Consider the following 541,845-nt stretch of genomic DNA (forward strand, 5'->3'; position numbering starts at 1 on the left):
TTTCAACTACATAAATGAGACACCTGTACTAAAATGGCTTGTACAACAATGTACATCACAAATTAAATCTGAAGCAAGATTACTTCAAATAATTATTTCAACGAATTGCTGAAAGATCATTACTAGGCAAACTTTTACCCAATAAAATCAGAAAACATTCAAGCAATTACACAAAATAGAACACACTAGGCTACAAATCTTGAATATTTTCAAAGAAAAATTAGGGTATGAAATATAAGTTTTCATGGTTTAAACATTTATTGTAAGTCCTAGATGAAACATACTGAAAAGATTATTTTTGCTTTAATCCTAATATGCTAAGAAAAGTTCATTGGCACAAATATCCAGAGGTATTTTACAGTTTCATTTACCTTTGGTGGCAAAGAGTATTTTGCTAACCGTATGGATACAGTCACATAGTTTCCAATGCACAGCTTTATGCTAAAGAGAATTAAAATGTGTCTCTTTTTTTTGCTAAAAAAGGGATGTAAAAAGTCCAATATGAAACAGAACGAGTGCAACACGAAATACAAAATATGCCTATCATGTAGGCTTTTGAACAGTTAATAGCTCTACGTGTTATCTATAAACATTTTTTACTAGTAACATCACTATTGTATAAATATTAAAAACAAAAATGACATTAAAAAATAGCATATGAACTTTACAAAAATGGCTACTTTTAGATTTCCTAAACTAAAATCGGAATTCAAATACGCAAACAAATCTACACTAACTAATCAAAACACACCAACAGATACAGTTTTTCATAAGTGTTCAAAGTTACAATGTACAGAATGAGTACAGACAGATTCTGACTCATATATCAAGTCCTATACAAAGTCTTCAGAAATTAACTAATTGGTATTTCAAAACACAGATTGTTTTTGGCAGCATAACATGCCAAACACTTTCAGGAAGTACTGTACTTTATTTAAAAGTTATCAACCATAGACAATTAAAGACAGCTTAGAATATCACCTTTTGAAGGACATGTTATGAATTTACACTGTTAATGGAAAAACAGCTTGATTATTCTCACAATTTCCAAATGTTATTCTGTTGTCAAAACTAAGTTATTAACAGATAATAAATTCATATAAGTTCTTCTGTACTCAATACAATTTATCAAAAAATGTGACTTCTTGAGCATTTGCAGTATACATATTTGGATTTGGATTACTGACCTGACTTTTCTTTCCTATTATTCTTATTTAAAGTAAAGAATGGGAGTAGCTTCACAGCTTTCCTATTTCCTCAGGCTATTAAACATATTGTGAAAGAATGCATGAGTAATGGGTAAACATAAAAGTTCATTACAGAATTTAAAACATTCTTAGTTCAAAAAAAACTGGAATAAAATTTTGGCTCCTAATCAACTTACTATGCTGTAAAAGTCCCTTCTACATTTACCTTACTAGGAAAGAAAGTTTTCTGGCAGGGTGTAATTTTATAATACAAACATATTACTGCTTTCTTATCCTGGCAAATGTCATGCACTCCAAATGGATTTTCCCCAGTAAATTTTACAAAGTATCTTGTTTCCTGTAATACACAAATTCACAAATCCTACACAATGAGAAAACAAAAAGCAATCATGAAAAATAATCAACAAATGCCTAGTCATAGAAAGTCCCAACACATTTTCATTTTTCCCAAATGATTAATAATAACCAGTTACTAAACTTCAAATGCAGCACTGTAAAGTTTCACACTGAACCTAATAATAATGCAAGACATTATGCTAATTTGGACTTAACACCTAAAATGAAAATGTGGGTCAACTGATTTATCTGGGGGTTCAGAAATCAACAGCCCTAGTTTAATTCATAGTTTTGTGTTTCCTCCATTTCCCAGAGCTTTCAAGAACTAAACTGAAAACTGAATTTTACCACCTTTTATTTCCCTTGGCCACAAAGGGTGCTAATAAACAGCAAGATGAAAGGAATGCAATATACTAGATGTGAGAAGTCTGAAGAATTAAGAAAAGTATAGGAACTAGGCCAGGTGGTCATGCCTGAAATCCCACTACTTTGGGAGGCCGAGGTGGGAGGATCGCTTGAAACCAGGAGTTCAAAATCAGCTTGGGCAACAAACTGAAACCTCGTCTCTACAAAAATATTAAAAAGTCAGGCACAGTGGCATGTACCTGTAGTCTCACCTGCTCTGGGAGGCTGAGATGGGAGGATCACATGAGCCAAAGGGTTCAAGGCTGCAGTGAACTATGACCACCCCATTGGACTCCAGCCTGGGTGACAGAATGAGACTGTTTCTAAAGAAAAAACATATAGGAACTAAATAATGAACAAAACAAATAATCCACCTCATGTAAGTTTGTGTGTATTGTGGAAATGAGTAGTATCACATGAATGATAAGACAACCAACAACAAACACTATGCCTATTACAGTTATTTCTTCTTTTTTCCTTACTATATAATAATGTAGATTAGTAGTATAGTTCACTCAAGAAGGGGTATTCCATTATATAGATCTGAATTTGTCTAGCCAAAATATGAAAAAATAAAGATTAATCAATACATGATCAATATATATTGAAGAGACTCAAAATCAATGTTAACCAGGCACAGATGGCTTTTCTAGAGTCACCACTTTAAATATTTTCATTCTGGTGATAACCAAGAAAAAAAAGTTAGCAGAACCTGTTTAATTTCTGGCATAAAAAAGATCCAGGAAAAAAAACAGTGTTAGCAATCTCTACCTATTATCAGTTCCAAATTACAATCAGTAGTAACTCCAAAGGAGGCTTTAGAAATACTAAATGTACCCAGTGTTTTCCTCTGTACAGACTATATTTGATCTGGTTATCAACAATAGGGTCTAGGAGTTAAGCACAAAACTTACTCATAACTCAATTGCTAAATTAGAAGGCGTAACAGTTGCTGTAAAAGTTGAGCTCAGAAATTTCCTGAATTAGATAATCTATAACTGCCAATAAATAATTTCATTTTTGTTAACATTGCTAATAGGGCAGTGCTGTTTAACCAGCCAATAATATAGATTGTGGGCATGATGAAAACTGTGTAATTTAAAGGCAAAGAACTTTCCTTTTCTCAAGTGACAGAAACGTCCATTTTGCTAATCTTCAAAGAGCCTACCTTCGCATCTCTGGTAGCCAGCTGGGTTTAAAGTGCATCAAGACTCAATGAAGACCCTGTCAAAATGTAAGTGTATACATATGTGTCTGTATATATACATATATAATGGCTAAAGACCCAACCTACTATTGATTATAACATGTTTAATTAGAATCATTTTTGTAGTCCTTAAAATGAAATTTTTTGGGGCATAAATAAGACTTTAGGACTTGGTGATAACTACATTCCCATGAAAATATTTCAGTGAGAATTCGTGTACCTAGTCTGCTGCTTTAAAAAGTAAATGTACGGCCGGGCGTGGTGGCTCACGCCTGTAATCCCAGCACTTTGGGGAGGCAGAGGTGGGCAAATAACGAGGTCAAGAGTTTGAGACCAGCCTAGCCAACATGGTGAAATCCTGCCTCTACTAAAAATACAAAAATTAGCCAATGTGGTGGCGGGTGCCTGTAGTCCCAGCTACTCGGGAGGCTGAGGCAGGGGCATCACTTGCACCTGGGAGGTGGAGGTTGCAGTGAGCTGAAATTGCGCCACTGCACTCCAGCCTGGTGACAGCGTGAGACTCCATCTCAAAAACAAACAAACAAACAAACAAACAAAAAGCAAATGTACTACTCACAAATGAGAAATTGAAGCTTGTTACATTCATGAACAGTACTAACTAAACAAAGAGGTTTTAGAATACATAAACATAATATTTATGGCTATCAATAGAAGATCCAAATTAATGAATTTTCTAAAGTTCTTTCTGTATATGGAACTAAGTCCAAATTCAGAAATAGTTTAAGGACACATGTAATCTGTAACTTGAGATACACTAAAATATCAGGTGACAGAATAAAAGACGCAATGTGTATCAAAGTTGTTTATAAGTATAGTTAAACATAGGGAGATGTGTCCCTATTTAAACATATACGTGGTATGCCATGGGACAAGTATATAATCTAATAAATTCTCTCTCTTTCCTCTCCAGCTGAAACATATAGCACTTTGTATTTTATCCCTTCTGCTACTTCTCTCAAACAAACAAGCACCTGTCTGCCATATCCCCACCATGAGTTTATCATTTCCCTTTAATGTTCTCAGTAAGTGAAAATATGAATACTGAAAAACATGCTCAAAGCTAGAAAAGACAACAATGGGATCAAACAAACTTAAAACCCTCAGAGATGAGAGCAAGACTCCCTTCAACTGAGGCCAAAATAGCCAGGACCTGAGGAAGAACTGAGAAGAGAAGTTAGGTAACTCTCTACAGGCAGTAAGCAGAAGTAACTGTCCACAGGCAGTAACAGCTGAGAGGCTGTAATAGAATCCAGATGCAATGGCAGATAAAATAAAACTGGTGCTCGAGGACATCCCTGGGTACTAACGAGGATACATGTTCACAAGTGCAATGGTGGAATCACTGGAAATGTACATGAGAGGCTTTGTGGAATCACTAAAACTTTAGTTGAGAGGATTTGGGCATTTACAGTCTACACATCTAGAAGAACTCTATAAGCCGGGTATGTCTCAGCCTGAGTTTACGCTATCCTAAGGCAAAGAGTATACTCTTCTGCCTTGCCGATTACCTTCTTCCTACTCTTGTAGCTAAAAGTGACGTAAATTCTGAAATGAAATAAAATGTTACTCTTATTTGTCAAACAGTAATCCCAGAAGTCACCTAGGCAAATCAAGATTCCACTGTTAAACCTAGTGGCTAATGTCTCCAATTTATTCAGGTGTACTGTTTATACTCATGCTACTAATGGGTTAACAGTTGTCTACTGATATTCCATTAATAGTATAATATTATACGTCAAATGTGATGTTACCTTGATCATGTTGTTGTTGTTGTTTTTTCCCACAGCAGAAAAAATGGTACAAACCTAGAGTTTCCAACCACTGGAATTTAGTTATTTTAACAATCCATTATGACCTCAGGCACTTTTGGCAACCATGGTGCAATGAATTGAATCCAATGGTATAAACTAAACAACTGAACTGCTCCAATACCAGGAAGCAAATAGCTATGAGCATTTTTTCTTTACATTTAACAACAGACCTCTTTAATAGTCTCCTGATGTTCACCGAGAATATATAGTAAGATTCATATTTGAAAAATAGCAAGAAAAATTGTGTAAGTTTGAATCATGTTTCCACCCATCAATCTTGCATTGGTTACCAAGAAAACATGTCTCCTTACCATTCAAAGCTCTATTTTCATAGATGTAAGAAGACAAGATCCACTTTGTTCATGGTGGCTGCCAAAAACTAACCAAAGGCTTTCTGTGGCTATTTAACCTTTGAGAAACCAAACAGCTATAAATTTCATCAGTTATTTAAAGACTTATTTCTTAATAGGTAAACTATAGCAAATTCAAAATAACCTACTTTTGTGAAAAAAGTTTGATGAGCAGAATGCTTGCAGTGAGATTGCAAACAATGCTGCATCTACTAAATCTCTCATATCAGACTTCTCATACGGTTGATAAAACAGACTATTTTATATGCACAGGAGTCCTCAATGATAGTGATCACCATATATCCCTCCATGAATTTTTCAAAAATGATTAGTACATGGATTCCACACCACAAAACAAAACCATGCTTCAACTACTTCCCTCAAACATTACAAAACTAATTTCCTATTTTCAATATTGTAAAAATAGACTTGTCTTCTCCAAAGGATCTTGCTGTCCATACTGATGGATCTGTGTGTTCCCTCTTATCACTGGCCCTAAACACATAAATTATCTTCATCATTCCTTAAGTCCAATCTTACATAAAGTTGCATAATGCATGGAGTAAAAGAGGAATGAAGACAAAGCATGGAAGCCTATATAAATGTGCTGACCCAAAAGCAATCACACCAACAGCCAGAGGAAGTGGAAATTGTGAAGTAGTCTTCAACAATTTACTGTAAAGAGACAGAGAAATATACATTACTTATGTGAACTACATTGTGAGCCAAAATTATATCAATCTTTTATACAGTTTTGGAAAGATAAATATTCTAAGTGAATTTAAATGAATTTTTAATGTTATGAATTTACTTATTCATAATTTTTTTTTTTTTTTTGAGACGGAGTCTCGCTCTGTTGCCCAGGCTGGAGTGCAGTGGCGCGATCTCGGCTCACTGCAAGCTCCGCCTCCCAGGTTCATGCCATTCTCCTGCCTCAGCCTCCCGAGTAGCTGGGACTACAGGCGCCCACCACCACACCTGGCTAATTTTTTGTATTTTTAGTAGAGACGGGGTTTCACTGTGTTAGCCAGGATGGTCTCGATCTCCTGACCTCGTGATCCACCCGCCTTGGCCTCCCAAAATGCTGGGATTACAGGCGTGAGCCACCACGCCCGGCCTACCTATTCATAATTTTTAAAAAGGTCAATACAAGCCATACTTGGCTAGAAAAGAAAAATATTTCTATTTAAAAAATAGCCAGTTTTATTTAGTCTTTCTAATTTTAAAAACAGAAAAATACTAGTTGGACTTTTATTCAGTAATTCCACTTCTAGAAATTTATCCTAACAAAATAATCAATAATGTTCAATAAGACATAGCTACAGAAATGTTTATTTTAACCCTACTTATAAAAACAAAAAACAAAAAACCAAAGAACCATCTTACATTCCCAAAACAAGGAGTATAAAGAGAAAAATACTATCAGAAAAGACAATTACCTTTTTACTCTGAAAATAGAGAAAATGAGAATAAGAGGGGTTAAGAAATGTAACTAAAGACAGAGCTATTAAATATTTGGCAGAACCAGGATTTAAACTCCAGGTCGGCCTGATTCTAAAATATCTGCAAATATCTGGCAGAATCAACTGAAAAGACTCCCAGAGCAAACAACAAGTGAATGAAAAATCAGGTTTTATTATGGAAAATTTGAAACTACAAAAGTAGACTAACAGTATAATGAACCCTCATGCAAGCATTACTCAGCCTCAAAAATTATCAAATCATGGCCAATTTTATCTCACCAATATCTCCATCCACTTCTCTTGTTTGCTTTTTGGGAAGCAAATCTTAGATCATGTCTTTATAGGGTTAACTTCATAAAGAAAAAAAAAACTGCATTATATTCTATCAAATAAAACCTATATTTAAGAAAACAAGTATACTTGCATATAAACCATAATACTGTTATGGCTTTACTTTTAGGAATATTTAAATTAATTAGAAATAAAGAGTATGTTTTAGATATAAAGGGGGAAAAAGGCCAAGAACAGATATGAGAAAAAGAAAGATTAAACTACTGTACCTTGATTTTATTGAAACAGTGTAAGTATTTCCAAGAATTGCCATAGTCGGAATAAGGATAAATGCCAAAGGTTTACATGGATCAGGATTAAGTTTAAAATAATACCTATAATATTAAAAAAAGAAACCCACAAATCAACAATGACCTGATCATTTTAAATTATCAGAATCAAGAGGATAAATATTGTTAAAGACATTCCAGTAGCAATATGGATATAAGAGAGCTCTAAACAGTTCATGAAATATCTGATAAATAATTTTTGCTCTACATCATCTTTGTATTCAAGGTTTTAGAAAGAGAATTATGATCAGAAACTACTAAAGGAAATTAAAATAACCAGTATGAAAGCACTTTCTTTTTATAAGCAGTGTATGTTTAAAACAGCATAAAGCACTTTCTTTTTATAAGCAGTGTATGTTTAAAACGGCATAAAGTTTTAAAAAAAACAAATTACTTAAAATACATGAGTACTACTCTATAACAAAAAAGATAAAAGGAAGGTTCATGAAGTTAATTGTCCCTTATCTTTTTAAAAATCCAATTCATTTCTTGCATTTACTGACAGTAAAATGTCTATAGCCTTTCAGAACCAAAAATTTGTGCTCCTCAAATAATTCTGACAGCAAATCTGTGAACAAACATCTGGATATTGACTAAAATAAGGAACAGATATAAAAGAAGGATATTAAAATCTAGCAACCTTTGATTTAATTTGAACTTATTTTGGTTCTGCCAACTTAAAAAAATTCCCAGTATTTAGATAACTTGAAAGTTTTATATCATTTTTGAAAACTACATTGAATAGGGGTTCAACGACTACTTGGATGAAGTGGCCTTTTATTTAGCAATTGACCAATTAATAAAAATACAGTTCACCCTTTTGGGCTGATTTTTTGAAAAGTTTATATTCCCGAAGTTTATATACACATAGTAAGGGAGAAAATGTGAATGTATTAAAAATAAATTGCTTGAACCCAGAAGGCAGAAGTTGCAGTGAGCTGAGATCGCGCCACTGCACTCCACCTGGGCAACAAAGCGAGACTCCATCTCAAAAAATTAAAAATAAATAAATAAATAAATAAATTTCAGGTAATATATAGCTTCCTGTTCCTGAGGAATTTTCATTAACCATTAGGAATCTAGCAAGTCTCTACTTAGGGATATTTATTGTTTGAACCACATAAACAATAATTATATAAATAAAACGCACCTAAGATTCTTTAGCCAATAAATTAGAGAAGGCATGCTGAGTAATACAATCCATGTTAGTAAGTTAATCACAGTACTGTGCATGCGAAGGCTATCTTCAGCATCGTTAGCAGATAAACGAAGATGGTGTATTGAGGAGTCTTTATGATGATTGGATTTCTTTTCACTTCTTCTAGAGTGTTTGGGATTCTATAAAACAATAAAGTAAAAATATCAAGACACTAAACAAAAGTATATTACTTTATTTAGAATCATACTCATTACTTATCAGCTAAATAAGTACATCTTTCCATTACCAAACTGACATAAAATCCTGAAATTAGTTTGCTTAAAAATACTTTAAAATAGTTATAAAACCTTTATTCTTTTGACTTGCTAGTTCTACTGCTAAGAATATATCTAAGTAATTATTCAAAATAAAATTTAATAGACAATAAACTTGTAAAAAAATGACATGGGTACTGACAAAAGATGAACTTATAAGTCTTTTAAAATATTCATTAGGTTCACTTTACTTAAATTCATAATACTGTATCTTTTAAGCACTATGAAATACTAACCTTAAAAAAAAAAACTCTTATATTTCCCCATGTTCTTTCATTTTAAATTTATGTAGAGTTTTGAAAATAAAACTTACCACAGGCTGGCTATTCTTAAAAGTTGTTAAGCTGGCTTGCAGATGAACAACCTAAGAAAAATAAATTGCTGTTTAATTTTACTTTTATTTTGAAACAAAACATATAAGCCTTTTGGTATTAAAAGTGAGAAGCACTGTAATCTGAAATGTTTAAAATGTAAACCAAAAAGTCATTTAAACATTTAAAAACATTCTTATACAAAACAACAACTACACATGCTGGCTATCATGGATTAAAAAACAAACAAACAAACAAAAGCAACAAACAAATGAACAAAAAAACGGAAACAGAAACGAAACAATACAAACTTCTGGAGTATGGTGGGGCCAGGATATAGCGCTATACCTTTTATAACCTGTAAAAGCCTATGTTTGAATGATGCTTTGTTATAGCAACTTAAAGTGTCTTGTAAGTCAAAGATTTCATTACATTCAATATAGTAAAAGGATATAACACATTTCACATATTTTAAGTCTTTGAAAACCAGAACCCAATTATATACAGTGGTGAAATGTTTATAAGAACTGGAAAAAATCTTTAAATTTAATTTATTAGGGTTACTTAAGTATTTAAGAAAACTTTGCTTAGTGGGTCAGTGGTTTGAATTACCTAATTTAAAAAATACTAAAATTATTATTTATAAATCAAAGTAGCTGTAAATAATTTTTTAAGAAGCATATAAATTTCCTTTGGAAAACTGAAAATAATATATGATATGCATGTATTTACACTTTTAAAAATTTCATTTTTAAGGAAAAAAAGAATTATCCACTCTGATGTCAACTGTCTGTTCCTAAGAATAACATGGAGAGAATACACTTGTATTACCTCCTGGATTTTTTTTTTTTTTTTTGCAAAGCTGTCAGCTTTATCAGACATGTTTTTCACTTCTTCAGTAAAAATATTAGCCTAATTATTTTTATTGTCGTCTTCTGATCCTTCAGCAACATTTGTAACATTTTATATTATCTTAGCATGATTAATAGCTTGATCCTACTGACATCACTTTTTGTTTCGTCTCTTACCCATGTTCAAAAAGAAGTGTGAATATAAACTGCCCTAGTAAAATGTTAAAAAAAAAAAAATTAACACTTGTAAAGACTAAGAAGCAAGCAGAAACAGATTATATTTTCTCCTTTCCCTTTCCTTTTTAACAACAAAAAAACCCCAACTTAGATCAATAATTTCCCTTTTCCAGTTAATTGTATGTAATTTAAATAACTAATTACATTCAAACCCGTTATGTAACAGAGGGTTACTACAGTGTTTATGAGAATTTTTGTTAACAATGCCTACGGGACATCCTACATGTATGTGCCTAATACAAAGCTCAATCATTTTGGCTTTACTGATTTGACATACCTTAAACACATAGTAAAGATAAGAAAGAAGTATGGCTAGTGCTCCACAAGTTGTCCAACTAACTATGATCAAGACAATTGTCAAAAAGGGCAAGTCTGGTGATATCATCTTGATATCTTTAGGAAGTTCAGAGGGTCTGGAATTATAAGAATAAAGTTTAAAATATATATTAACAAATATTTATATAGTCACATATAAGAAGAAAACAATATAGTACCCTCCCAGTCTCTCTTGCTTATATGCAAATACATAAGGTAAACAACAAGGTATTTTTTAAATAAAGGCAAGTGGTCCCAAATATTTGATTTTAAGTTCTGTAATGTATTGTGATAACTCCTCTACCATTTTGATAATACTATAGCTGATACTTGTACTACAGGTGAAAAAATGTTACCAAAGATAATCATTAATTATATACTCTGTGCCATACATCTCCAGTCTTGACAGGAGGAGAAACTATGTTCTATTTCTTAAAGCCTAGAGACCACTCAGACCCTTGATGGTGTTACTATCAGAACCCCTATCTGAAGCATCTCAGAAAGGTAGAGGAAGAAGCATCACACCCACCATAATCCCCTCTGTGACAGGAAATCACATGACATGTCTGGTAAGGAGGAGTGGCAATGGGCACTAGATTGATGATTTACCAGGAAAGCCTACCAGTAACTTCAGATTCAAACTGTGTCATTGGGCCCATAATAAAACTCTAGGCAATGTTTTTGGAGCTTTTATACATCTCATCTAATCTGATCCTAATATCTGGTTTATAGTCTCTTGCGCCCTGGTTTCAATATAGAAGTCAGCATATAAAAGCAATATTATGGGAGAAACAATCCCTCCTGGGAAAGATTCACAACCACGAAATGTAAAACTATCTGTGTAATTTGTCAAACTTTTCTTATTAACTCTCGAGCGCTAAGGTCAAAATCAAATGTAACATTTAACTTGTAATAAATGATTAGCTTTCACAGACATAACTTTGAACACTAACCCATACTTTCGCTAGTTATATATTTTTCCTTAGAAAATAGTTTAGTAAAAATAATTAATTTCAGGTTCCTTATCAGAACATATATTTCTTCTTAAAGCAATAAGAAAGCTGTTAATCATTCATCCTTTACCTTTTCAAAGCTAGCCACAATGAAGAAAGAAGTCTCACAGATGCAGAAGACAGTAGGCCACTCCAGTAGGCAGTACACGTTCCAAACAGAAAGAGAATCAAGGATATCAGGGGGAAACACATACTCTGACTAGTTAAAATGACGGCATCTAATTCTGGTAACAATAATACATCCCACAATTCTTTAAACCATTTATACCTGTGGAGAAAAGAAAATATAAAAGCAAAAAACCCAACAACTGAAATTTAAGGACTTAATATTTGAGGTGTCTGACTATTCAAGAGAGTCTCTAAAGTTCCATGATACTTAATTTATAATTATACTGAAAAACAAATTTTTAATTCTTTGTATGGAATAAGTCATTTATTTTCCAAGTGAGCCTACTGATCTTTGAAGATCTGCATTTCAGTATAGCTTTACTAATCTATATTGATCCTAGTAGAAAGTAATATGTTCTTTTTTTTTTTTTTTTAGAAAGCCAAGTTAGTTGTAATGATGGAAAAAAAGATCTACATATTGATGCTTAACCAAAAATCTGAAAATGTCACTAAATTAAGAATGGAATGTTAACTAGGGTAGAGAGGTCTAAAATATACTTTTAAAAGTGATCAGAGAGGCACTGTTTCATCAATACCCTGTAATGATTTGCATTTGAATCTACGATACTCACAGATCATGGACCATATACACCTATTTACAAACATTAAAGGCAGTCTAAGTTTAGACTGATATACATAAAGTGAATAATTACTTTTGAAATGATACTATTGAAGTAGACATTGATATACTTATTAGACCTTTGCCTAAGAGAAAAAAAAAACCCCCGTTTAACAAAACAAGTCAACTGCCAAATCTGTATGAAAATTTATATTGCATTATGGAACCAAATATAATGTTACATGTAAAACACAATTAAAATCATTATCACAGATAATAAAACTTACCCCAACAGAAACTTAATGATAATTACAAAAGGATCAACTTTGTATGGTTTGGCTTCTTTATCCAACATGGCAGCATATTCTAAGCAACAACCTGGTGATTTAAAAAAAGTTACATGCAATTTACAGTAATTAAGTATGAGATATACTATATCCCACGTTCTCTAAAACAGCAACATATTTTATGTCAGAGAAAGCAAGGGTCTTCATTACTATCACAGAGACTCTTCTTGAAAGATTAAAAATAGCTGTAATTCAATGGTTCTTATATTAGAGTACACATTCAATCACTTGTAAAAACAAATTCAGGAAGTCAAAGCTGGGGTTTCACCAGCTGTATTTTCACAAAGCTCCACAAGTGATTTAAAAAATTAGCTTTATGGGACAAAATTCTGATATAATTATTCTATTTAAACATATACAATTTAGTGGTTTTAGTATATTCAGAATTGTACATCTATCAGCACAGTCTTAGAACACTTTCATTACCCACAAAAGAAAGTTTTCTTTTAACTATTACCCCCCAAATTCCCATCCTTTGGCAACTAGTAATCTACTTTCCTTCTCTAAAGATAGGCCTATTCTGAACACTTCATATACATGGAATCATAATATGTGGTCTTTTGTGATGGGCTCCTTCCACTTTTTTCAAGATTCATCCATGTTGTAACATACACCAGTATTTCATTTAATTTCTTTTTAATCAAATTCCTTTTATTCCATTGTATGATTATACTACATTTTATTTTTCCATTCATCAATTGACAGACATTTGGGTTGTTTCTGCTTTTTGGCTGTTATGAATAATACTCCTATGAACATTTGCATATAAGTTTTTGTATGAATATATGCTTTCATTTTTCTTGGTTATATTCCTAGGAATGCAGATGCTGAGTTATGCAATAACTCTGTATTTAGCCATTTGGGGAATTGTCAGACTGTTTTTCACAGTAGCGACACTATTTTACACTCCTACCAGCAGTGTATGAGGGTTCCAGGTTTTCCACATCCTCATTAAAACTTATTATTTGTCTTTTTAAAATTATAGTCGTTCTAGTGGGTATAATCCACAGGTGATTTTTGATAAGCATTCTTGGTTCAGAAATACATATTTAATTGGCTGGATACATAATCCAGTACTTAAAGCCTCTAGATTAACCAGCATCAAATATCCCCTAGATGTACATTCTATATGTCTGAGAATCAATTATCAAGTCAGTTGAAACCAAGAAAAACGAGACCTTTTTCAGACTTTCAAAACAAGATAGACATTTATACTTAAGTCTGGTTTTGGCTGATGTCATAGTGTCAGAATAATCTCTTTTTTTTTTTTTTTTTTTTTTTTTTTAGAAAGAGTCTCATTCTGTCACCAGGCTGGAGTGCAGTGGCACGATCTTGGCTCACAGCAACCTCTGCCTCCTGGGTTCATGCCATTCTCCTGCCTCAGCCTTCCGAGTAGGTGGGACTACAGGCACGTGCCACCACGCCTGGCTAATTTTTTTTTTTTTTTTTTTTTTAGTAGAGACGGGGTTTCACCGTGTTAGCTAGGATGGTCTGGATCTCCTGACCTCATGATCCACCCGCCTCAGCCTCCCAAAGTGTTGGGATTACAGGCGTGAGCCACCACACCCAGCCAGAATAATCTCTTAATTAAAAGGCTGGGTCTGGCACAGATCAACTGAATATTGCTTACCACTTCCTGGAATATAGGTTAAATTAGGTTAAAATTAACACTAAAGGCAGACTTGAAATTGTATAAAAGTAACTGAAGGGCACTAAGTAGCTGTAGAAAGATTTGAGTGGAGGGGATTTATGGACTGCTGCTTTAATATATTCAGGCCAAACTCTTTTTTCCCTGCTCCTGCCTCCCTTAATCACCGTCCAAGCCCAACGAAACAAAGTTTTAGCCTCCTGGGAAACTAATAACTGCTATACTCCAGGGAAGGTTTTGTCCATTGTACTACAGTTTCTACATCTGCTTCTCCAGATCCATTCTCCACCCCTCACTTTTTCCTGAATTCTGGGAGGCTGACTTTTATAGACTGGCTTCTAGGTAAGTTCAGGAATTAAGAGGTATCAGCAGATAGGAGAGTAGGAGAAAATAAGGTTAGTGTATGTATTTCCTCATCTTTTTCCTGCTGAGCCACAGGTTGGCAGTGGCTGTAGTGTTCCTGCACCCAAGGCTACAGCTCCAGGAATGTTATCCACTCCTAGAGCCCTCTAGGTTTGTTCCTTCTCTTGTCCTGGTACCTTGGAGTACCAGCTGGCTCTGTTACTAGTTTAGCATCTTATCATTTCTTGTTGGTTTCTCTTAACCCTGCACATATACCTTTGAAATAGTCCATTATAATCTCAATTATTCCACTCAGTATGCCAGGATATAACTGACACAGTTCATACAGCTCAAATATTACAATAAATGCCTACTGTGTGCCTGGCACTATCTTAGGCACTAGGAATAGAATGGAGAACAAGATCAGGCTCTACATTTTAAGAAGTCTTCAGACTATAGGAAGAAAACTTCAAGTGCCAGGGTATAAACTGGAGAAAACAAGTGAGGAATTTTCTTGGGGATGTCTTAAAACTTAAGAGGATCCCAAACTCTTGCAAATTTGGGAGAGAGGGACGATAAATTTAAGAAATCATCTGTCTTGTTTAGCCACATGTAGGATGAAAAGGCAGAAATGAAGCATTGGCTCTTGGAAGGAAGGAGGGAAGGAGGAAGGAACAACAGACGGACGGACAGAAGGAAGGAAGGAAAAATGGAAGGAAGGGAGGAAGGGAGAGAAGGAGGAAGATGAAAAAAAGAGATGGGAGGGGAAGGAAGGGAAGAAAGAAAAGGAAACAAACTAGGATGACAAGGAAGGAAATTAGGGAGTGAGTGTCTCTTATTAGAAGTATACGTATTATGAACGATTCTTGCAGCAGCAGCAGCAGCAAAAAAAGAACAGGGATGGGGATCTGTGGGAAATAACCTGAATCTGATCACACCTATAGCTCTAATTATCAATTTATAGAAAATAGAAAAACATGTTCAACTCCAGCAAGGGGATGGAATCAGTAAACTCCAAACATAGAAAATGCAAAAAGTATAAAAAAGTTTTATTTGATAAATTATAAGGGGAGAAAAAGAGATGGAGAACAGACCCTACAGATAAAGAAATAATTCAGTTCTGACAATGAAAGTTGTCAGAATCAAAATGGAGTCACTGATTTTTGTTTTTTTTAAAAAAAACAAAAAAACAAAAAAACCCTGACAAATAGAGCCAGGGAAGGCTGTGAAGGGAGGGTTCTCATGCTTGTATACATAATAGCAAAACTGTCACAGAAGACTCTGCAAAAACCACAACTCTGCACAAAGGCCACTGCAACCTTACACACACACAAAAATACTTCTCTGAGGACATCTGCCCAGCAACTACTTGTCCAACCTCGGGCTGCCACCACCCTTGTTATGGATCCTTATAGGCAAGGATAATTATTTCAAAACAATTATGTAATCCTCTTCATTTTTTCTTTAACACCCATTGTCTTCCTTTACCTTCCTGAATATGCAAACAATTTACTATGACCTGTGGATTCCTGTTCCAATACCCTATTCCCAAATAAACATTATTTTCTTTTAGAGAGCCCCTCTCTGTTTGTTATTTAGGTTGACATGACGAGTGTCCAGAGGTAGGACCTGGAATAGGATTACTTTTGGACACAGTTTGTGATGCTTAGAACTGGTGTGCAGTACACACATGAGCCCCTGGAGCTCTCTGCTTCTACGGCACACCTTTTGTCAGGCCAAGACTCTCTCTCCCTCTAAATTCAAGGTAGAACCTCTTGACTTTATTCTGGATCTGGTAAATAAAGGACCTTACATCTCTCCTGGGATGACAGAAGACCTTTTGTCTTTTCTGGCAAGTCTTTCCTGGTTTAAAGACAAATGTCTTTGTGGTTTGAGGACCCGAGTTTCTACGGAATTTACATTCTGTTGGTTAGACATGTCTTTTCTAGGGAATTTACTTTTGGTTTTCTGTGTGTCAAATTTAATATTTTACTTGATCTGCATTCTGCAGGCTACTTTACCCAAATTTTGTTCCACAGCCTTAATTACATATAGGGGCCCAATTTTGTCAGAAATGTAATTTGGATCTAATTATCTTTCATAAACCAGTGAGTTTGTATTACTACTTTATAATTAAAATCTAATTATCTTTCATAAACCAGTGAGTTTGTATTACTACTTTATAATTAAAATTCCAAAATGAAATCTATAAGGCTTTTGAGTATGTCTATATATGTTCAGGTACATTTATACATATGTACATGTATTGGCATAGTTGGCCAAAAATCCCCTAAGAAATTCTATTCAGATTGGCTTAAATAAATGAGTACTCATATAAATTATATACTAATTAACCCAAGTGTCTTTTAGTTCAGTGACTTAAGTAAATCTTTAATAAATAAGCTGGTTCTCATCTATTAAATACTAATAAGTGACAGTTCAAATTACTTGTTAAATTTAAGGTTACTGAGTTAAATTTCTAGTTAAAAATAGAAATTAATTTATAATAACAATTCTAATTAATGTATATAAAATATATCAAAAATAATGTATTATTGATGAGAAAAATTATAAGAAAGGCATACAAATGTGTTCTTTATTGACAAAAAATAATTTTGTCTAATTTGGATGTACTTAAAGGTTGTTTCAAAATATAGATTTAGAAAAAAATAGAAACAAGATAGAAAGGAACCAGTAAGTAAGAGAGAGATGTGAATAAAGTTATGGGTTGAGAATGTGTTTTTGGTAAGGAAGGTTAAAAACAAAACAGAATAGTTTTTATAAGAACAACTTATGTGATCCATTTTTGTCCTAAAGTAAAATGACTGGTTATTGAAGAAATAGGAAATATTTGGACAAGACAGAAAGGCTAAGCATGTTATCAAAGGTCTGAGTAAGTCATGAAAAAAGTTGATGAAGAGTGACTTTATGAAAGAAAATTCTGCATGTGATCAAATTGGCTATAAAAGAGATTTGTGTCTTTCTAAAGATTAAGATTCGATATTAAAGATACACTAATGCAAAACTAAAAATTTGGTCCCCTATGTAGAAGCAGCAAGGCTTTCTTGAAATATTCATTTACTCTTAGAAAATTGGAAAGGGTTTTGATTTTTAAATCTGAAATCTGTTTCATTAACAGCCATCCTCTACACTGTCCAGAGTTTCTGTTTCTGCCACATTTCCTCCTGAGATCTGTTCTTCCTCTCTCCCTTTGAGAAGGCCTCAGGGGATAACCTCTCTTTCAACCTTTTTGTCACCTCCTGTAACTTTTTTCTTCAGTTCTAACTCTACTGTTATGGCCTGAGGCCGAAATCTTCATCTAGAAAAACAATGTTTTCCTCTTGGATAACTTGATTCTATATTCTTGGCTTTTCTTGATATATCTCAATTGTTTCATGTAATCAGGAAACTATATCACATGTTTTTACTTTTTCTAAGAGCCACTTATTCCTCTGTTCCCAATACTAGCTTTCTTGTTTATATTCCTCTATAATATGGGCTTACACTTATAACCTTAGACACATTTTTCCTGTATCTGATTAAATTCAAGTACCCATTCATCAGGTTCGTTCAAGTTCTGGGTTATCTAAATGAGTTTCCCATAAAAAAATGCAGTCACACTGCAACAGACTTTTCTTTATCTTTTGGTAATAAAAAACCTAATAAAGATAACACAGGAAATTACACAGTACTGATGTTTTATAGGATAATTTCCTGTGTTAATCTTTATTAATCTTAAAGCTTAGGATAACTGAGCTTTAAGAAGATTAAGATTTTTACATCCATACAACTTTCTGTATTGCTTTTGAAGTCTTTTATTACTTTAACCGAAGTACTATTATTTCACAATGACCTGTGATCCTCTTTTGATCAAGCGTTTTGAACCTTTTGACATATTTGGCAAGCTTCCCAAAGATGAAATTTTTTTTTTTTTTTGGTGGAGGAGTGCAATGGTGCAATCATGGTTCACTGTAGCCTCAACCTTCCAAGCTTAAGTAATCCTCCCTTCTCAGACTCCCAAGTGGCTGGGACTACAGGTGTACGTACGCCACCACATATGGCTAATTATTTTTCATTTTTTGTACAGAGAGGGTTTCACCATGTTGCCCAGGATAGTCTTGAATTCCTGGGCTCAACTGATCCACCCTCCTACGCCTCCTAAAGTGCTCAGAAAACAGGCATGAGCCACCACACACCCGGCCGAAAATTCTAAACTAAGTCTTTTTTACCTAGAATTAACTTTCAGATTTTCTAGTTGGGCCCCTGAAAAGCCTCCAAGAATATATCTCTCATCTTGTAGAGATATTAAATGATTAGGCTTATTTGGTAAATTATATGGAAAACATTGTCAAATGATAAGTGATACTAGATCTTCTTTCAGTTATATTCATGTTATTGATATGCTACAAAATTACATAAATTCATAGAAATCAAATATGTTATCAGTCATAATTTTGGCTATGTTAAATCTTCTTTAAAGTTATATTTGTATGGATATGTTATTGATGTCAGCATTTCTAAAAATTACATAAAATTGATAAAAGTCTGATGGTCCTGATATGATGCTGTCAGTCATGATTCTAGGTGATATTTTAAAATGCTGCATGTAACAGAAATAACTAAAATTTCCTTATCACTTTGGGGCTTTCATCAGATTTTAACCATGACTATGATAAGTTTCTGTCATCCACAGTTATTGTTTTAAATTCTTCTGCAAAAGCATTTGCAATCAGCTGTATTGCAATCAAGTTTTTCATGAAAAAACCTTAACAGAACTCTTTCTTTTTTTTCTCCTTTAAAGACAGGGTCTCGCTCTGTTGCCCAGGCTGGAGTGCAGTGTTGCAACTGTAGTTCATTGCAACCTTGAACACCTGGGCTCAAGTGATCCTCCCACCTCAACCTGCTGAATAGCTAAGACTGCAGGCATGTGCCACCATACCCAGCTAATGTATTCTTTTTAAACTTTTTTTTTTTTTTGTAGAAACGGGGCCTCCTTGCCCAGGCTGGTCTCAAACTCCAGACCTCAAAAGTGATCTTCATATCAGCAGGGCACGGTGGCTCACGCCTGTAATCCTAGCACTTTGTGAGGCCAAGGCAGGTGGATTGCCTGAGCTCAGGAGTTTGAGACCAGCCTGGGCAACATGATGAAACCCCTGTCTCTACTAAAACACACAAAAAATTAGCTGGGTGTAGTGGTGGGCACCTGTAGTCCCAGCTACTGGGGAGGCTGAGGCAGGAGAGTCACTTGAACCTGGGAGGCAGAAGTTGCAGTGAGCCTAGATCGAGCCACTGCACTCTAGCCTGGCGACAGAGCGAGACTCTGTCACCCAAAAAAAAAAAAAAAAAAAAAAAATGATCCTCATATCTCAGCCTCCCAAAGCATTGGTATTACAGGTATGAGCCACCACACCTGTCCAATAAGCACTCTTAAACACAGATTTCTGATAACTTTAAGATTAATTAACTAAATAAAAATTTCCAAAACCCTGATAAAAAACTGATGGGCTCAGGAAACTGCTAATCAAAATCAAGCAGAACAAAAATTAATTACATGAGATTGACCAACTGATAGTGTTTTTATGACTTCTATTTGAAATGTTGGTTCTTCACTTAAAGGTTTTATTTTCCAGATTTAAGGAAAATTTATCTCTTAAGCAGGCAATTTGGTAAAGTATACTTTTCTGAACAAAGATGGAATCATGCTTTTTCTCTCTACTTAGCTCCTACAAAATTTGGAAACTATCTGAGTATTCTTATGGCCGTATGATTTTTTTTTCATAAGTCCAATAAAAATCTGTCCTCTCTTTATAACAGGACACAACTGGAAATATTGTATTGAATGTTAGTCATATTAACCAAGGCTTTATCAAAAATGTTACATTTGAGAAGATGCACAGAATATCTGACTTTAAGGGTTCCCAGCCTGATAGTGAGTAAATAAAAACTGTCAACTGCTGGCAGGCCTAGGAACCTTAAGACCTTAAAAACCTCAAGAGGTTTTTATTGTTTTTGTTTTTTGTGTGTGTGTGTTTTGTTTTGAGACAGAGTCTCGCTCTGTTGCCCAGGCTGGAGTGCAGCGGCATGATCTCGGCTCACTGAAACTTCTGCCTCCTGGGGTCAAGAGATTCTCGTGCCTCAGCATCCTGAGTGGCTGGGATTACAGGCATACAACACCATGCCTGGCTAATTTTTTTGTATTTTTAGTAGAGATGGGGTTTTTGCCATGCTGGCCAAGCTGGTCTCAAACTCCTGACCTCAGGTCATCAACCTGCCTCAGCCTCCCCAAAGTGCTGGGATTACAGGCATGAGCCACCATGCCCAGCCCTCAAGGTTTTTAAATCTGAGATTGCTATGTGATCAATGTAGAGAGAAAAAAATTATGTTTCTAAATAAAAGCTATAATACACCTGTTATTAATGTAGCTCTGTTCATTGTTTTCAAGTTCTTGATAGACTATACTACTTGATAAACTAGACTAGATCCTGCATTCTTCTAGATTCTTCCAATCCAACTTTCTTCCATGGAATTACTAAAAATGAGAAGTGCTTTGTTCTGAGAGCCCTATAAGCTGAAACTAGATGCATTTTAAGAAATAAGCCTCATGTTTGATGTATGGGCCACACAAAAAGTTCACCAAGGCACCTGATGTCATAATCAGAGTCATTCAAACTACAAACCAGGATGAGAAGTTGACACTTTCACTCTTCAGATAGCTTTTCCCAAGATGTCAGAACAAGACTTCATATCATGAGACCCTTACCCTTCTTAGTGACCTTTTTTACTTGAAGGATAATGGTCATTTGATGTATTCAACTGGTTGTGTTTAAGCCTAGGTTCATGGTTCAAAACTATTATGCAAACTGATCATTTTACTTTGTATTTCCCCTTTTTAACTTTGTTTTTCTTTGTGTCTTCTTTGATTTATTTGAGCTGTGTTTTGTAATTCTCATTGTGGAGATCTTTTGCCTCCCTGGTTAGCTATATTCCTAGGTATTTTATTCTTTTTGTGGCAGTTGTGAATGGGATTGCCTTTCTGAAGTCCTTGCCAGAGCAATCAGGCAAGAGACAGAAATAAAGGGCATCGAAATAGGAAGAGAGGAAGTCAAACTATCTCTGTTTGCAGATGACATGATTCTATACCTAGAAAACCCCATAGTCTCGGCTCAAAAGTTCCTTCAGTTGATAAACGACTTCAGCAAAATTTCAGGATATAAAATCAATGTATGAAAATCACTAGCATTCCTCTATCTGTTAACTTATTTAAATTTTTGTAGAAATACAACTCCTAACAGTTTAATGCTGGCCCAGCACTTTGAAATGATGGCAAAAGACTATGGAACAAACTAAACTGAACTTAATAATGGACTCCAGGTAGACTTAGCCTCAGAGCCACTCCCTTCAAACATCCCTCAGTGCTCAAATGTGGCTAAAAGGTTTTTGACACTGACTCCTAGTCACCAATCATTACAATGTGGGATTAGACCAACAACCTGGGACAGGTCTATTCCAGCACCAAGGGATATCAAAATCTAACTATGGGGTGATTGATCAGTGATGCTTTTGGAGAAATATCTTAATCAAAAGGGGAAAATGTGAAACTGGCCAGAATCAACATGGTCATTTGTGTTAAAAACAAACAAACAAACAAACAAACAAACCCTGACAAATAGAGCTGAGGAAGGCTAAGAAGAGAGAGTTCTCACACTTGTATGCTTGATAATAAAACTAACACAAAAGACTGCAACCTGGAACAAAGGCCATCTCAACCTTATACAGAAAAAAATTTCTCTGAGAACATCTGCCCAGCAACTGCCTGCTCAACCTCAAACTGGCATCGCCCTTGTTATTCATCCTGGTAGCCAAGAATAATCATTTCAAAACAATTGTAATCCTTTTTATTTTTCCTTCAACATCCTTTGTCTTCCTTTACCTCCAACATCCTTTGTCTTCCTTTACCTCCCTGAATATGCATAAGTTTACTGTAGCACACATATTCCCATTGCAATGCCCTATTACAAATAAACATCATTTTCCTTTAGAGAGCCTCTTTCTGTTTGTTATTTAAGTTGACAAAACTTAAAGAAATGAATGACCAACTGGACTGTGTGGATCTTCTTTGAAAACTCTTTAAAATTTTTTTAAAAAAATTTGACTCCTGGCTGGGTGTGGTGGCTCACGCCTGTAATCCCAGCACTTTGGGAGGCCGAGGTGGGCAGATCACGAGGTCAGGAGATCGAGACCATCCTGGCTAACAAGGTGAAACCCTGTCTCTACTAAAAATACAAAAAGTTAGCTGGGCATGGTGGCAGGTACCTGTAGTCCCAGTTACTCAGGAGACTGAGGCAGGAGAATGGCGTAAACCAGGGAGACAGAGCTTGCAGTTAGCTGAGATCGTACCACCGCACTCCAGCCTGGGCGACAGAGCAAGACTCCGTCTCAAAAAAAAAAAAAAAAAAAATTGACTCCTAAACAATGAATGGGTTAATGAAGAATATTTTTAAAAATTAAAATATTCCTTGAGACAAATAAAAATGGAAACACAATATACCAAAAGCTATGGAATATAGCAAAGAAAGTTCTAAGAGGAGAGTTCATAGCAATACATGCCTAAATCCAAAAAGTAGAAAGACTTCAAATAAAAAACCTAATGATGCATCTCAAGGAACTAGAAAAGCAAGAACAAATGAAAACCAAAATTAGTAGAAGGAATAAAATAATAAAGATCAGAGCAGAAATAAAAGAAATTGAGACTGAAAAAAATACATCAGCTATGAACAAGCTTCAGGGAAAAACAAAAAGATCAACAAAATAAAAAGTTGCTTTTTTGAAAAGTTAACCAAAATCTACAAACTTTTAGCTAGACTAAGAAAAAAAGAGAGAAGACGCGAATAAAATCAGAGACAAAGAAAGAGTTATTACAACTGATACCACATAAATAGAAAGGATCATTAGAGAATATTATAAACAAATTTAACCCAACAACTTGAAAATCTAGAAGAGATGGATAAATTCTTGGACACATCCAGCCTACCAAGGTTGAATCAAGAAAAAAAAATAGGAAACCTGAACAGACCAATAACAAATAATGAGGCTGGGCATGGTGACTCACACCTGTAATCCCAGCACTTTGGGAGGCTGAGGCAGGCAGACCACCTGAGGTCTGGAGTTCAAGACCAGCCTGGTCAACATGGTGAAACACTGCCTCTACTAAAAATACAAAAATTAGCCAGGTGTGGTGGCACACACCTATAATCCCAGCTACTTGGGAGACTGAAGCACAAGAATCACTTGAACCTGGGAGAAGGAGGTTGCAGTGAGCCGAGATTGCACCACTGCACTCCAGCTTGGGCAATAGAGTGAGACTCTGTCTAAAAACAAACAAACAAAAACCAAGTAATGAGGTTGAAGCAGTAATAAAAAGTCTCATCAAAAACAAGCATGCGACCTGATGGCTATGCTGCTGAAATCTATCAAACATTTAAAGAACTAATATCAATACTAGTCAATATTCCAAAAAAACACTGAAGAGAAAGAAGTAACTCCAAACTCATTCTATGAGGCCAGCATAACTCTGACACCAAAACCAGAAAATAATACAACAAAAAAAGAAAAGTACAGGCCAACATCTCTAATGAACATAAAGGCAAAAATCCTCTACAAAATACTAGCAAACTGACTTCAACAACATATTAAAAATATCATTCACCATGATGAAGTGGGATTCATCCTAGGAATGCAAGGATAGTTCAATATATACAAATCAATCAATATGATAAATAACACAAATGGAATCGAGAAGTATAAAATCATTTCAATAGATGCTGAGAAAGCATTTGATAAAATTCAAAATCCCTTTATGATAAAAACTATTAACAAATTGAATATAAAAAGAACATACCTCAAAACAATAAAGGCCAAATATGACAAACCCACAGCTAACATTATACAAAATGGGAAAAAAAAATTGAAAGCTTTTCCTCCAAGATCTAAATAAGACGAGAATGTCTGTTTTCACTACTTATTCAATAGAGTACTAGAAGTCCTAGCCAGAGCAACTAGGCAAGAGAAAGAAAAAAAGTACATCCAAATTGGAAAAGAAATAGTCAAGTTATCCTTGTTCACAGATGACATGATCCTAGATTTAAAAAATACCTGAAAACTCCACCAAAAAAAACTGTTAGAATTGGTTTTTTTGAACTCAGTAAAAGTTTCAAGATACAAAATCAACATATAAAAATCAGTAACTTTCTATACACTAATAATGAAAAATCTGAAAAAGAAATCAAGAGGGCTGGGCTCAGTGGCTCATGCCTGTAATCCCAGCACTTTGGGAGGCTGCAGCAGGTGGATCATTTGAGGTCAGGAGTTTGAGACCAGCCTGGCCAACATGGTGAAACCCCATCTCTACTAGAAATACAAAAAAATTAGCTGGGCGTGGTGGCACACGGTTGTAATCCCATCTATTCAGGAGGCTGAGACAGAAGAATCACTTCAACCTGGGAGGCAGAGTTCGCAATGAGCCGAGATCATGCCATTGCACTCCTGTCTGGGCAACGGAACGAGACTCCATCTCAAAAAAACAAATAAACAAACAAAAAACAAAAAAAAATAAATCAAGAGAGTGATCCCATTTACAATTAAATTATATCTAGGAATAAATGTAACCAAAGTAAAATATCTCCACAGTGAAAAATTATAAAACACCAATGAGAGAAACTGAAAAAGACACATGAAAAAATAGAAAGCAATTCCATCTATGTTCATGGATTGAATGATTTAGCATTGTTAAACTGTCTATACTACCTCAATCAATGTCTAGATTCAATGAAATCCCTATCAAAATACCAATGAGAGTCTTCACTGGTATAGGAAAAACAATCATAAAATCATATGGTACCACAAATGACCGCAAATAGCAAAAAAAGTCCTGAGCAAAAAGAACAAAGCTGGAGGCAATCACCTGACTTCAAAATACACTACAAAGATATGGCAACCAAAACAGTTTAGTACTGGCATAAAACAGATACATAAGCCAATAGAACATAATAGAGAACCCAGAAATCCACTCATTTACAGCCAGCTAATTTTCACTAAAGGCAACCAAAACATACATTGGAGAAAGGATAGTCTTTTCAATAAATGGTGCTGGGAAAACTGGATATTCATATGCAGAATAAAGAAACTAGATCCCTATCTTTCATCATATGCAAAAATTAAATAAAAATAAAGACTTAAATTTAAAACCCGAAACGATGAAACTACCACAAGAATATATTGGAGAAATGCTTTGGGACACTGGTCTGGGCAAAAATTTTTTGGGTAAGACCTCAAAAGCACATACAATAAAAACAAAATGAGATAATATCAGGCTAAAAGGCTACTGCACAGTAAAGGCAACAATCAACAAAGTGAAGAGATCAGCCAAAGACTGGGAAAAAATTTTGCAAACTATCCATCTGATAAAGGATTAATAACCAGAATATATAAGGAACTCAAACAACTCAACAGCAAAACAAACAAATACTCTAATTTTAAAAGTGGCCAAAAGATCTGAACAGACATTTCTCAACAGAAGAAATACCAATGGATGGTCAGACATGGTGGCTCACGCCTGTAATCCCAGCACTTTGGGAGGACAAGGCAGGCAGATCACCTGAGGTCAGGAGTTCGAGACCAGCCTGAACAACATGGAGAAACCCTGTCTGTTGCGGGAAGTCAGGGACCCCAAATGGAGGGACCGGCTGAAGCCATGGCAGAAGAATGTGGATTGTGAAGATTTCATGGACATTTATTAGTTCCCCAAATTAATACTTTTATAATTTCTTATGCCTGTCTTTACTGCAATCTCTAAACATAAATTGTAAAGATTTCATGGACACTTATCACTTCCCTAATCAATACCCTTGTGATTTCCTAGGCCTGTCTTTACCTTAATCTCTTAATCCTGTCATCTCGTAAGCCGAGGAGGATGTATGTCGCCTCAGGACCATGTGATAATCGTATTAACTGCACAAATTGTAGAGCATGTGTGTTTGAACAACATGAAATCTGGGCACCTTGAAAAAAGAACAGGATAACAGCAATGTTTAGGGAACAAGAGAGATAACCTTAAACTGACCGCTGGTGAGCCGGGCAGAACAGAGCCATATTTCTCTTCTTTCAAAAGCAAATGGGAGAAATATCGCTGAATTCTTTTTCTCAGCAAGGAACATCCTTAGGAAAGAGAATACACGCCTGAGGGTAGGTCTATAGACGGGCCCCCTGGGTGTGGCCGTCTTTTATGGTCTGTAGACTGTAGGGGTGAAATAGACCCCAGTCTCTCATAGTGCTCCCAGGCTTATTAGGAAGAGGAAATTCCCGCCTAATAAATTTTGGTCAGACCGGTTGCTCTCAAAACCCTGTCTCCTGATAAGATGTTATCAATGACAATGGTGCCCGAAACTTCATTAGCAATTTTAATTTCGCCCCGGTCCTGTGGTCCTGTGATCTCACCCTGCCTCCATTTGCCTTGTGATATTCTATTACCTTGTAAAGTACATGATCTTTGTGACCGACACCCTATTCGTACACTCCCTCCCCTTCTGAAAATCCCTAATAAAAACTTGCTGGTTTTTGCAGCTTGTGGGGCATCATGGAACCTACCAACATGTGATGTCTCCCCCAGACACCCAGCTTTAAAATTTCTCTCTTTTGTACTCTGTCCCCTTATTTCTCAAGCCAGCCAACGCTTAGGGAAAATAGAAAAGAACCTACGTGACTATCAGGGCAGGTTCCCTGATACCAGTCTCTACTAAAAATACAAAATTAGCTGGGCATGGTGGCCCATGCCCGTAATCCCAGCTACTTGGGAGGCTGAGGCAGGAGAATCACTTGAACCCGGGAGGTGGAGGTTGTGGTGAGCTGATATCAAGCCATTGCACTCCAGCCTGGGCAACAAGAGCAAAACTCCATCTCAAAAAGAAAAAAGACATACCAATGGCCAACATATATTTTTTTAAATGTTCAACATCACTAATCACCAGTGAAACATACATCAAAACCACAATGAGATATTACCTCACCCTAGTTAAAATGGCTTGTTATCAAAAAGACAAAAAATAACAAGTGATAATGAGGATACAGAAAAAGGGGAATGCTAGCACACAATTGGTACAAATGTAAATTAGTACAGCCATTATGAAAAACAGACTGGAGGTCCTTCAAAAAACTACAAATAGATCTGCCATATGACCCAGCAATCTTACTGCTGTATATATTATCCAAAAGAAAGGAAATCAGTCTATCAAAAAGATGTCTGCATCCCCATGTTTACTGTAGCACTATTCACAATGGCCAAAATATGGAATCAACCTAAAGTCCATCAACAAGTGAATGGATAAAGAAAATGGTAATATATACACAATGGAATATTATGTAGACATAAAAAGAATGAAATTCTATCATCTGCAGCAACATGGATATAACTGAAGTACATTATGCTAAGTGATGTCAGGCATAGAAAGACAAATATTATACGCCCTCATTCATATCTGGGAATTTGAAAAGTTGATCTCATGGAGCTAGAGAATAGATGGTTACCAGAGGGTGGAAAAGGTAAAGAGGAGTGGAGGGATGAAGAAAGAATGGTTAATGGGTATAAAAATACAGTTAGAAGAAATAAGGTCTAGCGTTTGATAGCACTGCAACCTCTGCCTCCCAGGTTCAAGCGATTCTCCTGCCTCAGTCTCCTGGGCAGCTAGGATTACAGGCGCCCACCACCAAGCCTAGATAATTTTTTGTGTTTTTAGTAAAGACGGGGTTTCACCATATTGGCCAGGGTGGTCTTGAATTCCTGACCTCAGGTGATCCGCCCGCCTCGGCGTCCCAAAGTGCTGGGATTACAGGCATGAGCCAGCGCCCTGCCAGGATGACTATAGTTAATAATTTATTGTATATTTTAAAATAGCTAGAAGATTTGGAATGTTCCCAACACAAAGAAATGGTAAGTGCTTGAGTTGATGGATATCCTAATTATCCTGATTTGATCTTAACACATTATATGAATGTGTCAAAATATCACATGTACCCCATAAATAGGTACAATTATGTATCAACCAAATAAATTAAAAATAAAATACTTCTTAAAAAGTAATTTGAGGCCGGGTCCGGTGGCTCACGCCTGTAGTCCCAGCACTTTGGGAGGCTGAGGCGGGCAGATCATGAAGTCAGGAGTTCAAGACCAGCCTGGCCAACATGGTGAAACCCCATCTCTACTAAAAATACAAAAATTAGCCAGACATGGTTGTGGGTGCCTGTAATCCCAGCTACTTGGGAGGTTGAGGCAGTAGAATCACATGAACCAGGGAGGTGGAGGTTACAGTGAACCGAGCTCGCACCATTGCACTCCAGCCTGGGCAACAAGAGCAAAACTACGTCTCAAAAAAAAAAAAAAAAAAAAAAAAAAGGCATTTGATAATATTAGGGCACTATTGTTAATTTTTTGATGTGTATTACGGGGTTAAATGTTTTGCCCCTTTTTACATCATAAATACTAGCAAATTATTATATGAAGATAATTACACTGCTTGATTCCTATATGTATTTTAAAAAATGACTTAATCAGGTTAGACTCAAAGTTATTCTTTCCATTAAAAATGACACTGATACAAAAGTGACAAGCTAAGAGAATGTTAATAATTTGCAGGTCTTAAGACGACAAATTGAAGGTCTCTGGACTAGCTTCCTCAAACTATTTGGGATTGGTGGTTGATAGTGGAAACGTAATAAAGATGCAGAGAAGGCTCATCATAAAATCACATGCTATTTTGGAGTTTTCAAGAACAGAATAGTAGCTACTATTACGTGGCATAATTATAAAATAATAAATAAATAATAAAAAGGGAGTTCTAAGAACTCTCTTAATTATGTCTCCTGATTCAATACAACAGAATTATATATATAAACACATATGTGGAACTAATAGTTGTTCTACTTTAATATTCATAACAAAAGTAACTTAAAAATTAGAAGCATTCTTACCTGTTGAGAAAAGAGAATATAACTGTCCTCTATAAGCAAGAAGGATATTAGATATGACATAAGCAGGAAGAGCTCCACCATGAAATCTAACTACCTAAAAAACAGGTAAGTCAATGGGCAACTCCTGAATATTCATGTTAATAAGTGTACTTTCACATAAAATTTAAAAGTTGCTCTTCAATTTATACCTGACATGGCTACAAAGATATTTCCAGTAATAAGTATCAAAAACTCTAAGTAAAATAAATGTTGAAAATACATAGCAAACTCAAAATGTATCTGAGTTTTTCATCAAAGGCATAATAGAACATATAATTGAGTAGCATATACTACAAAACTGTTTTTCAGGACACACTGATTATTTAATACGTTCCAGGCACGACAGTAAACACCTTATATGCATTATCTCATGTCCTTCTCCCAATATCCTTTGAGGTAGTTCTTATCCCTATTCTATAGACAAAGAAATTCAGGCATCAGAGCCCAACTAACTTGTATAATTTAAAACATAATAGGCAAGTTACTTAGCTTCCCCTCTCTATGTCTTTATCAGTAAATGGGGACAATACTAGTATGTACCTTATAGGTAGTTATTAGGATTAGACATGCATATTTGTGTAAGGCATTCAGAATATTAACTCATATATAACAAGTTATGAGAAAATGTTAATTGCTTTATTAATTTTTTATGTCCTTCACTGTGTTTGAAAATCTTATGGAACTATAAGTTTTAAAATCAGTGCCTAAGTTCATAATCATTACGTTATAGTGCCTCAAGTCATTCTATCAGCTCTCTATAAAATACATATAATAACAAAAACAAGCATTCCTATACACCAGTAACAGACAAACAGAAAGCCAAATCATGAGTAACTCCCATTCACAATTGCTACAAAGAGAATAAAATACCGAGGAATACAACTTACAAGGGATATGAAGGACCTCTTCAAGGAAACTACAAACCACTGCTCAAGGAAATAAGAGAGGACACAAATAAATGGAAAAACATTTCATGCTCATGGATAGGAAGAATCAATATCATGAAAATGGCCATACTGCCCAGAGTAATTTATAGATTCAATGTTATCCACATCAAGCTACCATTGTCTTTCTTCAAAGAATTAGAAAAAAACTACTTTGTTTCATATGGAACCAAAAAAGAGCCAGCATAGCCAAGACAATCCTAAGCAAAAATAACAATGCTGGAGGCATCACTCTACCTGACTTCAAACTATACTACAAAGCTACAGTAACCAAAACAATATGGTACTGGTACCAAAACAGATATACAGACCAAAGGAACAGAACAGAGGCCTCAGAAATAACACCACACATCTACAACCATCTGATCTTTGACAAACCTGACAAAGACAAGCAATGGAGAAAGGATTCCCTATTTAATAAATGGTGTTGGGAAAACTGGCTAGCCATATGCAGAAAACTGAAACTGGACCCCTTCCTTAAAACTTATATGAAAATTAACTCAAGATGGATTAAAGACTGAAAGTAAGACCTAAAACTATAAAAACCCTAGAAGAAAACCTAGGCAATACCATTCAGGACATAGGCATGGGCAAAGACTTCATGACTAAAACACCAAAAGCAATGGCAACAAAAGCCAAAATTGGCAAATGGGATCTAATTAAACTAAAGAGCTTCTGCACAGCAAAAGAAACTATCATCAGAGTGAACAGGCAACCTACAGAATGGGGGAAAATTTTTGCAATCTATTCATATGACAAAGGGCTAACATCCAAAATCTATAAAGAACTTAAACAAATTCACAAGAAAAAAACAAACAACCTCATCAAAAAGTGGGTGAAGGATATGAACAGACACCTCTCAAAAGAGGACATTTATATGGCCAACAAACATAGGAAAAAAATCATCATTTTTTTTCATCATCGTCTGGTCATTAGAGAAATGCAAATCAAAACAACAATGAGATACCATCTCACACCAGTTAGAATGGCGATCATTAAAAAGTCAGGAAACAATATGCTGGAGAGGATGTGGAGAAACAGGAATTCTTTTACACTGTTGGTGGGAGTGTAAATTAGTTCAACCATTGTGGAAGACAGTGTGGCAATTCCTCAAGGATCTAGAACTAGAAATACCATTTCACCCAGCAATCCCATTACTGAGTATATACCCAAAGGATTATAAATCATTCTACTATAAAGACACATGCACACATATGTTTACTGCGACACCGTTCACAATAGCAAAGACTTGGAATCAACCCATCAATGATAGACTGGATAAAGAAAATGTGGCACATATACACCATGGAATACTATGCAGCCATAAAAAAGGATGAGTTCATGTCCTTTGCAGGGACATGGATGAAGCTGGAAATCATCATTCTCAGCAAACTAACACAAGAACAGAAAACCAAACACTGCATGTTCTCACTAATAAGTGGGAGTTGAACAATGAGAACATATGGACACAGGGAGGAGAACATCACACACCAGGGCCTGTCCAGGGGTGGGCGGCTAAGGGAGGGATAGCTTTAGGAGAAATACCTAATGTAGATGACGGGTTGATGGGTGCAGCAAACCAACACAGCATGTGTATACCTATGTAACAAACCTGCACGTTCTGCACATGTACCCCAGAAATTAAAGTATAATTTTTAAAAAAGCCTTAAGTTCTTTTAATGTCACATTATTAAAAGTAAATTTACTTTAAAGCATGTTCTCCATTCCACAGAATTTTTTAGAACATGTATAGACTTCTCTGGCAACCTGAGGGAAACTATGGAAGTACAAGCTTACTACAAAAGTTGCAGAAAATTTCAGAAAATTCAGGGTCTCCCTAAAGTCCCTCCATGAATTCCCAGGTAAAAAGAGAAGAGAAAAAATCAGAAAACGTACAGCCCATACTTGTGACTTATAGTTTACAGCTCTGCATGGAAGGTTGGGAAAGCTGAGTAAAAGGGAAAAGACCATTTTGCTACCTAATACCAAATCATACATGACAAGTTGGGAAATATACTCTACTTATCGAGAGTTAAGCAACATAGCAGGCTCAGGAGTCAGACTCCTGGATTTAGATTCCAGCTTTGCCTCTCACTAGCTCTGTGTCCTTGGGCAAGTTATTTTACTCCTGCATTACTTTCCCTTCTCTCTATATATATCCTCATCTGTAAAATGAGATAAACAGCACTTACCTCACAGGGATGTAAGGCTTAAATATGTTCACACTTGCATAAGGCATTTGGAATAGTAACTGGTACATGGTAACTGACTGGAAAATATTAGCTGTTATTGTTACCTTTAATGCCCTTCACTGTGTTTAGAATCTTGTAAGAGGTCCTACACAGAGCATTCTGAATATAACATTTCTTTTAATGATAGAGGATCATCGTTATGAGTATTAAATGTTATACTGGGCTACAGATACAGCTGGGTATATAAGATACTACTAAACTTACAATCATAAACTGGCCTCCCTGTCTCATAGTCAAACTGTAGCTGTACTTAGTATTTAGTGCAGTATTTCTTTAAATTTTGACTTACATGCCAACATTGAAAAATTAAAATATTTCATCTAAAAATTCAGATTTCTAGTTTCTCTTAAAAGCTGAAGATCTGGCAACACTGGACTTCATTACTGCACAGAAATGATTTACTAGCATTTATGGAATTCTCTTGAGAAAGTAACTTTCAGTTCATGCTTTGCCCTCTTTTTCGTAAGAGCAGACTACAGAATATGTGAATATATTTTCCTCTTTCCTTTTTCAGAAAAAAATTTAACTTTATGAAAAGTTATCTATTGAAGGCTGAAGTTTCTCTTTATTCATTTTCTCCAATCTTCTGTGACTGAATCAGCAACATTCAAAATATGTATTACTTTTTAAAACAAGTAAGATATACAACTTTCATTCATTCTCTTACTACCTACAAGCTACATTTTTAAACAAGCATGAAGGAAGAACATCTTACGTCTTTTCAATAATTTGAGAATTTAATTCAATTAATACAAATTATTTTTTTAATTTTTTTATAGAACTAAGCTTAAGCTTCAATAATATAAATTCTTTAATTGACATTTTAAAAAGAATCCACCTTTGATACTGTAACACCTGTACATCCTCAGTCTTTAGAAAGATTTCCACATCAAAACAAGAATACTAGGTCTGTCCTCTTTTGGTTTACAATTATGCTTGACTCTAGTGTATCAAGCTGACTTGACTTTTCTTGTTACTAAACTGAATTATGAGACACAGGAATTATATGGATAAGAGAGTACGTTATATTCCTACCCCAAACCACTGTTTACAGTAATATGCCCTTTCACCATACTAAATATACAATAGTATGAATTTGAGAGATTTAATTGGTCCCTTAACTTTTTTTTTTTTTTTTTTTGAGATGGAGTCTCGCACTGTCGCCCAGGCTGGAGTGCAGTGGCTCAATCTCTGCTCACTGCAAGCTCCGCCTCTGGGTTCATGCCATTCTCCTGCCTCAGCCTCCCCAGTAGCTGGGACTACAGGTGCCCGCCACCATGCCCGGCTAATTTTTTGTATTTTTAGTAGAGACGGGGTTTCACCGTGTTAGCCAGGATGGTCTTGATCTCCTGACCTCGTGATCCACCCGCCTCAGCCTCCCAAAGTGCTGGGATTACAGGCGTGAGCCACCGCACCCGGCCCAACATTTTATAATATGTACTGTAATTATCCATGATGCTATTTTCCAACTTATACTAAGATTTTAATCTTCCCTTCCTAATTTAGCACAAAATTTCTATATATTAACTTAGAATTTTATAATGTTCACAAATTAATAATGATCATAATCCAGTTCTCACCAAGTTGCTCTGAGGATTAAATGAGATAATGCATATACAAAATGTTTCTAATTTAATTTTGCCTTGTGAGTTTTATTACAGTATTAAATGACTTAGAGTTAAAACAAAATTCTACTATGCCTGCATTGCAAAATACAACAGACCAAAAAAAAGTGAAAGTAATAAAGCTATAATACAAATTTGACTGAATATTAAAACTATATAACTTCCCTAACTAATCAATTGTTATCTTATTTATGTCCAGGTTGCACAATTGTGCAAATTATAGTGATGCTAAGTAATATCTATAGTTCTACTGCTTTATGCAGTATTTTTGTAATATTATTTGCTAATGAATTCAACACATTTATCTTTAATAGAATTTATGTTTACCTTTTACAAACTGAGCATGCACAATATAAAAAGTTATTTGAAAACATTCATTTATATGGCAGAGCCTACATATTTTATTGTACTATGAATTTATAGTGTAGTATGAGCAACATGAAATCTTTTTTCTTTTTCTTTCTTTCTTTTTTTTTTTTTTTTTTGAGATGGAGTCTCCCTTTGTTGCCAAGGTTAGAGTGCAGTGGCACAATCTCAGCTCACTGCAACCTCTGCCTCCCAGGTTCAAGCGATTCTCATGCCTCAGCCTCTTGAGTAGCCAGGACTACAGGTGTATGCCAGCACGCCTGGCTAATTTTTGTATTTTCAGTAGAGGTGGGGTTTCACCAGTTGGCCAGGCTGGTCTCGAACTCCTGACCTTAAGTGATCTGCCTGCCTTGGCCTCCCAAAGTGCTGGGATTACAGATGGGGGCCACCATGGCAAACCATGAAATTCATTTAGGCAAAAATATTAATTTGTTTGAGAATCAGGTATCAGCTCTCATTTTTTGGATGTATCAAACATGAAAGAATCACCTTAAAGCAGGGGTGGGCAAATATGGTCTGTGGGCCAAGAATAATTTTTGGATTTTATTCAAGTGTAAGAAGAATGAAAAAGAAAAAAGGAAGAAGACAGAAGCAACTACAGCAGTGGCAGTAGCAAAAGATACTGTATGTGGTCTGCAAAAAATTATTGATTATCCAGCCCCTTATGGAAAAAGTCTACAACCCTTCCTTAGAGTTATCTATAAATAAAGCAGTAAATAATCAACCAGCCAGGAATCTCTCTTACCTGTCCAAGTATTTGTGAAAAGGAAGTCTTAACTGTCACCTAGTTTAAAACAATTATTGAAAAAAAAGGTTATTTTCCTCTAAACTCCTTTACATTTTATTAAATTGAGCACTTATGCATATCTCTAAGCATAATAATTGATTTTCTATAATGGTAAACCTTAAAGGCACTCAAGATCTTAAAGAATCTTCTGAAACACCATGCAAATTGTATTAAGTAGAGTGTTACTGTTTAGTATACTTTCCCACATATCTAATTATTTGACAGCTGAGTGAATGCTATTTTGCTCCTTTACTACCTAAAATATTTAATTAAGTAGAATATCTTATTACCATATCATGCCAGCTAAAGAAATTTAAGCCAAAATAATATTTTAAAAAGAAATTCATCCTTAATTATCTCTACCATAAATACAACTTTTTGATAATTAGGAAGTCTATTTGATATTAGAAAGGAGATAAATACTTTTAGGGAAGTTTAAAATGATTTTGTCAAAATATGGACTTCTTGAAGATATGCAGTATTTGTAAAAAAAAAAAAAAGGACATTTTGAGAGCATGCAGTAGTTGGAGTCAAATTTTTATCACAATTTTTTCTATTGCTTTAATATTATAAATATGAACATGCAAAGTAAAAACTACTATGGCCCTGTAAAACCCTGAACTGTTAGAAACAGGATGCAAGATATCAAAGCAATAATAAATTCCATGAAATCTAAATTAATTCATAATATAAGTTCAACTGAAACTTGGCTGGAGGAACAGATTCTATTAATTTGACAAAATCAATCCTAGTTTATCTTTGAAAAGTTAGTTCTAACAAAGAATCCAAACATTTAAGCTTGGTTTAAAGCAGTTGAGCAGAAATAAAATATTTCACATAAACCAGAAGCCTATGTTGTCATAACCACTGAAATGAGTAGTTTAACCACTTAAATCTGGAATCTAGGGGCTCTTCATTCACGAATCCATAAGTAACTAAAATGTTACTCTCAAGTCTATTCCCCTTAACACAAAGAGATGTACTTTGATTACAAAATAAACACAATAGGTATGAAATCACACATTTTAATGACTAGCAGAGCTTAAAATAATTAGTGAAAAGGAAAGAAGATCCTTAAGCTAACAACCAGTACAGCTATACACCATTAAGTATCATGTCAGTTACTGCAGTAAGCCCATGTCAGCTGACCTCATGATGTTCTTGAATTTATAAAAAAGATTCTGGACTTGGGGCTTCCAAATTTAGAAGGTTAATCTACAGTCTCATTTTTTTGCTTTATCTTCTATTACTTATTAAGATGTACACATTTGCAAATGGCCCAGCTATGGAGATGCTAGGTGGTGTTAATAGGAAAAATGAAGAATATTTAAAATATTTTAAATGCCTATTTTTTATATGCATTGGCTTCCATGCCACCATATATCTGAAGCTTATATAAAAAGAACATTTCTAGCTTATTCTACAACTAAATCTTAAAAATTAATCAAACATACAACTTACCTCGTACCGACAGTCTGATGACGTGTACATTTTAAATAATGCCACATGGGTATCGTTTTCTGGTTGAGCAATATGGAGTTTCAGAGAAATTTCTGTGGAAGATGGAGCCCTGAAGAGATAACTTAAATATCAATTCTCAAATACAAAATGCTGGTAAAGAGCCATGGCTAAGTTAATCCTCAGCACAATACAACTGAATAATGTAGAGGAAGCTAGGTGCCAGACACATAATTGTGGATGGGCACTTTTTCAATGATATCACAATTGTTTGAATGCTCCCTCTAGGACACAGGAGTTGCAAGAGGGTGGAAGGGGGTTCAGGTTCCAAGGAAGTAAAGTTTAAGTTCTCTATCATTTCATAAGAATACTATATATTAAATTATAGGAACAATGCTACATAAAGGATACATACATTTTACTGAGGCATTTTAATAATTCATGATTTAAATAAATAAACTAAGCAGAATATCTATTATTCAAAAACACCAAAGTTTAAAGTAAATTCTTTCAAATACTTACTGTGCAATGGTTAGTGAATCTTCATAAGACCAAGGAATATGAAGTCTATAGATATTGGTTATTTCTTCTGTTAAAACATTAAAAAAAAATATTATTAACAACATGTTACCCTAAATGTTACATAAACTACTATAATATCTAACTAATTATACAATTGTCCATTTCATTAAAAAAATCAGTACAGGTTATATTACATGATAAAAAATTATGGCGAATTCCTAAATAATAATGCTTTAATTAGATTTATAATAGATATTACAGCAGATAGGCAGTATTAAGAAAGTGGAAAAATACTAAATAACTAAATCTGAATTACTACTATAAGACATAAAGATATATGGCATTTTTAAAATGTGGATATTTAAAGTGAAACAGATAAAAATGCTTTACTGTTAAGAAAGGGTCTATGTTAAATCCCCTGGAAATATAAACAACTTTTCTGTTATAAATTTAATTTTACTTCACATAAAAATATATGGAAGAATAAGTATTATAGAAAATTTGAGTTAACACCTATTGAGTCTTCAAATGACAATATTATTTTCTATACATTTTTTAGAAAACATATTTACCTTTGACTGCTGAGCACTTGCTTACCACGTTGATTTTAAAAGCTTGGTATATCTAATAGAGTTTGACCACAAAAACAAAATATAAAGGTTTACTTGTATGTTAAAGTAAACATTAAAGTAAAATCAAATCCTTTTTCTTGTAGTCAGGATTAATTACCTGTCCAAAGTTCAGAAGCTCTAGATTGTAGTATAGGCCATTTGTATTTAACACCACTTTCCTTGAAGACAATCCTGTTGAATTCAAAGTACTGTATTACTTAGAATATCAAGGAAGTTTTTAAAAACATACTGATTATTTAATTAGCATTAAGACAATGCCAATAATTAAAAATTTATTTACAGGTTTTCACGTCTGTATGGAGTTAACTCCTAAAAATCTAATCTCCCAGCAATAAACTCTAGACAAAATAAATTTTATTACTTCCAATCACATCTATCTGCTTTTAAAAAAGTCAGGTATATAATTCCAATTTCAGACAGGTGTACTTTCTTGGTAGATCTTTTATTTTACAAGCTTCTTATCTTCAATGATATGGGTGATTCAGAATTGTCATTTCTGTATTGTTCTGGGTAGTTTTGTACCAAAACAAAGGGTAGGGGGAAAAATAAAAATCCTAAAGTTTTGCCAAGTAACACAGATTCTTTTCATAAATAAAATGTAAAAAAAATATTTAAAGGGCACAGGAGCCAACATAAAAAAGTTCCCAATATTCAAAGCTAGAATAACTTAAGCAAAAATACATATAATGATAGAATTGGATTATAGCCCAATGAATAAAATAGATATCTCTGAGTCCATAGTGACATAAATAAAAATTGAATAAATAAATAATGGGGGAGAAGGGTCTACTTTATCTCAGGAAGAATTCCACTAAATGTAGAATACCAGAGTGATATTTGCTAAGTACTAGATGAACCAATGGATGCTAAAAATAGTGGGTTATTCTAAAGAAAAACAGGACATTTATATATTCTCAAAGTATGTCACCCCAGATATTTATTAATTACAAAAGGAAAAAGCAATAACATTATAGCGGAGAAATCTAGCAGGCACCACCTTAACCAAGAAAGGAAAATTAACATAACTAGTAATTAGAGATATCAGTATCACATATACTCAATATGATATAGTAGGAAATCCTCATTGCTTCTGTGGTATTTTGGCAAAAATACATAACCTCAATCTAATCATAAGAAAGTATTAGGCTGGGCACGTTGGCTCATGCCTGTAATTCCGGCATTTTGGGAGGCCAAGGCAGGCTGATTTCTTGAGTCCAGGAGTCTGAGACCAGCCTGGGCAATATGGTGAATCTCTGTCTCTACAAAAAATACAAAAAAATTAGTTGAGCATGGTGTCACATGCCTGTAGTCCTAGCTACTCAGGAGGCTGAGGTGGAAGGATCGCTTAAGCCCAGGAGGCAGAGGTTGCAGTGAGCTGGGATCATGCCACTGTACTCCAGCCTGGGTGACAGAGTGAGACCCTGTTCCCCACTCGCCCCACAAAAATGAAACAGACAACTCCAAATAAGGAACAATGTACAAAATAATTGAACAGTATTCTTCAAAGGTTTCAAAGTTGTGAAAGACAAGGAAAGACTGAGGAACTGTCACAGATTATAGGAGACTTAGGAGTCATGACAACTAAATGCAATGTGGAAACGTGGATAAGCAGGACATCTGTGGAAAAACTGGTGAAAAACAAATAAAGCCTGTAGTTTAATTAACAGTATTGCACCAATGCTAATTTCTTAGTTTAAAAAAATTGTATTGTGTTTATGTAGAAGGTCAACCTTAGGGAAATGTGGGTGAAGGATCTACAGGAACTCTTTTGTAACTTTTCTGTAAATCTAAAATTATTTCAAAATAAAGTTTAAAAGAATATTTAGAGAAATCTTGAAACCTTCTTATACAAATAACAATTTATAACTCTATATTAAAATTGTATTAAAAGGGCCAATAGGATAAATTTCACATAAGAACAGACACACAGACACATATATACACACACGCAATTACCTGCAAATGTATGTGATTATGGAAGTTCACTTCTCAGAATATGACTGCTAGCCCAATGAGAATAAAACCACTGAACCACATCATATAGTTATTCTAAGAACTATACTTGAAATATTCAACATTTGATATTACAAAGCTCTGCTTTACTGCAACTCTGTTAAAAATAAAAGCAATTCTTATGCTTTCCAAAAACAAAGTACTTACCAAAGGAAAAAAGATGAGTTACAGGAAGCTGTACGTATCTTTTCTCTTTTTTAAAGAATTCACAATCTACAACAAACTGAAATATAAAACATTGATTTATTAGAAAAAGTAAGTTAAATTTACAGTAAAGTATCTTTACTTGATGTTTGAGTGGAAAATAAAAGTCTATAAACCTCAGCTTTGGAGAAAGTATCATCTATTACACTATAATTCTGCCTATACTTAAGTGGCAAGAATTTCTCAAGGAGAGATACTATGCTGAGAAAACTTGATATACAAGCTTAACTTAATAGATAAATTATTCGAGGGCCATTTCTAGAACAACAGATTCATAGCAGTTTTTTTATAGTTAGCTTTAGGTGTTTGCATAAGAAGGACAGTAAAGGATGGATGAAAGTATTATCAGCCTAGGCTAATTCAAGATTAGTTAAAGATTTAGATACTATGTCTCTTAATACTTTCATAGTCAAAAGGAAAATGTGATTTTGTTTTATATCTTTTTGAAAAATCCTGTATTTATTAAAGATAGTCTAATTAGACTATAAAAGGCTGCTGGAGAAATACTGCCATTCATTGACACATGGCTAATGTTATTTGTGGAACACTATTTCAGGTTAAACAGTTATCACAGTAAGTGGAAAAAAGGTTTACTATGTACGAAGCCAGAAAAAGAAATGCTTTTCAAAAAAGTAAAACTATAATGTGACACCTGCATCATTATAATTTTTTGTAGTGACATTTCTTTTTAAATAACATTTCTATTAGCTGCATAAGAAACTCTGCTCTCACTTATCTGCAAGAACTGTTTCTGGTAAAGGAATAATTTCATTAAAATAATCTCTACAATGCAATCATATTATTTTGATCTACGGAAGCTAAAGAAAAATTAATCTGATGCATAACTGTAGCTAGCAAGTAGTTTGCTGTCTACAAAAGTGGAAAGCTAGTGGGGTCTATCCTAGGCTTTTCTAATAACTATACTTTAGATTTGTCTGAAGCAGTATTACTTTGTTTGCCTCTTGGGTAGATTTTTGATTGTTTTCAAAAGTGAAAAACAGACAGGGAAATTGCTATTAGATTAATCCATACACTTGGGGGAATAAAAGAAAAAACTTTTAAGGGGTTTTGCTTTATTTCTCCCTCCTTACTTACAAGGCAAAGAACACAGTCAGATATTTTCATTATAGAAAACAGCTGCTAAAAGATTATAGCAATCATTTATTGAACAGGATTATTCATTACATTTTTTACAAAGTACTTTTGGATAAGCCTATATCAGACAGGGAAGCAGTTTTTAAAAGCAATTTCATTACTTTGAACAAGTTTAAAATAATATAATTTTTATTATTGCTTTAAAAATTTGGCTATGCCTTTAGTTTTGCATAATGACAAAAACCCTACCCAGAGAAAATTCAAAGGCCTGTCTCTGAAACACCCAAGGTAAGTAAATTTCTAATGGGTTTAATTATTTTGTTTTCTGTTACAAAAAAAATGCAGATAAATTCCATATTTGCATTTCTAAAAATATACTGATAGAAGTTGACTCAAAAATGTTTTACACTATTTGAATATATGTCATGTTCTGATGATGAGCTATACATAGACATGCAAAAATTATGAAAGACTTAAGTTATAATTCTAGTGAGACGGGGTTGTACAACAGTAGAGTCAGCAGTGTTACTTTCCAAAGAGCATTAAGATGCATTACATATTTATTAGGCTGCTAAGACTGTCTATTTGCAGAAAGGCTCATTAATTTCTTGGAATAACCAGAGAGGGCCTTTTCAAGTTTGAGAAAAATGTTAGATTCATTCAAAACCAGCTTACCTGCCAGAAAAACCCTTTAAGAGAGCTTTTAGTATTGAAGATGCTGAATTACCTCTCACTTGAGCTAAGCAAAACAGAACAATGAATCCATTATAAGGTACTTGTGAGATTTAGTCATTGAGATGACTCCCAACTACATCCCCCTTTTCCTTTCTCTATTTCTCCTACATTTTTCTGATTATTTTGGCTACAAATCTTATGAACCTTCTCAGTCAATAAACATTTTCTTGTGCATTTATGCAGTAGTCACTGAAGGTTGAGGATGCAAAGTGGAATAAAACCTATCTGTTCATTACTCTTAAAGAGTTCACAATGTGGTCATGGCAACTGAGACATAAATAAATTATAATTCAACATAATAAATTTTTCAAAGAAGTTATAAAGTATCATGAGAATAAGTAAAAGATTACTGAGGAACTCTGGAAAAGGGAAAAAGGGACATGGGTTGGATCTTGAAGAGTAAGTTTGCTGGGTGAAATAGGAAAAGGGGAGTCCAAAGGGCCCTTTACCTCCATTTTCTTCCTTACCCACTAATTCTATCAAAATCACCATTCTTTTCTTTCTATTCCCACTTCCCTAGTACAAGCTGAGGATCCCTTATCCAAAATGCATGGAACTAGAAGTGTTTGATTTTTTTGAGATTTTGGAATATTTGCCTATACATAATGACATATCTTGGGGATGGAACCCAAGTCTAAACACAAAATTCATTTATGTTTCATACATATCTTACACACTTAGTCTTAAGGTAATTTTTATATTTTTAATAACTTTGTGCATGAAACAAAATTTTGACTGTTTTGACTACATCTCACCACATGAGGTCAGGGGTTGAATTTTCCAATTGTGGTGTCAGGTTGGCACTCAAAAAGTTTTAGATGGCGCGTCCTCATTATTATAGCAATGAGTATCCCCACCTGTCAGAAAGTTTTTAGAGTTTGGATTTTTGGATTAAGGGTGCTCAGTCTGTACAAGCCCCTTATGAGGTACCTAGTCTGTTTCTGATCTATTCTACAGCATAAGGAGATTAATCTTCCCAAATAAATGATTTCTGATACCATTACTACTATAGTTAAAAATCTTATGGCTTCCTACTGACTTCTGAATTCCATAAAGTCCTGAATCCTCCAATCAAAACTTTCACAATATGGCCATGAACTAATTTTCCAGACTTTTCCTCCACTACTATTCAAACCCATCGTGGCCATCCTTTCAAAATTATTATTTACTTATTCACTGTTTTTCAAATATACTTCATGCTTTGCTCTGTTGCTTTGTCTAAACAGTGCTGTCCATTATAACTCCTGGCAATGATGTCACTATTGAGCATCTGGAATGTAACTAGGACAACTAGGGAACAGAATTTTTTATTTTATATTAACTTAAATTGAAATAACCACATGTGCTAGTGATTCCTGTATTGACAGCATGGCTCTACAATGTTCATTCTTCCTATAAAAATCCTAACTACCCGTTAAGGCCATTTTGTTTTATTTTATTTCATTTTAAAAGTGGGGTCTCATTATGTTGACCGGGCTGCAGTACAGTAGCTATTCACAGGCATAATCATAGCATACTACAACCTCCACCTCCTGGGTTCAAATGATTCTCCTGCTTCAACTTCCCAAGTAGCTGGGATTACAGGTACTTGCCACCATGCCCACTTGAAAGCCATTTTAAATATCACCTTATTATAATGCCATTCTTTTTATGTACTTGCTATATTCTGATTTGTGTTATGTGTATTTGGGTAGTTCTTTTTCCACTCTTCCCTCTGCTCCAGTTACATTTCTCTCCCCCTTCCCAATAGTATGTAGTTTTTTAAGAACAGGGTCTTGTCAGCCAGGCGCGGTGGCTCACACCTGTAATCCCAGCACTTTGGGAGGCCAAGGTGGGCGGATCACCTGAGGTCAAAAGTTCAAGACCATCCTGGCCAGCATGGCAAAATCCCATCTCTACTAAAAATACAACAATTAGCTCGGTGTGGTAGCATGCGCCTGTAGTCCCAGCTACTTGGGAGGCTGAGACAGAAGAATCACTTGAACCCAGGAGGTGGAGGTTGTAGTGAGCCAAGGTTGTGCCACTGCACTCCAGCCTGGGTGACAGAGCAAGACTCTTTCTCGAAAAAACAAAACAAAACCAGGGTCATGTCTTCATTTGTGTGCCTCCTATAATTCCTGGTACATAGCCTTGTACTTAAAGGGTACCTAATATTATTATTATGTGCCTAATAATTCATAGATTTTGAAAGACTGATTGATAAACTGGAACCAGTTCTCACTTGGAACAAAGAAACTTGGGTTCATTCTGCTTAGTTCAAGTTAGAGTAGATGATCCTAATAATTTAACAGTCTTAGGTGGATCATCAAACTGGCTACTGTTTTAGATAAACTCTGTGCAGAAAAACTCATTGAAAAAGAACTGTAAAATTTAGCATGTGTCTCCAAAACATTCTAATAACAATCTTAACCCACTTGTTACCTTACTTCCATGAACAGATGGTACATAAACAACAAGGTGAGACAAAGATGGATAGTCTTGAAGTCTTAAGGTCAGATACTAAAATAAAAAAAGAAAGAAACTACTTTTATTTCTTAGAGATTAATGCATGTTTAAAGAAAAATAACACTTATTTCTTACTTAATTCGTTATCTTAAAAAGCAGGCTTCCAATTTATGTTCAGTACTTCATAAAATGCCCATGTTTACATTTCCAGGTCAATAATCCTGTTGAAAATCAAGTTCCTAATAATTATTATGTTAAATAGGAACTGCCAAAAATATTCTTTGGATCCCTTCACATAAAACAAATGACATTTAACATTAAATTTAATTATTGTCTATAATTATTTCCAAATTTGGTGTCTTTCTTTTTATAATTTGGTTATTTGTTACATATAGTATCACAGTATTGTTTCTACATTTATTTTGGTAGTATATAACAAAAAACATTCAATAGCTGATGAATGAATAAATGCTAAATATAATGAAAGAGTTACAATTTAATCTCAAATTATTTTGATCTAGCCCAAGTAGTAAAGAGTTGCTGTCTAATGGCATATCTGCACATCATCCTCTGGAATTTATTTAGCAAATGATAAAGACAAGTATGTCTAAATAATGCACCTCACCAAATGAGTAACTATTTATTTCTCAAAATTAAGACCAGTCCTATAGTCCATATTTTGAGGAATGAATTGGTAGAAGACTGCTCTATTTAATGAAAAGCCAAGGCACCAAATACAGGTTTTTTTGTTTTCTTTCTTGTTTTAATTTAACTTTTATTTTAAGTTCAGGGATAGATGTGCAAATTTGTTACACAGGTAAACTTGTGTCATGGGGGTTTGTTGTACAGATTATTTCATTACCCAGGTACTAAGCCTAGTTACCCACTAGTTATTTTTCCTGATTCTCTTCCTCCTCCTACTCTCCACCCTCCAATAGGCCCTAGTGTGTGTTGTTCCCCCTACATGTCCGTGTATTCTCATCATTCAGCTCCCACTTATAAGTGAGAAGATGCAGCATTTGGTTTTCTCTTCCTGCATTCATTTGCTAAGGATAATGGCCTCCAGTTCCATCCATGTTCCTGCAAAGAACATGATCTCATTCTTTTTTATGGCTGCATAGTATTCCATGGTGTATATGTAATACATTTTCTTTACCCAGTCTACTATTGATGGGAATTTAGGTTGATTCCATGTCTTTGCTATCGTGAATGGTGCTGCAATGAACACACATACATGTGTCTTTATAATAGAATGCTTTATACTCCTTTGGGTATACACCCAGTAATGGGATTACTAGGTCGAATGGTATTTCTATTTTTAGGTCTTCAAGGAATCTCCACACTGTCTTCCACAATGGTTGAACTAATTTACACTCCCACTAACAGCATGTAAGTGTTCCTTTTTCTCTGCCACCTCGCCAGCATCTGTTATTTTTTGACTTTTTAATAATAGCCATTCTGACTGGTGTGAGATAGTATCTCACCGTGGTTTTGATTTGCATTTCTCTAATGGTCAGTGATGTTGAGCTTTTTTTCCATATAATTGTTGGCTGCATGTATGTCTTCTTTTGAAAAGTGTCATTTCATGTCCTTTGCCCACTTTTTAATGAATTGTTTTTATCTCATAAATTTGTTTAACTTCCTTATAGATGCTGGATATTAGACCTTTGTTGGATGCAGAGTTTGCAAAATTTTTCTCCCATTCTGTAGGTTGTCTGTTCACTCTGTTGATAGTTTCCTTTGCTGTGCAGAAACTTTTTAGTTTAATAACATCCCATTTGTCAATTTTTGTTTTGGTATCATCATCATGAAATCTTTGCCCATTCCTATGTCCAGAATGGTATTGCCTAGGTTGTTTTCCACATTTTTTATAGTTTTGGGTTTTACACTTAAGTTTTTAATCCATCCTGAGTTAATTTTTGTATATGGTGTAAAGAAGAGGTCCACTTTCAACCTTCTGCATAAGGCTAGGCAGTTATCCCAGCACCATTTATTGAATAGGAAAACTTTTCCCCATTGCTTGTTTTTGTCAAGTTTGTCAAAGGTCAGAGAGTTGCAGGTGTGTGGCCTTATTTCTGGGTTCTCTATCCTGTTCCATTGCTCTATGTGTCTGTTTTTGTACCAGTACCATGCTGTTTTGGTTACTGTAGCCCTGTAGCATAGTTTGAAGTCAAGTAGTGTGATGCCTCCAGCTTTGTTCTTTTTGCTTAGGATTGGTTTGGCTTTACTGGGCTCTTTTATGGTTCCATATGAATTTTAAAATAGTTTTTTCTAGTTATGTGAAGAATGTCCATAGTAGTTTAATAGAAATAACACTGAATCTATAAATTGCTTTGGACAGTATGGCCATTTTAATGCTATTGATTCTTCCTATCCATGGTCATGGAATGTTTATCCATTTGTTGATGTCATCTCTGATTTATTTGAACAGTGTTTTGTAATTCTCCTTGTAGAGATCTTTTATCTCTCTGATCAGTTGTATTCCTAGGTCTTTTATTCTTTTTTTGGCAATATTGGATGGAACTACATTCCTGATTTGCCTCTTGGCTTGACTGTTGTTGGTGTCAATAGGAATGTTAGTTATTTTTGCACATTGATTTTGTATCATGATACTTTGCTGAAGTTGCTTATCAGCCTAAGGAGCTTTTGGGCTGAGACAATGGAGTGTTCTAGATATAGGATCATGTCATTTGCAAACAAAGATAATTTGACTTCCTCTCTTCCTATTTGGATGCCCTTTATTTCTTTCTCTTGCCTGATTGCCCTGGCCAGGTCTTCCAGTACTATGCTGAATAGGAGCGGTGAGAGAGGGCATCCTTGTCTTGTGCTGGTTTTCAAGGGGAATGCTTCCAGCTTTTGCCCATTCAGTATGATGTTGGCTGTGGGTTTGTCATTAGATGGCTCTTATTACTTTGAGATATGTTCCTTCAATACCTAGTCTACTGAGAGTTTTTAACATGAATGGGTGTTGAATTTTATCAAAAGCCTTTTCTGCATCTATTGAGATAATGATGTGGCTTTTGTCTTTAGTTCTATTTATGTGATGAATCACCCAAATACGGTTTTTAATCGAGTTTTGTTCTGGAAGTATGTGTGGGGTGGGAGTAGTTATATGTTCTAACAATATGTTTGCATTAAACATTTCTGAAGACACTTAGCTTTCCCCAATCTTCTTGAGAAGCACCAATGTGGGCAAGGAGGACAGAGATGCTCAAGCTAAAGAACCATTAATGAGTAGCCTTCTAACAATCTGACCAGATTCATGTGGGATGTTTATCAAACATAAACTCTTGGGCTTCATCCCGACTTAGCAAAGTCCCTGTGACAGACTCATATGTTCTAATGTAAATTAAAGAGCCTTAAAAGGGCCACATAAGCCACAGCTACAGGCAGCTAAGACCCACCAGACAAATGGTAGCTAATATGAAACATTAATTAGGAAGAACTTGGATAATCTGTGCAGCTATCCACTCTAATGGCTTTTAAGTATTTATTCTCAACAATGGCCAAGTGTTGAATTTATACGTGCTTTGATGGAGGGCTCCATCTATTTATTACAAGTTCAGTCCACAGAAATGCCTAACAATGATATAATTCTCATCTGACATTACTTTTATTGAGATATTAATATGAATAAAATTTACAAAATTTATTTGCTTTAGTCATCCCTTCAATTTCAAAGCAAAATAATTTTGTGTGCTGTTTATAAATGGCTAATACATATTACGTTCAATTTTGACTTTCATCAAAATAAAAGATCTATCCTCCTAAGCTGAGAACACACAAGACTGCAGAATGCTATAATACTTGTTTTCTAACTTCTCTCTTTCAGCATTTGCCATGAAAAGTAGGCAGCTGAAATAGCTTGTTCTCCTGCTGTTCAGCCAGCTGTTTCTTACATTCAGAACAAACAACATAGGGACCTATTGTTTGATATAGAGACTGATTAATCTTTGGAGATTTAAAAGAATAATATAAAAATTTTATGATTTAAGAAATACCTTTTAAAACATAGGAGCAAAGTACATTTTATTGGGTTTTTAATAATTTATTTCTTCTTAATCTTTATAGGCTGGACAGAACATCCAAATTAATCTATACAATTCATCCACGTAATAAAAAAATCACCTATACCCCTCAAGCTATTGAAATAAAAAAATAAGTTGAGGAAATATTTAATAACACCTTATAAATGAGTGTGCAGTAAGTATATCCTAACACTTTTGTTTGTTTTGATCCTGGTTAGGATAGTACCAGTGAGAAACCTTAAAAATGTTCAAGAGTCAATTTACTTTCCTATCATATTTGTTTGATAAACATAAGGTCACATGAATGAATATGTACAAATAAGATTGACCAAGGTGACAAAAAAATTGCAACCATTCCAAAGTGAAGTGTGACTTGCAATTATTTCTTCTGTCACCATTCCTCTCTGTTAGCATAAGTTTCTCATTCTGTTTGTACAGTATAGAGTTGACTATTCATACAAATAATTATAAGCATTCATGAGCAAAAATAACTAACTTAATTGGAGTTAATCGTGAAATAATTGGAAACCACCAGATGATTTCACTTTCAAGTCAATGAATGAGTCTAGGATTCATTATGAAACTATATTTTTAAAGTACAGATTTACTTGAAGACTGAAAACTATCAATCCGGATAAAACTTTATCAGTTACAATAAATACAATTTGGAAATTAGAACAGATATTTTCTTCACATTTTAGGATTATTTTGCTTTTTCAACAATAGATTTTGAGACTGCGCAAATAAGCTCTTTATAAAAGAACTTGCTGACCTACCAGAGTTGCTTAATCAAATCACAAACAACTATTAAATAAATCCCTGCTGTGACTTATCACCCTGAAGAGCACTAGATAAACTAGTTATTTGAGTGCTTGACCATGTATCATATCTGTTTGAGATGTCCACTTCCCAACTGCAGGCCCTTCCTCCCAAAATGAGTTCTAAGTATACTAACTCAGCTCATATTTTAAGGCAGGCCATTCAAACATATCCTCAAATTGAATGTTAGAAATCCATCCAGTTCTTTTTGTATGAAGTTATAATATACAGAGATTTAGAGGACTGTTAACTTATAGTTTTTATCTCTGAAAGTAAAAAAAATATAACACTAATTGTATGTTATTCCCTATCAAATGTATTTCTAGAGAAAATATTTTTTAAATGTAGGTTAGTAAATCTCAAGTTTATTTAATACCAAGATAAGCTAATGAAAGAGAATATTTTAAAATGTATATAGACTCAAGTATTTTTTTAACTGAATATTAAAATTCTGAAGCCATAATTTACCTTAATTGTTGGCAGCAGTTCAGCTTTCCATGATAAATCAACCCCTTGCAGGCTTTGAAATAAATATGAAAATATAATTAAAGGACAAATATATGGAAGTATTACAAATTATAAATAAGATTCAGAGGAAAAAGAAACCATCTCTACACCTAGTAGAGGTGTCTATTGAGTCTAATCCAATATACTCTGTCCACATATTTCCCTTAGCAACAAAAATGTTTCTCCTAGCTAATTTCAATGTTTGCAAAAATTACTAGTATATTCATTTCCTTTACTTTTCATTTTAAAAACAATATTATAATTTCATATAGCATCAAAATGAAAATAACAATGTATGAAACTATTCTAAAAGTGTGGTTTCCGAGTATTGTTTATGTTGAGATAAATGAACATGCATTCAAAAGACTTACCACATAGAAGTGCTGTTTATGCAAGCAAAAATCCAACTATTTGTATCCTGTTGATGAACAGCACAAAACAAAACACACTAAGTATTGTAGAAAATAATTATACAAAACAAACACCCATTTTCAACACTTTTTATTGTTATATGATAGGGTGACTAGGAGCAAGTGAAACATACATAACAGCTTATTGTTGAGAAACATATCCAAGATGTTCTCAAAGTCAAATAAATCAAGGATGGGTAAAGAAGTCTAATGTCAACATTGATAGGTAAGCAGTTATCCTGGAGCCAAGAGTACGAGAAAGACTGCCCTGACTGGTTATCTCTCTTTTTTTTTTTTTTTTTTTTTTTGAGATGGAGTCTTGCTTTGTCACCCAGGCTGGAGTACAGTGGCACGACCTTGGCTCACTGCAACCTCCTCCTCCTGGGTTCAAGTTATTCTCCTGCCTCAGCCTCCCAAGTAGCTGGGATTACAGGTACCCACCACCATGCCCGGCTAATTTTTGTATTTTTAGTAGAGACGAGGTTTCACCATGTTGGCCAGGCTGGTCTTGAACTCCTGACCTCAAGTGATCTGCCCGCCTCGGCCTTCCAAAGTGCTGGGATTATAGGTGTGAGCCACCACGCCTGGCCATCTTTCTGCAGCATATCACCTAAGTATTTCTAATTATTGAACCAAAATTTTCAGATTTCAGTAATGTCCATACTTTAATTAGACAGTTATATAGTAAGTAATCTACATTTTTTAAATGAAGAATGAAAAGCTGGAGGTAGACTTTTATACAAACATAAATCCAGAGTCAAGCAATTAAAAATAATTTATATACCGTGTTTTACTTTATCGTTTGAGTTTCCATTTGGTTACCAGCAAATAACTCCCTTTTTTTTTGAGACAGAGTCTTGCTCTGTCGCCAGGCTGGAGTGCAGTGGCACAATCTCGGCTCACTGCAACCTCTGCCTCCTGGGTTCAAGCGATTCTCCTGCCTCAGCCTCCAGAGTAGCTGGGACTACAGGGGCGTGCCACCACACACAGCTAATTTTTGTGTTTTTAGTGGAGACGGGATTTCACCATGTTGGCCAGGATGGTCTCCATCTCTTGACCTCATGATCCGCCCGCCTCAACCTCCGAAAGTGACCAGCAAATAACTTCTATACAACCAAGAATGTGTTGGACTAAAGCCCAATTCCAAGGGCTCCAGACTAAAGCTGGTTATGATTCATCAGCGCAGGATGGAAATGCTGCAGAGATGATTGTGACATTTTAACATATTCTGTATTCAGCTTTAGTCAATTAAAAGCAGTGTGACCGCACTGTGTGAGGCCAACGCAGGCGGATCACGACATCAGGAGATCGAGGCCCTCCTGGCTAACACGGTGAAACCCCGTCTCTGCTAAAAATACAAAAAATTAGCTGGGCGCGCTGGCGGGCGTCTGTAGTCCCAGCTACTCGAGAGGCTGAGGCAGGAGAATGGCATGAACCTGGGAGGTGGAGCTTGCAGTGAGCCGAGATCGCGCCACTGCACTCCAGCCTGGGCGACAGAGCGAGACTCCATCTCAAAAAACAAAACAAAACAAAACAAAAACAAACAAACAAAAACAGCAGTGTGACCTGAGATCTTAACTGCAACTTTTAAGGAAGTAAGAGCAATGTTCTGAGATATGATTATCTAACTAGTGAAATCCTACCAAGACATAAGAGGATGAGAAGCACTGCTCACATAGCTACATAAATTTGTCCTTTGAATCACAGATAGGACAACCAAGAAATCAATGCTTTTATTCAACTGATACTTATAAAGTCCATTCTATGGCCAAGGAATGATATACTAAGCCCTCAGGGAAAATGATGAATCAGGCAGACATAGTCTCTGCTCTCATTCAGCTTACATAAAATGTTAAGACATTTTTCAGGAATATATAAAAGAAAGCTGACAGGAAACAAATAAAAAAGTGTGGTGTTTCTCTGTAGGCAAAATACTTGTGTGAGTCCTGTATCAGTTACCTGTACTTCCCAGAACAATAATGTGACATTAAAGAAGCAAGACAACAGAACAGATCTGCACAGCCTGGACACAGAAAATCTAGCAGCCTGTAAAGATCCAACCCATTTTTGTAAAGCGTTTTTGCCACTACTAAGAAGGGGCCTATCCTCAAAGGTAACCCTCATTATGAAAATTGCTGATATTCCATACTACTTCGGTGTATAGGGAATTCTGACTCATTCATCAATGGATTGAATAGATAGATAATGTATTACTCAAGTCCACCCTAACACCATCAAAGTCCATCAAAACACCATGTTGATATAACCTAGATGTCAAAAGGTGAACTAATTACAAAAATCATACTAAAAACCTTAGAAGTTATTCAAGGATTATTGACTAACTCCTAAAGTATACAGGAAAGAAAATGCTACTGATCAAAAATTTATAGTTCTCAAAAAATTCTGTCTACTGTATTTAATGGCTACTAAAAACCATCAAGTGAAAGACTGACTGGGCACTTTATAATGGATGGATCATGCTGTCACCACTGAGCCCACCAATATCTTTTTCTCTAAAAGTGGTAAAACCAGATATCATGTACCTCCTGGTACCATAAAATAGGCGATACACAGCTCTACTTATAAAACATTCTTACTATAAAAAATTAATCTGAATCTAATCAAGATTCTAGATCTAACTACCAGTTTACAGAAAACATAGGGGATAGAAATACATACTAAAAGACACTATGGGAATACAATCAGTTAAACCCAGATTGTGGGAAATTCTGTAAAACATGTAATACATTTCTTTGAACATTTAAGTAGCATGGGGGAAAGGGGGTGGGGCTATTTATTATAAAAGAGACATAAGATCTAGGAACTAAAGGCAATGTATACTTTGGATCCTGATTCAGATAAACTTAAAATTTAAGTGAACCAAGGAAAACTGAACATGGAGTGAATATCAGATGATACTAAGGAATTAGTATTAATTTGGTTGGATGAAATAATGGTATTATGGTAATGTATAAAATCCTTATAGGAAAACATACTTTATGGATGAACTAATAAAATGCCCAGAATTTACTTTTAAAATTTTTCAGTCAAAAAAAGTGTAAAGAAATAAATGATTTAAGAATGACAGAGTATTGATAACTGTTAAAGCTGTGTTGATTATAAAAAAATTCATTCTTATATTTTCTTTCTGCCTTTATATAAGCTTGAAAATTTCTATAATAAAAATTGAAAAGATTTTTAAAAAATTCACATGACTTTATGTTAATTAATACCCATGAACATTAAATACAGAAAAAAGATCCTCCCATCAGCCAAATGAATAATTTGCACTTTGACAAGCATTTTTCTTAATATAATACTGACATTCTGATTTGAAATTTAGTATTAAGTGAGAAAAGATACTTTAAGCTTTTACTCTCAAGGCCAGAATCTGCCAGGGTAAACTGCCCATCTAGATTTTAGGCTGAGAGATGCAAGTCTCTGTGAGAGATGCAAAAGTCTGGTAATTTCACTAAAATGTAGTACCCATTAGCATCCAGCCCACAATGCCTATCATCTTTTTTTAAAATATTTTACTATATAATCAAATGTCAGCATCTCCAGCAAAGTAATAGATCTTGGTTCTAAATAAATACAAATAACCTAACAAAAGGGAGAAGAAGGAACAGATACAAATATAGAGTGAAGAATCGTGAGATATGCCAAAAAAAAAAAAAATCAGAATAGAGGAAAAAGAATCCAAATTAAGAAACAATCCTGAGGCCGGGCGCGGTGGCTCATGCCTGTAATCCCAGCACTTTGGGAGGCCGAGGCGGGCGGATCACGAGGTCAGGAGATCGAGACCATCCTGGCTAACACGGTGAAACCCCGTCTCTATTAAAAAAATAGAAAAAATTAGCCAGGCATGGTGGCAAGCGCCTGTAGTCCCAGCTACTCTGGAGGCTGAGGCAGGAGAATGGTGTGAACCCGGGAGGTGGAGCTTGCAGTGAGCCGAGACTGCGCCACCTCACTCCAGCCTGGGTGACAGAGCAAGACTCCGTCTCAAAAAAAAAAAAAAAGAAAGAAAAAATCCTGAAAGTAAGAAATGTAGATAAATTATTGAAGTACTACTTAACCTTTCCCTTTTTTTTCTTCTGAGACAGGGCCTCACTTCGTCACCCAGGCTGGAGCGCTAGTTGCGTGATCTCAACTCATTGCCATCTCAAACTCTCGGTTCAAGTGATCTTCCTTCCCCAGCCCCCCAAGTAGCAGAAACTACAGGTGCGTACCACCACACCCAGCTAAGTTTTTTGTATTTTTTGCAGAGACAGGGTTTGACCATGTTGCCCAGGCTGGTCTCAAACTCCTGAGCTCAAATGATCCACCCACCTCAGCCTCCCAAGGTGCTAGGATTACAGGCGTGAGCCACCACACCTAGCTTCCATTCCTAATATCATAATAAATGCACGCTATAGCATTTTTAAACATCACATTTTTTAATAGTGCCTAACATAGTAGGTACTCATTAAAAAGAAACACAAAAATCAAAATCATTATTCTGATACAGTAAATCTAGATAACATTGTAAGTTACTCTACTATCTTAGAGAATATTTGGTATAAAAAGTACCTCAAATTTTAGTATGTAAGCCAATGGAAAACAAAATTCCCTTTATAAAATTCCTATTGAATAGCTTTGTTTAATTACATCTATTCTTTAAAGTACTAATAGAAACTTAGAATTAAAGGGGTTTTGAATTCCATTCCTTCATCACGAACAGAGTAAAATGAAGGCAGAAAGACAGGGTGGGAGACCTAAACTAGAACCAAAGTTACAACTTAATAGCATAGTATCTGTGATAAAAAAATTTTGATCAATACTTTTCAATCAAAACACTCTTCCAGAGAAATTATTTTTCAACTACTTAGATTTAATAGTAATATTTCATAGCTAGGTCTACCAGTAGAATTTGAAAAATGAACAACAGTTAGCCTCTTAAATTTACATAAAATGTACCAATTATCTTACCAGCATAGTGCTCTGACAATAGACATGAGTGTAGATTTTTCTATGATTTTCAAGAGGAAATGTAAAATATATCTTCTCAGATTCCTACAAAAAGAAGGAAAACACTCAATATAGCTGTAATGAGCAGATTAATTTCATCATTCAAAAATCCAGATATAGCAAATGAGTAATTATTCTAATTCTATCATTCTTCTTGTTGTTGAGAACCAATTCTCTAGGAGTGGGAGAAGGAAGATACAGAAGGGCAAGAGAAAGATTAGGTATAAACTCTGTAGTCCCCAGTTTGTCCTGGAAGTACCAGTGTGAATGTACTTTTTTGTTGTTGTTTTATTGTGGGTTTTTTGGTCTTTTAGTTAAGATTTTATGCAGTTCTTAGCTCTGGCCATTGAAAAGGCCTAGAAATGCCAACCCAATAGTCACAGGCATTTCTAGTACCAGATTATGGTTTTGAGATACCACTTCCCAAAGAAAAGGAACAGTTCCTTAAAGAAATAGCTGATTCACGGTTTGGGGCAGGAAATGTACAAAATAAGCTAAAATATCTTGTCCTACTCAAGAGTGAGGAAACTGTTAAAGACAACTAAAGAGCTGTATCAAAAAAACTCAGGAACTAAACTTGAAATGGTTTCCACTGACCAAATATGGAACGATTTTAGTATCAACAGACTGAAAGAAAACATATTTAAATGCATGAGTGCATAATAATACTGGAGGAATAAACCCACTAATGGTCACTAATAAGAGGAAGCTTGTGAGCCAACTCACCATTCTGATAATGAGTAAATATAAGGTAAGATCCAAAGATCCACACAATTATCACTCTTTTCCCATATGATTTATTCTACTTTTGATAAATTTAGTAGATAAGCAGTTTTTCTCTAAGTATATAGAATTAACTAGAATACTATTCTAGTTAATAAATAATAAAATTAAACTTATCACAATTTTTGCATCCTCCTTAATCAATTAATAACTCCAGTCATTCCTCATCAACAGTGGCTAACATCACAAAAAGAGAGAGAGTCTAGCAAAAACAAAAACAAAACAAAAATCTGAATATGAACAAGCAGCTAGATCCAGCTACTAAATCACAGGACCACAACAGGCAAAGGAACATGTTGAATGACTACAGGAATGCAATCAGTAAAATCAAGACTGTGAAACTCTAGAGGACAAATGACTTGGTATTTTTTTCAACAAATAAGTTTCAAGAAAAAAAAGGGGAGAGTGGTGGTAAGAGAAAGTCTTCCAGATTAAAAAGGAATAAGACATTAATCAATAACAACGTATAGGCCTTGTTTGGATCCTGATGTAAACAAACTGAACGTCAAAGAAAACAGCAAAAAAGATAAATTTATGATAAAACTGATTACTGACTAGATACTTATTAAGGAATTATTATTAAATTGTGGGAAAATGGCATGCAGTTATCTTGTTTAAAGAGTCTTTAACTTTTAAAGATAAATACTAAATTATTTCTGGAAAAAACATGAAAAAAAATCCATTGGTGGAATACTTACATTGTAAGCTACATAGGTCCATTTGGACACTTTTACTGGAACCCACATAGATGTCCCTGAAGGTAAAGGAAATTAATTTATTTGCCTTGTTTTGTTTTTATACTACATAGTTTCTTTCTTCTTTGAATCCTGGTGAAATACTTCTCAATCACAATAAAGAAGTGGTTTTCTGAACACTGGCTATATTAAAACAGAAAATCTAGTAATATATTTTCTATATACTCATCACCAACTAGCATTCACATCAAGTAAAGTATAAATCTGTTTGGTGTCCTTTAACTCTAAGGAATTATCAATATAGGAAATAAATATTTCATTTCCCAAACAAGACACATAATTAAATATAACCGGTATAATTTGCTTTATATTTAAATAGACAAAGCAAGTTATTTTGTTAAAAGCAAAATTTATCAGCAAAAGATATGTTGGTAATCCAAAAGAAGAATGAAGAATAACTGATAATTGAGGAACTAAAAGGAGTCAAGAATAATATGGCACTTAGTTTATGCAATTGTTAGGAGAACAGTCATTTAACTGAAATTTTTCTATTTGTCATGTTATTTTCAAGACAAACTTTTTATCAGCAATCTCTTACACGTTGCTTCTTTTTCCCTTCCTAACCAACAACTGCACCAGCATCATCATAGGGAAATTAATAATATATGTATATATATAATAGGATCCTAAAACTTGAAGTATCACAGTTTCAAAGATTTTGTCTGCTATAAACAAATTTACCTAAGATTAATAATGAAATACTTCATTTAAAATTAAAATATGTTATTGTCACCAACCTGTTAAGTCAGAAATTATAGCTGGATTTTCCTCAAAATGTTTTGATGGGTGTCTTATAAAGTGGTGATTCAAAACTGACAGTTTCTTCTTGGAATTTTGAGTTATCTAGAAAGAACATTGATACATTCTGTATCATTTTGTATCTATTGTAATAGCTTGATGAAACATTGCTTCAGTAATGATGACAACAGCCAACATTTATTACTCTGAGCCAGGCACTGTTCTGAGCACTGTACATAAACTCACTCAATCATCACAAAAACTCTAAGAGATAATGATTTCGTCTGCATTTGAAATGTGAATAAACTAAAGCACAGAGAAATTAAGAAACTTGCCTAAGTTCACACAGCTCTTAAGTCTGGGCTGGGATTCACACCCAGGCATTCTGGCTCTAGAGTCCATGCTTTCATTATTATGCAATAGTGTCTCTCAAGTAACATTTAAGAATAAAACATTATAAAATGTATAGAACCAGAAGAGAATTTTAGAGATTCTCTGGTCTTGTGATTCCAATGTACTAATTTCCAAATTCAGACTACTGCCAATACCATAACAAAGAATCCACTGGTCACTAGAGAAAATAAATATTGTCAACTTTCCTACCATAGAAATTACTCTCTTTTATTCTATCCTTCTACCTGTTTTTTAAATATCCTGGCACAATAAAAAGTTGGCAACTTTAAAAAAGTTGTCATCCCTTTAAAAAAGTGTACTGGGGTATAAAATCCATTTGGTATTGACCATTATTCAACTCTCTAGTTTAATAATTGAGGCCCTGACAGGTAAATGACTTTCTCAACCACAGAGCGAGAATGGCAAAGAAGTAACAGTGAGGATCCAGGTCTACTAAACCTTTCCAATCCCTTTGGAAGTCACCCAGCATTTGCTTGAACATTTTTAATTCACTACTTTGTAAGATCATGCATTCCAATTTTAACAACTCTTACCAGGAGAATGCTTTATTTAGAGCAAATAACTGATCCCTTATTACACTGCTATCTTAGATTGGGAGACAGTCCTTCAAAAATTAGAAACTTGCTATGTTCTCCATTCAAATAAAACATTTCTTCTGCAGATAAAACAACTTCAAACATATCAAGTGTTTTTCATTGAACTCTTTTGGTCCCTTCACCATTCTGATTGCCTCCCCTGGATAAACTTAAGTTTGTTGATGTCCCCCTCAAAATATGATGCATGAAATAGAATACAGTTCTCTAGATACGGTGTCAGTAGAGTGGAGGACAGTGGAACTTTTATACTAATTGATGCAAACTCTCTACTTCAAATAACTCAGTCTTATACTAAATTTGTTTGATTTTCTTAAGGGGCCACATCTGTTTGCAATCAATTAAATGTTACAGCCTGTCTATCAAAACTTTAGGCCGGGCGCGGTGGCTCATGCCTGTAATTCCAGCACTTTGGGAGGCCAAGACGGGTGGATCACAAGGTCAGGAGATCGAGACCATCCTGGCTAACACGTAGAAACCCTGTCTCTACTAAAAATACAAAAAATTAGCCGGGTATGGTGGTGGGCACCTGTGGTTCCAGCTACTTGGGAGGCTGAGGCAGAAGAATGGCATGAACCCGGGAGGCAGAGCTTGCAGTGAGCCGAGATCGCGCCACTGCACTCCAGCCTGGGTGACAGAGCAAGACTCCGTCTCAAAAAACAAAAACAAAAACAAAAAAACTTTAAGACTGGATTCCACCATTCTTACTCACTCCCAAGGTAATCCATCTACTCACAAGTTTTTAGCTATGACTTTTATGCTAATAACCACTAGAAATTACTCTGATTCCTGCCTTATCACCATGCTTAGGACTAATTATTCTTTGCATTTTAGTTTCCCTGAATATATATGTTCTGCTTTTCTCCTGGACTATATGCTTCCTGAGGGTTAGATATCATACCTTAAGTTTTTATTTTCTACTATTTAGTCCAGTCAATTACACATAGTGAGTTTTTAAAAACAAAACTCAGTTTCATAAACAGCATTTTTGATTCTTAGTAATATGGTTATCAAAAATTTCTCATTTTCTCCTTAAAATGCATATTTATACATTCAGAATTATAATTTATTACATACTAGTACTATCTATAGTTCTTTTCTCATCTTACAAGTTAATGGAAAAACATGCTTTTATTTATTGAAATTAGTTTTATGTCCAATTTTTTTAGGAATATACCTGTCTGACGTATCCTGTCTCACCAGTCGGAATAAGGTTTTTCTTAAGTTTACCAAACGTCAGTTGAAGTAAAAACTGGTCTAGCAATTTTAATTGACTCTATTATTGTATGTAGTTGTACTCCCTCAAGTAGGCTTAGAACTTTTACCACAGTTAAGTCTCACAGTTAAAACAATGTCAACAAACCAAAAAATGTTTGTGTTGCATGACCAAGTCACAGTGTCAACTCGGTGAAGCTTGTTTAAATCAATAAATATACTAACTTAATACCGAATCTTGTAGCTTAAAATGTGGTAAAACACAAAATGATCTGGACCTTCAGGAGAGAGCTAAGTATCTATGATTCTCTCTAAGAGTGGTTACACAGCTTTCTGAAGAGTTAAGGAAAAAAATCCCTATCCTTCTAAGACAGTACACTACAGGGTAAAGGTGCTTTCCTCATTGTTAAGAATTAAGTATTACCTGGAGACCTATTGAGAAAGAGGTCACCCATACTAGTTGCCCAAAGAATTGGAGCCTTCAGGGGAAATACTCCAAAAATATCCGGGCTGCAATGCTTTGCCATGAAAAAGACTACTTAAAAAAGAAGGAATTTTTTCTCCAAAAGAAGAAGCCAGAGCCATAGTTCTCAAAATATATTTCCATGAATAAGATGACCTGAGGTAAAAGGCTGTTTAAGATGAATAATGGCAATCTGTTCCCAACTTACAGAAAAAAAAATTAAGTTAATGGAAAGAATTCTCTGAATTTTGCTGAAATCCTGCTACCATTTATCTGCTAGCAGACAAGAAAGAGATAAAAGAGTAATGTGATAATCTGTAAAGGATACTATGATTTCCATATGTTCTGCTAATTGAACAATTTGGAAAATTACTAGTTTGAAGAGTTTACACTGTGAAATCACATTACAGACAAGGTAAAACTTATAAAAGTACATAATTTAAGTTCTGGTGAGCTTAGGTTATTCAATAAATTACACATTTCGATCTTACCAGAAAGCTAAAGTGGTTTTTAAAAAAGCATGGTTCAAAAATGTTTAATAAACTCAGGAGGCTGAGGTGGGAGAATCACTTGAGCCCAGGAATTTGAGTCCAGACTGGGCAACATAGTGAGAACTTGTCTCTCAAAAAGAAAAAATGTCTAATAAGATAGATCTTGATGTTTATAATGTATTACAAAAAAATTTATAAAATAGTTTGTAAGAAGTATTTCCCCTACACTTAAAAAATAAAAGAAGGCAGGGTGTAGTAGTTCACGCCTGTAATCCCAGCACTTTGGGAGGCCAACACAGGTGGATCACCTGAGGTCAGGAGTTTGAAACCAGCCTGGCCAACATGGTGAAACCCCATCTCTATTAAAAATACTGGTGGTGCACATACGTAGTCCCAGCTCCTCAGGAGGCTAGGTGGGAGGATCGCTTGAACCTGGGAGGCAGAGGCTGCAGTGAGCCGAGATCACGCCACTGCACTCCAGCCTGTGCAACAGAGTGAGACTCCATCTTAAAAAAAAAAAAAAAAAAAAAAAGAAGGATATATGTCAAACTTTAAGCAGTGGAAAGAACTGGGGGAAGATTTAAGGTTCTTTCACTTTTCATTTTCATTGCATTTTACAAATCATTCGCAGCAGTCAAAGTATTATGAGAAAAAAAGATATTTCCATTTTGGAATTAATTAAAATTGATATAAGGTATATGCTTCTATTTTCATCAAAGTAAAAAAATTACATTAAATCCATCATGGCTGTAAATGATATAGTAAAGTAAAAGCTTTCACTTAAATAATTTTTAGTTTAAAAATACATACTTGTTTAGTATCAGCATCAATAAGATCAAAGAATGCTCGAACTGTAGTCAACTGCAATTGTTTACACCTAAGGAATAAAGTAAGTGTTACAAATAAAACTTTCTTAAAACATATACTTTTGATCAAAATATGCACAATTCTATTGTTTAGTGGAACATCTGAGTTTCCTTTAGTCCTCTAAACTCAAAAATTATGTAACAAATCATTCTTATTAAGCATATATCTTAAATATGAAACCTATAAAAATAAAGCAAATTAAATCTTCCTGGATGTTTGCCAGAATTTTCAGGGTCCTTCTGTTTTCCCTGAATCCCCTCACCTAGCCTAGCCATAGATGTACTATCTACCCCATGTTTATATGCCTGAAGTATGTCATTCTAGCAGATACTACTGCTCGCACAGCCAGAGAAAAGTCAAAAGAGAATCTTTAAGCTGAAACACAATGAGATAAATATATTAGGGGCTGCCTATTTCTTGACCCATATGGATAAATCTAATCCCTACTTGGTTTTCCATGTGCTGCTCCCTAGAATAGTCACTGCCGGTGATTGGCCAGAAGCTCAGACAGTCCTACCAAAAGTGCAGTTGATTCCACCCAACTAGTAAAAACTCAAAAACTTTGGTATTTGATATTAGCTTCATTTGAGACTGATGCTATTGGGTTTTTGGGAGATTATTTTACATGTTGTCAAGAGAACCTTGGTCAAACTGAAACAAGAACCAAGATGAGAGTTCCAAGCTTCTAAATTAATATTTCTCCCATAGTCTTATTTATAGATGAAGTTCTAAGAAAGTTAACAAACCAGGCCGGGTGTGGTGGTTCACCCCTGCAATCCCAGCACTTTGGGAGGCCAATGTGGGTGGATCACCTGAGGTCAGGAGTTTGAGACCGGCCTGGCCAGCATGGTGAAACCTCATCCCTACTAAAAATACAAAAATTAGCTGGCATGATGGCACATGCCTGTAATGCCAGCTTCTTGGGAGGCTGAGGCATGAGGATCACTTGAAGCCAGGAGGCGAGAGGTTGCAGTGAGCTAAGATTGCACCACTGTCCTCCAGCCTGGGCAACAGAGCGAGACTCTGTCTCAAAAAAAAAAAAAAAAAGTTAACAAGCCAATTAAATTACTGCATTGAGGAGAAAGAGGACCATGACAACTCATCAAAACAAGTTATACAAGTATTAACTTACCACACAATGGAGAGGTGGTCTGTTGAGACCCAGGTCTTAGGCACTGCTGAACTCTAAAAGAAAAGAAAAAAATAAACTTACGAAAAGCACATTTGTTATTCTCTAAAAGGTTTGAAATTCTTACAAGCTAATATTTAGAAACACATAATATAGTTTCACTATATTGTGAGGCCTAGACATTTTTAAATGATATTCTTATAAAAGGTGATCCAAATATATTAGAATTTTCTGTATAAATTTCTCTGTATAAAACATAACTCTAAATATCACTCCTGGTTAGTCAAGTTTAAATTACCATTTAAAAATTACTAAAGCAACCACAGACTCTCTCCTAAAGTTTAATGTCTAACTTTTTATTACTCTAATGAGAGACAAGTTTAAGATTCTTTAATAAATCACAGTTAATGTATAAGTTACAAAAGACATTTTAGTAATTTAAATTTTGACGAAACTACCACTTGATAGATTGTAAGATGTTACTTCTTCATCAGTGGTGTACCTAAGAAATACCTAGGCCTAAGGAGAGTTTTCAAACCAAATATGCCTAATCACAACTGCAAAACTACCAAATCTGACTTTCCCAAGCGGGGTCCAGGGTTATATATTTTGGAAAAAAAAAAAATCCCTAGCTGACTAGGATGTATACAACTAGTAAAATATACAAGGACAAAAGGCTTCTAAAAAATATAAGTATTTGCAGAGGGCTTCCTAACAATGGCACAGCACCCTTCAAGAACTAGAGACTCCTTTTCACACCAGATAATGATCTCTCTGTGAATAGCATCTCACACAGAATAGGGGCTCATTAAGTAAATCTGATTTTATTTTTCATAGCATCTCTTTATGTACCATCAAAGAGACAAGAAGCTGCTATCACCAGAACTGTCAAAACAAAATGAAAATAGAAGACTAACAGCATAGATGCAAGAAAATTTACAGAGGCCTAAAATGTCTCTTTAATAAATGAACTGAAAAAATAAATATGTATAACTTCTAAGGAATCACTAACACCCTGAACTCTATAAATAATAATGTATCTTTGGGTTCCACGTTCTGAAGTGGGAGGAATCTACAGCTTACTTGATGAACTTGTAAGTACTTGATATATTTAGAAATTACTGCTGATAGTTTACTTAAAAAAATTAGACAACCAGAGTTCACTGTCGTTCTTAAATTACATTAATGGTCAGTAGAGTAAGAACTCTTAGTAGACAGCATTTACCATTACCAAGAATATAATGCTGGTTTACTTTCATTCAGTTTAATTAATGCATGTGTGCTAGAGTTGAAAACGGAAAGGCAACACAAATCAAAAAGTCAGTTGCTCATGATTGTTGTGTTGAAAACTGCTAAATGTCTACCAAAATCTATTCTTTTCTTGCACACTTGGCTAGACTACAGCTCTTAGCCTCTCTTGCTTTAATATGTGACTGAGATCGGGCGTAGTGGCTCACGCCTGTAATCCCAACACTGTGGGAGGCCGAGGCGGGTGGATCACCTGAGGTCAGGAGTTGGAGACCAGCCTGGCTAACATGGTGAAACCCCATCTCTACTAAAAAAATTTCAAAAAATTAGCTGGGCATGGGGACGTGTGCCTCTAATCCCAGCTACTCAGGAGGCTGAGGCAGAATAATCGCTTGAACCCTGGAGGCAGAGGTTGCAGTGAGCTGAGATTGTGCCATTGCACTCCAGCCTGGGCAACAAGAGCGAAACTCCGTCTCAAAACAAAACAAAACAAAACACACAAAGTGAGTTTTTTCTAATGGTATGTGAGCAGGAGTGATGTGTGCCATTTGTAGGCCTGACATTTGCCTTGTGTTCTTTCTTCCTTCTTGTGGTTGAAGATGACTGGAGCAACCCTGAAAGAAAAGCATTCAAGATGGAATGCCTACTCTCAGCCTGAGTTCCTGAATGGAACCTCTTGGAAAACCACCCACCAACCTAAATATCCACCCAGGGCAGTTACATGAATAAAACGTCAAGTTCTATTGTGCTTAAGTGTCATTACCTGTGTGGGACTATATTACAGCAGTTTAGTCAACCCTCTTGATACAATTATGGTCTCTAACTTAAAAGATTTTCCAGTCCTAATGGATGTAAACATCATTTAACTATTCTTGAGACAATCATTCAAAAATTGTTACTGTTAATAACTTTTTAAAGGGAATATACATGTAGCTATATGAAAAACTGGAATATCTGGAGGCTAAAAAATAAATCTTAGGTTATACAATGGCAAGCTTTGATAAAGTTCCATAAGTAAAATATCTTCATCAGAGATACAGAAATCAGAGATAACAAGCTCCCTTGAAAGCAACACATTATCAGCTGGGTGTGGTGGCTCACACCTGTAATCCCAGCACTTTGGGAGGCCAAGGCAGGTGAACCACGAGGTCAGGAGATTGAGACCATCCTGGCTAACATGGTGAAACCCCGTCTCTACTAAAAATACAAAAAAAATTAGCTGGGCATGGTGACGGACGCCTGTAGTCCCAGCTACTCAGGAGGCTGCGGCAGGAGAATGGTGTGAACCAGAGAGGCAGAGCTTGCAGTGAGCAGAGATCGCGCCACTGCACTCCAGCCTGGGCTACAGAGCGAGACTCCGTCTCAAAAAAAAAGAAAAAAAAAGAAAGCAACACATTATCAAATAGATTAGAAAAAATAGGGAAGTACACACACACCCATGCCTACACACACACAATTAAAGAGATCAAAGTTCTTTAAAAGATAAGCTTTAGGATGTGGTATCAATACAGCATCATTCTCCAGACAAGGTCCAGGAAATAAGTTACATCAAATTTCATATGACTAAATCGTCTGTGTTTACAAGGAGTTGACATTTAGTCTTTTGAGGACTTCCAACAAATATCTGACCAAAATATTCAACACCAAATAGCAACATTCATACCTCTAATAATGAGGTTTGATAGTTTTACTAATTTAGTTCCAAAGCTATTCTGGCTACATCCCAATTCCTCTAGTTACATGAAAATGGTGGGTAATAGCAGAATAGCTTAATAATTTTTGTTCTATGTATGGCAAGCATTCAGTAAATAACCTATTTAATGAATGAACAGTAATCTAAAGTAGGACAACAATAGGTGAGATGAAAAAAGGAGTATCTATGAAGAGGTATAACTATGAAACAGTGACTTTCTAGTGTTATCTCCTAAAAAGCAAAAGGAACAGGCAGACTACATTCTATGCATTTTCTCTTTAGGAAGTAAGTTATATTTGGAGATGATGTGTATACTGAGTTAAGAAGCTAAGATCTTAACTGAAGACTTCAAGGTTAAATACACATGAAAGAAGTCCTAAAAGGAAACTTGACTCACTTTACACAGATTATGTATCCCAGTTAAAGACCAAATACTTGATGTCCTAGCAGGGAAGAATAAGTAGCAAATTAATTAATCAGGTTCTACTTATACTACTTATACTATCAAAGCTAATCATGTTGTTATAAAATTGGTAAAGTTTCATTCAAGTTTAACATTCAGAAGTATGTGATATATTTGATATTCCACTATGATTATATCTAGTACAACACTCAGATATAACTGGATTCCCCTGGATTCCAGTCCACACATTCTTATATTCACAACTCTAATCAATGAACAGGCTCTTATTTTGGACAAGAAACCATTACTCCTCATAAATAAGGGTCATTTTCATCAAGTTTCTAAGATCCTTTGTACTTACTTTTTTTTGTTTGTTTTTGAGTCAGAGTCTTGTTCTGTCATCCAGGCTGAGGTGCAGTGATAAAATCACAGCTCACTATAACCTCGAACTCCTGGACTCAAGTGATTCTCCTGCCTCAACCTCCTGAGTAGCTCGGACTATAGGCACTTACCACCATGCCAAATTAGCCTGGCTAATTTTAAAGTTTTTTTGTATTTTGTAGAGTTGGGGGTCTCCCTATGTTGCCTAGGCTGATCTTGAACTCCTGGCCTCAAGCAGTCCTCCTGCCTTGGCCTCACAAAGCACTAGAATTATAGGCATAAGCCATGGTTCCTGGCCATCCTTTTTACTCCCTATGGACATAAGCATTCACAATTCTGCCCTCCCAACACATTCATATTCATTCATTCATTCATTCATTCATTCATTCATTTTCTCTCTTTCTCTCTTTCCCTCTCTCTCTTACACACATGCATGCCCACACAGCAGTCCAACACCACTAACTCAGCAGTCATTACCACGCAGCTATATATTATTTCTTCTTTCATGCTCCACTGGGTCTATTACATTACTATTTCAATAGAATCTTAAAAAAAGATTACCACAACAGATAAGGCACTGGTATGATGGCTTAATTTTGGTAGAAAAGTCAATCCTGAACGAACTTGGTAATCCCGGAATCCTCCAGCTACAGAAAGTGTGGTTAAATTTATGTGTCGAGCATTTAGAATCCAATAGTTGTTTACAGTCGTATAAAAATCTGGTGGGGAATAAAAAAGAGACATTAAAAAACAGTAGCCATTCCCTGAAACAATAAGATATCTATACAGTAATATTAATATTTAACTGAATTTTTGCTTAAGTCATTTCATCTATAAACAGTTGAGTTATTCACATTTCCCTATTTTCAGTAAAATCAGTATCTTTACACATATTCCTACTTCCCGATTAAATAAAAGTATAAACACTAAGAGTTACTAAAGGTATCAATTAAAAAAAAACAAATTTTACTAGCTTTGGATCCATATGCAAACACATTTCTACATTCCACAAGGATGATGCTTATTTATGAGTCACACAGTATAGCTAAAAGAGAAAATTCTAATATTCTTCGAAAGATAAGAATTTACCATGCTACAGTTGTAGACATTTGTGGTGTTAGTTTCATGGTATATGCACATGTTCAAACTGTATACGTTAAATGTATACATTACAAACTGTTATATATGTGTGGTATTTTATATATCAGTTACCCTCAATAAAGTGGTTTAAAAAAAGAAAAAAAAGAGCTGTAGATCCCTCCCTATGATGGCAGTATCCCAGCTTAAAAAGGCTTAGCTTGGGAGGCTGAGGAAGGCAGATCACGAGGTAAGGAGTTTGAGACCAGCCTGGCCAATATGGTGAAAGCCCATCTCTACTAAAAATACAAAAATTAGCTGGGCACGGTGGTGCGCACCTGTAGTCCCAGCTACTCGGGAGGCTGAGGCAGGAGAATCGCTTGAACCCGGGAGGCAGAGGTTGCAGTGAGCCGAGATTGTGCTACTGCACTCCAGCCTGGGCAACAGAGCGAGACTCTGTCTCAAAAAAAAGAAAAGAAAAAGGCTTAGCAAATCTCTTCTGTGGCCAACCACCACCACACAAGTACTATTTAAATTCTTACAATCTATCAGGACAATACCATTGACATTAGTCTTAGGACTATGCTGCTGCTGTGGAAAACCTCAGGGTTAGGGTTCAACCCATTTATTGTAACAAGTACTTCAAAGGGAAGAACCTGCAGACAATTTTTCACTTTGTCTATTGAAGGTGAAAAAAGCCTAGTGTCAAAGATTAAATTGAGGCTAGGGCAGGGGATTTCGCAATTCTTTTTGTGATTATCAAAATTTAATGCATTTTTATCCTGACATTTGATCCCACTCAGGGCTTCAAACACTGGGTACAGCAAGCTGCCCCCATTAAAGATCTCAGCAGTACTTACTTAGATTACCACCTAGCAGACTGACTCTTAACATCTGGAGAGCCTGGGATGTTAAGTACCAGTGGGGCACACATGCCATATGTCTAGATAGTTTAAAAAGTCAAAAATCCAGCTAATAACCTGTTAAATCAAATATATTTTTTTCTGCCTATCTTTAAAAATATATCATTGAAATAACCTGGAAGGCCAGGTTCAAATTAAGAATTCTCAGACACCTCAGAGTTAGCCACTGGATGGTGGCAGCATGGGAAGAGCAGATCTTCAGTCTCTTACTGTGCTTCTCTTCCCATCCTAATTCGATCCTGCATTGCAAGGGCCTCATGTGCACATGCAAGCTCTGTCTGTACTTTCAGCAGCGCTATGCCTTGGCCACAACTCAAGCTTAGGATTCTACATACCTGCCCTCAGGAAAACAAAGAAAATGAAGAGACCCACACAGGTCTTAGAAGCAGGCTTAGGGCATATAGACAAGAAAAGTCTAGAGGCAGCTGGGCGCAGTGGCTCCCTCCTATAATCCCAGCACTTTGGGAGGCCAAGGCGGGCGGATTATGAGGTCAAGAGATCGAGACCATCCTGGCCAACATGGTGAAACCCTGTCTCTACTAAAAATTAGCTGGGCATGGTGGCATGCACCTGTAGTCCCAGCTACTTGGGAGGCTGAGGCAGGAGAATCGCTTGAACCCAGGAGGTGGAGGTTGCAGTGAGCCGAGATTGCGCCACTGCACTCCAGCCTGGCAACAGAGCGTGACTCTGTCTCAAAAAAAAAAAAAAAAAAAAAAAGTCTGGAGGCTTGGTTAGCTGGATCACAGTGCAGAAGTAAAGATACAGGCTCCACGTGGGGAGGCTACTTAGCCTTCATACTTCTCACCCTGTGCGAAAGGCTAGGGGCAGAGCAGCAGGAACCTCTAAAGTGCAGAGCCCAGTGCAGGGCCTCCTTCCTCCTATTGAAAGGCAGTATTTTCAACAAGTATAAACAGGGAATCTACTTCTGAGGTCATATGGATCTCTGTCTCTCAAAACCTTAAAATTTTCATTCTAATTTTGACTTAGTAAAATAAAAAGAATAAATATAGAATAAAAAGGAAAGACTAATTACAGGAAAGGTACAGGATTCTTGATCCTAAGAATCACTTTCAGCCTGAGCCTTATAGAGACAGAACAGTGCCACCCTCCAAAGCAATAAAACCTATTGAGGGTGCATTCCTCAAATAATTTTAAAAATATCTTTGAGTCATTCTAATTTAATCTATACGGGTCATCTACATACACCACACAGAATGCAACAATATAAAGAGTTCTCAATTACGGTGACAAGTACTATGACTTTTAGCCTTTAATTTTTTTCCTAAACCTAAGGTCATTTAAGATTATTAGACTACAACAAATTTAAACAACTTCATTATTAAAATTAAAATGTTTCCTTATTAAAAGACTTCTACAAGCAAAGTTTTAAATGTACCAACAGAAAAACCAGGCCTCATAATAATTACTGTTGCACCAGATACTTAAGAGCAAATAAATTATTTTTTGGCAATGCTGTTATGTTAAGATGGTTTGGAGTCACTGGGGAATATTTCTCACTTAACTACAAACAAAATTTTCATCAAAATTAAGATAATGCAAATTTTTATAGGTAAGAAGCTATATACATTTACTAACCAGGAAGAATTCTTTCTAAAGATTTTCATCTACTCATATAATATTCCTATAAGCAGTGAGGATAATCTCTGGCTTTTTTTAACAATAAGTTGAGATAACAGACATTTAATTCTTATTCTGTGACATTATCACTATTTGATTAGACGATGTCAATCACAAACTCCTACTTTTCATTCAAAATTCCTGCAAGATTATAGTATTATCTATGGTTTTATTTCCTATGTTAATGTGCTTCAATTAAGAGGCAGTACAGCATGCAAAGGTTAAGAGCACAAGCCCAGAAGCAACTTTGCCAGGGTCAAATACTGGTTTCACTACTTTCTTGCCACATGACTCTGGGCAAGAACGTTATCTTGGCCTTTTTCTATCCATAAACATGAGGATAATAATGGTGCCTACCTCAAGGGACTGCAGTAAGGATTAAGTGTGGTAACACATCACATGAAGTCTTTAAAATCCATAACATACTAAGAGCTCAATAAATATTAGGAATTATATCTCATTATATAAAGTGTTAGCATACCTTTGTACTTAAAAACTAGACATTGCTACTATCTTACTTAAATATAAGCTTATTTTGGATACAGTCCTAAAACAGTTAACAAAGCATAGGAAGTTTAAACACATCTTAAGAGACAGGGTACCATCCTCAAAAATAACTAAACTGGCCAGGCATGGTGGCTTATGCCTGTAATCCCAGCACTTTGGGAGGCTGAGATAGGCAGATCACTTGAGGTCAGCAGTTCAAGACCAGCCTGGGCAATACAGCAAAAATCCCAGATACTTGGAAGGCTGAAGCACGAGAATCGCTTGAACCTGAGAGGTGGAGGTTGCAGTGAGCTGAGATTGCACCACTGCACTCCAGCCTGGGAGAAAGAGCAAGACCCTGTCTTTAAAAAACAAAAAACAAAAAACAAAAAAACTAAACGGAAGCCCTAGTGCCTAGAAATTATAAAACACATGTCAACCATGTTAAGATGCTATGGACAGACAAAACTTAACAGTAGTTTCAATTATAAGCCTAAGCTCAATAATATAAAGAGACAGACACTCAGAATTGGAGGTGCTGATTTGCAACTGAGTTGCTTCATACATGGATAAATCTGTAGCATACTCCTAGGGGAATAGCCATAGAGATTGATTTATTTAATCTTAAATAACAATGGGGAGGTTAATGTTTATGTAACAGTACTCACCTGTAATGAAACGATCTAATGGCATCACAGGAGCAACATGAGGTGTGGCTTGTGTAATAAGAAGATTTATCAGATCATGCTTAAAATTTTTCAGTGTAAGCAATGCTCTTGCAACAAGGCCACCCATAGAATGACCAATTATTGCCACACTTTTTGGAGCAAATTCTTGACCCTATTAAAATAAATCACCAGGTCATAATTGCGGCTTTGTATCATTTTTAAAATACTAAATATTTCTCTCTGCATATGACCAATTTTACAGGAAAAAGAAAATCAAACTATTTATATAACCTCCCATCATAAGGTACGGAAATACATTTTCATATAGTTTTAATTAGTGTATACATACTATTTTGTGTTCTGCCAAACATTTTTAACAGGTATATCTTGGTTTTCTGGGCCAAGAGGAACAGTTGGTCTAGCAAATCATGTTTATACTGTTTGTTACACTACATGTAATGTGAGGCGTAATTATATTTGGTATATACCAGATTATTAGGTTTTACAAGACATAAGAAATCGGATAATTTGTTTGAAACTGAAAATATCACCCAAAAAAGGCCAAGACAATTACAGTTGCGATAGCAATATATTACCTTATCATGTTGTTATCTTTTATCTCATCAAATTATTTCTCTATTGTGCATTTTGGTTTAAAAATGAAGCAGCATTCCAAACATTTATTCACTGACAATTCCATATTTTATTTTTTAGATAAGTGCTTTTCAAAAAATCTTTTGTTTTCAACAATCTCCTCAGTCTCATTACCAAACTTTTGCTCATCATCCCCAACACAGATCCTTCCTATGTACCATCGCTTCTCAATGAATAGACTGAATCTTGTGCAGAAGAGTTAACATAGGAGGCCTGAGACTGCTGTCCTTGGCATGGGCTGGATACAAGGTTGGCTCTTGGCTGGAATCTGGAACCTTATACTTGGGGGAGATTCCCACCATTCCCTAAATGATAAGAGTGCCTAAACTGTTTGTGCAAACAACATGTTTTATGCTGAACACCTGCTGTCCTCCAGGCTGGAATTTTGGTATGTGCTAGGCAGAGGGTATCTATGTGATAAGTCCCCAGTAAAAACCATGGGCACTGAGTCTCTAATGAGCTTCCCTTGTGGACACTATTTCAGCCATGTCACAATATGCTGGTATAGGAATTAAGTGGATCTTTGGTGATCTCCAATACAGACCTGATCTTAGCAAAAGCCAAACCCTACAACTGTGCTCTGAAACCTATCTCCTTTGACCTTCGCAAGTACCTCACTCTAGCAATCCTTCTCATTTTCTTCTTGCATTATTGCTTTTCCCTATCAACTAGATCACTTTCATTAGTGTATAAATATACTGGCATTCTCTCTTAAAAATAAAAATAACTCCCTTTTAATTCTCACTTTCCCCTTAGTGACCACTTTACAATTCTTTACAGCAAAAATCTAAGTTGCAGGCCAGGTCCGGTGGCTCACACCTGTAATCCCAGCACTTTAGGAGGCCAAGGTAGGTGGATCACTTCAGGTCAGGAGTTCGAGACCAGCCTGGCTAACATGGCAAAACCTGGTATCTGCTAAAAATACAAAAATTAGCTGGGCGTGGTGGCACATGCCTGTAGTCCCAGTTACTCAGGAGGCTGAGGCAGGAGAATCACTTGAACCTAGGAGGAGGAGGTTGCAGTAAGCTGAGATTGCACCACTGTACTCCAGCCTGGTGACAGAGTGAGACCCTGTCTCAAACAAAACAAAACAAAACAAAACAAAACAAAACAAAACAAGTTGTATACACAGTACTTGCTATTGCTATCTCCAATTTCTCAACTTCCATACACTCTTAAATCCATTTCAATCAGACTTTCACCCCAACATGCCACCAAAACTGCTCTTGCTAAATCACCAAGGAATCCAATAGTCAATTCTTAATTCTTTTTTTTTTTTTCTGAGACAGGGTCTCACTCTGTCACCCAGGCTGGAGTGCAGTGGCACGATTCATGGCTCACTGCAGCCCCAATCTCCTAGGCTCCGAGTAGATCCTCCTACCTCAGCCTCCCAAGTAGCTGGGACTGCAAGTGTGCACCACCACATCCAGCTAATATATATATTTTTTTGTAGACACAGGGTCTCACTATGTTGCCTAGGCTACAATGGTCAATTATTAATCCTCATCTTATTTGACCTATGAGTAACATTTGACACAGTTGATAACTTACTTCTTCCTTCTTTGAAATATTTAAGTTAGTTTCTTTGACAACAAACTCTCCTGGTTCTCCCTTTGCCTCACTGGCTCCTCTTTTTTAGTTTCTGTTTCTGGTTCCTTCTCATCTCTCCTCATTTCTTAAAACTTAAGTGACTCAGGTCTCTGCCCTTAGATCACTGCTCTTTCATATCTTTGCTGAAACCATCAGTGATCTCTTCCAGTCTAGTGGCTTTAAGTATATCTACACACTGTCAACCTCTCAGTAATTATCTTGAGACTGTACTCCTTCTCTTGAACTCTAGCCTTGAACTCCACCTGTACAGTAGCATACATGGAATGCCTAATGTGCATCTCAAACTGGATCTATCTAAAACTAAACTCTTAATCTCCTCCATATCTGTTCCTCCTATATTCTTCCCTACCTCAGTTAATGGCAGTTCAATCTTTCCAGTTGTTTAGCCAAAAATCTTGGGGTCAGCCTTAACTGTTCTTTTCCTCTCACTTTGCCCTTCCATATCTGATCTGCCAGCAAATTTACTGCCTCAACCTTTAAGATTTACACTGATCTGACAATTTCTCATCACTTCAACTGCCACCACCTTGATTTAAACCACCACTATGTCTTGAACACACTCTACCACTTCCTCCTTAGCATGCCACTGTTTTATAGCTACTTTCCCTGTGCAGCATGGCATTCAAAGATTGAAAAACACACATTTTTAGAGCCCCTTTCTTTGCCTCACTCTCTTCTTTCTCATACCATGTCGCATTTAGCTGCTTCAGCAGCCCCCAATTCCAATTCTCTGCTTTCTTTAGCTAAGTGATATCAATGTGCCCTGCTTGATCTCCCCTTACTTGCCCCACGGTCTGGAAAATGCTTCCGGGCAGAAATCCAGAGCAATCATGGAGCTTACTTCTTCCAGGGATCATAGTCCTTTGCTGCTCTGTTGTCCAACATCTCAAAACAGGTGCTTCACATATCTTGACCAGTTTTACAGTTGTTTACATATGCAGGTGTTCTATCCTAGTACCAGTTACTTAGTCATAGCTAGAGGTAGAAATCTATACCAATGGTTTTTAGGTAATGCATTTTACTCCTAATTTATATATAAAGTTTTAAAAAGTTTTTCTTCCTGAATTCACCATAAGAAATGTTTCTTATAAATTTAAATTTCAAAACCATTACGGAGGCCAAGACAACAGACTCTCACAAAAAAAATTTGTGCCTTCTCTGCTTCAACTTCCATATAAACAAATACATGATTTAAAGTATACTGAATCCCTTTTTTAAAAAGGTGCCGATAGGTTGCACCACTATTGATTTGCATACTTATCTCTCACCTTATAGAGTTTGAGAATTGTTTTAATACATTCATGTACAAACTTGGTCTGCTTCTGAAGACTTCCACCATACAAAGCCACCAGTTCTTCATTGAAGTTCACACTAAAGAAGTCAAAGTGGTACTTGAAGTCAATGTCCTCTGCTTTTCTAAGTGCAATGGAGCCAATAGAACGAACTGCAGAGGAAAAGAGTGAAGTGCACATTAAACAATATTTACAGGTTTCATCCATTCCTTCTTCAGAATTTCTTAGTAAATAACCTTATTCTGCATCACGAATATAAACCACCTATTTCAGGATGAAATTCATTAACAGCACCAATTTAGAACAAACTAATCTAGCAACTGTATGCCTTGAATGCAGTAAGTGTGTCATAAATATTTTTAAAATTAAATAAACAAAAAGCAAACAGATCACTCACTCTCTACCTTCTTTTCCTTTGGTAGGAGCAACAATAGCTAAAAGGGCAGGATTCTTTGAAGAATAAGACATATAAATTTTGCCACACTTATTGAGGTTTTTAAGAATGACAAGGTTCCTACAAGAAATATCCATTCATCAGTTGGTTTAGATACTCACGCTTGATTTGTCTTTTTCTCCTACACAGGACATCCAATCCATCAGTAAGCGCTTTCATAATGTACCTTCCAAATCTATCCCCAGTTGAAATTTCTCACCATTCCCACCACTATTGTCCTAATCCAAACACTATTATCTCTTATCTGAACTACTCTAACAGGTTCTTTACTGGTCTCCCTGCTTCCACTCTTTTTGTTCTTGTTGTTGTTTTGCAAATCTTTTTAAAAAATATATTATAAATTGCTTATATTAGGTGGCACAAAAATTGTAGCATATGGTTTAGCAAACAAAATACCTGTTTGCCATTTCATTTTGTAAAAACATATACTATAGATACATTATAATCCACATATTATACAACTCACTATATAAAACTGTAAAATTCGATGGTTTTTAGTATATTCACCATCTCTGGTATATATTTTACAACCATCTCTGAAATCTAACATTAGATATTTTTTAATCGTTTCAAAAACAAAACTCTGTGCCTACTGGCAGTCACTCCCCATTTCTTCACTCCTCCCAAATCCTAGGCCTAGCAACCACTGATCTACTTTCTGTCTCTACGGGTTTGCCTATTTTGGATATCTCATATAATACGTGGCCTTTTGGAACTGGCTTCTTTCACATAGCACGATGTTTTCAAGGTTCACCCCTGTTGTGACATGTATCAGTACTTCATTCCTCTTTTTTATTGAATAATATTCCATTATATGAATATGTCACATTTGATTCATCTATTCATCAGCTGATGGTCATTTAAATTATTTCCACCTTTTGGTTATTATATGCTGCTATGAACATTTATATACAAGTTTTTGTGTGGGTATATGTTTATTTTTCTTGGGTAGATACCTAGGAGTGGAATTTTTGGGCCACATGAGAGCTCTATGTTCAATATTCTGAGGAACTCCCAAACAGTTTTCCAAAGTGGCTGCACATTTTACATTTCCACCAACAATGTATGAGGGTTCCAATTTCTCCACATCTTCACCAACACTTGTTGTTATCCATCTTTCTTATTATAACTATCCTAGGAGGTATGAAGTGCTATCTCATTTTTTATTTATAGTTCTCTGATGACTTATGATGTTTTAGCATCTTTCCTGCTTCCATTCTTGCCCTTCAAAGAAAATTCTCTTCATAGTGAAGCCAGAGCAACTTTTTTTAAAAGTAAATCACACCTACCAGGTTGCTTAAAAATTTAATGTCTGACAATTCTGGTGTTGTAAAGGATGTGGAGCAAAGGAAGGTAAAATATACTGCTTTTAGGAACATAAATTAGCACAATCAGTAAAGATTAAAAAGATACACATAACCTGTAACATGGAATTACATTCTTAGGTATCTAGCTTACAGAAGCACAGGTTTATGTGCTCCAGGAAACATATGGAATAATATTCATTATTTGTAATTGCCAATAAATGTAAACATTTATTCTGTCCAAAGACAGAATGGACAAACCATGGTATAGTCATACAACAGAATAATACAGAGTAAGGAAAATGAATGAATCACAGCTCACACAACAACTTGGATGAATGTTAAAGATAATGCTGAGTGAAAGAAGCCAGACACAAAATAATACATACTGAATGACTATATTCATATTACAAAATTAAAAAACAGCCTCATATACATAGATTGCATTAAAACTACAAAGAAAGTTAAGGAAATCACTCTCTTAACATTAGGACTGTGATTCTGTCAAGAAAGAAGGGAACAAAGTTTTAATCATGAAGGGGCACAGAAGGGGTTTCCAGGTTACTGGTAATCTACTTCTTGACTAGGGTTTTGGTTTCATGGGTGTTCACTTTATAATAATTTGTAACCAAATATCTATGTTCTATGTGTTTCTCTGTATGTAATATTTCAAATACAAAGATTACTTTTAAAAATCAGGTTATATTTTTCTTACCCAAAGCTCTCCAACAGTTTCTCATTCAAAGTCTTTTCCACAGCTTATATGATATGGCCCGTGGTTACTTTTCCATTCTTATCTCTTTTTACTTTCTCTAGTCACGATAGCCTCCAATGCACAAAACACGTTCCTGCCTCAGGACCTTCCCTCAGTCAAGCATCTCCTCAAATGTCATCTCCTCACAATGGCCTTTCCTGACCACCTCATCTAAACTAGCCACTTCCTGACCCTTTTATCTTCTACCTCCTGAGTCTGTTTTTGTTTCTAGCTTTTAACATTACTGACATATTTGTTTGATTGCTGTCTTCCTGATAAGCATGTAAATTTGATGAGAGAGGGACTTTGTCTTGATATGCTCTGGATCCCTAATACCTGGAATACAGCCTGGCTCATGGTAGATACCTGTAGACACGTGCTAGATGAATAAACACGTAAATAATTGCACATGTTGAAACAATTCTAGTCTCATTACATAACAATTCTAGTCCATCAAATAACAAGAAAGCAGGTTTTAGTTTAAAACGAAATTAATTCCAGGTTATTTGGCTGTTACGCCAGAAATAACTGCTGTATCTCCAAGCCAACATCAATTTGGAATCTGTACACGTAACTTCCCTATCTCACCTTTCTATGTTCCCCCCAGTACTTCCAAATCTCTCTAACTTAAATAACTCCAAAAGAAGAAAACGAATCTCTCTTGTTCTGCCTAACATTAGTCACTGATTTACTTCCCTAATCAACGCTTAAGGTTCTGTTCTCTTTACCCTCCATTTCCAACATAAATGTGTTTCCTCTTCTGATTCCCCAAGGGGTTCCCCTTTATCATCTACTTATCCCATCCTACTCTATCTTATTCTTTGTACCCCTCTCTTTGCAAAGTGGTCTTCAACTTTTCTAAGTATTTCTCACATTATTCTCTTTCAGAGAAAATATTATATTTTGGTCTCTCTGTAAGCCCAGCACAGCACTTCACACACAGCATGCATTTCATTTACTTTATTTGATTCACTGAGTATGGATATGATTCAAATTCTTGAGTTGAATTTTATAGCTTTCAAAATTTACTTCCAGTAAGACTTACCTTGCTTATAACTTCCAGCATTACCAGGAAGAAAGAGAACTGGAATACCCGTCAAAGGGAGAATTTTGTGTTCTTCAGCATAGGATCCCTCTCCATAAAGATACAACTCATATGCGGGATAGCGTTTTGCCAGTTTCTTTGGAAGTTCTATTTTCTACATTTAAAAAAAAGTAGTTTCACTTTAATCAGTTTTATTAATACAATTCAGCCTCACCATATGCAATTCTGAATTACGCAAATTTGAAATAGTGCAATATAAAAATATTACTGATATTAAAACCACACTTCATACACAAAACAAGTTCTACTTGTAGTTTATTCATATAGAGAATCAGTCTTGAATTGTGTATATTTTGAACCATGTAGTCTTTAGGAAAACATAAAAGAGGACTACGTGAACTTCTAACCAATACAAATTACTCAAAATAGCCACTGACAATGGCAGAAAGCACTGGTATATGTCGACAAGTTACATGTTAACATAATTGGATAAGTATCAGTTATACTTAGAAATGATAAAGGCTTTCCATCATCAATTCAATTCTTTTTTTCCATTTTTAACTATTTTGTAATGTCTCTCCTTTCACTCAGACCCAACTATCTATTTCAGTTGTTATATCTTCAAAAGAAAGTAAGTTGTTTTATAATGCAGCTTTCTGACTTCTCAACTTAATATGCTTTGGCCTACAATATGTGTAACAAATTAATCTTAACCTTATAGCCATGTCTTGGTCAAGACATGTACACTCTTCTTACCATAAACATTCCAGTGAATTACTATCTATTTCAGTTTTCATGGACCAGGTGCATGATTTGCTGGCAAACTTTAAACTACCCTGCACTTCATATTATTGTGTACCAATAATACAGCAGCTCACGTAACTACTGAGTCAGTAGTTCACCTACATTTTTTTCAGCTTAGTATAAATTATCTCTTAATGTCATCCTCAAAGGTAGACATCTGTGGTAGTAAAGTATACATACACCCTTTTGCTCCTTTTCTTTTTTTATTTTAAAGGAGAGAAACCATTAAGAGTGAAACCAATTACATTGGACAGTAATGTCTACTTATTTAGGTATACATAGATCTAGCAGTGCTGTACATGTGGCATGTGCTTGATAAAAGAATTTAACTATGAAGTGAATTTCAAAACCCGTAAATGTTGCTAATGACTAATGAAAACCCTCGTTGTTCTAAAAAAAAAAAAAACACACACACACACAAAACAACAAAATTCTGATCATTTGTGCACCTTCCTAAATATCCCTTTGTAAACAATTTATGCCAATAACACCACAGAAACATCTGCAGAGACTGTAAGCTTATTAAGATACTAGCAATCTTAGTTATCTCCCCAAATACTCAAAATACAGAAATACTAACCCCACTATTCGTTTTATATTTGGTATATGTACTTCAATTCAAATTAGTCCCAATACTGATTGTGCACAGAATACAATCAAAAATGAAAATGATGTGATAGTTTACTTCTTTAGGTACAAATTAAATAAAAAGAAAACATAAGAGAACAAAGAAATAGTTTCCTATTTTCTCCCAATTTAGTACACCATTATTCTTTTAGTACAGTAGCTAAACAGAGTTTGGACAAGTCGAAAATTAACTCAGAAGAACAGGAAACTATCAAATATATCTAAAAAGAAATATTTAATTTTCTTGAGACAGAAAAGCAAGCAAAAAAATATTTTATATACTTCATAAAATACTATTATGAAAGCAATTTTATAGTGAGAAAGAATATTTTTTAAAATATGAATATATACAGAATTTTTCAAAAAGTATGGAGATGGGCAAATAAGTTAGAACAAAAAAATAAGAGAGGAGGCAAGAATGGTGGGAGTTGTAGGCAAATGGCAAAACTCCATTTCCAGGCAGAGTTCAAGTTGAAAGGGAATAGCAAAGACCCAGGAGAGGTAATTGACCACATTGACAGAAAAAGCATAGGCATACAAATAGGATGCTGATAAGAAAACAGAAGACTGTCAAGGGATATAAAAGGAAAATACTTACAGGAGCAGGACTCCAATATAAATTTTTTATTCTATGTAGTTTATTTTAAATGAGCAACCTCTCTACCATATTAAGATCAATTACCTTTGTATTTAAATATTATCTCCACAATCCTGCCTCTGCTGTCCTCCTTCCTTGACTCTGCCTTAGTTCAGGTTCTTCTCATCTCTACATAAACTCAAAAGGTAAAAATTCTAATAAACTCCCAAGTAATAGAAAAATGCTGATTTAAGAAACTAAAATATCTATTTTATGATATTATTTAATTGTAAACTTAAACTGAAAAATAAAGTTTTATTTCCATAGCTAAACAAAAAGAAAAAAGATTTTGATCTAGATGAATACACATAGTTTTTAACTTCACATAGTTTTTAAGTTCTCACAAAGAGGTCTCAGTCAGCCCTTTGCTCACCATCCCCCATAAGAATAGTTATAGGGGCTCCATTAAAAAAAAAAAAAAGGCCTTAAGGACAACTGAATTTTTCAGACTTGTCTCTATCCTTGCCTTCGTCTCCCTTCTATAATCCATAGTTCATACTGCTAACACACACACACACACACACACACACACACACACACACAAAACAAAGGCTTAAGAGAGAGACATACTTTAAAATCTGGCTCTAATTATTCTTACCTACTTTTTTTTTTTTTTTTTTTTTTTTTTTTGAGACAGGGTCCCACTCTTGTTGCTCAGGCTGCAGTGCAGTGGCACAATCTCAGCTCACTGTAGCTTCGACTTCCCGGGCTCAAGTGATCCTCCTACCTCAGCCTCCTGAGTAGCTGGGACTACAGGCAGCACATGCCATCACACTTGGCTAATTTTTTGAATTTTTTTTTTAGCAGAGACAGGGTTTCGCCATGTTATCCAGGCTGGTCTTGAACTCCTGGGCTCAAGTGATCTGCCCGCCTTGGCCTCCCAAAGTGCTAGGATTACAGGTGTGAGCCACCTCATCCCGCCCTTACCTACCTTCTTATAACTTACACATGACATGCTTTAAAATGTATTTTTAATATGTTTTTGAATTCAAGATTCAAAAGGATATACATTGAAAAGGTTCTCTCCTACCCATGGTCCTTCAGCCATCCAGTTGACCCTAAAAGGCAACCTGTTATCAGTTTGTGTGTGCTTCTAGAGATATTTTACATATATACAAGCAAATATGTTTATCGATTATTTTTTAGTTTTAACATAAATGATAATATATTATAAATACTGTTCATGCAATGTGTCCCAGCGCATTACCACCTTCACATATACTATTTATGCCTGCAATGTTCTTTCAGTACTTCATACACCCTCCATGTCCCAGTTCACTTTGCATCTTCTCTAAAGCCTTTGAACACCCAAGACAAACTTGGATGCTCTCCCTTATATGAAAAGCTCTGTACATACTCTCTTATTGTGAAATTATAAAACTCAGTACATTATATTGTAACTATACATTACATGCCCATTTCCCCCATTGTATTTATCAAGACATAAAGACACAAGGTATAATTTAGTTCTAATTCCCTTTCACCTACAACAAGTAGCTAGATATACCTGGCAAAGACTAGTCATTCAATAAATGACTTTCTAAATAAATAACACACTTAATAACAAAATATATGACTCATATTTTCTTTCTTTCTTTCTTTCTTTTTTTTTTTTTTGAGACAGAGTCTCACTGTCGCCCCGCCTGGAGTGCAATGGCACAATCTTGGCTCACTGCAACCTCCGCCTCCCTGGTTCAAGCAATTCTCCAGCCTCAGCCTCCTGAGTACCTGCGACTATAGACGCACGCCAACATTTCCTTTCAGAGAGCAACCGTTAGGTTACACATACGAAGATAGCCAAACAAATCACTGTATGAGAGAAACAACTCAGATGTTTCTTCTAAAATTCTGCAATTTGCCTAAAACCATTTGCTACCAAATAAAAGTTTTGCCTTGCTGTCGTAATAGGGCAAGAAGCTTTAAAGGATAAAGTATATTTTGCCTAGTAGGCTTGAGATATGGGTTCGTGAGATGTTCAATTAACTCTGAATAAGTGAATCTGGGAAAACCAGAGGTAGAAGATGAATAGAGATAATCAAACAATTTTAAATTCAAAACTTCATTTTTGCAAAGAGTTTCAAATTTATGCCCCATCTTTTAAAAAAATGGAGAATAAAACTGAATGTGTTTCAACCACCTTTCTATTTCTGCTGGCTAACTAAAGAAGATGCAAATGAGCAGTAAAAAAAAAAAAGAAAGGCATCAAAAGAAAGAAGAAAACCCAATGACTAGGACATCTCACATCTGGGTATCAACCTGTGAACAATTACAGAGCTGACTATAAAATATAATTAAAAGTAAGCAATATGTAAAATATCTTTAAAACATTTTTATTCATGAAAGCCATTTTGTTCTCAACAGAATGGCCTCATTTATCCAGAAATCTCACTATGTTCAAAATGACTCATTTCTATAGGCTGGTTTTAATTGTATTTGTAAGATAAAATGACCTGGTATGCAAAACAAAAAGACTTAAGAATACAATATAAATACTATCATGAATTAACACAGCTTTTTACATCATAAAAACCTGCTAAAAATCAAAAACTTCTGCCACTGTGATTATTACTGTATTAGCAAATTATTAATAGAAGTGTAAAACCCCAAAAAAGCAACTTAAACCAAAATAACTAAACCTAGACTACTCAACAACAATAAAAACCCAAAGAGATCTTTACCATTAGCTACACTAATTTTCTGTTTTTCCAGTCAATTTATGAGGCAGGAAATGCGTCTGTGAGATCCATATGCTTTGTTCCCAACGCTAAAGAGAACAATTTCTACTTCTGTGAATATTAAAATAGCTTCAATAATTGTAGGAAATCTAAAAATAAATGGGAATTAGTACTGTACTGTCGCAAAATGATTTTAACCAAACTCTTCAATGCGGTACAAAACTAAAGTGACCTACTTCAATCTATTGGGAGTTTCCTAATTATTAAACCAAAAATAAGGAGGGAATTATAATAGCTCTATTTTCAGTTTTTTAAAATACTAAACTAAAAAGATTTGCTTAGAAATGAACAGAGACGACAGTAACATGTCAAAATCTTCTCCTTCGATAGCATCCCTACCAAATGTTTCCACTCTCTTATCATCATAAATGCAAAACCAAGGTAAGGATCTAAACACAAATGAAATCTAAATTTACTAGAATTTTTCCCATGGGAAAGAATGCTCTTCAGCAATTTAAACCTTAAGTAGTCTTAAGATCAAAATAATAGCAGCGTAATCAAGTAACAGGCTTCCTCCATAATGACTTGTACAAAGGAGCAATCAGGACTTGCATCCTTCACCCTAAGAAAAAAAAACTGCTGTGATTTTAAGAGTATACTAAAAATGTATTTTATCAATATGTGTTATAGTGCATATACATTTTATGGTAGGGAATTATTATTACAATAGGTAGTCCATAATTAAGAGATGCACTTAGAAATAAAAGAATCATTCGGAAAAATTCTCTTAGGACAGTTGTGTAATTTGTCGGCGCCTCTTTTTACAGCTAGTCATGAATGAAATTCTAGATCCTACTATGCCGAACTAACGAAGCCATTGATTGAAAACGTTCAAAATGGCATGGAAGCGGTAGGGGTGGAGAGAGAAGGGTTGGCTCTCTCTTAAACTCCGAACCCAGCGAGAAAACAAAAATAGCACCATGAAATAGATTTTGTATGCAACTATTAAGAGGCTCGGCTGCTGAGAGACATGCATAAACACAGGTATGCACACACACAGGCAAGCCCACACACGCACGGCTCCTTAACCTGCAAAATAAGAGGATCTGCAACATCTTTCCAAGAGGGGATCTAGTTCCCAACTCAATGACTCGCCAGTTTACCCATAGGCAAAACCCTGGAGTCTCTAAAAACAGCCTTGGGAACTATCTAGCCAATATAGACTCTGCAGACGCTCGGTCCCTTTCTAGAAATGCGAAATCTGACGAGCAGATCACCAGGCGCGAGGGGAATTTAGGCGCGTGGGAAGCAAAGGAAGGTCCTGGGGCACGGGTTAAGGCAAGAACGCGAGAGGGATGGAGCTTCGGTTTAGGGAGAAGGGTTGAGGCTGCCTCTCTGGGCATGAGGGGGGCTGGGCCCGGCCAGTCAGAAGAGCTTGTGCCCAGGATTTGGGGCTGGGGAGGAGGCGGAGAGACAGCGGAGTAACTACGAGGACGACCACAAGGATGCTCTCGGGAAATCATCTAACAAACACCCCACCGTGAAGAAGGGACACAAAGGGTAGGTGAGGGGGGCAGAAGGGGGATGCAGAGTCTCCCCGGGCGGAGAAAACAGAGGCGAAGACGGGACAGGGGGCCCGAGAGGCGCAGAGAGCCAAGGCAGGACGAACCCACAGAAGGAAAAAGGCACCAGGGGCCAGAGTCTTGGAGCGCCCGGCTGAGGAGAGGGCAGAACCTTACCTGATACTCCGGGTACTCAAACATGTAGCTCATACTGCACTTATTCTCCTCGAAGCCGAAGAAGACATCCCACAGCCCCAGGGTTGCCAGAAAGACCATGAAGACATAAAACGCCAGGTTCCAGAGATTGACTGAGTGAAAAAACATGGTGCCGCCACCACCGCCGCCGCCGCCCCCTCCACCTCCTTCTCCGCCGCGGGGCCCCAAGCCCGGACTGAGCGTGCCAGAGACTGTCCGACCGCCAGCCCCGGAGCCGAGCCCCAGCCGCGCGCGCCTGCGCTGATGCCCGGCCTGCCCGTTCGCCAGGCGCGCAGTGCGCCTGCGCGCACCAGGTCCGCGGCGCCTCTGGCCTGGCGACTCCCAGAGCCGAGGGAGGAGTAGGTGTTGCAGCGCGAGCACGGTTCTACGGGAAAGAGAAAGAGGGAGAAAGCAGGGTGGGCTGGGCTGGAGGGTGAGGGGAAAGAAGGGAAGTGGGGAGGGAAAGGCGCGAGGAGTGGCTGGCGGGAGGGAAAGAAGAGAGAGAGAGGAAGCATCCAGAGGGGGATGGGCGGAGCGCGGGAGCCCTGGAGACGAGCCGGGGGATTGGGCAGGAGGCGGGTGTCAGATGGGTGAATCTGGGGAGGGGACTAGAGCCCAGAGTCCAGAGGCGATTAAGGACCGAGAGCGGACCGAGAGAGGGGAGGAGGACTTAAAAGCCCCAGGGGTCATCAGCTGTCACCTCGCAAACGCCTCTCCCTGCGGCAGTTTAAAAACGCTTCCCGTTCAATTTTGAAAAGACTCAGGCCTCCGCAATTTCGCCTTTCCCAACGGTAATAGAGCACACTCACAGCTCTCTGGAGCAGTTAGCTTGAAGAGGGAACAAATGGCTTTATTTTCCCTCTTCTACCGCCTACTTGGGCCCAGTAGGTAACAGCGCTTAAAAGCACCGGCTCATTAAAAAAAAAAAAAAAAAAAAAAAAAAAACACCCGCAAGCCGACGAGATTCTGCTCTTGGTATCAGATGAAAGCCTGAATCACAAAAAGCATCGTTAGTCCTTAAAATATGTTACCAAAATATCTATTAGCACTGACGTCCCCAACAGGTATCTGCGTAATCAGTTTGACGCTGACTCGCCTTGCTCTCCAGAACCTCCACCTCTTGGGGAATGGGTTCCACGTTAACTGGAGGAGGCAATTTCGTCCAGCTTCCATTCAAACTCGCTAATGACTTAATTCGTTTTGAAGAATTTCGGTTTTGTTTTGTACAAAGGAGGAGTTTTTTTAAAAAGTAGCTCGAAATCAATCACGTGTAGCAGCTTCAAAACACTAGAATATTAGGAAAAAGACATCACTCTTTAAAGCTGACTCAACAGTAGATGGTGTGTGTGTGTGTGTGTGTAGTAACCACAGGATTCTTAGAATGGTCTTTGGCACTAAATGAATTTCATTGAACTTGGGCTGATTTTCTGGTATATTTTCTGTGCAGAGGAAGTTTGGCTACAATACATAAAATCAAAGAATTTTAAAACCAAAAGGAAGCTTATAGTTTATCTTGTACAACACCCTGATGTTCAGATTACGAAACTAAGAAGAAGAGGTGGAGTGATCCTGAAAATCAAGATAGTCTTTACCCTGCACAGAAACAGTTGCAAGTCTGAACAAACACAGCTAGCTACGGAATGTGGAGTATTGACGGAGAAAGACAGAAATGGGAAAATGCGGAAGCAGACTCCTTTTTTGTAAGGAGATAAGTCTGGAAAGACCAGGATAACAGGGGAGCTGTAGGTGGTACTGATCAGGAGGGCAATTAAGTAATATGTCATTGAAATAGGTCGTGTATGAGACGTGTCGTTTTTGTTTGTTTTGAGACTGAGTCTTGCTCTGTCGCCCAGGCTGGAGTGCAGTGGCGCGATATCGACTCACTGCAGCCTCCGCTTCCCGGGTTCAAGTGATCCTGGTGCCTCAGCCTCCAAGTAGCTGGGATTATAGGTGTGACCACCACACCTGGCTAATTTTTTTTTTTTTTTTTTAGACGGAGTCTTGCTCTGTCACCCAGGCTGGAGTGCAGTGGCGCGATATCGACTCACTGCAGCCTCCGCTTCCCGGATTCAAGTGATCCTGGTGCCTCAGCTTCCAAGTAGCTGGGATTATAGGTGTGACCACCACACCTGGCTAATTTTTTTTTTTTTTTTTTTGAGACGGAGTCTTGCTCTGTTGCCCAGACTGGAGTGCAGGGGCGCGATCTCGGCTCACTGCACCCTCCACCTCCCTGGTTCAAGCAATTCTCCTGCCTCAGCCTCCCGAGTAGCTGGGATTACAGGCACACACCATCATGCCCGGCTAATTTTTTATTTTTAGTAGAGACGAGGTTTCACCATGTTGGACAAGCTGGTCTCGAACTCCTGACCTCTTGATCCACCCGCCTCATCCTCCCAAAGTACTGGGACTACAGGCATGAGCCACTGTGCCCGGCTTACCTTTTTGTATTTTTAGTAGAGAAGGCATTTTGCTATGTTGGCCAGGCTGGTCTCAAACTTCTGTCCTCAAGTGATCCACCTGTTTCGGCCTCCCAAAGTGCTGGGATTACAGGTGTGAACCACAGCACCCAGCCTGAAATTCTTTATGAGGTGGTGATTTCACTTGGGAATGTCATGTCTGTTATATTCTATTAATAGGGATAGAATGTGTTAAATTTGTAGAATTACACCAACATGACTGGATTATCAAGAAGAACCCATTTTGATCGCAAGATGTTAAGAGATAAATGTGATAAAGAGGAATATATACTATAGGGTTTTGACATTGTTGACCATAAAAGAGAATGCATGTGGGGTTTGGGATGCAATTACCAGTGAGTGCAGAGGATTACAAATCATTTGGGGAAGGCTTTAAGTTATAAATAAAAAGGGGGGAATACATTGAGTCTGAGTACTAAAGAACATCATAGGCGGAACGTCTCCTCTTTATTTCTCCTAGCATGTTAGGAGTAGTATTATGACAAATGAACCCAGGGTGAATCCATACTCCCTCATCTCTATCTCAGTGCTTCTTAAAGTTAATGTGCATGTGAATCACTTGGAGATTTTGTTAAAAAGCAGATTCTGGGCCGGGCACAGTAGCTCACGCTTATAATCCCAGCACTTGGGGAGGCCAAGGTGGGCGGATCACGAGGTCAGGAGTTTGAGACCATCCTAGCCAGCATGGTGAAACCCCGTCTCTACTAAAAATACAAAGAATTAGCTGGGCATGGTGATGCACACCTATAGTCCCAGCTACTTGGGAGGCTGAGACAGGAGAATCACTTGAACCCAGGAGGCGGAGGTTGCAGTGAGCTGAGATCCCACCACTGCACTCCAGCCTGGGCAATAGAGCGAGACTCTATCAAAAAAAATAAAAATAAAAAAAAGAAGATTCTGATTTAACAGTTCTGGGGTGGGACCCAAAATTCTGCATTTCCGACAAACTACTGGGTGATGCCAATGATACTGGTCAGTGGACTACACTTTGAATAGCATGGACCTGTACTGCCTGAGGACTCTGTTCTATGGAGAAATCCCTGAACTCCAAGATGACAGAGCTTCCTCTTTTGGTGGCCTTCATGAGTTGTGGCAACTAGCTGCATTGACTGTTCACTCAGAAAGGAGTGGGATAGAGAGTCAATGGATTCTTCATGTTTGTAATCTTTCTATCCTAATTTTTTACTGTCTTTTCTCCTATCCATCATTATCCACTCCTAGCTTTACTTTTATATCTAACCTAACCCTACTGAGCATCACTTCAACCACCCTCTGCCAGAGCTGTCAACTGTCTTGACCGCTTGTCTTTCTATCCCACTCTACTTACAAACTTCCAACCTTGGGACAATATAATCTGGCTCTGAGCTCTGACACTACTGTATCTGACTGCTGCTAGAGAAAATGACACAGTCATTTGAATTACTCTTCAAAAATACTTGGCCAGGCACAGGGCTCACACCTGTAATCCTAGCACTTTGGGAGGCCGAGGAGGGCAGATTGACTGAGCTCAGGAGTTCGAGACCAGCCTGGCCAATATGGTGAAACCCCATCTCTACTAAAAATACAAAAATTAGCCAGGCGTGGTGGCGCACGCCTGTAATCCCAACTACTGGGGAGGCTGAGGCACGAGAATTGCTTGAACCTGGGAGGCAGAGGTTGCAGTGAGCCAAGATCTCACCACTTCACTCCAGCCTGGGCAACAAACAGAATGAGACTCTGTCTCAGAAAATACTTATATATGTTTCTGGTCACCACCTTCCTCTTCTATATTTCAGACCACCACTTTTTAAGTTCCCTGCCACTTTTTAAGCTCCCTACATTTCTTCTTCCTTCTCTTTTAGTAGATTTTTAGTACATAACCTTATCTTCATATTACAGAGATAATTTTGATTTTCAGATGCACATTGCTTCAGCTTCTCATTCCTAAGTTCATTATCTTCACCCAGTCCTAATTCAGTTAATACATCTGAAGTGTTTGGCACAATGACTGGCATATAGTAAGCATTACCATGGTACTTTGCTATCCTTAGAGGACATAAAAAGCACATCTCTCTAGCTATGTTTTACGTTCCCATCTCATGCTCCTTTCTTTTCAGGAAGTTAGTTCTATCAGGTTAAGGGCTCTATCAATCTCTCCCTTTCTATCCTCCCTCCCCAAAGCATATAAATATGTGTTGTTGTTTTTTTTCAAAAATCTTCCTCGTGGCTCTCACCTGTAGCTCTTCTCATCTCAGTCAGGATTCCTAAAGATGTGATCAATACTTATGTCTAATTCCTCATCTCCCCTTCATGTCTCAGCTACACTGTAATTTTTGCCCCCCTCCCACTCCCATGAAACTTTTCTTGCAAAGGTAACCATTGCCCTAATTACCAAATCCAGTTTACACTTTTCAGTCTTACTTGATCCTTCTACTACATTTGCCACTTCTTTCTTAAAACAATGCCCTCCATTGTCTTCTGTAACATCATTTTCCACTGGTTTTCTCCTATTGATGTAGCCTCTCAGTCTCCATCTCATGTGACTTACTTTTTTTTACTTATCCCTTACATTTTATTAATCCCATGATTTTATTCCCAGTCATCATTCTACTTTCCAGCAAAAATCCTTTAGTGGCCCCTCAGAGCCTGAACTCTAGTCAGGATTCTTTTGGTTGCAAGAACACAAACTAACTCCAGTTAAAATGGGGATTTTTTTTTTAAGGTAAAAAGGAACTTGGGAATCCAGAATAAGCTGACAAGTTAGTACACACGCCGACTTCAGGGTGTACACACTTTCCTCATGGCCACTCCCAACTCCAAATTTAACCAACCTTTTAGCTAGTCACTACTGGTTATAACTCCTCTTGTCAATTTAGATCCAAATCCTGCTTTGGAGGTTGGAAGGTGGGATATCTCTCATTGATCTAGGTGATTCTTTTGAACCAGGACTCACATAGCAAAGACTATTAAATAAAGATTTAGAGTAAATAGAACTAGAAAGGTAAATAGGAGCCAAAACTGCAGTAAACAGAGTAGAAAAAAGAATATGAGTTTTATACAATAGGTAAGTGGAAGCTACCGAAATGGGAAGTATTAAGAGCTAATTGTTTAGGAAGATTCAGCTTACATCAAAGTCCAGCTGGACTGCATGGCATAGAGTCTCTAATTCAGACCAACAAGAACTGTGTATTTAGTCCAGGTAGAAGAATAAAAGAAAAGGAGTTTTTGATATTCTTCATTATAAAGAACTATAAAGAATATTTGGTTAACTAATGAAGAACAGGTCAGTCAGCTAAAATGGAAAGGTTCCCAAGATTATATCATTAAGGGAAAGAACAAGGTGCAGAACAGTATATATGTATGTTGTCTTTTGTGTGAGAAAGAGAAATACTGGAAGGAAAATGAAAGTAAGTGTTACCTAGAGGCAGAGGAAATGAGGTGAAGGGGACAGGAGTAGAAACAAAACTTCTCTATGGATTTTTTTTTTGTGTGTGTGTGTGTTATGGTTTGAATGTGTCATAAAGTGCATGTGTTAAAAACTTAATCCCCAATGCAATAGTATTAGGAGGGTGGGGCTTAATAAGATGTGATTTGGGTCATGAAAGCAGATCCTTCATGGATGGATTAATGTTACTATCAAAGGAGCAGGTTAGTTATTGTGTGAGTGGGTTATTATAAAGCAAGTTTGGCCCCTGGTACCTCTCTCTGTCTTGTGTACTCGCTTCTGCCTTCCATCTTCCACCCATAGGATGACCCTCTCCAGATGCCAGCTCTTGGACTTCCTAGCCTCCAAAATCAAATAAACCTATTCTTTATAAATTAATTACCAAGCCTGTAGTACAGCAGCAGAACATGGACTGTCACCTCTCTATATATCTTTTGACTTTGAACCATAAAAGTGCAGTAGCCAGTAGAAAATAAAATAATTTAAAAGCAATTCTATAATTGAAAATTGAAACAATAAATTTAACTATAACAAATACTTATGATAAAACTATTGTTAGGAATTAAGATTTTTCAGTGCCAGAGAATGAAGATGCATTAAAAATCAAAGAAAAGTTTTCAAAGTTGATACAGCCCAAGTGTCTTATAGGTAGTAGGCTGAGGAATACAGATTACCTATTCAAAAGGACAGTAAGAAGAAAGGAATTTTGTACAATGGGGATAATCAGGGGTAATCCCTCGGGGATAATCATCCCTGTCATATAAAAAACGTAGGACTGTAAGGGAAACATTTAGGAAACAAAATTGTATATATAGTTATTCTCAACTATACAAAATGCATAGAAAAATGTCTTCAGGGAATGTGAAAAAATGTTAACACTATTTACCCCTTGGTAATGAGATTATGAATGATCATTTCAGCCTTCTTTTAATTTTTTCTCTACTTTCCAAAATTGTTTCAATAAAGTTTTAATCAAAACTATTTTATCACTATTACTAATGCAATCACTATATCGAATAAATTGAAATTTCGTTCAGACATGTTTACAGTTGTGTTTGGATTTGTTTGTTTGTTTGTTTGTTTTGAGACAGGTTCTCACTCTGTCACCTAGGCTGGAGTGCAACAGCATAGTCATGGCTCACTGCAGTCTCGACCTCCTGGGCTCAGGTGATTCTCTCATCTCAGCCTCCTGAGTAGCTGGGACTATAGGCATGCACCACCACACCTGGCTGATTTTTTGTTTTTGTTTTTGTTTTGTAGAGACAGGGTTTCGCCATGTTGCCCAGGCTGGTCTTGAACTCCTGAGCTCAAGTGTTCTGCCTGCTTCAGCCTCCCAAAGTGCTGGGAGTACAGACTTGAGCCACTGCACCCCTCCTACAAACATATAACATGTTATATCATGTTAAAAGTTTTAAAATATATGTCATTATATGATACATTAAAATATCCTAAAATGTATAGATCATAATGTTTAACTTATTATGATTTTGTATTCAGCATTTGAGAAGAGAATTTCCTGATTTACTGGGAGAATAACCAGTTACATATCACTTTTGGCACCTTTCTTACACTTGGAGAGTGAGGAGAGAAAGCCTACAAATTGGTTATAGCATTTGCATTGTAATATCCATTGCTTCTTATATTTTATTCCTCCATGCATAGTTCATTTTTGCTTTTGCTTAATTAGATCCTTTGGTAGTTCTTTCAAGAAGGGTTTATGGGTAAACTCTCCTAAAATATGTACATCTGAAAATGTTATTATTTCACTCTTCTGTGATAATTTAGTTGCGTATAAAATTCTGGATAGATGGTTCATTTCCCTCAGTACTTTGAAGATAGTTTTCTATTATTTTCTGACATCTGTTGTTGCTGATAAAAAGTCTATTCACAGTCAGATTGCTATTTTTTTTGTGTGGAAAAACTGCCTTTCATCTCTGGTCATTTAAAAGATTTTTATTGACATTCTGTAGTTTTCAATATGACATATGAAAAAGAGGAAATATTTAACTGATTAGGGGGAAAGGGACCCTGGAGAAGAGTTAGTTATGTACACAATGTTGTAATCGGGACTCAGTGAGTACTTCTTGGAATATTGAGTGAATGAGTTAATGGATAGATGGCTGCAGCTGAAAGAATTGAGAGGGTGGTCTTCCACAATTCAAGGTACTGACAGGCTTTTTGATCATTCTTCAGGTAATGTTTGTTTCTGGTACTTTCTGAAAAGCAGGCAGCTTCACAGTTCACTCAAAACTTACATATGGTGTTAAGGCCATGTTTAGCAGTTTTTTATTTGGATACATGTTCATATGCTTTTATTTCTTATAGTGTGTATCTCATTTTTAAACAATAGATGAGTTCCTAAGAATTATATGAAATTATAATATTTATAAATTGAAACCTCAGTGAAGATATAATGAGTACTGGATGAGGAGATACGAGTTCTAGAACTTTCAGTTCTGCCAAGCAGGTATGATTTGGGGCAAGTCCCTCTATTTCTCTAGGCCTCATTTTTTTCATATGTAAAATGAAGGTACTTGACAAATGATTTCTGAAAGTTTATGACTTATATTTCAAATGAATCAAAGCTATTTAAACTTTAGTTAATGTAACCTTTCATAAAGGAAAAGACCATATTAAAATCATTTGGCAATCATCCCTCAACTGAAATATTTAGTAAAATCATTAGAATATTAGCTTCTTAGAAAACCTTTTACATTTACTTATTTTATTTACTGGAGGCAAAGACTATTTTCTTAACACAGAGTAACCACCTTCATATTACCTAGATTTTATACACAGGAAGAAGGAATCACGCAGTCTGGTATGGAAATCTAGTTGTTTTCTAAAACTAATTTCACTAAACTGTGCTGATCTCAGTGCCCTTCCCTCACACTATAGGTTTTTAAATTAAGCTTTATTTAATTCTTTTCCTTTAAAAAAATCCCAAATATGTAGTAGATTGACTCTTAGAAGCTTACATTTATTCCACTCAATTGCTTTAAAGCTCTTTCTCAAACTTGTTAGTTATACCTCCTAGTGCCTTATATATAATAGGCATTCAATAAAGATTTGTTTTTAAGTTATTTGAAAATAAGCCAGATTCTACAGAGTAGAATACAGAGTACAATAATAAAACCTCACCTTTTCTTTGATGCTTCAAAGCTTAAAAAGAAAATAAGAAAATATAATGCTAGCAACTCTGTGGCTGCCAGCCCTGTTTCCAAGGAAACAGAGAGTAGATCATCAAAAACAAAATAAGAATTTTCAACCTGATTACCCTTTTTTCACTAGTTCAGTCTCCATTGCTATATAATGAAAGGCAATATAACGTCAGCCTTGCAATTCAGATTTTTAATTCTGTTTATGCTGTCTCCCACTGTTAAAACCAGCCAAAAAAATTAATCTCTTGGGTTGAATGCATGTTTGCTTGCAGAGAGCTAAACTCCTTCACAAGGATGAAGACTACCTTGTCAATATAAAGCACTATGTATATGTACTGAATAATCTAATATGTATTCATCTCTAAACTGTCAAATGTTTACATTATGGAATCTCAGATTTTATATTTCTTGGGAATAATATAAGAAAGCAGTGGGAATTTATAAGTAAAGGATAAAGACTTCTAAAATGAGGCCAAGCGCAGTGGCTCACACTTGTAATCCCAGCACTTTGGGAGGCCAAGGTGGGCAGATCACCTGAGGTCAGGAGTTTGAGACCAGCCTGGCCAACATGGTGAAACCCTGTCTCTACTAAAAATACAAACATTACCTGAGCATGGTGGCGGGTACCTGTAATCCCAGCTACATGGGAGGCTGAGGCAGGAGAATCACTTGAACCCAGGAGGCAAAGGTTGCAGCAGTGAGCCAAGATTGTGCCATTGCACTGCAGCCTGGGTGACAAGAGCAAGACTCTGTCTCAAAAAAAAAAAAAAAAGACTTCTAAAATGAAATTTTTTTTTAAAGAGATAAAAAAAGGGTGGGGGACAGAATGCAAAAAGGATAGGAAAGAGCCAAGCAGAAATAATTGGATTTTCATTCAAAAGAGAAAAATACCACTATAACTTTGTTCTTTGTTCCACATATTTATACCTACTGTGTATAAAATTATGATCCTGAAAAACAACAGCCGCAGATAACAAAATCTTGACTTAGCATTATTATATTACCTGGTAATGTTATATGTTTCATAAGGGCAATATTCCTTTATTGGAAATTTTTAGTTAAAGCCAAAGGATTTTCTTTGGGGTGAAATGCTCAATCAAAATTTATTTTAATGGAAATACAGTTTAATAGGCTTTAGATGACATAATTTTATATAATGAATAGAGAAATTCAGGTAATAGCTTTAAGGGGAAAGAATGATTAATTCTTTGGAATTAATTATTTGGAATTCTTTCTTACGTCTATTTTCTGTTTATATATCTATTTGCCCTCAAAGAATTCAAACTTTTCTTTTTTTTTTTTTTTTTTTTTTTGTGACGGAGTCTCACTCTGTCCCCCAGGCTGGAGTGCAGTGGCGCAACCTCGGCTCACTGCAAGCTCTGCCTCCCGGGTTCGTGCCATTCTCCTGCCTCAGCCTCCCGAGTAGCTGGGACTACAGGAGCCCACCACCACACCGGCTAATTTTTATATTTTTAGTAGAAACGGGGTTTCACCGTGTTAGCCAGGATGGTCTCGATTTCCTGACCTCATGATCCGCCCGCCTCAGCCTCCCAAAGTACTGGGATTACAGGCGTGAGCCACCACGCCCAGCCCGAATTCAAACTTTTCAAAGGCATAAGCTGTGCAAGGGTCTTGGTCACTTTTTATACCTAAACTCGGTGGAGGACCTTGTAATTGGAGGTACTTCATAATTATTTTTGAATACTTTTTTAATAAAGGTTTTAGCTACATTTGGGCCTCTTGCTATGAAATACAAAATCTGTGATATTCAAATACATTTTAATTGTAAATACTAATAGCCAAGGTAGATTATTTACTTTAAACAACTCTTAATACATAAAGTTTTTGAAAAAGACTAGCAGAATAAAATATTACTGTGGAAAATTAGCTTAGCTAATGAAAAGGACCTAATGTTATAAGAGAATACCAATAATGCGGTTATGTTAAAAGAGGATCCCAACAACATGTGGGAAAAGCATGTACTTGTCTTGAGAATGGTAAGGAAAAGATAGTGGGTTTGGGTTAAAGCACATATTCATATATTTAAGCAAAGAGTGGAACTTGATGAGACCTATGGAAATATTAGTGAAGCATCTGGAAATGTGTTTTTATCTATAGATAAGGAGGTTGGACTAAATCAAGAGTCAGCAAACTTTCTGTAAAGAGCCAGATAATAAATATTTTTGGCCTTGGGAGCCATAAGGTTTCTGTTGCAGCTAATCAACTCTGCCATTGAGGCATGAAAGGAGCTATAGACAATAGGTAAATGAATGATTATACCTGCAATTCTAATAAAATTTTATTTACAAAAACATGCTGTAGGCCAGATTTGGCCTGTTGGCGATGCTTCGTTGACCCTTGAAGTAAATGATATCTAATTCTGTATTCTACATTCAATAGTCTACATCTGTGAATGTTAGCATTACTCAACGTGGATTTTCTGATTTTCCAAACTCATTAGACATTGGTCAAGAAATGTGACTAATGATGAAATTAGGAGACAAATTTAAGCATTAAATATAATTCAAATTTTAGTTAAATGTGTATCAATTTAACTAGAGTTCTGTCTATTTAGTATCACTGTGCATATGTGAAATACTGTGACATTGCTTGATGTAGTGTTATGACTAATTTTATTAATAGATCCATTCTAAATAACTACCTAATATATTTTATGAAGCATACTCAAACACATATGGACTAGAAAATCTCTCTATGGAACTTTAAGGCAATATAAATGCTATTAATTTTTAAGAATCTTAGATTTCCTCTTACAGGGATGGGAACCAAAGTAATAGTCACTGAAATGTTAGCATGTTTATAGAACAGTATCAGAAAACTAAACTTGCACAAAATTCTACTTTTGCCATTCTTACCATATGAGTATATCATCTACAAAATTCTTAGTGTATTTCTTCCCTGGTCCTAAGGCTAGGCCACTGAGGAAAAAGATATGATTTTTTAGAATCTTTCTGTTAAAAACATGGTTAGTCAAGGGTTTCTATAATACTTGAGGGACGAATGCCTTTTTAAGACACAATCTCAGTAAAAATGGGATAATGATGGAAGCAAATTGACACTTGTAAGAAGGATTGTTGTGGGTATCTTGTTTTCATTGATTAGTTAGCTTTTTAATGCCAAATTACTTTTGACTTAGTAAGAAGCAGAGGGAGTTTTCAAGGAATTCAAACTCCAGAATAAACTCCTTCTAACTGATAGCATAACGTAAGGAGGACTGGTTCAGTTTTTACCTCTGACCCACTATTTTTTATTATTTGGGAAGTTATTTAATTTTTCTGAGCCTCAGTTTTCTTATCTGCAAGATGGGAAGAATAATTCTATCCTAGGGGTTGTTGAAAAGATTACAGATATCTCTGTGAAGTGCCTGATATGTAATAAGCACTTAAAAAGCTACTATTACTATGAGCTTTATAGCACTTGCCTATTTATAGAAAAGCTAATACTTGCCCCAGTAAAGACTTTCCTGCTACCAAAACAGAAAGAAAAAGGAAAAACTAACAGTTCATTGAACACATGGACTGCTATCTTTCTGTTAAAGAGGCTAGCATGGTGCATTGCCCAAAGTTGACGTTCAGAAATATTGACTTAATGAAAGAAGGTAGAAAATCTTTAAGGGGAGATGAGTACATGTTATATACAGACAACTGAAAGATAGTGAAAGTTTCTCTTAGGGGTTAGGGAATCCCTCCAAGGAAAACACATTTCAATGAAGGGACAGAGTTTCTGTGGACAGTTGATTGTGAACCTGTTATACCTATGCCCTAAGGCAGCTGTCCAACACATTTCAGTTTGGCGGCGCTTCCTGAACTGTATGACTTTTTTCTCTCTGCTACTGCAAGGCCTGCTGCAAAACCTACTGCTGCTGTTGTACACTTCAGAGCTTCTTTTCTGGGCAGTTGGCTGCTGCTAAAGCTTTGCTTCAAAGCCCCTGAGAAATGAAACACATAGGAAGATTCCAGGCTTACATTGCCAGGTGCTACAGAGACTACATTCTGATGTGGGTACACAGAAGGGTTCCTAGCTCTGCTGTTCTCAAACCCTCAAGTCAATGAGTCATATTATATAGGCTCCAAGAACTCCCCTTTGGCAGATTTTGCATGACTAATAACCATTTAGATCTTTAAGGAGACACAGAGCCAGAAGAAGTCTATCTGGGAAGAATTAGCCTGATTTTCAATGTATTTTTTCTCCTGTGTCTTGTGGGTGGGTTACATGGACATGGCCTTAGGCAGACAGGTATGTGCAGACACCCATGTCTGCTCAGTCTAGCCCAGCATTCCCTATCCTGGTGCTTCTGACTTGCCCTGATGGTTACCTAGATGGAGTGACCTTCCTTAGCTCCTTCTTTCTCATACTGATGCTGAGATGGGTTCCTTCAAGCAGTTAATGAAAATAATCCAAAAAATTTAGGTCAGAAAAGGGTCAGATTCTGAGGACCTCACAGGATGCCAAAGTTTAGTTAGCAACGGCAGAGTGAAGAACAGAAAAAAGTCAGGAACCAAGTCAACAATCAGAGACACCAATTCTGAACAGAAGAGAAGGAGAGATCTAGAGTCTGAGAAACAAAATGAAGATGTTTGCTGGTAGGTTATGCCAGAGAGACAAGAGCAAAAGAACTGAAAATGTGCTTGTAATTAAGTTGGCTATAGGGCATTCCACAGAGGTCAGGTGCCAGCATCTCTTAAGGCTCCAGGTATGATCCTGTGGCCCTGTCTGTTACCCATTCTCATCCATATCTAACTCATCGTCCTAAAAATAGGGAGTCCCCAGGAGTCAATAGTGCTAATATGTTGTATAAAACATATTAGCTGGGTGCGGTGGCTCATGCCTGTAATCCCGGCACTTTGGGAGGCCGAGACGGGCGGATCACGAGGTCAGGAGATCGCGACCATCCTGGTTAACATGGTGAAACCCTGTCTCTACTAAAAAAATACAAAAAATTAGCCGGGCGTGGTGGCGGGCACCTGTAGTCCCAGCTACTGGGGAGGCTGAGGCAGGAGAATGGCTTGAACCCGGGAGGTGGAGCTTGCAGTGAGCCAAGATCATGCCGCTGCACTCCAGCCTGGGAGACAGAGCGAGACTCTGTCTTGAAAAATAAAAAAAAAAGTGGGTGACAGCCCTCAAACAGATATATGTACATCCATGTTCATAGCAGCATTATTCACACTAACCAAAGGTAGAAGTAACCCAAGTGTCCATGGATAGATGAATGGATAAATAAAATGTGTTTTTTTTTAGGGGTTAGGGAATCCCTCCAAGGGAAGTATGTATACACACATACATAACCCCCCCAACAAACTCACACACACACACACACACAATGCAATATTATTCAGCCTTACAAAAGAAAGAAATTCGGACATGCTACAGCATGGATGAACCTTGAGGACATTATACCAAGTGAAAAAAGCCATCATGAGAAGACAAATACTGCATAATTCCACTCATATGAGGTACCTAGAGTAGTCATATTCATAGAGACAGTAAGTAGAATAGTGGTTGCCAAGGGTAGGGGTGGTGGGGGGAGAGTTATTGTTTAATGGGTACAGAGTTTCAGCTTTGCAAAATGAAAATAGTTGTGCAGATGGATGGTGGTGACAGTTGTACAACAATGAATATGTCACTGAACTGTACACCAAAAAATGGTTAAGATGGTAAATTTTATGTTGTGTATTTTACTACAATATTTTAAGTGGATGGTGGTCTTGGAAGATGATCACTTTTCATAGCAGTGGGTAATGTGTTAATTATACATGAATCCCATCCTCAAAGCATTTTCAGTTTAGTGAGAAATTCAGTGATTCTTTCTCTCCAGAAACAGAAAGTATAAAAGATATTTTCATGAATTTTTAGGAATTGCTTTCAAGTGGAAGTGCCTTCTTTTTGACACTACCAAGAAGTCAATGCTTTTTTGCCAAACTGAGCGTTTTCTGGAGTAATTGGTAGCCCATCTTACTATGAGAGAGAGCAGGACAGGAAAAGGGAGTAGATTAAGACAGTGTGTCATACAGAGCACAGTGTGTTCAGGAAAAATCCAGAAATAGAAAGAGAAAAAAAGGAGGAAATGGAGAGAGCAAGGAATGAAAAGCAGAAAGCAATATAAAATCAGAGGCAAAAGAAGAAAATGTAGCAATAGCTCTTTGCTGATCTCTGTGAGCCCCCAGCAGCAAGTAGGGCTGTGAAACTTTAAGGTACAGTAATCTGTCAGCAGAAGAGCTCAATGGAGAAGGCATTATGGAACAAAACAGGACTAAAGAGAAACACTGAGGCATGATCCTCAGCCACTTCTGACCTGTGAGCTGTTATACCCCTCTGTAGGAGAAAGAAGACCTAAACAACAACCACGTACTCTGTCTAGAATCACACTCCCTAAATTTTCGCATGCATCAGAATCACCTAGAGGGCTTGTTAAAATAGAGATTAGTGTGCTCATACCTACAGAGTCTTCTTTAGTAGGCCTTGGGTGGATGGGAACTGAACATTTACATTTCTAGGAAGTTTCCAGTTGATGCTGATGCTAGTGGTTTGGGGACCACACTATGAGAACCATAGCTCTATACTTACAGAGATATAGGATTTAGTGATTGGATGTTTAAGTTTTCTGGTTTTTTCCCCAAACGCCTAAAAAGGAGGCCCAAATCTAAGAACTGAAGTAAGGGACTATATTGAAAATATTTACATATTTAAATCCAGGTGGACTTTGTCTACCAGTTGTCTCTTAATGCAGTGATTAAGGGTATGAACTCTAGACTCAGACAGAACTGGGCAACATCACTTTGTAGCAGTATGCCTTTGGGCAAGTTATTTAACCTTTCCCTACCCTATTTTCTTCACATATAAAAATAGAATAATATAATACCAACCCAGTGGGGTAGTTGGGAAGAATAAATGATTGATGCATGTACAAGAAGTAGTACCATGGCACATGGTATATGTAACAGGCATTTCTTTTTGGCAACCCAGCATCCATCTCTACTACTTTTGTACCAGCCCTAATTAACTGTACTATTTTGCACAGCCTTTTGAAATTTGAATCTTAGGAACAAAGCCAAGATAATAACCTGCCATTCTGATCCTCCCAATTTACCATGGAAACCACTTCATCCCGTGACAGGTGATTTATAAGCAAAAGTAAAGGGATATATATTGCCTTTATGGAAATGTTTAATCCTTGAGTATTCCCTCCAGTGGTTACTAGAGAGGTAGAAAGATAACTCTAGGGGTTTCCTGAGTGAATTAATTAGCTCGCAATTGTAATATTATTCAATATCTTGTTTTCATAGCATTGCATAAGAAGTGTTACAAAGGAAGCAAAGAGTTTCTCTCCTTTAATTTGTGATAAAAAGCTGAGGCTAGCTGATAAGATGCAATGCACATTTTTTATTATTTGAAAACTGAATAAAGATAATTTGGGAGAAGAATAATATTCATTTCAATAAAACTGAAATACATGACCAGTTTCAGTTCTCTTCTGTCAAAGGATGTACCTATACTCGTTAAGAAATGATTGAGTTAATCATTTCCCCTAAATAGATCCAAAGGGAATGCTCTGGATCGTGTCCTCAAGGCTAATCTGTATGCTGTAACCTCTTAGGAGAATGCAAACCTTGGCCCTCTGTACACCCTGCACACATCCCTTAACCTCTAAGAAGACAAGCTCTGACATAGTTCCATTACAGAAGTGCACCCCCCAGGGACCCAAAGACACACAAATGGGCTCTGCACCCTTAAGGTTGGAGTTTTTGTTTTTTAAATGATTCCTTTTTTTGGTTGTGCTTTTCAAGTAGCTGCATGTAGCAGACACTTTTAGATGCTACCCATCATCCTCTCCTTTCCTTGTGAACTGAACTTTCTCATCCATATAGTGATGTGCTTTGTAAGAAGCTAGTCCCAGTTTCAGCTCTGTGAATGGAGGGTGGGGGTATTTCATGTCTTCGATTGGCATGTGACAAGGGCTTATGACACAATTCTGGCCATGATTGAAAAGAGGGGAAGTCTAATGGGGACATTTGGGAAACCTTTCCTCACTCTTACAAGGGGCACATAAGAAGGAGGTGGCCTCTTTTTCTGTTGGGTGTGTTTATGTCTGAATGTCAACTAGTTGCATGTCTCTTATAAGGTACAGCTATCTTACAACTAGGAAGGGAACTGAAGGACATTTATTTAGGTTATAAAAATCCTAAGACCTCGATGGTGTCATTGAGCTGCTGAATTCAGTGACCCTAGCTAGAAGCGTCTTCTCTCAGGATTCTGTTAAGTGAGATAACAAAATTTCCCTATTGTATGACTTATTTTAAGTTAAATTTTCCATTACTTGCAGACAACATTATCCTAACAGTCATATCATATTATACCAATCCTTTGATTAGATGAAGTATTCAGAATTACAAAGAGATATGACAAATCTTTTGAGGGTGATAAATAACTTTATTATCTTGATTGTGGTGATGGTATCATGGGTGTTTAAATATGCTATGACTTATCAAATTATACACTTCATGTGTAGTTTGTTGTCTATCAACTATACAGTATGTCAAAGATGACTTTCTCTAACTACAATGCAATTAAATTAGAAATTAATAACAAAAACTAGGAAAATTCCATTTGGAAATTTAAAAACACTTCTAGAAATTCATGAGTGAAATTAAAAAATGATAAGTTTAGCAATTCTTTAGAATTGAACAATGAAAACCGTGTATAACAAAGGTTATTTGTGCTGCTAAAGTATTACTGAGAAGTAAACTTATTGTCTTATATGCTAAGACAAGAAAATGAGAGCTTGATATTATTAATCCAGGTTAGAAAAACAGAATTAATAATGAGGAAATGGAATGAAATAAAGAAATTATGAAATTGAAAACATACATTTAATAGGAAAGATCAACAAGCAACAGCTGATTCCTTGAAATGACTAATTAGACAAACCTGAAATAACCAAATAAATAAATAAATAAATAAATAAAACAATTTTCAAGACACTGGACATCAGGGGACAAAGGGCATTAATCCCTGTGAGATCTGTGAGATGGAAGACAAATGAAGAGAGCCCCAGTATTGCCCCAACTCATTATCTTCAGAGTTTCCAGGCTGTAGGGCAGGGAGGAGGTAGAGCCCAGCAGTTTCCCTGAGTTGCTAAGAAGTTGCTTTCCCCTGTGAATACAGAACTGAGAGTTCAGTGAGACCAAAGCAGCTAGAGTTTGCATGACAGAATACAGAACTGAGAGGGCTGCACAGAGAACCTAAGACATCTGCACATGAGTGTGAGGAAACTGCCTGAGGCCAGAGACGGGAACATCTGAAGGCATTAAGGGAAACAGCACCTGGGGTTCACAGAGGGCCAAGAATAGTGCCTGCTCCCACCAGCCAGTGTGGAAAAGTCTTATAATTCATTAAGTTGAGTATGCTGAAGGGATTGCAGAGGAACATGAAAAAACTTTTGGGGGTGATGGATATGTTCAGTATCTTGATCAAATTGTATACTTTAAATATGTGCAATTTGTTGTTTGCCAACTATATCTTAATAAAGCTGTTGGCTGGGCATGGTGGCTCACGCCTGTAATCCCAGCACTTTGGGAGGCTGAGGCGGGCGGATCACGAGGTCAGGTGTTTGAGACCAGCCTGACCAACATGGTGAAACCCTGTCTCTACTAAAAATATAAAAATTAGGCAGGCGTGGTGGCATGTGCCTGTAATCCCAGCTACTCAGGAGGCTGAGGCAGGAGAATCGCTTGAACCCGTGAGGTGGAGGTTGCAGTGAACCAAGATCACACCACTGCACTCCAGCCCGGGCGACACAGCGAGACTCCATCTCAAAAAAATAATAAATAAATAAATAAAAAATAAAGGTGTTAATTTTTTTTATTATTATACTTTAAGTTCTGGGGTACATGTGCACAACGTGCAGGTTTGTTACATAGGTATACATGTGCCATGTTGGTTTGCTGCACCCATCAACTCGTCATTTAACATTAGGTATTTTTCCTAATGCTATTCCTCCCTCAGCCCCCCATCCCACTACAGGCCCTGGTGTGTGATGTTCCCCGCCCTGTGTCCAAGTGTTCTCATTGTTCAACTCCCCCAGTGTTCTCATTGTTCAACTCCCACCTATGAGGGAGAACACGTGGTGTTTGGTTTTCTGTCCTTGTGATAGTTTGCTGAGAATGATGGTTTCCAGCTTCATCCATGTCCCTGAAAAGGACATGAACTCATCCTTTTTTATGGCTGCATAGTATTACATGGTGTGTATGTGCCACATTTTCTTAATCCAGTCTATCATTGATGGACATTTGGGCTGGTTCCAAGTCTTTGCTATTGTGAATAGTGCCGCAATAAACATACATGTGTATGTGTCTTTACAGTAGCATGATTTATAATCCTTTGGGTATATACCCAGTAATAGGATCGCTGGATCAAATGGTATTTCTAGTTCTAGATCCTTGAGGAATCACCACACTGTGTCCCACAATGGTTGAACTAATTTACACTCCTACCAAAGCATTCCTATTTTTAAAGCAGTTAAAACTAAAAACAAAACAAAACAAAAAAAATTTAAAAAGAAAAATAGCCTCTAGAACACAAATTTACAGTGCATAATATTCCTTCAAATATTTATTAGTTTATATGAACAACTTTATACAATAAATTTGAAAACCTGTGAAATAGATTAATTCCTAGAAAATTTTAATTTACAAAATTGACCTAAGAAGAATGGGGCAGGCCGAATTGTCCTATATCTAATAAAGAAATTAAAGCAGAATTTAAAAACCATTCTAAAAGAAAAACACTGTGCCCCAAAAACTTTTCAGGCACATTTTAGCAAATATTCAAGTGGAATAAATTTTAAAATGCTATATAAAAAGCTAGGAATAAATTCACATTACAATACTCACTATAAACATAAAACACACTAAACTCAGCAATTAAGAGAAAAAAAAGACAACCATAGTGGAAGAGTAACACAATTATCTCCATTGATAGATAAAGCATACAGAATATCAATAAAGATAAAGATGACTTAAACAGCCTAATTTCAATTCTTACACAAATATTCCCAGAGAAGGGGAAAAAAGGCTCCTTGGTTCATTTTATGAGGTTAAAATACCTTGATACAAAATTTAGTACAAAACAGGAAAACGTACAGATCAATCTCAATCATAAATATAGAAGCAAAAATCCTAAACAACAATAACAAGCCTATCAATGTATAAAAAAATACTTTATGACTGGTTAGGTTTTTTTCCCAGAACTATAAGATTGATTTAACATTAAAAATGTAAAAATGTTTTTAAGATGTTAAGAAGTATTTAAAAACGTAGTACATTAACAGATTAGAAGGAAAAACTATGTGATTATCTCAACAGATGCAGAAATTTTTAAATAAAACTTAACATCCTATTCAGAAAAACTCTCAGCAAACTGTGACTATAAGGAACTTGCTTCATCTGATAAAACTTCTACAAAAAAAAACACACAGGAGATTATACATTTAATGGCAAAATGTTGAAAGTATCCCTTTTAAAATGAGGGATAAAATAAGGATGTTCACTACCATGACTTTTTATATTCTCTATTTTATGACAAGGACATTCACTCTCAAGACTATCCAACATTAAACTGGAGATCCTAGCCAGTGTATTAAGATAAGAAAAAGAACTAAAAGGCATATGAATCCAAAAGGAAAAAAACAAAACTGTCATTTACAGATAATACAATTTCCTATGTGGAAAACCTCAAGAGATCTCCAGATAAACTGTTGGACTTAATGAATTTTATAAGGTTGCTGGATTCAAAAATCAATATACAAAAAATGAATTGCATTTTTAAATAACAAAAACATATTAGAAAAAAAAAATTTTAAGTATTATTTATAATAGCAACAAGGCAGAGTACCTAGGAATAAATCTGGAAAACAAATGCGTAAGTCCTTATAGGAAAATTTTAAATTTTTATTGAAAGACCTTAAAGAAAATCTAAATAAAAATTGGATGATAATCTATGATGCTCGTGGATAAAAAGACTTAATGTCACAGAAGTGAAAACACAAATGGAATACAAATATATTTTAAACTACTCAATGTTTTTAGTAGTCAGAGAAATGTAACATAAAATCACAATGAAACACCATTAAACCTCTACCATATTAACAGAAATTAAGAACTCAGACAATACCAAATGTTGGAAATGATGTGTAACAATGGAAACTGTCATGTAGTTCCAGTGGGAATGTAAATTGGTACAGCGGTTTGGTAGTACATGAAAAAGTTGAACATGCACAGACCATAACCCAGTATTTCTACTCCATAGAATGGAAGCTCTTGTACATGTACTCAGGAGACACTGTACAAGGATGTTCATAGTAACATTGTTTGTAACTACAAAAAAAAAAAAAAAAAAAAACAGAAAAAACCTAAATGTTCATCAACAGTAGAATGGCTACATAAAGAATAGTATATTTATACACTGTACCATGGTGAAAATGAATGAATTACTCTTAAATGTATCACCATAGAGAAATCTGAAAAAAAACCTTGAGAAAGAAAAGAGAAAGCAAGTTAAATAAGAATATAAATAATTTATGTAAAATATAAAAAACAGGCAAAACTAAATGACATATTGTTTAGTGATACATACATATGCTAATACTATGATAAAAAATAAGGGAACAAGGAACACAAAATTCTGGCTGGGGTTACACCTGTGAGGGCGGAAGGGGTGTGGGCATATAAGGGGTTTCTAAGGCACTGGCTATGCTTTATTTTATAAGCTGAATGGTTGTTCATTTTATTCTTTTTTTTTTTTTTTTGACACAGGGTCCTGCTCTGTTGCCCAGGTGGTACAATCACAGCTCACTGCAGCCTTGACCTCCTAGGCTCAAGCAATCCTTCCACCTTAGCCTCCAAGAAGCTGGGACTACAGGCACATGCCACCACATCCAGCTAATTTTTGAAATTTTTTGTAGAGGCGGGGTCTCATTATGTTACCCAGGCTGGTCTTAAACTCTTGGGCTCAAAGCAATCCTCCAGCCTCAGACTCCTAAAGTCCTGGGATTACAGGCATGAGCCACCACACCTGGCCTTGTTTTATCCTTTACACTACTCATTTACACTGTATTTTCTCTTCTGTAGATATGAAATATTTCACAACAAAATATCTTTTGAAAGCAAAAAAACAACAGAGATTGTTAATTATTGAGATACTTTAGCTGATATGATTGAGATAAGAGCTCTGTTCTATAAAAGAATTCACTCCCCAATGAACTGGGTGGCCCCAGTGCTCTTTATTTCTGAATAATTAAAATCTTTGGATTTTTTGAACCTGTGATGAGGGCTTGGGTGCAGGTAGTGAACTTCTGGGCTGATCACAGGGAGCAGGATTGTGAGACAGTAAAGCAGACTGATAGAGGGAAGGAGAAAAGTCGATAAATTATGTATTATTTAGGTCGTTTCTGTAGACAGTAGGGGCTCAATTCCACCAAAACCTCGGAGAAGCACAAAGAATGTCTCCTGAATTCATGTTGAAGAACAGGAGACTGTGCACTGACTGACTTTAGCCCCGACTGGTCGAGAGTTGCTCCCAGGGGTATTAACTCACTGACACTTCTGGGCTGCACTTGCACTTGGACTAGGTACAAGGCTTCCGAAGAAACCTAGAGGCAGAAAAGGCATTGTGCATACAATGGTACAGAAATAGATCCTACCAGCACACATGGAACTGTCCACCACAGCTGCAGCTGCAGCTGCAACCAGAGGTAGGCCAAGGGTGCACCAAAGGATCTGCGACAACCAGCATGACAGAGCCAGACATCACATTTGAAAAGCGTACTCACAACACACAGGTTGCTTGCTTTCCATCTCAAAATTGCTAAGAGAGTAAATTTCAAATGTCTCACCACAAAAAAAAAGTTAAATATTTGAGGTGATGGATATGTTAACTACCTTGATTTAATTATTTCACATTGTATTAATAAATCATAACATCACTTTGGACCTCATAAGTTCATACAATTATAAATTGTCAATTTACAATAAAAAAATTTTAAAAATCATTTGTGCAAATTCACCCCCTTGGAGATAAAAGTGGCAATGAAAAAATGTTTAATTATTCATCAGAACTATCAGAACTTATTTTTCCCACTCTTTTTTTGTTTGTTTGTTTGAGACAGAGTTTCGCTCTTGTCTCCCAGGCTGGAGTGAAATGGCACAATCTTGCCTCACTGCAACCTCTGCCTCCCAGGTTCAAGCAATTCTCCTGCCTCAGCCTTCCCAGTAGCTGGAATTACAGGTGCATGTCACCATGCCCGGCTAATTTTTGTATTTTTAGTACAGTTGGGGTTTCACCATGTTGGCCAGGCTGGTCTCGAACTCCTGACCCCAGATGATCTGCCCACCTTGGCCTCCAAAAGTGCTGGGATTACAGGCATGAGCCACCATGCCCGGCCTCCCACTCATCTTTTAAGATGCTGCTCAGGTTCTACATCTTCCAGAAACCTTCTCTGGCTCCCCCTGGCTAGATTAGATGTCGCATTTCAATGCCTCCATAACTCTTTGTGCACTTCTTTGCCACTGTACTTATCTGATTGCATTTTAACTAGCAATATATTTATCTATCTCTTCCACCAGACTGTTTTAGTCGTCTTGGAATGCTATGTTCTCATTTGGCACATAGGAGTTAACTAAATGTTTGTTAAATGGATGAATGAAGAAGTAGTGAGTGAACAACTGATTAAGGAAATAAGAATGTAACGCAAGCCAGGAAATAGTAGGAGGAGACAAAAATAGGGAGAAATGAAGGAATAAAGCACAGGAAATTCAGTCTGAAATTAGATTTTCCTCATTTTAATATATTTTTCTGAATTACCAATATGCTTTCAATGCATCTTACTTGAATATTTTTTTTCCTGTTTTTTTTTCAGAGCACCACTGAAGAAAGGCATAGCAGGTGATATCCACTGGGACAAATACATACTACCTCCATTTTTCCTTGAGGTTTGAAGAGATAGGCTTGGGGTAAGACAGATGGAGATCAACATATCATTTTGATTACTTGTAAAGCAGCTATTGGAAAATGCCACTTATGTCTGGGAAAAATACTACATCCCAGAATTAGACTGACATTCCCACTCAGGTGTGGACCACTGCTGGCGATCTGTGTGAGGTCTGGTCCTATAACACTGGCTTAGAGACAAGGGTGCTTCCTGTGGGCAACTGGTCCCAAGAGGAGGAGAGGAGGAAGCATGGGGCTCCCAAATTCAGCAGGTAGGTCACTCCCTTCCCTAGCGTAGAGTGTGTGGATGCAGAGGGGTCAGGAGAGTTATACTAACTGATGTCCCTTCACACAGAAGAAAACCCCAGAAGTAGGGAATAAATATCACTGTGAAAGATACTCATTTTATGATTAAGACAAAACAAGTTACTCCCACCAGGATGTACTTATTTTTACAGAAAGGGGAAGCCAGCATGTAGAGTAATTTTTACAGTAAGCAGATTCAAGTTCAACAGCAGGAGAAAGAGGCCAGAAGTAAAAGAAACAATATATGTTCACTTTCACACTAGAGAAACGATTTAAATCTATAATTTAATACTTTTAACATTTTTTAAATAAAATAAACTTTTTTGGAGGAATAATTATCACATGGTACAAATTTCGAAAGGTATAAAGTGTGAACAGTGAAAAGTCTCTCTTCTATCCTGACAACTACTTTCAGAAGTTATTTTTCTAATTATATGTCATCAGAGATATGTTTTATTTCATTTGCCTTTTCCTCTTGATTTGAAGAGTTCAAGGTCCTCAATTTACAAATGAATTTTTAGAGCATAATCTGCTTGCAAGTCATTTGGAATTCAGATTGCATCGCAGATTTCTGTTTCGGGTTTCTTAAGGTAGTTCACTAACAGTACCCCTAGGCGTTGGAGGACACAGCACTCATGGGTCCTACAGCTCTAGCTTTGTTCTGAACTACTAGATTAGAGGGGGCAATGACTATTGTGCACATAAGTATCTTTAACTTATAGAGACAATCTATTAAAAAGTTGAAAATCTGTTTAATTACATACAATGGTACCTTCTCTCCTCTTGGTTGCAAATGATACAACTTGAAAAGGTAATATTTTTCACAGTCATTTTTTACTTCAAAGAAGTATGAATATTTCTTTTATAGTATGTTTCAAAACTAATTCACCATCATGATATGTGACAAATATTTTGACTGGGAAAACCAGAGTAGGGATATTTTAAAGATTCTTATCCCAGAAATTGAGACAGCCACCCATCAAGTAATTAAGCCAAATATTTTCTTTTCTCACTCACTCAATTTACTGACCAGATGCATTAGGGCAAGGAGTATGCTTGGAGAGGAGTCACACTTTCTTGAGGGATGAAGCAGATGTGAAAATGAGCAAGGTTCATGGAGTGATACAAAGAAGGAAGTAGTAAATTCTACCCGGAGCTGGGGATGAGGGTTGGAGAGAGGAGGGCACTCAAGAGGCCTCAGTGAGTGTGACCCTTGAAAGGAGACCTCCTTCTGTAGTTCCTACAAAAAGCATAGGCACAGAGCAATGAAACAACCTGCTGTGCCAGGGAACTGCAACTAGGCGGGGCTTTTCTGGCATAAGGAATATGGGGTGGAGTGTGGCAAGAGGTGAAGGTCTGGAGGCTTCTGACCTTCCAGGATTCATGTGGATGCCTTACATCTTAGCCCATCCATCACAATCCTCTGGAAAACTAAAAGAAATTATTATTCTTTCTTCTATTACTAATTAGTTTTGTTTTAAGCATATCAACTTATTGTTAATCATTCATACAGGAGGTTACAAAAGGAAAAGTCAAAGCTGTTTTTGCCACTTCTATATCTAACCACCTAGTCCTACTCAGCTGTAGAATATGTTACAAAAATTCGCAGAAATGCTTATAGGTATCAAGCATTATTTCTTCTGTCTGCTTATTATGTATTTATATAAGACTATTGACTTATTTATATTAATTTTGTATGCTACCTCTTTACCAAATTCTCTTATTATTTATATTAATTTCTCCATTTACTTTTGTTTTCTTTTTTCTCTCTTTTGAGACAAGGTCTTGCTCTATCACCCAGGCTGGAGTGCTGTGATGCAATCACTGCTCACTGCAGCCTCAACCTCCAGAGCTCAAGTAATCCTCCCACCTCAGCCTCCTGAGTAGCTCAGACAACAGGCAAGCTAATTTTTAAAATTTTTTGTAGAAACAGGGTCTCCCTATATTGCTCTGGCTGGTCTTGAACTCCTGGGCTCAAGTGATCCCACCTCATCTCCCAAAGTGCTAGGATTACAAGAAATGTGGGCCACTGAGCCAGGCCTATTTTTTGTTTCCTAGATATGTAATCACATCATCTGGAAAGAGATAGTTTTTTATTTTCCTTCTGATTCTTGTGTAATTAAATGCTTTCTCCCAGCCAGGGCAACATGGCAAAACCTCATCTACAACAACAACAACAAAAATAGTCAGGCTTGATGGTACAACTGATGTCCCAGCTACGTGGGAGGCTGATGTGGGAGGATCACCTGAGCCAGGGCAGTGAGCCATGATTGCACCACTGCTCTCCAGCCTGGGTGACAAAGCAAGAGCTTGTCTCAAAAAAAAAAAAAAAAAAAAAAAAAAAAAAAAAAAAAAAAGCTTTCTCATATAATTGTATTGGCTAATCCCTGTTTCCAAGGCTTAATAGTAATGGACATGGTGATCATCTTTGTCTTTTTACTACTTTTAATAATATTTTTCCAGCCAGGTGCAGTGGCTCATGCCTGTAATGCCAGCACTTTGGGAGGCCAAGGCGGGCAGATCACCTGAGGTCAGGAGTTTGAGATTAGCCTGGCCAACGTGGCAAAACCCCATCTCTACTAAAAATACAAAAATTAGCTGGGCGTGATGGTGCGTGCCTGTAATCCCAGCTACTCAGGAGGCTGAGGCAGGAGAATCACTTGAACCTGGGAGGCAGAGGTTGCAGTGAGCCAAGATCGTTCCCAGCCTGGGAGACAGAGCAAGACTCCATCTCAGAAAAAAAAAAAAAAAAAGTTTTTCCATTAAGTGGGAAGCTGGCTTTGGCTGAAATAGCCATCAATTTCTATTAATTGAGTATTTTTAACATAAATGCATGTTGAATTTTGTTTGCCAAATACCTTTCTGGCATTTATGGCAGCAGCAATCTGATTTTTTTCCTTAGCTTTATTAATACGATTAATTGTATTAATTGATGCTCTACTAAGGAACCACTCTTGTATTCTTGGAATACATTTTATAATAATACTTATATATTATTATTAAATATTGAAGCAGTGTCATTTTCTGGGGTAAATACCTGAGGTTCGTTATCTCATGCCAAGGGAATTGAGGACGTGAACACACAAGAAGTGAGTTTAAGAGCAGAATTTTAATAGGCAAAAGAAAGAGAAAAGAGACTAGATCTCTCTCTTGCAGACCCCTAACTGGATCTTCCAGTTTCGTGGTGAAACGCATGAGGTTTTACAGAGGAGCTTGAGGATGTGGTGTCTGATTTACATAGGGCCCGAGAGAGATTGGTTGGACTAGGTGTGACGTTTGCATAGCACATGAGAAAGCTGGCCATACCACCCTAATCTTTTATTATGCAGATGGACTCTCCACATGGCTGGCGCCATGTTGTCTGTTCCTTACTGTACATATTGTTGACAAAGAAAGGGGAAGATGGAGCCTCCATATTGAACATGCTTGGCCCCCAGGTAGCCTTTTTCTATTGGCACAGCTGCTGGTATTTACCTACGCAAGCTTCTAGCTTGCTTATCTATGCTTGCAGCTTGATTTTTCAGGCTGCTTTTTGTTAGGAAAAGAAAGGATTTGGGGGCTGCTTTTTATAAAAAAGAAAACCTTACGGAGGACTTTCTTACTTCACTATCTGCCTAAATAGATTCTTTTTAACTCCTATGTCAATATGCCATTGGTCCTCTTTGCTAATTTTTAAGATTTTTTATGTCTCATAAGTGAGATTAGTTTATGGTTTTCTTAAAAGATTTTTAGAAGTTTTCTTACTTTTCCAGTACTCTCAACTGGATAAAATAGCATTCCAATGATCTCATCTTTTATGGTTTGATAGAATTCCCCTGTGAATCTATCTTTTTAAAATAATGATTTCTCAGTTCTACCCCAGTTCTACAGAATGTGGGGGCCCAGAAATAAAAATATTTTAAAAGTCTTTGCCTGCCACCCCCATCTCAAACCCATCCCTCATCCATAGGGTCTGCATTTTAGAAACACCATAGGATACGGAAATCTATTTGGTGTTTTTAAGCAACTACAAAGTACGCTAAAACTGTAGTGTTCAGGATGGATTAGGGAAGGAGACAAGTTTGGGTGAGGAAAGAACATGTAGAAAGCTGTTTGGAGTAATACAAAGTGAGAAATGGTGATATCACAAAACTAAGCTATAGCAGTAGTGATGGACAGGAGAGACATATGAGAAAGAGATTACACTGACAGAAGCAATAGGTATGGCTACCGATTATATGTTGAAGAATAGAGGAAAATAAAGGACAAAGATGACTCTAGTATATGCACAAAGAGGAAACAATCCAAATGTCCATCAACCAGTAAATAGATAAATAAATGTGGTACAGAAATACAATGGAACATTGTGCAGTAACTAAAAGGAAGTGCTGATACATGCTACAACATGAATAAATCTTGAATATATTATGCTAAGTGAAAGAACCCAGTCACAAAAGATCACATGTTGTACGATTCCATTCATATAAAATTTTCAGACTAGGCACTCCATAGCTACAGAAAATAGATTTGTGATTGCCTAGGATTGAGGTAGAGGAGTAAAAAACGGGGAGTGACTGCTGATGGAGATGGAGTCTCTTTTTGGGGTATGAAAGAAAATAAATCACTCAGCCAAAGGGAAAAGTCAAGCTGAGACTGCATCAGGCAGACCTGCTCCTGTTTTATTCCTAAATTAGATAGCTACAAAGATAAAAAAGCTATTAGGTTGGTGCGAAAGCAATTGTGGTTCTTGCTATGTTTAAATGGCAAAAACCACAATTACTTTTGCACCAACATAATACATACCTCCCTCACACTTTGCCCACAAGAAAATTCCTTGTGAGACTCAAGATTTTTACCCTAAAACAGTTATGCTGTATTTTACCTTGGCAATGTAAATCGGTAGCTAATATTCACAGGTGCTGGATAAAGGACTGATGTCACAGTCATTCCCCCGCTCACCTGAGACAAATGCATATCTGATTATTCCTCTGCCTTATTGTTTATGTACAAATCACTGAGCTAGACTAAGGCATAAGTGACTATTCTACCCACCTCTCACATGTAAATTGTGTATTCAGTGAAAGGCTAATCAGAGACTCAAAATAATGCAACTCATTGTCTCTTATTTACCTCTGATCCCTCCTGCCTTTCTGGAGTGAACCAATGTACATCTTACACATATTGATTGATCTCCTATATCTCCCTAACGTGTATAAAACCAAGCTGTGCCCTGACCCCCTTGGGCACATGTCATTGTAACTGCCCAGTGGGTTCACCTTGCCTGCTGCCTGGCCAGAGCCGATTTATCAAGACAGGGGAATTGCAATAGAGAAAGGGTAATTCATGCAGAGCCAGCTGTGCAGGGGATCGGAGCTTTATTATTACTCAAATCAGTCTCCCCGGTTAGGTGTCTTTCACTGTCTCAGTCATAATTTTCCAACGGCAGTGTCATCATCAGGACCTCCAGAGGCTTTATCATGGGCACGTCCTTAAACTTGGCAAAATAAACTTTCTAAATTGATTGAGACCTGTCTCAGATACTTTCTGGGTTCACAGGAGTGGTGAAAATGTTCTAAAATTAGATTGTGGTGATAGTTGCCAGTCCTGTGAATATGCTAAAAACCACTGAATTGTAAACTTTAAAACAAAGGTGAATGGTATGGTATGTGAATAGTAATGTTATGTGAATTGTGCCTTATTAAAGCTGTTTGAGACAGAGTTTTGCTCTGTCGCCCAGGCTGTAGTACAATGGTGCGATCTCGGCTCCCTGCAACCTCTGCCTCCTGGGTTCAAGCGATTCTCCTGCCTCAGCCTCCTGAGTAGCTGGGATTACAGGTATGTGCCACCACACCCAGCTAATTTTTGTATTTTTAGTAGAGATGGGGTTTCACCATGTTGGACAGGCTGCTCTTGTACTCCTGACCTCAGGTGATCCACCTGCCTCGGCCTCCCAAAGTGTTGGGATTACAGGTGTGAGCCACCTCACCTGACCACTTTTTTTTTTTTTAAAGTAAAGAAAGAAGTTGGAAGGAAAGCTACTGAACTCAGCTTTAGAAAGGCTATAAATAGTAATTGGAACTATGGAAGGGGATAAAGTTACAAAAGATGAAGACAAGCATGGAAAGTTATAGAATCATGGGTACATTCACACTCTAGCACATTATCCTGAAATTCTATATTAAAATAAACTGAGCTCTTAAGTTTTTTAATACAAGCTGAAATTTCCCTTTGCTTTTCACTTTCTTGTTAAAAAGATACTTGATTTCTTTATCACAACCGATATTCAATGGATTGTTAATTTTAACAATTTAGTAAAAGAATAACATAGTAAAAGAATAACAAACTTTGTACATATATATAAATGCAACCCATTGTCTCTTATCTACCTATGATCTCTCCTACCTTTCTGGAGTGAACCAATGTACATCTTACACATATTTGTCTCTAAATATATATATATTTATATATAAATATATATATTGATTGACCTCTCATGTCTTTATATATAATATATATTTATATATAAAGACATGAGAGGTCAATCAATATATTTATATATAAAAAATAAATATATATTTAGAGACTCTACATATATGTATTTAGAGACAGAGTCTCACTGTTACCTGGGCTGGAGTGATCACAGCTTACTGTAACCTCAAACTCCTGGACTTAAGTGATCTTCCTGCCTCAGCCTGCCAAGTAGCTAGGACTACAGGCGTGCGCCACCATGCTGGCTAATTGTTTAATTTTTTTGTAGAGACCAGCCCAGGCTGGTGTCAAATTCCTGGCCTTGAACAATCCTCTCGCCTTGGCCTCCCAAAGCCCTGGGATTACAGGCCTAAGCCACCCTGCCTGGCCGTATTTTTAAAACCTTTATCTGGAAATGATGTTAAAAGAGTTACTTTCAAACACCAGTGAGAGGAAAACACTTCTCCTCTATGACTGGCTTCTCTCTGAAGGTTTTGAAAGTTTGACCTATTTGTAGGACATGGGGGTAATTGAATAGGTTGTACATTAAGATGAATGAGTTTAAAATTGTCAGGTTAACCCCAGCCTCACAATGAGTCAAACAATGGAGAATAACTTGTTTCATGGAGCTGAAGCTTTTGTTATTTTTGTTGGTTAAAGCTTCAAATTGACTTACATGGAGGCTGCAAGCAGATTCTCTAGCAAATTGGCATCCTGGGGAGAGCCAGGTACTTTGAAAATTTCTAATTAGGAGAAGTTAAAGGTTATATAAGCCCAGCTGCCAAACTGACTGCCTGACCTTAAAATCCAAACAGAATCTACCTTCCTTTCCTTCCTTCTCCTCCTTAGCCAAGACCTTACCTAGAAATGAATTTTAAAATGCAAACAGGAACTTCTGTGATAAACCAAGTCTAAGAACTAGAAGGAAGCTTATTAGTTACAGTTGAACAGACTCTAATGGCTATTCAAAGTCTTTAAGCATTCACAGCCTTAAGTAGTCACACATTTGGCTTCAGTTTCAACTAATCCAGCTAGAGGACAAAAACATTCAGTAAATTATACCGTATCCATAGAATTTTTGTTCCTTAAGCATATTTACTGCATGTATTAGTCTGTTCTCACACTGCTATAAAGAACTACCTGAGACTGGGTAATTTATGAAGAAAAGAGGTTTAATTGACTCACAGTTCTGCAGGCTTAACAGGAAGCATGACTAGGAAGCCTCAGGAAACCTACAATCACGTTGGAGGTAAAGGAGAAGCAAGCATCTTCCTCACATGGTGGCAGGAGAGAGAAGGAGCAAAGGGGGAAATGCCACACACTTTTAAACCATCAGATCTCATGAGAACTCACTATCATGAGACCAGCATGGGGGAAATCCACCCCCATGATCCAATCACTTCCCACCAAGTCCCTCTCGTAACACTGGGGATTACAACTCAACATGAGATTTGGGTGTGGACACAGAGCCAAACTTATCACTACATTTTTAGAAACAGGATAATTTAGGTATGGAGTTATAGATCCTATGGAAAAATCTAGTCAAGACCACAATGAATATGACTTAATTTTATAAATGATGTTTATACTCCTGCCAAAAAAAAAAAGCCAAGTAGATCATTGATTTCTTACAAGTTATTTTACCTATTGTGGTTTAGAAAATATTTCTAATCCAATTGTCACCTATCTTTACCTGTAGAAACAAATGTGGTCACACACTTTACCTGTAGAAACAAATTTAGGTCACACATTGTATAAATTATAATGGGATTCAAATTTTATTTTCTTTAAACAGTAGCTATGTTTCTTCAAAATGGTCCTGGTTATTTCTGGGAGTCCCTGAACATATGCTTTCCTCATATTCACAAACCAATCTATCAGCTTTAATCACTACTAGAATCATCCACCCACTTAATTAATAGGTACTGAGTGCATACTATGTGAGAGGATACAGCAGAGTCCTACAGAAATCTCTGTCCTGGCCCTCTTGGAGCATCCCTAGTATTTTTTCTTGTCTGCTCCAGTTCTCATCTGTCAACATGAAGTCCTAGCAAGCAGCTGGAAGAAATTTTTATCACTGCCTTCACTGAGGAGTCCACTGCGAAACACTTGACCAAGAATGTGCTGAGAATACTGTCTCCCAATGTCTCCAAAGTCCCCATCACATGTGCCAGAACAATACTGGATTCCACAGGGAGGTGGGAAAAATTGGCCCTCTCCAACTCTGTGTCACTCTTTGACATCTGGGCCCCAAAGCAAGTCCTGTTCATGAAAAAAAAATTCTGTAGTTCTAGGGGCTCACAATCCACCCAATGGCCTCAGTGTCATGTTATCGTCTCCATTATTCTCATCACCCCTCTTCGCTGCCCCAAGCTATTACTAAACAAAAGCACCCAGCAATGTCAATGAGAGAAAATGTACAGTGGGTGCTGGTGGTTGTGTTTATACTAGGAGTGTCTGGACGCCAGCTGAAATGGCCTGTGACATTGTGTAGCATAATTCAAAAGTTTGGCCAGCAATCCTGCATACAAAATGCAACCACTTAAAGGTTTTGCCCAGAGCTATGGCAATAAAGCGCATAGCAGCAGTTCAGTGAACTTTCTCCATTCTTCAGCCTGCCCAAAGCACTGGCTGATGTAGCCAGATATTGTTGTCCATGGCTTTAATTATTTAGAAGTAGATATGAATAATAGGGAGCTTGAAGTTGTCTAGAGCTTGGTGTGGTGCTGGCTCAAAATAGCAACTAATTCCTATGTAAGTTTAAAAGAGCTTGGTATGAGTAACCTCTAGAAGATCCCAAGCCAAATAGAAAATGTGGTCAGGAAAAGGATTCAGCCCTTGAATACTGAGAAATCATGTTGTCACAGAGAACACGTGACAACTTCCATGTGCAAACAAAACATAACAGATACCAGGCCATTCAGAAACTGTTACTGAGGGACTTGCTCTTGGAAGGCTGAGGATAAACTAAAATAAATCCAGCCAACACCAAGTCTGACTTGACACGTAGGTGAGGCAGAAAGCTGAAAAAAAAAAAAAAAAAAAAAAAAAAAACCTTCCAGAATTGGAGTCTTGGATAATTTTAAATGGTCTCATTCAAAAGTTCCTATTCTATAGTAAAAAAGAATTCAACATAGGGCTATGATATTTCTAAAACAGGACTTGAATGGGGATCAGATGGCTGAAATTTTGAAATTTCTAGTATTTTGCTCAGTTTTGTTCTTCCCATCATTTAAATGACCTCAAAGGAAATGTTTACTATTACTAAAGATTTCTAATGCCCAAGAATAGGTCAATTCTCAGCCCAGGGCTTGACAAATTAGCAATTAATTATTGTTTTTATTTTTAAAATATTTATTTAAAAGGTAATGCATATTTGTTTTAAATAATTTTTTTAAATACAGAAGTAAATACATAAGATCAAAAAGGTCTCTTCCAGCCGTGTGTGGTGGCTCACGCCTGTAACTCCAGCATTTTGGGAGGCCGAGGTGGGTGGATCACCTAAAGTCAGGAATTCAAGACCAGCCTGGCCAACATGGCGAAATCCCATCTCTACTAAAAATACAAACATTAGCCAGGCATGGTGGCGGGCACCTGAAATCCCAGTTGCTAGGGAGGCTGAGGTAGGAGAATCGCTTGATCCCGGGAGGCGGAGGTTGCAGTGAGCCAAGATTGTGCCATTGCACTCCAGCATGGGTGACAGAATGAGACTTGATCTCAAAAAAAAAAAAAAAAAAAGTCTCTTCCACTCCTACCCCAATCCCTACTCCCCACAGGTAGCCACCACTACATTTGCAATATATCCTTCTTGTCTTACATCCTGATGCATTTACATCTTCTTTCTAGAATGTGGGTTCATGTTATGTGCAATTTAGCTTTTATCACTAAATAATTTAAATTGGATAGATCCCACTATATTGATTAACATTATTTATCCAATCCCCTTTTGATGGGCATCTGGATTATTTCAATTTTTGATTATTAGAGATGGTGCTGCAACTAACATCCGTATACATTCATATTTATGCATTATGGAAGCATTCTGGGACATAAACCCCCAGGGGCTGAATTGCTTGGCCAGATGGTATATGCATTTAGAATTTTGATAAATACTCCCAAAATTACCTCCAAAATGTTGGCACCAATTTACACTCCCACCAATGATGACTAAGAGAGCCTGTTTCCCTACATGCTCCTCACACTTTGTATCAAGGCACTGACTAGTTAAATAAAGGAATGTGTCTCTCACTTCAGAAAGACATGGTGATAAAGATCTTGCCTCATTCTCTTCCTTTATTTTCTCTTTCCTTTTCATAAGTGCCACTTAATCCTAAGGGAAGAAAAAAGAAATACTTGTTTGGTTTTCAGGATGTTCCTCAAAGGTACATGAATTCTGCAAGTTAATGAACACCAATCTTATAAGCACCCACACCTTACAAATAAACTGCTCATTTATATGTAAAAATTAACTATCCTGAAAGTGGGAAGATAGTCCCTTTTAGATGCTGGAGATGGAAAAATATACTCCTCATGTCTCCCTTTGACTAGTCATTGATTCATGCATTCACGTATGTATGAGTCCACACATTAGTTCATGCTTGCATCCATGTATACACTTATCTAAGTCAGATAAGTTCTGGGTACCATGCTGATCATTATGGTTGTGGAAGTGAAATACAGTCTCTGCCTTCAAGAAGATCACGGTGTAACTTAGTGGAAAGACAGAACAGGAAACCAACAGTTATAGAGTGAGAAAGTGCTACTTTCAGGTTCATGCAGAGCTCCTGAAGAGCAACGGGGTAGGATGGGCGCATATGTGAGAGTGGGCTGCAGACAATGCCAGAAATCTGGTTCTGGGAGGGACCAGGCAACTATCACATCTAACCCAGCTGGGGAGGAGGTGAGTAAAAGACCTCAGGACTGGGAACCCTGAAGGGTACTCTTTGGCTAGAAGTTATATGCAGCAGAAAGTTCCATTTTGTAAGTATTGTTTTGTTTTACTCTTAGTTTTTTAATGAAAATTCCTAAGTGAAGAAAATCTCAACCTTGTCTTTGGATAGGATTTTTATCCCATCTATTAAAACTGCCAGAGATTCAGTGCCTCTGTACCTGTGGGTTGGCAGCTGAACTGTTTTACCTTGTTGACATAGAGGAGCCCCATGGAGATGAGGCAATCATGGAAGCTATAAGAAGCCAAGAGGGTGAGAAAAGAGTCAGCTCTAGAATTAACAGTCATCTCATTTCTTGGTATTTATCCTAAGTATGAAATTTATCCTGAGTCAGAGCTGTGGACAAATATTTGTCCTCAAAGATGTTTACTGACAATGTACATGGGTCAAACTTGGAAACAATCTGAATGTCTGCCCAAAGGAGATAAATACATTATGGTAAGTCCATGAAATGGAATGATATACAGCCATTAAAATCATATTTTCAAAAATTGGTAAGATAGGAAAATTTTTGTAGTGAAATCTTAAGTCAAAAAAGAATGAGAGTATGAACCTACCTTCATACCGATGATGAATTTTATATATGTGTATCTCTGTATACACATACATATATACATACAGTTTCATTTACATACAAATACTCACAAATATCTATGTATATTTTCTGTCAGGGTAAGGTAATTATGCTACATTAAAAACCTGATAATCTCTGCTGCTTACAACAACAAGGCTTATTTCTCCTTTATACTGCCTGTCCATCTTGAGTCATCAGGGTTGCTGTAATCTTCACAGATACTCTGGAATACATAAAGATGACAGACACTTCATCTCGAGACAAGCTTCCATGATTGCAGAAATGAAGAACAAAGAACATGGAGACCCACGAGCAGGTTCTTAAAGCTTTGGCCCAGAAGTGACACTCATCAATCCTCCTCATGATTCATTGTTCAAAGGAAGTCACATGGCCTCATCTGTGTTCAACAGGACAGGGAAGGGCACCAAGTATTTGTGAGCAATATTACAGTCTACAACATCTATATATCTAAATATTAAGGAGAGGGAGGTAGGGATGAGAAAGAAACTCACTAAAAGAAGTTATTATCACAGGGTGGTGAGCATACAAATAATTTAAATTTTTTCATATACTTCTCAATATTTCTGATTTGTATAAACAAACATGTATTACTTTTACTGCTTGTTTTCTTTATGTCTCTGAGCAATATGTTAATATAGTCTGTAAATAACTGAAACACTCTAGAAGTAAGTATAATATAAAACAAAATACCCCCTTCGTATCATATCACCCGACTCTAATCCCAACCCCCCAATTCCCACCCCTAGAAGTAATCACTGACTATAGCCTGGTGTATATACTTCCAGATTGTCTTTGTATATGCATTCACAAACATGAATATGAATATACATGAATTTCTCTTAGGAGAGAAAAAATTAAAAACAGCATGAAAATTAATCAATATGCATGCTACTTTAAAAAACTATTTTCTTATAAAGAATGCGTAATTCATCCATACCAGTTCAGTGTTCTTAACAGCTCCCGCCCAACTCATGAACTCATCTGCAAGCAACCCATGCTGTCCACTTCTCTGTGCATTTCCTTTCCTTCTGGGAGTTTTTTCAGCTTTCTGCATCTGTCTTACCTGTTCTCCATTGCTGACTTTTCACTTTGGAGTCTCACTTCACATTGTTACCACCTTGGCTCCCTGACCCTGGCTGGGGGCCATGTTTTCCTGTGGCCCAATAACTTCTAGCCAGCACTGCCTGCTCACAGCCCTGGTGCCAATGTCACCAGCCCAGCTGCTCACCTGCCTGGGAAAGGTGTGTGTGATGGGGGTTGTTGGCCTTACATGATAAGACTAGGAGCTATTTGGCACCTAAGCTTACTACACTTAAGGGAAGCTTGAAATAATGACTCATGTGGTGGGGTGTTGGAGTGCATGTGGTTTGAACAAACATATCCAGTATTATGATTTTCATTTGGAAAATAATAAATAAGCCTTCATTTTTGTAAAATTAAATCTTGGAGACAAATTATAGCAATATTGTTAACAATAGGGGAAACTGGGTATGGGGTAATGGGAATTATCTGTGACTCTTACAATTTTTCTTTGTCTAAAACTATTCTAAAGTTAAAAGTTTATTATTAAAAATCTCTAAAGCTTGCAAAATCTTATTGACTGGTGGGGATACTCAGAAGTCACAGGGATTCCCAATCAGGGGTACAGACTTTGAGATTGTGTGTAGAAAACCCAAATATATAACTTTGTTGGCAACCATTACATGGACTAAAAATTCAGAAATAATCAGAAAAGTAATGTGAACTGGAATATACACTGATAGAGGGAAATCCTCAGTGTGAACTAGCAAAGGAATGAAATTTAGATTTAGATGATAGGTTTCTATACTTTATTATTTATACCCATTTACTTTCAAAAGAGGTATGAAAATTGCTTACAACAAAACTTCATATTCAATGGAATAGTTAATAATATTGGGAAAAGGCAGAATAGCATTTTTCAAAGTATGTTTCATAAAATAGAGATGTTACACGAAAAATAAAGTCTATGTTCAAATAAACTTGAGAAATGTTTAAACCAAATGAAAACAGTATTTCCTCCTTTCAGAATTTTGCTTCCAATGAACATGGTGAATAAACCAGAGAAGGAGGTGTATGCAATCCTCCCTGACTGCAGCATCCTTTCTGCAATGATGAAAATGTCGTATAAGCTGTTAGCCACATTTAGCTATTGAACATTTAAATCGTAGCTAGCGCAACTGCACAACTGATTATTAAATTTTAATGTAAATTTAAATAACCCCAGTGACTACAGTCAACAATAATTTATAGTACATTTTAAAATAACTAAAAGAGTATAATTGGAATGTTTGTAATACAAAGAGATGATAAACGCTCGAGGCGATGGATACTTCATTTACCCTGATGTAATTATTACACATTCAACTGTATGCCTGTATCAAGATATCTCATGTACCCCATAAGTATATACACCTACTATGTACCCATCAAAATTAAAAATTAAAAATAAACAAATACATAACCACATGTGGCTAGTTTAAATTACCCAATATGTTTGGATAGCACAGAAGGAGAGCACCCCAAGGGCCAGACTTTCAAAGAACACACTCTGGGAAGCATTTATATAGAGCAGCTGTTCTCAAACTTTTGTTCCCAGGATTCTTTGACGCTCTTAAAAAATAATTGAGGATCCCAAAGAGCTTTTGTTTATGTAGGTTATATTTATTAATATTTATGATATTAGAAATTAAAACTGAGACTTTTTAAAAAATCATTAATTCATTTAAAAATACCGTGAGCTGTTTTCCTTGAAGTGACAGGCTCGCTTCATTTATTTTCAGGAAAATACCTGCCAGATACCCTAGTCTGAGTAACCATCCTTCATCTTATCTTTGTGTTTCAAGTGAAAAGGTGTTCCGTGAAAAAGCAGCCAATTCAGCTAGCAGCTCCAGCACTCCAGCAATCACACAGTGCTGGAACCATTGTACTTCAGTATGCAGCACAGGGCTTTGTGTGTGCTTTCATTTCTTCAAGGACTGAGGTTTAATAAAATTGATCATTTTTACTCCATCTTTTTTTTCCCTGCAAGTATGTGACAGTGTAGAATACAATGATAGCCAGTACAGTTCCAGTACACTGACATTTGTGCCAAGGCACCAGCAGATTTATCCACTATAAAACTTGCTTTGGCACCATCAGTGAAAAAGGCAATTCCTCTTAGAATTATAATGAAAATAGATTCTAACTTGTGGACCCTTTCAAAGGGTCTCTAGGACACAAGGGAAGGTGTGCAGACTACCTTTTGAGAAAAGCTAATATAGAAAGAGTGTGGGGGCTGGGGGAGGGGATAAGGACAAGAAGGCAATAAATTCCAGGAACCTGGGCCTTTAATGAGTTTGATAAGAAAACTGGTGAGAGTTCAAACTGTTTATTACACACACTTACCTTAGGAAGACATGGAAACGTTTAAATAGACTCGATCTTTGGAAGTGAGTAGTTGTAGCAAACAAAATGGGGGTACCAGTCTTATCCCCTGAAACGTGGCTAATTATAATAGTTACCCATTTAAGTACAACTTAATAGTATAAATTAATATAAATTGGCTAATATGGTTCCCAGGGCTAATTCTTTACAGATGAAATAAACTGGAAAATGAAATGAGAGAGAATGTCATTTTCCACAGTATTGGTCTGTAAAGTGTGGTATTTTAATTTTTTATGGCTCAGAAGCCATTTCAAAATATGATCAAATTCCTTTCCACATTGATTCTTGAGTTTCCACTTCCTGACTTTCTTTCTGTCTTATAATTCAGGAGTTATAACTCCAGGATTTATTTTCCCTCCCACATTAGTGGACTTCGAATCCATTAGGCACCTCTCTTTGTCTCCACAACACACCTGGTTTCTCCTCTTCCTTTCAATGTGATCTTAGAGGCTCACATTTTGAATGATTTTCCTACCCTTATGTCCATCTTATCTCCTTTCGATTTTGTCCAGCAGACAGTATACTATAATATAATATGTAATGGGAAGTAGGAAGCAAAGGTAATTTAATCAGAGGCTGGTTTCACCTATCTTTGACTCCCCCTTCACTACACGGCAAAGTTCTCTTGCTACTTAGTTACACAGTTACTTGTTATAGCATCCAGAGATTTTTAATTAAAAAGGCTTTACTTGGGGTGTTACCAATGATAGGAACACAATTTAAAAATGAAAGAAATCATTTGTGTTCGTATAACATTTATCCTGAAAGAATTTCAAAGTGCTCTAGAAATATTACCCAGTTCTAATTTCCACAGCCAACACCCTTGCCTTCTGTTTTCTAAGGGAAAGAGGAATTTCCAGTATCTTGTTCCCAGTTGGAAAACAAAGGGTGCGTGCTTCCCAATCACAGACAGGCAAGGCGAATCCGGTTACTCCCTTTCCCTTCCCCAACCGCAGCTCCTGCAGAGTGTAACCCTTTGCGTTCTGTGGCTGGGATAAAGTGCATTCTGATTCATAATTGGTCCCTCAGGGTGCCTGTTTTGCAGCCAACCGATGTTCTTGGATCTTGAATGGTTAACAGCCTGAGTTGCCATTTAAAAAAAGAAAAGAAAAGAAAAAGTGTGCAATTATGTTAATTGTTGCATTTTTTGGTAAAAAAGAAAGTGCAATTATGTTAATTTTCTCAAAATGGGGGATGGGGAATGCTCAAGTAAGGAAAATATTTGCAGAAATATGATACCAATGCAAACCAGTACAAACTAGTTCTTTAAAAAACTAACTATACAAATAATCGTATGCAATAAACAATGTAGGACTCAATTTCATACAATGGCAACAAAAGCTGATCCTACATTAGGAAAGAAACTCAACTGATAGAAATGCTGTCATTAAGAATCTGAAAAACAATTCTCACAGGTTTATGCTATCTTCTCGATATAGTTTGGATATTTGTCCTTGCCCAAATCTCATGCTGAATTGTAATCCCCAATGCTGGAGGTGGGGTGGGAGGTGTCTGGGTCATTGGGGTGGATCCCTCATGGCTTGGCACTCTCTCTCTCTCTCTCTCTCTCTCTCACTTGCTCTTGCTCTGGCCATGTGACATGCCTGCTCTCCTTTTGCCTTCCACCATAACTGTAAGCTTCCTGAGGCTTCCCTAGAAGCTGAGCAGAGGCCAGCACCACGCTTCCTGTAAAGCCTGCAGAACCATGAGCCAAATAAACCTCTTTTCTTTGTAAATTACCCAGCCTCAGATATTTCTTTATAGCAATGCAAGAACGGCCTAATACACTTCTATATCAAGTCCATAGCTACTTAAAAGATTTATTCCAAGAGGAAAATTAACTGTGAATTATCAGAAGAGACCAAATGTGGAAATGGAATTGGTTGATGGAAAATATTAGATTTCCTCAAGGATGTTACTGAAATTGGCTCCAGGAATGGTTCCACAAAGGGCCATTGGCAGGGAGAGTATACCAAGGAGTTTATGTCTTACTTCACAGATGAATTTCACAGCATCATCATTATCTTTATTTATTTATTTAACCACAAGTTTGTGACAGTGTATAATACAGTGACTACCAGTATTGTTCCAGGATACTGACATGATTTGTGCCAGTTTTGCCCATTATAATACTTGCCTTGAACAGTCTGGACTGCCCTGCCTAGTGGGAGGAGGAGGATCAGAAAGGAGGATGATGCATAGCCTGACCCAGTGTTTTTAAACAGCTAAACATGCCCCAGTAGAAGACACATTCTGAAGAATTTCCTCTTCTCAGCTCTCTGAACATACCTCATTTATGTGGGACTTGTACATGGACATCATCCTTTGGACTCTCCTGGTCACTGATCTCACAGCTCGTTCTACTCTTAAGCCTTTGCCGTGTCTTTCTCTTGGCTGTCACATTAATAGCTATCATCTTAACTATTGCCACAATTGCATCACTTTTACTATTGTCTTTCCATTTTGAGCTTTCACGCAGGCCCTCCTGTCTATATTCAACCTGTAGGCAGTCCTCTCATCTGCTGGCCTGGCTTCAAGGACCATTAGTGCTTAAATATTCAGCAAAGTGACATCACCTGGAAATGTTGGTTAATACTGATTTTGAAACCTGGGAATTTTCTCAGAAGGAACCAGATACAACTTATTTATACATATGTGCCACTCATACATTCACTTATTGAATCATTCAGGCACTGTGTTAGGTACTGAAGAAATATGTGTGGAGTAGAAAGGGAGGCAACAGATACATGTAACCTAAATAAAACCTAGGACCCACATGGCTTAGTCTCTTTGTGGGAAGCCCAGTTTAGTTTCCAAATGCTAATTTAAAATATACTTCAATATTTATTCAGCTTCTCAAAGAATATGAAAGGAGTCTCAATTCAATTTGTCATATTTAGAGACTTTGATTACCGAGAGTTTCTCATGTGCTAATCTTCCCAAACTCCTTCCCACCCTGGTGGCAAGACCCTTTCTCTGAGTTCTCCATTTGTTCATAGATTTGGCTGCTTTCACCAGACCCTTGCATTTTTCTTCTTCATTTTCATTCCTGTTTTTATACCACTTTTTATTCTTCCACTCCAGAAAAAAAAAAAATCCAGAATTTGACAAACAAACTCTCCTTTGGTATGTGGCAGGAAGGAGGTAGGGGATGAGGAGCATTGGCACAGAACATTTTATCTCTATCACACAGACGTAATCACATAATTACACACACAGAAAGTGATATACCAGCTACATTGCTAGTGGCATCTACATTGCTAATGATATACCATCTACATGGCTAATGGTAGATTTAATCAAATGACAGAATCGTGGGCAATTTTAGTTCTGAATTTATGTTGGTTGTTTTTGCGATAAATATTTATTTTAAGACATTGGAATGCATAAATAAGGATTGGGAGGTAAATCAATCATTCTATTTAATGCTACGTTAATAGTGTTCAGAACCAGCTCTAAGCTCCACAGCTAAGGAGTAATAAAGAAAATTTGGAGGTGCTCCAATAAGAATCATCAAAATATTAAGAATTTAAGAATATATCCTTTTAGGAACAATAAAAGGAACTGAACTTAGCTTAAAGGTTTCTTCAACTGTAAAACATGGAGATTTGACTCAGTAATTTTAAGATCCCCCTAATAGGGACTTTAAAATTTTAAAGTGGAGATAGGGGGACTTTAAAATCAGTCTTGTGTTAACTCTACATTTACTACATTTTTTCAGATAACTTTCCATGATCCTAAATTTGTCGTGCTGCGGTTAAAGCCCGTTTACTCTCTTGCTCAGAGGAGAATGGGCACATCTCCTTAACCTCTTCTGTCTGGAAGAAATTCTTCTTATGGTGGAAGGACTAAGATGCAGTCAGCCTTCAACCATAGTTATTCCTCAGCATCTTCATATGCTGAGTTCACTGTTTCAGATGCTGTGGGTGGTTGGCAGTTTCTCTGTTGACTAACGGATCTAGTCTCAGAACAAAAAAAATGTTAGAGCTGGAAGGATATGAGAAATTACTGAGTCAAATCTCCGTGTTTTACAGTTGAAGGAAGCTTTAAGCTGTTTGAGTTCAGTTCCTTTTACTCTTCCTAAAACTATGTATTCTTAAATTCTTAATATTTTGATGGCTCTTATTGGAGCATCTCCAAGTTTTCTTCATTACTCTTTAGCTATGGAGCTTAGAACTGGTTCTACTGTACAGTATTAACATAGCATTAAGTAGAATGATTGACTTACCCACCCCCCCATCCTTATTTATGCATTCCAGTCTCTTAAAAAAATCTTTATTGCAAAAACAACCAGCATAAATTCAGAACAAAAATTGCCTGAGATTCTGTCACTTGATTAAATCAATATTTCTTTTTGAGACATGGTCTCACTTTGTTGCCCAGGCTGGAGTGCAGTGGTGTGATCAGGGCTCACTGCAGCCTCTACCTCCTGGTCTCAAGTGGTCCTCTCACCTCAGCCTCCTGGGTAGCTGGGACTACAGGCATATGCCACCACACCTGGCTAATTTTTTGTATTCTTTGTAGAGACGGGGTTTTGTCATGTTGCTCACACTGGTCTCAAATGCCTGAGCTCAAGTGATCCTCCCGCCTCGGCCTCCCAAAGTCCCAGGATTACAGGCATAAGCCACCACGACTGGCCAATATTTTAATTTTTTCTATGTTATCTTATCGCCCTTGTCCATAGGCATATTCAATGTTTGCATATTTTTTTGCATATAAACCAATTTTAATTCTACATTTTATATTTTCACTTAACATTATGTCATGCACATCTTCCCTTTAACTACAACTTTACCATTCCTTATACTTTCCTCCTACAACATTATAGAGTAGGTCCTGACATAACTTTGCTTGTGATCATACAAAATGACACCTATAAACAATAGGTGAATTTTTCATTGATGTCATTTGAGATTACAACCATAAACATTTAACTGCAACTTGCTTTTTCAAATCATACTTGATATTTCTTAACCACATTTATTATTATTTTTATTATTATTATTTGTTTGAGACGAGTCTCAGTCTCTCACCCAGGCTGGAGTGCAGTGGTGCGATCTCGGCTCACTGCAACCTTCCCCTCCTGGGTTCAAGTGATTCTCATGCCTTAGTCTCCTGAGTAGCTGGGAGTACCGGCATGTGCCACCATGCCCCACATTAATTATTTTTAACAGCTGCATTTTTTTTCATAGTAGGGATATACTAGAATTACATTCAGATTTTCTTGAGTTTTTTCTACTACCAAAAAATGCAATAAACATTTTGGCATGTGCGTCTCTACTTTTCTAAAGGAGTAATATTTAACTCATACATACCAGAAGAGGATACTGGCTAGCAGTAAAACTCTTAGACCTGGGCCCCCTGCTAGAAGACATTTGCCCTGGCTCTCCTCTAGTTCAGGCTCTCCCCATGGGGCAAGGAGTCTGTGAGCCAAAGGGGATGCATCCAATTGTAGTCTGTGACCCCCTTTTTGACTAGTTTTATACCCAAGATGATGAAATAGCCTACTGAGAGGTCCTGAGCCCACTTACAGGCTTGCATGGATCTCTATCCCAGCTCTGTCCTCTTGAGGGAAGCCTGCACCACCATTGCAAACACCTCTAGGCCTCAAGTGTAGCCAAGGAGTGTTTGAGGGTACAGACAGAGCTTGGTCATGCAGGCTGGGGGTTTGTATGACTACATGCAAAACTCCTCTCAGTGAGGGAGGAGGATAGGAGTAGGAAGAAAATGAGGGTGAGTCATGAGCCACAGGTTGAAGATGGGAGGCTACCTTCCCAGTGCTACCATGGTCAGAGAAGGGCAATAATTTTATTTTATATTATTTTTTGAGACAGGATCTCGCTTTGTTACCCAGGCTGGAGTATGGTATGCAATCTCAGCTCACCGCAACCTCCACCTCCCAGGTTCAAGCAATTCGCATGCCTCAGCCACCTGAGCAGCTGGGACTACAAGCGTGTGCCACCACGCCCGGTTAATTTTTGTATTTTTAGTAGAGACAGGATTTCCTTATGTTGGCCAGGCTGGTCTCGAACTCCTGGCCTCATGTGACCCACCCACCTCGTCCTCCCGAAGTGCTGGGATCACAGGTGTTAGCCACCATGCCTGGCCAGGGTAATAATTTTAAATTTGAATAGTTCTTGCAGGTTGTCATGAAGGGATGTTTGTCAAAATATGGTGATAGAACATATTTGATTTAACAGATTTTTGGCTTGAATTGACAACAAAGTTTAAGTATATAATAGCTGATATGCAAGTCTACATTTGTAGCCTGCCCAGGGCTTGAGAATGTTAGGGGCAGGCCTACTAGTCGGTGTCTTTTTTTATTAGGATTTTTTTCTGATTGGTAGGTATCTGTGTCATACTAGTTGTTAAATATCTTAAATATCACCTTGCTTATTTCTCTTTCTCCAGCATAGATTCCCTAAAGTATGAGTGCTTGTTGAAAGGGTATGTATAATTCTAATGTTAATGGATATTGAAATCTTACCAGATTTTATCATTCACATTTAGCATCCCTGAAATTGGGATGCATCTTATAATGAAAGAGCAGAAAGCATTGTGTCATAGTTCAATTGGCAGTGTTTTTCTTCCTTAGATAAAATAAGGGTGCATCCTTCAATTGCTATCTTAGATTTGATGAAATAAAGTATTACCCCCATTGGAGCAATTCCTATACCCACTACCACTGTAGGAGAGTTCCTGTTTTTCAGCCAGCACCATTTATTATCACTGTTTTCAATATTTTGGGTGAAAAATAGTATGCCATTTTCTTTGATTTGGATTTCCCTGACTATCATTGATGTTGAGATTATAAAATATACTTTTTGAATATTTAGATTTCTTTTTCTGTAAAGTATTAATTTATATCCTTTTCCTATTTTTAAAATTGTGTTTTCTGTGTTTTTCCTATCACTTAATACAATCTCTTAATATATTATAGATATTAAACTTTAAACTATCATTTTTATTAAAAATATTTCCCTTTCTATCATTTGACTTTAACTTTGCTTATGATGATATTACCATCCAAAATTTCACATTTTTATATAATCAAATGTATCAATCTTTTAATTTATTACTTCTGCTTACAGTATCTCCCCACGCAAAGGATGCACATGAACTGGAGATTTAAAAAAATCTTTGAACAACATCAAAGGATATTCAGTGAAAATAAGTCTCCTTTTCATCCCTAACCCTGGTTTTCCCAGTTCTCACTAGAGGAAACACTGGTAACAGTTTCCTTATTGCCTATAAGGAAATATTCTCTCTATATGTGTATCCCCCTCTCATGCTTGTTTATATTCACAAATGGCAGCAAACTGTACTCACTGTCTATTCTTATTTGTTTACTTAATAACATATCTTTATATACAGACCATATCATCCCTTTTAAAACTTCCATGATTTCCTATTGCATTCTATTGCCATAATTTATTAAACTAGTCTCCACTGAGTTTCATGACGTTACACATACATCTCTACACTGAGACCCACCATGGTTATTAGACTTTTATGTTATCTGTGAAGCCCTTTCTTAAGTTGACATTGAAATAAGCCTTGATAAACTTTAAAGTATTGAAATCATACAAAGTATATTCTCTTGCCATATGGAATGAAAGTAGAAATCAGTACGAGATGGAAATTTGGGAATTTCACAAATATGTGGAAATTAAACAACATACTCTCATACTCTTTTTTTTTTTTTGAGACAGCCTCTTGCTCTGTTGCCCAGGCTAGAGTGCAGTGGCATGATCATGGCTCACCGCAGCCTCTATCTCCGAGGCTTAAGCAATCCTCCCTGCTCAGCCTCCTGAGTGGCTGGGACTACAGGGGTGCACCACCATGCCTGACTAATTTCTGTGTTTTTTGTAGAGACAGGGTTTTGCCATGTTGCCTAGGTTGGTCTTGAACTCCTGAGATCAAGTGATCTGCCTGCCTCAGCCTCCCAAAGTGCTGGGATTACAGGCATGAGCCACTGAGCCTGGCCAAAACAACATATTCCTTAATGACCAGTGAGTCAAAGAAGAAGTTACAAAGGAAATTGGAAAATATTTTGAGAACAATGAAAATGAAAATGCAATATACCAAAACATCTGGGATGTAACTAAAGCAATGCTAGGAGGAAAATTTATAGCTGTAAACACCTATATTTAAAAAGAATATTTTATATTAAGATTCAATAACCTAACAACCTTAAGAAAATAAAAAAAGAGGACAGGTGCCGTGGCTCATGCCTGTAATCCCAGCACTTTGGTAGGCCAAGGCAGGCAGATCACCTGAGGTCAGGAGTTTGAGAGCAGCCTGGCCAACATGTTGAAACCCTGTCTCTACTAACAATACAAAAATTAGCTGGGCATGGTGACACACACTTGTAATCCCAGCTACTTGGGAGGCTGAGGCAGGAGAATCTCTTAAATCCGGGAGGCAGAGGTTGCAGTAAGCTGAGGTCACGCCACTGCAATCCAGCCTAGGTGACAGAGTGAGACTCCATCTCCCCCCCACAAAAAAAAAGAAAAAAGGAAGAGTAAACTATAACCAAAGTAAGCAGAAGAAATACAATAATAAAGATGAATTACAAATAACAAAAATAAATGAAATAGAGAACAGATAAACAATAGAGAAAATTAACACAAGTTGGTTCTTTGAAAAATCAGCAAAAGTGACAAACTTCTACAACGACTAAAGAAGAAAAGGAGAAAAGACTCAAATTAGTCAAATCAGAAATGAAAGAGGGGACATTACTACTAATCTTACAGCAACATAAAGGATTAGGGAATACTACGAAAAATTGTATAGTACAACAAATTAGATCATCTGTGTGAATAGACAAATTCTTAGAAAGACACAAATTGCTGAAACTGACTCAAGAAGAAATAGATAATAGATCTAACAAGTAAAGAAATTGAGGAGGAGCCAAGATGGCCGAATAGGAACAGCTCCGGTCTACAGCTCCCAGCGTGAGCGACACAGAAGACGGGTGATTTCTGCATTTCCATCTGAGGTACCAGGTTCATCTCACTAGGGAGTGCCAGACAGTGGGCGCAGGTCAGTGGGTGCACGCACCGTGCGCGAGCCGAAGCAGGGCGAGGCATTGCCTCACTTGGGAAGTGCAAGGGGTCAGGGAGTTCCCTTTCCGAGTCAAAGAAAGGGGTGACGGACGCACCTGGAAAATCGGGTCACTCCCACCTGAATATTGCGCTTTTCCGACCGGCTTAAAAAACGGCGCACCACGAGATTATATTCCGCAACTGGCTGGGAGGGTCCTACGCCCACGGAGTCTCGCTGATTGCTAGCACAGCAGTCTGAGATCAAACTGCAAGGCGGCAGCGAGGCTGGGGGAGGGGTGCCCGCCATTGCCCAGGCTTGCTTAGGTAAACAAAGCAGCCAGGAAGCTCGAACTGGGTGGAGCCCACCACAGCTCAAGGAGGCCTGCCTGCCTCTGTAGGCTCCACCTCTGGGGGCAGGGCACAGACAAACAAAAAGACAGCAGTAACCTCTGCAGACTTAAATGTCCCTGTCTGACAGCTTTGAAGAGAGCAGTGGTTCTCCCAGCACGCAGCTGGAGATCTGAGAACGGGCAGACTGCCTCCTCAAGTGGGTCCCTGACCCCTGACCCCCGAGCAGCCTAACTGGGAGGCACCCCCCAGCAGGGGCACACTGACACCTCACAGGGCAGGGTATTCCAACAGACCTGCAGCTGAGGGTCCTGTCTGTTAGAAGGAAAACTAACAAACAGAAAGGACATCCACACCAAAAACCCATCTGTACATCACCATCATCAAAGACCAAAAGTAGATAAAACCACAAAGATGAGGAAAAAACAGAACAGAAAAACTGGAAACTCTAAAACGCAGAGTGCCTCTCCTCCTCCAAAGGAACGCAGTTCCTCACCAGCAACGGAACAAAGCTGGATGGAGAATGACTTTGACGAGCTGAGAGAAGAAGGCTTCAGACGATCAAATTACTCTGAGCTACGGGAGGACATTCAAACCAAAGGCAAAGAAGTTGAAAACTGAAAAAAATTGAGAAGAATGAATAACCAATACAGAGAAGTGCTTAAAGGAGCTGACGGAGCTGAAAACCAAGGCTTGAGAACTACGTGAAGAATGAAGAAGCCTCAGGAGCCAATGCGATCAACTGGAAGAAAGGCTATCAGCGATGGAAGATGAAATGAATGAAATGAAGCGAGAAGGGAAGTTTAGAGAAAAAAGAATAAAAAGAAATGAGCAAAGCCTCCAAGAAATATGGGGCTATGTGAAAAGACCAAATCTACGTCTGATTGGTGTACCTGAAAGTGATGGGGAGAATGGAACCAAGTTGGAAAACACTCTGCAGGAGATTATCCAGGAGAACTTCCCCAATCTAGCAAGGCAGGCCAACATTCAGATTCAGGAAATACAGAGAACGCCACAAAGATACTCCTCGAGAAGAGCAACGCCAAGACACATAATTGTCAGATTCACCAAAGTTGAAATGAAGGAAAAAATGTTAAGGGCAGCCAGAGAGAAAGGTCGGGTTACCCTCAAAGGGAAGCCCATCAGACTAACAGTGGATCTCTCGGCAGAAACCCTACAAGCCAGAAGAGAGTGGGGGCCAATATTCAACATTCTTAAAGAAAAGAATTTTCAACCCAGAATTTCATATCCAGCCAAACTAAGCTTCATAAGTGAAGGAGAAATAAAATACTTTACAGACAAGCAAATGCTGAGAGATTTTGTCACCACCAGGCCTGCCCTAAAAGAGCTCCTGAAGGAAGCGCTAAACATGGAAAGGAACAACCGGTACCAGCCGCTGCAAAATCATGCCAAAATGTAAAGACCATCGAGACTAGGAAGAAACTGCATCAACTAACGAGGAAAATCACCAGCTAACATCATAATGACAGGATCAAATTCACACATAACAATATTAACTTTAAATGTAAATGGACCAAATGCTCCAATTAAAAGACACAGACTGGCAAATTGGATAAAGAGTCAAGACCCATCAGTGTGCTGTATTCAGGAAACCCATCTCACGTGCAGAGACACACATAGGCTCAAAATAAAAGGATGGAGGAAGATCTACCAAGCCAATGGAAAACAAAAAAAGGCAGGGGTTGCAATCCTAGTCTCTGATAAAACAGACTTTAAACCAACAAAGATCAAAAGAGACAAAGAAGGCCATTACATAATGGTAAAGGGATCAATTCAACAAGAAGAGCTAACTATCCTAAATATATATGCACCCAATACAGGAGCACCCAGATTCATAAAGCAAGTCCTGAGTGACCTACAAAGAGACTTAGACTCCCACACATTAATAACGGGAGACTTTAACACCCCACTGTCAACATTAGACAGATCAACGAGACAGAAAGTCAACAAGGATACCCAGGAATTGAACTCAGCTCTGCACCAAGCAAACCTAATAGACATCTACAGAACTCTCCACCCCAAATCAACAGAATATACATTTTTTTCAGCACCGCACCACACCTATTCCAAAATTGACCACATAGTTGGAAGTAAAGCTCTCCTCAGCAAATGTAAAAGAACAGAAATTATAACAAACTATCTCTCAGACCACAGTGCAATCAAACTAGAACTCAGGATTAAGAATCTCGCTCAAAACCGCTCAACTACATGGAAACTGAACAACCTGCTCCTGAATGACTACTGGATACATAACGAAATGAAGGCAGAAATAAAGATGTTCTTTGAAACCAACGAGAACAAAGACACAACATACCAGAATCTCTGGGACGCATTCAAAGCAGTGTGTAGAGGGAAATTTATAGCACTAAATACCCACAAGAGAAAGCAGGAAAGATCCAAAATTGACACCCTAACATCACAATTAAAAGAACTAGAAAAGCAAGAGCAAACACATTCAAAAGCTAGCAGAAGGCAAGAAATAACTAAAATCAGAGCAGAACTGAAGGAAATAGAGACACAAAAAAACCCTTCAAAAAATTAATGAATCCAGGAGCTGGTTTTTTGAAAGGATCAACAAAACTGATAGACCACTAGCAAGACTAATAAAGAAAAAAAGAGAGAAGAATCAAATAGACACAATCAAAAATGATAAAGGGGATATCACCACGAATCCCACAGAAATACAAACTACCATCAGAGAATACTACAAACACCTCTATGCAAATAAACTAGAAAATCTAGAAGAAATAGATAAATTCCTCAACACATACACTCTCCCAAGACTAAACCAGGAAGAAGTTGAATCTCTGAATAGACCAATAACAGGAGCTGAAATTGTGGCAATAATCAATAGTTTACCAACCAAAAAGAGTCCAGGACCAGATGGATTCACAGCCGAATTCTATCAGAGGTACAAGGAGGAACTGGTACCATTCCTCCTGAAACTATTCCAATCAATAGAAAAAGAGGGAATCCTCCCTAACTCATTTTATGAGGCTGGCATCATTCTGATACCAAAGCCGGGCAGAGACAAAACCAAAAAAGAGAATTTTAGGCCAATATCCTTGATGAACATTGATGCAAAAATCCTCAATAAAATACTGGCAAAACAAATCCAGCATCACATCAAAAAGCTTATCCACCATGATCAAGTGGGCTTCATCCCTGGGATGCAAGGCTGGTTCAATATACGCAAATCAATAAATGTAATCCAGCATATAAACAGAGCCAAAGACAAAAACCACATGATTATCTCAATAGATGCAGAAAAAGCCTTTGACAAAATTCAACAACCCTTCATGCTAAAAACTCTCAATAAATTAGGTATTGATGGGACGTATTTCAAAATAATAAGAGCTATCTATGACAAACCCACAGCCAATATCATACTGAATGGGCAAAAACTGGAAGCATTCCCTTTGAAAACTGGCACAAGACAGGGATGCCCTCTCTCACCACTCCTATTCAACATAGTGTTGGAAGTTCTGGCCAGGGCAATTAGGCAGGAGAAGGAAATAAAGGGTATTCAATTAGGAAAAGAGGAAGTCAAATTGTCCCTGTTTGCAGACGACATGATTGTATATTTAGAAAACCCCATTGTCTCAGCCCAAAATCTCCTTAAGCTGATAAGCAACTTCAGCAAAGTCTCAGGATACAAAATCAGTGTACAAAAATCACAAGCATTCTTATACACCAATAACAGACAAACAGAGAGCCAAATCATGAGTGAACTCCCATTCACAATTGCTTCAAAGAGAATAAAATACCTAGGAATCCAACTTACAAGGGATGTGAAGGACCTCTTCAAGGAGAACTACAAATCACTGCTCGAGGAAATAAAAGAGGATACAAACAAATGGAAGAACATTCCATGCTCATGGGTAGGAAGAATCAATATCATGAAAATGGCCATACTGCCCAAGGTAATTTACAGATTCAATGCCATCCCCATCAAGCTACCAATGCCTTTCTTCACAGAATTGGAAAAAACTACTTTAAAGTTCATATGGAACCAAAAAAGAGCCCGCATCGCCAAGTCAATCCTAAGCCAAAAGAACAAAGCTGGAGGCATCACACTACCTGACTTCAAACTATACTACAAGGCTACAGTAACCAAAACAGCATGGTACTGGTACCAAAACAGAGATATAGATCCATGGAACAGAACAGAGCCCTCAGAAATAACGCCGCATATCTACAACTATCTGATCTTTGACAAACCTGAGAAAAGCAATGGGGAAAGGATTCCCTATTTAATAAATGGTGCTGGGAAAACTGGCTAGCCATATGTAGAAAGCTGAAACTGGATCCCTTCCTTACACCTTATACAAAAATCAATTCAAGGTGGATTAAAGACTTAAACGTTAGACCTAAAACCATAAAAACCCTAGAAGAAAACCTAGGCATCACCATTCAGGACATACGCATGGGCAAGGACTTCATGTCCAAAACACCAAAAGCCATGGCAACAAAAGCCAAAATTGACAAATGGGATCTAATTAAACTAAAGAGCTTCTGCACAGCAAAAGAAACTACCATCAGAGTGAACAGGCAACCTATAAAATGGGAGAAAATTTTTGCAACCTACTCATCTGACAAAGGGCTAATATCCAGAATCTACAATGAACTCAAACAAATTTACAAGAAAAAACAAACAACCCCATCAAAAAGTGGGCGAAGGACATGAACAGACACTTCTCAAAAGAAGACATTTATGCAGCCAAAAACACATGAAAAAATGTTCATCATCACTGGCCATCAGAGAAATGCAAATCAAAACCACAATGAGATACCATCTCACACCAGTTAGAATGGCAATCATTAAAAAGTCAGGAAACAACAGGTGCTGGAGAGGATGTGGAGAAATAGGAACACTTTTACACTGTTGGTGGGACTGTAAACTAGTTCAACCATTGTGGAAGTCAGTGTGGCGATTCCTCAGGGATCTAGAACTAGAAATACCATTTGACCCAGCCATCCCATTACTGGGTATATACCCAAAGGACTATAAATCTTGCTGCTATAAAGACACATGCACACGTATGTTTATTGCGGCATTATTCGCAATAGCAAAGACTTGGAACCAACCCAAATGTCCAACAATGATAGACTGGATTAAGAAAATGTGGCACATATACACCATGGAATACTATGCAGCCATAAAAAATGATGAGTTCATGTCCTTTGTAGGGACATGGATGAAATTGGAAATCATCATTCTCAGTAAACTATCGCAAGAACAAAAAGTCAAACACCGCATATTCTCACTCATAGGTGGGAATTGAACAATGAGATCACATGGACACAGGAAGGGGAATATCACACTCTGGGGACTGTGGTGTGGTGGGGGGAGGGGGGAGGGATAGCATTGGGAGATATACCTAATGCTAGATGACGAGTTAGTGGGTGCAGTGCACCAGCATGGCACATGTATACATATATAACTAACCTGCACAATGTGCTCATGTACCCTAAAACTTAAAGTATAATAAAAAAAAAAAGTAAAGAAATTGAGTTAGCAATAAAAACAAACAAAAAAACCCACAAAGAAAATCCCAACACCAGATGACTTCACTGGTAAATTCTATCAACTTTCAAACAGAATCAGAACGATAAAAATCTTTTTCAAAATAGAAGAGGAAGGAACATTTCTGAACTTATTCTTTGAGGCTAGCGTTACCATCACACCAAAACAAGAAAAATACGTCAAAAGGGGCTGGGTGTGGTGGCTCACGCCTGTGATCCCAGCACTTCGGGAGGCCGAGGTAGGCGGATCACGTGAGGCCAGGAGTTCAAAACCAGCCTAGCCAGCATGGTGTCACCCTGTTTTGTTTTGTTTTTTTTTTTAAATACAAAAATTAGCCGGGTGTGGTGGCACACACCTGTAATCCCAGCTACTCAGGAGGCTGAGACATGATTGCTTGAACCTGGGAGCTGGAGGTTGCAGGGAGCCGAGATCGTGCAACTGCACTCCAGCCTGGGTGACAGAGCTAGTCTCTGTCTCAAAAAAAAAAAAAAAGAAAAAGAAAAAGAAAGAAAGAAAGAAAGAGAAAGAAAGAAAGACACATCAAGAAAAGAAATTGATATCCCTTATGAATATAGTTACAAAAGTCCTCAACAAAATATTAGCATATAGAATCCAACAACATATAAAAATTATTATACACCATGATCAAGTAGGATTTATCCTATGTATACCAGCTGATTGAACATATAATTCAACCCCCTTTCTTAATAAAAACACTCGAGAAACTAGAAATAGAAAAAATTTCTTCAAACTGATCAGGGACATTTGTGAAAAACCCATGGTAAACAAAATATATTATATATATATTGAGATGGAGTCTCGCTCTGTCGCCCAGGTTGGAGTGCAGTGCAGTGGTGCAATCTTGGCTTACTGCAACCTCTGCCTCCCAGGTTCAAGCAATTCTCCTGCCTCAGCCTCCCGAGTAGCTGGGACTACAGGCACCAGCCACCACGCCTGGCTAATTTTTTGTATTTTTAGTAGAGACTGGGTTTCGCCAAAATTATATTTAATAGTGGGAGACTGGATCCTTTCCCCCTAAGATCAGGAACAGGGTAAGAATGTCACTCACACCACATCTATTCAACATTATAGTGGAGGTTCTAGCCAGGGAAATAAGTCAAAAAAAGTAATAAAAGCTATAAAAGTAATCATCCTATCCAGATTGGAAAAGAAGTAAAACTATCCCTATTTGCAGATGACATGTAGAAAATTTTTCTTATATGTAGAAAATTTTAAGGAATCCAGCTGGGTGCAGTGGCTCATGCCTGTAATCCCAGCACTTTGGGAGGCCAAGACAGGTGGATTGCTTGAGCCCAGGAGTTAAGACCAGCCTGCACAACATGGCAAAACCCTATCGCCACAAAAAAATACAAAAATTAGCAGGGCGTGGTGCCGCACGCCTGTAGTCCCAGCTACTTGGGTGGCTGAAGCCAGAAGGATCACCTGAGACCAGGAGGTCGAGGCTAAAGTGAGCCATGATCATGCCACTGCACTCCAGCCTGGACAGCAGAGTGAGATCTTGTCTCAAAAGAAGGAAGGAAGGCAGGAAAGAAGAGAGGGAGGGAGGGAGGGCTCTAAGGAATAGTTTTTCTACTGAAAAACTATTAGCGTTCACAAGCTCAGCAAGGTTGCAGGATAAACGATCAATTTTTAAAAAACAATTGTACTTCTATATACTGGCAATGAACAATCTGAAAATGAAATTAAGAAAACAATTCCCTTAACAACAACATCAAACAGAATAAAATATTTAGGAATGAATTTAATAAAATAAGTGCAAAACTTGTATACTGAAAACTAGAAAGCACTGTTGAAAGAAAGACTTAAAATAAATGGAGAGACATCCCATGTTCATGGACCAGAAAACCTAATACTGTTAAAATGGCAATACTTCCCAAATTGATCTACAGATTCTAAGTATAAGAGCTAAATCTATAAAATTCTTAAAAGAAAACATAGGAGTAAATCTTCATGACTTTGAAGTAGACAGTGGTTTTCTAGATATGACACCAAAAATATGACTTCTGTGCCTCAAAGGATACTGTCGAGAAAAGGAAAAAACGACTCATGGAATGGGAGAAAATATTTGCAAATCCTGTATCTGATAAGGGACTTGTATTCAGAATATATAAATAATGCTTATAATTCACCAATAAAAACACAACGTGATTTAAAAATGGGCAAAGGATTTGAACATACATTTCTCCAAAGAAAATATACAAATGTCCAATAAGCACATAGAAAGGTGCTTGACATCATTAGTCAGCAGGAAAGTGCAAGTGAAAACCACAATGAGATATGACTTCACATCTACTAGGATGGCCATAATAAAAATAAATGAGGAATAAGAAGTACTGGCAAGGAGGTAGAGAAATTGGAACTCTTATACATTGCTGATGGGAATGTTTGGCAGCCTCTGTGGAACAGTTTGGCAGGTCCTCAAAATGATAAACATAGAGTTACCATTTCCACTCCTAGATATATACACAATTCCACTCCTAGGTATATACACAAGAAATCAAAACATATGTCCATAGAAAAGTCTGTACACAAATGTTTATAGCAGAGTTATTCATGATCGCTCAAAAGTAAAAAAACAAAAACAAAACCCAAATGTCCACCAACTGATGAATGAATAAACAAAATGTGGTATATCCATATAATTAAATATTATTTGACTATAAAAGGAAATGAAGCACCTCTATATGCTGATACAGTTTGGATGTTTGTTCCCTCCAAATCTCATGTTGCAATATTACTATAATCCCCAATGTTAGAGGGGGGCCTGGTGGGAGGTGTTTGGGTCATGGGGGCAGATCCCTCATAAATGGCTTGGTGCTGTCCTTACAATAATGAGTGTGTTCTTACTCTGAGTTCACAGGAGACCTGCTTGTTTAAAAGAGTGTGGCACCCCTCCCCTCTCTCTCCTGCTCCCCCTTCACCTTCCACCATGATTGGAAGCTTCCTGAGGCCCTCACCAGAAGCAGCTGCCAGCACCATGCTTCCTGCACAGCCTGCAGAATCATGAGCCAAAATAAACCACTTTTCTTTATAAATTACCCAATCTCAGGTATTCCTTTATAGCAATGCAAGAAGAGACTAACACATATATTAAGACATGTATGAACCCTGAAAACATTCTGCTTAGAAGCCAGTCACAAAGAGCCACATAGTGTATTATTTCATTTACATGAAATGTCTAGAATTGGCAAATTCATAGAAACAGAAAGTAATTATTGGTTGCCAGGGGATGGGGAGAGAGAGAGAATAGAGAATGACTGTTAATGGGGACAGTTTTTCTTTCTGGGGTGATGAATATATTCTGAAATTAGATAGTAGTGATGGTTACATAACTTTTTAAAATCACTAAAAACCATCAACTTGTATCCTTTAAAAGAGCGAATTTTATGTTATGTCAATTATATCTCAATGAAGCTTTTTTTTTTTTCTTTTTTAATGGCTGCTGATTTTGAACCATGGGCCATAGTTTACCAACTCTCTGTTGTAACCAATATTTACAGACCCTGAAGAAAGGCCATCCGATATTGTTTAAAAAAAAAAAAGGCGACAAAAAAGAAAATAATAGTAACATCAAGCAGTTTGTTTTCTTTCCAAAATAGATATAGCATAGTCGTAAAGATTATTAATTCTGGAGCCACTTGACTAGATTTGAATCCTAGATCTGGCACTAATTAGCCATGAGTTCTTGAGATAATAATAATATCTACCTTCTAGAGTAGATGTAAGAATGAATAGCATCTGCAGGCGCCGGGCACGGTGGCTCACGCCTGTAATCCCAGCACTTTGGGAGGCCGAGGCGGGCGGATCACGAGGTCAGGAGATTGAGACCATCCTGGCTAACACGGTGAAACCCCGTCTCTACTAAAAATATTTTTAAAAGTTAGCCACCTGTAGTCCCAGCTACTCGGGAGGCTGAGGCAGGAGAATGGCGTGAACCCGGGAGGCGGAGCTTGCAGTGAGCCAAGATCGCGCCACTGCACTCCAGCCTAGGCGACAGAGCGAGACTCCGTCTCAAAAAAAAAAAAAAAAAAAAAAAAAAAGAATGAATAGCATCTACTTTCTAGGGTTGTTTTAAGGATGTAAAGCACTCAGAACAGTGCTTGGCACATCGTAAGCACTCAGTGAGCATCAGCTATTTTTACTATTCACCCCAATTAAAAAGCAGCCTGAGTAATTTAATAAGATGACTTTTTTTTTTTTTTTTTTTTTTTGAGACGGAGTTTGGCTCTTGTTGCCCAGGCTGGAGTGCAATGATGCAATCTCGGCTCACCACAAACTCTGCCTCCCAATTCAAGTGATTCTCCTGCCTCAGCCTCCCGAGTAGCTGGGATTACAGGCATGTGCCACTACACCCGGCTAATTTTGTATTTTTAGTAGAGACAGGGTTTCTCCATGTTGGTCAGGCTGGTCTCGAACTCCCAACCTCAGGTGATCTGCCCACCTAGGCCTCCCAAAGTGCTGGGATTACAGGCATGAGCCACTGTGCCCGGCCAATAAGGTGATTTTTATTTGCAGTTTAAAGGTTTTTAAAGGTTTTTGTCACAACCAGCATCTTAGCAACACTGTCCCCTGCTCCACACCATCCAGGACACTCTCAGATCACCAGGCTGGCGGCAAGGAAAATGATCATTAATATACACTAGAAAATATGTTCTTATCTCTAGGAACTATTGTTAGCACTCTGAAAGGCTTTTCTTTTTCAATATCTGAATGACATTGCGGTAAATTAATTGGTTTTCTCAATCTAATTTCTAGTGTTAGCTGTAACATCACAATGCAAGCACCCAGATGGCACCAACCGAGCCCTTTATCATCATTTTTAGCACTGATGCCAAAAGGAAATGGGCTCAGCAGCCTAATCAAAATTTACATGCTAATGGGTAGACCCTTGTGAATGAAGTTAAGCAGAAAATCAATAAATTACCAGGTAACATTCTCCTAACAAAATTTTTTACAAGTTTTAAGTAATAATAAAACAGTAAGGAGTAAATTTCAGGCCTGAAGAAGAATGTGAAATAAAACATGGAATGGATAAATCATTTCTGAAAAAAAGAAATTCAAAAGGGAATTAGAAACCCGTTAGCTTTCTATTTATTTAGTTAAAAATTGAGATTTTTCAGGAAAAGTTAATGTTTTAAAGCAAATTTAATTTTCACCTAAACAGCAATATAGAATTCCAATAATTTCAGTCTTTTGTCCTCTGCAGAAGGCCCGCTGGGAAGTATTCAATTTTTCATTGTTATCACTAAGACGTTGTCTGAACCACACTCTCCTTTTGTTCATTCTGCAGCTCTTCGCCATCTGTCATGGTTTCTGGAGAGCCTCATAAACACATTTAGGTTAAACCATATGGTCATAAAACCTGTCATTCTGTCATAGCCAAGGTTTGGTTAGTTTTTTAATAGAAATGCACTTGACCATTTTTACTTTGTTAAAAGCTTCATCCTAATCCTGGAACCGAATTTCAGCCTGACAGTAAATCAGCTCTTAGTATCCATCTACTTAAAGTAAAATACCTGATTAATAGATGTTTTGAAGTAGTTAAATGTTCTTATTTATTTTGCTTCAATTCTATGATAAATAGCTTTTCCTATTTGTCATGTTGGCCTCCTCAGATTTTTACTTCTTCACATCCAATGCTTTTTTTTCTTCAGTCATTCTCAACCACCCACTCCCATGGTTATATCCTTTGCTTTGTCATCCTCAAAACTATACCACCTGTGAAATCTTTACTTTGGGCACTCCACATCAAGATCACCAACTCTGGGGCTACAATTCAATAATTCTGTCTTATCCTGACCCCCACTGACTACCACTTTTTCAGTATCCATCACCTCCCTCATGTTTTCACTTTCTTCCTTACCCAGTTTAGAATCCATGATCTACATAATCACATCCATTAAAAGCACCACAGTTCCATAACCCTCTCTACCTTTGGACTTACCTAGCAAAGTTCTATACCAGGTTAAATTCCACTGTCTTCTTACTCTATGCCTACACCCAAACATCTGATGAAAAAATCCACCAGGATGACTGGTATCATTTTAGATTTATGATTATAAATCTCGAGTGTACTAAATCCTACTCAGTAACCCTCCTCTGTTACTCTAAAATGTTCTCTCCAGGCTGGGCGTGGTGGCCCACACCTATAATCCCAGCAGTGTGGGAGGCCGAGGCAGGTGGATCACCTGAGGTTGGGAGTTCGAGACCAGCCTGGCTAACATGGCAAAACCCCATCTCTACTAAAAATTTTTTTAAAAATCCACCAAGTGTGGTGGTGTGCGCCTGTAGTCCCAGCTACTTGAGAGGCTGAGGCAGGAGAATCGCTTGACCCTGGAGGTGGAGGTTGCAGTGAGCCGAGATCGCACCATTGTACTCCAGCCTGGGCAACAAGAGTGAAACTCCATCTCAAAATAATAATAATAATAAAATAAATACATAAATGAACTCTATCTTGCCAAATCCATTGGTCAACTTCTCTGCATTTGACTTCCCAGAAGCAATTGAGACAATAGAAATCACTGACACTCCTTCTTCTATGACCCTTTATTTCCCAGGTTTCAGGGACATCTTGGTCTCTTGGTTTTCCTCCTGCCTCTGACCATTATGTCTTGTCTTCTCTGCTAGATCCTCCTCCTCCCCTTCCTAACCTCTAAATGCTGGAGTGTGCACAGTTCAGGGCTCTTCTATCATTTATTCCTGAGGGAATCTCTTCTCATTTGTCAATACTAAAAAAAATTATATATATATATTTTATATATATATATATATGCAGAGACAAATCTCTAAGCAAGAGGATTTTATTTGAGAGTAATATACAGAAAGTAGGCTTGCAATAAGGACATGCACACAGAGACCAGGGCAGTTTCCAGTGTGTCCAAAGAACAAAGGAAAGGGCTGGAGTTTTATTGGGAAAGGAGAAAGAAGATGTAAGTTGTTTTCAAAGAAAGTTAATTGGCGATAGCAGAGTGGGCGCTGGTGAGCTCTGATTGGCAGGTGGCAGCAACTGCTAGGTAAAGTTCGCCTTGAAGTCATAGCAGGCTGTTTCCTTGGAGTAAACTTGCGAGACAGTTTTTGGAAGACGTTTGTGACCAGAGTGCTCTTTCCCAACAATGGCTCCTTGACTCCATTTTCATTGGGTAGGACAGGAATGACTCCAAATCAACTTTCACATGTCTACAATTTCATATGATCCCAGCCCTGGCTTCTTCCCCAAACTCTACTGTTTACTTGACTCAAGCCATCAGCAAATTCAGTCAACTCTACCTTCAAGACATATCCAAAATGTGTCACATTCTCTTCATTTCCCTTGTTGCCAGACAATCCAAGCCACTATATTTACTTGTCTAGGCTATTGCAGTGGCTACCTAATTGGTCACTAGGGTTTCTCTCTCTTGTCTCTCAACAGCAGCCAGAGTGATCTTCTAAAAATGAAATCACTGGATAAAGAAAATGTGGCACATATACACCATAGAATACTATGCAGCCATAAAAAAGAATGAGTTCATGTCATTTACAGGGACATGGATGAAGCTAGAAGCCATCATTCTCAGCAAACTAACACAGGAACAGAAAACCAAACACCACATGTTCTCACTCATAAGTGGGAGTTGAACAATGGGAACACATGGACACAGGGAGGGGTATATCACACACCGGGGCCTGTTGGTGGGTTGGGGTAAGGGGAGGGAGAGCATTAGGACAAATACCTAATGCATGCGGGGCCTAAAACCTAGATGACGGGTTGATAGGTGCAGCAAACCACCATGGCACATGTATACTATGTAACAAATCTGTATGTTCTGCACATGTACCCCAGAACTTAAAGTAAAATAAAAATAAAAAATAAAAAATAAAAATGACAGAAAAAAAAAATCAGACCACAGCCATTTTTCTGCTTACATTTCTCCAGTGGCTTTTGTCACATTCAGAAAAATATAGAAACTCCTCCCAGCTCACAAAATTTTATGTCTGGGCTGAGATCGCTGTTAATCTTCTGCCACCCTCCCTTTCCCTTGAGTCTCCAGCCACACTGGCCCCATTTCTGTTCCTAGAACATAACAAACTCATTCCTGCCTTTGGGTATTGGCACTAGCCGTTTCCTCTCCCTAGAATGTTCTCTCCTCTGATCTTTGCATAGCTGGTAATTTCTTGTGGTTAGGATCTGAGTTTAAATGTTAGTAATTCTTAGGAACCCCAACTATAAAAAATATAAATAAAGTTCACGAATTTGCTGGGTACTTTCAACTCAATGTAAACACAGGTAAGCTTTTTGTGCTCTAAAAGTTCTGCTTCAGTATTTTTACTTTTGAAAATTATAAAATTCTTCCAGAATGTAAATACACAGTACTTCATTAAATTGACATTTAAAAGCAGAAAATAGTATCCTAGAAATTGTGTCCACCAGTGCCTAGAGAACCCTGTGAGGCTGAAGTACTGTGTTGCCAGAGCTTGCCATGTGACGGTGGGCCAAGTGCCCCACCTTTGTGAGCAGGAGTTCCCCCCACTGGGAAAGTAGATACAATCACCTCTTGCTTAAGACAAGAAATATACATGTGTATGGCCACATTTTGGTTTGATAACGAAGGAATTAAAGATGCCTTGATCTGTGCAAATCTTCTCCCCTGGAAAAATACATAACCAGGGCACATGTGCTCAGCATTGCCTTCCAAAGTTCTTTCTCAACCTTATTAAGTTCTCGTTCTGAGGGCATATAAAGTATGTTTATGCAATCCCTTGTGAAAATAGATGAGGCAATATGGCTAGTGTCATAAGCAATACATTGATGAAGAAATGATTCAGAAACAAGAGAAAGGCAAATAGGTGAGCAGTGGGGTAGAGGAGCATTGACATTCTAAGTGGTGCAGTTATTCCCTGGGTTGAGTGGCACATTTGGTCTCCCTGGCGCTTGAAACTATAAATACTCTAGTAGCAGCCCTGCCCACCCCCCAGCCATTGTGCCAACAACAAATGCCCACACATTTCCAATCACTCCCTAGAGTGCCTGAGAATTAATGAATGGCACAGCCATTATCTTGGTGCTTTATATTTTACAGCAAATGTACCTTCAGGATGAAATTTGCTAAAGAGACAATTCATATAGTACTTTTACCCACAATGTTTTTATGTTAATAGCCTTTTAGCTTAATGCTTTTGTGCTTTGCAAACTAATTCTGGAACACATTAAGTGTGTTAAGTGAGGGATACTTATACAGGGATCTAAACCTACCAAATGGAATTAGCGTGAAGGAACCTTTGACAAGCAGTTTGAAGACAAAGTGCCACATCAATGTTCAAAAATATAATTACCACAGTGGAGGCCATTATCACATTTCTCTGCTTATGAGAACACAATTAAAATTAGGGATCTCTACATTTTCCTTGAAAGGGTGAGTTCAGTCAGTCAAGCAAGCAATTTCCTTAGCAATGACTGGGAAGAAGGTGTATTAGTATGATGTTACAGCCTCAAAGGACACCGTGATAGACCAGGGTGGCGAGTAGCTTCCAAAAATGGCTCCTAGTAATTGCTGTTCCTGCTGTTCACACCCTTGGGGAATCCCTTGCCCTTGAGTATAGATTGGACTTAGTAACTTGCTTCTCATGAATAGAATATGAGAAAAATGATGAAATATCACTTCTGAAATTCAGTTGCAAAAATCTGTGACTCTGTCTTGCTCTTTGTCTCCCTGGCTTTTCTCAGCCTGCTCGCCCGCAAGGCAAGCTGCCATGTTGTGAGCTTCCCTATGGGAAGGCCCATCTGGCAAGGAACGGACGGCAGCCAACAGCCATCAAGGAACTGAGGCCCTCAGTGTAACAACCCATGAGAAGAATCCTGCCAACAACCATATGAGTGAACTTAGAAATGGATCGTTCCCAGGCCAACACCATGATTACAGGCTGTGAGAGACCCTGGAACAGAAGACCCAGCTAAACTAGGGCTGACTCATAGAAACTGTGGGTTAGGAAACATTTGTTGTTTTAAGCCACTAAGTTTTGGGGTAATTTGTTACACAGCAATAGATAACTAATATACCCAGTCTACTCTAAACAACAGGAAGCACTCACTTGTGGTGTGACTCCTGTTTTACATTCTTTAAGACTGAAAAGCACCCAGATTTGTATATTTGAATAAGAAGGGAGGCAGGGCTGAGTACAAAACCTCCCTTAACATTTCTGGCAGAAAAAAACAAAACATTATATGGCAAGATGGCATCGAAGAGAGAACATCTAGAGGCATATGTGGTATCATCAGATCACTATCTTCAAAAATTCAAGTTGTATAACTTCTCTAGGATTCAGTTTCTTCCTGAAAGAGCTGGTGATGTGACTGGGCTGGACTGTAATAACTGCTAACATTCTATACTACTTGATTTGGGGAACTCAGGCAGGCACCACCCCCAAGTCTCTTCGTCAATAGCTGGAAACTCCATCATTAGGAATTTGTTCCTTAGTGCTTCCAGAGACTGTCCCTGAAGTTACTACTCAAGATGAAAAATTTTGGATGGTGAGATAGATGGGGAAGGAAATTCTATGGATACCTTTAAGGATAGTGCAGAGATGGAGGTTCTTGTGTTGCTATAAAGTCCCTGAAGGGTAATGGTGACAATACCAAAGATAGGCATGGTTGATTTCACAATTTTGAGGACCTAATAAGCTTCCTCCTTTTTGATGTGGACTATATAACTGATCACATTTCTCCTCTTACCTTGGCTGCAAGGAAGCTGAGAGCAAACACAAGTTCAGTCACAGATACTGTTTTAAATTTTATGGTTCCTTTATCTGTTTGTATTCTTTTTCTCTGTTCTCATTTTTCTATTTCTAGTTTATCACGTCTTTTGTCATAACCCAGCTCAAATCCTTTATGGATCAGCCTGGGCAATATAGTGAGACCCCATCTCTACAAAAAAACAAAATTAGCTAGGCATAGTGGTGCACGTCTGTAGTCCCAGCTACTCGGGAGGCTGAGGTAGGAAGATTACTTCAGCCCAGGAGGTCGAGGCTGCAGTGAGCCGAGATCTCACAACTGCCCATCAGCCTGGACAACAGAGCAGAAAAAAACAAAACAAAACAAAACAAAACCCTTTATGGAAAAAAGTTGGAAGCATAAATACATATAATAAACACAAGCATACATGTTTGAATTTTTTCTCTAATTGTGATAACACAAACATAAATCGTGAATCTGGAGATACACTTTTATCTTGATTATTTTCTAAATTTAAAGTTAATTTGGCTTGAGGGGGTGCAAAGATTTAAATTAGCATAATTTAGAAAAAGCATAAATTGGAAAAATTAAAACACAAATTGCAACAATATTTGTACCGTTTTTATTTGTAAAAATAACCATCTGAATGCATTTCCATAGTATATTACAGTTAAGTACTTCATTACATTATTAGAGCATTCAGTAGTTGCAAAAGTATTAAACTGTGCTTGAGAAGATTCAGATTGTTTCAAAGTCATTCACTGAACTAAAAGTCATTTTCCCCATTTTTACAGTCATGACATTTACCAGAGTCATTCAACTCCAATTTACATAAGAAAACATTATAGACAAAATCCCACTGAAATCATCAAACAATATTTTATGCTGTTACAAATATGTTATGCAAAATATAACACTGGCACCAGATTTGTATCATCGTGCTTTACAAAGATATATTGCACATGCTAGAGCATAAAATATGTAGACAAAACTACCAAATAAAAGATATTTGCATTGAATTTTTAGATCACATAAGAAACGCATAGAATTACATTTTATACAAACACTCAGATTGTCACTATCTTAAAACGCTTTTCCCCTATAATACTGACCTATGGTTTATAGTTTCGTAAGACGAAAGCATTTTAGCACTGCAAAATCAAACAATTCCTATAGAAAACTTTAGCATTTTCATATTCATTTCAATGCAAGTACAAGGGGAAATAGGAAAAAAGACACTTTATACATTCAAAGAAAAGTTGAAATGAAAACTCACTGGTATCATATTGCTCTGATAACACTCAAATGAAAAAATACAAAACATTCCACAGAACATTTTCAGAATATACAAATATAAAAAGGCACTCTAACTTCATATTACAAGACAATAAAACGGATGAGTTCTTCAACCAACACAACATATAAGCACACCAAGTTGCTCAACAGTACAAAGAATAACTAGTGCAGCAAATCCATTTGATGTTCTTGTTCTAATTTAATAACAAAATGATAAACCAAGCAGTGTTTACTGCCTAAAGTACCAAAACATACTATGGTGCCCTTTTAGTAGTGATAAATAGAAATACCCTGAGCTATTTACTGTAGAATCATAGCAGATTTTAGGCAATTTGGAGATAGTAATGTATTTAGCAAAGACAGGCAGACACTGGCAAATAAGTAAGTGCAATGAAACATGATCCTTGTGGTTGTGGTTAAAATACAGTCTAAAAATAACACAAATAAAAGCACTAAGCAACTAAGACTCAGTTAAAAACACATTTTTTTTTTCTTAGAAAGCTATGGTGCAAACATAATTTTATTTCTAAGAGATGTAATTAAAATACAGAAATGATAGTTTTTAAAGTCATTTCTTTAAAAAAATTTAGCCTTGGGGTATGGGAGAAAGAGAAAGAGAGGAAGAGAGAGAGAGAGAGAGATCAGTTGATGTAATGAACAGTTCATTGTGAGCATGATTTCATTTCGTTCCTTTGTCCTCCTTCTATGAGTAAGAGAGTGGGGAAAAGTCAAAACGCAGCTCCATGGAGATAACGTCTCATGGTGAGTCACTGCTTTGCTGAAATGATTCTTGTACTCTCTGCTACACGACAGGAAAAATGTTAACGCTGCTTTGCCATTAAAGCAAGCATTTCATTTCCTGCTTGAAATGCCAACTGAGCAAGATTTCCATTCACTTCTAGAAAAAGACACCGCAGCATATTGTGCTTCTTCAACACTGAACCTCTCTTAATTTTCAGTGTTTTGGTAAAGATAAGGTCATTATTGCTCATTAGCAATTTATCTGCTTTTTAAAAATTCATCTTCTCTAAACAAACGAAAAGGACAGAAGGTGGGAAGCACAACATCAAGAATTCAAAAAACAATGGTGGTGGTGTGGAAAATTTTCAGTGAAATCAATACCAGTTCAATAAATCCTTTGAACAAGTTCTCATTTGTGAAGAACCCAACAGGAGTTTTAATTAAATCCAGGATATTAAGAGTAAGATTAAAGTTTTATAGCTAGATGAAAAATATAATACAGTTATCTGTCTTTGATCCAGATATGATAGAACATTATTTTTGAAATATCTCACATACACTATAAAATAGCAATTTCCAGGGTGGAAATGGAACTCATTATAAAATGTCAGACAGTACTGCTCTAATTCGACACATTTCTTTTCTGTCTCTTCCTCAAGTAGAAAATAGCACTTGAGCTGGTGATTTTTATTTCTCCTTTTGGCACATGTGCCCACACACTGCCATCATTTCTCATCAGGTTACTGAGACTATGTGAGCTTTTCAGTGTACTTAGGGTAATTTCTAGATATTTCTTTGTGCTGCCTTTGTGTATATGATCCACTACACATCTGAGTTTTCATCTCGCAGAAGAGCATCCAGACTGCAATGTCTTCTAAGCTCTAAGCTGGCTACAGACTGTGGCTGAGCAGTAGAAGATGCGTAGCCCTCTCTAACCAACGCGGAAGAACCTGAGGGTCATCTGGAAACCTTAGCAGTGGAAATGCTGGGTTTGGCCCTTGGGCTTTTGGCTAGCCCAGGGTCAAGTGTTTTTTTTTTTCACTTTTTTTTTTGTTATTCTAAATAAGATACATAGCAATTAAAATAGAGAACAAATAATGGATGTTTCCTCACCATTTGTTTCATTTCAAATAAATATAAACACATTTACATCAAAAGTATATGGACATTTTCTCTAGTTTGGCAAAAAAAAAAAAAAAAAAGGTCAACACATCATCAGTTACAAATGTTAAGTGGTCAACTAGAAATCTGTGTCCTAAGAAATATAAAATACAACAAAGACTGGTACACAGAAAGATTACATTTAACTCCATAAAAAAGCTACTTCAGTTCTCACTTGCATTTTGAAGGAAAAAAATGTGTATCTTCCATTTTAGACTGAAGCATTTTGGTCCTCATGTGTAGCTGGCTGATGAACTACACACACACACACATATATATATATACACGCACACATATATGTGTGCATGTGTATGTGCATAATTTTAAAAGAGTCTCATTCTTCTTTTTGTACAGCGGTTCCAGGTGTGGAACGGGGTCCATTTGACCTAGAAGCTTTGGCAGAGGGAGCAGACACAGTATTCACTATGTTGATTTCATCATCAAGCAACTGGCAATCGGTTTTACATGCTAAATCACCCATTTCTACTTTCTGCTTTCACTTTTTTTGTTCCTTTTTGCAGTCACACTTTTCACTGACTTGGTATGACCTTGACTGAGAAGCTCATTTTACTACTGATGAACAATGCTGATGATTCTGATGTTTTTTAAAAGTTAGTATTTTGATTTAAGAATAAATTAACAAAGGGTAGTTTCATACTATTTTTGCATATTGTGTCAAAGTTTTGGTGCAATATAATTTTCACCTGAAATGTTATTAGATAAATTTGGGTTCAATCACTTAAGTGAAAATTAGTCACAGGCTTGTTATAGGGAACACTGTGTTAAACAAAAAAAGCAAGTTCAATTTTTCAATTCATCTGGCAACTTTAACAGAGATCCTCAGAAAGAAGTTCTGGATATTCAAATGTTTACTATAGAGAGGATATAAATAGTTGGACTCTCTAAAAAGATTATTACAGGCATTATTTCTGAAGATGAACACCTTTACCTTTGGCTTCTAGTGAGGAAGTAAACATCAAAGTGAGAAGAAGTTTGAGGCATTTCCTATCTGCCTCTTCCCTTCCCTCCCAGGGGACATGAATGTCACACTGATATACTTCTGAGAACTCACTGCTAAATACATGAAAAGAAAAATTATTCATAGCGAACAGCTGCCTCTCTGCTGCATTATCCCCAAAGAACAGGAATTAAATACATCTTTTATTCTTTACTTAAAATGAGAGGTAGACTTTCACAGAAGTATCTTAGATTTAAAGAAAATGTGAAACAAAACAAAACTGGGGCCATCTGTGTGACTGTTCCACCCAACAGCCTCACTGCCCTCCCTCGATTAATTCCTTCTCTACTAGCTTCTGGAAGCCCAGGCCCCAAATAATACTTGAATACAACATAAACCTGGAATTCAAGCTTCTTTCCTTTCCTCCAACACAGGTGATCAAAGAAAAGCTTCTACAGTCCAAAGTCAAAACGTTTCCGAATCAGAATCATTTTCATTGTACCCATCCTCCGAGCCTACGTTGTTACTGCACAGGCTAACCATGCTACCCAGATTGGAGAGGGTCGTCCTGCTCAAATTGTCTTTTTTTAAACAAACGAAGTTGACAGCCATCATTGTACTGGAAGGAGAAAAAGGCATCATGGTAGCCAAAATGAGGGCCAGGCAGTCAGCCACGTCTTTGTTAGGAGCGCAAGCCAGGGCCGGGGTATGACCTGGGCGTAAATGCAGACAAGGCAGTGGTTAGTCCTGGGGAGCCTAGAGGAGGCACGAGCATTCCACAGTACATCTCGGATGATCTCACAGGCGGAGATGTATGTTGAGTTAGAAATCATGCCAGGTAAAACGAGGAGTTACTTCTCACAAGTCATGCTAGGGGTGAGGCTAGAGGGGGAGGGAGGGGGAGACATTTTATGGAGGGCTTTTTATTTTTGTTTTCAGCTCATATGACTATGACAAGCACAATATCATCCAAAGTTAGGCAGGATTCCAGCCTTCATTTAGTGAACACAAACACAAGGGGGTGGGTGTGGGACACAATTCCACAATAAACAGCAACAGGACAATCAGGAAGATGTTTCCGCCTGAGAGCACACACACACCATGAGCCTCAGGCCTGGGCCTGAGAAGGACTCTCATTCTGAGAACAATGACTTTCCATTGTTAGGTAACTGTGTGTCCAATTAGAAAAGATATTGAAAATTAGATGACTGCAAAAGTGAGTAATGAAGTTTTGTCACTTTATATATGCTTCATAGAAAATAGACACCAATAACTGGTTTTAGAAAAATGGAATCATTTCAGTAGATCAGAGACAGGAAAGCACAGGTTGTTTGTGATTAAAAATGTACAATCATTTAGGAGAAATTTAACAAAATTTTTTTTTTGACAGTTTCACTCTGTCACCCAGGCTGGATTGTAGTGGCATGGGCCTTGATTTTACTACAGCCTTGTCTTCTGGGCTCAAGCAATCCTCCCACCTCAGCCTCCCGAGTAGCTGGGACTGTAGGTGTGTGCCACTACTACCGGCTGATTTTTTCTTTTTTTGGTTTTTTTTTTTGAGTCAAGGTCTTGCTATGTTTCCCAGGCTGTTCTCAAACTCCTGGGCTCAAGCGATCCTCCCACCTTGGCTTCCCAAAGTCCTGGGATTAAAGGCGTGAGCCATCACACCTGGCCTAACAGAATATTTAAAAATGGCCACTCACCAATCAAAGTCTCAAATCTAAAATGTAATGGATGTGAGAAAATTACTATGCTTGTCATAATTAGAACCATGTTATTCTCATTTAGACCCAATGGATCCAATCCAGATAAGAAAACTGTCTTAACTCATAATATAGGTTCCTTGGGGAGGTAGATTAAGTCTTTGACTTGATTATTTCCTTATCCAACCTTTATCCTACTGGCCTGAAAAGGGTTAGCTGCCTTCTCAGCTGGCCAAAGTTTCCACTACACAGTGAGTAGGGCACTTGCTCAGTAATTCAGAGGAATGGCTCAATGAAACTTAACGTTTTGTTGTTTTGTTTATCATCACTCGACCTGCTCTCCCCACCCTGCCCTTTAGGACATCATTCCTTTTTCTGGTATGAAAACAAATAAGAATGAACAGGTAGTTTAACATTCCATTTCACAAAAGTCAGTGATGAGTAAAGGAATTATGGTTGTACTGCTATATAAAATTGCCCCAAACGTTCCCAGGCCTTTGGGATGCAGGTACGCACCAACCCAGGGCTCTTGTTCCTAAGGTCACTATCAGCTGAACAAACCTTCAATGCAGCAGATTTACACCAGGAAAAGCAAAACTAATTTATTCTATTCTCTTTGACCATTTTGGAGAAAAACTGTGGGCCTCTGCAGGCCAACCCTAAGTCTACAGTAGTGTTAAGAGGGTAAGGGAAGGTGAGGCGGGAAAACCAAGGAAATGGAGTAATAGGGAACTTTCTGCACTTCCTAGATGAGTCAGGTGGGGGACACAGCAGGGTACATGCTAGGATACATGGGGCTGCAAAATCAAAACTAATAAGAGTTAGCTAATGATATCAGTATGGCTGCTTACTTCTGAGAAATAGGCATGAGCTGCTAATTCCAATACCTGTAATAAGCAGTTAATTGAGTTACATTAATACATTATAATACTTTAATTAAATGCCGCATTTTAAAAATTACATAATTCATAAACATCCAGAAGTTCCTTTTTTGCTCCCCAAGGTTAATAGGCATTGTGCTTAAAATGGCAGTTTAGTACAATTCTAGTAGTCATTCCTTTCAAAATTTCTTAGGAAGCAGAGTAGAAAGCTTCTGTTAAGAATTAGTTCATTAGGAAAGGAACATTATACAGATCAGGGGAAGCTTCAAGTCTAGACGTTAATTAAGAAATTTTACTCTTGTTCCTCAAATTTCCATACTGGGAATATGAGTTCTGATCTGTACTTAAAGAAAAAAAAAGTTTGATCTCAGAATGAACTTAAATACAATCAAAGATCCAGGTTTTTATTTGAGCCCTTGAGCATGCATTAATGAAATGTGTAGTCCCTAACTCTTCAGCATTTGCAGTTAAAATTTTGAGTGTCAACTTGAAACTCTTAGTGTGTCTAAAATATTTTAACCACTGTGCTGAGGAGTTAGAGACCAGCTGCTGGCATTACATGCAAAATGGACAGCACAGGGTGGCCTACAGGTAGACTATGTGATTTACAAAAAGACAGACAGGACAAGTTATCCTTGCTTGATTTCTCACACACAGGACTTCCAAGGGGGACAGAATTCTTAAGTGCCTTTTATACTAGCTCCTATCTTTCTCATTTCCTCTGGCTTCAACTAGCTTATGGAAGGTACCTGCAGTCGCTGTTGACTTTTTCCACTTACCATTTTCATCTACAGCAAGTACACAGGCCCCTTTGGCCAGCAACTCCTCAACTACCACCTTTAAGCCATTGCGCGCAGCGACGTGGAGGGGTCTAAAAAACACAAGACCGAGCATCAGTTGTGATACGTATTTGGGTGAGAATGTGGAATTTTTGTTAGCCCATGTCACTAAAAGGAAGAAGTACTTAGACTCTACAAATAGTACATGGATGTTTTTACTTAAGAAAAAAAAATGCTGACCAGATCTTTTCCAGGTGCTAATGGTCCAACTGTTGTTGTATGTTTGGCCCAGATCTTGCTGCAGATATTACAAATATTCTGCATCTCAAACAATCTCAATGACAGTAAATACGAAGACAGAGGAAGAACTCAAGCTTTGTTGTGTTTTGCAGAAGGCCCTTTACTGCTTGATTTCTAACACAGCATTTGAATCACTGTTTCACACAGTTCAACAATATGACTGGCATTAATATCAGTCATATATATGTATAATTTCAAACTTCCTTGTTACTACTAAATGCACACAGATGTTTTACTGAATTTATAATACCTTAAAGAATTATGTCAAACTCAGTATACTGTGCTATATACTGCTTAAGAATCTTTTTTTTTTTTTTGAGCAGGGTCTCACTCTGTCACCCAGGCTGGAGTGCAGTGGCACGATCACAGCTCACTGCAGCCTTGACCTTCTGCTGGGCTCAAGTGATTCTCCTGCCTCAGTCTCCTGTGTAGCTGGGACTACAGGTGCAAACCACCGTGGCCGGCTAATTTTTTTATTTTTTGTAGAGAAGGGGTTTCATCATGTTGGCCAGGCTGGTCTCAAACTCCCGGGCTCAAGTGATCTACTTGCCTCAGCCTCCCAAACTGCCGGGATTATAGGCATGAGCCACGACACCCAGCCAACAGTCTTCTTCTTCTTCTTCTTTTCTTTTTTTTTTTGTGGGGGGACAGTCTCGCTCTTGTTGCCCAGGCTGGAGTGGTGCAGTGGCACGATCTCAGCTCACAGCAACCTCCACCTCCCAGGTTCAAGTGATTCTCCTGCCTCAGCCTCCCAAGGAGCTGAGGTTACAGGCACCCGCCATCATGCCCAGCTAATTTTGTTGTTGTTGTATTTTTAGTAGAGACGGGGTTTCACCATGTTGGCCAGGCTGGTCATGAACTCCTGGCCTCAAGTAATCCAACTGCCTCGGCCTCCCAAAGTGCTGGGATTAAAGGCATGAGCCACCACGCCCGGCTTAAGAATCTTAAATGAAAAAAATTCCTTTGCCTTTAAAACAAATGCATAAATAATTTCCTAAAGCGGAAAATGAAACAGCTTTTAGATCTTTCACACCAAGGGTTACACTGAATTATATTAAAATATAATCAAGACAAATAGCTTAGAAACTCTTCAAATGTATTCTGGGAACCTGATTTGCAAAACTGTCATTTTCCAGTCAGAATACATAATGCTAATACATAATACAAATAGTTTCCCCAAATATGTCAGTCCGTAAAATTTTTCTAACAGCCCACTAAATTTATAATATTACCCCAGAAATATCAGCAAAGAAAAACAGAGACTTCACAAAATTAAATGAAGACATATCAAAAGAAGGATTCTAATTAAAACTGCCCAGCTTGGTCAGCACTTGTAGGTATGTGACTGTCACCTTCATGCAGGGGAAGCCAGGACTGCATTTTTCACCACTGTGCTCCCCAGACCTAGTCTGGCACACAGCAGGCTCTTAATACTTATTGAATAAATGACTATGACCCTGGGTTCAAGTCCAACTTTAGTAGTTACACTTACGTCTGCAGTGCATTATTTTTTGCATTAATAAGGCTCTCGTCTTGTATCTTGTCAAGTATTAACAAGGCACATTTTTCATGACCCTAATAAAGAAAAAGAATGATAAGAAAAGCAAGATAGAGACACAGAAAAGTTACTGAGAAATTTCTTCATTATGATTTAAATTGAAAATGAATGTCGTCTGCCTAAGAACATTCTATAGGGCTATTTTCTGAGTAATTTTTTTTTCTTCTCAACAACAAATGGGCTCCAGACACTCTAAGAGTCCTAATAAGGTCTATTAGAACTTGGTTAACATAAGTCTGATCTAAAATATTAATACTGCTAAGATAAATTTTAAAATTAATCCCCAGAGAGGTAAAGTAGATGCTAGTTCAGCTAGGTCAGCTGGTAACTAGGGATTAGAAATAGGAATACTGTCTGAATCCTATAACATTTAGCATACATCAAAAGTCCCACCTCCTATTTCAAGACGTCAGTTACTACTTCAATTATCCATTTATCCTTGGAATTCCCATTACATCTATTATCTATATCATTCATCATCATTAATTGCCTTATATTGTGAAGAAACCCTATTTCAGGAAAACTCATTGTTTTCTTCTTCAATCAGTGGAAGATATCTCTGTACCTTATGAAGATAGATGGTTAATAATTTTTGAAAATCAACTGATGAGTCAGAGACTCTTACAATTTCAGGCCTGGTACCCTTTTAAGGGGTTATGGCTTCCTAAGCCCTTGTTAATCAACATGTGGCGTGCAGACCAGTCACATTAGTATTACTGGGAGTTAGAACTGCTGAATCTCAAGCTCTGCCCCAGACCTAATATATCAGAATCTGTTTTTTTCACAGAACTCCCAGGTGATTCGTTTGCATGATAAAGTTTGAAAAGCATTGCACTTATATTCACCAAAATACTATACCTTGAAATAAACTTCATAAGGCTGAGCACTTTTTGTGGTTCCCATGGGCTTCCCAGAGCATGAAGTGAGAAAATGTAAGCAATGAAAGGAATGGCTGAGACTACTGGTACCATATAGGTAACACTGATAATATTTTAACTACACTGAAATAAATCACCGCCATGGGTGCCAACTGGCTTCATACTATAATGCCTTGTATGGGAGACCCTTAAATATAATTTTAGAAATGTCCATGGAGGTTTCATTCTGAGGCACTGCTGTTGGAAGGTAAACTGTTGTGACCTCGTAAGAGGGCAAGTTGGTCTAAAAATATTTATATTTGGCCGGGTGCAGTGGCTCATGCCTGTAATCCTAGCACTTTGGGATGCCAAGGCGGGCGGATCACGAGGTCAGGAGTTCGAGACCAGCCTGGCCAGCATGGTGAAACTCCATCTCTCCTAAAAAATACAAAAATTAGCCGGGCATGGTGGCGCATGCCTGTAGTCCCAGCTACTCGGGTGGCTGAGGCAGGAGAATCACTTGAACTTGGGAGGCGGAGGTTGCAGTGGGCCAAGATTGCGCCACTGCACTCCAGCCTGGGCAACAAGTAAGACTCTGCCTCAAAAAAAAAAAAAAAAAAAAAAAAAATTATATCCTTAGACTCAATAATTCCACACTTAGGAATTTATCTTAAAGTAATGAGTAAGGATGTTTATAAAAGATTCCTCTGCAATAAGCATTATTTATACAGGTTGAGCATCCCAAATTCGAAAATCTGAAATAAAAAATGCTACAAAATCCAAAACTTTTTGAATATTGACATAACACTCAGATTTTTGGATTTGGGATAATCAACATGTATAATACAAATATTCCAAAATCCAAAAAATCCTAAATCTGAAACACTTCTAGTTCCAGGAATTTCAGGTAAGAGATACTGAACTTGTACTAACATATAACTGAAAACAAGTTATTTGTCTAATAATAGGAGATGGGTTGAATAAAAGATGGCCCATTCCTAAGCTGAAATACTACATATCTTCTAAAATACCATAAAACATGATGTTTAAAAGATATTAATATTATACGATTCAGCAACATAACGAAGTTTTGTAAAATCATATATATGATATAAAAGATAAATTATATATATATAATTTTATATAATTTATCTTTTTTTTTTTTTGAGATGGAGTTTCACTCTTGTTGTCCAGGCTGGAGTGCAATGGAGTGATCTCAGCTCACTGCAACCTCTGCCTCCCGGGTTCAAACGATTCTCCTGGCTCAGCCTCCTGAATAGCTGGGATTACAGGCATGTGCCACCATGCCCGGATAATTTTGTATTTTTAGTAGAGACAGGGTTTCTCCATTATGGTCAGGCTGGTCTCGAACTCCCGACCTCAGGTGATCCACCTGCCTCGGCCTCCCAAAGTGTTGGGATTATAGGTATGAGCCACTGCTCCCGGCCTAAAATTTATCTTTTATGGAAGAAGGAATCTTGAGCAACATGTGAACACACCACTATTTGAAAAAAAAAATCACATTTTTTGCATTGAACTGTACACCAGAAAAAAGGGGGAAGGGTAGAAATACACATAGATCTATTTATTTGCTTCACAGTAGAGTATTTTTTGGCTGTGTTACTACAATGTCTTCAAATGGAACAAAATGAAAACAAGTAAAACTGCTTATACAAGCCACATAACTAAGGTCCTCACTTTTATGTGGTACCAAAATGTGGTACAACAACCAGAGAGACAGATACAATGGCAGCATCAGGACAGACAGACTACAGCAAGAATGCAAGTGGCAAATGCCATGAAAAGCATGTCCTCATCATTTGTGTTGATGAAGATATGCTTCTTCAACACGAATGCGTTGTTGGGTCTGTCCTTTCCTTCTCATCCTTCCACTTTCAGTTGACAAGACCCTGGGAAAATGTACATCTTAATTAAGAGCCATGCTACACAGTTCTGAGGTAGAATTTCAGTGTTATTATTACTGTTATTATTATAACGTGAAGTAATAATATTTTAAATTCATTTACATACTTTACTACAAGCCAAATGTAAGGGTGTATTCAAGTCCTTATCCTTTACAGTCAGATCAGCCTGGGCACTGTTCACCAAAATATCTGTAGAAAAAGCCCAAAAGAGGGTTACTTAGATGAGATGCTAATTACATGCATTTTGAAGAGGTTACTACAAACACAATAACATATTTAAATTAGTACAGTTCACATAATCATATTTAATGTATTTAAAGAAAAAAGGGAGTAATTTATTCTCATATCTGTGCTATCCAAATCCAAGGTTAATAGGCACTAATTTTAACTGCTTTTACAGTTCATTATTCCCAGTTAAAATGATTCTGTTGTTACACTTGGTTTCTAAATGTTGAGAATTTCATTGCAGAAGGGTTAGCTCTTTGACAAGGTCCACCAAGAATCAAAAAACAGGGAACTGAAAGACGCTTGAGCAGGTAGAATCAGGTGACTTAAGTAAAACTGCTAATGGCCCTTTTCCACGTGTATATACTATGAGAACAACTGATTTCTTGATTTGACATTATTTTGGTTTTTGCACGGGCATAAGGGCAAAGTCCATGCAACAAGCACATACCCACAGCGCCTGCCTGCCCATTCTCAGCAGCCATCATCAGTGCTGTTTTCCCTGAATTATCTGCTGCGTTCACTGGAGCACTGTGTCTCAGAAGAAGCTGCAAGCACTCCACATGATCAGCAAATGCTGCCGCATGAAGGGGTGTCCTAAAGATTTAAAACAAGTATCACTTTAGTTTCCTTTAAACTTTATTCTCACTAGTTACTGCCCAAGAAACATGTACAAGGTGTTGTCTTAAGGATTTAAAACTTCTCAGTTTATAGACACAGTGATCAGGCCCCCTCCCTCTAAAGGTCATCCAGGATAGACACTGAAATATCACCTATGGGACTGGAACCCCCTAGATTTGGGAGGGGGGGTGTGTGTTGGCCCTGATAATGAAATTAGTGTCTTTACTGACTCTTTAATCTTAAGTTCCAGTGAGTCTACTTTTATCTTTGAGATAGATACTTTAAAAATTAATGCTTAAGTCTGTAGATAATTGGCAGATTAAATAAAAATTTTAAAAACCCATCACATCATCTATTTTGGTTGCTTAATTTCTTTTAGAGGATAATTTGGCATTATTTATCAAAATTTAAAAATATCAACCCTTTAACCAAGAAATCCACTTCTAGGTATTTATCTCTCAGATACACTTGGTCATGTGTACAGACACTTATTTATTTATTTATTTTTGAGATAGAGTCTCACTCTGTTGCCCAGGCTGGAGTGCAGTGGCACAATCTCGGCTCACTGCAACCTCTGCCTCATGGGTTCACGCCATTCTCCTGCCTCAGCCTCCTGAGTAGCTGGGACTACAGGCACCTGCCACCACGCCTGGCTAATTTTTTATATTTTTAGTAGAGATGGGGTTTCACCATGTTAGCTAGGACGGTCTCTATCTCCTGGCCTCATGATCCACCCGCCTCGGCCTCCCAAAGTGCTGGGATTACAGGCGTGAGCCACTGTACCCTGCCCAGACACACATATGAGAATGTTCACCACACCACACTTTGAAACAGCAAAATATTGGAAACAATCTAAATGTTCTTCAATAGAGGGCAGGATGAGCAAATTATAGCATATCCATTCAATGAAATAATATGTAGCTTCAAAAAGAATATGGTAAATCTGTATGTTTTGGTATGGAAGGATCTCCAAGATATACTAAAAGCAGAGCATTGTTATAGAATGCTACCATGTGCAAAAAAGAATATATGGATATATACATATATGTGTATATATGTTTGTAGATATGCATAAAAATATTTAGGAGAAAATAAAATTTATAAATAACAGTGTATAGTAGCTTTCTCTGTGGAAGAGGCTAGGGATTCTAGGCTTAGAGGGAAATTTCTTTTAATTATACACCCTCTGTAATATTAAAAACCATGCTTATCCATTATTCTTTCAATTAAAAACATAGATGCTTGGCTACTCTGCAACTGCAAAGCAGAGGCTAAGATTCATCAAGAAAAAAGCATGCTGTTTTAGATTACTTACCTGCCTTTGTCATCTCTACAACTGACGATACTGGAATCTATGGCCCCAAGCAGCAATGATGCACAATTCCCATGATCATTGATTCTAAAATGAAAATGGGTTTTAATGTAACAATCTCACTCTTTTAAATTATATCACCTCCTAACCCATCTTCCTATGTACTGTATATTTGACAATCTGAAGCATTTAAAAAATCGAACGTAAATATTTGTGGTATATGTTTCAATGGCATACATTTTGTAACCCCTAGCATTACTTCAGAACCTCTATATCCTGGTAGAAGTTTATTGCACTTATGCAAGGCACCATGTTAGGCGTTTTGGAGATATCAAAGTGGAATAGACATGCTTCCTTCAGATTTAAAATCTTTCTGACCTTTGGGAGGCTGAGGCAGGTGGATCATGAGGTCAGGAGTTCAAGACCAGCCTGGCCAATATGGTGAAACCCAGTCCCTACTAAAACTACAAAAATTAGCCAGGCGTGGTGGCGCGCACCTGTAGTCCCAGCTGCTTGGGAAGCTGAGGCAGGAGAATTGCTTGAACCCGGGAGCCGGAGGTTGCAGTGAGCCGAGATTGTGCCACTGCACTCCAGCCTAGGCGACAGAGCGAGACTCCGTCTCAAAAAACAAAAAATAAACAAAATAAAATCTTTCTGACTCTTTTTTACTTATACTTTCTTTATTGATCTACTTTATGCCTCCAATATCTTTCCAATCAAATGACTCAGTTTCATATAAAGGCCAGAGACAATGTAAAGACAAAGAATCCTCAGGTCTTGGGCCCCCAGGCTAACCATGGAAGCCCAGTTGAACACAGACTCCCAGGCTGACTATGGAAGTCTGATTTAAAGTCACTGTATCCTCTGAACTATGGTTCACTATTGAGACTGGAGCAAAAATTAAATTTATCAGACAAGAGCTTACAACATATGAAAGATGAAGAATTTCAATATATGAAAAGTTGTCCCAGTGTGAAATGTCTTTCTAACCATCTGTAGGCATACTGTTGTCAACGCTGACTTATTTTTAGAATTTGGCAGACAAATGTGAGTTATACCTGAAGAGTTCTTCACATGGGTAATGCACCTCTCACTCTACCCCTTCACGAGATTTCCCGAGGGTGGCATCTGTGCCACTTTGGAACTGTGGCACTCCACAAAAATCTCCGGGAAAATCATTAATATTTTGCTATCAGATCTACTTGTCTTTAGCAGCAAAAATGGAATATTTCAGTCTTATCTGTAATCTAAAAGACTTTTTTCCCTACAAAGCAACTTTTCTATGTGTAGTTAAAATCATTAAAGCAACATCATTAACTCTCAGCATTTCTACTTACATTGCACAGTGCAGTGGAGTAAAGGGATTACCGATAAATTTGCGAAAACATTTTTGCTCCAAAAGTACCTCTATACAGTTTTCATTACCTGCAAGAAATAAAAATAATTTAGGGAGTTTCCAAGAAACAAATTTTGTTCAACCCAATCTGCTTTTTCATTAAGTATTGAGTTTTTGGTTTATGAATTTTCCTGAATTGGCTGAACATTCATTCTCCATGAAATAAAATTAACAAAATGCCAAAATGTTATTAACATGTTCACAGGTGTTCTGGGACTTAATGAACAAATAAAACAATGAAGGCCATATGGTCTGGTGAAGAGAGACAGAGAAGATGACTCATTTGCAAGCAGAATATATTCTGTTTTATTCTCAGCTCTTGAAAGATAGATGCCTCACACAGGCATGCTTCAATTTGTCCACATTTATAAGAGGAAATGTACCTTTCACCCATACAAATACTTCCACTTACATTATACATTCTAGTGGAGAGGCGAAACTGTGATTAGGAGAAAACAGTATTTGAGATAATGCATGTGAAAAGGTTTTGACTATAAAATACTATATGTGTTTTAACTGCCCCCAAGAACAGTTCTTGGCATATCATGGGCATTCAGTAAGCACTATTCAAATAAGTAGATGAATGAATATGTGAAATTATTTTCAACAAAATGGTAGGTAGTTTCCAAATCAACTGAATTCAAGTTAAGTAAGGTCCTAGCTGTCAGCTTACTTGTTATGTGATCTGAGGCAATTTACTTGGGATCTCTGAGCCTCAGTTTCTCACATATTCAAAACTGGACTAGGAATACCTGCCCTACCTATGTCACAGGATGGTGAGAACTTTACTCAATAAAGGGCCTCAGTGTGGTTTGTGACGTTCTATACAATTGTAAGACAGATCTTGCTGCCTGGTATTGTCTCCCAGGAAGAAGGGTGATGGTTTCCCAGCCTGACTAAGCATTCCCTCATTACAGACCTGGTTAAAACAAAAAACAAAAAACAACGACCAAGTCTCTGTGGTTCTCAATTCTAATGTGGGAAGGCATTGCCATTTTGCTTTGCAACACAGATTGTCCTGAAACCTCTTCTTGGTTGAACTCAGTGCTAAGTTAGTGAAAGTTCCCTTATGATCTACCTCAGAATGATGTAGATGGGACAATTTGAAATATTAAAATACAAATCAAACTTTTCTTATATCTAAAAAGAGAATAGGCAATATTGCTTTTAGACAGATTAAAAAGCTTATGAAGTAATAAATATAAAAAACTGGCAGTGGCCGGGCATGGTGGCTCATGCCTGTAATCCCAGCATTTTGGGAGGTCGAGGCGGGCGAATTACTTGAGGTCAGGAGTTCAAGAGCAGCCTGGCCAACATGGCGAAACCCCATCTCTCCTAAAAATACCAAAAAAAAAAAAGATGTGTGGTGGTGCCTGTCTATAGTTCCAGCTACTCGGGAGGCTGAGGCAGGAGAATTGCTTGAACCCAGGAGGCAAAGGTTGTAGTGAGCCGAAATCACGCCACAAGCCTGGGTGACAGAGTAAGACTCCATACACCCCCAGAAAAAAAAAAAAGCCAGCAGCTCCAGGAAAGTTGTATAATTTAGCCTTCCAACTAACTACATGGAACCCTCATTGAAATAGTCCCAGACACCTCAAGTCTTCCAAAGGATCTAGCTTAGGGTAGCATCCACACATAGCATTCCTTAAGTGGGGACTATATGAATCCCAATTTAAGAGTCTGTACAGGTAGGACTGGAGATGACTGAACTCCTTTCAATATTTCAAAGTGCCTAGTAAAAAGGAGTCTGGGAAGATGGGAGCTTGAAACTCAGTCCTGGACAAAGGCTGCACTGAAAGGGTGAACGGCTTAGGAGGAGACTGCTCCTCCTCCCCTGCCTGTACCTGGAGAGGCTAGGAACACAGACACCTCTCACCCTGAGCCCTGAAGAGAGGATCTGGTCTGTGTCAGGTTTGCGGCCCGCCATTATAATCAGCACTCTCACTGCATCCTTCTCCTCTTGTAGGTTCTCCAGTGCCAGAGAGCTCCCACAGCTTGACCCAGATGGGGGTCACCCATTAGTAGGTTAAAAAAAAAAAATCACAATCCTCCAATGGCAGGAAGGGAACAAAACCAAGTTGAGGAAATAGAAAATTTGGCTCTTACTGAGCAGAATGAATGAAAAAAGAGGACCGTAGTGAAAACACAGTAAGAGGTCTTAAATTGATATAATTAGAACACACACACACACACAAACGCCTTTTGTGGAACTATTAATGGTTTCTAAATTAAAATTTTAATTGACTAATTGAAAATGTAAGAAGAAAATTATAGAAGCAAAGTAAAAAATACATGGGAAAATATCCATATAATCTTAGGGGTAGGAGACCTTTTGAAGAGAGACTGGAAACCTGGAAACCATACAAAATCTGATAGGATCTTGGTTTTGTTCATTGACATATTTCAAGTATCTAAACAGTAGCTGCCATTGTAGTTATTCAATACATATTTGTTGAAAATATAATAGAAATGTATCTCTGTAACTGATTCAAGTACATAAAAGCTCAAAATCTCTAAGTGGAAAAAAACATCCTAAACAAGGAACAAAAATATTCATATTTCTAAGACATTCATATCATTAAACATTCATTCATATCACATTCTTATCACCAAGACAAGGTGCTCCCACAAGCATACGAGAAAAGATAAATAGCTCAATAGGAAAAAAGTGAACAGTGGATGGAAAAAGTAATTTCTAGAAGAAGAAATACAAATAGCCAGGGTACTATTAGATAGGGAAATGCAAATTGAAACAAGAAGATATCTTTTGCCTCTCAAATCGACAAAAATTTAAAAAGGTGTTATTCTGGGTTGGCAAGCATGAGGAAAAACACTAACTTTTATACAAATGTTTGGTGAAATGATAAATTTTGATATCCTTTTTGCAAAATAATATGGTATAATTTATTAAAATTAAAAAATACACAAACCCCCTTACTCAATATTTTTATTTCTGGAAACTTATCTGAGAGAATTTATGGTACCATAATATGGACATACACATTGCTGCATTGCTTGTAATAGGAAAAAAGAAATCTGAATGTCAATCCACAGAAACCTGGTTGAATAAATAATAAGTTCTGGTATACATATTGCTATGAAATAATATATAACCATTATAAGATCAATCCATATTGATACATATTGACTTGTAAGAATATCTGCAATACAATTTAAACACCAACAAAAAATTATAGAATGGCTGCTATTTGTTCTATAATTCCAGTTTCAAAAAATATACACATTAATTTATAATTATTTATATTTTCAAAGGAAAAATTATGAAAGATGCACACAAAATTACATTAGAAAGTAGGTTTAGAAATGGAAACAATTTTACTTCAGATATTTCTGTACTTTGGAATTGGTATAATTAGCATGCATTTTTAAATTAAGTGAAATACGAATTTAAAAATCTCCCAAATAATAAGTACAACAAAATAAATAAGGAATATGAAACACAACAAACACCAAAAGATGAACCATGCATCTACTAGTAATCAATTGTGACAGGTTATTAAATTATATACATATATTTGGTATTAGTTTTATTATTTTAATCCCTTGTGGGATCCTGGTTATACTATATAGATCAGAAACCCTGAATAAAATTGGTCATTTAAGCTTATCGGTTCTGATTACGGTTAAGTGTTAATGATTAACTAAAAGGGGAAAGTGAACTTTTACTCAGTTAAGGCATCACAGCAGCTGTGGAGGGGTGAGAACTATTAAAAAAACAAACAAAATACACAAAAAAGATATCTTGGATGCAGAAAGATTAGAAACCATGGTTTGCAGAATTACATAAGGCTCTCACCTCCACTGAGCTCACAGTGGTCCTGGGGTAGGAAGTCTAGTGGAATCAGTCAAATGATAAGCAACTCACCATTGTAACAAGCCCAGTGCAGCGGCGTGTAGCCTTGGTTATCTTTGAAACAACAGTCCTCCTCAGAAAGAGCCATTTGGAGCAGCTCGCTCAGCCACGTGGCGTGGCCACGAGCAGCTGCATAGTGCAAGGGCGTCCTCCCTCTGGAATCTTTACAGAGAATTGACACTTCTTGTTCCAGCAGCATTTGCACACATTCCTCGTGTCCTGTCATAATCTGATGCATTGCAATTAAAAACACAAAACAAACCTCAGAAGACTAAGGAAGCAAAGCAGTTGGCTAAGTGAGGCTGGGCTTAGAGCAAGTGGACATATGCCTGGATCTTTAAGGAAGGCAGACTCTGTCCTATTTCAAGGGCAGAAGGCAGAACAACCTCAGCAAAATTCATAACAGAAAAATCTGTGAACATCAGCATTTTCGAAATATCTCTTGCCTCTCCTGACAACCGTGAAAGATATCATGATGCGGCTGGGCGTGGTGGCTCACTCCTGTAATCCCAGCACTTTGGGAGGCCGAGGCAGGAGGATCACTAGGTCAGGAGATCGAGACCATCCTGGCTAACATGGTGAAACCCCATCTCTACTAAAAAAAATACGAAAAATTAGCCTGGCATGGTCGTGGGTCCCTGTAGTCCCAGCTACTTGGGAGGCTGAGGCAGGAGAATGGCGTGAACCTGGGAGGCAGAGCTTGCAGTGAGCCCACATTGCGCCACTACACTACGGCCTGGGCGACAGAGCAAGACTCCATCTCAAAAAGAAAGAAAGAAAGATATCATGATGCAGCAGTAAACATCAGTTTTAGAATCAGGAAGATCTAAGTGAAATCTTGGCACCCCTGTGACAGGTCAGTTCGCCTCTCCATCCCTCACTCTATTCACCTATGTATAAGAATAGTAATAACAACTTCAGAGGACGTTGTGAGGACTGAGATAACAGATGCAAAGGCTCTCAAATTGTTGTACAGCACACAGGAAGCAACTGAGAAATAAAAACTATGATTGTGACAATGATCGCATAGCATTCCTCTTCTCTTCATTTATCAGTGTACTTGGTACCAGCCCAAAATAGCAATTTTATGATTTCTGCTTGTGTTTACTTAGTTTATTTGGCATGCTTTAAAAAACAGTTCAGAGGGTGCAAGTGGCTAATGCCTGTAATCCCAGCACTTTGTGAGGTGGAGGCAGGAGGATCACTTGAGCCCAGCAGTTCGAGACCTGCCTGGGCAACATGGCAAAACCCCATCTCAACAGAAAATACAAAAATTAGCTGGGCATGCTGGCATGCACCTGTGGTCCCAGTTACTGGGGGGAGTTGAGGTGGGAGGATCATTGAGCCTGGGAGGTGGAGGTTGCAGTGAGCTGAGATTGTGCCACTACACTCCAGCCTGGGTGATAAGAGTGAGATTAAAAAAAAAAAAACCAAACACTTCAACAGATGTGTGCAAATAATTGTCCACAGGATACATATTTTGGCATTATTTGTAAGGACAAACAATTAGAAATTGCATAACTACTGAAAACCAGGTAATCATTGAAATAAACTATGACACTTGAACACAATGAGGCATTAAAAATCATGATGCAGAAAAAAATGAAATGAAAAAAGATCCTTGATATACTAAGAGAAAAAAGCAGAATCCAAATGATATCTTCAGTATTCTCTTTTTAAAATCTAAAACAAATCTATATATAGAAAAAAGATTGGAGATAATATACACCAAATAGTGGTTATCTCCAGGAGGTATGATTACTGGTGATTGTGATTTTCTTCTCTGGGCTTTTAAAAAAAATATTCTGCAAATTTTCTATGATATACTTGTATTTTGTAGTCAGAAAGCAGAACCAATTTCACCAGCAGTAGGTGTTCATGCATCTATTATCACAATCTAACATGAAATCTTAAGAGCAAAACCTTCCATTATTTTGCCTTTGCCAAGGATTTTGTAATTTCTTTTGGACTGAATAAGGTTAATTGGTTGTATTAGGAAACAATTTTTGCTAAACATTTTTGCTAAAAATCCAATCAAAGTAGGCCCTTTGTAATTGTTTGCTAAAAAAGAAAACAAGCTCATTAAAAAAATTGCTTGACTAGAGCTGAGAAAGATGTACATACCCCTCTGTGTAAAGCTGTGCATCCTAGGATGTCAACAGTGTCTACGTTGGCTTCCTTTTCAAGTAACAATGAAACAGCGTCAATATGTCCATATGCTACTGCAAGCATCAGTGGTGTTCTAGGCAGAGAGATAAAGCAGGCTTTCAAAAAGGAGATTTAAAAAAATATTCATCACTACCAGTAGGAGGACATTCTCTTTCTCTCTCCCATTCTCTTCCCCTCTCCTTTTGACAATTTCTTAATATTTTCTAAGTGTCCCCAGTTTGCTATACAATATGCAGAACAAGCTATCTGCCTCTGCTCTAATGGCCACATGGAATGTTGTTAGTGGAATGATCCCTAGGGATGAGGCAGGGGAAGCTTCCTTTTCAAAATATTCATGTTAATCCCATCATTTTCAGATCCATGTAGCATTTACTAGATATCAAGGGTGAGGAGTATGTGTATGCAGAAGCCCCTCTTGCTTCCATCAGAGCAGCTCTACTTTGTAGCATTCTATGTTGGACTTCTGCTAAAGATTTCATTTACACAAAGCTTCTTTCCCTAAAGAAAAGTCTGTCAAGTCTCAGGGAAAGAATGAAGTGTTGTGATGCAAGAGGGAGGTGAGATTCTGACTATCACACTGATTCACATGCCTGGGGCTAGTCACTGCTGACTTTTGCTCTGCATTTCCTATTTGTAAGAGAAGATTAGGTGGGGAATATGCCAACAGAAGGAAATTACTTTGAAAAAGCAAAGTTGAGGAAGAAAAGGCATCTGAAGGATTTTAATAATAGAGATAACCTCATGAGGTCTGTCCTATTTATTAATTAGAAAATGGCAATGGTGTAGCAGCTTCAGAAGAAGGTAAAAATGGGCGGAAAGAGGGAACAAAGGAGAGAATATAAATAAGAGCCGGGAAACATGGCCACAGCCCTTAAAAAGGTGATCCTTTCATCAAGATATGTGCACACCCACTCCTTCATGCTTTTCTTGGATATACGCACTGTGACTTAAAGCCACCTCATTGTGTATTGGTCCTGGTCCAAATATATTCCCCCAACTTCTCGGTTCCGCAGTGAGCCTTGTAATGATTTAAGAAACCAACCAGGTGGCTGCTGTGATTGAAATGTCAACCCAAGGCCACGTGTGAGCGCACTTACTGTCCTTTGGCATCTTTCACATTGACCGCCTCCGGGTTGTCTGCAATTTCTAGCAACAGCCGTAAACACAGTGTGTGACCATTGATTACTGAAAAAGAAAACAGTGGACAGTCTTTTAACAGAACAACACTACACATATCTCTTCCAAATGACTTTTTTTTTTTTTTTTTTTGAGATGGAGTCTCGCTCTGTCGCCAGGCTGGAGTGCAATGGGGCAATGTCATCTCACTGCAATCTCCACCTCCCGGGTTCAAGCGATTCTCCTGCCTCAGCCTCCTGAGTAGCTGGGATTACAGGCATGCACCACCATGCCTGGCTAATTTTTGCATTTTTAGTAGAGACAGGGTCTCACCATCTTGGCCAGGCTGGTCTCGAATTCCTAGCCCCAGGTGATCCGCCATCCTCGGCCTCCCAAAGTGCTGGGATTACAGGCATGAGCCACCAAGTGACCTTCTGAGACAGAATCTCACTCTGTCGTCCAGGCTGGAGTGCAATGATATGATCTTGGCTCACTGCAACCTCCGCCTCCCGAGTTCAAGTGATTATTCTGCCTCCTGAGTAGCTGGGATTATAGGCATGCACCACCACACTCGCTAATTTTTGCATTTTTAGTAGAGATGGGGTTTCACCATGTTGCCTAGGCTGGTCTTGAACTTCTGGGCTCAAGCAATCTGACTGCCTTGGCCTCCCAAAGTGCTGGGATTACAGGCATGAGCCACCGTGCCTGGCCCCAAGTGACATTTATTTGGACTTCAAATCAGTGGTTTTCCATTGTTGCCGCTGGATCCCCCTCGGCTTCCAGCTCAAGGTAGTTTCCAGGCAGAGTGCCTCTGTGTTAATCTGTCTTCCCCCTTCTTCCTAGCAGGGTGCATTGATCCCCACCTTCCTTTTCTAGTTCCTGTGTTGAGGGTTTTTTCTTACACTTAGGGTCCTTTCTTATCTCCTGTCATGGGACTAATAATCTCTCCCCACTAGTCAGCTCCCCTTTTTGTTCCTCTGAGTCACCCAATTCCATATAATCATACTGTATCTACCCTGCCTCCAACCCCTTTAAAAAGAAGGAAGAAGGGAGAGAAGGGAGTGGAAGTGTGAGGGGAGCAGGAGCAGGATGGAGGAGGAGGAGGAAGGCGAGGAAGGAAGGAGAGAAGTGGAGGGGAGAGGGGAGACGGTCAGAAGGGAAGGGAGTAGGGACCTGGGGCCGCCTCTTCTCCCAGGTCGTTTTACATTCTGAGGTAGATATTCAGAAGAGGTGTTCCTGCAATCGCTCTGACTGATGGGTGGTGGCAGAAAACAAAACCTCACGCCGGCTGGGTGTGCAGGCTCCATCCGCTCACTGTTGAGTGACGGTCCCTCAGCCCCGCGGTCACCGAGCCACAGGCGGCGCTTTCTCTGACTTCCCAGGCGTCCTCGTGCCTGGCCGAGGTGTGACTGGGCTCCCTGGGAGCCCTTTCCTAGGCCAGACTGGGCCTCCCCCTGCCCCTCCTCGCCCAGCGGACCGAGTGGGGGCCAATGTGGGCAGGAAATGCGGCCCCCACGCGGGGCCGGCCTGGACCGGCTGGGGCGGGAGCACTGGATGCACTCCTGTGCACACCAATTCCAGGCAGCTTTAGAAGGCTGTAGTGGTCCCACAGGGGCTGGGAAGCAAACCTGTGATGATAACCTCAGGGTAAGCTGCTTTCTGCCAGGCTATTGAACGCAAACCAAAGCCTTATGATAGGCATGACTTCCCACTCAGGGAGTAAGATGAGAGCAACCGTGGTTAAAATTCCAAACGTGACCTTCTCTCCTCTCTAACAATGAGAAGGCCACAAAGTACATTGCATTTGCCACATTATGGATGTGGAGAGAGAAGGGAATAGACGCCGCTATGTGAGGTTGATAAAGGCTCTCCTAAGAGCTGCATTTTACAGACCTTTTATTTACTTGCCAGCCACAAGAGAATGCTAATTTAACAATGACACATTTTTTCAGGGACAATACATACATAGTGGAATTAGCTTGCATTCATCAACAGCACTCAAATGAACTACAGGAATAATGTGCACATTTTGTAGACCATTGCATTCAGCTAATTCTCAGCAACATTCCATTTATGTATCTCGGGAGGAAATTCTGTGGATTGGAGTACAGGTAATATGTCGTTGCTGCTGCTGTTATGTTTTTTGTTCTTACAATTACACTAAATCTGCTACCATTGGTGAAGTAGGCAAGAAGTTTAATGTATGGCTAAAAGGAAATGACTGGCAAAGGACTGACAGCTGAATACTGCAGATGGCAGGTTCATGAACATGGAAAAACAGCATATTTTGATTGGTTCCTCTTTCTGTAGCAACTTAATACTCTAAATAGTCATAATCATAATAGTTCAAGTGACATTTGATATTTGGCTAAACATAAGAAGAAAAAAATTATCTAACTTCATATAACTCACCCAATGTGTTAGATAGCAAAACAGTTTCTACAGTTGTGCTTTTGTTTTGTTTTGTTTTGTTTTTTGGTACAGTAGCTTTTTGAACTTAGCTAATAGCCCTCAGGTATTTTTTTTTTTTTTTTTTTTTTGAGGTAGAGTCTAGCTCTGTTGCCCAGGCTGGAGTGCAGTGGCGTGAACTCGGCTCACTGCAACATCTGCCTCCTGGGTTCAAGCGATTCTCCTGCCTCAGCCTCCCGAGTAGCTGGGACTACAGATGCGCACTACCATGCCCAGCTAAGTTTTGTATTTTTAGAAGAGATGGGGTTTCACCTTGTTGGCCAGGCTGGTCTCGAATTCCTGACCTCAGGTGATCTGCCCTCCTCGGCCTTCCAAAGTGCTGGGATTACAGGCATGAACCACTGCGCCCAGCCCCTCGGGTAAATCTAAGTTCCCCTGAAGTTGGTAGCCAAACTTAAATTCTCTTTGGCTTCCTACACACTACATTTCTTTGTCCCCAAATTGCCTTCTAGCAAAAAGATGCTAACATCTTTAGCTCTGCTGCCAAGTTCAGCTTTGTCTCAGACCAGCTCAGCCTCTTCCTATGAGTGACAACCATTTTTCACACGACTCAAAGACTACAAACTGTCACTCCAACTATCTGTGCCAAAACCTCTCATACTCGTCCTGGCTCTTGCTCCTCATAGTGCTCCAAGGATTTGAAACTCAAAATATTGGCCTCTCAAAAGAGTTGAAAAAGATTTTGGGTAAGCAGATCCTCAAAGCACATGCTAAAGCTTCTGCACAGTAGACATTTTGTGAACAGTCCAGTGACAGTGTCTTTTTAGTGAATGACAGGAGGAAAATCCAAGCTGACTGAGTCTTCTTGACCACTAGGGGGCTTCACTGGACCACAACCCATATCACACTGGCAAATGAGTGAAAATGATTGTTCTTCATTGTTTACCTGTTTATAAGGGCGATTTTCCACAATCAAAGTAGGCCCTTTGTAATTGTCAGGAATTATATAATAACAAAAATAGGATGCTTCTCTTAAAAATAGCAACTAATCTTTTAAAAAGGAGGACAAAATTTGAATTTTATAATAATAACAAGAATGGCTGGGGAGAAAAAAGACTAAATGTGATGAGAAATGAGAATTTATAATTCAACCACACCAACTATTACTAACCTTATGGCTAACGTTTTTTTTTTTTTTTCCAGCAACAATCATTTCCAAGTAAGTAGGCAACAATTAGGTTTTTTCAACCTCTGTATTGTTTTTCTTCAGTGGCTTGGAAATTCAGGGACATAGATGGAAATAGTTTTTTACAAGGTCTATCATTCTGGGAAAATTTTCCCAAGTAACAAGAATCATAAAGTCTTTTGAAAAAGTATCTTCACTTATTTGCTTCCTCAATACACCCATTTCACCAAGTAAGACAGTTATTTATCGTTACAAAATGTTATCTACTACCCTAATCAAAGGCTGATATCACTGGATTTCCTGAGCCAAAGATATCTATGCCTTAGCTGAGCTAGAGACTCTTCCATATTACCCTTATGTCTGTGTATATATCTAGAAGTGTCTTGACACAGGTTTTCATGGGCATGGAAGAAAAATCCCAGAAAAGGCAAATGACTTTCTTTTTGATATATACATGTACTTTTAAAGCGTCTTGATTTTTACATCGATGTGTTAAAAAGCTAAGAAACATCATTTAGGCTGGCAGAATGATGTACTGATTGCTGCCTTATGATTCCTTATACGAAATAGCCCTGAATACATTAATATGAATATGAAATAGCCATAAAACCTGCTATTGGTTTTATGCTTTCAAATACTGTTTGATTTTGATGTATTTTGTTCTATGTAACTTGTTCTGAAGATTGCATTACACCTTGCCCTTTGTTCAGAATGTTTTGTGGTAGCTGTTAGCCAAAAGTTCTGAACTCTCTTTTGAGTTAACAAGGCCAGAGCACCTGGCCAGAGAACACCAATCACCTCCAAGAGGATAGCAGGCCAAAAGCATTTTGGAAGTGTAGAAGTGCATCTGATGTGGAAAGAAAATTGATATTTAAAAAACTGGGATGAAAGAAGATGCTGCTTTCCTTCTATTAAAACTTACAAACAAGCCACAAAACTAGGGTAATCAGGCCCTTGACAAGACCTACCTGAGGCATGAAGTGGGGTTCTTTTGGTTACATTGTCTTTCACAAAGATGGATGCGCCCTGATTGATAAGCGCTTCCACACATTCTGTGTGTCCTTTAAAGGCAGCCAGATCCAGAGCAGTGCGGCCTTTCTCATCCCTGATGTCCAGGTCCACCAACGACTGCAGAAGGACTTCCAAGGCTTGATGGTGCCCATTGTAGGCCTGCAAAGAAGAAACCAATGGCTCCCATGCTTGCTCGCTCACCTCAAATCCCGCCACAGTCCACAGGAGGGGCTGGGCTTCCTGGGCCATGGACAGAGACCACTCCCAAGAGCACGTCAGAAAAACACTTGGAATATTTATTAAAACACAGGCAAGCTGGAGAGTTAGACTGAAACACTACAATGCACAAACCTCACAGTTCCATATGAGTTTCGTGTTCTTTCTCTTTTGTCACATAATTTGTTCCAAAGACACTGAATGTATTAATGTATTCTTATATTTATATCTACTGATCTAATCATCTAATATAAACTAACAGCTGAATGAATTACCATATTCTTTTACCTGTCAGTTCAGTCCTAAACATATTGGCATAATCAGAATTTTTTTCCAGGAGTCTTTTCTGATAACAAACCTGGGGGAAAAATTACTAAAAACATTGTGGACTTTGAGATACAACAGAGGCATATAGATGTTCTGTTATAGGCCAATTCTATACTAATTTCTAACTGTGTGACCTTAGGTGAGTTTCTTAATTTCACTTAGAGTTTGTTTCTTCATCTATAAGATGAGAGCAATCAAAGCTGCCTCCTAGGGTTGCTGTGAAGATGAAATTGCATAGGCTTTGCATAATATCTTGCATGTAGCTAGTGCTTCTTTTCTCCTTTATTTCTTCCCTTGATTACAATGAAAAACATTTCATTATAGAAACAATTATGGAAATACACTCCATGTAGCAGCACTAAGTTCAGACCTTTTATGAGGTCCTAAGCTATGTTAAGATTAGGAGGCTTGTCAGACACGGTGGCTCACACCTGTAATCCCAGCACTTTGGGAGGCCGAGACGGGTGGATCACTTGAGGTCAGGCATTCGAGACCAGTCTGGCCAAAATAGTGAAACCTCGTCCCTACTAAAAATACAAAAATTAGCAGGCATGGTGGCGGTGCCTGTAATCCCAGCTACTCGGGAGGCTGAGGCAGGAGAATTGCTTGAACCCGAGGTGGAGGTTGCAGTGAGCTATTATCACGACTCTGCACTCCAGCTTGAGTGACAGAGCAAGACTCTGTCTCCAAAAAAAAAAAAACAACCAAAAATGATGCTTTGTACCATCAAAAAACAAAACTAAAAGTCTGAAAGATAATTTTTATTGAGTCTATAAGTTAAAAAATGTATTAGCTGCCCCCCACCCCACCTCTCCACACACAGGCAAAGGACACTGAAAATAAGAGAAGGGAGCTCAGGTTATATGGGGTGAAATGGGGATGGGGGACATGGTCAAGAGCAGTTGAGAAAATTGTTTATTGGTGGCCTGACTCTGAAACTACAGATGATAGTTTAAGAGAACATTTTGAGAAATGGGGCACATTCACAGGTTGTGTGGTAATAAAAGACCCCCGAACAAAATGTTCCAGGGGCTTTGGTTTTGTGACCTACTCTTGTGTTGAAGAGGTAGATGCTTGACCACATAGCATTGATGAGCATGTAGAGGAACCAGAGAGCTGTTTCTAGGGAAGATTCTGCAAAGCCTGCTGCCCATCTAACAGCGAAGAAAATATTTGTTGGTGGTATTAAAGAAGATATAGAGGAATAGAATTTGAGAGACCACTTTAAAAGGTATGGCAAGATTACAACCACAGAAGTTATGGAAGACAGGCAGATTGGAAAAAAAGAGAGGATTTGCTTTTGTAACTTTTGATGATCATGCTACAGTTGATAAAACTGTCATTCAGAAACACCACAATATTAATAGGCATAACTTGGAAGTGAAAGAGGCCCATTCTATACAAGAGATGCAGTCTGCTGGATTGCAGAGAGGTCGTGGAGGTGGATCTGGCAATTTTATGGGTGGTAGAGGAAACTTTGGAGATGGAGGAAGTAATTTTGGCTGTGGTAGAAACTTTGGTGGAAGAAGAGGCTATGGTGGTGAAGGTGGTGGCAGCAGAGGTAGTTATGGAGGAGGTGATGGTGGGTGTAATGGATTTGGAGGTGATGGTGGCACCTATGATGGTGGTCCTGGTTCTAGTGGTAGAGGGGGCTATGGTGGTGGTGGACCAGGATATAGAAACCAAGGGGGTAGATATGGTCGTGGGGGATATGGTGGTTACAATGAAGGAGGAAACTTTGGTGGTGGTACCTGTGGTGGTGGTGGGAACAATAATGATTCTGGAAATTATAGTGGGCGACAGCAATCAAATTTTGGATCCATGAAAGGGGGTAGTTTTGGTGGAAGAAGCTCAGACAGTCCCTATGGTGGTGGTTGGGTCTGGTGGTGGAAGTGGTGGATATGGTAGCAGAAGTTTCTAAAAACAGCAGAAAAGGGCTAGAGTTCTTAGCAGGAGAGAGCGAGGAGTTGTCAGGAGAGCTGCAGGTTACTTTGAGACAATTGTCCCAAATGCATTAGAGGAATGGTAAAAATCTGCCACAGGAATGATCATCCATAGTCAGAAAAGTTACTGCAGTTTAAGCAGGAAATCCTTCTTGTGCAGGACTGTCACAGCCACCGTTTGCAAAAAGTCCAGCTATTAATTAATGCAATGTAATGCCATTTAGATGTACATTCCTGAGGTATTTTATCTGTCGTAGCTTTATCTTTTTCTTTTCATTACATCAGGTATATTGTCTTGTAAATTGGGGTAGTGGTATGAGGATTAAAAAATTAAGGCATTTTTAACTTTCAATATTTGTGTAATTCCATTTTTCTACATTTTAATACAGAAACTTTAACAAAATGCAGTTTTGAAGGTGTTTCCTTGTGAGTTAACAATAAAGAAGATCACTATTAATTACTATTTTGTATGAATTTTATTAAAGTTAACTGTAAAGAAACAACTGCTGACTTACAGTTTAAAGGGAATCTATTCTCCCCATTTCCAAACCATGATCTGAATGGGCACTGACAAGTGGAGAGAATGGATATTGGTATGTTTGCAATGTGTGTTTTAGATAAATAGGACTGGGTATTTAAATTAGCATATTTGTGAATTTAATAGCATTAAGATTACCTTCAAATGAAAAACAAAAACTCAGAATTCACAAAAAAAAGAAAAGAAAAGCCTGATTCCAGTGTCTTCAGCAACCAAGGCTCCTCTTACGTCACTCGCACTTTTTATTTTTTTACTGCAGCTATTACTCAAGATACAATTTGTTTGAAAAAAGGCTCAGCACAGACAAAAGACTAATTTCCTTAATATATAAAGAACTCTTGGAAACCATTTTAAAAACTAGGAAAATATGCAAAAGGCATGAAAAGGCAACTCACAGAAAAAGAAATAAAAAAGGTCAATAAATATGTGAATATGTGAAGAAATAAGTAAAATTTTAAAGTATGATTTTTCACCTACCAGATTGGCAATGATTAAAGTTTGGTCATGCCCAGTATTAGATAAGACACTGAAAAAAGCAATCATACACTCTGTTGGTGAGAGTATAGATTGGTGTGACATTTGTGGAGGGTGGTTTAACAAAATCTATCAAACTTTTTAAAAAGAGAAACGAAGTTGCAAACAGTACTTAAAGCATGATCTCATTTATATACAAAGCAAATATATCTCATATATATAGGCTTCTATATTCATAGAAGATTTGTAGAAAGATACAAAAGAAGCTATCAATGGTACTTATCTCTAGAACTAGGAAGTAGAGTAATAAATGCATGGACTTATTTTACCTTATCTTTTAAAATATGGTTTGAATGTTTCTTCCTGAGTGTGTGTTAACAATGACAATAACAAAAACTACATTGAAAAGGAGACATAGGAATTAAGAGTACAGATACATTAAATATTTTTTTCTCATTACATTATTTTTGTGAATGATTTTGATTATGTTACATATTAAACCTATATATCATTTATAACAGGTAGTATAACAACTCATGCTGATGAATCCCAAAAGTATATCCCAGTCCCACTTCTCCCTTGACTTCTCAACTTGTATGTCCAGCTGCCTATTGATGTTCCCACTTGAATGTGTAATAGGCATCTCAAACTGAAATCTCCCTCCCAAAACTTGCTCCATCTGCAGCCTTTACCATCTCAGTAAATGGCAACTTTATTCTTCTAGTTGTTCAGGCCCCAAACCTTAAAGTTGTCTTTGTCTTCCCTCCTGTTAAACCCAGGGCTATTGCCCTGAACAAGGAAGGGCTCTGGATAATAGAGCCAGTGGGTGTTGAAAAATAGCCCTTCCCCTCCTTGCTGCCCTAGTACAGGGAAGTGTCTGCTGAAAGCAAGGGACACATTTGCTAACTCACATGGAGATGTCATTAGGGTCTCAGGTATCTGGCAGGAATCTGGCCTAATTCTCACAAAGTGCTGTATCAATGCCACTTTCAGGGCTCATCATTTCTATTCTTTCTTTAAAATACGTCCAGAATCTGTCTTCTTCTCACCGCATCACCAACCTGTTTTGCCAGGATTACAGCAAAAGCTTCCCTTCCTATCCTTGTCCCACTGCAATCTGTTATTAATGCAACCACTGGGTGAAATCTTTTAAACTCGAGTTGGGTCACATCATTCCTTGCTTAAAACTAGCCTATGACGTCTTCCCTCACTGATACCAATATCCAAAACTTTCCATGACCAATCAGGCCCCCAGAATCTGGCCTTCCTCTACCCTCAGCTTCAGCATGTCCCCTCACTCACTCTGTTCCAGCTGCACCAGCCTCCCTCTATAGTTAAATAGCTGCAAGTCCCCCTCTGGGCCACTGCATCTGTACTTTCTGCTCCCTCTGTCTGGAAAGCTCTCCCAGTAATTCTGCTCAAATATCACCTTATCAGGGGGGCTTCCCAGAGCAGCCCATGTAACATATAAAATAGGCTCTGCCCTCCACCTCACACATACTCCCAGATACTCTCCACCCCACTAATCCTGCTTTCTTCTGCTTCATAGCACAAAACCGATATCAATGGATATCTGTTATGTATCTATTGATTTGCTTATTGTTTGTGATTGAAGGGACTTAATGTGGGTTGTTCCTGCTGTATTCTAGAATCATGCCTGGCACACAGTAGACACTCAACACTTATTTGATGAATAAATGAATGAATATAATGACTACTATATTTATTACTATTTTTGGTAGAAATATGTTTTTTAAACAGCAATTATTTTTTGAGGGTTTTTTATGTGCTGGGCACTATTTCAAACATTTTAGCATAAATCCCAAACATCTTTTCTTATAGATGAAAAAACCAAAACAAGCAATGTTAATTAACTTGTCCAAGATCACTTAGTTAGTAAGTGACAAAATCAGGATTCTGAACCCAGAATCTGTCACTACTAAATCTCACGCTTTTAGGCGCCATCTTACAATTTTCCCCAGTAATTCCATTTAGTTGACTTCCAAACAAAATTCTCTTGTCTCTATGTGGAATAGAGACAAAATAATGGTGACAGAATTGAATAACAAATATTGAATCAGAAACCTAAACCCTTTCTATAGAAGACTCAACACAGAAATGCAGTGGCTTGAGCGGAGCTATGAAGCGAGAAGGTACACTTCCGGGACTAACCTTTAGACTCTTGCTCTTCTACTACACACAATGCCTGGCTTGAGACAGGAGAATGCATTTCTAAAATAAATTGCTAATAGATATGTCTAACTTTCTGATCTGTGCTTGTTATGCAAACCATAGCTGCACAGGATAGTAAGTCTCTATTCTAACCTAAACTCTGAAGCAATAGCTAACTTTTATGGAGCACTTGCTGTATGTCAGGCAGTATTGGGCATGCATTGCCTCACTGAATTCTCACAACAACCTATGCTCTGCTCCTGTTATTCCCATTTTGCCCAGGATGACACAGAAGGGCAGACATGATAACCAGCTCTCCCATGGTTACACAGCCTAATGTGGAGGAGCTGGGTTTCAAAGGTGGACCAGGCTGACTCCCAGAGCCCAAGCTGTGAGGCTTTTCACTAGTGAATATGGAAAGGGCGCAACATGACCATAAGGTGTATGTTCCCGTAACCTTTTATTATAGGAAATTCCAAACATAAACAAATAATAGAGGATGGTATAATGAATTGCCGTATACCTTTCACGCAGTTTGGGTCATGAACAGCTCAGGGAATAGGCGATTTCTTCTTTTTTCTTTCTTTTTTTTTTTTTTTGAGCTGGAGTCTCATTCCGTCGCCCAGGCTGGAGTGCAGTGGTGCCATCTTGGCTCACTGCAGCCTCCACCTCCCGGGTTCAAGTAATTCTCCTGCCTCAGCCTCCCCAGTAGATGAGATTACAGGTGCACGCCACCATGCCCAGCTAATTTTTGTATTTTTATTTTTATTTTGTATTTTTAGTAGAGATGGGGTTTCACCATGTTGGCCAGGCTGGTCTCAAACTCCTGGACTCAAGTGATCCACCTGCCTTGCCCTCCCAAAGTGCTGAGATTACAGGCGTGAGCCACCACATCCGGCCACACAAGTGATTTTAAGCCAACTCAGGAGCACTTCATGTAAAACTTGAGATAAAAGGAGTGCCTACATCAGAGTGTACATCAGGCTATGACACTTGACTCCAGGCTTAGTCTGTCGCTTAAACTTGGACGTAACTTGCTTAAGTTAAAGAGACCTAATACTAAAATCAAATGGAGTGAACCATGCTGGCAATTAGGAAAGCTTTAAAATTTCAACCCATACCTTCTTCTATACCAGGCACTTGAAAACCCTCTTAAAGACAGAATGGTTGAGAGGCCAGATTTATCTATAGCAGGGGTGTCCAATCTTTTGGCTTCCCTGGGCCACGTTGGAAGAATTGTTTTGGGCAACACATAAAATACACTAACACTAATGATAGCCGATGAGCTTAAAAAAAAAATTGCAAAAGGAATCTCATCATGTTTTAAGAAAGTTTACAAATTTATGTTGGGCCACAATCAAAGCCATCCTGGGCACATGCAACCCTTCAGCCAGGGGTTGGACAAGCATAATCTATAAAATTCGCTTTGTTTCTTTATCTAGTTTGTAGCTCCTGAATTTTACTATGCATAAAGTAAAGCCTTCACTAGAAGTATTAAACATTTTTAATTGTTTTAAGCAACACCTTTAAAAAGCCTTATTAGGTAACAATTATTTCTTTTTTTTATAATTATATATGGAGTTTTTTATTATTATTATACTTTAAGTTCTAGGTTACATGTGCACAATGTGCAGGTTTGTTACATATGTAAATATGTGCCATGTTGGGGTGCTGCACCCATTAACTCTTCATTTACATTAGGTATTTCTCTTAATGTTATCCCTCCTCCCTCCCCCCATCCCACAACAGGCCCAGTGTGTGATGTTCCCCGCCCTGTGTCCAAGTGTTCTCATTGTTCAGTTCTCACCTATGAGTGAGAACATGCAGTGTTTGGTTTTCTGTCCTTGTGATAGTTTGCTCAGAATGATGGTTTTCATCTTCATCCATGTCACTACAAAGGACATGAACCCATCCTTTTTTATGGCTGCATAGTATTCCATGGTGTATATGTGCCACATTTTCTTAATCCAGTCTATCATTGATGGACATTTGGGTTGGTTCCAAGTCTTTGCTATTGTAAATAGTGCCGCAATAAACATACATGTGCATGTGTCTTTCTAGTAGCATGATTTATAATCCTTTGGGATTTACAATCCCAGTAATGGGATGGCTGGGTCAAATGGTATTTCTAGTTCTAGATCCTTGAGGAATTGCCACAGTGCCTTCCACAATGGTTGAACTAGTTTACACTCCCACCAGCAGTGTAAAAGCGTTCCTATTTCTCCACATCCTCTCCAGCACCTGCTGTTTCCTGACTTTTTAATGATCGCCATTCTAACTGGTGTGAGATGGTATCTCATTGCGGTTTTGATTTGCATTTCTCTGATGACCAGTGATGATGAGCATTTTTCATGTGTCTATTGGGTGCATAAATGTCTTCTGTTGAAAAGTATCTGTTCATATCCTTTGCCCACTTTTAGATGGGGTTTTTTGATTTTTAAACTAATTTCTCTCAGGAACTGACCAAACAACCAAACCAAATGTTAAGTAAGTTTACAGAATATGTGAGCTGCACAATGAGAAAAATTTCTCTAACTGCCGTATAAAACACTATGTCTAGCAACTACGAAAGACAACTTTTCATAAACAATTATCTCTTAAACGTGATTAATTTCTCCAGACCTTTTAAGATAGGAACTAAGGACAATGAGGGGAAAGAATTGGGATCTCAACAGAATCCATGAGAACAATGGATCTGTCTGGAAATCTTGACAGCTAGAGCCTTTCATTTGCATAACATCGTTTCTTAATTTAATCTTTTCAAGAGGATGAAATGCTTATGAAATTCACTGGGCCAATAACCCTGGAGATTTGAATCATTCAGCCAGGAAATAGTAACTCAAGGCAGGTCAGGTTTCTTGTAGCAGTCAAGGTTTGGGGGCATCTGGTTCCATTACACTGCTAGAGGGCTTCCACCTAAGAAATTATGTGCCTTGGGTTTTATCAAGTTAATTGCTACTGAGGCCCCTAGAGAGGGTGATGGGCATACCTTTTGGGTCCTTAAAGCAAATAATTTGTATTTAGAGAGAAAGAATAAAATGACTTTAGAAGGAATCCACCGTAATCACCCTGGTCAAAGTCATGGTCATCATCTCTTGCCTGGTTTGCTTTGCTTCTGCTTTCGTTCCCTTGCAATTTTGACTCAACATAGAAACTAAAGTGATCCTTTTAAAACAATAGTCACATCATATCAATCTGTTTCCTCAAGACCCTCCTAATAGTTTCCTATTTTGTTCAGAGTAAAAGTCCCCGTGAGATCTGTGGTGGCCCCCCAAACTCCTGGCTCCCTCCACAACATGTGAGGCATCGCCCCCAGCTACTCTCCTCACCACTCTGCTCCAGCCACAGTGGCCCCTTTCCTGTTCTGTGGAAAGTTCATGAGTTCCCCCAGGGACTTTGCACTTCTGCCCAAAACACTCCTTCATCAGATGTCAACATGCATAGCTCTTAAGGTCTCTGTACAAATATGAGATTCTATGCTACGTAAAATAGCACCCTGGCCAGGTGCAGCAGCTCATGCCTGCAATCGCAGCTACTCAGGAGGTTAAGACAGGAGGATCACTTGAGCCCGGGAGTTTGAGACCAGCCTGGGCAACACAGTGAGACCCCACCTCTTAAATAAATAAATAAGCACCCTGTCTGCCATCTCAATACTTTCTGTCTCCCTGATCCCATTTCATTTTCTCTGTAGCACCTGCAGCACTTATTGCCATCTGTCATTTGAGATATTTCCTCGCCTGTTTGTCTCCCCTAGACTGGATACTCTGCAAGGGCAGAGGTGGGGTTTTGTTCACTGCAATATCTCCAGCTACTCAAACAGTGCTTGGCACTATTCACAGTCAGTGTATGTTGGATGAAAGGATGATGTTAATAATGATGTTATATGATGTTAGTAATGATGACGATGAAGCTAGCTTATGGCACATATGTGTGCCAGGCACTGTTCTAATTGTGTTACATCCATTAACTCATGCCATCTCCACAATGGCCCTATGTTGAGGTACTGCTATTCTCATATCATGGGTAGGGACACTGAGACATAAGAGGTGAGGTATTTGGGTTAATATCACACAATAAACAATTCAATAAATTAACAAGTTGGAAAGGGTCTTTGAGATGCTTAACAGATTTCCTTTAACTTACAGGTGGGGAAACCATGCACAGGTGAGTTGCTAATGAAAAGAATGGCAGCTAGGACCTCCACTTGATGTATCTTTCCTGGGCCTCTGTCAGCTGCAGAACTACCAAAGCCCACCTCTTTTAAATGATATCACCACCCTATCTTTACGCAGCCAGCAACCCATAGAGTTTAGCAGAGTACACAATAAGCATTCAACAAATACACTGTGGAAAAAAAAAAGAAGAACGAGAGATGATCAAGTCTTTGAAAGCCAAGAAACTCTTCTCAGATTAGTAGCAGGCTTGGCAATGCAGTCAAACCCACTTTCTTGGGGCCTGAGAATTGTATCTGAGATAACCCTCCACATAAGACTCTCTAGGGGTAGTTAGTGCTATGTTTGTGAGTGCTCAGCTTTGGGGTAACTTCCCCAGGCACAGCAGATGGTTGGGCAGGGATTCTAGCAAGCAACCTGTACTAAGGGCCAACTGGCATGAAGATTTATATGTATAAATATCCCACTATTCATCCACATTTTCCACAGTAAGTCCATCTCCGGGAACACAGACTGATGCACACTTTACCCTGATTTCACTGGACTCAAAATGCATGTGTGTATGAGCGTGTAGTGGGTGTGTTGGTGGGTGTCAGAGGACGTGTGAGTGGGTTTCAGCAGGTGTGCTGTGAGTATGTGGGGAGACAGGCAGTGAAGGGAAAGCTCCACACATGTGGTCAGTTCTGGATACTCCCAATCCTTGTGTGATGGCCTTGTCTCCGCTCTCTTGCCTGAACACCTCTGCATGTCAATTAATAAAACACTCCTCTCTTCTCTCCAAAATTTCCAGGTCAATTTTTCATCAGAATGACACTGAAGGAGTGCTTATGTACACATAGTATTAAGTGAAAAGTCATAAACACAGTTAAACAAAGAAACCCAGCCCCTTCCCATTCTTCCTGGCGTCCTGCCCCTGGGTTTTACTAAGCAAAGAAGCATCCAAACACCATCTTTGTGGCCTTGAACCAAGTGCTCACAATTCAGCAGCACCAAGGGCACGTGAGTGCCTCGGGCAGGTGAGCTGGCTGTTGCTGGGTGTGGCTGCCAGTCAGCAGGGTTCCTAGGGAGCAGCTGCTGATGGCCAACTCTTAGCAACTCACAATCTGAGACAGAGTGGTGGGTGCACTTCCCACCTTGGTCACTCCCATGAAGAGTTTGGGGATCATCACTCTGAGCTGTTGCATTTGCCTTCAATTACTGGGATGTGGAGAGGAAGCGTTACTGGTGATAAAATAACTCTTCTTCCCTCACCTCCCAGATCTCACCCAGTATAAGAATCAGAGCCTCAGACTTCATTGGAGACCCTGATTTCAAGTCCAGGCAGAAGGTCGCAGCTGCAGCTCTGCATGTGCTCATCTTGCTCTCATCAGTTTGTGCTGAAACATCCTGCCAGTTTTTAACTGTGGTATTCAATTAGCCATAGGTTTTCCACTTGTATATTGTTATCGCTAATCAAATCTCTTAAACTGAAATGTATCCTTTGAATTTTAAAGACGGTTAAACTCTACAAGAATAAAGGTTAAGGGCTTTGGGTGCATTATCTCTTTTCATTTGCCCTCATTTCGCAGATGGGGAAACTGAGGCTCAAGACAGGGTAAGTCATGTGTCTAATATCACCAGCAGATGAAGCTGGGAATGAAGGCGAGGCAGTCTGTCTCCACAGCCTGTGCCTTTTACCACGGACTACTTTCACTACCACTCATCACTGTGTTACTACATTTACATTTTAAGAGCAATCTAGTTTTAGGAATGCTTAGGTTGTTTTTGTAACAGGTGAAGCTGCTCATGGCATCTCACTTACAGCTAAGTGGAGTGGACTCTTAGTAGCACCAGAATCTGATTCTTCAAATCCACTGTTTGTTCTTTCCAAAAGCTGTGGAGACAAAAAGCAAACAATAGTACGTGAGTCCAAATTTTGCAAAATGTTGGTGTAAATGAGAAAAGAGGTTTCAGAAACTTGAGAAGTTATGCAATTTATCAGTAATATAAAAATCTGATATAACATATCTAAAACAAATATGCTAACAGAATATTTAAACTTCTAGATCACCTCAGCACTTGAATCCAGAAAAATAATTCATCTTACATCCATTTTCACCTGGCAAACAGATAATAATGAAAAAAATAAGACCCAGTATTGATTCTACTATCAAACACACATTTACTGCAGATAGTGTGGATAGTGTTGAAAAAGACAAGACTCCTGCTCTCATGAAGCTTACATTTTGGAAAAATGAAGCATAGACAAATAAATATAAAAATAAGAAAACATTTGGAAATGATCCGTGCTGTAATGAGAATAAAATACGGGGATGTGATATGGAGTGACTGACAGGCTGCTTTACAGCAGATGGCCAGGCAAGGCCTTCTCCAAGGAAGTGACATTTCAAGTGAATCCTAAATAAGAAGAAGAATTAAACCAGATAAAGGTGTGGCAGGAGAGTATTCAGGAAGAGGAAATAGTCAATGATATGCATCAAGAGAGGACAAACATGGTAAGATCAAGGAATGGAAAGACCAATGTGACTAGGGCATCGTGTTAGTGAGGGTGGCAGGAAAATGACATTCTTGTAGACCCTTGGTGGGAGAACAAATTGTTAAAACCTTTCTGGTTCCCTAGCAAGTAGACTCAGAGACGGGGGAGAGAAAAAGAAACAAAAAAAAAACACCTTTCTGGGTAATTTGTGCATATCTTTTGAATCTAGGGATTCAATCCTAATAAATAGACGAGTGCACAATGGTGCATATTGTAAGGAAATGCATTCATACAATAAATACTCAGTGAATGATTACCATGTGCCCTGACACTGTTCCCCGCACTGATAATTCCATAATAGACCAAGTATCAAAAATCTGTTTTCCTATTGCAGAGGTGGACCTACTATAAAAGAAAGAAGTTTCATAGTTTATTAGAAAGTGCAAGGTGCTATGGTAGAGAAGGAAGGTTCAAAGAACTCGAGGGGAGATTAGTTTGTAACTTTACGTAGGGTGATTAGGGAAAGCCTCACTGAGCAGGTGATGGCCCAGTAAAGTCTCCAGGGAGATGAGGGAGCCTTGTGAATATCTTGGAGAAGAGCATTCTAAGCAGAGGGGCCAACAGCTGCCAAGACCCTTACAGACAGGTGTGCTTAATAACATCAGGAGGCTGGAGCCAAGTGAGCGAGGGTGAGAATGGCAGGACAGAAATCAGAGAGATGGTGGCTGTGGGGGTGGGCATGTCAAAGAAAGCCGTGTAGGCTGTTGTCAGAATTTTGACTTTTATCCCAAGTGAGGTGGAAATTCAGTGGAGTGTTTTGAGCAGAGGAGTTACATGATCTGTTAGGCTCTAAGGAGACAAAGGTGGGAGCACAGAGACAATTTAGGAGCTAGGGCAATAGTCCAAGAGAAAAATAACAGTGGCTTGGACCAGCAAGAAGCAGTGGAGATGAGAGAAACAGTTGGATTGTGGATATTTTTGGAGGTAAAATCAACAGGATATGCTGATGGGCTGAATATGAATGTAAGAGAAAGAGAGAGGTCAAGGATGACGCCCAGTTTTTGTCCTAAGCAAACGGAAACATGAAGGTACCATGACCTGAGATGAAGAAGGCTGTGAGTGGGATATATATAGTGGAAACAAGCATAAGTTCAGTTTTGGACATGTGAAATTTGAGATGTTTATAAAGCATCTAAAAGTACATCTGCGCCAGGTGCGGTGGCTCATGTCTGTAATCCCAGCACTTTGGGAGACCGAAGTGGGAAGATCACTTGAGCTCAGGAGTTCAAGACCAGGCTGGGCAAGATGGCGAAACCCATCTTTACCAAAAAATACAAAAATTAACCAAGTGTGGTGGTGCACACCTGTAGTCCCAGATACTTAGGAGGCTGAGGTGGGAGGATGGCTTTAGCCTGGGAGGTGGAGGTGGCCGTGAGCTGAGATTGTACCACTGCATTCCAGTCTGGGCAACAGAGCCAGACTCTGTCTCAAGAAAAAAAGACATATTATCCAGGAAGTTGCTGGATACATGGTTTTGGAGCTCAGGGTATTTAAAGCCATAAGATTGGATGAGATGAACAGAGTACACAAAGAAGAGACGGGGTCCCAGGACTGATGCCTGGGGCACCCACCACTAAAAGCTGGAGAGATGAGGAGGAACCAGCAGGAAGACTCAGACTGAGCAGGTGAGCTAGAAGGAAAACAAGGAGAACATGAGGTTCTGGAATCAAGTGAAGAAGGAGTTTTATGAAGAGAATGAGCAGTCATGTCAAGTGTCATGACAGATCAAGGAAAATAAGGCCTGAGAATTTTTTTTTTTTTTTTTTTTTTTAAGAGACAGGGCCTCACTCTGTCACCCAGGCTGGAGTGCAGTGATGTGATTTCAGCCTACTGCAGCCTCACCCTCCCAGGCTTAATGGATTCTCCCACTCTTCCCAAGTAACTGGGACTACAGGCACGTGCCACCATGCCTGGCTAACTTTAAAAAAAATTTTTTTTGGTAGAGACAGGATCTCACTACGTTTCCCAGGCTGGTCTCAAACTCTTGGGCTCAAGCAATACTGCCAGCTTGGCCTCCCAAACCGCTGAGATTACACAGGCATGAGCCACCGTGCCCAGCCAGGTCTGAGAATTGATCACTGAGTTTAGCAACATGAGGCCTGAGAACTGACCACTGTGTTTAGCAAAATGGAGGAAGCTATTAGTGACTCTGATAAAAGCCATTTATTAAGACATTATTTATGTGAAAAAATAGAAAAAATAATAACTAGCAATAGTATAGGTTAAATAAATTATAGTGGTATATATTACACTTTCAGATAAATTGTTCCCCTTTATCTTACTTTGAAGCTCTTTATTTTTATTTTTTAAAATAGAGACAGGGTCTCACTCTGCCACCCTGACTGAAGTGTGGTGGTGTGAACATAGCTCACTGCAGCCTTGAACTCCTGGGCTCAAGTGATCCTCCCACCTCAGCCTCTGGAGTAGCTGGGACTACAGGCACAAGTCACCACGCCTGGCTCTTGAAGCTTTTCTTTGTATAGTGACACATCCAAAAGGAATGCAAATCCTGTATCCAAAGCCTCGATATGTGTTATGATGGTCGTCAACATCCAACTCCAGCTTCCTGATTGGTGGGCTTGGGCTGCCCTACATTACAGAGGCTGGACAACTAAACACCACATTTCCTAGACTCCCTTGAGCTACAGCTCCAGAGGTGATTTCAGCTCTTCCAGTTAGACGCATGAACTTTTCTTTTTCTTCACTGCCTCTTTGATAAGGTCTTTATTAAAAATAAGGTGACCAAAATGATTTGATCTTTATGGAATAAACTCATTTAAAAGCTTATGCAGCAGGATTATTTTCCTCTGTGGTAGCTTTCTTTTCTGCTGGTTTCTTTTAAGCTGCTGTTTTCTCGGTAGTGCTGCCTTTTTTCCCACCAGAGGTTTCCTCTGCTTCTTAACACCAACTGTCCTTTTTTCCTCTCTTTCCTACCACAGGCGTCTTCCTGCAACCCCTTCTCATGTGATTTAGTCTCTAGTGCTAGTGCTGCTGCTGCTACCTTATCCCCCAGAGTTTGTGATTATTTTTCTTTTTTTTTAGGATATTTTTATTATTATTATTATCATACTTTAAGTTCTAGGGTACATGTGCACAACGTGCAGGTTTCTTACATATGTATACATGTGCCATGTTGGTGTGCTGCACCCATTAACTCATCATTTACATTAGGTATATCTCCTAATGCTATCCCTACCCCTTCCCCCCACCCCACAACAGGCCCCGGTGTGTGATGTTCCCCTTCCCGTGTCCAAGTGTTCTCATTGTTCAATTCCCACCTATGAGTGGGAACATGCGGCGTTTGGTTTTCTGTCCTTCTGACAGTTTGAGTTTGTGATTCTTGGCCTGGCAAAGAATGGTGTCCTGACACATGGTGTTTGCATATGGGTTTAGCTTCAACATGAGTTTCAGATTTTTCATGGCTTCTTTGGGACTCTGCAATGAATCTGCTTGCCTGCTGCTTGAAGGGCTCTTTGGAGCTCTAGGCTTTTCAAGATTTTGCTAAGGTCTGTGTTGCTTATCTTATGCATGGGAAGATTTTCTAGAGGGAAGCAGCTTTATGCCTAGTGCCATATAATTCATCTAACTTCCAGAAAGCACTTTCAGTCCAATGCAGAAACATCCCACATGCCCACCAAGAGCAAGTTTCAAACTGTTCAGTTTTCTTACATTAAATGCAGAGTCACTCCAGGGATGTTTCTGAAGGCCTTCATGATACCATTATCCTCATTACAGGCGATGCAGGGTATCCTGTGTCAGATACGATGATGGTTTCTCATTTTGTCCTTGCCAGTTCTTATTTGCTGAGAGGCATAGATCTTTTTGATATCACTCCAGGTTTTAAGTTTCTTATGCAGCAAAACAGCCTCCTGGGTCTTCTTGTAGCCTTCAACTTTACCTTCAACCACCGAAGGAAGTTCAGGAACTTCCTCAATACAATGACCTTTAGACATGACCAGCATTGGTAAGGCTGAGGCAGCTGGGGCAGAGCAAGTGGCATATCATTTTTGGGTTGTGTTCATTCTACAGTGCCAATGGCACCAGGTTTTTGTTGGCGCAAACAAGCAGTCTTCACCACCCATATTTCCAAAGGCATCCTAGCCAGAACGATGAGTCCCATCACCTCAGACTCTGGGTATTGGAGCCACAGCTCAACCAGTACCCTAAAACTTCTCATCTTACCATGGCATGTGTTCATCCACTGATTGCAGTAGACTCCAAAAAGGGAGAGTTATCTGGCAAAAACATCATTTTGCCTGCTGTGTTCAAGCCTGCCTTTCAACCAGATATTGTGAACTTTGTTCACACCAACTTGTATAAAAAAACAAAGAGCCCTATGCTACCTGTGAATTAGCAGGTCATGAGAACAGTGCCTTTAGAAGATGGAAGTGAGGCAGAGAAAATCTGTGATTTCCAATGGTGAGCACAGTCATGAAGACTGTCTTTTAGCTTCCAGTGTAGAGGCCATGAGTTTAGTGAGGATAGAGAAGCAAGACACAGGGATGCAGGACATTCATTTTTTTGGCCGTGTGGATCAAGCCAAAAAGTTGTGTGACTCTTGAGGCAATATTAGTGGGGGTGACAAGACTGTCCCCGAACATCAGCTAGGGTGATGTGTCTATGGAATCAGTCATTCCAGTGGCTGCTTTCTGATTCCTTATCTTCCTGATCATGGGGCAGAGGCAGCCCCCTGACAGTCCAGTTCATCAGTTCAGGCTTATTTCTGGAGGCCCACCTAAAGGCCACTCTTTTAGATCTTCCAATAATCTTGTAAACACTGATTTTTAAAAATAAAACTTTTTTTTTTTTGCTTAAAAGAGCTAGAGTGGTTTCTGAATCCTGCAAATGAAGCCTGACTGATTCAAAGAGCAATACAAGTGCTTTTGTTGTTGGGGTGGTGTTGTTTTTTACTTATTATTTTTATTTTTGTAGAGATGCGGTCTCACTATGTTGCCCAGGCTGGTCTCAAACTCTAGGCTCAAGCAGTCCTCCTACCTCAACCTCCCAAAGTGCTAGGACTACAAGTGTGAGCCACCATACTTAGCCCATAATATTAATACAAGTTTGTATAGATGTTTTCCTAATGGGGATGGAGAAGAGGAAATTATAGTACCCAAAACACTGGAAAGCAAAACTTTCTAAAAATCTACTTTACCTCTTTTTCTCCCTGTAAGTCCAAAGCTTGTCAAGCGGAAAACACATTTTAAAACCATAAGTGTTGAATGACACTATTTTCTTTTTTTTTTTTTATAAAGCAGTATTGACATGACTATATATACAGGAAAACAAAAAGCCTAGACATAGAAATACATACCTTACAAGGTTTAACACAATAACCTAAAAGTGATGTTATAGAAGATTTTTATTTTCTTCTTTATATTTCCAGTGAATGTGTATTGTTTTGTTTGTGTGTGTGTTTTGTCTTAAGAGACAGGGTCTTGCTACATTACCTAGGCTGGAGTGCAGAGCACAGGTACAATGATAGCACAGTAGAGCCCCAAACTTCTGGGCTAAAGCAATCCTCTTGCCTCACCCTCCTGAGTAGCTAAGACTATGGGGCATACCACCATGCCCAGCTATGTATTGCTTTGTAATCAGAAAAACACTAAAGCGATTTCTATTTGGAAAAAAGCTATTAACCTTTCATCTAATTTAATAATGTCCACAGACTCTCAGATAGATTCAGAACTCCTTTCTAGTCAATACATGTGGAACAAAATGCTATGATGTTAGGATTTTTTGGTAAATCAAATAACGGTGTAAAAATTACCACCTAAAAGCATGTAATTTCAAATTTGCAAATAATACAATACTATAATTATATTGGTAGTATGAGACACTTTGTGTTTGTTTCTTATTAGTGTGAAAACAGAATCTGGAACTTAAATAATCTAGTATCTGTTAGAAAAATGAGAGTAAATGTAATTTTAACTTCAAAGCAAATAACTTTAAAACCAATCTCTGTTACATACTTGAAATAAAAGTAGCCCTAACTGCTTGATAAGGCTAGAAAACAGCTGTTCTTTGCTTTGTTTTGCAACATTATCACCTGCAAGACTTCCTGGAATTGACAGTGTGTACCAACCCCAAATCCTGTCCTAGAATAAACTTTTAGTCAAAGGAACACAGAATCATTTCCCCCACTATCACAGATATGACAAACAGGGACTAGAAGACAATATACTATTACATTTTTGAGAGTGTTCCAGGACAATAGTTATAAACCAGGTCATTATCAGAAGAGACATGATCATGATCAGATTCTTGAGTTTTATAAAATCCACTCTGGCTGCAGTGTGGAAAATGAACTACAATGGTGCTGGGGGTGGGCACTGCTACCCTAGAAGCAGGAGGCATATTAGGATATTTCAACTGCAGGATTTCTAAACTGTGAATTAATAAGTCAGTGAGAACTCATAGTGGCCTGAACTACAGAAGAGGTTATAGAAATGGAAGTGTCACTTTTTTTTTTTTTTTTGAGATGAAGTCTCGCTCTGTTGCCCAGGCTGGAGTGCAGTGGTGCAATCTCAGTTCACTGCAACCTCCACCTCCCGGGTTCATGTGATTCTCCTGCCTCAGCCTCCTGAGTAGCTGGGACTACAGGAACCCGCCACCACGCCTGGCTAGTTTTTTGTATTTTTAGTAGAGATGGGGTTTCACCATGTTAGCCAGGATGGTCTCGATCTCCTGACCTTCTGATCCACCCGCCTTGGCATCCCAAAATGTTGGGATTACAGGCGTGAGCCATGGCACTCAGCCGGAAGTGTCACTCTTTTATTCATTAATTTCAATAATTATTCATTGATCCCCATGCCAGGCACTGAGATTACAACTCTAATATGGCCCCTAAATAGAGCTTAGAGACACAGAGCTTATAGTTTAGAAGGTGGAATGAACACAGATCATTGACTGAACATTGGAGGTGGGGAAAGAGGAGAGTCAAGGATGACTCTGAATTGTCTAGCTTTAGTAATGGAGTGAATGGTGATGCCTTCTTCATAAGAAACAAAGAGAAGAAGCAAGATCAAAGTAGAGAGAGATATGTTGAGTCTCAGTTTTAATGCTGCTGGGACATTCAAGGGGAGGTGTCTAGTGGACGGCTGGACATAAGGTGGTAGGCTTTAGAAGAGAGATCTGGGATAGAGTTATGGATTTGGGAATCATCATCAATGGCTGATGCATGAAGCCCCCACAGTGAATAAGGCCACTGAGAGTGAATGTCTAATGGGAGACGGGAAAAGGCCTAAGATATAACCCTCAGGAACCTCAATTTTAAGGGTTTGGAAGAGGAAAAGAGTCTGCAGAGAGGATTAAAGAGTAGACAGAGAGGCTGAAGGAAAACTAGGAAAGTGAAATGGTGATGATGATGATGGTGGTGGTGGTGATGGTAATGATTACCATGATGATGAAGGTGATGGTGGTGGTGATAAATAATGATGAAGATTTTCACTGATAAAAGCCAAAAGTTAGTAAGCATTTACTACGAGTCAAGCACTCTCCTAGGGGCCTTACATGAATCATCTCAATAAATCCTTGAGTAATCCATTAAGTAACTTGCTCAGATTCACACAGCCAGTAAAGGACAGACTAGGGAATTGAACCTAGATCTAACCTAAAACCCATGTTCTTTACACAGCAATGCCTTCCAATCAACTGATAAGCTGAACTTTCCCCTGATATTTCACAAACAGCACAGGGATGGGGGCAGGAAACAAAGAGAATTATGTGTTGTTGTTGCTTTTTTTTTTTTTTTTTAAGTATTTGGGTCTGTTTATGTCTCTAACAATTTTCTTTAATCTTTGAGATTTTCTTCTTTGTTTTCTAAGGAGTGGTTAGTACTCATCTTAGTTATGCAGCAATCACTGGAGATGTTGACTGGAATCTAGCTGCTCTAAGTAGTCCCCTTCCTTTAGTGATTCTTCTTTGTTAATTAAGAAGACAATGTAAAAAAGTGGAGAGAAAAGTAATTTGCAAGTCATTTAAAACTGGCATTTACAATTTGAATTAACTTTTCTCTCTAATTTAAGATTTGGTCCTAAACATTGAATCCAAGGGATGATTCAGATATTCAGCATGGCTCAGATACTCTAGTCTCATAAATGTCTCAGGGGAGGCATATGAGGGCTAGAGAGAGAGAGAGAGAGAGAGAGAGAGAGAGAGAGCGCTCATACCATGCCTTGCTACACAAACTCGTAATTCAGCTTGTGGTCTGTATTATTGGAAAACAACATTGCTCTACAGAGATCAACCTCAACCTATCTTGTCAAAATCCAGAAACAGAATGGCTCTTTTAAAACACAGTTATAGCTAAGAATACATGGCCAAAGAACCAGCATTATAAAAAGCAATGAGTTCTGCACATAGAGCTTGTAGTTATACATCAGAGAGTACAATTTTATGCCTAATATAACAAAACTAGTTATAACTTTCTTGTAAGAATACTCCCATTTAATACATCTTCATGGTTGCCAACATTTACACAATCCATGCATTCACATGCTAGTTCTCATGCTCAACTACATTCATAAATCCAACGTGCATATCTAGTATGTCACCATGGACTTCTATTGGCACAATAAACTTTGCACTCATTCCAAGGACTGACTTGGTCCTCTGCCTAAAAAAAAAAAAAAAAAAAAATATATATATATATATATATATTTATTTATTTATTTATTTATTTATTAAAATGTCTTCCTTAATAATAAGGCCTTCATCCGGACTACCTAATCTTATTTTTTAAGCCCAAATTACTTCTTTTCTCAACTGATTAATCATTCACGAAGGTTCTACATAGAGTCCAGCACTGCTTGACCCCACTTCTTCTCCATAGCCTCCACCAACCACCATGTGTTTGCCACGATTCTGTTTGGGTGAAAAATAATCAGATTTGAGGTTGAAATATCAACCCCAAACTCCTATTGAGAAGTGAAGATAGGTGCCTGAAGAGAATATGGAAAGAAAGAAGGCAGTACAACAGTGCAAGCCAACTTTTCAGCTGCCTTATTTGTAAGTCATGAACTCTCTGGTTCACTTGGGGGAATGGCTGAGATGCACAATGGAGTTTTTGGTCCAAGAATATTATTGTATTTGAAATTACAATAATTCATAGGACAGTTTCTCAATCTGGAGGCATTTCCACAGGATTGGAGGACTCACATGAACAGCATTTCAATGCTTTGGATTTAAAAGCAGCAAAGGCAATAGAAGGTTAAATTTAAGCCTCTTCTACAAAGTGAATCTGTGATAAGAAAATCAAGAACAAATAGGAGCTCAATGGTAAGCCAACTGGCTGCTGAGTTAACAAAACAGTAATCTTATCATCCAAATTTGTGAGGGAACACATAAATATAACACTTGAGCTGGGAAGCCAAGCTTTATAAATAGTATAGATTATGACAGACTACGTGAAAACATGGCAGGGAAAAATCCAGGGGCCCCGAGAGACCTCAAGCTAATCTACACCAGTTTTAAAATTTAAGAAAATAGAAAGTGAGTATGACTCAGGCTGCCAAAAGAGAAAAGTATAGCTGGTGTGTCTGAGGTAAGCCTCTTTCATGTTGCTTCTAAACTACACACTGGTTTCCACAAATTAGAAGGGATGGGAGAAGCTAGAAAACCAATCAGAAAATATCCCTGGGGATCACATCAAGGAGGTTCTCTGAGAAGAGGTTAAAAATGGATTTCTTTATCTTTTAGCAGTGAAGACTGAGAGGACATTTATGGATCTTCAAGTCTATGAAGGGGTGGAAGCAGGCCAGGGCTCCTGGAAAGTTGGTGCCTGTGTCACAAAGTCTCTCTCCCATTCTGCTTGTCTATGCTGAAGAATGAAAAGCTATTCAGGCAACCTCAGGGCCACTTCTGTGTCAACTGTGCAGCCAGTACTCGTCAAGCTATGACCTGGCCTCGGCTCAGCCCAGAACGGGGGGCTGAGTCTGCAGAAGTTCCAGACCACCCAGGCTGTGTCAATCTCCTCCCTTCAGAGGATCCCAGGGGACTGGTTTGAGGTTGGGAGATCCCATAGGCCTTTTGGTCTCAGAACTGATATGATGTGCCAAACCACGCTGGACCGCAGTGGACCTCCAATCTTTCTGCATATCCACAAAGAACCTCAGGCTCAGCCCCAAATCAACTCTCATTCCAAGGTGGCATATCTGTAGCAGCAGTGACCATCTCTTTCTCATTATTCCACTCACATCCTTCACAGCTATTAGAAGAATCTGTGTTCCCAGAAATTGTTATTAACAACAATTACCAGAAACTCGGTAGTTTGTATGAATGTATGTATGAATCAAACCTAATTTAGTTTCTGTCTCCCCCGAGACTTGCAATTCCATAAGCAAGGAGACATTACCTTTCTATAGTTGCGTAAGTCAAGGTCTATGCAACTTTATTTATTTATTTAGAGACAGAGTCTCACTCTGTCACCCAGGCTGGGGTGCAGTGGCATGATCTCAGCTCACTGCAACCTCCACCTCCCAGGTTCAAGTGATTCTCCTGCCTCACCCTCCTGAGTAGCTGAGATTACAAGTGCCCACCATCATGCCCAGCTAATTTTTGTATTTTTTAGTAGAGATGGGATTTTACCATGTTGGCCAGACTGGTCTCGAACTCCTGACCTCAAATGATCCACCCACCTCAGCCTCCCAAAGTGCTGGGATTATAGGCTGTCTATGCAACTTTTAAAGGCAATAACACAAATTAAGGAGGGTGCTACTGAAAGCTTAGATACATTAAGTTTCCGTTTCTTCTTGGGAGCAGATTTTGATGACTCTGATTATCTCCACCCTCCAGTGTGTATTCAGTTCCTGATGATTTCCTTGCCAATTAAAAGGCAGAAGAGCCTGTAGTATGTGTAAGGAAAGGCTAATGAAATCCACTGTGAAAATAGATCCGAATGCAACATGCAAAATGCATGGTATTTCAAACTACCTTGCAAGAGCCTTAAAAATGTTCATATACTTTTGACCTAGTAAACCTACTTCAGAGACTCTATCCTGATAAAGTTTAAAGCCCAAAGCCATTTAATAGTGAAACATTATGAACAACCTAAATTGTAGAAGAGCTAAGTTATGGTTGAGCTAATAATTGAATATTATTTAGTGATTAAAAATGTTTATCAAGAGTTTTTAATGACATTGGGAAAGGATTATGTCATGATATGTTATGAAAAAAATCAGCATACAGAATTACACCTTCAATGTTACTTAACAGATGTAAAAAATAAAATACATGGATAAGGAAACCTGAAGGAAATACACCAAAACGTTCATATGAGTGGAGGTAGTGAAACTATGGGTGTTTTGATTTCTTGTTTCTACTTTTTTGCATAGTCTAAACTTCCTACAACAAATAAACATTACTAGAGAATAAGATAAATTTCTATTGAAAAGTGAAATGGTTGAATCAGATGATTTCCAAGGTCCCTTTAGCTATATTCTGCACCATATCCAATAAAAATGTAAGGGGTTGATGTTTTTATGACTAGTATAGTTTTATTAAAACAATAACACATTCTGGCCAGTATTACTGTTGGTTGAGTATATTACTTCATGGCCATTAAACTGCAAATTCCTTAGGGGCAGGGACTACCCACACTATGTAGTAGGCATTCAATAAATGTTTATAGAACTGAATTTAAATCTGGTAAGTGAATGAGACAGCATTAGTGGAATTAATTATTGGATGATAACACATTTGCTTGCTTGCTTTGACACTGCAGAATTACCAAAAACATTGCTGGTTATTTTATATTTTGGATAGATTTTCCCTTTATAAAAACAATCTGAAGCTGGATGCAGAGGCTCATGCCTGTAATCTCAGCACTTTGAGAGGCCAACATGGGAGGATCACTTGAGCCCACGAGTTTGAGACCAGCCTTGGAAACATAGTGAGAACCTGTCTCTACAAACAATGACAAAAAACAATTAGCCAAATATAGTGGTCGTGCCTATAGTCCCAGCTACTCAGGAGGCTGAGGTGGGAGGGTCGCTTGAGCCCAGGAGGTTGAGGCTGTAGTGGGCCATGATCACACCACTGTACTCCAGCCTGGGCAACAGGGTAAGACCTTGTCTTAAAAAAAAAATGGAAAGAATAGTCATTGCTACATTTTAAAAACCAGGGGTTGGAGGTTGGGAGGAGGGATGAGTAGGCAGAGCACAGAAGACAGAGCAGTGAACACACTCTGAATGATAGTATGATGATGAACAAATACCTGGCATTATACATTTTTCCAAACCCACAGAATGTATAACACCAAGAGTGGACCTTGAGGTAAACTCTGGGACTTTGGGTGATTTTGATGTGTCACTGTAGGTCCATCACTTGTAACAAATGTACCCTCTGGTGGAGGATGATGATAATGGAGGAGGCTGTGCATGGGGTGGGAGGGGAGCAAGGAGTATATGGGAAATTTCTGAGCCTTCTTCTATCCAATTTGCTGTAAATCTAAAACTGTGCTTAGAAAAATAAAAGTCTTATAATAACAAAAACACCAACCAACCAATCAATCAGCAAAACAAGCAAACAAATAAACAAACCTGACCTTTCATAGAACATAGTCTTATAACTGAAAAATGCTCTAGGGTTAGTATGACTTTCTAAACCACAATGTCAGTTTACTGCTACAAGGTGATGAAATCACTTATCATGAGGTGACCCTTGGGTTGTCTACATTTCAGGGGTCATAAGGAAGTAAAGAAGATTCATCAAAATTAAGTTTTTATATTTAATTGATGGACCAATACTATAAAAAGGTGAGATACCAGTAAAAGAATTCCAAACATGTTTTCTGGTTGTAGAATACCTACACCAGTCCAGAAAATGCCAGATCATGTGTTTTTGAAATAATAAGACAGTGTGATTCCTTTCATCTTGCCGTAGGTGTTCCAGATGAGAAATAGTGTTAAGATTAACTCATACAAAATAAAGCCACTATTATTAGGGATAAGGCATCGTGGTTGCTAAAAACATAAGGAGTCATCCAAGGCTGAAAGAAACCAAAAGTGATTGCAGAAGCGATAAGGGTTTTAACTTACTTGAAAGTAATGCAAAGAATTGCTGCATAAGCCATTCCAAATGTGAAAAAAAAATAATCAAAGTGTTCCCATATTATTTTGGAGGTCCCACAGCAGCTTTGGGTTAAAATGATTTAAGTAGTGGGAGAATTCCCAAATTCAATTTTTCCCAAGCAAAATAAAAATATAAAATTACTCTATCTGGGTTAAGCAGAATCATACTTTACCTTAATAAAGAAATATTCTATCTGGTGCCAATACTTTCCTATAACTGAATTTAGTTTCATTCTTTTGTGTGGGTAGTGAACCAAAAGAGGGGAGGAATGTTAACATCTTGGAGACAGGATAGAGAAGAGAGATAGCTGGAAAAGGTGCCAGAGAAAATCTCTGAGGGAACAGCCACCAGCAAATTCCAGAAGCACCAACTTCAGATACAAAGTGAATGCCTTGGCTGCTGATGCCAGCAAAATATGCCTTGGATGCATCCTTAATATCTCTCCTTGGGATATGATTATGAGTGCTGCAAGTTCATTTGGATCTGGCAGTAATCGTTGCAAGGAAATTTCAGTACAATGAGATACTTCGGCTATTCTCTTGATATTCATATTAAGGGAATGGCCCAGACCATACCTATTTAACTTCTAATTTTGCAGAGTATTTCAAAGGTTAAGTCACCCTTCTATATTAGCAGTAAGTTGGATATATTGTGTTCTCTCAGTGGAAGAGGCATCTGATTTTCTTCCATGCTCTTTTTGGATTCCTGCATTACATGTGTGTGGTGGTGATTGTGTGTGTGTGTGTGTGTGTGTGTGTGTGTGTGTGTGTGTGTGTGTGTGTGAAGGGGCAGGGGAGAGGAAGACAAAAATGAAAGGTCTATGTTAATCAGCCATTATCATATCACTCATGGGTAGCATAAGTTTAGGATGCAAGAGAGTAAGAAGGGTAAATAGGTTATTGATAGATTCCCTATTGTTAAGATAAATGATCCTAAACTTGTAAAAATAGGCAAAGAGGATAATTTCATGTCCTTTCAAAAGCATCATTTAACAGGCCCACCCAGGCCAGGCGCCGTGGCTCATGCCTATAATCCCAGCACTTTGGGAGGCCGAGGCGGGTAGATCGCGAGGTCAGGAGTTTGAGGCCAGCCTGGCCAATATGGTGAAACCCCATCTCTACTAAAAATACAACTAAAAATACAGAAATTAGCCAGGTGTGGTGGTGTACACCTATAGTCTCAGCTACTCAGGAGGCTGAGGCAGGAGAATCACTTGAACCCAGGAGGTAGAGGTTGCATTGAGCTGAGATCACGTCACTGACTCCAGCCTGGGCAACAGAGCGAGGCGAGACACCATCTCAACAAAAAAACAAAACAAAACAAAAAAACAGGCCCACCCAACAATTAATTTTTTTAGTATAATGTTAATTAAGGGCAATTTCTCTGTGAAAATTACACGTTAACTTTCAGATTTGTTTCCAGTGGAGGTAAGCCTTTTTTTTTTTTTTTTTGAGACAGACTGTCACTCTGTCACCCAGGCTGGAGTGCAGTGGCGCCATCTCAGCTCACTGCAACTTCCGCTTCCCGGGCTCAAGTGATTATCCTGCCTCAGCCTCCCGAGCAGCTGGGACTACAGGCATGCACCACCACACCTGGATAATTTTTGTATTTTTAGTAGAGATGGGGTTTCACCATGTTGGCCAAGCTGGTCTCGAACTCCTGACCTCAAGTGATCTGCCCTCCTTGGCCTCCCAAGGTGCTGGAATTATAGGCATGAGCCACTGTGCCCGGCCTGTTTCCAGCAGGGATAAAAGTTTTGCTGTCTGGTAGGAAAAAATAAAACAAAATAAAATAAAAGCCTCCAGAGGTCACAGCTTATTGCCCTGTAGGACATGAACCAGTTTTGTATCTAAACTAGTAATCTCATTCTACTATTACTATATTAAAGTGCCTACACATGCTCTGTTCCTCAGATGCTCCTTGGAAAGCTTTAGCATCTTACTGGTTCCCTCATTACTTAATGAGATTTTTCAAAAATTGTTTAACACATTTCACTCTTCTCTTATTATGACAGTCATGTTTTTAATTTTTTGAAAAGTATACTTTGACACCACTCATCAGCTTTAATGCTAACAGAAGCCTTCAAAAGTCTTACTATCCTTTGGAAATGCCTATAAAAGTCTCCTCCCCTCAGTACTGTTCCACAACTAACTCTTTTCATAAAAACATTGAGAGAATTTAAGAAGGTGCCTTTCCCTTCTTCCAAAGGCACTTGTTGGACAAGAGACAGAGTAGACAGAGCTATGATGTCCCAAGAGCAGAAAATCCATCCCACTGGATTTCCAATGAACTCTTCTTAGGCTCCGAGACTGAGAAATCATAGGCTCCTCTCACCTCTTCAAGGGTCTACTTTATTCAAAAGGTCATGGTAACGGCCAAGGATTTTCATATGGGCTACCCTCTCCTGGTTCCCATTGGTTTGTCCCTGCAGTAGCCAGTAACACAGGCTCCCGCTTCCTGGGCATCTGTCTCTCTCTCTCTGGGCATACCCTATAGGCCTTGGCTCAAGCATCAACTATGGTCTTCAAGCCACCTCAAGACTGTATGGCCAGCACTTGCTCATTTTTCTCACTGGAACCAACAGGAGTTGCCTAATGCCAGCAATTGCCTCTCTTCTCTCCCCATTCTAAGAGAAAAGGTCAGCCTTTAGAGTGTTGAATTCATTCAGCACACTTCAGTAGGAATTCACAATGCATCTTCCTGTCTCTTTTTCTGGCCTCCTTCCTGCTTAGAATTTTTAGCAGAACTACAGGGAACCTCACTCCAGCAGGATACCTATAGATCTCAGATCTCAGATCACCTGCAGCCCAACAGGCAGACCCCTCTCTCCTTCTCCATCTTACCTCTCTTCAAAAATAAATCTCACCACAGAAGAAAATGAAATACACAATAAAGAACAGATTATTTACAACAGAAAGCAAGAGCACATGAATCTAATCTAAGCTAAACATGATAATTCAAAGAATTGTTTTCTCCAAAGTTCATACAATTTCATTTCATTAAATCAGGTTTTCATTTAGGTAAGATATCTATTGTACCACAGCTATTTAATGGGTACATTAATGAAAAAAAAATAAGAAAAATATGTTTTAGATTTTAAGAAGACAAAAACCTATATAAAAATCATAATATAACTTTATCTTCTTTTAATGTAATAAAACTATGATACCCCCAAGCCTGATTTTGTGTGTGTGTCAATTTAAAAAATGGTTCCTACTTTGAGTCTTTCCACTGTGGGATCCACCTTAGCCACACACTATCCTCCTGATAATTATGCCTCTTTTTATTTGAAGGGGTTGCTGGTAGCCAGCTTGCAGGCCTGCATTTGGCAAATCTAGCCTTCTTGGATTCACTTTCTGTGAGCTTTTAGACCATATCCCAGTCCTACTCCTGTTACCTTGTCCTTTGGCTATTATTGAATAGGAAATATCTACCATTTCCTTCACAAGTGGCCAACATTGTTGGGAGAAAAGGAAGAATACTGTCCATAAGACTCAATTCCTATTGCTTCCAATTGTATCTTCTCATTCCACATCTGCCCCCTCCACTACTAAAAAAAAAAAAAATCCAAATTTCTTTCCTCCAGGCCTCCATATTTAAAGAACTACCGGTCTCTTGGGGAAGACAGGCATTCTGCTTCCTACCCTCTCTCCCCCAATGTCAAATATAAATCACTGTCACAAATCCAGAAAGCCCAGGAATAACATATGAATTTTAAGAAGTCTTAAAATCAGGTCCTAAACTGTTTATTTTTATTTATTTATTTTTTAGTTTTACAACCTCAGCTGAGAACTGACTAAACCTTTTCAGGCATCCAGCAATTCTGAAAGTGAATCATGTTCAGCCAGTGAGGCATTTTCAGTAAATGCAAGGCATTTTCAGTAAAGGCAAGAATGAGGCATTTTCGGTAAACAGTGTCCATCATATAAAACTCACTGCAGTTTATGAATTTGGGCCACCAGGATGCAAATGCAGCCATTTCACTCCCTGGATTCAGAGGCTTTTGCACCAATGTGGGTGTGTCTATGGCTCCTTTTCCATCTGTTGTTTGTGTTTTGTTTCTAGCTGTTAATTAGCTTGTTGAACAGCAGGTGTAAGAGAAAGGGATATTTAATTTAGTAATATGTACCACAAACGTCCTCACGATTCTCACCCTAACCAGTTTCACTGTTTGCTGATAGCTTCAATAAACGGGTTTAAGAAGAGAGGTGAAACTGTTGACTAAAATTAAGTTTATGTAGTACCTGGACTTATCCTACTACCTCAATCCCTAGTAATGAAAGAAAACCTAAAATGTAGTGTAATTCTATATCATTCAGAAGAGCAATTTAATATAATAGAAATCTATACTTGTAAAGTTCCTTTCTTATTGTTCCCCATTATCTATTAGAATGACTTTGCTCTAGTTTTGACAAGGCTTTTTAACATTTTTTTGTAGAGATGGGGGTCTCACTATGTTGCCCAGGATGGTCTCAAACTCCTGCCCTAAAGTGATCCTCCCAAAGCACTGAGATGACAAGCATGAGCCACCCTGACGAGGCTTTATTTTGAAAGTCATGTTAAAAAATACTTTCTTACACCCTAAAAATTATGGAAAATTAAATATTGACAAAGTTTTGTTTTTAATTTTTAAAAATGTGGGGCATCAAATATGTTAAGCATGCAGATGAAAGGCAGGTGAAAAAAATTCAGTGTTCCATTTAAAAAACAGGTAGTGATGCTATTAGCTTGACACGGGGGAGACTAAACTACCTTTATTTGCTGGACAACAGCGTGGTTGTCAAAACTGGACCCTGTTTTTTTTTTTTCCCTTTCAGGACACATACTGTATCATGGGTTCTTTAATTTAGTGTATGGATTAGGTAGGGACATATTTGAAAGCACTAATTCACTCTTGATTGCCAAATTCATAAAGTGAACTGCTTAAGGTTAGATAAGAATGATCTATTTATAAAATCTAGTGCCAAAAATTAAAGTAATTATAATAGAAGTGTGATTTTTATTTCTGATCTTTTTAAAGTCAAGGGATCAGTGATCAAACAATTAAAATGAAGAGTCCATATCTTAAAATAACAAATTCAATTTGTAGGATATTTTCTTTTTTGTTTACTTACTGTATTTCTTGGAATTTTATTTATTAAGCAATAAAAATGGAAGTGAACACAACTGCATAAAAATTTTGGAATACTTCTCTGTATGTTATCATAGTCAAAAGATGTTTTTCAGAATTTGTCTTATGATGCCAAATTATTCCAAAATTTCCTAAATGGTTGATAAACAGAGTAAGAACTGGATTATACATCAGCTCCTGCAGTTTCCAACTGCACATTCCAGTTTTAAAGTATAACCATAATGTATGCTTTCCTCAGAAGGGTGCCTGGCATTTATTTATGATGGTCAATTTTTTTTGTTGTTGTTGAGATGGAGTCTTATTCTGTTGCCCAGGCTGGAGTACAGCAGCACGATCTCGGCTCACTGCAACCTCTGCTTCCTGGGTTCAAGCAATTCCTGCCTCAGCCTCCTGAGCTGGGATTACAGGTGCCTACCACACACACAGCTAATTTTTGTATCTTTAGTAGAGACAGGGTTTCACCATGTTGGCCAGGCTGGTCTCAAACTCCTGACCTCAGGTGATGCCCGCCTCGGCCTTCCAAAATGCTGGGATTACAGGTGTGAGCCACCGCACCCAGACTATGATGGCCAGTTTTTAAGTATATGCCTGAAAAGTGACATGATCTCGATGAATGCCCTTCTAATTCTAACAACACACCAAGCACAAACTGAGATCTCACTTGGTCCTAAAATAATAAAGCAAGCCCTCTATTTGTAAATAGTTTATACACACAAATTCCTAGCAATTCCATAAAAGAGCTATAAAAAGGAAGTTTTATGCCTAAGCAAAAAAAAATTAAGTAGAGCTTAATTTCCGCATTTATTCATTGTAACAGCTTTGAAAAAAGTTTCCAAGTTTGTGCTCAGAGAGGGTGCTGAATTTGGAAAGAATAACTAGAATTATTAAAATTAAATATTAATGGTGGATTTTATTAAAATGCCAAAGAATTATCAAAGGTTCTGGTGGTTTCTATAATTGCACAGTTTAAACCATAAGCTGGATTTCTTTCTTCTTTTTTTTTTCCTTTTCTATTTTGGTAAGAGGGAAGCAGTTGGGCTATACAAGCTTGTCCTATGATACTTTCATGGCTGTCTTGTCTTTGCTGAACAGACAGGAGCTCTTCTTTTTATCCTTTCTACCTGAGCTGATAATTCTGTCTTCATTTTACTTCCCTTCCTCAACTGCAGTAAGGAAGTTGTATTGTTACAACTTCCCTACAATAATGAGGTCAGGTTGCCATGGTCTCAGCTGCTCTGAAGGCATTTTATTTTTAACAGGACCAACCACTAACAGTAGAGACTTAAAGTCCTCTGCCTTAACTCTGAGATACAATCCCACCTGTAGTGTCATTTTATTTCCACCCATTATTCATTCATAGCCTAAAAGCTCCTAAATTTCCACCCCTGTTATTTCCACCCCTGTTATTCATTCATAGCCTAAAAGCTCCTAAATTTCCACCCCTGTTATTCACTCATAACCTAAAAGCTCCTAAATTACCAGGAAGAAAGCAAGAGAGTCTGAAAGCTCAGGTCCCTGTTACTCCTCCTCTGTCTAAAGACAGGCTTGGAATCTCACTCTTCTAAACACCACTGGTCACTCTGATAAGCTTAACTTTTCTTTAAAATGAACTTTTAAGTGCTGACAAATGTTTTCTTTCCCATTGACTTTTTATATAACTTCTAAATAACATGTACTCAAGAAGGCATGCATTATTTAACAAGGTACCTGACTCTAGACCAGTATCTGACCCAGAGAAGATACTCAATAAATTTGTTTTGATGCATAAATTTGGAAAAAAATGAAAGAATTGTAAACTGTCTTTAAAATACAGACAAGAAAAGAAAAAGGAAATAACATGGCCCATAACCCATAATGGCAGCAGCCAGAGATAACCAACCGACATTTCAGTATGTACTCTACTAGTCATATAACATCCTAGAAACATACGTAAATCATGATGCATGCATTATTTTTGTGTGTGCTTAATATGTAGTGAATATTTTTCCCATCTACTAAATATTCTTTTGCAATGTCATTTTATGGCCATATAGCATTCCAATAAATCAGTGCAATAGTGTGCTGGTAATTTAACTTTCTTCCCTATTCTTGACCTTTTAGGTTGTCCCCTTTTTGGTATTATTATTATTATTGGTACTGTCAGCTATAAACATTTGTGTGGCTGAATCTTTATGAATATTCACGATGATTTCCTGATGCTAAATTCCAAGAAGCAGAATATTAAGGCTTTTGATTCGTAATCGGCAAAATCCTTCTAGTAATTTAAATCAAATATTAATCTTTCTAGTAATTTAAATCAAATTTTAGGGTAGCTTTAGGTGTGGTGCACGCAGAAATGCTTTACTGGGTCTTAGTTTGTCATTTCCAGTATTATTCACTCCTATCTCTGAATTTACACTTTTGAGGCTCATTGAAGCAGTCATTCTCCCAGGAGCCTGTTGTTACAGAACCCTCAGAGAGCAAGAAACTCTTTCATTAAAAAGAGCTCCATAAGCTTGCAGTGAGACGAGATCGTGCCACTGCACTCCAGCCTGGGCGACAGACTGAGACTGGCAAAAAAAAAAAAAAAGCTCCATAGTTATTTGCACCTGTTCTTTCATGACCAGCTGGAGTAGTATACATGTCTCTCAATTCTTTTTCTAATAGCAAGCATATTTTAAAAAGTAAATCTTGTTTTCTTAAGACTTTGTAAATCTTTACTGTACTCATCCTTAATAGGTAAAGTAAAATATGAGTTGAGCCATGTTTACACCACAACAAACAGACACAACCTGGGTTTTCCCATGAATAGAAATTAATTTCAACTTGTGAGAAAGAAACGAATAAAAAGTTAACCTTAAAAAGCATTTATAGCTATCTATGAATAACTGTCTTTAGAAGACTATTAAATTTTTCTTTAAACGTTTATCACCATTTGGTAAATAAGGTAACAGAATTACTTTTTTTTTTGAGATGGAGTTTTGCTCTTGTCACCCACGCTAGAGTGCAATGGCGCAATCTCGGCTCACTACAAGCTCCACCTCCTGGGTTCAAGCGATTCTCCTGCCTCAGCCTACCAAGTAGATGGGATTACAAGCACACACCACAATGCCCAGCTAATTTTTTATATTTTTAGTAGAGACGAGGTTTCTCAATGTTGGCCAGACTGGTCTCTAACTCCTGACCTCAAGTGATCCACCCGCCTCGGCCTCCCAAAGTGCTGAGATTACAGGCGTGAGCCACTGCATCCAGCCCAGAATTACTATTTTAAGATGACTAACAAAATGCAATCCTCTACAAATGTAAGTGGACACGAAATACCATGGCTTCTAATTATTCTTGGAAAATATACACATTGGGTTTAAAATGATCACTTGAGTAATGAAACGGTTTGTCCACTTCACTAATAACCACTATAAATTAACGAAGAAAGAATTTATCATCTTGAAGGACTAGTGCCACAATGTCTTACTAATAAGAGATACTCAATATGCTTTATAGGAACTTAGAGAAAGATTTGCAGCATTTTCCAAAACAGAGAGGGGGAATTTAAGAGTGTTGGTGGGCTGGGTGCGGTGGCTCACGCCTGTAATCCCAACACTTTGGGAGGCCGAGGCAGGTGGATCACGAACTCAGGAGATCAAGACCATCCTGGCCAACATGTTGAAACCCCATCTCTACTAAAAATACAAAAATTAGCTGGGCATGGTGGTGTGTGCCTGTACTCCCAGCTACTCAGGAGGCTGAGGCAGGAGAATTGCTTGAACTCAGGAGGCGGAGGTTGCAGTGAGCCAAGATTGTGCCATTGCACTCTAGCCTGGGCAACACAGTGAGACTCCGCAAAAAGAAAAAAAAAAAAAAGTGTTGGTGGATTTTTTGAATACCTATAACAAATGCCCTCTGGACTAAAAGTATCTGATTCTAAGAGAAAAACAAAGACAAAAACCCACCATACATCTACAATTTCTTTGTTGAAATAGTTTTTGAGACTCCTTTAATAACTTACATCTTAACCCTTATTTTTAACTATATGAATAAATATTTTACGTGAAATTTTGGCAAATTATGAAAAAATTTATTTTTACATTGTGTTTTTCTAAATAGACCTATTTTTAATGTATTCATTGTATTTTTTATTATACTTTAAGTTCTAGGGTACATGTGCACCACGTGCAGGTTTGATACATAGCTATACATATGCCATGTTGGTTTGCTGCAACCATCAACTCGTCATTTACATTAGGTATTTCTCCTAATGCTATCCCTCCCCCTGCCCCCCACTCCCTGACAGGCCCCAGTGTGTGATGTTCCCTGCCCTGTGTCCAAGTGTTCTCATTGTTCAATTCCCACCTATGAGTGAGAACATGCGGTGTTTGGTTTTCTGTCCTTGCGATAGTTTGCTGAGAACGACGGTTTCCAGCTTCATCCATGTCCCTGCAAAGGACATGAACTCATCCTTTTTTATGGCTGCATAGTATTCCATGGTGTATATGTGCCACATTTTCTTAATCCAGCCTATCATTGATGGGCATTTGGATTGGTTCCAAGTCTTTGCTATTGTGAATAGTGCCGCAATAAACATACACGTGCATGTGTCTTTATGACAGCATGATTTATAATCCTTTGGCTATATACTCAGTAATGGGATGGCTGGGTCAAATGGTATTTCTAGTTCTAGATCCTTGAGGAATGCCACACTGTCTTCCACATGGTTGAACTAATTTACACTCCCAACAGTGTAAAAGCGTTCCTATTTCTCCACATCCTCTCCAGCATCTGTTCTTTCCTGACTTTTTAATGATTGCCATTCTAACTGGAGTGGGATGGTATCTCATTGTGGTTTTGATTTGCATTTCTCTGATGACCAGTGATGATGAGCATTTTTTAATGTGTCTGTTGGCTGCATAAATGTCTTCTTTGGAGAAGTGTCTGTTCATATCCTTTGGCCACTTTTTGATGGGGTTTTTTTTTCTTGCAAATCTGTTGACGTTCTTTGTAGATTCTGGATATTAGCCCTTTGTCAGATGGGTAGATTGCAAAAATTTTCTCCCATTCTGTAGGTTGCCTGTTCACTCTGATGGTAGTTTCTTTTGCCGTGCAGAAGCTCTTTAGTTTAATTAGACCCCATTTGTCTATTTTGGCTTTTGTTGCCACGCTTTCGGTGTTTTAGACATGAAGTCCTTGTTCATGCCTATGTCCTGAATGGTATTGCCTAGGTTTTCTTCTAGGGTTTTTATGGTTTTAGGAATAGACCTATTTTCATATAAACTTTCATTAAAAATTTGCCATCTTCTAATAATTTGTGTGCAAAGGATTTTTCCATAACATTTACAAGTTCCCAGGACACCACAATGGAGGGTAACTGGAGACTTCTGAATATATACACGGTAGCAAGAAATCCTTGTTTTACCCTCCAATAACACCTACACAATCAGACACTAATATTTAAGATCTATACTGTGGAGGAAACACATTCTCATTATTTACTCAACTTTCACATTTTCACAGCAAATATGCCCCATATTTTCATGTTTTGTATATTCTTTAGGATAACCAGATGGTTTTCTGAATCTCTACTGTATGATTTTTTTTTTAATTTTAGAAACAGGGTCTTGATATATTGCCCAGGCTGGACTTGAACTCCTGGACTGAAGTGACCCTCCAGTCTCAGCCTCCTGAGAATCTAGGATTTACAGGCATGAATCACCATGCCCAGCTCTACCTTAAGAATTTGACCTTATCAGTGATTTTAATTAAAGGAAGAAAGAAGATTCCTGGGGTACCTTTTCAGTTTTAACACATATTACTCTTCCTTCTAAGCTAATCCAATGATCTCTCTTTTTAATCTTGGCCAAGACACCCCTTGGGCACTGTATTAGTCCATTCTCACACTGCTATCAAGAAATACCTAAGACTGGGTACTTTATAAAGAAAATGGCTTTAACTGGCTCGAAGTTCCACAGGCTGTACAAGAAGCATGAGGCTGGCATCTGCTCGGCTTCTGGGGTGGCTTCAGGAACTTACAATCATGGCAGAAGGAAAAGGGGGCACCAGAACTTCATACGGCTGGAGCAGGAGAAAGAGAGAAGGGGGATAGGCTACACACCTTTAAATGACCAGCTCTCATAAGAACACCCTCACTATCACAATGACAACACCAAGGGGGATAGTGCTAAACCATTCATGAGAAACTGCTCTCATGATCCAATCGCCTCCCACCAGGCCCCACCTCCAACACTGACCATTACAATTGAACACGAGATTTGAGTGGGGACACATATACAAATCACATCAACCATCAATAACGAAGCATTCTACTTCTTCCCTATTCCAAATTCACAATATCATTGTTTTTTGTTTTTGCTTTTTTTTTTTTTTGAGGCAGTCTCATTCTGCCACCCAGGCTGGAGTGCAGGGGTGTGATCTCGGCTCACTGCAGCCTCCACCTCCTGGGTTCAAGCAATTCTCCTGCCTCAGCCTCCTGAGTAGCCAGGATTACAGGTGCCTACTATCACGCTCAGCTAATTCTTGTATTTTCAGTGGAGACAGGGTTTCATCATATTGTCCAGGCTGGTCTTGAACTCCTGACCTCAAGTGATCCACCCACCTTGGCCTCCCAAAGCGCTGGCATTACAGGTGTGAGCCATCACGCCTGGCCTAAAATTCACAATATCTTTTATTGCAATCAAAACTTTCCCCCTCAGAAAATTAGTTATTGGGCTAATTAAATTATATTACTGTTACCTTCTGTTGGTAAGCCGTCAGGTTATTTTTTGAAAGTTTTGCTTACAGAGCATATAAATTACCCTTGGTTATTCTCAGCTGTGATTGAGTTCTGTGAAAGCATAGTACCCTAGTACCCTGGGATATCTCTACATGTGAAATTATTCAAATGTCTCCCTTACTTTTTTTTTTTTTTTTGAGACAGGCTCTGTTGCCCATGCTGCAGTGCAGTGGCACAATTATGGCTCATTTCAGCCTTGACCTCCTGGGCTCAAGTGATCCTCCCACCTCAGCCTCCCAGGTAGCTGGGACTACAGGCACACATCACCATGTCCAGCTAATTTTTGTATTTTTTAGAGACGGGGTTTCGCCGTGTTGCCCAGGCTGGTCTCGAACTCCATGGCTCAAGGGATCTGCCTGCCTTGGCCTCCCAAAATGCTGGAATTACAGGCATGAGCCACCATGCCTGGCTATCCTTTCTTATCACTTTTAAGGTGCTGATGACTCACACACAATAGAGCCCAACCTTCTCAAAACTGTAATTCTCTACCAAATACAGTCACTAGGAGGTACCAGCTTGGTTAAATAAGAATATATCTTCATTTACTCATTCATTTATTTTAGAGACAGGGTCTTGTTCTGTCACCCAGGCTGGAGTGCAGTGGCACAATCACAGCTCACTGCACTCTCAAACTCCTGGGCTCAAACAATCCTCCTGCTTCAGCCTCCTGAGTAGCTAGGACTATAGGTGCTACAGGTGCACAACACACACCCAGCTTATTTTTTAATTTTTATTTTTTGCTCTCCACATGTGCCTTTTGAATCACTTAATAGTAACTTTGTTGAAGAGATAAATTAACAGTACTAGCTTAGAGTCCCAGCTGTATCTCACTTATAAATAAGGGTCTGCTTTATCTTATTGTCACCACTGAGATGCTAATACTATTCTCTAGGGCAGAGATTCTCAACCAGGGCATTGTAACCCCTAGGGGACATTTGGCAGTGTCTGGAGTAAAAACGTTAAGTGGGGTGCTGGTTGTTAGTAGCACCTAGTGGGTAGAGGCCAGCATGTTATTAAGCCTCCTATAATGCCAAGATAGCCCCCCACAACAAAGAATTATCCTGTTCAAGATGTTAATAGTACCAAGGTTGAGAAATCCTGCTTTAAGGAAATAAAAGTAGATTGAAAAATTATTCCCGTTGAAACTTCGGGGTTACCATCCGGGCAGTGCAGAGCTCTGACTTTGAGCTTCATAATAGGAAGATAAGTTGCCAAGCAGAAGCCCTGTGATGGGAGTACCCCAATATATTCTCATAAAGGAATTTAGTCAACATGGACCCACTGGTGTGTAGACCAGGTTCCAGGGAATAGTGTAACCATCAACTTGATAGTGTTCATAGCTAGTGAGAAACCCATCCTTCACGTTTAATTTGACTGCATAGAAAATTTGTGAGTTGAATGGAGAATAAAATAGACAACAGATGTTAACCAAACCATCGAAATGACTTTACAAATAGCCTTTCTTGATCGATTTTTAAAATCTCTTCTTGTTGGGGAAGTGTTGGGCTTGGGGGATGAAGTGCAATAAATACCTTCCGTGTTGTGACATATAAGAAAACCTCTAGCCATTTTTAGATTTTAATCATCTTACCCACATTACAGATGTAGGCTGTTTGGCAGAGGCTCAGAGGAAAGAGTTTTATCAGTCCTCAGGCATCTAATTACTTACCTTAGAGAAAATTAGGCAATGTTCCAAGTCTACAGAAGACTCATGTTCTGTTGGGAGTTATTAATTACAAGCAGACCTAAGAAGCATTAATTTGTTTTGGTAATCATGCCAGGGTGTATATAGCTCTGCCAAATAATATGGGAAGTAAAGACTGGGGAGAAGGTGAGCTGCTCGCCTCAGCTGGTAAAAGAGGGATTAAAACCAGATGGCCTCAATTAGTCTCTTTTAGCCAAGTTCTAAACAAAATATTCCTTGTGCTGAAGTTTAAATTAAATTGATGCCTGACTGCCCCACTCCTAATAATCTAAAATAATTCTGTCTTTTAAAAATCATTTCCTGTTTTGCTGTTTTTTTTAAGAACTTGAGATAGGCTGGGTGTGGTGGCTCATGCCTCTAATCCCAGCACTTTGGGAGGCCAAGGTGGGCAGATCACCTGAGGTCAGGAGTTTGAGACCAGCCTGGCCAAAACAGTGAAACCCCCACCTCTACTAAAAATACAAAAATTAGCCACGCATAGTGGTGCGTGCCTGTAGTTCCAGCTACTCAGGAGGCTGAGGCAGGAGAATTGCTTGAACCCAGGAGGTGGAGGCTGTGGTGAGCCGAGATCGCACTACTGCACTCCAGCCTTGGCAACAGAGCGAGATTCTGTCTCAAAAAACAAAACAAAAAAAGAACTTGAGATAGTTAAAAGTTACTCTGACACACACCCACACCCACATCCATTTGCGTACACAAGAAAAAAGACTGGGAGAAAATAAACCAGAATGTAAACAGTAGTTATGTCTGGATGGTGGGATCATAGGGGATTTCTATTTTCTTTTTATATTTCTATGATGTTTCCACAATTTTTACAATTAAGCACAGATAATTTTTATAATCAGAAAACAACCTGAAATAGGGCAGTTATTTATACCCATTCTGTCTTTCTATCCCATTCTCTAATTATAATTCACTTCTACCTACACTGATATCCTTCTAAAAAAAAATGGACTTTTGCTCTTGTTGCCCAGGTTGGAGTGCAATGGTATGATCTCGGCTCTTTGTAACCTCTGTCTCCTGGGTTCAAGTGATTCTCCTGCCTCAGCCTCCCGAGTAGCTGGGATTACAGGTGCCCACCACCATGCCCATCTAATTTTGTATTTTTAGTAGAAACAGGGTTTCACCATGTTGGCCAGGCTGGTCATGAACTCCTCACCTCAGGTGATCCACCCTCCTTGGCCTCCCAAAGTGCTGGGATTACAGGCCTGAGCCACTGTGCCTGGCCCACTGATCTCCTTTAAATATTGATATGGCTATTTATGCTGGAAAAGGTAAATAACCAGCCATAATACTAATCAAATCAAAATCTCACCCATTATTACCTACTTATATAATTGGCTGTGTTGCATGTTGCTAATGGGTAACATGTTAACCTTTTATTCAAGAACTAATTTATCAAAGGACTTCTCACATTGTATCTCTAAGGATAAGTACACATATTCTTATATTCTGGCAAGGTACAGTTCAAAGAAAAAGACAAAGGAGGAGAAGAGATATCAGGTCACAACCTGGCCGGTTATAGGACATATTGAAGATACAAGGCTCAAACCTTGAAAAATATCTGAAATATAATTACATTTATGCTCAATGTCTAAACTTATATGTAATGTAAACACTTAATGAAATTCTTAGGTTGGTAATATAGAACACTTGATGTTGGCCCATGTGAAGCACAAATATTTCTATAGTATGTGAAATAACATAAGCTTACCTAAATTTATGATCAACAAAGAATTGAGAGAAACGGTTTGTTTTGCTATAATACTAAGAAAACTCAAGCAACTGAACTTATGCATATGAAAGCAGGAGTTGATAACTCAACTTCCAAGAAAAAAAAATCATCAACTATTTTAGGTTCAAAGGCAGAGCCATACCATACATTTACAGATGTCACAATTGAAAAGAAACATGTCCCCTTAAAATTAAAGTCTATATAGTTAAACAAAAGACAATAAAGTGCCTGTAGAAGCACAAAATAAAGAAATTCCCTGTACATACCACTCAGCTAGTGAGGCTGTCTTGATATTAGCCAGTAAGTGAGAAATAACTTATGCTCACAGTGATCCTGGTAGCAGGTAAGTGATCTCGTCCACTAGCTATTTCCAGTTCCAACTTGTTAACCACTGGGGAATTCCTGTTTGATTTATGACACTTTTCTGATGAGTATAAGGCCATGAGAATATTTGCAGGGTTCTTTTAGAATAATAATCCTAGTAATTCTTTGGCTAAAGCACCATTTGCAGACTAGTTTCTGTATGGATGCCATGGTAGTGAATGTTTAGAGGCCATAGAATATGGGAGAGATATGGTCCCAGGTGGCATTAGCCCAAGGTAAATTGAGGAAAAGAGGCAGTTATTTGGACCAATAGGCTCTCATCCATTCCATGCTCTTACACTGGCCTGTAGCTGCTCAAATCTCCCTCATAGAGCAAAACTTGCCTGTTCTATTTCTCATTCTCTAAAGCCCTTTGCTCTCCCTGAGCTGAGACCTGTGATGGATTTCTAACCTATAACACTGTAAGATAATGAATTTGTGTTCTTTTAACCTGCTCAATTTATGGCAATTTATTATGGCAGCAATGGAACACTAACACACACATTGTAGTTCTAATTTGCATTTCCTTGATGACTATTAAAGCTGAATACTTTTTTCACATGTTTATAAATACTTGGACATCCTCTTGTGAAGTGCCTGTTCCAGTTTTTTGCCCATTTTTCTATTGGGTTATCTATTTTTTTCTTATTGGCTTTTAAGGTTTCTTTATATGTTCTGTAGGAGTTCTTCATATATTCTGAATACAAGACCTTTTTCATATATATGTATTGCACTCTGAAGCTTGCCTTTGTACTCTCTTAATGGTGCCTTTTAATGGACAAAGCTTTTAATGTTAATAGAGTCCAATATATCCAGTTATTCCTTTTGGTTCATTAATTTTGCATCTTATTAAAAAATCTTTTTCTGTGAGTCATGAAGATGTTCTCTTATGCTTACTTCTAAAAACATTATTGTTGTACCTTTCACGTATAGATCTGCAATCCATCTTGAATTCAGTTTTGTATATGGTAAAAGAATATTCATTTTCCTCCATATACATATTTATTAACCTAGCACTATTTGGTGAAAAGATAATTTTCTCTACTGAACTACTATGCACCTTTATCATTAATCAGGATACCACATATGTGTGGATCCATTTTTCAACTCCCTATTCTGTTCTTTTGATTAGTTCATCTATGTTTGCCCTAATACCATACTGTTTTTCTCAACTCTTTATTCTGTTCTTTTGATGAGTTCATCTATCTTTGCTCTAATACCATACTGTTTTCATTACTATAGCTTTTTTGTTGTTGGGACAGGGTCTTGCTATGTCACCAGGCTGGAGTACAGGAGTGCTATCATAGCTCACTGTAACCTCTAACTCCTGGGCTCAAGTGATCCTCTCACCTCAGCTCCAGAGTAAGTAGGACTACAGATGTGCCACCATGCCTGGCTAATTTTAAATTCTTTTCTAGAGACAGGGTCTCACTGTATTGCCCAGGCTGGCCTCAACTGATACTCCTGCCTCAGCCTCCCAAAGTGCTGGGACATTACTATAGTTCTGTAACAGATTTTTTATATCTGGAAGTCTAAGTCCCCAGGTTGTTCTTTTTCAAAATTGCCTCATATATTCTTTACCCTTTGCATGTCTGTATAAAATTTAAAATCAGCTTTTCAATTTACACACACAAAAAAACCCTGCTGGGATTTTGATGAATCTGTAAATAAGTTTTGGAAGAGTTGTTATTTTCACAATCTTTCAATTTATAGAAATAATTATGTTTTTCTACGTATTGAAACAGAGTTACTTTTTCTCCATAATGTATTATAGTTTTATGGTAAGGGCATTTAATACTTTTTATGCTGTTGAAAATTGTAATTTTTTGTAAGTGATATCTTTTTAAAATTTCATTTTCTATTTGATGTTGCTGGGATGTAGAAAATTGATTTTTAGAATATTAACCTTGTATATGCAAAGGGCAAAGTCATTTATTTAGGACATCTTTAATTTTTCTCAATAATGTTTTATAGTTTTAATGGAAATAACATTTAATATAATATTTTAGATGCTAGTACAAATGATAATATTTTTGTAAATGGTATTTTAAAAATTTTTAGTTAAATTTGTTTTTCTTGCTGGTATATAAAATATAGTTGCCTTTTGTATAATGACCTTATACCCTTATCAATCCATCTTGAATTGAGTTTTGTGTATGATATGAAGTAGAAGGAAAGATTTATTTCTCCTATATGCATATTAAATTAACCTACCACCTATCTTAACATCTGTAACTTAATTACATCTGCAAAATCTCTTCTGCCATGTAAGGTAACATATTCACAGGTTCTAGAGTGTGGACATTATTGGCGGGCCATTCTGTCCACCACACTTTTATTTTTGTCTTCCTCTATTGCACCAGCTAGGACTCCCAGTCCAATACTGAAGAGAAAGGAAGATGGCAGGCATATTTGTCTTGTTCCTACTATAAGGAAAAAAAGCTTTTAATATTTTACCATTTAGTATAATGTTTGCCACAGATATTTTGCAGATGTTCTTTATCAGATTAATGATGTTCCTTTCTACTCCTAGTTAGCTAAGAATTTATCACAAATAGGTATTGAGCTTTACTAAATACTTGCATTGATTGAAATGTTTATCTGATCTTTTTCTGTTAATATGGTAAAATACCTTAATTTTCTAATACTGAGCTACCCTTGCATTCCCACTTAGCTGTTACGTATTATCTTTTTGAAGATATATTGTTGTACTTAATTTGCCAATATTTGGTTTAGAATTGTCAGTACTTTTTCATGGAAGTTTTCAGTCTAAAATACATACTTTTTTTTTGCTTCTACCTTGGGGAATATAAGCACTGTTTTTGAATTTTTTTTTAAATTAAGAGATCTTTATTCTCCAGCACGTTATAATCTTCTGAAACTTGTCCATATTGATCCAACCATATAACAGCTCTTTTTGCTTCTACCTAAAATTTTCTGACCAGGTATGGTGGCTCTTATCTGTAATCTCAGCACTTTGGGAAGCCAAGGCCAGGAGTTTGAGACAAGCCTGGGCAATACAGCAAGATCCTGTCACTACACAAAATTTTTAAAAGTTAGCCAGGCATGGTGGCACATGCCTGTAATCCCAGATACTCTGGAGGCTGAGGTGGGAGGATCGCTTGAATCCAGGGTTCAAAGGCTGCAGTGAGCTATGATTGCTCCACTGCACTCTAGCCTGGGTGACAGAGTCAGACTCTGTCTCAAAAATCATAAAAAATAAAAATTAAGAAATTAAAAATAAAATAATTTTTTGATGATTTCTTTGTCTGAATAATGGAAATATGTCTAGGGGTTGGCAGTCTTATAGAACACACACATTTCCAACAGAATAATCCATTTTCATTTATTTCCTGCATTTCTGCCAGCTCACAGTATATGCTAAATCTGTCAAGATAGGGCTGGATCTATTTTATAGTAAGCAATACCCGGTATACTGTATGTTCTTAATAAATACAAAATAACATTAAAAATGAAACCACCAGATGGTGCCACTGTAGGTAATAGTCAGCTTGTTAATTCCAACAGTAAAGAATGTTTTCTTTTAAGCACTATGTGAAAAAAATTTATTGAGATTGCCATTACTGCACATACTAATAATCATCTACTGCTTCACTCCATGCCTGACACTGCAGGTCCCCAAAGTCACCAAATGCTCAAATCAATATTGCTTGAAGTTAGAAAAGCACTGGAGTTGAATTGGAGGATTCACAGAGGTGTTCTCCCCGCATTTAGGCTGTGAATCTTTTTTTTTTTTTTTTAGCAGTGACTTGTTACTGCTCTGTGTTCCACGAATTAAAGCCTTTTTAAATAGAGAAGGAACGTTATACAAGATGAGGAAAAAATAATAGCTAATTTTAAGAAGATCAGAAACTTATAGTTGATGTCAGCTGTCCTAATTTTTCACCTTCCAGAGCATTATGAGTTCACTGAAACAATGTGAATGGTATCTATAAGAGCTTTGACTATTAGAGTCTTGATATAAGTCTGAGGCCTAATCACTACTACAAGTCTGTATCTAAGATAAAAAGGAAGCAGGTCTCCTGCATTTCATTCTATTTAAAATGCATTTAGTCTCCTGCCCATTATCCACATTTGTTAATAACAGTTCTCATCTGAGGGCTAACTCAGTTGAAGTCCTGCACTGCAAAATACTTGACTGCATTATGTGACAGGCACATTGGAATGGTGACAAGCAGCCAACCCTATAAAATACTCCAGAATGATGGGTGTTACATCTGATCAATGCCACTTGCTAAGCATATACAGTTCTTGCACATTATCAGGAAAAACTATAATACTGGCCTCACATTTCCATGGTGACTTGTGAGAGCTATTCTTAAATTTAAGAGTTACCTCTTTTAATCAACAATAATTTTCATCTAGATGATATTCCCAGGCTACCCTGAATTATATTATCATGGTGGTAATTTACTTTCTGTCTCAGCTCAAGGTAAAATTTATTTGCCTAGGGCCAGAGAGAGTAGAGGGGTAGGGGTGGGTTGGAAGGGCATGTAGCAGCTGAGGGACATGGGAATATGATAAAAATTGCTTAAAAAGGAAACAAAGCAGGTAACAGATTTGAATACAAAAAAGTATTAACTTTTCAATAATTTTAAAAAATTTGCAATGGAAAAAGTACATTTTTCTTACCTGCTCTTTGTCCTCACAAAAGCTGTACAAATCAACATAAATATGCTTTGGGACAGCATTTTTAATGTTAAATTACAGCATAAATTTCTCACTTTAAGCATCAATTAACATTTTAGTGATTCTAGCCCAGTCAATAAAATATACAACTTTAAAGAAAATTCCTTCTGATCCAATGACAGCTAATCTTGTTGGGATTCTGAAACACTAGCTAAAGACCACAAAGACTACTTCTGGCTAGTGGACATTAAAAGAAGCAGCACAGATTCAAGTAAGTAGGTAAAGAAAGCTGTTATTATTTTAAGCAAAATTAAAACAGATGGGAGAGACAGACACACATGTATTCAGATATGCGCCTGCCTCACATTTAATCTTTTATGAATGGCTGCTCCCAGATGGTGATGTGATTCAGCAATGCAATTTTAGATACACCATCTATTTTCCTTACTTCAATGTACTGTGTCAATTACAACTTTTCCACTTAGTGGCTGATGCAACTATCATCAAAAGAAAAATAAACCATCATGAAAACAGGTTCTCTGATATTTTGAAAACAAGGTGATATTCAACTTGTCAAACCAAGTCCAGACATTTCTCTACACTCTCCATCCTTCAATTCGTTACAGGTTTGGTACTTCTATTCCACATTCACACAAATGGTGAGGGAATGAAACAAGAGACCAACATAACAAACACATTATGCTGATGAGTGTTTGTGAATCTCTCACTAACTGACCCCAGAATGGGACATGCTGTCCCCTAAAAGTCTCACAGCGTGTCACCTGTACCTCTTCTAGGACATCATGTTTTATCTTGGATAATGATAATAATAATAGAAATACAGAATTCTAACAGAGCAACTACTGTATCTTGTCATAGTTATTAACATGCCAACTCCCACTGAGATAGTAAGCTCCCAGATATAGCAGCTTCTTCATCTTTTTAGATCTGGCACATAGCAGTATCCAGCAGATAGAGAAATCAATTAAGATACATTAAATGAATACATAATAACAGTTGCCACTTGTACCTATCATATGCCAGGCACTGTGCTAGATACTTTACTTACATTTCTTTCCTTCCCAGTTTTATTGAGGAGTAACTGACAAGAAAAAATTGCATGTATTTAAGGTGCACAATGTGAGGCTTTGATATATGTGTACATTGTGAAATGATTACCACAAACAAACTAATTAATATCCTAATATCCGTCACCTCAGATAGTTACCTTGTGTGTGTGCGGTGAGAACACTTTCTACTCTCAGCAAATTTCAAGAATACAATGCAGTATTATTAACTATAGTCCTCATGCTGTACGTTAGATCTTCAGAACTTATTCATTCTGCAAACGGAAACTTCATATTCTTTGACCAACATCTCCCCATTTCCCCCTAGACCTCAGCTCCTGGCAACCCCCATTCTACTCTCTGTTTTTATGAGTTCAACTTTTTTAGATTCCACAGGTAAAGTCAGTTCATGCAGTATTTGTCTTTCTCTGACTGGCTTATTTCACTTAGTGTAACGTCTTCCAGGTCACACATGTTGTTATAAATGGCAGGATTCCCTTCTGTTTTAAAGCTGAATGACTTCCCAGTCTCTGTGTGTCTCTGTGTGTGTACCGCAGTATCCATCTATCAATGAACACTTAGGTTGCTTCTATAGCTTGGCTATTGTGAATAGTGCTGCAGTGAACATGAGAGTGTAGATACATCTTTGAGATACTGATTTCATTTCCTTTAGATATATATCTGGAAGATATGTATCTGGACTATATGGTAGTCCTATTTTTAAATTTTTAGGATTTACTTACATTCTTCCACTAATGCTATAAACAACCTAACCCCCGTTTGACAGATTAGACAAGCTATGAAGGCTCATGGAAGTGAAGTAAAATGCTTACAGATCTTGTAGCTAGGTAATTGTGGGGCTGGCATTCCAAACCAGACCTGTATAATGTGGAAGTCTTTGAGCTTTCAAGCATATCACACAGCCCCTCCTCTGGCCGAACTCCCATAAGCTCAGGTCTGAGTTGTCAGGTGGGGACTGCAGGAGGTGGTAGAGTGCAGACCCCATACCCGGGCAGTGACACTGGCAGCCCCTGCACTGTCATGGGTGGGCAGCGATTGGAGCAGTGTCTTTACTGGACACCTGTGACCAAACAGCCTTTGGGGTGTAAACAGTAATGGAAGATACCACTACAGAAAGTAAAAACAGGAGAAGAAGAAAATAGTGGGTGTCCTGTGTTCACCATGAGAAGTGCGTAGAGCTCATGGGAAACATGCTGAAAGCCCTTCCGAAGAATTGGAGCAGAGCCAGAGCTCCTGCAGAATATGGGGGCAGGGCCAGAGAAATAACTGGGGAGTAGTTATTACAATCCTGTTATTGCCCTATGGAGAACTAGGAAATGTGGGTGAAAAGTCAATATTAATGTGGCATATTTTTTACCTCCCAAACTAGGTTATAATCTCCTTGAAAGTAATATCCATGCCTTTTTTTTTTTTTTCCGAGGCAGAGTCTCACTCTATTGTCCAGGCTGGAATGCAATGGTACAATCTTGGCTCACTGCAACCTCTGCCTTCCAGATTCAAGCAATTCTCCTGCCTCAGCTTCCCAAGTAGCTGGGATTACAGGCATGCGCCACCACTCCCAGCTAATTTTTGTATTTTTAGTAGAGATGGGGTTTCACCATGTTGGTCAGGCTGGTCTTGAACACCTGACCTCGGGTGATCCACCTGCCTCGGCCTCCCAAAGTGCTTGGATTATAGGCGTGAGCCACCACACCCTCCCTTGCCTAATATTATTTCTGTGTCAGCCATGGTTCCTAGCACATTTCCCTATAATCCACTCTGTAACTTCAGAAAGCAGCCATCCTAAATTAGGTAGCTAATGTAAGAGAAGCCACACCTTGGAAGTTGTCCTAATGGTCTGCCAGGTCAGTTTTAATGGAGTCTAGGAAAAACAGCACCAGTGGTTAGGGTTTCTCTAGCCCTATCCAGAGGACAGGACTCCTGGATGGGTCACCAAAGGTATTCTGATTGGTATGGCACTGGGTTTTGAATAAGAGAGGATACATGAGGTTATCAGAGCTTAAGCGCATTGATTTTTACTCAATTTCTTTGATTTTAATTCTATACTCAGGAAGACAACATCCGATCTTTATTCAGTTTATAAAATTGGATACCCTAATTAGAAGGGAACATCACTGTAGTAGATGACATGAATCTCCTGGTCCTTTTAGCAGTTGGATTTTTCACTGTAAATTCATGAAGGATGTTCTTGCCATCCATCTGGTTATGACTGGTATGATAATGCAGATGAATAAAGTTTATGAACTTATAAAAACTGGGGCCAAGCGGGATGCCTTATGCCTGTAATCCCAGCACTTTAGGAGGCTGAGGTGGGCAGATCTTTCGAGGCCAGGAGTTCAAGACCCACCTGGCCAGCAGATGAAACCCTGTCTCCACTAAAAATACACAAATTAGTCAGGCATGGTGACGTGCACCTGTAATCCCAGCTACTCAGGAGGCTGAGGCAGGAGAATCACTTGAACCTGGGAGGCAGAGGCCGCAGTGAGCTGAGATCATGCTACTGCACTCCAGACTGGGTGACAGAGCAAGACTCTGTCCCAAACAAAAAAACAAACAAACAAAAAACAACTGGGATGTAGACTCTAATCTCCATACTCACTAACTGCTAGTACCCTGGAGAGCCTTAAAAAGGCCAGTACACAGGAAATATTGAGTAATCAAATATTTTAATTGTAACATTCCCTTCATTTAAAAAATATATTTTAAGAGAGAATGACAACAAAAACACACTGCTCATATGAAATGCTTGCTTTGGGCTATTTCTTACCATAGTTTGTCCCATATCAATGTGAGAAATTTGAGATCAAGATTGCTATATACTAAAAAATATCTTTATGGAATGTAAACATTTTTGTGTGAAATAACTTATGTGTTTGGAAAACTATAAAATGTTTCCTAGAAAAAAATACTATAGAGTTATGACTCTAAAATGTACTAAATTATCTTTCCAGTGACCAGGTGACTGTTATTGCTTAATAGTAACAAAACTAGGGGCGGTTCCAAGATGGCCGAATAGGAACAGCTCCAGTCTACAGCTCCCAGCGTGAGCAACGCAGACGACAGGTGATTTCTGCATTTCCAACTGAGGTACCGAGTTCATCTCATGGGGGCTTGTAGGACAGTGGGGGCAGGACAGTGGGTGCAGCCCACAGAGCATGAGCCGAAGCAGGGCGAGGCATCGCCTCACCCGGGAAGCGCAAGGGGTCAGGGAATTCCCTTTCCTACCCAAGGGAAGCACCTGGAAAATCCGGTGACTCCCACCCTAATACTGCACTTTTCCAACAGTCTTAGCAAATGGCACACCAGGAGATTATATCCTGCACCTGGCTCGGAAGATCCCATGCCCACAAAGCCTCGCTCATTGCTAGCATAGCAGTCTAAGATTGAACTGCAAGGTGGCAGCAAGGCTGGGGGAGGGGCGCCTGCCATTACTGAGGCTTGAGTAGGTAAACAAAACAGCCAGGAAGCTCGAACTGGGTGGAGCCCACCACAGCTCAAGGAGGCCTGCCTGCCTCTGTAGACTCCACCTCTGGGGGCAGGGCAAAGCCGAACAAAAGGCAGCAGAAACCTCTGCAGACTTAAATGTCCCTGTCTGACAGCTTTGAAGAGAGTAGTGGTTCTCCCAGCACACAGCTGGAGATCTGAGAATGGACAGACTGCCTCCTCAAGTGGGTCCCTGACCCCCGAGTAGCCTAACTGGGAGGCACCCTCCAGTAGGGGCCGACTGACACCTCATGCGCCTGGGTATCCCTCTGAGACGAAGCTTCCAGAGGAACAATCAGGCAGCAACATTTGCTGTTCAGCAATATTCGCTGTTCTGCAGCCCAGGCAAACAGGGGCTGGAGTGGACCTCCAGCAAACTCCAACAGACCTGCAGCTGAAGGTCCTGACTGTTAGAAGGAAAACTAACAAACAGAAAGGACATCCACACCAAAACCCCATCTGTACATCACCATCATCAAAGACCAAAGGTAGATAAAACCACAAAGATGGGGAAAAAACAGAGCAGAAAAGCTGAAAATTCTAAAAATCAGAGTGTCTCTCCCCCTCCAAAGGAACACAGCTCCTCGCCAGCAACAGAACAAAGCTGGACGGAGAATGACTTTGACGAGTTGAGAGAAGAAGGCTTCAGATGATCAAACTTCTCCCAGCTAAAGGAGGAAGTTCGAACCCATCGCAAAGAATCTAAAAACCTTGAAAAAAGATTAGACGAACGGCTAACTGGAAAAACCAGCGTAGAGAAGTGTTTAAATGACCTGATGGAGCTGAAAACCATGGCACGAGAACTACGTGATGAATGCACAAACTTCAGTAGCCGATTCGATCAACTGGAAGAAACAGTATCAGCGATTGAAGATCAAATGAATGAAATGAAACAAGAAGAGAAGTTTAGAGAAAAAAGAGTAAAAAGAAACGAACAAAGCCTCCAAGAAATATGGGACTATGTGACAAGACCAAATCTACGTCTGACTGGTGTACCTGAAAGTGACGGGGAGAATGGAACCAAGTTGGAAAACACTCTGCAGGATATTATCCAGGAGAACTTCCCCAATCTAGCAAGGCAGGCCAACATTCAAATTCAGGAAATACAGAGAATGCCACAAAGATACTCCTCGAGAAGAGCAACTCCAAGACACATAATTGTCAGATTCACCAAAGATGAATGAAGGAAAAAATGTTTAGGGCAGCCAGAGAGAAACGTCAGGTTACCCTCAAAGGGAAGCCCATCAGACTAACAGCTGATCTCTTGGCAGAAACTCTACAAGCCAGAAGAAAGTGGGGACCAATATTCAACATTCTTAAAGAAAAGAATCTTCAACCCAGAACTTCATATCCAGCCAAACTAAGCTTCATAAGTGAAGGAGAAATAAAATCCTTTACAGACAAGCAAATGCTGAGAGATTTTGTCACTACCAGGCCTGCCCTACAAGAGCTCCTGAAGGAAGCACTAAACATGGAAAGGAACAACTGGGACCAGCCACTGCAAAAACATGACAAATTGTAAAGACCATCGATGATAGGAAGAAACTGCATCGACTAACGAGCAAAATAACCAGCTAACATCATAATGACAGGATCAAATTCACACATAACAATATTAAGCTTAAATGTAAATGGGCTAAATGCTCCAATTAAAAGACAGAGACTGGCAAATTGGATAAAGAGTCAAGACCCATCAGGGTGCTGTATTCAGGAGACTCATCTCATGTGCAGAGACACACACAGGCTCAAAATAAAGGGATGGAGGAAGATCTACCAAGAAAATGGAAAATAAAAAAAAGGCAGGGGTTGCAATCCTAGTCTTGGATAAAACAGACTTTAAACCAACAAAGATCAAAAGAGACAAAGAAGGCCATTACATAATGGTAAAGGGATCAATTCAACAAGAAGAGCTAACTATCCTAAATATATATGCACCCAATACAGGAGCACCCAGATTCACAAAGCAAGTCCTTAGAGATCTGCAAAGAGACTTAGACTCCCACACAACAATAATGGGAGACTTTAACACCCCACTGTCAACATTAGACAGATCAACGAGACAGAAAGTTAAAAAGGATATCCAGGAATTGAACTCAGCTCTGCACCAAGCAGACCTAATAGACATCTACAGAACTCTCCACCCTAAATCAACAGAATATACATTCTTCTCAGCACCACATCGCACTTATTCCAAAATTGACCACATAGTTGGAAGTAAAGCACTCCTCAGCAAATGTAAAAGAACAGAAATTACATCAAACTGTCTCTCAGACCATAGTGCAATCAAACTAGGACTCAGGATTAAGAAACCCACTCAAAACCACTCAACTACATGGAAACTGAACAACCTGCTCCTGAATGACTACTGGGTACATAACGAATGAAGGCAGAAATAAAGATGTTCTTTGAAACCAATGAGAACAAAGACACAACATACCAGAATCTCTGGGACACATTTAAAGCAGTGTGTAGAGGGAAATTTATAGCACTAAATACCCACAAGAGAAAGCAGGAAAGATCTAAAATTGACTAACATCACAGTTAAAAGAACTAGAGAAGCAAGAGCAAACACATTCAAAAGCTAGCAGAAGGCAAGAAATAACTAAGATCAGAGCAGAACTGAAGGAGATAGAGACACAAAAAATCCCTTCAAAAAATCAATGAATCTAGGAGCTGGTTTTTTGAAAAGATAACACAATTGATAGACCGCTAGCAAGACTAATAAAGAAGAAAAGAGAGAAGAATCAAATAGATGAAATAAAAAATGATAAAGGGGATATCACCACGAATCCCACAGAAATACAAACTATCATCAGAGAACACTATAAACACCTCTATGCAAATAAACTAGAAAATCTAGAAGAAATGGATAAATTCCTGGACACATACACCCTCCCAAGACTAAACCAGGAAGAAGTTGAATCCATGACTGAACTCTGAAATCAAGGCAATAATTAATAGCCTACCAACCAAAAAAAGTCCAGGACCAGATGGATTCACAGCTGAATTCTACCAGAGGTACAAGGAGGAGCTGGTACCATTCCTTCTGAAACGATTCCAATCAACAGAAAAAGAAGGAATCCTCCCTAACTCATTTTACGAGGCCAGCATCATCCTGATACCAAAGCCTGGCAGAGACACAACAAAAAAAGAGAATTTTAGACCAATATCCCTGACAAACATCAATGTAAAAATCCTCAATAAAACACTGGCAAACCGAATCCAGCAGCACATCAAAAAGCTTATTCACCACGATCAAGTGGGCTTCATCCCTGGGATGCAAGGCTGGTTCAGTATACACAAATCAATAAACATAATCCAGCATATAAACAGAACTAAAGACAAAAACCACATGATTATCTCAATAGATGCAGAAATGGCCTTTGACAAAATTCAACAGACCTTCATGCTAAAAACTCTCAATAAATTAGGTATTGATGGGACATATCTCAAAATATTAAGAGCTATTTATGACAAACCCACAGCCAATATCATACTGAATGGGCAAAAACTGGAAGCATTCCCTTTGAAAACTGGCACAAGACAGGGATGCCCTCTCTCACCACTCCTATTCAACGTAGTGTTGGAAGTTCTGGCCAGGGCAATCAGGCAGGAGAAAGAAATAAAGGGTATTCAATTAGGAAAAGAGGAAGTCAAATTGTCTCTGTTTGCAGATAACATGATTGTATATTTAGAAAACCCCATCGTCTCAGCCCAAACTCTCCTTAAGCTGATAAGCAACTTCAGCAAAGTCTCGGGATACAACATCAATGTGCAAAAATCACAAGCATTCTTATACACCAATAACAGACAGAGAGCCAAATCATGACTGAACTCCCATTCACAATTGCTTCAAAGAGAATAAAATACCTAGGAATCCAACTTACAAGGGATGTGAAGGACCTCTTCAAGGAGAACTACAAACCACTAGTCAAGGAAATAAAAGAGGACACAAACAAATGGAAGAACATTCCATGCTCATGGGTAGGAAGAATCAATATCGTGAAAATGGCCATACTGCCCAAGGTAATTTATAGATTCAATGCCATCCCCATAAAGCTACGAATGACTTTCTTCACAGAATTGGTAAAAACTACTTTAAAGTTCACATGGAACCAAAAAAGAGCCCGCATTGCCAAGACAATCCTAAGCCAAAAGAACAAAGCTGGAGGCATCATGCTACCTGACTTCAAACTATACTACAAGGCTACAGTAACCAAAACAGCATGGTACTGGTACCAAAACAGAGATACAGACCAATGGAACAGAACAGAGCCCTCAGAAATAATACCACACATCTACAACTATCTGATCTTTGACAAACCTGAGAAAAACAAGCAATGGGGAAAGGATTCCCTATTTAATAAATGGTGCTGGGAAAACTGGCTAGCCATATGTAGAAAGCTGAAACTGGATCCCTTCCTTACACCTTATACAAAAATTAATTCAAGATGGATTAAAGACTTAAATGTTAGACCTAACACCTAAAAACCCTAGAAGAAAATCTAGGCAATACCATTCAGGACATAGGCATGGGCAAGGACTTCATGTCTAAAACACCAAAAGCAATGGCAACAAAAGCCAAAATTGACAAATGGGATCTAATTAAACTAAAGAGCTTCTGCACAGCAAAAGAAACTACCATCAGAGTGAACAGGCAACCTACAGAATAGGAGAAAAATTTTGCAATCTATTCATCTGACCAAGGGCTAATATCCAGAATCTACAAAGAACTTAAACAAATTTACAAGAAAAAAACAAACAACCCCATCAAAAAGTGGGCAAAGGATATGAACAGACAGAAAACATTTATGCAGCCAACAGACACGTGAAAAAATGCTCATCATCACTGGCCATCAGAGAAATGCAAATCAAAACCACAATGAGATACCATCTCACACCAGTTAGAGTGGCAGTCATTAAAGTCAGGAAACAACAGGTGCTGGAGAGGATGTAGAGAAATAAGAACACTTTTACACTGTTGGTGGGACTGTAAACTAGTTCAACCATTGTGGAAGACAGTGTGGCGATTCCTCAAGGATCTAGAACTAGAAATACCATTTGACCCAGCCATCCCATTACTGGGTATATACCCAAAGGATTATAAATCATGCTGCTATAAAGACACATGCACACATATGTTTATTGTGGCACTATGCACAACAGCAAAGACTTGGAACCAATCCAAATGTCCATCAATGATAGACTGGATTCAGAAAATGTGGCACATATACACCATAGAATACTATGCAGCCATAAAAAAGGATGAGTTCATGTCCTTTGTAGGGACATGGATGAAGCTGGAAACCATCATTCTCCACAAACTATCACAAGGAGAAAAAAACCAAACACTGCATGTTCTCACTCATAGGTGGGAATTGAACAATGGGAAAACTTGGACACAGGAAGGGGAACATCACACACCGGGGCCTGTTGTGGGGTGGGGGGAGTGGGGAGGGATAGCATTAGGGGATATACCTAATGTAAATGATGAGTTAATGGGTGCAGCACACCAACTTGGCACATGTATACATACGTAACAAACCTGCACGTTGTGCACATGTACCCTAGAACTTAAAGTATAATAAAAAAAAATTGACCTTCTCTTTGCTGAATTGCTTTTCCACCTTTGTTAAAAATCAGTTGGGCATATTTTTGTGGGTATATGTCTAAGCTGTCTATTCTGTTCCATTGTGCCTATCACTCTGCCAATACTTCACAGTCTTGATTACTGGGTAAGATATTAACAAGATTGTCAGGTATTGACACAGTAGTATAAAATATATATTATATATTCAAGCTATATAATAATTCTTGAAATTAGGTAGACTGATTTTTCCCACATTGTTCTTTTTCAGAATTGTGTTAGCTTTCTAGTTCTTTTGCTATTCCATATAAATTTTAGAAAAATCTTTCATTCGTCTATGAAAACCTTGCTAGAATTTTGATAAGAATTGTGTTAAACCTACAGATTAATTTGGCATCTTCATTATGTTGAGTCTTCTAATCCACGCATACAGAATGTCTCTCCTTTTTTTTTTTAGATCTCTGATTTCTTTCATCAGCATTTTGTGGTTTCAACACACGTCTTTTGGATCTAGGACTAAGCACAGAGTTATTGACAGCAATTTTTTGGGGCAGTTGAAAATAATATTGTACTTTTAATTTTGGTATCTACATATTCATTCCTAGTACACAGAAATGCAATTGATTTTTATACGTTTATCTCATATCTTGTGACCTTGATGAACTCACTTATGACTTCTAGGATTTTTTGGTTGATTACTGGGGATTTTCTATGTAGACAATGATGTCATCTGCAAATAGGAACAGTTTTGTTTATTCCTTTCTGATCTGTACACTTTTTATTTCCTTTTCTTCCCTAATTGTTCTGGCTAGAACTTTCAGCACAATGTTGAATAGGAGTGGTATAAGAAGACATCCTTGCCTTAGTCTTTTACCGTTAAGTAAATTAGCTGTTCTTTATCAAGTTGTTACATGCTCTTTATCAAGTTGAGGAAGTTCCCCTCTATCTAATATTTCTAGGAGAGTTTGTTGTTGTTGTTGTTGTTGCTTGCTTGTTTTATTGTCTTAAAGAAGTGCTCAGTGTTATCAAAAGTGTTTTCTGCATTGGTTGATATAAATCTGATTTTTCTTCTTTAGCCTGTTAATACAGTGAATTACACTGACTGATTTTCAAATATTGAAACAGGCTTGCATCCCTGTAATAAATTCCATTAGTCATGGTATATAATTCTCTGCATGTATCACTGAATTCTATTTGGTAATTTGTAAAGATTTTTGCATTCATGTTCACGAAAGACATTGCGCTCGCTCTCGCTCTCTCTGTGTGTGTGTGTGTCTTTGGTACTTAATATCAAGGTACTACCTTCATAAATGAATTGGAAAGTATTCTCTTGTATTCTATTTTTCAGAAAAGATTGTGTAGAATTATGTTAATTCTTTAAGTATTTGGTAGAATTCTCCAGTGAAATCATCCATGCCTGGAAATTTCTTTAGGGGAAGTTTTAAAATTTAATTTTCTGAATAGTTAAAGGGCTATTCAAATGATCTACTTCATACTGGGTAAATGGTGGTAGTGTGTGTTTTTCAATGAATGAGTCTATTTTATCAAGTTGTCAATGTATGCAGAATTATTCATAATATTCCTTTATCCTTTTAATATCTGTAAGGTATATGGGGATATCCCCTATTTCATTCCTGATATTGTTAATTTATGTTTCCTCTCTCTTTTTCTTAGCTACAGGTTTGTCAATGTTACTGATTTTTCAAAGAATCAGATTTTTGTTTCATTGAATTTCTTCACTGGTTTTCAATTTCATTTATTTCTGCCTCCATCTTTATATCAATTTTCTGCTTATTTTGAGTTTAATTTGCTCTCTCCAGATTCTTGAGGTAGAAGCTTAGATTACTGACTTGAGACTTTCCTCTTTTCTGATGTAACCATTTTGTGCTAAAAATTTCTTTCTCAGCATAATTTAGCTGAGTCCCCAAATTTCACTTTGTTGTACTTTCATTTTCATTCAGTCCAAGATATTTTTTGAATTTCTCTTGAGGCTTTCCTTTTAACTCATGAATTATTTACAAGTCTGGTTTTAATTTCCTAGTGTTGGAGATTTTCCTGGTATCTTTCTGTTATTGATTTCTAGTTTTATTCCATTATGGCTAGAAAACACGCTCTATATGATTTCAATTCTTTTATGTTTTTTGAATTTTGTTTTATGGTTCAAGATATTGCTTATCTTTGTGAATGTTCATGGGCACTTGAACTAAATATGTATTCTCATGTTGCTGGGTAGAGTGTTCTTATTGTTGAACAGATCCTCTTGGTTGATTATGTTATTGAGTTTTTCTATATACTTGACAATTTTCAGTCTCATTGTTCTACCAATTGTTGAGAGAGAGGTGCTAAAGTCTCCCACTATAATTGTGTATTTCTGTTTATCTTTTCAATTCTAACAGTTTTTGCTTCACATATATTGTAGCTCTGTTGTTTGGGGCATACATATTTAGGAACCCTTACTAGGCTGCCTTCCTGACTTCCCTCCTGCGGCCTCAGTGCCAACTGGGCTGCCTTCCTGCTCTGCTCAGGCTTCCCTAGTGGGTTTGTGACTGAGAGGGAGGGAGGGATGGAGGGAGGAAAGAAGGAAGGAAGGAAGGAAGGAAGGAAGGAAGGAAGGAAGGAAGGAAGGAAGGAAGGAAGGAAGGAAGGAAGGAAAAGGAAGAAAGGAGGAGGGAGGGTAGGAGGAGAAAAGGAGGGTGGGCCAGATTAACTTATTTTTTTGGTTGACTTTTAAACTGCCTTCTCTTTAAAACAAAAAATCTTCCTTTTTCTGACATCACTGAGTCCTTAGAAGTTTCCACATCAGAAGCAGTAATTCCTGTTCCTTGAACCTCTCAGTGCTCCCTATCCATCTGGAAGAAATTACAGAGAAATGTGTGCACATATGTGTATGTGTGTGTATGTGATGTCTTTATACCAGTTTGACATGTTAGTATAGGTTTTTATTGAAGAAGAAAACATGGAGGACCAGTTGCAATAAAATGAGCTGGTATTGGAAAGTAATCAAATCTAAAGAAAAGTCCAGGCCACAGAAAGGCAAATTTTCATTTCTTTTCTCACCTGCCATCTTCTATGAAATACCTTCCTAACAAACAGGACAGTTGCTATATACTTAAAAATTAGCATTGATGTTTTATCACGAAATAAAGCTTAGTCACTCACAGTGTATTTCACTTGTTCAACAACTTTTGGCACCTGATAAGTGCCTGACAGTATTAGAACCTAATGCCTTATAAGTTGATATTTAAATCCGCAAATGTTTAAAGGATAATAGTTTATTTTTCCTTAGAGCTCAGCATTAATTTTTTCCTGAAACAATGACTAAGTGTTTAGCTATTTACTGAACCAGTGAGTCATGGGTATAATCAAATAATACATTTATTCTCTTTTTCCCTATACTGGGTCCGATCTCCTTTATGAGGTTACTTCTTTTCCTGCCACTTCATGCAAAATCTCCAACAAATAATAAAGAGTTCTCTAGGCACTTTAGTTTAAAACATAATTTCATGTCAGCAATCAATACATCTGTTCCAGTATGACAATCACAGACTCCTAACATTGTTTAACTTATTAAAACTCCTTCCCGCCTTCCCCTAAAGTCTGAGTGGGTAATGAGACATGGCTGACTTCTCTGTTCCCCAACCTAGGGCTTCTCCTCCTCCTCATCTGCCTCTGCCTCCTCCAGGTCTAAAGGGGATAGGGAAAGGAAGACACATTAGGAGCAGGGACAATGGTCTGACTGGCACCCTTCTGGCAGTGATGTCTTCTGACCAGGCCAGATGTTTACAATTGTCCCTCTCTTAGATGCTGAATTAGGTTCTCCACCATCACTGGGGTGTCTCACCTGCAGTCCCTCTGCCTGGGTGAATGGACCTTCCTGCTGGTAACTTATATTCCCCTCTCCACACTAGGAATCCTGGGTCTCCTGACTCTTCCAGGCAGCCTTCCTGAGTGGGATCAAGGAGAACCCCAGGCTAGCTCTGGCCCTTGGCTCACATTTGGACATCGGGAAATATATACTTGGACCCATCATTTCTGAGAGTGGAGTGATTTCCCAAACACAGCCTTCTTCTTATTTAGCTGCCTGGCCAGCAAGTTCTGGTCAGAGCCATTTAGTCTTCAGATTTATCATATACCAGTCTGGCATGCTCCCTAAATTGTGTGGGACACAAATAAGATATCTAAGCAATCTCCCTGAAGCTTCCCTCCCTTAAGGTTGGGGTGAAGAGAAGGCATTCTATCTCCTCCACTACGAGGGGTGGTAGAATTCACAGCAGAGCTAGCTCCAAAGAAGGCTTCTCTCTAATCTCTAACTTCTTGTTCTTTCCAACTGTGACTTTAGAAATGGGGAAGGGGGCCATGAGTTGAAGCACCAGTATCTCACTTTGAAATGTGGAGGCAATGCCCCAGTGTCCTAGGCCCTCAACTGAAGGCAAAACTGAAATGTTCTATTTTAACACATCCTGTTGAATTGTTCTTTCATCAGCTGCCAAATTCATTCATGGTAAAGCCCCCAAAATTTTTTCTGCCACATTACAAAAAAAATGGAACATCTTATCATAAAAAATTGTCTATTCCACTGTTTTGAATATAGATTTACATCCAAATTCTAACTCAAAATTTGTGAACTTATATTCACATCTGAGAGGATGCCAGTGGTATCAAAATATCCATGCTCACCCCCACCCTCGCCCTTAATGAGAGTTCCTCATAGGATTTTATGTTTCTCTCCAACTGAATTAAATAGAAGAAAACACAAGACCAGCATTGTTGAGGTTTCCAGAGAACACTGCCCCTTGGCAGGCTGCCTGCTGGGAGGTCAGGCACAACCCAAGTCCTTCTCTTAGCAGGACCTCTGAGGAGAGAAAACAATCATCAGAGACTTGTTTGGAGCTGGGGTTCAAATGTACTGATTTTGCATTTTCTTGTCCTTAGATGACCAGCCAGTAGTTTTCCTTTTTTTAAATGCTTTTCTCTACCTGCTTTCTTAGTCTTGAGAGGCGTAATGACACATTGCCAATGTAAGTCCATATTATTTTTCAAAGAGATGGGGTCTTGTTCTGTCACCCAGGCTGTACTGCAGTGGTGCAATCATAGATCACTGAAACCTCAAACTCCTGGGCTCAAGCAATCTTCATGCCTCCGCCTCCTGAGTAGCTAGGACTACAGGTGCACATCACATCACCATACCTGGCTAATTTTAAAAATACTTTTGTAGAGACAAGGTCTTGCTATGTTGCCCAGGTTGGTCTTGAATTCCTGGACTCAAGCAATCCTCCCACCTCAGCCTCCCAAAGTGGTGGGATTATAAGCTGTGAGCCACTGCACCTGGCCATAAGTCTTATACAGACACATATATTTATTCAGAGCTGGGTGGTAATGGTTTTCTAAAGTCCGGTGATAAATACAAGAAACAACCTAAAACATTGAGTCGTTTATTTGAAAGCAGCATAATTTTAGTGTTGAGTTGCCCAAGACACAGTTGCTTTCAGTCTTTCTTCAGAGAATCCCAGAAGCTCCTAGAATATGTAAGTAGGGGCATTTGTCACCCCTACTTATTCCCACAGTTGAAGTTCAAGTTCATTCCTATCATTGAACAGGGGAGAAGATTCAGAGAAGCAGCCAAATTCTAAGTGATTTGGCATGAAAAAATCTCAGCCTGAAAGTAATCAGAGGCCTAGAGTTTTCAATCTCTCTAAGTTTTGTAGACAATTTACATAATTACATTGGCACACACATTTTTCCATTTCAATAAAAAAGCCTCAAAGATCTTTATGTTCATGGACAAATCTTTAATATTGTAAAAAATATATAATAAACCAATATAAACTCAAAAATTCCAAATAGGGGCATGATTTCTTGATTTTTCTTTTCAGAGCCAGTAAGAATACATTTCAGATAGAGGAAAAGGGAGGTCTGGAACTTTCCTTTGCCAATTCCCTTCCTCCACTCAAACATACACAAGAAGCTTTATTAGCCAAGTCTCCCCCACTTTGCTTTGATATTTTGAGCCCAATTGAATATGACTGATCACAGCTCTCAGTACATGTTTGTGGGCAGATTTTTGCTTGCACACATAGTACGAACGTCTTTGATCAAGACCAGCTGAGAATACTGGCCTAAATAGGTAGACTTGGCAGAATTCTCAACCTTGGCTATTTCTATCAAGGCTAAGGGGTTCATACTACCTTTTAGAAGTCTTTTTTCCTCATGGAACTAATTAAATATAAGTCTGTATAATAGAAGTAAAGTTAAAACAACTATAATAATTTCTGTTTCTTTTTGATTACAGCAAAACGGACTGAACACAAAGTAGTTTATAAATTCCATGCTTACGATCACAGACAGGAGCCACAAACCATGCATGCCAAAGTAAACGCAGACCAAGCTGAGTGTCAGAGTCAAAGAAAATATACATCAAATTTAATGATACATATTTAATGATATGTATAATCACTGTAATTGCTTGAGTAGACAGGAGGAGGCGCCAAAGACACATTTCATCAGCCTCACAAATCAGCTGGTCCAGATGGCCCCCCCACCTTCTTCAATCCTACTCCAGCGCCCAGAGGACAAAGTCCCTGGACCAGTAGTGAAGGCCAGAGGACCACACATACTCATTTACTCTCTCCATTCCCTCCACAGGCCAGAAGCATAGGCTGGGATGGTGGAGTCAAAAAAAGATCTCCTTGCACAATTCCTGCTCAGAAGCTCAAATAACCTATGAAGAGCTACCAGATGTGTATCTCTTTGTCAACATAACTCTAGCACAAAGCACAGAGTCAGGGACAATTTGTTAAAAGGATGACCCCTGCGAAGACGGCTATTTGTGTTGGGAGATGAGGAAGAAGATTGGCATGGCAATGTGAAAGTCTTAGAAATTCACCTCCTAGTGCATGTAAGTTAATTGGTTTGCTTTCCTAACATCTAATACCCAAGGAAATTGGAGTTTTAAAGACTGTTAAGATATTGGGTTCCTACCGAAAGAGGGAAAATATATGAGAAAAAGCATCCCCCTCAAAACCCCACTTCTTCATTTAATACTTGTTTTGGGGTTTTAAAAAAAACTTTTAGGTTCAGGGGTACATGTGCAGGTTTGCTATATAGGTAAATTTGTGTCATGGGGGTTTGCTGTACAGATCATTTTGCCACCCAGGTACTAAGCCTTTTACCAAATAGTTATTTTTTCTTATTTTCTCCCTCCTCCCACCCTCCACCCTTAAGTAGGCCCCAGTGTCTGTAGTTCCCCTCTTTGTGTCCATGTGTTCTCATCATTTAGCTCCCCCTTATAAGTGAGAACATGCAGTATTTGGTTTCTTGCTCCTGTGTTTGTTTGCTAAAGATTATGCCCTCCAGCTGTATCCATGTTCCTACAAAGGACATGATCTAGTTCTTTTTTATGGCTGCATAGTATTCCATGGTATCTATGTACCATACTGTCTTTATCCAGTCTACTGTAGATGGGAATTTAGGTTGATTCCATGTCTTTGCTATTGTAAATAATGCTGCAATGAACATACATATGCATGTATCTTTATGGTTAGAATGATTTATATTCCTTTGGGTATACACCCAGTGGTGGGATTGCTGGGTTGAATGATAGTTTTGCTTTTAGGTCTTTGAGGAATTGCCACAGTGCCTTCCACAATGGTTAAACTAATTTACACTCCCACCAACAATGTATAAACATTCCCTCTTCTCCACAACCTGGCCAGCATCTGTTATTTTTTGACTTTTTATTAATAGCCATTCTGACTGGTATGAGATGGTACCTCATTATGGTTTTGATTTGCATTTCTCTAATGATCAGTGATGCTGAGCTTTTTTTCATACGCTTATGGCCACACATATGTTTTCTTTTGAAATTCACTTAACACTTGTATCAAAGACAGGCCCTATTCCCTTTTCCCTCCTTTCAGAACCCTTTCCTCCTGTCTTATCTCCTGTTCTAATCCATCCACAGTTAGGTGAGCCAGCAGTGGGGATAAGATACCTGCAAAGGCCTGATTTGTGGTTCCACTCCTAGGGGAAAGTCCAGGATTGTTTTCAGGGTTGTGTTTTGTTTTGATTGGGAGGGGTTGGGGCATAAGAATGTTTTTAGCCTACTTAGGATCTTTGCTTTGTACAAACTACACCCCAGAGGAATTTTGGGATGCATTCCAAAATAGGAATACATAAAATTTTCTGTCCCACTAAAACCATTCAGGAAAGTGAGAGGAGAACTTTCATCCTGTGTTACAAACGGCTGACTGAGGTTTCTTTCCTGAAAGCAAACAACAGTAACACTTCTACCAATTATATTGATAATCCGGTCTGTTCGACTGACAGTGTAAATTAAGATCAATTAACACCTCCTCCTAACCGTTTTTGAATGTTTTATAATTGTCACAAATAGTCATCTCTTTGTAAATTACACAGGGCAAATGTTGATCTAATCAAAGGGGGGTAATTCATTTTCAGACAAAATTTGTGAAACCTTCTTATGGACAGGAAAAACTCTTACTTGAATAACAGAAATAATGGTAGCAAAATGGTCTTCCTGAAAAAATGAAGATATTGCATGCGATATGTTATTTCTATACAAAGAAGGTGTTAGGATAATTATCCTGAGTTTCTAGACTATGAAGGATTAAAGATGACTCACAAAAGTACTATAGAACAGCACACATTATTAAGACTACAATAACAAACTGTATAATAAAAGTTTGTTTTATCATGACAATTATGACATGGTTTTCATAGAGAAAACCAATTAAAGACAGCTGTGTCTTAAGTATATTTTGGAAGGCAGGCTCATAATATGTAGTGACAGTAGAAAGCCTTCACTCTGCCACTGATTACCACACACACACACAGACACACACAAACGCATACACATTTTGTGAGGAGCATTTCTTATATGGGATCTAAACACAAAGCCATATTTGCTAATAGGTCTATACCAACTTCCATGGCAATGCTGGTGTTAGGAGGCAGAAATCGTACTGCCTTATATCAATGACTACCATGCTTTTGTGCTGTGCTTAAAAGCCTTGGGTGGTGATGGGGCTCTAACCTGCAATGGAAGGCAGCATGGTGCAGTAGAAAAAACACTTTTTGAAATCAGAATTCATGAAATCCTGATTCATGGACCCACTTTTTACACAAGCCAGAGCTACAACTCTGGAAAAAAACAGTTAATGCCTCTGTGATTTGGGGTATGTGTGTGTGTGTGTGTGTGTTAGAGAAAACAAAACAAAACAACTCACCAATTCCAGACACTGCCTGTGCCCATAGGCGGCAGCATAATGTATGCTATTGTAACCTTCCTTGTCCCGGATAGATGGATTTGCATCATTTTGAAGCAGAAACTCTAGACATCTGTAAGTATAAAGATGAAGTGTTATTTTAGAAAACATCTCTGGACTGAAAAAGATAATTTATGTAAATCCTCCTATTATGAACGTTCCATGAAGTACTTTATGAGTTTGTTTCTTTAAAAATCCTACAGCAATGAAGTTTTATGTGTTGAAAATTGTGTGTGTGTGTGTGTGTGTGTGTGTATGTTTTCTGTAGCTATCTTTATTTGAGCTTAATATAGCCATTCTAGAATTCAGGAAAAGCTTTAGGAAAAAGAGGGTAATTACGATTTTTTTCTCCTCATCTTCAGGTAAGAACATCTGTTATCAAGATTACTGAATAGCAAGTTTTGGAGCTCCATGTTCAACAAAGTCTCAATAAAGAAGTGGTCAGTATCAGGGCAAGTAACAGGGCAACCTCAATAGGGAGGGGTTTACTCTTAACCTCACTATAAAATCAAAGGTTAGAAAATGAAAGTTAAAAAGAGTAAGAAAAAAAAATAAGACTAGCCTAAACAATAAAAAGATTAAAGGAATGGGTAAGCATTTTTAAAGAATGAAGAATTAACTTCATAACCACATATGAATAAAGAGGCTTAAATTTCACCATTAGGAATATAGACCTGAAAAATCAATGTTTAAAGCCTTTTCAGGCAGAGTTGTAATTTTTCTGAAAAAGCCACAGTCTTTGGAATGCTTAGAGGAAGGAGCACGGCTCCACCTTCACTGAAGAGCCCAAAACTCTAGTTCACAAGTACCCAGGAATGTAATAAGTTCTGCTCAGGGCCTACTGCAAACGGTCTAGTCCTGCTGGGAAAGAGGGAGTCACTAGTCAGGAAGCGCTGCTTCATAGCATCAGCATTATCCCTGTGGCAGTGGGACAAACATGTCTTTTAGAAGACCAAGCTGATTCAATTTCATACTCAAATCAAAATGTTAAGATTCTAAATATCAACCCATACATTAAATAAGACCTTCCAATAGAAAATTTCTATAGTTTACCCAAAAACTTTTAAATAGCATTTACCTATCTTTTGGTATAAGGCAAAACGAAAAAAGTCAATTACACATAGGGACAATTAAAACAGACACTTCAATTTCTAGAAAAACTGATGAAAGCCATACATTTTTAAAAAACCAAATACCCACATGTCAATAATAAATCAAACTATTCTTAGAGTCTTGCTATTATTCTCTCTTCGGTCATTTGCACCTTATAAGGAAGGAAGTTCTTTTTTATTTTGGTAATTAAATGCCCATGGAAAGGATCCCAGGTATGACTCACTGTAAATTGAATTTGACTCTTTAAATGAAATCACTCAATAGGAATAACATGCTAGTGGACACACAATTCCCAATTTCTGAATGGATTATATCCTAAAAATCAGTTAATAAATTGAATTTGTAATATAGCCAAACTATATATACTAACAACAGTATTATTATAATAAAAGTAATGTAGAATTTGCATATTCTCCACATTGTTTGTAAGGAAAACATGCATTCCGTGTTTTCACTGGGAATGCCTAGTTTTTTTCTCTTCCCAGAGCCTAGTAATTTTGGCAATTAAGATGCAAAGCCAACAGATGCACATGAGGTCAGAGGCGTATCTGGATACAGGGAGTGGCCTCCCTTTGCATAGAAGAACTCTCAGGCAGCTGGTTCCCCCTGCCCCCCTACCTTTCTTGTCCCCTCCCTCTCCATCAGCTTGTCTGGCTCAGGGCAAGCTTGCAGTTCACTGTAAAAGGAAGCGTTTGCTGCGGTGGCTTAAGATGCTAGTCTTTTAATATTGTTATTTTAAATTTGGGGGTATTAAAGCAAAACTCTGGTCATTCTACTTTATTCACTGCTGCATTTCCTGTCCTCATCCCAATTACCATCGAAGTTAGGTCCCACAACCTGCATTGGAGCCACACTCTCTAACTACCTTTCCACAACAGTCTGGGCATGGGAGGAGCACAGTGGAAAACCCTGGAGTAGACACAGGCATTCAGGCCACAGAAAAACTGGCTCCTCTAACAATGGAAGAATAAATAAGTTAACAACGATGTGCCTGCAGACTTATAGAGCACCATATCCACTGGATTCCACAGGGGTGAGGCACAAGGAGTGGGTACCAATTCGTTTGTTTGTTCATTTACTCAACAGCTATTGAATATTGACTATGTGCTAGGCACTGCACTGAGCACTGTAAGCTTCTCACTGTGACCTGTGGTGCAGAAAAGACTCAGAGGACGAAGCTGTAGAGGTTCCCGTGCATCTACAGCCCTGAGTGATGGCAGGCACTCCCACTCCTGCCACAGCAAAGACCTACGTCTCTGTTAGAAGCCAGGGAGAGGCAGGTGGGATGAGGGGCCCAGGAGCATCCTTTTGCAGGAGCAGGAGGCTCTTCCTAAATTGATGTGTATGTGGGCTGGGGGTGAGGGGAAAGCACAAATGGTTATTTCACACCGAAGTATTAAGACCTTTTAAAATAGAATCTGCTAAATAGATGTCCCCAGGTCATAAGAGCAGAACCTAAGCCTCTGAGAGGAGGCTTTGTTTGTCTTCCTTGGTACATGATGCATCGCAGTCAGAAATGATATTTAGGACACCAGGTCCTAAAAACTGCTGACCAATCACAGTGGTGGCTGAAGCAAAGCTTACAATTTTAGAAAGTTCCCTGTGTGAAAATAGCAGAATTGAAGGCTGTATTAAAACGAATAGTTTCTTCCCCATTAAAGGCAAGCCCATATCACTTCCTCAAGATCCCAAGTGAAACCCCAAAATAGTAAGGCAGGCAACGTGGCAACTCAGAAAAGCAGAAGAAGCGTCAGAAATGGCACCTTGTTCTTAAGCTGAGAAGAAACTTACAGTGTGGCTTCCTTTTCCTTCAGCTCCCTGGCTCTTTCAAGTTCTTCTGAATTTTCATGGGCATTTCCTAAGATAGTCTTACTTCTCAGCATAAAGGATAGAAAAAAAATTGCAATTAATTTTTTAAATGGCAAAGCTGTTAATGGTTTTGGTGCAATTTATATCTCAATGATTTTTACCCCAACCCAAAAGAAGTAAGCACCACTGATTTTCATTGAAGATATACATGGTTCTCTCCAAAGCCATCCAGTAAATCTATTCTCTCCCAAGGATCCAACTGAGAATATGATTTCTTAAAACTTCCACTTAAGTATCAGCAATTAAGGTAACAATCAAGTTGCCCACCCTTCTATAAACATCCTAAACTTCCCAAGTAAAGAAGTGAGTTAGCTAAAACTTCTCTGACTCCTACCACATTCCCCACTGCCTCCTTGCCAACTCAGCATCTCATTTGTCCAGAAATGGGGTCCTATTCACTCTTCATCTGCCAGAACAATTCTTCATCATCCAGAATTCCTTTTCCAGCTCTTAACAGATGAAGTATATTGTTTCCCCACCCTTTTCACCACCCCCAATCTATTCCAATGAATTGCCTGGAGCTTGGCACATAGTAGATGCTCAATAAATGTTTGTTAAGCAATGTCTGTTTATAACCTGCATGCCTAAGGGATCAGAATGCTACACCTGATATTATTATTTTGATTTATTATATAACTATGAAGAGGAAACAAGCAGTATTTTTCAAACTATGGATCATAAGCCATTACTGAATTGTGAAATCGACTTAATGGGTTGTAGTCAGCAAGATTTTTTATCTAATGAAACAGAGAAAATGTCAGAATGCATCACACATGGTAAAAGTAAATATGATTTTATGAAAACTTTATTTCCATTTTACATACTATATAAACTATATATATGTGAATGTGCATATGGGGTCATGACTGTAAGATGTTACTTCTCACTGTGGGTCACCATCTAAAAGCCATTGCTCTACAAGAGAAGCAATTACCACTGACCCAGAATCAATTCCACAGCACAAGGCAGCAAATAATTCAATAGTTCTTCAAACAAGGTCATCAAAAAGTATTCCTATGAAGGAAGCCCTTCCTTAAGCTTCTAAGAACAATTTCATCAACTGTGGGCATCTCTCCAACCTTTTTCCCTTTAACTAGTTCACTTATTTCTGTTTTCTATTCCTACGCACTTAGAATCCAAACATGCCCTGAGCAACCAACTTCCTCTCCTCTACCTCCTGAAAGGGCATTCATACCCAGGTTTGGAGCAATGGTGCCTAGTTTACATGTACTAATGCTGAATTTAAAGGCTGTTGGGATTATGCATGGGTGGATGTTTTTGACATATGACATATATATTAGCAAATGTAAGTTTTATAGGAAATGAAGCATTTAAGTGGTGACGATGAAAACTACGGTATATGTCAAAATAAATTACAACAGATTTTGAATGAACCATAAACCTGAGCTTGACAGCTCCACTTGGGATTCAACCCAAAGAACAGAGAAGTAATTGTGCAGTGACACGTAATAATCAAACATAAATTGACCAGAACAGGAAAGCCCAGGTTTGGAATGAAGCAAATCTAACTCTTTTGGATTAGTCTAACTCTTTTTCCATGAGGCGGTATGAAGAAAACTTAGCAATCCTTCCCCACCACTCCCCAACCCTGTTCCCAGAGGAAGCATGAGCAATGCTGTTTTTACTTTCTATCCATGTCTGATGCAGCGGCATAATGCAAAGCTGTGCGTCCCCAGTCATCTGTTTCATTAACGTTGGCCCCTGTGGTCACTAATGTCTCAATACAGTGGAAATGACAATTCGCAGCTGCATAGTGCAAAGGGGTCCTGAAAAACAAACAGCAATTTATTACTCCATTCAGTCTAGAAAACAGGCCTGTTGTTGGCACTAGCACTGGCAGCAGTATGCCTAGGGCGTGGAAAGCTCTTGGACTCTCAGAGTGTGTGGAGGCCAAAGTCATGCCTTCCTTCAACTATACAAGTTAGGTATCCCTTATCTGAAATGCTTGGAACTAGGAGTGTTCTGGATGGTTGAGCATCTTTTATTCAAAAATCCAAAATTCAAAATGTTCCAATATGCATTTCCTTCGAACATTTTGTCAGTGTCCCAAACGTTGCAGATTTTGGAGCATTTCAGAGTTTGGATTTTCAGATGAGGGGTGCTTAACCTGTATAAACTGGAAGTGAGGCTACAAAGACAGTGGCTTCAAACAAGGCCATCTACCATGGATCTGTCCTTTCTTTTCCTTCCTAGAGCCTATCCTAGTTCAGGTCTATGTTATTGCTTTTTTGGATCATTGCAAGCCCATCCTATTGGCTTCCTTAGCGCTAATCAAGTGTCCATAATTTCTAGTTAATGTAAATGAAGAATTTTTTTTAAGGCGCAATACCCACATATAACAATCATGTTCTAAAACCTTTGGTTCTCTCTACTAACCAATACTTGATTCCTCAGCCTAGAATTGAAGACTTTCCAAAACTGGTCCCAATCTCCTTTGATGGGGTATCTCTCTCCCCTAGATGTACCCATTAGGATAACCAAACTGGATGACTTGAGGCTTTCTGGATCATGTCCCTACTTCCCCCCCTACCTTTGTCCAGGTTGGTTTAGCCCCAGGAGTGCCCATTCACGAATCACTTCCACCCATCAAAACCCCACTCATCGTCTTGTCCCAGGGGCTAGTTCTCTTTAGTTTGTCTAAGATGGCTTATCTACTCTCTGGGTCTGTCTTGAGTTCTCATCACATATTGCCTTGATTTTAGCACTGGTGTATTGTCTCATCCTCCCCACTGAACTGCAAGCTCCTTGAGGGTAGGGATGTTGGTTAATGGGAAGAACAATGCAGAATCCAAATCCAAATCCAAATCAGAAGCCCTGGGTTCTGGCATTGGCAGATGTGCAAGCTGGCCTAAATCACATCCCCTCTCTGGGTCTTGACTTCTTCACCCTTATTTCAATAAGAACTTTTAAGCTACTGTGCCCTACCTAAGGTCCTTCTAGGTCTAAAATTCTGTGTATATGTGTAAATCATTTAGTTTCTCTCTCATTAGTTGGTTTTTCTCCTCTTTAGTTAAAAAAAAAAGAAATTTTAAATATTTTACCTATTGGATTGCATATGTTTTAATTAGACTGAAAATTATCAGGTAACAACCTCATGACAGAGCCCAAAGATAAAGGCTGTAAGGTCCTTCTAGGTCTAAAATTCTGTGTACATGTATAAATCATTTAGTTTCTTTGGACTCAGCTTTCTCATCTATTAAAAGGGGTAACAGTATCCCCACATACCTCATAGTGTTAGTATCAGAAAACACAAGCACCTCGTAAAGGGCAAGACTACAGAAATATAAAGTAATTTGCTGTACATTACTTATTTTTAGCTCCCGATTGTTCAGCAGTTTTTCTGGTATGACCAGCTGATAGTCAAAGAATAATAAACAAATGATCAGTTTTCAAGTATAATTATTTCATATTTTATAGTCAACTTATGGGCTCTCTCACTAGTTGATTTTTCTCCTCTTTGGTTCAAAAGAAAGAAATTTTAAATATTTTACATATTAGATTGCATATGTTTTAATTAGACTGAAAATTACTAGGTAAGAACCTCACGACGGGGCCCAAGGATAGGGAGAAAATGATACCCAGTTCTTGTCCTGAGGAGACTCACAGTCAGGTGGGGATGTCAGAGACATGTGAACCAGAGCAACTCCATCTTGAATAAGGGCTGGGTAAAATGAGGCTGAGACCTACTGGGCTGCATTCCCAGATGCTTAGGCATTCTAAGTCATAACATAAGACAGGAGGTCGGCACAAGATACCGGTCATGAAGACCTTGCTGATGAAACAGGTCGCAGTAAAGAAGCCGGTCAAAACCCACCAAAACCAAGAAGGCAACAAGAGTGACCTCTGGTCATCCTCACTGCTACACTCCCACCAGCCCCATGACAGTTTACAAATGCCATGGCAACATCAGGAAGTTACCCTATATGGTCTAAAAAGGGGAGGAATGAATAATCCACCCCTTGTTTAGCATATAATCAAGAAATAACCGTAAAAATGGGCCACCAGCAGCCCTTGGAGCTACTCTGTCTATGGAGTAGCCATTCTTTTACTTCTTTACTTTCTCAATAAACTTGCTTTCACTTTACTCTATGGACTCGCCCTGAATTGTTTCTTGCGCAAGATACAAGAACCCTCTCTTGGGGTCTGGATGGGGACCCCTTTCCCATAACAGGGAGAGACACAAGGAGTGAGAGTCCATAAGAACAGTGTGAGGTACTCTGCAGTCATGAAGGATTAGGGTGCTAGGGGCGCAGAGAAGAGGGGCATGCCATCGGTGCACAAGGAGGTGTCACTGACATGAATCTGAAAGGGCGGGTAGGAGTTGCCTTAGACAAGTTGGTAAGAGGAGAAATTTGTGGCAACCCCAGAGAAGGAGGGTACATGTAGAAAGGAAGGGTAAAGAGATGCAATGGGAAAAAAAATTATATATATACATGAAAAATATATATCCATGTACCAGCTAGCATCATGGCATCATTTACTTACATAAAGGACCATTAAGGTAAGAAGAGTTCTATGACCCATTGGTGGTGTGTGTGCACTTAATGTTTTAAACATGTCTGAAAATTCATCCGAAGATGAAATGTTCAATACATATAATAAAATATTCTAGATCTTAAGACTAGGATTTATGTGTTCCACTCCGCTAGAAACAGAATTTTCCAAACTATATCCATGTAGGAGTTTTGTTTTGTCTTTTAACTGAAAAAAAAAAAGGGAGACAATTGGCACATCTAAACAGCAGCTGTGAGTGGAGATGCTTTCTTTGTGGCTTGTTATTTGGTTTGTTGGCAACCTCTATGAGAAGGGACTTCCTTCCGAGGAGGATGGAATCCCCCCAGCTAACTTCCCAGTTTACCATTTCAACCTAACTTGATTACTACATAGACCACTCCCAGTTCCTCTTATTTAAGCACTTGAAGCACAACTCTCTGATTACATACCTCCCACACTTGTCCTTTTTATGGAAATCTGCTCCGCTGCTCTGCAAGAGTTTTATACATTCCACATTACTAGAAAGACAGGGAAAACATCATTAAGATGGAAGAGATCAATTACTGGCCTATCTTCAGCAAGAGCTATTTTCTGCAGAGTACAGGACCAGATGAAAAGATAGCTCCTGGTCTAAATTCCGCTAATAAAAACCTGAACATATTAGAGTAATGACATATTGTAAGGATCTAAAGTTCCTATGATTCCTTTTTCAAAGCTAATAAATCAATAGATTAAAGAGCTTGGTGGAACATTTTTAATTCCATGACTAAGAAATTTAATGATTATTACATGATTAAACCCTCCAGTGATGGTTTCATCATTTATCCTAAAATTCTTTTTCCAAAACCGTCAAGAGTTTATGAAACAACCACTTAAACCTATAATAATTTCATGTCACCTTTAAACAATGAGCCAGAGTGGATGGGCGTTACCTTCTATCACAGCAGAATGAATTCACCATGATAACCACTTTCAACCCAGATACTCCTTAGTAGAAAATAAAACAACTGTATTTCCCTGTCTTTGTAATTTATGCAAATAAATGTGCAGAACCAAGGCTGAAAATGATGTCATGGAGCACAGTGATCTTCCATAGCTTCTTTATCATTTGCAGAAGCAATAAATCATATTTAGTAGAGAGAAAAGGACCCATCAAAGTGATTTTTCCTATTAAAGGGCATGTAGCTAAATAGTAATTCTAATAGGAATTTCAGACATGAATCTGGAATTGTATGTTGTCACTTTCTGTACAGGTCTGATATTTTTTAAATGTGAGCATACAAAAGAGACAACTGTCCATCATTGTTCTAAACTTAGGATGCTAGAAGTGGCCTGGAATTATTACTATAACTTAAATAAGAAAAATGATCTCAATGATAAACCTGAGCAGGGCTCTCCTCACCCCACACCCACCCTTTATAGCCACCTTCTCAGAGAAATAGCTCTTTCAATCATAACACGTAAGAACTTTTTAAAATAAGTATGTGTTGGTGTAGCATGCCAGCTGATATAAAGCACCTGTCTCTTACTGAATGATGCCAAAGGATCAAGGGTAGTGGCAGATTCAACTTGTGTGGCTCATGAAGCTCATACAATTTGGGGGCTGAGGTAGGGGGAAGGGGTCTTTTTTAAAAATAATACAAAATTATGAATACAAATTTAGTTATAAGAATTCAGAAGGGACTCATGTAAATAAGGAGCCCTAAAGTGTCACCATTTATCCACCTCTGATAAATAGGTAATGCCTTTGGTAATATACAAATGACAAATGGAGAAGCATTACTGTTCCTTAAGGACCAGGAAACTGATTAAGAACCAACATCTTCCCCAAACAAGGTCATCCAAGAGATGCCATGTTTAGTCAATGTGTGGTCACATATATCAATGACATTGATCAGAGCTTCAATCTTACCACTGGTAAGTGAAAAGAAAGTAGCTGATGAAAAATTCTCTTTACAACTTTAAAAAAAGGTAAGGATTAAATCACTTCTTGCCTGTCTTTTGGGTTTTCTTGACCTATGTTCACATTTAATCATTAAAAGACTAAAAATTAGATTTGAAACAAGGACAAAAATGTCTGTAAATGAACATAAATTAATTCAATCTTTGATTCTCTTGATTATCACCCACATAACAGCAACAGAAGAGGAAAAACCTAGGAACAAATTTCAAATTATTGTCTTTTGGTGTATGGGGTAACTGATATGTACTCTATAGCCTGAAAATCTATAATTTAAAAAAAGAAAAGAAAGAAAAGAGAAAGAAGAAAACAAAAGAAGAACTATTTGCTATTTGAAATGGGCTAATAATTTTTCTTTGGTGAAACAAAATGCTTGTGATGTGGAAATATAACATAGTGATATTTGATAATTAGTAGAAATGATTCTTATTTTACTAAGGAAATTGCCTTTGATTCACAGACAACTTAAGTCAATAAAGGTGAATTAGTAACTCATAAATTAACTAGAATTGGTAACTACTCACCCTCCTGCAGCAGCAGCATGAAGGCACGTTCTTCCAAATTTATCTGGGGTGTCTATTTCAAAGCCTGCAGACAGCACGTGCTCATTACTAAACAAGGATACTATGCTATACTTTTGTCCTAGTTAAACCACAAGAAACATTGCAGAGACAGAAAAATCAGTTAGTAGAAAAACCAGAATGCAAGCAATTGTAGTCAGAAAGAGGTTGTCATGGAAACAAATGGGAACTGCTCAAGCTTGGCAATTTTATAGGAAGAACCGTGAAGTCAAGAAGGATTTATTTTCACATTCAGCCCTGGGTGAACCACAGTCCCATTTTTTAATCCCAGGATAGAAATTTATGAAACCAATTTGAGATAAGTAGGGCAATCGACAGGCAGATAGAACTCATGGACAAAACATAGAAGCAAAGGAATAATCTTAGCATGCTGGAACAGATTTTTTTCTGAAATGTATTTCAACCTTTCAGTTGGTTTAAGAGTTGGGAAACATGCTTGCATGCAGGGATTATTTTTTAAACATGCCAACAGCAGTGAAAGCAGAATCAGCCATAGGTAAAGTACTTAAAGGAAAAAAAAATGCCTCTGGGATATCTCATGAATTAATTCATAAACAATCTTTGCCTTGCAGACCTCTACCATTTTTGAAAGCCCAGGAATTTCTTAATATATGACAGTTGGCAGAGGTAGTGATAAGAAAGATTAGCAAAGCTCCAAACCAGAAACAATCTTTTGGCTCCAAATAGTCTCATATTTTAAAAATTGAAATTAAACCTAGGTGGAGGAAATCAGCCATAGTGATTTTTCAGTGCCCAGGGAGTGGGAAAGTAACATGACATTCTCTACCACCAGATGTAGGGTATTTGGCCTTTTTCCTTTGTTGAAAAATATTAAATGCTAAACCATCATTTTAAACCTCAAAGACTTTTCCTTCTTCTGTGATGTAACCTTTCTGTAAACTCTGGCCATCCCTGCCATGTTTCACCCTGGAACACCCAAGCTTTTACTTGAAAAACAGGCAAGACTCTCATTCTGGGGCAGGAATAATGACATTCAAACAGCTTTAACACCAAGGATTGTTGGGAGCTGTCACATGCAGTTAGCTGAGAAATACAACTCATCCTGACGAGTCAGGTAATGACATGAAGCACAGGCAGCCACTCACTCTGACCAGACACCTGAAGCCATTGACTCATGTACAGGACACATTAAGCCTCATCTCTGCTAACAGATTTACTTACCCGATGATAACAACTTTCTGCAGCAGTCAGAGTGAGCATTTAGGGCAGCTAAATGTAAAGGGAACATGCTATGGATTCCACACCTGAGGAGTAAGAAAACAGAGCAGCTCACGGCAACAGATCTCAAGATACATGCGGAAGGACAATTACCTTTCTAGATTCTCTGATGAAAATTAACAACACCTTGTGTAGGGAGTCTTGGCTGAAATAATTATGCAATCAGTTTCTACCTTAAAATAATAAATGCCTGAATCAAAACCATAATTAAAAGCCCATTACCATAGGAATGTATATTTTTAAGAAAATCTGTTTCACATAAAGCATGACTCTTTAAATGTAAAATTAATTTCCCTGTCATTTTCTTTCAGCTTGGTGATTGTATGTCTCATTCTCTCATTCATCTATTCAACACTTTCTAAGCATCATAGACTATGCTAAGGGCTGGAGATAACAATACTGAGCAAGACAAACTCAAGTTTGAAAAGCAACCTGTTTCCTTTCTTTTTTTTCTTTTCACTTTTTTTTTTTTTTTGAGACAGAGTCTCACCTGTCACCCAGGCTGGAGTGCAGTGGTGCTGATACAATGATAGAGGCAGGGGGCAGAGAAATTCTAGGCAGAAAAGGGCAGGTTCTGAGCAAAACCCCACTCTCAAGCTGAAAAGCCTGAAACTGTGCCCCAAAGTGAGAACTTATATCCCTGTTTTCCCACTCAAATGTTGCCTTTTCCTAAACTACCCATGGCCCTCCCCCACCAAATCCTGTGCCTATAAAAATCCCAGACTCAGCTAGTAGACAGGACTATGGCTGAACGTCAGAGAGAAGCAGCTTGATTTCAGAGAGACAGTTTGATGGCATAACTTCAGAGGAGAATCTGGCCAGAGACAGCTGGACTTCAGGGGAAGATTATCTACCCATCCCATCCCCTTTTCAGCTCCCCTTCCTGCTGAGAGCCACTTTCATTGGCAATAAAATCCCCTGTGTTTACCATCCTTCAATTTGTTCATGAGACCTCATTTTTCCTGGATGCCAAGCAAGAGCTCAGGAACCACAAGTGCAGATATAAAAGGCTGTCACGCTGGCCCTTTGCCCTCGCTGGCGGAGGGCAGCTGCCTTATGCAAAAAGGCAAAGGGCCCACTGAGCTGTTAACACTTAAGCCAACCATGGACGGCAGACTTCAAAGCGCACTGTAACATGCCCTCAGGGGGCTTTGGGAGTTGCAGGCACCCCCGCCTGGATGCTGCTGCAGAGCCTGCACAGAGTTCACTCCTGCCAGTGCCAAAGCAGCCAGCTGGTTCCAGCACTCACTCACCCCAGTTCCCATGCTCATTTGCTCAGGGGTTCCTTCCAGCAAGGAGTTGAGAGTGGCAGGCTGAGTAAACAAGGTACCCCTGTCTCAAGTCCCACAAAGGGGTCAGGGAAATATCCTGCTTCAGTGTAATCACAGTACACTTCAGCTTTGACCTCCTTGGGCTCAGGTGATCCTCCCACTTCAGCCTCCTGAGTAGCTCGGACCACCACAGGCGCACATCACTATACCCAGCTAATTTTTTTGGTGTATTTTGTAGAGACAGGGTTTTGCCGTGTTGTCCAGGCTGGTCTCAACTCCTGGGCTCAAGCAATCCACCTACCTTGGCCTCCCAAAGTGCTATGATTACAAGCATGAGCCACCACGCTCAGTCCAAGGACTTTCTTGATTTGATAAACAAATATTATTGTGGTATTATGTCCCAAGCACTTTGCTAGGAGTTAATAATGGCTATATTGTTGAAAATAAAGTTTTGGATAAGAATAAAAACTAATGTTTGCCTTTTGCTGATCAAACTTCATCTTCCTAATAGATTTTTACATTGCACATTAACCCACATCACAATACCAGTCACAAAAACACAATTGGGGGTAATAAACATTACTTTGCATATATTTCATAAATCTAGTAGTATTTAAGAGAAAATCTAGAAAAGGACTTTATAGACCGACCCCCACTAAGACACAGTCACCAGGATGACCCCTTAAGGGACAGACGTCTTCTGTCGGCAGCACTTTTTGCCTTCGGGATTAAATGCTCCTCCTCTTCCCTACTACATCTTCTTCAGCAAGGACCCAAAGCCATGTGCTGAATTGTGGCTCATAATAAACAGCATCACCAGGTGGCTCCTGTGTACTTGTAAGCATCTATAATGTTAGTGACCACTTCTCATAACATCTTATTTTAATCAAATAATACATTTCAGCCTTTTAAAATCTTCTGCATAATACAAGCAAGTATGGGACTATATCTGTTTACACCCTACAGCATTAATTACCTAAGTCTCCTCTCTGGCACAAAGTGGCCCGTTTTCAGACTCCATGCTTCATAAAGAAACACATATGATTTGAATTTGTTAAGCTTTGGGTACATACATTTTATTTACCATCTCAAAAGTTATTATGATGATGTGTGTGTGACTGTGTAAAAGGATATACACATTCACAGACATTTCATGGTATTCAGGGTTTTGCAAAATTCAATTCTGTCAGCAATTAACCACTGTTTCCTCTTTCCATAATAGCTTCTTCCTATTTAACGGTGGTTTTATTCGGTCTTCCCTCTGTTTGTTTTCCTTTCCCTATATGGAGATTCCAGCCCAGTGTGTATAATAGCTGGCATCCATCAAGTGATGCAATTTGCTCATCTTCCAGGCAGCATCATGTGGAGGAGAACTGCTTGTAATTGCCTCGCTCATCATTTACCAAAAAAAATTCTGAAATGCAATTGCATCAGTGATGACCTTGATGCTCTTGAACGGGGAGAGGGAGTTGGGGGATAGGAGAGAAGCTTTTCTGCTTATGCTATTATTTATATTGTTCCCTCTTGATTCAAGAGAAACATTCTTTTTTTTTCAATGCATAACATGTTTTAAAACCTCCTTATAAAATGGCACTTAAAGCTAATGTGATTTTACCTAATCATTTTATTTGTTTTGGGAATTTAAGGCAAAACTATGTGATTAGATATATCTGGACATTTAGAAGAGGAAAATGGATAGAATATTTTCATTCCTGAAAGAATATGCCTGGAATCAAGGACTGGATTTCTCAAGATTTCTTTGAGCCTCCCTCATTCTTTAAATACATACAAACACACACACACACATATGTTCATATACACCCATAAATAAAAATATATATACACATAATATATATACAATATAGTTTATAAAGTTCCATATGTATCTTTATGTAAAATAATACAAGCAAATGAATTTGAGGAAATAGCATCAAACTCTATAAGAAACCAATTGGGAAAAACAAAAAGTATAAGTGGTAGTATAACAGCAACAATATGATATATTCCATAAACCTCATTATCAATATTTCCAATCAATCTTGCCACTTAAAACCCATCTTTGTATAATTCATCAAACTCTACATTCACTGATTTTTTTTTCACTGCTCCTTACAAACCTGAGAAGATGAGAGAGATAGAACTACTCTGATTTAAAAGGTCTAGTAAAATTTGTTTGATATATATTTTTTACTCCACAGTGAATAAAAAGTTACTACTTCAGTGCAGGATTTGGAAACAGATTCGCATAGACTCAAATACTATTGGCATTTGCGCTTGCATATGAAACTATGGTTCAAATAGTAAAACTAAGTTTCAAGTCAAGATTGGAAAGAAAAGAAAAGCAGAATTCAGTGTCTCTGAATCAATTCAGAAATGATTTATGTATTTCAAAATAAAATTACTACCTTATTTTATAAAATAAGACTGCTCACAAAGGAAGGATTATAAAACCTTTAGCAGGAAAATTAGGACTTGGCTGTCTTAGCCAATTAAGAAGCATCACTCTTACTTCATCAGGTATACATCAAGGAAGATCAATAATGAAGGTGCCAAATCACACTAAACTTAACAATGCATAAGTTACAGGAAAGAGGAGACCAATTTCGTTAAATTGCCACATTTATTTGACCAGCCATTGAATTAATGGAACACATTTATATTAGCTAGTTCTAATTTAGCTGTTAGTTGGCATCTCCTACCCAGTTATTTCAGAATAAATGAGGTCTGCAGGCCTGTCTTGCAGAGAGCTATTAGAAATGAAGAAAGAGCCTTCACACGATTAGAATTTGGGGTCTTTGAAGCTTTCCCCTTGGCATCAGAGAGATGTGGCTGCCCTCCCTACATCCAGTCTTTTCTGAGCCTTCTCTTTAGGCCATGTGGGTAAAGAATACATGATTAAAGTGACAGAGTCAGAAACTTGGGGTTTAAGTCCTCATTTTGCCACTTGCTATCTATTTCACCTTTGGCAAGTGCATAACGGTTCCCTCCTCAGGAAAGTAAGACAATTACAGTGACTCTGTCATGGAGCAACTGTAAGGACCCATTGAGATAATGTTCATGTAGTGCTAAAATGGAGCATCACGCACATGGAAATCCTTTACCATACATGTTAGTATGATTGTTGCCCTTGCAATTCATATAAGGTTAATTGGTAATCAGCAGTACATGAGTTTTGAAGTTGTAATCAGGTTGTACTTCCTTAAAATCAGTTGTATGATTCCTTAAAAGCCAAGAATGAATCATGATCGGTTAACATTTCTGTTATCTTTCTGTGTGTCTAAATTCTTTATAATATTTACCTCACAAGTGTCCCAGCAAAGTGGGATTGGTTTAGCTTTGCTCACTGAGAGGATGAGACAAAAACATTTCCTAAATTTAGAATAGGATGATTTTATGATGTTTTACCCAAATGATCAATCCAAGTAAACAAACCAATTTCTTATGAATTTTATCTATGCAATTCCAAGTATTTACTATGCACCCTTAAGTGACAGCCATGAGACCTGGTCCTTGTTATTTGCAACGAACAGGTGTTTTCAGTGGTTCCTTTTGAATCAAGTTTAAACACGCTAAAGTGGTTCAAGAGGCCCCTTCTCGATCTGGCTGTTGTCTAATCTGAATATTCTAGAATCTCAATAAACTTGTTTCCATTCCTCTAAGTGCCAGGCTCTGTCCTGCCCCCAGGCCTTTGCACATACCAGTCCCTCCACCTGAAACTCTCTTATCTTTCTCTCCTGTTTCTTCCATTATTTCTCCAACTAATCAGTGCATCTCCGAAGTACTGGAAATATCTTTGGGATCTCAAGAGTTCTCTGTGAGAATTTTTAACCTGTCTTTTCCTTTCTACGATAATCTAAAACAACTGGCATAAAAGCATTTTTTTTGACTCATCGGAGTGGCCCTTTATCACCACATACCTCTGCCTAATTTCAGTGTCCATGTTTGTACTGAGGATCACATTGGTGTTTGTGTAGTACTGGCATGGGCCAGTGAGAAAAGAATAAAGATGGGCTCAATGGACAAGTGATAAGGCTGAACGTAGGGAGGGCCAATGATAATCCAGTACCTGAGCCTTCCATATAAACAAAATTTGGCAGTAGCTTGAATAAGGGGCTCTGTGCTGCATGCCAAGTCCACTGTTCCACCACTTTAAGCCACTGCAAAACCTCCATTCTTGCAGTGTATATTGAACTCTAAAGAGCCTGCACCTCAGCCACCAGGACCATAATCCTACACAAATGGTGACTTCACTTTGGCAAAATGTGAACCATCACATCATCTGCTATGTGGAGGCAGCAAGCCACTTGCTCAGGAGCTGAGAGTCCAGATCCAGTAGACTGAAGATGAGTCCCATTTCTATCCCTTACTGGCTCTGTGACTTTGAGCAGGTAACTGAACCTCTCCGTGCCTCACTTACTTCACCTGCAAGATGGGAATAATCATAGCACTTAGCTCATGAGGTTATGGTGAAAGTTAAATGCAACCCCTCAGAGCAGTGCCCAGAGGGAAGCACTCATAATGTTTGCTACTACTAAATTGTGCAGTTAACATGAATGGTGTTGGTTTCTGTTTGCATGTATTTTGTAATTTTTTTAAATATTAATTTGCTAGCGTCAAAAGCCTAAGGAGTTCATCTAGTTTATGTTTATACATATTCATGTATCATTATAATAAAAATAAGTATATACTGAGGATCTAAAAGACTCTTGCTACCATGAGCTAACTGCTAGTCATCCTTCAGTCTTGGTTAAACCTTTACATCTTGCTTCTCTAGTCTTGTGAGACTGGGTTCCACATCTTAGATATTTTTCACACATCCCAGTGGCACCCAGCAATCGCTCTGGCATCACACTTAGCATGCATGATTGTATTGCTTGTTTAAATCTTGCTCCCAGGGGATCATAAATTCCTCAAGGGCAGGGACCTCTATAATCCCAGAACCTGGCATCGTAGGTACCACTTAGGCCCTCAACCAATATTTAATGAATGAATGAATGTCAGAGCCAGTTATTTATAAACTATAATACCCCTAATTCTGCTGCAGTTGAGGCAGAAAAAGAATGCATAATTGGTAAGGAAACAGGCAAATTAAAATCCTCGAGACAATCCGCAAACTAACAAAATTAAAGAAGATAAACCAAAGGGCTTTGACATCATGTAAAGTTGCATGAGCACTGAATCAAACCGTAGGAGGCTGCTCTGACTTAAAGTTCAGAGAAGCAAAAAGAATAACAAAGAACATTCTAATCAAGGGCTGACATTTATTTCAGATTGAAATAAATTCGTAAGAAAGTAATAATGATAAAACTTGTCATATAGAGTTAATTTAAATACATTTGGCTATATTGCTTATGAATGAAAATGGGTTCTTTTCACAAATGCTATTTGTTTTTTCACTTATTTATGAAAGGCCTATTTTTCTCCTCTTAAATAATCCTATAAGGAACCCAGATAACAGTGATTTTCTGAGAGGCTTTTGGCAAATTTAATCTTCTCCAATTACTCTTCCCTTCACTTTGATATTTTGCCCTAGGGTCGTTTCCATTCTCCCACACACACAAACACACAAAGGCACTTACACACACACATACAATCACTGCCCTAAGGAACCATTGTCACTGAAGGTAGCATGTCGCATCCCCAGATAGTTGTGACAAAGAAAGCAGACATGGCTCTTTCAGGCTGAGACAATGTTTCCCTCATCTGTGTCCCTAAGACATAGCAGAGACAATGGAAGAAAATGCTACTTGAACAACAATGCTATTTTTAAGGCACTTTTGCTACATGGTCTGTGTTTCCATAAATTGAAAGCAAAATAATTACATGGAAATAAATTTCCATCATATTGAATTAAATGGTTTTTAGGGAAAAATTTTAAGTAACCATTGGGTCCAGCTTATTTTTATTCCTAAAATGGATTCAAGTCTGGAAGAAAATCAGAAATTCATGATTGTTTGGCTAAAATTTCCCAAGTAACCCAAAGCTGAAAAAAAATACCACTGAAAATATTAACACATTACAGGTAAAGTCAGTTGGTGCCTAAATATTTATTTTTCTGCTTAATTAACACTGAGCATTTATTATCTCTATCTTTGGGCATCCATGATCTGGTTCAGAACTCCAGAACCTGGTAAGAGCATACTGAATCTTAGTGTAGAGCTCTTTCCACAAAACTGAGAGGCTTATTTTAACTTACGACATCCCAATTAAAAAGTTCTTTTGGCTCACAGCAGATTCCCCTCTCTTCTGTAAAAAGACATCCCACTGCTAATACTATTTGTCAGCATTCTCCTCTTCTGTCATCCCTCAGCCTCATCTTTAGCCCAAGACCTCATCTTTTCTTCCCTGGACATTTGCAAGAGGCTGCCAAGTGTTTGTAGCCTGGACTGCCTCCAGTACGTCTGGACCGCCTGCAGTATGTCTGGACTGCTATCAGAGCGATCTTTCTTACACACAAATGGGATCATTAGACACAACCTGTTCTACGCCCACTTAGAATTCTTTAACAGCTTCCGAATGACTCAGAGTGGAATGTAATTCTTTAGCAGGACTTGCGAAGTCCTTTGAGATGTGGCTCTTCCAGCCTTTCCTCCTCATTTCTTTCCACTCCACCCACCAAACATCCAATGACCCAGCTTTAGAAATGTGCTTTTAACAGGTTCACATGTTTATGTCTTTATAACGACTGTTCCCTCTTCTTGGGATATCCTTCCTTTCTCCCATTTCTCTTTCTACCCCATAATTATGTCCATCTAGCAAACTCCTATATATCCTTCCTTTTGTTACAATGTCATCTTTTCTGGGGGATCCAGAAAATTAGTGTCTCTCTCACTCTGTTCCCACAGCCTGGTCCAAACATCCATCTTAACAAATTTCACAATACTCAGTAATTTGTGCTTGTTCTTATCTCTACCACTAGACTGGGAGGTGTTTGGAACCCAGTTCAACTTAATGTTGGACAGATGAAGATAAACCATTATATCCTACCAATCTACCAGAGTGCTTCACAAAATTCATTTTAAGTCCAGAACACCTGCCCTCTGTGAATCTGATTTCATGATCCCACTGCGTCTTCCCCAGGCCATTTCAATTTTAGCTCATTCTCATACAAGACTTTCAATGGTGTTGCAGAAAATTAACAAATAAAATTCCTAAGATAAACTGCTTTCATAAGGTTTTTCTTCTTTTTTTTTTTTTTTTTTTTTTTTGAGACGGAGTCTCACTCTGTCGCCCAGGCTGGAGTGCAGTGGCGCGATCTCGGCTCACTGCAAGCTCCGCCTCCTGGGTTCACGCCATTCTCCTGCCTCAGCCTCCCGAGTAGCTGGGACTACAGGCGCCCGCTATCACGCCCGGCTAATTTTTTGTATTTTTAGTAGAGACGGGGTTTCACCGTGTTAGCCAGGATGGTCTCGATCTCCTGACCTCGTGATCCTCCCGTCTCGGCCTCAGGCGTGAGCCACCGCGCCCGGCCCATAAGGTTTTTCTTCTAAAAATTTAGTTATTGTTACAGACTCTGATCAAGGCTAAACTCTTTATTCAGGCATTGAAGGCCCTCTTTAATTTAGTTCTACTACCTATTATTAAATAATAAAATAATAGTTAACATATATTGATAGCTCACTACGTGCCAGGCACTGTTCAAAGAGCTTTTAACATGCGTTATCTTTTTAATAACCTTAGGAGGTGTATTTATAGAACTCATATAGATCTTATCAGATACCAAAGAGCTTTACTAGTAATTAAGTCACTTAATCCTCATAACAAACCTACAGATAAGTACTAGTATTACTAGTATTACTACAATATTTCCAATTAGGCAAGGGGCTCAAAGTCACACAGCTCACAAGGGAAGCAGCTTGGATTGGCATCAAGGGAGCACCCACCAAAGCCTGGGCTCCCAACCACCCTGGGTCCTGCCCCTCGGTGGTGCATAGCATCATCACATTCTCTACTCTGTCAGGCCAAGCTCTTCCCTAGTGTGGAGTCTTTGCCTCTTTTGTTCCCGCTTTCCTCCCTGCTTGGGATGGTTGCCACCCTCTGCTGTACTCAGATAATTCTCAGCCCCTAAAGCCTAGCTAAAATTCATCTTCTCCTTGAAGCCTTTTCAGAAAACACTGGCCACCTTTGAGCTCTCTCCTCCCCGTCTATATTCTGTGACACAGATTGTCTACACCAAACATTTGCCACTTAAGTCTGTTTCATTTAGAACTTTATGATATATGATCTTGCATGGTTCTTTGACTTAAGTGGGTCTTGGGCCCTGAACAAAATTATGAGCGCCTTGAAACTAGGTAACTTACATCTTCTGAAATCTCCCATAGCACCCAGCATAGATGCTTTATGTATTTTTGTGGAATTGAAGTTCAAAATGAAGTCAGGTTCCCCCTTCCCTACATAGCAGATTGACTCAATTGTACTCTATAACCATATCATTAAAGCTGAGCAAGCACTCTGAATACATTCTAAATTGGCTCAGTTAGGTTTTATTTTTCCTGTTTAATATGAAGCATTGGGAAGGACAGAAGAATATTAGAAAGAAAAGTTACGAATAAAGTTCAAGTTTCCTTAATTAAAACCACTGAAATAGACCTCATTTGGATGAAGCTAAAAAATAAAATTGGTTCTTCTTTGCCTCTGTCATTAAAAGGCACTTAATTTATTTAAAATTTAATTTGTATTTAGTATAATGGTATAGATCCACCTTAACCTGGATAAATGGGAACTATCTACTGCACGGAAGAATCTTTTTGGCAGTATTCCCACTTGAGGCAATTATTCCACCGTATTTTTGCGGTAACCTACTTGGCTGTGTCAGCTCCGCTGGTTATTAAGGTGTTAATCAAAAGCTCATGACCGTATCTTGCAGCCACATGGAGAGGAGTGTTGCCGTCCTTATCCACACAGTCAATTTCACCTCCTGAAAGAGATATTTTAATACAGGATAACGCAAGGATTCAGGTTGATTCAGGTTCTATGTTCTCTGCTAGTCTCTCATATCAACCAAATGTTGATTTCTTTCCTATTCCAGTTGTGCATCTTTGTTCTGAAATACAAGAATGCTTTTAAAGGGGACAAGTCACCATCTGAAGCAGTAGTAGTAGTATATCTGCGTAGACAGAAGTCTATTAGAGATGCTTTTGAGGCCGGGCGTGGTGGCTAACGCCTGTAATCCCAGCACTTTGGGAGGCTGAGGCGGGCAGATCACGAGGTCAGGAGTTTCAGACCAGCCTGACCAACACGGTGAAACCTCATCTCTACCAAAAACAAAAAAATTACCTGGGTGTGGTGGTGCATGCCTGTAATCCCAGCTACTCAGGAGGCTGAGGCAGGAGAATCGCTTGGACCTGGGAGGCAGAGGTTGCAGTGAGCCAAGATCGCACCACTGCACTCCAGCCTGGGCGACAGAGCGAGACTCCGTCTCAAAAAAAAAAAAAAAGAAAAAGAAAAAGAAAAAGAAAAATGCTTTTGAGAAATCTTTCCATATTGTCTTAGTTAAGAATCCAAAATCTCACAACTAAATGCCTTCTCTGAATGAAGAATGTATTCAAATCCCATAAAGTGTAATTCTGAAGACATGTTCAATTTTAATTTTCCCTGCTGAATTAAAGACCTATGTAAACCTTGTGCTAAAACGTAAGAACCAAAGGGGATGGACAGTTCAGGAAATGATTTCATGTAATTTGATGATCTAGCTTATAGTATTTTAATATTATGACTAAAATGAGTAAAAGCATAGACAATAAACTGAAAATGCCTATATTTATAAAAACTATGACAATAATCATCCATACTTCTTTTAATAATATAGTATTGTCATTATGTTTTATTTTGCCTTCTCTTCCCCCAGTTTTTATTTCACTAAATTTCTTTTTTTCTCTCCCTTTTTCGTGTGTGTGTATATATACAATTGGTCTATTCATTCATTTATCTGAGGAACCATTTAAAAAGTTAGCTATCATAACATTTTACCGCTAAGTATGTTTTTCCTAAGAACAAAGACATTTTCGCACATAACCACAATTCCATCATTTTACCCAAGAAATTTAACATTCATAAAATAATTTTATGTAATATTAGTGCATATTCCAATTTCTCAGACTGTCCCCAAACTGTGCTTTATAATAGTTATCTTGTTGTTTTAATCCAGGATCCAATCAAATATCCTGACAGCACTTGGTTGTCATGTCTCTTTAGTTTCTGTTAATCCAAAACAATCCTCCTGGCTTTTTTTTTTAAGTTTCTCATGTTGTTGATATTATTGGAGCCCAAATCACGAGTTGTGTTGGACGCTCTACATTCTGGAGTTGTCTTTTGGTTTCTTCATTATTAGATTCAGGCTAAATATTTTGGCAACAATTCCCAGAGCAGATGCGTGCTTCCCGCTCCATTTTCTTAGCACACAGACAGTTATTCCATTACCAGGTGATGCAAAGTTTGACTACTTGGCAATGGGTACCAACTTTCAGTTTGGGAAAAGAAACAGTCCTGAAAATGGATGGCAGTGATGGTTGTACAACAGTAGGAATGCACTGGATGCCACTGAACTGTACACTTAAAAATGGCTAAAACGGTAAATTTTATGTTATGTATATTTTACCACAATAAAAAAAAAAGGCTTGATTATGTGGTTAAGGTGGTGTCTGTCAGTACACTTACTGCAAAAATATCTTCTCCTCTTTGTAATTAACAGGCAATCTGTGCGGTGATACAGGCAATCAGAGTGTACAGATATCTGATTTCCCAACAGACTTTTTCCACAATAATTTTTAGCATATGTGGGGAGTACTTTGTTCAAAATTTACCTGAATTTTTTACTGTGTGCTTATATTATCTATATAAGTTAGGTTCATTTGATTCTGTTTGCTTTCAAATATTTTTACTGGGTTTTATTTTATTTTAATAATATGTAAAATACATGTTTCAAAAGTCAAAAGTCATATTTTTGAAAAGGCTTACTCATTCTTATCCCTTCCTCTTCATCCTCATACACAACCTACAGTAATCATTTTCATTAGTTTTAGTTTATGCTTCTGTGTTTCTCTTTGCAAAAAAAAACAAAAAACAAAAACAAAAACAAAAACAAAAAAAATCCCCCTACTTAACAGTATTTCCTAGAACTCACTTCTAAAGATGACTTCTTGGAGATCTTCCTGATTTTTGTACAGTTTTATTGTTTTCCATTGCACAGTTGTACTAGTTTAGTACACTTGTCTCCTATGGGTAAGCATTTAGGTTGTAAATAACATTTTGCTATTATCTGGAATGCCACAGTGAATAATCTCATATGTATGTTGCTTCATATTTGTTAGATGTATCTTCAAGGTAAATTTTCAGAAGGGAGATATCTAGGTCAAAGGGAAAATTAATATGTGGTTTTGTCAGATTTTGCCAGATTTCTCTCTGTAGGCACGGTGCAATTTTACACTCTAACCAGCACAGTATGAGAGGCACTTTTCCTTATAGCCTTGTCAAGCTTTTGAATATCTGCTATCTGATGGGTGAGAGCTGGTATCTCTCTGCAGCTTTCATTTACATTTCTCTTATTATGAGGGAAGTTGAACATCTTTTCATATGTTATAGAAGGACCATTTGTTTATCTTTTTCTGTAAACTATTTTTCATGACTTTTGCTCATTTTTCTAAGTTTGTGGGTATGTCCTTAAACATATACACAATACTGATATCTAAACCATATACACATATCTATATATGCTAGTATAAGTAATATAAAACCCCAAGAAATAGAAATATGTGAATGGCTTAAATGTCCTCAAACATACAAACAAACTTAGAAAAATGAGCAAAAGTGATTTTCAATAACTTTTAAAACGAGTAAGCTCTATTTGGGAGATTACTCATTTATCAGCAATACATGTTACAATTATTTTTCTCCCAGGTTTTGTTTTTAATTTTTGATGTTTTTTTCCCTGTCAAAAAAATTTGGGGGGTGGCGGGGCGTGGTGGCTCATGCCTGTAATCCCAGCACTTTGGGAGGCCAAGATGGGCAGATCACGAGGTCAGGAGATCAAGACCATCCTGGCAAACATGGTGAAACCCCATCTCTACCAAAAACACAAAAAATTAGCCAGCATGGTGGCAGACACCTGTAGTTCCAGTTACTCGGGAGGCTGAGGCAGGAGAATGGTGTGAACCCGGGAGGCAGAGCTTGCAGTGAGCCAAGATCATGCCACTGCGCTCCAGCCTGGGCGACAGAGTGAGACTCCATCTCAAAAAAAAAAAAAAAAAAATGGGGGGAGGAATGTATTATTCTTTTATCATGTTTGGGTTTGTTGTTAGGGAGTCTTTCCCTATACCCTGGTAACAAAGAAATTGACACATGTTTTCTATACGTGAAAGGTTTTCTTTTTCAGATATAGATATCTGATCCTTTTGGAGTTTATCTTGGTGGTGTGTTTGTTGACTGACTAAATAAATGTTCCCTGAATGCCTAAAAGACTGAAAATTCAAGAAAACAGCCTGAACAAATTCACAGAGGCAGAAACTAGATTAGTGGTTGCCAGGGGCTGGGGACAAATGGGGAGTGATGACTAATGGGTATGAGGTTTCTTTTTGTACTGATATCTAAACCATATACATACCTATATATGCTAGGATAAGTAATATAAATATGAATGACTTCAATCTAGAAAGGTGTGATACATTTGTTTTAAGTACCTTATTTCTGATTGAGAAAGTATTTTCTTATTGTAGAAAATTTAGAAGATGTAGTAAAATAGAAATACAAAGAAGAAAACAGAAGTCATCTATAAATTCACTGACTATCCAAGATAGTCAGTACTAGTATTTTGGAATATTTCCTCCCAGTTGTATGTATGTGTGCATGTGTGTGTAGAATTTTCCCATGGTTGAGTTCCCGGTGTAGAAAAAGTTTTTTAGTCCTACATTCTCCTTTAATGTTACATTACAAACCTTCCCATGTCATTAATTTTTTTCATTAATATAATTGTAAATGACTATATAATATCAGTATCTAGAGAATTTACTTAGCAAGTCCCCAATTAATAGGCATTGAGGGCATACCCAAATCTTTGCTATTAAGAAAAACACAGGAATGAACATATTTACAAATAGTCTTTACATTTCAGATGATTTCCTTTAGTAACTTTTTTCTTTTTCCTGAGACAAAGTCTTGCTTTGTCACCCAGGCTGGAGTGCAGTGACACAGTCTCGGCTCACTGCAACCTCCCCTTCTCAGATTCAAACAATTCTCCTGCCTCAGCCTCCCAAGTAGCTGGGATTACAGGTGCTTGCCACCATGCCTCGCTAATTTTTGTATTTTTAGTACAGATGTGGTTTTGCCATGTTGGCCAGGCTGGTCTCGAACTCCTGACCTCAAGTAATCTACTTGTCTCGGCCTCCCAAAGTGCTGGAATTATAGGCGTGACCCACCACACCCAGGCAGCAACATTTTTAAAAGTAGGACTATTGGACTAAAAGTATGGAGACCCTTGATACACACCAGCAAAAAACTTTTGAGAAAGGCTCTGTCCATTAGCATTCCCATTAGCAGTATACTTGAGCATTATACCAAAAAGAAGCCATTGAGAGTCTTCTCAGCTCTGGGGAAAGGGCATTATCTTCCAGGCCAGGACACTGTCCCTTGTAATAAGATCGTCCATAAGGTCCTCATCAGATCTATATGGTCCTTCATTCCAATGAATCCTACTATTGGCCATTATAACTAACAACTCCCCAACATTTATTTTCAGCAAACAACGCTTTTTCTAGCCAAGTGTACTGGCAAAACGCAGGGCTAGAGTATAAAAATATTTGCTACAAAGTGAAATGATTAACAAAAATGTGTGCACTTTGTGAAGGGGACAATTGTTTCAAAAACTCCAATTAGCACACACAGGATTTTGGATGCTTCCCTCTACTCTCAAGACTTCTGTGTGTAGAATTTTGTTTGAAAATCAACTTGCTGCCAGTAAGTTTACCCATTTGGGGGTTTGCAACTTAATAGCTGTTTACGAAAAGGGAATCCCTTTTTAACTGACTGGGACAGAGAAATGTAAATGGGAACTTGAATAGAAATACTGATCTTTCTTCAAATCTTTGTTTCTGTGTTACAGTGGGGTTCTTTTGTTATTGTTATTTTGGGGTTTTTTTGAGACGGACTCTCGCTTTTGTTGCCCAGGCTGGAGTTCAGTGGTGTAATCTCGGCTCACTGCAACCTCTGCCTCCCGGGTTCAAGTGATTCTCCTGTCTCATCCTCCCGAGTAGCTGGGATTATAAGCACATGCCATCATGCTCAGCTAATTTTTGTATTTTTAGTGGAGATGAGGTTTTGCCATGTTGGCCAGGCTAGTCTCTAATGCTGACCTCAAGCAATCCACCTGCCTCAGCCTCCCAAAGTGCTGGGATTACAAGCGTGAGCCACTGTATCTGGCTTTATTTTAAAAATGAATTGTCCAGATAATAGAGTATGATCACTTCTGTAAAGTAATAATTAAATATCTTTACATATATTCTTAAATACATAGAAAAATCCAGAAGTGTCACCAAACTGCCAATAAAAATTATTGGGATAGGGCTGAGGAGACACATTGGTGGAGATCACGGAATCTCTTTCATGACTTAATTTTAGTTTACGGTGAGCATGTACTAATTTTATAATCAGGAAAAATAATAAAGTTAGTTATTGTGATCATCTAGGGACTCAACAGACAGTTAACTATGATCTGAATTTAGAAGTGTCCAATTGAGATCAATTCATTTTATGACTTGTTGGTAGCTTTGGAGACAGGCAGCCACCTCGTCCCCACAGATACCTCAGAGCAATCCAGTGTGCACGTATCCATATCAGAGCTGCCTACGGTGGTCTGCCTGAAAGCCCCAGCTGTCGAGCTGATCCAGGGAGATGTGGGACAGAGATCCCCAGACTGCAGAGAAGTCTGCCCTGGACAAACACTCCATCAGTCCACATCCTTCCCAGCCAAGAGTCACCAAATCATTCTTAAAAAGTGTTAGAGCCTCCAGGTTTACCAGTCTCAAATATGCCAAAAATTGGGTAGAGAAAGGGAAGAGTGAAAACTATCAGGAAGGATGGAGTAGGGGTCTGAGCTGATAAAAGTTTTTTCTTGCAGTTGTTGCTTTCATTTTACAAGTCAGTTTAAAACTGTAAAAATATAGATAACTGGCCAGGCACGGAGACTCACGCCTGTAATCCCAGCACTTTGCAAGGCCAAGGTGGGCAGATCACCTGAGGCCAGGAGTTCAAGAACAGCCTGGCCAATATGGCGAAACCCCATCTCTACTAAAAATACAAAAATTAGCCAGGTGTGGTGGCAAGCTACCTGAGTAGTCCTAGCTACTTGAGAGGCTGAGGCAGGGGAATTTCTTCAACCCGGGAGGCAGAGATAGCAGTGAGCCGAGATCGCGCCACTGCAGTCCAGCCTGGGCTACACAGCGAGATTTCACCGCAAAAAAAGAAAGATAATTATTGTCCATATGTGCTTTTGTTATCATTTAAAATATATTTCAGGAGGCCAGTCGCAGTGGCTCACGCCTGTAATCCCAGCACTTTGGGAGGCCGAGGCAGGCAGATCACGAGGTCAGGAGATTGAGACCATCCTGGCTAACATGGTGAAAGCCCATCTCTATTAAAAAACACAAAAAATTAGCTGGGCGTGGTGGCGGGCGCATGTAGTCCCAGCTACTCGGGAGGCTGAGGCAGGAGAATGGAGTGAACCCGGGAGGCAAAGCTTGCAGTGAGCTGAGATGGTGCCACTGCACTCCAGCCTGGGTGACAGAGCAAGACTCCGTCTCAAATATATATATATATATTTTTTTTTTTTTTTCCAGGAAAACATAACTTAGTGGAAAAATAAAAGACAGACTCTCTATTTGTTATCTGAAAACATGTTTTCTATTTAAACAGCACCTCTAGATAAGTGCATTTCTATCTTACAATTACTCCACAAACCTTGCCATTTTCATTTGAAAATTTTTAAAACTTGCTTGGAATGCAAATGAAATCTCTTTACCGTTTGTCATTTGAAGGTTGCAAGTTAAATATTGGAGATTGATCATTGACAACCAGTGAGGAAAATAAACATTTGCCAGTTTAGAAGTATGCAGAGCATGTCAGAAAGGATAATTAATTAGTATCCTCTAAGCATTCATCTGAAATTAGTTTTTCATTGCACAAACAAGAATGATCAGCTTATTAAGTTGCCTTGGAAGGATTGTGAGCCAAAGGGTCAAAAATTCACATTGACTCATCCTAACCTACAACTTGACTCTTCCTTTTCAAACTCTATTTATTTTTAAAGCTTCTGTGAAGAAAACATCATTTTTGAACTTGTGTAACCTGCTGGACGGCATCTGAGGGGGGTGCCTAGGGCCAATGGTGAGGTCAAATGCCTTCAGACACCAGATGCTGTCTTCGGTCAGTTGCTTTCCCTCTATTGCTGTGACAACACAGCTTCAGACAACAAACAATGTGATTGGATAGCAGAGGTAGTCTTTGCTTACTAACTAAAAAAGAGTGGGTTTTTTTTTTTTCATTATTGTCTTACTAAAGCTGGATGATTCTGGAAAAACAAAGTTATGAAAACTAGTAATCCTGACTGGAGAGCAGTCAGAGAAGCAGAGAAAACTATTCAAAGTCCAAACACCAATGCAATTTAACAAAACAAATAAATACAAAGAACATTCCTCAGTAGCATGTTTAGTTGCTTCAGGGAGCCAAATGCTGTGCCCATGTGGTCCTGGAGGACAGAGGGGCTCCTGCTAGGTGATGTCCCACTCTGGGGGGACTGACACCAGGCCCTAGGGGCATGAGCTTCCGGAGAGGGAGTGTCCCGGCAACAGCCCAAGATTCTTCCCAGAAGGAAGCCAACAAACAGGAGGTAAAAAAAGAACTTCCTTTTCTTCTCCCCAAGGGCATTTAAAAAAATGTCAAATGGAAGAATTCACAGTTCTCACATGTGTTATGAATGCAAAAAAATTGTCAGTTGAGATAAGAGAATACCAAAGCATCCTTTTACAGGGAAAACTCTATTTCAAATATAAGTGACTCTCAGAGTAAACAGAATTCAATTTTAAAAGGAATTTTTTTAAAACACCATTGGTTTCTGGAGGTCATGTTTATAAGCGTGGTGGTTGAGAGTTCAGTCTCTGATGTCAGACTGCCTGTGTTCAGATCCCTATTCCTCAACATACTGGCCATTTATCCAGACACAAGTGACAACCTCTCTGCCTCAGCTTCCTCATCTTTGAAATGGAGATAATCATAGTACCTTTTTCTCATAGGGTGGTTGAAAGGCTTTATAAGTGGTGTTTAGCCAAGTGCCTGGCACACTATGAACACTTGGCTTTATCATTATCACTTAGCTTTATCATTATACATAATAGGCTACATATTATAGCCACTATATCCTTATCAATTCAGGCCCCTGGACCCCACCCAATCCATAAGCAAGATGCCAGGACAACCAAGAATGAGAGAGGTTCTGAAACAGAGATCCCCTGACCACAGAGGATAAGAGACAGGGTCTCTTTTAGGTCTCCCCCAACTCAAAAGTCTAGCAACAGCAGGGCACGGTGGCTCACACCTGTTAGCCCAGCATTTTGGGAGGCCAAGGTGGACAGATCATTTGAGGCCAGGAGTTGAGACCAGCCTGGCCAACTCATGGCAAAACCCCATCTCTAGTAAAAATACAAAAATTAGCTGGGCATGGTGGCACACCTGTAGTCCCAGCTACTTGGGAGGCTGAGGCACAAGAATTGCTTGAATCCGAGAGGCAGATGTTGCAGTGAGCTGAGATCACCCCATTTCACTCCAGCCTGAGCAACAGAGTGAGACAGTGTCTTAAAAAACAACAACAACAACAACAACAACAAAAACACAAATAAACAAAAAAAGTCTAGCAAGAATATCCAGGCAGGACATGGAATTCTTCCAGCCCACATGGCTCTTGGAGAGGTCAAAGCTGCCAGCAGTCCCCTGGGACTGTTGTAAGCATGCCAGCAGGACAGAGAGGAGATGCGTCATAGAGATGACCAGCATGGCCTGACGCACAGGGATGAACCTGCGGGGAAGGCAGTGCTTAGAAGGAGAAAAGTTGTTTTCCCTCCAACCTTGTCTCTGGAGCTTGAAGTTGCTCTAAAAGGGAACCAAGCTGTTTAAGTTTTGTTTGTTTCTAAAAGTTTTGTTTGTTTTTAAAGGGGGGTGGACATTATTTCTGAAAAACAGTTGAGAAATACAGTGGCATAAGAGACGTGCTCGAAAGAGACTAGGGTCACTCCCCCCGACCCCCTTTATTTACATTCAGCAAAATAAAACACGGTGGCCTTTTCAATAAAATGAATGTCAAAGGCATAGCACATATTTCAAATTAGAAATAATGGGTATTGCACGGTTAATTTCTGTTTTACCTTCCTTGGCTCACTGGAAACTTGTTAGGATTTCTTTTCCCTATAGCTTCACTGGAATGCATATAAATTTCCTTTGCTTTGCTGCAGATATTTTGCTTGCTAAGCATAATTCCACTGGCTGGTCTTCCATCCAAATGTCAAATGACTTCTTTGTTTTATGTCTTAAGTGACTAAGACATAACTCAGTGCCACTAATAATTCAAGTGTATGTGGTCCGAAATTCTTATAGATGAGAAAAATACAGGTCCAAGGAAACTGACTAATATCAGAATTTTGAGAAGTAGAAGTATGGGTCAACTAAAAATAGGAACTGCCAGATTGACCTGGAATATCAGCTTAAAATCTGAACTAAACCTGGTTTTTGTCTTTTTTAAATACTCTCTAAGATTTACTAATAGAAGTGATGCTGCTGGCCATGACCCCCTATTAGTAACATGAACCAGGATGTAAAATGATACTCCCTAGTACTTTGACTTCAGTGACAACCTGATGGTTCAAGCATACCTTTGTCGTAAGCCCAGAAAGTTACTATATTACTGTGACTTTCCCAGGTCTTCTCTGTCAAGCCTGTGAATTTTTTTTTTTTTTTAAGACAAAGTCTCGCTCTGTCACCCAGGCTAGAGTGCAATGGCACAATCTTGGCTCACTGCAACTTCCTCCTCCCGAGTTCAAGCGATTCTCCTGCCTCAGCCTCCTGAGTAGCTGGGATTATAGGCACCTGCCACCACTCCTGGCTAATTTTTGCATTTTTAGTAAAGACAGGGTTTCACCATGTTGGCCAGGCTGGTCTCGAACTCCTGACCTCAGGTGATCTGCCCACCTCGGCCTCCCAAAGTGCCTGGGATTACAGACGTGAGCCACCACGCCCACCTAAGCCTGTGATTTTATGATCCTTTATATCACATCCTTACCTGCTTTTCCTCTAAGTCATCTCATTTTTCCTAATTTTGCCCAACTAGCTTAATAAGTTTTAACTTAGGAAATTATAGTGAACTCTAAAATTTAAAAATAATTCAGATTTGTTGCTGGAAAATGAATGCTACTTACCTTTATTAGTTTCAGAGTGAGATGCACAGGATCTTGAGCCTATATAAATACATCATTTCCAATTTCAAAGCTCATGCTCTGTGCCTGACTCCAAATTGACTGTGAAACTGTGGCTTTATGTTTTTACTATTAAGGTGGATGTTGATGACATGTCTGATGAACAGTTTTTAGCAAAGTACATCAAAGAATTATGTAATTGCATGCTTACTAAAACTCCAAAACAGGGCATCGACTTTCATATGCAGGTGACTGACAGCCAAATTCACAACAAGAAACTATCGAAATAATGACACTACTGAAGCATCTCTCTTACCATTCTGAATGAGGGTCTGTGACCGTGTGAACCTTCCATGGACAGCTGTCATGTGCAGTGGACTTTTGCCATCTTTACTCTAAAAAAAAGAGAGGGAGAGAAAAACAATGGAGGTGCTCATGAGCCAGTGACACCCATCTGAAATACCCCTACGGACACTCCTAATAATGCCCTGAAAACATTCATTTATTTATTTATTTTTTAAGTATGATCAACATGAGGCTGCAGTGAGCTAGGATTTTACCACTGCACTCCAGCCTGGGTGACAGAATGACATTCTTCTAAATAAAATAAAATAAAAGTATGATCAACAATTACAAGAGGCAAAGATAATTTTGAAAGGAAAAGATAAAATGTACCTGACCTCTCAAGTTATTGCATAACATCACATGTTTTAAAAGCTTAGAGAAACAGTTATCTGAAACCTTTATTCCTCTCCTGTGATCTACTGGAGAAGGAAGTTTCCTTCAAGGTGTTTTTTTCAACCTTTGTCTATAGTACACAAAAAAGACAAATGTGTTAACTTGCATGGTCTTCTTTAAGCTGAAGCTGACCAAATGGCTCTGAATCACTGCAACTCTTAAAACTGACCTGAGGCCGGGTGTGGTGGCTCACACCTGTAATCCCAGCACTTTGGGAGGCCAAGGCAGGTGGATCGTTTGAGATAGTTCAAGAACAGCCCGGCCAACATGGTGAAACCCCATCTCTACCAAAAATACAAAAATTAGCCAGGCATGGTGGCACATGCCTGTAATCCCAGCTACTGGGGAGGCTGAGGTGGGAGAATTGCTTGAATCCAGGAGGCGGAGGTTGCAGTGAGCCAAGATCGTGCCACTGCACTCCAGCCTGGGTGACAGAGTGAGACTCTGTCTCAAAAAAAAAAAAAAAGAAAAAAGAAAAGAAAACTGATCTGGAACCCTCTACTATTCCCTCCATTATAATTCCATTTTTAAAAAAAACATCACTTTTAAAATAAAATAAAACAAAAAAGAAAAAATTTAAACAAAAGAATAAAGAAAAAGAAAAAAACAGAAAAAAACAAAACCATAATTTTTTACTGTTCCAAAAGAGAATCTCTTACTTCACTTAACTCATTAGAAGTCACAGGACTAAGGCATGCAACTGTTTAGGAAATTGCCTTTTGAATGACCAGCTGGGAATGTGTGCTGAATTCATATATTTGTTACTATTCATGATCGAAATTATGAAATTTCCTGACACAGATTTAGCCAAAACACAGAAATGTACAACATCTATATACCAATCATCATTATACTAAATACCAAGATACCATATGTAACTAAGAAATAGTAATTTACAGAATTTCTTCTGAAAATAGGCCCAAAAGAAAATATTACTGTTATTTTAGAATAAAAGTATCCCCAGTAGAGAGAATGTATTTTCATCCAAGTATTGTTATCAAAAAAATCTATGTAACACTTATTTTTATAAGTCTCAGAGGAAAAATTTCTCTGAGATTAAAATACGAGGTTTTAAAAATGCATGTTCATTTTGTGATGAAATCCAAATGCCTGTATTTTAAAATGACTGTTTTTAAAACTCCATCTTGGAAAACAAATAATAATTTAGGTAAGTATTTCTTAGAGTGGAACAAGGACTGCCTATGTCTGAATCACCCAGGATTCTTGTTAGAAATATGAATTCTGGGCCAGGCGCGGTGGCTCACGCCTGTAATCCCAGCACTTTGGGAGGCTGAGGCGGGAGGATCAAGAGGTCAGGAGATAGAGACCATCTTGGCTAGCACGGTGAAACCCCGTCTCTACTAAAAATACAAAAAATTATCCAGGTGTGGTGGCGGGGCCTGTAGTCCTAGCTGCTTGGGAGGCTGAGGCAGGAGAATGGCATGAACCCGGGAGGCGGAGTTTGCAGTGAGCCAAAATCGTGCCACTGCACTCCAGCCTGGGCGACAGAGCGAGACTCCGTCTCAAAAAAAAGAAAAAAAAAAAAAAAAAGAAAAGAAAAAGAAAGAAAGAAAGAAAAAGAAATATGAATTCTGTACCTTAACCCTGAACTACAGAATTGGGGTAAGAGGGTCCCATTTTTAACCCCTGCTTTGGACTGTGGGCTAAAATAGGTTATAAAACCAAGGTTTTAACACAAGCATTTTATTATATTCTATAAGTCTATTCCTTAGAAATAAAAAAGGGATTACACATAGTCTGTGCCAAGAAAAAAAAGTTAATTAGAACGGTAAGTTCATCTTAATTGAAAAAAAAACTTGTATCATTATAATTCAATATTCTCAGGTAGATGTGGGAAGAAAAGAAATAATAGGATCTTTTCTCCATCTTCTATGAGTATAATCTGAATCAGAACAGACTGAGAAAGGAGAGCTGAAGCTTGATAATACTTTTAGAGGAAAAACTGGAGCAATCAAGAGAATGAGATACAACACCATCGCTGACCATGAGACATACTGGGAAGGAGAGCTCCTAAAAGTTATCTGATTCCAGAGCTAGGCCTTAGTTGTCGGGACTGCACACAGTTCCAAGGACTGAAACACCTGGGAACTACTTTGGAATAAGGATTTAAAACACCCCCTTCCAATTAAAAAGTGATGACACTTCAAAATAACTAAGGCGAGAGAAGGCAGAAATTGTGGAGTTGGCATTAACTTGTCCCTAGGTGGTGCTATTTCTTTAAATTTTGCTCCAGTGTTTTCTCTTAATATGAAACCATAAGTAATTATTAATTAAATATATCTAAAGCTATAAATACTTCAGCATTTAGAAAATATCTTCACAATATTCAGCTAAGCAATTTTCCATGTCTATAAAAGAGCTTAAAGGCTTTACCAAGGAGTAACCACCAACTTGGTGGTAGCTATCTAAGTTGCAGGCAGAGAGACAAAGCAGAAGTGATCTCTGAAGTGTGTGGTGGGCAAAGCCAGGCCCATTTCAGGGATAGCAAACACCACAACCTTCTTTTCTCTGACAGTGCTTGTGCACTTGTAAAGGGACAAGTAAATGGAGATGACCAAAGTTAGGTAAAATGCAAAGAACAGCCATATGATCAGTGGTGACAATTGCTTTGCATCCATCTTTGCAGATCTTTGCCTGGGTTCATCTATAGCCTGAGTCCAGGCTATAGCTGATATTTTTTTCTTCACATAGGGAAACAGGTAGATAAGGTGGGGAAATTGGGACAGAAAGCATTAAGAGTATCATGGCAGCCATTTTGGGACAACTTTGTTCACATGGTATGGGTGTAAAGGGAGCTCATTATTTCAAAAAGCTATAGAAAACCAATGAAACTCAAAAGGATAATACTTTTTATATAATCCTTAAAAGTTAGAACTCAGAACATTAAAGTTGAGACTAGGGAACCCTACTGAGTTTCATGATCTGAGAAATTGAAATTTATCATGCAGGGATACTGGCTGTTGCTACTATTCCTAGAACTGCACAAAAAGATAAAACATTCCTTGCGTTCTCAAAAGAGAGAATATGTGCAATTCTTCCATCTATTCAAAGCTTTTATGAAAATTTTTTTCTTAATTTCTAGTCTCCCTCCAATTTTCTAGCTACATTTTCCCATAGAATTTAGGGCTTTGAAATTTTTGTTATTTTGATAATCCATTTAATTAAGCAAGAAGCACTTCTATTGAGTTAGGCATAATCAAGCCCTAAGTCATAAAGGAAAAATACTGAGGATTAAAATATTTACAACAAATATTAGTACTCTTTCAGGGCAGAACTCAGCATTGCCTAAGGAAGATCAATCTTTGAACTAAAAGCAGTGTTTATATTTTCTTGACCACCAGTCTCCTCAGAAATCCATTCATTTTTTTCTTTTATTCCTAATGCCTTCTTTCCTCATCTTCCAATATCCCATATACCTTCCCTAAATTTACAGACATTGTTGTTCCCCAGGGTCTTGAAAGCATAATGTTCTCTGTGGCATGGTACACCCCTGGGGTCACAGAGCTCAGTGGCCCTACTACAGAGCAATAAAGGCTCTATGGGATAACATTAAGTCCAACCTGCGGTTAGGGGTGGGGTCAAATAAGGTGAGCAACCCAATAAGTCTTCCTAATTCAATGCAAGAGCCTCCTAAAATACTGGTGTGAAAAAGCCACACATTGTCCAATTTATTTTGTTTTGTTTTGTATGGTTCTAAGGGCAAGAGAGATGGAACGTGGTTGGCTCACTCATTCCTCTCCTTTCCCTTACTTCTCCAACGTTCTAAGTACCGTCCCTATCACTGCCTACTCTTGCCCATTCCAGTTTCCACCTTCAACTTCTCCAACACAACCTATTCCATAATTTGGTCCTGGTACATATAGAGAAGGGAACTGGTCCACTTCAAGCAGACATGTTTCAACTCCCATCTCTTAGAGCTAAATGATCTAAGAGCCTGCAGACAGAAAAGAATTGAGACCATGCACAGGCTAAATGTCAGTGAACAGGAGGTAGACAACCTGGCAATGGCAATTTCTGAGTCTGTCTTTCTAAGTTGTATCCAGCACAGCTCTATGTCTAGTGCCTTCTTTAATGCTTACTTTGAATGCTTGCTAAAAGAGCCTTGAGATGCTACAGAAATTACAATGTGGTCTCTAATGGAGAAGAAAAAATATTTTATACTTTCTCATGTTCTACCTATTTACAAATTATAAGTAAACCATCAATTGATTATTGTATCAGTAAAGTATATCTTTATTTTATCACAATTAAACTCATATCATGAAGTCAAAAAACAGGACCAGAGTCAATCAATGTAAGCAAAATGAGGAACTGTGAAATGCAGGCTGAACACACATCCCTCCTCCTCTTCCCATCCATCTTTTAGTTGCTCATGAAGACATCACTTTTACTATTTTGTGAGAATAGAGGAAAACAAAGTGAATATGTGGATAGGTACTGGCTGCATTTCAATATGCTACTTCCCTCAACTTTTGGAAAATCTAAACAAATACAAATTGTCTTGCGATCTACAAACACTTTCAAAATCCAAGGAGCAATGTGGTACAGAGAGATAACAACTTTAATTAGACAGCTACCTCCAGAGTCAGACAGGATGGCTCTATGGAAATGTTAGATGATCCGTGCATCCAGAGTGAATCTGGAATAACTAAGGAGGATTCAAAGAGATTTAGGAAATCGGAGGATACAGACAGAATAGATGAAGGGAGACTGAGAATGAAGGCTAGATTTGATTCAAAATCCTATTTACACAGAGTCAATCATAATAAACTCAAATCTCAGAGTTTTAAAATGGCATTTCTTATATTCTAGTTATGATCAGCAGTCCACAGGAAAAAAATATTAAAATTAAGGAATTATGCTTTTCAGCTCCATTTGTGGAAGGGAAGAAGGGGCTGCAAAAACCAATGTATCACAGAAGCTGAAGTCCCTTATCCAATCTGAACTGACCACTGGTCAGTTAACTGGAAGCAGTAGGCCGGTGTGCCAGAGAGTAGCCTTCTAGACTCTGGTATGGGGCACACCGAGAGCATCGGTGGCATGTTTTACAGATAAAATGAAGTGCATCAGACAACTCTGTGAATTAATTAAGTGGAGGTTGGTAAAGAGAGCGCCTTTATTAAATTCCAATAATTTCCCTTCCTTTGAAGGACTCACAGGATGTCCTTCAGATACCAGGATGGCAAGACAGATGTCTACAGTTTTGGGAACGTTGGCAGTTTGACCACCCACGTGCTTCCTGCCCCCTCAACACCACGCTCTGCGACTTCAGCCTCATGCAAAGATTCCTTACCAACCTCAGACGACAGTTCCTTGGTCTCTTTGATGCCCCCATTCTTTTTTGTCTGCTTTCCATCTTCATGAAAACACGACACTCCTTCCTGTCTCCTCTAACTCCTTTTATCATCCCTTTCTCTGGCTCTTTCTCCTCCTCCTGTTCCTAAGAGTAAAGGGCTGTCTCACTTTCTGTACTCGTGCTATTACATACTCTCTCCTTGGGTGGTCTCGTCCCTTTCTCCTGGTTTCAACAATCACCTTTACATGAATGAAGCAATCTACATTTTTTCTTCTGTTCTCTACCAGTCTGCCATGCTAGAACACCACATTTGACACTATTGGGCTTCTCAGACTGGCTATACCAAAACCTAAAAATCAGCTTTTCAAAAACTAAATATATTGGTTTAACTCCCTAAGCCTACTCTTCCTCCTGACGTCCTTCTTAATGAACATCAATAATAACATCTATTTTTCTAGTGCTTATCATGTGGCAGATATTATTCTACATGATTTATGTATGATAAAGCTGTTTAATATTCACAGCAGTTCCATGGAGAAGACACTATTGTTTCCCTAATTTTACAGATAAACTGAGACACACAAAGAGCTTGTTTATGATTATATAGATACTAAAAGTCAAGGCTAGGATTGGAATTTAGGCAGTCTGGCCCCAGAACTGAACACTTAACTACTCTGCTGTACCACCTTTCTTTGCCGGATTTCTTTCTTCCTTCCTACCTTCCTTCCTTCCTTTATTATTTATTTATTTTTATTTTTTTGACAGAGTCTTGCTCTGTTGCCCAGGCTGGAGTGCAGCGGTGGGATCTCAACTCACTGCAACCTACGCCTCTCAGATTCAAGCAATTCTCCTGCCTCAGCCTCCTGTGTCGCTGGGATTACAGGCATGCGCCACCACACCCAGCTAATTTTTGTATTTTTAGTGGAGACTGGCTTTTACCATGTTGGTCAGGCTGGTCTCGAATTCCTCACCTCGTGATCTGCCTGCCTTGGCCTCCCAAAGTGCTCGGATTACAGGTGTGAGCCACTGCGCCTGGCCAATTTTTGTATCTTTGGAGACAGGGTTTCACCATATTGGTCAGACTGGTCTTGAACTCCTGACCTCAGGTGATCCACCCACCTCGGCCTCCCAAAGTGCTGGATTACAGGCATGAGCCACCACGCCTGGCCTCTTTGCCACATTTCAATCCTTACATTAGTCTTCAACTCCTCCAGTTCATGTCCCACCAAGTCTTGCTGATTTTCTTTCTGCAAAGCCTCTCCCTTCAGTCCCGTTCCCCTGTTCTCTTATTACCTCTTACCAATGCCAGTTTTATTGATTTCTAGTTATCCACTAATCAGCTCTTCTCTAGGTCCACTATACCTGGGTTTTCTTTTTTTCAAAAGTGAAAATAGCTTTTTTGGTTTTCTGGATATAAAAATAACATGCTCTGCCAGGTGCAGTGGCTCATGCCTGTAATCCCAGCACTTTGGGAGGCTAAGGCAGGCAGATCACTTGAGCTCGGGAGTTGGAGGCCAGCCTGGGCAACATGGCAAAACCCCGTCTCTACAAAAAAATACAAAAATTAGCAGGGCGTGGTGGCGTACACCTGTAATCCCAGCTACTCGGGAGGCTGAGGCCAGAGGATGGCTTGAGCCTGGGAGGCAGAGGTTGCAGTCAGCCAAGATCCCACCACTGCACTCCAACCTAGGCAGCAGAGCCAGATCCTGTCTCAATAAAAAAATAATAATAATAAAAATAATTTTTTAAAATTCTCATTGTATCACAATCAGAAGACAAAAGCAAATACACAAAAAAGAAACTAAAGTCCGGGCGTGGTGGCTCACACCTGTAATCTCAGCACTTTGGGAGGCTGAGGTGGGTGGATTGCTTGAGCTCAGGAGTTAGAGACCAGCCTGGCCAACATGGCAAAAACCCCTCTCTACAAAAAAATACAAAAATTAGCTGGGCATGGTGGCAGGTGCCTGTAATCCCAGCTTCTCGGGAGGCTGAGGCAGGAGAATCACTTGAACTCAGGAGGCAGAAGTTGCAGTGAGCCAAGATCCTGCCATTGCACTCTAGCCTGAATGACAAGAGCAACATTCTATCTCAAAAACAAAAGAAAGAGAGAAAGAAAGAAAGAGAGAGAGAGAGAAAGAAAGAAAGAAAGAAAGAAAGAAAGAAAGAAAGAAAGAAAGAAAAACCTAAATCATAATTTTGTCTCTCTGCAGTGATAATTGTTGCTAGCATATTGGTACATACTCCAGAGAATTTTCTCTCTCTTTGCATCATCTACGCACATAACCATAACATTTTAGCATTAAAAAAGAGATCATATTTCTTTATTGCATTTCAATGTTTTCATTGATAATACTAGGTGTTATTAGCCATTTTGATATTTGCCATTCTTTAACACAAATGTACGTTTTTGTATTAGTTTGTATTTTTCTAATTACCAGTAATACTAGTTTTTCACAGGCTTAATGTATTTTTTATTCTCTCTTGTGATCTGACTTTTGCTCCATGTTTTCTAGTAATGATCACTTTTTCTTATTGATTTGTATGAGCTCTTTTTATATCAAGCATATTAACTATTTGCTTATCATGTATATTGAAGAAAATTTTCCTTAAGTTGTTCTTATTTTAATTTCATGTTAGAGGTTTTATTGTTGTTGTTTTGTTTTATAAATGTTTAAGACTTTTTTGTAGTCATATATATGATTATTTTCCTTTTTTTTTCCCTGCCTTTGGTGTTCTGTGACCGGATTACTGTTTTTAATGCTCAGGTCTGATCATATGACCCCTAGAATGATTCGTGGCCTGCAGAGCCTGGAGAGGCCCAAGCTCCTTGAGCTCAAAATCATCCAGTAGATGAGTCCTCTTCCTTGGTCAAATCACATTTCAGCTCATTTCTGGCTCCTTTCTGTCATACAATTAAAAATAAAAAAGCTTTTTACAGACAGGATCTCACTAGGTTGCTCAGGCTGATCTTAAACTCCTGGGCTCAAGGAATCCTACACCTCAGGCTCCCAAGGAGCTGGGATTACAGGCCGAGCCACCACACTTGGCATGTTCATAAAATTACACTCTATTTGATACAATCAATTGCTATTCTGAAAATTTGTCACATCTTTCACCACTATTAGAAATTGTGAAAAAATATAAGATTTTAATAGTGAATAGAGGTTATTAAAATAGACTGATGTGATATTCTTGAAATTATACCTTAGAAATCATATTTTTCAAAACCAGAGACAGAATACACTGGGACCTTGCTTCAGGATCCCTGTGTGCTGGGAAGAAGGGAAGCCTGGCTTGAATAAAAGGTCTCCTAGCACAGCTTAGGATATTCTACTACAATCTAAATGCATTCAAGTGATGTCGCCCAAATTATGAATGCTGCGTGATAAGCTCCCCTTGGTTAGCTGTCACATGGCAAGCTGACAAGTTACCTAGAGGTTTTCCTATCCAGAATTCCCACCCCTCTTTGCTCATGCTGTTCTATCTGGAACACTCTCTCTCAAATTATCTCTATCCCTCCTCAACTCAACTACATTAATCTTCCAAGTCTCCCCTCAAAATCGATCTCCATTTTTTATTCCCAAGCAAAAAACAAGTCAACAATTGCTTCTTAGAGTTTGCAATGCTTTATGACTCTTCTCATCATATCTTCTCTTGCTCATGATTACCTGAGTGCATGCTACCTCCCTACTACACTGTAAGTTCCTTAAAGGCAGAGACTGAATCTCATCTTAGAGCACTCTTTCAGTCCCAAACAGAGGGCACTGGGTAGTCCTTAGTAAATTTGCTGAATAAAGGAATGATTGTGATGACCAGCTCGGTGCTACATCACTGAAGCCACTATCTGGGGTTTGCTTTAAGAAGGTATTGGCTGGGCACAGTGGCTCACACCTGTAATCCCAGCACTTTGGGAGGCTGAGGCAGGTGGATCACTTGAGGCCAAGAGTTTGAGACCAGCCTGGCCAACATGGTGAAACACCATCTCTACTAATAATACAAAAAATTAGCTGGGCATGGTGGTGCATGCCTGTAATCCCAGCTATTGGGGAGGCTGAGGCAGGAGAATCGCTTGAACCCGGGAGGCAGAGGTTGCAGTAAGCTGAGATCACGCCATTGCATTCCAGCCTGGGCGACAAGAGCAAAACTCCATCTCAAAAAACAAAAAAGAAAGAAAAGGAAGAAGGTATCTGAGAAGCTCTAAACCCACACTGGAGTTGGAAACAGGCCTACAATCATTATTAGGCCTTCCTTTGAATTCTTAGCAACACTGCCCTATCAGCTCAACATTCACCTCAGTATTAGCTTCTGGGCAAGTCAATATCCTAGAGATCCAGTATTTGTCCTGACACATTCACTAAGCTAACAAGAACACACGGCTGGAGCCTTGGTACCTTTCAGCTGATACCACCACTCCTGAAGAAAAATAACACAACTTTTTTTTTTTTTTTTTTTTTTTGAGACGGAGTCTTGCTCTGTTGCCCAGGTTAGAGTGCAGTTGCACAATCTCAGCTCACTGCAACCTCTGCCTCCCGGGTTTAAGCAATTCTCTGCCTCAGCCTCCCCAGTAGCTGAGATTGCAGGCACCCGCCACCACGCCTGGCTAATTTTTGCATTTTTAGTAGAGATGGTGTTTCACCATCTTCGTCAGGCTGGTCTTGAACTCCTAACCTCGTGATCCACCTGCCTCAGCCTCCAGACAACTTTTCTTATAGCCTCCAAATCCAGGACAAGGCTGTGAGGTTCCAACTCACTAAAACATGGCATAATTTGCAGCAGTTGATTTTGCTCAAACAGAAGCTCAATGCAAAGGCATTCAACACAGAGACTAAGAGTGTCATACCTGAATGTTAACATCTGCCCCGTTGTTTACTAACAATTCAAGACACAAAGCACCATGAGTGGAGGCAGCAGCAAAATGCAAAGGGGTGAACCCATTATTGTTTGGCTGGTTCACGTTAGCACCGTAGTCAATCAACTCGTTAACCACAGCATCCTGTCCATTGTAGCAGGCGATGTGAAGCGCTGTATTTCCATAGACATTGATTTCATCAATCTGCAAAAGAGTCCAACACAGGGTGATTAAAGTCATTAGAGCCAGTTTACTCCATTTTCCACAAAAAGCATAACGGCTGTGGCTAGAGAAAGGAAATGGCCATCCGCCAATATAATTGTTCAGAGCTTACTCTTGCCCCAGTGTGGTCATCTTGGGAATGCTTGTCACCCCATGGTAAAGATCAGCAAAAAGTCAATGTGGCAAAAAATGAACTGGAGACAGAGAAGTTTCATCCTGGGGAGAGGTATTTTTCAGCTAACAAAGGAATAAAAGGTGAAGGGCAAAGCTGCTTTCAAAACACCAAAAGAGAAGTAAATCAGAGGAGAATGAAAAGAGTCCCACACTCTAGGATTGGGGCACAGAAAACCTCAAGAAATGGTGGGGGATGGCAGAGGAAGTGGCTGCGGAGATGGCAGGGGAGGTGGCTGTGGAGTCTAAACATGGAAGGCGGGTCAGAATCCACTCTCTGTTTTGCTCTGGAGTCCGACACCTCACCAGGTTGCATTTTAGTAGCAGAGCAGTGGTGCCGTCAGGAGGTGTGTTTCGTCCACGGCTCCCTATTGCTTTCTGAGACCTGCCCTGGATGCCTGGTTTCATCATTATGGTTTCCCATAATGATGCAACTTGGTTTTCCTTTCTTGGGGGACAGGATGTTCCAGCCTCACCACTGCTCCTGTTCTACCAGCAGAAGGAGAAGGCAGCAGTCTGCCTTTTCCAGCTCAAGAGTAGACATTGCTGCTGTTTGTCTCTGCCATTTATTCATTCATTTCTGCTGTAAGTCATGACTTAGAAGGCTACATTTGGAAGGTGGGATGCAGAACCTTGGCGAGTCTTTAAGAACAACTGGTTAATATATATTACATAGAATCTTTATGTCTATATATTTATCTATGTTGATATAGAAAGTTATTCAGTTTCCAGTTTTCCTCTGCTTAGTGTATGCCCCCACTGCCCTTCATCAGTTGCCCACAAAAACTCAAAAAGACAGGATGCTAGAAAACAATTCCCCTGCCCTTGAATTAAAGTGCAAACAGGATTTAACTTTAGAATAACAGAAATCTTACAAATACACTGGCCATGCATTGATGCATTCATCATAGCTCACCTCCACCCCCAGGTTCAGGAGATGCTTGACAACATTAATCTGTCCATTGGAGGCTGCAGCATGCAGAGGGGTATAACCCTTCTTATCCTTACAGGTCACTTCTGCGCCATGGTTAATGAGCAATGCTACAACATCCAAGTGGCCTTTACAAACAAAGCAGCAGAAAACATCGTTAACCTTTATAGGACAATTTGCTGATTCATTTCACCTAAATTATCAACTATTAGCTTTCATCGCCACCAGTATTTTGCTGAGTTATTTGTAAAAAGCTGGTTCATGGCAACTATTCAACAAATATTTATTGAGTACCTCCTATAGTCAGGCATAATGTAAAAGCTGTGGGGAGAAAAAAGATGATTCATATGTGAGCCTTCTCTTCAAGGAGATCTAGGTGATGCTTGTTACCACGCTAATGAATAATGGCGAGGTTTTGCCAAGATATTAGTAGAGAGCCTTTAAAAATGTTGTATTAAAATGAAAGCAATGCTTTTGAAAACAATTGCCATTCCTCACTGAAAAGTTTAACAATGACAATTCAGTTAGGAAAAAAACTGATAAAAGAAAAAAAAACAATTAATGAGAATGACCCCAGATTATTGTTTAATCATATAAAATCACTGCTGCTCAACTGTATTTGGACCCACAAAAATGGCAATTACATATGCCTCAACTTAAAAGTATCCTCATGAATTAGAGGCCAAACAGAAAACCCTTCTAGTTTTAGCTCCTGTTAGCATTTTTTTCTACAATATTTTACTCTGTTCCATAATTCACTATATATAGAATAAGCCTGTACAACATGGTGAAACCCCGTCTCTACTAAAAATACAAAACTTAGTTGGGCACGGTGGCACATGCCTGTAGTCCCAGCTGCTCAGGAGGCTGAGGCATGAGAATCACTTGAACCTGGGAGGCAGAGGCTGCAGTGAGCCGACATCACACCACTGCACTCCTGCCTGGGCAACAGAGCGAGACCTTGTCTCAAAAAATAAATAAATAAATAAACAAAGAAACAAGCATATTTGACCTTTATTTCGGGACTGAAGATTGTTCAATGCTTCAGGATCATTGCTCTAAATATGGCTGAAAATTGAAGGGTAGAAGACAAGTACTGACTCCAGGACTTTGTGTGTGTGTTGGGGTGGGGGGAAAGTATTGGCTTGTTTTATTAAAATTTGACTCTTTTCTCTCCAAGACTTTATATAGAAAAAATTTTTTTCGATTATTAGTGCTGCTATCTTAAGCTATTTGCCCTGGTTTTGCCTATTATTCCTATTTGTATCCTGACAGCACACAAAACAATGATTTGATTTCTTTAGAGTCATTTATCCAAATGCCCTAACTGTATATACATCAGCAGAGAGCAATCGTGAAACTTCGCATTCTTTGAGTCCTATCCACACTAGCTTAGTGTGTGTTCGGCCTACACAGCTGTCTCCCACAGTCACTGGCTCCAGTCCTGCAGGTGCCACGCAGTCATTTCATATGCTTCAGCCAACTCAAAAATCCATGTCAACTTTTTTTTTTTTAAGTGCTAACGCTTGTAAAAGTTTAAGACTCTGTTTTTTTAAGCCCAAGGATTCACTCAGATCCACCTTTAGCCACATAATTTATTTCATCCCTGCCCCAACCTACTCTTTCTCCCTACAATTAATGTTAATTTTTAAAGTGATGATAAAAGGCACATATGCTTGTTAAAAAGGATTCAGAAGGGCAAAAAGGTATTAAAAGAAAACCAAAATCATCCACAATCATAAATCCCCAAAGACAATCAATTAAAATTTTAGCATATAATATTTTCCAAGTTTGTTATTGTACAGATTTTTCAATGAAAATGAGAATTATATTATTTATACTGTTTTATAATATGCTTTCATTTAACATATCACAGACTCTGTGTTAATAAACACTCATGGACTCATCACTGTAGTTACTGCAAAGTGTCCCCTTGTGCGGATCTTCCAGAATTTACCAAAACAATCTCCTGTGGATGGGCATTCAGGTTGTTTACAACTTGGTGCTGATAGAATCCTGTCTATTTTTCTAATGGCAGGATGTTCTCCAATTAGAAACACAAAGGAAATATCTTAGTTCTTCATTTCCCACAAGTCTACACTTAGAATAAACTCTGTGAGATCTCTCATTTGTCAGTGGGATTTGCCAACAAAAGTGAAAAGGAAAAACGTAGAAATGTGAACTCTCCCAAGCGGGTAGAAATGAGGGCTGCAGGCTTCAGTTTTGTCGTCAGTGGACTATCAGGACAATCACCAGTGCCTCTGGTGCCCTCCATCTATAAAATAGCCAGAGGTTTGTCTTTTCTTCCTTTCTTTTTGTTTCTTTCAAAAATATTTATAAATTTAAAAAGACGAATGGAATTTGTGTCCTTGCTTTCCTAGCCAGTGCTCTTTCTTTTTAAAACACCTTATTTTACTGCCATGACAAGTTAAAATAAGCACAATCTGTGCAGCTTTCCAATCCAGACTGAAGCACATTCAAAGAGGCCCAAGCCATGATTCATTCCTCCTCTTCTTTGTAGGATAAATAAATATCTGACAAAGCAACTGCCCGACTGGAGCGCACTATGCATGCCAGTAAAATCAACCAAATCTTCATTCAATTGCAACCCAAGCTTGAAAAGAAGTCAGACTGGAGAAAACCTACATGGTCAACGAGAGACCCATGGCTTATTTAGTTAAAGTTATCTGTACTTTGCTTTCCATGCACGGAATCCTTACCCATGTATGCTGCCCAGTGCAGAGCACGCCGGTCCTTCTTGTCAAATGCATTGATATTTGCCCCTTTGGCCAAGAGTAAATTGACCATCTGAAAGATAACCAACAATGAAATCAAGCATATATTCTGTAATGGTGAGGCCTCCTCACTGCCTGCAGATGATCTGAGCCAAATTAACATGAAATCTAAAGGCAGGTCAGAGATCTGGAGTTCTGACAAAGTAGAAATATGATGTCAGAGCAGGACATGTGTCATGTGTGTCAGAGGAAAAGATTGAAGTGACAGCCTACTTTTTCAATTCATTGTGGCTCTAAAGTTGAGAATGATATAGATGCTGAAGGTTTGGTGTACAAATATTTTCATCACATTCTTTAAAATCTCAGCAAGAAGATCAGTTTCCACTTGTGGCTGAAAGTCCTGGAGGGAGCGTTCCAATTCTGAATGATAAAAATACCTACCTCCACGTGGCCGTTCAGAGCCGCATGGTGCAAGGCTGTGCGCCCCCCTCGGTCGGAGACATTGACACTGCTCAGCAGGGGAATGATCACTTCTGCACATTTGACAGCCTTGTTGGCTGCTGCCACATGAAGAGGGGTCTGCCAGTTCTTGTCCCTTGCATTGACATCAGCTGAGTGCTTAATCAAAACCTGTACTGCTTCCTACAACAAAAGCAGAGTTTGCAGAGGTCACTGACAGATGTTCAATCAATACTTACTGGTGTAAGATGCTTCACCAAACCCTGGAACTATGGAGAGAAAGGCTCCCCAACCCTACAGGCTGGCTCCAGACAAGCCAGGTAATATTTGATAAAGATCAAAAGAGTGGCAAAGATAAAGACAGAATCACTTTACCTTTCTTTGTCAAGCCAAGAGCCCCAGCACATCTCTAAAATCAAATAAACCTTCTAAGTATATGATGATGTCCTTACAATGTAGAAGGCACTCTTAGGCCAAATGAGAACACCCATGTGCAAGTGTGCATACCGGGGTAAAATAACCATAGACAAAAAGACCTCAGACATTCTTGGATCAGTTTATAAATCTTTGGTTCTCTCTGCCAACATCTTAACCCTCAGCATCGTGTGATCAATAAGTGGTCAAGACGGGAAGTAACATCTCTGTTACCATCTCAACTTAAAGCTATGAGTTGTTTCCATCTTTTCCATGTTATAATGGGTCACTTCTTTTGCCATTGTTGAGTTCCTTCACCTTCATTGGGCCTCCCACATTTTTTCTTCTATTGGCCCAGTCAGCTCCCTAACCTCTTGATCTATGACTTTCAACCCTGGCTATGCAATGGAGTCATCCATGCAGCTCTTAAAAGCACAGAAGCCAAGCATGGGCAACATAACAAAACCCCATCTCTAACGAAGAAAAAAAAAATCGACAAACATATATACAGGTGCAAAAGTAATTGCATTGCTTTTAATGGCAAAAACCGCAATTACTTTTGCACCAACTGGGAGTGGTGTTGTGGACCTCTAAATCCTAGCTACTCAGGAGGCTGAAGTGGGAGCATCACTTGAGCTCAGGAGTTTGATGTGATCACAATGAGCTGTGATCATGACACTGCACTCCGGCCTGGGCAACAGAGCAAGACCCTGCCTCAAAAAAAAAATACAGTAGTTTAAAATGATTATGGAATTAAATTCACAGACATATGGAATATTAGAAATGGAGAAAGCCCTAAGGTTCATCTGAGCTGACCCCTTCATTTCATAGGCAGCTTTATTTTATAGGCAAGATGACAGAAGTCCAGGGCAATGACCTGTCAGCCTGGCTGACTTATGGGCTCTTGCATTTTCTAACAGGCCATTTTCTACTAGGCTTACTCAGTGAGTAGTCTCAGTCAAGCATCCTGACATAAATAGATTCAACAGTTAATTCTCCTTAGTTATTTACATTTTTAAATCCTAAAGTTTTAGTCTGCTACACTGGCTTAATACATATAATAGAAATTTAATATAATATTTTGGCAAAAACAAAGCTTTGATTAAAAACAGATAACTACCTTTTTAAAAACTGCATTTCTCTTTTAAAAGTTTTAAGCTTGGAAGCTCTTTAACTTGGTTTTACAAGGGAGTAATTTGATGGCTATTTAGGGAATTAATTTTTTTTAATTAAAGAAGTCTGCCTTCTCCTGTATCACATATTGGCTAAAAATTAATACCCAGGAGCTTGCTCTGGCAGAAATATACAAGGTAAAAAAGAAACTAATGTGGGGGAAGGGAAGCTGAACACTTCCTGAATCAAGAAAAGATTATTTTTCTTCTGTTAAATTTTTTTAAATCAACTTTTATTTTAAGTTCCAGGGTACATGTGCAGAATGTACAGGTTATGTAGGTAAATGCGTGTATGGTGGTTTGCTGCACAGATCAACCCATTGCCTAGGTATTAAGCCCAGCATCTGTTAGCTATTCTTCCTGGTGCTCTCCCTCCCTTCTCCCCACTGACAGGCCCCAGTGTGTGTCGTTCCTTCTCACATGTCCCTCTGTTCTCATCGTTCAGCTCCCACTTGTAAGTGAGGACGTGCGGTGTTTGGTTTTCTGTTTCTGAGTTAGTTTGCTAAGGATAACAGCTTCCAGCTCCATTCGTGTCCCTGGAAAGGACATGATATTGTTCCTTTTTATGGCTGCATAGTATTCCATGGTGTATAGGTACCACATTTTCTTTATCCAGTCTATCATTGATGGACATGTGGGTTGATTCTATGTCTTTGCTATTGTGAATAGTGCTGCAATGAACATAAACATGCATGTATCTTTCTAATAGAATGATTTATAATTGGACTGCTGGGTCAAATGGTATTTCTGCTTCTAGATCTTTAAGAAGTCACCACACTGTCTTCCACAATGGTTGAACTAATTTATTCCCACCAACAGTGCAAAAGCTTTCCTTTTTCTCTGCAACCTCACCAGCATCTCTTGTTTCTTGACATTCTAATAACTGCCATTCTGACTGGTGTGAGATGGTATCTCATTGTGGTTTTGATTTGCATTTCTCTACTGATCAGTGATATCGAGCTTTTTTTCATGTTTGTTGGCTGCATGAATGTCTTCTTTTGAGAAGTGCCTGTTCATGTACTTTGCCCACTTTTTAAAGGGGTTTTTTATTTCTTGATAAATTTGTTTAAGTTCCTTGTAGACTCTGGATATTAGACCTTTGTCTGATGGATAGACTGTAAAAATATTCTCCCATTCTGTAGGTTGCCTGTTCACTCTGATGATAGTTTCTTTTGCTGTCCAGAAGCTCTTTAGTTTAATTAGATCTCATTTGTCAATTTTTGCTTTTGCTGCAATTGCTTTTGGTGTTTTCATCATGAAATCTTTGCCCATGCCTGTGTCCTGAATGGCACTGCCTAGATTTTATTCTGCAGTTTTTATAGTTTTGAGTTTTACATTTAAGTCTTTAATCCATCAAGAAAAGTTTCTTTAACAGTGTTTTTCAAACTGTCTGTGGTAAAGAACCAGTTTTCTAAAAATAGTTATTATTTCAAATCCATCACTTTTGAGCCAATACTTTTGTAAAATACAATAAAAAGTAATCAGTAGAATAATAAAATGAAATAAAAATGAGATAAAAACTATAAATGTAATTATTTTATTATTAAAGTTAATGGGCATGAAATTATCAAATTGCCCTAAAAGTTTCTGACCACCTACTCTTTTCACAACAGATAAGATAAAAGCTCACAGTCCAGCCCCAGTGCTCAGGCATGCTGTGAATCATGCTCCTTCAAAGCCTTTGTTTGTTTCTTTTTTTTTTTTTTTTTTTTTTGAGATAGAGTCTTGCTCTTTCGCCCAGCCTGGAGTGCAGTGGTACCAACCCGGCTCACTGCAACCTGTGCCTCAGCTCAAGCGATTCTCCTGCCTCAGCCTCCTGAGTAGCTGGGATTATAGGCATGCGCCACCACGTCCAGCTAATTTTTTTGTATTTTTAGTAGAGACAAGGTTTCACCATGTTGGCCAGGCTGATCTTGAACTCCTGACCTCAGTGATCCGCCTGCCTCAGCCTCCCAAAGTGCTGGGGTTACAGGCGTGAGCCACCGCGCCTGGACCTTTGTTTCTTTCTTAATGAACAAACACCTGTGAGGATTCTGGTATTTCCCCCAAATGGAGGCATCAGCCCAGTTAACGTTCTGTTTTAGGACTGTAGGCCTTGTTGGATGACACCCTGTAGCAGGCTGTCCTATATAAGATGCAGAAATAATAGAAAGGAGGAGCTGTCATGGGATGTCATATGGGAGGTAACTGGACATGCCATTTGCGAGTCAGTCAATTTCTACTTTTTACAACTCTTTTTATTTAACAAAAGGCCACTTCAACCTTGAAATAAGAAGTAGAAACATACACTGTGGCACATGGAAAAGATGAGAATAGGAGGCATGTGTCTTAGAAACTATCATCCTTAATATTTGTTTCTTTACTCTCAAATGTGCATTGCATTTCAGTGGTCATAAATTACTCATGGAAAAGTAACTGTTTATGACTACACATAGTCCCTGCAGCCATAAGCAATGTCAAGTTTTATAAATTACAAGTTGCTTTAGATAGGGGTCAAAATGTTATACAACTGTCTGTACTCTCCACAAAGCCTGGCAGTTGCTTTGCACATAGTGTATATTCAATAAATTTGGGTAGAATAAATACATTGCTGTAATCATCAGCAAAGTCTGTAAGTAATAATCTGTAAGTGTTAATTTTACATTACTCTGGGCTGATATCCCTGAGGCTGCTCTTAAGTCCTGCAGGCTTATGCTATATTACTGTAATCATAGCAATTTCATATTTTGTAAGAATTGTATAAATTGATGTCCAACCAATTTGCTCAATTAATGGGATTGTTCCTCTAAAAGTACCAAAGTACCAAGCACCAAAAAAACTCACCCATTATTTTAATTATTATTACAGCACAATTATTCTAAGAACTAGGAGTGCAAAGGCAGTTCACTGGAGACTTTGGGATATGAAAGAATTCTAAGCGAACTATTTAAGAAGTGCTGACTTTAACCATTAGGAACGGCAGAAACTAAAGTATGACCAGTGTTTAATCTCAGTTCTCGAAGTGTGGCATGTAGACGACATGTATCAGAATCTTCTTTTGAAAAGGCAAATTTCTGGGCCTAACCACAGGCTTCATTCAGAATCACTAGGGGTGAGGTTTTAGAACAGGAAGTTTCAACAAACACCCCAGAGAGTTTAAATGCACTAAAGCTGGGTACCGCTTGTCTACATTCTAATAGATTATAAAATGCTTACTTTCTTCCTATTCCAGATATGACCTATATTCTACACATGAACAACTTTTTATAATCACGAAGGTAATTTAAAGAAAACAACAACATTCTACTCTTCCATATAATGTTTCCAATTCTCCTGTCTACTAGCATTAAGCCCACAATAATGATCATGTTTTTTAGAGGAAAGGGTAGAACATAAGTTTTTAAAATTTCAACTGTAAAATAAAATGCTTATCCTGCTCAGCTCTGGGAAAGATCTGTATACCAGTTGGGTCTTCTGTCTGCACAGAAGCCAAAAATAGATGTGCTTTATTGGCTAGAACAGGCTCCATAAGGGTGCTAATGGGAATTGAAGAAAGCAGCACAGAATGGTGGTTAAGCAGGCAGCTTCTCTAGTCACACTTTCCTCCACTTTCTGGCTGTGACATCGACTTCGTTGGCTCCCTACTAACTTTCTGAGATTACATTTCCTAAACTAGTATTGCCAATAGCATCCGTCTCGAAGGGTGGATCAGAGGTTAAAAGAGAATAATATACAGAAAGTCCTTAGCATACTGCCTAGCAGATAGTAAGTACTTAATAAACACTCGTAACTACAACACTTACATGGACACAGTGTCCTCACTCCTACACTCTAAAGATACGATACAACCATTTTTAACTTTTCTAACCAAAAGACAGTCTCTAGAATGGAGAAGTGAAAAGTTCAGCAATTCTCCTCTGATGCTCCTCTCAACTGGTTATAGCAGAAAGGGCACCTGGGACGGGCCAGCCACGTCTGCACATAGGCCACAGCAGCCTGCATGCCTGGTTATCTCCCCAAATACTGTATACTAAAACTAAAAGCCACACTTTGTACACACTTTAGGCCCCCTGTAGCACACTTAACAATGCCTTCTACCAAGTGGGCTTCCATAAACATGCGTTAGACTTTCTGGGTTTGTGTACATTTCATTCCTTTCCCCTACAGTTGCTCTTTTCCAAGAAAGAAAAGCAAAAAAAGAAAGAATAAGCTGAACACAGGAAATAATATGAAATAGGCTTCACATGAACACTTCAGAATATTCCCACTGGCAGCCCCAATTCTTGCTTATCTATGTTAGCTGGCACTATAAAAGATGTTTCTCTAATATTTTAGTAAGAGCCTCTCTTCATTTCTTCACAGCCTAGGGAGTACACAGAAAAAAAAAGGAGAATGAGTTCAGAGAAGCCCTTAGGGAGCCAAAAAGGAGACAGTGCTGTTGGGCTCCAAGCTGTTTCCAACCTGGGAATCCCAGATGTGCCAGATGTGGGGAGCAGGTTGGGGGTAGGAAAGGGTCGTGGAATTGTGTCTAGAAGGGAAAACACAAGACAGCCTGGTCAGCATCACATAAGTCTTCAAGACTTATCTCTAGAGCTCAGTTATATTTTAGGAGATTTTCAAGGGGTGTGATTATGTCTTGATCTACTTTCTTGTCTATGGAGGACATAATGTCAGGCATGGATTCATATTTAATCAATATTATGATCTGACACCTTTATTGCTTAACATACTCAGGAAATGAACTTAGCAATGCACCTTATTTTTCCAGACACAGAAATCTGAACATAAATCTTGCCTGGATGAAAACAAGGCTCCAAAATTTTGACTTAGACTGATATCTGTGTTATATGCAATTGCAAAACCAGCCTTGATTTTGCAGGTTTCAGTGGCTTAGTTGGCTTTTAGTGTACACATTCCCATAAACATGCTTCAACTCTGTTCACCCTGCATGCATAAAAGATTATTACCATCAACATTCTGATATGGTGTATACCAGTTCTATCTTACCAGTTGTACACAGAAAATTATTATAGCTTAAATTGAAAACCCAGTCTTTAATGAATAACTCAAAAAAACAATTCTTTTCTAACTAGGCAAGATGCTAGAAATACAACGGCAAGCAATAGGCATGGCATACATTTCAAGGAGCTTACTGTCTAGAAGATCTTTTTAATTCAAATAGAACAACAATTTCTATGGTAGTTTTGTATTGTGCCAAGTTGGCTGAGTTGAACTAAATTTCCCAGAATTCCTTTCCCTGTAGTACTCCCTTTAGGGTTGGCCACAAGAGATATCTGATGAGTTTTGGAAGGCATAAGTGAAACTACAGCCTAACTGGTATGCTGTTGGGCACCAGGTAGTGTTGCAGCTTCACACGATGACACTAATCGGCTGGATCACCACGTTGGCAAGGGGCAGTGCCTGGCTTGATGCTTCTTCAGATACTGCTGCATCTCCTTCAGTTTCTCCAATTCTTGGGCCAGGTGCATGCACAACTCCTTCTGCAAGTCACCCATGTCCATGATGTTGGAGGCAGTGTTAGACAGACCTCAGTTCCAGTTTGTCCTTGATCTCCCCCATTTTACATCCAGCTTTTCCACTGTAGACTCTGCTGACCTACAGTGACTTCAGGGCCTCATAGAATCCAAGGTGATAGCCTTACACAGACCACAGCAGCCCTACACACTTGCGTAAGATCTAATTCCTATAATAAATATCTTGCTCTGTATCTCTCATGGTGGTTCTGCTTCCCTGGTTGAACCTCGAACCCTGAGAGATCAATTATCTATATTTTATAAGCAAATAGGCTTTGAGGACAGACAGTATAGAGTTTATAAACTTTTCAATGAAGAAATGGTTTTAAACACATGACCATGTAATATCAGTGCTTACCAATCTAAGGAATAGACCTGTGCCAGCTCTCAGCTGAAACCATATATCCATCTTGACAAGTGCTAACAGTTAAATTCCAAAATACCAGTCCAAACCTTCTCTTTTCTTCGCCTCAAATCTACTTTCTTTTCCCCAACTATTAGTTAGGAGAGGCATAAAATAATGGCAATAAGACTAAATTCCAAAGAAGAAGGAAATCTGAATTTAGGACTTCCACAGGACAGCAATGTGCTTGGAGTTAAGATGTCTTCTCCACCGTCAGCTCTCACAATGGTTACAGAGACTCCAATTTTCTTTTCTTTTCTTTTCTTTTTTTTTTTTTTTTTTTGAGATGGAGTTTCACTCTTTTTGCCTAGGCTGGAGTGCAATGGCGTGATCTTGGCTCACCGCAACCTCTGCCTCCCAGGTTCAAGTGATTCTCCTGTCTCAGCCTCCCGAGTAGCTGGGGTTACAGGCATGCGCCACCATGCCCAGCTAATTTTGTATTTTTAGCAGAGACGGGGTTTCTCCATGTTGGTCAGGCTGGTCTCGAACTCCTGACCTCATGATCCACCCACCTTGTCCTCCCAAAGTGCTGGGATTACAGGCATGAGCCAATGCGCCCAGCCGAGACTCCAATTTTCATAACAAACTGTCCAACTTGCTGTGACAGATACTAATATGAAGACATCATGAGCTCATATGTGACCCAATTATTTACAGTTCAGGGTTTGTTTGCATTTAATTCCTATCTGGCTAGTGATTCTTTTTTCCTCCCTGCAAACCTACAGAGGGAGCTGGTTACTTGGAGAAGCAACAAAAGCCTTTCTCAGATTGGAAGGTCAGTCCATCATTAGGCTGACTGGATTCAAACACACTAAAGATACTTACAGAATGCAGACTGGTTGTTGATGGAAAATGGATGTTTTGAGGATTGAAGTCTTTGAAGCTAGTTGAGCTAACAAAGATAGAGATCACTTGGGAAAGGTCACAGAGTAATGAAATCATCTTTTTTGTGTCTTTCTTTTCCACTAGACTGCACACTTCCTAAGGGCAGAGACCATCGGTCTTAGTTTTTTTTTGTAGCTCCATGAGCTACAAAGAAAAGGTTCCTGGCATATGGGAGGTACATATTGAATTATTTTCCCAACTAAAAAGACCTGGTTCTTGTTGAAGAGGAAACAAATCCATACATATTTTTAAAGAGACACTTAAATTTACTAAAGACCAAGTGGTCTTAAAAGGCCAGGAAATACTCCTCTATGAAGGGGTTGGTCTCATGAAGCTGGTAATACCCACTCAGTCAGCTCACTGCCCTCGTTTTCCCAGACAAAATGGAAATAAAATGTGGGACCATGAGAAGATTCTGAATTCTCCAGGGTCTGAGCCAGGCAATTTAGGATTATTGACCTCTCTCATTCCATGCGGGATATTTGGAAGGAGAACACAACCAACCCCTTTTAAAAACTACTAAAATCACAAAGCGCAGCAAGAAAAACCATGACTACTAAGCTGTCACCTAGCAAGTATATATTAAAATTTCCAGATAGTTGCCAAAGAGGAAAAGCTGACACCAATAACGGCCAAAGACACCTGCAACTTCTGTATATTAATTCTCAGCAAGACCTTTTGCTCCTAGGTGTACCTGGAGAACATCACCTTCTCCAGTAGCAGAGGAGAAGCTGCATTTGGTAAACTCAGCTATGGAGGTCAGTCATCCAGCACCAAGTGCATGCAAGGTTTGAACCTCTTGTATCCCCGGATAATGGGCATCTCCTCTGACCAGGCTTCAAGGCTGACATTCACCAGGGTTCCCTGCCACCCCTGCCTTCACATTGATCTTCTCATCCTTTATACTTCCCCTGAGCTACCTGATGCATTTACCATGGTTTGATGATCATCCTCCCTGTCCCTGAGTGCTAGACTTGTATAAATAATTATAGATAATCTATCAGTCATCTTCACCCAAATTTCCAGCATTCAACAACAAATTATTTCTTGGATGCCTAGAATGTACCAGTTTTGGGATACATCCAGGAACAAAGTACAGATCCCTGTCCTCATGGAGCTCCCACTCCAACGACATGTTTGCTGAACTCAGTGTTAGCAAACAGGACCCACCAGCCTCCTGGCCCCTGCTCCCCTGCTCTGTGCCTCTTCTGTTAACAGCATCGCCATTTACCTACCAGCTTCTTTCCCACCTCACCCCTACTAGGTACTAAATCCTGCCAGGTTTACCTCTAATGAGCTCTCAAATCATGAACTCAGCTTTATGCCCTCATCCCAGCTGCTTCGGGCCTCTTTTGGTCTCTTACTGGCGCTCCTCCCTGAGACCTCTCCCCCTCAGCCCATTCACATGCTGCCACCACAAAGGTTCTCTGAAACGCAGATCTGAGCATATCACTCCCCTGCTGTGACCATTCTCCATTGCTCAGAGGATTCCAAGCCCTCTGCCATCTGGCCCAACCTCCACTATCAGATTTACCTTCTACTCTAGCCTGAGTTCCAGTTATACCTCACTGAGGCCCCCATTCACTCACTTCCTTGCCTCAGTCCTCCCTCCTTCTCCTGGCCTGCTAAGTCCTTACTCAACCTTTAAGGACCAGATCAACTGACATCTCTTCTGGGAAGATTTCCTCTATTCAAGCAGGCAGTTAGTTGCTTTCTCCTGCAAGTCAATGATGATATTGTAATGATATGCTTTCTGCTTTGCCTCCTCCCCAGGCTGAGAACTCATTGAAATTCAGGATCATGCTGTCCATGTTGAACTACCCCAGATACTCCCCAGCCCCACTCAGCACTATGTCTGGCACGCAGGAGATACTCAAATAAAAGCTGTTCATTTTGGTTAACCCTCTTACATTAGAGGTAAAAGCCTTTTGCTTACCAGTAAGGATTCTTAATTCGCTAGCAAGACTTTTTCTTTTTCTAGGCACAGTAGGTATTAGATTAAATATGGTAATCACTCACTTCGCTTCTGGAAGCAACAGCCCGGTGCAGTGGAGTCAGCCACATGTTGTCCTTGGCATTTACACGAGCTCCTGGAATCAAACAGCACAAGTTAGAGGCATAGTGGGGTCAAGGGAAGCCCTGCCGACATTAAATCAAATGCTGTATCTTGCTCCCATTTGCCTGACATAACCACCACCTCTTCTTTTCTTTGTATTAGTCATGTGCTGACAAGATTTGATCAAGGCTGAGGGGACTAGAAGAAATCTGCTTTACCTAGAAATCTGAGACTAGCCAGATATTTTGGTAAAAAGAAGTCAGTTTCCATGAGGCTTTTGGATAGATAGGACATCAGGCCTATAAATTGCTCACTACTTTCTCAAACTATGGGGTAGGCAGATAGGCTCAAGCATGAGCCAAAACCAGCTCACACTCAGAAGAGTGCCCATGCTCAGCTCTATGAAGCCATGCCATCATCATGGAACAGAAGCTCCCTGCAAATGAATTCACAGGAAGCAGAGTTCACCCGCCTTCCATGACACCCTCGCCATTCTCCATGATCACCAGCCCACCAAGTCCATGTCTGAACAGCTAAGACATCTGATATAAGCTTCCTTTTAGGGGGTTCAGGGTTTTGATTAGTCTTCTGGTCAGAGATGGGATGTTTTATAAAAGGGCTACGAAAGGGGAGGAGGAGAAAATATGTGTATCTTTGTAGAAGCAGTAAGAGAAGTCAATTCTAGCCTTAGGATGATGAGGAAGGAAGCTCATGAGGACAGAGAGTGGAGAAACAAATCAAAGAAAGTAGAAAGTAAGGCAGAGAAAAGGAAACACAGAGGTGGCGCCTCAGGACAAGGGCTGAGAAAGTGAGTCAAGGGGAAGCAGGAGCTGACTAATCTCCAAGAGGCTAAGGCCAGCTGATAGCTGGAAAATAGAAACTTTTTAAAAAGGCAGTGGACTTCCATGCGTAAACGTGAACTAGAGGTTTAGTTTAAGGCACTGGCTAAAAGTAAATAACAAATCATAGAGCTTACACTATTCTTTTCTTTAACTGAAGAAGAACAAATGCCATCAACAGCATTAATCACAGACAACAAGAACATAATCCCTAAAACAAAGACAGCTGGAATGCCTCCCATCCAACCTCCACTTTGATTTCATTGGTTTCAGATGGAGTCAGGTACAAGGGTTATCATACTATGCTGTCAAGGTTGAGAGCCACTGATGAATTGTTGCTTAATTTATCCAGGTTAAAATTATTTAAATCCTAATTCCACTAACACCAGCTTGCCTGAAGGAGTTCAAGCTCCTTATGTCAGTAAGGACCACAGTAAAATCAGTTTGGGTGTGCAAAAATCAATAGGCATCTCTGGCCTCAGTAACAGGAAGCTGTGGGCTAAATGCTGTGGCATGAAATGAATGCGGTTTTGGAAGGACAGTGGGATTCATGGTCAGGAGATGTAGATTCGAGTTCTGATTTCAGCACCTGCTGGCCCAATGACCAAGAGCCACTAATCTGCACAGCGAGGCTAACAACAACAGTAATAATACTTCTCTACCCATTTCACCAGGTGCTAAGGAGAATTAAGTGAATAGGAAAGTGCTTTGTAAATTGCAAGGCACTAGAAAAACATTAGCGGTTCTTATTTCCAAATCACCTCCAATGTCTCATTCACCTCTAAATCTACGACTCAGATTTCCAAAGGAAGTGAAAGGCATGATCTTTGCCCTACAAAGGAAGAAGTCAAATAGGAAATTTAAGAACACAAAGAACCATCACCTAGAGACTGTAGAAATACATATCTTTTTAAGAGCAAGAGAGACTCAAGTGCTAGAGAATGCTAGGGAGAAGAAAATCCAGATGTGATTAAGAACAGCAAAATTGGTTAATTTTAAAATAAAATTACCACTACCAAAACCAAACTTTAGATTTCTTCTTCTAAATATTAGTTCCAACACAGTGTCAGGTGATGGTCACAAAGTCTACCTTTCTGGTTTAGAAACACAGCATTTATCCCTTCAGATCTTCCAACACTCTGGATTCAAACCTTTTAAAATTACCCGCCTTTACGTCAGGACTTTTCTTGCATCATAAATAAATATATTTATGACCACATTGTGTGGTAGATTTGACCACACTGTGTTTCTGTCTAGTAAGCCGAGTGCACATTTATTTCTTATTTTGGGGCTGTTTCTTTGGCACCCATGTCACAAACATCACTCAGACCATATGCAGTCCTAGAGAGCTGGAATTATTTTTATTATAGTCTTTGGCAGAGTAAATTTTGTGCTTTAAATTTTTTGTAAATTCAAAAAATGAATGCAAGTAGAAACCCAAATGTCAAGACACATATGGAAAGGTACTTCTCAAAATTCGTCAGGGAGAAGCAAATGAAAGCAGCATTAACATACCATTTCACATCCATCAAATAGGTAAAAATGATAAAGTGTGACGAGGCCAAGATTTGGCAAGGGTATGGAGCAACAGGAAAACTTAACATACAGCTGGCAAGAGTGTGAATTGGTACAACCTCCTTTGGGAAACAATGTGGCATTACCTAGTAAAATTGATGACATGCATGCCCAACCACCTAGCAATTCCACCCCAATCATATACCCTAGAGAAACTCTCACACATGTACATGAAGGTTCACCGCAACATGTTTATGTCAACAAGAAACTGGAATCCTAAATGTCAATCAAGAGGAAAATGGATAACGACGTTGTGGTATACCCGTACAATGGAATTCTACACTGTCATGGAAAGGAACAGACTGAAGTTCTGTATATATAAACAGATGTACTTTTAAAATCATAACACCAAATGAACAAATCAAGCTGCAGAATTATACCTATGGCATAATACCAGCTGTATTTCTATATGTTGTTTATGGATGCATAGATATAAAATAAAAGTTTAAAATATGGCTAAGGAGTATAAATACTAATTCTGGATAGTGATTGCGTCTAGGGAAAGAGGAATGTGAAAAGGAATGAAGTAAGAGTACCCATACAGCTGCAACTGTATTTTCAATGTTTTATTTCCTTAAAAAAAATATATATATATAGATAGATAGATAGATAGATATATAGCAAATATGGCAAAATATTAAGAGTTCTTAAAACTTAGTGGAAGGTATATGGATATTCACTATATTATTCTCCATAGTATTCTGTATGTTTGAAATATTTTCTAACAAAATATTTTCAAGAAAGCTAGTGCATTTGAAGTTTTATGTTTCTTAATGAAAATAATGGGGGAGGGGGGACTAAGCTGCTTTTGTGTGTGTGTGTGTGTGTGTGTGTGTGTGTGTATGTGTGAAATGGAGTCTTGCTCTGTCACCCAGGCTGGAGTGCAGTGGTGCGATCTCGGCTCACTGCAACATCTGCCTCCCCAGTTCAAGCGATTCTCCCGCCTCAGCCTCCCGAGTAGCTGGGATTACAGGTACCTGCCATCATGCCCACCTAATTTTTTTATTTTTTAGTAGAGACAAGGTTTTGCCATTTTGGCCAGGGTGGTCTTGAACTCCTGACCTCAGGTGATCTACCTGCCTCAGGTGCAAGTATTTGTCTAGGATAAATAATTTAAAATGGACTTTATGTGTCATAGATAATACACACTTTCAGTTTCAAAAGGTCCTGTAAAGCCTCTAAAGTGTGCCGGTTCACACCGTCAGAATGTATAAGATTGCTTAGTTTCCCCACATCCTCATCAACACTTGATGTTATCAGGCATTAAAATATATTGTTTAAATTTTTTAGAGACAGGGTCTCACTCTGTCACTCAGGCTGGAGTGTAGTGGCATTATAGCTCACTGCAGCCTCAGACTCCTGGGCTCAAGCAATCCTCCTGCCTCAGCCTCCAGAGTAGCTAGGACTGCCAGCACATGCCACCATGCCCAGCTAATTTTTAAAAATTTTTGTAGAGATGGGGTCTTGCTATGTTTCTCACGCTGGTCTCAAACTTCTGCCCTCAAGTGATCCTCCTATTTCGGCCTTCTAATGTTCTGGGATTACAGATGTGAGCCACCATGCCCAGCTAGACATTTTAAATATTGCAAATCTGAGTCAATAATACTGTATTATGCACTTAAACATTTGTTAAGAGGGTAAATCTCATGTTAAGTGTTCTCACCACACACACATCCCAAAAAACCCCAAAATAACAAGAACAAAGGGACACGAGGAAACTTTTGGAGGTGACAGAGATGTCTATTACCTTGATTGTGGTGATAATTTCATGGCTGTTTGTGTATGTCCAAACTCATCAGGTTGTAGACATTAAATATATGCAGCTTATTGCATATCAATTATACTTCAATAAAGCTACTTTAAAAATCAATAGGCCGAGCGCGGTGGCTCATGCCTGTAATCTCAGCACTTTTGGGAGGTCGAGGTGGGCAGAACATCTGAGGTAAGGAGTTCGAGGACAACCTGGCCAACATGGTGAAACCCTGTCTCCACTAAAGATACAAAAATTAGCTGGGCATGATGGCAGGCGCCTGTAATCCCAGCTACTCAAAAGCAAGACTATCTCAAATACATACATACATACATACATACATACATACATACATACATACATACATACATACAAATCTGATTGAAAAAAAGAGCATCTCTTTGTTTTAGTTTCTGGTCTAACAATAAGGTTAGACATCTTCTAATATGTTTGATTACTAGCCATTTGTAATTCATTTTCTGAGAATTACTTGTTCATATTCTTTACATATTTCTCCCATTTTTCTGTTGTTTTTTCTTATTTATATTTACACACTTTTATCATTATTATTATTATACCGCATTCTGAAAATGTTTAGTTTTATGCAGATCCAAATTTGGCTTTCAATATTAAAACTCTTTCAAGGAGAAAAATGATCCCACGCATGCTGAACCTCATACAGTGACACACACCCGGGGTGTAACGACACCAGCATTGTTCGCATGTAGCTTCAGAGTCCCTTGAGAAATTTCAAGGTGATTAGAAATGTAGGCAATGGCTTCTTTCAGTCAGTGTTTAAGTCCTCCATTCCTCCATTTCTCTTTTTCATGGAGGTTGAATAGGCAGCTGCCAGGAAAACCTCCTCTCCCCCATAACAAAAATTATTATAACAAAACCAGAGTTATCTGAATGGAGACGCAAGAAGCATTTCATCAGTGTCATCTCTTGCTGCCAGCTTCCTCATCCTCTTCCTCTGAACACTTTCAAGAGTCTTGTTTACATGTCAGAGGGAGATGTCAGATGGTTTTGGCTATGAATTGAATATTTATAGCTGATTTTTTCTAAAGGAAGCTTCACATTATTTACCTGCCTGTCAGGCACCATTGTGCACTGAAGGACACAGTCTGCATGTCTAATGATTTAAAGGCAAATGCTTTTTTACCCAAGGACATGTTAAAGCTTAAACATGAAAATAAGCACTAGGGTATATTGATTATTCAGAAACAAAGGCCCAATCCATCAGACATGATCTGTAATTACAAACTAAGGATGTTCTTCATCTTATCCCTGTTACCTCTTAATTTTATTTTCATAGAGATCAGGGGTGAAGTGAACTCTGGGCATCTTTTCCAGAGGCAATATTTCTGTTCTGTAAGCCATGTTATCTAGAAAGAAGTAGAATAAAGAAAACGGAAGTGGTGTGATAAGGGTGGACTGAGTGTGACTGAAAAATCTCACAAGCCAAAGAGAATAATTTCTTCCCAAGCTTAACTTATCTAAAGTTTGGCTTTTAATTGTTGAAGTAAACATGAAAAGTCATAAAAATATGATTATAATATAACAAAATCAGCTTGCTATTGATTTTTTTAACAAACCAAATCATACAGCACAGGAGCGCTTCAAAACAATTACCATAGAAGAGGGTATGATAATTCCATGAACATGACAATTGCTCAAAACATTTAACAAACTCTCCTTGGAGTTGCCTTTATGGCCAATTTACACACCCACCAGAAAATGGCTTATTACTTTATAATTGCACCACATTTGTAGGCCAAAATCAGCATTGCCTGGTTTAATCACCCCTCTTTCACCAGATAAAAAATATCAAATTCATCCTCAAAAGACGAATATTTGTTATGCATAAGGAATCAAAAGAATGATGTGCCCCCAGCTCTGGAAATAATTTGCATTGAGAGTAAGAAGCACATTTTGAAAATTTTTGGAAATAATTTTGCAGGACTACCACTTGTTGGGTTGCATAAATTCTATGGCCAGATGTGGTGGCTCATGCCTGTAATCCCAGCACTTCAAGAGGCCAAGATGGGAGGATCACTTGAGGCCAGAAGTTCGAGACCAGCCTGATCAACCTAGCAAGACCCCATCTTAAAAAAAAAAAAAAAAAGTAAATTAAATTAAAATTTAAAAAATAAATTCTAATAAATTTTACTTAGTAGTTATGCCTCACAAACACTCCCGCATTAGAGAGTACTTCCAGTTTTCTTCTTTCAACCCAGAACCCTATAGTCCTTACTTGTCCTCAGAGTTTTCTCTGTAGGATCTTTTTTTTTTTTTTTTGAGATGGAGTCTTTTTTTAATTTTTTATTTATTTATTTATTTTATTATTATTATACTTTAAGTTTTAGGGCACATGTGCACAATGTGCAGGTTAGTTACATATGTATACATGTGCCATGCTGGTGTGCGACACCCATTAACTCGTCATTTAGCATTAGATATATCTCCTAATGCTATCCCTCCCCCCCCCCACCCCACAACAGTCCCCAGAGTGTGATGTTCCCCTTCCTGTGTCCATGTGTTCTCATTGTTCAATTCCCACCTATGAGTCAGAACATGCGATGTTTGGTTTTTTGTTCTTGCAACAGTTTACTGAGAATGATGATTTCCAATTTCATCCATGTCCCTACAAAGGACATGAACGCGTCATTTTTTATGGCTGCATAGTATCCCATGGTGTATATGTGCCACATTTTCTTAATCCAGTCTATCATTGTTGGACATTTGGGTTGGTTCCAAGTCTTTGCTATTGTGAATAGTGGAGATGGAGTCTTACTCTGTCACCCAGGCTGGAGTACAGTGGTGCGATCTCAGCTCACTGCAACCTCCGCCTCCCAGGCTCAAGTGATTCTCCTGCCTCAGCCTCCTGAGTAGCTGGGATTACAGGCACCCGCCACCACGTTCAGCTAATTTTTGTAATTTTAGTAGAGATGGGTTTCATCATGTTGGCCAGGCTGGTCTCGAACTCCTGACCTCAAGTGATCCTCCCACCTCAGCCTCCCAAAGTGTTGGGATTATAGGCTTAAGCCACCACACCTAGCCTTTGTAAGATATTTCTACTGTGGTCCTTTTTCTGTGCACTCTGCGTCCTATATCTCAACCCCAGTATCTTAACTCTTAGCCACTGATTGGTTCTCACTGATCTCTCTGACTTAATCCAGATTCGGCCAGTTCCCAAACAGAAGCTAGAGTCAGGAGGGAAATAAAGCCAGACCCTGGACTGGCAGTTGTAAGAAAGTGAAATTTCCAAGGGCTGAATTCTTCACCAAGACCTTGTCTTCCCTGTCTGCTCAGAGGCATTCAGGGTTCTATCCACCTGGCTAACAGGAGATAATGCCAGCAGGAATTTAGCAAGCTTGGGTTACACCATGCTCTGTAGGTTAATACAACAATGGAGAACACAGCTATAATGGGCTGTTCTGGCAAGGCCGAATTATTTGTCCAACATGGTAATCATTAGCACCTCATTCATTATTAAATTAGGAAACAGTTTGGTTGGATTCCCTAAAGGCTCAGCTGCCAGACACAAGCTCAGAGATAAAATCATCATGCTCTTGCAATATTATGAATTTAATATATAAATTGAGTAAAGGACTTTTTGGGAAAATAAAAGTCAAGTGAATTCCAAGAGTTTGCCTCAGCTTCCACAGGTAAATAAAATTGCTAAAAAAGAAAACTTTCCCAATGCTCCCCATGCCCTAAGTCTTCTTAATTTGATGAGAGGGAGGAGGAAATTTTCCATAGCACATTGAACCAAAATTATGCTAAAGAGATTAAGAGCTCAGAAATTCCAAGACCAAACAAGTGAATAGATTAAAATATATGCAACAGCTTCTCCCAGCTCTACTAAATCAGCCAGAGTTGAAGAGAGGCTGGTGGATTCTATGCCCTTGTGAAGGTGATGTGAAACCATGTTTGTCAAACAATCACTGGCCCCAGATACAAGAAAAAAAAGAGACTGGGTTGACTTCATGCTGCAGAATTAAAATCTTCCCTTTCAGATGTAGAAACAAGAACAACAACACAAAGTTGGCATATAAGACAAAGTTCTGAATTTGTACATTCATGAAACATTCCTCTGAGACTCTGAGAGGTGTATTAATACAACATTTAAGAGGTGGGTGGGCTGGGCACGGTGGCTCACACCTGTAATCCCAGCACTTTGGGAGGCCAAGGCAGGTGGGTCACAAGGTCAGGAGATCGAGACTATCCTGGCTAACATGGTGAAACCCCATCTCTACTAAAAATACAAAAAATTAGCCAGGCGTGGTGGCACGTGCCTGTGGTCCCAGCTACTCGGAAGGCTGAGGCAGGAGAATCGCTTGAACCCAAGAGGCGGAGGTTGCAGTGAGCTGAGATCACGCCACTGCACTCCAGCCTGGGCTACAGAGCAAGACTCCGTCTCAAAAATAAATAAATAAAATAAAATACAAAATAAAAAAGAGGCGGGTATAGCTGATGGGGACCAATAGATGTCATACCACAAAGTTCTTTATTTTATACCTCCACTGATTCTGCCTACAATTTTCCACGGGCCAAATTGCAATTGCCAGGGCAACCAGCCAGGTGTGCATTGGCCCTTAGTCTGTGCCAACACCAAACAATACACATTTGTTTGGAACATGGCCCTGGGACATCTTTAGATTTGTTGGAAGAAAGGCCTATTCTCAAAAGCACAAGAAATGCCATGTGAAATCTAACCTAAGCTCCATGTGACCATCAGGAGCGTGGGGCACACGTGTTTTGAGGCACAGAACACTTGTTTCCTGGGGAAACCCACCTCAAGAACATGAACACAACAAAATAAGGGCCGTGTTGCTTATGCATCACAGCACAATTCTTGTTTCTTGTCCACAGTGTTCACCACATCTGCTTGAATGCATGTCTCAGCTCCTACCTCTGCAGAGCTTACTTTAAGATGCTACAGTTCCCCTTTCCTTACTGCAAACAAAGGCGAAAACTTGCTATAGGCCTTTTGACTAGTCTGTAGGCAGTGGCACTTCCTCTAGATGTTAATCTCCCAAACATAAAAGAGGAAGAAGAAAGACAGCTTGTCTGTGAATAATCTACAGTGAGACATCTGCACATGCTCAATTCATTCCAGGATTTGTCTAGTAAACACTCAAGGGAGAAAGCATATAATGGTTTTGGAAACCTGTTTGGTGAGATATACTGAGCATACAGGTTTCCAAAAATTAAACCACTGGCATTTTTAAATCTGATGAAATATTTAAAATACATTGAAAAATAAAGACAATAGCATCACAAAGACCAGTATAAACACAAATCAGATTTAAATGTTTGCTATACTCCCTTCTAATTTTTTAAACATAAAATATTTTACAGAGAGTTGTAGTAGTTCTTTTATAGCCTTCCCTGAAGACATTTTTTACTTAACCTGCCTACTTAGAGGTAACCACTAACCAGAAATCAATATGGTTCCTTGCCTTCCATGTTTTTATGCTTTCATCACATAGTCACAGTCATGTATCCATAAGTATAACAGTATTGTTTTGCAGCCCAACTTAAAAATATATAAATATACAAACACATTTAGTTGGCATATAAATCTAGGGTGTGCATATATATATGGCATATATACAGTGTGCATATATAATAGCATATATAGTGTATACATGCTATACATAGTGTTTATATAGCATGTATATATAGAGTATATAGTGTATACATGCTATACATAGTGTTTATGTAGCATGTTTATGTAGTGTGTATATATACTCACTATACATAGTGTCTATAGGTGTATGTTCATGTAGACTTTAAACTAGTTTTATTTCCTTTTTTATAATAAAAAAATCAAAATATATCCAAATGTACTGAATTCATCTACAATGCTGGGCCTGACTAGACAGCCAGGAATTAGACTTTCAAAGCAAGATAAAAATGTTACTGGAGAAGTCATTTTTCAATAAGAACAACTTCTTGCATTTTTCTTTGTGTAAAGATAAAATCGCCTATCACATAAACTTCCATGAACATAACAAAGGAATTTTGCTTGGGTTCACTGTAGTAGTCAATCTGGTAAATTGGTTATTTAAATTTTTATTTGCAATTGACTTTTGAGTATAGCAGTTATTTACCTGACAAAATCAGGAGTTCAATGATCTCTGCATCTCCCAGAAATGCGGCCACATGAAGAGGGGTTCGTTTCTCAGAATCCTGAAATACACAACGTCAAAGACATATAACAGGTCAGTGGCAGCTGGAGGTCCCTTTTGTAGACATAGTAAGACGTGTCACTCACTCTGTGGTTAATGCATGTGGAAGAGTGTGAACACCAAACATTCGAGTAATTTCTGGTTATGCATTTTCTCTCAACATACCCTATAGTTACACATAACAAAGCATTCCATTTTCTGTGTCTGTGCTTGGTATTTGCCCACTTGCTGCTTTTACTGAAGCCCAGCTGAGGTCAAAGATGGATCATTATGCCCTGGATGATGAATTTCAACTTACAGTATTTCCAAACCTTCAGGATGGTTAAAAAAAAAAAAAACTAACCTACCATAGCAATATAGTTCAAAGCTTTCAATGACTTATTTTCTTTCTAAGGAAACATAGTAGAATGGTTCACAAGGACATTAAACATTAAACATAACTGTGGTCATTTTCTCCTTTCTATGCTTGTTAATTGTTGTTTGGACCACTGCCCATTCATGAAATACTTACTGAATGCTTACTCTATGCCAGAAACCATATTCTGGGGACAGAGGGATGACTACAACAGGCCTGGTCCCTGCCCTCATGAAACTCACATTCAAGTGGGAAGGCTGACAATAGTATACTAGACAATAGTATACTAGATACACATGAGATTATTTCAGATAAAACACTGTATGGGATTAAGTGATTCAGGAGATGGGAATAAGAGTGGTCAGTGAGGCCTTTCTGAGAATGTTGACATTAAGGCTGAGAGCTAAGGTTGATATTATCTCTGTTTTATAGATAAGAAGACTGTAGCTCAAATTTTAAAATTTCCTCAAGATTCCACAGGTATATAGCACAGTCAAGATCTGGCCTTCACCCAGCAGACTTCAGTCTGTATCTTTGGCAAGGCATTGAACAGATTGTGCTGAAAGGCAGCATGGTAACATGCAAGGGAAAAAAGCGTTGCTTCCTCATCTGTAAATTGGCGATAATAAAATCTACCTTAGAGGACTGATAAGAGGACTAAAGATCATATAAGTAAATAAAGCCCTAGGCAAGCAGGAGATAAGTGCACAGCAGTGCTCCATATGAAGCCCATTATTGTCATTGGCATAGAGAGATGTGTGATATCTTTCCTCCAAAGACTGAAAACTTCCTGGAGTAAAGAACCGGCCTCACTCTTCTTTATCCCCATAGTAGCAGCATACTTGGTGCTCAGCATAAATTGGCTGAACTAACTAGTCTACATGTATGGTTTCTTCCACTAACTTCAATTGACTCCTCCATAGCAATGGTAACCAAAGCCCATCTGCTATGTCTTTAAGGTTTCTCCTAAAACTAGCATGTATGTTAGTTTCAAGTTTCTTGGATTCGCTGTTGATTTTAATCATTATTCCTTTCATAATTTGATTATATAATACATCTAACAACCCTTGATTAGCCCAAGGATATTATTCCATTTTCTGACAGTCCAGACCCTCTGCTCTTCCTCTGTCTCTCACAGATTATTGCTTTTAGACATTTCATGACTCACTAATATCTAAAACAGATGGCAGGCAGGGGACACAACAAGAATTGATCTTCAAACCAGTCTATTTTTTAGAAAGTCTGGTAAGTAGGTTTTATAAAGAATGCACTACCATTAAGTAGACAAAAAGGAGTTTGGATTCACTGGAAACTCATGTTGTCTATGTATGGCTGCAGGCAATTACTATGGAAAAGTGAAAATAGGGCAGTCATGCAACTATAAAATAATGGCATGCATTGGAAAATTCAGTACGATATATGACTACAATCAACCTTGTTATAGATATATCACCCTATCTTTGAAAATAAAGATTCAGTATTTGAAATCATGTTAGCTTATTTGAGAATCAAGTGTATTAATTTGTGCAATGAACTATATAAGCTGAGAACAGATTTTCACAAATGTTTTCTATTTCTATTGATAACCCTAGATGCATTTTCCATTTTAGCCTCATGTTCCCTTTGAATCCTCGCTATATCTACTTAAAATTTTCTACTGGGATTTTTGGATAAAAGCTATGTAATTACATGTTCTTTTGTGAACTGAATTGGTTTCAGGGTTTGGTTCAACAAATTAAACCCTGCCTAAGTGATTTAAACAGGGACTATTCCAACCCAAATTATGACTTCATTGACCTGAAGCAAAGGCAACTCTATTTGAGATCTTGGCCTCAAATAAAAAGCTAAGAAAACTCCAACATCCCTCCCTACCTTGCAAATCTGGTTGGCCTGTCATGATATGACTGGTTTTGCTGATTCTGTGGCCCCTTTTATGGCACAGCTTGTTCAAACCAAAGTTTCTATAACATAAAAAGGGTGTGTTGCATGAATACTGTAAAAATTCTTGATGATGAATCCCAGTGTTCCTGTTAATATGTGCTTAAAGGTTTCTGGTAGTTTCCAGAACAACTACGCGAATTGATACTCTCCTTTAGTGACATGGCACAGACAGGTAACTGCAGAGAAGACTTGTATTTAGGCAGTACTCCTTTAGTTCTCCAAAGCAGCAGAACCATAGAAACAATCACAAGTGCTATTAAGACCTTAACCAACATAATAGTGCATTTCCACTATTGACCAAGGGTTGCTAACGTCTTCTCTTCTAGCAAGGAACACCTGATCATAAGTCAAAGCGTGAATGACCGAGCCACAGTAATCACCATGCTGGATAGAGAGAAATCAGCCAGGAGGTAGCACTATGTCCTCTGCCTAGGTAGAAGGCCACTCTACTTTGCCATAAGCTAAACTAATGGAATAGGAGATGGAATAATAGAAGGAGGGCGAAGGTTCTGGAGAAAAGAGAATAGTAGTAATAATACTGGTTAAAATGGGTTCTAGCCCAATGACATCCTTAGGGTGTCTAGAAGAAGAAACAAATCTAGCTGGTTATTATGAGGTGCTTTTATTTTTATTTTTTCCAAATATCTGCCCAACTATTCTACTACTCCATCTCAAAACATTCCTATCAGGGGAGTCACACCTTTTACAACTGTGTTCTTCAGTCTTATTATCACCATTTAAAAGATAAAGAATCTGAGCCTAGGACAGTTTGTATGACTTAACCCAACGCAGCAAACTGATGCCAAAGAATTAGGTGTCCTGGCTCCCAACCTGAAATTTTTTCTTTATAAAAATGAAAGTGGGCTGGGCACAGTGGCTCACACCTGTAATCCCAGCACTTTGGGAGGCTGAGGTGGGCGGATCACAAGTTCAGGAGATTGAGACCATCCTGGCTAACACGGTGAAACCCCATCTCTACAAAAAATACAAAAAATTAGCCGGGCATGGTGGCGGGCGCCTGTAGTCCCAGCTACTTGGGAGGCTGAGGCAGGAGAATGGCATGAACCCAGGAGGCGGAGCTTGCAGTGAGCCAAGATCGCGCCACTGCACTCTAGCCTGGGTGACAGAGCGAGACTCCATCTCAAAAAAAAAAAAAAAAAAAAAAATGAAAGCAAGAGCATCTTAGAAGTTCATGTGATAGTCTAAAAACCCTTCTACTATGATCCCTAAGAAACCAGGAGGAAAATGTGACGAACATACAGTAAACATCATTTTAAATGAACTGAGAAGAAATTAAATAGAAAGGGGTCAGAAATGGAGGGTAAATAGAGAACCAAAGCCGCAGGCACATGAACTTAGAGTGCAGGGATAGGTCAATACACCAGGGGCTTGGGGCTTAACACTTGCAGGCAGTGGGAGATAAGGCAGAGACTAGAACTGCGACCTCCAAGCAAAGAAAGCAAAGAAAGACCCTTGAAGTGGCCTTGAAGAAAGACTCCTGAGGTGAAATAGTGGACTTGGAAAAAAACAATGACAAACACTCACGTAGGCAGATGGCAAAGAGATGCCTTGTCCCGGGTTCTTGGTAGGGAAATAAAAATGTTTCCACTGAGCATTCACATCCCCAGAGTCTGCCCTCATGTGGTTTAGAGCTTTGAATTCACATTGCCTGTATAGTCTAGGAATTTACTTTTTTTTTTAATCCAGGAACTTTCAAGTTGAAAATATGCAAAAAAAAAAAATGGGTTTTAGACCAATGATACCCCTAGAAGAAGAAACAAAACCTAGCTGGATAGATATGCCCTCAATCCAATCAACCTGGGACACCCACAGATTAAATCTCCATTGAAAATGAACTCACAAGCCTAAGCCATAAGACTCACGTGGAAACGTTCACCATAAGCAAGAGTCAGCAGACTGAAGAACCAGCAAGAATTTGAGATCACAGAAGAATGAGATGGAGAACAGGGAAGACATTTAAAATAACTTAAGACACAAAGGACACAGCATAAGGGGGAAAACCCCCACTATTTTTGAAAAACAAACAAAATTTGGAGGAAGAGATAATGAAGCAAGTATTATGGAAAGCAGTACCAAAACATGATGCTAGACAGCATCTAAAATTTTGGTCTAAGAGGGATCAAACTCAAAGAATAAAAAAAGAAAGGGGAGGAGAAAGGAAAAATAAGCACAGGAACTTTGGGCTACGTTTTACAATCATTTATTCAGCCATATTATCTAGACATAGATATTTATTTAGAATCTATTATATGCCAGACATTGTGGTACACATTAGGGATACAAAATTTAAAATAGCCCTCTCACCCTAAAGAAACTTGCAGTCCACTGATCAGTTTCTAAATGTAGGATATTAGAATAAAAACAATAGCAGGGAAGTGGCAAATAGTGATATCCATGATGTTAAATGATTTGTGAACGTATCAAATGCAATAAGACAAAAATATCTTGGTGAATACTTCCCCCAAACCCATCCATATCCGAACTGGCCTGTGCAGTAAGTCTCAACTGCCAAGAAAAAAAAAAATCTCTTCTGAATTGGGAATTAAACACATCTTGCCCAGGACTCCCTAAAGGTCCTATTGGCTCCAGCTTATCTGGGAATCTTGGAAGCCCTCAAGGGCCAGCCTTCTGGGTCAGTTAGTGAGCCTAGCCTCTATCTTACAGGCTGGCTCAGGGGTAGTTCCTGGATCAAAATTGGAATCCAGTACCAGGACAGGACCAGAGCAGCATTAACCTATAGTGGCCGAGCTAAGTGCATTATTTGCATTCATTTCCATCTTTTGCCCAAGTGGACTCTCTGTGATGACCAATAGTTGAATAGTTACATAGGCCTTTATGACACCCATGAATATAAGTGGGGAAAATAACCCAAAAGCAGGTGCAGCAAGATTAACACACACTGAAATGGCTCATCAGCATAGTTTTTAAAGATTGTCCAAACATCACAAAAAGGAAGGTCTTTTTTCATCACCCAGTAGCTCTAATTCCACATAGTCCTTTGCAGACAGATTCAGATGCATGAGAAATGAGAAGCCCAGGTTCCTCCAGAAGGAAGGATGGTAAACCCTCCCATTCTACGAATAGCCAAAGATACACACAGTCAGCAGGGGTCTGAGCTAAATTTGCAGTATGTCTCAGAGAGATCAGGCAGAGGAAGTTGAGTTGTCTGTTTACCAAAGAAGAAGCAGATAAAAGAAAATAGGGAACTTGAAGTAGGTACATGCAAAGTGAGTTTGACATGGGCAGAGAGGCCATTCTGGTAGCTAAAAATACTGTGTAGACAGGCAGACTGAGGGGCACCCTACGCCTGTTTTGAAGATTAAGAATTGTTACATGCTTTGGAAATTCTCAGCTAGAAGTACATGATCTAATCTGCATTCTAAGTAACTGTCATACACCAAAACAAACATTCCACCCTGTATATGAATATCTTACATACCAAGACAAAAAGATGGAGCAATATTAAGAAAACAAGCCTATGAAATACAGAAGTTAAGTTTGGGCCGGACGTGGTGGCTCATGCATGCGATCCCTGCACTTTGGGAGGCTGAGGCAGGTGGATGGCTTAAGCCCAGGAAATTGAGACCAGGAGACCTCGTCTCTATTAAAAGTAATTTTTTTAAATCAGCTGGGCGTGGTAGCATGTGCCTGTGGTCCCAGATACTTGGGAGGCTGAGGTGGGAGGATTGCTTGAGCCCAGAAGGTCAAGAGGTCAAGGCTGCAGTGAACTGTGATCACACCATTGCACTCCACTGCACCATCTTGCTCTGGGTGAAACAGCAAGACCCTGCCAAAAAAAAAAAAAAAAAAAACGAAGAAAGAAGAGGAAGAAGAGGAAGAGGAAGAAGGAGGAGGAGGAGGAGGGTTCCAATTATCAATCCAAACTTCCAAATTCCCACTAAAATTAAAGAAGCTGGGAGATAACTGACAACCTAGGCCCAACTACCTTAATGTGATATTGAACAGAGATCACTAGAGGCAAGAAGATGTCTAAAGAAACTCTGAACACATACACATAACAGGTACCTTGGAAGTATTTCAAATTACATGAGGACAGGAGCCAAACGACACAAAATGGGAAGAATGCTTGGTCTTAAGGTGGGGAATTAAAAGAAGGTTAAAGAAGAAAGGAAAGAGAAAGACAGAAAACAAATGTCATGCTTCTTTTGAAATTTTTCATGTTTACTTTCAATTTTTAACATCTCATAAATACATAGAAATACAGAAAGTAATAGTCCCATATGTGCCCACCAGCAAAAACAAACATGTTAACATTTTTCTATGTCTCCTTCAGAACTCTAGTTTAAAAAAATACTTTTAGGGGTAAAAGTGCCATCTTCAGAAATGCAAATGGTTCTGAAAATAATTTGAAGTATGTGTTTGCATGTGTGTGTTTGTGTGTGTAAGAGAGAAAGGTGGGGAAGGGAGAGAGAGAGAGAAAGTGGGAAGGAGGAAAGGGATTAGGTTGTTTTTAATTCTTCAAACCACTATTACAAATGGTGTTGCAGTGTACATCTTTGTACATGTCTCTCTGTGCATACATGTGAGAATTTCTCTGAAGTAGATACCCAAAAAAGGAAGCACTGGATTAGGGTACACACACACATTCAATTGTATTAGGTATCACTAAATAACTTCCAAAGTATTAATAGTTTTACTAATTTACACTCCCATCAGTTACATATTAGTTCCTTTTCCTAACATCCTCGCCAATATCTGATGCTATTGGCTTTCTTACTCCTTGCCAGTATGTTATGCCTGACATGGTATATTCTGGTTTTTTCAACTGCGAACTGCCTATATGTATCTTTACCTATTGTTAAATTTGGTTATTAGTCTTTTCCTTGTGTGTGGAGTTTTTTATATTGTTTAATTCAACTTTCAATGAAAATTCAAGTTATGTATTCACCTAGACACAACAGAAATGAATCAATGTTTTCCCCAAGTTACCATAAGAGAAAAATTTAGATTTACAGTCCTTATTCATCCCTAATGCATGCATTGTCTCATAAAGCTGAATTTTCCTTGTGTGGAGCCTCCCATGCCTCAAAGGTGACAGCAAATCTCTGTCCCAACATGCTCCCACCACCACACAATTGTATTCAACCATCACAGTCTGCTGGTATTGTAACCCATCCATTTGAATGTAACATGGATACATATTTCTCATATAGAAAATATAGATCTATTTCTATCTCTAAACATGTTCAAATTATGTTATACTCTCAATATGATATCTAACTCCTGAAACGAAGAATCACGCACAAGAATTAAAATGATGATAAAATAAGAAAAATAAGAATGCCAAAGACATTTTTATTTTATCTCCCTTACATAACTAGACACTGGATATTTTATTGCACTAATTTCTAAAAATCAAATAATGTATATTGAGCAAAACTTGTATCAGAGAGTTTATATTTTCAAATTTGATCCTTAAAACAATACTGTGAAGTAAATATGAGCATCCCCATTTCACAGTTGAGGAACCTGAGATTTTGAGGTGATGAGTAACTTGTCCGGAGTCACAAAGCTAGTAAGTGGTAAAACCAAGATTCAAAACCAGATCTGATTCCATTGTTCATGCTCTTGCTGGCTTTTGGATGGTTACAAGCCTTGGTAAATACAATGAAAGTTATTCTCCATTATAATTAGCATGCTTGCCCTAAATACTCTAGACCCAAGGGCAAAAGGCTTGTATGTAAAAAAGTACAAGCAGGCAAGAAGAATAAAATTGGAGAACTAACATTACCTGATTTTAGAGCTTATTATAAAGTTACAGTAATCAAAACAATATGGTATTGGTGCAAAGAAAACTCTGGTGAAAGAATAGCCTTGTCAACAAATGGTCCTAGAACAATGAGATATTAAACTTTGGGCCATACCTTGAACCCTAAACAAAAATTAAATCGAAATGGATCATAGAACTAAATGTAAAACTTAAAATTATAAAATGTCTAAAGGAAACATAGGCGAGATCTTTTCACCTTGGGTTAAGCAAAGATTTCTTAGATATGACATCAGAGCAAAACCCATAAAAGGATAAATTGGTAAATGGAATTTTATCAAAATGAATAATGTCCACTCTTTGAAACACACTGGTAAGAGAATGAAGATAAGCCACAGACTGGGGGAACATATTTGTAAAGCATATATTGGATAAAGGACTTCTATCTAGAACCTACAAAACAACTCTCAATAACTATGAAAGCAAACAATCCAATTAAAAAGTAGGCAAAAGATTTGAACAGATATTTCACCAAAGATATACAGATAGCAAATAAGCATATAAAACAATGCTCACCGGGCCGGGCGTGGTGGCTCACACCTGTAATCCCAGCACTTTGGGAGGCCAAGGCGGGCGGATCACGAGGTCAGGAGATCAAGATCATCCTGGCTAACATGGTGAAACCCCATCTCTACCAAAAATACAAAAAATTAGCCGGGCGTGGTTTCAGGCACCTGTAGTCCCAGCTACTCAGGAGGCTGAGGCAGGAGAATGGAGTGAACCCGGGAGGCGGAGCTTGCAGCGAGTGGAGATCGCACCACTGCACTCCATCCTGGGCGACAGAGCGAGACTCCGTCTCAAAAAAAAAAACAGTGCTCACCGTCATTAGTCATTAGAGAAAGGCAAATTAAAGCCATATTACATACTTATTAAAATTGCTAAAATTAAAAGGACTAATGATACCAAGTGTTGGTGAGGATGTGGAGGAACTATAACATTCAGGCACTGCTAGTAGGAGTGGGAAATGATATAGTCACTTTGAAAAACAGTTTGGCAATTTCTTAAAAACTTAAACATACAACTACCATATAAGCTAGGTATCGTACCCTTGGGTATTTACTGGAAAGAAATGAAAGCATATGTCCATACAGAGACTTGCACATGAGTATTCCTAACAGCTTTATTTGTAATACCAAAAACTAGAAGTAATCCAAGTTTCCATCAAAAGATGAATGGACAAACTTATTTCCACATAATGGAACACTACTCAGCAATTAAAAGGAATGAACTATGGATATATGTCACAACATGGATGAATCAAAATAATTGTGTGAGTGAAACAAGTCGGGCAAAAAAAAAGTACATATTGTATAAATCCACGTACATAAAATTCTAGAAAATGCAAACTAATACACAGTGACAGAAAGCAGATCAGCAGTTGCCTGAGGGGCCTAAGGGAGAGACTGGGAGGGGTAGCAGGGAGGGATTTGAAAGGGGAACAAGGAAGCTTTTGGAGCACTGTATATGTTCATTATCTCAATCATGGTAATGGTTTCATATGTCAAAACTTCGCAAACTGTACACTTTAAATATGGGTAGTTTATTGTATGTCAATTATATTTCAATTAAGCGGTTTCATAAATACATAAGCAGGCAAATAAAACACATTCTCACTCTTACGTAAAGTAAAAAAAGGCATATTTAAAAGTTAAAAATACCCCTAAGCAACAAAATTTATTCAGTTAATAGAAGAAAAGAAATAGCAAAATCGAATTAACCAATAGTGGGTTAATTTAGAGGCAGCTCATGTTATGCCCTGGTTATGTGTGGATGTAAAAGTGAAGTTCTTACAAAAGAATGGCCTGTTGGATTAAAATCTACAGGCTTTAAAAATAGGCACAACCAGCCAGGAGCAGTGGCTCACGCCTGTAATCCCAGCATTTTGGGAGGCCAAGGTAGGTGGATCACCTGAGGTCAGGAGTTCGAGACCAGCCTGGCCAACATGGTGAAACTCCCTCTCTACTAAAAATACAAAAAAAACTAGCCTGGCGTGGTGGCACACACCTGTAATCCCAGATACTCAGGAGGCTGAGGCAGGAGAATTGCTTGAGCCCGAGAGGCAGAGGTTGCAGTGAGCTGAGATCGTGCCACTGCACTCCAGCCTGGCCGACAGAGTGAGACTCTGTCAAAAAAAAAAAAAAAAAAGGTACAACCAAGATTCCTCTTCAAAATCTCTTAGGTTATTTTGTTTCCTAAATGAAACCTTTGACAAATGTGTACTGAGTAAGGATGTAGAAAATAAATCTAGAAAATTAAGTACAAGTGGGAAGGTAAATGGTTTATGCCTAACCTTTGAATACACTGCAACATGGCAGCACTGGATTGACATAGAACCCTTGGGATCTTACCACTGTGCCCAGACATTCCCAAGTGACAGAAGCCCTTTTAAAGGGTCTCTGCTGGGGAAAGTTGATAAAGTACCAACTATTTGTAAGGCCCTGATATCACTTGGCCAGGAATATTTCTTGAGAGCCAGTGGAAACAGAACATGGGAAAGGGTTCTGGTCCTTAAGTCCCACAGAATGAAAAACTGGCCAAGACGCTGTGCTTTGGTGCCAGCGAAACAGGAATATACATCCACCCACTGCCAAGATAATCATCAGGAGCTTCTGATGAAAACCGAAGCAGGTCTTCGGAGTACCACCTTCCCCGACAGCCTAAAAGCTAATAAAGTTCACAATTGTTCTGTGCATGACTCCAAGCATATTAAGAAGGAGTGTCTTTAAACTTAACGCATTTGTTGAAAAGTTTTCCATTCCATTCTTGAACACATGGTGGGAATGTTTTACTGCTAAGTGTATTTAAGGAAACCCACAGATTGGAACTGCTCTAACCAGTGAGGCGAGAAGTCTAGTTTCAGTTACGGCCCCACCACAGGCTCACTGTCTCTTTTAATTAATTCATTAACCAATTTATTAAACAAACATAGATTAATGAGAGGCAGATAACTAAAAAAATAACATAATCATCTGGGAAACTATCTCCTATTGATGAAAGGGTAAAAAGAAGGCAGCTGCTAGTTTTTCACCACTGTAAGGGGCTAGCAATGGTGAAAGTTTGTCATCAGATAAATGAACACACAGTGTCAGGATCAAAATCACAGGAGAGGAAGCTAGAATTACAAAATATTTAAACTTAAACTGGAAGGGCATCAGAGACATCCGGAGAGTTTAATCGATTGGCTGAAGGTCACACAGCTCTTGATGGCAATGGTGGAATCTTTCATTCATACAATAGACAAAAACATTAACTGGGGATCCACCATATGCCAAGCACCGTGCTCAGACCTGAAGATGCAGCAGCCTTCAAGGGACAGGGTCCCTGCCTTTATGACGCCTGAAAGAATCTTGCTTTCTTGACTCCAGGCAGGGGACATTCTATTACAGTAGACTAATGCTAGATTAAACACACCCATCAGCAAAGAGCAAACACACACACACACACACACACACACATACACACGGTATTAGAAAAAGTTAAACAGAAAGAAACTGTGCAATGAAAGGAGATGCTCAAAGGCATCTGCTCTGGATATAACAATAACTCCTAGCTATGGGGTTCCCCCTTCTTCCTTTCCACTCCCTGGAATTAAAAGCAAAAGCTTATATATAGAACAGTTTCTGTGGTCCACAGAAAACCATTTTAACAGAAATGATTAGTAGTTCTTTCCAAGTTTTTTTCAACCTCCAGGCGGATATTTTAGAAACAGAGCTTATGTGTAATACTCACAATAAAAATCACCAATGCAGTTTTCTGGCCGAAGATATCAGATCAGCACAAGACACTAAGATGTTAACACTAATTATCTCTGGGTGAATAATTTTATGGGCATTCCTCACTTTCTACTTTGTTTGACTGTGTTTCAAGACTTGCATTTTACAAACAAGAAAATAAAATTCCTCTTGTAAATAATAGAAGATTTTCCTATTAAAAAAATACAGGTCTGCTCTAGCAAAAGCTTTTCTTAAGTAATCACAAATAGTAAAGCACTGGACATTATTTCCTGTCCAAAGACTTCAATACCTTGTAGTAGGTTCCGAATAATTGATATGTGAGTGTGTTTCTTTGAAAATGACAAAACATTACATTTATGATTAAACATGGCAAAATTGTAATTTGTCTAATGATTCATAAAGTTGCCAAGTACTGTTCTATACAGTGCATCAGCTGATTCTTAAGAAAATCCAGACAGACTGATCAAGTATGTATTATTGTCCTCATTTTACAGGACAGGAATTAAGGTTGACTCAGAGTTAAGTGACTCACCCAAAGTCACACACCAATATTTGGTGACCCTGGATTTCCTGACTCCACATCCGCTGCTCTCTCAACACCACTATGTAAGGCATTAACTAACCATTCAGAATTCCTCTCTAAGAAAGAACCTGCTTCATCCTCCTCACAGCATTTTGGAGGACTTTGGTTCTACCCAAATCTTCCTTTCTTATCTAACCTTTCTTATCAGGTGGCCTATATGATAGACACACACACACACATACACACATGCACACGCACACACATACGCATGCACTTTCATTATAAGAAAACAAACTCTGGAGTCAGAATGACCCAACTTTGAATCCCTCCTCTGCCATGTATGAGCTGTGTGACTTTGAGTAAATAAATCAACCTGATTACTCATTTTTCTTTTTCATTCTAAAATGAAAAATAGGATTACCTACATGCAGGCACAGATTAGATGTCCAATAAATATTAGCTCCTCTTACTACTATTATCAATGACATCTCTGTGGCTTATCCCAATTTTTTTAGTTCTCCTTGATGACTATAGAGGAAAATAAGGAGATGCAGACAGATCCTGGGGGGAACAAGTTTACTGGCAAGAAGTTATATTTGTTTACAAGTAGAAGCATTTACTCTGCCCACAGCCAGCCAATAGCAGTGCTTGCCTGCCTCCTCTCCCCTCCATGAAGTAGTCAACCATTGCATCTTGTATCCTGGCCATTGTAGCCTGTCCTATCCCAACCCAAAGGTAACTGAAGCCTCTCTCATACTCTAGAGTCGGGCCTTCCATTCTTTATCCTTAATCTCATAGGACCTGCAGCAGTCTCTTCCCCTGGTAGAATCCCCTAAAACACCTATATATCAGCGACTCTCACTCCCTGCTCAGAATATATCCCTGCTGCCCTGAAGGCCTCCTTTCCCATCCAGTCTCAATATCTGAGCAGAATCAGATCTGGTTAAAACTGGACAGATGGGAGCTTCCCTGGGGGTTTGGATGTTGTACCCTTTCTCTCCTCACCCAAAGCTGAAAACCTTCAAATAAGTCAACCCCAAGCCAGAACATCCTCACCAAATCTTTCTGACACTTGTCAGGAAAATTCTGCAGGCCAAGACTCCTATGTTATCAATAGAAGCCCCTTCTTAGTAACTTAATTAGAAGTAAATCCACCACAGACTCATTACAGGTCCCCAGGCAGATAACCAGGGGGTCGCTTTCTGTATCAACAAAAAAAAGGAAGTATTCTTCTATGCCCTTTCTAAATTGAGCCAGTGGGACAGAAAACCGAACACACTACAAAGATTCCTAATGGAGTATTCTGCTTAGTGAGGCTAGACCTCAAAATGGCAGGCTTCGAAGCCCCTTCATTACAGATTGACACGAGTGCTCCCAGAATTGGGAGATGGCTACGTAACAGCACTTTTCGAAGATAAGGCATATGGGAGATGCATCTCTACCTCCAGGGCAATGTCAAATAAACCTACACATACTTGAGCACACCCAGCAAAAAAACGGTCACTAGGGATGCATTTAGCCTTCATAAACTTGGGCTGTAGGGGATGTTTTTCCCTTTTAAAGGGAAAAATTTAAAGTTTAAAGCAACTTTAAATTGCTTTGTATTTCAGGACTAACTAGTATTTTTTCACATGGGCTAAGAGGCCCTAGAATCCACATTTGAAAAATCTTGCCTCTGAGAGAATAAAGAATTCAAGAATAGAGTCTTCTCCTACAAAAATCTCAAATACTCACATACTCAACACCAGAGAGGACACAGGGATATTGCATTCCATGGATGGATTAAACACTAATATATATTTGGATGGTTTGCTTGCTTGCAATTACTATCTTTTCTCTGTTGTGTTTATGTGTTCATGGAAGTGAATAATTTTTAATTTAAATGTATCTTGCTTACCATATGTATTTCTGAAAGTGGTCTACATATCAAATTGTGAAAAACTGATTATTTTTTCCATTGAATTATAAAATAATGACTAGAGGACACGGGGTTCAATCAGCTGAGGATCCTGGGGCATCACCTCCTGTCTACTCTAGATTGGAAATCTTTGTGTCTGTCTCTGGGCAATCTGACCTCAAGATGGAACAGATCCAGGCATATCTCTCTAGCACATCAGACTTCCACTTCCTCTAGATAGGGAAAGTTAGCTCACACCATGCTACGGTCTCGTGACTTGGAGGGTCTGCTCCTCTATCACCTACCTTCTTTCCACCAGCCCCTAGTCACTGGCGTGCTTCATACTCAGTCTTGAAATCCCCAGAAGACCCCATTACTATTCGTGATCCATCTGGCTAAATGCCTTAGCCCACAGTGTGTTCTGGTATGTGGCATTTTCCTCTCTATAGTCCTTAAGTCAATGCTAATCTTAGATCACTCCCCAACTTCACCCCCAAGATGATATGCTTATGTTTTAAGCACAGCTGTTCCGACATGATTTTCTCTTCCCACCCTAAATGTGACAAGACATTGAGGCTTCATTCCCTGAATGCCACTGAACAAAACCAACAGAGCTCTATGACCTTTGGTCTACCTCTTATGAACCATTTTATTTCTAAGAATTGGTATTTCCTCCTCTATGAACCTGATGAGCTCCTTCTACCTTCTTCCCACCAAAGCCAAGACTGCTGGCAGTGGTGCATTCCTGTCCAAAAGGCAAGTCTCAGACGGAAATGCAGAAGTGTGATGCTTTGAAATACGGCACAAAACAACTCCCTCTTGAGAACCAAGGACATTAGACATAAGGACAATGTTTTATTTTAAAGCCACAAAACAGGGAGCCTCTAATTTAAGATTTTTGGGTCACTCAAAAGTCTTTTCACACTGAGCTCAAGTGTCCTTTCCTCTGAAACCTCTTCTGGTTCTCCACCCTGCATCCCCTCCTCCATGCTATAGGCTTCTGGACAGTACCATCACATCTAACTGCCTGCTTTCCTTTTTCTGCCTGCCCCTAACTGGGCTATGGGTACAGGGCAGAAACAGTCTTATTCATCTCTGTATCAACCTAACAACACATCTGGCATACAGTCAGTGCTCAATATATGTCTTGCAGGAATAGAAAGAAGTCTTAATGCGTCTTAAACTTTTTACCAAAGCCTATGCCACAATAAGAAAAGGGTCTGCCTATATGAGGGCGGCCTGCAGGTTTCTGTGGTGAGACAGAGAACCGGTTGTCTACTAGGGTCTGGATGGAATCAATGGCTTGGTTTTTTTTGTGGTTCTCATCTACCCCTAACCTTGAGTGAAGATAGCAACCACCTCAGTCCATCACAGGCAGGGCTTGGCCTTGTTTCAAAGCTGTTTGACCATCTCAGAACCCTCGGCCCTTCAGGCTTCCTATCAATTCTGTTGTTCTAAATTAGAGCCATGACTTGAACCTGACTTACCCAGTGGGTGAGAAAAACAGGCTTGCTAAGGTGGTACCTAGAAGCTATGAGGCTGGGTTAGCATTCCACAGCAACGATGCTCACCTGTGTCCCCTCCTATGAGGGCTGCCTGCTGTGCAGTTCTGGTTTCTGTGAGACCTCAACCTGCAATAATCCTTAGAGAGTGACACTATGTCCACAACCAGTCCCACAGTGCCAGTTCCTGGGAGGCCAAGTGGCTTGTTGAATAGGAAACCAGCACTGAGTTTTTTAAAGATGTGGGACATTTACTTAGTAGTCTCTGGCTAGCCCCAACATGCGCATGAAAAAATTAGAGGCTCCCATTAGAATGAAACTACTGGTGTGGAACATTTCCAGGCATAGGAAATCTAGATGTTGGAACAGTCATGGAAAGTGGAAGAAGTGGGCTGGTGGTCTTTAACAGGCCAGGGCAGGCCCAGTGCTGGGAGGGAGGACTGGGGAGCAGAAGGTTAACACCAGGCTGGAGTGCAGTGGCTCACTGCAACCTCCACCTCCTGGGTTCAAGCGATTCTCCTACCTCAGGCTCCCGAGTAGCTGGGACTACAGGCGCACGACACCACGTCCGGCTAATTTTTGTATATTCAGTACAGACGGGTTTTCACCATGCTGGGCAGGCTAGCCTGGAACTCCTGACTTCAGGTAATCCGCCCGCCTCGGCCTCCCAAAGTGCTAGAATTACAGGCATGAGGCTCCGCGCCCGGCCAACACTATTTCTTAAAAGGTGAGGGTTTAAGAGATTACAGTGGGGGAGTGGATCCATCCGAGCGCTTCAGAAAGTACAAAAAGAAAAGGAAGCCGGGTCACGTGGCGTCCTTACTCTTCTCAGTCCCTCAAGAATTTCCCAGAAGGATGGACTTTCCTAAGAGGCTGCGGTGTGCTGCAGGCCCAGTCCTGGTCCAGCCCTGTCGCTGGGCTAGAACCAGAGTTGGTGGGGAAGTTCCATTCCCGGGGAGCGAGGCTCCTTTATTCCCACCTGGCTGAGTGGGGGCTTTCTACATTCCTCGGGTCCCGGGAGGCCTGGCCTCTGACACCGCCGGCTGCGTCTGGGTAGCAAGACCCCTTGGTGCCTGCGGTTCTTGACCCCTCTCCGGCAGCACAAGGTCAAAGGTGTGGGGAGGGGCGGGAGGCGCAGCTGCGGGGTCCCTGGAGTTCCCTGGCGGGGCCTGGTAGCGGAAGACCTTTCCCTCTGAGGCGCCCCTCTGTTCTCTGGGGGCGGCCACACTGTGGGGTCGGGCAGGTCGCACCCTTACCCTAGCTGAAGAGCAGCGCTCAGAAGAGCCCTTCCCCCACCGCAGCGGCTCCTGGGTGGGAAAGAAACAAAGGCCGGCTTCGCGGCCGCTCGGAGCCGGGAGCATGCGCGGTGAGCCCCCTCCCCTGCTGCTGCGGGGTTCCCGCGCCCCAACCCCTGCCCCGGACCTCAGGTAGCTGGCCCCTCCTGCCCCGAACGTCCGCTTTCTCGCCACCAGGCCTCCGCTCATTTGGGCCTGCCGCCTCCTCATCTTCTGCAGCCCAACCCTCAGCCTCCTCCATGCATTCCCAGCAATGCCTCTCAGAAGTAGTTGTCCCTTCCTCTGTGTTCCCTGGGTTTTGAGGGTTTTTTTTGGTTTGTTTTTTGGTTTTTTTTCCATTTAGTTTATTCTACCTTGGTTTTTAGCCATCTCTGAGGATGGCAGTACATCCTAGTGGGCCCTGGAGGCGGAAGAACTGGGTTCAAACCCTGCCCCCTGCCACTTGGAGCCATATAACCTTAGGCAAGTTACTAGATCCTCCTCTAAACTACTGTTTATTTGTCTGTAAAATGGGGCTAATAGAATCATTCTCCCTACCTCCTGAAGATGTGTGAGATGGAATGAAATGATGCTTAGAAAGCATTTGGCACAGTTCCTATCACATGGTTAGCACTCAGCAAATGTTGCCGGTTAGGATTTAACCCATGTTTTCACCCTTTCCTCAACACGCCCCTTCTGGCTGGCTGGCTGAATTCGAAAGACTGAGCAAATTCCAGAGTAAACAAGATGGCACCATCGGAACAAGAGGAAGGAGAATATGTCCAAGGGCCAGGTAAACATGCTCTCTAACAGGTCCCATGACTGGAGATGCTCAGGATCAGAGGAACAAAATGGAACGTGCCAGACTCCGTGGGAGGTGTCACCTGACAGAGGAGCTGACCGGACAAGCCTTCATCTTTAGTGAACAAAATCTAATCCTTGGCACAGCCACTTGTAATTTCTGGGGTGACAGAAAGGTCGAGTGAGCACGACCACAGTGAGTGGGTCACAAGAAGTGTCTCTGATCTCAGGTTACCTGTGATCAAGTACCTGTAAGCAGCTAGGAATAGCGACTGGGAACCAGAAGGCCAAATGTAAGAGGCACTCAGCACTAGAGATGCTCAGAAAATGCTGTTCCATGTCTAGAAGATGATGGATAAGTTAGTCAACTGCTGGAGTTTTCCTGGGAGCAAACACCATAAAATACAATTTGTGGAAGCATTACTGATGAGATACGATGCTGGCATATATAGCATCAGGAACCATTTACCCTAAGACCTAAGCAATGAAAGAAATGTTTAATAGTAACTATGAGCATCTATTGGTACGTGATAGCTTTTAAACTTGGACTTCTTTTAGTCCAAAATCATTTATATAGTGATAATGTAAATGATTTGACTCATTTAATGACATGAACAGAAGGATTTTCTAATAATTTTTACAATGAACATAGAGATTCCAGGCAAGTTTAGACAAAAAGAAATGACACTGTTCTTGCCTTAAGTTCATACTTTAGTAGAGGGAACAAACATAACTTTGTAAGTTCCAATATCCTGTTTTAATCTATACCAGAGCTTAAAAATTGAACCCTAAATCTGCCTGCAGATTTTGCTTGACTGTTACAGAGGTTTGTAAAATCTAAAGTGGAATATCTTTATTGGGGTATGAATGGTCCAGTTCAGTACAACCCCCACCACTCCCTAACACCTTCTTTACACAATGGCACTGCCTCCTGGATTCTGAAAGCTTTTGAGTTGGCAAGCAGGATCTGTACTTTTCTTTCTAAGTATGCTTATGCCTTTGGCCAAAAGCAACACAATTTGGACCCAATAAACTGCAATCCAAAGACATGCTCTGAAGGACATGTAATGCCATAAACTGTTATGGGCAGCTTTTGAGAGCCAAGCATTGTGATAGGTTCTAGGGATACAAAGATGAATGAGTAAGGATCCCTGTTCTATAAGCACTTAAGATACTTAAATGACAAAGGCACCAAATGAAAGCGAGGAATATTGAAAAGAGGATGTTATGTGATAAGGATATGGCTACAGAATTTAAAGTTTGCTGATTCTAGACAAAAAGTAAATTCTTTAGAAAGAAATATTCCTAGAATAGAGAAGAAGAATCACTGACAATGATTGTTTTAAACATATGCCAGAACCTGCTATAAGCATTTTTCATGGATTATGCTCAGAATGGGTAGGAACTAGGATATCCCCATTTTACAGATGAGGAAATAGAGGCACAGAGAGATTAATTACCTAACCCAAGGTCATATAACAGCTGGTAGACAGCAGAGCCACACTTGGAACCAGGCACTCTGGCCACCAATGCTCACACTCTTAGCCACTATTCTATGCTGTATCCTAGAATAACCTATTGCTAGGCTATATTGACTTCTTGCAAATACCATTTAGGAACCAAATATTTTCTTTTCAAGATAAATCAAGTCAATTCTTATGTGATGTATAGTGTCCTGAGAGAAATTACTTTGTCCAAGAATAAAAGCATAACATCATAAGTGACAGGTCTAGTTTTTAAGCTAATAGAAATTAATATATGTGGTATTTTTGTTTATAAATCAGTCTGAGTTTATACAGTGTGAATCATTTTCCCAAATTCCAGTCACTCTTGCACTGTGCTGAGAAAAATCAAGCCTCCTCAGGTGATGTGTATGCACATCAAAGTTTGAAAAGCATTAGCTATAAGGTAGAAATAAGACATTTGCCTTTCAGCAGCGCCTGCCACCAATCAGCCAAAAGAAAAAAAAAAAGTCTTTTTGAACACATACATTTTTATTTAGTCTTTCATAAACTTCATATACACGCCACTATATTATCATATTTAATATGCAATAAGATACACATAAAATACACATTTTAATTTTTTAAAAACAGATTGAAGTAGATATTTCATTGCCCTCAGTGGATCATCTGGCACACTTCCTAAGATGCCTATATTCCCCTTTTTGGAATCTACATACCTTACATCAAGGATCTTATCTAAGAACTAGACCATCTATCTTAGATGGGTATCTTCCAATCATCGAAGACTTCCCAGAACTCAAATCAAGAATAATTTCTATAGTTAAAGAAAATACTGTGTATTGTTACTTTGTCAATGAAGCCCACCAGAATGCATCTAAGAGCAGGGGTTTTGGGAAATCTACATCCAGGTGATGTTTTTAAATAATTCAAGACCATTCTTCTATGTCTTAATTTACAAACATTCTCTAATAAGCATGAACTATACTTGGTTGCTTCACCTCCCGTGGCTGGGCAAGTGGAAGAAACTGAAAAAATACTTGTTAACTGCATGACTGTCTTCCAGCCAAAGTGATGATCTTTGTCATCTGGTTTCATGCAAAACATGCAGATTTTCCCCTTTACCATACTCTTCTTCCCTAAGAGTGAGACTATCCCAGAGGCAGCATGTTGAGCAGAGCCATCTCTTTTTATCTAGCATTCTATTGGGCAGAACATGAATTTAGCTACCTGTAACGTATAATTCAGAGATTCAAGAGTTTTGCAAAAATGACTTGTCTTTGGAGCCTTGAGCCGCCCTGTCACAAGTTCAACAACCTTGTGGCTGCCTTGCTGAACGGAAGCCCTGGCCACATGGAAAGGCCACATAGAAGTGTTCAGGCTGACAGCCAGCATCAGCCACCGGACATGTGAGTGAAGTCACCTCTAGATGATTCCAGCCCTCATCTGTCAAGTCACCCCAGCTGACAAGTCTTTCCACAGAACAGAGAAAAGCTATCCCACTGTGCCTGTTGGAATTCTTAACCCACAAAATCCATGAGCATCATCAGTTGGCTGTTTTATGCCACTAAACTTTGGGGTGGTTTTTATACTGCAATAGTAAAAGTCTCTGTGAGATTCTGAAGTGCTCTCTGAATTATTATAGAAAGACAACATTATGTTTAGTGTTAAATGGCCTTATTTATTTTCAAACTCAGGGTAACCAGGCAGTCATTGATTATTAAAATATACAGGGGACTCTAACAACAAGATTTATTAAACCCCATCATCATTTCCTTTGTGTACCAGCAAACAGCCAATTACTACATGTGCAGAATAATGGTGGCAATTGTCACTTCGCTGTCCCCTGCGAAGCAACTCTTTAGTTCTGTCTCCTCTCTCAGAAATGAATTGCTCCTTCTCCTCCTCTAGCTCTTCCCCTTCTTCTCCCTATTGCTCAGGCTGGGAACTCAGGACTCATTTTTAGATGCTCTCTCTTCCTTGCCCCTCACATTGAATCCATCATCAAATCCTGAGTGGTCTACCTTCATGATACACTTGAAAGCAATCTGCAGCTCTCCCCATGTAGAGGTTAGAAGTACCGTAATCCATGTGAGTGGCGCCCCCTAGAGCTCATGAGTACATGGCGTCATGGCCACTGCAAACACCCTACTTCAGGCACATCATTTCTGCCCTGACCCCAACTATGGTCTTCCTGCTGCTCTCACAGCTTCTACTCTCCCTGTCACAATCTGTAATTCACATAACACCCAGAGTGACTTTCCAAAATATTCTCCAGAACATTGTGCACCTAAGTGGAATCCAAACTCCTCGCTCAGCTCTGATGATCGGCCCCTTTCTTGTCTCCTCTCCAACTTCCTTTTCTACCACCTTCCCCCTCCTTCACTCTCCTTCAGCCACACTGGCCTTAATTCTCTTCTGGGAAGTTGCACTCTCTCCCCTAACCCTCCTTGGGGCCTTTGCTCCTGTCTTTATCCAGCCTGAAACATTCCCCCCAATCTTCTCATGGCCCCCAATTTCTCATGGCCAGTCTCAGCTTAAATGTCACTGCCACCTCGAGAGACCTTTCCTAACCACCTTTTGTTAGTATCATAGCACACTTGGCTTTCTTCATAGCAGTCTTCTCAGTTTATAAGTACCTATTCATTCATTTCCTTTACCTGTTTACTTCCTTTCTCTCCAATACACTGTAAACTCCTGATGCAAGGACCAGGCCTGTGTCCACCACTAATACAACCCCAGCACCTGTCATGGTGCCTGACACATAGCAGATTCTGTCAGTATATGTTGAGTGAATAAATTTACTTGCATACTATGTAGCAGTGGATTGTGATACCCTACTCCACTCCCACCTCCAGAACATCTGTTTTCCTCCCAGTTGACCACGGACCAATGGTTCTCAAAGTGCAGTCCCCAACCAGCAGCATCAGCATCACCGGAACTTACTAGAAATGCAGATTCTCAGGCCCCGCCCTGGACCTCCCAAATCAGAAGCTCTGAGGGTAAAGCCCAGCAATCTGTATTTTAACAAGCCTTCCAGGATTCCGATACACACTCAAGTTAGAGAACCACTGCCACAGACTATTCCAGAGACTCTAATTCTAGAGCAGTATGTCTCGAGGTATATTCCACTGGCTCTGAGGGATCATCCCAGCTGTTAAAAATTTTTTTAAAAAAGAGGGAGAAGGCCAGGTACGTGGTTCATGCCTGTAATCCAAGCACTTTGGCAGGCCATGACTGATGGATCTCTTGAGTCCAGGAGTTCAAGACTAGCCTGGGCAACATGGCAAAACCCCATCTCTACAAAAAATACAAAAATTAGCTGGGCATGGTGGTGTGTGCCTGTAGTCCCAGCTACCTGGGGGGCTGAGGTGAGAGGTTTGTAGGAACCGAGGAAGTTGAGGCTGCAGTGAGCCATGATTATTCCACTGCACTCCAGCCTGGGCGATAGAACAAGACCCTGTTTCCAAAAAAAAAAAAAAAAACTGGGAGGCATTCAAAGCCAAATGACATTGAGAAACACGGTGTTCAAGAAAGTTCAACAGATTCCCTTATGGCAGGAATTCTCAGAACCTTTAATATGACAGTTACCTTGTAAATCACTAAAATACAAGGAAATTTGTGGTAGAAGTGCTTCCCAAGTTTACTTGGCCACAAAACTCCCTTTCTTTCCCTCCTAAACACTTGTCAGACTTGTTCTGGACTCTGAGAAACACACTTTGGAAAATGCTGTCATAATGTAGTCTTCCCTAGAGAAAATCTTTCTAACACCATTCCAATTCATTGTGCCTAGAGCAATATTAATAATGACTGAGTCACTGGCAGCAACTTCTTTAAGCTTTGTGCATCTTTATCTCTCTTGATCTTTCTTAGACTTGAAAATAAATGCTTAATGCTAAACACATTTTCATATGTCTTTTTAATATCAGTAAAAAGATCAGATTTTTGTTAAAGTCTGAAATGTTCATGAAGGCAAATATGGAAGGGTAGAAACTGGTGGCAATTTCAAGTTGAATTAAAATGAGATGCAGAATTTAGAGTCTCTTTCCTGTATTAGAGTAGGTAGCAGTGAGATTCTCTATTTAAATTGTGAAAGTTTCTTTAATGAGCATCAGAGAAGCGGCTTCATGTTTGGGGCACTGGAAGAGCCTTAGTTTTCTTCCCTAGTTGATGGGGCCGGGGGTGGTGGAGATTCCCTGATGATGGAGTGGCAAACTGTGCAGGAAAATTATTGGTCCCAGCTGACAATCAGTACTTGAGAAAGCTGAGGCAGCTTAGAAATAGGAAGTTAAAATATTCATGCCAAGCACCCAGTGTTTGTTTAATCAGGGCTAATGATTAGTTTCTTAATGAAATTTTACAAGCTCAGTTGAACACAGAAAACATTTGCTTCTCTAAAAGCAAACAGGTCTGTTTCTATTATAATCAGACATCTGAACCACAGAAGACCCCCAGCCCTTAGGAGTACAGAGGTGAATCTGTTCAGGAACTTCCGAGTTTTCTTTGAAGATGATAGCGGCCAAAGAGTGATGGGAGAAGGAAGCTGGCGATCAACAAGATTTGAAACTGCAGGATCTAATGCCACAGACCCTGACATAAACTTTGGGCAGTTGTGCTAAACACAGCAGCTCTCAAGTAGAGGGACAGATGATCAAAGGAGCTAATATAGTCAGTGGTTATGCTAGAATGTCTGTTTGGGAGGGCTTTGGAGTGACAGTCTAACTGGAACTACTTTTACATTTCTGGCAGGCTGTTCTTACTTAGGTTATATGAGAAAATTAAATAAAATGAAATTTAAAATTCAGTGAAACAGGAGAAGGAAGGATGATTAGGGAGAACAAAAGGGATTTTTAGATCAGTGAAACTATTCTGTATGATATTATAATGGTGGATGTAAGATATGCACTTGTCAAAACCCACAGACTGTACAACACCAAGACAGAATTCTCATGTAAACTATGGACTTTGGGTGATCGTCAAGTGTCGGTTTGTCATGATGATGTTCATCGATTGTAACAAATGTGCCACTCTTGGGTGGGATGTTAATAGTGGGAGGAAGCCAACCATGTGTAGGGGCAGGTGGTATAGGGGAAGTCTCTTAACTCTGCTTAATTTTGCTGTGAACCTAAAACTGCTATAAAAACTTTAAGCCTTCTTTTAGAAATTCAATTAAAAGGTTTCAAAAGATGTTTTAAGTCATATTTAGTATAAGATGGAGAAAACAATTGCCTAAGTCAAAAATTACTCCTATTATTATTACCATGTCCGTTATTTTTCTTTTTTCTTTCTTTCTTTTTTTTTTTTTTTTTTTTTTTGAGATAATGTCTCACTCTTGTCTCCCAGGCTGGAGTGCAGTGGCATGATCTTGGCTCACTGCAACCTCCACCTCCCAGCGTCAAGTGATTCTCCTGCCTCAGCCTTCCAAGTAGCTGGGATTACAGGTGCCCGCCACCACACTCGACTAACTTTTGCATTTTTAGTAGAGGGGGGGGCTTCACCATATTGGCCAGGCTGGTCTAGAACTCCTGACCTCAAGTGATCCACCCAACTTGGCCTCCCAAAGTGTTGGGATTACAGGTGTGAGCCACCACGCCCGGCCCCATTATTATTCTTAATAGCTTGAAGAAGGTGGTTGATAAAGGTGGTAGGTAAGCTGAAAAGCTCTCCCGCCACCACCAAATCCCCCTACCCATGTACTTCCTGACACTGTTGAGTGTAGGAGTCTAGTGCTGTAAGAGCCCTGGCTACACCAGGAACGTGCAGTGATGGAACATTTCTACCTCTATTGCAGTACTGACGTTTCCTCTGTGATCTTGGCTTACATGTCTGTCTCACTCACCTGATTGTATGATCCAGCAGGGCAGGAACCCTGTCCTATTCATCTTATTTTGTTTGTTTGAGACAGAATCTCACTCTGTCACCCAGGCTGGGGTGCAGTCGCAACCTCCATCTCCCAAGGTCAAGCAATTCTTATGCCTCAGCCTCCCAAGTAACTGGGGTTACAGGTGCCCACCACCACACCCAGCTAATTTTTTGTATTTTTAGTAGAGACAGGGTTTCACCATGTTGCTTAGGCTGGTTTCACACTCCTCAGCTCAAGTGATCCGCCCACCTTGGCCTCCCAAACTGTTGGGATTACAGGCTTGAGCCACCACACCTGACCAACTGTCCTATTCATCTTATAGTCCCAACCCCTAGCACAGCACCGGGAACATGGTAGATGCTCAATAACTGTCTGCTGATTGAATAGAAGTGAAACAGCCATGGTTAAATAGATAATTTAGCTGTCTGCCATATATGATTTAAAATTGTTTTTCCATACTCAAGTTTAATAAAGTTTGAGGAAATATGCTAACCAAATTTATTAGTTTGCATTAAAAAGACCTGTTTTGAAATTGTTAAATGGCTAAAGTCTGACTGTATCTTTAGAAACAAGATATTCATAGTACAGCCCCAACAATTTCTATAAACAAAATGCAAAACAGGATCAATCATGTGATCTTTCTAGAAAAGTTTCACACTGAGCCCTAGACTACTGAGTCATTATTCAAAATTATGGGTGGTAAAATCTTCCTTAACTTTTTCAGTGACACCTACAATTATATCACAAAATATTCAAAACCCTTTCTAAATAAAACTTTGTCCTCTAGCAAGTATTCTTTTAATAGGAAGCTCACAAAGAGGATATTTAAATGTGTCCTAAAGAAAACCCAGGCACTGCAGTAATTCTGTACCTATATTTGAAGTCGAGTTGTCATGTTATAGCAAAAACAGACTTCCCTGACATTTAGAATCTTGTCAAAAGCCAAGTTCTGAATATTACTTTAGGGCACCTTGACACATTTGTTCTCTAGTTTCCCTGCTTGAGAGAAAAACTATCAAGGTTTTCTAATATGGGAGACCTATATATTGAAATGTATCATTTCTGAGGGAAATCTATGTTTAAGGTACCGAGAACAAAGTCAAAAGTCCTTGAAAAAGAGATTTTTATAATTAAATGGATTCAATGGTGCCAAGTAAAATTCATTCCCTAAAAATACAACTTACAGCCCGGGTGTGGTGGCTCACACCTGTAATCCAAACACTTTGGGAAGCCGAGGTGGGTGGATCACCTGAGGTCAGGAGTTCAAGACCAGCCTGGCCAACGTGGTGAAACCCCATCTCTACTAACAATACAAAAATTAGCCGGGCATGGTAGCACATGCCTGTAATCTCAGCTACTCGGGAGGCTGAGGCAGGAGAATCACTTGAACTCAGGAGGCAGAGGTTGCAGTGAGCTGAGATTGCGCTACTGCACTCCAGCCTGGGTGACAGAGTAAGACTTAGTCTCAAAAATAAATAAATAAATAAACAAACAAACAACTTACAATGGTGTTATTTTTACAAACAGTACAGTCCTTATGAAAATTCTTACATGGTTCTCTTGCTACCCCATTTTTCTAAAGTATATGACTTAATAAGTTTTTTAATTTTTTTAATGGTGGTAAAATACACATAAAACTTACCATCTTAATCATTTTTTCTAACTCATGTTTATTATTTGTACAATCGTTAGCACAGGTCAGAATCAGAGAGCCTAGGACAAAAGGAGGTTGATAGAGCCATGATTAAAAAGCTGTAACTAAGAATGGATCCACTGTGATAAAAGCCTACAAGGAATATCATAGGAATATGAAATATATGAAGTAAATGCTCATGTATCCACATAGATGAATCTGGAACATATAATGTTGAGTGAGAAAAAGCAAGTTACAGACCATACAAACTGTTCACATATGTAACGTTTTTAAAGATACACAACACTGTTTATTGTTCTAGCATTTATGTATATATGTGCACATAAAGGTATTGATAAAATTAGAGTATATAAAGACAAGGATAAAACTTCAGGACAGTGGTTCCCCCTGGGGAGAGAGGCGGGGAGGGAGGTGATGTGTCAGGGAGATTAAAAGAGGCTTCAGCTCTGTTCATGCGTTCCTAGCCAGTGCTGGCACCACTGTAGGTGCAGGTGACTCAACCATAAGCAAAGCCATGATGAGCTCATGGAGCTGAACAGTTAGTGGAGAAAGACAGAAGACAAACAAATAAATTCACTACATATGTCAGGTGGTGAGAAGTGCTAGGAAGGAGAAGTTAGAGGTTGATTAAGGGTTGCTATTTTACATGGGAAGATCAGGGGAGGTGTCCCAGATAAGGAGGCATTCATGCAAAAACATGAATGACACAAGGGTGTGAGCCTATGTTTACATATGGAACAAACCTTTAAGTCTATAAAATTTTATGATGGTTCTTTTAAAGTAAATATGGCAAAGTGTTAATATTTATTCTTAGTGGTGGGCTTCTTGTTGTTTTTTGAAAGTTTGAAAATTTTCATAATAAAAAGATTTTTTTAAACACACTATCTATTACTGAAAGATGAGGAGGCAGGATGTCAGACATCTCTGGATCTTTTCCAAATGAAATATCTTGAGCCTGTGACTGGAGGTCCTATTTCTTTAAGTGTTCTTACATATTGGGACTTCCTGAGAAAAGCCGGTAATGGGCAATACTGCCCAACCATTAGGTTATGCATGCTTGTTTGCCTATCTATCCATCTTTGCTTCCCAAATAAAACGCATGCCTGCTCAAACACAGAGTGTCCCCTGCTTGAAAGAGACAAGGTCAGAAGATGAAGAGTCAATCCTGCATGTGTGTTTTCAGTAGGAGAAAAGGCATATATGAAAAGCAAGTGAGGATGCAAGGTATAAATCAACATGAAGCACTGATGACAAAAGACAGATGCTGGAGGGAAAAACACACAGTGTCAGTACCACTGAGCTGAAGAGCCACCATTTAGTATGTACTAGTGTCACCCTTCTCCCTCCCTCCCCCAAAGAAAGGGACATGGTATCATGTTCTGTTCCCAGGTGCTCAACAAAGCAGAAAAAAGTTGCAGCAATGTGATTCCTGCAATGCTTTTTGGAGTTAACATAAATTGACCAAGAAAGTACACAATGAAGTATTCAGGGTATCAGCTCTAGTGCTACATCTGTAAGAAGTATTTTTAAAATATTTGGTGAATGAATGAATGGAACTGAGGTTATTCATGACAGTATTACATAAATGATACATATTTCTGTACTCAGAGCATTTCCTAGGTCACAAAAGGCTATTACATACCATGGCAGAGACTGCTGTTTTACCCCAACATCTCTCTTGCTTTCATAATAGGAACCCTGATTTTTAGGTTCCTAAAAGTACATCACCACCTGATGCAGTTCCGGACAATATATAAGCAATTGTGTCCTTAGTGGAAGTGTCCTTAAAGAGGGAGGGCATACCCTTCTTCTGCCTTCTTCCTTCCCACTAGTTGGAATTTGGATGTGATGGCTGGAGCTCAAGTGGCCATTTTCAGCAAGGAGATAGAAGCCATCTACCAAGGATGGCAGCACAAAAGGAAACAAAGATTGGACTGTGACACCATGGAGTGTCATGCTAGTCCTGGACAGCCTATCTCTGGACTTGCATATGGGAAATAAATAAACTTCTATCTTATTCAAAACTTCGAAATTTTAGTAAACTACATGTCTACTTTACTGAAAACTACTGTTTTGCTGTTTTTGTTGTTTCTCTGTTGAATGCAGCCAAATCTAACCCTAACTGATATACGTAAATCATCTCATCTCCCTAACCACACCTTATAAAGTTTATTATGATGCCCATATTATAGAACTGAGGCCAGAGGAGGTTAATTGGCTTGCTCAAGGACCCATAGAACCCAAGACTTCTATCTTCAAGCCAAGCCCAGTGCTCTCTATACTCATAGTTGTATTTTGGTGTGGCTGATATGGATTATTTACCAATAAATGAAATATATTAAGTGAGGACATAGCAGCTTGGCTGTAAAGGAATTATATCAGAAACTCTGGACATGAGCTTGTAGGAGTAGGGAAAACCAGAAAGAGGTTTAGAAAGGGGAACTGAGAGATTAGGAAAAGACAGCCTGTGTTACATGCAGAAAGACTTTAGAAAATACAAAGTGAGAAACCCATTTATACTATCCTACGCTGCCAGAAATAGCCTTCTGAGCAGACAGTTGGCAAGTGACCTGGCTATAACCAGCTATGCAACCTCCTGGTAAAAAATCTTACCTACCTCTCCAACCCCCTAGGCTTCTTACCCTAACTGAATACCATATACACATTTCAGGTCTTTTAAAGTCAGTGTTTCAAGGGTATAATAATAATAATAATACATCTACAAACTTACAGTTGGAAGGCCCTCTGGCTGTCATAATCATATAGTTATTTAACATTTGAAACCTAAAGCAATAGGTCCTTGGTAAAAATCAGGGCCGCCACAATTAGTTGATCTAAAATATACTTTATATCCTTTTCATTTAAACATGTCTTTTAAGAATAATCTGGGTATGTGGTTACCTCTGCCCATTCGCTTTTGAAACGTAAGAGTTATTACTTTTCCAAAAAGCTTCTTAAAATTTTTCCAATTACATTTTTTCATTGTAAAAGAAATTGGAAAGTAAAAGGTATCTGAAAAGTTTTAATTGATTTTTAGCTTGAGCAAAACTAATAATCCATTTCCCATAATTTATTACATAAAATGTGATGATGGTAGAAGAAAGAAAAGAATTCTACTAAGATGGCAACAGGTCCCACCAACACCACTTCCTCAGGGTCCAGCTAATCCCATGAGAAGAGCCCTTGCAATATGTAAAAGATGGGAGCGCCATTATGCTTGTCACCGTGAGTAGTAAGTACCGTGCCACTGAAATGTGCTCTACACTTATTCAAACTGACAAATACAATGAACACATTTTAAAAGTGAAATCTTTATAGTAAATAAAGCAATTTGGGAAGCTAGTTTGTTTGCTTTCTTGTGAGTTTGTGTGTGTGTTTGTGTGTGTGTGTGTGTATATTTATATAAATTTTTTACCATTTCTAAATATAATACATGGTCAGTGTAAAAAAACTTTAATAATACATAAAGAAATAAAGAAAAAGGCAAAAATCCCACCACCTAGATTCAGCTATAATTAATGTTTTGGAGAATATTCTTCTAGATTTCTTCTTCTATACCTACAAATACACATGATATCTGCTGTTTAACAACTGTTTCACTCAAAAATATATCTTGAAGAGCTTACCTTTCAATATGTAATAAATACATATGCAGATAAATACAAAGCACACTTTTTAAAGATAACATGATACAACCTCATGTGGATGTTCTGCAATACATTTAAGAAATAACCTATTGGTTGTTTGCAATTTCTGGTTATTATAAACCAGATAGCAACAAACATCTTTTTGTATATATAGTTAACCAATTATTTATCTTAGGGTGAATCCCCCACAGTTAGAATGTTGATGCATACTGCCAAACTGCCCTCCAAAGGGTAGTACAAATTACTCTCCCCAAAAAGGCATCAGAGTGGTTGAGATTTGATTTTCATCTTTGCCATCTGGAGGGTCAAGAATGACACCACACTGAGCACAGTGGCTCACACCTATAATTCCAGCACTTTCTTTGGGAGGCCAAAACAGGAGGATAACTTGAGGCCAGAAGTTTGAGACGAGCCTGGGCAACACAGCGAGAACTTGTCTCTACAAAAAGTTAAAAAATTAGCAGGGCATGGTGACACACACCTGTAGTACCGGCTACTTGGGAAGCTGAGGCAGGAGGACTGCTTGAGCCCAGGAGTTCAAGGCTGCAGTGAGCTATGGTCATGCCACTGCACTCCAGCCTGGGAAACAGAGTGAAACCCTGTCTCTAAAAAAAAAAAAATTTTAACTAAAAAAAAAAGAATGACAGTATATCATTGTTTTATTTGAATCCTTAAATGCCATGTGAGGTTGAGAAAAAGATAAATAACCAAATAAAGAAATGGGCAAAGGACATGCAGAGGCCACTCACCAAAGAAAAAATGCAAATAGCCAAAAAATATATTAGATGTTTACTTGATTGACAAAGGTAACCACCTTTTCCATTATTTTTATCTTTTCTATTATGCTTAGAAAGTCCTTCCCCATACCAAGATTGCAGAAATATTTTCCCCTTTTTGTATTCCACTGTTTTCATCTTTTTATTTTCTGCATCTTGAATTTACCTTGGTATAAGAAATTAGGTAAGGATTCAGCTTTACATATTTACATCTATCTAGCAGTTGTCTCAATGCCATTTATTAAATAATCCATTCCAGCCCCAGTGATTTAAAATGCTTCCTTTGGCTGAGTGCAGTGGCTCACGCCTGTAATCCCAAAACTTTGGGAGGCTGAGGCAGCAGGATCACTTGAGCCCAGGAGTTTGAGGCTGCAGTGAGCTATAACCACACCACCGCACTCCAATCTGAGTGACAGAGAGAGACCCTGACTCTTAAAAAAAAAATGCATCCTTTATCCTATACCAAATGTCCATATATAGTTGCTTCTAATCCTGGACTTTCTAGTCTGTTCTACTACTTTGTCTATTCCTGTGCCATTAACATACTGTTTTGATTGCTATCGTTTTGTAATTTGTTTTAATATATTTTATGAAACCCTCCCCTCATCAGTTTTCTTTTTCAAGAGTTTCCTAGCTAGTCTCACATGTTTATTCTTCTAGATAAAGTTTAGAATTATTTTGTCGAGTTTCCCCACTCAACTCCTACCACCAAATCGCCCTGAATTTATACATTAATTTCAAACAATTACCATCTTAAGTATTGTCTTCTTTCTACCTAATAATGTGCCTTATTTATTCACAATTACATCCTCCGTCCAAATGCGTATCTAATATGAAGAAAGGGCCATGTCCTTTATGTTTATATGCTCAAACTACTTACAAAGTACATTTTTAATTCTTAGATTTTTCTTTGTACTACAAAAATGTCCAGTAAATGCAAAATAATACTAATGCCATACACTTGAAATGTTTCTCCATAGCTCCAAAACATCCATCTCTAGTATGTGAGGGTACAAATCATATACCATTATAAGATTTGTCTCACTTTTGGAGGCTGGGTCTCTGGCCTCCATGTCCAGTGTTGGAGAGCTCAGGCCTCAAGCTGCTGAGCGTCCTCCATAGGATAATTAGTAATGATGCAAACCAGACCTGCCTTTGCACATTTTAAATGGCCGTGAAGCCACATCTTTGCAGCCTGCTCAGTGCTGCCTGGAGTTCATAAATCATTCTTTACAGGGTATAGGTCAGGGCTTCCAAACTACAGCCCCACATCCTGGGCAGGGGTCCAACAAGGGGGGCGTGGATGAGAGTGGATGGGGAGTGTGACAATATTGTCAGGCATGTGCTGAGAGATGGGCACCTACCCTCAAGACAAAAAGCACCATTCTCAGATCTGTGAAAAAACCATCAGGTTTCCTCCACCTCCCCCACCCCAGCCCCTAATCAGCGAGCCAGAAACAGTGTCAACATTTAAAGAGCAGGCCACTGCTCTTCCCAGAACACTGGGGCCCTTGGCTTCACAACCATGGCATTTACTTTCCAGATGCATGTGGCCAGAGAAACCTTCATCACTGAATATTTGCTGATCTCATCCACAGTTAGCAAAACGGTGACCTGCAGGCTGGATTTGGCCCACGGATGTGTTTTCTTTGGCCTGCACGTTGTTAGGTCATCTTTTGGAACCGATATTTAACAATTTAGAGATTTCCTGTATTTTCTCTTAAAAGTCTGAAAAGCCTGGGCCACACTGCACCTGCATTCCTGCAGGATGCTTGATGAGAGCTGAGCCATTCATCACTCGTGGTCACTGTGCACTTCTATCATTTATGGGACCTGAGTGTGCCACCGCCATTCCCTGCAGCCTCCTTACTCCCAGTGGTTTCTGATTCAGGTCTCGTTTAGAAGGTGCCCAAGTCTCTAGGCCGGCAAAACATCTCAGTCCTTCATCTTCATATCAAATTATTTATTAAAAAGAAAAAAAATCAAGTAGGATATATGTAGGTGAGAAAAATACATAAAAATCTAGAAGTTTAAAAAGCTGGGCTACATAGTTTGTATTTCTAATGTTTAAGAGTCTTAGACATAATATAATCAAGCAGAGAAAAACTTAGAGAAGATATTAAATTGATCATCCCAAGTTCTTTGAGTGGAGCCATATTGAGTCCTTCTGGGTGGATTTTTAAAATATACTCTATTTTAAAAGAAATAGTGCAACACTTCAACATACACATACACATGCATACATATTACAAGCTTGCTATTGTAAATGTGGCTTATTTCTTTGAAAAGTCCCCTCAACATATAGTGTCTTTTTTTTTCTCACTTGGCTCTTGAGATTCAATAATTAATCCATCTGAATTAATTCCTGTAGTCGAGAATGGCAGCTGTAATAGGTTTCTCTCTTTTGTTTACTATACATTCCTTAGCAACATAAGCTTAGCTTGCACCTCAAGATTTATTCCATTGTATTCACAAAGCATCCCATTTTGGAACTGGAGAGAGTAAGCAAAATACACCAATCTACTTGGGTCAAATCCTATTAGAGCAAATAATAAGTGTTAACAGCTTTACAAAAAAATTTTTTTATAATGTAGATGGATTAAAATGTTCAACTTGGGGACAATTCAACTGAAAAAAGGATATTTTTGAAACTACTGAAAACAAAATAAAATGGAGGATGCACTGGATATTAAATGATATTGAGGCATCGTTGTTAATTCTATTTGGTATGATAATGTGTGTTTCTATTAATGATACTTTAAAAAATGAAATAAACATCATGGATTTGCTATCATGTGAGACTCACAACCCTTGGGACTATAATCTTTCACAGTTGTAAGAGACTTTAAACATTACCTCGTCCAGGCATGGAGAGTAAGTTTCAATTTACATGCACTTCAATTTCATAGTACTATCCTGAGAAGAAATTTTAGTCTCTAAGACTCAAAGGAAAAAAAGTGCCATGAACCATTAGCAATGTTGGCCAGGGTCACAAGATAGGAGAATGGGGCCATATGTGCTACCATATTAGTCACCTTTCAAACTTCCAGTCTAGCGGTCAGGGAGCTTACTTCTTGCCAATTCGACTCATTGCTTCTCTAGACAGCTCTGTCTATTAAGTTAATTCTTATCTTTTGAGCTAACATCTTATTTTCTATAGCTTACAACCACATGACATAATGACAAGCCTAGTCTAGTTCCGTTTTAATTTGACAGTGTTAAGTTAAACTATTTGGGGCCATTCTCTTGTCCTCTCCAAGTGTGAAACATCACCAGTTTCTTCAACCACTCTTCACATAGCATGGTTCCCTCCCCATCATCATCATTCACCACTGACAGGCGTCACTTTGTCTCTGTCCCTGTTCCAGTAGGACACAGTAAAAGTGTCCTCTTGACATCACATTGTCATAACATAATCCTCAAAATGCCTTTATTGAATTCAAATTTTGGTTTATAAAATCTCTGCCTTCCAAATTTTGAAATCAGATGCTATTCTCCATCTTGAGCTCAGTTTGGTTAGTCAGGCGGAGGCTTCTAAAATCTTTCTAGCTATCTGCCAAATCTGCATCGATTTAAATAAATTTCTCAGAGTGTACAATGATCATCCCATATTTCCAGGCCCTGGTATGCCATTAACCATAGAAACCATAAAAAGACTCAGTGTGCCCCTCCTAACCCTTCAGTGGCTCCTCAATTCAATCTACAGATTTTCAATCTTACAAGGAGAATTTCCAGCCTTACAAATGATACCTGAGGGAAACTAACTAAGCTGGATGCTTCCTCTATTCAACAATTTATCCTCATTGGGAGAAATGAACTATAAGCTACCAAAAACTGGCTCAGCATAAGCAATAAAGTAGGGTTGAGTCATTCAGTCAAATGTGCTGCAAGGACTGGACTAGGCGATTGAGCAGATGACAGTGAATAAGATAGTGACCATGTCATCAAGCATATACAGTTTTCCCTCAGTATATGTGGGAGATTGGTTCCAAGACCCCCGCATACACTACAATCTGCACATATTCAAGTCCCTGAGTTGGGCCTGCAGATCCCAAATATATGAAAAGTCAGCCCTCTCTGTATGCAGGTTTCAGATCCCACGAATGTTGTATTTTCATCCTGCCTTTGGTTGGAAAAAAATCTGCATATAAGTGACCTGCCAAGTTCAAAGCTGTGTTGTTCAAGGGTCAGCTACAGTTTTAAGCAGTAGTCAACAGTGATTAATGCAGTACAAAGAGCTGTGGGAGTTGAGGGTAGAAGTAGGTTTCTTTGGCTGGGCTGAGAAGGTGGTAGAGAAGATAGCAGAAAGGAAGTGAGAAGTAGGACAACTTAATGGAGGAAGTAGTAGGTATGGAAGGACACATGGAATTGGAAGGGTGGAGAAGTGAGAAAAGGGTGAGAGAATAGAATAAATCCCAATGAGTCAAGTCATGTGGTTAGTGGGGCACAGAATTTATAAATACTATTGGGGGAAATAAAGTCTGGAAAAACACAGAGGCCAAGCTGAATGAGATGGCTTTCTATATCAGGATCAGTTAATGAATGGGTGATTTACACCGGAGAACATGTGACCCATCAAAAAGCGTGGAGAGGTGAGGGCAGGGAAAGGTGAAAAACTCAGAACCTAGGACAGAAAAGCATAATCAAGTGAATAAATGGGGGGAAAGAAAGAAAAGCAAGGGGTAAGAAGACAAATATGGTCTTCCAAGTTAGTGAGTAGTGGCTCCTGCACTATTTATTTTCCTTCCTTGACATTTAAATACATGGTTATCAGCCCCTTTTCCCCTTTGAAATGCACCTCCAGGCTTAGCTCTCCAATCCTTATGTGTCCTCCATCTGTCTATGCCTTTTCTTAACAACCACTTCTCTTAAACTACCTAACCCACCCCCAGCAAAAATAGTCACTATGACTCATCCCCAAAGGCACTGGCAAAAGAAAACCAAGACAAGAGGACATGCTGGATAAGTGTGGGGTCAAATGATCTTTGTACACACCTGAAGGAGCAGAAAGGGGGAGTTAAAGGGAGAGTCTAAAGAGGGGTGAGTAGAACAAAAGGGCCTATGGACCCCGAAAAGTGGTAACATCAACCTAAGAACTCAGGCCCTCCTTGTGTTCTTTAACCATTCATTCATTCATTCATTCAACCACTCTTGTGTTCATTTCTCTCCCTCCCTCCATCCCCTGCTTATCTGTTGCCACACACCCAACAGCCCACAAAGGCAAAGCAAATTCCTATGTATCTCTCAAGCCTCAGGTTACACATCACTTTATCAGGTCCTCATGATTAACCTTCTCCCTACATAGCATCCCGGATTTTTTCTTTCAAAACTGCATCACAGTGTAATTTCTCATTTGTTGACTTCTCTGCTATGTTGTAAGCTCTATCATGGAAAGGGTGCCATCTCACTGCTGTGTCCCTAGCACTGAGCACACAGTCTCAACTCAGTACATAACTATGGATGAATAAAACATCTCCCAGACAAATAAGTGGCATCACTAGAATTCTCTAAGACCAAAAATTCGTGTGGCCAAGATTGCTAACTACTCACTAAAATCCATGCTGTCTCTTTGGGGGCACACAGATACACTAATTCCTCACCCTCCCTTGTAGCTAGGTATGGCCATGGCTAAATTCTGGTCCATGGAATATAAGTGGAAGTGATGTATGCTAATTCCAAGCTGACCCATAAAAATCCTTCCATGGTGGCCGGGCGCGGTAGCTCACGCCTGTAATCTCAGCACTTTGGGAGGCCGAGGCAGGCAGATCACCTGAGGTGAGGAGTTCAAGACCAGCTTGGCCAACATGGTGAAACCCTGTCTCTACTAAAATACAAAAATTAGCTGGGCATGATGGCGGGTGCCTGTAATCCCAGCTACTTGGGAGGCTGAGACAGGAGAATCGCTTGACCCGGGAGATGGTGGTTGCAGTGAGCCGAGATCACGCCACTGCACTCCAGCCTGGGCAGCTGAGCGAGACTCCATCTCAAAAAAAAAAAAAAAAAATCCTTCCATGCTTTTCCTCCATGCTCTTTTTCCCTTTGGGGTGGCAGGACTGCACACAACCCCTATGGTGATCTTAGAGGCCACATGTTGCTACCTGGGATCCTGTTTGGAAAAGGACCACCCCTCTAATATGTTCATAAAGAGACCTAAACTTCATACATCATACATCCATCATATATTTAGGGGTCTATGTGTAACAGTAGTTAACCTATCTAATTCAGTGATAAGTTACAACTGAAGTTAGGCTCCCCTAACCTTTACCAGCTAGCAACTGTTTTGTCACTTTCCCAAAAAGAAATGAAGGCCATTCAGGGGCCAGTACAAACTTTTTTGGTATGTATGACAGAACAAAAGTTCCATTTGCTCATGATCATTAGGAAAATATAGTAACCATGGCTTGGGCTTCCCTGGGCTTGGGCCACAGCCACAAAACAGGCTGGGTAGATTCCTGTGATGTCAGAACACTGGAAAGGGAGCTTGCTGGCCTGGCCTTGGCTCAGAAGCACAGGTCGCAACCCGCAGGCCCTGGACAAATGCCCAACTGCCTTCTCGAGTAGCCTGTCCCTGGCCTCATCTGTGCTTACCTTGCAAAAATGTCACAAACCATTGTCCTGTTGTGCTTAGTGCCAGCTGGGGAGAAGCTGCCAAAAGCTTTTGCAAAAGCCACACCAACCTGCACTGCCATGGAACAATGACTACACCAAATGACTCGCCTTCTGAATAAAGCATTCAGCCGACCAGACAGACGTAATCTACCTCCCTGTGGCAAAGCTCCTCTTACACTGAAGATGTAGTTGACAACTTCTGTTTCTACTTAACACTAGAGACTTTAAAGAGAACTCCTCTCCCTGGTGGACTTCAGTATTTCACAACTGAATTACATTAAGAGAATTAGTAGCATGTACTGTACATAATTGCTTGTTCAACTCAAATCTAGGAAACTACTAAAAGGGTAAATCATTGACTAAATCATTTTACCTTTCTTTATTGAAGGTTTGTTTTTTTGTGTCAGGACCTTCCAGATACAGTGATTCTTAATCTTTTGGGAGTCAGATACCTTTTTAAGAACTTGATGAAATAGTTTGATTCATTTCACACAAAATATGTATATAGTGCACATATCTACTGCCTGTGACTTCAGAGGGCACACAGGATGCCTAGTTCACCCACTGATCCCAGACCCAGAGTCATGAACCTTTTAGGGCAAGGGTCAGCAAACTTTCCCTAAAAAAACAGATAGTAAATATCTTTGGCTTTGTGAGCCACTTATAGTCTGTTTCACAACTACCCAATTCTGCTGTTGCAGTGCAAAAGTAGCCACAGATAATACATAAATGAATGAGTATGGCTGTGTTCCAACAAAACTGTATGTATGAACACCAAATTTGAATTTCATGTCATTTTCATGTGTCACAAAACATTATTCTTCTCTTGATTTTTTTCTCAACACTTAAAAAATAAAAACCATTCTTAGCAGGAGGCCTGCAGAAAAAAATGTATGATGTACCATAGGTTGCCAACCACTGCTGCAGGGCATGGGTTCCAGGGGTTCATCACCTTGGAAAAAAAATTGCATCTCTATTATCACTGACTTCTAATTGGAATTTAGCATTTCCTTCCACTATGAATGTAGGCCATAAACCACAGTAGCAAAAATCAGTAACTGTAATGCTGTCACCAGCAGAAATCACAGGTATGTTCATATAGCATTAGAGTTGTTGCAGACAACTCAAAATACTGATTATGCTCATCACTATTTTTAAATTATGCTCACTCTTAGATCTTCTGCTGTATCTGGTTATTTAACCAGATTTTTTTTTTTTCTGAGGTAGGGTCTTACTCTGTCACCCAGGCTAGAGTGCAGTGGCATGATCAAAGTTCACTGCAGCCTCGAACTCCTGGGCTCAGGCAATCCTCCCACCTGTGCCTCCATCACTACGCCCAGCTAAGTTTTCCGTTTTTTTTTTTTTTTTTTTTTTTTTTTTTAGAGACAGAGTTTCACCATGTTGCCCAGGCTGGTCTCAAACTCTTGGGCTCAAGTGATCTGCCCAACTCAGCCTCCCAAAATTCTGGGATTATAGGCATGAACCACTGCGCCCAGCCTAAATGTGTTATTTTTTTAAAAGCACATATATTACCATATCACAAAGTAGATTTTTAATATTTGGGTAACTGTATCTCAATAACTGATTTCCATTGTAACCCTAGATATTTTATTTCTTGTATAGGGTTTAAGAACAGTGTCCTGAGAAACAGTCTGGAGCTTTCACCAGATATCAAGAGTCCATGGTATATAAAAGGTTAAGAGCCCTTTCCTGCTCCAGGCTAACAGGGCCTGAGTAGCAAAACCACAGCATCTCTTACCAGAGTATTCACATCTTCAGTTTTATGGATGAGCATCCGGATCTCCTCTGGATCACCACTGAAGATTGCCTGAACCAATGGTGGCTGCAAACACAAGAGAATGGGAATCAGAACTAAAATTAATACATCTGATCACATACAGATGCAGATGGTGAGAAGATTTGTTCTTTAAAAGTTTATTCAACCATTATCAGTTGGCAGACAAAGATGAATAAGACTCAGACCAACCCTTACAAGAAGTCCAGTGGGGGAGATATTTACATAAAGAAATAACTATTATACAATCTGAAAGCCAGGCCAGATAGTCTCTAACCTGAACTATGAACTACAGTGAGTGTACCATGAATACCACCCATCACTGAAACTTTGATAGGCCCTTAAATCCCTGACAAGGAAACTACTAAATCTGTGGTTTTGTGCATACAATCCCTGTTATGAATTGAATTGTATCCCCACCAAAATTGATATGTTGCAAGCACTAACCCCCAAAGCAACTGTATTTGGAGACAGGGCCTTTAAGGAGATAATTCAGATTAAAAGAGGTCATAAGGGGTGGCCCTGATCCAATAGGACCGGTGTCCTCATAAGAAGAGGAAGAGATACCAGAGCTCACGTTCTCATTCTCTCTCTCTCTCTCTCTCTCTCTCTCTCTCTTCCTCTCCTTCTCTCTCTTTCTTCTCTCTCACACAGGAGGAAAGGCCATGTGAAGACCTAGTGAAAAGGTGGCCATTTGTAAGCCAGGAAGAGAGGCCTCACCAGAAACTAACCCTGATTTTGGACTTCCAGCCTCCAGAACTGGGAGAACAAAAATTTCTGTTGCTTAAGCCATCCAGTCTATAGTATTTTGTTATGGCAGCCTGAGCAAACTAAGACAGTTCCCTATGATTCCTCTACTTCTTGTTAGACAATGTTCCTTGTTATCCTCAAATAATTCCATTCCTAGAGGATGCTAATGGCCATGTTTCTGGCCACTGGAACACTTTTGTGTCGATATTTGGAAAACCCTTGAAATCATTCCCAAATGCCTCCCATAGCTTTAGCCAACAAGTACTGTCTTAAACATGATTACATCTACTGCTTATTAAAAGTAAGTGGCACGATGGCAGTTTAGGGAAGAAGAGGGGGGTGTTACCAAGCTTTTATTATTGAACTCATCTACATTAAACAAGACCCCAGCATGCAGTAGAAGGATCTATATGTGTGATGGAAACACAACCAAAAGAACAGCTAGCTCCACTTGGGTAGGAGGCTGGGTGAAGACAAGGGTGTATCCAAAAAAGCTTGAGGAAGGCACCTTAATGAATAAATATGATTTGCTGACAAGGAAGGAAGACAAAGGAGGTACAGGTGTGCAAAAGTGTGGATGTGCAAAGAACCTGATATGTTAGTGACCAGAGTGTGGGGTAAAAGAGGAACAGTGGCAGGCTTTAGGGTTGATGTTGGGCTTGCCTGCATGGCAAAAAATGCTATTCAAAGCCAGTCTCACACTTGCTAGCCACATGCAAAGCCCATTTCTACGTGCAACTTGGGGGTGAGCATGATCATCGCTGCCTAACCTCCTCATGGGATTGTTATTAGGATCAAATGAGGTAGTACATGAGAAAATGTCCTCTAACCAGACAACCCTACATAGATGTTTTCATTAAGAAATGTTTCACGATGACAAGATGGAGTAGTTGATAATTTTCTTTTAACCTTAAGATCCTTGGTAATTATGCACACACACTCATGCATACACACACACACATTCACCCAAACTTCTAGAAATACCTTAGTCCTGGTAGTCGATTAGATGACAGCAGTTTCCCCAATGTGTCTGACCATAAGAATCACCGGAGATGCCTATTAAAAAATATAGTCCCAGATCCCTTTCCTAAGGATATAATACATTCAGGGTGGGGACCTGCAAATCTAGATTTTAACAAGTACCCATCAATTCTTAGGAACTGGTGGCAAGCACTGGCCTCAGGTGAAATCACTAGCGTCACATACCTTGACCTCGCCCTGTGATCTGCTGTTGGGAATGTGAGTTGTCATTTTCCCTATAAACCCTCTTTTCTCTTTTTATCCTCCTGTTGGCTTTCTTACAGGTTATGTTGCTGTTTATTGCTAGTTTGGGGGACCAATATAAGTACTATCAGTAAGACAGAGTAAGATTCCTTGAGGAAATACTATGTAAAAATGTCAAGGTGCAGAATGGATATTTCAATATGCCAGGAATTTGTCCATGGGTTTCTCCTCTGCCATAAAAATTCCCAGCAAATGAACATATATCTCTTTTTCTTTCTCCAAAACACCCTCTCAATTCTGCTTCTTGACAAGGTGTATGGATAGTTTCTGAAACTGCCAACAATTAAGTAGCAGGAAAGAAGTCTTGAAAAGAATGCAAGTTTACTGCTAGTTCAGTCTTAGCTACTTACTCTGCTTAAAGACAGGCAGATCCTTCCACACTCCCCCTAACTACCTGCTAACCAAGTCTCCGTTCGGGTTACATCTGCCCTGTGGCAAGGACCACATTTCACACAAGACACAGAGCCAGACACAAATTCAGGGTTTCGACAAAAAAAAATATTGAATCTTGTTTATCTGCTCCATAATTCTCCATCTGCTGTGCTCATGGCCAAATGCTCATGTGTGCATTTCTGCCTTTTTGGACCTTAAAAGAAAACAAACAACAAACCTCCACAACCAGAGAACGATAAGTAGAGGCAGTGTCTGACAAGATTTTCGTGTTAAATCAGGAGTAGTCAATCAACAGCTGAACAGTTAAGATTCCGGGGAACAAACCCAACACAGTAGTTAATGCACCACTACTTAGTCACTTTAAGGGAACACAATGAGGTGAGCAGAGTCTCCCAATTGCGAGTGTACGGAATACGTACATTCTGTTGCATTCACTCAGTCCTCACACTTCTGAAGAAAGGCAAGCATTCCAAGCTATGGCTGGAATGTTACCAAGGAGATGCATCCCAAAAAAGCTTCCAGAGAAGGGCGCCAGCACAGTCCCTCAGCAGGGAGTGGTGCCTCTGGGACTAACGCTGCTAAAAGCTACTTTATAGAGAATTGTCAAGGCACAGAATCCCCAGGAGCCATTAGGAAGAAGAGGCTGAGCTATCATTATAACTCTTCCAATACTGAAGTCACATATATGCATACATATGCACCTAGGTACATATGCATACCTATCTACACTCAGGCATGCATGCATAGAGACACATGTTGAGTCATACACAAACCCCTTCTACTTCCCGTGGAATAAAAAAGCAGCTGTTCTCCACATCTCAAAGCCTTGCTATATGGACATCTCTAGCTCAACTGTGCCATGTGGCTACCAAGACATCGCCTTCACAATTATGAATTTAAGCATCATGGGATTTCAAACTAGAACTTCACAGATAACGTGCTTTGCTTCAACTGAAGCTGTGTGTTTGTATGGATATAATTACTGAATGGAATACGTAATGATTCTTGAGCAAGTAATATTTATTTTTTAAATATTATGACTGCTGCTTCTTTTTTTCTCTCCACACTCCCAAAAACATTCCCAGAGAGCACTTTGGCACTCCTTTTTGTTGGAATTTTAATGAGATCCTGCTGTTTTATTTTTCCCCAGGTAAACACTTAACCTAAGAAAAAATATTGGGGAAAAGATATATCTAAATAGTATATTATATGATGTTTAAGGCAAAGAATATTCTAATTACAATATTCTTGCTCATAAGTATTAAGGACACATATTCTGTTGTTCATTAATTTGGCAACTATCATAACTTTTGCAGCTTTTGTCTTAACTTAAATAAGGCTTAGAAGCAAAGTCCTACCTGCACAAGAGCAGAGTCCCAAGCCTTGGCATATACAGGTATTTCTTTTTAAAGTTTCACACATTTTAGCACTAGCATATACAACACGAGTGCTTTGTGTACAGTAGGGTACAGAGTTGAATAAATACAAAATTGTAACAAGGGTCAAAATTGAGAAAAACAAATAGTGGTAGGAAAAAAGGAGATTCAGATACCATGAAATCATTGATCATCATCCCCTAAAGAAATTTAAATTCCTAAGAGAGGTATGCAGTCTTTTTAGCTTCAATTGCTAGAATTTTCTTAGCATGCTTAGCAGCTGCAAAATGATTGTCAGTGCTGCAGATATTGGTGCAGTGCCTCTGGTAGATTCAGAAGACAGAAGGACACTTCCTGGGCCAAATTTACCAAAGGCACAAGTGGGATTTGTTGTTCAGATGGGACCTGTCCTTGCCTTCAAAATCACCAACAACTAGCCCCCTACTACCTTTCCAGGAGTGTTGACGGCTGCCTTCTAGAGGGGAATGTCTGCCAAGCTGATGACACTTGACCCCTCTAAGATAGAAATGGGGAACAGAAAGTCCCCTTGATCTTATAAATTTTGTAGCTGAACTTGCTAACCCTTGGAACTGAAATCTAATCAGCCGAAAGCCACTTTCTCTACCCACATCCCCTATTGGCACATCCAATAAAATATTCTGTTTTTATTCTCACCCTGAAAACAAACTGGGAAAATACCAGACTTCCAAAAATAAAATGCTAAATCAAATATGTACTAGGGATAGTTATTCTCAAACTTTGAAGTAGAGTCAAAATTCCACTAGGGGGAGCAAGATGGTAATTTGTTACCTGGGAGGTAAAAGCAAAGGTTCAGGATGTGTAATTAAGGAAGTAAGGTAGTTGAAAAATCCACTTCATTAAAAACATAAAAGAACTCAAGCTTCTGAAAGAGTTCTTAGTCATAAGTAAACATGCACACCATGCACATACTAAAACAAACAAACAAAAAAACACCAAACACAAAAAATTCCTATTGATCCCTGAGGATCCAGGTTTTAGAAATAAGAATAAAACTATCTAAAACCTAGGTGCTAAGGTATCATTTTCATCATCTGTGAAATCCAATTCAATTATTATGTCAATTCCACGAAAAAAATATGCTACTGATGTCATCAGACACACCCTCCATTTAAGAATGAAGCCCATCATGGGTTCTACAAAGAGAGCCAAGCTAGTTTAGAGTATCCACTCCATCCGGCTATGAAGTCATCAATGCCCTCCCACATCCCGCAAAATCCCCTAATGAAACCACCATTTTAATTTTTGCTAAAACCACTGTATAGTATATTTCACTTTCCCTTTGCCAGAGTTGCATGCTCTGTACTAATGAATTGGCTTTGGAAGATAGGCAGAGTGACAGAGGCTGTCATTGAGCATTGGTAACTACAGTCAATGGTAATAAGCCCAAGCAGCATCCAGGGATGCTCCAGCATTTCATTCTAGATCCTGGTGTGTTGCTTGTGTTTTTCTGATTAGATCGGGAAAATAAAGACTCCAAGTCTAAAAGAAAAACATTTTGCATTCCAATCAGAAATGGGTGTTGGGAATCAATCAATAGCCAAGAAGGAAAAATTGATATTCCTAAACATCTGTCCCTCCTTGAGCATTCTGAGTACATATGTCATTAAAGTAAGATGGGAGTGTGTTATTAGTAGCTGATAGCTGATACAGCAATAATCTAGCCATATGAAGCCATCAACTTATATGAACAAGGGGAAACACTTCGTTAGGTAACAACTGTTTTTTGTAGGAGGCAGTGCTTGCACTTTTGCGAGAGGATAATAAAAATTTGTTCAAGTCACTAGATTTAATGAACAAAACCTGCTAACTCAATTCATGTGAGTTCTGCTGTGTGATCCCCTGCAAGGATTTCATTGAGTTCTTCCTGAATATAGATCACCCTTTACTTGAGAAGTTCACTCCATCCCAGAAAGATAATGATTATCATAAAATCAAAATCTGTTCCTCTTAAGTACCATAAGAACAATACAAGAATATACTGAGTCCTTATAAATACATTTTTAAAAAAATCAGGGAGTGAGGCAGGACTGCATGTCTGAAAATGTCTCCTACAGGCTATGCTGCAGAGTAAATATATATAATATTTTCCATTACTATTAAAAACAGAAAAAACATAAAATTCCATGTTATAGTCATGCCCTCCAAGTAGCGTATTTGTTAACTCTATATTTAACATTATGGAAAAAGAATTACATCTAATTAGAAAATGGAGAAAATTAATTTATTACCTAATCTTTTCCCAATGAAAATAACATATGGGTACTGACTATGAAATAGTTACTCAACGACCAACTACCCCAATTACCCAATTTTTGGAACATTTAATCCTTTGTTGCTCCTTCTTTTCCTGAGATTCTCTTTGGGTGTTTCTCTGCTCTTTAATACCACCAGTTATCACCCTCACCCAATGGCCAACCCAAAGTAAAACAAAATTCAACTTTGTTACCAGTTACAGACAAAAAGTTGGGCCAAAGGAAGTGATGAAATAACAGTATCAGTTAAATTGAAATCTGGAGGCAATGTTAATTTTTATTGATTACAATGTTAATTTTTATTGACCTCCTTTTTTTCCATAGTAGAAAGATTAATGCTATGGTATCAGACTGACCAATTATTAAATCCAATCCATTTCCGTTTCAGTTTTCTCATCTCTAAGATGGGGTTACAATAGCCATTTTATAGATGTGTTTAAAAAATAACATAACGGCCAGGCGCGGTGGCTCACACCTGTAATCCCAGCACTTTGGGAGGCCGAGGAGGGTGGATCACGAGGTCAGGAGATCGAGACCATCCTGGCTAACATGGTGAAACCCCGTCTCTACTAAAAATACAAAAAAAAATTAGCCGGGCCTGGTGGCGGGCGCCTGTAGTCCCAGCTGCTCAGGAGGCTGAGGCAGGAGAATGGCGTGAACCCGGGAGGCGGAGCTTGCAGTGAGCCGAGATCGCGCCACTGCACTCCAGCCTGGGCAACAGAGAGGGACTCCATCTCAAAAAATAAATAAATACATAAATAAATAATAAAAAATAACACAACATATGCAACACCCCCAGCACGGGGCCAGATGCCTGATGTGCACACAATAAAAACAGGGATGATTGTTTACCTTGAGTTAACAAGCTCAAAAACCTTCATAAACAAGTACATTTATGTGCATCCTAAAAAAGGAAAAATAAGAGATCTTGAAAGATTTCCTAAAATACTACAGAGTAAATAAATTGAGTTAGGATTATAACCCACTCAACACCACCTCTAAAGCAGAGGGGCCCATCATATTGGGAGAGAAGCTTTTACAGGCCCGGGAGCAAAAATCAAACTGAGCATGACTTGGCCTTTGTTACACTCAGCAACCTCGAAATTGTCACACAGTCCCTCTGTACTCAGAAGTCTAATCTATAAAGCCAATAACTCACTGAACTAATACACCATTTCTTCTTGACTAATCAAAAGGTAACTGCATATATTCATGCCGGCTTAATGGGACCTGAGATTGTAATTTTACTACTTAAGGTTATCATAAATACATGTAGTTACACCTTTCTTTTGTGATCTCCTGATAGACATAAAGGAAATGAATTCCCTGTTTGGAGCTGTGACGAAGTCTAACAGTTTGCCTGTTAGTGACAAAGTGAGACTAGAACTTAGTTTTCCTGATTCTCGCAGCTCGGTACTTTCTCTCACATGTAATATAATATATATATAATTCATGATCAGAATTCAGCTTCAGTTTCAACATACCTCCTATGGAGAAATAGTATACACTAAGGAAAAAGCTGCCATATATGAGATACATTCTCTCTATACATATGCATATATATTTACACAAATAGTGGCCAAATGCATATACATAGATAGATAGATATAGATATAATTCCTTGCAACAAAATGGCTAACAATAAAATAATCTTACCAAAAGACAGAAAACAAAGGGCTACAGTCTTTCAGAGTTGAGGGAGCTCAGCATGGGTCTGAGTTATAAAGATGAAGAAGGTAGGCACTAAGCAGAATTTTGAAGGATGAGACTGGGGACTGGAGAGTAAATCTTTCATGTTGGAAAATAATAGATGAAGTTAGAAAAATGAATAACTGGGTGGGGGGAGCATCACATCAGCATAAGGAGCTTTAACCTAATCTTTTTGGTGCGATCATATAGCTCATTACCACCTCAAACTCTTGGGCTCAAGCGATGCTCCCACCTCAGCCTCCCAAGTAATTCAGACTACGGGCACAGGCCACCGTTAAACCTGGTGAATTTTTAATATTTTTTTGTGGAGACAGGGTCTCGCTATGTTGCCCAGGCTGGTCTTGAACCCCTGGCCTCAAGCAATTCTTCTGCCTCAGCCTCCCAAAGAGCTGGGCTTACAGTCATGAGCACTGTACCCAGCCTTTACCTAATCTTATGGACAAACAGGAATGGGGGTCGTGAGCAGGAGAAAGGAATAGAGTTTTCCCAAGAATTTAATCTGGCCAAAGCGTACACTGAGTACTGGAGAAGGAGAGATTGGAGTTAGAGGCCCAGTTAGAAGGCTGTTGCTACAATCCAAGCCATCACAGGAAAGAACTTTCCCATCTTTTTTTTAATCACAGTCTCCCCAGGTGCTACTTACAGGGATACGGTGAAAACAACAGATATAGTTTTTGGTTCTTTAATGTCTGCTCTATTCCTGGATGCAATTTTGGCCCAGCATCTTGGCCACTTTCCTTCACTCTTTATATATAGTCCAAATCCCTTGCCTCCGAAACACTAATGTTTCCAGGTGAAACTGAGGTTACTTCCTTTAGTTCTGGAACATTTCCATTTTTTCCCCCACAGAACCTCTGCGGATGTAAGCTCTGTTTTGTCAGACTTGTCACTTGATCGCTGAATTTAAATCATAACATTTCAAAAATAGGCCACATCCATAAAGAGAAAGGCAAATCAAAACAAGGCAGACAGCCTTTGCCAAGTGCCATATTTCTATCAGGATCTGCTGCCAACTACCCACAGATTTTTTCACTCTGTCTAGTTTCAAATGGCTTGAGATCAAACCTAAAATTTAGCTAAGATAATTAAATTGTGTTGGGGAGTTAACTTTTAAAGAAAGCTAATTTGGGCAAAAAGGACAATGGATCCAGGAGGTTAGTTCATACAGAACATTTAAATCCATGTAATTTTAGTGAAACAAAAAGAACAACTATATATACTTCTGCAACAGTTTCCTGTTTTGAAAAATTGGTATAGAGGTTTTATTTCTCATCTTGGCTTGGGTTACATTCTTTGTATAACTGTATCTTACTGCATATTGAATTTATGTAGTTGCAAACATGAGAGGTGGATTTAATAATGTTAATCAATATAAACCACTTTAGTGATCTTTGTGGGGAAAAAAGAAAAATGGCCGGAAGATGATTTTCAGGGTTGTAGGTATATTCAGTATAATTTATTTGCCTGTTCAAATAGAGACAGCAGTTCAGTTTTAGGGTGCACTGGAAAACATGACTTTTTATTACTACCTGGTATGTGCATCACTTATAAAAAAGACAACAATAAAAAAGTATTCCTTAAAAAAATAGCAGAAAATGATCCATAACTACAGAAGTATCTTCTTGTGGTCATGAGTAATTTTAATTTTTGAGAATCTCACAAATTGGAAGCTAAATAAAGCAATTCAAGTGTCCTTTAAAAACAACAACAAAATCAGCATGTAGAAATGAAAGGTACTCTCAGAAAGGTGGCAATCTCCTGCTACATTTGAGGAGGCTGGAACTACTGTATACAAGATACATGGATTAACTCAGTCACATTAAATCATTCATGATTTAGGCAACTCCAGATTGGGTTTGTCTAAAATCTGTTAGCACCGGGGTTCTTTCCAAACACCAGCAAGCAATTTTTACACAATCAGGTCTTTCCAAAGCCCATGACAATTTTCCTTTAAACCCTCTCCTTCCCTTCTACTGTTCTTTTCTTTGAATTCCACGTGCCTTCTTGGAAAGACAGCAAGCAGTTAAACTCTCACCACCTCTCCACAGGTGAGGGACTAGGGACATGTGTAAAACTGAGTCACCTTCCTGTTCTGGCCATTGTCAATTTTTTTTTTCCTAAGGCATCTTGTTATAGCAACCATTCTAAAATTGTTATAGCAACCATTCTAAAATTTAAGGCAGTGGGTTGACCAGGACCTGAATTAGTTTCTGCCTGAGAGGACTGGAAGGTCCCCTACTCCCTCCCCAGCCAGAAAAAGTCACATCAAATGAAAATCTATTAGAGAATCCCCTCAGTGTAGTCTTTCAGGAAGCATCTTCTCATTTCCCCATCCAAAATCATGGTAAGGACATCCAGTGACAGATGTCAAAGGGAAAGGATAAGGCAGCAGGAAGAGAGAGGAGCCTAAGAGACTGGAAAACATTCGATAATATAAAATGGGAAAATGGGAAATTCTGCAAAAAAAAAGAACAGTCATATCATATTTCCTTTCACAGACACCAACCCAGTGCATAGCTCCTTTATTTCTTTACACACTACCCCCTCCAACAGGGGATAAAAGATATGTTTTCTAAAACTTAATTTGGTACATTTCAGATAACCACATTCAATTCAACAAAGATGTATTAAGCATAAGACATTTACTGAGCATAAGAAATTCAGACACTGGAGGCCAGGCGCAGTAGCTCATGATTGTAATCCCAACACTTTGGGAGACCAAGGCAGGCGGATCACTTGAGTCCAGGAGTTCCAGACCAGCCTAGACAACATGGTGAAACCACATCTCCACTAAAAATGCAAAAATTAGCTGGGCACGGTGGCACACACCTGTAGTCCCAGCTACTCGGGAGGCTGAGGTGGGAGAACCAACTGAGCCCAGGAAATTGAGGCTGCAGTGAGCCATGCTCACACCATTGCACTCCAGCCTGGGTGACAGAGTGAAATCCTGTCTCAAAAAAAAAGAAAAAGAAAAAAAGAAATTCAGACACTGGAATGTCAGAGTCAGTCTCTCCCTTGATGAGGTTACCAAGGTGTAACAGGAAGTATACAAATACGCACAGCTAGAATGTAAGGCACAGGCCGCAGGAGAAGTCCATGGAGAAGGGAGAGAAATTGTACCTGGCCTCCTGAAAGACGCAGCCTCTGAAATGAATATTGAAGACTGGGGAGGATTTAAACAGGTAGAGACGGATGGAATGGTAAGGGACTGTCCCTTCTTCATATTCAGAAGGCTGTGAGCAGAAGCTAGGGAGCCTGAACATACACAGGGAACAGTTTCATTTGGCTGGAGGAGGGGAGAAGTGAGGTAAGCTGAGTAGTAGACAGGGATCCTATCATGGAAGGTCTTGAATACCAAGCTAAGAAATTTGAGCTCTCTTCTGTAGAACTGGGGGAGCAGTGGGTGGTTTTTGAGCAGGGGAGTGACCTAAGATTTGTGCTTTAGAACAATCACTCTAAAAATGGATTGTTTGATGACCTGGAGGAAAAGTCTGGAGTGTCATAACAAGTTAGGAAACTGCAATAATAGTCTGCACAAAGGGCTCTGGGGATGGAGTACCGCTCAGTTGTCAGAGGAAGCATTCTTCTGGTGGTAATATGTGAATCTAAAAGGTAAATTTGGCTGGGCATGGTGGCTCACGTCTGTAATCCCAGCACTTTGGGAGGCCGAGGCAGGTGGATCACCTGAGGCCAGGAGTTTGAGACCAGCCTGGCCAACATGGTGAAACCCCGTCTCTACTAAAAATACAAAAAATTAGCCAGGCATGGTGGCGGGGCCCTGTAATCCCAGCTACTCGGGAGGCTGAAGCAGGTGAATCGCTTGAGCCCGGGAGGTGGAGGTTGCAGTGAGCTGAAATCGTGCTACTGCACTCCAGCCTGGGCGACAGAGCAAGACTCCATCTCGAAAAATAAAAAATAAAATAAAATAAAATAAAATGTAAATCTAGCTCCACCTTTAATGTAGCAAGGGCTAGCCTCCTCAGGAGTGGCTGCCTACATTCAAAAAGATTCTCACCAACTTCTTCCACAGGACACAGGGCTCGGGAGGAGGAGCACCGGAAGTTCTGCAGCACTGGCTTTCTTTGCTCTTCCACCTATGCAAGCTCCTTCTCTCTTGTGGCTTGCCGAGCCTGGTTAGCTCTGAGACCGGAAGTTCTGAAGTCAGCTGGCATCCTACATCTGTGCAACCTACTTCTCTCCCCATTCCACCACAGAAACCAGAGCCTCGAGGCTTTTGGCTTGGGTGCTGCCTTCACAGTTTAGGTTTTGGTAAGAAGAAAGCTTATCTTCATGTCATGAGAAAGAAAAAAAATGTATCTTTACGTAACGAGCTGAAAGAACAAAACAAGTATACCTAAGCCAAGTACATGCTATCTTTATTTCTTTATTTCCACACTGAAATTTAGTCAGGGATAAAACTTACTTTTTTAATCACACGAAGTTTGAAAAATAGGAAGTACTATGGGAAACACCTAATGCATCAAAACCCCTGTGCATTTTATCTTTGTCTTATGTTTTTTGGATTTTAATCTTAGTAGGTTTCCTGTTGCAACAATACAAAAACAGATAAAGAAAAAACTTAATAACCTTTCCTACCACAAATGTGAACAGCCCGTGTTCTTGTTGGTAGGTACAGATACAGATATATGAGATTATCGTTATTTATTATCAAAAAATGGGATTTTACTATTTCCCCCCCACACACTTTTTTTGAGATGGGGGTCTTGCTATATTGTCCAGGGTGGTCTCAAATTCTTGGGCTCAAGCGATCCTCCCACCCAAGTATCTGTAATCCAAGTAGTCTGGATTACAGGTGCATACCACCATGCCTGGCTTATTTCCCTCTCTTACAATTTGCAAAAATAATGATGTACTGAGGACATCCCCCAGGTCGATAGCTACAGGATTAAATCACTTCTCTTAATAACTATATATAATACTATTCCATTGTATGGATATGCCATAACATATTCAATTATTCCCCTTCGAATGGGCATTTGGGTTGTTTCTAGTTTGTACCACAACAAACAAGCCTCTATCAGTGCTTATCCACATTGCACAGAGAAGTGCTACCAGAGCCAAAAGCATTTTCTGAGTACCTACAATATGCTATTTTTATGAAATATACAAAAGAAATGTGTGACATAGTCCTTTCCTAAAAGACTGCCAAATATAGCTGGGGAAATAAGCCTAACCCACACAAAACACTTAAACTGTGTAAGACAGTACTGAACCATGTTCTACAGACCTCATGCAAATGGATGCCAAGTTGTCCTTCTGCACAATGACAGATTGGAGAGGTAATCTGGAGGTGCCTTTAGCCATAATATTCTAGGAGCCTTCTTGATTCAGAAAAGGGGAAGCATGAAAGGCTAAGAAGCCAGAGTGGTGTCTCTGGAGGAGGCAGGACTTGAACAAGGCCTGAACATGGTTTAGATGGAGGAAGGAAAAAAATGTATTTTGGAATGACAAATGAGGCAGGGCACAGCACTGACTTTAGACATGTATATGCTCAGGAGAATGTCCTGAGTTACAGCATTTCTAAACACCCTCTTCTCATACCCCTCCCACCACCACCACTCGCCAGACTCTGCTTAAAGATATAAAAAATTCCCAAGCTTGGCTGCTGCAGAACATCACACTAACACTAATTTAAAATGCATTACTTCCAGACAGCACGAGCTTGAAAATACCTCCAAATCTCTTCCTTCCCTGTCCTTCTCATGCCCTATGCTACCCCCTGCCAAAACACATACAACACTTGCTGTGCCCTTCAAACAACAGTAGTCATTTAAGCTGCTCCTGCCCATCTGGAAAATAATATGAATAACATGAAAGAAAGCAATAATGAAGTGACTGGAATTTAGCAACCAAAAAGACCTCAGTTCTTTTGATAATCAAAAACTTTGTTAAAATGTTTACATCGACAGTCACTACAGTGTTGGTCTTTCACTCTATGTTGCAATAGTATGTTTGCAACTTCTCCAAATCCATTTAAATGAAAATATTTAATAACAAGTTTTAAATTTTATCATTTGTTAAATATGATTTGAAAGCTTAGTGTATGTCCTGATATATATTATGCCTTGAGACTGAATATAAGTAGCTCTATGGGAAAATTCTGAAAATGAATTAGGCATAAGTAGATTAATGTGCTTTTAGTCTCAAAGACTAGAGATTAAAAAGGCATGGGTAATTTTTAACTGAGAGGTGGTGTCACAGAGAAGTCTATGATTCTCTCTTTTTCACTACCCATCCCAGTTTAAAATTAGCTTGCAGCATGTTTTTTAAACATTAGGAAAACAAGATGCACTCTCAGAATGTTCATGTGAAGGGCACGTGTGAAGACATAATCTTGACAGTCATATTACAGAAAATAAGGGAGTGAGTTACTGAGTTTTTAACAAGGAGAGTAAGTTACTGAGTTTAAATAAAACCTAATTTGCTGTGTGTTTTTATTTAGCAAAATTTTGAATGCCCACTGCCTCCGTGGCACTAGGCAACCACAAAGGCAACTGAGGTCTGAGACAAGGCATCAGGGAGATAGGATCCTTTGGCCTCCTCTGGCCCAACTGACATAACTGAGGTTGGTTCCTTTCCTGGTATCCACACTCCCCTCTCCTCACCAACAATCCCCCTGACGTTGGCTCTGAATGATGTGGAGACCCTGTTGGTGTCGTTGCATGTTAAATCTAGATTTGGGAATCTGCACTGCACACCTTATGTCAAAACTCAGAGCTGTTGTTTTTATATTTTGTTTTTGTGTTTTGTGTTTTTATTTCAGATGCAGGGGATACATGTGCAGGTTTGTTACACAGGTATATTGTGTGATGCTACGGTTTGGGCTTCTAATGATCCCATCGCCCAAGTAGTGAACATAGTGCCCGATAGGTAGTTTTTAATCTCTTGCCCGCCTCCCATCCTGCCCCCTTTTGGGATTCACAGTGTTTACTATTCCCATCTTTGTGTCCTTGTGTACCCAATGCTCAGCTCCCACTTGTAAGAACATTCATAGCCACTCTTACCTCATCACCATGTAACATTCCAAGGGTTTAAAATGCACAATACAATCATAGTTCTTTTGAGATCATGGTTGACTGTCCTGACAAAGGAGAACTTTTAGCTGCCCCTCCTCCACCCAGGGATAGAAGTGGACTTGGCAAAAGGCAGGTGGCCTGTGACAGCAGTGGCCTGCCCAGGCACGCAGAGGCTTGCTCTCACTTTTAGAGTACTTGGTACATTTGGCACTGTGCAGCAACTTTTTGCTTCTTGAATTGTGACCAATCAAAAATGATGAAACAAGGCCATTGAAGGGAGTGGAAAGAAATTAACTGATGCGCCAGGAGTCCTGGTCTACCCTTGATCAGTAGGTGTTACATAACGGAGGGCAAGTCACAGAGCAGGCAGAAACCTCTGTTTTCTTACCAGAAAAGATAGGTCCAAAATGATCGACTCCTCCAAGAACAATAAGGGAAAAGATGAGATTTCAGATGGAAAAAAAAAACCCAATAAGGGGTGGTCTAGGTGACTATAATCTCACTCTGCCAGAACAGCTAGACGACCAAGCTTGATGCACACAGCAGGGGAAGTAGCAGGACCAAGCTGCTCAAAACTGGTCAGAGTAGTGGACAATTTCGTGCAGATCTTACAGGCCTCTTTTTTGTTTTTTGTTTGTTTTAAGACAGGGTCTTGCTCTGTCCCCCAGGCTGGAGTGCAGTGGCATAACCACAGTTCACTGCAAGCTCGACCTCCCTGGGGTCAGGTGAGCCTCCCCCATCAGCCTCCCAAATAGCTGGGACTACAGGTGTGTACCACCACACCCAGCTAATTTTTCTAAAAAATTTTTGTAGAGAATTGGTCTCGCCATGTTGGACAGGCTGGTCTTGAACTCCTGGGCTCAAGTGATCCACCCGCCTTAGCCTCCTAAAGTGCTGGGATTACAGGTGTGAGCCACCATGCCTGGCCTTTTTTTTTTTTTAAGACCTAAATGGATGCAGAAGAAATTTGGCTGATGTTTTTTGGCTGGATTGCATATCAAAATCCCCTGGGAAACTAGGTCTCACCCCAATAAGCCTGAGGTAGTGTTAGGGATGCAAATCCTAGCACAAGCACTTGCAAAGGCTCTCCAGGTGACTCATACAGCTTCAACATACATGCAGCACTGAATCTGATTCTTCATCTCAATACCTTCGAAATCCTACTCCTTTGACCCCACAGTCCCTCTTCAGGGAGGCTGTCCTATAGAAATAATGAGATATACAGACAATTTTTGTATAAAGATGTTCATAACAACACTATTTATGACAGGAAAAATTAAAAGGGAACCAATGTCAAAGCTAGGGAAATTATTGAGCAAGTTATAATATATAAACCAAAAAAGATATACGAATGGCCAAAAAGCACATGAAAAGATGCTTAACATCCGTCTTTAGAGAATATAAATCTCTAAGAACTACTTCACCATTTCTGGTGTGTGTGAGATACCATTTCACACACACTAGATGGCTAAAACAAAACAAACAAACGAAACCCAGAAAACAGTGTTGGGAAGAATGTGAAGAAATTGGAACATTGCTGATTGGAATGTATAATAGTGCAGCTGCTGTGGAATTTTATTTAGCTATTTAGCTTGGTAGTTCCTCAATAAGTTAAACATGGAATTACCATATAATTCAGAAATTCCACTGCTATGTGTATATCCCAAAGAACTGAAAATAGGTGTTGAAGCAAAAATGTGTACCTAAATGTCCACAGCAGTACTATTCACAACAGTCAAAAGGTAGAAACAACCCAAGTGTCCACCAACCGGCATCAACTGATGAATGGATAAACCAAATGTGGTACAGCTGTAGAGTAAAATATTACTCAGCCATGAAAAGGAACAGCGTATAATGATAGATGCTACAACATGGATGAACCTTGGAAACATTATGCTAAGTGCAAGAAGCCAGACACAAAAGGCCACAGGCTGTATGATTCCATTTATATGAAATAGCCACACATAGAAACAGAAAGCTGATTAGCAGTTACCAGGGATCGGGAGGGAACGGGAAGTGACTGCTTCATGGATACACAGTTTCATTTGGGGTGGTGAAAATGTTCTGGAATTAGTAATAATGGCTGCACAACACTGTGAATGTACCTTTTAAAATGGTTAAAATGGTAAATATCATGTTAGGTGTATTTTGCCACAATAAAAAAAATTATGATACATAAAACAGAATATTTTACTTATTAAAATTGACCTTTTGAGGGAGTTTAATGAGATGAGGAAAATGTGGAAAAAAAGCAGTCTATGAAACTATATACAGTTTGATCTCAGCTTCATAGCATATAAATATGCACAGAAAAACAAGGACTAGAAGAAAATTTATAAAAATGCTAAACAGGGTTATTGGCAGATACACTTTCTTTTTTTGTAATTTCCAAATTTTCTATAATATTATGTTTATTATTATTGTTAACTATCATTTTTGTAAACAGAAAAAGAAAAATTTTCTTTAAAGATGGGACCACTGACACTTTGCATCACAGCTAGGAAAAGAAAATGAGAATAACGAAGGGTCTGAAAACATGTGACATAATGATTCAGGTAGGGGGCTAGACAAGAGTATAGAGTGGTGAAGGCTGCAACAATCTGGAGAATTTATGTCCTGTCCAAAGATAAAATTGTGGCTCCAGATCTTTTGAGTTTTCAAGAGATGCCAGAGCTCCAGACGTTTCAGTGAAATGCCCTGATTTTTAAATGTTGGCAACTTATTCAATATTTTTCAAACACCACAGGCCAAACAAAACACATCTGTGGACCGGATGTAGCCCGCAGGCTCCAGTTAGCAAATTCTAGTTTATAAGAACAGGAATGTTTAGGCTGGAAAAGAAAAACCTTTGAAGGGATATAGTACTAGTAACATCAAGTATCTGAAAAATGACTATGTGGAAGATGGTGCAGGTTAATTCATGTGTCTCTAGAAGGCAGAACCCGATCTAAAGGCTGGGTGTTATCAGAGAAGCAGAATGGGGCACAGTCTATAAGGGAGAGGTCTCTATTAGAGCAGCTGTCCAGCAAGAAACAGCTTCAAAATGCAGCGAGCTGCCCATCCCTGATGTGCTCCAGCAAAGGCTACATAACCAGGATTCCTGCTTTGGGTCAGAAGTTGGACTAGGTCAAAAGCTCCCAATTGTGGCTGCACATTAGAAACTTGAAACAAAGCATACAGATTCCTGGACCCTGTCCCAGAACCACAGAGTAAGGTCCAGGAGTGTGTATTTTTAAAAAGCATCCCCTTTGGGTATATACCCAGTAATAGTATTGCTGGGTCAAATGTTATTTCTGGTTCTAGATGATTTAGAACCACTTAATCTTTGACTGTAACACTGGAATTCTAGTATTCTGATCCACGGTTTTACCCACCTGGCCAGTAAGGAAGGGAAGGAGGGATTGAGGAAAGGAAGAACAATGTACCGGAGCTCATTATGGAGCAGGCCCTGTGCTGCTTTCCTTATGTCATCTCACTGTATTTTTCAGAACAACCTGGTGAGTTGCGAAGTGATGTCCTCCACCCCATTTCCCTAAGAAAGAAACTGGGGCTTGGGGAGTTTGGGGATGGCCCAAGGTGACTGCCAGTCACTGGGAAGATCTTTCCAGCTCCAGATCCCATGCTAATTCAACTATGCCATATTGCCCTCTTCTTGCCCACTCAACAATCATTTCTCCAAGTGCCGATGGTGGGCCAGGCAATGCATTAGGTGGCAAGGATTCTGCAATGATCAAGATACAGTCCCAGGCTCAAGAAGCTTCGAATCTAGAGAGGAGGAAGAAAAGTAAACAGTGACATCACGGTGGAAGCAACAGGGTCATATGGGAGGGACACCCAACCCAGCCTTGTGTCATCAGGGAAGGCTTCAGAGAGGAGGTGACAGCTAAGCTGGGGAAAAGAGATTCCTAGGTGAAGGTGTAACATCTACAGAGACCCAAAGATCAGAGGGAGCCTAAGCCTACCAGGTGTGGGGAAATGTGACTAGTTCAGAGGCTGGAGTGTGGGATGCAAGGAGTGAAATTGTAAGGTGGGGCTGGCCACGCTGAGACTTTGTCACTAACCTCAGAGAAACAGGAAGCAAGTAAGGCTGAACAGAAGGGGGTGACATATGCAGATTCACATTTTAGTAGCTCAGACTGGCTGCGGAGAAGAGAATGGATTGGTGGAGAGAACACAAGGGAGGCTGTGGCAGTCATTCAGCTAAGAGGGGATGACAAGCCACACAAAAGTGGTGGCACGACAGAAGATGTGCAGCATAGAGATGATGTTTTTTCACTCATTCTTTCAGTAAATAATATTACAGAGCCCTTCTTATGTGCTGGCCATTCTGCCTAGGCTGGACATACAAGCATGGGTGAAAACAAACATAGTCTCTGCTGCCGTGAAGTTCACACTGTTAGCGCTCTGCTAGGGAAAAGATGTTTAGGGAAGTAATTTCAAAAGTATTAAATAAGGCAAGGCGTAGTGGCTCGTGCCTGTAATCCCAGCACTTTGGGAGGTAGAGGTGGGCGGATCACCTGAGGTCAGGAGTTTGAGACCAGCCTGGCCAATATGGCAAAACCCATCTCTACTAAAAATACAAAAATTTGCCAGGCATGGTGGCACACGCCTGTAATCCCAGCTACTCAGGAGGCTGAGGTAGGAGAATGGCTTGAACCTGGGAGGCAGAGGTAGGAGAATGGCTTGAACCTGGGAGGCAGAGGTAGGAGAATGGCTTGAACCTGGTAGGCAGAGATTGCAGTGAGCCGACATGGCGCCACTACACTCCAGCCTGAGTGACAGAGCGAGACTCCTCCGTCTCAAAACAAACAAACAAAAAGCATTTTGGTTGATTATGTTATCAATAATAACATAGTAGGGAAAGGACGTACAGGACTGGCTCCTCCATCATCAATTGTCAAAGAGTCATTAAGCATAGGAGTCACATAAGATAAATCTAAAGAGTTATTGCAAGGCCAGTACTCTTTAGAATTACGTCCCTCATGTTCATACATAACAGTGTCAATCAGACTGTCTGCTCTCAGTGTATTTCATTCAAGGAAAGTAAGAGAAATTTACCTACATTTTAATTCATCATTCTTTGAAGAGAAGTGATGGATTTAAAAATCGTGATAAGATTTTAAGCTAATAAATTAGAAACATTCTCAAAAACTTACTAAATGTGGCCGTGCACTAAATTAAATTAAAACTCTTCTTGTGGCATTTGAGATTGTTGCTAGGTGCTGAAGAAGCAAGTTTGGATCTACCCCAAAATTGGCCACAGAGCAAGCAACTGGAAAATCATGGCATGGAGGGAAGGGGGCAGGTGTCTGAAAACCGTGCTATCAATTTCTTCAATAACTCCATTCAGGTTGCAGTCCTAGTTCACCAATGAGGCCAGGACGTTCTTACCAGAGTCCTCATTGTTTTAAATCACAGCCACAACATTCTTTTAATTCTTTTAGTCTATCCCAGTGTAATAATCACCCATGATTAAACAGCTGTGCCTGTGGATGGCACATTAAGCTGCTTCTCTTTTAGAGGTGATTTTTATTTTTTGCCACCTCTCAGATGACCCCTCTGATTTTTATCATTCTGGCATCTCAAAGGCCAGCAGAGAAAAACATATATTAGAAAATGAAAATGTTCCCTTCCTTTTCTGTTTTTCTCTTGAAACACTGCTCTTAACACCAGCTCACCACTGATCTCGAATCACTGAGAAAGATCCTCTTCTCGTTTCTTCCTTTGCCATGGTGCTCTTTCATGAGATTATGATAGACCTTTCCCCAGTCCACCAGGAAAAGGGAGCACACACCCCAGATTGGTAGCACTGAGTCAAAATCTGCTTGCCCAGAAATGTTATAGAAAAAAGGAAATCATGCCCCATATGGGTTGAATAATCCCAACCTTAACATTTGGCAACTCAAAGAAAAACAGAAATGAGGAAGACACATACGAGTTCTTACAAGCCAGCCTCTAACACAACCAGCTTTTTAAAAATGTACTGGATTCCTAAAAGTAAAATTCTAAAGTCTTCCTCCCCCTTCTATAAATTGTACAGCCAGGAAAGAAGAGGCGACACCAAATGGTGACAGGGAGTTTTGTTGCTATTATTGGGCTGTTGGTTTTATCGTAGTATTACATAGTATTGATGAACTTTTAAAAAATCACTTTCCTCAAACTTTCTAAATATGTTACTGTCAATGCTCAAAGAGAGGTCTGAGATTTGTTACGTATTTTAGACATCTTCTAAGTAACTCCACAGAAGACTCTCAAAACAAAAGTGTGACCTCAACCTGCCTATAGGTGCCCTAGTGGAGAATGCTTGATACCAGGTGACAACCCCCACACGCCCCAATAGTGCAAGAACAAAGTGGAGGCCAGAGAAGGGGCTGGTAGTTTCTTCTTAGTTCTCAGAAGGCTTATCTGATGATCCACTCACCTCTCCTTCCACCTTAAGGGAAGAATGGAAGATAATAAGCAAAACTTCTAGAAAGAGCAATTAGCCCTTCAACTTCTAATATCCAGGTGGTTCAGTTCCCAGTGAGAGGTAAGTGGGCAATGGTAAGCTGTGCCACACACCAGGTATCTTATTTTTCAAGAATAGCTTTCTTGGCCAGGAGCAGTGTGGCTCACACCTGTAATCCCAATCCCAGCACTTTGGGAGGCCGAGGCGGGCAGATCATGAGGTCAGGAGATTGAGACCATTCTGGCTAACATGGTGAAACCCCGTCTCTACTAAAAATACAAAAAATTAGCCGAGCGTGGTGGTGGGCGCCTATAGTCCCAGCTACTCGGGAGGCTGAGGCAGGAGAATGGTGTGAACCTGGGAGGCAGAGCTTGCAGTGAGCCGAGATTGTACCACTGCACTGCAGGCTGAGCGACAGAGCGAGACTCTGTCTCAAAAAAATAAAAAATGAAAAATAAAAAAAAGAATAGCTTTCTCTTTAATGCTTTCACATGGGTTCTAATGGTAACCTTGGAGAAGAATAACCTGAAATCCCATGTAAGTGCCCCATTTTCTCCAGGCTATTTGTCTGCCTCTCTCAGAACATAGTGTGATTCATCCATTAGGCTATCTGGAAAATAGGCATTTAGAATAAAGGCAAAGGGGATATAACAGGCAAGACTATTAGAGGTAGCTCTAAGCTTTGCTTTGTGCTTCTCAAGTGATTCATGAATGCAATTCATTTCCTTGCCTACAGTTCACATTCTCATGGCTGTTCAGAGATGAAAAGACAAGATGTTCTGAGTAGTTTCTTCGAATAGACCAAATCCTGATGCTGTTTATGAGCCTTGAGATAAAAAAACTCTGACTTCATAGCAACTCTTAATTATGTGAATGTACACCAAGAATAGGATAAATATAAAATCTATAGATAATCATGAAAAACAAGTTTTAGTTGGCATCCTGCTTCAGCCCTGCTAAATCATTTACCAGAGTAAACCTGGCTTGAAAACACTTTCAATTCCCCAACTGCTCTCAAGTGGGAGTGCAAATGAACAGAGAAATGGTGGGATGGGAGTCGGAGAAAGGCCTGACAAATATGTAGTCAGAGATGCCACATCCATTCCTGTGCCTTTAGCAGACATCACTAATCAAGCATGATACTCTTTTCCATCTTGAATAAGCACAACCTTAGACTCTTCCTCAGCACTCAAGCAGTCCAGGCAATCATTACCAGTCAATAACAGCTGGCCCATTTGCCGTTCCAGTTTAGGAGAAATCTGGATGATCCACCAGTTATGTCATCAGTTAACTTTTAATTTCATCAAGAATTAAACATTGGTTGATTGGTCTTTCATTTAACTACTTCATTTTCCTCTAAGAACTAGGATAGTTTATGGAAATTGTCATGAAAAGCTAAAGCACATTGCTTCTAAGTTCTCTAAGATGGACAGATAAGCATGCTGTATCAGCACACAGCACAAGATTGTCTTGTGAGTCAGGGGAGCAAAGAATCAGATGAGGGTTTAGCCTAACAGGGAGTGAAGATATGACTGCGGCTAGAAGTTGAGGGCTGCTGGGGACTGGGTACTTGGAGACCTCACTTGGGGTAATATGGGCAAAGCCAGGAACCGCACAGAGACCACAGGAATCCACTCCTACTACCTAAGAGACGTCTTACAGAAATTCCTTTGAGTTAAAGTTTCCCCTGTTGAAATCACCTCTGAGTGAGTGAGGAGACTATCTTTCAGTCACACCTTAGTGGAGAATGTTTACTTAGGTTGTTTTTTCTTGACTCCTAAAAAAAGAACAGCAGCAAGAGGAAGTTGGGTGTTTCGAATGGAGACAAAGAAAGAAAACAAATGTGATTTAAGGCCTCCTAAGAAGGACTGTCTTGAATCCAATGCTGGGCTTGAGATGTGTTGAGAAGCACTTATTGAGCTACTACTGTATGGCAAGCACTTTTCATACATTATATTGCTTCCTCTTCACCCCTAACAGTGAGTTACGATTAACATCTGCCGTTTACAGATGAGAAAACCAAGGCTCAGTAATGTAAGTAACCTGACTGATGTTATAAAGCTAGTGAGGGGCTGAGGTCCCATCCAGACCAAGATTTCTCTGACGCCAAAGCTTGTTCTGTTCCCATTACACTGAGCTGGTTCCTCTGGGAAAGCATCAAAGACACACTTGGTACACTCAGAAATAAATGTTCCTTAAGGCCAATGCCTATCTGACTCTAACACCTTCTTCCAGAGATTAGGAAGGAAGCAAATTGTCCTCATGCAAGGCACGCCTTAAGAGAGAAGGATCACCCCCACCTGTTGGAACATCTTGTCTTGGAGAGATTAGGGGGCCATGGGTTGTGGACTGGAATGGCATGTGTCATCCTCCTTCGGCTCAGATATCATTCCTCCCTTATGGAGAGAGGCAGCTTCAAAGGGGGTCAGAAACAGAAACTGAGCACAGTGAATGAGAGGCTGGAGAGGCAAATGTCCTCCTGCCACCTTTGATGGGGCAGAGGCATCCATGTGGGGCAGGATGTGCTCTGTTTGGTGGTATTGGAGAGGGGGTGTCTAGAAGCTAGTCCTGTCCTGCTCCATCAGTGGGGTTTACCTGGGGATCACACACTCCCTCACAGTATGTAGACGCCACTGTGCACCTGCATGCCGAGAAAAGGCAGCGGGCCAGGAGGACCCCCTGCCTCTTCTCTAAGCATATCCCACCCACCCCTATGCCATGACCCAGGCTGCAGCTGCTCTCTAAGGACTCCTTAGTCCTGCACCCTCAATATTCTGGGAGATCACAGGAGTTGCCCTTTGGGCAGATCCAAGGACACCCAGGAGCAACATCACCAGCACACGTGGGCAGGGAAGGCATAGTTCCTGCCACAGAAGCAGTGACACAGGGAGCAGGATACCTCCAGGGTGAGAGACAACCCAGGGATGTTGTGAGGAAATGGGGAGCAGGAAGAGATGGCAAGTAACACACACTCAGTGTTTTCTGCATATCCCAGTGAATCCTCCAACTATCCCCATTCTGCAGAAAATTTCAATAACTTAGCCAAGGAGCCAGGATCAACCAGGTACTTCCACCAAAGTACCTGTAACAGAAGACAAGAGTGAACGTCTTTCCCTGCATGTCTGCCTGAAAAATACGTTTTTAACTTAACATTCACATGAATTTTGCAGTCTAGTGCTGCCTTAAGATATCCATGTTCATTTCAATGGAAAAATAATGTCTTTAGTTGACTAACTTAAAAAAATTAACCATCTGTGAAATCACGCTAATCCCATGAGTACATTTCTCAGGGGTACCACCTCGAGGGGCACAAGAATCTTGGGCCAAGTCAGGGCCACACCATCCTGCTGCCCCAGGCACCATGAGATGCTCCTTCTTTTCCCAACTTGGAGGTTCCAGGTGTTCATTAGGAGATGCAGCAGGTTATAAACCATAACTCAGAGAAGAGGAATAGTGGGGGGCAGCAAGCAGGAGATGACGCAGCACAAAGAAGCCCCAAGAAAGGTGATCGACAGATCCAGACCAAGAGAGCCAAAGGAACACAAGCACCTCGGGACTCCAATCACTTTGCCCTCCTCAGGTTTGTGACCAACACTCCGGTGATGAAGGGCTAGTAATCAACAGTAAGCTCATGCATGGGAATTCCCTTCACTGAGCCTCTCTCTCTCTCCGTCTCTCTCTCTCACACACACACACACGTACCCCACAGCACCACTTTGGGGGAAGGAGAGGAGATATTGCAGAGCTAGAGTTTTGGAACTGGAACAAGGAGGGACTTTCTGGTGGATCAAAGTATGCTAGAGATCAGGCAGTACTAGAGCCAAGAGTTAGCAACCAGGCAGATAGGGATCCAGTGGGAGCACACTGGCACCAAACACGAAAGTCATCTGGCCTCTGAAACTGGCTTTTATGAGCCAGTAAGTGTGTGAGCTTAGATCATGGATAATTTTCAAAGAAACCACTTGTATCACACAGTCCCTATTCGAGAACCCAAAATGCTTCTGCACTAAATATTTGAACCCCTAAGTATTTAATGGTTATCTAGTCAGTCCATTGTTGCCTAGACAAAGGCAAATTCTCAGGAATCTACCAAGACCATAAGTTTTAGAAGGGCAGGGATTCGGTCACTGTGGTCACCACTATATCCCTAACTGCTAGCACATAGTAGGCCCTCAATAAATCTCTGCTCCTGATTCATTCACATTCATTCAAAATAACACATTTGTTCACCCTGCCTCTTCCACTCTCCCTTTATAGGGAGTATTAACCCAAAAGGTTATTGCAGGCTCTCACAGAACTTCTATATGAGTAAAAATTCTGCATCACAGCAACTGCAGTGGTGTCATGTCAGACATGTTTTTGCTCAAAAGAATTCAATTAATACCCACAAGGAAGGGAGGTGGACACGTACACACACAAACACACACTTCAATCAGGAACTCGGTGATCACATGCCCACGGTGAGAGAGAAAAAAGGAAACATGACCCCACAGCTTCCTCTGCATCTCATTCCAGAAAGCTTTTCACAGTGTGAACATCTCACAGAGCTGACTGGGATTCTAGTGTTTAAAGAAACATATTTTTCATACAAGTTGGCCCCTAAATGCAAGCCAACTTCTTATCTGGTGCTCAAAGAAACAGCAATGCGGCTCCAACTCTGCAGGCCAAAGTGGCTGTGTTGGCCTCCACAAGGGATAGTGTACAGGCCTCCAAGGTGGCACCTTCCAAAGAGATTTTCAAGAGTAATTTTGACTCTACAAGACTTCTACCTCACACATATAGGGGCTTAGCCACCCAGCGAGCTATGACCCCTCTAACACAGTCTGGTATATCACCCAAACAAGGTTAGACTGAAGGAAGGAGAAGTTCTCAAAGGAGAGCATTATACATCTTGTTACACAAGCGGTCTATAAAGTAAGTCTGTTTAATGTAGACAATGTTATTTTTGGCATATCATCTTCCAACCAGTTTTCTGGTTTTCAAAATAATATCTACGAGGTGATTACTCCAGAGAGCCCACTTGGAATTTTTCTGATTTTTTTTCTAATTTATTTCAGCACATGTTATTTCAAGATCTCTATGAAACATATTAAACACATTTAACCTTACCTAAAATAAAACCAACTCATTAGATGATATAAAAAACATCTCATTAGCAAAGCACCGATAAATATTTTCTCTCTTCCAGCTAAGCATTGCTCATTATACACTTGAGCACTGTGCAGTCTTATCATGCCACAATTATCAGCCTCATACGCTGAGCCTAAGCATAAAACTATTATTGAGCAAATAATGGAATTGGACCTGTACACTGCTAAGCTCCTGTAGACTGGCTCATACAATCTGGCCAATTTATATAGCCAGTTTGAACCCACTGCACGTTTTCATAAACAGGCAATTCTCACACTTAATGATCTGATTTATTAGACCTTCTAAGTAAACAAGCTTAGAACTCTTTCTTTCTCTTTTCAAAAAGGTACATACAGCAACTTTAAGATATTATATATGTATGTATCTTTGGCAATACTACAGCACCTTTAAGAGGGTATATGTATCTTTGGGAAGATAGACTGTTTTCTAAAGCATAGTCTAGGTTTCTCTAATGCTATGTGAATTTTAGAATCACTTTAAGGCAATCAAGTCACTTTGGAGACAAAGAAAGAATAAGATGAAGGTAGCAACTGAAAAGCAACCTCAGATAAGCTATAGCTATTTTCATATTCTTTACCCCCATAATTTTTGTGGGAAATTACTATAAGGAAATGATCAGAGATGAGCACAAAGATTTATGTTCAGGGTGTATATTAGGGTGTTGGTTATTATAGAAAAAAAAGCAAAAGCTTCTTAATTGTCCAATCTCAGGGACATAATAAAATATGGCACATCAAAATGATGGGATATTATGCAGCTATTAAAAATGTCATTTCAAATAATTTTTAAAGACTTGGAGAAATATTTATCATATAACATTAAGTGACAATTTAAAAAAAACAGTAAACAAAACTATATCCAAGGCCTAGCCTAGTGTCTGGCACCTGGCAAACATGCAAAAAGAATTTTGTTGCATTAAGTAACATATACAATGAGATAGCAAGTCTATATTTTAAGTAAATATGTACATACATACATAAAGAGGAAGAGTAAGAGAAAAAAGACCAAGTCAGTAGTATTTATGTCTTAGTGATTAGATTACAAGTTATTTTCTCCTTTTTTCTTTTGCTCATCTGTATATACCACATCTTACAGTTAATACTTATCACTGATATAGTTGGGAAAGAAAAGAAATGCTATAAAAACTAAATGTGAAAACACACATTTACATGAAATTGCATTTTAAATGGAATTTTAAAAAAGTAATTAGAACACAGAAGCCTGCCAATCCCAGCAGCAACAACAGAAGCAAAGTCTTGAATTGGAAGGTCACATATGCCTGTTCCCAAATAGATGCTCCAAGGCAGGCCAAACTGGAATTCTGGGACTAGAAGAACAGCTGGATTTTTTTGTTTTTGTTTTGTTTTTTTTGAGACAGAGTCTCACTCTGTCACCCAGGCTAGAATGCAGTGGCACAATTTCCACTCACTACAACCTCTGCCTCCAGGGTTCAAGTGATTCTCATGCCTCAGCCTCCCGAGTAGCTGGGATTATACGCACACCACCATACCTGGCTAATGTTTGTATTTTTAGTAGAGACAGGGTTTTGCCATGTTGGCCAGGCTGGTCTCGAACTCCTGGCCTCACATGATCCTCCCGGCTCAGCCTCCCAAAGTGCTGGGATTACAGGAGTCAGCCACCATGCCAGGCCAGAACAGCTGTATTTTTAAAGCAAGTATATGCTTCATTTTTCACTTTGCATCAGAATCTTCTGTGTTGAGATGATGTATAAAATCTAAGCCAAATTGAACTAGTTTTAATTCATACTGTTTACTGAACAACATTAGCCCAATTTTTCAACTGAAGATTTTTCTTGCTTTTGGTAGAGAAAAGGCTATTTTGCATGTCATTGGCTAGGCTTCAGAAGCCAAAGGTTTTGGCCGCATGAGGTTCTCTCAGTGCAGGGGGTTAGAAGGTACCAATGCCTCAGTGTAACATTTGAAGTGGGAGAGTGTGAGGTAGTAAATCCATGTGTTTCCAATTTTCCCATCCCTGAAACCACAGATTAGAGAAAATCTCCGCAAATAATTTTTGATGACCTCAAATGGCTTCAATTAAATGAAATCAAATCAAATATTTCTAGTTGAATACTATGTATTGTTAATAAGGATGAAATGTGTTCTTGATCGACCGAGTATCTGAAAAAAAAACTATCTGGCTCTTTAAATGATATATATTTAAGCCCTGTCACTAAGTAGCCATTTAATTAAAGTAAATGTCTCAGCATAAATCCTGCTGGCACAGGGTCATGTAGGTTTAAAAATCAACCTGCAATTAGGACTTTCGGCCTAATTATGTGGCAACAAACTTAGCTAGGAGCAGTGACATATTGAGGGTCTTTAAAAGCTTTACACTTTTGTGCCAAAATTTATGATGCTGTTTCCTCCTCCTTTCCTTCTCAATTTGTATTCAACTTCACAACCTTGATTAACAGCAGCATCTGGCAGTTCTCTTCCAAGCAGCTGTGATGTAGAGGAAAGAACACAAAATTTAAAGTCAAACCAATCGGGGTTCAAGGACTTGCTCTGCCCCTTGCTGGCTCCAACTATGCCCTGGATGCCTGTCTTAGTAAAACCAAGAAGACATCACCTACCTCTTCTGGAGGCTTGTGAGGATCAAAAGAGTAACTCATGTGAAGATACTGGGTACAAAGTTGTCATTCAAAATGCAGTCTGGTATAGTTTTCAAATATTAGTGTCCTAATGTGGAAGTAATATGTAAGAATGGTGCTTCTGTTCAACAGAGGAAATGAGTCATTTCACCCTAAAGGTCTCTCACTTAGGAAGAGCAGCAATATTTCCTCCATAATTCATGCTATCCAGTAATCCACAAATTTCTTTGGAGTTTCTTCTGTGAACTAATTAATACCCACCAAAGGATCAATGTCATTGCAGGGAAAATCTGTGGCTTCTTAGTCTGTCCTACCTCCCTCCATTTTAGGAGCTGTCCCTCCTAAATCCTCGTGATCCAGATGAAACTGTTCATGGAGACATTTCCCTCCGCTGTTCTCATCAGCAGGGCTGGGTGCATTATCCAGGCTGACCAAAGTGCTTTTTCAGAAATTGATTTGGATTGTGGGAGGAGAGCAAGGGTGGCCCGTTTCTAAGATACTGAGTTCAAAGTGCATGTCATCATCTCTCACTTCCCCTTCTATAACTGGAAGACAGTAGACTTTCCATTTTGCACTAACATCAGCCCACACATAACTACCTTTTCTGGACTTTTTCCAGCAGAAAAACATTTCCAACCTCACAAGCATCAGCGTCCAGGAAGCACTACTTTATGCCATGAAATCTAAGGCAGCCAGAAGGCAGGGTCTGGCTTTGTCAGCAAGCACATTGGTTAAACACACACACACACACCACACACACACACACACACACTCCAAAAACAAAAACACACAGAAAATCACTCCTCTGGGGGAAAAGAAAAAAAAAGGACTCAGTGACCATCAAAAACGAAAAGGCAGAGCTGGCTGATCTGCAAAAGCTCCCAGACAAAATCACCAGCACTCTAAGAGGACTCTGAAGATGAAAAAGGTTTGACTATTTTCTCATCACTGTTTGCCAACTGAGTCTGGTTTTGCTGATGAAAACAGATAATTTCATTTACTTTCCACTTTTTTTTCATGGTCCAATGATCTCTCACATTACTAGGTTATCTAAATAATCACAATTGTCTCCTATTTACTGATGCATTGTGTTTTTCAATCCATCAAAACCAGTAAAGAAGTAAATAAATATCCAGGGTGTCAAATATAACATAAATGCTACCAGGATGTCATTCAAAATAGAGCCATCTTTTAAGGCTCAAAAACCATCCAGTGATTTGGATTTTCACTAAGGTTGGATAGCTCCCAAAATGGATTTTGATGGGGGAACATATCCATATTCTTTAATATGGAAAATGTTGGGATCCTCATAGCCCACCAAAATTCAAGTGATTGAACTAGAGAAAGAGCAGTATTTGCTTGAATGACATAATAGACTCTCCTGCAGAGGCAGCAAAAATAGCACATTCAATTGGGTATCTGAAAAACACTTGAAATTGTTGTATAAAACAACTGAGAAATTAAACAACAGGAAAATGTCTGGGCAACAAGTCCAGAAGAGGTGACTTTCCCCTTTTTGTGCAGAGCTATAATGGTTCTGAGCCACTCATCTGCTCTTTCTCAAGGAACACCCTTGAGATTTTTATCCTTTGAGGTAATAAAAGTATGAGAGCCTCATTTAACAACTGTGGGATCCAGGTTTTCTCATCTGTTAAATGAATGAGTTGGAAGGTATGTATTTTTGTAGGTTCTTTCCAGATCTAAAAAGTCTATGGTTCAGCACAGAATACACAACTCTCACAGAGTTTCCAAAAACATTGGAGCAATTGGCCCCCAAGGAAAGAACATTCAGCCACAAAGCCCTTCACTCCTGTACTGAAACATTTGTTCCCTCTGCTTCCTATTGATGGATAGAATAAGATGGGCAATAGTGCTAGTATTTACATAAGAGTTTTTACTAATGAAAATCAAGATGAAAACACTAGAATAAAATAAAAGAAAAGAATAATGGTCAAGATCAGGACACCAAAACAGATGGATTCTCATTTGCCTGGGATACTTTAAGAGAGGTCTTCCTATCCTAAAATGTCAGAGAGATGGGAAGACTATCCTGTACCTGAAAGGATAAAAAAGATATTCCAATAGAAGGAATGAAAGATGTTTACTGAGATTATTCTTCTCCAACATTTTTCCCCTTCCAAATTCCCAGGAGCAGGTGTCTCTGCCTTCTTTAAGACAGCAACTACTGATCCTCACCTACACCCCTCCATTCTCCAGGGATGTCTGAAATACCAGTGGGACTTCCTGCTATTCCCTGCTACCTTTCTGGATCTTAGCTGTACCACTCCCCTTCACCCAGTGAACATGGCATTCTGCAGCCAAAGTGAACCATTTACCTGGGTTTTCCCAGCTTCACATCTTGGCTCAAGCTCTTCTTTTAATTGCTCCCAAACCAATAACTACAGTTGAAGGGCCACTTTCTCCATAAAGCCACCCATGACACATCCTACAGCCCACTTTGTACCTCCCGCATATTTCTGCCATGGACTGATGAAAACCTGTACTTTTGGAGTTTAAGAAAGGGATGGTGAGAAATTAAATATTGACTGTCCAAGGGATAGAGAAAAAAACACAGTTGCCTGATGCCACTTTAGACTTCCTGGTATGGGAGGGTAAAGTCCCTTTTTTTTTTTTTTTTTTTTTGAGATGGAGTCTTGCTCTGTCACCCAGGCTGGAGTACAGTGACACAATCTCGGCCCGCTACAATCTCCGCCTCCTGGGTTCAAGCAATTCTCCTGCCTCAGCCTCCCAAGTAGCTGGTATTACAGGCACCCACCACCACGCCCAGCTAATTTTTGTATTTTTAGTAGAGACAGGGTTTCTCCATGTTGGCCAGGCTGATCTTGAATTCTTGACATCAGTGACCCACCTGCCTTAGCCTCCCAAAGTGCTGGGTGGGATTACAAGTGTGAGCCACCATGCCTGGCTAAAGTTCCTTTTTTTTTTTTCTTTTGAGATGGAGTCTTGCTCTGTCGCCAGGCTGGAGTGCAGTGGTGCAATCTCAGCTCGCTGCAACCTCTGCCTCCCAGGTTCAAGCGATTCTTCTGCCTCAGCCTCCCGAGTATCTGGGACTACAGGCATATGCCACCACATCCCGCTAATTTTTGTATTTTTAGTAGAGATGGGGTTTCACCATGTTGGCCAGGATGGTCTTGATCTCCTGACCTCGTGATCTGCCCACCTCAGCCTCCCAAAGTGCTGGGATTACAGACATGAGCCACTGCGCCCGGCCCTAAAGTCACTTTTTTAAAACCATTTTTAAGTGGATAGTTCTGTGGTATTAGGCACACTAACATTGTTATATGACATCACTATTGACCACTTCCAGAACATAAAGTCGCTTTTGCTTAAACTAGTTTGGTGGGATTTCTGTTACTTGCGTCCAAAAAAAAATTCCTGACTAATAAATGCATCATATACATTAGTAAAGGTAAGAAATTCAGAAGGGCTTTGAGAACTGTTTTAAAAATGATAAATAAAGCAAAATTTTCTGGCACCATGAAAGCAGACGGGACCCCAGTGAAAGGTTCCCGAGGACAATCATGGTCTGCAAAGTGCAGGAAAAATAATTCACCAGATGGATCATGTGGTGTAAATCACTGATATTTTTTTTAATTTTTATATTTGTAATAGGAGAACGCACCAGGATGCAAAGGAAGCTCAAATCTCACCTCCCAAGGGAAAAAGACATTCTACAGAGAAAATTAGAATTGTGCCAAGAGGGCAAATCTCCAAAGGCAGGGAGAGGCCTTAGAGAATACGAAGGAAGTAACAAGAGTGAGTGAATGCCTTCTAACAAAAATTTCCCTTTATTTTAACAAGCTGTAGAAGGCTGTTCTTCATATTAACCTTACATATAAAAATAATTTATTAAAAGTTTAATTGAAGAATAATCAAGATCAACTTTTTCATGTCAGCAGAAAACTCTATGCAAATTACTTTGAAAGTAATCTAAAAAACTTACACAAGAATGAAAGTGTACAATATTTTTAAATGTAGAAACAAAGATAGCAGTCATATCCTAATCCTTTCTTTGTGGCAGGCCTTAATTCCCTCACAGCTTTTATTTCTTCTTTACCATGTATTCAAATTTGAATAATATTATATCCAATTTTCTCCAGGAAAGAAATTTCTGTCATTAATATGGATAAATATTTTATTATAAATTCTACAGTGTTATGATCCAATAAGGAGTTAGACTAGCCACTATGATGTTCTTGATATCATAGTTGTTAGCCTAGAAAATGGGTTCTCCATATAACGGAAAGGTTTTTCTTATTTCTCTGCTTTTTTCTCCACTTATCAAAGTATTGTCATTGTGTATTTCAAGATGAGAAATATGATGTAAAGAAGGAAATGCAACAGAGAGTTGTCATAGGTAGACATTGGTCATTTGCTTGGTAGCCAGACTCAATCACAAATACTCTTTACCTTTGTGGGGAGGCTCCACAGCTAGACAATGAATGCTTCAATTAATTCCTATGTCTGGCTGATTATATTTCTGGAGGAAAAAAAATGGGTTATAAGCACACTCTCAGCTAAAGCATTTAGTTTGCCCACAGCAATCAGTCTCAGAAGGACTTTAAAATTTTAAAATGCTGACTTTAAATCAGCATTAAAACCTCTGAGACATTTAACAGCCTTTATTAAAGGGGCATTCAGGAATCTACTTTATGTTGACTCACAGGTAGGCTTAGAACTGATAATTTGCTATCCCAGTGGGTTTTTAAGATCATGTTATATAATGTTAAAGTCATTTTTACAAAAACAACTTGGAGAACATACTCTCCTAAGTTAACATTATTTGAATTATTGTAAAAATAGCTGCTAGGGGTCGGGCACAGTGGCTCACGCCTGTAATCCCAGCACTTTGGGAGGCCAAGACGGGCAGATCACCTGAGGTCAGGAGTTCGAGGTCAGCCTGGCCAATGTGGTGAAACCCCGTCTCTACTAAAAAATACAAAAACTAGCCAGGTGCGGTGGTGCACACCTGTAATCTCAGCTACTCGGGAAGCTGAGGCAGGAGAATCACTGGAACCTGGGAGGTGGAGGTTGCAGTGAGCCGAGATCATGGCACTGCACTCCAGCCTGGGTGACAGAGTGAGACTCCATCTCAAAAAAAAAAAAAAAAAATAGCTGCTAGATAAGGTAATTTTTTTTTTCAGAGACAGAGTCTTACTCTGTTGCCCAGGCTTGAGTGCAGTGGAGTGATCATAGCTAACTGCAGCCTCAAACTCCTGGACACAAGTGATCCTCCCACCTCAGCCTCCTGAGTAGCTGAGACTACAGGCACATACCACCATGCCCAGCTAATTTTTTATTTTTTTGAAGAAATGTCATCTCACTATGTTGCTTAGGCTGGAAATCTTTTTTAATGTAATATTTTAGTTACTCTTTGACGAGTGAGCCTGACCGCAGACTTCTGTCACAGCCTCTACAACACGGAATAAAGTCCTTCCTAAAGCATAACTTAGATTGCCTCAACTTTTCATCTCTTCCAGGGAAAATTCCCTAAGAATATGAATGCATTATCTTCACCACCCTTGGCCATCTTTCACTCATCCAGAAGGTCGTTGGTAATGGGACAGCATATGTTATACTGTGTCTCTTTTCACTGGAGATAACCTAAAGAAGCCCCAGAGTGTAAAGTGATAGACAGGGGGAAGAAATTACATTCGATCAGCCAAAGCTGAGGACTAGAAAGCACAAAAAGTCAGAGAGGCAACCTGGAGTCACAGAAAGCACCCAGTGTTAAGGGTGGGAAGGCTGGGCTCTGGGCTCTTCCCCCTCTTGGGTCAGGCTACTTTAACATCAGAATCTTACTTCTGCCATCTATAAAATGTTCTACTGCACTCCATGGCTAAGATCTCATCCTACACCAAAATCCTAACATTAAAATGCTTCAATGACTCAAATACTTTCTTCTGTGATTCTGCTATAGCTAAGAACAGCACCTGGAGGAAAAGGAGAAATAAATAAAGGTTCAACCAAGAGACTGGTGTCCTAAGGCGGATAATGTGAGACTGTGATAACTGCCCTGTGTCCTGGGGTTGCCCACTAGGATCTGCTTTGTACTTTTATTTTTCTTTATCCCCCATGGTACCTGCTGGTGCCTTGTAAGCAGACTCAAGAAGAGGAGGAGGAGGGTAGGGAAGGAGGCTTCTAAACCTCTTGAGCCATAGCTGAAAACACAAAGGCAGGAGACAAAACAAAACTACCAAGAATAGTGTGTAATGGGAACTAAATATTCTCTTTAAAGATCAAAAACTTCAAAGAAGATGGAAGTTTTATTTAAGCCTTCAGATCCCCATCACTTGTGGATCATGCAGCTTTAAAAAACATTCTCTGCCCTCATTCTTCTGGAAGATTGAGACCTTCCTCTGGCCCAAGGACACATCCTCTCTCCTCTGTTTTCCCCTTGTTGGTCTTTCAGTGGGTGTGACAGTCACAAAATAAGGGTTCTGGAGAAGTTTGGGAGAAAGGGCATCATCCTCATCACCTAGGGCTGTGCTCATTCTGTTGGAGTTTGCTTTCAACAGGTTTCTTTAGGCAATCCGATCACTTCATGTTGCTCCATCAGATTTCCTTCTCTTAATCCTAACTTTTTGTTTGCTGCTATTATTTTGAGAAAACTACAACAGAGTTTCAAGGTAGTTGATTTATTTATTTTATTTATTTTTTTTTTATTTTTTTTTTTGAGACGGATTCTCACTCTGTCGCCCAGGCTGAAGTACAGTGGCATGATCTTGGCTCCCTGCAACCTCCACCTCTCAGGTTCAAGTGATTCTCCTGCCTCAGCCTCCCAAGTAGCTGGGATTATAGGTGTGTGCCACCATGCCTGGCTACTTTTTGTATTTTCAGTTGAGATGGGGTTTCACCATGTTGGCCAGGCTGGTCTCGAACTCCTGACCTCAAGTAATCTACCCACCTCGGCCTCCCAAAGTGCTGGGATTAAAGGTGTGAGCCACCAGACCTGGCTGATTTCTTTTTTATTATTAAACTATGAAATAGTTGAAGCATACAAAACAGTTTAGATAATAATGTTACAGACACCCATATACCTACTGCTCAGATCAAGAAATGAAACATTACAGATCCAAGCAAAGCCCTGGCCCCATTACCTACCCTTCCACTTCACAGTAAACCACTATCCTGACATCAGTAGTTATCAATCCCATGTAGGTTAAATATTTTCTGGATGGACTTATGACCATAAATAATGTAGTTTTTTAAAGGTTTACATAAATGGATTTAGAGGGCATATATATCCTTCTGAAACTCACCTTTTCCATTCAACATTATTATGTTTTGGGGATTTATTCATGTTGATACACGCATTACTAGTTCATTAATTTTCACCCTCATATAGTATTCCATTGCAAGCAAAATACTACAAGTTATTTCTCCATGTCAGTATGTGTGTTTCCTTTTTGTTTGTTTCCATGACAAACAATGTTATGATGAGCACTCTTGCATTAATTTCCTTTTACACAGATGCAAAGTTTTTCCCAGGGGATAAAACCAGAAGGGAAATCACAACCTAGAATTGTGGGGTGTGCACAGCTTCAACCTATCTCCAAATAACTGCAAATAGTTATAACAACTTACACTCCCAGGAGCACTGTATGAGGGATCCTGTTTAACTATATCTTCACTACACTTGTCACTTTCAGATTTTAATGTTTGTAATTTGATGGCTATATCTATTTGTTGTGTGCTTTCACCTATCACTTACATAATGGAAAAGTTTTTACAAGACAAAACAACTTTTAAGATATTTACTGGATGTGAATAATAAAAAGACGATTCCACGAAGGTATAAACAAACCCCGAAAAGTAGTAGATGCATGTCCGTATGTGTTATAGAATGCATTTTTAAAAAGAAATTTCCATCTGTATTTATGAAATGTTGGTTTCTGAGGGGCTGGTTACATCTATGGAAAGGATCTTGGTCCCTTAAACTGTTCCCTGAAGACATTCTGCATTCTGGAAGGTAAATCGAGTCCTGGACTTCATCAGGCAGTGTGCAAGAAGCACCACCACCACATGGCACTGATGGAAGTGGCCCTCCATGGCTCAAATTGTGACCATAGTTTGAAGACACTCAGATTACAAAAGTTAAATGGAAGAAAGAGCAGAAACAGGGAAATCAGCTTTGATCAACTGTATCCACAATTGGCTTTTTCCTCCCTGTAAATATAATAATTTTAATGATACAGCATTTAAAATTATGTAATCTTTTAGGGATCATTAAGACCAAATACAGCTTTTCTGAGCTTATCCCAATGGGTAAGTCTGAATAAGGGGTAGAAGGAGATGGTCTTAAGAGATGCTCTTCAAAAATCTAAGATTGTCCTTGTGTATTTTCATAGCAATCTCTCCATTAAAAGCAGATATCTAGAGAATTGTCTTTTTTCCCCTTTTTGTATATTTAAATTTCTAATGCTTACATGATTATCTGGGTGATGAATTTAAGGTCATTTTTGTTTTATTCATTATGCTTTTTGGTTTGTTGCGCTTTTCTATACAGCATAACTAACACCCAATATATCTATTTTTTAAGCCCCATAGGATTTAAAATACAATGACTCAATTTTCTTTCCTTTTCTAGGAAAAAAGGTGAAGGGTTGGTAATGATGATAAACATTGGTTGTTTCTAAAGCACCTCTTTTCTAATTATATCTGTGTATACCTGACACAGCATGAGATCATTTATTATCCACATTTCCTAGTTGAATTATAGAATTGTTATAGATCATAGGCTCTAAAAATCAAAACACATTCGAAATTCCTCATGGATACAGATGGTGACTTCCTGTTAGGAAGAACACAACAGTTCAGAATCTTGTCTAGATTCTTCTGACACAAAAGAGGATTATATTGCCAAAGCTTTTAATGTGTGTGATGGGGAGGGAGAAAAGGGAAGAGGAGGGAGATGACCTTGGGCTTTGGATTTACTATGACCCACTTCTAGGTGGATGACAACTGCGTTTGTGGATCTGAGAGACCAAAGATTTGAAAAGAAAGGACTTATGTGGAAAGCTTTGGTACCAGATTTATGCCACATATCCCAGTTTTCTTTTGCTATTCGAGCGTAAACCAAAAAATAATTTAGCCTAATTCCTGTAGGTTTAATAATTTGAAACTAAGTAAATAAGAACATTAAATTAATCTTATGTTTCTACATTGCATGACTTTTTCTTTTTGTTGTTGTTGTTGTTGACACTGAGTCTCGCTCTGTCACCCAGGCTGGAGTGCAGTGGCGCAATCTCAGCTTACTGCAACCTCCACCTCCCAGGTTCAAGGGATTCTCCTGCCTCAGCCTTCTAAGTAGCTGGGATTACAGGTTCCAACCACCACACCCAGCTAATTTTTGTATTTTTAGTAGAGAAAGGGTTTCACCATGATGGCCAGGCTGGTTTTGAACTCCTGACCTCAAGTGATCCACCCACCTCAGCCTGCCAAAGTGCTGGGATTATAGGCATGAGCCACCACGCCTGGCCAATCTGCACTGCATTAAACATAAATCAGGTTTTGGGAAATCTGATTCCCAAGGAAGAATAATTTACTTTTAGAAGGACTGGAATTTTAACCCAGAAACAGACCTAATAATTTGGCATTCAACAAAATATAACTTTTTCCCATTGGACTTAAAAGGTGATATGGGGTGGAAATTGCTGTTTACCTTAAAAATAGTTTGCAAGCCAAACATTCTCTTCTAGGCCTATGAACAAATTCTCCTAGCATAAACTTCTGAGAGAAAACACTTCCAATTATCTAAAAACAAATAATTCCTCTTTTCTGGCTATATTAAACTCTCTATGCATCTTTCTCCCAAACTTCAATGTCTCACTAAAAAAAGGCTTTTATGGCTTTCCCTGGAGAATTATCTTACAAATCAATGGCATAGCTTCAATAACTCTTTAATAACTTTCCTGTCTTCCAAGACAAAAATGATCAGTGCTCTTCATTACAGTAAACCCATTTACAAGCTGCTGTGTCATCTATAAATCCTTGGTTAGAGACCAACTATATATATTTTAAAATAGAATGTTAGAACTGAGTGTGTCTTAGAGTCGATCCTACTCAGGCTGCATAATCAAATCCCCTGGACAGGCTTTGGGAATACTGATGCCAGGGTGTATCCACACCAATTAACTCAGAGCCAATTAATCACCAATTACATTCATTTAAATCAGATAGGGCCCAGTCACCAATATTTCTTAAGAGTTTCCCGACCAGGCACGGTGGCTCACGCCTGTAATCCTAGTACTTTGAGAGACTGAGGCGGGTGGATCATGAGGTCAGGAGATTGAGATCATCCTGGCCAACACAGTAAAACCCCATCTCTACCAAAATACAAAAAATTAGCCAGGTGTGGTGGTGCACGCCTGTAGTCCCAGCTACTCGGGAGGCTGAGGCAGATGAATCACTTGAACCAGGGAGGCAGAGGTTGCAGTGAGCTCAGATTGCACCACTGCACTCCAGCCTGGCGACAGAGCAGACTCTGTCTCAAAAAAAAAAGTTTCCCTGGTGATTCTGATGTATAGTGAGGGTCAGGTACCACTAATCCAGTCTAACCACCTCATTCCACAGGTAAGGAAGCTGAGGCCCAGAGGTATTAAGTGACATTCCTGAAGTCACATAGGTAATTAGGCATGTTGCCAGGATTAGAACCCACATCTTCAGATTCTTTCTTCTCTATTACATTACCTTCTTTCATAACTCTATTTCTCCTTCTGAGATTACATCTCAGAATTTGATTCCAAAAAGGGACCACAATATGGACCCAATTCCCTGGGAGCTCCCAGAGACCTGCTATCTAACAGTCAGTCTGACTGCTGCTTTTACCCTAGGAGTTCACTGCTGTCAGGACAACCATATCACCCTGTGGGCTGGAACACACCTCCCTCCTGCCATCCTCACCAGAAAACAGCATCTTAATTCTCAATCTATATTAATGGTTTTCTTTATTGCTTCTACCAACCCCTGTCCTCTGATACCTCTCTTTAAAGGAAATAATAACAACCTCTTCTAAAAAACTTCATTCGGTGGTAAACTGAATTTCCAGTGTAGTGATGAACTAAAAGCCTTCATGTAAAGAAATGGCTTCAGGGCAACTTCTTGAGGAAGGAATAATTTGCTGACAGGTGGTCTGAAGCTTTGCTTTCAGCAATAGCTGGACCGAGGACTGCAGAATTAGAGCAGGGACCCGGAAGCAGGTGAGGCTCCTAAGTATTGGGTGTCCATTGCATCGCTGGCCCCTTCCCAGATTCTGGAAAGAATAAACATAATTGACCAACTAGGGTTTAGTGAACACCTCCTGGTAAACACGACTGAAGGTGTGAAAACTCCTCAAGGGCCATCTCCTTTGCATATTCTGCCCTATCCTATGTGCACATCCCAATTCTACTAAACTATTTTAAAATAACCCAAAAAGTGTTTGTTTTACTAAAAAAAAAAAAAATCCTTTGGGGGCAAGAAGAAAAAGACAGCTGACTTGTGAGAATAAGGCATCAGAACAATGGGAGAGTTGAAAGATCACTGGACCAGGAATCTGAAGACATCCATTCCAGCCTTGCTGTTGCCACTCATGGCTGTGTGTGTCGGGAAAAGTCCATGTCTCTGGGCTTCATTTTCCTCATAGGTAAAGCTCAGATAATACCTAACCTGACTGCCCCATGGGCTGGGTTATGAAGATCAAATAAAGAGACAATTAAATGTAGAGATAATTTATATAAAAGCATATTTATAATAAGCTGCACATTAAGAAAGAACAAAGAAGATGAAGTCTGTATCACCAGATAAATTAAAACATTCAGCACTAAATTCCAAAACAAAAGAGCTGATTATAGAATGATTCAGCAATATAATAGCATGCTTAACATCCCAACTGTAAGTCAGACAGACCCGGAATCAAATCTTAGCTGTGTCAGTTTCCCTCTCTGAGCCTCAGTCTTCTCATCTGTACAATGGAAATTATGGTAGGATTTACCTTGGATATTTGACAAGGTTGACATTAGATAATTACATAAAGAGCTTAGCTTAGTGGCTGGCATATAGTAAGTGCTCAGCAAATGTTAGCTGCTGGTTATTGCTATCATCATAGCTGTTATTGTCATTACTTCCCCTACCTCACAGGGTGGTGGTGAACAGTTAGGAACAGATTTTTAAAGCAGTGACAAATAGAAATCATTCAAGAGATGGTCATCATTACTCTACCTGAGTCACGAGCTCTCCCTCCTGACAGAGGCAGAAATATTACTAAAGGCACATTTTCAAACTCTTCGCTTTCTCACCAAGAGATTTCCTTTTGACCTGGTCCAATTCTTTATCGACTTTGAGTAAGATCAGGTAGACTGTGAGAGTTCTAGTTAACCACCCTCACATTTCTGTCACAGGCACAGCAATCATCCATCTCTAGGGGCCCCAGATGCTAAGTGTATTTCTCAAGGCAGAAGCAGGAGTTGGTCCCCTTGGTATTAGCTCTGTGTCCTACAACTAAATTAGGGTGGCCGGCAGGGATCCAGCTGATTAGCAGAATTATCAGACACCACAGGCAAAGGAAAGAAACAAAGGATCAAAGTTATCTGAAGAGCAGTTACAGCCTGGCGCGGAGGCTCATGCCTGTAATCCCAGCACTTTGGGAGGCCAAGGCAAGTGGATCACCTGAGGTCAGGAGTTTGAGATCAGCTTGACCAACATGGTGAAACCCTGTCTCTACTAAAAATACAAAATTAGCTAGGCATGGTGGCGCATGCCTGTAATCCCAGCTACTTGGGAGGCTGAGGCAGCAGAATCACTTGAACCTGGGAGGCAAAGGTTACAGCGAGCCGAGATTGTGCCATTGCACTCCAGCCTGGGCAACAAGAGTAAAAATCTATCACACACACACAAAAAGAGCTGTTACCTGAAATGTGGAGTTATGTGCTGTGTCTGTGCATGACAAATCACTGATCCTACTAATGTGTTCACTTGAACAGAGAAAACACAGGAGGAAAGAATCACAAAAAGTTAAGGCATAAAATACTTGATGTGAAGTTTCACACAAAACACATGCAAATATAATATGAATAATATTCTCTGAAAGTGCTAGAAATGTTAGTTGAGTTCCTTGCTCTGTTAAAGTTCTATAAGTAATGTGTATAGAGACTTATTAAATCCAAATGAGGAAAAAATGAAAATGAATTAAGATCATTCATAATCAAACCTCCCAGAGATGATGCTGTTAACATTTTGATATACTTTCATACATGTTCCTATCTGTGTATGTGTAAAAATAGAAATTTTCCCCAAAAGGAGTTATAATAACTCTAGTTAATTAAGTCCTTTAAAAGCACAGGGGAAGATAGAAGACTTAATGAATTAAATAACAATAACTAGTTTCTCATTTTGATTATCATGTAAGTAAAATATATGAAAACATAGTGTTTGTCCTTTAGCAATATTGACGGATAATATTTATAAGCACTTATATTGTGCCAGGCACTTCCCTAAAGTCTATATACAAATTAACTCCTTTGGTTTTCACAACTACTCTAGGAAGTAGGTACTGTTCTTGTTCCTGAAGACAAGGCACAGTAAGATTAAGTAACTTTCCCCAAAGTCACACAGTAGATACAATGCTAAACTAGGGGTAGAGCCCATGCAGTAGGGCTCCAGTGTCCATGTGCTTAACCACCTTCCTATGATGCTTCTTGACAGAGGTCCAACATTGATGCAGAATTGGAAAGGAGTAACTCCCTTGTGCTTATCCATATCTTGGGAGTGAATAATATAGAGTGATTGCTGAGCTAACCATAAAACTGTCGAACATGTTGAAAATCACAACGCACCCAGATCATCTAGGAAATAAATACTGATTAAAATAAACAGAACTTGCATTTCACAAGCAAAGACGGAATGATGATCTTGGAAGGTGGGATAGAGGTGTGCAATGCAGCCAACACAAGCTTTTTTCAGGGATGCACTGTCTGTGTTTAGGTTTATGACTTAAAGGTTAGACTGCCAAGAATTTTTTTAAAGGTTGACACATCTGTGGCTGCATTTCCCCAGAGCACCATAAACCACAGTCTTGCCAAAATTAAATAAAAGGATTGACTGTTCTTCTTCCTCTGCCTTAAGAATGTCACCATTTGAACTGTGTGGGGAATACAGCTACTATGAACTCAACATTCAGGAATCATTTTCTGCTTGGGTTGTAACCAGAACTCCTTATTCTGTGACTGTGGTCCTACTAGTCCCAAAGGGCCAGATGAAAGGAGATTCAAACACTCATCCCTTCCAATAAAGATTTGGAAAAGACAAACCATGTGGAGCTAGGAAGGCACATAATTCTATCACAGGAACTGCCTATGATGGGGTCTACCTAAGGTTATGCCATGTGTAGGTCACCAGAGTGACCAAAGAAAAGTAAAATTAAAAAGTATTTTTATGGCATGTTATCAGTACCCAATGGGAAAAGGGAGCAGGAGAGAGTATCTTAATCAGGAAAGCTAACAACTACACCAAATTTCCCCTTCATCTCCGTAGTATCCCACAGTAACAGTTTCTTTCTTTCTCATGTTACAGTGGGAAGCAAACTGGCACTGGTGGAGGGCTGTGCTCCACGTAGTCATTCGGGGCCTCGGGTCTCTTCTTCCAGCGGCTCTACCATCTCCCGGGACCCCAGGGTCCTCTGCTAGATCCGGTGGACAAACCAGCAGAGGCAGAGGAAAGAATCACATGAGAGATTTCATGAAGGCAAGGCCAGAAAATGGCTGCATCACCCCTGCCTATATTCCATTGGCCAGAACTCAGTCTTCTGGCTCTACCCACCTGAAAGAATGGCTGAAAAATGGGCCCAGAAGGAAAAGAATACAGGAAAGACAGCATTATTTCTGCCATGAGGAGGGGAATGAAATCAATCCAAATTTTGACAAAACAAACAGATGAGCCTTTACCTAAGTCACTGGCAGATGCGGTGCTTCTTACGGATAAATCAAACTGAGGGCTGGGCGTGATGGCTTATGTCTGTAATCCTAGCACTTTGAGAGGCTGAAGCAGGAGGATCGCTTAAGCCTAGGAGTTTCAGACCAGCCTGGGCAACATAGCAAGGCCCTGTCTCTAAAAAAATTAAAAATGTAAAAAGTTAGCCAAGTGTGGTGGTGTGTATCTATAGTGCCAGCTAATTGAGAGGCTGAGGTAAGAAGTTCATTGAGCCCAAGAATTCAAGGCTGCAGTGAGCTATGATCGTGCCACTGTACTCCAGCCTGAGCAACAGAGTGAGTCCTTAACTCTTTAAAAAAAAAATTGAGCTAAGGCTGAATTATCAATCAATTAAGAATGTCCTACCCTGCATATCTTTCCATGGCTCTGCCCAACATGATGTGATGGTCCTATGTTCCTCTAGGCCAGTGCTTCTCCACAGGGCAGTTTGCCTTGGCAAGGGACACTTAGCAATGTCTAAAGATATCTTTGATTGTTAGCTTAAGGGAGGGGTGCAACAGCCATCTAGTAGGCAGAGGCCCAGGATGCTGCTAAGCATCCTACGATGCACAGGGCAGCCCCCACAGCAAAGAATTATCTGGCCCATAATGTCAGCAGTGCCAAGGCTAGGAAACTCTGCTCAAAGTCTTGAATGTAGGGCCTTGTTCATGCATCTGTCATGACACTTCCATTCATGGGCCATTTTTGAGTACCTGCTATGTGCCAGGTGCTTCACTTATCACATGGTCATTGAATAGTTATTTTCATATTTCTTCTTCCCCTCCCCCACAAGACTGCAAGGGACAGGGTAAGAACAGGATTGGTCTTAGCACATAATACATGTCGAATAAGTGGATGGATGGATGGAAGGATGACTTTGTCCCCTGAACCACTGCATCCCATGCTCTGACCCTTTGAGTATATGAAGGAATTTGGTTATCAAGACTTGCTATTCTGAATGCCTAACAGAACAAGAAGGTGATAATCTAGTTTGTTCTTAAGAAACCCAATGTTCAAAGGAGCACATGACCTAAGAGGCTGGTAATGAAGCACAAAGCTTCACCTTAGTAAGTGAGCTGATCACAAAACTTCACGCAGACCCAAAGATATAGGAAGTTGTATGTACCTATGTGGCAGTGGCTTGGTGAACTCCATTTGATCTGAGCCCTGTATAAGCATCTACTATTCCAGCTCCAATAACATGGCACCTGAGGATAGGCACAATCCCAAAAGTGCTTGTCATTTGAGGTCTGTCCATTCAAGAGAAGAAGAGCCCCTTAATGTCATGTCTAAAATAGAAATGTTCTATCTATTTGGAAATTTTATAATATAACTTCAGTTTCAACTCAGCAATGCCAGGTAGAAATGGGAGAAATAAGCACCACATATTTACAAGGATGTTGAGGAAAATCAATCTCTGAAAAGGACTATGTGTCAAGGATCTGTGACCATAATTAACAATTGTTTTTGAAAATCTCTTTTTAATCACTTGTGCAAGTGCTGGTTTTGTGGGAGATGACTGTCAGCTACCCCACCTCTGGCCTGGGGCTACCTTTCAGCCCATCCCTCCTAGAAAAAAGGTTCTCTTAATGGCAGGGAGTCCATTTGATCAAAATGTAAGTTCACGAGGCTCCTTGCCTGGCTTTGTCCCCTTCTCGCCTCATTTATTCCACTGCATCTATTTTCCCACATAAGAGAGCAGAACTCTCACGCACTTCTCACAAGCATACCAAGAAGAGATGGAAGGCATTGATACATGCATGATAACCAAAACACAACTTCATATTTGTAAAATATTTTGCAAGACAGTTCTATTATATTTGTTATTTTATTTGATCCTCATCTTTAGGCCTATAGTTCTCTCATTACACCTTTCAATGATTTGAGGCTTTATTGGAATAAAACTGGTAACTGTACAAAATATGGTCCCAATACATTCTACTCCGGGGAAGCTCTGCTACGTTGCACACCCTCGTGCTGGGTAGGAAGAGAACTAAATTTGAAATTGGAGAGCCTGGCTCCATCCAATTCTGACCCTGTCACTTAATAGTTCTATAACTCCATTTATGTCATTAATTTTCTCTAGGACTGCTTACTCCTGTGTTGAGCAGCAAGTATGCTGCCTGTCTTACTTCCCCATCACTCTTAAAAGGATTCAGTGGAATAAAATATGCAAGAGCGTTTGGTAGTGTGGTGCCACAATTTCTTCCCGGATGATCAATGTGCCTCTCAGATACTGAATGTCTCTAACCCGGGTAGACCTGCTAGAAAATACTACAAATAAATTTAATTATATAAATAATATTATTAAGCAAATTAAATGCTGCATTTTTCTTCAGCCAATATCTGAAGATTTCAAAATTAACAAAGGGACAAAGGAGAATTAATAGAAACTGCTATATTCTGTTTCATATCATGGCTTTTTTAAGAGACTGTGGTCTCACTATGTTGTGTCCAGGCTCATATCAAACTCCTGGGCTCAAGCAATACTTCCACTTTGGCCTCACAAGTAGCTGGGACTGCAGGCATGTAACAGCACACTGGTCACAGCTTCTTGTTGTTCAGCAATAGCTCAAGTTTAACCTCAGTCACCTTTTGCCAAGAAAAAACAATGCAAGTAAGCATTTTTAAACTACACACTTCAACTGTTCTAGCAGTTTTCTCTCACAAGACACCACAAAGCTGGGATGATGGAGGAATATCTATGGACCATTTGCTGTATTTTTCCTCTTTTTCAAATAGCCAAATAATACCTAAATATATTTTCAATCTATAGGCATAAGGTTTCAGTTACACAAGATGAATAGGCTCTAGAGCTCTGCTGTGCAGCATTTGCCTATAGTTAACAATACTGCATTGCACACTTAAAAATATGGGTGTATATCTCGTTAACTGTTCTTAACAAAAAACTTAAATAAATTTTTTAAAGTTTCAAATAATTCAAAATTATACAGAGTAAACCAGAAAGCCTCCATAGCCCCACCCATCTTTCCTTCCCCAAAGTAACCCACTGTTTATATCCTGCCAGACTTCTTTCTGCAGATTAACTGTATGTGCAGTCATAAGTCATAGATTTTTTTTTTTTTGAGACAGGGACTTACTTAGTCGCCCAGGCTGGGCAGTGGCGTGATCTCAGCTCACACTGCCTCCTCAACCTCCTGTGCTCAATTGATCCTCCCACCTCAGCCTCCATAGTAGCCGGGATCACAGGCACATGCCGCCATGCCTGGCTAATTTTTGTATTTTTTGTAGAGATGAGGTTTTGCCATGTTGCCCAGGCTGGTCTTGAACTCCTGGGCTCAAGCAATCCACCCATCTCGGCCTCACACAGTGCTGGGATTACAGGCGTGAGCCACCACGCCCAGCCCAGCCACAGCCATCTCTTATTTTGTTTTGTTAAATAATTGGGATCATGCTTTACAAATTGTTCTACAATTTGTTTTTTTAAAATTTTCTAGATTTTTCCATGTTGTACATGCCCATCCACCTCATTCTTTTTAATAACAAGGTTTTCTGTTAGGTAAACACCCCCAATTTTACTTATCCCTATTGATAACAATTTGGTGGTTCCCAATTTCCACGATCACAGAGCTTTGCTAAACTTTTAAAGTTAAGTTTCTAATAGACTCCACTTTATTACCTTTCTCGGGATTCCACCTGATAACAACTTGAGCAAAGTTCTTTCCAGTATCCCCTTCCTGCCCCAGTTGCCTAATGGATAAGGCACTGGCCTCTTAATATTCCCTTCCCCACTAGTGATAAGCATGAAAACAGGGCGAACTCAATGGAGCCTTTTAAGAAGAGGCTGAAGAGAGGGTTAACAGGCTAGACTCAATGCTAAGTCTTTCAAACTACACCCTTATTCAGTGTTAACAGCAGGTGTTCAATCAGCCCTATGTTTCACTCACAGAGAGAATGGGCCTTTACCTACAGACTTTCCATGTTAAACTAAGCTTCAACACTTCTCACTCCCCTCTCTCAGACAGTGGTAAGACCAAAGGAAGAAGACAAGCATGTGAAAATCCTAGTGTGCCATAAGGAATCGTTTACACATTTAAGCTAGGTCTTGGGTTCTATAAAAGAACTAAATAGATTGATATTGCTAGAGTCTTCTAAAAGAGCAAAACTATTTTCACTCGAAATTTCCGAATTCAAACATTTGTTGATTATCTACTGTGTGCTGAGAGGGGCTCAAAAGTAGTGTAAGATCCAGCCAGGCACGGTGGCTCACGCCTGTAATCCCAGCACTGTGGGAGGCTGAGGGGGCAGATCACTTGAGGCCAGGAGTTTGAGACCAGCCTGGCCAACATGGCAAAACCCCATCTCTACTAAAAATACAAAAACTAGTTGGGCATGGTGGCGAGCGCCTGTAATCCCAGCTACTTGGGAGGCTGAGGCAGGAGGATTGCTTGAATCCAGGAGGCAGAGGTTGCAGTGAGCCGAGATTGTTGCACTGCACTCCAGCCTGGGTGATAGAGTGAGACTCTGTCTAAAAAAAAAAAAAAAAAAAAGTAGTGTAAGATCCAACCTCTGCCTTCTAGAAACTATAAAAACAGCTGGGGAGATATATAAATAATACAATACAAATATTATACAATACAAATAATACAATACAAATATTATATACAAAGATATATAAATAATACAATAAACTAACAATGCAAAGTAGTCCATGATTAGGTACAAAAATGAATGGTGCAGACAATAAGTGCTCTAGAAGGAATTCTCAGTAGCAGTAAATTAAGGGAAGTAATAGCAAACAAGTCATTGTGATTAGGGCCCTCAGCATTGCGGTGAGGGCTTGAAGTGCAGAATTAGTTGATGAGTGCTATTTGTTATATAGTCATAAAACAGTAAATTCTGACTTTAAGAGACACCTGGACAAATGAATCTAAGCATAACTGCACACTTGATGGGAACAGGACCAGAGGAAATCGTGCTCCAAGAAATGAAAACCGGATAAATGCCACATAAAGATTCAACAAATGCCCAGGATCCCTCAACCCCACTCCTTCTGCAGGGCAAACAGGCTGCAAGGGACTTCTCTTCAAAGCCTTCTCAGAGGGATCAGAATTTAAGTTGAAAGCACTTCTCCTCTCCTGCAGCCTGACTGTGTGTAAGATATAGTCAAAAACCATCACAAAGCCCCTACTATGCCCTAGCTTCTAGTTAGAAGATAGGTAAAGAAGACACGACCTGCCCCAAAATCATCCACAAGTATCTGAACCACCCACTCAAACTGAGGCTGCCACTCACAGGTGTCCTGAACCCCAATTAGCAAATGGTAGAGCCCGGACTCATTTTAAAAAAAGGAGCAGCAGGAGAACATATGCACAGTGTATTTCTGTAGGCCAATAAAAAAGAGGATGTTATGAAAGATTTCTTGTTTTAACTTACTGCTATTATGTTGAAGCCTGCTCTGGTCTATGGGGCCTACTAGTTGCCTACTAGTTTCTTCTAATTCTATGGCTGGAGTGTTGCCTATAGATGCCTATTATAGAACTAGTTTCCATTTTCTTTCTCCATTTAATGCAAAAATAGTCTCAATCTAAGCCCAAAACTACTCATCTCTCCCTGCAACAAACTACTCAAAAAAAAAAAAAAAAAAAAAAAAAAAAGAATAAAGAAAGGAAGGAAGGATAGGAGAAAAAGAGAAATTTGACAGTAGCTACTGAGAAAAAGAGAATCCCCGTGCCACTTCAGTCCTGAGTTTGTATAATGAGAGCCCACAGTGAGGGAGAAGGTCTGAAGGCTACTGTTTTTAGCTTACTCCCACAGAAGTGGCAAAGGCATATCTGCCTCCAGAAATATTAGAGGAAAAATGGGGAGAAGCAAGACACTGAGGTTTGTCTCTCACTAGAAGTCAAGAAAATAGGAGGAACAAAGTGTTCTTTGATGCCCTGGCAGCGGGGAGAGATGGCAATGGTGTAGAACGGAGCTGATGAGAGGCAGCATAGACTCGTTTTTAGAGCAAACTCGACTCCTTTAAGTCCTTTGCCGTCAATTGTCGATCTTGTATAATAGCCGACTGTATTATTTCTTTCCCTTAAGAATAGACCTTTGTTCTATAGAGTATTGCACCCTTGAATGTTTCAGTACTAGTTACTATAATTAAAAGAAAGGCACAAAATACTATATATGTTCAAAACAAAGATGAATCAATTATTAAATCATCTTTTCTAAGAACTCACCCATCTATAAATAAAACATGTTTGGAAAACAAATATTTTCCTGCCTCTGCTGTTTTTACTTTCAGTAGCATTAACTTAAAAGATACTACTTCAGCAATACTTTTCTCAAGAAATAAAACTCGCCAACCCACTTGCTTTTAAGCTACACTGCTAAACTCCTTCTGTGGGATTGGACTCTGCTCAAGGGAACATGTGCTCATTAAAAATATTTCATGCCATTAACATTTTCACTAGAAGATTCGGAGTGTGTGACGTCTGTAATGCCGGCTCCATTCACACCCATTGTCCACCCCATAAACGTCTAAATGACAGCTAATATACAACATGTAAATCACTACAAAAGAGAATTGTGCACAGAAAACTGGCACCTAATTACATGTCCCAGAGCATCACTCCCTAAAATACAAAAGGTCTGATTGTTTTATTTATTTTGTGATAGATTTGGAATGAAATCAGCTCCTCTAAAATAATTTTGTCATGAAAGGGAATGCTTAACGCCTTACAAAAGTGACAACCTTGACAAGTCAGCTTGGTTATTTCCATGACTTTCCTTTCCATGCAGTGCACCAGTGCAACTTCAGGATGCCCTTCCACTCCTGAAAATGCTGCAGCCCCTCCCTTCTCAGAGCTTCGGTCCAGACAATTCCCTCTATCTAGAACATCCTACACACCCTCACCTGATTAAATCCAATTCACCTTTCACATCTCAATTCAAAAGCTACTTGTGCAAGACAGCTTTCCTGACTAGCCCTCCTACCCCAAGTCTAGATGAGATTCTTCCGTTGTATGTGTTCTGGTAGCTTCCTGTGCTCATGTCACAGTTTGTACGGTCATTATATAACTGTGTGGTCCTTTCATTAATATCCATCTTCTACACCAAACTGTAAGCTGTGTCAAGACACAGACTATGCCTGTTTGGCTCACACTGGATTCCCAGAGCCTAACACAATGGCTGGCCTATAGTAGGCACTCATTACATTTGCTGAATGAATAAACAAACCATATCACATCCTGACACTCTACCGTAAAAAAAAATGGTCAGGTCAAATAAAGGCACAGTGAGGAAGATATTTAATAGAAAGTCTGTCCTGAACATTGCCTAGTCAACTGGCTGTACATACCATCAGCACTAGTAAATTGATTGTTCTCAGGTGAATCTGGTTGTATCTTGATCTGTGCTATGATGACAACCTTGACAAAAAAATCAGTCTAACCTAAGGGTAGCATAATACCATAGAAGGATTAGGTTCAGCATCATGTTACAGAAAACCCAAAATAACAGTGGCTTAATCAAGAAAGATATATATATATTTCTCCCTCGTTGTAAACAAGGTCTATAGAAGTTACCCAGGACTGGTATGGTGCTCGATGGTGATAAGGACCCAGGTTCCATCTATCTTTTTTTTTTTTTTAATTTATTTTTTAGATGGAGTCTCACTCTGTCACCCAGGCTGAAGTGCAGTGGTACGATCTCAGCTCACTGCAACCTCAGCCTCCCAGGTTCAAGCAATTCTCCTGCCTCAGCCTCCCGGGTAGCTGGGATTACAGGCATGTACCACCACGCCTGGCAAATTTTTGTATTTTCAGTAGAGACGGGGTTTCGCCATGTTGGCCAGGCTGGTCTCAAACTCCTGACCTCAGGTGATCTGCTCGTCCTGGCCCCCCAACCCGCCTGCCCTGTACCCCTCGGCTGGGAGTACAGGCATGAACCACCGTGGCTAGCCCAGGTTCCATCTGTCTTGCTGCTCCAATCTCTGTAGCATCTGCTTCTACTTCATGATCCACAATGGCTGCTCAAGTCCAGCAATCTCACCCAATTCCAGGCATCAGGAAGAAAGAATGGGATAAACAAGGGTAATGATCCCCATTTTGTGAAATTTCCACATAAATCCTCTTGCCAGAATACAGTCACAAAGGCATAACTGGCCAAAAGGTAAGCTAGAAAAAATTGTCCTTTTTCTCTTTGAGACATGGTCTCAGTCACCCAGGCTAGAGAGCATGGCTCACTGAAGCCTTGGCCACCCAGGCTCAAGCAATCCTCCAACCTCAGCCTTCCAAGTAGCTGGGACTACAGGCATGAGCCACCATGCCCAGCTAGTATTTTATTTTTTGTAGACATGGGGTTTCACTATGTTACCCAGGATGGTCTCAAACTCCTGGGCTCAGCCATCTGCCCACTTTGGCCTCCCAAAGTGCTGGGACTGCAGGTGTGAGGCACTGTGCCCGGCCAAAAAAACAGTCTTTAATCCAGGAGAAACATAAATAACTTATAAAGAAAGGAAGATGATATTGGGGAACGGTCAGCAGTTTCTTCCACAGATTACTCAATGCAAGATAACCAACTGTCACTGAGTTCTGCAACGTGTCTTGGTTTTACTTTTGTTTTCTATCTTGATAAATTTTTGCAACATTTACACTGTCCCAAAGGCAGACTTAACATTTCACATTTTATAGACCTGCCAGTTCTATTGCATACCTTTCTTGCTTTAGTAACTAGTTTTTGGGAGTTTCACTATCTCAATGGATTTCATACTCTGAAAAACATAAAAATATGACCAGGTGAACACCTATGTAAAAACTAATGCAACCAGTCTGCTTCTTCTCAAATGTCTTCAACGTAGATTTTCAATCAGATGAAAGGCCTTGCATTTTTCTGCAAATCTCTCTAATATATTCCCTTATAATATATGCATTTTTGGTCATATAATTTCTACATTTCCTAAAATAAGAATAGTTGAATTAATGTTTATAGAAGAAAATCTAGATATAAATATATATATATTCAAGAGGTAAACCAGGCATGATGGCTCATGCCTGTAATCTTAGCACTTTGGGAGCCAGAGGCAGGTGAATCACCTGAGGTCAGGAGTTGGAGACCAGCCTAGCCAACATGGTGAAACCCCGTCTCTACTAAAAATACGAAAATGAGCTGGGCGTGGTGGTGTGTGCCTGTAATCCCAGCTACTCAGGAGGCTGAGGCACGAGAATCACTTGAGCCCAGGAGGCAGAGGTTGCAGTGAGCCAAGATCGCACCACTGCACTCTAGTCTGGGCGACAGAGCAAGGCTCCAGCTCAAAAAAAAAAAAAAAGAGCCAAGCCAAGACCTTCTTTTAAAAAAAACAAAAAGTTGTTCAGACTTCTACCACTAAGCTCTTGGCATTTCAAAAATTAAGAGAAAGAGGTGGGTAGGAAGCAAGATGGAAATCCCTAAAACTGTTCTAAAAACAGCAATCTAGTGACACTAGCAACAGTTGCTAGAAGCTTAAAGAAAACCTCCACAAAATTGCTAGAGATGCTTCCTCACTTGTTTCTAGCAAGTCTCTCTCAGTGGGTGACAATGTTGGTGCCCAGTTTAGATTCAGTGTCTCTACAGCAGTCTTGAAGCAAGTTTTTTTTTTTATTAGCCACAACATGTAAGATTTTACTGTGAACAAAAGTCATCTCAGAAAGCCAGATCCAAGGACATGGCATACTAGATAATAACCAAATTTCACAGTTCAATAGCTACCTCCCCACTTCCCCACACCCCCAACACCCTCTCTTAAAAGTAATTGCTCTTTGCAATCAGGAAGTTCTACAACAACCCAGCCTATGATCAAAGGCCTCTCCATCAGCTTTCCCCAAATGCATAAACCACAGCTGGCAAAGTCTCAGAAGCATCTTACTGAACATGAATAAATTTGATTTTTGGACTGGGGGTATGCAAAATCTTGTAATGCAGCCTACAGTAATCATGCATTTTAAGTCTATTCCTCCTTTCCAGGGCACATCTTCTCTCTTTTTGGCTCTGCATCCTCTTTCTGAGGCCTACCAAGAGATCGGCCCTGAAAAATTAAAGGGGAATGTCCTATAACCAGAATAGACTCCCAGAAAAGCTAACATCTTAAAAGAAGAAAAGGAAAATAGAATTAAATTTGTCAAAGTATGAGGATGCTAATAAATTCTACACACACATACATACACAGAGGACTTAGTCGTCAAATAAGCTTAGGAAACACTGATTAAATAATGCAAAGGGTTTCTTTCTTGCAGACCTTCTCAGAGCCTTTAATACTGCCACTATGCATCATGGATCTCCAAGAGGGGCACAGCAAATAGATTTTCTACTTGAACTCTTGTTCACCAGAGCATCTAATATTAGGCAAGCACTCTGTAGAATACTCATGGAAAAATGCTGGACTGGTAAGAAATATATCAAAATTAAATAGCAACTATCTTGGGTCCAGAAGTTTATGGTAATTTTAATTATTCTATTTCCAAGTTCTCTATAATGAACTTGTATTGCTTTTGCAATCTGGAAAAAGTTATGTAAAATTAAAAAAAAAACATTTGAATCTATATTAACATTTTTAAAAATAAGAAGTTTCAGAAGGTAAGATTTTTCTTTTTTATAAGAAGTAGAGGTACTTATTGTTCTTTAAGATTTATTATATGCCTCCATTGTGCCAGGTTTTGATAGTAACATGAGAATAAAAAGGAAGAATCATTTCAATGATTCACTGCATAGTGCTGGTGGCCTGAAAGAGGAAAAGAAACTCTTTAAAGAGTTCCTCCTCTGCTAATAAATAAGCCAAAAACCTTCAAACATAATAAAAATACTTGTACAATATTAATCTTAAAAATACATATTACTGTGCTTTTCTTCCCAAACCATTTTAAAAAATCTCCCTTTAGGTTTAATGTCTTGATTAATCTTTTATAAAATACTCTATATATAAAAACTTGCTAGGGTGCATTATAAGTAAAACTTTATCAGTAGATCCTTGTTAAACTTTATTACTTATTATTTCATCAATTTATTGAATGCCTTTTATGTGCCAGGAAATGCACTATTATTGAAAAATTCAATGAAAACAGGTCCTTCTTCATGACTAGTTTATTTTAGTAGCTGATTAAATAAATTTAATACCATTTACTAATTGATAAACAGTACAGAAAAGTTATAACAGATCTATGTAGCAAATATTTTATAATATAATGGTATTTTATAATATAATGGTACTTCATTTCAGTTTGATAATCACAGCAACTTGGACAATCTAGAAAAGCAAAATCAAATTTTAATTCTGGTCAAAGGAAAACCACATTCAATATGCTTGATCCTAAGGCTCCCTACATTTCCAGTTATACCAGGTTTCTCAAAAGAGACAGGAGGAGCCAGACATCAAAGTCCATCTCCAGCCAACCTACAAACCACTTTCTTGCTAAAACATTTCTATCCCCAATTATAACCACAATGACTAGATTAAACTGGTATGGCCACTTCTCTAGGTTCACCTTAAAAAAAAAGGCTCATCTTCTAACCTTACCAGGCTGTTCCCCCTATGGAATATTCTTAGGCAATGCTGGAATGGTCCCCGTCTTTCCAGATGAGACGAAAGTCAAGAATGGTTAACAGGACACTCTAGTCTAGGAGAGTTGGGACTTGACTCACCTATCAAGAGAGGCAAAGGACATGCTTTTATTTACCTGGGCCTCAACACTCAAGATGAGACCAGAAAGTCTCAGAGTCATCTCTCTACAGCCTAAAGGGGAGAAACAGGGGAATTAAGTCAGGAAAAGCTCAACTGTCAGACCTGTCAGTCCGCTAGGCTAACCACAACCAGATGTAAGGGCCACAAATAGGCACAAGTTCCTTTGCTTCCAGACCTGGATAAAGAGATCACATTTTGTGACTAGCAACTTAATCGCTTAGGAAAATTATGTTGCCCTGCCTAATTACAGCTCTGTTGGAACTCAGTTTCTAGAAAGTGTTGAGATTTCCTCCAATTTCACTGAGCAAGTGCTCTAATGATTGCAGTAGATACACAGAATAATATTAGAAAAGCTCTTTATTTAGAGGAGTTTCCATGAATCAAATCAAAACAAAACAAAGTCCAACATTTTGAAGCATTTACTATACACATATGGTGACTGCATATGTAATATGTTTCTAGTTCATACTGCTGAATGTCTTAAGAAGTCACTATTCCAGCCAACAGCAGGAAGAAAGACTTAAAAAAAATAAAATAAATAAAACCCTTAAAGAACCTAAGAAACAAGGAATCCAATGTCACAGGAATACAGCTTTAGGACAAAAAAAAAAATGTCTTAAAGAGAAACTTGGGCCTGAACTCTACATTTTGTATGTGTTAACTGAATCCATGCTAATAAATTCAAGTTAGTTGGGCCTTCCTAAAACTAACATAATTAAAATATAACTGAAAACTCAGAAAACCTGCAGAGGACTATCTTAGTCCACTTGAGTTGCTATAACAAAATACCTTAGACTGGATATAAGGTTAACTTATAAACAACAGAGATTTATTGCTCACAGTTCTGGAGACTGGCGAGTCCAAGATCAAGGTGCCAGCAGATTTGATATCTGGTGAAGGCCTGTTCCTCACGGATGGCACCTTCTTGCTGTGCCCTCATGTGGCAGAGGGGGCAAACAAGCTCCCTTGGGCCTCTTTCATAAGGGCACAAATCCCATTCATGAGGCCTGAGCCTTCATGACCTAATCACTCCCAAAGGCTCCACCTCCTAACATGATCACACTGGGGATTAAGTTTCAACATATGAATTTTGGTGGGGACACAAACATTCAAACATTCAAACCATAGCAAGGAAGGACATAGGACATATGTGTGGGCTCCAATCAGGGGAGTTAAGAAATCGTATAGTATTATGAATAGACATTGAACTATTATTCTTCCACCCAGGAATGCAAACATAAGATGACATATGGATAAAAGTTAGCGAACACTCATCGCTGTCATCCAAAACAAAAGTATCAAAACCAAATACTCCTCACAACTGGGAGACCCATCTCAAAGCACAAAGAAATTCAACCCAACTTAGGTAGCTATAACTGGCAGAGGAAGCAGCTGCTACTAAAGTTTCAACTTTCTTAATAGCTCATGTCAGCAGCAACACAAAAGGTACAGTGATTTTTTAAATGCTTGGACAAGACTCTATTAAGCAACTACGTATAGTGTAATGGGAAAATTGAGTTAAATTTGTGCATCACAGAATACAATGGCAATAGAAGAAAGCCACTTCCCACCTTCTTATTAATTTAGCAAAGAAGAATGTGTCATCAGCCTCCAGACTGGTCAGTATATAAGCAGCAGGCAGTATTTTTTGTTTACCTTCCTGTCTTTCTGAATGATCACCCAAACATCCATTTACAGTGTTCCTAATATTATTTGCTAATATGTCTATTTATGGTCACCAACCACATGTTGGGATAGAATTGGTACAAAATACCATGTGTTTCATGTGTCAGAACTCATCTACCAGTTGAAACTGTTGCAGGGGAGATAGAAAAATGGAAGATGGGAAAAATCACAACATTTACAAAGACAGCTCAGCTTACGATTATTCACCTTCTACCCTATCAAATCTAACTAATGCCAGGCTGTGGTTTGACAATCTTTTAAAGAGAGCTGACTCTACATCTCAAGCAGTGATGCTAATTTTCTGTTTAGCTATGTATCTCCGTGTTCTAGCAAAATGACCTATCATATTCCATACATAGTAAAAGCATGTGTGTAAGTGGGTGACCCTGTGGGTAGCCAATTTTGAATTTAGAGTTGGCCCTCCATATGATGGGTTCTGCATCTGCCATTGGTTTAATTCAACCAGCCGCAAATCTAAAATATTTAGGGAAAAAAATAAAAAATAATAATACAATAATAAAGGCCGGGTGTGGTGGCTCATGCCTGTAAATCCAGCACTTTGGGAGGCCAAGGTGGGTCCAGATTTTGAGACCAACCTGGCCAACATGGTAAGACCCATCTCTACTAAAAATACAAAAATTAGCCAGGAATGGTGGTGCAGTCCTGTAATCCCAGCTCCTGGGGAGGCTGAGAGAGGAGAATCACTTGAACCCAGGAGGTGAAGATTGCAGTGAGCCGAGATTGTGCCACTGCACTCCAGCCTGGGCAACAGAGCAAGACTCCATCTCAATAATAATAATAATACAAATAAAAAGATATAGTATAACAACGGTTTACATAGCATTTACATTGTATTAGGTATTATAAGCAATCTAGAGATGATTTACAGTATATGGGAGAAAGTACATAGGTTATGTGCAAATACTACACCATTTTATGTCAGGGACTTGAGCATCCCTGGATTTGGATATCTACAATAGTCCTGGAACCAATCCCCCATGGATACCAAGGGACAGCAGTATACATACTCAACTTAGTTTAAGAAAACATATGAACATTCTGATTTACAAAGCAGATAAAATTGAGGGTACTCATTTACCTTACATAATAAAAAGGCCATTTGCTATAGTTTTTTCTCACCTAAAGGGGAAGGGAGAAACTTAACAGCAAAGCTGTTTGTAGGGTTATTTTTCCTAACAGTGGTACAAACTGCCTGTCCCACGGAATTACCATGAGGCCACATTCCTTATCTGTATGTATTACTCTATTACTCTAAAACCTCTCGCATTTAGGGAAAATTAGAAGGCCAGGAAAGTGAATCAAGACTGATCAAATAAAAGCTCAACCTAAATTCTTTCAGAAACATTCCAAAAACTAAGAAGGAAGAGAAATAAAATATATTCCCTAATACAGTTCTCAGCTATCATGTAAACGCTTTTACCAAATTGAGAGTAGAAAACAGAAAACAGGAAAAGGGAGGGGTGAATAAGCAGTTGAACTCTATCCCAGTGCTTCATCCCTAATGACCTGCTGTGTCCCCAAACCAGAAAATGACATCAGAGACATGAGCACAACATGGCCACATGAGTCCTGATGAAGACCAGGCTTTGAAGAATGAAATGTAAGGAAGACATGGGGTGACAGAGGAGAGTCCTCCTATAATCCCATGAATGACTGTGCCCTGCCTACCTAACTCCTAGATTTTTATTTTTATTTATTTATTTTATTTATTTATTTAGACAGTGATCTCACTCTGTCACCCAGGCTGGAGTACAATGGCAGCAACATAGCTCACTGCAGCCTGGAATTCCTGGGCTCAAGCGATACTCCCGTCTCAGCCTCCCATGTAGCTAGGACTACAAGCATGTACCACTACATCTGGCTTTTTTTTTTTTTTTTTTTTTTTTTTTTTTAGAGATGGGGTTTCGCTGTGTTGCCCAGGCTGGTCTTGAACTCCTGACCTCAAGCAAATCATCCTGCCTCAGCCTCCCAAAGCACTGGGATTACAGGCATGAGCCACCTTACCCAGCCCCATAACCCCTGGATTCTTAAATCATTCTGCCCAGCCATCCCTACAATGGGACCTTGAATTCCCAGGTCCCTGATGCTGCCAACCATTTCGCTTACACTCAACAGTCTTCCCAACCCCCTATGCAATCTTTTCCCATTGTAGCCACCTTACCCTGTGTTGCTGCTAGATTTATCTTCCTGACACACATTTTCTACACTTAAAACACCTACAGTCATTCCCCAGGATCAGTCACTACTCGGAGTGACGTTCATGCATTCCCTCATTTCATCCTCACTATAACACTATGAGGTACATACAATATTATTGTTCTTTCCATTTTAGAGATGAGGAAACTGAGGTACAGCATGGTTGGCAACTTACCCAAGATGACACAGCAAGGAAGCAGCAGAGCCAGAATTGGAACCCAGGTGACCCAACTTCAAGCCCAATACTCACACTCCCCATGTTCTAATGTCAACAAAATAAAATCCAAACACTCGAGCCTGGCAACCAGGTATCTCTGTATCTTTCCAGTCTCGTTTCTCTTTCTTCCCCTTTGTTCCTTCCTTACTACCTAGGGTGATGCTGTCCATGTGGTTAATATGGGTTGACTGAATGAATGTCCAGGCTAATGAACGAGCAGTCAGTTTTTATTTCATTCAAGCATGGTCCTTATTTGCAATGTCATAGAAAAAAATTGTTTCAGCTTCTGCTCAGGAAGTCTCATCTCTGAACATGACGCCAGGCAGCAAAGAGATCGCACGAGAACTTATTAGGTTAATTATTCATCTGCTCACTGTCAGTAAGGGCTTCCAAGCAAGGCAGCGCTAACAGATCTGCATCCCAGATGTGTAACAAGTCACATTGGGTGGGGTAGCTGGGCATAGGTTGCTGAAATATGGCTTCCCAGTCCAGGAAACAGATTCCTTACAATGTACCCTTTTGTTCCCTGAAAGAAAATTTAGCAACCCTGTCATAGGGAAATCACATCGACAGAAGTCCTGGGTACTTAGAGAGCAAAACCAATTCTTCTATATAAATTAGGCTTTGTCCAGTGGCAAGAAGTGGGATAAAATCAAAACCCAAACTTAATTTGTATCGTGCATGAGAGGACACAAATCATTTACACAAAACTTCTCACATAATTCCCATAGCAATGGACTGAGGCCATATTATTCCCATTTGGCTGATGAGGAAACTGAGGTTTAAAGATGATGGGAACACCCAAAACCACACAACGGAGGCAAGACAAGAACCCAAGGCTCTCTCCAAATCAGGCCCAAGGGTCCCAGCTGTGAAGAGTGGTCACTTTCTACAGTCTCTTCCCCACACATACAGACTCTGTCATGATAGAGGAAAGTTCTGCTCAGTTCAGACCAAGAGTCCAAACTAGGCTGGCTGAGGAATGGAGGAGCCCAAGGTGAAGCGGGAAATGGCTGGGGACAGGGCTCCCCGTTGGACTTAAAGACACTCACTCCAACAAGTGTGTGCAGCAACTAATCACTAGGGACACGGCCTCCCTCCTCATCATTCCCCTTCCCACCTCCACCCTCCACCCCAAAAAACTACCCAAGCAGCACAGAAGCAGAGAAAAAGAAAGTAGCCATATCCACACTTGTCCCTCCTGGCTGCCTGCCTGCTGCTGCTGCAGGGACAGAGTGCAAAACGCAATTATCTTTAACCTGGTTCGCTTTATGTGTCAAATTGGAGAGGGGTTCTGGATAAGATTAAATTTAAATGAATGAACTTTGGGTGAAACAGGTTGCCCTTTATAAGGTCGGTGAGACTCATCCAATCAGTTAAAGGCCTGAATAGAAAAAAAAAGACTGGCCATCCCAAGCAAGACGGACTTCTCCAGCAGACTGCCTTGGGAGTGGAACAGCATCATCAGCTCTCTGGGGACTAGAGCCTGCTGGCCCACACTACAGATTTGAGATTTCCTAGCCTCCATGATCATGTGAGCCACTTCCTTACAATTAAAAAAATTATATATATATATTCCTTATAGTTCCTCCGTGATCATGTAAGTTGATTCCTTATAAATATATACTTATATATATTATACATATATGTATATGTGTGTGTGTGTATGTATATATATATATATATATATATAGAAAGAGAGAGATTGAGAGAGAGAGGAGAAAGACATAGAGACATAGATATAGCTCCTATTGGTTCTGTATCTGTGGAGAACTCTGTCTAATGCAGGGACCAACTTGCTATGGAGGACTGCTGTGGGAACTAATCCTTGCTGCAAACATAGGAGGCTCTCTGGGGAGACGAGGGGGAGGAAGTCAAAGCAGGGGTAGCATGCGGTGTCCATGTGGCAGGAGATACTGAAGTATGTGTAGTTCAGGAAGTGGTGATGGTGGGGGTGCTGGAATTGAGTAAAAGTTTTGTTTAGGGAGAACTAATAGTTTTAGCTATGCATGAAGAAAGACTCTTGAAAATTCTGTAATATATAAGAAAAGTGTGGTATACAGCTGATCTTGGTTATGAAAATCCCACTAGCTGGCCGAGTGAGGTGGCTCATACCTGTAATTCCACACTTTGAAGGCTGAGATGGGAAGATGGCTTGAGGCCAGGAGTTTGTGACCAGCCTGGGAAACACAGTGAGACCCCATCTCTACAAAAAAAATACAGTAATTAGCTGAGCATGGTGGTGCGCACCTGAAGACCCAACTACTTGGGAGGCTGAGGCTGGAGGATCGCTTGAGCCCAGGAATTCCAGGCCAGAGCAAGCTATGATTGTGCCACTGCACTCCAGCCTGGGCAACAGAGTGAGACCTTGTCTCAAAAAATGTACAGAAATAAAAAAAGAAATTTTTAAAAGAAAATCCCACTAGAAAACACATTTGACAAGTAATTTTTATCAAGTCACTAAACCTTCTTGAAATAGGGCAAGATCGGTATTATCAAAGAGGAAGAGCTTCCCAGTTTTGCTCTACATGTGGGAGAATGTGGTGGCCTCCAACATACTTTTATTCAAACAGTACACTGGGAAGCAAAAAGTTTTTGTAACACAGACAAGAAAATACACAACATCTTATTTATTTTAGAGATGTAATTTCAGCAAACACACTCAATAAAACACATAATCTCCTCATCAGCTGCACTAAAGTTTATTTTTAAACAGAAATTCAAAATATTTAAGCCATAATCCTATCACAGCTGCAGGAGGATCCTCAATGTAGAGTTATAGGTTTACATTCACTCTCACCAAAATGTCTTTCATTATAGCATTTATTTTGAGAATATTTATCATGTTGATAATTAAAGCAAAAAAGTCCATCTACATTTTACTTTCATTATCAAAGTAGTTTTCAAAGAAGCGTCTAGGTTTAAAATATATAAGACAGTTATTAAGATTAAAATTTAAAAGCATGTAATGAAAATCTTAACATGGAAAGTGAAAGGCTAATAGAAGAGTGCTGACTTATTCCAGAAATCATAATCTACTCATGAAATTCTTTGTGGTGGCATAATTTTAAAATTGCATTAGACAATGACAGTCTTATCAGGCAGGGTGTTTTCAACTGCAAATAACAGAATAGCCAACTAAAATTTGCTTAAGCAATTTGGACATTTGATTTATGTCTCTTAACAAAATCTCTAGAGGTAGGTGGTCCTAGGCTCAGTAGGTCAGTGACCAGGTAGTTCAGTGGCTTGGTGATGTCATCGTAGGTCCAGGCTCTGACCATCTTCTCGCTCTGCCAGCCTTGGTTGTTGGCAGCCATCTCCTTGTGATTGCAAGATAGCTGCAGTAACAACACATCATCACACAAGGATGTCCAAAGCAGGAAAGCTGGGGCCAGGGAGAGGTAATGGGTACATATCTCCCTGCACCTGTTTCTTATAAGGGAGGAATATCTTTCCCAGAAGACCCCAGTTGACTTCCATGAAGTCTCATAGACCAGAACAAAGGCACATGCTCACTTCCAACCAACTCGTGGCAAATGGGAATAGGACTGCCACTAGCAGAGAAGCCTTCATTCATTCATCCCCTGAGGCTGGCCACACCGCAGCTGAATGCCTGAATAAAACTGTGGTCTGTTAGCAAGGAAGAAAGTGTGATGGGCAGTTAAGAGTGCCTCCCAAATGTAGGTGAGGAATAATAGTTTATATTGTTGAGCACATCTAGTACCAGGCACCTTACTATACACCTTATGTGCATTCTCTCATTTAATTCTCACTAGCTAGAGGCCATTATTATCTCTATTTCTCAGATGAGGAAACTGAGGCACAGAGTAGTGATACAGTTTCTCCAAGGTCTACACCCAGATAAGTGGTAGAAATAGGATTTAAATCCAGACAGTCTGACCCCAGAGCCAGCTAAGAATTTACGTGGGTAACTGCAAAAATGTAGAAGCAGAAAAGACAGGTGAAAAAGGCTACAGAATTCATTTTGGGTGGTAAGTTAGTTAAAGGATGGTAAGTTAGTTAAAGGAGAAGAGTTGTAAAGCCCTTCAAATTTCAGATGAAACACATCTCTCTTCACCCATCTTCACTGCATTATGCTAAGAAGAAAAACTCTTGTTAACAAGCTTTATACTTTTTCTTTTAAAATGTATTCTATTTATTACCAATATATTTTTAAATGTTTTTTAAATTCACATATATTGCTAAAACCATAACAAAGATGTTTATTTCTTGATAGGTCTTTTATATATTTTATTATAATACACATATTTACATTTTACTATGCTTTTTTCCAACCTTTTTATTGGTTTACACTGTCTTTCCGAATATGTTTCTGAGTAGCTTAAAAACATTCCATATTTTATTTGTCTGTTGTTGTCTATCCAAATTCTTTCTCATTTATCATCATCAGAAATAACAGCACAATAAATATCTTTGTTCTTACAGCTTTTTTTTCCTTTAGAATAAATTCCAGGGAGTGGGTTACTAGGTCAAAGAGTCTGGACAATTGTGTGACTTCTTACATCCACTGCTAATGTGTTCTCCAAAAGAACTGAACTAATTAACATTGCTGCCAGAAATGTAAGAATATACTCGTTTTCTGATATCACATCAGCTTTGTTTTATTTATATTAGTTTAATAGCCATAAAATGGTTTCTCATTATTTTCTTCCTTCCATTTCTTTGATTTGGAGTGGAGTGTTTTTCTATAGGCATGCTTGCAAGTATTTCCTCCTGTGAAAAATCTGTTCTTACTCTTTGCCCATTAATCTTTCTGGATCTTGGTGCTGTTGTGATTCACATATTTCAAAACAAAGTTGGCTTAATTTTATTTCTGCAAACTGAATGCAGACTGAATGACTGGTTCGTCTAGACTTACACTTGGGCGGACCCAAATTCCAGCTTGTTTCTTCAACCTCCTAAATTTCAACAACTGAGGCATAAATGTCAATCTTAGCTATAAAAATATGAAAACGAAGGTTTCCACTACTTAGTTTTTTTCTTCAAAAGACATACTAGGGCTGCTATATTTGAAAATTCTAAGAGTAATATTAACGTTTATGCATCAGTCCTTGTTTTCATAAGCAACTACACTCTCTAAATGAAGAATTATTCTTTCAGTATGGGAATAATAGCCATGATAAAATATCTTTTGTGTCTTTATCCTAAAATTGCTAAGTACAAAATCAGAGGGGGAATAAAGCAGTATCTTCAGATTTTGTTTTGCTTAAATAGGAAAAAAACTCCTTAAAATAACACATACACTAAAACTATTTAATCTTTCAGCAAAAAAAAGAACAGGCATTGGTATACAAACACTTTTGGACTCCACCACTCTGCCTGTTATCTATTTCTGTTACCTAAATATTTTTTCCCAAACCAGAATCCCTAAGAGAAACTTAAAATACAGATTCCTGCTCCCCACTACCCGCCCCGCCCCGCCAAAGGTCTAACAAATCAAAATCCTTAGGGTTGCATCCTGAATATATATATATATATATATGTAATTTTTTTTTTTTTTTAGACGGAGTCGGAGTTTCTGTCGCCCAGGCTGGAGCGCAGTAGCGCGATCTCGGCTCACTGCAAGCTCCGCCTCCCGGGTTCACGCCATTCTCCTGCCTCAGCCTCCCGAATAGCTGGGACTACAGGCGCCCACCACCAAGCCCGGCTAATTTTTTGCATTTTTAGTAGAGACGGGGTTTCACCGTGTATAACCAGGATAGTCTTGATCTCCTGACCTCATGATCCGCCCACCTCAGCCTGTCTCACGCCAGGCATAAGCCACTATATTTTTTAAATATTCCCCAAGTGTTCAAATATTTTAGCTGCAAAATTCTCTTTTTAAACTAAATCTTTATAAGAACCATAAGACTAATATTTATATTGATTTTTAAATGCTGCTAGGCAAAAGACCTGTATTTACTCTTGCAGTGCTTTGAAAAGAGTTTCTGAAAGATAATTTACACCCTTAATTAATCCTTTACCTAAAAAAGAGTAGAGGCCAGAAACAAATATTTTTGACTTTTTATAGTACCTGACTGCTTTAAAAGCTCTTTGTAAGCTGACTGTAGGCACAGATCACGTGGCATCCACTATCAATACTCATAAGTCTAACTTATCCTCAGGATGTTCCCTGAAGTATTCAGGAATTCTTAGTCCTATTACAAAGATTTTGTTGCTGTGATAGTGGTTTTGTTTGTTTATTCAGAAAAATAAAAGTCAAAAAAACAGCTCCTGTATAACGATGGTACAACCATGAGTAATTTTATTTTTTCAAGCTTTTCTTTAACGTCTTGAGGAAATGATTTTTATACTTCAGGGAAAATTAAAAGGGGGTCATTAAAAAGCCTGGTGGCATTCCCAATTTATCTACTGATGGCTTTTGAATTCTTCTCACTGTCAGTTAGGAGACTGACATTATCTCAGTTATTAAGATTATTAGAATCTTATTCTAGGATATCAATAAACATAGTGGATAGTTTATTAATGTATTCAATAATGTCAATGTCCACATTATCCTACTGCTATATATTATCTACACACACACACACACGTACATATTCCACATACGTCAATAAAAATAGTAGGTGGTTTAATAATGTCTTCAATAATGTTGATTTCTGCATTATTCTACTAATATGAATTATGCTATATATATTTATTGCATATATATGTAGAATATACATATAAAAAGAAACCTGTAAGAACTTGAGACCAGAAAGATATTAATGTAGACATCTCCATATGTCAATTCTTTCCTAACTCTCCAAGATATTCCCATGTAGGTGTTTAAATCACAGAAAAGTACTTCTGCTGGAATCTCACCTAAGTAAAGAGAAAGCTCTGCAGTTAGTTTTGTCTTCTTTCTGTGGCCCAGAAAAACAAAGTCATACTATGTGAAGTGGGCTATGAGGAGATACAGACAGGCGACTCTATGTGGGCTGCAAGTGAAAGAGTTAACTATTTACAAGCTCACTGATGCCTCCAACACTGGCTAAATCTCATTATTCTGCCTTATTCCAGAAACACACTCATAATCCGCACAGGGTTCTTGAAAGATTACACTAATGTTTCTTAGCCCAGCCACCCACAATGGGAGTATTCTGTACACAATTCTGTAATACACAAGCAGTGAATCTTCTGGCCTCACGTAACTAAAACAAGAAAAATACTCAATAACTCAACATGGTATCATGCTAAACTTCCAACTCCAAGACCAGGCACGGTGGCTCACACCTATAATCCCAGCACTTTGGGAGGCCAAGGCGGGCAGATCACCTGAGGTCAGGAGTTTGAGACCAGCCTGACCAACATGGCGAAACCCTATCTCTACTAAAAATACAAAAATTAGCCGGGCATGGCGGTGGGTGCCTGTAATCCCAGCTGCTCGGGAGACTGAGGCAGGAGAACCTGGGAGGCGGAGGCTGCAGTGAGCTGAGAAAGCGCCACTACACTCCAGCCTGAGCAATAGAGCAAGGCTCCATCTTAAAAAAATACAAAAACAAAAAAACTTCCAACTCCAGCCTGTAATTGGCCAGAAATGTCAGTACTTTCTGAACTATCCTACCAAAGTGTCCTAACAGCGGAGGAGCATCTCTTAAATACAAAATTAATTATTCTCCCTTATGGTTATCTTTAAAATTCTTGCAAATGTTCTACCTTAGTGTGTGTGTATATGTGTATAGACACACATACATACATACACACACACACACACACATATATATATTGCTTTAATATTAAAATCATGTTTCTTCTAAAAGTAGGGGGGAAATCGATACTGTAGGAGTATGTTCCACCTTACTGTGTGTGTATACGTGTGTATAGACACACATACATACATATACACACACACACACATATATATATATTTGCTTTAACATCAAAATCATGTTTCTTCTAAAACTAAGGGGGAAATTGATACTCTAGGCGTATGTACTAGTTGTACTGTGGCACTTCATCATGTCGCCAGAGGGGTGCACACCTATCAGATTAACTGCCTTTTCCAAAATGCTCCCCTTCCATCCGTGAAACACATCTACAAATCAAGTTCCTAAGAGTTATTTGTCCAAGGTGTTGCCCTGAGGCCCAAGGCAATAGTTAACTGAACCAGAGAAGTATTCAGCTCAGGGCAGCCAAGGAGATTCCCTGTCCAGAGAATGTGAGAAGGAGATGAAGAGTGAGCGTCAGTCTCTCTTTGGCTGAACCTGTAGCCATATGTTCCACAACTATGGTCCAAGAAGTTGGAAAGGCGGTCTTTAGAAAAGGAAGGAATGAAGAAGACACTCAGAGAGAAGCAGACACCAGAGGTAGGATGGGATTGCTGCCTGTTCCTCACAGAGCCCTGTCTATGGGGTTATGCTTCCTGGGGCTGGGCTCCCATCATTTGGAAGCTCAGCTTCCTGAGTAGTCACCTCAGCATACACAGAACACTCATGTGAGAAACACAAGCTAAGTGACAAAAAAAGGCAGGCACAATAGAGCAGCCTGGGGCCTTATTCACCAAGAGGTAAATCACTTGCTGTGGGCACACCCCAACTCTGAAAGAAAAACCAAATTAACAACCGTGCAAGCTCCTATTTGGATATAAGCTAGGTATCCCTTCTTTTCTAGCAAGAAGGAATAAACCTAACATGACTTGCATTAAACATCATAGTTTTGGAATTGAGAATCTGTAAATTTTAAGTTATGGCCCCAAAACAAAAGAAGAACTACAGGCCTGCCTGTGAACTTCCTTTTTTCTAGGCTGTTACATGCTTTGCTGTTGCCACTGACAGTGTGGTAAGAGGCGGCCCCCTGGGTTTCCCCAGCCAGGCTGCCCCATCAAAGGCAGCTACACAGCGGCCAGGACAAGCCAGCCAGAGCCAGTAGGGCTGGAGCCCTGACAAAGGCAACGACGCTCCTGGAGTCAGATAATGAAAGCCAGAGCAGGAAGGACCCTGCGCTTCATGTAAGACGTTCACCAAATAAAGAAATGTTTAATCACGCATCTGTGCTGTACATTGCAGGAGCCTTTGAAAAGCGTAATGCCTGGGTGCAGTTTAAAAATAAGGAATCTTAATCTATCTGGTCTAACTTTAGAAAATTGTTTGGAGGGGATTCTTAAGATACTCTGAATTTATACTTTCTTAACAGGGGCTGTCTTTTGTATATGTGGTTTGTGAGAAAATGTGTGATTGATCTGTAATTTGAGCCTCTTTTCAAAGCTTATATATCATTGGATTCAAACCATTTTCATTTAATGCTCTAGATGGCAGAACACTAAGACCTAAGCAATTAAAAAGGGAAAGATTTCAGATAATGAACTAGTTTCTAGTGACTGTCCAACAGTGGACCAGGCTCATTTCTAAATCACTAGGTGTCTAAACTTGACAACAGTTAAAACTAGATCCCTAACTGTCAGGAGCATGAGTACAAAAGATTCCTGCTGTTCTATGATGTGTTTCTGACTATGTGTCTTTGAAAGGCCTTTCAACTTTAATGCTCCAAAATTTAGATGTTCTCCATATACCAACGGCTTTATAAAAAGTAAATGTAAGCACACAGAGCCAAAAGACAACTTGAACACAAGTTATCTACATCAAAGTAACAAAACCAAAGTGCATTTGTCTTTACACCAGGAAATAAATCAAATTGAGACAGATGAACAGGAAAAAAAATATGTCATGAACCTGAAGTTAAACATCTACTTTTCAGGCTTGAATTTTTAAAAAATACACTTCTAAGATTCTTTCCCAAGAAGGCTTCATGTATATACAAATACATTAATCCCCCTTAGAATAGATTTAAAACAAAGGCCTTGGTGTTTCAGAAAATGGCATACAAAAGGGGAGGATGTAAGGCCCTGTGTATAAACAAGTCAAGAAGCTCGTATCCTAAGCTAATCGCTCCTGTGCAATGGGAGGCAGCCACATCACCCTAGTCCAGGACTTCCATGTACTCCCAGTAAATTGTAAACTGTCCTGTAAGGGGGCTTCAGCCTTCTCATAGATCACAGATCAAAGACCAAGTCTATAAAGAGAGAGGAAGAAGAAAAAAACTGTGTTCATGCTTTGGGTGCCTCAGGAGGTACAGAAAAGAGAGAAGTCAGTTGATGTCTCCAAACCTCTACAAGCAGCTCATCTTCAAAAAAAAAATGGAAGAATAGGTGAAAACACCAATCCAATCCCCAAGAAGAAAGCACTCTCCTTGCACAGGTTTAGTGTTTAAAATTTCAGGTGCCTGAGCTTAAGCAGATTCCAGGACTCTCTTGGAGGTGGCAGCTATCACTGTGTGGGATTTCTTTATAGTAAAGGTGATTAGCTCTCTTTCAGATCATTTTGCAAAGGAAGTCAGTTGGACAAATGTGAGTACCATGTAGACCCACCTGGGAAAGCTAAATATTTACCAGTTCAGTTTGGTATGACAGTAGTTTTTAAGAGGTATTCTTTAAAAAACAAATTAAAAGCACACAGAAACATAGAAGTTTTTTTTTTTTTACTTGATTAAAAGAATCAACAGACAGTAACAGTCAGCTTTTTAGTGATTATTATAAAACTTCGGGGAAAAAAACAATCATGACTTTCTTCAGTTCCTTTTTCTTTTATTTAGTATCTTAAAACAATTCAATATTTTTGCACAAATTTTTTATTGTGTAAAGTATACATAAAATTTACCATTTTATAACTAAAAGAGTATAATTGGATTGTTTGTAACACAAAGGATAAATGCTTGAGGGGATGGATACCCCATTCTCCATGAGGTACTTATTTCACATTGCATGCATGTATCAAAACATTTCATGTACCCCACAAATACATACACCTACTATGTACCCACAAAAAATAAAAATTTTTTAATTTACCATTTTAACCATCTTTAAGTGTACAGTTCACTGGGATTAAGTACATTCACATTATTATACAACCATTACCATCATTCATCTCCAGAAATTTTTCCCTATCCCATACTGAAACTCCGTGCCAATTAAACAATAACTTCCCATTGCCTCCTCCCTTTATCCCTGGTAACAACTATTCTACTTTCTGTCTCTCTGAATTTGACTACTCTAGGTACCTTATATAAATGAAAATCATACAATAGTTGTTCTTGCATCTGGCTTATTTCACTTAGCATAATATCTTCAAGTTCAGCTATGTTGTAGCATGTGTCAGAATTCCCTTCCTTTTTATTTTTTATTTTTATTTATTTATTTATTCATTTATTTATTTTTGAGATGGAGTCTTGCTCTGTCACCCAGGCTGGAGTACAGTGGTGCGATCTTGGCTCCCTGCAACCACTGCCCCAGGTTCAAGCAGTTCTCTTGCCTCAGCCTCCCAAGTAGCTGTGATTACAGGCATGTGCCGCCACACTCGGCTAATCCTTTTTTTTTTTTTTTTTTTTTTTTTTTTGTATTTTTAGTAGAGACAGGTTTCACCATGCTGGCCAGGCTGGTCTCGAACTCCTGACCTCAAGTGATCCATCCACCTTGGCCTCCTGAAGTACTGGGATTACTTTGGGAATTCTTTACTAGGCCAGAATTTCCTTCCTTTTTAAGGCTGAATAATATTCACATATATCACATTTTGTTTATCAATTCATACGTCATTGGACGTTTGAGTTGTTTCCATCTTTTGGTTATTGTGGATAATGCTGCTATGAACAGGAATGTACTAATATCTGTTCACCTCTCTGCTTTCAATTCTTTTGGATATATACCCAGACGTAGGATTGCTAGATCAAATGGTATTTCTATATATAACTTTTTGAGAAACCACCACACGGTTTTTCGTGGCAGCTGCACCATTTTACATTCCCAACAGCAAAGCACAAGGTCTTCAATTTCCCCACATCCTCACCAAGATTTGCTGTTTCTGGTTTTCGGATAGTCACCCTGATGAGTATGAAGTGGTATCTCATTTGTGGTTTTGACTGGCATTTCCCTAATGATCAGTGATTGCTCCATTTTCTTCTAAATGGTGTTTCAAAATGTGTCTTCTTGTTTTGTTTCAGTATCTCTTTCTGTAGGATAGAAATGTAATGCTTGCTCTGAGTAGATATTCATGAAGTGCTCTGGGAGTTCTGAAGAACTTCCAACACACTAAAACTAATAAGCCAGGGATTCCATTATTCAGGTCTCAACCACCTACCAAATCTTGCAGCCTAGACAGAAAGACATTGCCAAGTTTCCTTCTAGGCTCTTAAAGACTAGGTAAAGCAGCCTTAAGCACAGTCCTCCTACAAAGGCAATAATGTAAGTTTTTATTGTCTAGGAAGATTAATGAACTGGGTGAGTAAACATGAAAAGCAGGATGGTCCCAGGACTCTAGACCCAGGGATGCAAATTTGGGCCATTGAGTCCAGCATTGCAGCTCCTACCAGAGGCCTCCCCTGAGTAGCTCCTGCTTACTTATATATATCTGTGTCCCCCTCCCAGAGCTAAACACTAAGAACACAACATAGCAACAGACTCAACCTTAAGAATAACTTTGTAAACCTAAGAAACAAAAACAAAGGTACTTGGAAGATATGGGAGTTAAAAATCCAGTTTTGAGACAGGTCCTTGTTAAACTCCCCCGATCTAGGTTCCTCTTGTCTAGCCCACCATGATTTCCCAGACTTCTGCAGATAATCTCTTTCCCTTCTGCATCTAAGCTGATCCAACACTCCTTAGGCTGCCTGAGAAAACTTCACTTTCAAATCTTTTCTCCTTTTTGTTAAACTGTCGTCCTCCAACTCATAGTCACTAATTCAACGGCCAACAAGCATATGCCACAGACTCCAACATGCCAGGTGCTGAGCTTGGCACTAGAGACACCATGATGAGTAAGACCAGGCCCCAGCAGGAAGGACTTGCTGTAGAGGGAGCCTGCCTTCTCTAGGTTCTTACTTTATCTAAAATGCTAATGTATCTCCTGGGGCATATAACCACCTTTTGGTCATCTATAGAGTCACTTGCTATAACTCATTGAAAAGAATATGGTTCAGGAGTTTCACATTTGTGTGGGATTCCCATGAGTGTGACTGTTAATTTGAGGGGGGAAAAAAAAGAAAGAAAGAAAAGAATGTGGTCCAATAAAGAACACAGGCTATACTATCTTATATGACCTTGAGCAAAATCACTCATCAGTGGCCTTGCCTGAAAAACGGTAAGACTACTTTTCCTAGAAACAGAGACCTAAACCAAAAAATATTTTTAAAATTTTATTATTATTATTATACTTTAAGTTTTAGGGTACATGTGCACAACGTGAAGGTTTGTTACATATGTATACATGTGCCATGTTGGTGTGCTGCACCCATTAACTCGTCATTTAGCATTAGGCATATCTCCTAATGCTATCCTCCCCACTCCCCCCACTCCACAACAGCCCCCGGTGTGTGATGTTCCCCTTCCTGTGTCCATGTGTTCTCATTGTTCAATTCCCACCTATGAGTGAGAACATGCGGTGTTTGGTTTTTTGTCCTTGTGATATTTTGCTGAGAAGGATGGTTTCCAGTTTCATCCATGTCCCTACAAAGGACATGAATCATCATTTTTTATGGCTGCATAGTATTCCATGGTGTATATGTGCCACATTTTCTTAATCCAGTCTATCGTTGTTGGACATTTAGGTCGGTTCCAAGTCTTTGCTATTGTGAATAGTGCCACTATAAACATACGTGTGCATGTGTCTTTATAGCAGCATGATTTATAATCCTTTGGGTATATGCCCAGTAATGGGATGGCTGGGTCAAATGGTATTTCTAGTTCTAGATCCTTGAGGAATCGCCACACTGACTTCCACAATGGTTGAACTAGTTTACAGTCCCACCAACAATGTAAAAGTTTTCCTATTTCTCCACATCCTCTCCAGCACCTGTTGTTTCCTGACTTTTTAATGATCGCCATTCTAACTGGTGTGAGATGGTATCTCATTGTGGTTTTGATTTGCATTTCTCTGATGGCCAGTGATGATGAGCATTTTTTCATGTGTTTTTTGGCTGCATAAATGTCTCCTTTTGAGAAGTGTCTGTTCATATCCTTTGCCCACTTTTTGATGGGGTTGTTTGTTTTTTTCTGGTAAATTTGTTTGAGTTCATTGTAGATTCTGGATATTAGCCCTTTGTCAGATGAGTAGGTTGCAAAAATTTTCTCCCATTCTGTAGGTTGCCTGTTCACTCTGATGGTAGTTTCTTTTGCTGTGCAGAAGCTCTTTAGTTTAATTAGATTCCATTTGTCAACTTTGGCTTTTGTTGCCATTGCTTTTGGTGTTTTAGACATGAAGTCCTTGCCCATGCCTATGTCCTGAATGGTATTGCCTAGGTTTTCTTCTAGGGTTTTTATGGTTTTAGGTCTAACATTTAAGTCTTTAATCCATCTTGAATTAATTTTTGTATAAGGTGTAAGGAAGGGATCCAGTTTCAGCTTTCTACATATGGCTAGCCAGTTTTCCCAGCACCATTTATTAAATAGGGAATCCTTTACCCATTGCTGGTTTTTGTCAGGTTTGTCAAAGATCAGATAGTTGTAGATATGTGGCATTATTTCTGAGGGCTCTGTTCTGTTCCATTGGTCTATATCTCTGTTTTGGTACCAGTACCATGCTGTAACCAAACAATTTTTTAAAGGGAAGTTCATCAAATGCTTTTTTGCCAACCAAAAAAAAAAAAAGAAGTAAAAAAGATAGACAATCTTTTCTTTAAAAAATGTTTCTTTTCTAATTGTTTTCTTTTCTAAAAACATAAGTCTATATGCCAAAGATAAAGCTTTGATGACTGTACACACCCTGTCTTCTTCCATAGTAGCTGTTATTACTGCTGAGCCTTCTGAAAAGTGTTTAAGGAGTGATAACAAGGGACCCTAGAGAATCTGAGACTTTTCGTTGCTAAACAAAAAATCAGAACCACGCTTGAGATGTTATACTACTAAGACAACAAGAACATTTGTCTCATATCAAACAAGAGACAGGGTCTGCTAACTGCAGTGATGGCCAGAAGAGACAGCCTGCAAGTCTAGTTCATCCTTACGAAGAAAACAGGATCTGAAAAAAACTCACACCTCGAAATCATCTCTTCTGTGTGATGGGATAAGAGAAAAACCGAGGGCAAAATGCAAATTCACATGCAACTAGAAATCACAACTAAAAATCTATAATGTATGATATGTGCTAGGCTTTACAATAAGAGTCTATGAGAAACAGCTTACTTCCTACCAGCCAGGACAAAATATTCGCACACTGTTATACAAACAAATCTTCCTAGCCATACGGTAGTTCCCTCTGATACAGCACTCTGGGCAGAGAGCAATAAACAAAATCCAGACAGGAAGTAGCCAGCAAGAATAAATGGCAGAGCTTTCTGGCAGTATCTTCCTGTAGAGAAACAAGAGACAGCTTTTTATTTTAATAAAATTATCTTAGAACCCAGGCCCTAAAATTACTTATTAATATGATTCCCCACAGAGGTGGGGAAGTTATAAATGAGGTTGTAGTGTTTTGGCTCCATTCCTAGAGTCAACATCATGAAGTGAACTCTATTTACTGACCACTGACAACTCCAGAATCAAATTCCCATCCAGAATGAACAATTTTGACCTACCCCCTAGTGGGTGCCCTTTCTGAAGCCTTTTCTCATTTTAAGGCATATGGATTTGTGCTAACGGAAATTCCACGTAAAAATTTCAACCTACCAAAATGAGTGCATTCTTTCCACAGAAGAATGTTTGAAGAAACTACAGTTGCTTTTAAGTTAAGATTGACAGGTCAGGCATGGTGGCTCATGCCTGTAATTCCAGCACTTTGGGAGACCGAGGCGGGTGGATCAGTTGAGGCCAGGAGTTCAAGACTAATCTGCCCAATATGGTGAAACCCTGTCTCTAATAAAAATATTAAAAATTAGCCAGGCATGGTGGAGCACACCTGTAATTCCAGTTACTTGGGAGGCTGAGACAGGAGAATCGCTTTAACCCAGGAGGCAGAGGTTGCAGTAAGCCGAGATCACGCCACTGCACTCCAGCCTGGGAAACACAGTGAGACTCTTTTTCAAAAACAAAAACAAAAAACTTTAACAATACATTCAAAATTTACTTTCCTAACATGGATATCTAAACAATACATTAAGCAAGATACCATATTGCATGATATGCTCTGGTGCTGTCTGTGAATAATAATGCCTCTTTAAAAGGTGTTGTGTCTTCCCTGCACTGGGCCCAGCTCTCCTGCCACAGCCCCTCACCCCCTGAAAATGTACACCTGCTCTAAGTTCGTCTCCACTCCCTCCTTGGTCAAGAGCGCCTCACAGCTGCTAAGCCATCTGCTACCTGCAGTGGTGCTGAAACGACCAGAGACACTGACAGGTGAGAACCTCAGCAGCTTGGCAGTCTCACGTCCCCTTACCTCACTTGTCCCTGGCCGCAGCTTGGAAAGCAGCGCCATTTCAAGGGACATCGACACAACAGCCAAGTTCATTGGGGCTGGGGCCGCCACAGTTGGGGTGGCGGGCTCTGGGGCTGGGATTGCGACTGTGTTTGGGAGCCTCATCATTGGTTATGCCAGGAACCCTTCTCTGAAACAACAGCTCTTCTCCTACACCATTCTAGGCTTTACCCTCTAGGAAACCATGGGGCTCTTTTGCCTGATGGTGGCCTTTCTCATCCTCTTCCCCATGTGAAGCAGCTGTCTCCACCTCCCATATTTCTTTCTCCCATGTCTTGTCAGCCCTGTATGTTTCTTTTCCTGCACCTCCCCAGATGGCCTGGGGAACATGGTTGGCTCAGGGTTTGATAGAGGAAAGACAAATACTGTATTAATAAGAAAAAGAAAAAAAAAAGGTGTCAAGTTTGAATTTGCCTGAAAGCCACAGCAGTACAGGAACACTGAAGGGCAAATGTCACTATTCCAGTGTAGCAGAGGCTCCTAGCTGTCTCCCCAGTATCCATCTTCTCTCTCCTCTATAGTAACAGAAGCCTTAGCTAGGCACATGGCTGCCTCCCTAAAGATTACATTTCCCAGCCTGCCTTGTAGAAAATTAATTATGTGATTGATTCTGGCTAATGGAATAAGATGTTTTCAACTTCCAGGTCATGTTCTTAAAAGGAAAGGAGGCCAGAAGCCCGGTACAGTGGTATGCATCTGTAGTTCCAGCTACACCTGAGGCTGAGGCAGGAGGATCACTCGAGCCTAGGAGCTTGAGACCAGCCTGGGCAACATAGTGAGATCATGTTTCTTATTTTAAAAAGAAAAGAAAAAGGAAAAGAAAGGAGCCTGCCCTCCTCTTTCCTACTTCCTTTTCCCATAGTGATAGAAGATGGAGCAACTATCTTAGCTGAAAGATAGAAGCTATGTGGTAGAGATGGCATAGTAATAAAAGAAAACTTTATCCCCAACATCATGGAGTCATCTTCTCAGTCTTGGTTTGTTTATGCTCAGACCATTATAGATGAGAGTAAAATAAACTTCTGTGTTCTGATTTTGACCAAATAAGTATCCCGACTAATACCTCTCTTGAAGCACTTTGAATTCAACCACTATCTTTTGTTTTGATAGCCATTCCTTACGCAGAAAGCACCCTGGATTTCTTGAAAGGAATTTCCCAGCATGTTTTCAGCATGCACTGTCAGAGTTTGATGATAGCATCAACGTTTTTGAGTTTTTAGTATCATTTTTCACAATCCTTGAAGTCAGAGCTGCAACAAATAGTTCATAACATGGGGTGGATTTCCTCCCTTTCCCTCAGGGCATCCTCACAGAAGGAGAAAGTCTTCGGCTCTAGCACCCATCCAGTAAAGGGCTAGTCTTGTCTTCCCCATCTCTGTCTCTAGCCAGAGATGGCAGGATGCTCCTGGGCACTAGAATCCTTCACATCATTTATAATATGGGAACCTTTCTTTAACCTTTTCCAGACCCCTGAGGGTCTGGAAAATAATAACATTTCCCAAGTTCAAGAAATCAAAACCCGTGACTCTATATCCCAGACAAAATGGACAAAATACTTAGGTCAAAGTTACCAGGTCAGCTTTTATAGGCTCCTTAAAATTTATATGGTTTTCTTTTAAAAGACACTAAAAGTTCTCAATTTTTTAATGGTCATTGCCATTTACAAAATAAAAACGATAGTTGGCTCAATGACAAGGACAGTAAAAGAGTCAGCAGCATCTTGGGCACACTGAGAAAACCCAGTAAACCTCCCACAGAATTCCGTCCTCATAGAAATATTCTGTTCAACATCAACCCTGAATCCCACTCTAGCCAAAAATTCAAATAAGTGCAAAGACATCATGAGCCCATTCCACATGCCAGGTAGCTTTTTCTTATTTTAGACAGAGAAATGCTAATGTACTTCCTTAAGTAACAGCACTTTTTTTCTTTTTTTTTTTTTTTTTGGTGGGGAGGGGGTGGGGAGACAGAGTCTTCCTCTGTCAGCCAGGCTGAAGTGCAGTGGCATGATCTCAGCTCACTGCAACCTCTGCCTCCTGGGTTCAAGTGATTCTCCTGCCTCAGCCTCCCGAATAGCTGGGACTATAGGGGTGCGTCACAGCACCAGCTAATTTTTTGAATTTTTAGTAGAGACAGGGTTTCACCATGTTGGCCAGGCTGGTCTCGAACTCCTGACCTCAAGTGATCTGCCTGTCTCAGCCTCCCAAAGTGCTGGGATTACAGGTGTGAGAAACCATGCCCGGCCAGTAACAGCTTTTTAAAAATGAAGTTGTGGGCTACCTCTTTTTTTTCTTTACTGTCTCTGCCTTGTCTAATAAAAATGACAGAGCATTTTGTTTCATGATTCTCTATCTCCTAAGTGTAGGGTTTCTCATATGCAGAGATCATTATAATTGAAACCATTTATGAACAAAGCATATTAAATGTTACCATGAAAATACTGCAAACCAATGGGTATCACTTTCCTTTAACACTTGAAAAAGCACATAATTCCATGAAGTTAAAAAGAGAGACAAAAAGGAACGTTTTTAATAATATTTCAACCCTTTGGCTTTATTAGCAGTATGACATAAGAGTTCTAATCCGAAAAACCTATGTTTTCACAAATTGAAATCGAGTAGTAAAAGCCTTTTGTCACATCCTCCAAGGGCTAAAATGTAAAGCATATGACATAGCCCTACATAAAAATGACCTTCAGTAAAAATAATAAATCAAATGCTCACTCTCCAAGCAGAACGTCACAAACTGAATACCAGGTAAAAGGAAAGCTGTACATGAAGGCGTTGTGCTTTCGTGGGAAAATGATTGCTCATGCAAGCAGAACCTATTGGAGGAGAGGTAGCCGCCTGGCCAGGCTGGAACTCATAGTCTTTCAGGGGTTCAGCTGGAGGTGAAGACTATCTAAAGAATTCGCCACCAAGAACCATCATTTTCAGTCCTTTCTGATTAAGGACCAAAATAAAAGCTCAGTAGCTACTTCATTTTGATAATTTTTAGAAAGCCTCAAATAACAGCTAAGAACTTTCTATAAGGATGCCAGAGGAAAGGGGGGAAAATGGAAAATTACAGTTGAAATTACATCCTTAAGAGAGCCAGTTAAGCCACTAATATACAAACAGATCTCAAGTCTGCTGTCTGACCCAGAAAACCACAGATGAGGATTCATTTTAGGACTAATTACACAAACATTAAATCACTCAATTTTTCACCCTTTATATTTAAAATTTTGGCATTTTCCTCCCTTTTTCTTTACACGAACTGAATGACAGTCCCTAACCAAAAGACTTGACCTTGGAAATGAGAAATCATCTAGTATGGGCATGCAAGAGTGTCACTAAACTCTGTATAACCTCAGGCAAGTCATTGCACCTTTCTATTCTGCCATTTCCCCACCAGCAAAAAACAAACCGCACTTCCTACTACCTGTTGCGATGAAAAATGAAATACTCTAAGTAAGTCAAGCACCTCAGAGGCTTTCAATGTGTTTTATGACATTCATAGAGTCAGTTTTGAGCATCTGAGAAATAATCTCTTCCATTTAATCTTCTATTCACAATATAGAAAAATGTCCTATACGGTCTGTTAAAAATAATAAAGGCAAAAAGTTTGACCCTCTCAGGTCATGGAGAATTACTTTCTCTGAAAAGCCCAGTCTTCTAGATTAATATCCAGAAGGACAGGGATTTTGTCTGTTTTGCTCTGTAACATATTCTCAGCACCTAGAACAATGCCATATCAAGGCATTCATTAAATATTAGATGAATGAATGAATAAAGGTTTAGCCTGAATAAACATGGAAATCTTTTTATTCTAGCTATTTTAGGTAGACATCTTAAAATGTATAGTAGCATTCTTCCTTACCATCTTGAGAAAATTATAAGGACATTTTGCAGATGACTAAGGGTCGCCATCGTGCACATTCTGTATTTCAAGGATGCTCTCAGTGTCTTTTAAAATGCTAAAATCACTCCAGAATCTTTAATGTAATTTTTCAGCTCCTTTATGCATTTATCATTTTTCCCATCCTCCTCCACCTTTCTAATAGGTTGTCATTTCTCCCTATTGTGAACAATTGGCTGTTGCTAATTTATTGTGCACGTAAAAGCCAATTAGCCATGTGTCTAAAGTAAGAGTACATGCCTCTGAGGGCCTAAGGCCTTCTCCTAAGACGAAAAAATATGATCCTTAGACTTTGCCACATCTATGTTTGGCTCCATTTTTTAATGTTTCTTGATTCTCCACCACGTTCTAGATAGGTAAAAGGCCAGATAGCCAAGTTCCAAATAAGTGTACCCAATCAATTCATGCTGAAATGACATGCTGTGGTACTAAGAGGCACTTGCTCCATGAGACAGGGTATCTGAAAACAATGGCTCCAGATAATGCTGGTTATCTAAGTAAGCAGCTGTTTCAATGCTAGAGTAGGGTTGTCCAAGACAAAGCACCAGGAGTGGAGGGAAGACTGTCTCTCCGTGCTGACTATCCAAGGGAAGAAGCCATTCCAGAGGAGCTGAGGTCGGGGTAAGACACCAAGGCAGGAACTGAGAAAGTCACCAGAATCAGGGGCAAGGTAGAAATCACAACTTGGGAACAAAGCCAAAGCCCAGTCTCCCAACAAGGGACACAAAGGCAAGGCCAGACCTGACTTGACACAGAGTTTCAGGGTCAGGCTGGAGCTCCTTAAATCCTTGGATCCAGAATGGGATCTCCAGGAAGGAGCCAAATGTCTTAGATTGTGGCAAGGCTGAGGAACTCAGCACAGGTTTTACGATAGAAAAAGAAGGGCACAGCATGGCCAACTACCTCCTTCACCATGGCCCAAGGGCATCACAATGGGAAGGATAAGGTGAGGGATACCCCAGAAGCTGTGGAGCTGATCTATGAAGCCCTTCTATGCCCAGCTTCAGCACACGTGCCATGAAAATCTATCAGTCTTGTTAATAGCAAAGGTAGAAAGAGTGGTTCAGGAAGATAAATCTGGAGAAAGAAGCATCTGAGATGCACTGGGGCACGGGAAATAGGAGGCAAAGAGATGACAAGTTATCCAAGAACAATGTGATGAAGGCTCTGACAATTTCCAACTTTGGGTAAGAAAAGAGAGAAACTATCATTTTTTGTGACTTTCTGTGAACCAAGCACAATGCTGGCATTCTTCACATTCGTTATCTCATTTATCCCTCACTTTAAGTCTGCAAGAGAAGTATACTGTTCCCATTTTATAGGTGAGGAAATTAAAATCCAGAGAGGAAAGGAATTGTAGTCACATGGCGTGGATGACAGAGATGCGATTCACTCTGGAATGATCTGATTCCAAAAGCTGATTCTACTTGCACCAGCCGATACCAGATGACTTTTTTAAAATGGAAGAATGGGGTGAATGGGATAAGGACGGGGTCTGTATGTCTGCATGCATCTGCTTTTCATGGGCTTAAGGAATCAGCCTGGACTGAGACCTTCCTCATATGCCCTGCCTTCACTCCGCAGAACTGGGAATCCATCAGACTGGAGGCTTTCATCCCTAAGATGCCTCCCTAACACTGGGGAAATCATGTTTTAAAATGTTTTTTTAAATTGTAATGATCTAAAGCTACCTATCTAATCTGTGTGTTGATTGCTCAGGGTTCTTAAATCAGGATGTATCTCGTGGAACCTTAGATTACAGCTGGTTTGGGGAAAAATATGACTCAGATAAAATAAGAAATGCATACTCAAAAAAAGTCCAACATTTCCATGAAAAGCCATTGAGCTTTGGGGTGCTGGTAATGTGTTTTTGTTTTTGTTTTTGTTTTTGATCTGGTTGCTACTCATAGAGTGTATTCATGAAGATATATGCTTATTAAATGTGCTCTCTTCCACATGTATAGTATGCTTCAAAAAAGTTTTTTAACTGCCAGAGCAGAGTAACATTTTATCCCTGCCCTGTTCCAGTGTAAACTGCCCTTTTATAAATAAGCAATAAAGCAGGGAAAGTTTGAATATGGAGATAGGAGCAGTAAGGCTCCTCTCTCCTAATGGAGATCCACTAAGAGAAGCACTCTACTCATAACCAGAAGGCTGTTGCCTTGGAAACGGGAGCTGTAACTACTGCAATCACACCTCGGGAGCAAAGATGGCCAAGATCTATTTCAATTCTTAGATGCCTCGAGGAACCGCAGATGACTGTAACTATGGAAGATAGCCAATCTGTAGTAATGAAGAAGCGCATGCTGGAGTTAGAAAGGCTGCAATTGAGAAAGGAAAAGAGGGGGCAGGGGAAGAAGGAGAAGATAGAATTGAAGTATAACAAGGAAAGCCTAATCCAAGAACTGCAGAGCTGAGCGGCTCTTGGTGGCATTTCTTTAAGCCATGCCACCCTCTAGTTTATTGCCCACCTACTACCTGCCAAACCATGCTAGGTACTGGGAGGACAAAGCCAGGAAAATACACACTCAAAGTGGCCCATGGGAGGTATAAGTACCCTGGGACCAATTAACCTCAGTGTGCAAAATGGGTACAGGAGGCTTCGGAGAGACAGTGGCATTTTTAAGCTGGAACTCAAAGAACATGTAGGAATTTCCCAGGCAGAGAAGACTGAGGAGAGACATCTCAGACAAAGGGAGGTGCAAAGGGCAGAGGCATGAAACAGCATGTTCTGTTTTTCAGCAGGGTGGCTACCTGCAATTCTGGATAGGACACTTCCATGTCTGGTAGATTGTCCCACACACTGCAGGACATTTGCTGTCTCAGACCCCACCCACTCATTGCTGGCAGCAACTCCCAGTCATGACAACAGCTAAAGTAATGCCCCTCCCACATTTCCAAATGTCCTCAAGGATGGGGGGATGCTATTGTTCCCAGTTAAGAGGCCTGAGAACCTAGGGGAACAGATGTGTGGCTGGAGCAGGGATTGGGGGACAGGGGTGGGAGGTGAGGATGAGAGTGCAGGTAAAGATCAGAGTTAAGGCCTTGCACATGCCGCTCGGGAGTCAGACTCTGTGCCAGATGTGGAGGAGAGAGAACAGACTCTAAAGCAATTATGGAGGAGGTCAAACTTACAAGACTTGGCAACTCATGAGATCTGAGGAGGTGGGGAAGAAGAAAGAATGAAAGAATAAAGAATAATCCCCACAGTTCTCAGCTTGAACAACTGAGTAAACATTCATGGCACCAAGCAAAATGACAAATATAGGAGTAAGAGCAGCTTTGGACGGGGATGGAAAGGTAAGGTGGAAAATGAGTCTGAAGCCCTTCAGGGACATCCAGGTGGAATTTCTAAGAAGTAATAAACAGCAGACTAAACGCAGAGGAGAGACATCTGGGTCAAAGGTAAAAGAAACCTCAGCATTTAATTGTAGGCAGTGTCTGAGCCATTTCCCAAGGGCCTCCAGTCTCACTAGGAAAGTCAGGGAAAGGGAGAGCTGGAGACGAGGAAGCTGTAGCACTGGAGCTGGGCATAACAAACAGGAGCCAATATGGCAGAAAGTGGGTACCGGCAGGCAGGAATGGAGGGAGCGGAGCCAGCTGGCAAGGTGCAGATGAGCAGACTAAGGAAGAGTGGCTGAAAGCTCATGGTACCCCACACTGGTGTCCACAACCAGCCTTTCTGTGGATCTTGGCACACATCACTACAGTGGCTTTAGAAAATAATCTTCCATCTCAACCCAGGTCATACACATATATACACACACCAGGGCTGGCTCCATGGGCAAGCAGACCGTGCAGCTGCCCAGGGACCTGTGCTGGGAAGAGCCGCATTCTTGGTTAAATGCTCTGCTACTGCCATCTTGAAATTCCTAAAGATTTTTTAACAAGGAGTCTTGCATTTTCATGTTGCACTAGATCCCACAAATTGAGGCTGGTCTGGACACACAAAAACATAGCCTTAACAAAAGTTTCATGAAACCATATCTATCTGCTATGGTCTGAATGTTTGTGTGCACCCTCAAAATCCGTATGTTAAAACCGAATTCCCAATAATATTAAGAGGTGAGGCCATTAGGATGTGATTAGTGCCCTTATAAAACAGGCCTGAGGGAGCTTGTTCCTTCTACCATGTGAGGACTGTGCAAGAAGGCACCATCTACAATGCAGAGAATGGGCCCTCAGCAGACACTGAATCTGCTGGTGCCATGATCTTGAACTTTCCAACTTACAGAACTGTGAGCAATAAATTTCTGTTGTCTATAAATTACCCAGTCTAAGCTATTTTGCTATAGAATCCTTAACAGACTGACATTATCTTACTAAATGTGATATAAAATTATATTCTCTGTTCTATTTTTTAATGTAGCCATAGCCCATTAAATTCACAATCCACTAATGCATTGCAAATCAGGTTTTTTTGTTGTTTGTTGGTTGCTTTGTTTTTGAGATAGGGTCTCGCTCTGTTGCCCAGGCTGGAGTACAGGGGCGCAATCTCGGCTCACTGCAAGCTCTGCCTCCCAGGTTCACGCCATTCTCCTGCCTCAGCCTCCCAAGTAGCTGGGACTACAGGTGCCTGCCACCAAGGCCAGCTAATTTTTTGTATTTTTAGTAGAGACGGGGTTTTACTGCATTAGCCAGGATGGTCTCAATCTCCTGACCTTGTGATTGGCCCACCTCAGCCTCCCAAAGGAATCTATTTTTCAAAGCTCCTCAAGTGATATTGATCCTCTTCTCGGTTTGGTACCCACAAGTATAGAGGACACGGAGTGCACCAAGCTCTTCCATAGCCTAGAGGTGCTCAGAGTCTCAAAGGGAAGGTAAAATTTTAACCATCATGTCAGGCACATAACTGTTAAGTGCTAGAAAAAGAAATACCAGTGAAGTGCTATGGGAATTCAAGAAAGGAACAGCTGGGCTGGAGGAGGTGTCTTGCAAAGGGTGCATTCCAGTGAGGATCTGGAAGACAGGGAGTAAGAGCCTCATCTCTGGAGACCGTGACTGCAGAGGCCTTTACATACATTATCTCCATCAAAATTCAAAGCTACCGTCTGGGATAAATACCACTCCTATCCAGTCTTTCAGAATAATGAGGCCTAAAGAAGCAAAATAATTTCACTCAAGGTTTTAAACTTAGGCCCTGCAGTCCCAGATGATAGAGCTTAACCACGCAGCTAATACTCAAGCCTTAACCAGAGGGAAACAGGTAGGGGTGGTATGGAAGAGGTCCCAAGGAGTTTCAAGACATAGAATTTCTATCCAAAGCTTCACTTCCATCTTGCTATTAGCGCTGTCACCAGCATTCAGGAGGATAAGAGGAAATTATCATAATTAGAAGGGACTCTGAGCATGTATCATTCACATATGGCTGGAAAGACTCAAGGATGAGAATAGGCAGTTAGGAGTCACTGACGCTAATGAGCCACAAATCACAGAAAAGTAACTTAATTGAGACAGCAGCAAAATGAGAGGAGGCTCAGAATTAGGAGCTCTCACACTGCTTCGACAGTTCTAGTAACAGCATAAAGCAGTTTCTGCTTAATCAATTCCCACCTAATCAGAGAGCCATCTTAACGCAGCATCTCCCAAGGCAGCAAATTAGCTAATAGTGAGTGACTGCAGCAATCAGGACAGTATCAGTGGGGACGGGAGGGATGGAAATATGCTAGGAAGAAAGGCAATTGGCTGGTGCTAAGGGGTTAAGGGGTGTTTAACTGGCTGTTAAATTGCAAAGTGCTAAGCTTCTGTGTTCTAATGCAGAAAGAGTTAACAATGAATAGAAATAAAGATGAAATCCATCTTTTTTTCTGTTTTTTTATTCTGCATCCTAAATGTGCATCCAGGTAGTTACAAAACTTACTTTTTGTTTGTTTTGTTTTGACAGAGTCTTGCTCTGTCGCCCAGGCTGGAGTGCAGTGGTGTGATCTCGGCTCACTGCAACCTCCACCTCCCGGGTTCAAGCAATTCTCCTGCCTCAACCTCCCGAGTAGCTGGGACTACAGGCACGCACCACCACGCCCGGTTAATTTTTGTATTTTTAGTAGAGACGGGGTTTCACCATGCTGGTCTCGAACTGCTGGCCTCAACCTCAGCCTCCCAAAGTTCTGGGATTTCAGGCATGGGCTACTGCGCCCATCCACAAAACTCACTTTTATCCCTACAAAGGTAAAGATGGAGGCTCTTTACACCCATGTCACAGGCCACAAGGTCTTATTGGACAGTAAGACCAAAAGACCTCCCTACCCACTTTCTCTTCCCCACCACCCCTTTCCTTTCTCTCATTGCGACATGTAGGTCGCCAGCAAGCAAGTGCCTCAAATCTCTGAGGCAGAGACTTTTCGCTTTGGAAACATTTGGAGCAGAAACAGGTGGTGTGGTCTGGAGCAAACATGCAAGAGAAGAAAATACCAAGAAGTCAGAGAAGAATCCCTCCACGTGGAATTCTCATTTGCATTTTGTGCAGTCAGCAGTTCTCCAGTTTTTCCACATCCTCTCAAAGGTTGGGCTCTCATGTGTTGTGAGTAGGTCAGACTAAGCGGGTTTTTCTTATGGTTTCAGGCTGGATAATATTTCATAACCACATGATTGCAGGGCTAAGCTTAGCAGTGCTGTATTTAAGAGTGGATCGCATATCCATCATTCAGTCCACATTTCAAAGACTGATAAAATATTGCCCCTGAAGATTTAATAGATGCTGGTGATAGAACATTTCCCTCTCCTAACTAATAAAACTGTGAGGGTCAGTTCCTAATACAATACCAGGGAGCCTACCTGTATACAATAAAACGTCATTTGTCCTTGGAAGATGGCCTGAGAAACAGCACCACGCAGTCCAGGCAGTAAACAAGCCATTGAGTCTCTATATACATCATGGTTAGATTATTCATCCTAAAACACCACTTGGCACACATCACAACCTCTGATCAAAAGTCTTCATGGCTCCCCACGGTCACAAGATAAACCCCAAACTCCTTAGCGGGTTTTCACAAACTGGAACTCCACAAACTGGCACTGTCCATTCTCTCCCATCCAATCTCCCACTGTTGCCCATACACACCCTCTGCTCCAGCCAAGCTGCTCGCTTCACTGTTCCTGGAAGCCCTTTGCAAGGCTTCCTTTTTCTCTCTTCCCTTGCTGACCTCTGCTCCCAAATGCACCCTTCCTCCTTCTTCCTAGTTTGTCCTACTACGAGACATTTAAAAACCAACTCAAATCCCATGTCCTCCATAAAGCCACCTTTCAGAAAGCTTCCTGCCTGGATGTGCTCACTCTCCTGCACTCCAATGAGAGCCATCAGCTGGCACCCTAAACACAGACTGCCCTGCATTGGGATTGATTTATTTCCATGCTTCCCACCCCACCCAGTTGGACCATAAAGTTCCTGGGTACAGTGTCTTGTCCTGGCTTCCCAGAATCTCACCTGTTCGCCTCACAGCAGATGCTCTGCAAAGCTTTGTTGTCATCATTTTTGAGCCACCACTACTATAAGAATTTCATCCTCCCTAGTATTAATGGTTTATGAGACACTTCTGCCTTTAAACCACCTTATCTCTCTCTTTCTGTCCAATCTCTCTTTGAGCTCGGCGTGTGACAGGACTGCCAGTTCACTCTGTCCCTACTGCTGTCACATACACCTAAGAGTGTTTAACAGAAAAATCCTAAGAGGTGATTGCAAGGTCGGAAAATCACCTTAAGTCCCCCAGGGCCATGTGCAGTCTACAGACAGGAAATAGGCAACAGGAGAATGAAATTAGCATAAAGAAAAAAGGGATTATGGCTCCTCTCCACCCAAGTCAGCAACACCTACCAGAAACAACAAAGAAAGCATCTGGATAAAGCATTGGCAAGCATTGCTGAGGTCGGGAAACTGCTCGTAACAAAAGCACAAAGGGTTTGCAAAAGGCAGCTCCCCTTCCCTTCCCAAATTACCAAAAGCTCAACAAGAAAACGAGCAGAGTTTTTGCTCTAAAAACATCTGTTTTCAGTTACCTGTGCCTGAACCACAAACTTAACAGAGAAACACAGAGATCCCAAGCTGACTCCGTGGTCTAAGATCTGTCAGGACAAATTATGTGGAGATGGAGGAGCCAAGTGTGGGATGCTTGAGCAACCGCTGTACAATAGCCACGGTCTTGATAAGCCTCGCGGATGAGATTTTGGTGGACTAGGGATTGTACTACTGAACTTGATTGCTGAAAATGTAAAAGCCCATCAAGGAGTATTATTACCCCTTGATAAACCAGCTACCCACAGTGGTCAATTACTAATGAACGGACCTCTTTCACCAATTAAAGTCACATGTTACCACTCAATTCCCAACATATTTAGTCTTTTTCTCCCAGTAGTCCATCTCACTACTGTCTAGCTAAACCTCTCCAACTAAGATTTTGTTTGTCTTTACTTAAAAAACAGTCTTTCTGGAGTCTGGTCAGTGGGGCCCAAAAAAGAAAATAAAATAAAAATAATTTTTAAAATAAACAGTCTTTCACTAGAATGTTCTTTATATTAAAATCTTAAGCTCTACTTTTTTTTTGAGATATGTCTTGCTCTGTTAACCTGCCAGAGTCCTGACTGACCTTCATTTGTTCATTCTCCTTGTGCAGTTCTTCAATGTTCTTTGCAAATGGATTTCACTAAAGTGAGTTCTGTCTATTAATGTCAGTAGGTATAAATGCCTGTCCATCTTTGGAGGGACTTTGGGAGATGATCTTATACCAAATGAACATGTTACATGCCTGTTGATAGGAGGCCTGATGCTTTATTTTCTCTAGAAAAAATAGATATTTCAATATTGTAAATTTCATTAAGGCATCCTGCTCCCCACCTCCTGATCCTCCATCCCCCACCCCCCATCACCAACAAGCTTTAGTTTCCCTAACCTCTCCATCTGGCAAAGAAACAACATCCCAGACCTTTTTGGTAGGTAGTTGTCCAACTCTCTGTCCATTTTCTTCTTGGCAAAATGGGAGTAACTTAGCTTAAACTGAAAAAACATCGTCAGTCCTTGTATAAGGCATAAGTCCCTGAGTAATTTACATCATATTTCCTTTTTGGGCCTGGTAATTTATAAAATCAGCAACAGGGAGTAAAGTACCTCTTTTGATGAATCTATCAGCAGATGTGTTTGGAAAATGAGGAAATGATGTTGCTAACTTGCTAACTGTATTTTGGCAGATAATGTAATAAGGTGACGTTTACTGCATTTCCTCTATTAAAGGAATACAGGCAAATTTTTTCCTTGGAATTAAAAATCTATATATTACCCTAAAATCCTCCCAGAAATTTAAAACTGCTCCTTTCTTGCTTATAACTTTCCCTCATTTTCTTCCCAGCAGTGGAAGAGAAGTTTAAATCTTGTTTAAATCCACAGTGAACTTTTTATATTGTGAGGCTGGTTGGTAGGTGTTAATGTAAAATTAGTGTTCTGTCTGAAGCCACTTAAGATGATTCTGGTATAAATATGGTAACTGCAGGCCAGCCGTGGTGGCTCACACCTGTAATCCCAGCACTTTGGGAGGCCGAGGCGGGCAGATCACGAGGTCAGGAGATAGAGACCATCCTGGCTAACAAGGTGAAACCCCGTCTCTACTAAAAATACAGAAAATTAACCAGGCATGGTGGTGGGCACCTGTAGTCCCAGCTACTCGGGAGGCTGAGGCAAGAGAATGGCGTGAACCTGGGAGGCAGAGCCTGCAGTGAGCGGAGATCATGCCACTACACTCCAGCCTGGGTGACACAGCAAGACTCTGTCTCAAAAATATATATATATATAGTAACTACAGTGTCTACTGTGTTTTGCCATTATGTTTTCTTTTTTTTTTTTCTTGGAGTCTTTGGAGAAAGATTAAAAGGCTTGGTGGCGTATGTATGTCTTGAATGCCAGACTGAGAAGTTTATAGTAACAGGCTGGTGTGAGAGGCGGTGTGTGTTTAAGTGTTTGAAGATGAGCCTGGCATTTGGATATAAGGTACTTTAGAGAGCTCCAGTTGGGGCTGTTGGAATGGTTTTGATGTGGTGTGATGAGGACTTAGGAGTCTATGGCAGATCTGAGGGCCACCCTGGGATGTTGAGAGGTGAAACAGAGAAGATGCTTGAAGTTGGGGATTTTATTTTATTTTTTTGAGACAGGGTCTTTCCATACTACAGTGTTCTTTATACTAAAAACTTTAATCCCTCCAGGCCGGGTGTGGTGGCTCACACTTGTAATCCCAGAACTTTGGGAGGCCAAGACGAGCAGATCACCTGAGGCCAGGAGTTCGGGACCAGCCTGGCCAACATGGCGAAACCCCATCTCTACTAAAAATACAAAAATTAGCCAGCATAATGACATGCAACTGTAATCCCGGGTACTCAGGAGGCTGAGGCAGGAGGATCATTTGAATCCGGGAGGTGTCCTCTCTACCTCAGTAGGCACAGAGTACACTGTTATGAATTTAAAATATACCAGCTTGTGGATTATTACTTGGCCAGTGAACTAATGGTATTCTATATCTGTTCAGAAACTTTTATTTTAAATTCCTTTAGAAGAGTCTCTGGAAGAGTTTTTAAGAGAAGAGAACATCATAGGAATGCTTTTATAGATATGTATGTTTGTATAAGCTTCTAAGCCTCACTTAGATTCTCACTGACCCACAGGATAGGTTAGTTTCTCTCACCAGGATGTGGAGGCTGGAGAGAGAAGTTGATGTCTCTGAGTTTGGTTACCCTTGTCCAGCACAAGACAAGTGACACCATACTGTACTGGTTATATTTTATTATAGCAAAACCTATTAAATTTTTAAAAGCCCATTATGATAAAATCCCCTAGGGACAAACAAAATGGAATGTAATTCATTTTTCAACCAATAAATATTTATTGAGTCCTATTAACCTTCATGCCAGTCTCTCGGCAGAGCCCCTGGATACATCTTTTAATACCTGCTCTACTGAAATCTCAGTATGAATCTCCATATAAAGCAATTTCCATATAAAGCAATTCCATAAGTTTCTATATAAAGCAATTCAAGTAAAAAATAGTGAAACAAATGCCAGCATGTCTCTTTAATTATGGTAAATATTTAATGTTTCCTTATAAAATAATTACAGCCTTAATAGAAACAAAACTGTTGAAAGTGTACCTGGATGACAATAATGGTTAAATATAAACTTTAATAATTTAAAGTGATGAGTTGTTTTTTTTCACAAAAGTTTAAGGTGGTAATGAAATCATTGGAATCCCTTTTACCAAAGTGAATTTTAAAAATTACATTTTCCCTCTTGCAATCATGTTTGTAGCATAAAGGAGCAATAAATGGGGGCGGGGAGTAAAGCTTGGGAACTATTCTATGTTAGGCTTGAGTAGTCTAGGGCAATGTCTGATAAAGGAGGGGTTTGAATTTTGGTATGGAAGGCTTTCTAACACTGCACTATTTTAAAGAATAGCTCAGTGATATCAGTATTCAGTTACTTAACTAGGCACGAGGTACCAGATATAGAGAGATTGTGTAGAAGAATGAACACTGTTAACTACTGTCTCCTCTCCCCGTTTGCTGGATCTATCTATGGATAGGGTGCTGACCTCTAATTTACTGAAATAAAAGGAACATTGTTCCTGGAAATATTTGTGAGGCATATTGCATCTTCTCCACGTTATGGATAAGATGGAAAGACATCTATACCTATTGACATTAATAGACAGAACTCACTTTAGTGAAATCCATTTGCAAAGAACATTGAAGAACTGCACAAGGAGATGAAGAAATGAGGGTCACTCCCGCCTCTGGCAGGCTAACAGGATTTCTCTGGGTATTCCCTGCATTCCCTATCATCCCTCAGGACATTCATGTTCTATGACCAGGTCCAAGTTGCCTCACCATGAAAATCAAACAATGGAGGCCTTTTCCCAATTCTTAGAAGGAAAAAAACTACTTAAATGTGACATATACTCTTTTTCCCATTAATTTCTCCAAACCCTAGCACATACCACCACATGGTCAAACAAGAACTCACGGCAACAGAGAGTCAAACACACACACACACACACACACACACATAATTTGTGTGTTTAAACAAAATTCTAGAAATATGACTCATTAAAATTTTTACATTATTAGAGCCAGGCGTGGTGGCTCATGCCTATAATCCCAAAACTTTGGAAGGCCTAGGTGGGTGGATCACTTGAGGCCAGGAGTTCGAGACCAGCCTGGCCAACATGGTGAAACCCCGTCTCTACTAAAAATACAAAAATTAGCCAGGTGTGGTGGTGTGCACCTGTAATCCTAGCTACTGGGGAGGCTGAGGCACAAGAATTGCCTTAACCCGGGAGGCAGAGGTTACAGTGGGCCGAGATTACACCACTGTACCCCAGCCTGGGCAACAGAGCAAGACTCCATCTCAAAAAAAAAAAATTAAATTTTTTTTTACATTATTCAATGTTAAGATACGAAGACCTTCACTACTTACAATAGAAATATATCTTCTGCTTGTTAAGATAATAGAAAGAGTGATAGCCCTCTCTCAGATGGCAGAAACAGTCATAGCCCAATTTTGTGGCACTCTAGAAGGCTCCCTAAAAGATGTTTCCTTTGAGCAAGTTTAAGTATCACCCACTAGTCTCTACTTGAATCCCTCGGCCCACCCACATCACATTCTGCAGGAAGTGATGAAAAGTCAGGGAGTTTAGGTTATGTAAGGCCTGTGGACCCATTGAGCCAAACTGCAAAATGTGCATCAATGAGCTCCACAACCTCCCCAGCCCCAACCCACTGCAGGAAAGTGTCTGGGGATGGGGCAGCCAAGAGTTAGTCACTGGAACATGTCTGATGCTATAAAATGCTACCTGTGATACCCAGATCCCAGGTTCTTTTCTTCTGGGTTCTGATCAAAACACAGTAGCCTGCCTGCGATGGAGCAACTAGAGGAAACAGGTTCCAGGTGTGGGAAGCCATGGGTTAAAAGGCAACTTGCCAAACTATGGGAAATATTCTAGTTGACGCTGAAGCCTTAATGCTTGACTCTAATGGAGGAGTCACTCCATTTTCTCATAAAAATGCTAAGTAGATTTCTGCTTTCTCAAGAAGCTAAATCCTTTTGTGGCTTTATGACTTACTCCTACAACCAAGAGCTTCTTAAGCTATTAACAGCCAAGTGTCACAGCCTTAAAGATTTGCACCGTTTGCTCATCTCAGGCATGCCCCCAGTCACAAATTCCTGCAAAATAAACCTTGGTTGGACAGATTGCAGAAAAACAAAAAGGAAAGAAAACATAAAACCTCATTATGGTTGACAAAGAACCTGTACAAAGCTTAAAGAGATCAATAAAATGATATAGGGTCAGATTCTGAAAAAAAAAGAACAGATTTCACTATATGGTCACCTCTGGGAACCCTCCGACAAAATCAGAATCAGGCCTTCCAGTTTGATTGCTAAGTGCCCAGTGGCAGTAATTCAACCATTCCATCTCTCACACAAAATGTCTGAGCCCCAGAGCTAACTCTGGGTGAGTCTGACAATGGTACCACCCAATTTATAAAGTAAAGAGACAAGCTGGCCAATTTGGCACAAGGAAGAAAGCGTTTCCATTTGACCACTGCAGCTGGTGGGCCAGTGTAGTCATCTGCTGCTCTATAAGGGTCCCCCATGACACTATTAAGGCATATTACCCTTTCCAAACATCTTTTGCTTCAAAAGATTCCAGTCCCACTCTGCAATAAAACTGAGCATATTTCTATTTAAATTAACTGTCTCAATTTGAAAGCAATTTGGTTTTATTTAATTCAAAGATTTCCCTAAATGCTATCAAAATAGCAACCAAAATTGGCTTTCAAATTCTTTAAAGAGTATCTAAGGACAGAAAGAATTTTTTACCTACTTCTTCTACTTTTTTTTTTTTAAGAGACAGGGCTTTGCCCTGTCATCCAGGCTGGAGTGCAGTAGCAAGATCATATCTCACTGCAGCCTCAATCTCCTGGGCCCAATTGATCCTCCTGCCTCAGCCTCCCCAGTAGCTAGGACTACAAGGATGCCACAATGTCTGGCTAATTTTTTTTTTAATTTTTTGTAGAGATGGGGGTCTCGCTATGTTGTCCAGGCTGGTCCTGAACTCCTGACCTCAAGTGATCCTCTCAGCTGGGCCTCCCAAATACCTTAACTTTTTAAATGCTTCTCTTTACTTCTCCCAGGAATATTAACTTAATTTTTAATGTAATTTTTTTTTTGCTTATGAAACTGTATGAATTGGTTTCTATTCAAACTGTCGAAAAATATGTACCTTTGGTAAGCATGAAAAAAGGCCACAGAATGAAAAATCTCTAAGATCCCTTACAGTTTCAAAATTCCTTTATCCTGCTAGATCCCTTTTTAAAAGAATTTATCCAACTGTATAACATTCTGGAAAAGATAAAACTATGGAGATAGAAAAAGGATCAGTGGTTGCCAGGGGTTAGGGGGTAAGCAGGCATGAGTAGGCAGAGCATGCAGGATTTTCAGGGCAGTGAAACTACTCCGTATGGCCCTATAATGGTGGATACATGTCATTATACATTTGTCAAAACCCACAGAATGTACAACACCAAGAGTGAACCTTGTCAACTATGGACTTTGGGTGATGATGTGTCAATGCAGGTTCATCGATGGTAACAAATGTACCACTCTAGTGGGGATGGTGACAGTAGGAGAGGCTGGTTGTGGGGACAGGGGTATATGGAACTCTCTGTACTTTCTGCTCAATTTTGCTGTGAACATAAAATTGCCCTAAAAATTAAAGTCTATTTTTTAAAAAAGTATACCTTCTAGATGTTCTAAATAATATCATGTATCCTCCAACTGATTAAAAAAATGGGTAAAAGTATGAAGGAAGAGATTAATTCTCCTGCAGCCAGAAAAGAAAAGTGTAAGAAAAAGCTGCTGCACTGTAGGAGCTGCCTTGTGACGTCACAGAATACTTGGCAGAGAGGACGTGTGTTTCTGTTTGTTCTAGAGATGAGCAAGAGAGGAACAAGCAACACTAGTCATCAGACTAGTATTCTCTCCAAAGAACCGTTTTTAATGCTGTTGAACACTACACAGAAAAGCCAAACAAATCCATTCAACACACAGACAACCACACATCATTGTGAAGTTTATATCTAGATCTTTTACCCTGTTTTTTGTAAAGTAACTGCTGAGATATAATACCTATTTTCTATTTAGGAGATCTGGGGACTTCTTAGCTAATTCAGGAATTAGCAAACCAAAGTAGACATGCGCCGGGTGCGGCAGCTCACGCCTGTAATCCTAGCACTTTGGGAGGCCGAGGCGGGCATATCACTTGAGGTCAGGAGTTCAAGACCAGCCTGGCCAACATGGTGAAACCCTGTCCCTCCTAAAAATACAAAAATTAGCCCGGTGTGGTGGCACACACCTGTAGTCCCAGCCACTTGGGAGGCTGAGGCCAGAGAATCACTTGAACCCGGGAGGCAGAGGTTGCAGTGGGCCGAGATCACATCATTGCACTCCAGCCTGGGTGACAGAGTGAGACTCAGTCTCAAAAAAAAAAAAAGAAAAAGAAAAAGAAAGAAAAGAAAAAAATACATCTGATGTACTCCCTCAAGACCAAAAATTTAGGGTTTGCCCAAAAATCAGTTATAAAAGGAGGATCTGGGTCTTTAGATATGAGAAATTAGCTTTCAAATGCCATGATATTCTAAGCAAATGTTCAAATCCAATGAGAAACACTGTTACTTACATCCAGCTATTCAACCAGTTGCACAGAGTGGAATATAAGGAGAAGCACATAGAAACTTCATTCACTACATCTGAGAGGAAACTTCATGGGCGGTATATAAAGTTTCACAGATGCTGGTGAGGATGCAGAGAAAAGGAAACTCTTATACACTGTTGTTGGGAATGTAGATTAATACAACCACTATGGAGAACAGCATGGCAATCTCTCAAAGAAAAAAACAAATATAAATAACTTCTATATGACCTAGCAATCCCACTGTTGGGCATCAGTCCAAAGGAAAAGAAACCACTATGTAAAAGGGAGAGCTGCACATGCAAGTTTATCACAGCACTATTCACAAGAGCAAAGTTATGGAATCTAAGTGTCCATCAACAGATGAATGGATAAAGAAAATGTGATATATATATATATATATATATATATATACACACACACACACGTGATATATATATATACACATATACACACACATATACACATACACACACACACACCATGGAATACTATTCAGCCATAAAAAACAATGAAATCATGTCACTTGCAGCAACGTGGATAAAACTGGAGGTCATAATGTTAAGTGAAATAAGCCAGGCACAGAAAGACAAATACCATATGTTCTCATTCACATATGGGAGCTAAAAAACTTGAAATCATGGACCCAGAGGATAGAATAACAGATACCAGAGGCTGAGAAGGATAAGTGGGTGGGAGGAGGATATGAAGAGAGGTTGGTTAATGGGTACTAACATACAGTTTAGGTAGAAGAAATAAATTGTAAGTCTGGTAGCAGACTAGGGTAATTATACCTAGCAACAATATTTTGTATATTTCAAAGTAACTAGGAGAGAGGCTCTAAGTGATACCAACGTATAGAAATGATAAATACTCAAAGTGATGAATACCCCCAAATACCCTGGTTTGGTCATTACACATCCTATGTATGTCTCACTCATATAGACTCCATAAATATGTAAAATATTATGTATCAGTAAAGAAAAAATACCAAAAAACTCACAAACATTACTACATAAATATTAGTATAGCTAAAATTTAAAAGACTGCTGATTCCAAGTGTTGACAAGGATGTGGAGAAACTAACCCATATGTATTGTTGGGGGAGTGTGAAATGGTACGACCACTTTGAAAAACAGTTTGTCAGTTTCTTATAAACATGCACTTATCAGGTATTATACAAGAGAAATTTCTTTATGTTTAAAGAAAAGACTTGCACATAATTATTCATAATAGATAAATGTGGGTACAACCCAAATTTCCACCAACAGATGAATGGATGAAAAATTATGGTATAGCCAGACATTGGAACACTATTTAGCAATAAGAAAGATTTTATCTCCTTATACACAAAACATGAACGAATCTCAAAATCCTTATGCTGAGCAAAAGAAGCCAGAAACTAAAGAGGACAAACTGTATGATTCCATTTGTGTGAAATTCATCTGTAGTAACAGACAGCAGATCAGTATTTGCCTAGGATGTAAAGTAGGGAAGACAAAGAAGCAGAATAGAACTCTTTGGGGGTGATAGAATCATTCCATATCTTGATTATGGGGGTGATCACACAGGTAACTTTTGTCCAAACACATCTACATGTCATTAAAATGGATGCATGCCATTTCATGTAAACTATCCACAATATGGTCAATTTTTCTCTTTTTTTTTTTTTTGAGACGGAGTCTCTATCACCCAGGCTGAGTGCAGTGGCGTGATCTCGGCTCACTGCAACCTCCTGGGTTCAAGCAATTCTCCTACCTCAGCCTACCAGGTAGCTGAGATTACAGGTGCCCGCCACCACACCTGGCTAATATTTGTATTTTAGGAGAGACGGGGTTTCACTATGTTGGCCAGGCTGGTCTCGAACTCCTGACTTCAAGTGATCTGCCCGCCTCAGCCTCCCAATAGTCTATTTTTCAAAAAGAAAAAATAAAATGAATAGGTGGGGCACTGTGGCTCACGCCTATAATCCCAGGTTGTACTAATTTACATTCCCACCAACAGTGTAAAAGTGTTTCCTTTTCACCACATCCACACCAACATCTATTGTGTTGCAACTTTTTAATTACGGCTATTCTTGCAGGAGTAAGGTGGTATCTCATTGTGGTTATCGCATTTCCCTGATGGTTAGTGATGTTGAGCATTTTTTCATATGTTTGTGGGCTGTTTGTATATCTTCTTTTGAGAAATGTCTATTCACTTCTTGATGGGATTATTTTTTTTTCTTGCTGATTCACTTGAGTTTCCTGGTGTCAAAGAAAAGACCAGTTGAAAACCAGGAGATTCGAAGTCAGAACTTCTAACTCCCTCTGTATCATCCCAGCAATAAGCCATGTTCTTCACAAATACACGAACTCATTTTAAAAAGAAAGAGCCTCATCAACAGATCAAGAAATTCATTCCAAATAAGCATGCTTTACTTTGCATGTATTATTAATAATTTATCAAATTTTATATTTGTTTTGATACATTGTTAATAATCATTGGAAACTCAATCCAGAAATTAATTTAACTCTTAGCATCTCAGGATCACATTTCTATTACAAAGCATTGTAAGATAATCAGTTTTTTTGTTTGTTTTTTGTTTTTTGTTTTTGTTTTTGTTTTTGAGATGGAGTCTCAGTCCAGCCCAGGCTGGAGTGCAGTGGTGAGATCTCAGCTCACTGCAACCTCTGCAGTTTTTTTTTAATGTAGTACATTTGTGCCAGGCACAGCAGCTCGCACCTGTAATCCCAACACTTTGGGAGGCCAAGGAGGGAGGATCCCTTGAGGCCAGGAGTTTCAGACTAGCGTGGGCAACATAGGGAGACCCTGTCTGTACAAAAAATACAAAGATTTGCCAGGCATGCTGGTGTGTACCTGTAACCCTAGCTACTTAGGAGGCTGATGTGACAGGATCACTTGAGCCCAGGAGTTCCAGGCTGCTGTAAGCTATAATCACACCACTGCACTCTAGGCTGGGTAACAGAGTGAGACCCTGTCCCTAAAATATAAATAAGATGTGGCCAGGCGCGGTGGCTCATGCCTGTAATCCGAGCACTTTGGGAGGCCAAGGCAGGTGGATCACCTGAGGTCAGCAGTTCAAGACCAGCCTGGCCAACATGGTGAAATCCCGTCTCTGTTAAAAACACAAAAATTAGCTGGGCATGGTGGTGGGCCCCTGTAATTCCAGCTACTTGGGAGGCTGAGGCAGGAGAATCACTTGAACCCAGGAGGCGGAGGCTGCAGTGAGCTGGGATCATGCCATTGCACTCCAGCCTGGGCAACAGAGCAAGACTCCATCTCAAAAAAATAAATAATGTATAATATTTGGATAAAAGTGCGGTAATTTACAGGCATGAGCCACCACACCCAGCCAAATTCTGCATGAGAAAGTGGAATAGAAGTATAAGCTCAAGGAGAAAAAGGAACAATGTAAAATTTCCAATTATCGAATAATGCTTGCTCATGTATTTTTTTTAAATTATACTTTAAGTTCTAGGGTACATGTGCACAATGTGCAGGTTTGATACATATGTATACATGTGCCATGTTGGCTTGCTGCACCCATTAACTCGTCATTTACATTAGGTATTTCTCCAAATGCTATCCCTCCCCCATCCCACCACCCCACGACAGGCCCCAGTGTGTGATGTTCCCTGCTCTGTGTCCAAGTGATCTCATTGTTCAATTCCCACCTATGAGTGAGAACATGCAGTGTTTGCTGTTCTGTCCCTGTGATAGTTTGCGGCTGAGGATGATGGTTTCCACCTCCATCCATGTCCCTGCAAAGGACATGAACTCATCCTTTTTTTATGGCTGCATAGTATTCTACTGTGTATATGTGCCACATTTTCTTAATCCAGTCTATCAGTGATGGACATTTGAATTGGTTCCAAGTCTTTGCTATTGTGAATAGTGCCACAATAAACATATGTGTGCATGTGTCTTTATAGTAGAATGATTCATAATCCTTTGGGTATATACCCAGTAATGGGATTGCTGGGTCAAATAGTATTTCTAGTTCTAGATTCTTGAGAGATCGCCACACTGTCTTCCACAATGGTTGAACTAACTTACACTCCCACCAACAGTGTAAAAGCATTCCTATTTATCCACATCCTCTCCAGCACCTGCGGTTTCCTTACTTTTTAATGATCGCCATTCTAACTGGCATGAGATGGTATCTCATTGTGGTTTTGATTTGCATTTATCTGATGACCAGTGATGATGTTGCTCATGTATTTTTTAAGTGAAGGTGGGACACTCAAATCACAATAGTGTTTAAATTCCATTCAACACATTTTAAACAGCGATATAATGTTTCCATTTTAAAAGTCAACATTTATATTACGCCAGGAATTACATCCTTTGTATCTTTCCAACTTTGTGATGAAAAACTTTAGATGTCAACTCCCAAAAAAATGTGCAAGGGAATACATAGCATATAAAAATCTTTTGGTGGTAGGGGTTGGGGATAAATATGTTGCCATGAGCTACTTGTAAGCATCAGTAGATGGCCCAGCATGGCCATCCTCTCAGTCTACCCAGGATCAGTGATGGAAATCACACTCTGCCTCCTTTGGGCCCTACTTAGCAAGATGCTTTAAACCAAGAGTGCACATTAACAGTGACTTCCTGTGCAAGTCTTTAAAGAGCTGTCCCAGTTAAAGCCTGTCCAAAATCTCCACAGTACAAAAAATTGGTGAGTAAAACATTTCTTCCCATACTGTTTCCTTGACTGGAGAAGTTGTCCCAGATCTGTTCATGTCATGACACACTAAGCCATCAGCCACACATTCTTGACTATACATATTTATCAAGACACCAAGAAGAAAAAATCCACCAAACAAATATTAGCAATATTTTATATCACCAATCTTTTTACTAGGGTTATTTACATAACTAAAAAGTAATCACTTCCTGTCCTTCCTCTGTTCATGGTAAAGATCCCAAGAGGAGGAAAAGAAGATAGATAAAGTAGATAAAAGAAGGGAAGGATGGTGAAGGAAAAACACAGCAGCAGGGACTGGCACTACATCATTCACTTATTCAATAGTCACTGCTAATCTACTACTACTGAGTTAACCAGAGTCTTGGATACTAAAAAGTTGGGGTACAAACATTTTCTCCCAGAAGTGAAGAGAAATTCAGTGGCTTAGCTCCAACCTTCCCAAGACACACACTAATCAAGGGCTAAAAATGGACTGAAACCAGAAGTGAGAGCCTCAATGAAGAAACTTGCCCCACTCCATGTAAGCAGGAAAATGAAAGAGTTCATTAAAAATATCTGCATTTACACACATCTAAAGATTAGGCAGTGCTGTGACAAATGTTCCCTTCAGATGGCCAATTTTAAATACATCTCACAAAATTCTAAAAGAAGAAAACAAAGCATATTAGAGAGGAATTTTGGGGATGAGGGCATGGGAAAGCCTTAGTATTTCAGGATTATTACCAGTCACAAGTGTTTTCAAATAAGAATGAAGTTCCACGGTCTTCTGTGTATCACAAAGATCTTTACCCACAGGGGAACGATGAGGCAATATCCTTATGGCCTTGCACACAATGGGCTCCTTCTTCTAGACCAGCTTAGAAGTGGGTGATACATTCTAATCTGGATAATGCAGATGATACGATACTAGAACCACATGATAATTACCCAGGCGGCAGCCTTCAGCATTCTATCACAGGGTGTTTATACAGCATTTTAGGCTGTAACCTAAATATAACTGCAGAAATGACACGTGATTTTATAAGTGCTGTTTAAGAACAGGATAGGCAAATGAAATGCACCTCAGACTGAGCCAGAAAAAATAAGAGCTCTACCTCCACTAACAATCAACAAGCAAAGTAACAGCCACTGGCCTCGGTTTCTCCCTATGAAAAATGGGGATGCTAATGTTCATCTCCTGCCTTCACCAGACAATTCATAATATTGTTCAGAAAATGCTGGAGGTCCCAGACAGCTTAGGTACTCGGTCACTGTCCATGTTTTCTAAAGTTGTACACTACATTAATTTCTTTACAAATCTTTTAAACAAGTTTCTTTAGTCTTAATTCTTTCTCTCTGAAGGATAGAGAAAAGGAGGTCAGTCAACACGTGTCATCTTTCATATAGAAGTTAGTTTCACTTCTGAGAAAAGTGAACCTTTATATGAAAGATGACATGTTGACTGACCTCCTTTCTGGCCTCGCTAACCAGTTCAAGGTGCCCATCTTCATCCAAGATCAAACAGAACTCCAGGCCTAGGAGGAGTTTCATAATAACTCAAATGACTCTGGAAGTACAAGAGCAAGAGTCAGATGCTCTTTATAATTCTAATGAAATGAACACTGGAAACCACACACACACATATTTTCATTCTCTCTCTGTCTCTCTGCACCACCCCTCCGCCCCAACACACACACAAACTTATAACCCACACAGAAATTACCAGACTTAGCTTCAGAGAGAACCTTCTAGAATAATGAGCAACATTAGATTAGTAGACAGCTTTAAGATTTATTTTTAATTGTATAATTTCCATTTGTAATACTTGACCTTTAAACTGTGTTTGCTTAAAATTAGCCTCCTACAAAATTAAGGCTATTTCCATCCCCATATTAATCTAGAGTCTCTACTTGGGGAATAGAAAATATTAAGATTTCTGTTTTGCTCTCATATATAAGAAGTAAAGATCTCTCTTCCCCCATCTTGGCTCTTTGAGTGCATCAAAGGTACATATTAACTGTTTCTGAGTCCACATCTGGAGTTTAAAAATCCCATAGAAAAGGCAAGCGATTTAAAATATAAACATATGGCTTCCTTCTCTACAGTGATTCCTAGGCAGAGGGAAAAAAAAGTTGAGTACAAACAAAACTATTGTTTTAAGGAGGATTGTTTCTAATTGAAAGCATACCAAAAAAGCTAACTAAGCTTCTACTTTCTCCTGGAGAAAATAATAAAAGCAAGAATTCCCACCTCAATCTAATTAAATCTAGATCAAAGTGCAACTTAGGTAACACTAGGACTGTAAGAGTGTAGCACTCGATTTCTGAAGAGGATGGCCCCAAGTCTGCCCTTGAGTTAGAGCAAGAGGTTGGCAAATTTTTTCCTGTAAAAGGCCAGATAATAAATATTTTCAGCTTTGCTGACCCTATAGTCTTTGCCACAACTACTCAACTCTGCTGTTGTAGCGCCCATAGACAAGATGTAAACAAATAATACAACTTTATTTATGGACAAAGAAATTAGAATTTTGTTTAATTTTTATGTGTTGCAAAGTATTATCCTTTTGATCCTTTTCAATCACTTAATATAAAAACTATCCTTGGCTCACGGGCCATTTAAAGCAGGCAGCAGGCCAGATGTGTCCTGTGGACAGTAGTCTGCAACCCCTGGGTTAAAACTATAGAAGACTGGAGCAGCTGCAAGAACAAACTCTAAAACAATGTCCTCATTTCTTAAAGAAAACTGAGGCCCAAGGAGGTATAATGACTGGCCAGGATCTCACAGCCAATTCATGGCAGGAATGGAGTTAAGAAAAATACTATTCAGCCTCTGGAAGAGCTGGTTGAAAAGGTAAAAGCAAGGCCGGGCACGGTGGTTTGCTCTTTCCTATAATCCCAGCACTTTGGGAGGCTGAGGTGGGCAGATCCCTTGAGTTCAGGAGTTCAAGACCAGACTGGGCAACATGGTGAAACCCTGTCCCTACAAAAAGTGAGCCAGGTGGCATGGAGGTACATGCCTGTAGTCCCAGCTACTCAGGAGGCTGAAGTGGGAGGATCACCTGAGCCCAGGAGGTCGAGCTATGATGGCGCCACTGCACTCCAGCCTAGGTGGCAGATTGAGACCCTGTCTCAAAAAAATAAAAAAGAAAAGAAGAAGAAATAAAAAGAAAAGGTAAAGCAGTAATGAAGAAATGTCCTGCTTGAGTTCAGCTCACCAGGACAGGCAGTGGGGTGCTTAAAACCAGAGATGTTGCAGGAACCTAGTCACTAGTCATAGAAGCTCCTAATACCTGACTTCCCACTGTGTAAAATAATTTGTTACCTGCCTGTCACCTACACTCATTCTGAAGGTCCTGTATCAGCCACTAGGACCTTTTGAGGGGCCAAATTACCTGTCAGCCTGATTCTTTTCAGCCTTCTGAGTGACACAGCTCTGGTTGTTTCTTTTGCAGTGTAAGTAACAACCTCCACTTTTGTTAGTCCAATCCTAGAACTCCCAAGATATAAGTGTCAATGTGGCTGAACAGCAAGGATCAATGTCAATTATTTCAAAGAACAGAGGACAGCAGGTGACCAATTAAGCTTAAAGTTCAAGAGCATCTTCAACACTCACCTAAGAAACTAACAGTCAATCTCCTTCCCGCTCCTAATTCCTTCCCTCTAAAAAAATAAATAAATAAGTTTCTTAATGGTTTTCTCTTATTTTTCCTTATTCCACCTTTTCTTATACCAATTCTCATTTTCATTTCCTGTGACCCTTTTTACTTTGCCCTACATCTCAACCAAGAATCACCTCAAATTGAAATGCTTTGTTAGAATTAAGATACATACACATATCCAATGATGTTTAAATTATCTGCTCTTTAAGTAGCATTCTATAGTTTTAAAAGGGAAAAAACCCCAAATTAAAGTAACTTTTTACAATGTATCTTTCATCTAACTTTTTAAGTCACATTTCATCAGAGAAGTTTGTTTTCTACCGTTATAAATTAATTCGAGACTTGAAATTTTACACCAATGTTTTTTAGACATTCTGCTGTGATGATTTTTTATGAAGATTACTCTATCAACTTTTGTTTTTACACACTTCCTCAGAAAGACACAGTTTTATACTTCTGTGAAGAGGAAGTGGCATTCTTATAAGTAATTTTCAAAGTTCTTTTTGACAACTTAAATCAAAAATGACTGCAAACTCCTGAGAATCTTTTCAACACAAATTGATCCTCCTAGATCTATCTAAACATAAGATTCTTTGGTCAAATAAACTAAGTCAATTGATTTGATAAAACCAAAATGAAAGAAAAATGTAATTCCTAAAGCTGTAGGAACCAAACGCTACAATTCATACCGAAGTATGGAACTTCCATACAAAAACAAAACAAACTCTTTCTACCAATGTTGTTTAAGTGAGAGAGAGAAAGAAGACTAGTTAAAAGGTCATAAATATAAAACAAAAACAAACTCAAATCATATTTTCATAGAGCTGAAATTGACCTGAGAAAACTGGTCTCTTTAATGTGACAAATGAGGAACCAGCCCAAGATTCAGAGACTATTTATTATAGAGTGCCAACCAAGGACCACCTGCTATACAAAGACTTTTCCCACTTGATTATCACAACTTCCCCGTAAAGCAAGTATTATTTTACCCATCTTACAGTCAAGGAAAGTTGTGTCACAGGAAGATGGACACAGCTTGTTAGGAGTAGCGCTGTGCACACAGCCCAGGTCTCCAGACATCAACTTTAGTATTCTAAATATACAACACACACGGAGCATTTTTGGAAATTGTTCGGTTAGATGCCACAATATTTTAAAATATTATACATAAAATACAGTACCCTGAAACCTTGATAGAAGACTCCTTGCTACAAAGCAGAGCTACTTAAAAAGATTGTTTCTTCTTGGCTGCTACGAAAAGGAGCGTTAGCAACTAAACATTGCACTCATCTCATGAGCCCCAAGACCTAATTATACTAAGGCTCCAAAGTACAAAACCCTTAGTCACATGGCTTCTAAATTACTCATGACAGTATCATTTACTCAAGTCACAGCTGGCCACTTCTTATGCTTATGGTCTATTCTTAAATCTGGACTCCGTTAAGAAGGATATAGAAAGATTTTTACACTTGTAGAAATAAAGGAAGATATTTCAGCATGTCTGAAGCAATGGTGAAACCACTCAAGGCAACAACAAACACCTACTTCCTGTTCAGGTAAGAAGAGAGGCATGGCAGCCAGGCCCGTTAGAATTGAGACCTTGTAACTGTTTGCTGCCTTTAAGAACTACACGGTATAATTAAAAGCATAGTTTAAAAGTCAATGTAAGAAAGCGATTTTTGGCAACTCTAGTATCTAAATTCCCTTCCAAATATCTTACACTGGACAAGCCAAATCCAGGTCTTCCTAAAAGCACACAAGATGGGATTCTAAGACCAATGCTCAAGTATTTGACTCAAGTTATGGAGCCACTTAAACTAAGTCAATAGATGTGTGGACCACACAACTAGCTCAGAAGCATATTTCCTTGGGCAGCAAAACCAGAAAAATCATGTGCTTTTATGGACAAACAGAAAGGATTCTAACAACTTTACTGAAGGCATTCTATCAAGCGAGAGTGGAGGCCTTCAGAGGGGCACAAAGGTGGCAGGAAGAAGCAAAAAGAAAAATAGTTTCCAGAAAGAATGTGTCACTTAAATAGGTGCCCTGAGAAAATGCTAAAGTAGGCCAAGCATGGTGGCTCATGCCTGTAATCTCAGCACTTTGGAAAGCCAAGCAGATCACTTGATTCCAGGAGTTCGAGACCAGCCTGGGCAACATGGTGAAACTCATCTCTACTAAAAATACAAAAACTAGCCAGGTGTAGTGGCACGCACCTGTAGTCCCAGCTACTCAGGAGGCTGAGGTGGGAGACTCAACTGAGCCCCGGAAGTCAAGGCTGCAGTGAGCTGTGATCGCACCATTACACTCTAGCATGGGTGACAGAGTGCGATCCTGTTTCAAAAAAAAAAAGAGAGAGAGAGAAAATGCTAGAGTTTTATAGTTTCTAGTTTTGTAAGAGGACTCTCTTTTTAAACATAACCACAATATCCCATTCACACTTTAAATCATCAAATATCCAGTCAGTATTCAAATTTCCCCAATTATCTCAAAGAAGTGTGCTTTTTTAAGTTTGTTTAAATCAGAATCCAAATCTATTCACTGCAATTAGTCTGAATGTATCTTAATTCTCTTTTAATTTATGGATTTATATTTCCTCTCCATCTTTTTTTTTTCCTCTTACAATTGATTTTTTAAATAAATGAGGTCTGTTTTTTCTGTAGGCATCCCATAGTCTGGATTTTGTAATTTCTTATTTAACAAATATGTATAAGATTAAAAACAAGTCATCTCTAGATCCGGCAATCCCACTCCTGGGTAGATCTACCCAGAGGAAAAGAAGTCATAAGAAAAAGGTACTTGCACATGCATGTTTACAGCAGCACAATTCGCAATTGCAAAAATATGGAACCAGCTCAAATGCCCATCAATCAATGAGTGGATAAAGAAAATGTGGTAGATACATAACATGGAATACTACTCAGCCATAAAAAGGAATGAAATAATGGCATTTGCAGCAACCTGGATGGAATTGGAGACGATTATTCTAACTGAAATAACTCAGAAATGGAAAAACAAACATCATATGTTCTCACTCATTAGTAGGAGCTAAGCTATGAAGACACGAAGGCATAAGAATGATACAATGAGCTTTGGGGAATCAGGGAAATGGTGAGAAAGGAGTGAGGGATAAAAGACTACACATTGGGTACAGTTCTTTAGTGGTGACAGGTGCACCAAAATCTCAGAAATCACCACTAAAGAACTTATTCATGTAATCAAACACCACCCGTTCCCCAAAAACCTATGGAAATAATTTTTAAGAAGGAAAAAAAAAGTCATCTTTAAACATACTACATTATTCCATCAATGGCCTACATCACCAAACCATCTAGATCCTTTCAATGAAGTCCTTGCTACTCCAAAATACATGTTTGTTCACAAAATGTTGCCATGGTACCTCATGCAACATTCTATCCAAGCCAGGGGTATCATGGACACAGAAAGGCCCATAAGGCAACACCTTACTTTAATGCTTCAATACTTTTTGGAACAAAGTAAATACAAATTAATTTGTAAAAAGTCATGTGCAACAAATGGAAACAATGAGTTTTGCTTAGGCACAAATTCATCAATTCAAGTTTTCAGGCAGAGGGCATGTAGTACCTATCAAAGAACTCAACTGAGAAAAATGTGTTAATATGCAAACACCTCTCCTATCCAGTTTGCAAATGGGATATTTCCTTACCTCTTCTTCCTACCTAACATGAACCCTATGACTCAGTAAATTTAGTCACCAGGTTACCTGAGAGGGACACAACACGTCACTCACCTGGGTTCTACCCACATCTGCTGCCTGAATCATTCCCTTCCTCAAGTACCACTTAGACTCCCACCAGCTCCCTTCTTAATGACTCTGCCCATCTCTGGACTCCTGAAGTCCCTAATCAATACCCCTAAGCATAGTCTAAACCTGCACTATATGTGGATTGATAACTGTTTCATATGCCACATGAACTCAATAAAAGTTAAAGAGGGCCTTTCATGTGCAAGGCATTCAGTATCATCTAACTAGACTGTGAGCTCCATGGGGAAAAAGGCCTCTTGTGATACTGCACCTATTTCAAGAATCCTAATGTGTGATGGCTAAGAATGTGCACCTTGGAGTTGAGCTTGCCCAGATGTGACTCCCAGAGTCATGCGACCCTGAAAAAAAATTACTCGACCTCTCAGTTTTCATTTTCCTTTTTTTTTTTTTTTTTTTTTGAGACAGAGTTTCACTCTTGTCGCCCAGGCTGGAGTGCAATGGCACAATCTCGGCTCACTGCAACCTCCTCCTCCCAGGTTCAAGCGATTCTCCTGCCTCAGCCTCCCAAGTAGCTGGGATTACAAGTGCTTGCCACCACACCTGACTAATTTTTGTATTTTTAGTAGAAATGGGGTTTCACCATCTCTAGCCATCTCTGGCCATCTCTCTGGCCAGGCTGGTCTCAAACTCCTGACCTCAGGTGAGCCATCTTCCTCGGCCTTCCAAAGTGCTGGGATTACAGGCATGAGCCACCACACCCGGCTTCATTTTCCTCATCTTTAAAATGAAATGATGATAGCCATCCTCTCATAAAAATATTAGGATTAAATCACGTAAAGCATGATTCTTGTCTTGTCTCCTTGTTCCCAATTCTTTCTGTCTGGTTTCTATTTTATTGGGCCTGTTCTTACCTGTCCTTCCCTTTTGTGGAGAAGGGGAGAGCAGAGAGCCCCAGCAGAGCTATGCTGTATCATTGCTATGTAGACGGAGCTCATTAAACACCCCTCGATTGCTTGAATACATGGGAGATCCACTCTTAGAACATTTAGGGACAATATTTCCTGTCCCCTAGTGTCACCTTGATACTTCCCCTGAAAAGAAATGGAACTGAGAATTACCTACGACTGAGAATTACCTACAGTGCTAACCATCCTCACAACCAAAAGCACAGTTTAAAAAGAGGGAAAATATAACCAGAAAATAGGACAATATGTGATCTTTTATCTTTTCATAGGGCAGAAAACTTTCTCTTAATTTTGTTTGAATGGAAATTTGACATCCCAGTGTAAAATGAAAGCTGTTTATAGAAGTGTTTCTCTTTTCTTTGAGTACTTCATGAGTAAAAAACATTTGAACATGTACATATACAGATACATATACATATTTATATTCATTCACTTAACAAATATTTATTGAGCATTTACTATGCACCTTACCCTGTTTTAAGTGCTGAAGACACAGCAGTGAATGAACCAAACTAACAAAATAATCTTTGTCCTGTTATCTATATCTTAACCACATGTAAGTTTTGGTTTTTAAAATGGGGGGAGTCAAATATATGGTATGAGGGATTTACACTGTGGAGGAAAATAAAGAAAGGCAGACAGGAAATGTGGAGTGGGCATTTTAAATAGTGTGGTCAGAAAGGGACTCACTGAGAAGGTAACATCTGAGGAAAGACCCGAAAGAGGTAAAGGTGAGCCATGCAGATATCTAGGGAGGAGCTGCACAGGGAGCAGGAACAGCAAGGGTCCCGAGGCAGGAGCGCAGCTGGCGTGTTCACTAAATAGGAGGAGGCCAGTGGGGCTGGAGCCAAGGAGCCAGGAAGAGATGGACAGCAGACAAGGCTGGACAGTTGAGTGGATGAGCTGAGTGCAGAGGTCACTCTAATGACCTTAGCTTTCACCTGGGTGAAACTGGAAGTTTTTGAGCAGGAGTGACAAGTTCTGAGTTCCATCACTCTGAGAGCTACGTTGAGAGTAGAGTGCAGGGGCCAAGGTCAGACGGAGGGAGACCAGTCAGAGGCTGCTGTTATAACCCAAGTGGTGATTTGGCCAGGTGGCAGCCAGTGAAAAATACAGCCAAAAAGATGACACAGTACTAGCAAATAAGATCTACTAAAACTACATAAAAATTAAAAGTTTAAAAGAATGATTTAAAGAAATATGAATTCCAATATTCTCTTTCCCAAACTCCAACTCAATAAAGTATTGTGTTCATCCTTGGGGTGTAGGCCACACCTACTTTTGGAGGCCATTGTTTCACAATAATTGGTGGGTTGATTTGTCCCGGCTGACCTGAATGTCTGCCTGGCTTTCTGTCTTTAGACTTCTCTTATGCTCACTTTCCTTTTTCCTGATCTTGCCAGTCTTAGACACCAAAACAAGTCTCCTCCACAGAGACTAACCATACAGAGGCTGGTGATTACATGTAGGAATTTTCTTCCTTTCTTGAGAAAGTCTGTGGTCACCATGTCAACTGCACCCAACTCTGGGCCAACCCTTCAGAAATAAACTTGTTAGATGCACATGTTATTTGGGTTCAATAAAATAGGATTTTGCCTGGGAGGACCCAAGGTATTTGCTAAAGCAACACCTCTGAAGAAGGCTAAAGTGGGCCCCAGCTCACAAGAGACAAGCATGGCCTTTGTAAGGATTGCTCCCTTTATCCTGTAAGAAGTTCAAGAGGATTCTCAAAGAACCACACTGAGAACAGCCCCAGGGATTCTGTGTCCCCACAGCCAGGCTCCTGGAGATGCCAGAAGACAAACTTCTTGGAGAAAGGACTCCTCACCCTTAGACAAAACTCAGGATGTGTTTACCAAACCTGGGAAACTTTAAAGCTGCCACAAACACACTTGGGAGAAAATCAGAAGTTCATAAAAGGCAGATACTTTTTGAACTGAGATTCCACAAGATGAGAAAAGACTGACATTGAAATATGTGAGGAGCTATCTTAGAATGTTAGAGCTTGGAAGAATTTAGAGAATTTTCTACCTGTTCCCATTTTGACAGACAAAGAAACGAAGGCCAGGACTTACCCTAAACCATACAACTGTTAGAAGAACCATGAGTAGAATCCACGTCTTCTGATTCCCAATCTAGTGTTATTTTTAAAACAAACTAAAGCAAAACAAAATTTTTTAAATAAAAAAAGCAAAACTTTTAGAGACAGGTTAGAATTGTAATTAATTTCCATGTCTAGGCTCAAACAGATGTTTCCACAAGTCTCCCTAATTTTACTAAAAGCTCTGAAAGCTTTCTTAGGGGAAAATGGTCTTCTGGTATAAAAGATATCCTAGAAAGCTATGCTTGGATGCTTAAGACTCCCCGGGATGGGAGCAAGGGGACTCTAAGCAAACAAAAACCAAGAAATGCAAACAATTATCGATTTAGTAATCCCTGAAACAGCCCAAAGGTGGACTATATATTTATTTGCTTAGCTCACTTTATAGAATATAAATTTTAAGTTTTCAAAAGAGGAGGCAAGTGAAAAGATCCTTAAAAATTATGAATATCATAATTACAAGCTGGATTCATGAATCAATAATTTCAACCTCTTAGGCTACCAACATATTTACAAACATAAACACTGATAAGGGCAAATACCTGCATTCCCGACCTCTGAAAGCAGCCAAAGCCAAATAATATATTGGTTAAAAGGTTAAAAAGGAGTAATCTATAAAGTGGGCAATCTTAGGCCAGGTGTGGTGGCTTACCCCTGTAATCCCAGCACTTTGGGAGGCTGAGGCAGGCAGATCACATGAGGCCAGGAGTTTGAGACCAGCCTGGCCAACATGGTGAAACCTCATCTCTACTAAAAATACAAAAATTAGCCGGGCGTAGTGGTGCAAGCCTGTAATCCCAGCTACCCGGGAGTCTGAGGCACAAGAATCACTTGAACCCCAGGAGGGGGTCGGCGGGGGTTGCAATGAGCCAAGATTGCACCACTATACTCCAGCCTGGGAAACAGAGCGAGACTCTGTCTCAAAAAAATAAAAATACAGAATAAATAAAATGGGTAATCTTAGATTATCTATGAATTGAAGTAGGGTGGAGAATAGGAATTAGTCCTAAGTCATTGACATGGGTTAAAATCCTTCTCTGGAACTTGAAGCTGTTTGACTTTGTTACCTGGAAAGCCTTATTAGAGCTCATCTGCAAATACACCCTTCATAGCCACATTTGTAAGAAAGGCTATAACACAAACCATGTGAAGAGCATCGGTCTCCATTACAGGCACCAAGTCACAGAAGGGAGAGGGCAGAGCTGAGGCACCATAAAGGCATCCAGTCCAACCTCTTCATTTTACAAAGAGAAACCTGAAGCCTACAGAGGTTAACATGTCTTGCCAAGGGTTGGCTAATGTACAACATATGTCACTTCTCCCTTCCCGTGTACCCACAGCAAACACTGGTAATCAATCACACCTTCTCGGATCCTTGACTGCAAGAGTCAGAATGTTTCTATCACATTACACCTGCAAGTCCTGGACCGATCAGAACTGATGTGTGACATGGAAGCTGTTTCCCAACTCTGCACAAGGTCATAAAACAATCTTTGTAATACCTGCACCACTGTAGACCTGACTCAAAAGAGACAGAGTAGTCTGCTAGTCAAACTAGTTTACTGTCACTGTCAAGCCTGTGGTGAGCAAACATGGAGTCTATGTGAATATATGATGACCACATATCCAGGTTTACCCAGGACAGTCCTGGCTCACATCTATTTGTGGCTTCATATTGAGTAGTATCACCTATGATTCTCAAACGGATAAAAATGATATAGTCATCCTAGTTCTGTGTAGTTCCTAATCATTCACAAACATTTATAAATGTTGTTTCATACATGTGTCAGGAAAAAAAAACAAAAACAACAACAACAAAAAACACTTAACCAATCACCAGGAGTTTTCTCATACAAAGGGGCTTTCAAATAATACTAAACCCAACCAGTTTTCAAGAGGGACTCAGGGACCACTGTCCAAGCCAATCTTTTTTATATATTGAGCTTCAATATGAAATTTCTTCGGGGGAAAAAAAGGAGTGTCATAGCTTAAACAAATTTGGAAATCACAAAATTATCAGATCTCTGTAGCTCTGCCTGTTTTTAAATTATTTCGTGCTATACTTTAGCCTATAAAAATTCACATTATCTTGTAGAAATACAAATCTTTTTAAAGAATCTTTCATTTCTGTTTCTGGTACAAACAATTTGTGCCTTTTTGAGTTCGTATTTGCTCTCTGTTTACAGCAAAAGAGGAAGTAAAAAGTTGAAATCTTAAAAAAGAAAGAAAGAAAGAAAAGAAAAAGAAAAAAGTTAGTTCCATTAATCTAGAGCTAGAGCTTATGTGCTGGCGTTGGCTAAAGAGCCAATCATATATGTAAGAGAAGAATAAGTTTATTTGGAAAAGTCAGTGGTGTAGAGAACACAGATATCAGCTATGTGCACAAGTGAAAGGTAATGATATTATCACACAAAAAGTTTAAAAATTTTAACTGGCTACCCAGACAGAAGACTAGAAGGAAACATATCAAAATGTCAAGAATAGTTATCTCTTGAGTATACAGGCTTCAGATGGTTTTAAAATTTTTTGGTTTGCTCATCTAGCTTTCTGCTTTTCCTATAATGACCGCAGTTCGTTATATATATATATATATATATATATATATATATATATATATATATATATGAAAAAAATCACTGAACTACCAACACATCATTCACCGGGGTGAGGAAATGGAGAGGCTAATGGGAAAAGCCAGGTATAAGCCAGGCAGCGGCAGAGGCCTCAGAGCAGCTCCTTACTATGTACAGAAATGGGTCTGGCCCAAGAGGCAGAAGGAGTTCAGGGAACGCTGCTCATCCAATGGCTTCTCTGTAAACAAGATCAGACACCCATTAATCCCATGGCTGCACTGCCCTTTCAACTATGAAAAGTATAGCCTTGTGGTCAGAGCCCCACCTGTGCAATCAGACTGCCAGGGTAGGACAATGTGCTAGATCACTTACTGGGCGTATGACCCTAAACCGGTCAATTAGCCTCTCTATTCCTGTTTTCTCATCCATAAAATAGAAATCACACCACCACCTACCTCCTAGTGTGGCTATGAGGATTAAGACATGATTCACTGCAAAGGCCCAGTATACAATAAGAGCACAATAAATGTGTGACATTATTAGGTCTCTGCCATGAAACACCAGCCTCAAGTGCACTCTCAAAACCATGTGATTGGGTCCTGAAACAACCAGAAAAGGTTCTAAATAAAGCCTTTCTTTTCCCTTCTTCTATGCTGAAGACAGGACTACAGCATACTGTTTGCTTTAACACCAGTGCTCTAGGGAGCCATGGAAGAACAAGGGCAGCCCAGTAAAATATGTAACACGTCCCAAGGCCCCACACTATGGGCTAGAAATCCTGCTCCCAAAGTTACACAGGATTTCTAGTCTCTTGCCACTGCCACCGCTGCCAGCCACTGCCTTTGGCAAGAAGGTAGGTGACTCAAGTGTGAACTAGGACTTGGCAAGGGAACACCAAACCAGAAGGCCTCCAGGCAGGAAGCTCCAAAAAGGCCACCTGCTGAAACAGTTTGTCTGCAGGCAGCCTCCGAGATGAAAGTAGTGTTCTGCCATCATTAACAAATGCAGGTAAGAATAGTGGACACTTTAAACATGCAACAGAACTTACCATCCTAGCTTCATAACTCTGAAAATGAATTTCGGGTAGAGATCCAGGCTGAAGATACGACCACACACTTAAAATGACTACAGTGCCTTTAACTATATGACATAAAGAACACCCTAAAACAGTCAATATCAAATCAATTTTCAAAAAGGTTTCATGGCTATCTTTGAGTCAAATGCCTTAGATCTGTATTTAACAAAATTTTCTTTCCCAAACTTAAAATTATCTCACTTTACCAAAAAATATAAAACTCCTAATGTCCACATACAAGGAACTAATTACATTATTATATTAATGACATAGTTGAGGATGTTCTATGTTACACAGGGTAACCAGTTCCTCCCAGTTTGCCTGGAATTTTCCCGGTTTTAGCCCCATATGCTGGGACACCAGTCAATCTGCACAAACCAGGATGGTTAGTGCCCCCTAAGGCTGCAAGAAAAATTATGTGTGCCCTGTGAAGAGGAAAACAGAAGGGACACTGTTACAAAAGTTACAAATGCAGAAGTGCTAAATGCCAAGTTTGTTTGTTTGTAGTGATAGCTCCCAGTTCCTTTTTTACAGTGAAAAAAAAAAAAAAAAAGACTAAAAATCACACTGGCCTCTCCCTTTTTCTTTTTACTCTCCCGAAAAAAAAAGAGTTAGGAAAAAACATTTTCCTTCTCTTACAAGATTGAGAGGTCACTACAGGACTGACTGCTGAAGTAGTGTCTGCTTCACCTAGCAAGCTCCTGCACCCAGCTTTAGCTGGAGAGAAAATGTCATCATCTGTCACCCCTGACTTTTGCCACATTTAAAGACAAATCCAGGCAATTTGTGTTTCAGGTTATCAACAGTAAAAAATCCAAGAGGCCTAGCAAAAATCAAGATTCACTTCACAAATAGGGCATTCAACAGATGAGGTGCCAGGCACAGTGGCTCGTGCCTGTAATCCCAGCACTTTGGGAGGCTGAGGCAGGTGGACTGTTTGAGCCCAAGAGTTTGAGACCAGCCTGGGCAACATGGCGAAACTCTGTGTCTACAAAAAATACAAAAATCAGCCAGGTGTGGTGGCACACGCGCCCATAGTCCCAGCTACTGGGGAGGCTGAAGTGGGAGGATGTTTGAGCCTGGCAGGCCAAGGCTGTAGTGAGCCATGATCATACTATCGAGTCAGAGTGAGACCCTGACACACACACACACACAAAAAAAAAAAGGAGGGAGAAATTAAGAAGTGGTTGTTTTACTAGAAGCTGAATGGAGAGCAAGGTACTCCTGTACAAACTCTAAGGCAGGGATTCCAAGCAGGCGGGCGGCTCCCTGCCCACAATGATGGAGCAAAACTCTTCTAGTAGTGGTCTAAGCAAATGGTTTTAAAAGTTAATCTGTGAGGTTAAGAACTGACTTCTAAGAATTGAGTCTCAAACAGAAAAGGTAAGACTATATAAGGCAAGAAAGACCACACACTTACTTCCTGGACCTAAAGCTACACAGAAACCATCGTTGTTCACCACCCCACCCCACCCAGGCCACTTCCCCACCCCATCTCCTTCTGACTTTGTCCCAAGATAGACTGGACATTTTCAGAAGTTCTTGAATCTTAAAACACCTTAGGTTCTTTTTACGTATCTGGAGATGGAACCAAATAAACGTTGTGTGACTCTTCCTTTCTCTCCATACTCATACTAGTTTATTGGGGGAAGGAAGGAAATATACTTGGAAACATCTTAAAAGGCAACATCTTTGAAATTCCTGCTCTGATAAGCCCTGAAGAATAACTTCCTCTCTTTGTAAGACCAAGTAATACACTTCTCACTAGGGTTGATCTTGATCTACGAAGAGATATTTTCTTGTAACCCTTACAACACATCCAGTGAGATGATGGAGCTATCCTATACCAACTGTAGCAGAAAGTACAAGCACCTGGAAGGCAGAAGACAAGAGCTAGTCCCAGTCCTGCAGGCCTATAGCTGGCATTCTTTGAGGAAGACTTGCTTCACTTCTCCAGATCTGTTTTGTCATTTAGAAAATGAAGGGTTTGGGCTAGATCATCCTTAGAGTCCTTACAACTCTAAACTTCTATGTGATGTTCTTTCTTATATGTGATAACAATACCTATTAGAACCATTCTTTGTACTTTGAAGATCTAGGGATTAACAGACAAGTACAGCAACGTGTACTAGCAAAGATGACAGGCCCAAGACACGCTAAAACTGTAGGATTTAAAATAAGCAAATGTCTAACAGTTGGCAAAGTATGTGACCAAAAGGTGAAGGAAATCCTGATATCAACTTACACTTTTAAATGCTCTGGAACCAATGAGAACAAATACATTCATCACAAGTACCAGCTGCTCTTCTTACTAAATTTAACAATAACATGAATTTTAACTCAGTGATTTCCCCATCACCAACCCCGCCAAACACCTGTAAATATTTAGGAAAAACAAGCTAAAAAAACTGAATCTAAAAGGCAGGAGAACAAATCATTGCAAATCATTGTGGTGACGGACTGCACTTCAGTTGCAAGATGTTCTGGCTGGATACTAACTGGAGAACGCAAGGCAGCAGATGCAACCCATGGACAAGTTTGAGGTATTTAATACCAAGGGCTGGCAAGTCTGACCCTGTAGTCAAAGTCAAGATTGCCTCTCTGCCTACCAGGACCCCAAAACAAAGTTCCTTTCACTACCCACGAATAAACGGGGGTGGGGGTAGCAAGCCGTTTCCTTTTTTCGTGGAAAGAGCTGCAAAGAGTTTTGTCATGCAACTTGGTTTGGCGCCTGTTAGTGTCAATGTAAGAGCAGCAGAGTCCGCGAAGGTGGCTGTTACCATTCCACAGACCTGCGGCGAGGACTGTCAATCCGATTCAGCAAATAACCCCACCTCTCCAAGCCAGGACTCCAGAGCTGCCCTGTGTGGTGTCTCAGCAAGGAAAGCCAACAAAGCTGGTAGACACAGGCAGACCGTAGCCCACCGCCTGTGAGTGGAGGCTCCGAGCCGACTTCACCTCCTCCTCAGAGGGACCGGCCCGATCCGAAAGGGCGGTCTCCAGGGGTCCCCATCCCGCACCACGCACACAGCCTGGGGCAACTAAAGAGGAAGTCGGATGTCACATCCAACGGATAAATAAAGACAGCCCGGCCACACAAGAGCCGCATTCTGGGCAGGACTCCTGCTAGGTTTGGGGAGGGGTCCCAGTCTGCGATCCTTTCTCCCTCTTCGTGCAGCGTCCTCCTCCCCGGGGCGCGGGCCGGCGGCGCCCACGCAACGCGGCGCGGTGCGAGTCCCGAGAGCACCTCGAGCCCCCGGCCCCCTCCCCAGCCCCGCCGGGCCCGCGGCCGCCGCACTCCCGCACGCCGGCTGCCCAGCGCCCACGGGCCCTGCCCCAGACTCGGGCGCGCAGTTCCGACGGCCCAGGGCGGGGACGGCGCGGCGGAGTGGGAGCTGCCGCCGCGGGCTCTCGGAGGCACCGGCGGCCGCACACACTCCTCCCCTTCGCCGCGAGTAAACAGCTCGCGGGCGCGCTCCAGCCGCGCCCCCATCCCCCCGCCGGGCTCCGCGCCGCCCCGCGCCCGCGCGTCCCGCCCGCCGGCGCCGCCGCCCCCTACCTGGTCGGTGAGTTTGAGCACTGCCATTCTTCCGCTCCTTTGCGCGCACACACATGCAGGTCCCCGGCCCGCAGATGTCACGCCGGGAGCCGGGGAAGCGGAAGGGATTGCCAGGGGAAGGGAAAAAAATCTGGCTCCCGAATTTGACAGCCCTCCCCCTGCTCCTCCTCCGCCGCCGCCTCCTCCCGCCGAGAGGCTGACACTGGCTAGTGGGGTTTGCAGCCGAGCCCGCCCGCCTTTCCACAGGAAGTACCGGCTGCTGCCAGCCGGGCCGCCACTGACATCACCGCGCGCTGGCTCGCTCGCCGCCCGCCGCCTGGGCCGACGCTGCCTCCTGCCGCCCGCAGCCGAGCCGCGCAGCCCGGCCCCCGGCGCTGCCCCCGCGCCCGCACCGGGCCGCCGCCTGCCTTCCGCACCTGCACGCGGCGCCCGGCCGGGCCGGCCCCGGGCCCTGGGCGGATCGCGGGCCTCCCTGACGGGTCTCACACATATGGGTGGGGAAGCCCGCGGGGACACACCCCGAGGGGGCAGGAAAGGCTCTCACTCACACGCCGTCCACTTTAACCGGGGAGATGGGATCACGCCCCCTTCCCCTAACCCAGAATCAGGTGGTGGCAGCGCCCCGAAGATCCCACCTCGCCAGGGACCGCAATTACGATGCTCTCTTTGTTTAATGCCAGGAGGCAGCGGACACATTGTGATTCTTTAGAGGGTGTTTGCCAAACATTTATGGGTTGAGGGAACAGAAGCTCTGGCCCTTCCACCTTGTTCTCCAGCCACTTTCCAGCTAAACACACACACACATATGCACACACACATACTATTGTTAAATTCAAACACCCTGGGTTTGGTTTTTGCTGGTGGGGGTGGAGTGGAGTTCCTGGAGAAGCAGAGCAGTCCTAAATCACCGAGTTAATGGGTCTTTTGGGTGTTCCCACCAGTCCTTACTGATCTCTACAAAATCCCAAGTTACCAAGCTCTTCAACAAATAGAAGACAGCTGTCAAACACCATGGGCTACAGATACAACGGGCATATTCGTAAGCATAGTAGCTGTTGATAGTTCTGGAATTTGGAGCAAACACTTATTCATTGAACAGCTATGTACTGAGTCCCTACCTTGTCAGGCACTGGCTAGGCACGGGAATAAACGGAGAGCATAAATAAGATAACCTGCTCTTAGAAGATGCCAACATAAACCACATAGTCTCTGCTAATGAATGTAATTACAAACTGAGATAAGGGATCTCAAGGGAAAACATGCTTCTGAAGTGAACCCACAACAAAGGAATCAGACCAGACTGGTGGGTGAGGGCAGGCTTCCCTGAGAAAGTGACAGGAGTTGAGATCTGGAGAAGGGATAATTAAGTAAGCAAGTGGAGAGGAAGTGCTCCCAGGCAGCCCCATGTGCCCCTGGCAGGCCATAGAGCAAACCTGTAGGGCAGCATTGAACAGCTTTGAAGAGCAAACTAGAGCTACAGAATTCTTTGGTCAAGACCAAACATCTACCTCTACTGCATATTCACAAACCAAATGTCCATTCTTCCTCCCTACTCTTAGAACCTCCCCCAAAGATTCCACATGAGACAGGAGAGAAAGGAGCATTAATATCCTCACATTTACCATCCAGCCACTCTGGTTGTCGAAGCAGCTAAATCTCAAATTTACCTTTATTAGTCTTATAGATTATAATTCAGATCATGCAGACAAGAAGAACCAAGGAACTTTGTTCCTGGCTTCCACTCCTCTGTTATCAATGTTGCATGGAAACAAACAAACAAAAAAAATTCTAAGGCCTTTCTCAGACATACAACAGATTGTTTATGTTGCATCTATGAGTCAGTTCTTCACTGCTGTTATTGGTATGTCTATTTACTGAACACCCTGCATGGCTTTGTAAGTAAACTGAATAGGACCCTGCATTCTCTACTTAAATAGAGCCATCTTTCAGAAGAGTGATAACAAATGACTTAATTTGGAAGATTCACTCAAGATCCAATTTGATTCATCGCGGACATGCCTGCACCTAAGTTCCTCGGGCCAAAGTGAGGAGGCAGCAGTTCTCCACCCAATCAGACCATCATCCTCTTTTTGTAACTAGTATCTTTAACACTCCCCTTGCTATCCTGAAAGGTAATTTGTGGATAATATTACCTACCAATACAAATTTCAAAAAAAAAAAAAAACAGCAACAATATATTGTCCTAATTGTACAATAAAGGAAAAATTAAAGGAGAGTAATTTATAATGAATATGTATTTCAGTAGGTAAGTGGCAAAACACAACTCTCTTTGTCTTCTGACAAAACAAAGCAGTAAGATGCTTCCACCTATATGGAGAGGCTTTGTGAATGAGAGAATTACAAATGCAGACAGATGTGAACATATAGTGTTAGGAATTCAAATATCAAGATTGGTGTTGTCATAGGTGACCTGACTTTGTGAAAGGTTAAACAACTCGTGGCCAAGTTCCAAATAAAATAGGGAGCAGAAGATTTGGCAAAATTTATTGATAAGACTACACTTATCAGAAGGTCTGCTTTTAATGTGTTAGCCAGTACTTTGACAGTGATTCAAACACTTTGTTTACTTCATTAAATGAGACTCAGACTCAGCAGTTGACTATATTCGGTGAGCTTGAGAAGCCAGAATGCCCCTGGTATAATGTAGAGAAAGAAATCCAAAGGTTTGTGGAGATGGGAATGTTGGAATAATTTTATCATGTATAATCTGTACAGCCAACCCCTACATATTCCTGGAGAGCCAGATGATGATCTTTATACTGAAGCATTGAAAAATACAGGCCGGGCACCATGGCTTATGCCTATAATCCCAGCACTTTGGGAGGCTGAAGCAGGTGGATCACCTGCGGTCAGGAGTTCGAGACCAGCCTGGCTAACATGGTGAAACCCCGTCTCTACTAAAAATACAAAAAATTAGCCAGGCGTGGTGGCATGCACCTGTAGTTCCAGCTACTTGGGAGGCTGAGTCACGAGAGTCGCTTGAACCCAGGAGGCAGAGGTTGCAGTGAGCCAATGACGCGCCATTGCACTCCAGCCTGGGCAACAAAGCAAGACTCTGTCAAAAAGAAAAAAAAAGAAAAGAAAAGGAAAGAAAAATACATTCAAGAGAGAACGTCAGAAAAACTCTCTAGTAGCTGGATATGATGGTGGGAGATGCTTTCGTTGAGATGGCTCCTTGATTTTTATATTAGTGGGATCCTGCGACAGCAATGGCCAAGTGGCAGCACTTAGCTGGCAGAGACAAGGTGGACACATTTACTGTAATGGACAGCAGAGACAAAGTAGTACTTAAAGGTCTTAACCTACAGGTATATCTGGCAGTGCCCTAGGTTGTCCTAGGAATGAAATAGACGGGCAGACTTTGGAAATAGCCATTGATCTTTATAACAGACAAAACTCTACATCTGCCACCTGAAAGCTCCCTTGAGCCATCAAAATGAAATTATCTTTCATTCAGTTTCCGTACCTAAATGAGTTCACAGACACAGAGCTCCTTGATTAAAAGGGAAGCTGGTCCCCTTCAGGAGGGTCTTGCAGCATTGTCATAAATATATACTACAAATCCTCATCCAAGCCTTATCCAAAGGAACCTGATGTATTTTTCTAGGCTGAGCGAGTACTGGGAAAAAGGAAATACCCAGACATTTGAGGGATCACTGACACTGCTTCTGAATTAATGCTAATTCCTGAGGATTGCAAACACCACTGGATCCACCAATCAAAATGGGGATCTATGGTAGGTGATAAATGAAATTTTTAACTAAGTATAAATCAGTGTGGATCCAGTAGCTCTGCAGACCCAAACTATAGTTATCTCCTCAACTGTTAGTTAGAATAGACATACTCAGTAACTAACAGAATCCTAACATCATTTCTCTGACCCACAGAGTGAAGTTTATTATGGTAAGACAGGCCAAATGGAAGCCTCTGGAATTTCCTCTTGATACCAGAATAGAAAACCAACAACAATGCTCAATCCCTGGAAATATGTAGAAATTGGTACCACCAGAAAAGACGTAGAAGATACAGGAATGATAATACTGTCACATCTCCATTTAACTCACCTGTTGGGCCTATGCAAAAGATCTTAGAGAATAACTATGATTTGTTATTAAGTTGTAAACTTAATCAAATGGTAATGTCAGTTGCAGCTGCTATTCTATATATGCTGTCTTTACCGCAACAAAGCAACACAGCCCTAGGCACCTGGTGTGCACTATTGATATGGCAAATGCTTTTTATCTATTTCAATTTTCACCAAAAGTTGTTTTCTTTTATATGGCAAGATCAACAGTACACCTTTACAGTCTTCTCTAGGGGATGTAAACACTCCCACTCTCTGGCATAATCTCATCTGCACAGGTCTTGATCACTATGTTAAAGACATCGAGCTGACTGGCCCTGATAAACAGGAAGTAACAAATATTTTAGCTGCCTTAACAACACACATGTGAGCCAGAGATTGGGTATAAACCCCAAGAAAATTCATCACCTTTGTGAAGTTTCTGGAGGTCCAGTGGTCTAGAAAACACCAGGATATTCTCTCCAACGTAAAAGACAAATTACTTCACCTTGTACCATCTACCACTAAGAAAAGAGACACAATACTTTCTGGGTATCCTTGGATTTTAGAGGCAATATGTACCACATCTGAGTGTGATGCTGTGACCCATTTATAGAGCAACCCATAAGGCTGGAATTTTTTATTAGGAATAAGGGGAGAAGAAATATCTGTAGCAGGACTTGATGACCCAGAGGAATCCAATGATACTTAAAGTGTCTGTGGCAAATAAGGATGCTATATAGAGCCTCTGGTGAGCCCTGATTAGATCTACAATGCAGAATTCCTTAGTTGTAGAGCAAGTCATGCCCTCTTCTGCAGATAACAATTTTCTATTTGAGGAATGGTCCCTAGCTTGCTAAGTGAATTTGAATGACTGGCCATGAGACAATCAAGTGACTGCAAGCTCAGCTGCCCATTATGAACTGAGTGTAATCTAATCTACCAATCCATAAGACCGGACATACACAAGAGCAATTCCTCATCAAATGGAAATGGTATGTAAGAGACTGAGCTTAAGCAGGTCCAGAAAGCACAAGTTGCCTTAGCAGGTAGCTCAGATTCCTTTGATACTTACTCCTGGTGCCTCCTTATCTTCAACTTCATGGGGAATTTCTTAAGACCAGTTAACTGATTTACAGACAGTTCTCCTAAATATACTGGCACAAGCTGGAAGTGGTCTATTCCAGCATCACAGTCTCAATAAGGAATGCCCCCGATGACAGTACTGAAGGGAAATTTTCTCAGTGCAAGAAATTTCCAGCAGTGTACCTAGGGTCTACTTTGTCTGGATTGAGAGAGATGGTCAAAGGTATAGATCTACACTCATTCACAGGCAATTATTGATGGTTTTGCTGAATGGTCAGCAACTTGGAAAGATGAGGTGGTCCGGGAAAGAGGTTTGTGGGTGCACCTTTCAGAATAGGCACAAAGTGTGAGGAATTTGTGTGCCATGTGAATGCTCACCACAGAGCATCTACTCTGAGAAGGCTTTTAGTAATTAGGTGAATGACACATTCGGTGGAGTGGGCCTCTTTCTCCACCTACTGCAGTGCTTGCTCAAAGTAGCCATGGAGTCAGGAATAAAGACTATGTTTGGGCTTCAAATCTTAGGCTTCTCTGCAGTAAGGCTGATATCTGACAACATCAGAAATCACACATTGAGAGGCACCATTTCCAAGGGAGACTAGTCAGCCATGTGGTAGCAAATTGATTATTTTGGAACCCTTCCTTCATGGAGGGAACAGTTACTTGTCTTCACTAGAGTAGACACATATTGTGGATATGAATTTGTTTTCTTTTCCTTTCTTGGTTTTTTTTTTTTTTCAGGTAGGGTCTTGCTCTGTTGCCCAGGCTGGAGTGCAGTGGCGTGATCTCTGCTCACTGCAATCACTGCCTCCCAGATTCAAGCGATTCTCGCACCTCAGCATCCTGCATAGCTGGGATCACAGGAGTGTGCCACTACGCCCAGCTAATTTTTGTACTTTTAGTAGAGACAGGGTTTCATCATGTTGACTAGGCTGGTCTCAACCCCTGGCCTCAAGTGATCCACCCACCTAAGCCTCCCAAAGTGCTGGGATTATAGGTGTAAGCCTCCATGCCCAGCTGATATGGATTTGTGCCCAGCGAGTGTTTCTTTTCTTTTTGGAGATGGAGTCTGGCTCTGTTGCCCAGGCTGGAGTGCAGTAGCATGATCTCGGCTCACTGCAACCTCCACCTCCGGGGTTCAAGTGATTCTCCTGCCTCAGCCTCCAAAGTAGCTGAAACTACAGGCATGCGCCACCACACCTGGCTAATTTTTACATTTTTAGTAGAGATGGGGTTTCACCATGTTGACCAGGCTGGTCTCAGAACTCCTCACCTTAGGTAATCTGCCTGCTCCACCTCCCAAAGTGCTGGAATTACAGGCATAAGCCACCATGCCCGGCCCAGAGAGTGTTTCTGACAGAACTACCATCCATGACTTATGTTGTGTCTTACTCACTGTTATATAGTCTACACAATATTACTTCTTTCTGAGGAACTCATCTCATGGCAAAAGAAATGCAGCAAAGGACTCATGTAAATGGAATTTACCAGTCTTATCAATACCTCATCAGCCAGAAGCAGCTCACCTGGAAGGTTGATGCAGTTCTACTGAAGACTGAGTTCCAGCACCAGCTGGGAAATACCACACTAACATAGTGAAGTTACCTCTTGGAGGACACAGAAAATGCTTTGAGTCAGGAGTCAGTACATAGTACTGCTTCCCCCAAAATACAAGGTCCAAGAATCAAGGGTGGGGCTGGGAGGGAGAAGGGAGTGGTGGTTGTAGTAGAAGTGGTTCTTTTCATCATTACACCCAATAATCCACTCATACAGTTTTTGCTTCCAGTGCCTGTTTTGCTTTGAGCTCTGCTGGTTTGGGGGTGTTGCTTCCCAAGGGAGGGTTCCCACCAGGGATCACAATTATGGTTTCATTGAATTGGAAGCTAAGACTGGGATGTGTCCACTTTCGGTTCCACATGCTATGGAAACAACAGGAAAAGCAGGGGTTACCTTTCTGGGTGGGGTTACTGATTCCCATTATCAAGAGGAAATTGGTTTGCTACAACACAGTGGGAACAGGGAGGACGATGGGGACAGGGAGGACGATGGGGACAGGAAGGACTATGCTCTGGATTTTCTGTGGTGCCCCTTAGCACTTCCATATCCTATCATAAAAGTTGATGGAAGCTACTATAATTTTTTAAAAGGATTAAAAAATGGATTCAGACCCTTCGGGAGTGAAGATATGAAGAGAAGAAAAGGGTCTCTCTTCCAAGCTTTTAGTTCTAATAACTAACCTTTTCCCATTGTTCCCAGCCCTACTGGTGGTAGCGGCTTCTTAAAGTTACTATCTCTGTGTTCCCTTTTTGTTTTTTCAGCCCTCTAACACCTATTTAAACAATTCCCCAGATTAAACAGGACTATTTAAGCAATTCCTCATATTAACCCTTTTCTTGTTTAGAAACAAAAGTATAGCTGACTGGGCATGGTGGCTCATGCTTGTAATCCCAGCATTTTAGGAGGCTGAGGCAGGTGGACCACTTGAGGTCAGGAGTTCAAGACCAGCCTGGCTAACATGGTGAAACCCCATGTCTACTAAAAATACAAAAAAAAAAAAAAATTAGCTGGGCGTGGTGGTATGCACCTGTAATCTCAGTTACTAGGGAAGCTGAGGCGGGAGAATCGTTTGAATCCAGGAGGCAGAGGTTGTGGTGAGCCGAGATCGCACCATTGCACTCCGGCCTGGGCAACAAGAGCAAAACTCCATCTTAACAACAACAACAACAAAAACAAACAAACAAACAAAAGTATAGCTCACTGCCTGCACTCATTTGATTTTACATAAACACGCCCTTTGAGGTTGAAGCAAATCTGATTTTCAATGTGAAAATAAAATCTAAACAGTTATTTCTAACTGTTTATTTCTAAACAGAACTAACATCAAAATCATCTATTTCAGAAAAATCAGATTCATCAAGTGACTCTTCAGTCAACAACTGTTCAAGAACGCTGTTAACATCACGTGTAGGAATGCTACGTTTTCTAGAATTTGACATTTTCAGCGATCGAGAATTACTATATTTTGTAAACAGAAATGCCACTACTAGAAACAGAATGCTATAAATAGAATGACATCTTTTGTTTTCAAGGTCGATATGTCAGAGCGATGCAAAAATAATAAAAGTGAGATATTTCATGGCAAAGTTATCTCAGGGTAAACATCGCATCCACAAGCGCTGCTGGCGCATATTCTCGGGGCAAACGGGAAAGGGTTATTTCTGTTAAAATAATGTAGGTTGGGCCAGGCGCAGTGCTCACACTTGTAATCCCAGCACTTTGGGAGGCTGAGGCTGGCGGATCACTTGAGGTCAAGAGTTCAAGACCAGCCTGGTCAACATGGTGAAACCCCATCTCTACTAAAAATACAAAAATTAGCTCCGTGTGGTGGTGGGCACCTGTAATCCCAGCTACTTGGGAGGCTGAGGCAGGAGAATCGTTTGAACCTGGGAGGTGGAGGTTGCGGTGAGCAGAGATCATGACATTGCACTCCAGCCTGGGTAACAGAGCAAGACTCCATCTCAAAAAATAATAATAATGTAGATTGTTTTCCTGACTAGATCCTGACTGATACCACAACACAGTTACATTCCTAGAATGAAAAAAATCTAAACTAAACTAAAACATTGTGTTTATATGTAAAACGGGTTAAGTTCCAGGCTAAGATAATTGCAAACAGATTTTTACCTACATGAATATCCAGCGGGACATTTGAAAGACCACTTTCCAGGACAGCTAGCATCTTTAATTTCCAATCAATAGATGCTTGGGCATTCCATTCTTTGTGACAACCAAATATGTTCTCTCAAATTTCAAAAACATTCCCTAAAGAGCAAGGCCGAGAACCGTGTACTATAGTGACCATAGCCTATGACTTTACTAAATCTACCCAATATACCGTATCACATTTCGCTATGGTTGTTTTATTTACTTGATGTATGCTTTTTTAAATTTTATAAATATAAATGTGCACATAAATGTGTGTGTATATCTGTATATCTGTGTTTGTATTTTATATGTTTATATAAAACATATGTATTAGTCCATTCTCATGCTGCTATAAAGGACTGCCCGTGACTGGGTAGTTTATAAAGAAAAGAGATTTAATTGACTCACAGTTCCACATGGCTGGGGAGGCCTCACAATCATGGCAGAAGACAAAAGAGGAGCAAAGTCATGTTTTACATGGTGGCAGGGAAGAGAGCTTGTGTAGGGCAACTCCCCTTTATAAAACCATCAGCTCTCATGAGACATATTATCCACTATCATGAGAACAGCATGGGAAAGACCCACCCCCATGATTGAATTACCTCCCACCAGGTCCCTCCCACGATAAGAGGAAATTATAAGAGCTACAATTTAAGATGAGATTTTGGTGGGGACACAGCCAAACCATATCAACATATAAACTTATGAATACACAGTATTTCACTGTCGTGGATGCTGTAGTGTGCCACCCAGTTCCCACATTCAGGACCAAAGGCTTTATGCCCCCAGCTGCAGAGTGTTGCCTGCTGATAGCTTGAAGCTGATTCTTCCTTCAGGAATTACCCTCAGTCAGAAGCAACCACCTCACCTCATTACAGTCCCTCCCTTGAAACTATTCATATCCAGTGAATGTGAGAGTACAAAGGCCCAGACCCTTTTGCCTCACTAAGGACATCTCCGAAAGCACATCTTAGCTCCAACACTCCCTCTGGGATCCGCTGGGGCCTGTGCTGCAAATGCATCACAGATCAACTTCTCCTTCTACCCAGTCCTGCTCTCCTCATCCCCACCAGGGTTGTGCCTGAAAACATTCCCCAGTAAATAACCTGCATACAATTCTCCATCTCAGAGACTGTTGCCTGGAGAACCCAACCCAATATAATTATATATTTTGGCTTCACACTGGTGGCTTAGATAGTTCATCCTGTTTGTAAATAAATCAGAACCATCTCCCTGACCTGGGTGCAAACCACAAGTAGAGGCAGATAATGATGATTGCTGCATGAGGTTAAATCCTGATGAGGCTCTGCACTCTCTTCACACGGAGACTTTTCTATTTTGAAACTATTGTGCCCCTTGACTGAATGGCTAAGTTACAGAAGATCCACAGATGTCTTAGGGGTATCAAATGACCTTCACAAAACAAAACCAAGGGCCTATCAATCTAGGCTAAGGAAATTAGAACATTTCCTCAATGTAATTTTTATTAACGTTTATCTGTAAGCACTGTTTATTTCTGCACCTACAATGGTTCCTGGATTCTAAACAGTCATGGAGTTTAAGTTTGTTAAATTGGTTTAAAAACAACTTTTCAGAGAGCAGAAGATGAAATTTTTCACTCCATGAAATATCCCATATTCTGTGAGCCAGCACATGTAAAGCACACATAACGGAACCTGGTACAAAGTAAATGCAAGATGAAATACACCATACTCTGTGAGTCAGCACATGTAAAGTGCATGTAACAGAACCTGGTACAAAGTAAGTGCAAGATGAATGTTAGCTATTATATCTATGATATTAAAATGTGAAAAGATGACACCTTAGAATTGAAGAAATACGGTTTTTTAAATCAATATTATAAAGTTACTTTTAGTGTTGATTTGTTGAAATTTATTATCTTTATCCCAGGGAATGCCTTCCTTGGCTCTTGATCCTTATTTTCCTTGACCTGCTAACAAACTTATAAACAGTATCATTCGATTAAATATTTCATTGTTTTATTTGCTATTGATCATCTATTCTCTTTGTTTTATGGGTGTTAGCCTTCCATAATTTCACATGCTTTGTTTTTTATATGTGTTGTTTTTCCCATTATAAACTTCTAATGGGTACTAGACATGCCTTACACTTCTTTGCATGAATTCGATAAATAATGACAAACTGCTTGATTTTAAAAGCATGCAATTGGAGGCAATATTAGCTGGCAATTCTATTCAATATATACTAAGTTTTTCTGTGAATGCCTACTTATAATCTCACCTCCTACAAAAAGTATAAAAACCAACAACAGAAAAAACAATTGAGAAATAGAACAAGTAGAAGGAGTAAGTTAGCCAGGCACAGTGGCTCACATTTGTAATCCCAGCACTTTGGGAGGCTAAGGTGGGAGGATCACTTGAGCTCAGGAACTTGAGACCAGCCTGGGCAACATGGTGAGACTCCATCTTTACCAAAAATACAAAACTTAGCAGGGCTTGGTGCAGTCCCAGCTACTTGGGAGGCTGAGGTGGGAGGATGGTTTGAGTCCAATAGGTGGAGGCTGCAGTGAACTATGATCATGCCATTGCACTCCAGCCTGGGCAACAGAACCAGACCCTGCCTCAAAAAAGAAAAAAAAAAAAAAAAAAAGAAGTAAGTTATTACAGTGCCTCCTCTGAGGCATTGCTAAAATGAATATTGTGTTTGTTCTGTATTAAAACTTCTGCATTTTACTGTGGTTTTAAAAATGTTATTCCATTTATTTTTAACTTCTTCAGACAGCTGTCCTGGAAAAAATAAAACAGTGGAAGGTGAGAAAGTAAGATTCACCATAGAATACAAAGGGATAAAGGAGGGAGGAAAGAAGAGAAGCTGCAAAGAAATGTAGATGGAAGCACCAAGCTCCTTTAAAAGAGAGAAAAACCCTGACTGGGCATTTTAGCATGCAATTATGGTCCTTAAACTTCACCAGGACACTGTAGAGTCTCAGCAACCATTCTCAACCTTCCTGCAGAAAAATGATAGCCCAAATTCACATTTTTTTTATTTTATTTTATTTTTGAGACGAAGTCTCACTCTTGTCGCCCAGGCTGGAGTGCAGTGGTACAATCTTGGCTCACTGCAACCTCCGCCTCCTGGGTTCAAGTGATTCTCCTGCCTCAGCTTCCCAAGTAGCTGGGTTTATAGGTGTGCACCACCATGCCCAGCTAATTTTTGTATTTTTGGTAGAGACAGGGTTTCACCATGTTGGCCAGGCTGGTCTCAAATTTCTGTCCTCAAGTGATCTGCCCACCTCGGCCTCCCAAAGTGCTTGGATTATAGGCATGACCCACCGCACCAGGCCCAAATTCACAAAATTTAAATGCCCCTCTTTCTTCTCCTTCACAGCCAAACTTCTCAAAATAAATGTCTCTTTTTTTCTGATCTCCACTTCCTCACCTCCTCCGCCACTCCACAGGGTGCCCCTGAGCCCACTGTCCTGAAACCACAATGACTCTGATCAGTTCCACACAGGTCCATGCTGACAACATTCTGTCTTAGACCCGCATTGTTTCTCCCGACCTCCAGTCCCACCAAGCTGCCTGCTTCTCTCTCGGATGTCTCAAAATCACCTCATACTCAGCATGTCCAAAACAAAAATTAATAATCTTCCTCCTCCAGTGTTCCCCCCTCCTCGGTAAATGACACCACCCTGGACCCAGTGTTGATATAAGAACAAATGCTGGGGCTCACACTTGGTATCTCCGTTTCCCTCTCACCTCTCACATCCTGCCAGTTACCGAGCCTTGTCAATCCACGTTCTTTAAATCTCTTGAATCTGTCCCTAACTCTGATCTTCCTGGACCTCACTCCAGGCCAGTCTCATGTTTATCTACTGATTGGAAGGCTGATAAGCATTGGTTTCTTCTGATCTATTCTCCACCCCACAGGCAGAACAATCTTCTGAAAGACAAGCCTAATCAAGCCACAACCCCTCCAATGGCTTTCCATTGCCTTCAGCCTGTTTACAAACACCTCAGCATGCATGATGTTCAGAGTCCTCACATTCCCCACCCATCATTCTTCTTGCAGAGAAGCCACATTGCTCAACTCTGGGGGATGCCATTCCCAGCCTAGTCTGTGAATGATAACTGCTGGAGTAGTGCAGTGCACAATCTGTGTGCCTAAACAGGGCAACCTTGCCTCCGTGTCACACTTTATACACTGTGCTGAAAGCAGCTCCCCGATGCATATTTATTCTCTCTCTGAGCCTTTGCATATTGCTGTTTCCTGTTTATACTTTCACCCACCTCAATATCATTTTCTTCTGGTTAATCTTGTACTTCAGATCTCAGTTTAGATATCACTAACCCCATGAATTTTCCCTTACTCACTTCACCTCCCAAGTTTGGATTAGGAGTATCCCTAAGGTTTATGTTTAGTGCCCTCTGCTTAACCCCTATTATTGTATTTATCCCTTGATCCTATAATTGCCGGATTACTTTTCTGTCTCCCTCTTTTAGGGCATGGACTGTGTTTAATCCACCTTGATGTTTCTAGTTCATTGTATAGTATCTGGCACATAGTAGATACAGAGCAAATACTTTTGAATGAATGTAACTTTGAGTAAATAATTTAATCTCATCAAACCTTAGTTTACTACTAGTCAAATGAGGCTAAGGATGCCTGTCCTCAATACCGTGGAGAATCATATAATAAAATGTATATGAAAATGCTTTGAAAAGTGGAAAGAAATACGTAAATGAGAGAGAAGGAGAGTGAACAATTGGTATGGCATTATGATAATGAGAAAGTGACAAGGAATGAGATGATTTTCTGCAGAGAGAAGCAAGAGAGACACATTTCCACCCTATCATGTATAAGAACTAATGCCTGTGCTGCTGAAGTGAGTGCAAATTCTGCATCTTTTTCTGAACTAGGATGAGAAGCCAGAATGTTTCAAAAGGTGGGAAATGAGGAATGTAGTAATCAAGCCACAACTTCAGCTTATTAATTGGTCACACAACCAGTGCTGTATATTGATTTATATGTCATATACATAATATATATCAATTTTGTCATACATATTAAGATATATATGTTATTAAGATCAAGTTTCTGATATTTGTTCATTTATTTAATTAATTAATTTTTGTAAAAAAGACCAAGTTGCTGAAAATGGTGAACAAGGGGCTCAGATAGTCAAAGAATAAACACAGCTCTTCTTCCTTGGGCATCAGTTGGATTTAATGATTCGGGGAATTAAGTCACTTAACTTGGTAGGTAACTTGAAGCAGTATTTTCATATTTACATAAGCAAACAGATATAGTATGGCATGGAGTGTAACATTTGCATATATCTTTTAAATCAACCTGAGACCCCACGCATTTTGTGTTTGCAATGGACCTCTCCACACTATCTCCCTCCAATCCACCCCTCACCAAACCTTCACACTCCCAAGCTCTAGGAATAAGTCTTTATTCACTTATGCTCTTTGAGGGCCCAGGAAAAGTTTAATAAGTGTTGCTTTTAGAAGTTTGGTGACCTTCTATGCTGCTGAAATGAAACAAAAACAGAAACCTGGCTCAGGAACTCTCACAAATGTGGCTGGTACACTTATATCCAGGGTCAAGTTTATAGTTGATTATTAATTTGTGGGTCTGCTTTTTGTTCCTAGCTTACCCATTAAACTGTTGAACAATTTTGTAAATATTGGTCACTGGTCCCCAGAAGAATCAAAAATTCTAAATATAGAGGAATTAGTGCTAACTGTCCACAAGAAAATAATTCCTTTTGTTTTGTTTTGTTTTGTTTTGTTGAGACAGTGTCTCACTCTGTCACCCAGGCTGGAGTGCGGTGGTGCAATCTCAGCTCACTGCAACCTCCACCTCCCATATTCAAGCGATTCTCCTGACTCAGCCTCCCAAGTAGCTGAGACTACACTACAGGAGCCCGCATCAAGCCTGGCCATCAAGACTAATTTTTGTAGTTTTTTGTAGAGATGGGGTTTCACCATGTTGGCCAGGCTGGTCTTGAACTCTTGACCTCAAGTGATCCACCTGCCTTGGCATCCCAAAGTGCTGGGATTACAGGCATGAGCCACCCCACCTGGCCAGAAAGGAATGCTAAATTCATAATTCCTTGCTGTTAGGACACAGTGGCATCATAATCTTTGCATATAACGGTCAACACATTATATCTAAAGGAAGGAGAGGGGCCGGGCGCAGTGGCTCACGCCTGTAATCCCAGCACTTTGGGAAGCTGAGTCGGGCGGATCACAAGGTCAGGAGATCGAGACCATCCTGGATAACACAGTGAAACCCTGTCTATACTAAAAATACAAAAAAATAGCCGGGCGTGGTGGCAGCTGCCTGTAGTCCCAGCTACTCAGGAGGCTGAGGCAGGAGAATGGCGTGAACCCGGGAGATGGAGTTTGCAGTGAGCCGAGATCGTGCCACTGCACTCCAGCCTGGGCGACAGAGCGAGACTCTGTCTCAAAAAAAAAAAATAAATAAATAAAGGAAGGAGAGAAGGGAACTAACATTTATTGAGTCTCTACTATGTGCCATCCACAGTGCTAGGTGCTGTAAATTCCTCACCATCTCTCCCTCACCACCCCAGACACAGTTAATCCTTTGTACAATGTCTATACCTGATATAAGCACTTCTATTGGACTTTCCACTTTAAACAACAATGAGTTGTCTGTTTCCCACTCTAGTGTAGACTCTTTGAGGGCCAGGCTCATTTTAAATTCACCTTTTTATCCCAAACATACACCATACCTGATCACATAATACATCTTCAGTTAAAATTTTTATTAGCTAACAAAAGTTACCTCTTCCAATGTATAGGACATTGTGAAAAAGCTAGTGCATTCTTCATTCTCCAAAAGTCAGCTGCTCATTCTAAATCATCTTATACAGTTCTGTCCATTAAGGAAATGTAGAACATAGCATTATGTCAGTTTTTTGCTGTTTTCAGGTCTTGGAATATTTCCAAGTATCTCTCCTGACCCCCAGCCAAAAAAAAAAAAAAAAATCATAGACTCAATCTATAACATACACTGCCATTGTTTGAATGTGTCTCCTTCAAACTTCATGTTGAAACTTAATTCCCATTGTAGTGGTATTAAGAGGTGGGGCATTTTAGGAAGTGATTAAGTTGTGTGGGCTGTACCCTCATGAATGGATTGGTGCCTTGTAAAAGAGCTGGAAGGAGCTAGTTTAGGCCTTTTCTTGCCCTTCAGCCTTCTGCCATGTGAGGACATGGTATCGCCCCTTCTGCCATGGGAGAATGCAGCAAGAAGGCCCTTACCAAACAACAAATGGCTGCATCTTGCCCTTGGACTCCCCAACTTCCAGAACTGTAAGAAATCAATTTCTATTGTTTACACATTACCCCATGCAAACAGCTAAAATGTGTACCATACACACTTTTTGTTATCTTTACAAAGCACCTTTTTCAATAATATAATAGGTAATCTGTGAAATACATTTTTTTTTTTTGAGACCGAATCTCTCTCTGTTGCCCAGGCTGGAGTGCAATGGTGCGATCTCAGCTCACTGCAACCTCTGCCTCCTGGGTTCAAGCAATTCTCTTGTCTCAGCCTCCCAAGCAGCTGAGACTACAGGTGCACGTCACCACGCCCGGCTAATTTTTGTATTTTTAGTAGAGACAGGGTTTCACCATATTGATCAGGCTGGTCTCGAACTCCTGACGTTAGGTGATCCACTTGCTTCAGCCTCCCAAAGTGTTGGGATTACAGACGTGAGCCACTGTGCTCAGCCAAAATAAGTCTCTAAAGTAAATTATTAAGTGTAAATGTCCCCAGTTTCAGTGGCTTTAACCAATGACAGACAACAAGACTGAAATCACACTGCTTATAGAGGATTAAATATCCTCTGATTCTGAAATACCAAGTCTGAATTTCTGAGTCTGTAACCACAAGATGATTTTTCTTCCTCCCCAAATTTAAAGTAATCAAAACATGGAAATTTCTTCCTCTCATCATTGCACTTTAGAGTGTATGAGAAGTGTGCACCATATACATACACATACACATGAGCATAGAAGAGGAAAAATAATTAGAAAGTAGGGGACTAGTCAACACTCTGATTTAGAACCAGCTCAACTTTATGATTTCAAAAGTTTTGAACCTAATCCAACTCCTCTGAAATTCAAAGTTACTTGACATTTGGTATATTGTGACTTCCTGTTTTTGTAAAAGAACATTTTCAAAAATGGTTCAATGAGCTCTTTGGACAGTCTCTAACTCCTATAATGCAAGATTTGGAACATTTGGTGGTAAGTAAATAAGGAACATATGCAATATATTTTTTAAGATATGCATATTTTCCAAAACTCAGGGGGAAAAATACTTGGCCAAGTCTATCTGTGGTTTAATTGAATACTTGAAAATTAGTTAATGACATTCAGAGACACAAAGATACAGCTGGGTTTTTCCATCCAGTCTGCGGAACATGTAGCTGTCAACCAGCAATGATAGAACCCATAGGAAAGCACCCTCAATTTCTGTAGAAACAGGAAAGAATTAAGATTTACTGTCTGGCACTTTGGTGGTTGGATGTAGCATTTGCAAGGAAATTAAGAACAAAGCAAAAGAGTCCCGAAATGTGCTTGCATGTTTCACATTTACTCTTTCTCTGCTGTGTAACTGCCAGTGCATGGCCCATGGTGAAAAATAAGCTGGCAAATATAAAATCCACCAAATAGTCTCTGGTAAGTCTTTAGGAGTACTGCAAGGTCTACAATAGATCTTACTGACATGCAAAAACTTTAAGTGAAAAAACTCTTAGAATGCTGCAGGTAGGGATATGGAGCCCTAATTCCTCAAGCCCCAAGAGCCTAAGGTTACATTAACAATTAAACCCAAATATGTTCCTGGCTATGAGCTCCCTACCTCCACTCCAGACCCTAAGTGATGCTAGAAAGTCATAAGGGTGTCTCACAAGTGTTGAGGAATAAATCAACACTAGGAACTGCTACTCTCCCTCAGGGATTTGCTGGGAACCTACTGAGTCTGCTGAGCTCCTGCAACCCCTTGCCATCCCGTTGTCTTGCCACTGTTCTGCTGAAGCTCAGAGAAAAGATATTCTCTTCATAATAGTCATCAGTGCTGCCAAACCTGTAAAAATCTTTGATATGCTAAGTGACATTGCTAACCCTTCAGGCCACATAGGGCCAATGCTATGCGCTGGTCCATGCAGAAATGTGGATACCATAGTCTCTCTAGAGAATTCACACCTACTGCATGGGTCTGAAGCGATGGAGACCAAGCAGTATACTGTCCTCGCACTTCCCTCTCTCTCATCTCTGAATGTAGGAACGATCTTGCAGACTTTCCTGTGGTGTACTGTGAATTGACACCACTTAACCAGTTTCAGCTCAGACACAGTCAGAAACATCCACTATAGTTATTGTCAAGAAGTTCATTTTAATTTGATAACTTTATGTGGTTAAATAGATGTCAAATTGCCAAAGCATGGAAGAGAAAGGAAATTAGAAAACCAGAAGAAAAATACAAATAGATATTATTCGTTCTAATGATTTTTCATACTATAATACACAATGGTCAAAGAATCAAAAGAAAAACATGCGATCCAATAGGTGTTCGATAGGTATCAAAAAAGCATTTGATAAACTCAGCATTCATTGATAATTAAGAAACAACTTTTAAAGGTAAATGTAGAAAAATAGAGAACAACTTCCTTAATTTGATATTTGGTATTTACCAAAAATTGAAAGCAAACCTGTTACTTCATGGTGAAAAGTTAGAAGCATTTTCTTTAAAGTCAGGAACAAAGCTAGGAGGCCAGCTTTCACTACATTTTTTTTTTTTTTTTTGAAGCAGAGTTTCACTCTTGTTGCCTAAGCTGGAGTGCAATGGCGCCATCTTGCCTCACTGCAACCTCTGCCTCCTGGGTTCAAGCAATTCTCCTGCCTCAGCCTCCCAAGTAGCTGGGATTACAGGTGCATGCCACCACACCCACCTAATTTTTTTTTTTTTTGAATTTTTAGTAGAAACAGGGTTTCACCATGTTAGCCAGGCTGGTCTCAAACTCTTGAGCTTAGGTGATGTGCCCTCCTCGGCCTCCCAAAGTGCTGGGATTACAGGTGTGAGCCACCATGTCTGGTCTGCTATCACTACTTCTACTCAACATTCCTCAAAAGAAGTAAGGTAGCATAAGGTCTGGAAAGGAAAAAACAAAAGTGTCATTAATCATAGACAATATAATAGTTTACAAAACAATTTAAGAGAATTAACATATAAGTCATTAGCACTAGTAAGACAGTTCAGCCAGGTTGCTCGATATAAAACACATATACAAAAATTAGTAGTGCTCCCATACACCAGGTGGCAGCCTTTTTTTTTTTTTAACTATAAAGAGCCAAAGAGCAAATATTTTAGATTTTGCAGGCCACATGATCTCTATCTTAACTATTCAACTCTGCCATTGTAGTGCAAAAGCAGCCACTGACAATATGTAAACAAATGATGGCTGTGTTTCAATAACATCGGGAGCAGGCTAGATTTTGCCCATAGTTTGCCATAGTTTGCAACTCCTGTTATACGTCATTGATGAAAAACTAGATAACATAATTTTTTTGCTTTTTATAATTTTTTATTGACTTATGCTAACCACTAAGGTTAGGGGATAGGAAACATACTTGAAAAAGAAAAGATACCATTTACTATAGCAACCCAAACTAGAAGGTACCTATGAATAAATCTAACAAAATTTATACAAAACCTATCTGGAGGAAATTATAAAACTTTACTGCAAGACATTTAAAAAGATCTCAATAAGTAGAGATGGCTGAGCATGGTGGCTCATGCCCATAATCCCAGCACTTTGGGAAGCTGAGGTGGGTGCATCACCTGAGGTCAGGAGTTCAAGACCAGCCTGACCAACATGAAAAACCCCATCTCTACTAAAAATACAAAAATTAGCGAGGCATGGTGGCACACACCTCTAATTTCAGCTACTCGGGATGCTGATGCAGGAGAATCGCTTGAACCTGGGAGGCAGAGGCCTCAGTAAGGCAAGATCATGCCACTGCACTTGAGCTGGGCATCAGAGCAAGACTCTGTCTCAAAAACAAAAACAAAACAAAAAAACAAAAAACAAGTAGAGAGGTATACCATCTTAGTGGATGAGAAAAGTCAAAGTTTTAAACATTTCAGTAGTCCCAAATCAATCTGTTAATCAATGTAATTCTAATAAAAATACCAACGGAGTTTTTCATGAAACTTGACAGACTGATTTCAAAATTTATGGACGCTAAGAATAACCAAGACAATTATGAAGAAGAACAAGGCAGAGAGACATACCATACCAGGTGCCAAGATTTATTATAAAAGATTAGCAACTAAGGCGATACAGCAATTAGCAGAATAGAATAGAGGCCTCAGGAACAGACCTATTGTATTAGTCCGTTTTCACATTGCTATAAAGAAATACACAAGACTTGGTAATTTATAAAGGAAAGAGGTTTAGTTGACTCACAGTTCCACATGGCTGGGGAGACCTCAGGAAACTTACAATCATGGCAGAAGGCAAAGAGAAAGCAAGGACCTTCTTCACATGGCGGCAGGAGAGAGAAGTGGAAGCAGAGGAAATGCCAGATGTTTATAAAACCATTGGATCTCGTGATAACTCACTCACTATCACAGGAACAGCATGGGGGAAACTGTCCCCATGATCCAATCACCTCCCATAGCTCCCTCCCTCGACACGTAGGCATTATGGGGATTACAATTCAAGATGAGATTTGGGTGGGGACACAGCCAAACCATATCACCTACTCATATATGGGAACATGATATTTGACAAAGGTAGCATTGCAGATCAGTGGGAGTAAAGACTGACTATTCAATAAATGATGCTGGAATAGTTGGTTTCATATATTGTCATATCATATGGTTCCATATCACATCATATGGTATTAAATGAAGTTATATCCCTACCTCAAAACACACACAAAAATTCATGTCAGCTTGATTAAATATCTAAGTAGAAAATCAAAACTTTAAAACAGGCCAGGCACAGTGGCTCACGCCTGTAATCCCAGCACTTTGGGAGGCCAAGACGGGTGGATCACCTGAGGTCAAGAGATTGAGACAAGTCTGGCCAACATGGTGAAACCCTGTCTCTACCAGAAATACAAAAATCAGCTGGGCATGGTGGTGCACACCTGTAATCCCAGCTACTCGGGAGGCTGAGGCAGGAGAATTGCTTGAACCTGGGAGGCAGAGGTTGCAGTGAGCCAAGATTGCGCCACTGCACTCCAGCCTGGGTGAGAAGAGTGAGACTCCATCTCAAAAAAACAAAAAACTTTAAAACAAATCAGTGGACAATATAGGAAAATATCTTTAAGACTGTGAGAAAAGGAAGGATTTCTAAACAAGACACAAGAAGCCCAAAACACAAAGGGAAAAAATTAAAATATTTAACTACATTAAAACTGAAAATTTCAATCCATCAAAATATCATGAATAATGTCAAAAGATAAGCTATGTTAGTAAAAATATTTGCAAAGCATATCACCAACAAAGGCTTAGTATCTAAAATAAAATACAAAAATAAGAAAAGAAATATAATCCAATAAAACAGTTTTTCTAAAAGTGTAGTTGACCCATTAGGAGATCCTGAAATCAATTTCATGGATTGTGGACTAGTATTTAATAAGATAAAACAGAATAGAATAGAAAATATCTGAATGCATTCCACATATTAAAGATAAATGTTACTTTGTGGAATTTTTATTTTAGGTATGTATCTATATGTTTGCATGCCTGTGTACATGCTGGATCACAGTATGAAATAAAGTTCTTACGGTGGGTAACAATTTTAAACACATTGAAATAGAAAATTAATAAGATATATAGGTTGTGCAACAGTATGGATGTGCTTAATGGCACTGAATTGTACACTTAAGAATAGCTTAAATGGTAAATTTTATGTATATTTTATCAAAATTTAAAAAAATATTTTACCACAATTTAAAAATCATATAAACAGGTGATTAATGAAAGAGAAAAGTTTGGCCAATAAACTCACAAAAAAGACACTTGATCTCAGCAATCATCAGAGAAATGCAATTTAAAATCCCATGAAGGCCAGGTGCAGTGGCTTATGCTTGCAATCCAGCACGCACTTTGGGAGACCAAGGCAGGAGGATCTCTTGAGAACAGGAGTTCAAGACCAGCCTGGGCAAAATGGTGAAACCCCATCTCTACAAAAAAAATCAAAAAATTAGCCAGGTGTGGTGATGCGCACCTGTAGACCCAGCTACTCAGGAGGCTGCAGGGGGAAAATCACTTGAGCCCAGGAGGTTGAGGCTTCAGTGAACCATGATCATGCCACTGCATTCCAGTCTGGTGATAGATCAAGACCCTATCTCAAAAATAAATAAATAAAAATAAGAATAATATCCCATGAGTTACTCTTCATGCCAATTAGATGAGCAATAATTTAAAAGTCTGACATGACAAATGTTGGTTGTGAACAGAAACTGCCTTGCTTGCATTTGGGATTATAAACAACTATAATTAGGTAACACCTACTAAAGTTACCCAACAATTCCACGCCCACAGATGAACAAGGAGAAATATTCATTGCAGCACTGTTTATAATAAAGAAAGAATGGACAATCTCAATGTTCATCCACAAGAGAATGGATAAATATAAACAACTACTGTACAACAGTGAAAATGAATGAATGAGTGTCATGTACCAACATGAATAAATCTCCAAAACAACATTATGCCAACAAAGCTGTAAAAGAATACGGTGTGGTATCTTTTATATGAAGTTTGAAATGTTCAAAAGAGTACCCCATAGTATTAAAAATATAAATACTTTCATTGAAATGATAAATATCAAATCAAGCACAATTGCCTTTGGGAAAGGAGGGAGATGGCATCGTGGAGAATAAACACAGTCTTGAATTTTATCTTCTAAAATTTTACTTCCTTTTTCTTTTTTTTTTTTTTTGAGATGGAGTTTCACTCTTGTTGCCCAGACTGGAGTGCAATGGCGCAGTCTCGACTCACAGCAACCTCCACCTCCCAAGTTCAAGCGATTCTCCTGTCTCAGCCTCCTGAGTAGCTGGGATTAGAGGCATGTGCCACCACACCCAGCTAATTTTGTATTTTTAGTAGAGACAGGGTTTCTCCACGTTGGTCAGGCTGCTCTCGAACTCCCAACCTCAGATGATCCACCCACCTTGGCCTCCCAAAGTGCTGGGATTACATTCATGAGCCACCGTGCCCAGGCAAATTTTATTCTTAAGCTGGGTGACAGGTACACAGATCATGATTTGTTATTCTTCAATCTTTTTCTCCTTGCATTGTTGCAATGTTTCATTAAGAAAAAAAAGAAAATCAGTCAACAAGAGATCTCTAACAGCCAATTCTATGTGAAGCACTATGCTAGGCAGACACAAAATTCCAGGAAAATAGAATGCCCAATGATGGGCACTCAATATATACTCAGTTCACTCATGAAATTCATAACTATAAGATCAGACACAGTCAATTCCTCATTGTAGAAATTAGAATTATAGGCATGAGCCAGATAAAGAAATGCACAGGATTCTCTGTGGCCACTGAGAGAGCGATGCAGAAAAAGGAGCAGGTTTGGGGGATGGAGATGCTGAGCTCAGCTGAGTATGCAGTGCATTTGGGACCGCCAAATCTGAAAATATGTACATGGATTTGAACATGAGAGAAGATTCAGATTTGAGATGTGTCAGCACATGGTTGCTAATGAAAGCCAGGGGAGTAAAAGAGATCACGAAAGGAACAGGAATAGATTTAAAAGAGAGGAGACCCTGAGGAAAGTTCACAGTTAAAGAGTGTAGAACAAGCTGGCAGAAAGAAACTCAGCCCCAAATTCCAGCTCCTTGAAGGACAACACTAAAGTGAATCTTACCTTAAATGCTACCAAAGAACAAAAGTTTTTAATGTTTTATTGTAGTGAATTTCAAATACTAAAATAGAACAGTAAAATGAACTCCCCACTTACCCATTACCTGGCTTCAATGATTATCAACCCATGGCTAATTTTATTTCTTCCATACCACCATCCATTTCATTACCCCTTATATTCTGAAGCAATCCTGGACATCCTATCATTTCATCCACACATTTCATATATTGTTCCCTAAAAGGCAATGACTCTCTTTTTTAACCATAACCACAATACCAGTCCAGGTGCGGTGGCTCACACTTGTAAATCCAGCACTTTGGGAGGCCAAGGTCGGTGGATCACTTGAGGACAGGAGTTCAAGACCAGCCTGGCTAACATGGAGAAACCCTGTCTTTACTAAAAATACAAAAATTAACTGGGTATGGTGGCGAATGCCTGTAATCCCAGCCACTTGGTAGGCTGAGGCAGGACAATCGCTTGAACCCGGGAGGGGCAGGTTGCAGTGAGCTGAGATCGTGCCACTACACTCCAGCCTGGGCGACAGGGCGAGACTCCATCTCAAAAAAATAAAAATAAAAAAAAACCACAATACCATCATCACACTTGAAAAAAATCAACAGTAATTCTTTAGTATTACCAAATATTCAGTAGCTGTTAAAATATCCAGTCATTTCATAAAGGCCATAAGTTGATTTTACAATGTGTTTATTTGATCAAAGTCCACATATTGTGATTGAGTGCTATGTCTTTCAAAACTGGGTCAGGCGTGATGGCTCAAATCTATAATCCCAGCAGTTTGGGAGGCCCAGGTGGGAGGTTCGCTTGAGCCCAGGAGTTTAATACCAGCTTGGACAGCATGATGAAAGCCCCTCTCTACAAAAAATACAGAAATTAGCCAGGTGTGGTGGTGTGTGCCTGTAGTCCCAGTTAATCGCTTGAGCCTGGGACGGGAGGTCAAGGGTGCAAGGAACCATAATTTTGCCACTGCACTCCAGCCTGGGCTACAGAGAAAAACCCTGAAAAAAAAAAAAAAAAGAAAGAAAGAAAGAAAGGAAAGAAAACTATAAGTTTCCCCTACCACATCTTTTTTTTTTTTTTTTGCCTTGCAATTATTATTATTATTATTGTTTTTTTGAGATAGAGACTCGTTTTGCCTCCCAGACTGGACTGCAGTGCCACGATCTCGGCTCACTGCAACCTCCGCCTCCTGGGTTGAAGCGATTCTCGTGCTTCAGCCTCCTGAGCAGCTAGGACTATAGGCGCGTGCCACCACACCTGGCTAATCTTTGTATTTTTAGTAGAGACAGAGTTTCACCACGTTGGCCAGGCTGGTCTCAAACTCTTGACCTCAGCTGATCCACCCACCTCAGCCTCCCAAAGTGCTGGGATTACAGGCATGAGCCACTGCACCCGGCCTTCCTTGCAATTTTAAACTATAATTTTAAAGTTTAAAGGAAATAGATAAGGACAATAAAGAGGTCACCCAAGTATTTCCTGGAGAGCCATTTTGGTGGAAGACGCAGAGGAAAGGTAGCTAAGCTCTTTTTTTTTTTTTTTTTAAGATGGAGTTTTGCTCTTGTTGCGGATGGAGCGCAATGGCGCCATCTCGGCTCACTGCAACCTCCGCCTCCCATATTCAAGCGATTCTCCTGTCTCAGCCTCCTGAGTAGCTGAGATTACAGGCGTGCACCACCACACCAGCTGATTTTGTATATTTAGTAGAGACAGGGTTTCTCCATGTTGGTCAGGCTGGTCTCGAAATCCCAACCTCACCCAGCCGGCTCTTTTTATTTTTATTTTTTAAGAGACAGAGTCACCCTGTAGCCCAGGCTGGAAAGTGGAATGCAGTGGCACAATCATAGCTCACTGCAGTATGGATCTAACTGAGCTCAAACGATAAAAGGATGAAAGCCTCAGCCTCCCAAGTAGCTATGACTGCAGGCTTTGCTTGGGATAAGCTCAATTTTGAACTGTAATTGGAACTCAGGTTTGTTCAGACTGTGATTGCACAGAACACCATCTTGCATTAAATCATAGTTTTAATTGCATTAGACTATCATGAAAATGCTCTGTGATAACTTCCGTCACTGTAAGTAAAGTTGAAATAAGGACCAACATAAAGCTCATCTTTAAAGAACGAAAGGGATTGGCTTTTGAGCTGCCCCTTTTATACGGACATATTTCCTGAGGACTTATGTTTCTAAATGAAGCAATAATAAATTGATTTAACTGTAATGTAGGCAGTTGTCCTCAGTAAAAACAATTAACCTAACAATAAACTTAGAGACATTTCAAATTACTTGCTAAAACTATGGACAGAAGTCTAGACCCATGTAGTAGTTCTTAACACACATTTAATATTCTTGGCTTTTTAAGGCAATAATTAAATTTTACTTTACCCATTTTGTACATTTTTTTTAAAGATGTTAAACATATGTTCATTTTAGCAAGTTTCCACGAAACCTTGCAAATGTTACCACACAACTACCATGGGTTTCCTCACAGGTTCTGAATTCCAGTTTTTTGCTCGTGGAGTCAATGTCTTTAAACTTCTTGTTGTTTAAAATTGGATTTCTATCTCAGGCACCATTTTCATATTAAACTATGAGCTTTTTCTTCTTGTGGCTATGAGGGATTTCAATGTTGCTGCACAATGAACCCACCTTACCTTCTCATCTTTGGCAGCTGCTTTGGGTTTATAATAGAATCTAAACTGAGATTATAGAGTAGCGTGCTATGATTTGAATGTGTCCTTTCTAAAATGCAGGTGTTAGGGGCGAGCACAGTGGCTCACACCTGTAATCCCAGCACTTTGGGAGGCCAAAACGGGTGGATCAACTGAGGTCAGGCGTTCAAGACCAGCCTGGCCAACATGGTGAAACCCTGTCTGTACTAAAAAATACAAACGTTAGTTGGGTGTGGTGGTGCACGCCTGTAATCCCAGCTTCTAGGGAGGCTGAGGCAGGAGAATTGCTTGAACCCAGGAGGCGGAGAGTACAGTGAGCCAAGATCACGCCACTACACTCCAGCCTGGGCGACAGAGCAGGACTCCACCTCAAAAAAAAAAAAAAAAAAAAAAAAGAGAGATAAATAAATAAAATGCAAGTGTTGAAACTTAATGGCTAATGTAATGGTTTTAAGAGGTGATTGGTCATGAGGGCTCCTCCCCTTGTGAACGGAATGAAGGCCCTCATAAAAGAGGCTTCATTCAGCCTTTGGTTTGCTTGCTGGCCTGCCCCTCCCTTCCGCCATGTGAGGACACAGTGTTCCTCCCCTACAGGGGATGCAGCAACAAGATGCCATCTTGGAAGCAGAGAGCATCCCTCACCAGATAACTGAACCTGCCAACACCTTGATCTTAAATTTCCCAGCCTCCAGAACTGTGAGAAATACATTCCTGTTCTTCATAAATGGCCCAGTCTCTGGTATTCTGTTATAGCAGCACAAACAGACTAAGACAGCTGATCAGTCCTCATGGAGCACCCAGGCAGCTTGGACAGTGATGAGTCCCTCCCTCAAGTGACTAATGGGTAGGAGACACCAACCAGAGACTGGAGCTGAAGGGTATGAGAGGCCTTGTCAGCAGCATATATGTGTGAGACACCTGGAGAAATACCTGAGGTGGGGAAGAGGATAGTGCCAGGGTACTATGATGATGAGATGGGGGTAATATGCTATCAATACCCAAAGATTTTTGAGGCCTTTATCTCTCTCTCTCTCTTTTTTTTTTTTTTTTTTGACAGGGTCTCACTCTGTCGCCCAGGCTGGAGTGCAGTGGTGCAATCTCGGCTTAGTGCAACCTCCACCTTCCAGGTGCAAGCGATTCTCCTGCCTCAGCCTCTGGAGTAGCTGAGATTACAAACACAGGCCACCATGCCTGGCTAATTTTTTGTTTGTTTGTTTGTTTGTTGTTGTTGTTGTTGTTGTATTTTTAGTAGAGACGGGGCTTCACCATGTTGCCCAGGCTGGTCTCGAACTCCTGACCTCAGGTGATCTGCCCACCTTAGCCTCCCAAAGTACTGGGATTACAGGCATGAGCCACCGTGTCCAGCCAAGGCCTATATCTATTTTTTTTTTTTTTTGAGACAGTGTCTCACTTTGTTGCCCAGGCTGGAGTGCAGTAGCACTATCTCGGCTCACTGCAACCTCTGCCTCCTGGGTTGAAGTGACTCTCCTGCCTCAGCCTCCCAAGTAGCTGGGACTACAGGTGTGTGCCACCATGCCCAGCTAATTTTTATGTATTTTTAGTAGAGACAGGGTTTCACCATGTTGGCCAGGCTGGTCTCGAACTCCCGACCTCAAGAGATCCACCCGCCTCAACCTCCCAAAGTGCTGGGATTACAGGCGTGAGCCACCATGCCCTGTCAAGTGCTCTATGGATCAAGACTTCCTTGGGTGCAAGTCCAAGTGACAAGCATCAAACTCAAACTGGCCTAAGCAAAAAAAGGCAAATTATTGAGTCACTTCATTTAAAAAGTCAAGGGGTTCAAACAACGTCACCAGGTCTTGTTTTTCTCCCTCTGTTTTCTGCCTGGTATTTTCTGGTTTTTACTTATTTTTAGCCCAACTTCCTACAGGTCCCAGAACTCCAGCCTTGCATCAGCCTGATTCTGTCAATCCCTGCTAAAAGGGATACCTTTATTTCTACTTAGTTTAATTAAATAAAGGTCCCAGGATGGAAACTCATTGGCTGCAGTTGTGCCACTTGCTAGTGCATGAGCCAGTGAGAATGGAAGAGCAGCCGGGCCTGGAACACGAAGGATGGGATCCCTCTGTTCACACAACATGAACTGAGAGGAAAGCAGAGCATTCCTCCTCGGAGATCAAAACACTGTTACCACACAAAGAGCGAATCAGTGATGAGCAGAAAAAGAAACATATGTGCGTGAACAGCGGTGTGCAAAATCGCATGTTTTTTAAACTCCTGACAAATGGTCAAGCAGAATATAGACAAGAGTGGAAGACTCGAGCTCTAGCCAGAAGCAGATGGGGCTGATTTCTAGAGTAAGAAGGAGAAGGAATGTGTGGGAGAGCAGAGAGCAGAAATGGTGAGATCTGGAGGTATTAACAAGGCCACTCTGACAGCCTATCAACTAGAAATGAGTTGCAGGACAGAGAGCAGAGAGGGACAAAGGCAGATTTGGAGAGCATATAAGACAGTGTGCTTTTGGTTGCACGTGACAGGACACACAAATGATAACATTTCATTATTCCATTTGGCAGTTCTAGGGTTGGTTGATGCAGTGCCATGTGACATCGGGTCTCAGGGATGGAAGAGACGCCCGGCTTTCACCCCATAGTTTCGAGATGGTTGCCACAGCTCTGGGCAATACATTCTCACACATCAATGTTCAAAGGCAGGAAGAAAGTGAGGGGGTGGCCTTTCTTCCTGCTTTTTTCTCTCTTATCAGGGAAAAAAATCATTTCCAGATACTCAACAGGTTTCCTTTTATATCTCACTGACCTGTTTGAGTCACATGTCCAGGTTCTCATTGCAAGAGAGGCTAAAACATAAAATCCAGCATTCAGCCCCTTTGGTGGAAAGAAGGCTCTGCCAACAAGGAGACCAGCTATACCAAAATGGGAGTCAGCGTCCAGGGATCAACTGGGGACAAGCTGCTGAGGACAAGTGGCAGGATTCCATCTGAGAAGAGGTGCTGACAGTGGCTCTCTACCTTCCTCTGTCTTCCATGGTCCTCACACTCTGAATTGTTCATGAGAGCAATAGGCTTTGTTGTCCTAAATTATCATTTACAGTCACACGTCGCTTAATGACTGGGATACATTCTTAGAAACATGTTGTTAGGTGATTCTGTCATTGTGCCAACATCACAGAGGATACTTGCACAAACCTAGATGGTACAGCCTACTGCACACCTAGGCTATATGGTGTAGCCTATTGCTCCTAGACTACAAACCTGTACAGCATGTTACTGTAGGCAATTGTAACACAGTAGGCAATTGTAACACAATGGTATTTGTGTATCTAAATATATCTAAACATAGAAAAGGTGTAGTAAAAATATGGCATTATAATCTTTTTTTTTTTTTCTTGAGATGGAATCTTGCTCTGTCACCAGGCTGGAGTGCAATGGAGCGATCTCTGCTCACTGCAACCTCCACCTCCAGGGTTCAAGTGATTCTCCTGCCTCAGCCTCCCAAGTAGCTGGGACTACAGGCGTGTGCCACCACGCCCGGCTAATTTTTGTATTTTTACTAGAGACAGGGTTTCACCATGTTGGCCAGGATGATCTCGATCTCTTGACCTCGTGATCCGCCCACCTTGGCCTCCCTAAGTGCTGGAATTACAGGCATGAGCCACCACACCCGGCTAGCATTATAATCTTCTGAGACCACCATCATCTATGCACTCTGTTGTTGACTGAAATGTCATTATGCAGCACACGGCTGCATTTGCTTTTAAATGATATTTACACTTTCACAAACTATAAAATATCTAGGCATAGGAATATATTTATGAAAAATTTGCATTGCATAATTTTAAAATGCAAATCCAAGTTGAAAGGATGCAGAGATTTACATAAATGCAGAAACATTATATTTTTAGATTTAAAAATGAGTATAGTGAGGATGTCAATTTATCACTGCTATGGTTTCGATGTTTGTGAGCCCTCCAAAATCCATGTTGAAACATAATCCCTAGTGCAATAGTACTAAAAGGTGGTGCCTTTGGAAGGTGACTAGACCATGAGGGCTCTGCCCCATAGGCGGGACTATCACCCTTATAAAAGAGCCTGAGGAAGAGTTTGTCCCTTTGTCCTTCTGTATTTTGTCATGTGAGAACACAGTGTTCATCCTCCCAAGGTTGAGGCAACAAGGCACAGTCTTGGAAGCAGAAAGCAGGCCTCATTAAACACAGAACCTGCTAATGCCTTCATCTGGGACTTCCCAACCTCCAGAATTGTGAGAAATAAATTTCTTTCTTTTTTTTTTTTTTTTTGAGACAGAGTCTCGCTCTTGTCGCCCAAGCTGGAGTGCAATGGCGTGATCTCGTCTCACTGCAACCTCCACCTCCCAGATTCAAGCAATTATCCTGCCTCAGCCTCCCGAGTAGCTAAGATTACGGGTGCCTGCCACCATGCCTGGCTAATTTTTGTATTTTTAGTAGAGACGGGGTTTCACCATGTTGGCAAGGCTGGTCTCGAACTCTCAACCTCAGGTAATCCACCCGCCTCGGCCTCCCAAAGTGCTGGGATTACAGGCGTGAGCCACCATGCCCGACTGAGAGATAAGTTTCTAATGTTTATAAATTACCCAGTCTGTGGTATTTTGTTATAGCAGCACAAACAAAGAATCAGAAATAAATTTATAAGTTTAACATACTACTGTTCTATTAATCTTATGGAATTTTTTGAGGGATAACGACAGGATTCAAAAATGTATCTAGAAAAATTATTGAAAATGTGGGCCAGGTGCGGTGGCTCACGCCTATAATCCCAACACTTTGGGAGGCTAAGGCAGGCGGATCACCTGAGGTCTGGAGTTCGAGACCAGCCTGGCCAACATAGTAAAACCCCATCTCTACTAAAAATAGAAAAATTAGTTGGGTGTGGTGGCACTTGCCTGTAGTACCAGCTACTCAGGAGGCTGAGGCAAGAGAATTGCTTGAACCTGCGAGGTGGAGGTTGCAGTGAGCCGAGACCATGCCATTGAACTCCAGCCTGGGTGACAGAGCGATACTTCATCTCAAAAAAAGAAAGAAAGAGAGAGAGAAGGAAGGAAGGAAGGAAAAGAGAGAGAGAGAAAGAAAGGAAAGAAAGAGAGAGAAAGAAAGAAAGAAAGAAAGAAAGAAAGAAAGAAAGAAAGAAGGAAAGAAAGAAAGAAAAGAAAGAAAGAAAAAAGAAAAGAAAGAAAATGCCAAAGAAAATTCATTAAATAATTTGGCCATGGTAGGTGCCCATAGTACTGGCCACTTAAGACGCTGAGGCAGGAGGCTCTCTTGAGCCCAGTAGTTTGAGGCCAGCCAGGGAACACAGAGAGACCCCCCATCTCCAAAAAAAAAGTTTTAAAAATAAAATTTTTTAAATTTGAGGGTGTTCCTACTGGAAATTGTTTCCTTTTGTGGTGATAAGTCTTTTCTGAAGTTCAGCAATTCCTTCAGTTTTACTAAAACTTTTTCTTCTGATAAATTCAAGTAAAATTAAACTCAGTATTTTTAGTGGAAAAAGATACAGTATCATCTCATTCGTAGAAAACAGCTTGATCTCTCAATTTATTGAGCAAGCCTGTGGATCGTGCTGTGTGCCACTGTGTTCCAGATGTGAGGATAAGCAGGCAACTGGACAAAAGTAAATCTCTGCCCTGTCCCTCCAGCCATCTACCCAACTATCTTCCGTCTGCTTCTGTGTACTAATAGATGTGTTCGAATGGTAGGATTGAGTTTGATTCTTCTTTTCTCTGTTATATTTCCCTGAACTACTTCACAGTAACAATAACTGTCAGGTATATCCTCCAGAAGCAGAGGCCAAGATGAAGATGAGGGTGGGGAAACTGGGGAGGTGTGGTCAAAGGGTATGAAATTTCAGTTAGGAGGAATAAGTTCAAGAGATCTATTCATGGCCGGGCGCGGTGGCTCACGCCTGTAATCCCAGCACTTTGGGAGGCTGAGGTGGGCGGATTACGAAGTCAGGAGATTGAGACCATCCTGGCTCGACCACCCGGGCAGGGTGGCAGGCACCTGTAGTCCCAGCTACTTGGGAGGCTGAGGCAGGAGAATGGTGTGAACCCAGGAGGAGGAGCTTGCAGTGAGCCAAGATCGTGTCACTGCACTCTAGCCTGGGTGACAGAGCAAGACTCCGTCTCAAAAAAAAAAAAAAAAAAAAAAGAGATCTATTCATTCTAGTTAATAACAATATACTGTCTACTTGAAAATTGTTAAGACAGCAGATTTTAAGTGTTCTAACCACAACAAAATAAGTATGTGAGATAATGTCTATGTTAATTAGCTTGATTTAGCCTCCTATTTTTTTTTTTTTTCTTTTGAGACAGAATCTCACTCTGTCACTCAGTGTGCAATGACACAATCTCGGCTCACCGTAACCTGTGCCTCTCAGGCTCAAGCCATCCTCCCACCTCAGTCTCCTGAGTAGTTGGGACCACAGACGTGTGCCACCATCCCTGCCTAAATTTTTTTTTCCTGTTTCTCCATGTTGCCCAGGCTAGACTTGAACTCCTGGACTCAAGTGATCCTCCCACCTTGGCCTCCCAAAGTGCTGGGATTACAGGCGTGAGCCACCACACCCAGTCAGGTTGTACTATTTTGTACACACACACACACACACACACAATTGTGAATTTTTTTAATAAGTAAATTTACAAAATTTTTAAGATGAAGATAAAGGTGTCGGAGGTTGGCTGAGGGTAGTTCCTGTGAAAAGTGAAGAGGAGAGAGAGCAGGATGAGGCAGGAAAAAGCCTTCAGATTGTAATATCTGTCTGACAACTGTGAAAGAAGAGTGGGAGGGAAGGAGGCTTGGAGAGGAAGAGTTCCAGACTGCAGTGCAGCTCTGAGGACATTTCACTTCATCAAACAGGGGCTCCACACACAGATTTCTCACAGAGGAGTCCTGTGTTAGGCAAAGATGGCCAGGACCTAGTACCCTTGCCACGCTCAGTTGTTGAGCAGGAGTTGCCTGGGAAGAGAGTGGTCTCCATTCCCATATGCCATGGCAGACCCTGAAGGTGTTGCATCTACAGGCAGTCAGTGCATTGCACTCCTCACAGCTGAAATGTGAGCTCCTTCTCAAAGTGAGATCTGAGCAGGGCCTGCATGTCTGCCACAGCAGCCACGTGAGATTTCCATTTTTAAAAGCCAGTTCCTGGCAGAGCACAGTGGCTCACGCCGGTAATCCTAGCACTTTGGGAGGCCAAGGTGGGTGGATCACTTGAGGTCAGGAGTTTGAGACCAGCCTGGCCAACAGGGTAAAACCCCGTCTGTACTAAAAATACAAAAATTAGCTGGGTGCAATGCCACATGCCTGGCGTTCCAGTTACTCAGGAGGCTGAGGCAGGAGAATCACTTGAGCCCAGGAGGTGGAGGTTGCAGTGAGCCAAAAGCATACCACTGCACTCCAGCCTGGGTGAAGGGAGTGAAACCCTGCCTCAAAAAAAAAAAAAAAAAAAAAAAAGCCAGTTTCTTTAAAAAAATGTTGCTTGTAATCAACATATAGAGGCAAAAGAGTGGAAATTAGGTCTGTGTTATTTTCTGCTAAATTAAAGGCAAGCATCCACACTGAGGAAAACATTTGAAATAAACATGATAGGCAAATTAACAAGTTTTTAGCTAGGGAGGATTTTATATATATTGGTTTTGTTAAAAAAAAAATGGAAGGCCCAATATAGGTAAAAGATATTATTAGAAAATTCTCCAAAAAGAAAATACAAAACAAGTAGAATTGGAACAGCCTCAACCTCATCAGTAATTAAAAATAAGTAATGTTAAATAATTTTTTTCTGAAGAAATTAATAAAGGTTTAAAAATGTTTGATACTTAGTACTTGTAAGGGTATGATGAAATAAGTTATTCTTATACATTTCTGGAGTTGGTGTAAATTGGCGATAATTTTGGACCTATTATTTTTCCTTAGAAGAATATATTCTAGGCACGGTGGCTCCAGTCTGTAAATCCCAGCACTTTGGGAGGCCAAAGGAGGGTCACTTGAGCCCAGGGGTTCCTGATCAGCTTGGGCAACGTGGTGAGACTCCATCTCTACAAAAAATAAATTTAAAAAATTAGCCAGGCGCGGTGGTGCATACCTGTAGTCCCAACTACTCAGGAGGCTGAGGTCAGAGGATCGCTTGAGCCCAGGAGGTTGAGGCTTCAGCGAGCCATCATCACACCACTGTACTCCAGCCTGGGTAACAAAAAGTAGAAAAAAGCTTGGGACACAAAGATGTTATTTTAGTCAGGATTCTTGATTATGAGAAACCCAACTCAAGTGGCTTAAGCTAAAAAGGGTAAATTACATGTCACATAAGCAAACCATGGAAAGTCGGGTTTAGAACAGGCCTTGGGTTAGACTGGATGCAGAAACTCCACAGAATTAACTCATTTCCTCTCTCTCTCTCTCTCTTTATCTCTCTCTCTCTCACACACACAAACGCACACACGCTCACACACACATTAATTTCCTCACTCTCTGAGGCGTATTGACCTTGTTCTCTCAGGACCAGAAGAAAACAAAAACAAAAGCAATGGCACCTTAACTATTAGGTACTGAAAGATTGTCATTCCAGACAATAATCCAAGTGTTTAAAAGGAGCTCATGGCCGGGCACAATGGCTCATGTCTGTAATCCCAGGACTTTGGGAGGCTGAGGTGGAAGGATCACTTGAGCTCAGGAGTTTGAGACCAGCCTGGGCAACATGGTGAAATCCCATCTCTACAAAAAATTCAAAAAATTAGCCAGGCATGGTGGTGCATGCCTGTAGTCCCAACTACTTGGGAGGCTGAGGTGGGAGGATCACCTGAGCCCAGGGGTTGAGGCTTCAGTGAGCCATCATCACACCACTGCACATCAGCCTGGGTGACAGAGTGAGATCCTGTCTCAAAAAAAAAAAAAAAAAAAAAGAGCTTGCATATAGTCTCTCATATGGTGGAGAATAAGGCAAAGAAGGCAGCCATTAACTGTGAGGTCGTGCGCTTATAGCTTGTGATCCAAAGGGAATGAGACTGCTCTACTCAGCCTGAGTCACATGCACCTCACTGGCTTGTCATCATGGCCAGCTTTTCCTTGTTTGGTCTGGGTTAAATCTGTCCCCTCCTTTCAGTAACCGCTGCCTCCCAGTCTGATTTCAGATCCTCACACTGTGTACTCTCACCTGGACTGTCTATACTGGCTCCTAACAGGTCTCACAATTTCCAGAACAACCCCCACCCCCAGCCCCACATGCTATACATAGCCCCATTCATCCATCCTGCACACTGAGACCAGGGACATTCTTTTGCATCAAGTTTTTGCTGACTCCCCATTGCTTTCAGGATGAGGCCAGTATTCTTTGTCTCAGCCTACATAGCAGCGCAGTCTCATTCAGATTCTCCTCCCACTATGCTCTCCTTCACATCTACAGTCCCAGCAGACACGCTGCCATCTCCCAAGCCATCTGCGTTTTTGCACACATCATGTTTTACATGCCACTGCTGGGGCAGCCAGTTCTGGGCAGCCTGCAACCGGCTCTGAGCAAATACAACCCGAGGCCACCTTGTCCCTCTTCCACACCAGGGGCCTCCAGCCTCATGCTCTGTGGCTTCTCTGACACCCAGAGGGTGGGATGTCCGTGAGAACCTGCTCCACTCTTAGGCAGGCACAAGTCAAAAGCCCAGGACTATTAAAGCCTACTAGACCACCCTTGACCGATAGAAGATTAGAGCTGATGGATAAATGCATTCCCCTTTTGTCCCCTGAGAGGATAGTTTTGAGACGTATTTCATAAAGCTCCTCAGAAGTCCCCCAGGACTGAACACCAGTCACCCATACCAGTGCTGGTCTCAGTGGTGAAGTCCATGTATTAGCAGCTTCTTTCCTTCTCTGCCTGACTTCCCCTGGGATTGCATTCCCAAATCATTTACCTGTTCTCAAATCTTTACCTCAGGATCTGGTTTGGGGAGAACCCAGGCTAAGAAACTGAGATATATTCAAGCCAAAGGCTTCCCCAAAGGTCATAAACTAACCACATCGTTAAAGAAAATCCTAAGGCTGAAGAAAGAAGAAAGACCATTCAGTGAGGAAGCAACTGCCTTACTCCAATATTTATCTCTCGCTCAGATAGAACTGGAGACCCAAGTAGCCAAATCTCAGAGCAGGTTTGCAGTCAAAGAAACAGTCCAGCAACCCAACTCAAACCTATTAAAATCATTGCTATCATCTTTCTTGAAAAGCATCAAGGCCAGGAAAGTGTATTTTTAACTCAAAACAAAACAATATTATAAAAATACCCTCTTTAACCTCCACCACTTCAAATATCCTCCATATGGAAAAGAACTTGCTCCCAAATCCACATTTTCTCTCCTTGACCTTCAGCTCTCAAATATAAAATTCTTTAGAAAGAAACAAACCCCTCATAGCTCTAGACTTTCCTCTCCTTTCATTTCCCCCTTTCTTCTCTCTTGTGAGTAAATCTTGGCCTTTTTTCATGAAAATACTCCAACTCATCTCTTCTTCTATGTTCTATCTATCGTCTACCATTGTTCCAAATCTGTATCAGGAAAGCCCAGAAAGCAACCTAGCAAAGGCAGAATCCACCTCAGCTCTTAGGAGAAAAGGAAAAGTGGGAGTTGCTAGACTCAGAATTCTCTTAGGGGCGGAGGGGAAGTGCAGTGGCTCACGCCTGTAATCCCAGCATTTTGGGAGGCTGAAACAGGAGGATCACTTGAGCCCAGGAGTTCAAGACTGGGCAACATAGTGAGACTCCCATCTCTATTTAAAAAAATTAAAAATTAACCAGGCATGGTGGCACACACCTGTGGTCCCAGCTACTCGGGAGGCTGAAGTGGAGGAGGACTGCCTGAGTCCAGTTGAGGCTGCAGTAAGCCATGATTGCACCACTGCACACTCCAGCCTAGGTGACAGAGCGAGACTCTGTCTCAAAAGAGAGAGAGAGAGAGAGAAAATTCTCTTTAGAGGGTAAAAGAGAGCTATGAACATTCAACTTTAATCCTTTTGTTCTCAGTCACCCAATACACTCAGTAGCACCCTAGGAAGCACTGGGTCAGTCAAGCACAGAGGCAAGTGTATCTAAGGTTTCCTCATTTCTCTACAAGGAAAAGGATAAAAGATGAGTGATGGGAACTGACTTTAAAGACTGAAGTTAACCCAGCAATTCCCATAGTCCATGTGCAATATAACTACCTATACTTTTGGAGTATGTGTTATACAATATTTTTTATATTTGTTAAATCTTTTAACATAACTTTGTGCCTGAAGAACTGACTGGTGGTTCAGATATTCCCAAGAATGCTGGGAGTGGCACTATGTTATGGAGCAATATTCCATGACACTAAATGGTGGGTGGGGGGATATTATTAGAGGTTTACCTGGATCACAGTGCTGCCAGCACTGGAAATGAAATTATTGTCACATGTGGCCGGGCACAATGGCTCATGCCTATAATCCCAACAGTTTGGGAGGTTGAGGTGGGCATATCACTTGAGGTCAGGAGTTCGAGACCAGCCTGCCCAACATAGTGAAACCCCGTCTCTACTAAAAATACAAAAATTAGCCAGGCATGGTGACACATACCTGTAGTCACAGCTACTCAGGAGGCTGAGGCAGGAGAATTGCTTGAACCTGGGAGGCAGAGGTTGCAGTGAGCCAAGATTGTGCAGTGGCCTAGATGACAGAGCGAGACACCATCTTTAAAAAAAAAATCATAATCACGTTATTTGGTGAGACTGAATTCAGGGCCACGGGAGCTGAAGGCATAATGGAGCTGTGACCACCTGACACTTCCAACTCCTCAGCAGGCTTCACCTGCCACTTGAGTTGGGTGGGGGTGTTGCCAGGCCAGGGTGCATGCTGTGCAGGAGAGAGCTTCCAGGGTCTGTTTCTCCTACGGTTTGAATGTGGTTTGTTGTCCTCACCAAAGCTGATGCTGAAATTGGACCCCTACTGTGGCAGTGTTGGCAGGCAAGGCCTGGTGGAAGTGTTTGGGTCATGGGGATGGATCCTTCATAGACAGCTTGGTGCTGTTCTCATGGTAGTAAGTTCTCACTCTCTGGAGAGTAGATTAGTTATTGCAGTAATGAATTAGTTCCCTTGAGAGCAAGGGTTACAATGCAAGTTTCCTCCTTCTGTTTGGCTCTCTGCACATGTCCACTTCCCCTTTGACCTTCTCTGCCACGTTGTGCAGCACAAAAGCCTTTGCCAGAAGCCAGGGCCATGCTCTTGAGCTTCCCAGCCTGCCTAACTATGTGCTAAATAAACCTCTTAAAAAAAAAAATTACCCAGTCTCAGGTATTCTTTTATGGCAACACAAAATGGACTAAGACAGTCTTTCTCTCCCTTTTCCAAGACTGAGCAAATCTCCTTCTACCTGGCTCTTTTTTTGGCTAGATTAATATCATTGGTCAAGGTAGGCCCTATCATGGGATGGAAGTAGACAGTAGAGAAATGGCTTGGGCATCTGAAATGGACTGGGTGTTTGTGGTTCCCCAAAATTCACCTGTTGAAATCCTAACAACCAATTTGAGTGTATTAGGAGGTGTGGCCTCTGGTAGGAGAATAAGCCATGAGGATAGAGCCCTGGTGAATGAGATTAGTGCCCTTGTAAAAGATACCCTAGACAACTCTCTCACCCTCTTCCTACCAGGTGAGGAGACAACCAGAAGTCTGCAGTCTGCAACCCAGAAGAGAAGACCTTCATCCGAACCCAACCATACTGGCAATCTGATCTTAGACTTCCAGCATCCAAAACTGTGAGAAATAAATTTATATTGTTTATAGCCACCCAGTTTAGGGTACTTTGTTACCAAAGTCCAAACTGACTAAGACAACGTCTCTTTCACAAAGGGCCTCTGGTATAGCAGGCTACCCAGAGAGCCAAGAGATACAATAATGCAATTGAAGAATGACATGCATCGTACACATTTATGCTTGAACTCCAATAACAGTCCACATTGCCTGGGTGCACTACGAAAGAATAATTTCACAAATCCCATAATTATCTTGTAACACAATTATATTGTAGTATGTGTTATATATTAGTGTTAATTACCTCAATGTAAACATTTAGAATAGCACAATTTTAAAAGTCTGTTTTGTGGGCCAGGCGCAGTGGCTCACGCTTGTAATCCCAGCACTTTGGAAGGCCGAGGTGGGCAGATCACAAGGTCAGGAGATTGAGACCATCCTGGTTAACACAGTGAAACCCCATCTCTACAAAAAACACAAAAAGTTATCTGGGCATGGTGGCGGGCACCTGTAGTCCCAGCTACTCGGGAGGCTGAGGGAGGAGAATGGCGTGAACCCGGGAGGTGGAGCTTGCAGTGAGCTGAGATTGTGCCACTGGGCGACAGAGTAAGATTCCATCTCAAAAAAAAAAAAAAAAAGTCTGTTTTGCATGTCTTCTTTTCCTTCAATAAGTAGGAATAACTGAGGCCTCTCAAATTCTGAGCAGTCCTGGATCAAGTAGCTCTTGTTTGAACATTATCTCTCTAAAAATGGGAATTTGCAGGTCTTTACCCTGTTCAGTTATGTGTTAGCTAATTAGCAAGTGAGAGAAAATTAAACAACTGTTAGCTGAGTGCCTACTCTTTGTAAGGCACTCGGCAAAGGTGAAAAAATAATGGACATAGTTCCTGCCCTCAACGAGTTTACATTCCAGAGTAGGAGATGGAAACTAATCATTGAATCACATAACTAATCTAAAATTACAATCATAGAGGTGCCAAGACAAAAAAATAAAATAAAACTACAATCATTATAAGTCATAATAGGGGAATTTGACCTTTCTTACTGGGAATCAGGAAGGGTATTCATGAAGTTAAACAGATATCTGAGAGGAAAACAAGTAGAATAGAAGGGAGTAGCAGAGGCCGGGAGCAGTGGCTCATGCCTGTAATCCCAGCACTTTGGGAGGCCAAGGCAGGTGGATCACTTGAGATCAGGAGGTCAAGACCAGCCAACATGGTGAAACCCCGCCTCTACTAAAAAAATACAAAATTTAGCCGAGCATGTTGACTCATGCCTGTAATCCCAGCTACTTGAGAGTCTGAGGCAGGAGAATCACTTGAACCCTGGAGGCTGAGGTTGCAGTGAGCCGAGATTGTGCCACTGCACTGCAGCCTGGGCAAGAGAGTGAGACACCGAGACTCCATCTCAAGAAAAAAAAAAAGAAAGGAAAAGAAAGTGGCAGAGACACAAAGGGGGTCACAGGCAGAGGGAAGAGCATGTCCAAAATCCCTGTAGTGTGAGGGAGCTGCACAGATTTGAGACATTGAAAGATGTCTGAGCCTCTGGGGCACAGAAAGCCAGAGAGAACAGGATCGAGATGAGTCCAGTTGGGAAATATGACTTTGAGTCTCCAGGTTTTGAGTGCTGGTGGTTGAGGGAATGGGGAATCACCTTGCTGTTGCCCACACACACCACCTTCAAATCCTACCCAGAGTACCACTGCCCCCAATATCCACATCTGAAATCATCTTTCAGAGCCTAACTTGAGCCTGGGCTTGGCAGAAATAACTCTATTAATCACTTACTGCCCTTGATGCAGGACTTTGTGCTTCAGATTTTGAACAGCAACGAAACAGAGAGAGAACAAATCCAGAATGGGGTGAAGTGTTGCCTTAAGGAAGACAATTCAAGCAATAATATTAAATTACTTTAGAAAAGTGGATGGAAAATAAGGAAATACACCCACACAGCAAAACTTTTAAAGTTTTTCCAGATAGAGGGACTTTCATTCATTCACAGCAACAGCTTTGAGTTATTAGGAGATTTTTTTTTCACATGCAAATATTGCAATGTATGTGAAGGGATATGGTGTAAAGATGGGTTACAAAGAAGCTAAGTTAGAGGGAATCAGCAGAGCCAAACTTTGGCTCTTTTCAAAGACTAAAATAAAAGAGGCAAAACCGGCAAATTCATAAAGAAATAAGAAAAGAAAGCACAAATAAACAATATTAGCAGTAAAAAGTGAACATTATAGATACAATGAAGACTTTCTTAAAGAAAGAAAACTAAGAACAACTTTTTGGCAACAAATCTGAAAACAGATTCCAATAGACTAAATGTTTGTGTTCCCCCCAATACACACACAAATTTATAGTTTAAAACCTAATCCCCAGCCGGGCACCTTGGCTCATGCCTATAATCCCAGCACTTTGGGAGGCTGAGACGGGCAGATCACCTGAGGTCAGGAGTTAGAGACCAGCCTGGCCAACATGATGAAACCCTGTCTCTACTAAAAATACGAAAAATTACGCCAGGCGCAGTTGGCAGGCGCCTGTAATCCCCGCTACTTGGGAGGCTGAAGCAGGAGAATCGCTTGAACCGGGGAGGCGGAGGTCGCAGTGAGCCGAGATCGCGCCATTGCACTCCAGCCTGAACAACAAGAACGAAACTCCGTTTCCAAAAAAAAAAAACCTAATCCCCAATGCAATGGTATTTGGAAGTGAGGCATTTGGGAGGTGTTTAGGTCATGAGGGTAGAACCCTCACAAATGCAATTAGTGGGTTTATAAAAGAGACCTCAGAGAGTTCCCTCACCCATTCATCATGTGAGGACACAGTAGAAAGATGGTCATCTGTGAACCAAGAAGCAAGCTCTCGCCACACACAGAATCTGCCAGCACCTCAGTCTTGGACTTCCCAGCTTTCAGAACTGTGAGAAATAAATTTCTGTTGTTTGTAAGTCACCCAGTCTATGGTATTCTGTTGTAGCAGCACAAAAGGACTAAGACACAGATTAAGTGGATAATTGACTAGAAAAAAATATAACTCATCAAAGCAATTCAATAAGAAAGTAAGTAGGTTAGAGTATACATAATGGATTTAGGCAGAGAAAATAGACTTAACCTCAAATAATTAAGTGCCAGTTCAAGGCAAGTGACAGAAAAGGCATTCTGGAATTCCTTTTGCAGCAAGCCAAGTGCAGTAAAAACGGGCCTTTTCCCCAGTGGTTGTACCAATTGCCTACCCATAATGTTCAAAGTGAAGACTTAACTGTCATTATCAATGACTGAGCCAGATTTTTTTCTCACATTGATGTCTTGTTGACCTGCAAGTTTTCCTGAAACTTCTGCCAATAATATTACCTTTATGGGCCTCTACTTTAAGCATTCTGTGCACTGTAACTGGCCTAAAGCATTAAGCCAGCAGTTCTGAACATTTGGGTCTGCAGGATACCTTTGAATACTAGTGGTACACTTGAAAGAAAGTCTTCAGACAATACTAAACAAATCAGCAATAATTATGATACAATCCTACTATAATATAACAACATAGCTCTGACTGTAAAAGCAGCCACACTTGCGATTGTCACTCTCTAGCAGCATGTTACTATTTAGGCAGATCCTATTACTGCCTAACTGTACCCTAGTATACACTTTTAAGGTCATAACCTTACATCTCACATCCAACCAGCAGAAGACCTTTCTAGGTACCAGCTTAAACTTTTCCTTATACCTTTTATGTGTTACCCACAGCAAGTTCTATGCTACTGTACTATGCTATTGTGTCATATAATCCCCTCAGCCTATTCCAGTTGATAGACATCATGTAAATACCTGTACACTGAATCCCAGAAAGAATTACTGTTACACATGAGTCAAAAATTGACAACACCCTCCCACCCTCCTGTGAAGAGCTTACCTTACACTTTGTACATAGCTGAGAACTGCCAGGCACCATTAGCAAGCCAACAGGCAACAAAGATTTCCCAAAGCATTGTGTACATCTTATTGAGTTTCACTGAGATGATTGTAGACAGATGATTTTTTATTTCAAAGTTATGCAGGTATTTGTGATATGCATTAGGAGGAAACGCAACCAGCATCTCAAACATGGGTTTTCACAGATATTATGGCTTAAATAATTTAAATGGATTTAGCTAGTGATTTCTACATTTAAATAATATATTTAAATAATAATATTAAATAAAAATAATTCAATATAATATAAAAATATAAAATTAATATTAAATAATAAATATATTTACCTTGTCATATCATTGAAATATGAATGTTAAATTGATAATAATATATGTAGTATGAGGATATGGTAAAAATCATGAAGGTAGCATATGAGCGATTGAAGTTTAGGGTACTGGTTTATCTAATTCACTCCTTAAGACCAATATCACTCAGCAGAAGGCAAGGATCAAAGTGAAGGTGGCACTTTATAAGAATGCGCGTTATTATAAATGGTCTCATGTGATCTTCCCTATACAGTTGTATGGTGGATGCACCCAAAAGCAGTAACTTCAGCACACCCTGAGAATGACCTGTGGCCTCAGAAGAGTGTGTGTTCAGAGTCCTGCAGTAAGGAACCGGGGAGTGGCCAGTCCAGAGTTTCTTTCCTTATCTATGAAGGATGTCTGAACCTCTGACCCATCCCTTGGAATGCAGGTTGTATAGGGGATTGAGGCCCTTTGTTATGGGCTAGATGGAGGGTGCAAAGTAAAAATGCTAGGTAAACTGCATGCTTTTTACAAACAGTAGGTGTTCCATCCAGCTCACCAACACTGGACAGTCCCTGTAGGTACATTCCCCCAATAAACCCTATATATCATTCACTGTCTCCAAGTCTCTTCTTTGGCCTCTTGGACACAGTGCCATCCCTATTGGAATCAATAGGGGTCCAGCAAGACAATAGTGAGATGGGAAAAGGAAATGTGGTTATGCCAACTGAGACTTAGGAAGGCTAAATAACATGTGCAATGTCACTTAGGCCATGACATGATTTCCCAGTTCCCAACATGGCACGAAGATCAAGGCTGCCTGAAGACCTTAATGGTGAGCATACCCAGTCCATCTTCCACTTGGTCCAGCTCTTTCCACCATGCCACATTTTCCCCCAAGGAAGACAAGGAGGCAACAGGGGGCCTTGAGAACACAAAAGCATGATCAGAGGGTAGAGGGGCTACAAGAAGATCCCCAGAAATAACCCTAGAAAAGGTTATTTCTTTTTTAGAAAGAAAAGAAAACCCTCATAATACTGCTTCAGGCTGGTAAAGTTTGGAAAAAATGCCCTTCCTATACAGGATTATGATGCATTAAAAAACAAACCGGGGCCAGGCGCGGTGGCTCACGCCTGTAATCCCAACACTTTGGGAGGCCGAGGCAGACGGATCATGAGGTCAGGAGTTTGAGACCACCTGGCCAACATGGCAAAACCCCATCTCTACTAAAAATACAAAAAAATTAGCCAGGTGTGGTGGCGGGTGCCTGTAATCCCAGCTACTGGGGAGGCTGAGGCAGGAGAATTGCTTGAACCCAGGAGGCAGAGGTTGCAGAGAGCCGAGATCACACCACTGCACTCCAGTCTGGGTGACAGAGTGAGACTCCATCTCAAAAGAAAAACAGAAACAAAAACAGAAACAAAAACAAAACAAAACAAAAAAAACAGGCATTAGTAGCAAGCGCCTGTAATCCCAACAACTTGGAGCTGAGGTGGAAGGTTCACTTGAGCCCAGGAGTTTGAGGCTACAGTGAGCTATGATCTCACCTCTGCCTGGTGAGCACAGTGAGACGCTGTCTCAAAAAAAAAAAAAAAAAAAAAAAAAAAAAGGCCGGGCACGGTGGCTCATGCCTGTAATCCCAGCACTTTGGGAGGCCAAGGCAGGTGGATCACCTGAGGTCAGGAGTTGGAGACCAGCCTGACCAACATGGTGAAACCCCGTCTCTCCTAAAAATACAAAAAAGTTAGCTGGACGTGGTGGTGGGTGCTGGGCACCTGTTGTCCCAGCTACTCGGGAGGCTGAGACAGGAGAATCACTTGAATCCGAGAGGCGGAGGTTTCAGTGAGCTGAGATCATACCACAGCACTCCAGTCTGGGTGATGGAGCGAGACTCCATCTCAAAACAAAACGAAAAAAAGTCTAAAATCAGCTGTCTCTTAAATTTAGCCTATTTCCCCAGAAAAAGTTTCTGTGGGCAACACCACAGCAGTACAAACCTGGAGTGTTTTTTTTCAGTGAATATTCTTTCTGGATACATTAGTTTGTTTTCACACTGCTATAAAGAAATACCCAAGACTGGGTAATTTATGAAGGAAAGAGGTTTAATTGACTCACAGTTCCACGTGGCTCAGGAAACTTACAATCATGGCAGAAAGTGAAGGGGAAGCCGGCACATCTTGCATGGCAGCAGGCGAGAGAGAGCGAGAGCAGAGAAAGCTCCCTTTTAAAACCATCAGATCTCACGAGAACAGATCTCACTATCACAAGAACAGCATGGAGGAAACCACCCCCAAGATCCAATCACCCACCACTAGGTCTCTCCCTCAGTACCTGGGGATTAAATTCAAGTTGAGATTTAAGCAGGGAGGGCACAAAGACTAGCCATTTCCTTTTTTCCCTCTAGTGGTACAAGCAAGTAAGGATCAAATTCTAAGATGAAGACAGAATTCTGATGCGGCTCTTCTACAATGCCTTGCCTGAGTCAGAGATGTTCATTGCCCCCTCCCCAAGAAATAAATGAAAATTTCTAGGGAACCCCAGATAAGAGGTGAAGGGATTTGGTTTCTGTGTGGAAAGAAAAGTGTGAGGGTCTTGAGGATTCTGAGTATTGTAAGGAAGAATAATTTAAATATAAATGAGATTTAAATTTATCACACAAAATGGAGGGAATTTTCCTCCTTGAAACCAGATTTGTTCTGTATCTTAACTCAGAAATATATCAGCCCCAGAGCAAAGGGCATGGCAGCACAAGAAACAGAACTGGGTTTCGAGGCACATTTCCCCAGCCGACTCTTTGACCTTGAGTAAGTCTCTTCCTTTCTCTGGATGGCCAGATGACCTTTCAGCACTCTTCCCATTTCAACACTGTATGACTCCAATCAAAATTTTTATAAAAAGAAAACAGAAGGAAAATCCAGACTTTACTAATCCCAAATGCAGAGCTGAGGGACACCACCTCTAGAATAATCTAGATTTGAGTCTGAAGAGTGACAAGAATGAAAACAGGATTCCTAGTGGCAGTTTCAGAGAGCCTCCAGCCCAGCAACTGATGTTGAATATGGCAGAGATTATCACTAGGACCAGGAGTCCACAGGGGTCTCACTTGGGGTCCAGAGGGGATAGGATTTAATAAGAGCTAAAGGTCCTAGAACTTTTTTACTTTTCTTTTTTTTTTTTTTTTTTTTTTTTGACACAGAGTCTCACTCTGTTGCCCAGGCTGGAGTGCAATGGAGTGATCTCAGCTCACTGCAATCTCTGCCTCCCGGGTTCAAGCGATTCTCCTGCCTCAGCATCCCAAGTAGCTGGGATTACAGGTGCACGCCACCACACCCAGCTAATTTTGTATTTTTAGTAGAGACAGGGTTTCACCATGTTGGCCAGGCTGATCTCGAATCCCTGACCTCAGGCGATCTACCTGCCTCAGCCTCCCAGAATGCTGGGATTACAGGAGTGAGCCCCCGCACCCAGCCGGTCCTAGAACTTGAAGGTGAAAGTCGAATTACTCAGTCAAACTGTAACAGAGACTCAGAATTAGAAGACTTCCCCAAGGACTGGAAGTGATGAAGGTAAGTGCTTCAATCAACATAGTTAGTGGGACCGAGCACGGTGGCTCACGCCTGTAATCCCAACACTTTGGGAGGCCGAGACAGGAGGATCACTTGAGCTCAGGAGTTCAAGACCAGCCTGGGTAATATAGTGAGACTCCATCTCTACAAAATACATATTTTTTAATTAGCCAGCCATGGTGGCACATGCCTGTAGTCCCAGCTACTTGAAAGGCTGAGGTGGGAGGATCGCTTTCGCCTAGGATGTCAAGGCTGCCGTGAGCTGTGATCATGCTACCGCCCTCCAACCTGGGAAACAGAGCAAGACTCTGTCTCAAAAACAAACAAACAAACATCATCAATGGGCATTACTGTGCCATTCATAACGCTGCCTTATTCACCAGTTTCTTCATTGTCTTGGGTCAGGTTTCTCAGAAGCTGATAGATGAGAACATGTGTGCAAGTGATTTGTTAAGAAAGGGCTCCCAGGAGAAAGCAGTAAGAGAGTTGGGGAAGCAGAATAGGGAAAGGGAGGAAGCCAGAAGGCAGGCTGAAGTCCTAGCCTCAGCCTGATCCTGGAGGGTCAGTTACACCACACAATTTGTCCTGCCTCAAGGCAGAAGAGCTGGGCTTTCCTGCTCCTTCACTCCTCAGCTATCACCTTGGGCTGCCCTGAAGGCATGAAAACTCCTGAGTAGTTTTCACTCTTGAGAACATCCAGGGTAAGCTGCTTCTGTAGCCCAAGGGCAGTTCTCTGAAGAAGGTTATAGGTTTCAGCTATTAGGATAGGAGGTAAGCCCATGGAAGCTGCAGATGAGAACACAGAACTGCTCAGTATTTCCACAGGGACAAGGTGAGACACCAACACCAACAGTGTCCATAAATATTTGACTTTTCTCCCTACATGAATTATCAACTTGTTATGGGACGAAGCATGGGTTTCAGATTCAGACAGACCTGGAATTGGGTTCCAGCTCCACCAATTACAAGGCCTGCGACTTTAAACAAAATGATTAACTACACTGAGTCTCAGTTTTTGCATCTGCAAAATTCAGTTGATTCACCTCAAATAAACAAAGTGCATTTAACTCCATTCTAAAACACTCTTTTCAAATTTAAAAATCTTCCAAATCAGGATACATCTCGTAATCATTGTTGGCCAGGCAGTAATCACAAGCTTGTCTCTGCCTGTGCTCAAGAGAACTTGGTTGCAGCTGCTGACAATATTGTCACAATTGAGTTATATGCACTGTTGATAATATAGGTGTTTCAATCCCTGTTTTAAATGTCTTCAAAATGATTACACTAGCATTCAATGTCAATAGGAAAAGTTTCCATAGAAATAGCACAGCAGAGAATGAAAACAACAGTCGAATGTGGATTTGGTGTGAGAGACATAAAAATTCTTAGAAGGAATGACCACATTTACCTACGTTTAGCAAAGCAATAAAATCAAACACAGCCTTTCTAGAACCTAAGAAAGGAAGATACCCACAAGAAGATGAATCTGTGTTGCATTTTGCTACTGAGAAGTGTGCACAAGGATTGCCCATCCTGGCAACTGAAGGCAGAGGAAATTGCTGAGCCCTTCAGAATAGATGAAAGGAATTTCAAAGCAACAAGATGCTGGTGTGAGTGATTCATATAAGACACATCACTATCATTGTGTCATGGTTTCAGTAGTAGTAGTTTCGTTCCTGGTCCATAAAATAACGGTGCATCTGGCAGTCAATTATGTCTTAGATCAAATGAAATTCCCCCAAATTGCAAATGCCCCAAGATTTAGCTATGCCCTAGAGCTGACAGTACTGAGCTGGATGTGAGAAAGTAAGGCCCCCCAGGAATGATGAGGCAACATAGAAAGGCCAGGCTTCTCTTGTGGGATTCTGGGTGGCACCAAAAAGTGAACATGGGATCAACTTATAACTGGTATGGCAGGAAACCTTTAACATATGAAATACAGTAGCTAGAGATGAAAAATAACAAAGCTGTCACTTGGAGAAGTGATCTCTCCTCTGCCCTAGGCTCACTAGAGACCTTCTCTACTCGGGGGGTGTGCTAGTCCATTTTGCATTGCTATGAAAAAATACCTGAGGCGGAGTAATTCATAAAGAAAAGATGTTTATTTGGCTCATGTTTCTGCAGGCTCTACAAGCATGGCACCAACATCTGCTCAGCTTCTTGTGAGGCCTCAGGAAGATTCTACTCATGGTGGAAGGCAAAGGGAGAGTGAGTCCCATGTCAAGAGAGGGAACAAGAGAGGGAGGAGGGAGGTCCCAGACTCTTTTTAATAATCAGATCCTGCATGAACTCATTACAGGGCACCAAGCCATTCATGAGAGATCAGCACCCATGACCCAAACACCTCCCAGCAGGCCCCACTTCCAATATTGGGGATCACATTTCAACATAATTGGAGGGGAGGAACATCTAAACCATATCATGGGGGATATGCAGAAACTTAATGACCCTCACATTAGGGAAACAGCAGGCCCCAGAAGGGCCCCTAAGGGCCCCTGCTGGGCCAGGTGTGGCCCTCTAGTGGCTGTGAGAGGCTGTCCAGGGATCCCAGAGGAGGGCAGCAGAAGAGAGGCTAAGGGCAGCAGCCAGGCACCAGTTAGTGTGGAAATATTCTAATATTTAGAAAATCACTGTGGTCACATTGGTGTTTACTGGTCAAATATCAGCCCTGCTGTCCTGTATACTGTGAAAGTGAAAAGCCAAATTGTGGAAGTCTGGGCACAGTGGCTCACGCCTGTAATCCCGGCACTTTGGGAGGCGGAGGCAGGTGGATCACTTCAGGTCAGGAGTTCGAGACCAGCCTGGACAACATAGTGAAACCCTGTCTCTACAAAAAAAATACAAAAATTGGCCAGGTGTGGTGGCAGGCACCAGCTATCCCAGCTACTCGGGAGGATAAAGCAAGAAAATCCCTTGAGCCCAGGAGGCAGAGGTTGCAGTGAGCTGAGATTGCACCACTGCACCCCAGCCTGGGTGACAGAGTGAGACCCTGCCTCCAAAAAAAAAAAAAGCCAGGCTGTGGAGTCAGACACAGGCCTGAATCCCTACAGGATGACCTTAACTCAGTCATTTAACTTCTTATAGTCTCATTTGTTTTTTTCATTTTTGTAATGGGGACAATATTTGATTCTACAGGTTTCTTAGAATTAAATGAGGTAAGATAGGTATAATACTTCAGCATGGGGCCCAGCACATAGAAAGTACTCCACAAACCAAAGCTGCTAGCACTTCTCATGCACAAGGAGCCAGGTAATTTGTCCAGTCATTAGTGGATGACTCACTTTGGACTGTCTATGTTGAAGATGTGGGGTTAGGGTTTGACTGTTGATAGCCATTAAAAGACAACCACAATGAGAACATCTGGTTTCCATTGAAATTCTAGTCTGTCTCTGTGCTATTTGAGTCAGCTTAGGATTTCTTCCCCCTACCTCCAAAACAACTGAAAGCTTTGTACTACATTTACCATTGCTAAGTGGGTTGAAATTGTTCTTTATTAAAAAACAGGCCCCAGGGCAGTATGAGAGACAGCTATCTATTTTGGCAAGTTGTCTCTCCATTAAGTACCTATTACACAGTCAACTCACCATGGTAAAGCAGTTGAGACATTTCTCACTGACCTTTCTAGCCCCAATTATTTAATGCTTAGCAAATCCTGTATGGATAATATCATCAAAATTTGCAGTTAATGGGTGAATTTAGCACTGTCTGTGTCTTTAAAATATGCTTTCTCATGCTAATTAATGCTTATTTTGTACTTTTTCACATTATACATACTATTACAGTTAATACGCTTGTAGTTACATCTTTGTGCCTTTGTCTAATTATTTCCTTAGAAATTCTTAGAAACAGAGTGCCTAGAAAAAGTGGCATACAGATTTTTTTAATGAACATATATTGCCCTCCAGAAAGTTTTTACCAATTTATAATTTTAGCAATAGTGTATGAAGGTATATTTCCCCATACCCTCAACATTTAAATCTTTACTAATCTGGTAGGCAAAAATGTGAACTTACTGCTTATTGCTTCAATTTGCATTTCTTCAGTTACTTATTAGTTAAGCATCTTCATGTTTGCTTATAAAATGGATTTCTTACTCTGAAATTTCTCTTTGAAACTTTTGCTGATTTTTCCAAAGACTGCTGATATTTTTACTCAGTTATCAGCATTCTTTAAAATGTACATAATAAATTTAAATACAGGCCAGGCATAGTGGCTCATACCTATAATCCCAGTGCCTTGGGAGGCCAACTCAGGAGGATCACTTGAGCCCAGGAGTTCAAGGCTGCAATGAGCTATGCTCCTGCCACTGCACTCCATCCTGGGCAACAGAACTGTCTCTAAAAATAAAATAAAATAATATAAATATAAACACAAATGAAGAACTCATAGAATCATGACTTTGTCAAAATCTAATTACTTCCCAAAGGCCCTGCTATGGTCTGATTGTGTCCCGCCAAAATTCAAATGTTGAAATTTAATTGCAATGTGATAGTATTAAGAGGTGGAGGTGATTACATCATGAAGGTAGAGGCCTCATAAGTGAGAATAATGACCTTATCAAAGAGGTGCAGATCTTGCTCTGTCACCCAGGCTGGAGTGCAGTGGTGCCTTCATGGCTCACTGCAGCCTCAACCTCCCAGGTTCAAGTGATTCTCCCACCTCAGCCTCCCAAGTAGCTGAGACTACAGGCTTGCACCACCATTCCCAGCCAATTTTTTATATTTTTTGTAAAGATGGGGTTTGACCATGTTGCCCAGGTTGGTCTCGAACTCCTGGGTTCAAGATATCTGCCAGACTCAGCCTCCCAAAGGGCTGGGATTACAGGCATAAGCCACTGCACACAGCCTTTAGGATTCTTAATATTTAGCAAAGTTTTAACTACATAATAAATACTCAGAAACCTATCATATCTATGTATCATACAACCTGCTAATAATGTAACAGAATTTTTAAGATTAAGTAATATTAAGTATATTAAGTAATATTAATATTACTTAATATTTACTTAGTACTTACTACTTATTAATATTCCTTAATATTTAATACAATATTAAGTATTATTTAATATATTTAATATTTAAATATTTAATATACTTGATATTTAATATTTTAATTACTTAATATTAAACAATATTTAAAACTTAATATTAAGTATATTATTAATGAACTGTTATTTAGTTTCTAGATTTGTAAAATGGGAAGGTAGAAAGGAGGATAGATAGGAAGGCAAATGGAAAAGTAAGGTATTCTTTTTAGGTCATAGAATTTTTCAATTAAAAGAAGTCTTAAACATTATTAATCTAATACCTTTATTTTACAGAAGAAAATGAGACTCAGAAAGGAGTGATTAATCTGTTTTCTTTCTTTTTTAAAAAATAAGACCATGAATATTGTTTTTTAGCATGTTTATGTTTCATTTATAAAACATGAACAACTCCTCACATCTTTAGATTGTCTTCGATAGCATCATTTTTAATGACTGTGTGATATTTTAGTATAAGAATATGTGTCAATTTATTTAACCAATCCTGAAGAAGCATTTTAACCTAGAATATAAATATTACTGATTCTCAGTAGTAAAAAGAAAAACTAAAAAACTATAAAGCATGGGGCGTGGTTTTCAAGAAGTGCATATTTTGTTACTTTGGTATAAAAACTTAAAACTCTAGGCCAGGTGCGGTGGCTCACACCTGTAATCCCAGCACTTTGGGAGGCCAAGGTGCGTGGATCACCTGAGGTCAGGAGTTCAAGACCAGCCTGACCAATATGGTGAAACCCCATCTCTACTAAAAATACAAAAATTATCCAGGCATGGTGGTGCACACCTATAATCCCAGCTACTCGGGAGGCTGCAGGAGAATCTCTTGAACCTGGGAGGCGGAGGTTGCAGTGAGCCAAGATCATGCCACTGCACTCCAGCCAGCCTGGGCGACAAAGCGAGACTCCATCTCAAAAAAAAAAAAAAAAAAAAAAAAAATCTCCGTCCCCTAGTGTTACCTGGCAGAGACTTTGGCAGCAGATGATCAGCATCTTAGGAGATGATTATGTGAATATAAAAGGAAACCACCTATAATTCCAGTGCTTTGAGAGGCCAAAGCAGGAGAATCTCTTGAGGCCAGGAGTTCAAGACCAGCCTGGGCAACATAGTGGGACCCTTCCCCCATCTCTAATAAAAAAATAAAATAAAATAAAGATGAATTTTAAAAAATATTCTGTAAGAAAAATTCATCCTACCCCATTAATAGAATTTATACTCATTCTAAATCAATAAGCCAGAATAATGGGGTTTTACTTTATTTCACAGAATCAGAGGGTCTTACAGTAGGAAGGAAATTTCAAAGCTACTTAATCCAAAACACCCATTCAATAGCTAGATCCCGTCCATCAGCCTCTCCATGAAGTTCTGCAGCAAGACCGACGTAACAGAGACAGCCTCACTTTCTGAAGGCAGTTAGAAAGTGCTTCGATAAGCTGATACAGGATCTATTTCCTCGTAACTTCCTCCCACTTGTTTACCAAACAATACTTTTGGGACCAAACAGAACGAATTGAATTCCCCTGCCACATGGCAGCACTTGTAGTGTTTGGAGACAGTTGTGATGGCCTCTCCCAACATACGCCATCCCCACCCTCTTCCTGCCCCACCTTCTCTAGACTAACATCTCCAGCTCCTCATATGGTGGCCATTGTTCTTGTCCCTTGACATCTGCATTGTTTTTTCCTGAATATGATCCAGTTTGTCCACATTCCTCAAAGGGTGGGCCTACAGTAGTCTTGATAAAGGGTTGCAAATTCAGATACCTCCAGAGATTAGACCCTAACTAGAGATAAACATGAGGTCCCTGGGGTAGCTCACACCTGTAATCCCAGCACTTTGGGAGGTAGAGACGGGTGGATCACGAGGTTAGGAGTTTGAGACTATCCTAGCCAACTCAGTGAAAGCCTGTCTCTACTAAAAATAAAAATACAAAAATTAGCCAGGCATGGTGGTGCACACCTGTAGTCCCAGCTACTCAGGAGACTGAGGCAGGAGAATTGCTTGAACCCAGGAGGCAGAGGTTGCAGTGAGCTGAGATCGTGCCATTGCACTCCAGCCTGGGTGACAGAGCAAGACTCTGTCTCAAAAAAAAAGATAAACATGCAATTGTGGCCCAGTATAAAGACATGAGGAATGGTGGGAGCTGGACTTAGCCCTGATTTAAGGCTTTCATATTCAAAACTTTAAACTCAGGTGCTGGTCAAAGAGTATTGGGGCATGGAGTCATATTTGCCCTTCTGGGCCACTGGTTATCTGTTCAAGGTAAAGCTGTCCCCTCCCTGATACTAACAGGCAGTTGTCACTATATTAGCTATGATGTGTACAATCAGCTCCCCTCTTTGAATATGTCCTCTTATCAACTCAGTTTTGCCTTTGGTGGAGTAGCTCATTACTTTAGTCTGGTCAAGACATTTTAGGATTCTGATTCTATAGTATTACTGAGACAAATGGTTCCCTATCATGTGTGTGTGTGTGTATATATATATGTGTGTGTGTGTGTGTGTATATGCATGTGTATGTATACATGTGTATATATATACACATAATTTGTATATTATGCATTATATAATTTATACGTTATATAAATGTTGAATTTTACTTAAGCCCTGTCATCCTGGAAAAGAGTAAAGGCTGAGAAATCCCCCCACCCTTTGGTTGTAGAGAATGGCTTCCTGAAAAGAACCACCTTTCCCATATGACATACATAAGACCTATACATGCCCCCCCAACTTGTTAACAAGGCCAGACCCTACTGCTTCTCTAGACTGATCGATCAGAACAAAATGCTTGTTCAGCACACCTTGGTTCAGCTGCCCTCCTTCCCCCAAGCTCCTAAATGCTGTCCTGCCTCGGCCTACGCCAGCACACAGCCCCTCCTGAGAACAGACTGGCCTCAAGGTCAAACATTCTCTCATCTACTGTCCCATCACATCGCCTTTCATCCCACTTCTCCATACCTGGTTCTCTTCGCGTTTACTCCTCTCTATACAAGAAAACCTCGGCCGGGTGCGGTGGCTCATACCTGTAATCCCAGCACTTTGGGAGGCCGAGGCGGGCGGATCACGAAGTCAAGAGATCGAGACCATCGTGGCCAACATGGTGAAACCCCGTTTCTACCCAAAATACAAAAATTAGCTGGGCATGGTGGTGCATGCCTGTAGTCTCAGCTACTCGGGAGGCTGAGGCAGGAGAATCGCTTGAACCCGGGAGGTGGAGGTTGCAGTGAGCCAAGATCGAGCCACTGTACTCCAGCCTGGCAACAGAGTGAGACTTCATCTTAAAAAAAAAAAAAAAGAAAACCTCTTTTTGCCTAACCGTAGGAAGCTTGCAGATCTTATGGTCAATGCATTCTCCCTATCGCAACAGTCCCTCTCTCTTACTGCAAGAGTCTATTTCTCCTCCTTGCAATAATCCTTTTGAATAAAATCTCTTCTTACTGGTCCAGATTTACTTGACAATATACATTATAATAATCTGTTAATATTATTATATTAGCTCACCTAAGTTTGCTTTTTTAAGAAAAAAAAAGGAGACAGGGGCTCACTGTCATCCAGAGACACTGCTGGAGTGCAATGAGGCAGTCATAGCTCACTGCAGCCCTGAATTCCTGGGTACAAGTGATTCTCCCACCACAGCCTCCCAAATAACTAGGACGACAGCTGTGCACCACCATACCCAGCTAATTTTTGAACTTTTCTGTAGAGACAAGGTCTTGCTATGTTGCCCAGGCTGGTCTCAAATACCTGAGCTCAAGTGATCCTCCCACCTCAGTTTCCCAAAGTGTTGGGAATACAAGCGTGAGCCACCACACCTAGCTAGTTTGAATTTATTTTAGCACTATTGAATCACAGTGATTGTCATCCTAAATCTTTTTCCCATATGCTGCTGTTAAACCTCAGCTCCCCTCTTCAAGCATGTCCTCTTATCAATTGATTTTTTTTCCTTTGAGGGAGCATCTCATTACTTCAGCCTGGTCAAGGCATTTTAGGATTCTGATTCCTATAATATTACTGAGGCAAAGTGGTTCTCTATCATTTACTAAATTGGTCAAATAGGCTTTTATAGCTTCATTTATGTCATCAATAAAACATGTTTACAATACAGGACCAAAAGTTGAGTCTTCAGGAATGTTTAGAAACCTTTCTCCCAATCCCTTTTATTAATAGTTAATGTAGAGTAGTCAACTCTATAATGTAGAGGTAACACATTAAATATGAAAAATCATTGGCATTTCCTTAAGGCAGAGACACTTCATAAATATTTGTTAAATGAATGGTTCAAGAAAGAGCCACAACTACATTTCAATTTAATATTGTTTGATTTAATTGAGCATTTATATTAAGTTCTATTCTTACAAATTAAAAAAAAAAAATACCAGTATACTCCAGGGAAGAAAAAGAAAGAAAAGGGCCAGGCATGGTGGCTCAAGCCTGTAATCCCAGCACTTTCGGAGGCCGAGGCGGGTGGGTCACTTGAGGTCAGGAGTTCGAGATCAGCCTCACCAACATGGTGAAACGCTGTCTCTAATAAAAATACAAAAATTAGCCAGGCATGGTGGTGCATGCCTGTAATCTCAGTTACTCAGGAGGTTGAAGCAGGAGAATTGCTTGAACTCAGGAGGCAGAGGTTGCAGTGAGCTGAGATGACACCACTGCACTCCAGCCTGGGTGACAGAGCAAGACTCTGTCTCAAAAAAAAAAAAAGAAAAGAAAAGAAAAAGAAAGAAAGGCCGGGCGCAATGGCTCATGCCTGTAATCCCAGCACTTTGGGAAGCCAAGGTGGAAAGGATTGCTTCAGCCCAGAAGTTTGAGACCAGCCTCCACAACATGGCAAAACCTCGTCTACAAAAAAATACAAAAATTAGCCAGATGTGGTAGCATGCACCTGTAGCCCCAGCTACTTGGGAGGCTGAAGTGGGGGAATCACTCGAGCCCAGGAGTTCTAGGCCGCAGTGTGCTATGATTGCACCACTACACTCCAGCCTGGGCAACAGAGCAAGACCCTATAAAAAGAAAGAAAAAGACAGACAGACAGAAAGAAGAAAGAAAGAAAGAGAAGAAGAAAAAGAGAAAGAAGGAAATTAACTGGCTCTGAATCATGTATTCATCTTCTGAATATGTGAATATCATAGTAGAAACCAATTTTTACAATTTTCATTCATTTATTCAACAAATATTTATTAATATTTATTGTATACCTACTGGTACCAGAACACTATTCTAGGCACCAAAGATAAAGAAGTAAACAAAACAGAGTTCCTACCCTTGTTGAGCTCACATTCTAGTAGCGAACATACAGTAAGCAAGTAAGCCAATCCATAGATAATATAACGTCAGCTTATAATAAGGGCCATGTAGAAAAATAGAGCAGGGGCCAGGCACAGTGGCTCACACCTAATCCCAGTACTTTGGGAGGCCGAGGTGGGTGCATCACCTGAGGTCAGGAGTTTGAGACCAGCCTGGCCAACATGGCGAGACCCCTGTCTCTGCTAAAAATACAAGAATTAGCCGGGCGTGGTGGTGCATGCCTGTGGTCCCAGCTACTTGGGAGGCTGAGGCAGGAGAATCGCTTGAACCTGGGAGGCGGAGAGGTTGTGGTGAGCCGAGATCGCGCCACTGCACTCCAGCCTGGGTGCAATGAGACAGAGTGAGACCTGTCTCAAAAAAATACATTAAATAAATAAATAATAATAATAATAAAAGTTAAACTTTAAAATAGAGCAGGGTTGGGGATAGAGAAGGATGGGGCAGAGTGACACTTCAGACAGAGTTGTCAGGAAAAGGCCCTTGGAAAGTGAATAAAGGTGGAGAAGCCAGGCAAACACCTGACAGTAGAACATCCCAGGCCAAGAGAAAGGCAAGGGCAAAGGTCTCTCATGGAAACACGGCTAGTTTCTTTGAGGGACAAAAAGGAAAGCCAGCGTGGCCACAGCAGAATAAGAAGGAGGTAGAAAATGTGATGTGAGCTGGGCAGGAACCAGGTCATGTACAGCCTGGAAAGCCATGTAAGGACCTTAGATTTCGTCCAATGTGGCTGGAAGCCATTGGAGGACAGAACAGGAGCCTGACGTGGTCTACTTTTTATTTTGAGAGATCGCTTTGGCTGTTGGGTAAGAAATACACTGAACTTAGAAGGGACAAGAGGGACTTGATCTTTTTTTTCTCTGTGTCTTTCTTACATCTTTTTTACAACTCTGGAAGGACCTATTTAGAGTTTTTACATATTTCAGCACCAATGAAATGGACGGGATTAGTGTAGTGCCCAGTCAAAGATGTATAAGCTTTAGAATAGTTGCTTTAAAAGTTATTGTAAAGTTCACCTATCCATGAAATGTGAAATGCTTAGGTTGAAAATTACTTCCAACTGTTCTTGAAGATATGTGTACCAAGTAACTAATGTAGCTCTGCACGTATCAGAACCCTAGAGGCAAATAGCTAAGGTTAGTCTCAACAATGCTTCTTTTAAGAAAGTAGATGCCAATGCCATTTCAAAGAAAATTGTACAGAAACTGTAAGGCTATCAAAGCAGAGGTAAAGAAGCAAGAGGAAATACTGAAGTAAAAAGCTCTGCGTTTTCAATATGCTGTGTGTGCTATTAACCATAAAAACTGCATGTATAAATGTATTCAATCGAAGCTCCATTATATGATATGCACTGCTAGTGATTACTCAAAATCCACCACCATCCTCTAACTTTTACCTTGTGAACTAAACCCCAATTTGATTCAGAACAGTGGTGTGCCTGGTCTTGGGTGAATCAAAATTGGTCTAAACTGTTCAATGATAACCCTTCCGTGCCTTTCCACCTTCCTTTGAAAGTGGAGGTGGCCAAATGACCCAGTTCCAGCCAATGAGACATAAGCAGAAATCTGCTTGGGGGTGTGGTCTGGGGGTGTGAATATGATAGTAGAACCTTCTTTTCTCTTTTTGGTGGCATCTGTGAACAATTCACTTTCTAATTGTGGATCACACAGTCTTTTCATGGCTCATGTTACTGTCTTACAACTTCCAGCCCCTCTTTCCACCCCCACTCTTAAGTGAAAGATAAAACAAAAAAGGAGGCCAGTTGGAATTTATTTTCCTCCCTCTGTAGCAGATGTTAAAGCTTTAACTTTACTGACAAAAATTGTCTTGACACAGCTGGCTTCCCCTTCCTCCTCTCTTCCTGCCTTGTTTGTGGGCGTGTGGGCTACTACTCAGGCATGCTGCAACAATGGGGAAAAAGCCAAGAGATTTACCAGGATGCTGGTCCTAATGTCATTAGCCACCAAACCAACACTGTTAGCGGTGGAAGTTATCCGGGTCATAAGGCACCAAAATATGTTACTGTTCACGAATCTGCATAGGTCTGCAGCAACCTCAGTTCTTGCCTCCTCAGAAGAAAGAATTCGACCAAGGGGCATAAGGCAGAAGACACTGAGGCAAGTTTTAGAGCAGGAGTGAAAGTTTATTAAAAAGCTTTAGAGCAGGAGCAAAAGGAAGTAAAGTACACTTGGAAGTAGGCCAAGCGGGAGACGAGAGAGCCAAGTGTGTGGTTTGACCTTTTGACTTGGGGTTTTATATGTTGGCATACTTCTGGGGTCTGTGTCTCTTCCCCAGATTCTTCCTCAGGGTGGGTTTCCGCATGCACAGTGGCCTGCCAGCACTTGGGAGGTGAGCATGCCCAGTGCGTGTATTGGAATTGTATGCATGCTCACTGGAGGCATTCTCCCTTACCAGACCAATGTCCCCAGGAGGTCGTATACCATTAAACTCCACCATTTTGCCTTAATGTGCATGTGTGAGCTCACTTGCCCAACTCCTGAGATCTTATTGAGAGGTGACAGCATGCTGGCAGCCCTCGCTCACTCTCGGCGCCTCCTCTGCCTGGGCTGCCACTTTGGCGGCATTTGAGAAGTCCTTCAGCCCACCGCTGCACTGTGGGAGCCCCTTTCTGGGCTGGCCAAGGCCAGAGCTGGCTCCCTCAGCTTGCAGGGAGGTGTGGAGGGAGAGGCGCGAGCGGGAACCAGGGCTGCGCACGACGCTTGCGGGCCAGCTGGAGTTCCGGGTGGGCGTGGGCTTGGCGGCTCAGCACTCGGAGCGGCCAGCCGGCCCTGCCGACCTGGGCAATGAGGGGCTTAGCACCCGGGCCAGCGGCTGCGGAGGGTGTACTGGGTCCCCCAGCAGTGCCGGCCCACCGGCGCTGCACTGGATTTCTCGCCGGGCCTTAGCCACCTTCCCGGCGGGCAGGGCTCGGGACCTGCAGCCCGCCATGCCTGAGCCTCCCCCACTCCGTGGACTCCTGTGCTGCCCGAGCCTCCCCGATGAGCACCGCCCCCGCTCCACGGCGCCCAGTCCCATCTACCACCCAAGGGCTGAGGAGTGCAGGCACAGGGCGTGGGACTGGCAGGCAGCTCCACCTGCGGCCCGGTGCCAGATCCACTGGGTGAAGCCAGCTGGGCTCCTGAGTCTCATGGGGACTTGGAGAACCTTTATGTTTAGCTAAGGGATTCTAAATACACCAATCGGCACTCTGTATCTAGCTCAAGGTTTGTAAACACACCAATCAGCACCCTGTGTCTAGCTCAGGGTTTGTGAATGCACCAATCCACACTCTGTATCTAGCTACTCTGGTGGGGACTTGGAGAACCTTTGTGTGGACACTCTGTATCTAGCTAATCTAGTGGGGCCGTGGAGAACCTTTGTGTCTAGCTCAGGGATTGTAATCAGCACTCTGTCAAAACAGACCACTCGGCTCTCTGTAAAATGCACCAATCAGCAGGATGTGGGTGGGGCCAGATAAGAGAATAAAAGGAGGATGCCTGAGCCAGCAGTGGCAACCGCTCGGGTCCCTTTCCACGCTATGGAAGTTTTGTTCTTTCCCTCATTGCAATAAATCTTGCTGCTGCTCGCTCTTTGGGTCCACACTGCCCTTATGAGCTGTAACACTCACCGCGAAGGTCTGCATCTTTACTCCTGAAGCCAGGGAGACCACGAACCCACCGGGAGGAACGAACAACTCCAGACGCGCCGCCTCAAGAGCTGTAACACTCACCGCGAAGGTCCGCAACTTCACTCCTGAGCCAGCGAGACCACGAACTCACCAGAAGGAAGAAACTCCGAACACATCCGAACATCAGAAGGAACAAACTCCGGACATGCCGCCTTTAAGAATTGTAACACTCACCACGAGGGTCCGTGGCTTCATTCTTGAAGTCAGTGAGACCAAGAACCCACCAATTCCGGACACATTATCAGGAAACCTCTGATCACCAGTTTCAGGTTTTTCCTATCTATAGGTAGACTGCCCTTTCCTGGTACTTGCTGCGACCAATTATTATTTTAGAGAGACAGTTAACAACCACCTGACCATCCATCATCCAATGGTCGCCTGAAATTCCTGGTTGGTGGTGGGGGAACCCTCTCCTGCCCAGTTCTTTTCTGACTAGTACTGTAACAACATCATCAGCACTTACTTCCAGACTTCTTGTTAAGAACTAGAAACTTTTGTATATTTAAGTCTCTGTAAATTGGGTTTTCTGTTACTTATAGCCAAACCCCCCCTTTTTTTTTTTTGGAGCGACAGTCTTGCTCTGTCGCCCAGGGTGCAGTGCAATGCCTGGGCTCACTGCACCTGCGCCTCCCAGGTTCAGGCGATTCTCCTGCTTCAGCCTCCCAAGTAGCTGGGATTACAGGCATGTGCCACCAAGCCCGGCTAATTTTGTATTTTTAGTAAAGACTGGGTTTCACCATGTTGGTCAGGCTGGTATCAAACTCCTGACCTCTAGTGATCCACCTGCCTCAGCCTCCCAAAGTGCTGGGATTACAGATGTGAACCACTGCACCCGGCCAGGAGCTACACTCTTGATTCAAGACTTTTTCCCCATTTCTTTTCTTTCCTTTTTGATGGCATCTGTGAACCATTCACTTTCTAATTGCGGGTCACAAAGTATTCTCATGGCTCATGATACTGTCTTATAACTTCCAGCCCCTCTTTCTACCCCAACTCTAAATGAGATAAAACAAAAAAGGAGGCTATTGGAATTTATTTTCCTCCCTGTGTAGCAGATGTTAAATTCAAACTTTTTGAATGAGAGCATATTAAAAGCAGCATCTTTTTATCCCAGAGCCACTGCCCCCCGCATTTGAAGGCCCAGCCCTCAGGAGGAAACCTCAGGGATCTTTTCATCCAGGGTGTGGAGGGAGGGCTCTGAAGCTGGGTGCTGCCTCTCCCTCCACCACTTCCCCACCGTGGGACTTGGGCAAGATTTTGAATCACTCTGGGTCACAGTTTACTCATCTGAAGGGGGTTGGATTAAAGAATCTTGGGAGTTTTTCTAGTTCCTGAGTCAATAAATTGCCTCAAAAAATTGAATGTAAAACCACTGGCCACTTTTAGAAAAAAGTTACTTTCCCAATATATATATATTTTTTTTTTTTTGAGAGACAGGGTCTTGCATTGTCACCCAGGCTAGAGTGTTGTGGCACCATCGTAGCTCATAACTGCAAGCCAGGTTCAGGCAAGCCTCCCGCCTCACCCTCCAGAGTAGCTGAGACTACAGGTGCACACCACTGCACCTGGCTCATTTTTGTATTTTTTTTGTAGCGACGGGGGTCTCTGCGCCCAGCCACTTTCCCTCTTTATTCTACTTCCTTTTCTCAATAACCAGAGATCATCTCATTAATTTGGTTTTATGAGAGTTTATTGCTAATCTTAGTCATTTGGGGTGAAGATTCTCAGTTAAGGTAGATGTTTGAGAAGCTGCCCCTTTAATTCAGATCCATATTTTTAATCTGTTTAGAGTTTCACAGGACAAATAATAGTACTTCTCTGCTCTGCTTCAGTATTTTTTTTTTTTTTTTTTTTTTTTTGAGACAGAGTCTCACTCTGCCACCCAGGCTAGAGTGCAATGGCATCATCTTGGCTCACTGCAACCTCTGCCTCCCAGGTTGAAGCAATTCTCCTACCTCAGCCTCCTGATTAACTGAGATTACAGGCACGGGCTACCATGCCTGGCCAATTTTGTATTTTTATTAGAGATGGGGTTTCACCATGTTGGTCGGGCTGGTCTCGAACTCCTGACCTCAAGTGATCCACCCGCCTTGGCCTCCCAAAGTGCTGGGATTACAGGCATGAGCCACCATGCCCAACTGCTTTAGTACTTTCCCCCCGCCCCCCGAGACAGAGTTCTCACTCTGTCGCGCAGGCTGAAGTGCAGTGGTGCAATCTCGGCTCAGTGCACCCTCTGCCTCCTGGGTTCAAGCGATTCTCCTGCCTCGGCCTCCCCAGTAGCTGGGATTACAGGCACGCGCCACTATGCCTGGCTAATTTTTGTAATTTTAGTAGAGACGGGGTTTCACCAAGTTGGCCAGGTTGTTTATAAACTCCTGACCTCAGGTGATCCGCCCACCTCAGCCTCCCAAAGTGCTGGGATTACAGGGGTGAGCCACTGCACCTGGCCTGTGCTTCAGTACTTTTGATGTGAGAGGTATTTATTGTTCATGCCTGACCATAACACCTGTATGTTATTAAATTATCTGTCTTTCTCTCTCTCTCTCTCTCTCTCTCTATGATCCTTCTGGCTAAATCAGTTTTCCGAATCTTTTGACTTTTGTCCTGAATAGCAGCTCCACCTGATTCACAAGTGTCCAGCCTTGTTTTCTCATTCACACTCTGATACTCACAGTCACCTCACAGCCCTCTGACTATAGATCTTATGGGTGTCAACTTCTCCAGGGTGCCTTTCTAGATACCCAGGCCGGATTCTTTGTAAAGCAATGGGTTAAAGAGAAAATGAAGGGTGAAAAAGGAACTTTCCTTGCCACCATAACAGAAATACAAGCTCTTACTCAAGTAGAGAAAGAAAAAGCAAAATCCAAGCTCACACAATTCCACCTCTGATTTAACTCCAGAAAACGCCTGAGGCCAATTCACTTAAGACTTATTTACATTTTATAGCTTATTTTTACTACAGCATTGTGAGCCTGTTATTCTGCCCAATTTTGTCATATTTCAACAAATGAAATGGGATTTTGCTGTTCAGCTGCCTAAAGAACAGAAACATTTGCTGAAGAGAAATACAAGAAGCCAAGGAACATAGACCTGGTTATTATTTCTCATCGTTATCACCCAAGAACATCTAGCACGCCTTTTTCTTCTTCCTTGTGAGGAAGCTGGAAGCTTTAAGGCCCAAATCTGAGCCACATGCTTTTCACTTCCTGGCCTCCTCCCTGGGCCTCCGCAGCACCCGCTGCACACACAAAGGCTCCATCTTCTGCTTGCAGACTCGGGCACCACCACTTCTACATTTTTTTTCAGAAGTAAATGAGGCATAAAAAGTCAATACTCTGCATACATATCAGCCCCAAAAAATAAATGGCTGCCTGCTGGCCCCATCCGTTCCCTTGATTTGCACTGACCCTTGTGTGGCTCCAAACCGTCTCAGCTTTATGAAGCGCTTTCATGTTCATTAAACTCAGAGTCCTCTCCCTAAACCTGAGAGAAAGGTATCCTTCTCTTTGTGTTACAGAACAGAAAATGGCTGAGCAGAGGGGAGGTAACTGGCCAAGGTCACACAGGTCAGTGGCAGACCCAGAACTCTAACCCCCAGTCCAGAGTTTATTTTTCTATAACCTGTACAAGGTTCTCCCTTGTTAGAGTCGAGACATACATAAATCAGAGCCTTACTGGGCAATGTTGGGTTCCAGAAAAAAATTGTCTCAGAAGCCAGTCACGGTGGCTTATACCTGTAATCCCATCACTTTGTGAGGCAGAGGTGGGTGGATAGTTTGAGTCCAGGAGTTCGAGACCTGCCCCGGCAATATGGCAAAACCCTGTCTTTGCAAAAAAAAAACACACACAAAAAATGAGCTGAGCATGATGGCACACCTCTGTAGTCCCAGCCACTCAGGAGGCTGAGGTGAGAGCATCACCTGAGCCCAGGCAATTGAGGCTGCGCTGAGCTGAGATCGTGCCACTGTACTTCAGCCTAAGTGACAGAGTGAGACCCTGTCTCAAGAGAAAAAAAAAAAGAAAGTCTCAGAAGATGCAGAATGAAGTAGTGCTAAGAACTCAGGCTGTGGAGCCAGAGAACCAAGGTGTGGATCTGAACTCTACCTGCTAATAACTGTATGATGCTGTGTAATTTCGGGAGACTTCATTCATGCGAAGCTTCATGTGAGTTGCTCCCCCATATGATGACACCTAAGGTCTTCGGTGCAGGTGTCTTGGGAATTACATGACTTCCCTGTGACTCAGTAGTTCCATCAGAGAAAGGGGCATAATGATAACTATTTCCAAGGCTGTCATGGCAACTGAATAAAACAAAGCCTACAAAGAGCAGATAAAGCCTGGCCCAATCACAGATGCCCCAGATGCCCTGTCTCCTTTGAGGACTATTTCCCTCATCCCCACCCTGCTGGGTATTATCCCTTGCTGTGGAAATGCTTGCCTCTAGTGAACGGCTTCCGCTCCATGCCCTCGGCTCCTCCCACAGCTGGGACATCCCATAATCCACACTGTGTCAGGCACTGCACTAAGCCAAAGCATGCGTGCTCTTCCTCGATCCCCATGTTTCAGGATCTCCCGTACCCTTTCACTAATCCAGACCCTCACTGAAGAATGAGCACCCCAAGGTGCTCCAGCAGCACCTGGATAAGGGGATTCTCTTCTCAGTACTGCCATTAACACTCTAGGTGACCCACAGGCCCGGGATGTCCCTGCTCTGAGTCTCAACTAATTCATCTACCAGAAAAGGTGTCTTAATACCTGTCCTGTCCCTTAAGAGATTGCTGTCTGTATAAGCAGGATGAATCATGTGAAGCCATAAATGAGAGTAGGGAGGAAGGTGAATTGAATGTAAGAGGCTCTGAGTTATTGTTGAAAGAAATGGCCAGGCTCTTACTAACTGCCAAGAACCCCATTTTAAAATCTACCTCTGGGTCAAGCGTTGTGGTTCATGCCTATAATCCCAGTACTTTGGGAGCCTGAGGAGGGAGGATCAGTTGAGCTCAGAAGTTCAAGACCAGCCTGGGCAATATAGTGAAACCTTGTCTCTATAAAAAAAAAATTAAAAATTAGCTGGGCATGGTGGTGTGTGCCTGTAGTCCCAGCTACTCAGGAGGCTGAGACAGAAGGATCACTTAAGCCCAAGAGGTCAAGTCTGTAGTGAGCCATGATCACGTTGTGCCTGTATACTCCAGCCTGGGCGACAGAGCAAGACGCTGTCTCAAAAAATAAAGATAAAAATCTACCTCTGAGGGCCGGGTGTGGTGGCTCACACCTGTAATTCCAGCACTTTGGGAGGCTGAGGCAGGCGGATCACTGGAGGTCAGGAGTTTGACATGGGCTGACCAACATGGTGAAACCCTGTCTCTACTAAAAATACAAAAATTAGCCGGGCATGGTGGCACAGGCCTGTAATCCCAGCTACTTGGGAGGCTGAGGCAGGGGAATCACTTGAACCTGGGAGGTGGAGGTTGCAGTGACCCGAGATGGCACCATTTCACTCCAACCTGGGCGACAAAAGCATAACTCTGACTCAAAAAAAAAAAAAAAAAAAATCTTCCTCTGAGAATTACAAACAGAACCTGACAGTATTGGAGGCAGAAATCTAAACACAAACATAGTAAGAAAATAGGAAGCTTCATGTAATGTGCTATGCAATGCTAGAAAGGAGAACATGAGGGAATTCCTGCTGAACTATACTAGGACTCCTAGACTAAGGCAGAGACAGACATCAGAAAACCTTAGGATACCCTGCAGACCTCTTCTGTATTCCTGGTTTCAAGGTGACCATGTGGACTGAGGGCCAAATTACTGCCAATCAGATCTAGCCCACCTGTGTGTCTCTTACCTGTGCAAACCCATGGGCAAGCATATGGACTCCTCCCTCTTTTCTTTCCCCTGCTCTCCTTTGCATAGTTTTAAAGAATGGAAAAGTAGCAGATTCCCTGAAGTTAGTTGTGGGATATAGTACGTGCCTAAGGTGATCATGTTTCTGAATGCAAATTCCCCACGGAGTGTATTTATGGGACAATTGGGTGTCATATATGACTTAGAAACTCCCCTAGAGAACTAAGATGTGAACAGGCCAGAGATGTTCCTTCAATTCCATGTGCGTGTGCCAAGCACCTGCTGCCACACACCAGGCCTGCTGGGCACTGGACATAGAAAGGAGCAGAAAGCATGAGCCTGGGCCCCCAAGGGTTCATGCCATAATGGGTGGGGCAAGGAGGATTTCGGTTCTGGCTATTTGCTTTCATTATTATCTCAACTGCTTTCATTGCTTTTTGGTTTTTTTGTTTTGGTTTGGTTTGAGATGGAGTCTCCCTCACGGCTCACTGCAACCTCTGCCTCCTGGGTTGATGTGATTCTTGTGCCTCAGCCTCCTGTAGCTGGGATTACAGGCCCGTGCTACCACGCCCGGCTAATTTTTGTATTTTTAGTACAGACAGGGTTTCATCATGTTGGGCAGACTGCTCTTGAACTCCTGACCTCAAATGATCTGCCTGCCTCAGCCTCCCAAAGTGCTGGGATTACAGGAGTGAGCCACCATGCCTGGCCTAGGTTTTTAAAAAATTATTATTATTTACTAAGTCTTTTTTTTTTTTCCAGGATGATGAGGATGAGGAGACAATAGCCCCAGCATCTGGTCATAATTTGTAAATCTCGACATTCTCCCTAACACCAGCTGGAAATATTTCATGCTCTAGCATCGTTTTACAAGTTGCTGGCAAAAAATAAGCATCCATCTTATTTAAAGACTGTAATAAAATGAGAAAGATGGTTATTTGCCTTATTTTTTGTCTTTTTTTTTTTTCCTTTTATAAAAACAGTTAGTTGTTTGCGGTGCCTTCAAAGAATGTTAAGTTAATAAAAGCCAGCCTTTACCTTACAATCTTTATTCAACAGTAAGGTTTGTCAGATACCAAGGGCTGGTTTCTCCCGAAAATCATTAAAGGTCTGGCTCCAAAGGTGTGCAAGCCACCAGTTAACCGGGGCCAGCCTTTGTTTTCCTAGGCTCTGCTGCCCCCTGTCAGAAGCTAAGAATGTTACAGGAAATAGAATATTTTGAACAAAGGTTTTCACAGAACAGCAGTTTTACGCTCTGTCAGGTGATGAAATAGAATACTCTCCCACCTTGTGAATGAAGACCATTGAATTATTTGCTTAAAAATATGCCTACTTGCTTGGCTGCCTAGAAGTTCTTGCACAACTCTCAGCAGTAATAACCTGTCTGAAATAATTCAGGCGGCGGCTGTCATTCACTGAGTCCGTCTGCACATGTACAGGGAGCGGCAGATGGGTGCTGGGGGCGTGAGTTGTGTATCCATTCCACGTCGTCATACTGTTCACAGACCATCGGGGAAGACGAGTGAACAGATGACTTCCACGTCGTAGAGCAAGGGAGAAGTGTGTGCGCCCCAGGTGCTGGGGGAGCACGTCAATGCAGCACCTTCGCCAGGGGGGTCCTAATGAAGTCGAAGGAGTCCATTCCCAAAGAACTAGCGGGGACCAGCCAGCTGAAGGGGAAGCAAAGGGCTTTTCTGGATAGTAGCAACTGCATGTGCCAAGGCAGAGGCCCCTGGAAGAGGGTGGTAAGTTCTGGCAATAGCAAGAGGGGACTGAATTATACTCTGAGCACCCCAGCTGCTACTCCGCTGCCTGGCAACTGCTGGTCCCCGGGCCACTTCATCTCCCATTGCCTCAGTGTATGGCCAGGTCAGAGGCCAAGACAAAGGCAAGCAAAAGGGCCCTGGAGGGGTATCCAAGGCACACTAAAGTGCTGGCGGTTGCCTTGTGTTCTGCATGCATTCTTTTTTTTTTTTTTTTTTGCTTTATTAAAATACTGAGTTTTATTTCACATGTATATTTTTGTCTCCCCACCGTTTCCACATCTGACCACCGCTACTACTATGTCCTATCATAACATTCCATACATACTTAAAACCAAGCAAAGGGTGGAGTTCCATCTTTAAAAACTAAGCAGGCATTTTGGACAACACATTCTTGGCAATGGAACCTGGACAACATTTATCAAACATGGTAGGGAAAGTTCTCACTCTGCATTATAAAAAGGACAGCCAGATATCAACTGTTACAGAAATGAAATAAGATGGAAATTTTTTAACAAATTGTTTAAACTGTTTTCTTAAAGAGACTTTCTCCACTGCCAGAAATCTTGAATAGCCTCCTGCTCAGTCATCCAGAAGCAATTCTTCACATAACTGATGAACTTGGCTTCCACTTTGGGAAGAGAACCACATTTTTCTATACTTGCTTGCATTTTTGCTTTAATGTCTTCTACAGAACTAGGTCCTTTTAGGTGTTTTAGGAGTTTTTTCCTGTTTTTTGAAGGATTCTTGTCCTTTTGATCTTGGTGTTGATGATGGTTTTGAGTCTTTTCCATTCTGATTTGACTTCTGTGCATTTTTGGCTCGAGTATCTTGAATAGATTTCTTCACTGGCGCTTTTTCTTTAGCTTCCTCATCATCAAAGTCATCATCATCATCTTCATCATCATCATCTTCATCATCATCATCTTCTTCATCAGCAGCAAGTTTTACTTTTTTCTGTGGAATCTTGCCACCACCTCAGACCACTTTCCTGATATACATAAGAGTTTCACATCCTCCTCCTCTCATCTTCTGACTTTGCATCTTCCTCCACAGCTACTAAGTGCTGTCCACTAATATGCACTGGCCCTGAATCACACTTGAACCTTAACACCACTGGTGATGTTATTTCAAAGCCCCCAAGGGAAACCGTTGGCTGTACAGACATTTTCTTTTTTTTCTTTTCTTTTCTTTTTTTTTTTTTTTTTTTTGAGATGGAGTCTCGCTCTGTTGCGCAGTCTGGAGTGCAGTGGCGCAATCTCGGCTCACTGCAAGCTCCACCTCCTGGGTTCACGCCATTCTCCCGCCTCAGCCTCCCGAGTAGCTGGGACTACAGGCGCCCGCCACCACGCCTGGCTAATTTTTTCTGTATTTTTAGTAAAGACAGGGTTTCACCATGTTAGCCAGGATGGTCTCGATCTCCTGACCTTGTGATCTGCCTGCCTCGGCTCGGCCTCCCAAAGTGCTGGGATTACAGGTGTGAGCCACCACAGACATTTTCAAAGTTGCCAGTGTTACTTTAATTGGACTGCCTTTGTAATTCATGGCCTCTGCTTCAACAATGTACAATTCATCCTTTGCACCAGCCCCTAAACTGACCATTCTTAAAGATAACTGGTCTCATTTTCGTCATTATCCACCTTAAAGTGATAATCTTTGTCAACCTTTAGTTCACAACCGAAAAGATAGTTCTGGGGCCTCAGGGGGCTCATGTCCATGTCCATCGAATCTTCCATCAGATGATGGCACGCACTTAGGTGGGAGAGAAGGAGGACGGAGATAAACGAACGCTGCTCCAGAGAACAGCCACGCAGGATGGAATCACACCAGGGATGTTCTGTATGCATTCTATCCACATCCACAAGAGTTCAAATATTTTGCTATCTGGCCGTGCACAGTGGCTTACGCCTGTAATCCCAGCACTTTAGGTGGCTGAGGTAGGTGGATCACTTGATCCCAGGAGTTCGAGACCAGCCTGGCCAACATGGCAAAACCCATCTCTAAAAAAACACAAAAATTACCCGGGCATTGTGCTATGTGCCTGTAGTCCCACCTACTCAGGAGGCTGAGGTGGGAGGATCACCCGACCAAGCCCAGGAGGTCGAGGCTGCAGTGAGCCGAGATCACGCCACTGCACTCCGGCCTGAGCGACAGAGCAAGAACTTGTCTCAAAATATATACGTGTGTGTGTGTGTTTGTGTGTGTGTGTGTGTGTGCTATCTACTGAGGACTCTATCTCAAAACCTGAAGAGAAAGGGGACCACTAAACAGCCAACAGAGATTTGTACATAGTCAGAACTACTGTTCACAAAATGACACAAGGAAACACCAAGCGGGGAGTAAACAGTGATCATCTGTGGGATTTGAAAACTCTACCTCCAGGAAACACCTAAATTGATTGCTCATAAAACTATTTCCTCTGCCCAGCTGCCCATCATCTGGGAAGTGAGAAGCACCTCTGCCCGGCCGCTGTGCAATCCTCCAAGTGTGAAGTGACAGCCTTGTGTGTGATATTTCTGCCCTCCCCAAGTTTGCATTTTCAACATTAAAGTTTACTTTTTAATTAAAAGTTTTAAATTGGAGAATATTAAAAAACTATTTCCCCTCAGTGCTGAACTTGTTTCACCTCATGAAACCATTTAAGTGACAAAAGAAAGTTTTGTCTTTATCAGAGTACACACACATGCCAAGACATTAATTATTTACAGTTTTCCATTATTCATCTCATTTCCATTTAGTGCCTCATCTTTCAGTGAGCCATATGTTTTCCCTTTGAACAGGGTTTTGGCAAAATTTTTCCATTTTTTATGTCCCTGTAATTCATTCTCTATCAAACATTAAATATTCATTTATTTCTATACTCTATAATAATGTTTTCCATCCTCCTGGTCTCCTGGTGACTTTGACTTTATCAGTCCTAATGGATTTTGGTAAGAAAATGATACCCCTCAAAAAAATCATACACTTCTCATTAGTTCAGAACAACAGTGTTAAAAACTAATTTTGATAGTTAAAATAGCTGAAAATACCTGGGTGCGGTGGCTCACGCTTGTAATCCCAGCACTTTGGGAGGCCGAGGCAGGCAGATCACGAGGTCAGGAGATCGAGACCATCCTGGCTAACATGATGAAACCCCGTCTCTACTAAAAATACGGAAAAAAATTAGCTGGGCATGGTGGCGGGTGCCTGTAGGCCCAGCTACTCGGGAGGCTGAGGCAGGAGAATGGCGTGAACCCGGGAGGCGGAGCTTTCAGTGAGCCAAGATCGTGCCACTGCACTCCAGCCTGGGTGACAGAGCGAGACTCCGTCTCAAAAAAAAAAAAAAAAAAAAAAAGCTGAAAATAACGGAGAATACATGCATCAGCGGCAAGAGCATCAGCTTGGAGTCAGATCAGCCATGCTTAAAATAACCACACCATCAGTTAACCTCTCTGAGCCTTAATTTTCTTGTCTGTGCAGTTGGCATAAGAAGTGTCTACTTCTTAAAGGTGCTGTGAGAAATAAGTGAGTGAATGAATACTAATGCATTTGGAAATTATAAAGCACTAACAGATGTAAAGCGTGTTCTTAAATTACTTATTGAATGAATGTAGGTTTTATAATTTTTCCTTTGAACACAAAGTTTCTAATCATGATGACATTCTTTTTTAGACATTGTCTATTTGCACACATCTCACCAAAATCAGGAATGATTTTCTTCTTTGCTAGGCCCCAGTTAATTGATTCTTGTTAAAACTAACAAGATATGCCAAGCATGGTGGCTCATACCTGTAATCCCAAGACTTTGGGAGGCTGAGGCAGGCGGATCCCT

The 541,845-nt window shown here is 39.7% G+C and overlaps 3 protein-coding genes and 3 pseudogenes across 9 annotated transcripts; 2 read left to right on the forward strand and 4 right to left on the reverse strand.

Moving 5' to 3' along the window:
• Nucleotides 1-235: 235 nt before the first annotated feature.
• Nucleotides 236-94,230, reverse strand: PGAP1 (post-GPI attachment to proteins inositol deacylase 1). Of its 2 annotated transcripts, XM_003825302.7 has the most exons (27): nucleotides 85,153-94,230; nucleotides 78,671-78,824; nucleotides 75,090-75,265; nucleotides 71,557-71,728; nucleotides 67,326-67,483; nucleotides 63,043-63,095; nucleotides 61,854-61,920; nucleotides 57,867-57,972; nucleotides 57,073-57,128; nucleotides 55,553-55,636; nucleotides 50,546-50,592; nucleotides 50,136-50,187; nucleotides 44,797-44,874; nucleotides 40,489-40,564; nucleotides 38,426-38,499; nucleotides 38,269-38,320; nucleotides 37,697-37,763; nucleotides 37,178-37,286; nucleotides 35,675-35,713; nucleotides 29,704-29,797; nucleotides 12,636-12,726; nucleotides 11,692-11,889; nucleotides 10,571-10,706; nucleotides 9,208-9,258; nucleotides 8,572-8,759; nucleotides 7,362-7,466; nucleotides 236-6,013 (listed from the first exon to the last, which is right to left on the reverse strand). In XM_003825302.7, the coding sequence occupies exons 1-27, from the start codon at nucleotides 85,297-85,299 to the stop codon at nucleotides 5,875-5,877; spliced, it is 2,769 nt and encodes a 922-aa protein (XP_003825350.1). In that variant the 5' UTR covers nucleotides 85,300-94,230; the 3' UTR covers nucleotides 236-5,874. The 2 variants fall into 2 exon arrangements, with proteins under 2 accessions (XP_003825350.1, XP_034810615.1); XM_034954724.3 differs by lacking the exons at nucleotides 67,326-67,483; nucleotides 71,557-71,728; nucleotides 75,090-75,265; nucleotides 78,671-78,824; nucleotides 85,153-94,230 and adding an exon at nucleotides 66,378-66,418.
• Nucleotides 94,231-125,631: 31,401 nt separating this feature from the next.
• ANKRD44 (ankyrin repeat domain 44) lies at nucleotides 125,632-469,737 on the reverse strand. 6 transcript variants are annotated; one of them, XM_057301464.1, is made up of 28 exons: nucleotides 469,411-469,737; nucleotides 351,188-351,271; nucleotides 311,503-311,581; nucleotides 301,183-301,253; nucleotides 290,759-290,959; nucleotides 290,303-290,390; nucleotides 287,568-287,710; nucleotides 286,250-286,462; nucleotides 275,671-275,749; nucleotides 264,712-264,826; nucleotides 254,582-254,664; nucleotides 253,343-253,460; nucleotides 251,308-251,376; nucleotides 247,990-248,130; nucleotides 246,266-246,346; nucleotides 243,323-243,434; nucleotides 189,767-189,838; nucleotides 178,081-178,282; nucleotides 173,499-173,586; nucleotides 172,357-172,474; nucleotides 170,245-170,461; nucleotides 166,300-166,387; nucleotides 164,966-165,049; nucleotides 163,481-163,626; nucleotides 162,911-162,993; nucleotides 159,957-160,039; nucleotides 158,165-158,256; nucleotides 125,632-126,057 (listed from the first exon to the last, which is right to left on the reverse strand). In XM_057301464.1, the coding sequence occupies exons 1-28, from the start codon at nucleotides 469,435-469,437 to the stop codon at nucleotides 126,050-126,052; spliced, it is 2,985 nt and encodes a 994-aa protein (XP_057157447.1). In that variant the 5' UTR covers nucleotides 469,438-469,737; the 3' UTR covers nucleotides 125,632-126,049. The 6 variants fall into 6 exon arrangements, with proteins under 6 accessions (XP_057157447.1, XP_034810618.2, XP_063451578.1 ...); XM_034954727.3 differs by lacking the exon at nucleotides 125,632-126,057 and adding an exon at nucleotides 151,245-155,514 and having other exon boundaries at nucleotides 253,343-253,406; nucleotides 469,411-469,719; XM_063595508.1 differs by lacking the exon at nucleotides 125,632-126,057 and adding an exon at nucleotides 151,245-157,391 and having other exon boundaries at nucleotides 253,343-253,406; nucleotides 469,411-469,719.
• LOC103782759 (heterogeneous nuclear ribonucleoprotein A3-like) lies at nucleotides 178,371-180,587 on the forward strand (annotated as a pseudogene).
• On the reverse strand, nucleotides 193,499-199,105 carry LOC117979429 (large ribosomal subunit protein uL4-like; annotated as a pseudogene).
• Nucleotides 427,233-427,601, forward strand: LOC117979430 (ATP synthase F(0) complex subunit C2, mitochondrial-like). The gene has a single exon (XM_034954731.3). It carries the CDS (start codon nucleotides 427,233-427,235, stop codon nucleotides 427,599-427,601), a length of 369 nt encoding a protein of 122 aa, XP_034810622.2.
• A 64,118-nt stretch (nucleotides 469,738-533,855) lies between the features above and the next one.
• LOC106634518 (nucleophosmin-like) lies at nucleotides 533,856-539,970 on the reverse strand (annotated as a pseudogene).
• Between the last annotated feature and the right edge of the window lie 1,875 nt (nucleotides 539,971-541,845).

This window comes from Pan paniscus, chromosome 13 (genome assembly GCF_029289425.2).
Source record: "Pan paniscus chromosome 13, NHGRI_mPanPan1-v2.0_pri, whole genome shotgun sequence".
NCBI classification, from domain to species: domain Eukaryota; kingdom Metazoa; phylum Chordata; class Mammalia; order Primates; family Hominidae; genus Pan; species Pan paniscus.

Coding starts and splice junctions, on each gene's coding strand:
- PGAP1 (XM_003825302.7), bottom strand. CDS start 85,299: ATGTTTTTTCACTCAGTCAATCTCTGGAACCTGGCGTTTTATGTCTTC. Junction 67,484..71,556: donor ATTAGATCGTTTCATTACAG/GTGAGTACTGTT, acceptor ATTCCCCACCAG/ATTTTTATACGACTGTAAAC. Junction 37,287..37,696: donor GATTCACTAACCATTGCACA/GTAAGTATTTGA, acceptor TTATCTCTTCAG/GGCTCCATCTTCCACAGAAA.
- LOC117979430 (XM_034954731.3), top strand. CDS start 427,233: ATGTACACCTGCTCTAAGTTCGTCTCCACTCCCTCCTTGGTCAAGAGC.
- ANKRD44 (XM_034954726.3), bottom strand. CDS start 469,437: ATGGCAGTGCTCAAACTCACCGACCAG. Junction 290,391..290,758: donor CTCTGAACGGCCACGTGGAG/GTAGGTATTTTT, acceptor GTTATCTTTCAG/ATGGTCAATTTACTCTTGGC. Junction 264,827..275,670: donor ACAGACCCTCATTCAGAATG/GTAAGAGAGATG, acceptor TATCTCTTTCAG/GAGGTGAAATTGACTGTGTG.